The sequence below is a fragment of the Rousettus aegyptiacus genome, unplaced genomic scaffold (assembly GCF_014176215.1).
Source record: "Rousettus aegyptiacus isolate mRouAeg1 unplaced genomic scaffold, mRouAeg1.p scaffold_m13_p_16, whole genome shotgun sequence".
NCBI classification, from domain to species: Eukaryota; Metazoa; Chordata; class Mammalia; order Chiroptera; family Pteropodidae; genus Rousettus; species Rousettus aegyptiacus.
Window position 1 is genome coordinate 19266608 of NW_023416291.1, and position 429893 is coordinate 19696500.

Genomic DNA, 429893 nt, shown 5'->3' on the forward strand with positions numbered 1-429893 from the left:
GTTCACCCACTGCCAGACGGAACAAACCCCTGCTCGTTTCCGCTGCTACTCTCACACTGTCCAGCACGCTTTCCAGCGAACACTTGCTGGCTCTTTGGGGATCCTCCTGTTCAGCCATCTGTCAAATGCCCCGCTGCCTCCCTCTGCTTCCCTTTGCACAGACACTGATTACCATGCAGGCCTGGGGCCGTTGGTGGTTTGCTCTGATTCGCTTGTAGTTTGGGGTTTGTGGGGATGGCTTAACTTCCAGTTGCACTGTAAAGGTTTTCCATGGGTTCTTGGTTTTGCTACTCAGTTGCTCCTTCTGTTTCTATGAAGGAATTTGGCGTGATCTAAAATCTATGCGGTCACCAGTTCCATCTTCCCAGAATCCCTCTCAGACCATGTCACTGACAATGAAATTTAATTTCCTTTCATTTTTGCCCTTCTTCTTGAACTGGGATCGTTTGTACAGTGCAGACTCAGGTTGTGAGGTTGATAATCATATTGGGCCTCGTTAGTTACTTCAAATTGTGTGTGTTCTTCATCACCGTGGTTAATTAGAGCTGAAGGCTATGGGTGCTCTGGGTTCTTTCAAACCATATTTAGCAGTCAGCAGTCCTTAAGGCCAGTGATTCAGCAAGTTCACCTAAGGCCTCTGACTAAGAGCTGAGCCCCACCAGGTCAAGTGGGGTTCATCTTTCCCAGCCCCTTTGTGTGTCTACTGTGCATCTTTCTGATAGATTACATCTTACTGAGAATTTACTACAGTCATGCTTTTTGAAAATTTCAGGACCTCTTCTCTAATCCCAAGTGCTAAGTGTCTAGGATCCCGTGGACTCTGGACTCTGCCCAGCCCCCCAAACAAGAATAACCTCAGTCTAGATTCGTCTGCTCCTATGCTTTGGACTTACCGTCACTTGCTCGAAAGACATTTACCAAGTGCCGACTAGCTACCAGACACACAGAGCGGATGCTAAGAATGTAAAAGATAAATATAATCTGTTCTCTCCCCTCCAGGAGTAGGGGAGAGGGATACACAAATATTCATTGTGGTGCAGGGAAATAACCGCTGGAATAGAAATACAGATTCTGTGATATGCTATGGGAAAGATGCGGAGAAAGAAGCAACTAACTGTTGATAGGAATTCCTAGGTCAGCCAATAAAATTGCATGTGTTCTATGATCTAACGTATAAAGAGTGTGTATCTGGCAACGGTAGGAACGAAATATGCAATTACAGAATTGTTTTTGCATTAGTGGAAGAATAACAGGCCTTTTTCTCCTTGTTAAAATTTCTTCTGTTATTTTCCAACAACGATATTGTTTTATACACACAAACACACATATACACACACACACGCGCGCACACACAGATGTGACCGTAGCTGTTTTCTTGATGCACTTTTACACGTGTTGAGAAGCAAAGCTCTTGGCCCTGATGGTAGATACCTACGAGGGTTTTCATCCTCTATCCCTCCCCACATGTACGAGTTGGAAAATACCGTGGGATGTTAAATGTGTCACCATCACTATGATTTTCAAAAGAAAAATGAAGTAGAAAAAACTGACTAGGAAAAGGATTGCGGCATACGTTCCAGACACAGTCGTTTTGCAGCAGATAGTAAAGAAGGGACATGCCAAGCAGATGTTTCCAGAATCATAATGAGACTTTCGGCAAGCGTGGCAGGCAGCATTTTTGCTGATTGAGAGGTTCAAGGGACACCAGGGAATGGCCCATGTGTGGAACAGAAGCAATGGGGAACTCACAGGCCCTTCACAGTGAGGGGGTGGGGTGCCAGATGTAATGACCCTGGAAGTCCACCGAGGCCCCCTGGCTGCCCCAGGCTGGGGAGAGGATGGGGCCCTTAACACCGGTGGGAGTGAAGCTGTGTTTTAGAGAAAACGACCCGCTTGCACTCGTCATCCAGACAGAATAAGAGAGTCTGAGCTATGTGAGAAAGGGAGAGACATTCAATTAATCTTGGACTCAATCTTAGAAGATTGTCAGTCAGGGCACCAGAGGATATGTCACTTCTGATCATTGTGGCACCACCAAGAGTCCCCTTGAGCCTGGCTCGCACTTCCAGGCCTGCTCTCATTTCCAGCTGTGTTGGGACGTTTCAGGTGACATGTGAGCAGTGTCAGGAACTGCAGAGTAATGAAGCAGGTCACTGCCCTCTCTACCCAGTTGGACTATATTTCGAAACCATAAATGAAAGTCTGGAAGCCTCCTGAGTTTGACAGTCTCCAAATACTGCTTCTCCTGGCTGTCCCCAGCCCCTCTGTGAAAGCCAAGGTCTCAGAGTTGCGGACGGCTCACAGGATTTTCTGGAGACTGCTGGCCAGAGTGTGATGTCAACTTGCCGTCAAAATTGCCAAATTACAGATTAAGAATTGCAGTCTTTCAGACGTGGTTCCATAGGGTAGCAGTTAGCACATCTGCTTTACATGCAGAAGATCCCGGGTTCACACCCCAGTGAAGCCACAGTCTGTGGCCTATGGCCATGCTACCCTGAATAAGACAGATGTCTGATGTTAGAAGCTAAGCAAGGTCAGCCTAGTTAGTACTTGGGTGGGAGACCACCTAGGACCACCAGGTGCTATAGGCATAAATAACAATAAAGAAAAAAAAAAAGAATTGTAGTCTTTCTAAATAACGCAACTTTTCTAAATCAGATTCTATTTAATGCATTTTAGGGAAGCTCTATGTGTTTTAAAAAACAATTTCAACAGAAGAAAAATGGAAAGGAAGGTTTCAAGAGGGTGGTTTCCTCCCATTACTTTAACTTTTTAAGAGGGCTTTTTTGTTTTTTGTTTTTGTTTTTGTTTTGTTTTGTTTTTATGGACTCAGTGGCAACGTGTAGACAGATGCATGGCAGGTGTTTGACTTTGGTCTGAGCTATTGGGAATGAGCATTTCAGGAGTGAGGATGGAAGGATGCTGTGTGGCAGGGTAAGGCCGAGAGCGAGCCCTGAGCTGATGGTGTTCCCATAGCAGCCGGGAGCCTCCCTAGGGAGGAAGCTGCCGCCAGGTGCTTGGGGGCCAGCCCCGGATTCCACGGCCCCGCGGCACCTGCTCTGGAACAAACCGCAACCCGGTTCTAGCCGAGAATCACCGACTGCAAATATCATGGCACCAAGCGTCCCCGGAAAACAACAAAGGCTGCTGTTGGTTGAAAGGAATGAAGGGCCGAACGATCTCATTAGCATCAGCATCTTTATCATCATCAACCAAAGTCCTTCTCGGGTTATTTTATTTCCTGCTTTGGTCATGTGCAGCCCTTATCTGAACAAGGACGCCCTCCCTGACTCCCCCAACTCCCATCACCCTTCACCGCACCCCCCCCAATTGTCCCCTCCCGTGGACTCTGGTTGGTGGCTGGCGGCTTATCTAAAATGACAGAAGCTTCTATGATTTAAAGAGCTAAGTGCCTTTTTTCTTCTTTTAAACAAAAGCCTTTGGTTGCAGAAATGCTCATTTCTCTCTTATTTTCTGAAGAGCATGATATATATGCACCTTTTCCAAGTTCTAAGGATTACCATATTGTGATTGTTGCTTTGACAATAAAATGTTATAAGTGCCACAAAATGTCTTGGGTGAACAATGTGAAGTATCTTACACTTAAAACTGGATAAAAGTCTGAATATATAGAATGGAAAGAATTATGGTACAAATATCTTCAGAACCGAACCTTTCTCTTCTCCCTGAAAGGCTTTTTCAAAACCCTTTTCCAGCAGGTTCCATTGTACTTTTACGATAAGAAGGAGCGCGTAGGGGCTCTTAGATCAGGCCGCCTGAGCTCAAGTCTGGCTTTGCCATTTACATTCCCTGGGATCCAGGGTACGCTAATGGCTCTGTGCCAAACTTTCTCATTGCTGCAGTGAGCTGCTGAGATGACTCCATGAGATAAAGCATGGGGGAAAAAAATTAGTCCAGTGCTCGGCACAGAGAAACACTCAGTAAATGCTAGCTGTTATTTATTTAACAATTGATTTTCTCCCAGCTCGTGGGGAATATGTCTATCACGCAGAATAATACCTATGGCACATTAGTACTCTGCCTATTCTGATTTAATTTCTGCATTTTACAAACCAGCAAATACGAATAGAGGCAATTTGAACAGGGATCTTACAGTGAACGGGATGGTTCGCTTACGGACAAGACTTTGTGACCTCAGTCGCGTCAGGGAAAGGTGACAATGAACGGCTGTTACTTAGATGAAACACTGGAACGATTCCAGCTGTGGTGGAAAGGCTCCACTTCAGACGACTACGGAGAACTGCTGAAAAACACGGACTTTGGCTGCAGACCCAGACCGGGTCCCAGCTCTGCCTGTTTTATTCCCCTTAACCTTTCTGAGGGCTTTTGCTTTAAGAATTTGCACACATATCCTGTTCCAAATGGCAGGAGAAAAGCCTTATGAAGTGCGGGTCAGTTGGGATTCCCCAGCATCCAGACGTCGGGCAGCAGCCGACTTGGTGTCCGGATGTGAGAAGTCTGAAGGCTTGAAAAACTGGTTGTGAAACTTTTACAAAAAGTCTATGAAAAAGCAGGCGAAAAAGAACTTTGAGGTGATGTCTGAATGACACTCCGGTTTTAATCTGAGGATCTTTAAATGTCACATTTATTTATTTTTATTACAAATGACAGAAAACTGAAACCAGGCTGTCTTATACGATAAAGGGAGTCTGTTGATTCACTGATAACTGAAAATCTAGAGGCACTTATTTGGGGTGAGTTTTGAACCAGCAGCTCAAAAGATGCCACGGAGGGCCAGGCTTCTCTCCTCCTGGCCCCGCCCCCTTCGGTGCTAGCTTTATCTTCTCGCTCCACAAGGTGGCCCCCAAGGCAGGTCTGATACCTCCTCAACAGCAGAAAACGGTTGCAGAAGCTCCAAAGTTCCCATCCTCACTTCACACCGTCCAGAGTAAAAGGAATGGTCTCTTCTCCCGGAACTACCGCAAGAGAAAGATGGCTTATTTTCCCCAAAAGCCTCAGAAAATATCTTCTGGCTTGCTGGCTCTGACTGGGTTGTTGCTCATCTCCAAGCCAATCCAGGTGACTTGGAGACACAGGTAGCTGTACCAGTTGGTTTAAGCCTACCAGGGCCCACTCTTGGAAGCTGGGGTGGATTTAATTCCATCCAAGCTAAATTCCCTCCGGAAACTTGAGGTCCTGTTGTCAGGAGGGGGAATGGGTGCTGGGTAGCCAATAACCAATGTGCTGTATCGCATTTTTAAGAGGGCCCACCAAATTCACACAATTTGTGCTTACATGTATACTTAAAACGTTGCAGTTTTGTACCTTAGTTCTGACTTGGAAGAGGGAGGGTGGGCGGCTGTGACATTTATATATAAGTAACTGAAGGCAAAGGTCGAATGAATGGAGGGCCTAAGTAGTTCCCTAAGCAGAGATGTGGCCTGTGCCTTTCCGGCCCCCCTCCCTTCTGAGGGTGCCGCCAGCTCCACCCTGCATTCTTTGGCTTCTGTTACGGTCTCACCTGCCCCTAAATGGCATTGCCCTCTGACTAATACAAATACATTTTTTTAGAGTTTGAATGAATCATGTGTACCTGAAAAGGAAAACCTCGAATTTAAGCCTCGATGTGAAATAGGGTGCTTAGTCTGTGGTGACAAAAGACTGGAAATGGCAGGAAACTGGAGGGTCAGTCAGAGCAGCCCAAAGGCTCTGCCCTCGGCTTCTGCACCCCTCTCCTCTCGGTCCTGTGGGAACACTCTGGATGTACCTGGGCTCCCAGCCCAGATAACAGCAGTCAGGATAAGTGGTTGCTATCACATAATGAGGCTAAATGAAAGGTTTCTAACTCCAACTTGCAATTATAGCCTAGAAAAGGATTTACTAATGGAATTGAACGTAACTAGAGATCAGCTGGAGGAAAGATATGTAATCAGATTTTCCAGTGTTTGCATTGCACTGAGGGAGGGGGCTAATTCATTTATTCAACAGATATTTATCAAAGGCCCACTCTGAGACAGGTGCTGGGGTCCAGAGGTGAACACAGACACGTTCCTGTCCACATGGAGCTTATAGCTGAGCGCAGAGGACATATTCAATAACCAAATGACTATGAATTTAAAAAAAAAAAAAACAGGCACATTTAGACACCATTAAGAAAGTCAGATAGATTTTGTAAGTTAAATGTGTAGAGAAACTCTCAATAAAATGCCTTAAAATGCTGGATAAAATATAAAAATTATAATCTTTTAAGGTATAATTTATATACAGTGAAATTCACTGATTTTAATTGTACTATTCAATGAATGTTGACAAACATCTAGAGTCATGTAATCACTACCGCAATCATGATACGGCACGTTTCTACCATCCCACAAAGTCCCCTTGCACCCCTCTGCAAGCGGGCCCTTCCCCCACCCCCCTATCCCCCAACCACTGATGCACTTTCTGTTAATATAGTTTTGCCTTTTCTAGAATTTCATTTAAAGTAAATCATACAGTAGGTAGTCTTCGTGTGTGTGGCAAGAGGCAATCGAGAGGAAGTGACCGCCAGTTGACCGAGAGCTGGACCCAGGAAAACAGAGGCTCCACACCCCTCCCCTGTCCTTGGAATACATGTTCCCACCGGAAGCTGCCCCAAGGAAACAACTTTGAGATAGTAATGTGTTAATGTGTGGTTGAGCCCACCTGCCGGTGTACATGACTGAATCCAGTTAAGGCCTTCGTATACACGTTTAAGGTTGCTGCGGGTGGGTGCAGAGATCTCGTCTTTCCGCACAAACCTCATAAGTTCTGCTGCTTGTTAAACCTGCCACCTACCAATATGAAGTGGCCTTCCTTTTTCTTCGATCTCTCGCTGTCCTCCTTGTAGGGGGTTCGGTTTCAGATCTCACCTGGAATGCTCCCGAGGTTTTCAAACCAACAGCGGTTAAATTCTTTCGCTCGGCATCATGCTGTTGAGGTTTCTCCATGTTCGTGTGTCTGTCAGGAGTCTGTTCCTGCCACTGAATGGACATTCCACTAGTTGTTTTATTAATTCATCAGTTAATAGACATTTGAGTTCTTACTGCTTTTTTGCTATTGTGAATAAAGTGAATATAGATCTTCTCCCATAAGTCTTTGTAGTCATGTATTTTCATTTCTCTTGAGTGAATACTGTGGAGTAGAATGGCAGGGTCATATGGAATGGTAAGCAGAAGTCTAAGAACGACCCCCAATGACCCTTGCTCTTGTATAATCTCCTCTCTGAGTGTGAGTTTGATGAGATATTATTCCCATGACTGTTACCTCAAGTGGCAAAGGTAGATTATCTGGTTGGGCCAAATGTAATCATGTGAGCCCTTTAAAAGCCAGTAGAAAAAAAAGGAAGTCAGAGAAATGTAAAGCCCAGGGGGGCTCAATGTGTCCTTACTGCTTGAAGATGGAGGGGGTCCCTAAGAAGTGTGGACAGCCTTAAGGAGCTGAGAGAAACCCCCAGCTGACAGCCAGCATGAAAAGTCTCAACCCAGAGATGAATTATCATCGTATTGTAATGTATGCAGTAAACTCTTAATTCAAATAGGCCACTGATACAGTGAGGGGAAACCAGTACGGAGTGTGTGCGTGTGCGTGTGTGTGTGTGTGTGTGTGTGTGTGTGTGTGTGTGCAGTCCTGCTATGTCTCACACAAAGCTCGTTAACTAATTTCATTTTACTTTTTCATTTCTATTTGTGGTTTGATGGATATAAAAAGTATATACTGAAAAGTAACAATATGACATACGAACATTAAAAATGTTAAAATATATATATCTTAACATTTTTAATGTTCATACATATATATTTAATGTTCATATATTTATATTTAATGTTCATATATATATGTATGTATATATATATATATCTAGAGAGAGAGAGAGAGAGAGAGTCTTATCCACCCTTCTGTGTTCCCTACCCAAACCTTCACCTGAAATAATGTGCTTAATTTTGTGTGCATCATAAGCAGGTGGTTCAAGGTGGTATTTGGAACGATTCTTGAGTTCCTGTGCATGTGATCATCCACAGTCAAATATTTTTCCCCGGGTCTCCCCTCTGCTCCACACATATTTATGGGCCGCTCCTCACTTCTACGGAGCTAGCTCAGTCCGAGTAAAATAACTTTTAAATAGTATCTTAAGCAGAATAGAGAAAAATAAATATGCTGAAGAGGATGATGAAATTCATTGTAAAGCCACATTAAATTCGCTTGGTAAGGGGGGAGGCGAGGGGAGCCATGTGGTACCCAGGGGTCTGTGATAACGCTCTTAAGCCCACCCGCAGGCAGGCTTGCGCGGCTCCGCCTCCATCCCCAAATATCACTGCCTTCCTATTCCTGCCCTACCACCCTCGTGAATCTCTTTGAATCTGTGATTTAAAACAGGCATCCATTGACATCCTTCCCTGGACCGCCCAGCACTAGGTCACAGTTGTCAGGGTAACAGCGTATCGGAAGGGAAAACCAGCTCTCCGGAGTTTCCACGGAAACCACTCCCTGCAGAGGCAGGTGCGGCGGGCTGGGCGGGGCCGGGAAGAGCCCTGGGGTGCGCCAGGGCCGCGAGGAGGCCGCGGTGCGCCCTGCATCGGTTATATATACCGTATTTTTTTTATAGAGCACTTTCACTTGCAAACCAGAACCACTAATTCCTTCCGGCTTGATAAAATCCGATCGCTCCCGAGTTGCTTGTCCGCGCTTTGAAGATGGTCCAGGTCAAAGAGGATCTGCCAAGGAGCACCCCCAGACTGTAAGGTTCTGTTGGCCTGAGTCCTCTGGAGAGGCGGGAGCATTCGTGGGCGCCACTAAAACGTGAAGGAAAACAGTTTCGAGAGCTTCCTGCGCTTTGCGTAATGCCAAGATATCCCACCAATGCCCAGCAATCCAGCTGACCGCGGATCGAGTTACTGGGTTCCTCTAAGTGAATCACCTTTACATTTGAGATGCAGGTTAGTTAGGTTAACTGGAAACGCATCCGCCTCTTGTTTGCTTCACAAATACCGTTGGGAAGAGTGTCAGATTTATGCTCGGAGCGAATAGGAAAACAACTGAGGTTTCTGGAGACTTCCTAGGTCGGAGCTGGCGTTTGAACCTTTCCCTGCGGGGTCCCCGCGCGGTCGTCGCGGCTGCGGCATCGCCGGTTGAGGTAGGGTGACCGCGGTTGGACGTGCGGACCTCAGTGCCCAGCCTGTCATCTTTGTGTCTCTTTATGGGGAGGAGGGGCTGTCTGGCATAGTTATTAAACCTAGCAGCTGCGTTGGCGGTCCCGAGGAGCATTTTGAGTGAGGTTGCAGAAAATGAGGGGCTTCCAGCTGGCCGCCGGCCTGTCACTTGTCGCTGCCTGAAAGGCAGCTCTCAAAGCACTTTCTCTTCTTTCCAATTACCCGCGACGGGGGGAGTGCGCGCACATCACCGAGACAGTTGGAAACGTGAGTATCTGTGGCTTGGCCAGGCGTCCAGCCGGGTGGCCGCGACGCAAAGGCCGCGCAGGCAGAGCCCAGCGCGCTGGGGATCTGGGTGCTCGCGGGCTCGCCACGCGCTGCGCCGCGCCTCGCCTGGAGGCGATGCGCGCTGGCGCGGCGAGGAGGCGACAGCCCAGGAGATGCAGGAGGGGGCTTGCGCGCCCGGTTTCTAGCGCACAGCTGGGGGACCCGTCCTGGGCTACCCGGACGGATGCACAAAAAACCTCGGGCCTAGCTGGACAGCCCGTGTAGCCCTGTCTGGCCCCAAATCCTCAGATCCTTTTTGAGAAAGGGAAGAAGCTGCATTTTACTGTTGGGCCGAAACAATGAGATCAGACACGTGTTTTCCAGCCCGGGGGAGGGGAGGGCGGTGAGGGGGGACCTTTGTGCGCGGCCGCCAGCCCTGCAGGGACCCGGGCGTGGCCGCGGGAGGCAGGCGCATCCGCGTTCCTTCGGGATCTCAGCGCCTTTGGGATTTCAGAGTCCCGAGCTCTCTTCGTGCCCCATCCTCACATACTGCGCTCTGACAGGGCAGACATTTTTACGGAGACCAAACGTAAAGCGAAAGGACCTCAATTTCCTCCTCTCTTCAAAGCATGAGTGTGACGGGGTTCGGTTTTTTCCTATGGATTGTTAGAGGAAATCTTGAAGTTCATCTTCGTTTTTATGTTTTTTTTTTTTTCTGAACAAGATTTCCAACTTCACAGAGCTGGCATCATGCAAGGGTCTCTCTGTGGTTTACACATTTGCAAAAGAACATTGGCTTTTTCCTAGGGGTTCCAAGGAGCGTTTAACAGCGTCAATTGGCTCCAGAACGTCATGATCAATGTTCCGCGTGCATATCCATTCCATTCCATCTGGTTCAGGCCCCAGTGACACTAGAGACGCAGTCTCTGCTCTTGCCAGACCAAAAGCCTGACTCCAGCCATCTCTGAGGTTCGGTTTCTTGATATGATGTCTTGTGTCCAGCGTCAGGGACTGATGGCCACGGAAAACTCCATCTTCCCAACCCGGCTGGCCAGAGGCAGGACTCAGGCGATATTGGGTGCGTGGACAGTCAACTGTGGGCCAACTGCTAAGCTTTCCCAGCCTCCGATTCCTAATCTGTAAAATGGGTATAAAGAAACGACATCTCCTAGAGATTGGCTAAGATGTGTGCTGGCCTTCCGGTTGCATCTTTCACTAATCGGCGGCATGTCGGTTCTAACCTGACAGTAGAGTGTCGGCTTAATGAGAACAAGTAGGAAAGAAAGAAAGAGACCCACAAAACAAAAATTTTAAATAACAACCCTCAGAAAAAGTGATCGAATTAGTTTATAAATTGCCTAAAAACAGACTCGCCTATTGATTGCAAATTACTCAATTTATAGGTAAAGAACAAAAACTATTATATATATGCGCATGGCCTCCTTCATTTTACACATTGGTTATGTCCCTGGGGAAAAGCTGCTGTGTCCCCTCTACCTAGAAAATAAGGCTCAATATTCGAGGCTTTAGTTTTGCCCCAAATCTTAGTTTTCCATCCTGGATTGTGATTTCTCAGGTGTTTACAAATGAGTTTCTTATTAAATAGAACCAGATGATGATTAAGTTTAAAAAAAAAAAAGCATTGTGAAAAGAAATTGTGAATCTGAGATATTGAGTATGACGTGAAAGAACCAGAAATAAATACCTCTGCTGAATTCTCTAGTAAACTAATAGTTAGAGTATTGTTTCTAATTTCATCCATTGTACTTTAAAAAGAGCATGGAGAAACTGGAGGAGGGATTCAGAGTAGAGGGATAAAAATAACTTAATAAAAAAGAAAGCAGCTAAAAAAAAAACCCCACAACTGTGAGGCTGTGTGAGATGCTGAGAAGAATGGAATAAGAGAAAATCAGATGTTGAGAGGATATTACAAAGAACTTCAAAAATGGAGAAAGAATGAAATGAGCCATTGAGGAGTTTTAAGAGAATAGTTTGTCATCTGCCATTTGTGGTCTAGCCTGAGCAACTGTTCTTAAACCTAACCTTAGACTCACCTGAGAGCTTAAAACTCTTCTAAGCCTGGGTTTCTCCCTGGGCCCACGTGCTGACTTATGTGGCGTGACTGCGGGTATTGGTATTTTGTCAGCTCTCCCTTGGTAAAACACTAGGTAGAGAAACAATAGTCATGCCTAAGGTAGCAAAGCCCATGGCTGCAGGGGCCAGCAGGGAGCATCCCAGCAGGGAGCATCCCAGCCGGAGAAGGGCCAGGTGCTGATGGGGGTTAATGGGGGAGGACAGCTGTGCCCACACCTGGATGTTAGCCAGCTTTGCCAGATCTTCTGCTTCATCAAGAGAACCTGGAAATCTTTTTTTATTTATTGCTATGAAGTCTCCAGATCTTTAAAGGTTGGCAACTAATTCAAAATAAAACATTTTTAAGTATATTTCGCTTGCCAAACAAAGAATACCTGCTGAAGCTGGCCCACAGGCCAACCTTAGCCCTAGACTTCGCCTTTTCTGCAGGGGCTGTACTAGCTGCTTCCCCAGGCCTCTTCTATCTTGAGTTCTGTTTTTGTTTTGTTTTGTTTTTGTTTTGTTTTTTTTATGCTTTCTGTTTAACTTAAAGAAACGTTTATCTGCCTCATTCCTTCTGAAGACTCATGTCTTTCTTGTTGAGTGTCTACTCCTCAGTATCCCTCCCTGGATTACTTGGCTGAGGAAAATTCTCTAGTTGCCTAACCTTCCCCCAAGTGCAGGTGAAGGAAGCTGGCCCAGGAGATTGGGGTAGTGACGGTCGGCCCCTAGATAGGCCTAGTAACCACACCTGCCCTCTTCCCAACAAGGACCTCTCAGAGCTCTCTGGCTCCCTCTGCTGGTGGTGGAGATTGGGTGAATAGGGACTAGGAGGCTTGGTTTAATCTATGTGAGGCCTGGGAACTGTCCTGCAGCTGTCCTAAGGTGTTTCTCTTGGGTTGTGGGATGATGTGGACTGTGGATTGTCCATGCGTGTAAGCAGCACTGATATTGAAGCATGATTTCAAAAGTTCCCAGTTCACACATCTCTTAAATCTCCCTCTAGCTTTCCCTAAGCTACACAAGCCATGGAGAATAGTTATGTCTCCTTGAGCAAAGAGGAGGCATTCAACACCATTTTCTACAGTTAAGAACTTCTTTGGCAGAGGTTGAAAAAATCCAGGGCACCTAAAAATGTGATGGCTGGATTCTCCCTGCCTCTCCCTTCTGGGTTAGTGCTGCCGTGATTTTGTTTGGATGTTGAGGACAGGTCGAGTAACAGGAAGGCTGAACCCCCTCACTGTAGTGCTCAGACCAGCCTGGTACCTCCCTCCTTCCCAGCGATGAGGCACAGAGAGCCTTCCAGGCTGACATCGAGACCTGTACCTGCGAGGCGGCAGGGACTCACACAGAGGAGATGAGAACTTGCCTCAGCGTGATGAACAGAAGCCAGCTTTGTTCAAAACAGCTTTGTTAAGTAAGGTGGCACTATACATAAATGAAAGCGGTATTCTTTAGCAACTGCCCTTTTTCACTTCCCATGGGCTCTGGGTAAGCAGGCCAATGAGAGCGATTGAACAGATGCTGGGCTCCCCTTTCTGTTGACGAGAAACCTCCCAAAGCCAAGTCCATGCTGCCTTCAGTCCTTTTCCACCCCTTGATTCTCCAAAGTTGTAAAAGTAGCACCTGTGATCCGAAGTTTTGCACTATCAATAAGAAAGGAAGGAGAGTTTCAAAGTTAGAATGTGGAAATAACCCAGAGAAAACGGAAGGAAATAGGATTTAGGTGTTTGGATCCTGGTTGCCCAAACCTAGAAATGCTTTTCTTGGAAGGGCAGAAGCCACATAGCCCTAATGTTGAGCTGCCAAGGCCTTAGGCTGGGGCTGGGTTGTTCCACCCTGGTATAATCTGCCTCCTAATGACTGCATGAAGACAATGGTTGCTTCCTTTACTGGAATCCTGGATGAACACATCCTACCCTGCCAGTCTCTGCTACCAGCTTCGGAGGCCTAGGATGTAAGGTGGGGTGCTTCTAGGCCCATTAGAGGGTCTGACTCACTTCAAACCACCATGCGGCCTCAGGACTGTGGCCCAGGACTGCAGCTGATTCCTCCCCTCCATCCTCCTTTTAATCATGGCACCAACCCACAATCCTTACCTGATTTCGGTCTGTCTTCTGCAGTAGCCCAAGCTATGGTTAAGTATATCAGTGCCTTGCCCTGCTGCCTAGAACATCTAATTCTGCCTATTTCTGGCTTGAAAACTACAGGTCGCCTATGGGGAATCTGGCTGATGGGCTGTCTACCAGGGTTTACACAAGCAACTTGTATTGTTCCTTAAGGTAGCTTATCTAGTTGCCTCTCCATTCTGTAGCCTTCCTGTTGGTTCTTTTTGGCACATTCACTCTTAATAGAAGATCTACTTAAGTATGCCCAGCGACAGAGAGAGAAGATAAAACTCCAATCTATTCTTTTGAATTTCTTTATGATGATGGCACAAAAAAATAAAAATAAAAATAAAAAAATAATGGGAAACCTGTCCTGCATGATCAAAGATTCTTGGTATATGAGCTTAATAAGAATATTAGCAAAACTCAATTATGCAATAGTCTGAGCCATAATTGTTTTTTTTAAAAAAAAAAAAACAACAGCAATTCTGTTGGAATTTTTATTTTATTTTAAAGTAGATTATTCTCATTATTATATAGTGGCAAGCTCAAAGTTAAATTATTCTTCTAATGTATAGTTATCTACAGTGGGAAACAAAAACGCAGAAATTTTAAAATTAAATTTATTAAATAATCACCCTATTTCTTCCAATAAGTATAAATAAAAGAAGGAAGCATATGACAATTTAAAAAATTAGCTCTTTGCCATCACATTTAGAAGAAAATTTTACACACACGAAAACACAGACTGTAACAAAGAAAGTGTTAGGTGGAGTGCTAGACCGACTAATCAAATGCTGGAATAAGAGAGACAGTTCTCAAGTCTGTGACTGCAAAATATCGCTTCCTTAATCATCTCTCGACTCTCTGAGAAGACTCGTCCTATATCCCCCAAGGCTGGAAGGGGGGACACTGGGGTTTGTGGGTATAATCAGGGTACTCTGTGGTGGCTCCAAGGCTTCGAGGAATGGTCTGAAACTGGGAAGATACGCAGAGAAAGTGGAGATATTTTTCACCTAAAGACAAACAGCTTACGTAGGACTCAAAAGGCATGGATTTGGCAACTAGGTTTTCATAGTTTTTGGGGAGAAAGAAGTTAGGCCTCCATTCTGGAATCAGATGATTGGAATTTGTATCCCAAAGGTGTGTGAACAATTTGCTTAACACGCAGAGTCTCAGTTTCTGAATCCATAAATGGGGACGAACATTGCATTATTTTAAAGAAGATAGAGAATTGATGTAGATGGTCCAGCAAGGTTCACGCCACGTGAATGATTAACCTGTAATGAGTATTGTTGGGAAGACAGAGACATAAGATGAGACTCCATTCAGCTTCAATATCAGAATGAGGACATTGAATTTGTTCCCAAGACAATATGGAGCCTCTGAAGAATCTTTAGTCAATAAAAGTTTTCTTATACCATGTATATAAAAAGCTTACTAACTTTTTACAAATTCCTGTATTTGAATTTATGCTTAGATATCTTTTTCTTCTTTTTGGGGTCTATAATTCAAACTTTAATACTTGAACAAGCTAATCAGAGTTTAAATACACTCCTCTAAATCTGTGAAAAAAGTCTCCCAAGATAGTTTGTCAGTAAACTGTGTGGTCTGTGGTTAGCGCCACAACGGCCTCCAGACTTCCTGGAGAACTAATAGTAGCTTTGAGTTTAATGATGTAATAAGCTGCGACTGCCAGTGACTTCTGTGACAGATGAACTTTGTAAAAATTCAAACTAAAAATTTTTTATTAAATGTAGTACAGGATCACCTAATTTCTACTAGTATATTATTCTTTTTGGACATTTCCCCACAGCCCTTTGTTTTTAGTGAAAGTTACAATTTGACTATGCCTTTGGCTTGGCAGTAGCAATATGTTTCCATTGTTATATCTTTATTTTACAACTTTCCAGAACTGTTTAGTGCAATTTTTAGAATATGAGTCAGCTGCAACCTTCACTCTGTGGTTTTGAAATGTCTTTTTATGACCCTTCTGAGTGAAATTTTTCCCCTCCCTCGTTTCCTTACTTTCTTTTTGGACAGAGTCACTGAGCTGAGTGAGCTGTGTTATCTGACACTCCCCCTTCACCGCGGTTCTAGGAGTAAGCATTTCTGAGATAATCACCAGCAAAAATCACCGATCTCATTAAGTTCCACAAAAGAAAACAGATCAGTCTTGTGAGTCAGTATGAAGATTTTTAGAAGATGATTGTTTTCCAGGCTTCATTTTTTAAGGCGGGGTGGGAAGGTTTGGGGACTAGATCTCTCTGCCTCTGACACAATAAGGCCTTCCATTTTCTGCTCTCTCATTCACATTCGTGTTCCCCCGGGAGGGAGTGGGAGACCAGGCATGATCGGCTTGCCAATGTGAATTAACTCTTTCCTGGCCAGATTCTTTGTCCATCCATTTATCACCCACTCTCTAGTATTCTGAGTAACAACAGATTTCGTTGTACTTTGAACTAAAATAGGTCCTTTGTTTTAAAGCTCAACATCAAATGTTGAAATGAGGCTTGTAATCCTTCCTTTACACAGGAACACTTTGCAAGCAAATGTTTATATCCAATCCCTACCGCTTTTACAAGTACAGGGATGGATCAAAGATACACGAACACTCCACGTTAAAAAGTGACCTTCATTGATTGAGCATGTGCACTATATGTCAGGCACTGTCCTCTTCACTGTGCACACACGATGCCATTCAGTCCTAATAGATAATCCTGTGACAAGGTATTGTTGTCCTCATTGTAGAGGTAGGAAAACCGAAGCTCAGAGAAGTCGAATGAATAAATTCTCCAAGGTCGCCAGCGGCTGAGAAGCAGGCACAGGAGTTTGACTCAGACCTGCCCGACTTTAAAGCCATCGCTCTTCCCAGTCTGTTCTACATGTGATATGATGCACAGCAGAGTCCCTGGGAATATTCTCTTCCTCGGTCTGGGTTTCATTAGAACTCCCTAATTAGTGAATTGTTCATGTTCAAAAAACTCTAAAAAACACGGCCAGCACACTTGTAAGTTTTCTTTGTTTCATCTAGTTCTCACAAGCCAACCACTGCAAGGCAGATCCAACAAACTTCCTAGATGACTGAATATTGGGCAGTATTCCAAGGCAGTAACTATGTTTAAGACCCACACAAAAGGGTAAGTACAGCTGGTTACTACATGGACCACCAGCCAATAAATGCACTATGTCCTCTGCAGTTGACTTCTTTCTAGGGAGTGGAAATTTGTAGTATTTCACTGGAAACTTCCATCCACTGGAGGGGGGAAAAAAAAACAGATAAAGCAAGACTGTAGAAACCAAGCGCTTAAGCAAACTCGGTCAGGCTTTAATTGTGAATAAGCTCAGTGAAGCCTCAAGCTCCTAAATGAAATAAATGCACATGCATATTCTCTCTGTGGGGGGCCAATGCACCACCTTACTCTTAGGAGAAACCATTTGTTGCTTATGTTATTGTGAATTAAAAGGGCTCTTCCTCCCAGCAAGGCAGCTCCAACAGACCACAGAGTTTGAAACCAGGACACTCCTCTACGTGGATCTTCCTTTAGCCACTTTTGCCCAAGTGATCAGTTACCACTAAACCAAGTGAATTAAAGAAAGGAGCTGAGACATGCACCATGCTCTGCAGAGCTGAGGGGTGAAAAGGTCTCTTTCTAGGAGTAACGTTTTTTATGAAGGCGGAATCCGAAAACATGCAAGAGCCAACTTTTTCCAAAGAACTTATGGAGAAAATAGCCTTTATGCTACTTAGGTGCATGTAGCCATATTTAAGACTCCTTTGTTTAGTTGATTTAATGCAATTAGGTTGTTTTTGCAAATTTCAAAAACTTGTACATTATTGATTCTCCAAAATCATAACTCATGTCTCATATTCCAGAATCGTTTTTGTAGATTTACATCTTAAAAACATGTGCTGCAAAGTAAAGAAGCCTAGGAAACATGTCCCTGCTTTGTGATCTAAGTCATACTTATTTTTGTCACTCACATACGAATCCACTTTACACTGTACCTTTTTAGACAAAGGTGTTTTAAATAAAGTGTTCTTAAGGATATTAGCATTTTGCTCACTCAGGGTCACATCTGCACAGATTCTCACTGTGGTGAGAATTTTTCTTTCACCCAGTTTACCAGTACAGGCAAGTTAGCATCTCCTTGAAAAGTGTTCTCATAGTCTAATGTTATTTTAACTTTCTCTTTGTCTAAATAAATACATGCGTTTAATTTTAAAAACAAAATGGTATTTTTAAAAGCTTCTTCGTCCGACAGCCTCTCATGGCTTTACCCCATCCCCCGCCCCCACCCCTCCTCCCTGAAGACAAACCCTGTCAGCCTTCCTAGTCCTTCTGTTGTTTCCATGCTCGTAAAAGTGGTCCTCTTTCCGCTATTTTTTTCATTCTAATAGGTAATATATTTACATAGTTCAAAATCCAAAAAGAAAAAAGAAGAGGAAGAAAAAGAAGATGAAAACAATAAAAAGTCTCCCGGTCCTCAGCTTTCCTAATTCTCACTCTGGAGGCAACAATGTCACCAGCCTCATATCTCCCCCTGAGATTTCCTTACATACACACACGCTGCTATTTATTGATCAATTTAGGCGTCACCCATTGACTCTCGGTCACAGTAGGTGACCGAGCTTCCTCTTTAGCTTCCTCTGCTACACTCTATTTTCTCTCTTTCCTTCCCCTTGGCTTAGTTATAGTACAAGTCTTGATTAAATCATTATTTGCGCTATTATGACTATGTAAATATTGTCACTGTGGAGCCAAGTACTTTACCATATCATGTATATGTTGTATGTTGTTTTACCCAGAGCTAAAAATCGGTTCACTTTTTTTGTTTTTATTAGAGTTTCTTACAGGCCTATTGTTAATTTTTTTTTTTCAAATCCTCCAGCAGATATGTGACGTGACAGTTGATCAATTTTTTCATTCAACAACTTTCAAACATTTTATCAGTTCCATGTCTCCCCTCCCCACTGAAGTTTTCTCTTAGGCCCTGGTTCCTCTCCAGTGTGGACGCTGTTTCCTCCACTCCCACTATGCTGTTGTTTTGGGACATGCGTGGCTTTTATCATGCTTATCTCCTTTTTTGGATTCTCTTTTCTCTGACCCCAATGTCTTTTTCTTTCTTGATTTGATTCTATTTCCCCCCTCACCCCACCCCTGAGAAGGCATCGTTTAGTAATTTCTTAAGAAAGAGTACCTACAAGGTAATTTTTGAGTCTTTGCATATCTGAAATGTCTTTATTCTACCCAACCACTTTATAGTTCGGCTGGGTATAGAATCCCCAGGGGAAAATTCTTTTTTCTCAAAATTTTGAAGACTTCTTTACTGCCTTTTAGTCTCTTCTATTGCTCCTGGAAAGTCCTTTGTAATTCCCTTTCTCCATTTCCTTCTATGTGAGCTATTCTTTTTTTTCTACTTATTCTGATTTTTCATGGCAATTTACCATGATTTGAGTGTATTTTCATTAGTTATTTTGATCATTTGACCCTTTTTAACATGGAAACTCATGCCTTTGGTTTCTGGGAAGATGCACTCTATTTTTATTTTGTTAATTACTTCCCTTTTATTTTCCTCTATTTTCTCTTTTGGAACTCAAGTTTGCTAAACTGATCTTCTAATTTTCTTTTATGCTGTTAGATCTTTTGTTTTCAAACTTTTAATTTCTAAGGTGTCATTCCTATTCTTCTATTTTTAAAAATTTCCTGTCACTTTATGGATGCGATTTCTTCTCCTTTGTCTTCTTTTTTGGGGGGATGGGGGCTTTGAAGATAGAAAGTGTAATAGATTTTTAAAAACTTTTCTTTTACTCCCTGTATTGTTTCTGTGGCCTCTGAGTCCTTGTTTGTTCGTTCGTTTCAGACTTTCTCTCTTTGCAAATGTCTGATGATCTTTGACAGTCCGCACATACTTAAGAATGAGGCTCTAAAATGTTTGATTTGTGTGATTGGTGGGTTTGGCCATTAGTGGATCTTCTTTGAAGTATGATCTGGTGGTGAGCCAGGGATTTCTTTGGGAAACCCCAAAAAGCAGTGTCGGAAGGATTTTTCTTTAGTGGGGACATTTAGTTTCTTCTAAGACTAAGAAGTCTTCCAAGAATTCTGCTTTGGGTGGATAAAATTAATTTCCACCATCCTGGGAACATGAAAGGGAGCAGAATCCAGAATGCCTGCATTCAATATGCAATATAAAGTATACGGACTTCGCTTTAATCTCCGGCTTTCGGTCTGGTGTGTTTTCACTTCCCAGGAATCTGTCTGGTGACCTCAGATTAAATTTCTTCTCTTGAGTAGAGGCTACTAATTTTTTAAAAACTTTTTACCTAACCACAGAGCTAGGTATGTATGGTGGACTCGGTCATATAATAATATCAAGAATTGGACTCTTCAACCAGAATGTTTGATTTCGAATCTTGGCTCTACTAGTTATGAGCTGTCTGACCTCAGTCCAGTTCCCTAAGCTATGCGGTGGGTGACTCCAGGCTAAAGACGAACCATACATACCCAGTGAGGAAAAGAGCGCATTTGAATTTTATTTCTCTTTAACCTGGGCTATCTATTTTGTATTTTATAAAATGCTTTCTTTTATAACACCCAACCAAACCAATGAAAGCACAAAGGAATACAACTGCCCACATGATCTTTCTGCAAAGATGATATGGAGTTTCCCACTGAAATAATTCATTGTTCACAGAATTTGGCAATCAGAACAGGAAAAAGCCTCCAAACAAATGGCCCATTGAAAATACACACCATGACATAAGGATGATGCAATGGCAAATTGCAATACGGAAAGAAGACATGAATGAAAATTTTGTGTTGCAAAGGGATCAAGAGCTGTCCAACAAAATGGGAAAGAAACAATGTTTATTTTGAAGTCTTACTCAGTGTTCATGTTTGACTGTACCCTTGATATCGTTAAGAAGGTATTCGTTTTCAGTTCACTGCCATCCTTAGAATTAGGATGGATATTTCTCAGCTTAAATTCCCTTTGCCTCTGGGTAAAGTATAAGACCACGGGGTAGGCTACACCTCCCAAGTGAAAATGGAAGAGGAGCAACTGCCCAGAGAAAAGTGCAGGAGAGGAGAGATGCAGACACACTGTGATCAGAGCTTCATACACGACACAATTTAAAGGCAAGGAGAGAGGCCTGGGCGTCTGTGCCCAAACGGCCGTAGGTTTGCAGGGGTTATTGAAAGTGGTCCTAAATCTCTCCACCTAGAATTTCTCGCCTGTAGGTTTTCCGGCTCAGAAGCATACAAAATGACAAAATATGTTTGAAAAATACAAAATAGGAAAACATGTACTTTCCAAGTCTCATTTGCTAATTTTTTAAAATTCTTGATTTATCTACGGTAATTAAAAAAATAAAATAAAAACAGGAAAAATATAGCCAGCTTTGCAAAGGTGTATATACAAGGATATTATTTTTTTTGCATTTGTTTATAATATTAACTTACCCACACCAGGAAATGGGTTAAATAAATTATGCTATATCCATAAAATAGTGTACTATACAACTGTACACTGAAGAATGGGCTTATAGCACTAAATACTTTTATAAGGAAAGTTATCCATGATATGTTGTTGGTAGAAAGGTAAAAGAAGTTATAAATTACTGTGCTTTGCTTTGGTTTCATAAGCACTATTATAATATGTTTGTCTAGAAAACCATCCGGGATGATGCTAAATTGTTAAGTAATCATTCTTGTGTGGTAGGATAATAGATGATAATTGATTTGCTGCAAGAGCATTCATTGCTTTTGAAACTAGAAAAAAATTGTGTATAGCTACAAAGTGACTGAAGGCAAGCAGTGGAAGGCACAGAGTTAGAAGAAAATGACCTTAATAATACACAAATTGGATAATCATGATCGATTGAGCTGTAAACTATAGAGACTCTCTTTGAAATAACTCAAAATGTTAACTCTCCATTTTCTCAAATGAAACCAGTTGAATAGGCTTAAAGATATAAAATGTTTCTTAAATTGTAAAGTACAGTAATAAATAGTGGTTGATTTAATTGCATTGTTAACTAGTCTTTAAAAGACATTCTCAATGTGTTGATTTATTTCAGTTCTAATCTAGTACCTATTCAAAATTCAGACGAAAGTTTTGTTTAATGTAATTCTGTAGTAGTGGCGGCAATTTGTTCTCTTCAAGAAGTCAATCTATATTGAAGATCAGAGAGTCACTATTCACGACACAGCGGGCCCAATATTTCAGGCAGATTCTTGAAAGAAATGTATATCACTATGACTGGCATGCCTTAGAAAACATGGACTCACACACCATGCTTTAATGTATAGATTTAACGTATCACACTTGCTTTGTTCAATTATCCTTACACTTGTTATCTGAGAGGTAAGAGTCTTAGTTATTGGATTATTCAAAGAAAAACTGTGTAATATACCCTGCTTATTACACTCTACCTTGGTATATAAGTTTTGGGTTAATTTTACTTGACTATTTGAAGTAGCAGTTTTTACTTGTCATTTTTTTGTGTGTATGTGTGATTCAAGGTTTAGAAATATATACTAATTTATGTGTGTGCAGGGTATCTATGTAGTTACAGAATGTGCCTATATGAGTGTACATGTAGTTATACGATGTTTTACTCAAAAAGATAATCCTAAACCATAACATATGTAAAGATTTTTAGTATTGATGAAGGCTCCCTGTGATCCTTTGCTGTAACATCGACAAAAGCACCAACTTTGTGAATTATCTCTCCAGGCTTCCAGATGGTCTGTAATTGGAGTGGATTTGAATTTTTGATTTCTGAATGTCTATGCATGGCATGTTTCCATGCCTAAATATGGCACACATGTGAACCACGTACATTTCCTTCTACAGCACAGTACTTTGCATCAGTGAGGCATGTGGTCTCTCCTCAATGGCACCACACAATCAGGCACATTCCAGCTTCATCTGCATCTATGAGACAGATGTGCACTTGTGCGACTGACTGGCCATGGAAGCATTCATGGCACCTGCAGCTGGGATGTGCTTGGTACATTTCAGTCCTCTGCATAGTGAAATGAATGCATGCTGAAGTGAATAGCCTGATTGATTGTTGGGGCTAACAGTGTTAGCTTTTTAATTAAAGAGAGAGGAGGAGAGTGGGGGGGCAGGAGGACTGGAGAAGTCAGAGAAGGGAGGAAAGGAGGAAGAGAAGGCAAAGTGTAATCAGGTTTGGTGATAGAGTAACTTTCACTTCAAGTGAAACATGAATACATTAGTCACCATCCCTTTTACCACCATTTAGGAGAAACGCAAATACGGTCTCCAAGTTACAGTGGTTTGATTTAGAATTTTTTGACTTTGCAATGGTGCGAAAGCCATACCATTCAGTAGAAACCATACTTTGAATTTTGATCTGTGTCTGGGCTGATGCTATGTGGTACGCTGCTCTCCTGCGATCCTGGGCAGCGGCAGGGCGCGTGGCTCCCGGTCAGTCGGCGCTCTGCAGCGCGCCGTGTTGTCAGCGATTTTTGGATTTTGTGTTCTGAGTGCGTGTAAGGCAGGTCAGGCTAAGCCATGGTGTTCAGTAGTTGTGTTAAACGCATTTTTGATTTGTGATCTTTTCAACTTACCATGTACCTGGTGGGACGTTAAGTAGAGGAATAGCAATACAATTTTAAAATCAATCAATAGGATCACCTGGTATCGCTTGAGCACCAGGAATGGCATGTTTAACCCGACCCCAGCCTGGTGGAGGAGCAGAGTGAGCATGAGGTGGGTTGTGTTGGGGGGAGTTGGTTGCAAAGCATCCACTGCCTAGTTGCTTTTTTTAAAAACCCCTGCTACTCTGCCACAGCAATCCTCACACAGGTTGGTTAACACCACACATCTGCTTTTCGAGGCCTGAACACATTCACTCACATGCTAAATCATGCAAGCTCTGGAGAGCTTTTGGGAAATTTGATAGGGATCAGGATGGGCCTGGGAAACCTGTTTGGAGGCCCTACGTATAGTGTACAGCTGAGGCCCTACACAAGGGAGCCCGGTGTAGGGTGAATCCAGCTGTCCCTCCACTCATCAAGCCCTTCACCCTTGTTCAGAGCTAAGCCAGCCCAGAGGAAGGACCACCTCTTTCTAATCACATAAAGGGCCACTGGTGGGCTGCTCATAACCAGAAAATAATGTCAGCTATTATTATTGACTCCTTCTCAATATCCTGTGAAGGTACTGGGCTGAGCCCGTTATCATCTTACATAATACACATAACCAGTCCATGAAGGGAGCACTACCATTAGCTGCTTTTTATGAATGAGAACTTGGAGACTTAGAAAGGGTTAGCAGCTTGCCCAGGATCGTCTGGTTAATAAAGTATGTAGCCAGCTTTAGAATCGAGGCCATCGGGCTACAGAGTAGCATATCCAGTATCTGGGAAGGGTCAGGGTTTTCCATGCCTAAGTGACCCAATATAAACCACCATGGACATTTATCCTGGACATATTGCTATGTAATCATGTCTTATGAGCTCTGGATCCCTCACAGCTCCTACCACTGATGTCAGCGTAGTGGAGTGTCAACAAATGGGCACTGAATTCACTAATGGAAAAAAGATGGTACGTTCTAGTTCAAGGGTTGGAGATTGTGGTTTCAGTCACTTTTAAAATATTTTTCTTTGGGAAGATTTCAAAGTTACACGAAAGTAGAAAGAATAGCATATAACGAACCTCCACAAACCCAAACCCAGTGTTAACAATTATCAACATTTTGCCAACTTTTTTGCTGTTTTATTTTTTCCTGTCCTATTTGAAAGCAAATCCCAGCTATGTCATTTTACCTCTAAATACTTCGTATGGGTAACAGATAAGGACTTAAAAAAAAACATAACCACCATGCAATTATCATACCTAACAGCATTAACAATAATGTTTTAATATCATCTAAGACCTAGTCCATATTCAAATAGATTGTCTCGAAAGCATATGTATACATATATATATATACACATATATGTGTATATATATATATATGTATGTATATGTATACTTAGTCTGTGGAATCAGAATGGAAATTATGTGCACATTGCATCTGGCAAGTCTCTTGTATTTTTTTTTCTCATATAGTTTTACCCCACCTTTTTATTTAATGACACTGACATTTTTATTTATTTATTTATTTTGAGAAACCAAGGCATTTGTCCATGACAGTGATTTTTAAGTGACTCTGTAAACACTTCTTGGAGGAAGTTGATGATGCCCAGTTTTCAGGAGGTTCTCACTCTGATATCCTCTGGAATGGTGTCTATTGATGAGATTCTGGGGGAGATCATAATTGTTTCTTCAGCACACAAACGTGAATTGAATGCCAGCAGTGTGCCCACCGTGTGTCCAGAGCGAGAGATACAGCTACTTGGTTTTTGCCATAAAGACAGATAAGATGAGAATAAACTCTCAAGGAAGAACAAATCGTATCTCTTAAGTCGCCTTTATCAGAAGCATTCAACCATATCTGAACAAACCTCCAACAACTCTTTAATGGCTTGTTGTATTCAAGAGGCTTAACTGATCCATGTTCCCTCCTCTTTGTCAAGTACTGTGCAATTTTTTTCCCAGTGTATTGATTCCATCAGGCAATTATCGGAAATTATATGCCCAGTAGAGACTGACCCACTCTTGACAGCTGCGTAGGTGAGAATTTCTCACCGCAGTGATGATGGCCTCTCTGTGACTGGGGTGGGCAAACTCTGGGAAGCAGGACTGGGAATAATAATGGGAGAAGAGGACTGTATGGGCGAGCTAGGAAAAGGCATCGGGGGAAGCCACTATGTTCAGGGGCTAGGACGGAGCCTGACTGCAGGACAGTGTCAGATTTGTGAACTCGGGAGAGTAAAAAGTAGAAGGCAATAAACTAGTTGTACAAATAATACTTCTATTTAATTTGGATTTTTTTTTTTATTTTTCTTTCCTTTTCTTTCTTTCATTTTTTTTTATAAAAGAAATACTCCCCTTAACATGGTTATCTGAGACATGATAACTGGGTGTTTTTTAAGGGATGTTTAGAAAATCAACACCTTCTTTGTAGCAGGATCACAGCAAGCCTGGACGCCAGTGGCTGTCAGGTGTGAGGCTCAGGACATCCGCAGCCCTGCAGCGCTCATGCCAGGGGCCGGGATGCAGATGGCCGGCTGCTCTGTATGTACTTTGCCCATTTACAAGGACGACCTTTAACCGTAAGACTTATTGTTGCCAGGTCTATAATGGGTAACTGGATAAACATCAGAGCCCTGGAGTTCTCTTCTGAACCACATCAAATTCTCCAAATACCAAACTGAGTTTTATTTAAGCTGGTGAGGAGATGAGGACAGATCTTTTCACGTCCCATTTGAAACCTGCAGTGGATAAAATGGCCTTGCTTTCTCTTCAGAGGGCTAACTGATAGCACTGTAACCTCGCCTCTGTGAAGCAAACTAAACAAGAGGAATATTTTGTCTTCCGAAAATTAACGGCCCCATTAGCTCTATGCTTTTTGGTACATTTTAAATTATTTTGCTTGATGTAATGTAAGGTTTTCTTTAGTAAAGTTCATGGCATATTTCACATACCATCTCATTAATTTTTATCATACCCCTAGGACATGAGTATTATTGTTCTTATGAGAAAAAACGAGGCTCTAGACAGCCTCGGGTCATGCAGCTAATTGGGATATGGCCAGAAGCAGAGGCAAGAGCTCCTGGGTCTTAGCTGTCAGAGCACACGGCCTTTGAAAGGCAAGTTTTGGTATTACATTCTTGCCCAAAAATATTTTCAATTTTTTTTTTAAAGTCCCTTGGGAAAAATCCTAACCGTTCCTGCCAGCTCCTTTAAGCATCCCACAGAGCAGTTCATTCATTCATTTGTGTATTCAGCAAATATATAGCAAGTGCCCACTGTGCAGACATTGTCCTGAGTGCTGGGGATGCCCTACCCTCAAAGAGATGTGCCTATACACTTGTCTCAAGTGTCACATAGAGCCCTCTGGGGGTGTAAAAAGCGACAAAGGCTAAGGAAGAGGACCTCAGGAGAATGAGCATTTATAGTTACCATAATAATGGTAGTAAGAGCTAACTCTTACATAATGAAACTTGCACTGTTGTTCTAAGTTCTAGTTGATGTATTTTCGTAGCAAGTCTGTGAGGCGCATACCAGTATTAAATCAGTTTTGCAGATGAGGAAATTGAGGCCCGTGGAGATTCGGTGAATTGCCCAGGTCTCACAGAATTGGTGGGATCCCACCCAGGCAGTTAGGATTAACCACTAAGCAGTACTGCCTCTCTAGAAAGCCTACGAAAGGCAGTTGAGGGAAAAGAGTTTTAAAGACCCTCTGGGCTCTGATCGCGGCCGTTAGGCTAGGGGAGCAGTTGCGGCACACAAAGCAGGGAGCACCTGATGGCCAGATTCTGAGCAGAATGAGGGCTTGTGTGCTGCCCTTGGCCCCAGCAGACTCGCCAGACTTACTCCAGACAAAGACATTCCAGAATGTGAGGATGGTGGCCCTGCAGTTGCCACCTCCCAGACCAAACACAGGCCTGGCTTCCAACCTTCCCCTCTCCCCTGCGGAGATGTATGGAGTGCGGGGCCAGGAGGCAGAAGTGGGGAGTGGCTTCCCCACCTCCGGGCTGTCCCTTCCTGCTCCCTTGGTGTGGTCAGATGCCTGTTGGCTCCCTCCCTCTTTCTTGGCCCACCTCGTGACTCCCTGACTCTCCTCAGATGGCACTGGGCCCCCTGTGCTGGAGAGGGTGCTGCACAGGGGTCAGAGGCGGGGGTTTCCATTCTCTGATGACTGTCTGGCATCTACTTCCTATTCGGAGGGCCTGGCGATGGAGCACTTTCCTTTTAGAAATGGGCGTGCTCTAGAAGATGGTGCGACTGAAGCCCAAGTAGCAGACTGAATCCTAATGAACAGTTTTGCTTTTGCTCATCTATGACATTTTCTGGGTCCGTGAAAAGAAAGCAAGAGAAGGGCTCAACGAGGCTTCCTGCCCACCTCAGTCCATTGAGGGCTCTCGCGGCCCATTTTACAAGGTGAGGAAACTGAGGCCCTCAGAGAGGCAATGAGTGACAGGAGGCAGTGAGGAAGAAGTCCTTTGGTCTGGAATCAGAAGTGAAGCCAGAGGGGCAGGGGTGCTGAGGAGGTGGCCCCCCCTGAGATGCAACCAGACACCACCGATCTGCAGACACCGGGTGTTTTTAGAGATCGTAGAACTTGGAAGCAGAGAAGAGACTGGAGCCCGAGACAGGCTCCTCGGTGTAACCACCCCCAGTCTGGGCCTCGGAGGGAAGACGTGCCAGGTGGCGTGCGGTGGCGGAGCGCAGCCCTGGAGCCTGAGTGGGCCGCCTTAACACCTCTCTGCCGAGCCTTGGCTGCGCGGCCTTGACCAGCGTGCGTCTGTGGCTCCGTTTTCTCATCTATAAATACGACGTACCCCAGAGGACTGTTATTAGGGTTCAGTGAGCTGATACGTGAAAAGAAAAGCAACGAGGCGCCCACTCAGCGTCAGCATGCTGGAACAACAGCTCATTTTCAGTATTTGGGGTGTAGGCAATATAGAATGGTTGGTTATATGACTTTGCGGATTTCTCCCGAAATCCATTAGGTGTTTCAGAATAATTTAATTCTTTAGTTAAATTATAAGAATCGTTACTGTCCTCCAGCTCCACTGGCCTCCTTTTGTTCCTCATTCTCAAAAAGCGCTTCCTGCCTCAGGGCTGTCCCTTCTTCTGCCGGGTGTGCCGTCTCCCCACCTGGTCACGGTGCCCTTCCTGTCCCCTCCATCACATCACCCTGGTCATTCCTTCAGGGCTGTTGTCTCAGCCTCTCATCTTATTAGTTTATTGTTCAATTTCTCCCGAGAACTTGTTCACTGCTGTATTTGCAACACCCAGGATAGCGCCTGAAACATAATAAAGATTTGATGAATGAGTGAATGAATGGATGAATGAATGAATGGGGTGGGTGACAAGGGCAGCTTTGGGTGTCTGGCCCCCAAGCCTGAGACGCACCGCATGACGCTGCCACAGACCCCACGTGCTCCGGGGCCGTTCCTGCCCATGCAGGGGCAGAGGTGCCTCTCTCTCCTCTGTCACTTGGCCTTCTGTGGGCTGAGGACATCGCTAGACCAGCTGTTCTCAACCAGAGCTGACTTTGCCCCTATGGGCAAAATCACGGGACATTTGGCGAGGTCTGGAGACATTTTTGGCTGTCACAGTGGAGGAGCGAGAAGAGGCGCTTCTGGCATCTAGTAGAAGCCAGGGATACTGATAAACATTCTCCAGTGCACTGCCCCGCAAAAAAATTATCTAGCCCAAAATATCAATAGTGCCGAGGCTGAGGAACCCCGCAATAGCCTGAAGGAGAGTCTGCTGAGCGGTGGGAACTAGGTCACTCCAGCTCCTTGGATCACGGTTTACTTATCTATGACGTAGTCACGGCTTAGGTTACATTGGCTCTAGCGTGCTGCCATTCAGTGAGGCTGACCAAACTGGAGATTAAAGATGGGCTGTCAATGTCTTCAGTATCTCATGCTTTGAAAAAAAGCAAGAGAAATAGGGAAGGTTTAAAAGAGACGTTCGAAGAAACAGTGCTTAAACCTCAGCTGAACTTTAAAAATTTGAACCATTTCATCCTCAGAAAACCTGTAAAAGGAGCTGGAAGGGCCCCGTTTTCATGCTTTGTTGTTAAGAAATTCTTGTTGGGACTCAAGGGACAGCCCTGAGCAGAATCTTCTCCTAGGATTACACAGAACCTAAGATGCCAGCCGGCTGCGACTGAGGGCCGCTTTTCAAGTATCGTCCCAGCTGCCAAGTCCCTAAAAGCAGTAGCCGAGCTCTCCCACGTCTGGGCCCTTCTTCCAAGGCCCCCGACTGAATCAGAGCCGTGCCCCGTCTGCTCACGTCTCTCTCCATATCACAAAGAGTCTGCTCTTTCCAGCCTTAAAGCGTAACCAGGAGGGAAAGAATGAGAAGAAACAAGCTTTGCCTACATGGGGAAACTGGCCTAAACAAAGTGCAATTGTGAGAGTTGCCCAAATAAAATGAATATTATATTTATTGGAACTTTCCAAAAAAAAAAAACCCAATAGATTCTCATAAAATCCCCTCACTACAAAACGGTAAAGGCTGTTTTTATGTCCTGTAAAAAAATATATATCCAGTATTAAAAATTCAAAGCGCGCTTGTAAAATGTGCTGTTTATAAAGAGAAAATTCTGTATCATGATACCTCTGATTAAGGATCTATTACCATGTCATAAATATGATACATTTGAATTTCATAATGTTTAAGAAATCGTTTTATGGAAGTATCAGAATTTATTTCTAGATATCTACAGTCGCAAATTACGCCTATGTAATGAGAGTGCTAAAAGAGAATGCTTTCGACATCGGTGTAAACAGAGGCTCCAAAAGTCAAAAAAAAAATTAGTAGATGCTGTCAACACGCAGGACCCAAAGCACGATGGGTCCAGCATGAAGGACTTACTTAGGGGGTGGTCAGGAACTGTTCTGTGACGTTAATGCCATCACACACCTTCAGGCTTCCTTTGGACTTTAGAGAGATTTCAGAGTACACACTTACCTCTCCAACCCCAAACCAGGGCAGAGGAGGGGGTGCTTCCTCCTCACCTTAAACCAAGTGACAAAGGGGAAACTTCCAGGAGGAGCCAACCCTGCCAACACCTTGATTCGGGACCTCTGGGCTTCAGAACTGTGAGAGAATAAATTTCTGTTGTTTTACGTTTGTATGTTACGGCGTAACTGATGCAGGGCCCCTGGGTATTTTTATTTCTTACTATCCAGAGTTAGTTCTACCTTCATATCTTATTTCTGCTGTTTGTTTTTCTTTCTCTGAACTGATCTTATTGGAATTTTATTCTCTTGGTAGTTGACTACGATTACCTAGAGTGGTCATAAAATTCTCTAAGCTTCAGTTTCCTCATCTATAAAATGAGTGTGAGTTCCTACAGCCTCAGGTCAGTTGGGAGGACTCAGTGAGTTAATCCATTCAAACGCTCTTAGAACAGTGCCTGGCGTGTAGCAGATACAGTATATATATTATTACTATTTTTATTAAGTTCTGCTCCCACTTTCGAAGGGTAAGCTCAGGTCGTGGCTTACCCAAAATTAATGGTACATTTTCTTCCATCATTTGGGTTATTGGTGAAAACATTTCATTACTCTTGGATCTAGAATGATCTTTTATTATGGGTTTTGGGATTAATTCTGAATTAGGTTTTCAGCAAATTTTCTCATGGTCTTCACCAGCTAATTGAAAATCTTTGTGGTGCTGAAGCTTATCGTGGTTTAGCCAATGGGCTGGGCGATGGGCAACTGGGCCCATGGCCATGGCTTGGCCCACCATATAAGTTAATTTTCTGCTCTTTTCCATGGCTAAAGCTTCACTTTAGGCATCATTTTACAAATGTGGGCCATTGGTCATATGGGGACAGAGCAAAAGACTAGAGAAGGCTGTTAAAAATCCACCAGCATGGTTGGGAAAATGAAAGTACATCCATGTTGATGTGTGGTTAGCAGAGTTTTCTTCACGGGTCAACTTCACATGTAACCTGACTCTAAGCCCTACTATCGTCTTTCTTAGAGAATTTCAAAGAAATCATGTAGAATAACAAATATGGAACAGTCACATAATTTGTTATAAATTGTCTCATCTATAAAGAATAAGTGCATTTGAGGATGATGAACATTTAATGGAATGTGTTTAGAACTTTTCATCTCTGTCACAAGTTGTGGGCTGACATTTTTTCATCTGTCACAAGTTGTGAGTGATTTTTATCCATAATTTACGATGCCCTGAGGAACAACTAAGCAGAACAAAGTCAAAAGCCTTCTCAAAGTCAAGGAAGAATGTAGCTTCCATTCTGTCTATCTGCAAAGTCCTTCAATGCCACTGATGGTTAAATCTTCGGCTTCCCCTATTTATTCAGTCATGTTGCCCATGTATGCCTTTTATTTCCTTAAAAAAGAAAGTAATGGATTTTAAAAATACATAATTTAGGTTTAGAAGTTTGTAAGTTCTAGAGTTAACTAGGAAAACTTAAGAGGTCTGACCATTCACTTATTTGTTTACTATCCAAATGGCCACTGTTGTGACTTCACAAGATTTCATTAACCATATTATTACACAGTCTCTAACAGGAGAATCTCAAACTATGTGTATATCACTTTCTAAAAAAGTATCAGTAGACAGTTTAATATTTTTCCTTCAGCAGAGTGTTTTGTATGTTAGCAAATCAGGGGTTCGATAGCAAATACACTGTGGAATGGTGAACCAAGTCAGTTAATGGCGACTTTAGCTCTTTAGAAGGGCTGGGTGAAGCTCTGCTCATGGGTAATTGAAGCCTCAGGTTGCCAAGAGGTAGATGACTAAGAGGTGGTTGTTTCAGATCAAGAGTAAAATTTTTAATTGGATGATGAGCATTCTCAAAGGGCATGTAGCAATTTTCTGAATTGCATAATCTAATGGTTTGAAATTTAGAAAGTGGTGATGTCATCTTTCCATCTTTTAAAAGACCATACATTTCCCTCTGTAATGATTTTGTGTATTATTTTTAATAACAGCAATAGGCCAGTGCCAAGGAATAGGATGGTCGGAAAGAGAGAGGCCTCAGGGATGTGTGGAACGGCTTTGTCATTGAGTTCCAGTCTTACACAGTTGTGCTTTCTTGATGAAATTCCTGGCAAAGTCTTCTATGTTTTCAAAGCCTCTTTCTCCTCCCTGTTCTCAGTTCATTTACTGTCTCACCTTTCAAAGAGGTTTACCTGTGTTAAAATGAACTTAGTTCAGATTACAACTTGTGAATCTCTTCTGTGTTGTTTTTTAACAAAATATATGATGAAAGAAATAGTATTTTTACTGAGAATGTCCAACACTCGGTAGGTCATTACTCTCAGAAGTTTTAGAGAGTACGAATTATGTCTACTCACACTACGGACTTTGAGGTCCATCCGTGTTATAATATATATCAGTACTTCATTTTTACAGGTGAATACTATTTCATTGTATGTCTATCCACAATTTGTTTATCCATTAAACTGTCGATAGACATTGAGATTGTTTTTACCTTTTAGCTATTGTGAATAATGCTGCTGTGAACACGAGTATGCATGTATTTGTTTGAGCGCCTGTTTTCAATTCTTAGGGTATGTACCCAGGAGTGGAATTGCTGGGTCACATGGTAATTCTATGTTTGACTTTTTGAAGAACTGCAGAACTGTTTTTCAAAGTAGCTGAACCATTTTACATTCTCACTAGCAACATACAAGGGTTCTTCTAGTTTCTCCTCATATACATGTGAAAACATGCATGTATATTTTCTAGTGGTTGTGAAATGCTAACTCATTTGTTTTGAGTTGTAATTCTCTAATGACTAATAACATTGAGCACATTTTTATGTACATGTTGGCCATTTGTGTATCATTTTTGAAGAAATGTCTATTTAAGACCTTTGCCCATTTTTAAATTGGGTTGTTTATCTTTTCATTGTTGAGTTGTAGGAGTTCTTTATATATTCTGGACATTAGACCCTTATCAGATGTATGATTAACAAATATTTTCTTGTATTCTGAAGGTCATCTTTTCACTTTCTTGATAACTAACGTTCTTGGATGCATCAAAGTTTTTAATTTTGATGAAATCCAATTTATCTATTTTTTTTTCTATTATGCATGCATTTGGTGACCTGAAGCTTTTTTCAATGACAGAATCTTAGTGCTTTAGAGGCAGCAACTTGTACTTTAAGAGCCATGCACATGTGGAAGTAATAGCTCCTTTGCAATCATTACGAAAGCAGGGTCAGAAGCAGCCTCATTGGGAAGAGCTACCAGAGGAATCTTATTTTAATACAAACTAAGCATCAGGAGCAGAATCATAAATATTTTTAAACTAACAGATTAGAAAAGAAAGTGTCTTTGGATTATTATTTTTATCAAAATCAGAAGGACTTGATACAGAGTTTGTGGGAAACGAGTATATTCCAACATTTTTCTCTTTCTCTGCTGGTTAATTTTGATAGCTACTGTGCTTCCTTGTATAAATAATGAGACTATCCCCAATGGTAATTACTGTAATTTTCTCAAAGTTTGTATGCCTGTCATTTACGTAATGCCCCAAATCAACCAAATAGCTCTTAGCTTTATGTTTATCTCAGTGGATTATTTAGGAATCACAGAAAGAAAAAAAGCCAAAATTCATTTTTTTTGGTTTTTGGTTATTATTATGATTATGGGGTATTGAAAGGTTAAGCTGACATAGTAGCTTTAAAAGCAGAATTTACTTAAGTTCAAGAGAGAGAAAAAAGCCTCTGGCTGTTGGGCCTTCTTCTTCCAAATATACATAACTAACTTCTGCTTCTTTTGCATATGTGTGATCAGATTAAGCAATCCTTTAAAAAATGAACATGAGCCACTTATATTTGGGAAATAAAATAAGCCCATTTCTCTGGGTTCTGAGGGCCTGCCAATCAAATCAAGAGTTTAATCTGTGGATGTAGTGAGTGCCTCTCATCAGACATTATAGTCAACAAAAGAAGCACGTCATAAAAGCGTCTTCCTTGGACTTTATTCTTTGATGGAAAAACTCCTTTGTACCTCAGCGAATACTACATTTATTAACCCTAGAAGAGCAAAGATGCCTAATGCAGCACAAACGTCTATGGCTTTTAAGATATACATTATTATGTGTGAGGCGTACAAACTCCTCCTTGAAACAGTGATTAAAGTTTTCCACTTGGACCCCTTTCATGCTGCTGGGCTGTACGGGGGAGGATTCTGGCCCTTCCTATTCGGTGTTCCCCGCGTTCAGTCTCCCCTACTTCAGGATGAAACACAATACCTTAAGTTAACAGAGCCCAAAGAGGCTGATCATTGGTTCCCTTTGTCCCTTGATACTGCAGCCCCGCCCCGTTGGCTTGCACTGACAAGCTGTTTATATTTTTGTAAGGGCCACCCTTTAACTCGGCAGCCTGATGGCTATAATGGACCCAATTGTCTTCGGGCTGCAGAGAGCTGAGTCCCCACACCCGAGGAGCCTGGGGCCCGACTCTGATGCACAGGAATGGCTGTTAGGAAACACGGGTAAGGATGCCCCTGAGTGTGTGACGATGCTGCTTCTGAGCTAGCTGGCTAATCCTGGGCACTGGTGGGGAGCTGCGACGGAGTTGCTGGAGTTTTCCTGGTTTTAATTTTTTGCCTTCCAAAGACTGAAGGAGAAGCTTGGTTCTCTAGGATTTGCTGACAAAGCTCATAGCGATCCCCATCAACCCAGGCCAAAAAAAAAAGAAGCAGGGAAGCAAAAACTTGGGAGAGAGACGCATTTTGGCGCTGGGCTTGACACCAAAGCAACGTGGAAGGGGCAGAGCTCGCGGCCGCTGCAGTGATGTTGTGGGAATCGAAGGCCGTTTTCTTTTCCGACTTAGCTGTGCACAGCCAGTTTAGCTCCGGCTCTGTGTGGCTTCTGTGAGCCAGCTGCTCGCCGATGTAACTCAGGCGACCTCTTTTGAAAGGGTCTGATATCTGCTGGTATGTTCAAAGGGCAAACCGAAGTGGTCTTGTATGTCATAAATCGTCCTATTCAGAAATGTGGGAAACGGTTTAGAGCTGGCCGGCTGTAAAGTTTTATTGCCCCGTAAAAGTGCTCTGAGGGCACTGTGGCCCTCTGGGGCAGTGCAGGAATGAAGGAACAGCCCCAGGCGATTAGAGCATTTGTCCTTGACTATTCAAGAGAGAAGGCGGAGGAGGGGAGATGGGGGGGGGGGCACGAAATGGGCCTAAACAGCCCACCTGCGGGTTCTTTCTGCTTTCCAGCCTGTGAATGAGTGAGGCTGGAACACTCTACCCACTGGTCTTCAGGGCCTGATTTCATTGTCTCGATGCCCCATTTGACGCCGAGTAAGACACCTCTCATGGTGCAGAGGGACACATGAAACAAGGGAGGGGGGTGTGCTGTGTTTATACCCCAAGTGGAGGACAAGGGGATGGACGGAAGCCCTGGGAATCGCTTTGGGAAGTCCTGCCTCCTGCTGAACGGAGAATCACCTACGGCAGCTTCTATGGAGAATTTTGTTCTTTCCTTTCTGATGAGCCTCATGGTATTAAGTTAGTGAACTCACGGTCTGCGCTTGACATGGACAAGAGCCTGAGAAATTGACGAAGTGTGGTTTAATTTTTAGATAAAGCAACAGGTGAATCGTGGGACGTCAATACCTCTAGTGCCTTATAAATCTTCCTACCTCTTCTAATGCCCCGAATTTGTATTTATTATCTAAATACAGCATATTTCAAGTCAACATTGTTTGATGACTCCTGGAGGAACTAAATCGGATGCAAAGGGTTATTTTTTAAATGAATTTGACCCACAGCAACAGGACTGTGTCAGCACAGTGTATGAAAACATCAGGTGGTTTCTAAGTGAGGCCAAGGGCTCCCTCAGTGGCCCCAGAGAGAGCCTGGGAAAGGTGGGTGGGTAGCCCATGGGGTGGTTTCATGAAGGAACAGGTCAGGGGAGGCTCCACGAGGAAAGCAGGATGTGCATCATCCCTGCCTCTTGCCTCCAGCCTCACAAACCCTGGCTTCCTGCAGGTGGGTGCGTTCTCACATTCCTACCCAAAGCGCATCTCCCCATCTCCCCATCTCCCGGTGATGGCAGGATGAGGAAGAGCAAAGAGGAGGCCTGGGGAGAGAGAGGAGGGGGTGACTTCCAGGAGACCTCACAAGGCACAAAGACAGCTCTTCCCTGACTTCCTCAATCAGGTTGGTAGGCATGCCAGGCTCCTGGAATTTCAGAAACTTACTGCATATTTTCAGATGGAGAATTTACATAAACTAATGCTAAACTAGGAGATTTATAATACAAAGTAATATTTTCCTAGAGCTTTTAAATACTGACAGCTTTTGAAACCCACGTAACCAGCATCGGTGGATGAAATACCATGACAATGACAAATACTAACAGTAACAATAGCCATCATTTACTGAATACCTATTGGGTCCCAGGCCTTTACATGTATTATCTCACTCAGTCCTCACTGACCCCTTTGATGTAAGAATATTATTGTCCTCATTTTACAGAGAAGGGAACTGGAGCACAGACAGGTTAAGTAACTTGTACAAAGTCACACAGCTAGAAAGTGACAAGAAATTTGAATTATTAGAAAGGTAGACAGTACATAACCTTGTCTTATGACTTGAGGATTTTCTATGAAATGTAGCTGACATTCACATTCATAGCTTTTCAAGAATCCATCGAGACGCTGCCACCAAAATGTGACTTCCTACAGGAAGCTAAATGGCATCTGGGAAGGAAAGCCAAGAACTGCTTCCTTTAAATGAGTGACAGTGCCAAAGCGTCACAGCCTTGTCACAGTCAGCCCAATGCCAGGAAGGGCCAGCTAAGGGGAAGCATTTGGGGCCTGGCCCTGCCACACTGGTGGGCCTGTGCTATATGGTGACCCATCAAAAAAGCTGGAAGGTGAATCAGAAACACAGCCTGGGACTGTGTCCCTTAGGGATCCCCTGGGAGCCGTTTAGATATGCATCATCTCACCTTAAGCCGCACCTGCTGGGAACACTATCCCTTATCAGACCTGCAGTGCTGTTCAGCTTTTCAAGGAGCCCATTTCCTGGTATGTAGGTCTTTAACCAGCAGGTGTATTTGCTCACTCTCAGCCTGTGCCTTCTAGTACCATACCTGACAAGCCGACATTGAGAGAATGGCACACTTCACATTTTGCAGCTGTTGTGCAAATAGAACTTCAGTGAAATTCCTCAATTGACTCTAGAAACCGCAAGGAGCCAAAGGGCCAACCTCTAACTTTACAGACAAACATCGGGTATGCTTCTGACACCAGTCTCTGAAACTAACTTGAACAATGCTCTCTGTTATTAAGGGGTATGTAGGAGGAAGATATTTAAATCTGTAGGACCCTCAAAACCTGACTATAAACCGAGTTAGAACAGGCAGTTTCCAGTGTGTGTCCTTTGATGCGTTAGGGAGCCGAATGTACCCTGAGATCCCACCACGGAGTTCTCAGTGCATTTCCTCCTGCCACCTTCCCAAAGGGTAGGACGCAGGATTTAAACTGAACTTCAAAGCTGTAACTTGACCTCAGAACTATGTACCGCAAAGAGCACTCCCGTGCTTTCCAAGGTAGTTTCAAATCCATGGAGTTCCCCAAGATATTCCTGATTGCAGGATTGGGTGATTTAATTTTAAATCCAGGAGCTTTAAGCGAAATGTTGCTGAGGCTTTAGGCCTCTGTCTGCTGCGGAAGTTGCGGGATTTCTGCAAGGCAGGCGGCTCTCAGTGCTTCCTGGGCAATGACCAGACTTCCAGGAACGGCCCGGAGAGCTGCACACCTTTGATAGGTCGCTGGGGACCAAGCGACAAGAGCCAGGGCTGTCAGGATGTGGGATTCTTGACCTGTGCCTGTCCCTGGATGATTCTATTTTCTTAAGAACACTTTTAACGAGAAAACAGCAGAAATCAGTGATTTAAATATACCCTCCGCAAGGACAGGTATTGTGTCTTCTGGATACTCCCTGTGTTCTGGGCACACTGGGAGGACAGCATGAATGCTGATTAATGCCGGTCCATTATGAAAAGGAAATAGAAGGACCCCTAGAAGGTAGCAACAACCCTCCAGCCCCAGAAGCCTTGTTGGAACTGTGACAAGGAAAGATAGGGACAAAGCCTTAAAAAAGCAGCTCTCTTCCCACACTCAGCAGATGCAATGAACCAAGGGGCGCCATTGTCTGAGCTGTCACTGCAAGGCTGGGAGGGGCAACGCGGGTCCCAGCCCTCCCCATGGCTGGCAGGGGTCTTCAGGGAATGCCGGCCTCCAGTGTGGGCTGCGCTTTCCTCACAGGCCGTGCCGACCAGGGCTCCACAGCTGCCATCTGCACACAGGCCTCGTGGTGTCTCAAGCTTCTGGGTGTGGCTTTGAAGAACAGGGTCCTTGGAGAGGGGACCTGCTGATAATGAAGGGTCCAGAGGTCGCGGCGGAATAGGGCCGGGTGGAAGATGAGCTTTGTGACCACTGATTCTTGTCCTTTCCAGGAAATTGGGGTTACTGGGTCAGAAAAACATCCCATTACCAGCTGCGTTTCCAAGGCTGATTGCAACCCTGCTCCTTGAGAATGAACCACATCCAGCTCGTGTCCACACCCACCCCCCTCCCCGCCTCTCCAGAGCCTCAGTAAGGGGGCGGGGTCCCACGGGAGCAGTTCCCAGTTATTGCACATCCGCACGTCTCCTCCCCCAAATGGACGTAAATCTGTCTTCTCTGTTCCCTGTCCCTTAGTCTCTGAAAAGCCCAAAGCGGGGTGGGGGTGGGGGCAGCAGGCAGGGAAAAGAAAAGAGGTGAACTGGGGACCAGGGATTAGAAAAAACATCCCAGCTCCTTCCTCTGGCCAAGACTTGTTTGTTGCTGTGGTGGGAGTTTTTGTTTGGGGGCCTTTCAATTTTCCCTTTTAATCAAAGCAGTCTGCTCTGGCGCTGCTAGTAGAACAACCCCCCGCCCCCTGCCCCCGCCACCCAGTCCTCTCCCATGGTGACTGCGTGCATAGCATCCAGGCCTGGGCTTGTATCCGTGATCCCTTCTATTAATTCTAAAGGGAATTTAACCTTTTGTTCTGTTCGCCTTCTCCTCCCAGGGCACGTCCTTTCTCTTCTTTCTGGTCATCTAACTTCTTTCGAATATTTGTCTATTATAAATAACACAGTGATGAACGTTTTTGTAATAATAGCTAATAATTCTTAACATCGGTTGAATCGCTACCTGTGTGATAGGCACTGTTTCGGGTTCTTTATACACCGCAACTAAATCAATCTTCATACAACCGTTTAACAGAGGGGGAAACTGAGGCCCGAGGCAGTTGGCTAAATGTTTTGTCCCAGATTGTACAATTGAGAAGTGGCAGAGCTCTCTCGGAGCTGCTGCTCCTAGATGATGTCAGGATATATGTCTCCGACCACATCTCTGATACTGCTTTGGGAAAGATTTTAAAATTAGAATTACTAAGGCGTAAGTTATAAACTTTCTTAAGGACCTGGGTACATATCACAAAGTGACTTCCCAGTAATACTGGATGGTTATGCGCATTCGTATCCCCATGAGCACTGTGCAACTGATCCAGGACCCGAAAGCTAGGCGAGCCCCTGGTGAATGGAGATGTCCCGCTAGCCCCCTCGGCCATGTGTCCACTGGCCCTTTCAGCGTCTGCAGGCTGATCTGGGCACTCACCACCATTCATAATATTGTCTTCATGAAAAAATACATCTAGTTCTTAATTACATTTGGGAAATAGGAGAAAGGACATTTGGGATGCCGGTAATGTCCTATTCTTTATCTGGATGGTGTGTACGCTGTTATGGTTCATGCGTGACAATTCACTGAACTGTTGCCTTTTGACTTGTGCACTTTTCTGCTTGTAATTTATACTTATTAAAAGTTTATATATATTTTTTAAAAACTATATCAAGTATATATATATGAAGTTAGATACAGAATACACTGAACTCTACTGTAAAAAAATAAGAAAATGACTCAACTGTCACCATATTTTCTCCACCTGTTGGATAAAAGGAGATTTTGAAAGAAACACTTTCATGGTCCCTTTTTTTTCATTTCTAATTCAAGAATTGAAAAGATTAAATCACAATAGTTCTAAGAAATATAGATCTTTTAAAAAGTTCCTCGCCCGATTTTATTGTTTGTTTGTTTGTTTTGTCAGTTTTTTTCATTTGAAACTTCAAAAAATGACACATTTAAAAAATATGTAGAGTTATGATGACTGAATTTTTGGCAAGAACTTGAGAATTTAGACCCCAGAGAGAGTTGTTCTCTTTCTCTCCTGGCTTTCTAATGTGTTCTTCCCTAATATTTGGTTTTGAAGTTGTGTATGGTTCTGTGATATGGCCTGATGCCTCTGTTGAGTCCCTAGAGACTCAGGAACATCTGTCCATGGCTAATGGATCAGCCTAAGATGATCATAGATGATTGTTTCAAGAAAACATAAGAAAGTCTGCTCTAACTCCAATGGAAACCAGTAGTAGTTTCCTTGTCAACTTTCCAATTGTTTTGAAATATTATTTAGTGCTTATTTGCCTGTGCTGACTTTATATTCAATTTAACATTGTTTGGCCCCATTCAATTTTTTTTAGTCCCTGGACTCCAGTTGTAATTTTTATCAGTTTTTATTCTTCTGCCACGGAGGACTTAAGTGGCTACAGAATTAGAGGGGATCTTCTGCCTTTTATGAAAAGACAACAAGAAGCATGTTTCCCAATTCGTCCTCTAGTTTCTACCCCCAAAACTTCTCAACATGAGGTTCTGTGAGCTCTTTGATTGAGTTATTAATATCCCTGTGTTTAGACTGACTTTCTTCCATTTCTACCTAACATCTTACCATTACCACTTATTAGTCAGCTCAGGCTGCCATGCAAAATGCCACAGACGGGGGTGACTTAAACAACAGAAATTTATTTTCTCGTGGTTCTGACAACTGGAAGTTCAAGATCAAGGTGCCCACCTCGTTAGATTCTGATGAGAGCTCTCTTTCTGGTTTGCAGACAGTGTCTTCTCCTATGACGCATGACCTTTTCACTGTGCATGCACGTGGAGAGAGAGGAAGCTCTGGTGTCCCTTCCTCTGCTTATAAGAATACGATTCCTGTTGGAATAGCTCTCCATCCTCATAACTTCTTTTAACCTGAATTACTTGTCCGAAGGCCCTATTTCCAAATATCCTTAACATGGGAATTAGGGTTTCAACATATGAATTTGAGGGGAAGACACGATTTAGTCTATAACATTACCACAATCAATGCAGCAGACCCCTGTATCCAGTGTGGGATACGTTCCAACACCCCCAGTGCATGCCTGAAACCATGGATAGGTCTGAACTCTAGATACACTGTTTTTTCTTATACGTACATATCTATGATAAAGTTTAATTTATAAATTAGGCACAGTAAGAAATTAATAATAATAAAATAGAAAAATTATAATAATATATGTAATACAACTTGTGCGAATGTGTGCACTCTCTCAAAATATTTTTGTACTATACTCACACTTTTTCCTGTGATTATGTGAGATGATACGATGCCTACGTGATGGGATGAAGTGAGGTGAAATTTTCTATTTACCGTTTCAGACTGCTGTTGACTGCAGGTAACCAAAGCTGCAGAAAGCAAAACTGAATAAGGGGAAACTACTACTGTACAATCAAAGTCAAGCCCCTTTTTCCCCTTTCGAAGAAGCTTTTTTCCCTCTAGTGTTTCTGTTAAATGACATTTTATTTTTTAATTTGCAAAACGTTTTTGCGTTTCCGCTAATTGTATCATGGGAATCCAGACACAAAGAAGACATAGACCCTATTCGTATAGACTCTTCGAAGAGTTTATAAAGTATTAAAGGAGGCGAGCTGCACGCACAAGTGACCAGAACACCCGGGAGAGCGGAAGTGCTGTGAGCGGATACAGCGTGCCGCGGCCGTTCGGAGGAGGCTTGTCCTCATCCGAGGGCCGCTGTCTGGGCTTGGTAGTCAGAGACAGGCAGGATTTTGGACTGGGGAAGATACAGAAAAGATAACACCAGGAGGCTTAGCGGGGAAAGACACCACCAAAGCAGGAAAGTACAGTTCAGGTGAGACTTAGGGAGTCACTGGGGGGCAGGGTGGGCGGACACCGTGGTGCCCACTGTTCCGGCGTAGGAAGAAGTTAGGTTCTAAAATCAGCACTTACAAAGGGTCACGGTGACTAAATGTCCCTCAACAATCTGGAAATGTTCTTTCAGCGATTCTAACCAGTTCTCCCTCCAGTGTGATCACGGATCTTTGAGCACCAAATAAAGTAGTTGACTGTGTTTAGGGGCCGTATTGTGGCGAAGGGATGGAGGAAAGGAGGGAGGGAGGAAAATGAATGAATCATAGCATAACTTAAAAATAAATAAGATCGCACTTACTATGGCAGGATGCTCACACAATGATAGCCATGGGGGAACCAAGCTGGCCAGGGAATTGCATGTTCTCTCCAAGTTCCCCAGAAATAATAAATGGACAAAGAGTGTGAACTGGCAGCTGAAAGGAGATCTTAATGAAAATAAACATAATTAAAATGTTCCACACCACTAATGATCAAATAAATGCACAATTTAAGAACAATGAATTACTATTTTCTCTTTGTCAGATTAACAAATATTTTAAAATAACACTCTTGGTGAGGGTGTGTGTATCTCAATTTCCTGTTGCTGATGGGAACATACATTGGTGCAACATTTCTAGAAAGTAATCGTGCAATGTTTTTCTCTCTTGAGGGCCCTAAAAATGTTAACACACATTGATTTGATCATTTTATTTACAGGGATCTATGCTGAGACTATAGAAGTGTAAACAAATACTTGTGTTTAGCAATTTCACTGAAGTTTTATTTATAATAATTGGAAATTTAGAAACAATATAAGCACTATGGAAATTGGTTGCGTAAATGATATATCAATTAATGAAATATACTTAAGCTGTTTAAAAATGTGTTTTCAAAAATTTTACAGATATAAAATGCATATTATATGATATGTTTTTAAAAATCAGGTTTCAAAATTGAGTATGGTAAAAATATGCATGAGGAAAAAATAGAGACAATAAATGGTAATGTCACTTATGCATTTAGTCAAACTGCAAATATTTATTAAGTATATTGTATGTCTGGCAGTATTTATCTATTGGTAGTGGGTCTGTAGGTGATTTCTATTTTATTCTTTATACTTTACTAAATTTTCCAAATTTTCTAATGTAAGTAATGAGTTTTTTAATCTAAAATATTTATGTTAATAAATTCTTTTAATAAATCTTTTAGGGCCCAAGCCCACCCTTCCATAAAGTCTTTCCTAGTTACTCTAACAGGAAGTGAGAAGTGATCTCTCACTTTTCTGTGACTCTTTCAAATTGATCTTATCATATATAATCTTTAATTACGGCCACTTGTACATGTGACTTTCTTCCCAACTAGTTTGGGAGCTACAGGAGAATACAGATTACGGCTTAGAGGTCTTAAGTTCCTAAGAAAGAGCTTAGCTGTCTTTCCTTACCTTTTCCATAAGCCTTTCCTACTACTTCCTTTTGATTCCTCAAAATAGTTTTTTATGCCTCTTTTATTGGGAGTTCATCCTGCTTTGGATTACAGTTAATTGTATTTGTCTTGATTTCCCACCCCCACCCCTACACACACACTGTTTGTCGTCCAATTCCTTAATTACAGGAAACAAATCTTGTTCCTCTTTGTGCCCAGAGTGGTACCTTGCATAAAGTGTGTACTCAGTAAACATTGGGTGGGTTTATGACCGATAAATCCAAGCTATTTCCTGCTGTTTCCAATGGGTGCTTTTATTTAGCTCCTAATCTGCAGAGTTTAAGATTACTTCACAGGTACAGGAGCGAGGAAGTGGGATAAGAAAGCCTACAAAGACTAAACAGACCCAGAGCGCTGAGCAGTGGCAGTCCTAAAGCTTAACGCACCAGAAAAATCTCCAGGAAATGCATTTACCTTAGACTTGTGATTTCCCCAATAATACTCTTTAGCTCCTCTCTGGATCGTGAGACCTTTATCTGTGAAACTTTACCTTCTTTGACCATTTCACAGACTCTGAGCATTAATCCCCCAAAGAATTCTATTTTTCCAGTCAAATTGAACACCATAGATTTGTCCTGCAACCCAGTTTCAGACCCTAATTTTCCAAACGTGGCCATTAAGAGAAAAGTTTGAAATTGAGGACTACATAAATATTATTTTAGAATAAAAAATAAAATTAAAGAAATAGGGCACAAGATTCAATTCGATTTAACATGCATTTATTGTGTTCCCAATTTTTGCAAAGCCCTGCCCTGGGTATTAAAGATGATCCAAAAATTAAATAGGATACTGATATCATACATAAGATCCCACTCCCACTCAGCTTTGGGAATATGACAGGGGAAAGGAAGGAGCAGAGTGGGAGGAGTCTGGAGAGAGGGAGGGCATTGTACATGCCTGCCAGGGTGCTGGATCAGGGCTGGGTAAAGGTGGGACACAAGTGGGCGAGCTGCTGGTCGCTGTGCTTATAATTGTGTCGGTGGTGGCCATTGATGCTTTGGGTCTGTGCCCAGGAAACATAAGATGGGATGGGATCCAGACAGAAGAAGAAAAGCTTTAGGAACAAGAATCCTCAGGCACTATTGAATAGAAGATGTGATATGAGACAGATTATTTATAGAAAAAAAAAATTGAGAGGGTGGTATTTAACAGAACCCAGTGCATCTGTCAGTGTTCTTAGCTAGTGACAACAGCAACTACTCTGGTTAGTTTGAGGTTAAAAGGAGTTCGTTAAAGACTATCACGACACCATCAAGAAAGTGAAAGGACAACCTACAGAATGAGAGAAAATATTTGCAAATCATATATCTGGTAAGGGACTTGTATCTAGAATATAAAATTTCACAAATAAAAGACAAATTTTAAAAGACAATTAAAAATGGGTGAAGAATGGCGGTTGCACAACAAAGTGAACGTGCTTAATGCCACTGAGCTATACACTTAAAAATGGTTAAAACAGGAAGTTTTGCGTTATGTATATTTAACCACAATTTTTAAAAATTATGTATTTTTTAAATGAGCAAAGGATTTCAAGAGACATTTCTTCAAAGAAGGTACACAAATGGCCAGTAAGCATATGAAAATATGCTCAATACTATTAGTCATTAAGGAAATGCAAGTCAAAGCCACAGTGAAATACCACTTCACACCCACTAGGAAACTAGAACTCTCAGACATTCTTAGTGGGAATGTAAAGTGATGTAACCACTTTGAAAAATGGTCTGGCAGTTCCTCAAAATATTAATATAAAATTACCATATGACCCAGCAATTCTACTCCTACTCTTAGGTATATATCCAAGAGAAATGAACACATATGTCCACACAAAAAATTATACACAAATGTTCATAGCAATATTATTCATACTGGCCAAAAAGTGGAAATAATCCACATGTCCATCAATTGATGAATGGATAAACAAAATGTTGTAAGTCCATACAATGGAATATTATTTGGCAATAAAAACGAAGTACTGATATATGCTACAAGGATAAATCTTTTAAAAAATTTTTGCTGTGTAAAAGAAGCCAGACACAAAAGGCCCATATTGTATAATTCCATTTATGTGAAGTGTCCAGAATAAGCAAATCCATAGAGACAGAAAGTAGATTGGTGGTTGTCAGGGGAAAGAGGAATGACCACTAGTGTGCATGAGGTTTCTTTTTGCGATGATGCAAATGCTCTGGAGAGAGATAGTGGTGATGGTTGCACAACATTGTGAAATATGCTAAAACCCACTGAATTTATACTTTATTTAAATGGATTATTTTTATAGTATATGAATTATATCTTTAAAAAGCTATTGTATATTTTTTTTATTTATTTTTTATGGTGGCATTGATTAAAGAAATCCAATAAGTTTCAACTGTACACTTTAACAGTAAGGCATATATATGTTTACACTGTGTGTTCACCTCCCATAGTTAGATTTCTTTCTGTCACCACATATTTGACCCCCTTTACCTCGTCCACCTCCCCCATCCCCTCTGGTAACCACTAGTCTATTGTCCATGACCATGAATCTCTGTCCTGTTCATTTGTTGCTTTTAGGTTTATATCTCATATTTAAATGATATCATGTCATTTTCAACTTTTCCTGGCTGGCTTACTTTGCTTAGCATGGTTATCTCAAGGTCCATCCATGTCGTCGCAAATGGCAGTATTTCATCTCTCCTTATGGTTGAGTAATATTCCATTGTATATATGTACCACAGCTTCTTTATCCAATCATCTATCATAGGACACTTCAGTTGTTTCCATGTCTTGGCCACTGTGAATAATGCTGCTATGAACATCGGTGTGCAAGTATCTTTTGGATAAGGGTTTTCAAGTCTTTGGGGTAAATACCCAGAAGGATTGCTAGATCGTAGAGTAGATCAATTCTCAGTTTTTTGAGGATCCTCCATACTGTTTTCCATAGTGGCTGTACCAATTTGCAGTCCCATCACTAGTGTATGAGGGTTCCTTTTTCTCCGCATCCTCTCCAGCATTTGTTATTACTTGTCCTGTTGATTATAGCTATTCTAACAGGTGTGAGATGGTATCTCATCATGGTTTTGATTTGCAGTTCCCTAATAACTAGTGATGTTGAGCATGTTTTCAGATGTCTTTTAGCCATTCGTATGTCCTCTAGGGAGAATGTTATATATTTTAAAAAGACTATTAAGTGGCTTGGAGGATCTCTAAGAAATGCAGAGGATAGGGCCCGGAGGCTGCTCAGCTGAGAACAATGCCTAAATGATGCCAGCAGATGATTCCAGAATGAGCCCAGGCATCGCACAGGCATCGCAAACACTCCTTTGGATGACTCCCAGGCCCTCTGCTGGCCCTGGGGTCCATATCACTCCACTAGGCTCTACCACCTCACAGAAAATGGCTTCTTTAGAGTCTGCTCCTCATCTTGCTTTCATGCAAATTGAAGTCTAGTGTCCCTCTCCCCGATTGCCAGAGCCTTGGTCACAGTTTCGTGCCCTAACTGCAAGAGAGGCTGAGAAAACAGGTTGGGAGGCAAGACTCAAACAAATGTCCACTAAACGAATGTCCACTCAATGGGTTTGCCTGGACAGTGGTTTTAAAGTCACAAAATGTTGGAGCTCAGTGGGCCTTCAGATGAATGAGTAGTTCAGCTACTAGTCTACCATTCAGTCTAATGATTGTCACATTACCAAAGGCCGTAGGCAATTTCTTGCTTTACCTTGTCTGGCTTTTTAAGCATTTGGCGCTGTCAGTCACTCCTTCTCAAACATTTCTCTTCCCTGTTTGTGGGCCGCCCCTCATGTACCTTTCTAATATTTTTTGTCTCTTGTTTCCAACCAGAGCTTCTCTCTTTGCCCACTTAAAGCTGGTATTTCTCCTCATCTCTGTGAAAGATTAATCCTGCTCTCAACAACTCAGTTCACACTGTGTGAATGTTACGGGATGAATTGCGTTCCCCGCCCCCCCACCACTAACTTAGAATGATACCTTATATGGAAATAAGGTAATTTTCAAATAGGACATGGAAATAAGGGCAGATGTAACTAGTTAAAATGAGATCATATCAGAGTAGGGTGGGCCCCTAATCTAATACGACTGGTATCCTTACAGAGAGGGGAAATCTGGACACAGACTGGGGTTATGTTGCCACAAGCCAAGGAACTACCACAGCAAGCAGAGTCCTGGAACAGACCCCTCTCTAGCAACATCAGAGGCTGAATGGTCCTGCTAGCATATTGCTTGGATATCCAGCCTCCAGACCTGTGACATAATAAATTTCAGTTATTTAAGCCACTTCATTTGTGGCACTTTGTTAGGACAGCCCTAGCGAACTAAGTGAATTTTTCTCTAGTCTTGTATTTGCCTTCTATTCATAAGTGGACAACTGCCTCATTTGTATAGCTAGCCCACAATGCCCCAAATGCCTTATAGATCCACTTGGCTGTCTTGCCTGCTGGGACAGTTGCATTCAGATATCCTACAAAAAGCACATGCTCGGCTTATCTAAACTCAACTCATCATTTCTCTGGTCTCACTTGCTCCTCCTCCTTTATTTTTCTGTTAATGACTGGTACCCTCCATCCACCCTGTTGCCCATGTCAGCACCTGAGCGATAGCCTGCAACTCTGCCCTCCTTGTCACCAGGCACCAGGCATCCTAAAAGCTCCACCGCTATCATATTTTTGGGGTCTTTCCAGTCCACCCCGGCCCCACCTCCACTCCTTTCCTAGGCTGTCTGCCTTCCATATGCCTTCCACAATAATCTTTCTGAAACACAAATCTAATCAAGAGACTCTACTTAAAATCCTTCAGAGCAAAGATCATATCCCAGAGTGTAGCAGATAAGACCTCTGTGGTCTGACTCCTTGCCATCCTCAGTAACTCCTCTCACTTTTGCTCCTCTCGCCTTTCTGCATCCATTCAGAGGTTCAGATCTTGCCCCTGCCTCTTTGTTCTACTTGATGCCTTCTCAGTCTTCAAAACTTAAATGCAACTTCCTCTGGGAAAACTTCCTTGATTTCCGGCATGATTTAAAACCTGCTTCTATGGCCCTGTAACCCTCTGCACATATATTCTACCATGGCAATTTCACCATGCACTGAAATTGTTGGCCTCCACCCCATCCCCCTTCTCACCACCCTCCCCACTAGTAAGGTACTTGACAGTACTTAAGGCTTTTATAACTTTCTATTCTCAGCCTCCTGCCTGGCAAATAGAAGGCACTCATAAATGTTTCTAGGAGGAAGGAAGGAGGGAAAGGGGGAAGAGGGAGACTCCCTACCCCAACCCATTTTACAGAGTAAAAGTAAGACCCTAAAAAACAGTAATTTCTCATCATTTTCTGTGCTGATGGTGTTATAATTGATTCGTTTGTCAGAATTAAAGTAAATGCAGAGATTTTTTTTCCTCTTACACTCAGTTGTTGTGATTGCTTTTAATTATGAACTGTCCTCTAATGGAGGTTGGCCCTTTTCAGCTCTCTCAGCCCCATCAAACTCAAGTCACATCTCCTGAAGGGACAGACTTTGCATCTCTCTGTGTTTACCCGGCTGGCGAGGCGTTTTTCAGTAGACCTGGAAACTGAGCCAAGCCCTTTTTTTCTGTCCCCTGGGCTGCGATTGGCCCTTCCCGGAGGCTGCCGCAGGAGCCTTTAGTCATCGGCTGGCAAATCTCTCTGGAATTGGGCACCAACTTGCGTGTTGTTTTCGTGCTTTGTGTGGGGATTAGCGGCCCGGCCTGGTCGGGAATACTACGAGAGGGGGCGAGCTGGGCAACATGTAATCCAGGATTTGCCTGTGCCTCGGGGCGTATGGAAAACAGATGTCCCTGCTCCGCGCCTGAGCACAGGATGGAAATGACCAACCAGAGCGCCTTTCGGAACCGAGGACTCCGAGATAAGGCCCTTTCGAATCCAGCCAGGAGGCAGCTTTTCCTCGGCTGGTCTGTTGTCGCTCCTTCAGTTTAGTGCTCCGTAACGGCGGGCGATAAAGTAGTGTCACCTTCGGGTACAGCCGGGCGGCAGGACCGCAGCGGCGGGAGGAGCGGGCGGCGCGGGGCCCCGGCGCCCACGCCTGGTTCGCCCGCTCCGGTTCCGAGCGCGCACGCCCGGCCGCCGGGGGGACGCAGCCCGGACGGAGGCGGAGCCGCCGGCCACCCCCTGGCCCAGGGCCCCTTTTCTCTGCCGTGCAAGTCGCCGTCACACAGTAAGTCAGGGCTCGGGCTGCGGCGCGGGGGCCGAGCGTGCGGGCTGGCGCCAGCGGGCCCGGCCCTCCGCACCTGGAGCCTGCCCCCTGGGCAAGGTCCGGGCGCGCCGAGGTGCGCGCGAAGCCGGCAAAGGGCCACTTCCGGAGCCCGGCTCGGCGGGCGGGAGCCCGGCGGGAGCCCCCGGGCGCTGTCCGCGCGGGCCGCGGAAGTGCGAAACCTTGACATTGCCCGCCTCTCAGGCCCGGCCGGCGGAGGTCTACCCGGGGACAGGGACCCTCCGCCATTCCTGAAATACATGCGCAGAGCTTTGGAAGGAAAGCGTTTAACTTCATTTTACACCGAGAAAGAAAAAAAAAAAAAGATATTCTGCATTCTTAAAGCAGTAATTTTAATAATTTTTGAAAACTGTGTCTTCTCCTCCTCCTCCCTCCACCCCTTCTCTTAAATTTTGGCTGTTTCCCTAAAAGTAACGAGTCAGCTAGATTTCCTTCCTATTAGCCTCCATTCTTATCCTCTGCCCAAGTTCATACTACAGTCTGGCTTATCAGAGGCGGGAGATGTTGGTTTTTGAGGCTTCTCGGGGCTCTTTTCGCTTGATGTATTCTGGAAAATGCTTGTCCATTATCGAAAACTTCATGCTGCTGGTAAATTAGGTAAAAGGCTGGGATGGTGGGAGAGAGGTTTGTGGTTTGAAATGCCAGTCAGATTCAAAGCATTCTATGAACCCACATTCATTCTCACCTGCAGTCCAGCCCCCACGAGCAACTGGTTCCTTCTTCACCCTTTCCCTCCCTTGAGAAATCACCAGCCTTAATTTATGAGATAGAGATAGCTTTAGATTCCAATAGTTAATTTTAAAGCACTTAGAATTCCAGGCATGAGAACATTAGATTAGCCCTTAGGGTGGGAGAGGCTGTTGCTCTTCAGCAGTGTGCCTCAGAGCCTTTTTTCACTGAACACTTTTTCACCCATTTTCTTTTAAAAATGGAGATTAACTTTTACATCAGTATTTTGAAAATATTGTTGTGGGCTTCTTGCATGACAACTCGCATTTCCTGGTTCCTTTACCAGGGGGTGGGAGGAGGTATTGTGCTCAGTTCACTGCCTCCCAGCTCTACTTGACCTCTAGTCTCAGATTTCTACTTCATCCTTGGCAAACCTACTACTTGCCCTTCAGCTGAAAGAAACAAAAGAACAGGAATGACTCAGGACACTTTGACCACCACAGCCTTAACCAAAGACAAAAGGCATTTGATTGAATTCTTTACATTTCCTTCTCCAAATCTAGATGCATCCAGCAATTAAGGATCGACTTAAAACAAAACAAAACCAAAGGTCCACCTCCCTCCTCTCTTAGGGTAAGTACGGCAAAGCCCGCCTACACGAATGAGATGTCTTCGTGGTAAGATAGTTCTGTCCTGTTCTGGACTGGGTACAGATGGGTGAACAGCAGGTCTCCTTCACCCTCAGATCCTCACATTCTTTCCCTAGTAGCCTCCCTTTTCTCCCTACCCTTTTCTATGCTATCCCACGTGGGTGCATACCACGACTCTTTGGGATCGTGGACTCTGGGACACTACCTTGGCAGCGTCCCCTTATCAGTATTCTCAGAACATTTTTCCAAATCCTGCCTTTATTTGCCTGGAAAATTCCATGTCAATTAAATCTTCCATTGGAAATTCCACTGTGTCTTTCAAAATGAAGTGTGACGGCTACATCTTGAAATGTTTTTCTTGCACTATCCTTTTAATGTGGATTTGCATGGTTTCCTGATTGTCTGGTCAGCTTGTTATTTCTGCCTCATATGGAAACACAAGTGGAAGGAGCTTCTGATGAGATGCTGCATATAAATGGGTTGGCGCATCCCCTTGAGAATTAACAGCGGACGCTCTGACCTTTTCTTTGGTCTGCCTTTGGGTTGAATTCTGTCCTTCGGAGTTCTGTTCACAGACTGCCCTGGAAAGGAGCTGGATATTTACCTTGGGGCTCAAGAGTGATGTGTTCATTTGGCTTTTTCTGAGCAGCAGAATCTTGGAACTCACCAAGTGCTGCTTAGCGTGAATTTGCCTCTTCAGTGGCAATATCCCAGTCTGCAAACACAGCAGTGCACAAGGAACCTTTGAAAATGCCACCCTGAAACCCTGAAACTTGGGGAGATGACATTATAGAACCTTTTCCTTCTCTCACCACTCCACTAAAAATGACATTGTTTGAGTTACACCAAATTCATCTTGGATGACAAATTCCCGAAAGATAATTTTAGCTTGATTTGTACAGGCTCTACAGGTTTGTGCTGGCAGATGCTGGCAAGATGCTTTTGATGCTGCTGCTAATGATGCAGATTGGAACGGTGATGATTTTCCTTTTGGGTTTCATGAGAAAATACATTCTAGGATGTCTGTTTGAGAAGCCTCTCTGAGACTTATCTTCAAAGCCTCGAGTCAAGGCTGAGTTACTATCATGCTCCATCAGCAGCGTTATTTCTTATGCTCTTATGTATTAGACCTTTAGTCTGACCTGCTAATTGGCAAGTCTGAAAGAGTCCCCGCAAGTCGTTGGTTAGTGAGTTCAGTTTATTATTTGCTTTGAAAGAGAATGGTCTTTGATATGGATAGTATTTGGTCTTAGAAGAATTGGCAGTGCAACTCAACCTTTGAGATAAGTAGGTAGAGGGAAAAGGAAGGGGAGTAACTTTAGGGGCACAGAGCCACTGTTTACCAGCCACTCATTTTTTATGTGTGTGTGTGTGTGTGTGTGTGTGTGTGTGTGTGTGTGTGTGTGTGTTTGAGATTTTAGTGGAAATTTAAACTGAGAAACTGAGCTTCTGTTGGCAAATATCTTTTTTTTTGGCAAATATTTTATTTTATTAATAAATGTTCCTCTTCTGTAAAACTATTAATCTCATCTTAATCCATGAACAGAAATATCCTCACTCTAGAATTTTCAATATATTCTCCTTTTGCATAACATACTGGATGCCTAGATGAAATTTATTTAGGCAGAAGGGCTGGCCAGGAAGCTGAGGATTTGTCCTTGAGTAGGACAAAAACACTGTATCTGTCAACATCTTTATTGACTTATGACAGTTTAAAAGTGCTGGAATAGAAGCTCTGGGTACAGGTTCGCTTCTGCCTTAACTGCAGTGAAATGAATCAACATAAGAAGTGCAGGCTTTTGGAACAGGAGCAATTTGTAGAAATATACTGGAGGCAATTGGAGTTCTGGGAGGTGATTAGCCTTTTAAATCCCATCTCCTTATTGTAAAATGTTTCTCAGGTTTCAAAATTCAGAGTGCCTGCTGTCGAAGGATATCTTTTTTAGTTGAAATGTAGTCATTGATTTAAACCAAAATATCAAGAGAGGCATAAAGTCTTGCTGACCTGCTTATCCTCCCTTTAAGATCAAGACTAGCATTACAGAACTCTCATTGCTGACTTTCAGGGATGATGATTTTGAGGACCAGGAGGCAAACAAAATGGAGAGTCTCTCGGTTTAAGACTCCTTAAAAGAGATAGCTGACATATGACCCAAAATATGAAAGATTAAATAGACTCACTGTGTTTAATTTGTTCTGTCCAATCAGGTAGAAGAAAAGAAAGATGTTTTTTGAAGCCCAGCCTGTCAACCAATAGGACTTATTTAACAAATATTATATTTCAACCTCCCTGCTTCGTGATCTGAAAAGTGCAATAGTATAAAAGGCAGAGCATAAACCTTGAAGGGATTTTCAAGCCTTGGTGAAACCTTCAGACGTTAGCAAACTGTTGATTGATTTCATCACCCGGGAAACCAGCTGAAAGGGCTGTGGCAGAACCTTCTACCTTAGTCCTGCTACAACCACTTCTGGATGGAACCGAGGTGGTTCCTTGACCTGAGATTTGCTTCCTTGGGCAGCGAAAGGTGTGTTCTTGGCTCTTTCAACATGACACAAGTGGAGTGACACTTGCCACCCAACACTAAGACTCCTATTCGGTGATTGGCTTTATTCCTATAATGTTCCTTTCCCAGCCACCGAGCCATCAGCAGCGACTGGGCTAGCACCAAAATGACCCATAATGGGGGCATTGCTGGAGGGGTAAAATGATAGATAGCCTTGAGCTTCACCTTAATTAAGAGGATGAGATCAAGTCTCCTTAATCATGAATATAGCCTCTCAGACTAAACAAAGAACTGTCCCTTTTGCTGACCACATGCAATTTATTTAAATTAGTGTTGCACATTTGACAATGGTGTCAAAGCTATATTATAAAACCTCCCAAAAAATGAGTTTTGGGTCATTTGCTTAAGGATTAAAAGGTATTAGCTACATTGAACAAGATTTGCGTCTCCTTATTTCCTGACTACTGGACACTATGGGAGGGTCCCTGGCAGCCTTTTCAGCTGGGCAGCCTGCCTTAGTTATGATTCTGCTGTGAATTTAAATAGTGAACCAGAAGTATAGGAGCAGGAAGAGAAAGGGCGTGAACTTGCAGGATACTCCAAAGAAGGGAAGCCTGGGGTAAATTCTGACAATTCAAATTCTTGTAATTCAAGATTAACGGTTCGCTTTGCCTTAGCAGCAGCACCAGCGGTCTCACTGTTAGCAATCTCCTTGGTTTTGGGGAGTGATTGTCTCCTTGATGATCTGGGGCAGCTGACTCCTCGCACACGTCCAGGGGTTCCTGCACTAGTCCCGTGCATTGGATTCTGCTTATGAAAAGCAAAATAATTGCCATTTTCGTCAAAGGAGGTCATAAAAGTGAACCTCTTATGAAATGTAAGCACATTGTGAATTCCCCCTTATTTAGCATGGCCAATCAGAAGTCACCCAAGGAAAATGGATACAGAGGTACTCAGATTGGCTGGGTGTTTGCTTCTTGATTGCTGCAGAATACAAATGGCAAAGACTAGATGTCTTTCTCTTTGAAATCTCAGCCAATAATGAAGCCACCCTAAAACTCGGGCTTAACAAATTCTTATAGAATGTGGCCTCCAGATTTCTCCAGATTAAAAAGAATTCTTTCTGACAAAGCTGTTTGCATTTTAGAGAAGCGCTGCTTTGCCAATCGGTTGTGTCACACCCTCTACAACAAGTGAGCCTCGAATGGCAAATGCTGTCTTTTGCGCCAGGTGACATGGAAGTCGCGCGGTCCTGTCGTACAGTGGAGCGATGTGACGGGTGCCGTTGTGCAGAGGAAGGACGAGCACAGACTTACTGCCACCTTTTTTGTTTTTCCATATTTTGTTTTTCCATATTTTCAGCCATCAAAGAACAATTACCCTTCGAGGGTCCTTCATCCCCTTCCTCCCCCAACATCTGCATCGAGAAACCTAACCTACAGAGTAATTGATACCTGAAGGCTAAAGCCCACTCAAAGCTACCAAACCACCATGAAAAGATCTAAGAGGCTGAACAGGGAAGAGGTAGGAGTGAAGGGCGTGGGGCCCCCTGCACAAAGTGCTCCTTTCTGCTGTGACGTTTACTCAAATTTCTCTGCTTTGGCTATGGGCTCCACAGAAGAAGGTGTGTTTTATTCATTTTTAACACAATTTCATTAAAAGAAAACAGATTAGATTTCTGAGGGATTTCCTCTACAAGGATTTTACTTGTAGTCCATATAAATTGCTTTGCTTAAATGAAGTTTCCGAATCTTTAATAAGCATCTATTATAGATCAAATCCATACTACTTTCTAAAAAGCCTTTACATATCAAGAATGGGAAATAATTAAGAATTTGCTTTGAATAGTTAAAGCCGTTTCTGTAATGGGAGGAAGACAGATTTGTTGGGTTATGATATTCTGAATTCCATCTGCATGGGAGCTGGTTTTCATTTGTTATGCGGTACAAAATATTCTTGGCATGTTTGGGGCTTCTTCCACACAGGATGCTCCATGCTAAAACTAAATCTACATAGAACTGAATAGATTTCTTTCTCTAGATTTTTTTCCCCCCTAAACGATTTCCTCTTTATCAAGTCCCTTGGACAAACGCATTCACTGAAGTGCTGCCTGGTCTCTATACAAGTAGTTTCATCTTCAATACTTGTTATTCAGCCCTTCAGCTAGTATCTGTTGATCGGCGGTCAAAGCGAGGCCGAAGTTCACCAGCAGACAAAAGGGACGGAGTCATTCCCAGTGGAGACACTCAGACCTCCTTGTGTCCTAGATTTATTTTCTAGTCCCTAGAGACCCAGGGCCCAGCTTTCTGAATTTTACGTATAATGGCTGCCACCATGCTTATATGCTTTTTAAAAAATTTTTTTCTTTTAGGCGAGGCAACCCTTGGTTGACCTCACAGATTGCAAGGACCTTGTCAGCTTATGATCCCTTATTTTTTTATTTTTTACACCTACAGCACCTGGTCTTCCTAGGTGGTCTCCCATCCAAGTACTAACCAGGCCCAACCCTGCTTAGCTTCTGAGATCAGACAGGATTGGGCTTGTTCAGGGAGGCGTGGTTGTAGACCATACCTATACTCTTAATATGCATTCATTGTTTGGCTTCCACAACTTGAAAATGATCACTTGATTCACTCAAAATCATCGGTCAGGGTATAAAGTTCGTGGAACAAGTACCAAAGTTGAAGTATAAGAAAAAAAATTAATTTAACCCTTTAAAATAGAAACATTTAAATTAAAAAAAAATAAGTCTAAATTCACGTGGCTGGTTTTGTAGGGAAAGTTTGGTGGTTTGGAGATGCGAATTTTGACTCTGTCTACTCCTAGAACTCGTCTTCATTGGGAATATGAGTGAGGGTCTGGCTCTTCCTTAATATAATATGCTCAATGGACGAAGCATATCGAGATTCTAAATTGACAGAGGTTGACTTGCTTTTTGTATTACGGGCATGTGTATCAATTCCTGGTTAATTTTCAGTCTTAAAACCAGTAGAATTAAATTAAGAAACAAAACATCGAACCCTCGATTTAGGCATAATGCGTTACCTTATGGATTACTTGCACGAGATTATGCCAGAGACTGTCAGTCGTTTCTCCCGAGAGCCTGGGATGCTGCGTGCTTGAAGATAGATTGAGATGACTGTATGCTCTCTATTTTTTATTTATGAAGATAACCCTGATGACCCACCAGGATGTGCTGTGCGGTTTTCCTCATCCTTTCTCTTACTCGTTATTAGTCATGAAATTTATCCATCCCTGTGGCATGAATCTTGAAGAACCAGGTCACTTGATTCAAGCCCTTAATTTCACCAGCATGGCAGCTAACTAAGTTAACTTGGCACTGATATGATAATAATGATTTAATCTCATATTTGAGCAAATCTTTACCTAAAAAATATCACTTTCTCATTCCGTTTTATCTTTACAACTACTCTGAGAGGTAATATTTTAGAGGTGAGGAAACCAAGCCTCCAAGAAGACCAGTGACTTTCCCAGTAAAGGAGGAGTTAGGACTCACACCTGGGACATTATTCGCACTAAACCGGATGCTCAGTGACACTTGATTGGATGACATGTCAAAATATTGGAATTGTGAGAAACTCTAGATGAGAGGATGTTTTATTGAGAAAACAAATCCAAGAAGGTATTTGGAAAAATGGTTTCCAATAGAGATGTGTCACTTAAAATTTAACCGTAGACCCAAGAATATCACATAAAAAAACATTAGGGAACTATGTTAACAAGATATAATCAAGTGGCAACTTGTATGATACAGATGATAAGTACAGTTATGGTTCAGAGAAGAGAGAAAACCATGGGCCAAAAAGATCAGGGATAGTTTAATTGAGGAAGAGAGACTAAAGTTAGAGCTTAAGGAATGTAAAAGATTTAGATGGAAGAGAGAAGTGGGTAGGGCATAAGAGCCTGTCGGGAACATCTCAGGTGTAGAAGGGGAGCCATCTTCCAGATGGAGATTAGCAGGAAAACCCATTTGAAAGGAGGAGGGCTGACCAGAAGGTCTAGGTAGGGAAGTTGTTGGAGTTAGGATTCAGTAGGGAGAATGGCCACATCAAAGAGAATCTTTAGTGCCAGATATAGAAACATGGACTGATGTTGAGGTGCAGTAAAGTGTGGGCAGCGCTGGTTCCTTCTGAGGGCTGAGGGAGGATCTGTTCTATGCCCCTCTTTTAGCTTCTGGTGGCCTCAGGTATTCTTTGGCTTATAGATGGTATTTTCTCTGCCTCTTCACATCGTTTTTCTTCTATGCGTGTTTCTGTGTCCAAATTTCCCCTTTTTTTTAAATAAGGACACCGGTCGTACCGCATTAGGGTCCGCCCTAATGGCCTCATTTTGTTCGATTACCTCTGTGAAGACCTATTTCCAAATATTCTGAGGTCCTGGGGCCTCTCCCAGAAGAGTGAATTCAGGAGCAGCAGCAGAGGGGTCTGTGCGCTTGGGGACCTGAAGAGGCGGTGGGAGGGTGAGGACCGAGAGAGACGGTCGTGGTGAAGTGAGTTAAAGTTTGGGTATGCTGAGTTGAAGATGATGGAACAACCCCGTGGAGATGTCAAGCAGGCTGTTAGGTTCACAGTTCAGGGCTCAGAAGAAAGGTCTGGGCAGGAAACAAAAATTGGGGCAGGGTAAGAAAATATAATAATAAGCGTTGACAGTTAAGCAGACACAGTCCGTAATGCTCTCCATGCATTTTCTCTTTAATCTTTTCAACAACCATATATAATAGATACTGTTATTTTCCCCATTTTACAGACTATGGATCTAACTAAGTCACAAGGACATTCAGTAGTGACCCGCCTACGATCACACTCTCAGTAAAAGAACCATAAACTTCTGCACTCAAATTTCCCAAACGTGACTGACTGTGATCCACAGTAAACGCATATTTTACGTTGCGATCCATTATGGACATATATGTTACAAGGCAATGAAAGTTGCATGAGATCACGCTTAGTGCTTTGCTGTTTTCTGTTCTGTTTCGTTGTTTAAATAGGCTGGCTGCAACCCACAACTTGATACCCAGCCCACTCTCGAAACTCAGTTTTAGAATTGCGGTTCGACACCCTCCCGCCTCACACACCCAAATCGGCTGACAGCCGTGGGACTGCAAAGATGAGGAGAGATGGAAGTGACAACATAGGCATCAGGAGGGAACTTCACTTTAGGGTGATTTTAAGTCAAAAATATAACATGATGAGAAGTGAATCTCTTCTGCCAAATCATGCCCTGAGGGCATGTCTGTGGAAGCCAGCTCTTCAGCAGTGAGTCATTTATGGCTGTCGCGTGCATTTATGAGGATCGAAGCCATTTTTGCTGCCAAGTTTTTCCACTGGATGGTACAGAAAAAGATGCAGATGCACTTTACTTTGTAGAATTTTGAAGTTGTTGTTCTAAAATCGCTACAGGATTACATGGCAGCAGAATTTTGGCGCGCGGCCGAAAGAAAACCAGCCCTTTGCCTGTATTTCACTTTGATATAATTCCTACAGACAGTAATTGCAATAGGAAACAATACACCAAGGTGGAAGTTATGGAATATGACATTGAACATCTTGCTCAGCAGGAAATGGGTCCGCTGGCAGGACTTTAGGAATCTGCTCCCAAAATATAGACTCTGAATGTATCCATCCTGCCTTCCGCGTCCTAGGACGGGACAAATGTTCCTTTTCACTAACTAGTCTTAGCCCCTTCTGAGTGGCTGTCTGTGTCTCCGCCCCCTCCAGGTCCCATTCTCTCATTAACCCTTCTTTTCCTCTTTAGCGCCATCATTTTCTCCATTCGTATGGCTTCCCTTCCTTCTGACTTCAAATACACCTGGGTTTTCTTGCAAAAAGCCCCTCAGCAGAAGGAATGTTGTGAGGTTACTGTTCTCTATCTTGACAGTGATGATGGTTACGAGACTGTATGTGTTTTAAAAAATTCATAGAACTGAACAGTAGAGCGAATCTTATTATATGTAAACTGTATCTTAAAAACCATGACTTTAAAATAAAATCCCCACCCCAGACCCTTTTCTTAATCCTGTTATCCTGTGTTATCATCCTCAATTCTTCCCCTGACACTTTCTCTTCCCACTGTCTTCATATTGAAAACCAAAGTCTCGTTTTTCCCCGCAGCCAATTCTCTTCCCGTTCTCCTCCCTCCTTCCCATGATTTCTGGCACTAAAACTTGTACTCAAAACTCTCTTTTTCTTCCACGTGGAGGTAGAGAATTTGGCTGTTTCTCCTCTGTCTCTTCAAATGCTGCTTCGACTCGCTAGCAATTGTTTAATTTCTGGAATTTGCTAAAATATCAAGCCTACTGCTCATTTCCTACTACATTCGCTCCCTCGGAGCTCTCACCTGCTCTTGTGGATTAAAGGACTACTTCAATGTGTTCAACTCCCAAATCTCTGTCTAGAGGGAGGACAGCTGGCTCAGGTTTTCCGTAACTCAGTAGACATCTCCACTTGACCGTCACCACCTCGGATTCAGCACGTGCAGCTGCTTTTGCCAGCTGCTCTCACTGGTATAGGTGACCTCCCTCCCCACTGGTCCTTCTCTCAGGCCAGACACCCTGAAGATGCCAGCCACTCAGCCTTCTACGTCATCCCTGTAGTCAGCAATCAGGCGCAAAGGAGGTAGAGATGCTCTTCAAACTGTCGTGTTCTAGACTTCTGTCTTTTCAACCCTTCCTTTGAAAAGTCTGTAGATTTTACCCATGCTTCCCATGTCCTTCACTGCCAGCTGACCCTCCCTCCCTCCTCTCCAGCGTGTTCTGTATTCTGTTGTCAGTCCATCTGTCCTAAAACACCTTTCCCCCCCTTACTGAACTCCAGACTCTTTCAAAGCTCCTGTTATGGAATGAATTGTGTCCTCCCACAAAAGGATATGCTTTCTGTTTTCTTAAGCTCTTTTTATTCCTTTCCGATCATGAGAAAAAGTTAGCTGTCCTCTGTTTGTAATCGTCAAAGAATGCAATCGCCAAGTGAACGTTGCAAAGAAGTGGACTGCATCTCACACTCTCTCTTTTTGTCTCTTCGACAGACAGCACAACTTCTATCAAGTAATATCTCTCTCGTTCATCTTTGTCTCCATAAGAAGCAGAATTTTAGAGTGGCATAAAGTGTCCGCAGCATCTGAACTTTCTGCAGTGGTAGATAAGATCACTAAATACAAGCTGAATACTATATCCTTAATTCCTCGTTTAGCATACAAACAAAAGATGTTTACTGTGAAACCGTGCATAAGGATTGCTAGGCTATTTTTGAAAATGTTTTCCTTTAATAAGCCTGCAAATGCTTAAGGCCAAGCAATATAAAATAATGAGATGCAACATCTTATTTGGTAGTGTTTTCTTTCCAATCTGTTTTTGGCTCTCTTGTGGAAGGACGATGTTTTATTTTGTAGTTTGGACTGCTCTTTCAAAACCACATGTTTGTATAAGTAGTAAGTATTCTCCTCTTAAAAGAAGAAAACAGAATATCAAATAATCTTCACCCACTGCGAGAAGACTGAGTCCAGGAGTAGATTTCTTCTCTTCTCTTGCCCATGTTGCTTCTCTCATCAGCACCGGGTTCCTTCCTCTGCTTCTAGGACTCCACATATCGTAAGAACTTATTCAGAATACGTGAAAAAGCAAATGAGTCCCAGAATATCTAACAGGCTGTTTTTTACGGTTGCTCCCAGTATTTACACGTATCGGTAACCCTGTAAATGTGTTCTGAAGCATACTCTAATGACTGGATGAAAACATTCCCAGTTAGTAATGCGAAAAGCTTTTCCTGCAGAGTACATGTAACTCGCAAGCAGGTTACCCTGTCCTTATAATCGTGCTTGTACCGTTTCCTAACAGACCCCTTCTACAAACATAGTTCAAAAGTATCTCCAGCAGAGGTTCACTTGTAGCAAGTATTTTTGAAGGCGTTTTACATGAGAACCTGGCCAAGGGGACGCGGTTCTACAGAGGAGCTTGTCCGACAGCCCCCGGCCATGCCCAGACAGGCTTGACACTCGGTCGTTCTACATTACACGCTATTGGAAGCCATGTGTCAAGATTGCACGTGTCATCATTGGAGTGTGACCCTGTCCCCATGAAGTTTAAAGTTTGGCGAGGGAGGCAGTTCTGACTAAGCAAGCACGTAGGTATGTCATTACAAACTGTGACAATTGTCATGAAGGATTCAAAGAGGCTTGAGTGCTATATCACAAAGAGGGGAAACCCACTTATAATGGGAGGGCAAGGGAAGGCCTCAGGAGGCGGCAGCATTCGGCAGAGACCTAAGGGGGCAGAAGTGGCCTTGTAGCGGGGGGCTGGGAGCAGCGGGACCCATGGACAGGAAGGAGCTCACCTCTCCTTCATGAAGACCCAGCGATGTCTGTCGCCCGTTACTAAGGAGAGGGCGCCTCTTTCTCTGGACTTAGGTCTCAGAATTTGGACTTTGGGTAATACATTGACTGATTCTTGAAAAGCTAGCAACAGCAAAGACGGAATAAATGACAGAGGGAAGAGCAGAAGCCAGAGGCCACAGGGAGGCTGGGGGAAGGTCCCAGAACGCTGCTAGGAGAGCCCTGGCCGGTGGCGCAAGTAGAAAAACAGAAACAAAACCTGTTTTTATAATGAATAAGCTTTTCGGGCAAGTCTAAACTAAGACTGGTTCTTCCACTTTAGGGGGCAGACATGTGTTGATAGCTTTTTAAAAAGAGAACATCAGTTCCACTGAGGCCCATCAGGGAGCATGAAAGAGAGAGGCCCGGACAACCCAGCTGTCCACGCCAGCAACACGGGTCTTTGGAGTAAATCCGTGTGCTTTTATCACTTCACCCTGCTGTCAAATTTCACTAATTTAAAGGTCTGTGCAACTGCTGATCTAACTTCCACTCTTCTGTGTTTATTTTTGTGTCAGATTTTTATTGTCAAGGTCAATTCTGAAGATATGCAGCTTCTTTACTATGCAAAGTTGGTACAGTATTTAGCTTCATCCAGTAAGTCCTATGTTTTTTTCCCCTATTCCCAGGAGTCCGCCTTCTCTGTGAATCCCCCTCTAACAGGATGTCATGGTTTATTTTTTCCCTGCCCTTGGCCATGTGGATGGCTAAAGTTTTAACCTTTTCATGTCCCCATCCTTTGAGGCGGGCTTCCTGTATCTGGGTTATCTCGGGAACTCCTGCTCTTTGACTGAAGTGTTTGTTCATAAACTCTGTGCTGTTGACTCTTTAAGCAGACCAGCTGTGCTATGAGAGCAGTTTGTTATTTCTCGATACAGTGTTTTATTCTCACTTAGCAAGACCCGTGCTTGCTGTATTTCCAGTCGTTTCTGTTGTGGACCAGGCTCCACAGAAGTACCATCATCATCACGGAACCGGGCATCCTGCACAGACTTCCAGCTCGTGAGGAGAGGGCAGTGGGGCACATGGAGAGAGGCGTGAAAGCTCCGGCCTGAGTCCTGCCTCGGCCTTCGCTACTGGCTAGTTGTATGGAGTGGAAGGAATCACATCATGGCCCAGATCCGTTTCTATGTCTATATGATTGTGATCAGACTGGATATGGCCACAGGGCTCTAGGTGTTCTTAGAGAAGCCTCAGGGACCCATCGACAATGAGTGATAAGCATGTCGGCAGGGCCACCAAAACCAGAACCAGTTCTTTAGAGAGTATTCAGGGCAAGGAGGGGAGTGGGTCAGGAGTCCCCTAGGGTTGGGGGAGTGCATTGAGCCCCCTGTGGGACTGGGAAGTGATGGAGTTTATGCCCTTCACCCAGTCTGAGACTGGAGATCCGCTTATGGAGGGGCGGCTCTTATCCTGGAACCGAGTCCCAAGGCCTCACCACATGGCGGGGGAAGGATGAAGGAAAATGCCAGGTTCTTTGGGCTCTGACTTGCTTCCTGATGGGTAGGAAGGAACACTGGGTGCAGTTGGGGACATCCTGGCGGGCGCGCCTCACCTGATGCCAGTTCCTCACTTTTTCCTCGCTAAAGAAGTCTTGCTTGCTTTCTTCATCAGAGAGCAGTTAAAACAAAGAGGCAATTCCTAAGGGAGCCAGCAGGTTATCTACGGCTCAAACTATGTATACACATCTGTGCCTGGACCAAGTTCTTCCCAGAGGAGAGTCCCCACCAAGTTAGAGGGCGTTACTGTGACATTCGACCTTGAGGAGTGCTCAGCATTTCAGTCCGGCTGGATGAGCAGGTTCTTTATCTAGTAATGACAGCAAGACATGGATAACACATTGCTTTCAACAGATGTCTGAGAGCAGATTTGATTTCTGGAATGGCTTTATAAGAGAGCTCTCACATTCCCTTTGAGTCAAGGGAAACAAGTTTAATTATTAATTGCACTGTGCCAGGAATATGGTCTTTTTATTTCATTAGAGGAAGAACGGTCTGCGAGGAATTTGATATGAACTAGTCTAGAAAGTAAAACTTCCTGGATTACAGTGGAAAGTAAAGCACAAAGTCCTACCTTCATCCACCGATGCTTGAGGAGGTAGGGAAGGAGACAAGGAAAGAAGGAAATTCGGAAGCACACGCCATTTCCTGGGAAATCTTACTGGTATATAATGAAGTCATTTGCGATCTAGTTTCCACAGTGGCGGGACGTGGCCTGTTTGCTGGCAGGTTTCTCCTGCCCTTTCTCATTGTCCTGGGCCTTTCTCCCTTACCATACATTCTGTCTTTTCTCAGCCTCTGTGTGTAAAATTTGGGGATGCTGGGGCCCTCTGTGATGTTTCTTACAGCTGTATTTCTCTGTGCACAGTACTGAGAAGTGAAGTACACGTAGTCAATCCTTGTACCGATGGCAACAGCTCCCTTTTGTCTACAAAACACAGGGAGGTGGCGCATCCACGGAACTGATTGTCTTTTCCATCTCTGTTTATTGTAGGCATTGCTTGCTTCCTCAGATAAATTGTAGGTATCATGAGATATTTGCTGTCCTTGGCTTGGTTTTTGTAACCTTGCTAAAGTTAATAAGGCGGGTACCTTAATATTTAGACACCGAATTAGGGTATCATGGACCCACCAAGTAGATTTTCCCCCGAAGCAAAATCCACGAAAGGAAGTGCCGGCCATTTTGTTCATCTTGCTGGGGGGGGGGGGGGGTGGAGGCAAACCGCTGACTGGGGGCCCAATCCAGCCCCGCGGCCTGTTTCTGTCCAGCCTGTGAGCTAAGCATTGTTTTACATTCTTAAATGCTTGGAGGAAAAAATCATAATACTCTGTGACCTGTGAAATTTTATATCACATTTCACATTTCGGTGTTTACGAATGCAGTTTTGTTGGACCACAGCTGTACTCCTTCATTGCGTAGCGTCTAAGGCTTTCACAGGCCGACAAAGGAGCTGAGTGGTTGTGACAGATACTGCGTGGCCCGCAAAGTCTAAAATATTTACTGTCGGGCCCTTTACGGAAAAAGTTGCTGACCCCTAGTCTTGAGTAATTAAAACGACCGCATCTCCGAGTGTCAGCGTGTGCCAGGCCCTGCGTGAGCATCTCTCAGGCAGTACCTTATTTAACTCTCGTAACAGTCCTGGGAGGTGTAACTCTCTTATCGTCATTTTACAGTGAGGAAAAGGAGGGTTGGAGAGGTCGACACCTCGTCAGTGTCAGAGCTGGGGTTTGCACACACATGTGTGTGATTCCAGGGTCTGAATGTCCTTCACCACAGGATGCCATCCCAGGGGGCGGGAGCGACTCCCACGAGTGTCCTTGCCGGGGCTGAGTTGGAGGCCACAGATAGAAATTGTTTATTTGAGTCGGAATTTACTTTTATTTTTTTTTTTAGTTTAATATGTTATTTAACTGAGGTTTTGTGTTTGTCTCTCTCATGAGAGTGCATGAGTTCCTTAAGGATGTGACCGAATGTGGACCCCAGCGCGGCACCCAGCACATGATGGAAGCTAAAGTAAAAGCTTGTTGATTCAAGGAAGGGAGGTGGAGAGTAGGGAGAGAGCAGGAGAACATGGGAGGAAGGGAGACAGGAAGAGGAAACACATTATCAAGGAAGAGCCAGAGGTTCCCCACGTTGGCCCCAGGCCATAGATGGCTCCACCTGTGACCAAGGTGGCTTTCCCTGTACCAGGTCTCACGGGCATGGGCAGGGCACCTTGGGCCTGGCAGGCCCAGCCCGACTGGTGTGCATACCTGCTCTGCCGTGACCCAGCTACACCTATTCTCCTGCCCCTGCTGCACTCACCTCTGGTGGCACAGTGGCTTCCTGGCACGCAGCCTGGACACATTGCCAGCCCTTGAGGGGGAGAGCTAAGCCAGTCAGTATTTGCTCTGGAGCACGTCCATTCAGAGGAGAGTGTGAAAACGAGGCCTTCCATTCTCATGTCCAGAGTCGATAACTTTCATCGAAGGGTGAAACTTTGACTCTGAAAAGCTGCCAAAAGGAATCATTTGTCTTCTTATCTTTTTAAGAAGGCCACTGACTCTAAAGGCAAGACACTGACCAGCACAGAGCACCAGGCCTTGGCTGGCTTGAGCAGAGACCCTCTTCCCTCCTTAGGCTGGTTTGGGACCAAGAGCAACAAAGTAGCTCTCCAGCCTCTTACTCAGCTGTCAGAGTCAGCTGGGAGACACCAGCCAGAGGGTGAGAAGGCCAAGGGAGGCTGTGTCCAGGCGAGTCTGATGGAAGTATGTGGATGGATTATCCCTTCTGATTTTGCATGATTCTGTCCACTCTCATTTATTTATTTTATTTGGCATTAATAAAAGAATGGGGAGTGGTGTACTATTGGTCTATTCATTCATCCAAAAAATAAATGTTTATTGAATCCTTACATGATTCAGGCTCTAGGAATACAAAAGTGACTCATTAGTCATTCCTAAAGGAACTCATAAATCTGATAGTGGCAATACTACTAGTACTACTACTATACTGATACATGTATTGTCTGCTTACTATATATCAGGCACTGTGATAGGTTCTCTTCATAGACTAAAGCATTTTATTTTCACATTAACCTTATAAAGTAGGCTATTATCCTCATTATATAGATGAGGAGATCGAGGCACAGAGAGGTTAAATTACTCAGTTATAAGTGGCAGAACCGAGATCGACCTGGCGCGAAGGCCCATAGTTTCTATCGCTGCACCGCACGGCTCCTGATCACAGGAACTGGAGTCTTGCTGTGATGCTAAGGCACCTGCACACTGTACCATGTAGTCGTCGTGACCGTTTATGAGGTACTATTGTACAAATGCACTTACTGAAGCAATGAGCAGCCTGAATATAGAGCAGATACAGTCGTGTCTCCAGAGCCTGTGCCTAAATTACAGCTTCGTGCTGACATTCGCTGTGCGATGGTAACATTGGGATGTGAGTGACCAGTGTGGCACGGTGCCACGTGTGCTGCTTAGGGAAGTACTGTCTCCAGATTACAAGTCTGGGAGAGGCAGCCTCCTGCAGGCGATGCCAACTTCCACTATCCTCAGATACCAAGGATATTGTGGAGGAGGAAAAATAATTTTCCTTTTTCCCTTCTACATTCTTCTGGAGGGTGTAATCATCAAATTGACACGAGACAGATTAACAGGAGAAAATAACCAATTTTGTTATGTATATACATACAGGGGTTCCATAAAAATATGGGATCTGTGAACAAATCAGGCCCTTAAAGCTCATACAGCATCTTGAGCTAAGGAGAAGGGTGTGTGTGGGGGGTGGGGGGAGGTAGGGGCGTGGTTTGGGACTTCAAACGGGAGGAAGGCAATTCACCTGGAGATGGAAAAGCAAATGCTTGGTAAATAAATGTTTGCCGGGCCATCTTTAACAATAGGACTCAGAGACTTTGAACAAAAGATCCTTGCTAGGTCCCTCCCGCTCTTTTACAGGCTAACGATTAAACTGTAGTTCTCTATGAGGACAGCTCTTTTTCTGAAGCAGGTCCTCGATCTAAGTTCTTTCAAGTAGTTAGGAGTAGGGTCAAAGGTTTTTCCTGAGTCTTTTGTTTCCTAAAAATAACCAGCTTAAAATAATCCATATCCCCAAAAGGCATATTTTGGGGTGGCAAACTCTGCCTCTCCTCACCAAGGTGCCAAGACGCCTACTTTAGTATCGCCCTCAGGTTAAAGCACCGAACTTTAGAAATCCTCATAAACTCAGGCACCTTAGGGAGAGGCAAGTCCCACCTTAACCCGCTAGCACTGCGGTCACTTCAGCTCAGACGCGGAGCCCTCGCAGGGCTGGAGGGCAGGAGCGCCCCGCTTCCAGGAGCCGGGGAAGGGCCGCCGCTGGGGCCCCCACGTTGCTGGAGGGGTCGGGCGGATCCCCGTGGCTGTGTTCACAGCTGTCACCGCAGGCCTGACTCTCCCTTCCCTCCCTTGGCACGCTCATCGCCGCCCCTTGAATCGGTTATTTTACAGTGACGCTGTTTCCCGGTGAGAAATAAAGTTAGAAAAGGAAACCCACGGAGAGGGGGTGAGGGGGAAGTTTCCTGTAACTGTGTAAACCGAGCCTTGGACATCTCCACGGAGGAGGCGCCTGCTTTGCTTTAGCGGGAGAGCTCGGCTCCCTCCCTCGGGGAGGAGCCTGTTGCCTTAGAAACCGCTGCCCAGCGTGGGGAGCGGTGAATGCCCTCGGGGCTCCGCCTGGCCTGCGCCGGGGCTGTCTCAGATTGACCCGTGTGTGTGATTATTACCTTTGAGTAGAGTCCTGAAACTGGGATTATTTGGTCAACAGATATGGACATTTGTGAAGTTCTCTCTGAACTATATATTGGTTTAAAAATAATCCATGTTATGGGACGGAAAGGAAGGAATGTGGGGGAGAGGAAGTCGGCGTCTAGTAAGGCATTATTAGCATCGCACCCACGTGAGCCTCCTCCAGGCTCACGCCTGTCAGTCAGGCCTCGGCTCCGCCCAGCTCAGATCCGCCTCGGCCTCAGCCTGGACAGTCACTAAGGGAAATTTGCTTTATAGAATCCCTGACTCTAACTCCCAAGCTGGTAGTTAGAGCCCCTGCGTTGATGGATTAAACAAGGTAAAACCGCCGAGGCAAGCGGGAACTTGGCACCGCCTGGAAGTTAACTGTCAAAATGAGAAGCGTGATCATGAAAGTGAAGAGGAAAACGACTTGATACTGATGTGCTCCTCAGTGTGGACGTCAGTGTAATTAGGAGTCCAGAGTTAGGACTGGAGGTTATCTTCCAGGCGTCCTTAGGACAGAGAGAGACAACTTTGCTTTTCTTTCTTTTTCTTTTTCTTCTTCTTATTTTTTTTTAATTTCTAGAAATCCCCCTCCCCCTTGCCATTTTATTTATTTATTGACAGACAGACAGATATAGAGTCAACTTGGGATTAGCCAGGCCAAACAGTGGCAAAAACAAAAGAGTGTTTTGTTGGATTGCTTTTGCTTTTTATTTCTGTTACTGTCAGACCCAGGTAAAGAGTAAGGAAGGGGTAGCAAGCTGCTGAGGAGTTTGATGTATCAGCAGATGGCCAAGCCTGGTGTTCTGCTTCAGTCTTCTCTATAAAGGATCTCTTCAGGCCGAGAAGGGGTTTCTGAAGGCTAATGAGAAGGAACTCACCAGGGTGGGCCAGCAGCACAGCTGAGGTTGTGGGCTCAAGCTGCCAATCAGACTCACAAGACACAAGCAAGCTTTAATCTAATAAGATAGTAAGTATTGGCAAAGGGTACAAAGCAGGAGATGTACTACCTTCATCTCATCAGGAGGCTCGCAAAGCTTCCTTTGCCTCCTCACCTGCTTGGGGTATGTACCAGCGATGAGAGCCGAGGGGTGTTGGGTCACCTTGATACACGGAAGTCATAGCCCCTTTTACCTGCCGATCTTTTGTGCTGTCCTAGTTATGTAGCTACCTCACAGCTCCGTTAGTGCACACCGCAAGTGAGGCAGACACAACATTCCCTGTTTATCTTACCTCAACTCAAGGGAACAGGGCTGTGGGAAAACCAGGTCATTCTCAGATGGGCCTGCATCAGCCCAGACCTCATGTGAACCTTTTACCAACGGTAGGTGTTATGGGTTAAATTGTGCCCCTCAACAAGGTATGTGGAAGTCCCAAACCTTAATACTTATGAATGTGACTTTATTTGGCCATAGGGTCTTTGTAGATGTAATCTAGTTAAGGTGAGGTCATGCTCTGTGAGGGTGGACCCAAGTCCAGTATGACAGGTGTCCTTATAAAGAAGAAAAAACAGACACAGAGAGGGGAGCGGCATGTAGAGATGCACAGAGAAGATGGACTTGTAACCACAGAGGTAGATGCACCTACCAGCCACAGAATGCCTGGGGCTACTGGAAACTGGAAGAGACAGGAAGCATCTTTCCCTAGGTTCTTTAGAGGGCACCTGACACCTTGATTTTTGTGCTTCTAGCCTCCAGAAGTGTGAGAGAATAAATTTGTTATTATAAGACATCCCGCTCTGTGGTACTTTGTTCCAGCGGCCCTAGGAAACACATATAGGAGGTAAAAATAGAAAACTCAGTTGCTCTAAATAAATTTTAAGTCTTCTGGCTTCAACAAATGACATTCCAGGTTTTTGAAAAGGTACATAGCTATGATTGCCAAATCATAGACCCTGATTTTTATGAAATCTAAGGGAAGAGGTGAGTTTCTTAAAGACTGGAGATAGGAAAAAAAAAAAAACACTTTTCCTGTACAAAGATCCAACCCACAAATTGTAGGCTAAGGAACATAATTTTATAGAGGATAATTAGAGGGATGGTTTACAAGCACCTAGAAAAGAAAGCATCCTGGGGTCTATAAGAATAAATGATACCAGGCCATCCAGAATTTCTTTTTTGATAGGGTTATTAGACATGAATCTTAGTTTTCTGTTCAGTAGGATTCAACATGACAAGAAAGGTAAAATGAACTCAGAGGTCGTTAGGAAAAGTATAGGGCCTACGTCAAAGAAACAATGGTCTCGCTCTATTCTGTGCTAAGCAGACCCTACCTGTATTAGGTCATCAATCCTGGTTGGCACCTGTAGGAAACACAAAGTCTAGAGGGGGTACGAGGATACTGGGCAGGGAGTTGGGGGTGCTCGAGCTGAGTCACTTTTACTGCAAATACTCCACCTGTCTGAGAAGGGCTACCCTGACACCTGAGACCCAACCAACACAACTGTGACTTGGAAGCAGGTAACTGTTTCCAGGAGTGATCTTAAGACGTCTTTTTGTGTCTTATTTATTTTTGTATTACCAGTGCCTCATGCACCACCTGGCACGTAATTATTTGTAAAATGGGTAGCATTAAATGATAATCCCAAGGGCAGGCCAGTTCTGGCGTGAGTTCCTGGGTTGCGACTGGGTCAGCTGGTTTCCAGTTTGATCCATTTCTATCCACATCACCCTTTCAGGTTAAGGCCACCTTCTCTCTTCTTAAGGACACGTAAAGGGCAGATTCTTTCTGCTTCATCACCGTTATTTTTGAACAGTCCTCTTTGGTCTAGGAGCTCCCCACAGCCACTAAAGAATGATTCCTAACCCCTAGTGTGCAGGGGCCTCTCAGGGCCACTGCCAATATAGAAGAAAGAGCCTCTTGGGGTTCAAGCCAAACCAGCCACCCAGACTGACTGTAAAGAGTCTGGACTGGCTGTAAGGAGCATGGTTTTGAGGGGCTGCACCTGGAGTGCCGTGAAATCCGGCATAACAACATCTCTTATCCAGTTGCTCAGGCCTGAACTAAAGGCTGGAAATAATTGTTCCTTATCATCTTGTTTCAGAAGACCATTGGGCATTAATTTTCATAAGGGTTTTCGAAAGCAAAGATAAGAAAAACTAAATAATGATTGCAACTGGCAGAGTTTCTGCGCTCTGATTTCCGGTTGTCTCCTTTTCGTTGATTGTATTTCTCTCTCACTGGAACACATCACCTCTCTAATCAGCTGGCTTTGTTCCACTGCGGAATTGCCTGATAACTGTTTCTGCCTTGGACCATCTTTTTGGGGCACACTGGCACACTGAAAGAGGAACTACGCTGGTCATAAGACCTGAACTTTAATTTACCTCTACTACATGATGGTGACTCCACTGTGGGCTGGTCATGTAACCTTTCTGAACCTCAGTTTCCACTAAGATGATAATCGTGATGGCTCTGTTCCTGAGTTTGCTTTGGTTTTATTATAAAGGTGCTTTCTAAATTATAAACCACCAATCAGATATGGAGAATTATGTCTCCCTGGTGGTCTCTGATTCAACTGCTTTCCAATTCTGAGATAGTCACTTACCTTGACATCATGTTATGTCTACTCATTTGTAGAAGGGTTTTTGTCATTCTGCCTCTATGTATTGGGCACCTACCATGTGACAGGCACTGCAGTAGGGGCTGGGGACTTAGAGATAAAAGATGGAGCAGTCAATTAATTTCCAGCAAGGAATGCTATGGAGCACACAGGAGTGACACCCAGTGCAGACCGGGCAGGAAGGTCTGGGTTGCTGGAGTTGTTGGAGACTCCTTCTCAAAGTGAGTGGTGTCCTTGCTGAGTGCTGAAGGATTTGAAGACATTGACCAGGGGAAGGAGGTGATGAGAACGTTCTTGGCTGAACAATTGGCATGTGAGCCTAGAGACTGGTGTTTCTCAAAGCGAGTGCTATCGGCAGTTTTAAGGGGACAAATGTTCTTGTATGAGACTCTACCATGCGCTGGACGGTGTTGGACATCCCTGCCCCTAGGCACTAAGTGTCAGCAGTATCTTCTCACCCCCACCCCTCAAGTACTCACTCAATACAACAGCCAAAAATGTCCTTTCACATTTCCGAATGCAGAACCGTGTCCCCCCCCAACCCCGACCCACACTCTATCAAGGGGGTTGGTGCCATTGCTTAGATGAGAACCACTGCTGACAAATATACATGGTGGCCTGTCTCAGGAACTAGAGTATGACTGGGGAGTACAGAGAGTGGAAAAAAAATGAGGAAGGCATAGAGCAGATCATAAGTGGTCTTATGTGCCATCTTCAGGAGTTTACTTTCTAGGAGCAATTTCCTTGATTGGGGAGTGATAGACTGAATATAAAGGGTTTTGGCACATAAAAGATGGTCAATAAATTTCATATCTCTGTCTCCCAGGATCCTGCCAAACCTGGTTTAGTTAGCACATGTCCTATTCCTATGTATATGCACCGTCTGTATACTTCCCAGGTGTATATCATAGTCAAACTGGCGAATGACAGACAGTTAAGTCTCTAACGTCTGTTCAACTGGAGGGAAACAGTGCAAGACAGCTCCAAGGCTTTAGTAAGGTGGATGGCTAACTCACTGCCAAGGATCTTGGACACTTCTCTGCTACTGCAGCATCGCTGTCTGGCTGCTTAAAGTCTCAACACAAGCACACCCCAACTGAGAAGGAAACTGCGCTGTTACATACTGGCAGCCGCTACCACCACTGGGGCCAGGGGGTGCCAAGGGGAGATGCTGTGACCTGCTAACACGTCAGGCCCAGCCTATAAACAATTGGTTTATTTACCAAGATAAATGCCAAGAATAAGGCTGCATTGTTCTGTGATAAACAATGCTATATGTGTTAAATTCCTGGCTGAGCCCTAAACCCACTAACTCAGACAGTAGTTAAGCCATCATGATTGTATGGTATTGGTTTATATCTCAATAAAGCTGTTTAAAAAAACCCCAAAACTTCCAAAGCAGGGCTTTCGAGAACTGTGAACCACCTGGAACAGCACGCTGAAATTGTCATGTCTTTGCGTTTCCCTGGGTCTGTCCATCTCGCTGGGTTCTCTGTGACACCCCTTCCGCCTCGCACTGAAGGCAATCGCTGCCCTGCAGAGCTGAGCGCCGCCTCACAGGCCGGGCTCAGTGCACACTCCCTGACTGCACGGAGAGAATGTGGTGAATACTAATGTAATTGAATATGCAAATGGACTGTTTTATTATTTAAATGATTAATGTCTACTTTTAAGCTAGTAAACTAACCAAGGAATAGAATGCAATGTGATTCCATAACTACCTTCATTGCTGTAGAAAAGGGAATGATTGTGAATTCTATTATGACATGTATGAATTTTTTATTCTATAGTATTATCTGTACTGTGAGGAGCTAATCATTTTTATGGATACTTGCTGATCATTTTTAAGTTTTTAAAACCTTTTAAAATAAGTTTAATGACTTGAATAGAAAATCAAGTTACGGATACATGTAAAGTTTGTCAAGTTTGTCAACTTTAACTGAAAACTTTTGCGTCATCAGAAAAGCATCAGGTTCTGTCCATCCCCTGAAGCAAATAAATGTATTTTATAATTTTTTTTCTGAATGATTAGAACCGTCCCCCCCCCCCGCCCCCCGCCCCACACACACAACAGAGAAATGTCATTTGCATTATTTGACTTTGTGAAACTGTACTTTATTTCCTGGGCAAATACTAAGAAAGGAAAAGGCAGTAGAGGCTTGTTCAACTAAGCTGTTTTGCATTTTTAAAAATTTGCATTTGTGTCTCAAGCTACTTGAAAAGTCTAAAGAAAGAGACCATCTTTTTCTCTAAAGGAAGTAAGTGCATGCTCTCACGTTCGCCCAGCACTCCTTTAAAATTGAGGTATCATATGTCCATTTTCTTCTATCCTTTTTGCTTGTCAGCACACCCCCTCTGGGATTTGTAACACTCACGGTGCCTGTCTTGACTGCGGTGCGATGCGCCGGGAGACATGCGTCTCCCTGGGTTGATCGTGCAGTCACTTTCTGGGGATGGACCTCAGCGGCCCAGCACCAGAGCATGGAAACAGCTGACTGCTGACTCAGAGGGGAGAGCAAGCCACCCACGAATCTCATTGCAGCTCGCTGCTGCATCTCTATCCCATAATCCCTTGCTTGGTTTGCTGCAGTCCTTTCAACAGACGCTGAGTGAGAAAAAGATGTCCTGTAAGATAAAGATTGATTGGTTTAAATGCCGAAAGGGGTCTCCCACTTGTTAAGGACCCAGAAACATTCCTGCGGACTTGCCTGAGCCTCCTCTCATTTCCTCCATTTTTCTCTTCCTCTGTTCTGTTCATGAACTGGCACATCACTCCATAGAACAGAAGATATGCTGGGCTTCTGATGATGGCTGCACTGCATGGTAGGGAATTTTAACCCGTCTCTTTGCATGATGCTTCCTAACTCGAGAGGTTAGCAGAAACGCGCATTGTTCTTTCGGATTCTCACGGAGCTACAGCGACAGGTTTGGGAGGGTTTAATGCTTTGCCTCGTTGACTAGTTTGTCTGCAGAAATGGATAGGTCCCAGATGTTCAGATTGCTTAATATTATACCAGGTGGGCAAACTGATTTCTTCTGCTCTCTCTCTGTTCCGGCTCTCCTACCCTACCCCACCTTCCCTCTCACGGTGATGCTGCATGGTCTGTAACTACAAGATAGAGGGAGACCCGCTCTTTGCTGAAACAAAGGCACCATGAATTAACAAGAATAAGGGAGAAAGTCATGCAAGATTTTCTTATCAAGTTCCTAATGTGATCTAACTAGCCTTTTATTTCTACTAGCTTTTATTTTAATGTGCATCCTGGTTTATTTTAAATAGGGTTTCCCCTGCCTCTGCCGGGCACCAAGATAGGGATGGAATACTTAATTTGCAGGATTCCTTCCTCCATACCCCAGGGTGGAGGAGAATGTGCGATTCGACCCTTCCCCCACCCTGTCCTCTATTAGAGAACCCTGGGGTGAGTGGCATGGTTCCCAGTTACCATTGGAAACCCATTCATTCATAATGCATGACTAGACCTTCTGAATTCCGAATGCCATTGATGATCAGCAAATATACAGGAGATGCTTTGGTTTCCCCCCCCCCCCGACATTTTTTCCTGCCTTAGAAGTAGACTAAAATCTGGGTGGAGTTCAATGGTACTGTTACAGAGAAACGAAAACCCTTGGGTTGGAGCTCAGGCTTGTTTCTTGAAAGAGTGGGCATTATCTTTGCATCCGAGAGCTTTTTCTGCAAGTGTGCCCCACCCTGTCATTATTCCTTATTTTGGGGGGATAGGAGAGCAAGTAGGAAGGCTAATTATTTAAAACTGAAATTGAATGTTAAGTAGATTTCTGAACCAAAAGATGAAATGATGTTTCTGTCTTAAGATTGTTTCACTGTCATAGATTTAAGAAACAGATCTAGATTAAGAATGAGGCATTTAAAAAATTTGTAATTCTTGGGCTTAGATCATATTATGGCACTTTTATTCCTCGTGAACTGTCAGAGGTCTTCCTTTTCTTAAATTAAAAAAAAATTAGAATATGTAAGGAGAGCCATGTTCTTAAATTGATTTCTTAAGTGTTAGGATTCCGTGCTACCCAGGGTGAACCTACGTCTTGGTGCCTTTCATTATTATTTTCCGGCAGATGCTTTAGCAGCACAGTTCCTAACCCTCTGTAATGTTAAATAATGCACGCCCCTCCCCAGCAAGCACACAATGCGAAGTTTCGTGTGTGCCCTGATATGGGAAAGCAGCTTTCTGCTGCAGAGAGGCTAGTAGTGGCCTTTCCCCACCCTGTAAGTATTCCTTTCCAATTTTCTCCTAGAAATACACACGTGATTTGCATTGGAAAGATTAAAACACGGTCGAATGTAAAAAGGTTCTCTGAAGGAATGTGCTGTCTGATAGAATGTACTGCTTTAGGGAATATGAATGCAGCCTATGTAACCCACACATTTTTTTAGCGTTTTATTTTATTTCAAGTATATAGTACATTGCTTAGATATTTATATAGTTTATGAAATGATCTCCCTGATTATTATAACCCACACATTTTTAAAATGGAGAATAAAATCTATATACATTTTCCACCATATTTAATATTATAGTCCTGAGATGACTTACTTTTCTTTATGTATATGATAAAAGCTTAGTGGATTTTGTTGGCGTGTGAAATGAAGTAAAAGTACTCATTCTTTGTCTCACTAAGAAATGAAAATGTCCTTCGTTTGGATATCTTTAGACATTAATTTCTCCATACATATAACTTCCTTTTATCTGTCTTTATTAAGTAGAAAAAGAACTACTTATGTAGCAATTTAAAAAAAATTAACTAAGCTTAATTTTTAAGACTTCTTTATACCTCCTTTCATTATCTCTCTGATAAAACTAAGACTTTAACCAAACATTTGTACATATTATTGAAATGTAGAGAAAAGAAATACTTTCTAACTTTTAAAAATTTGCTGCCAAATTATTTACTATCAGGTTTTTTTCTTTAAAATGTCATTGAATTACTTTTAATTGTGGCAAAATTATAGTTTGCACACATCTGTAATTGCTTTTTTTAAAAAAAAAAAGAAAGAAAAAAACCTCGATGCCATCTGTGCCCCTTTATTACTTATATAAGGGTTTTAGTGTCAGAGTAGAATTTGGTCTATAATGGGCTTGGCTATTATTGTGCAGGTTGTCTGAATTTAACGGATCAGGTTTCCTCCTAGAATTTAGAGGTTTACATTAGACCAAATACTGAGGGATAAATGAGCCCGGTATCATTATTTAAATAGCATCGTGGAAGGCAGTATTTATTACTGCTTTTTGCAGTCCAGTCTTTTTCCCGTCTTTTACTTCACCCTCTCTGTGTTCATAGTCTCACTGGCTTCCATTTCTCCATTAAGTGCTTTTTATTCTTCTTCTTGAAAATGTATCGTTTATGTGGACATGCATTCTAATCAACAGCAGGATTAAATAATATGCTCTTTATAAACCAGGAGAAAAAAGGGGATTGCTATTGCAGGCCTGTGTCTTTTGAAGTTCTGATGTGATGTAGAACAAATTTCTTCCTCCTACTTGCTAATGTCTCCCAGCCCCTGGAGCATAAGGCCTTGGCGTCCTCTGCTTTTTTTTTGTGGTCCCAAAATATTCAGCTTCTTTGTGCGGTTCCCTAGGAAAGCAAGGAAGGAGACTTGGCAAGGCGATGGATGTGGGGAGAGAAGACCCCACTCTTCTTGACTGCCCTAGGCTGCTGTAAGATGAATGTCAATTAGCCTGACCACTTAATACTCTATTAGGCAGACCTAGCCTTCTGAAAGTTAAAAACCCTGAAGCAGATCTTAAGAACTGACTGCAAAAGGTGAGGACTTTCATGAAGAGAGGATGGCAAACATCGCTCTAAGGAAAGAGATAGAGGAAATAGGCATAAATATAAAAACAGGGACTTAGCTTGTAAATCAACTTCCATATAGCAAAACCCAGCAGTCTGGTGAAGCTGTCTTACCTCTGACCTTGGAAATAAAAACTCTTGGAAACCTTGGGCACATCCTTACCTGTAGACAGAAGTTAAAGTGAATGGAATGCCCCCATCCCCCCAACCTCCACCCCCTACACACATATACTGTCAGGAAAGATATTGCATCTGGCCTTCTAATTTACAAAATGGCCCATTTGGGATATAAGCTTAATAAAGCTGGATATAGGTCACCCTTTAATTTCACTGAGGATTGTCCTCTTTTCTTTCCTCTAGTTGAGTCTTCAGTCACAATGCAAGTTCGGTTGCAGGTCAATGATAATATGCTCACAAACTTTAAAAAATAAAAAAATATCTTGCTTTTTAAATCATGTTTTGACCCATGCCTTGAGGTGCTACCTGTCTCGGCAGGTGAAAGGCAGCACATTGTGAGCTATAGATAATCCTAATGGTTCAAGATTTCCTTTCCTTCTCAAGATTTTTAGCTTTTTAGCTTCTTGAAAAGCTGATTTTAGCATGTCCACACCGCTGTCATTGGTCCAAGAACAATACAAAAATGTAACCATATAAATAAATAAATTCAGCTAAGTGGCAACAAAAAGGAAGAGTAATCCAGGAATGCCATGAAAGTTAACGATGAAAAAGGAATCTTGTGCCTTTACAATAATGTAGAATCAAATGTGCTTGCTGCCTCTTACCCACAAATCACATGTTAAATTTTTATTCCCCCCCAAAATGATAAATAATAAAATGAAAATTTATTTTCCAAAGGAATCTTGACCTGTTTCTCAGCCTGGTTTCCTAGACCAGCCGGACTAGTTTTCACCTGCTCTTTCCCCTTCTGCTGGTCAGTTTGGCTTTTCTCTCCTTCCTTCCTGCTCTTCCTCGCTCTGGTGTCAGCGAGTGTCAACAATAAAGGGTTTGGAGAGTTTTCTGAACTACATGGTATAATTTGGGGTGGGAAATGTGGTCGCAACGTTAGAATTGTGGACGCAGGCATTTTTTTTTTTTTTCTTTCATCTCCTATCAAGTTCTCCTTTTCCGATGGGTCATAATTTCCACCGAGTTGTAGAGATTTCAGAATGTGAGCCAGGAAAAATACCAGGGATGAAGAGAGGAAAGAAATGCTGGGATGGGGTTTTTCTGTGCCCAACAATTTTGTTATGTGATTGTCGCATTGTTTTTACACACAGCAAGCTGTGTTTAGCTGGTAAGCTCCCGCTAATAAGGAATTTATGTGTCAACTTTCTTAGACTTTTAATTTCCATGCAGTTTCTTTTCCTGCATTTGTAAGTATGTTAAAATATGTCCCTGTGTATCTTATGGATGATGGCTTATGTTGCCAAGCATTAGACTATCACATGAAGGGTTAAATACCATCAGATGCAAGTGAAACGTTTGCATGACTGGTAATGCCCATGCTCTTTATCATGTAATTCAGCAGGTGCTCATCTTTTCCGATGCTGGAACTGAGTCCATTCCCATGTTAGGCTTCATTCATTCAGTTCGATAAATAATAATAATAATAATAATAATAATAATAATAACTGTCTACGAGCTGAGACTACTGCACTGAACAATCAGACAAAAATCCCTACACGTTAGTGGGGTGGGGGAGGAGACAATATGCAAAATAAATACATTACATGCTATGTTAGAAAGTGACCAGTGCTATGGAGAAAAATATTGCCAAGAAACGGGTAGCACATCTTGAGGGATTGGGGGCAAGTTTCAATTTTAAACAGAATGGTCAGATTAAGGTGATATCGAGCAAAGCTGGAGGTAGGGAGTGAACCCTTCGGTAAGCAGTGGTTTTCCACTGTCTCCACGTAAAAGCTCTCATAGCTGGTTAAGGTCAATATCACTCTCCTGTTGGTTATTCATGCAGTTTTGAGACGGCTGTACCTGCTTTCAGTTCTCTACCTTTTCCTTCCTATCGGCCTATTATTAGTGTGTCTGGGGCTAGTTCCTGCATCCAAAAACACTTGGGCTTTTTCAGAGACAAATTCTACCCCATGCGTGTTTTGACATCCATCTCGCCAGAAATTGTGTTCATCTCTGATAGAATAATTCTATATTCTGATATCCTTCATTTTCCTGCACTTGTTTCTGCTGGTTGCATGCGTTAAGAAGGATCTTTGACAAGTTAGAAACCAAGAGAGGGGAAGAAGACCAGCCAAGAATCTAGATAAGTATTTATTGCTTTTCTAATCGAGAAGACCAGAAATTGTGGTCATGCCCAAACGCTTTGATTAAAGACTGTCTTATATTTTGTGTCTATTCCTCGAGGCATAGTCAGACTTATTAGCATGTTCTGGGCCTGCATTTTTCTAAGCACATTATCCCTTTAGGAGCAGTCAAATTGTCTTCCTGTTGAGGGCATCCAGTTATATTCAGGCCATGATCGTGTCCTGGCAAAGCCTCCACTTGGGGATCTTTGGGAGCTGACCACCTTTTGTGCTGATTCTGGGAGTTCTGCAAATCCAGATGTCTTCAACAGGTTACTCGTGACAGATCTGTAATATTGTCATGATTTTAAATTAATGTTAATGAGTAAACTTGATTTACCATACAAATTACCAATGGTAGCAAAGATTCTCATCCACTCTAATGACGATCATAAAATCAGAATGTAATGTTTTTATTTCAGTTTTGGAGAATAAAAATGTCAGCTCAGGAAATTTCATTTATTCAACATATATAATTTAATTAAAGCAAATATCTTTTTCCTTGCTCTAAATCTAAAATTCTAAAGTTAAAAAAAAGTCAAATCCAATATGATGTTTTCTCTCTGCATTTTTAAATATTCAGCATGACTGATTATTTCAAAGAGTAATATGAAAAATTTCAAAAGCTATTTAAAATATAATTATTTTTAACTGCTTTTTGCTGAAAAGTTTCTTGTAATTTTTAAAATATGGAACATGTCATGAATTTGCATGTCATCCTTGCTCCAGGGCATTGCTAATCTTCTGTATCATTCCGATTTTAGTGTGCAGAAGTGAGCACCCAGTAATTTTTATAAGTCTCTCTCTCTCTCTCTCTCTCCTCCTCCCTCCCTCCCCCCCACTCCCCCCACACACACCAGTAAAGCCTTAAACTTATTTAAGATTAGGTATCATTGACTTATCAGATAAGGCAGAAAACTTGCAATTTGAGCTTTCTGATGCCCTGATTTTACTGGATGACCTTGAGCAAGTTGAGCAAGTCATTTAAACCCTCAGCTTTGGTTTCCTTATCTTAAAGACAGGCAAATCAATTCCTTTCTTAGTCTGATGTCATAGGGATGTGGTTAAAGGAAAGCAGACAGAAGTGCCAGCATTTTGAGCTCTTGAGAGATGAGCTCCATTTAATTCAGTGAATATCATTCTCTACTCTAGTTCTTTAGAGAGACATTGTATGAAAGTCTAGCAGATAATACTGGCTAATTAGCTATCACACCTACACTGTTTAACTAATGCAGTGAATTCTGTTTGAAGGAGACACTCTTGTATGTCAAGTGCTTTCACAAAGTTCTGTTTATTAATCATGCTCTTTAATGAACTTATCTTAAAGGTATAGTGTTGGAAAATGAGTGTGTCATACATGTAAGTATACTCAAATATGTGTAAATAGAATTTTCTTAATGAAAGTTGACATCTTAAAAGTTCGTGATTTGGTGGGGAAAAAGAAGAACTATCATTTATATTTGGGAAAGCTTGTTACCTTTAGAAAGTATAGAATTGTTGATTCTATAAATATAGTATACTTCCCAGCTTAAAACACAAGGTCAAGGCAGTGTGATGATTTAAGGAGTAAAACGGCCATGGGTTTTAGAGACATACACACATGACTTTGCATTCTGGTGTATTTCTTAACCAAGCTTTTTTAAAAAAAATCTTATAGAATAAGGTCATGAAGATTAACTACTTTTTTTTTTTCTGCAAAAAGAATTTCTATTGGAAATTGGAGGACTGTGGACACCTTACCAAATATTTAAAAAATTAGGAAGTGAATTTTAGCTCAGCTTTGGTTTGGGATAGAAGCCAGAAGATCTTCAAGGTGGTAAAGGAGCTATGTTTTATGTCAGAACTTTTTCTTCCCTTATTCTCTCATGGACCCTCTGCTTTCTTTTTCTTTTCCTTCTTCTGATTCTCCATTTCTGGCATTATCCCGTAGTAATTGAAACCTCTAAATGAATTCCCTTCACCAGGTACCTCAATGGCTACATGTGAACACCAACAGACATTTCTTAAAATAATAGGGATTAATAATAGGGCCTTTGTCCCTGATCTATGGCAAATGCATTTTAGTATGAAAAGGTTTATAAACCTTTAGTTCTGAAGAAAACACTCTGAACCACATACAAAGTTTTTAATTAAAAATTCTAATTATTTCTATCCTGCATATTAACAGCATGCAGAGGAGAAAAAAAAACTTTTCTCTATACTCTTATGTTCTGTGTCTGAGGCCTGTGGATTAAACTGATGAAAGGCATATTATCAGGAGAAAAAGATATACAAATTTTATTGATATTTTATTTTTCAAAAAGATATACTATATTTCATTGAATTTCATTGGCTTAATGTTTTTAATTTCACATGCATAAGACTTCACAGAAAAGAAATGAAAACCCAAAGGCATGGTTTGACCTGGAAACTTTTATATAGTGTTTTAACGAAGGGCGACAAATTGTAGAGAAGTGATTAGACAAAGAATAGGGGAGTTTGGACTCTTAGGGGCAGTAAATTGTAGGAAAGTGACCAGTACCTGCATGGTAGGTAAGGGCTGTTTAGTAGGGTTTGTTACGCAGACTCTTCTCGGTGCCACCTCCAGTGATCAACAGTCTTCTCCTCTTCCTGGTATGGGAGAGTGGGGCACCTTTGCAGATAGGATTTTATACCCTGCTTTTAGGCAGGTAGGAGAGAGCAGAGAGCTCCTCCTGTGTCTCCTGGTTCTCAGTAGCTTTTGGCTCAAAATAATCCTTATGTCAAAGTACCATATTTTGGATTGGTATATTTTGATCCCCATGAAACACAATAGTTGGGAAAACAATCCATTTTAATAAGACTATTCTATTTAATATAGATTGTAAAAGGATGAAATTTTAATAAGACTGTAGATATATGTTCAGATATGGTCATGGCTGAAGACATGGACAGGCATAGTTAGTTATATAAGTATTTAACCCCTCGACTGCCACTGCTCTGAACCCCAGCAAGCATACCTCTTTGTACAACGCACCTTCTAATTTGTTTACATGGTGAACCTGTGATTATTCTGTTGATTTTCAAACAAACAGGAAGCTCACTGTACTCCCTCTATAGCAATGAGGGCTGGTTATGGTCATTTCGAGGTCACTAACAGGACATTCTACCTGTAGTCCTAAAACGACACCTATAGTGAATGAGCCAGTGATTGATGTGCACTTATAGATTATTAAATATTTTCCCATTTTGGCTTTTCTGTCTGACAGCAGCAGCGTGCAGGGTCAAAGACAGCCGGCCCCCCATGTCAGTGGTCTAGGATGGCCAGTGAAGCCACCAACATCCCAAGTCCTGTGGTGCGCCAGATTGACAAGCAGTTTCTGATCTGCAGTATATGCCTGGAACGGTACAAGAACCCCAAGGTTCTCCCCTGTCTTCACACTTTCTGCGAGAGGTAAGCCCTCTTTGTGCGCCGAGACTGACCTTCTACAGAGGGTTCTTTCCAGAATCTTCAGTTAAGCTATAGGAGACAATGAGTCTTTTGTGCTTCTGATAGATATCGAGAAACAGAACCATGAGTTGCCAATAATTTTCTTTATTTCAAGTAATTACAAATGGGAAAAGCAATTCAGTAGCTCCTCATTCATTTCCATTGGAGATGGAGCATTAAATATTTTAAGGTTTAAATTTTTAAAAAATTTTTTCTTTGTTCTTTATGAAACAATTTTTGCCAACCACAGTTTCCTCACAGGGAATCTTTGGTGAAGACTAATTAAAAATCTGTCATTTCCTCCCATATAACAAATCAGGTAAAATGCCTACATAGATGAGGGTTAGGTAAAAGGAAAGATCTTCCTTTCCAAGATACTTCAGAAGATACATACTAAAGGCATATTTGAACATTTTGATGTTAAAGATGAAGAAAAAACCATATATGTATGAAATAATTATAAATTGCCAGAATATGCAGTTTGCTGTATGTGAAAATACACTTTCTTATTTATCTTTCTTGAATAGTTTTTTTCTATTGAGTTAATCATTTATCGAAACACACCTTCACCTCCTTGTTCAGCTTCTCACATAAGCAATTAGGTATAGAAAGATTGTTAGTAATTAGTTTATCTGTGGCCTAATTAAAGTATTTCCCTAGTAAGGTCATACATTTTTCTTAAAAACAAACATGGTAATTATGTTTTATAGCATTATGTTATATACATTTTCTATCGTTATTTAATACACAGAATTAAAATGCGTTGCTTCTTATTATGGAACAGGAAATTAGTATTTCGAATGGCTTCAAATCAATACTAATTACATTTACCATCCAATTTAACACATTTGTTGTCTGATGGAGCGTGCTTTGAGTTGATTTGCTTTGGAGGGTCTCAGCTGCAACAGAAAAACCACATCCTTAGCGGTAATGAATGGAGGGAGGAGGTATGTTTGTTACTGGTAGTTGTGGTCTTTTGTTTGTTTTGCTTTGTTGTACAGTGTGTGTGTGTGTGTGTGTGTGTGTGTGTGTGTGTGTGTGTGTAGATACAGGGTTTTTGTTTGTCTTAGTGGTGGTATATAAGGCACCAATACTTTTTACTTTATCCATTTTATACTTTGGCTTAAGTACTTTGTAATTCACATTCCAAAATGGATAAATGGAGAGTGATGTTTTCCCTGCCTCTCATTCAATAGGTGTAGCTAAAACATGAGTCCCAGCTAATTGTCCATGTGTCCCTGAGCTTGCATGGTAAGATCATTACTCGATTTGCAGCAGTTGACATAGCCTGGTGCTCTTTCTATACAGCGCTGAGAGCCACTCAGTCTGAGCGTGACAGAGCTGCTCCATTCCCCAGTGTTCAGTGCCCAGGTGAGAAGCGACACTCCGGGGCTGCCCCGGGGCTGCCCCCTGCCCTCTCTGTTAGGTCTAGTCCAACCTGCCTACAGGAGATGGAAGGGCTATTCACTGAGATACGAACGGGATGCAGTTTAGGGGGCAATTGTGAATTTAGTTTGAGAAATGTTGGGTTTTAGAACCTGTGAGACATCTAAGAGGAAATATTAAGAAGACAGCTGATATACAGATGTGTGGCTCAGAGAAGATATTTGTGGGAAGAAATAGAAACGTGGAAGTGTTACGTGTTAGCCAGGCACATGGGCGTATATCCCAGGGAGAGGAGAGTGCTTACAGTGGAGCCTGGATTAACTCCAAACTGTACTGACTCAGGAAGGATAGAGCAGACAGAAGGAGAACTAGGTAGGTGTGGTTTCATAAGCTAAGGGATGATAAAGTTTCAAAAAAGAAGTTGGGGGGAGGGTGGGGCGTAGTGGTCAAGTTTGATGAGTGCTGCTGAGATGTCTGGTAAGACAGGATTGAAAAATGTTTATTGCATTAAGATGTCATTGATGACGTTTGCAAAAGCTATTTCTTTTCTGGTTTTGATCCACCCCTAGTTACCTTTGTGACATGTGGAAGGTCAGTTAAACTTCTCGATGTCAGTTTCCTCATCCACAAAATAAGGGATATGCGGTGAAATCATTGGTTTTCAAGTTCTGTTTGCCCAAGAAACTGGAAAACACTGTACAGTGTCGTTACCAAATTGCCTTGGTTTGAATTCCTGCTCAGCCCTTGACTACCTAAGTCCCTTGAGCAAGTAACATAGCCTCTCTCTGACTGCATTTCATCATATTTCTAAAAGTAATGACAATCATTCCTGCTTCAGAGAGTTGTTGGGAGAACTTTGAATTTGGTGGGCAGTATATATGTTGGTCGTTAGTGATACATTTCATTAATTGAATGATTTAAGTTGATGCCTGTTGAGGAGAGACAAGAAGAGATCATGTCCGTGTGACTCTGGGTGTCCCATTCCTGCTTCAAACAAAACAGTTCCACTTTGATGTGTTTTGAACAGCCACAATTTGCTTACTACGATTTGGTATGTAAAAAGTGTTTCAACAGTAATGAAGTAACATGCTTCTCCCAGCTATAAAAGCCCACAAATTCATGAACATTAGACTAGATATTCTAGAGCAACGCTTCTCAGCCTTAAGGTGTATACATGTTAGGCCTGGAGCGAGACTGAAGAGTCTGCATTTCTTCCAGCTCCCCGGCGAGGCCAGTGCTGCTTTTCCATGGCCCACACTTTTGTGTGTGTGACAAGGCTCTAGAAAACACTACCGAAGTCAATGACAGTATTCTCTTTCTTGAAAGAGCCAGTGTGAGCGCAGGTTATCTCTTGGCTTCTGAAATGTTCTTTTCCTAGAGTTTCTGCAGAGTAACCGGTGTAAGCACTGACATCGTGGGTGGTACCTGCGAGAAGAAGCCATCTGTTCCGTGAGCCTCACCAAGCTGACAGCCCTCCTGCTTCTGCTTCTGCCACAGGTGCCTGCAGAACTACATTCCGGCTCACAGCTTAACCCTCTCCTGCCCAGTGTGCCGCCAGACCTCCATCCTGCCCGAGAAGGGGGTGGCCGCACTGCAGAACAACTTCTTCATCACGAACCTGATGGACGTGCTGCAGCGGACGCCGGGCAGCAACGTTGAGGAGTCCTCCATCCTGGAGACCGTCACCGCGGTGGCTGCGGGGAAGCCTCTCTCTTGCCCAAACCACGATGGGAATGTAAGTCACTGCCTGGCAGCATGACTGCTTTGATTTGGGTGGGCTTCGGCTTCTCAGAGGTTCTCCACGACCACAGAACTCCACCCGGAAAAGGAGTAATTAAAAAGGATGGTTCCCGGCCAGCCTCAGACTCTTTTGCCTGCTTCCTTTCTCTGACCAAATTTATGTGTATAATAAAATCAACCTTCATTAGCACATATTGTTGGTTTCCCCAGGAGAGCAAGCCCATAAGTGTTCACGAGCTGGGCGTACACTGACCCACATAAACATCTGTGTAATAAATTATGGATAAAGATTTAATAATAGATAAGTTCTGCAAATCAAGGATGTTTGTTAAAAATGTTCATTACAGTTATTTATTTTTCTCGTAAGGGAAATTTTTCTCATGTCCCATTAGACCCTATTCCTTAATAATAAATAGAATTTGAAGATATATGAGTCCTTCAATAATAGAGTATAGGTTATGAATTCCAAACATATTTCCTGCTACTAAAAAGCACAATTAGTTCTACACTCAGGGGGACCTGCATGTACTATCAAATACCTGATTCACAATGGCTCCGTAGCTGGCAGAGGCAGCATCGTGTGGTCGCTAAGAGGGCTGGCTTTAGAAGTCGGCTGCCTGATTCACTTCCTGTTCTTCAACTTATTCTCTACATCAGCTTTGCAAGTTTATTAAACTCTCCGCATTTCACTTCCTCATCTATAAAAAGGAAGTGATCATAGTATTTATAATACAGGATAATTGGGTGAATTAAGTGTTTAAATCATATAAAGCATATAGTAAACTCTTGATAAATGTTAGCTATTAAAATGATTTGTGATTAATAACTTTATTCCTTTTTTCTTTGTATGATGACCACTTCAAAGGTATTTGAAACTTACAATATGAGGCTCAGGTACAGTAAAATCACTAAAGCAACCAGAGATTGTTAAAGCAAAGCAATTATTATTAGCCATAACTACTGTTTATTTGCCTCATCTCATACCACTCTTTCTGCCTACTGTGCAGCCTCACTGGCCTAGGCCTCACCACGTGGTTCCCCACCTCAGGGCCTGGCTGTCCTCTGTTCCTTATGCCTGGAACGCTCTTTGCTCTCTCTTTATGTGACAAGCTCATTCTCATCCTTCATGTGTCAACTCAGACTTCTCCGACACGGAGCAGCCTTCTCTGACTGCACTGGGGCAGGCCACCTCTGACACCCAGTTATCTGCCACTACATCGCTTCCTTGATTTCCTTCATGGCATTCCTCACACTCCGCATGCCTTGATTTCTATGTTTGTTGACGTATTGATCTTCTGGCTTTCCTTTTAGAAAGTGAGCTCCAAGAGGGCAGGGACCATGTTCACCATTATACCTCTAGCACTAAGCACAGTGTCTCATACATGAAGGTGTAGAAATCATCCCAGATAAGAACAAGCGAAGGCTATGTATTCTGTAGGTTTTCCACGTACTATATTCCAAAGGAAAGTAACCGTGTAAGTTTTGTAAAAGGAACTTTAAGTAGTGCCTTCAGAAACAGTTTGATTATTCTTATGACCATTTCTCACAGTGTCTCTTAGTGAATACTGAGGCTGTCTCCTTCTGGAGCTCACATTCTAAATACTAGTCTGGGAGGGCATTTTGATCAGCTACAAGACCCTTTAAAGTGTCGGCCAGGCATGGAGCTCTCTGGAGATATGACTTGATATGAGAGTAAAGTTTTAGAAACACTTGGAGACCTACCCTAGACACTGGCCTAGATTTTGGATGGAAAAGGCAATCGTGTATATTGAGAAATAATGACAACTAAAAAGATTACATCAATAAGTAAAGATAAGAGTGTCCTGGAATTCAGAAAACGGTTGGTAGCTCCTTGCCACTAGAGCATGGAGGCGGGTGCTGCGGTGGGCACACAGGTGAACTGGGGAATGCAGGAAGGAGCCCGGAAAGAGAGATGGGGAGAAATGGTGAATGAGCTATGAATGCCATTGAGAAAATGTTTGACCTAAATTCCATACACAGTGGGGGAGCATTATGACCTTTAAACAGGAGGTGGGTATTTTTCTGGCATTAGGGAGGAGTGGAATAGCAAAGACTGGAGGCTGAGGCACCAGTTCTGAGTTTATTGGGTTGTCCATACTAGAGATGATATGGGTAGGTTAGGAACAGCATCAATGGAATTGGAGAAGAAAGGATGACTTTCAGAGAAAAGATTAAGTACTTTTACTTGAGAATCTGCCTGCCACAAACCAAGAGGCATATGCTGAAAACTGCTCAACTAAATTATTAAGATTGTGAGAATCTGAGCAATTAAAATTGGTCATATACTATGTCACAAAAAATTACTGTATTTTTCTAAGTATAAATGAAGTTCTTATACCCCAATGAACTCAAATTAGATAGTAACGTGCATTATGAAGAAACCTCAATCTTTTTTTAAAGTGCATAATTATTTAATCAAAGAAAAAAATGGCAAATTACACTATTTACAAAATGTTGAAAGTAGAAAACTTACCTATTAAAGGTATGGGGTAAAGTTAAATCTGTACTTGAGAAATTTTATAGGTTTAAGTATTTTCCTTTATGAAGAGTTCAATTCAAAAAGTTAAGAAAAACAACAAAATAAATATATGGACCACAAAAGAAAGAAAATAAACTTAGAGTTTGAAAATAATAAAACAATTGAGTGAATAAATCTGAGCTTCATGGGTTTTTTTTTTTTAAATGAATGGAATAATCTGATAAAGCAACAAATGGGAAATATAAATAAGTCAAAATAAGACTAGGAGATACTAATAAAAACAAAAAGATGATTTTAAAATGAGTTAATCAATTCTAATGCTAAAGGCTAACATATTAGAGTCTGAATGAAGTGGATGGTTATCCAAGAAATTACAAAAGGTCAAGAAAAGCTGAGTGGACCGATAATCTCGAAAGAAATTGTTAAAGGTTAGTTTAAAACTGAATTCCTTTGAACCTGTATAAAATGGGTATAATTCATAATATGTATACTTCTGAATCATAAGAAAAGACAGAAAGCTGCCCAGTTCACTTAAGATCTACTCATAACCCTGACACCAAAATCTGGGAAAGGCAAAACAAGAGGAAAAGTATTAATCATTCGCTTTATGAAAGTACCTGTAAAATTCCTACAATGTAGAACATTTATAAATTAAGAAAAATATGACCACCACAAAAGAAAATGGGCGAAGAATTCAGAAGATTCATTGGGGATATATAAACAGGTAATAATCACATAAGAAAAAAATACTGAGCTTCACAAATAGTCAAATATTCTCAAATTAGCTACAATTTTTTAAAAAGGTAATCAATGCTGACGAGGGATGGTGAGGTATTTTTATGTGCTGCGGGTGTGACGGTAAATTGCTCTTCAGAAAGTGTATGTCGATTTGACGTAAATGCAGTAAATGTTTTATACAACTTATTATCCTTTAATCCAATAATTCCACTAACAGAAATATTTCTAAGAAATGGCTAGAGATGAGAATAAAGATTTGATATAAGAATGTTAATTGAAAATTTTATATTATAGTAAAAAATTAGAAATAATCTAAATGTGCAATATTAGAGGAATGGTTAAATTATGTTAAGTTCATATTACTGATTAGTGGGTAGTCATTAAAGATGATGTTTTGGTAATAAGTGACATTTACGCCAATATATGAGGATGCTTGTGTGTTTGGTTTGTTTTTTAATTGGTAGGACCACAGTATGTACGTGGTATAGAAAGGAGAAAGGTATTCTGTGCAGAAGGGGCAAAGTGGCAGAGAGAATGGCAAAGCAGACTTGTTCTCTACATGATCGCAGAGTTCCAGGAGCCAGGAAGTGGTGGGTGATGGAACAGAGTTAGCAAGAGGACCAGGTCTTGGAGGGCACTGAATACCATGTTAAGGAACATGAATCTGGCCTTAGTGTGGGGCGCTGTTAAAGGATGCTAAGCATTAGAATGCTCAGGTAAGATTTGCATTTAGCCCATTTCAGAGTAGCTAGAGCTGTGACAGGGAGGGAGGGTAGATTCGAAGGAGATGAGCCTGAGGCAGGAAACCACTTGGGAGCCTGCTGGAAAATCCACAGAGGGAGCCTGATCCAGGGCAGCTGGAGCCAGACCGGAGAAGAAGGCCATGCCTGAGTTGGTGGGTGGCCTGGTGGGGACAGGATGACTCCTAGGTGTCTAGCTTGGGTGCCTGAGGACGCTGTGGTGCAACCAACTGAAATTGAGGGCAACTTTTAAAAATGACTACACATTTTTATAAGGGCACTCAAACTTAGAGAAATTTTGGAAAGAGAAATATGTCATTTGTTAATGCCCGAGGGGCAAATAGAAAAGAATTCCTAAAGATGCAATTTCCTGAGCGTGCCTCGCAATAGAGACCCCTGGATGTCACAGGCTGCTAAGCAGAAAATCTCTCAGAGATGCTAATTCCAGCAAAATCAAAGAATCCTTTAGGTTAACACTTTTCTTTGTCTTTCTACCAAAACGTATCATATCAAACCATACTAAAAATGAAATCTATCTAAAGACTTTGATCCTCCTTGAGGTGAATCAATCTATTTCAGATATGTCCTGAGCACTTCCTCTATGCTAGGTCATTATGATTCTTTGAAATCATAAAAGTTATAAACCAGCAAGAGGCCTTGGAAAATTAGGAGCACGTGTCTTGAATCATTCTATTGTTTCATCATAGATTGCAGGAGTTCACTGCTACTGCTTTGAAACAGGAGTCCTCATTGCATATTCAAGCCAAACACATGCAATATTCCAGACAAATTGCTGCAGTTAATTGCCATGGGTAAATCTTTAAAAACAGTTCAAGCGTCTGAAGGTTAATAAAATCCGGTAATTAACAATAAAGCAGGATGTTGCTGTCATAAACTGCCTGGTGCTGATTAGCACATGTGGATGAAAGCCTGTCATTTACTTTAAGTGCTGTGACACAATCTGTCTTCTAATTAAACTGCCGTGGCTACATTGTCCAAACACAAAGAAAAATGGGAATAGCGGTCAGTGATTTAAGAGGTTCTTTGCACTTAAAGCAGACACTTGAGCTCAAGCCTCGCAGTCCCAGAACGGGAATGATTATTAAACCCTGTTGTTGCTTGCTTAGGCCTTACTAACGAGGATGTTAAGAGATGCAAAGGAGAGATCCTCATTAAGAATGCCCTGCTAGTATCAAGTCCCCGCTTTCAGAAGTCTCAGCATTGCCTATAAGGACCTGACCATCCTTTTCAGCAGTTAGCAATGCATATGGTCCCGGCCATCTTCTCTTCTAATGAACACAAATGATGACTTCCTGTCAACAACAATAAGCTCATCCTGGCCTCTGGCCCACCCACTCCTGGAAGCACCAGCATCATCTCATTCAGGGTGGATGAGCTCAGCTGAGTTATACACCTCACACAACTAAGTCTCAGCCTGAGTCAAAGCTGTCAGAAGCCAAGCACAAGCATTTGAGAACCACTAGTTGTTGACACGTCAAGATGCTTTCAGAGCCTTTGCTTCCCAAGAAACACTTAGGATACTGAACCAGGGACAATGACCCAAGTCTGCTGCTGTCTCTTCAAGGGAGCAACTAATTTTTTAAGATCAAAGTAAAATTCATATAACATAGAATTCAACATTTTAACCATTTTTAAGCATACAATTCAGTGGTTTTTAGTATATTCGAAAAATTGTACAAATATCACCACTGTCTAATTCCAGAACTTTTTCATTATCCCCAAAAGAAATTCCATAGCTATTAAGCGGCCGCTCATCCCTCACTTCCAACACCTGGTGACTACCTGTCTGCAGCCTATCTCTCTGGATTTGTCCATGTGGACACTTGATATAAATGCAGTCTTACAAAATGTGGCCTTTTGAATCTGGCTTCTAGCTCTTATACTATTGTCAAGGTTCTTCTATATCATAGCCTATATCAGAACCTCATTCCTTTTTTTTTTTTTTACAGCTAAATAATATTCCATTGTCTGGATATACCACGATTCGTTTATTCATTCTTCAGTTGATGGACATTGGGAGTTTTCCACATTTCGACTATTATAAAAAATGTTGCTATGAACATTCGTGAACAGGTTTTTGTGTGGGCATGCTTTTAGTTCTCTTGGGTGTATACCTAGGAGTGGAATTGGTCAGTTGTAAGGTAATTCTACGTTTAACTTTTGAGAAACCACTAACTGTTTTCACAGCAGCTGCACCATTTTACATTCCCGCCAGCAAAGTATGGGATTTTTAATTTTTCCACCTTCCCACCAACACTTATTATTATCTGACTTTTTGAGTTGGTGTGAAGCAAGTTTCGTATCCTACAACTTTGCTGAATTCACTTGTTAGTTCTAATAGTGTGTGTGTGTGTGTTCATTAGGATTTCTATATACAAAATCTTGTCATCTCTGAATAGAGAAATTCTTACTCCTTCCTTACCAATTTGGGTGCATTTTGTTTCTTTTTCTTCCCTAAATGCCCTGGCTAGAACTTCCAGTACATTGTTGAATAGGAGTGGTGAGCCATCCTTTTATTGTTTCTGATCTTAGGGGGTCACCATGAAATATGATGTAACCTGTGGGTTTTTATAGATGCACTTTATCAAGTTGAGGAAGTTTCTTTTTTATTTTCAGTTTGCTGAGTGTTTTCATCAAGAAAAGGTGTTGGATATCATCGAATCCTTTTCTGCATCAACTGAGACGATCCTGTGTGTTTTCTCCTTTATTCCATTTGTGTGATGTATTACATATATTGATTTTTGTATGCGAACCACCCTTGCATTTCGGGGAAAAATCCCATCTGGTCATGATGTAAAATCCTTTTAATATGCAGCTGGATTCAGTTTACTAGTATTTTGTTAAGAATTTTTGCATCTATATTCATAAGGGATATTAGTCAGTAATATTCTTTTCTTATGATGTCTTTGGGTTTGGTGTCAACTAGATTAATAGAATGAACTAGGAAATGTTCTCTCCTCTTCACACTTTTTTGAAGAGTTTGGAAGGATTTGTATTAATTTTTTAAGTGTTTGGTAGAATTACCAATGAAGCTATCTGGTCTTGGATTTTTCTTTGCTGGAAGTTTTTTGAATATTGATTCATCTCTGTACTTATGATAGGTCTATTCAGATTTTTTATTTCTTCTTTGAGTCTCTCGGTAGTTTGTGCGTTTCTAGCAATTTGTCTGTTTTATCTAGGTTATTCAATTTCTTCGTATACAACTGTGCATTTCAGTTTTGTTGTGGGGTTTGTCGGTTTTGTTGCTCTTTATTTACAGAGAAACAACTTTCGGTTTCATTGGTTATCTCTATTATTTTCCTAGTCTCAGTTTTATTTATCTCCACTCTAATCTTTATTTCCTTTCTTCTGCTCGCTTTGGATTTAAATTGATCTTTTTTTTTTTTTTTCCTAGTCCCTTAAGATGGAAGCTGGGGTTATCGATTTGAAATCTTTCCTCTTTTTAATGTGAGCATTTATAGCTATAAATTTTGCCCTGAGCACTGCCTCTCATATGTTTTGGTGTGTTGTATTTCATTTTCATTCATCTCAAAGTATTTTCTAATTTCCCAAGTGAATTTTTCTTTGACTCATTGTTTAAGAATGTCATTTAATTTTCACACAGTTGTCAGTTATCCAGATTTCTTTCTGTTATCAATTTCTGATTTCATTCCATTGTGGCCAGGGAAGATACTTTGTATCACTTCAGCCTTTTTACATGTATTTAGACTTTTTTGCCTGATTTTTGGTCTCTTCTGGAGCATGTTCCATGTGAAGTTGATAAAAAGATATATTCTGTTATTGATAGAGTTGTCTATATATGTCAGGTAGGTCTGGTTGGTTTATATTATTGTTCAAGTTCTCTATTTCTTTAGTGATCTTCCATCTAGTTGTTTTATCATTGTCGAAAGTGCAATATTGAAATATCCAGCTATTATTGTCGTTTGTTTTTTCCCTTTAATTCTGTCAGATTTTGCTTCATATATTTTGGGGATTTGTTGGGAGAATATTTGTTTATAATTGTTATGTTTCTTGATAGATTCACCATTTTATCATTCCATAATGTCTTTTGTCTGTTTTAACAACTTTTATCTTAGAGTCTCTTCTGTCCGATATTGGAACAGGCACTCCAGCTCTCTTTTGGTTACTATTTGCATAGAATATCTTCCATTCTTTTACTTGCAACCTACTTGTGTCTTAGGACCTAACGCAAGTCTATTATAGAGACTCATTCACCATTGTTATTAAATACCTACTATGTGCACAGAATTATCCAGGCTTTGTACGAGAGAGTTCCTGCACTTGGTAACTTAAAATCTTATAAATATTTAATAAATGGGATATGAATAAAAGTGCTTTGGTGGGCACATTTATGAAAATCCATTAGTCTGTATTAGGATACGTGCCATTTTCTGTGGTGCGTTGTTCTTCAAGAAATAGATACCCCCCCCCCCCAAAAGTGCTTTGGGAATTCAAAATCCACTGAAGTTATTTTCAGCTGAGAATAAGGAGAACACCTTCACAAGGAGACTAACTTTCAGGCTTTATGTTAATTTGTTACTGAGAGTTCATAATAATCAGGACGAGGTGGTTTTATTTTCAGGTTTGAGGATAATATCATCATCATCACCACCACTACTCATCAAGAACTTACTGTGTGCCAGTGCCAGGCAATACCTGACTTCTTTATGCTTGTCAGTCTACTGAATACACATAGCAGCCCTACCAAAGTAGGTTACTCTTGTCTCCATCTGACAGAGGAAAAATTCAGAAAGTGAAGTTATGTTAGTGGTGAAGCCAGTATGCAAACTGGTCAGTCTAGCTCCTCTCATCCAATGGCAGTTCTCAAAGTGTGGTCCAGGAACCCTCATGGGTCCCAAGACCCTTTCAATGGGGTCCACATGGTCAAAATTATATTTATGATAATACTAAAACATTATTTGTCTTTTTTTACTCTCATTTTCTCAATAGTGTACAGTGGAATTTTTCAGGGATTATATATGATGTGTGCTATTGAATCAGATTTACAACAATGGAAAACAATGCCATTCTTCTCATAAAATTTTTTGCTTTGCAAAATACAGTTCTTTTTCATAGATTATAATAGTCATGTTAATATTCAATGGATGTATCATTGCTTTTAATAGATTAATAAATATTTAATTGTTTGCTTCAATTTTTAAAATGATAAATATCTATAGATGTTACTCACATAAACTAAAGCACTTTGCAGTCCTCGATAATTTAAAGCATGTAAAGTGGTCCTGAGACCACAAAGTTTGAGCCCTACAGCCCTACCTGTTCTACCTTAGTGATGTGGCCACAGAAAAGCTGGTTTTGTTGCCATAGCAGCAACTTTGGAGTCTGATCCACCTCTGTTTGAGATCTGGCACATAAAAGTTTATCCTCCTTTTTCTCCTGTGGACCTGGACATACTATTGCTCACATCAGGTGAGGCTGTGAGAATTAAATGAGGGAATGCTAGGAATGGTCCGGAGCACAGAAAGCACTCGATCAGTGGCACCGATCCTGGAATTGCTCTTTTTTTACCCACAGGTGATGGACTTCTACTGCCAGTCTTGCGAGACCGCCATGTGTCGGGAGTGCACCGAGGGGGAGCACGCAGAACACCCTACGGTGCCCCTCAAGGATGTGGTGGAGCAGCACAAGGCTTCACTCCAGGTCCAGCTGGATGCTGTCAACAAAAGGTGCACACCCCCCACCCCCCCAGGTTCCCAACTGACCGCCTGTGCTTGAGGCTTGGCCTCAGGGTCTCTTATCTCAATGGGATAGTAGGTTTATGTCATCTGAATAAATTCTCCTTTGATCATGGATCTGTAGTCATAAACTAGTGAGTGATAAAGGTCATTTCCTGCCCCTTGATGCAATTTCCCTTTGTTATGAGTGGTGGCATTTTTGTTTTAGGACCTTAGTATGATTAAATGAATAAAATATACTTGAGGAAAATACACTCAGGAAGTCTCTGAAATTTGTGCCTGAAACTAGGCTCTCTGAGAAGCTTTTACAAGAAGTGATGGCTTGATTTTCCTTGTTTCCCTGCTTATAGGTTTTTTTTTTGTTTTTTTGTTTGTTTGTTTGTTTTTGCATGGAAATGAATGAACAGAGTAGTTGTGTGATGCATGAGAAAGACCAAAGGAAGTGAATAGCCAGCTGAAAATAAAACTCCACCAATAGTTGTAATGAGAAAAGTGTGGTTGTTCTATACTAATTAAAAGAACTTGGAAACTTGCAAGAACTTCCCAAAAATCTTTGAGTTTGAATAAGTTTTTCATGTGATTGAGAAAGCAAGATAGCTGTATATTTAGAACAGTGGTTCTCAGCCATGGGTGATTATACTCCCTCCACCCACCAGGGGACTTTTGGCAATGCCCGGAGACAATTCATGTCACAACTGCATATGTGAGCGGGTGTGCTCTTGGCATCTGGTAGAGGACAGGATGCTGTCAAACATCCTGTAATAGACAGCACAATCCCCTGCAACAAAGAATTATCTGGCCCAAAATATTAATAGTGTCAAATTCGAGAAAGCCTCCTTTAGAGTGTGAGGAAAAGCCATGGGGTTCACAGAGCTTCAAAGCTTTGTACCATTTATTATTAAGATTAGATGACTTAGGTAGATTAAAATAGACATGAATCCCCAAAGTCTCTTCTCTCACAGGCTGTAATTATGTCTTATTCATTTTGTGGTTCGGTTATTACTTTTCAAAGATGGTGAAAGACCCAGAAAGTTTTTTGACAAAATACAATGTTTAGATAGATGCCCTACTATTTCTAGGTTGACGTTTAATAGTAATGATCTTTAACAACTGTCCTTCAGGCTCCCAGAAATAGATTCTGCTCTTCAGTTCATCTCAGAAATCATTCATCAGTTAACCAACCAAAAGGCCAGCATTGTGGATGACATCCATTCCACCTTTGACGAGCTCCAGAAGACTTTAAATGTGCGCAAGAGCGTGCTGCTTATGGAACTGGAGGTCAACTATGGCCTCAAACACAAAGTAAGACTCCAGCCCTTCTGACAGATATCATGGAAGAGGCATGATATCGGGGCGTGTCATGGCACTAGCTCACTCTGTTCTAATAGCAGCAGAGGGGACCCAAATGGGTCCATAAGTGTCACTGGTTCACAGTAAACAGTAGTTTTCATTTCATGGCATATCTGGCTGTTTGTTTGTTTTTCTTCCTTCCTGTTTTCAGCAAAACTTGATGATTCTGTGACCTTAAGTCCCATTTTATAATTTGACACAAGGCAAGGTTGAATATAAAGTAATGCTTTTAGGATTTGGGGTTAAACCGGATTGTTTTCCTTCCTTAATTATAATGTCTAATAGTCTCTCAATTGCCCTCTGGCCCACACCAACCTGTTAGTCTACTTCAAAGTGAACCCTGACTGCAGCCTTTGTTCAACTCTGCATGTCTGGTCACAAAACCAGGGATGAAAAGCTTCTGAGATTCAGGTGTGGAGCATTTTCATTTGTCCGGTTTCCATTCCTCCGGGTGGTGACAGGGGAGCTTTGGACAGTGAGGAAAGATACTGAATAATGAATATTTCAGATGTCAGGCATAACGATCTGTTTGCCAAGCTCTTGGGGGTGACGCTTGTGCTCGGTCCTGTCAGAAACATATAACACAGTAAATATGTGTGTGGGAGAAACAGGGCACGGCGGAAGGGAAGGAGGAGGAACTAGGAATGCAGTGTAGGATGATGCGTTAGAACTGGGTTCCCTGGTGAAATTAAACACCCTGTGCTGAGGGCCAGGGCTGTGGGCGGATGCAGAGCCGCGTGCTAGTGGCGGAGCTCCGCGCTGCAGGAGGCGCTTATTCAGCTCGGTTTTGCCCGCAGGTCCTCCAGTCGCAGCTGGATACTCTGCTCGAGGGGCAGGAGAGTATTAAGAGCTGTAGCAACTTTACTGCGCAGGCCCTCAACCATGGCACCGAAACGGAGGTGCTGCTGGTGAAGAAGCAGATGAGCGAGAAGCTGAACGAACTGGCCGACCAGGACTTCCCACTGCACCCGCGGGAGAATGACCAGCTGGATTTCATTGTGGAGACCGAAGGGCTCAAGAAGTCCATCCACAACCTGGGCACGATCTTAACCACCAACGCTGTCGCCTCCGAGACGGTGGCCACGGGCGAGGGGCTGCGGCAGACCATAATCGGGCAGCCCATGTCCGTTACCATAACGACCAAGGACAAAGACGGGGAGCTCTGTAAAACTGGCAATGCCTACATCACCGCCGAGCTGAGCACGCCCGACGGCAGCGTGGCCGACGGAGAAATCCTCGACAACAAAAACGGCACTTACGAGTTTCTGTACACCGTCCAGAAGGAAGGAGACTTTACCCTCTCTCTGAGGCTCTACGACCAGCACATCCGGGGCAGCCCTTTTAAGCTAAAAGTCATCCGGTCAGCCGACGTGTCGCCCACCACCGAGGGCGTGAAGAGGCGCGTGAAATCCCCGGGAAGTGGCCACGTAAAGCAAAAAGCTGTGAAAAGACCCGCGAGCATGTACAGCACTGGAAAACGAAAAGAGAATCCCATCGAAGACGATCTGATCTTTCGAGTGGGTAAGGAGGGGCGGCGCGGCGCCCGCAGGCTGAGCGCTGCTGCGCTTAGGGGGACGCGGGAGGAGAGTTCGGCAAAGAGAAGCATTGCAGGTCAGGCGGAATTTCTACCTGCAGGCTTTGGGAGACGCCGGTATATTTTATTGGGTGAGCTTACGTAGGCTCCTTTCTCCGGAGAGCTTATGATTTCTTTTCCCCACCTCCTCCTTTTTCCTCCTTACCCCTTCTCTCCCCCTCCCCCGCCCTTCCCCTCCCCACTCCTCTTTTCCCCTCCCTTCTCCTTCCTCCTTTCTAACACATGATACTGCATATTCATTGTAGAAAATTTGATACCGTGAATAAGGAGAGAGAGAGAGAGAGAGAGAGAGAGAGAGAGGGAGAGAGGGAGAGAGAGAAAATTAGGAAAATCACAGCACTCATAATCTGGAAATTTTAAATGAAATGTTGGCAATCTTTTACCCCCTTATAGGAATGTGTTTACAATACTCCTGCCAACCCGAAGGCAGGGAGATCGTTACATATATCAGATAACGTCACTGTTTCTCTGAATTCTCCCAGGTCTAGGTGATTGCTGTGGGGAGGGGACCTGATGCTCCCCCCTCTCCCTGCTTCTCCCCTGTGAGGGCTGGGGTGGGGGACACAGTGCATTGCAAGTTGTGGTCACCTCCAGTGCGTGTAGCTGGACAACAGCCCCAAAGAGGGGAGGGTGGGTAGAAACCTGGGGAATGGAATGGGGTTGGGCAGAAGATGAGCCAAGAGATTTGGGCATGCATGGAGCCCTTCCCTTGGCTGATTTACTGCCTCTGATATATATTTTTTTCAATATCAAAACAAAAGTTGTTTGAGACTAATGTTATTTTTATCCATTTATTTTCTCAATAGAAAGCAAAATAATGTAAACAACAAACAGTTTGATAATTCTAAAGAAAAAAGCCTGCGTTTTAGTTACTGTAATCAAAAGTAGCTCTTGCCTGCTTCTCTTTCTGCCTTTTCAGTCCTGCATCAAAGTATGTCTAATTGACACATGTAGAAAAAACAGTTCTGTGGTTCAAATAGATTGGGGAAATCTTAGCTTAAGTGAAAGAAACAGGTGTTGTGTTGTTGTTGTTGTTGTTGTTTTTAAGCTGTAGAACCTATAGAATCTGCTGATGCGCCCCTTACATCCCCAAGGCTGGGGAAGGATAAGAGGCAGTACTTCCAAACTTTTCTGACCATAGAACTTTTTCCATGAAACAAACACATTTAGAAAATAAGACTCTTTGGAACATTCTTGGGCAATTAAATGCTGCTCTGTGCTAATACTTTAGGCTGAGTCTTGGTAAAGACCATGATGATATGTTAGTTTTCTGCTTAGAGCATGGAGGCCTCGTACTGTTTGTGCAGCGTGGATGCAGAAGCTGTTGATCCACAGCCAAAGCAGATTGGACGAGTGGGTGTGGGCAGAGGATTGGGAGCCTCCCAGGTCTGCCACTCCGGTTCTGCCACTCACTCGAACCTTGGGCAGGTCTCTCAGCTTCCCTGGTCTTCAGTTTCCATGTTCATTAAATGAACATACAAAAATACCTGCTAATCAGAACTGTTCTAAATTCCAAGGTTAATGCCTGGCAGGTAGAAAGAGCTAAATAAATACAAAGTATTGTTTTTGCATATGCAATTTCAGCTGTTAGATTTTCCCTACTACCTTTTCTTCTCAAAAAATTTAACTCACTGCTGCCCATTGATCTCCTGCATTGAGAACAAACTTGGTCTTGAATTTAAAACCCCTTCCTCCCCCAACCAAGGGACCCCAGTCTTCTTCCCCAGTGTACAGAGAGGAGAAAGGCACAGATCTGGCTGGTTCTGAATCCTGCTTCCCTTGGCCAGCTGAGCCACTGACTTAGCCGTTCTTAACCTCATTTTCTCCTCTGTAAAATAAAGGGACTATTACCTGACATGTTACCTAACTTTTCAGGTTTTGGTAGAGGAAGAATGCGAGAGAATTCTTGTAATGCGGCTGGTACTTGCCTATGGACAGTAAGTGCTCAATTACTGGTAGCTGTTATTTTACTATTGTCATTATTATCGACCATGATCTTCACCTATGATTCTCACCTGAAGCTGGTTTTCTCCTACTATGTTGATTTTAACTTCCCAGCTCCCATCCTAGGGGGAAGAGGACCTGCTCTTTTCGCCTCCCACTCATCAAACAATGCAGCCATAGTGATTCACTGGCACTGGCGGAAAGGTGTTTAAATGTTTAAACATTTATAAAGCGGTTAGAACAGTGCCTGACATGCAGACTGTGTCCGAGTTTGTTAATGAAGTGAAGATGCTGTCTTAGTTTGCAAGGGCCGCCATAAAATTCCACAGACTGGGTGGCTTAAATAAACGACATAAATTTATTTTCTCGCATTTCTTGAGGCTGAACGTCCAAGATCAAGGTTGGCAGCAGGGTTGACTTCCCGTGAGGCCTCTCTCCTTAGCGGCCACCTCCTTAGCTTGCAGGTGGCCGCCTTCTTGCTGCTTTGTCCTCACATGGTTGTCCTTCTGTGCACAGGCATCTCTGGTGTCTCTTCTTCTTGTAAGGATACCAATCATTGGATTAGGGCCTCACCCTAATGGCCTCATTTTAAGTTAATCCCCTCTTTGAAGATCTTACCTCCAAATCTACTTATGAGGTACTGGAGATTAGGATTTCAACATATGAATTTTGAATCAGCCCACAACAGATGCTGCTATATACCTCAGGTATAGAGGGGCAGATAGGAAGGAAGGTTTTATTGGTCTATTCTGCTTTGTGTTCGAATCCAGAGTCTAACTGAAAGACACCACTCAACTGTGCGATAATATAACTCACGAAACATTTCTAGAGCACCTAGTGCCTGCCAGGCACTATGCTACTGATGGGAATATGGAGATTAAAGAAATGGGATCTCCTTTCTCAAGGAGCTTACAGTTTGGGGAGACAGATGTGACCAACTAACTCTAAAGCTAGAGAAATGAGAAGGAATTTAAACAGGACATGAATGACGAGTACATTCCATCCAAGCTGACAAGTAGAAATGGCATTCCAGGCAGAGGGACCAGTGTGAAGGGCAAAAGGAATGTGTAGAGGAGTGAACATGGCTGATGTTTCAGGGGGACACATCCCGTGAGAAGATGCAGGACGAGCAAAGTTCAGAGGAATGATAAGGGGGTGGCTGGAGATGAGGCTGGACAAATCAGCGTTGGAGCCCGCTGCTCCTTGAATGCCCTCTCTGCTTCCATACCCGGGCACCCTCATCCATGAATTCTTTCCCCACCTTTATCCTTCCCTCAAGTACCATCTTCTTTCAGAAGTCACTGCAGTTAATATTATTTACGCATAGGCCTTATATCACAATAAGATTATAAATTATTTCAGGTCAAAGATGATGTCTTTAATCATTTATAATCCCCTACGATACCCAGAAGGATACTTTGCATAAGTACTTTGTCCATTTGAATGAAATAAGATCAAGCTGTAACCTACTGCATGATTTAACTCCTTACTTACCACCGTCAGGTCCCAGTTTTGAGGCCCAGGGACACACAGAACAGGCAACAATGCTCTAAGCTCAAAAGCAAGCATTCACATGTATTCCCCTGCATGGAACGAGGCCAGGCAATATCAGCCTTTTAAAAATTTGTCTTTTCAATGTGCATACAGTTAGCCAAAAATAAATAAAGCTTATATTAATAATTGGAAGAATTCTACTTTCTTTTATAGCTATACCTTTGTTTTAGAACTGTAAGTTTCTCTGTACATTCAGACCATCGGGTGAATGGTGATAGAACATTTATGATAGAACATTTATGATTCAAACGGTCCCTTTGTGCATGAGTTAAAGTCTGCCACGTATAATCCAGAATTCACTGACACTCAGCCACCCATCTGAGGTGGCAACATTGATTCTGTTGTTCCCTCAACTGGTCTCACACATACTGACTGAGCTTGTTGTGGCACTGATTTTGTCCTTAAAGATACATAGTTTTCATAATGCATGTGTTAGGGTTCATACAACAGCCCTAAAACCATGTTAATTTTGCCTATTCATGAAAGTGAATATGAATCATCACCTTGTGACTGCTACAAAAGATTTTTCAGGGGTGAATTTGAACTCAGATTTTCACCCTTCCTCACTGATTATCCAGTCTCATAGTTCAATGTGATTTTGCTATTTGAGTACCTACTATGTGCCAGACACTTGGCTAGGTCGTGGTATAAAGAGAGGAACGGGATTCTGACCTGGAGGAGGCCACGGTTGAGAAGGAGACAGACGTGGAAAAACTGTACCTTCTGTAGGAATCAAGGCACAGAAGTTGAGGTGGGGTGGGGGAGGAGGCTGGCAGGCAGTAGGGAGTTAAGGAAGTTTCCTTGAGATGACATCGAAATCTAAGCTGGCCTTAGAAGAGTCCATCCGGTTGGAGGAGGAAAAGGGCATTTTAGATGAAGGGGAAGCAGGTGCAAAGGCCTGAGGGCGAGAAGCTGAGCAGTCCGAGGGACGGCAGATGATCCCATCATCCTGGAGCATCGAATGAGCTGAGAGAGAAGCAGAGAAAAGGTTACGTTTCCTCGATGAGGAGCTGGGACTGTGTTCTGTCTGCCTGTGTTTCTTAACATGTGGTCCTTCAACCACTTGAATTTCTTGGGGGGCTTGGTAAAAATGAGAATTCCTGGATTCCTAATTGTATTTACAGAATCAGAATCTCTGGAGAAGGGCCAGGAATCTGCATTCTCTAAGCTCCAGTGAAGTCCATACACACTGAGGTTTGAGAACCATTGCTTTGTGGGTAATAGGGAAGCAGCAAATGGTGCAATGTAGTGTAGTGACTTACTAAGATATTTATCTCCAGAGAGCATGTTGGCGATATAAGGGAGCTCTTGGAAATGTGCCCTGGGGAGCGGGAAACTGCTTTCTATTGCAGTGGTCCACATGAGCCAGAACTGAGACTGATGTGATGGAGTGGAGAGGAAATAGCAGATTTATAAGCTGCTTAGTAGGAAGAAGGCAGGACGGGGTGACCAAATTCAGCTTCTTAGCTGTTTGACCTGCGTGCAGTAGGGATGGAATGCAGTCGAGTGAGTGAGAGCTAAGGCTGTGACCGCTGAGGCTAGACGGCCCTGGGTGGCAGCCCCAACACTGCCACTTTCTTCTCTGGGTAATCTTGGGCGAGTTACTCAACCTCTCAGTGCCTCAGTTTCCCTTCATAAATGGGAATTAAAAAAAAAAACTTCCCTTATAGGGGGTTCCGGGGATTAAATAAATGAATATACACAAGAGCTCAGGATCGTGCCTGGCACTGAATAATGTTTAATACATTTTAGAGAGGCAAACCAGGTAACATATTCATAGCTGTGGTGTAGAAGTCATTAATAGTGAACATGAGTAGTTAAGAACATAGAAAGTAAAGAGCTCAAAAGCCCGATTGCCTCGGTTTGAACCCCAGCCTGCTATTTATTAGCCATGTGATTTAGGGAAAAGTTTTTAACCTCTTCGTGCTCAGTTTCTTCAACTGTAACGTTGGGGGGGATGATCTAATACATACATCACTTGGTGAGAACTAAAATAACACAAGTAAAGGCTTAGAACAGTGCAGGCACATAATAAGGACTCTGTAAACGTGACTGTTGTTGTTATCATTATCAACCCAGATACGGAAAGCAGGAGGAAGCGAGGCATGTTTCAGTTTTGACCATCCAGGTTGCAGTGTACCATCAGCGGCACTTTGGAGTACAGGTTTAGTTAGAGCTCAGCAAAGAAGGCATGGCTGGAGATCAATCTGGAAGTGAGAAGAATGGAGAAAGTACTTTAAATCATGAGTTTCCATGAGATGTTGGAGAGAGGAGTTGTAGTTACAGCTCAGGGAAGAATGGATGGGGAATGGAATCGGGAGCAAGGAGCGGGCCTTTCTCTGAGCCTTCCGCTTTTACATGGCATCTTATTTAAAATCCTTAGGGCGTATAATACACTTTCAGTTCCCAGTGTCTCCACCGTGTAATATGCCCACTACAGCGTGATATCTGGTGCTGCAGCCGGCTCATACCGACTCTCAGACCACCTCCCAACTCCGCGTTTAGGGACTGCATGTTGGTAGTTTTGAAACCGGCCAGGATGAGAACATAGAAATGGGCAGATGCTACGAATCAGAGCTCCTCCCCGGGGCCCTCAGGCACCCCCCCCCCACACACACACACACTCCTCGAGAGCCAAATTACCAGAACAACAAATAATTATCCTTACCTCTAAAAGAATGAGAGCTCAGAGAGCTGGGGTAGGAACCCAAGCTGTCTGAGACTCTGACGCCCATGGCTTTTCAATTGCACAATGATTCCTCTTCATCAAAAGTGTTTTTTAGCTATTGTGGTTTTCCAAAGTTGGGATATTCAATATCTTCCACGCCTGTAAACTTAATTATATGCTCCCTGTGAATACGTTCTGTTATTCTAATATTGTATTGCAAAACAGTCCTGAATGACTTTAGGGAAGTAGCTTAGTGCATCTGTTGATGATTCCCTGAAACACAGAAATTATTTTTTCAGCACTGTCAGAGTTTGCTGACTAGAAGCCATGAGGTGGTTTTGTCAGCTATGAAAGAAAGTTACCAAACAAAGGGGAAGCTGGAAGATGCGGGGCGGTGGGGAGTGAAAGCATTACAGTTGAATTGTTTCAAATTATGTAATTCATATGCCATACATTAGTGGGCGTGTGGAATAAAACACTTATTTGTACTTCAGAGCAGCGTGCTTTCTTGTAATATAAAATGGATGAGTAAAATCACTTAGCGTGAGTTCAGAGGCTTTATAGGAAGATATATTTTATGCTTCTGTCCCTTGCCTCACCTTTGCAAACCACCACCTAAAATCTTCCCTCCCTAAAATCTCTGAGAAAGATCATGCTAATTTGGCGTCTGAGGTCATTATGGGAACCCTGCCCTCATTCCTTGAGCATCTCATCCTTGGAAACTCTCGCAATTCAAATGGGACAAGATGCCACTAACATCTGCTGAGTGTTAGGCACCGCATTGTGTCATACCTAGGGTGCAACTTCGAACAGGACAGATGTTGCCTCACCCTTGGGGAGCTCACAGGTTAAGGAGGGAGACAGTTACACAGTTAAAATGCTGCGTGATAGGGATGGAGTTTGCTAAAGGAGTTTGTGGAGGAAGCATGATCTATGTGAGCCCAAAGGGTGGTTATCCTCACCTCAGACACCTGGTATTCTAAGCCCAATTAGAAAGAAGCGTCATGTGTATCAGAAAAAAGGGTTATGTTACGTAATGTCCTAACCTCCCGCTCAGGAGAACCCAGGTTGCAGTCTCTACTCCGTCTCTACTACCTCTGTGATGCGTCTAGCCTCAATTTTACATCTATAAAATAAACTGATAATATTTATCCTGCTAACTCATGGGGTTGTTATAGGAAATGCATGAGAGAAAGTATATGAAAGTATATTGCTGAACATTTTATTTTTCCAGGAATAATAATAATATAATTTCATTAATAATAAATTAAGAAAACATTTGTTAAGTACCTACTTGGTTGAGGATCCTGTGTTAGACCTAATATTTGGCTCAATTTCATCCTCTCGCATTATCCCATTTTAAGTATCTAGATTTATTTCTCATTAATTTTCTCATTAAGTTGGGGGAGGGGGCGGTCAAATTTGCAGTTGGTAATCCGTTGTTTCAGTCCAGGGCCTTATTACCTTCTGTAATCTTCCTGGAGGCATGGGTGGAGGGGCTGGGAGGAGCACAGATTAGAAGCTGTTGGCTTAAAAATTCATTTTGTGCTTTACAGGTTAGTTTAACATCTGGGAAAAACAAGTTTAATTACCTTATAGAATTGTTGCCAAATTGTTTATAATTACTTTTAAAATTCCTGCTACTTGCTTTACTAGCCTTATGTAACCATCAGATAAAATCTTCTACATCAAAATAGGAAAAGATTTTACAAGTACTCTATATGCTTTGTGTAACCTTCGTATTCATTACAAAAGAACTAGTTTTCATTATATATTTAGAATACTTTGGGGCGACTTTTCTATAGTCTAAATTGAAATTACTAAAAATCTTGAAGAGTAAAGCATGATCCTAAATTATTTGTAGCTTCTGGAATCTCTACTTTGGTTGCAAAACACTTTATAAACTCTTGACTATCAGCATTTCAGTATAATGATAATACGCTGTAGTTTTGCATCATTACTCAACATTAGGATTTTTCTAGTTTAACTACTAGTAAAAAATTGTCAGCGTAAGTTGTTTGTCAGGAGTATGCAGGTAGTTTCCTTTAATCCTTAGGAGTAACACTGTAATTGTGGTGTGCTTAAAAAAACACAAATAAGAGTTTTTTTAAAAAATGATGATCAATAACTCTGATGCTCGCTAGAATCGGGATGTTAGCAGTAATGCCGACCGAGCCATGTGGCTTAAGGAAAAAGACTTTTAAAAACAAATATTATAAAATCAAAATGGCAGTGCCTGCCTGTTCCATCTAGCTGTTTTAAAAATGTATAAGCAATTTTGGACTAACAGATGTGCCTCCAACCCTGGGATTTTATTTACATGTTAGGCAACAGACTCAAGCTCTGGTTAACTTGAGACCAAGAATGACAGCTGGGCAAACCCACGGCCCTGGAGCTCAGCAGAGCTTGGAGAACCTCTTTCCGGCAGTGTGGCCCTTTGCAGCATGGTTCATAGCTCTCATGACCCAGTATGTGCAGGTCCTGATAATTGCGCATGCATTTCAGTGGGCATAGGATCTTCTTTTTGCTTGTTCTGAGTGATATTGATATGGAGTCCAACTAAATGTCTTTTCAAATTCTAAAATTATACCCCCAAATAGAATTATTTCTCATTTCTACTGACACTCAAAAATTTATGTTTATTTCTTCAAAGGAAAAAAAGTGTTAGTATTTTTTGCTCAGATATTTTTCCTCCTTCAACATCACCTCTACATTTTCAGAAGGCAAATTGAATCCCTTTTACTTAGTATCCCTTTTTTGAAGGCACCTCTCAACCTCTGCTAAAGCACTGTTCTCCCCATTTTTTCCTTCCTTTCAAACATCAGCTGCTGCTGCTTGCAGAGCCTTCTCAGCAGACTTTGTCCATAGTGAATGGACAAAAGGTTAAGTAAAAGGGGGCAGCAGGCAGGTGTTTTCCCTACCTGGGTCAGAGGGAAAAGCAAACCAGTGTTCATCTATTCCGTTCATGTGCCGCTTACGCCCTCCCGGTTTTCAGCGTTTCTTTCCCTGCTCATAAGCCCTCTAAGCCACAGTGCAATTCAAATCTTACATAAGCAAGGACCTAGAACTGCCCGGGATGCTTTCACTTCTAGTTTTGTTTCTGTTCCAATTTAGTAGTAGGACTCTTTCTTTTTTATTATGTTTCTTTACTTGGTCCTTAGTTCCTCATCTTGCTAACTACCAAGCGTTTGGTCGTCAAAATTTTTGATAAATTTTTATTCTTAAGAGCTCCTGGCCTTACCTCCGCTATGTTCTAAGAAGTATTTTTAAACTAAGCATTTTGGAATTGTTTCCTCTCTGGGTCCTTCAGTTTTGCCGTACCCATTAACCCGCTGTTATTCAGCCATCAAGAGGGAATAACCAAAAACTAACACCGCGTTGGCACTTAACTTTTTCGAGGGCAAAGCATTCCTCCTCCAACCCTTGCCCCCCCCCCCTGCCGGCCCCAGCAGGAATACCATTTTTAAAGAGTATTAGCTGATACTGGAAATGTGCATATTATGGAGATTCTATGTGGATCAGGTATAAAAGATCATCTCTTCTGATACGTTTGAAATAAAATAAAAGTTTCCTCCCACAGTGTAGAAGATGCTCTTTTGAGGATTCAGACCTCAGATTTTTCTTTGACATTAGTGAGAGTAGATGAGATACCGAGATGATGAGAAGGCGTGACAGAATCCAGGATTTCAATAAAACAAGTATCCTGTGGGTCTGGTGAGAACCAGGTCATCTGCCCGGAAATTCTGTTGCTGATTTTATTCTGAGTTTAATCGCAACACTAGTTTCACTTCCTAACCTATAAATCTGGTTTCAAAAGAGTCTTAACTATTCCCCAGCAGGGCTTAAGCGTGTGTTTAGTTGAAGTTAAGCCACTGTCAGTATCTTTGTCCGTTCTTTCCTGAGGCGATGTATGGGTGCCTAAAAACAAAATGTCAAATTGCTCTTTTGAATGTAAATGAAATTATAAAACCGAAGCATAACTTTCTCTCTTTATGAAAATTTAAACCTCCTTCTTAGTTATTTCTGAGCAAAATGTATTCTGTTTTCATCCATTGTTATTCCCATTGAAATAAGTTATAGACATGTCTTTGGAAACAAAACAGACATCTGTTAACCCGCGGATGCCTTCGCTAATTTTTTTTCCCCAGCCTCATCTCTTAAATAAAAAAAAAAAAAAAAGTCAGTAAAGATGAGAATATAACTTGGATTAATTTGCTTTCTTTTGCCTTTCTTTTTTGTTTCATCCAGAAAGTGCTCTATCAGGATATCTTTTACATTTTCAGAAAGAATCTACAGCCTATGAGATACTGAGTCTGAAAATAACACAAAAGTAAATCCAGAATCTGAAAGTCAGCCAGCTAGTATAGCTTCAGTGGTCTTATGGTTTGTTAAATGCATTGAAAGTCAAGTGTCCAGGTTTCTTCTAAGAGCTACTGAGTGAGAGAGTGGGATTGTATATCTTCAATCATAATGTTAGTTTTTATTATTGTGTCTTTGTGGAATCTAATATATTTTAATCATGTAAATGTGCAACTATAACTTAATAAGAGAAGATTGACATTTACCAAAAGTGATTTTTCAAGGACTTGATTGGTCCGAAAAAGTTTAGTAGCATATGAATTAGGTCACGGTGAGGGGGTTTCTTTTTCAAAATATATAATTTAAAAACAGTGCATTCTCAGGTTACCTATGGAAGCCTGAACAATTCTCTTGCTGAGACTGAGAAATCTAATTCTCTACTGCTTAATTTCTGTGGTTTTCTAATTTATTTTTAGGTACCAAAGGAAGAAATAAAGGAGAATTTACAAATCTTCAAGGAGTAGCTGCATCTACGAGTGGAAAGATATTAATTGCAGACAGTAACAACCAATGTGTGCAGGTATGGCCCCTAATTGTATACCTTTAACCACTAATGTTGATAAAATAGGTAAGAGTTGTATATTTTCCTACTTAAGACTTAAGGTACATGGGACAAGGGAAAAAGGGAAGCTTATAATACACGTATACACTTTTCTTCAAATAGAATTTACAAGTTCTGACCTGTAGTACATATGACAAAGGCACTGGCCTGTTTCTACCTCACTAATTTCTGTGCAAGTCCTCATTCCGATGAATGTAATTTGTTTTACAGATATTTTCTAATGATGGCCAGTTCAAGAGTCGTTTTGGCATACGAGGACGCTCGCCCGGGCAGCTGCAGCGGCCCACAGGGGTAGCTGTGCATCCCAGTGGGGACATAATTATTGCAGATTATGATAATAAATGGGTTAGCATTTTCTCTTCAGATGGGAAGTTTAAGGTAAGATTATCTACCAACCGGCTACTAAACAGTAGAGAGAAGGAACGGGAAATGCAAAATAGAATTGTCTTTTTCTTTTTACAATCCAATAGAATATCCAACAGTTCTTCAGACACAAAGACGTCTCGACTGTGTTATATCTAAGTTTTATGAAGTGAGAATAACAATGATATTGTCATAAATCTACTCATATGTATCCTAAATGTGGCTTCATTTTATAAAGAATTGGGTTACTCAGGTTTTTAAAAAATATATATATATGTGTGTGTGTGTGTGTGTATATATATATATATCATTAGATTTAACTCAATTCAGTGAAAAACTAACAATCTTAAAAAAAGGGTTATTAAGAGGCAATTTATATTTCCCAAAATAACCTATAGGTTATTTTTTTTTTTATTTGTCAGTTATGAAGTGACTTCTACTTTTTCAGACCTGTGACAGATGCTATGGGAGAAACAGAATTGTACGATATGGTCCCTACCTTTTAAAAATCTACAAGTCCTTTGAGGATTAAAGACTAATATACGAGACATGACAGAAAACAATTCATGTCAGCCTTTAATCAGTCATAAATTGTTTGGCACAATCTAAAACCATAGTGTTGAAGTAGATATCATAGGAATTAGGAGGAAAAGAAAATGAGGGTTGGCTTCATGGAGAGAGTGTGAGTTGAGCTACGATTCGAGGGATCCCGTCATTTGACACATTTGCGGTCACTCCCAGCATCATCCATTTTTCAGCAAGTCACCGAAGAGTAGAGAGCTCTCTGGTGATAACAGAAATCTCTCTTCTAAGGTGTCATCAAAAAACGTTAGCATCCAGCCCATTTACTACACTTGTTCACAAGAAGATTGTGAGACACTTTTTCAAAGGTGTTTTTGAAGGCCATGTGCACTATGCCTTCTGTATTCCCCTGTCCAGCCTGTTGGAGGCTTCTTTTTCAGTTGACACCATAAACTTAAACTCAGATAGATCAACCCATTGGAATCTCGGTTCTGCAGTTCTTTAGCTTTTTGGCCTTTGGAAAATGATGTAAGTAACTCCCTTGAGCCTTAGTAGACTTGTAGTTCAAATTTGGATTTAAAAAAAGCTATCTCATAAGATTTGGGTAAGGAGTAAATAAGATTTTTATTTCTGGATTTTCTATGTGCCTCGTATGAAATAGGCATCTAAGAAATGTTCTTTTCCAATGCCTCTAGTAATCCTGTCCAAAAACCAAAGTCGGTTTGACCAGCTATGATTTGAGCTTCCAGACCTCATGACGGCTCCTGGTGGTCATCTCTTCCTTGTGTAAATGTTCGGAGGTGACGCCATTCATAACCCATTCTGGAGTCCTGAAGATCGCACAAAATTAACACGTTAGTCTCTTATTGGAGGAATTTATATTTTCCTCTTTAAAGGTGTTAGTTCTCTATGGTTACATAATTTTTATTAAACAAGTTACATAATTATTAATCCTCATATTAGAGCATCTGTTTTGTGTGGGGCAGTATCTTTTCTAGCTAGAGAAATAAAAAGCTATTATTTTTAATTCCACCATGTTACACACAATTCTTCAATTACCCTTGCTTTTCTGTCCCACTCATAATGTACTGGCTCTGTTTGATGACCATGTAAACAGAAAGGTCTCTTGCCTTTCTGTATTTCTAACTTTCTCCTGTTCTTTTGTGTTTTCATAATTGTATTTGTAGTAAGCCATATCCAAATATGACATCAATAGAATGAAATAACATCAATAGAATGAAAGCAACTCAGAGACCTTTTGAAAATACCCATCTAGTTTGGAGACAACTCATTGTTCTTGTGTCGTACTCCAGCAAAACCCTGACCTGTCTTTTTAAATTCAGAAACAAATACTAAACAGGATTTTAAACAGGAGTTTTATGTCTATTATGTTGAAATATTTTATAGCGAATATATTAAAACATATTAAAACAAGTTATATATCTAAGAGAGAAGGGCGTCTTGAATTAAGCATTTTTCTTTCAGTGGTTCACTATTCTATATGTAGTAGACACTCTTCCTGGAAGAACTGGATTCTCATGGTTGGAATGTTATTGGTAATAATTGGAATGAACACTAAAGAAAACCCACACCTTCTAGAGGACCGGGGGAATGGACATGTATAGTTTCAACATGCCCACCAATACTCCCCTTTTTATTCATGATAGATGGCAATCCAAACCCAAAGGGTAGAAGGATAGCAAGAGAAAACACTTTAGTACGATAATGAGAGTTCATCCGGGTGTGATGTACATGACTGTACGCTGACAGATACTTTCTTCTTCGAAATACCTTTGAGAAGATATTTTCTTCTTTGATGGGATTCAGTAAAATTAAGCAGGTGCTCAGAAAGACAAACCTTTAACATAAAGGTGGGTTTTTTGTATTTATTTCTAACAGTTCTAGGGAAAGAACATCGTATGTCCTTTTCTTTCTTTTACTAACTTCTCTAACATTCATGCCTCTAATATATATATTTTTTCATCTTCCTTCCCGACATATCTTTCAATTCATCTAGGAACCTTTTGTGACTCTAGCACAGATACAGAGGCCCCTGGCCACCACATTCTAACATATCTCCTCTCTTCTGTCTTCAATTTAAGGACCTATTTTTCGAGCTAAATATTTTCATTTGACAGTCCCAGAGCCACGGTATAAAATTTCCTTGCTTACTATTCTGTTTAAGATGGGGACACACTGGCAGGCCCAATGCCATAATTCTTATTCTACTTGACAAAATCTATTGCCACCAAACTACAAGTAATGAAGGGAAGTGGAAGGAAAAGAGGTTTGGGGTCAACATTTAAGTATTTTCTTTTAGAACTGTACTAGTTCTCACTACATGACAGAATGGCAGTAATCCTTTATTTTCTGTTTTTATGCTACATAATTACCATCTACTTAGTGTTATATGGGTGAGTCATTCTAGTAACAACTAGTGTTCGTAATGTTAGGTAGCATAATATCTTATTTTAATAATCAGACTCTTCTCTCTTCCTTTTAATCTCTACTGACATATCTTCCATTCAGACATGAAAGAAAGTACACAGTTTTTTTTTTTTTGCAAGCTATTATGTTATAGTCTCTTTGAGCTTTGGGCCAGATTGAAGAATCAGAATCAAATTTGCACAACAGATTCCCTTGACAGAATGCCACTGTTTTTCTCCTAAGTAAATCCGTCTCTTTGTTCTAAAGCAATCAACTCTGAATTTGTCATTTATAAACTTCGAAGAGTAAAAGATCATACAAAAGCTGAACCTCCCCCCCCTCCTTATGTGAACGTCCCCACCCCACTCTCCCTATCTTTCTTGCACATATTTTCATGTCTCTGTTGGGAAAGGGGACAGTCTCCCTACTCCTAGTCCACTGATCTTTTGCTGTACCACACTGCTTCTTTAGAAGGGATTTGTGATCCCAGTTACAGGGATTCGAGAACATTTCTGGTGGTGATCCCTTTCAAAAGTAAAGATTTCATATAAGTATCAGTAGCATATAATGGATGTGACAGAAATAGTTTTCTAAGATGGTAGATCGTGTGACATATGAGTCTGTGCTCCCCTGTTGGCACATTCGAGTAAATGTTTACTAAAATAAATGTCTTCTTCGTGTTCTACAGTGTTTTAAACTTCACTTCTGTACTTATTTCTAACAGACAAAAATTGGATCAGGAAAGTTGATGGGGCCCAAAGGAGTTTCTGTGGACCGCAACGGGCATATCATCGTGGTGGATAACAAGGCGTGCTGTGTGTTTATCTTCCAGCCAAACGGGAAAATAGTCACCAGGTTTGGTAGCCGTGGAAACGGGGACAGGCAGTTTGCAGGTACACTGGATGGTAATATGTAAACCCCCTTTTTAATGGCTCTTCTGCTCGCATTTGCATGATGTTGGAGCTTGTTGAAGATTCTTCACCCCCAATGTGTTTGCTGGCTTTTGAAAAGAGGCAAGGGATGAAATCTAAGCAGAAGCATGGTTATTAGATGCTTATCAATTACCCACCACAGTAAATTGAACTGCAGTCCATGTGTGGTTTTTATTGGTGGCACTTTACAACTCAGAAGTATAATCTAATGTTAATAGGAAACAAAATATAAATTTTAAAATAAAATAATTTTAAAAATAAGAATGTTCGAGGAACAATGGAATAACTCCTGTTTCCCCCTAGCCGTAGCGTTATTTAAAGAAGCCTCTAAATGAGAATTTTTTTCGCCTTTCTAGGCGATTAGATGAGAGTATGGGTTCAGAGTATTTGCTGAGTGTGAGAAGAAGGGCAGTCTCTTATTTCTCTCATTGGCGTACGGCTTTGTAGTCATAAGCTTACTTAGTTTTTCACATCTCAGAGAAGTGGCAAAAAACAACTTATTAAATTTCCTTTTTGAAAGGATGCTTTGGGCATTTAATCTTAATTTGCATAATCTTTCTTTGTGCCTTGTCTCCAGTTCTGCCCGGTTCTGAATGTCCAAAATTATAAAGTAAGAGTTTTCTGCTCTACTTTTTTAAAAAAAACTTTATACATTGAAGTCTTTTTTTTCCCTCAGTGCTAAGGGTTACCATGTCTTTTCTCAGTGGGAACTGAGGATCCTAAAGTGACTAATATATACTCAGAGAAGCTGGCAGATTTGACGTTCAGATGGTGATGTGGAGAATGAATTCTGATGCTCCTCCCACTTCACTGGGGCTGATGCAATGCCAGGCTTGAGCTGGAGGACGTCAGAGTAGCCAGTCCCAAGTGTAGAATGACTGAGGACCTCTGTTACCTGGACCCAGAGGTCTGGCTCAAGGACCGAGGCCAAACTTCTTTGTCCTTTCTTAAATAACTAAGTAATATATTAAATTTTGTAATTCCTATGTTGTTGTAACCATTTTCATTGTTGTGATCATCACATATTTTTTTTCCCATCTTTATTGCAGGTCCCCATTTTGCAGCTGTAAATAGCAATAACGAGATTATTATTACAGATTTCCATAACCATTCTGTCAAGGTACTGTAAACACACCAATTATTACCTTTTAACTGCTTTTATTGAGAAATCGGTCTGGGAAAAAATAATGTATAGCTCACATAAATACACAGGATCTAAAGGAGGTAACTTAAAAGAGCAGATTGTGCTTCTCCTTAAAGATGCAGGTTTTATTTTGGACATACATACTTTGGGGAGTCAGAAAATTGAACAAAATATGGTGGCTATAGGTTCTTAATTTGAAACCAGTATAAAAGGAGACAACTTGAAAATTAAATTTGAAAAAGCAATTGCTCCAACCTGGAGAGGCAGAACTTTCTGAAACGTCATACATTGTGGCTATTCAATAATGAAAACAAGATCCCTTTTTCAATTTGCTACATCACAAGGCCTTTCAAACAAAATGAGATATTAGAACTCCGGTATGACAACAGATTTTAAGAGGAAAATAGCTCTAGAATCTATTCCTATAGTAGTATATTTCATACCTTTTAGAGCACTTTCACACACTTGGGGTTTCTTAGAAAACAATGCCTACCACGTCCCCCAAGTAGTATAGTACATCTTTCTTAACTAGGTTTAGGGAGAAGACAGATTTGACCTTCGTCATGAGCACATCAGGAAATAATAAAGTGGTTCAAAACAAATGTCTCATTTACCGGAATGAGAAAGCGTTTAGTCACCTTCTAGACCAAGCTTCTCAAGGTGCGATGCATGTTCCACTGAAGGTATGCCAAGTGGTCATGGGCAGAGCACTGGCAGACGTTTTTATTTTAAGAGTGGTATATTTATTTTAGGGTTACCGCCGTTTACATCAGGTGATTTTTTTTTTACTTAAAGAAGTAAATTCATTGAAAAATTTTTCAAGCGAGGCATTTTAAAGGAGGGATAATAAAGAAGCGGCGCAGGTGGCATGCCAAAGGCTGAAGTTTGCACTGAGAGACGACATTGCGCAACCAAAGCTGAAACCGATTTTTCGGTGTTGAGAACTGGAATCGCTAGACAGGGATAGGATTTTAACACCCAAAGGTGCTCTCTCTTCTGTGTCCTTCACTATGTCATTTCCCAAGCTCATGCAGGGAGATCTCTTTAACCTGAGTAAATGGAAAAGCGTGAGCCTTTTTGATGGGAGTCGAGTCCCTGTGCAAAGAATAGAGCATGCGGGCTGCGGTGACGGGGCAGGCTGAGGGAAAAGGATGCCCACCGTCGCTTACCTCCAAGGCCGCCTCCTGCCATGTTGTCTTTCCAGAGTTTTTACCACAGTGGTAGAGCTCCATCCCCACTCCCCCACCTCCCTCAGTGCCAATAAGCTGCATATTCTCACCTCTACGGGAGTGTCTTGATAAAGGGAAGAAGGCAGTGGGAAAAGTCATTGGTAGAGGAGGAGGGGAACTGAGAGTCATTGGCAGCAGGGACTGGGCCTGCGACCCTCCTCGCAGAGCGCTATAACAGTCTTGTGTAATGAGCATAACTAAAAAAGATGACGCAGGCTGTCATCATACCTCCTACCTTCACTCACTTTATATAGGAATCATTCATGTAACTACAGGGCATTCAACCAGAAGAGTACGCATATAGATTCCAACAGTGCAAAGGCCAGCAAATGCCTGCCATAGATGCTCTCCCCGCCCACCAGAAGATAGTAATATTAATCAAGTTGCTCTTTTCTACTAAACTCAACTATGACCCCAGAGCCTTTTCCTCCCAGTGGCCCAAGCAGGCTCTCTGAATCAACCGCCATTGCTATGTGGGATGACTCCTATTTACCAGCCCTGGCTGTCACTGTAGAAGGAAATAAGCCATATGTAAGAAACCAAAATGCAAGGCAGATAGCAATAAGTGATTTCTTATAAGTAGGTACATGTAAAGTTCTACGAGTGCCCAGAAGAAAAGAGATTTTTAAGATTATCAGAGAAGACTTCCAAGTGGAAGCAGAATTTTGAAATCAGCAAAGGATTATCATCAAAGTTAGAAAATCTTATTGTAAAAACTTATTATAAAAAGCAAGCTATAAAAACAATACCAGCTTATACTTCTGTCTCTTAATATGTTTTCATCTGAATAATTTATAAACGAGTGATATTTTAGATGTGGAAAATAGAAAATAAGAAAACTTTATAATTATTCTAAAAACTCTTCAAGTTTTCAATACAGTAGAGGCAGATTATTTTAGTTATTTAAATACAGTTTTTCTCTTAACAAAACCAGTCTTTTTTCTCTTTGTTAGCTGTCCTATATCTTTTTTGAAATAGTGGGTTTGTTTCCCATGTAACACAGGGCAGTTAGCAATAGTTCTGGATTCAAGTCATTTCTCTGTTGGTAAATGTAAAAACTACCTATAGTTCAGAACTAACAAGTGGTCTAGTTAATTCTTTAGCTACCTTCATTCAGTATATATTTTCTTTCTGTGGCAGTAGGTAATTAATTCAGGAAGTGGTCATGACTCCTTTTTCTTTATCTTAACATAAGTTAAGCCTTTAGAGATGGAAGTGTCTCATTTTCCCAATGTACGTGACTAAAAGAAAGAGCCATTTTAATCTTTCACGAAAACAGAATGGCAATAGCAGAATTCCCAAAATGTCCTGAGATCATCCTCAAATTAGATCTGTGCTCAGTTATGATAAACTGCCTCAGTTTCACATTTTACAAACCCTTACTCTCAGGGTCCCTGGCACGTAATACTTTTGAATATCTTAATCAGTAGTTTTACACATGTAGGAGGCAAAAAAAAAAAAAAAAAAAAGGAAGCTTAAAATAATATCCTGGAGCTAGTTCAAAACCATTAAGTATCATCTGAATCATCAAGATAAAATTATGCTCACTATAGTCTTATAATTAAGCACATACAAATGCTCTCAAAATCAGTGATCTATTTGATATGCATAGAGTAACACTCTATTAATGAGAATATTTAATTAACTACAACCCATTGCTTGTCCATATGAAATTAGAGAATTTACTTAATAGAATTCAGTCCCTTCTCTCAGTAGCCTCCATTCAATAAAGCCTTAGGGCCATATATATTCTTTGTTTTAACTAAATATGTTCTGAAAAAAATATATAAAACCCCTTTTTTTATCCCTTGCTTGCTGTCTTTTCACACACACACACACACACACACACACACACACACACACACATAAGTGTGAAGTCTGGCTTACTCTTTCTCATTGGGTTAGTAAAATGGTAATAAATTCTGAGCATCCAGGCTAACAAAAAGCTTCTATTTTCTCATCCAACTTTGAATCATCATCTTGTTAGAAATACAATTCCTGTTCTTGAAATTTAGCTATTTTTTTAAAGGCAGAAAGAATAACATTGTTGAAAATTACAGTTCTATTTTCTCATATCTTATATTTATATATATTTTATAATTCATAATGGAAGTATTTTTCACCTAAGTATTCAATAACCAGATATAAACTAGAAAAAAGAACTTATTTAACAAATGATAAATCAGATTTGTACAGGAAATTGGGAAACCAAACTTGATATGGTGGTCTAATAAGTCTTGTTACAGATAACCTGTTCAGATAAATATTTTTAAAATCCATAATGTCAGCTCAATGATTTTCATTTAAAATGAAATTATTTACAAATATTTCATACAGGTGTTTAATCAAGAAGGAGAATTCATGCTGAAGTTCGGCTCAAATGGAGAAGGAAATGGGCAGTTTAATGCTCCGACTGGCGTGGCAGTGGATTCGAATGGAAACATCATTGTGGCAGACTGGGGAAACAGCCGGATCCAGGTAGATGAAAACACTCATTTATTTGTGTGGAGTAATTTGTGGAGTGGAGAATTGGCTTTCCCCAAACTGGATTGTTTGTCATTCTTTAGCGGTTAGATGCTAAGACTGTAGATAATCTTACAAGAATTGAGGAAGGTTGAGTAGAAAAAATGAAAACCTATTACCTGAGTGAAACCCTCTAAATTGGGCATTTTTAACACGTATCCCATAAACCCTCAAGGGTTTGTGGGTAGAATTCAAGAGATCTATTGAACAAAATGATATTTTTGTTTTTACTAACTTCTAATTAAAAATCATCATTTCCTTTAAATATTAAGATAGGCAACAATTATAGTAGTTTTAGTACTATCTATAACTTTCTCACCAAAAGAAATCCATAAAATTTCATGTTACAGTTGTCATCTTGAATTATAATTTATTCTCATCACATCCTTGAAATTAGTCATTATTAGACCCATCACTACTTCTTATTATTTAATGTGTTGGTTTAAAAAGCATACATATTACTATTTCACAATTTTGTAATATTTTGATTTTATTTTATTATGATAATTTTCCTTTATAATTCTATATAGTTCGATTTATGCATTTAAAAACATTATTCTGCTAAATAACTTTATTCGAAGAGGAAATCTCAAGGAAAATTTAAAAATGTATTGGACTGAATAAAAAATGCAAATATAGCATATTGAAGTTTATGGCATGCAGCTAAAATAGTGCTGAGAGGGAAATTTTTTCCTCCAGCTTTACTGAGATTAACATATAGCATTGTGTAAGTTTAAGGTGTATATATTGCTTACATTAGAAAAGAGGAAAAATCTCAAATCAATGATCTAATCTCCCACCTCAAGAAGCTAGAAAGAGAGGAACAAAGCAAACTGAAAGCAAGCAGAAAGAAGGACATCGTGAGGATAGAATCAAGAATTGTAAAATTTGTCTACAGCCATGCCACCCTGAACGAGCGTGATCTTGTCTGATCTCAGAAGCTAAGCAGGATCAGGCCTGGTTAGTACTTGGATGGGAGACCACCTAGGAAGACCAGGTGCTGTAGGCATAAAAAATAAAAAATAAGGGATTGCAAGCTGACAAGGTCCTTGCAATCTGTGTGAGGTCAATCAAGGGTTGCCTTGCTTAAAAAAAATAAAATAATAAAATTCAAGACAGAAAAACAATAGAGAAAACCAATGGAGCAGAAAGCTGGTTCTTTGAAAAGAGCAATAAAATTAATAAACTTCTAGCAAGACTAACAGCAACAAAAAAATAACATCAAGTACTGATGTCATTATAGACCCTGCAGACATCAAAAGGATAATAAGGAAATTCTATGAACAACTCGACGTGTATCAGTTTGACAACTTAGATAAAATGGGCCAATTCCTCAAAAAGTGCAAACTCCACGACTCGTATATAAAATAAATGATTTGAATAGTCCTACAACTATGTAGTTCATAACTTTAAAACTCCCCTAAAAGAAATCTCCACACTCAGATGGTTTTGCTTGAGAATTCTAACAAATGTTTAAAGAAGACTTAGCACCGGCTCTACACAATTTCTTCCAGAGCGTAGAAGACAAGGGGAAACTTTACAATTCACTTTCCAACTCAGCTTTTGATGCCTTGATCTTAAAACCAGACTAAGACAATACAACAAAGAAAACTACAGATTGTATTCCTCATGGACATAGATGCCAAAATACTTAACAAAACATCAGCAAATAAAATTCAACCATATGTAAAAATCTCTCCATGACCAAATGGAATTTATTCCAAGAACGCAAGGCTATTTCAGTATTTGAAAATCAATCAACGTAGTCTACTGCATTAAAAGGCTAAAGAATAAAAAGTATATGATCATATTGATTGATGAAGAAAAAGCATTTGATGAAATTTAATACCCATTCATGATTAAAAAAAAAATCTCAGTAAATAAGGAATATATAGGAAGTTTCTCAGTTTGATAAAGAACATCTATAGCTAACACCATTTTTAATGGTGAAAGACTGAAGGCTTTTCCTCCAAGATCAGGAACAAGGCAAGGATGTCTGCTCTTACCGTTCTTGTTCAACATAATACTGCAAGTTCTAGCCAGCACATAAGGAAAGAAAAGGAAATAAGAAGCTTACAAATTAGAAAGGAAAAATAAAAACTGTTTCTATTTGCAGATAACATGATCGTTTATGCAGAAAATTTCCAGAAATCTATGGAAACATTTCCCAGAACTAATAAGAAAATTCAACAAGGTCACAGGAGACAAAATCAATATAAAAAAAATTTATTGTATTTCTATGTAGTAGCAATGAACATGGAAACCAAAATTCAAATGTAATACCCTTTACAATCGCTGAAAAAATGAAGTATTCAGTTACGGTAACAAAGCATGCCCAGTATTTACATGCTGAAAACTATAAAATGCTAATGAAAGAAGTGACAGGAGATCTAAATAAATGGAGAGAGATACCAAGTTCAAGGATTGCATGTTCTCCCCAAACTGACATATAGATTTAACACAAAATCTAGGAATTTTCGTGGATATGAGATTATTTTAAAATTTATGTGGAACGGCAAAGGGACCAGAATAGCAAAAACAATCTTGAAAAAGAAGAATAAAGTTAAAGGAACCACTCTACTCGATTTCACAACTCTTTTACTGCTATTATATAGATGCAGTAATCAAGACTTTGTGGCAGTTGTGGAGGGATGGGCACATAGATCAATGGAACAGAATAGAGAATCCAGAAATAGACCAACACATGTACAAGCGGCTGATTTTTGACAAAGGTTCAGTGGCAATTCAGTGGAGGAATAACAGCTTTCAACACATGGTGCTAGAGCAATTAAGATTTCCATAGAGGAAAGAAAATGAACCTCACCTTATACAAAAATATGAACTCTACATAAATCGAGATTTAAATTAAAAATGTAAAATCATAAAACTTTTAGAAGATAAAGTTTAGGAAGGTTTAAGAGACAAACTTTGGGACCTAGGGCTTGGTGAAGAGTTTTTAGACATACTACCAAAAGTATGATCCATAAGAGAAGAAAATTAATAAATTAGACTTTATCGAAATTAAAAACTTTTGCTCTAGGAAAGACTCTGTTAAGAGGATAAAAGGATAAGCAACGTACTAGGAAAAAATACTTGTAAACCACATATCTGACAAAAGATCTACACTATAATATATGTATAATGATTCTCAGAATTCAAACAGTAGAAGAACCAAATAATCCAATTACAAAATAGGCAAGGGACATGAAAAGAAATTTCACTGAAGAAGAATACCCATGAAAGAATACCACATCACTAGACATTAGGGAAGTACAAATTAAGACCCTGATGAGATATTACTACACATTTATTAGAATAGCTAAAATTAAAAATATTGATAATGCAAAATGCTGGCAAACATGCAGAGAAACTAGATTTCTTATGCATTGCTAGTGGGAATATAAAATGACAGTCAGCCTTGAAAATAACTTGGCAGTTTCTTAATAAATTAAACATGTACTTACCATACAACCCCATAGCTGTACTCCTGGGCATTTATCCCAGAAAAATGAGAATGTTTGTTGTTCATAGAAACCTTATTTGTAATGGCCCCAAACTGAAAATGACCAACATGTTTTTTGATAGATTTAATGTTGTGGTATATCTATGCAATGAAATACTACTCAAGCAGTAAAAAGGAATAGACTAATGACACACTCAACAACTTAGCTGCATCCCAAAGGCATCAGGCGGAGTGAAAAAAAGCATTTTCCAAAGATCACACACTGTGATTTATCTAACATTTATCTAACATTCTTGAAGTGACAAAATTTTAGAGAAAGAAAACAGATTAGTGTTTGGCAAGAGTTAGAGATCGTGGTGGGAGGAGGGAGGTGGGTCAGACGGTACAGAGACAGCATGAGGGAGAGCTTCGCGATGGAATAGTTCTGGATGTTGGTTGGGGTGGCGGTTACATGGATTTCCACTTGTGATAACATGATATACGATTATATACATACATTCCAATGTCAGTGTGCTGGGTTTTATATTGTACTATAATTTAGAAGATGTAACCATTGTGGGAAACTAGGTGAAAAGAAAGGCGCATAAGCTGTCTGTACTATCTTTGCAACTTCTTATGAATCTTTAATTATTTCAAAATTAAAAGTTAATGAAACCAGATTTAAAAGAATAATAATAGTGAATTTAAATATGTTTTCATGGTTTAAGAATAAGGAATGGCATTTGGCATTTTGAGTATAAAAAATAATAAAACTGGTTACTTTCTGGGGAAAAGAGCATTAAAACACTATTTTGAGACTGTAATAGTCTTTGCTAGACTGCCAAAGGAGTCTGTGATACCAAAAAAAAAAAGAAAAAAAAATGATTTTTCTCTAAATTAAGAATAAAGCTTTTAAATCTTCGAATTGAAGAATGATTATTCTTTCTTTGTGCAGACACCTGCATGGATCTGAACATGCCTTTATAGATGGGGCTGTCCATCCTTACCAATGTGTCCTTGTGTGATGCACATGAGCACTCATGTATCTCACTGGCTAAATTTAGTAGCATTCAGATGCCTCTTTGAGGACAGCAATGGTCAGCAGTTTGAATCTGATATAAGTACCTACTTCTCAGAAAAAAGATTGAGACTATACATATAACACTAAATGCTTTTATTTCTGAAATAGATTTGTCTTGCTTAACTAACCCAGTGGACATCCACATTTAAAAGAGGTATTTTGTGTTTGATGGAAGCCAGAAGCCTTCCAGGGAACCCAGTGGACAAAGCAGTTTCGTGTGGGACCACAGATGCCGAGCTGTGTTGTGGCCCTTGTAGCACCTGCCTAGTTATACTGCCTGTTAGAACACCTGACAGGCCAAACAGAATGGTCAAAAGAAACCAGCCTGGGCCTTGTGAATGGAGAAGTGTTCCTGTTTCTTTTATTTCATAATAGCAGAAGCTTACAAACCAAAAGAAGACCACTTCATATCCAAATGTACATGTCGAACCACTGACTTCTTATAACGTACTGTTTTCTGAGAAGGAAAAAAGAAATCTCTATTTTCCAGTGCATATTATGACTTGGGACCATTCTTCTGTGATTTAGTTGTAGATTTTTCTCTCACGATAGGGGATAAAAGAGGGATATGAGGCTGGAGGGTGGAAAAGTGAAGGCTTCGAGTGAAAAATCAGTGTCATTCGTTTTTCAAGCACCGTCTAGTGCCATTCCCCTCGAAAATGACCACTGTAAGAATATAATATCTGGTGACCAATGGCATGTTCTTCGTCAGTGACTCTGGGACATAGAGAGTGAGAAGAGAAAAAACAAGGTAAATGGAGGGACGGATTGTATATATGACAGTGACCTAAACAAACCTAGAGGGTTAGGCAGAGGCTTTTATATTAAAAACATCAGCATCAAGAGTTTTCTAACTCCCATTTCATTGTATTACTATACCTTTTCCCATAACACTCTGACTCTATATTTTTGACAGGTTTTTGATGGAAGTGGATCGTTTCTGTCCTACATTAACACATCTGCTGACCCACTCTACGGTCCCCAAGGCCTGGCCCTGACTTCGGATGGCCATGTTGTGGTTGCAGACTCTGGGAACCACTGTTTCAAGGTCTACAGGTACTTACAGTAACAACGGGAGGCCGGGAAGCCCCTTACAGAGGTCTTGCACTATAAACTGGAATAGATTTCTCGGCGCGGGACCAGATTACACCAAACTTTTCATGCTAGAAGGAATCATTGGCGAACTTTTCAAGGTTATTTCTGAATGTAACAATTTCCTTAAAAACTGCATATCTGATTTCTGTAACTGACCTTTAGGGTTCGAAAAAAGAGATCTCTTCTACCGAATCTATAGAAACTACAAAGTTTTACACCTGTGAACTATGGCTTCTAGGACAGGGATTTATGTAGTTAAACTAATTTTGCAAATCAAACAAGCATTAAAAGAACTAAAATATTTAAAGGTATTTGTTAATCCTGTGAATGGTAGCTTTTGCGCAGAGCTTCCAAAAACAAAATAAAACAACAAAAATAAAATCTGTTGTAGTTATATACTTTAACCTCAGTCATGAGACCTGGGGAAATCTAACCTCACTTTTACAGTAGGTATTGTGACTTTTTTTGGTTATCAATAACGACATATAAATTATTTTATGAAAAAAATAAGACTGGCTTGCGAAACCCTCTCATCTGTTATTAGCAGGCCTCTTGAGTTTGGCACTTAAATATAAATGCAAACTTCTCAACCTTTCTGGGTTAGATTGAAGGCCCTTTTTGTGTGTTCTTTTCACTTTTCCCTCTCTTGCTCACTTTAAATCAAAAAACAAAGTACATTTTCAGGAAACCTGAAGTTCCTAATGCTTTGAAAAGCATATTACAATAGTAATGCTACCTTTCGGTAAACAAACATCCCAACTCCAGATCAATGCGCTGGAATGCACTCAAAAAAGTTCGTCATGTTTTATGTGCCATGTTCTCACGTGTGTCTCTCCTCTTCCACTTCGTGAAAGCGAAAGCTTTACCTCCTGAAAAATGTCAGCACATGTAGTAGGACACCAGTATCCTAGGACAGAGAGCCATAAGTAGCCCTTTGGAGGACTGATGGTGTCAACCAAAGGCATGTGATTGAGTAACGGTTTTCCCCTTAGAAGCAAGTGTTACCAAAGTTGTGAAAGCATTACAGGTAAGGGCATGTTATGGTTATTTATCATTGTCTAATGAATAGTAGAGGCATTAAAGGACTATGTATACATGATTAGGGTAAGGTAGAATGTATCGTATATATCTATATATATAGCCGAATCTTTGGTGTATTGAAATAGGCAGCACTCTGAAAGACAGAAGCATCGTCCGGCCTTTCTTCAGCACATTCCTTTCCTGCGGAATTTTAAAGCCGTCCCAGTAGAAGAAGAAGCCCTGAAAGATTTGACTTTTGCAATTTTCCGGGAATGATGGTATTGGCTGACGTCTCGTCAGAAAATGGCCTTCTGTGCTTTCAAAAAAACAAAAACAGGTCAAAAAAGAGAAGTCGAACTCGTTACATTTAATTTAAATAAATGAATTTTGAGAAATGTTAAGAATAATTTAGTCAATTGTTAATCTGTCATTGGTACTGTAAAACGAGATGTGGTTTATTTCCACTGTTTAATTTTCTACTCAGTTCTACCAAATAGGATGTTGTGTTTGGCAGTTTTCGATAATGACTTTGGGATCTTTTTCACTGAAAGCACCTTTGAACTGTACTATAAGAAAACATTTCCTGTATGTATAATTATATGAATGTGATGTTTATGGCTTATAAACTTATAATTCAGTTACTCACCTATATAGGAATTTTTGAAATTTAGAAGGGAAATCTGTCTACTTCCGGTCGTCTATCAAATTCATGCCCAAATCAAGCTCTGAAAAAAATTTTTTCAGAAAGATTTCCAATTATGTTTAGTATTTTTTAGTTAGGTAAAGTTTTCAAAATATTTGAGACCGTCCGTGATAGTTTTAAAATTCAGTAACATTTTTAGAATGTTAAGATACTATTTCTTAGTATCAGTGAAATAAGTCTTTGAATTTAAACCTTCATATATAATGAGTGCCTGCTAGGAGCCAGATGCTATTCAAGGCACTGGGGATATAGTGATGGAGAAAAGACAAAATTCCTGCTTCCTTGGAGCTTACACTCTAGGGAGGGAATTTCATTTTGCCGTTTACTCACATTCTGCATAAAACACAAGCTAGACTTTTCATAGCTCCTAGACTGTTTAAAAGAAAACTTTTTAAATTGATTAAATTAATTTTAGTTTATTTTCTCAAATAAAAATGGCTTCCTATACAGATTCTGTCACAGGCTATTGATCTTAAGACTAGTTTACTTAAAGGGTGTTTTCTTTCTTTTCTTTTTTTCTTTTTTTTTTTGGCACAACATTTAAATTATATATGCCAAGTTAGAAATTAACTAGCCATCATACCACAGCAGGTCAGATATCTCAATTAGTAGATTGAAAACAAAGCTTATTTTTTTCATGTCAATATTGGCACAAACTGGAATGCAAGAGTAGATATTTTGAATCAGACCTCTTCTGTTACTAAAACATGCTATGGACACTCCAGGAAACACTATATTTTCCCCCCAAAATATGTAATCATATATTTTAAAATATGAATACCATTTCGCATTTGGATACATATGTGCATTTACTGTATTTCTTGGTGAGCATATTTTAGAGGGGGAAAAGTGCTGCTAAGATATGAATAGACAAGATTTAAGTGAAATTTTGTCACATTCTTTGGAAAATAGTTTCTGGTAAACTGAGAAGGATATTAAAATAAGTGACTTTTTTTCTGGGCTACCATTATTGTTTAACGATTTCTCTTTGTCACGTGTACAGAACCTGTCATACATTCATGATAAGTAGCACTGAAAAATTACCCATTCAAATTTCCCCTGGGCACTTACGGTAAAATATTGCCATTTAGAATGTGAAGGTCAGTGACAATGCACTCCCTTCCCCTCCCCCACTTACAGACCCCTGCTGGACATGGGGCAGTAAAGAGTCGCTTGACCTTTCAGAAACACATGAATCAAAAGCCTTTATGACTATTTGCCATTTTTTAAATAGTACTTAGTATTTCAATCAAATTTTAGTCTCCAGTAAAAACAAGTCCCCAAATCTCCTTATTTTAATTTATTCTTTGACTAGATTTGAGGCAAATAAATACTACAGGTCCGTGAAATTAGAACACACTTGCTTCTACTACGAAATATACAGGGTATGTCCTAACATGGAGTTAACTGGAATAGCAGTACACCAGCAAGTGTCTGGACCCTTAATATTAAAGGGTTCTCATAAATGCTTTGATAATACCTACTGAGTTAATTGGAGGAAATAGCAAATAAACATCAGGTAATCTGCAGATTACTTCAAATGAGCAAATCTTTTTGTATTTTTGGACTCTATAGTGTCCTCTCTATTGACCAGCTTCGGAAGAGAGGAGTATTTTTAGTTTAATAATTTTAAAGAAGACATTTCCAGCTAGGATAAAATTAAAGCTGTTTGCTGCAAACATTATTCTAATTTTGCTTAAAACTGAAAGTTGTAATACTGTTGCATTCTGTAAACGTTGCAGGGTTTTAAATTTTACAGTTATTTTAATATTTTTGATAACTAGGAATCTAGTATTGCCATAAAGGAACTAAGTGCCCATTAAAGATTTGTTTGGTATAAATAAATAATTTTTTGTTTTGTTTTAAATGACAGTAAGCTACAAATCATGATGTTAACCTTAAACTTTCTGAAGATGAATTGTGTGGCGGTGATCGTGTGGTTGGTTTGTGGAGAATGTATGAAAGCTATTAATATTCTAAAATCGATTAATAAATTGGCTATGTTGTTCCAATGAATGTACAGCACTTCCATTAACCTTTGAAAGCAACACAGCCTTAAACTCAATGCTTTTGCTTTATGACATGGAATGTTCTGTCATCAACAAGAGTGTATTCTTGTAATAGAATTCTTTATATCATTCTCAATTCTATAGCCTTTCAATCCTATGTATGAGTATGATGGTTCCTTGCTTTTTTCTTTTAAAATTTTGTACATTCCATCTTTATAGGTCTGTTTCATACGTTTCTGTATAGAACACTAAATCTTGTGCTCTCTGACGTTGATAATGATATAGTCTCATCATCTGTTCTTTTATGAATCAAAATGCTGACTGCCTATTTAAAGAAAAGAATAAATGCTGTGCATCAAAGTGTTTGTACGTTCGTAGCTACATACGTACCACAGTATTTTGGATGCTTTAGTCTACAATAAAACTTTAAATTCTGTCTTGAAACGTAGGAGAAACAAGAGTCACGTGTATCCTTACCATGCACAAAATCTCAAATCATTATAATAAAGCTTGTTTTCTCCGTTTCCAGGGTGAATGTTTATTTACTTAACATAATCATTTTTAAGTGAAGGGAAATAAAGGAATGTTTTAGAATTTGTGGAAGACAACAACGCTTCAACCAGTTTATTTTATTGAGGAGGCCCCACCCCACCCTGTCCCGCCTCTCGGCGGAGCCGCCAGGGGTCGCTGCGCGCCGCGGGGACGAGGGTCGGTCTGTCTCCCGCCTCTTTCACCTTCCCTGCTCCGCCCCCGGGGCGGGGTCGGCGCCAAAATCAAACTCTCCTTGGCGCGCCCCGCCCCTCGCAGGCCCCGCCACCGGAAGACGCGCCGCCTGCGCCATGGTAAGAAATGAGACCACACTCCCGGGTGGGTCCCTTTCCTCCCCAGTATCCGAGCCGCAGGGCCCCCGCCGTTGGTGGGCTCCGGGGACCGGTGCCCGACCCTTGGCCTCACACGGACGGGCAGCCAGATGGACGCCCTGGCCACCCCGCACCTTCCGAACGCGGCGGGGCGGGCTCGAGCGCGCGCCTGTCACCTGCGGCCGCGGCCGCGTTGCGACCCCCGCCCCCCGCGCCTTTGGGCGGTGGGTGGGGGCGGCGGGGGCTCCCTTCCTCCCTGCCGTTCTGCACCCCGCAGCTGTCGCCGGGCGGGGTTAGGTTAAACACGCGAAGTGTTCGAGAGCGTGACCCGACTAGCTCACAAACTCCGCCATCTGCCCGGGAGACTACGAGTCACTTCCGAACCTGTGCCTCTCGGCTCCCCGGATTCGGCCGCCAAAAAGCGCAGTTCCTCATTCAGAACAGGGAAAGAAAGCGTCAGCGAGACGACGGACAGGCGCGCAGGGGCGCCCTAGATCCCAAATGGCTTCCTTGATGTTTGACAATTGAGCATTAGAGCTCATTTCTGAACTGCTCACAGTTTAGATGATTATGAGCAATCACCGTCAGTTAGATGATGCCTGTAAATTTGTTATTATTGTTGTTATTTTTACCGAAAGGCAGGTATTGCACTTTTGTACTGCAGACTGCCGATTACTAGGGAGTTAGTCGTTTTATTAGGGAAGCATCGCACTGTGTTAGTCTTCCTTCCATGCAGTGATGGGTTACTTCCTGGTTAAGGTTCCAAATCGTCTCTGAAGTTAATGTCTTTCTACTCATCACATCGTTTCATAAAGCTTCAAAGTTTCATGCATTCTTTTCTGCTGCTGTTGGCAGAGAATCAACATCTAATTAAATGCATCTAAGATTTTAATATCTTAATTTAGTTAAGTGGCCGTTATTTTGCCAAGCTAATGATAGACAGGGATTTAGGTTGTATGGTGTTTATTTGAAGATACTTGTCCAGATGTAATTATAACTGATAACGGCTTCTTTGTGGTTAAACTACCATCTCAGGCACCTGGGCATGAAATGATATAAGAAGACAAACAGGACCATACTAAAATCTGTTACCAATGCTCTGCGATATCATATTTCGCTTTATAAAGTTTTTGGCCTAACATAACTGACTACTGAGACTAAGCAGCACAAATGTATTAACTTTATCCCTTTACCTTATATCTAGTCGTGAATTACCTTCTAATGCTTAATAGTTTAATGGGCTCTTAATTCTTTTTAGATGCTTGCCTCTGATCATGGAGAAACATGAAACAAATTAGAATAAAAGTTTTTGTAAGATACATTCTATTTTTTTTTTTTTTTTTTTTTTTTTTTTTTTTTAGTGACTGAGAAATAAGTTTAGTGTTTTGTTGATCAAAGATAACTTGTTCTCTTTCCTGATTGTGAATTAATAGCTATTTTGATTTGGTTGGGCTTGCTGGGTAAACAATTATAAATTCAGGCATGTTTTTGGAATTGAAGAAATGCAATGTAGTCTGCCACTTCTGAGGGCAGCAGATATCTACTTTTAATTTTGTAAGATTTTATTGTAATTGAGCAACAGGGCTGACTTTAGGAATTCCATAACTCCTGATTGGAGAGCGTACCTTTGTTGTCCTCAAGTCACGTTTTGAGTCCTCTTACTAATTTGAATGCATCTCTAACTTATACTATCAGGTTTTCTTTAATTTTAACTATTAAATGAGCCACTATTGATTTTTTTTTTAGAGGAATTTCTAAATCTGGATTAATAAGTCATCCTTTCATATTAGTTATTTTAGTTCTGGCCATGATACTCTCCTTCTGTGGTTAATAATAAAAACTAATTATAGTCATAAAAGAGACTGATGGATAAATTAGCCTGAAAGCAATGTAAATGGGTAATACAGTTCACCCATATTTCTTGAGTAACTTTCATAGCTTCTGAACTGAGTGGTAAGAACTTTCCTAAAACCGTGCCCGTAGGATAGTAGATCCTCCTCATCGCCTGCCTCTGGGGAGCAGCGCCTGGAGCTGCTTATAATACCCAGACATTAGGAGCCTTTCCTAAAACTCAGTCTGTTTTCCTCTGGTGCGGCCACAAACCAAAGACCTCAAGGGATTCTCGCTGCCCCACAGGGACCCCTGACATCGCTTCTAGATTCTGGGGTGAGAAAAGAAAAGTAGTGTTCTTAATCCTGGGGTGCAATTAAAGCCCCTGAAGATGCTTTTCAATATACACATGCCCAGGCTGAGGCCACTTCTCAGAGATTCTGATTGAGTCGATGTGGTTTGTGCCTGTGCACCAGTAAAAGCTGAGATGATTCTAATGGCGGTTAAGACCCAGCGAAGTGAGGAATGAACTGAAGGAGTCTTCTCACTGGGTGTGAATTTCATGCTTGGTTTATTCAGATACTGCAGAGGCCAACATGAATGGAGGTCGATAAAGCAGGATTGAACTCTAGCTCTCCATCCTAGGTTCAGTGTCAGGTATATACGGTCAGGTGCTGCCCTACCAGAGATTTCTCTGATTTATCTCCAAGCCAGGCAATAAATGGTTATCACAGAATTCCTTATTATTATTTCACCCTGTATCATATTTATGGGAGTCCAGTGGGTGTTGCGGGGTTCAAGAGCTTGAACAGCCTCTAATTTTGGGGTTAGGGGTTTTAGATACGTGGTCCTGAAATTAAGGGCTGACCTTTATGTCTTCTCTGTCGAACCTGGCACTAAGCTCTGGGAAGGCAAAGCAGTTCCTGTCTGAAGATTTTCAGAGAGACAAGTAAACACATCTTTTGAATCATAGTAATTGGTTTGTTAAAGGTATGTTCTGGGAACACACGGAATGACATTCAGCCTAGCTTGTGAGCTCAGGGAAATTCTCTTAGACAATGCCTAAACAAAGCCTTGGGAGACTTTGGAGTTTTGAATAGGTAAGTGGAGAAGGTGTTTTAGGTAGAAAGAAAAACATGTTTTGAAAGGCACAGAAATGGGAAAGACCAGTCTGCAAGTGGATAATTACAAGTAGTTTTTGTGTTACAGCTCAAATTGCTTAGCTCTCCATGTCGTTGTAGAATTTGAGGTGGGGAGTGGTACCTGTGAGAGTAGGTTGCAGTCAGGTGATAGAGGGCCTTTGTGTATCATTCTGGGATATCGGATACTTCTGGATGGTTGGAAGCCACTGAAGGGTTTAATCAAGGGAGAGGCATGGTTAGATTTGCTTTTTGGCAGTACGGAATGTGTGCTTAAAGGGTGAAACAAAGCGTCTTTGTGGGACTGCAGGTATTTGCAGGAGGCAGGTAATGAAGGCCTGAGTTGAGGTAGGGGTAATAGGAATGAAGCAGACCGTATAGATTTGTGAAATATTTAACCACTGAAATTAGCAGAAGGTGGTGGTTGGTTGGATGTGGAGTAAGATGAGGGAACCTAGGATGACTGCCAGACCTCTGGCTGGGGAAACAAGGTGGTATCTAACTGAACTCAAGCTCTAGAACAGCAGGTTTGGGGAGTAGATGTAGGAGAGAGGAGTTCAGTTTAGACCTGAGTCTGGAGTCTATCCAGCAGGCAGGTAGATACAGGAGATCAAAGCTCAGAAACATACTCAGGGACTCATGTAAAGATTCGAGGACTCAGTGTAAGTGCTAGTTAAAATCATGAAAGCAGATGAGATCAAAGAAAAAGTATGAGATCAGTAGAGAACCCTGGGGAACTGCAGTGTTTGAGAATGGACAGAAGGAAAAGAGAAAATATAAACTGGCTGTTTATTTGTCCCCATCAAGGATCACTGGATGATTTTATTGCTGTGAAACTAGTTAGTGGGTTTCTAGGTTCTGCAAGTAGAATGAAGACTCCCGTACTCTGGTGCATAGTCAGAACGGCAATTCCAGATCCCTTTCCCCATCTCACAGGCTCACGTTTTCTGATAGAATTTTTGATCGGATAGGGTCAATCTTTAATTGTTGTTTTATTTATGTCTGCTTTTTAAGTGGTGTAGTGTTTTAAAGTTCTTACTAAACAGTGTATTTGCAATTTTTGAGGAAGAGGCAGATCACTTAAGAGACATTCAAGTGGAATCCTCCACTAGAGCGCTAGAAACGACAGTTCTCATTCTCTTTTGTTATTTTCTGTGAATCTTTGCGTTGAGGAGATTTGGCTTTTATTTTTTCTTTGCTTTCGAACTTTACCTTTATGTTTACAATATATAGTAAAATTTATTATTAACATACATTTCAGTTACATGCTAATTATCTTAATTTTAAATGGGCTAAAATGTAGTTATGGAATAATAGTAGCCCAAAGTAGGCTTCGTTTTCTATTTGGGTAGGTTTTCCTTCCTCCAGCCTACTCTCTGCAACGCTGCTACAACGATCTTACAAAATGTAGCTCTGATCTTGTCACTCCCAGCTTTAGAGATTGTGCAGCAGCTCCTCATTGCCCGGAGTAAAGTCCACTCTCTTTGGCCAGTCAGCCTTCTATCATCTGGTCCCAGACAACCTTTCATGCCTCATTTGCCACTCGCACTCCCTCTACAGGCACCTACAGTAATCATCCAGTGTCTTTCTGGAGCATTCCATGTACTTTCGTAACACTGTGCCTATATGTGGTCTGCCCAGGACACCCTGCCCACCGTTGCTCAGTTTACCAGAATCCTTTTCATCTCTGACTTTCCTAGCTAATCCTCCTACCTCCCCAGGGTAGAGTTAATTTGTCTGTCCTGGACAGTAAATCATTCTGTTCTGGGTAGCATGTACCTGTTCATCAACTATAGGTAGTTATGTCTGTTTTCTTTGAGAGATTATAAGTCTTTTAAAAGTAAATACAGTGACTTATCACTGGATCATTTGATAAATATTGAATTTCTACAGAATGCCAGGCTTTGTCTCAATCGCAATTTTTATTATTATGCTGGCAGCACCTACTACAAGACCTGGCACATGGCAGTAGTTAAGATCAGTCTTCAGGCCTGGCTCTGAGAGTTAGCCAAGCTGCTTTCATCAGACAAGACCCTGCATAAAATTTCTGATAATGTTTCATATCAAGTCGTTTTAAAAAGCAGCACTTTAAAAAATTCAGTGTTTACTTTCTAATTTTTGTGCTTTAGTCGAAGAAAAAAGGATTGAGCGCAGAGGAAAAGAGAGCCCGCATGATGCAAATATTTTTTGAGACGGTAAGTCGTTTTCCTAAGAGTTTTAGTATTTTGTATAGTTTTTTCCTTACGTATATGTCATCCACTGTTAACTGTACCTTTTTTATTAGAGATCAATACTCACTAATTTCCTGAGGCAGGAATAAAATCCTGCAAATATTTGTGGTTCCTGGGAGCTGCGGAGTATGAAAGAACCTTATCCCAGTGTTTGCAGAGCCTCTTCCATCCAGACTGTCCTATACTCTGGACCCAGAGTTATCTTTCTGAAGCATGTATTTGATTGTATTCCCTTTCTGTCTGAAAATAATAATAGCTCACATGGACTGAATACTTCCTAGGTGCCAGCCACTTGGTGTGGATGATCTGATTTCATCATTTTTAACCTATGAGATCGGTACTATTGTTATCATCCTTGCCCTACAGGTCCGGACATCTGAATGCAGCCTAAGTTACCAGCCCCGGATCTCAAAAAATAGAAGTGATAGTTCTAGAATTCAAACCTGGGCATGATCATCTGATTTTAGAGGTAGTGCTAAATACTGCCTCTGTGCATTTATATGTCAGTCTGTAGTTTAACACATGTATGATGGCACCGAGGCCTCCTCAATCTATTCCAGATATTTGTGCCTGCCACTAATACGAAATATGTTTGAAGTTTCCACTCCAAAGTGGCAGAGCCAGGAATCAAACCCAGACACCTGTCTCTAGAAACTGTTTTCTTTACCATGTTGCTTTTCTTCACTTCCAGGCTAGAGTCCAAATCATACCACTGACCTATAAAAATATCAACTTTTTGTGTCTTTGCCTAATACTTGACAGGATCTTTAAAGTTTAGTCTAGCTCCAATGTACTGGCTTCATTATATACAGATGTGAAGAATATGGGGAAAATGGCAAAATTGAATATGAAATTAGTAAGTAATGATAATACTTGGCACTTTGATTTTGATAATTCAGACTCTCAGTAAAACAAGTAAAAAATTCTGGAGACCTTTTCTTTTTAAACTATTTGCCCTCTAAGTGTAATCATGCTAATCTCACTTATAAAGACTTACTAAAAGTCTTTGGCAATGCAGAACAGAGTATCATATTAATAATGATGCTATGATTAGGAGGATAAGTTGATAAACTTTGTCCATGGGGATTATGATTATTTGTCCTGCTGAGTTGAGATAATTTTCCTATGATCTCAAAGCAAGAAAAAAAGATTTAATTCCTACCAGGCAGTGGAAAGCTGGGGAGAGTGGTAGGGAAATTATTTTGTCCTTTTTAATATGTTAGAATTTTCTCAAATATCAAAATTGGTTGGTTCTGATTGAAAAATTTTCAATTCTGCTCTCAATTACAGTCATGTACCCCTTAACAATGGGATACATTCTAAGAAATGCTTCATTAGGCAATTTTGCCATTGTACGAACAGAGTGCACTTACACAGACCTAGACGCTGTAGCCTGCTACCTACCGAAGCTGTATGGTGTAGCCTATTGCTCTTAGGCTACAAGCCTGTACAGCACATTACTGGACAAAACAGCATGAGATTAAATCAAGCACAAGAGAAAATGATGTCACCAAGAGAGGTGGTAAACGCAAGATGGATGAGCTGCTGCTGGGATAGCAGCATATTGTTTTACAGCAAAGTAGTTTTCATGAGTAGACTCGAAAATAATAGTAAAATGTGTAGCATAGTAAATCCATAAACTGGTAACAGTCGTTTACTATCATCAAGTAGTATGTACTGGTCGTAATTGTATGTACTACACTTTTGTACTTTCATGGCCACACAGTAGTTTGGTTACAGCAACATCACCACAGACAGGTGAGTAATGTGTGGCTCTACGAGGATGGCTAGCTATAACGACACTAGGCGACAGGAATTTTTCAGCTCTATTATAATCTTATGGAACATTGACTGAAATGTCATTATGTAGCACATGACTGTAAATGATCGATCAATTTCATTTTATATATTCCTATACATATTCATTCGTATGAATACATACATGTATGTATGTGTGTGTGTGTATTTGAAGTTGCTAACGTAATAGAAAAAGAATTCTTTGCCTGTTATACTTAAGAAGAACATGGGAGCAGTATGTAGCTCAAGGATAGAGAACTTGCACCTGCAGTCTATTTTACCTGATAGCTTTGTGACTGTAAGGAAGTTATTTGGCCTAAGGTTCTTATCTATTAAAGAGAGCTATAATAATTGTACCCAGCTTACAGTGTTGATATAAGGATTAAATGAGATAATCTTTGTAAAACATTACAATGCCCAGATCACAAGTGCTCAATTAAAAGTTATCATAACTATGTGTCTTCTATGGTATGGTACACATAGTTTTTTAAGAGATAGAATATTGTATTCTTCTCTTCTTTATTTCTGTTCAATGCTGGGAAGAACTAATATTTACTTAAGACCATTTTCTCTGTCCACTTAAATGACCACATTTTAGTTTTGAGGCTTGTTCTTTGCAAGCTCATTTATTTACACGGCAACCCCATAGAGGCAGCCAGTATGTCTGGGGATCCTCCTTGATGACCTCATATAGGCAGATGTCTCAATGAGTTCATGTTCTTTTTCCAGGGAATCCAACGTATTTGCAAATAGGTTTGATTAATTGATTTGTTTAATGCATTAGAGGCCTGAAGTCAGTAATTCATTGCATGTTCTCTGAGACCATAAAGTATTACCTAAAACAGTTTATTCCCAGATGTGCAAAAATTGATTTCATACTCTATGTCTAATGACTTAATATTTTCCTTAATTTACTAAATCTTAAGTGTAGTGAGATGAAGTTATTTTTAACAACATTTTATTATGAAAGATGAATGAATTTTACAGTGATATCTATCGTTCTACCATGAACATTTTATTCTACTTGCTTTATCACATATATATTCATCTACCTACTCCTTTATCCATCAGTTTGTCTTGGGGGGAAGAATGTATGCCCGGTCTTTTGTTAGGTATATGTTTTGTGAATATTGTCTTCTAGTCAGTATTTGTCTTTTAAATTTCTTAATAGTACCCTTGGATGAGCAGAAGTTTTAAATTTTTATTGAGTCTAAGTTCCATCTTATTGAAGTTGTCTTTTCAAGTGTATTTTGGAAGAGATAGATCCCAGATTTCCATAACAACAATCACGATAATTCTCTTGTAATTACTGAGTACTTCTGTCTTCTCAAATATTTCACTTTTGTTATCCAAATTTTTTGCACTACTTCAACCAAGGCTTATTCCGAGAAGAAAGGAGTATTCTATGTAGATTTCTTTTCTAACCATAATATAAATATTCCATACATATAGCTTCCCGGAACATTTTGCTTTGGTGGACATACAGCATGCATAGGTGAATGATTGACAGGCAGCCATGAAATATATAATTTTCCAATTGTTTAAGTGTATTCTTCCATGAAACTGTAAATGTAAACAATTCTTGACAGTTGTCTATGTTTTGCTTTTTGTTAGAACTGCTAAATCTGTAACGTATGATGTATGCTAAGCAAAGTACTGTTTGTGTTTTCTTAAAATCAAAGTGTCAGAAAAGCTGATTATCTCATGTTAACAAGTGATTCATCATAACTAATTTTCATACTTCAGTGCGAGTATGTTCTTTCCAATTACTTTAAAGAATTGTTTGTTCATGTAAAATCTGTCTTTTGTAACTTCTCTTGAATGTATTAACATGATAATTGTACTTTCTTTCAGCTCCAAAATGCTTGATTTTATTGTTCATTTCCAGGAATAGTTTTTTAATACAATGTCTTATGAACATAATTATGGTAAATATAAATATATAGCAGAGAATAAACATGTTTTTCATCTCTCCCTCTTTTTTCAAAAAAACTCTTTTAAACAGAAAGATGTATTTCAATTAAAAGACATGGAGAAGATTGCTCCCAAAGAGAAAGGCATTAGTAAGTATCAAAGGCATGCAAGGGTATTTAGGGAAATATTGGTCATCTTTTCTGCTACATCTTTTCTACTTTCCCTTTATGGAAACAGATTTCTAGAGATGAATGTAAAAGTCCTTACATGATGTCTTTGGGCCTTGGCCATGAGTCCTGTGGCGTAACAGTTTTAGGAAAATTAAAATGGAATATGCATGCATGCCGTGTACACACACAACATGTACACACAAATATACACATTTATTTATGGATATAATTTACTTCAAAAGAAGGAAAAATTATTCATGTATGTTCTAGTATTTGTTAAATGTGACTTTTTTTTTTTTTGTCTTTACATGGTGTGTTAGTTTTCTGCAGCTATATTAGTTTTTTTATAGCAGAAAATTATCACCAACTTGGTGCCTAAACCCAGCAGAAATTTATTCTCTCATAATTCTGGAGGTCAAAAGTCTAAAATCAAGGTGTCGGCAGGGTCAGCTCCTTCTGGAGGCTGTGGGGGGAGTCCTGGCTGCGGGTGGCTGGCCGCGGCGCTTCGCTCGTAAGCGCATCATTCTGCTTGCTGCCTCTCTTCACGTGGCTTCCCCTTCGTTTTCCCCTCTTCTGTTTCTTATAAGGACACATGTCATTAGATTCGGGACCCATCCTACATTCAGGATGATTGCATCTTGAGATCCTTAATTATATCTATGTAGATACTTTTTCAAAATAAAGTCACGTTCATAGATTCTGGGGTTCATCTTTTGAGAGGTCACTCGTGGCATATATGATACACATTTTGTTAAACTTTACTTTCTGATTACGTAAACTGTGTAATATGCATGCTTATTTTAACAGATTTGGAAATTATATAGAATACAATGAAAGTAAAAGTCGTTTATAATCTCTATTCTGAGAACACCACTGTTAACGTTTTGCTGTATTTTGATATCTTATTCTTAGATTCTGTTTGTCTTTGAATGTATGTATCTGTCCATTTCTCTGAGAAGGAACTATGCTGCACGTGCAGTTTTGTGTTCATGTATTTTTTCATAGAACATTATATCATTTGCATTTATCTGTCATTTGCTTTAAAAATGATTTACAGTATCTGCCTCTTCTAATGTTTAACTCTGTGACCACCTACTGTACCATTACTTGCTTAACTCTGTTAACTATTATTGAATATCTAGGTTGTTCCCTAAAATTAATATGTAATTAATATGCTAAAATTAATATGTAATTAACATGCTATCCATAAACTTTTTCTAAAAGACTAATTTTTTTTAGAGCAGTTTTAGGTTCACAGAAAAATTGAGGTGAAGGTACAGAGGTTTCTCATACACTTGCCGCGCATAGCTGCTGATATGAACATCACTCACCAGTGGTGCATATACTACAGTTGGTGAATCTGCGTTGATGCATTGTGATCATCCCAAGTCCTCAGTTTACATTAGGGTTCACCCTTGGTTTTGTACATTCTGTGGATTCAAGCAAATGTGTAATGGCATGGATTCATCATTATGGTACCATACAGAGTATTTTTACTGCCTTAAAAATCCCCTGTGCATTCATTGCCTCTCCCGGCATAATTTTTTTTTTTTTTTAACATCTCATTACCTCAGTAGGAAATGTCCCTAGAAATAGAATAGAAAATGTCTTTTCGTATGTATTCTCAAATTGCCTCAGGAAAGGCTATACCAAATTCTACTCATTCATTTCTCAGAACTGTGTTTCCATTTTTAGTGTTCTTTGATATTTCTTTTCAGTTTGTACTTTGCAAGTGAGGTTGAATGTTTTGCATATTCAGCATTGATTTTATTAAATTTTTAATTTTTTAATAGATTTTATATTTGGGGACTTGCTCTAGGAAAAATCAAAATGGACATTAAGATATCAATGATTTCTTGACACAGTTTAATAGAAAGTGAGAATCGTTTATGAATTTCAAACATTTGTGAAATAGGACTTTGTATTTTTTACATGCTATTTTTAACAATTTTTTCTGATTTTTCATATTACCCCAACCATAATATCCAGTTTATTATTTAATTTTTCATAATAGTTTTAGTTTAGTATTCTTAGCAAAAAAGGCAATGCATGTTTATTGTTGGAAAAAAATTAAAAATGAGCAAAAAGAAGGAAAATTAATTGCCTCTTAATCTACCATTCAAAGATAACCATTGTCATGTTAGTGTATACTGTCTTTTAACTTGATTTTTTTTTTATATAGTACATTCTATATAATACATTTTGGATGTGCATATAACATGCCATTAAATAAATTTTTATAACATAAATGATTACCTAGTATTCCATTGCAATAAAATACTTTTAAAAGTCTAGTTATTGGACTGGTTTCCAATTTTTTTTTACTGTTGACTGCTCTGACAAGCATCCTTATGCATATCCATCATTATTTTCTTTGGCTGAATTTATAAAAGTGGAATTTCTACATAAAATCTAAGGTGTTAGGTACATACTGCCATGTTTTCTACCCATGTTGAGAGTACCCATTTCCCTAAATCCTTTATTGTATTTTTTAGCTTTTTAAATTTGGTAGTCAAGAAATCATAACTCATTGCTTTATTTTAGATTTCTTCAGTTATTAATGAGGTCGAACATTTTTCTTGTTTACCGACCATGCATATTCTGTAGATGCCCATTGATGTACTTTTGTTTTTCTATTGGAGTATTTGTCTTTTAAAATTATTTTTAAAAGCTCCTTATTTATTAACTTATTAACTCTTGATCTATAATATTTGTTGCAAGTATTTCCCTAGTTATTTGCCTTATAATATTATATGTGTCTTAATGTAAAGTCTTTAAAAATTATCTCTTATAGCTGCTATGTCAGTAAAAGAAGTTCTTCAAAGCTTAGTTGATGATGGTATGGTTGACTGTGAGAGGATTGGAACATCTAATTATTATTGGGCTTTTCCAAGTAAAGCACTTCATGCAAGGAAACGTAAGTTGGAGGTTCTAGAATCTCAGGTAAGCCACCACAGGTAAAAATAATAGATATGCTTATAAGAAGGAAATTTGTTTCACTTAATCTTTTAGTCGTTTCTGTTTAATTTTTAACATACATTATTTGACTCAGACTCTAAAGATAATCAACATTTTTCTCCCCCTAACAATACAAGGACTTTAGAATGTTTTAACTTTGATCTTCTCACATGCCATGATATTGTTTTCTAGTATTTTAGTTTCTGTTAGATTTATAGAAAAACTGATGGGAAGGCACAGTTCCCAAATACCACCCCCTTATCCCTACCAAACACACAGTTTCCCCTGTTATTCACATCTTATATTAGTTTTTGTGTGGACATATGTTTTCATTTTTCTTGGGAATTGCTGAGTCATACAATAACATTATGCTTAACTGTTTGAGGAACTTCCAGACTGTTTTCTAAAGCGGCTGCACCATTCTGTATTCCTCCCAGAAGTGTAGGAAGGTTTTAATTTTGCCACTTCCTCACCAAAACTTATTACCTGACTTTGATCTTTGATTCTAACCATCCTAGTGGTTATAAAGTGGTATCTCATTATGGTTTTGATTTGCTGATGACTAACGATGTTGAGCATCTTTTCATGTGTTTACTGACCATTTGAATATCTTTCTTAGAGACATGTCTGTTCACATGTTTTGCTCATATTTTATCTCTTAAAAACGATACTGCATTTTTTTCCTGCTAGTAAATTACATGCATATTCATCACTAAGCAATTTTTTTTTTAATTTATGTAATTAAAAACTTCATAAAAGAGTAATTTACTTTTAGGTCTTACTGCATTTTCATGTCTTCATGGTTTTTTATTCTCGTTTTTATTTTCTTTGCAATTCCCTTGTCCTTCCTTTCTACTTAGCCAGTTCTAAACATCTCTCAGAAACCTTCTCAAATGCTTATAACTTGAGAATATGTACCATAGATTTTCTGTTTTTTTTAATTTTTGACATGTATGAGTCTTGAGTTTTATTTATTCTATTAGATTTTAATAGCTTTATTGAGGAATAATTGACATATAAAAACTACTCATACTTAAAGTTTATAAATCGATAAGTTTTGACATGTATACATTCATGAAACCATCACCATAATCAGGATAATGAGAATACCTGTCATCTCCTAAAGTGTCTTCATTTCTCCTTTTAGTCTTTTTCTCCTGCCCTTCCCGCATGGCCCCCATCCCCAGGCAACTATTGATTTGCTTTCTGTCACTATACATAAGTTTATATTTCTTTGAATTTTCTATAAATGGAATCATATAGCATATACTCTTTTTCTTGGCTTCTTTTAACTCAGTGTAATTATTTTAAGATGTATCCATAATGCTGTATGTACTAACCATTCATTTTTATTACTGAGTGATATTTCATTACATGGATGTACAACAGTTTGTTTATCTGTTAGTGGACATTTGAGGTTTTTATTTGTTTTAGTTTTGGGTTATTAGAAGCATCGAATAGTCATATAAAGTCTTCGTACGGATGTTTGTTTTCATTTATGATGGTAAACGCCTAGGAATGGGGTAGCTGGGTCACATGGTAGACATATGTTTAACTTTTTAAGACGTTGCCAAACCGTTTTCCAAAGTGCTGTGCCATTTCATATTCCCGCTAGCAATGTATGTGAGTGCCGGTCTCTCCACAATACCAAGTATCAATCAGGATTGGAGGGACTGGCACTCACACACATTGCCAGTGGGAATATAAAATGGTAAACCAGAGAAACTCTTTGCCTATGAGAAAAAAGGCCAATTAGATATGTTTTGTTTCTTTGCCTCTGGATTTAGCATAATCTCTAATTTAGCAAGTGGAGTAGCTTGACAAACCTTAATAGAAATGAGAGATTCTTGCTAGTGTGCTAGTGCAGTGAATCTTTTCTTAAAAAGTGAGCATGATAGCATTGTTTATTCTGAATGAGTGAAGAGTAGGGTGTTCTAATTAGTTACTCACAGTATACTCCTCTCCCTACTGGTCTGAGAGTTGGCATCCAATATATTTTGTAACACACCTCTCTCTCCCCACCCCTGTTTACAAGCTGGAGGTTGAAGCTTAATCTTGCACCGAAATCGTAGGTCAAGTCAGAGATAGGCAGTAGATTTAACACCTTCAGTTGTAAGCACTCCAGCAGTAAACGGAGAGCAGGATTTTGATATGTCATTTGTAAAAGATTGATAGCCCTTGGCATTTGCTGTAAATTAAGAACAAAACAAAACAACAAACTCAGTGCCATTTCACTGACCTAAACCTACTTTTTTCTGTCACTAACATTTGAGAAGCCATGTCAATGTCATACTGTACCCCTCAACCATAGTTCTGAAGATCACATCACTTTAGAGAAGCAATATGGCATAATGGAAAGATAAATAGAAATAAGACATGGATTGAAGTCACAGCCTCACTTCTTACTAACTGTGGTATCTTGGAAAGTTTTCATAGGCTCTTTGAGGCCGCAGTTTCTTAATTTGTAAGAGAGATTACTCCTATTTCAAAGGGTCACGATGCAGATTAGGTGTTATGTGTCAAGTGCGTGGTGTACATACACATTCAGTGTACAGTGGCCACAGATTCAGCTGCATTAATACTCATTCAGGAATATACTGTTAGTTTACATGTTCTGTCAGAACCAATATTTAAGGGTCTACTATGTGCAAGATATTTTACCAGATAACAAAAGTAATTCTAAAAAGTAGAAATCAAGATCCATGTTTTATGAGAAAGAATTTATAGGCTAACAAATATACACATGAAAGAGTGAAATGAAGAGTGAAAAGTGTTAATGGCTAATTGCCTGAATGAATGGTAGGAATTAAAAATGCTACAAGAGATGGTGGGATTTATATAAAAATAGAAGGTGTTTAGTTAATGTTGAATTGAACCAGATTCCAAATTCGGGGTTTCACTAAAGGATCAGTTTATTCAACACATTGCCAAAGTAGAATATGAACTTCCTTTGAGTTTCTTCTTAATTACTTCCAGATTGGTGTGGGGGGGGGCAGGGACTCTTTAATTTTTTCCTCCCATCATTCTGTTCTGCTTTGGTTCTGTCAGTGATTCCAAATATGTGCAGGAATGTTTTCATCTCTTGAGAATAGAGGTTTTTTTTTTGTAGTAGTAGATCTGAAAATTAAATCAGGAAACACATTCTTTTCTCCCTTGTCTTTAGGTTGTATGCGTTGATTATTAGTAAAGACAGTCTGAAAGCCTCACGATTACAATTTATGTTTCCCTTCAACTGCGTATGGATTGCATAACTATTTCTACAGATATTTACTGTGCGCCTGTTAGGGGCATGCCTTGTGCCAAGTTTTTTAGGGCACTATAAAAAGAATAGTATGTGTGTTTCATGTTGAGGTAATTTACACTTTACTTGGTAAGGGAAGATAAATACCTTGCGCAGTTAATTAACTTTTTATGAAAAATTAATTAGCTACCTAAGATTTAAGATCAATGCCAAATACTGTCATTGCTATGGGTCCTAATTGTTATACGAGTTTAGAGGATAGCAGGATTTTTATAAATCCATATAGTTAAGGGAGACTTCTTAGAAATGATTATTTTGAGCTGGAAATTGAGTAGATTTAGATGGATGGAGGCGATTCCCAAGGGGGACAGAAGGAGTCACTAACACTAATGTTAACAATGGCAACCAACATTTATTGAGCACTTAGCCAGTATAGTTTTCAGAGCTTGTTTTGTCTTAGTTGTTTGGGCTGCTACAACAAAACACCACAGACAGAGTAGCTTATAAACAACCAAAATTTATTTCTCACAGTTTGGAGGCTGGTCAGGTAAGAGCCCTCTCCTGGGTTACAGACTTGGTGTATCCTCACCTGGTGGAAGGTGCTCGGCATCTCTCTGGAGCCTCTTTTATCAGAGCACCAAACCCACTCTTGAGGGCTCTACCCTTGACTTTGGCCTTTGGCACCTCCCAAAGGCCCCCTCCCCCCACCCCCACCCCCCCGGAAATACCATTACCGTTAGGGGTTAGGATTTCAACATGTGAATTTAGGGGTGGGGCACAAACATTCTGATCATAGCAGAGCTTTTACATGTTTTAGACCATTTGATTCTTACAACTGCATGAGTTAGGCATTAACTCCATTTTACATATGAGAATACAGAAGCACCAACAGGTTAAATAGGTTGCCCAAGGTGACACTGTTAGTAGATGGCAAAGCAAGATTAAATCCAGGCATTTGTACTCCATAGTCCTTGCTCATAACACATAAACAAAACTTTAAAGCAAATTACATTCAGTGAATAGTTAGTGACTATCTTGGAAAGAATGTGCAATTTTTTTGTTTTATAGTAATGGAAAAATAAGGTTAGAAATTAAATTGAAGCCATATTATGGGATGTTTTAGTGGTTGGTTGGATTTTATTATATACATCAAGCTTCAAGGGGAAGTAGAAAATTTTCTTGCTAGAGTATTTTTATGGGGTTTTATTTGCTGATCTAATTGCTTTTAAAAATTAGATTTTAAGTTTAGAAAATAGTGATATTAAATTATGATATTAAGCAAAACCTTTTTCCCCCTCTATATGTGAATAATGTATAATTATTAATGCTACTGAGAATACAAGAGGTAGTAATTTATTTCTGCAAAGCTGAAATAAATATTTAGATTGGGTAGGAAAAAAGTTGTTAAACTAGCTTCTCTAAATAGCTGTCACACAGATGTACTCTTGAAGCCTTCCCACATCAATTAGTGACTTCAATAGGCAAGAAAAGCTTTATGTGGAGATGATAAAAATGGTTCACATCTGTATGTAAATAGTCACTATATTTAGATGATAGTAGAAGTAACCATTTTGGCTGAACAGAAAGTAGAAATGACGAGATCTTTTTCTCATGTTTTTGTTGTGAATTTTTGTGTAGCTTAAAAATTAATTATCTTATGGGAACTCTCAAGTGAAATGGCATTTCTGTTATCCTGAAGAATGCATAGAACTTATTAAAGATAAGGATAACTGTTTTAAGAGTTTTGGCTGAAACTTGCTATGTGATAATGATTCCAGTGTGATAATGATTTCTGTGTGTGTGTGTGTGTGTGTGTGTGTGCGCGCGCGCGCGCACGCACACACACACTTTCTGAATAATTTTTGTAAGGAAAACCAAGACAGAATGTGTTAGGATAAACAGTTCTTCTATCATCTTCTGGTTCGTTTTTTCTCTCTCTCTCTTCTCTCTTCCCCCTTTGAAATAGCTTGGCCTTAAAAATGAAGGAGCAATCTTAACTTCAAGGGGATGACCTCCTCTACATTGGCAGATGTAGGATGATGTCCTGTCTTATGTACATGACCAGGTAAAAGCAGTGTTCTAACTATCGTGCTGGATGTGCTAGTCACACTGTTACCTGGCATTATGGGAAAAAACAGACCACTGCTGATCAGAAATGCACATTTTTAAGCCTTTTTTCAAAAAGAATAACATTTTCAATATGGCTTTGTTTTTGTGCTCTTGTCCCTGTCCATTCTCCACCCTGAGTATAACTCCAGCTCTGCCATGCTGTGTAGAGTCGTTAGTTTACTTGACCCCATCTCCTAGTCAGTTTGTTTCCTCAGTACCTAGCACAGTTCTTGGTATGTGGCAGATATTTGACCAAGTGAATGGGAATTAAAGGAAACAAAGAATATGAAGTTAGTCTTCATGGTATCCATTGCCTGATTCAGAGAATTTCATTAGTAGTTGCACCAAGTCTGTATAGCAGTTTTTAAGTGATTTTTTATTTAAAGGGTCAGAATTATGGAAATCAAATTCTTTATTTTATTTTTCTTTTCTACTAAGATCTTCCAGAATTCTTCATCCAAATTCTGGTTTGCCACCCATTTATTACCAGGGGAAGGTAGTTTTGTGGGCAGATTTTTCTAGAAGTTTGCTTGCATTTTAATGTTGATACTGAGCTGAATTTCAGATACAGAGTCTTGGTTTTGGGAGATACTAATAGAGTCTCAGGATAATTTAAAGATTGATTGATTGATTTTACCAGTTTTTAGAAATGAGTATGTAGAATTCCTTATTACCAAACTGAGTAAGTAAAGAGTAAGTCCACTGTTGGACAGTGTGGACAACTTGAAATGTTATTGGATAAAAATAGGCATGACCTATGAACTGGAATTCTTTCAGTTCAGTACTTGTTCAGCAAATGCTTGCCATAGCAGGCATTGTGACCGATGAGAGGGACATAAAGATAAATTAGTAGTTCCTGCCCTCTAGGACCTCACTGTCTTGTGAGACACACATCTCAACAAATCATTATGATATGGTATTATACATTCAATACCGACGATGATGGTTGTACAAAAGAGGGTGATAGTTAACTCTGCTGAGAAAAGGCTTCACAGTTAAGAAAGGAGATATTTAAGTTGGTTCTGGAAACATATGGGAGTTCATACGGGAGTTAGGGTAAAAGGCATTATGAGTACAGAGACCAGTATGTTAGGCAGTACAGTATTAATGGTTTAAGAGATTGGGCTCTAGACCCAGACTCTAGATTCGAATCCAACTTCTTTCATTTACTAAGAAACCTCCTCTGCTTCTATTTTCTCATCTGTAAAATGGTTCTCATATTTCTTACTTCACAGGTTAGTTGCAACAATTAAATGTGTTCTATGTAACTGCTTACGGCAGTGACCAATACATAGTAAGAGTATGTAAGAGAACCTTGAGTTGTTTTGTACGACTCAATTGTGTGTGAGGGTAGAGCTAGACTTGTCGGCAGGTGCTGATAGTGAAGGGCTCTGTGTGTTTAAGTTGAAAGATTTTGAGTAGGGAAGTGAGTTAATAAGAGCCTTATTTTAGAAAGATGGTTCTGTTGGCAGAGTGGAGGAGTGCGCACTGAGAAATTGTCAGCTAGGAGATGATGAAGGCCTAAAACAAAACTCTGGCCCTAGAACTGGGGATAATAGACTGGGAGAAATTTAGGAAGTGGAATCTTCAGTCAGTAGTGTACACTCTGGATCTAGAAAGTTCATATTTTAAAATAAACGAGTAATTTTTGTCCAAACGTAGATTTCCCCTTTGTTGCCTGCCGACAGACATGCTGTCTGTCGATATTCCCCGAAAGTCAAGTTCAGGTAGCATAGATCATGACATTGATTACAATTCATGCTTAGTTATTCCTATATAACATATGATATTTCTAAGGCTGAATTAAAAAAAAAAAACAAAAAAAAACAAGAAAGCAAAACAAGGTTTCTATAATCTAAGCTTCTAGACCAAGTTCACAATAGTTGGGAGGAAGCTAAGCAGTGCTATAGTGATTTATGCATCTGTTCAGCATTTATTATATCTCTATGTGTCTCAGTAACTATTTCATGCTGGGGTTAAACACAGTTAAGATATCCCTGCCCTCAAAGAATGTCTCCCATGGAAATAAGACACTGTAAAAGAAGTAAAGCCAGAAGTATACACTCTGCTGAGGAAGAGGGGATTCAAACTTCCAGAAGAAAAGATTTCTGAGACGGGTCTTAATGGATATATGTCTCTGGTTAGTGGACAGGTTGGTGTTTGTTAGAGGAGTATAAAGAGCCAGCCAGGCACAGCATGTAAAAACACTAAGATGTGAGATGGGCGGCAGTCAGGAAGCTGTGAAGAGTTTGGAAGAAGTGGTGCGTAGGGTTGCAGAGCGGGTAACAGCAGGTTATTAGGCTGGCCAGTGCTAGGTGCTAGGTCGTAGAGCCCTGCAGCCGGGCTGAGGAATCTGGACTTTATTACTCAGGATTGGGAAACCGTCCAATGGGCTTTAAAGATAACTTCCATAACAAAAGGGTGAAAGTGAGAACTGGAGACAAGGACACTAATTAAAAATTCTGGGCCGGAGATGTCTAAACCAAGATGGTGGCAGTGGGGATGGAGAGGAAAGGAGATATTTGAAAGATACCAATATGTAGAATCAATAGAGGTTTGAAACCAAGTGGATGCGGAGAAAAAAGAGAAAAAAAAAAGAAAAGAAAAGATAGCTACTAAGATTCTGGCTTGGGTGACTATGTGGAGAGTCTAGAAGATACAGAGGAGCTGGATTGAGTAATAAACTGAGTTTTGAACGTACTGAGTATGAGTTGCCTGTCAGCCATTCAGGTCGAGATGCCCAGTAGGTAGCTGAATATCCGGGTGTGGAGCTCAGTGCAGAGGTGTAGACAGGAGATAAAAACTGCGGCGCCAAAAGTAGGAGTAGGTGAGACTTGCCAGGAAGAGTGTGCAGAGCGCTCTTGTTGCTGCATCTACTGTGAGGATGGAGACCATTCTCGGCAATCAGACTGTCCCCATTCCACAAAATGTGGACTCACTCCGAAGGGGCACTCAGTTATTGTGACGGGCCCCAGAGGCACCCTGTGGAGGGGCTCCAATCGCATTAGTGTTGAGCTCAGTATCCTCGGAAAGAAGAGGCTCCAGTTTGACAAATGGTGGAGAAATGGAAAGGAACTGGCTACTGTTCGCACTGTCGTCATGTACAGGTCACGATCAAGGGTGTTACAGTGGCTTCAGTGACAAGATGAGGTCTGCGCACGCGCACTTCCCCACCAACGTTATTATTCAGGAGAATGGTTCTCTCGTTGAAATATGAAATTTCTTGGGTGAAAAATAAATCTGCAGGGTTCAGATAAGGTCAGGTTTTGCTTGTTTAGTATCTCCAACCCAGAAAGATGGGTTAATTCTTGAAGAGAATGACATTGAACTTATATCAAATTCAGCTGCTCTGATTCAGTAAGCCACAAAACTTAAAAACAAGGATAGCAGAAATTTTTTGATGGTATCTGTTTCTGAAAAAGGAAAAGTTCAGCAGGCTGATGAATCAGATCTAAGTTGTCCAGCTACAGAAACACCAAGACGTTGGATGATTTCTCAGACTCATTTGTGATATTTTAAAGATGCAATAAAAGTTGTGTATTGAAAAAAAAGGATGTGCAGAGCAAGAAGGGAAAGGGGCTGAGGACAGGACGCAGGGGCCAAGCCTGGGGATCCCTAGTATGTCAAGGGCGGTTGCCTGTATTTGAGTCATTTTTCCTTATTTCAAAAGTTTTTAACAAAAAATCATTAAAATGGAGTAGCATAAGCTAGCTAAAATCTGGTAAATGGCAGTTCTTCTAAATGGTGGTTTGCAGTGTCTGTCATTATGTACAGATCACAGTTTGAAAAGTTCTTATTAGTGTTATTCATATATCCTATACATTATGAATCTGAGTTGACCCATTTTCATGAGGTGAGATTAATCTTCCAAGGAACACACTTTGGGAAGTGCCACCTAACTTTATGGGTTTACTTCAGCAGATAAAACTACTTTACTGCCTTCGACTACTTTTCTATCCCAGAGCTGTGCATTCTGTGTTGCTACTGGAAATAGTCTTACCAGTTGGCAAACCACATCCCAATGTGTTCAGAGCTCTACTGATTAAATATACCTGTGTGGAGTCTCTCAGACAGCCCCAACCCATAATTCCTTACCTTAACAACTGCCTCATTGCGAGGCATTGACGTGTGGGGTCAGCTTTCTCCTAGTGCTATGTGGAGTGTCTGCTTGATGGATTATCCATCTGTTCTCTCTACCCATTTGGCATTCTTTAGATTCGTATCTCTTACATGACATTAGCAAGTGAGAACTTTTCAAGCCACAAAACCTACATATTGTAGTATTTATAATATTGACATTTGCATTTTTCTATAATGTAAAAGGTATTCACTGAAGAAAAAATAAAGAAAAAAGTAAAATACTTGCACTGCCATCATTTAAAACTAATTACTGTTGGTATTTTGATATATATTCTATATGCATGAATCAGGACATTTTCAGCCACAAATAACAGAAAAGTAGATCCAAGTTGGCTTAAATAATAGGGTTTCTTTATCTTACATAAGAATTTTGAGGTGTGGGCTCTTTGAGGATTGGTTAATCTTACCATAAATTGGGATCAGAGGTCTGGATTGGCTTCTCTGACATTTTTTGGCTTTCCCTTTTTGGGTGTAAGTAGCTACCACAGCTACCGTTCTACCCTTGACAATGTCCAAAGCAAGATTTTCCTCCCTATCCAGGAGGAAAATCTCAGAATGCCCCTTTTCTCAAGTTAGCTTCCTTTTATGTCTTATTGGCCAGGTCTGAAGTATGTACGCATGCTGGAAAGGTAAGCCATCACAGTTCACCTTCTCCGAGGGTGAAGACCTATTCTCTGAGCACATTGCCAACCCCACTGAAAAAAAGTTGGTTGTGATACAAAGAAAGGCTTTAGAGAGGCAAGTAACAGGATCTGCAATATTTTATCTATTTGTGCTTAAAGTCATGTCTTTTAAATTGAATGTTTTTATTCTCTCCATTATCTTTGATAATCAACAGTTAAATATATGTTTGTTGCAACTGAGTGACTTAAAAATTGGGGGTGAGTGGTGAATAGAGGAAGTATATAACTTTTTATTGGTAAATACTTTAAAATAATACAAAGTTATAATAGTTAATATTACAACTGTGAGACGTGCATGAAATTTTATGATAGGACTTAAGAGATTTATTTTTTATAGTTGTTTATTTTCCTTTTGTAGTAGGTAGCTTTGGGCTAGGCTTCTAAACCTTCCCCCAGAAATCGTTATCCTTTGCTATTTCGAAAAACTCGCTGGATGAGTTTCAGAAGCCTGACTCTAGAGCTGTAGAATTCTCTATGCCATAACCAAAACACTCTTCTGTGTTTCACATGAGTGACAGGTCTGAGAGAGCCATTCTTCATTCGTAACTATTTTCTCCCCATATCTGCCAACCTGGGAAAGATTTACTCCGCAAGCAACTGCACCTACAATTTTGCTGTGCTGCCACCAGGTGGTGGCAGCGTCAGGTCACATGCGTCCTTAATCTCCTGGCATAGCCCTAATTGCAATTTGGCCTGTTCTTCCCTCAAAAAGTATATCAATATTTTGAACATTTTAATATGTCAGTGACTGCCTTATGTATTTTGAAGTTTCACAAAAACAGCACTGTTGTGTGCTTTTTTTTTTTTTTTTTTGATTTAAAGTATGGTTCTTACCTGACCAAAGACATGGCTCATACTTTTAGGCCTGCATTTCATGATTCAAATATAGTTTTTTTTCCCAAGTTCCCTAATATTCATATTTGTTTATAACCATAAATTTCCTACACTAGAACTCTTTTTGAAAAAACAGCTTTCAATTAGAAGTAAAATAATCTCAATTTGAAATTTTGTTAATTATTATATTTTTCGAAACCCATCTGCAGTTCACCTTTTCGATTAATTTTAACAAACTTGCCACGGGTCTTGGTTCGGCTACTCTCAACTCTTGAGTTAGTTTACCATCCGAATGTGTTAGGTTTCTCTCTTCACTCTGCTAAGGCTATTTAGGCTATGGAAGAGAAGGGACTAGTTTGTCTTTCTAATACTTTGCAATCCAAGTTTTCTTGAATCCTTTTTGCCATAAGAGGCAGAGGCAGCAATAGAAAAAGAAGAAAGAGCATTATTCTCTTAAAAAGATAAAAAAGCCTTTATGGGCAAGTGCTCTAATTACTTTCTCAGCACTGTTACCTCTTTATGACTTTTTCTTTATAAATTTAATGTAGAGTTTTTATAACCTGGCCTAAATAGAAATTTAAAGCTTAAAATTTAAATTAATTCCATTTAAGTTAAATAGAAATTTGAGCTTAAGCACTTTAACTGATGCTTTTTAGCAAGTAATTTATTGTGTTTTAGATTGATGGCTTCTAATGAAACTAAATTACTTAAACTGAATAACTTACTGGATCAAACATTTTAAATAGTATTTAAGCAACATTTTTATTAGAAATTTTAATGGTGGGGAATCTTAATTCTCCTAAGAAATTTTTGAAAACATTAGGAATAAAATGTGAGCGTATTATTTCCCAATGCTCTTGAAAGACAGTAGGAAAATAAGCAACTCCTTATGTAAAAATAATTTCAGCATCTATGTAGCTTTACTGGTAGATTCTGTTAGTTATTATAATATATAAAAGTAAAGAACCGGTCAGTAATCCTAGAGTTTGTGGGGTATATGAGTGTCCCCATGGACCACATATGAGCCACACACAAAAACCAGAGAACAAGAGCCCACCTGGAGCTCTGTTAAATTCTGTCCCTGAGGACATTGAAACCTAACACTGAGAGTCTGTGGAATGAACCTCTGAAAATCCAGGCTGGAAAGGAGTCGGGGCAAGCCGGGGAAGAGGAATGGGAGGGACGGAATGCCATGTAGTCCCCAGAGGAGTAGAATGTGTCTTCTGCATCTTGGGGGTTATAGTTAGAGGTACCCCGCAGGAAAGCCTCCTAAGAACCCAGGAGCTCAGCTGTGCAAAGATTCAGCCGAAACATCTGTCTGGTCCCGAGACCACTGAGGCATCTTAACAGCAGTACCTAAGTATAATATTTCCTATTTCCTTTCCTGTTCTCTCTCCCCATCTCCCGACCTTGGTAAGGGTGGGGGACAGGAAGCAGAAACTGCAGTCAGTGGGCTGGAGGGAGAATAGAAGAAACTCTAGGCCAGGAAAGAGAAAAGGACAATATGCCTTCTCTAGAAAAAAAGACCCATTGGCTGCCAGCTGTTGGTGAAAAGGAGGAAAGTCTTACTTTTAAATCAAGATTTGAGTATTACTTTTTATATTAGACATTCTAGTTTCTAAATCAAAGCTTTGCTTGACAACTTAAAATAATTGTAGATCTTGATTAAGAGTAGTCAAAAAAGTCACAGGACTTCTAGCTGTCCAGTGGCAGGAGAAGTACTACCCTCACTGGTCTGTTTTTAAAATGGCATTTGAGGGGAGGAATTAAGTTGTTTCTACGGTTTTACTCTGTAAGGACAGTGCAAAATATGTATGAGTTATTTCTTAACACAAAAATATCAATAGAAATCTGCTCATTTTTATATACTTAATTCTAAATCTCCCCTTGATTAAAATTTTTTTTTCTTATTAAAGAAACCATTGTCATTCCAAATAATTTTAAGTTTGTCCTTCCAAGTGGATTTTGGGTTTCCTTCTCAGGTAGATGTGTTTCTTAACAGAGATGTCCTACCTAGGACATATTCTTAGCCCACAGTGCTGACAAACATGGTAATTCTTATTGATTTTCACTAGCGTCTGGGGTCCTGGTACTAAGAAACAATAGACAATTAATAGTCTCTACTGCTTAGCCTTGTCTCTGAGTTTGTCATGTTAGAACTAAGTTCCTGTGTCTGGAGAGTCTATAATCCTCCATAACTTTGTATCTAAGTTCCTTCACTGCATCAATTGGATTTCGTATGTCTTTGGCTTTCAAAATATCTGCTTAATTTCTATTTGGATTCTGCATAAGACTTTGTGCTATGCAGCACAAACACTTCTAAGTTCATTCTCTTGACATTTTAAACCTTCTTTTTGGACTTTCTTTATCTATATCTTCCATATCTCTAAACTACTTTTAATATTTTTATGACTTCCCAGAAATTAAAAATAGTTCATTTTCAAATAATTGTTTTAAATAGTTGTTTCAAATCTTCTTGCTGTTTCTTTCTTGTAATTTCTTTAGTTTTCTGTGTCTCCTTTTATTTAATCTTATTGAACCTATTTCTGATATTTTTAGTTAAAGGAATGCTAATCTCATTTGTCGTGCACTGCTCTGACTTTTAACAGTTCGTTTTTTCGTGTTGTAAGTTTTGATGATGGGGCTCTTGTCATTAGCAGGTATTATGTATGATTTTCTTGAGTTCTCTGAATGGCTTCACTTTCCCTTTATGTTGCTGTCTTAATGAGATTCTCACACTTTTCCTGCGCCCATTATTTAGGATCCTGATGTATTGTTCTCATTTCCAGGTTCTTAAATGTGTTCCACAGGGTTAGATTGCTGGAAATTCCATCTCCTGGCTAACTGGAGTGTTAATCTGCTATACTTTCCCTACCTTCACAGAGAGTTATCTTTTAATGAGCACTGTCTTATAGCATAAGGAAAAATAATTTAATTCAGAAATAGTCTACAAACATTCAGTGTTCACTATATGCTTTGAATTATTTCTTACTGTATTAATTTAGTGAAAAGATCTGAGCCAATAGTGTAACTGTGTATATAGTGGACACTTCATAAATCCTTATTGAATGAAGAGCCTTCATAGCATGTATTTATTCCACTCGTATTCTTGGAGACTTATTTCTATAACCCAATATAGAGAAATAAGAATGTTTTAAATTTTATGTCTTCCAAAATGTTTCACAGCTTTCCTTACTGGCCAGCACTGTATGAAATAGACTATTGTTAAAGCTTTGTATATTGTAACAGTGAAAATGTTTTCTGTGGTAATGGCAGAAAACCCAAGTTTACTTGGTATAAATAATAAAGATGAAATTGATTTAATGACTCATTCAAATGAACAGTTTTCAAAAGTAGAGCATTCATTGGGTATCATTTAATCAAGATTCTGACTCTGGTTTTCTGCATTTGTCTTGATTTTGCCTTTTTTGTGATGTTCATGTCCTCAAGTTGGCTTTCTCCGTGGTTTTAAGATGGCTGCCAGCAGTAATTTGGGCTATTTGCTGCTTGTAGCTATGTAGTTTAAATCTCCAGAGGGCAGGAGAGAGTTGTTTTCTACAACCATTGAACAAAATATTTTGACTCTATTCTGATTCACTTGAAAGCAGCCACTGTGGCAAAGAGCATTCCACACATCGATAGGCCTGGGCCTGGAGTCATTGCCTGTCCCTCAGTAGCACCCAAAACGGTGTTGAACTCTGACGAGAAATGGGCAAGGCATACATGAAGAAGACCACCGAACTCTACTGAAGGACATGAAAGAACTCTTAAATAAATGGAGCAACATATTAATGAATGAGAGATCTCAACTATAAAAATGGCAGTTTATGTCTGTATAGCTAATATGGTAACCAAAATCCTAGAGTTTTATGAATGATTCCCAAGTTCATATGGTAGAGAAACTGCAAAAAGGACCAAGAAAGTATTAAAAAGGAAGAACAATGGGGTAAGATTTTTACTATCAGATGTCAAAACAAATATAATGTTATAGTAATTGAAACTTGTTATTCATGTGAGAATATACAAACAAATAAGAGGAATAGTATGCTCATCCATTTATTTACTTTATGATGAAGATACCATACATCTTCATCAATTCAGTGGAGAAATGACAGACTGTTCAATGAATTATAGGGATAATTGGATATCCATTGAAATGAATGAAATTAGAGCCTCACCTCATACCATTTCCAAAATTGTTTAAAAAGTAAAAGATCAAAAGAATACAAATAATGAAGGAAACTGTACAATATTAGTTTGAGAGGCTTTCCTAAGCAAGATGCAGAATCCGGAAGCCAAAAGATTGATTCATTTGCATAAACACTAAAACTTGTGCATTGAAAGACAACATTAAAAGTTAAACATCTATAACCAAATAATTACTGTATACTACATATAAATAGTTTCTAAAAGAGAAAAGGATAGACAATGTGATAACAGTCGAAAGATGTTAAAGTCATTGAAAAATACACATAATCAGTAGATGTATGAAAAGATTAAATCTCAATAAAAAATATACAAATTAAAATAATGGAATGTCATTTTTCAGCTATCAGAGATTATCAGTCTTTTAAACTATTACCAATATCCGCTTTTGGGAAACACAGGGAATAACTCTGTTATATACTGTTGGTAAAGGGCAAAATGAGTAAAAGTTAAACATTTACACCCATTAGATTAGGATGGCTGTTATAAAAAAGAAAGAAAAATTATAAATAACAGTGTTGGAGAAATCGAACCCTTGCATATTGCTGGTGGGAATGTAGAATGGTGAAGCTGCTATGGAAAAACAGTATGGCAGTTCCTAAAAAAAGTTATACATAGAATTAAACCATATGATCCAGCAATTCTACTGTGAGGTATATACCCAAAAGAATTGAAATGAGAGAAGGGATTCAGACATTTGTATACCAGTGTTCATATCAGCATTATTAACAGCAGCTGAAAAGCAGAAACAACCCAAATGTCCATCAACACATGAATGGATTAAAAAAGAAAAAAGCGTATATACTGGCAGTGGAATATTTATTATTCAGCCATAAAAAGGAATGAAATTATGATAAATGCTATACCACATGGGCAGACCTTGAAAACGTTATGCTAAGTGAAATAAGCCAGACACAAAAGGACAAATATTTTATGATTCGACTTACACGAAGTATGTAAAACAGGCAAACTCATAGAGGCAAGTAGAATTGAGGTCTCCAGGGGCTGCGTGGGCAGCTGTAGTGGGCACAGCGTTTCTGTTTGGCTGATGAAACGGTTTTGGAAATTGGTAATGGTGACGGGTGGGCAACATTGAGACTGTACTTAGGACCACTGAAGTATACACTTAAAAAATGGCTAAAATGATCAGTTTTGATATGTGTATTGTTTATAATAAAAAGCATTAAAGAAAAAGTTAAATATTTATATCCTGTGATAGTAATTGTGCTCATAATCTACCTTACAGAAAGACTTTCACATGTACACAGAGACTTTTGTCAAATGCTGGGAGTGCTGGAGCTTTGCAGTAATTAAAAACTGGACATTAATAAAATAGCTATTGATAAATGAGTGGAATAATAAAGTAATAGTATGACATTAAAAAAAAAGCATGAGCACAACACCAAATCCTGGCAAGGATGCAAAGCAACAAGAATTCTCATTTATTGCTGGTGGGAATGTGAAATGGTACAGTCACTTACTTTGGAAGACAGTTGGCAGCTTCTTATAAAACTAAACATACTATTCTGTGATCCAGCGATCGTGCTTTTTGAGATTTACCCAAATGAGTGGAAAACTTAGGTGCACACGAATGTTCACAGCGGCTTAATTCGTAATTGCCAAAACTTGAAAGGTGTTCTGCAGTAGGTAAAAGTGTAAATGAACTGTAGTGCATTTAGACAATGGAATATTATTCATTGATAAAAAGAATGAGGCTATCAAGCTTTGAAAAGACATGGAGGAAGCGTAAATACATATTACTAAGTGGAGGAAGCTAGTCGGAAAGGTTACAAAATGTACAATTCCAACTATATACCATTCTAGAAGGTAAAATATGCCAGTGGTTGGGGGAGGCAGGGATGAACAGGCAGAGCCCAGAGGATTTTTAGGACAGTGAAAGGACTCCGGGGTACCATAATGATGAGTACATGTCATACATTTGTCACAGCCTGTAGAATGTACGACACCAAGAGTGAACCCTAATGCCAACTGGACGTGTCAATGTAACCAGTGTACCACTCTGGAGGGGTTTTGGTAGTCGGGGACCCCGTGTGTGTACAGGAATATAACTCCACATGGGAGCTCTCTATACCTTCAACCCAGTTTTGCTATGAACCTAAAGCCGCCATAAAAAATAAAATGTATTTTAAAAAATAGTCTTACATAGGTAGTTGGCATGGAACTTTCTCTGGAGAGAATAAGTTGTAGAACATTATGTAAAGGATAATCTCATGCGTTTTAAAATGTTCTCTCTGTTGATCTATATCTGAATTTAAAGCAGAGGAACAAGGCAAGCAGGATGCCCACTAGACTTTATAGGGGTCACCTCTGGGGAGGGGATTTTGGGGATGGGGCAGGTGGAGAGAAAAAGGGGACTTTGTTTAAATCCATGTTGTTTGAGTCTTTTAAAACAAGAATGTACTCATTTTAATCTTAAGAATACATTTATATATTACTTATAATTGGAAAATAATTTTTAAAGTAATGGTTATATATGCTTATTATATAGAACATTTTAAAGTATGTTCCACAATACAGAGGTAACCATGTTTTAAATTTTGTGTATTTTCTTGCAGTTTTTTCTTTTTGGTCTTAGTCTCTCAAATGTATCAGCAGTTTTGTTTTCTGCTTTTTAAAAACTATTCTCTGAGTGTTTTACAGTATAATTAAACATTCTTCTAAAACATTTCCTTTGGCTATATAATTATGACACATCCATACCATGAAATATTGTTAAGACAATGACATGGCTCCCATCTTTATATATAAATATATTTTTATAGTGTTTATTTCCTTATATAATTGATTGCTAAAGGGAATATTGTCTTAAAACATAAATTTTAAAGTTTTGGATACTCTTACGACTTTTTAAACATACAAAATTTTAAAGTAAATGGTACTACTTTTTTTTTTTAAAGGAAAAACAAAAGACATGGTACCTATTTTTCTATAACGTATTGTACGTGGATTTTGATAACGCAGTAGACCAGTCTGGAGTCTCTTGCTGTTGCCTCTTTTCCCCATTCTCTGTTCTTTGACGTTCTTTCCCACCTATGAAAACTTCTATATTTCTTCTCGAATGCTTTGAAAAAAATTTTTTTCTTTAATTTCTGAAAGGAGCAAATCAGAATTCCAAAGCAGCCAGCTTGAATCAGTCTTTCTGTTCTTCTTATGAATAGGCAGTTCCTCCAGGCAGTGAATTAGCCCTTTAGAAAACATGGGCTTTATGTCTCTCAACCCCGAGTGTCTGTATAGGTGGCCTGGAATGCATTAAAGAGAAGTATTGTGTCAGATCCTCCAATCTAAAAATGAAATCCTGTTCTTACTAATTTTAAGTAGTTTTTGTGGCCGCTGCTGTTGTTTTATTCTGAGTTACTAGATTTTTAAAAAATATTATTTGCTTTAGTGAAAGTTGGAGATGGGTTTGTTACCATATATAGTTGGTTCTTGCTTTATGTTATAGAAATGTGTCTGGAGAGTTTGCTGTTTAAAGGAATCCCATGGTGAATACCTTTCTTGAATCTAGAGTTATCATCCCTTTTTCTATTTTTGTAAATGTGGACTTTTCTATTTCTTCTAGTGACAGAAATACTAAGTTATTTTGTTTCAAGATCAGGCTATAATATTTAGCAGTAATTCATCTTTGCTGATGAACTAGATAATATTCTCCCATAGTAATATCTCGTATGTTTTAGTTGGGTTTGTTGTCACAAGAAAACAGGTTTTGTTTAGATCAGTACTTCTCAAAAATGTGATGCCAGAAAAAGCAGAATCATCATCAACTGGAAGCATGTTAGAAATGCAGGTTATTAGACTCCACCCCAGACTTACTATTCAGAAACTGAGAGGTGAAGCCCTTTGGTGATTCTGATATATGTTAAAATTTGAAAACTACTGGATTAGATAATAGCTATACAGTGGCTAAAAATATCAGCTCTTATCGCCAGTGGCCTAGGTTTGGTTTAATTCCAAGGTTAGGAACTATACCGATATCTCTTCTAGGAGGCCGTGTAGATGCAACGCTGATAGCAAGGGCCCCGCCTTACAGGAGTTGCGTTCATTGTTTCCAGTAGTCGAGATTTTAAGAACTGAACAGAGAGCCAAGAAGCCTTCACTATTGAGATGAACCAAATTGTTTCAGTACTTAGGATAATTAGCAGAAACTTCTCATTTGATAACATCATTTAGATTGGCCTCCCTCCATTGCCAAGATACTAAAAATGACATCATGAAATCACATTTAAAATACCTAAGATTATTTTCAGAGTTAAGGAATTGCTGAATTAGCTCTTTCAAATGCTTTTAAGCTGCTAGTAATTACAATCAGACATTCAATACCTAGACAACGCTTCATTAATATCATTAAGATATATATCTGTTAGTTATTGACTTATTTTTATATAAATATTAACTTTTTGGATAATATCTACCTATCTGGTTATTTAAAAAATATTTTTAATGGAAAAATGTTACACTAATATGTATGTGTATTTTTTCATTAGAAAATTTTCTATTCCTGAATATAAATGTCACATGCATTTTTTTTTTATTATTTCAAGTGGGTCCTTCAGGGTTGAATATTAACTTTGTAAACATGGTGTTATTTTATGCATGGGAACCCTTGTTTTAAAGAAGTAGATCTCCTTGCTGAATTTAGGGCTTCAGAGCTTATTTTGGCTCTTAAATCTAGAGAAGATTTTTGGTTTTTAACTTAGGAAGATCATTAATCTCAAGAAGAAGTATAACTGGTTCGGTGGTGGTGTCTTGGCACTGCGAGGATCTCGTTTGTGCTATGGATTAGAATCAGTGATGAGGGAAGCATCAGGAGAAAGCCGACAACGTTCCCTTTCTGCATACCGAGGAGTGGAAGATTTTCTAAAGCTAGGGTCAAGCTGCCAACTTTTGAAGATACTATTTGTGATTTTTAAGCAAAAAAAGAGGGGCATCTACATATTATTCACCCTCTACATATTAATAGGTCATATTGTGAGAGGGAAGTTTCATGATAGAAAGAAATTATTCTTCCAATCATTAATTATTTTCTAAATGTTTGTAACTCAAGAATGAGGGAGGAGTAGAATATATTTTAAGAAAGCCCTTACCCAATCAAATGAATCTGAAATTTCCGGCTAGTTTATAGACAAAGATGTGGTAGAGAATTTCTTGTGGTTACTTATTTAGTTGGGCCCAGGCAAGATTAAAAAAAATTAAGACGGGAGGGCAACGTTCTGAGATTAACCAGTCCTTTTTGGTGTGGGCCTAGGCACATGCTAATGAACAGTCTATATCTGTGGCCTCTTTAGGCTGGTATTATTTAATCCATTTCCACATATAATTTGCTAGTTTCTAAGCTTCGTAAAATGCTTAAAATGATCACTTTTAAAGTGCATAAAACATACATAAAATTGGCCACAAGCTAATAAAAAATTTTTCTTCTCTGAGAACTTAGTATATAAAGTATCAATTCCTCGTAAAATACCTTATTTAAGAATAATAAGTAGTGTACTTATTTTTGACTTAGTGAAACAGGTCACAATACTACAAGTATATAAGAAACAGTCTAGGATGTTTCGAAAAGATTAGTCAGAAGCAAAATGAAATTTGAAGAGAATTTACATTGAACACATTTTGAATATTTAGTTCAATTTTTAAATAATATATACCTCAAGTTATTTGGGCCAAAGACAGATCTCATTTTGTCTTTTGACTCATACACTTCGTGGTTAGCAAGTTCATCTTAGCAAGCCATTTTATTTGTTTTCTCTAGTTATCTGAGGGAAACCAAAAGCACGCAAACCTACAGAAAAGCATCGAGAAAGCTAAAATTGGCCGACATGAAACGGTAAGTTTGTGTCTGTGGGTTCTTTAATAATGCCAATTCTAAATCTGAGAATAAAGAGGAGTATGTCATTTCTACCAGAAGAGAAGCGAGTCACAGCGAGTCACAGCAAAGGACGTGAATGTTCGACCTGGTGGGATTCACTAACTGGGAATCTAGATATATTATTGTTGTATTGTACATGGCAGCATAGCGTGGAAACATAAACTCTGGTGCCAGACTGCCTGGGTTTCAGAGTCTCCTAAACTCTCTGTTCTCAGTTTTCTCAGTTGTAAAATGGGGAATAATAAAATCTACCTCATTGGATTGTTGTGTAGATTAAAGTATTATTGGCAAAGCACTTAGAAGAGAACCTGGCACAAGATAGGCCTTATAAGTCCTGGCACAGAACACATCGAAGGCTATCATTGTGGGATCCTTGTGGCCTTGTTATACTTCTAAATTATTTAAATGAATATTGACCTATTTTATTTTCAAAAGCGCAGTGTTCTCTAAAGTATTATGTTAGGAGTTTTTAAAAATCACTTTACGTTCTAGTTCCATCATCTCAGCTATGGATTTATAACTTGAGAAAATATCGAAGATCAACATGAACTGCTAAGCATTCCATCTAGGCCTCTCTATTTGTACCACTTGATTGTGAAAGAGACTCAAAAACTTGTCACGTTGTAGAAAAGGTTTACAGTGGCTTTCTGATTTTCAGTTATTTCGCATACCTTCTTTCATGCAAATAGCATAGTCACAGATAGGAATTGAAGAATGGTGATTTCTGAAGAATATGCAAGGGAAAGTAAGTTCTGGACATAATCTCGAAGCTGTTTTCTTCTTCAGTTGGTCCTTTTCTTCTTTAACATTGGCAATAACTTATAGAAGCACCTTCAGCTAATGGTGACATACCTGTGCCCTCAAGTTGTCACCCAATCTGCTGAGTGCTACCTAGCCCACTGGGACCATTGCAACTAGGAAAAAAACAGTCGCAAACCGAGTTGGTTCCTGCGGCTATCAAGAGTGTGGTAGTCCAGAAAGACTCCTGAGCAAGACGAACTCTTTGTGTTCATCCTGAGCTCACCATCAGGATTTTCAGAACTCCATAACCCCTGTCTCCTTAGTATTATTTATGGTGGTGATGTTGACAATGATGATGGAGAAATAGCTAACATGACTCTACTGCTTACTATGAGTCGGGCAGGTACTGTTCTAAACATGTATTATGTATTTATTGAATTCTGCCAACAGTCCAAGGAGGTAGCTACTTTTTGAGTTGCCGAAGGCACAAAAAGGTTAAGTAATTTGACAAAGATCTCAGTGCTGAAAGCATTCTGAGGTGGCTCCCATTTGAGGGTGTCTGGAGAACTGCCATTGTACCACATGGGTATTCCCCGCTTGTTTCTCCCTGTCTTCATTGGCTTTTTCTCGTCTCATTTTTCATTGTGGAGCACGTATAATTTGGGTATGGATGGCAAATAATGACCATCGTATATTGTATTGTAGTTATTTTAAGATCTCTCCTGAGCTGTGCTAATATGGTATACACTCATATATGGCTATTTATGTTGAAACTAAAACAATGTAATTCAGTTTCTCAGTACCAATAGCCACATTTCACATACTCAGTAGACAAATGCGGCTCATGCTTTCTGCATTTGAGAGCGTGGATCTAGAATATTTCTATCATTGCAGAGTCCCGTTGGACTCTGCTGCTCTAAACATGCGTTCTTTTGTACAAATTGTAACTGACATAGAGCTTTCTTCACCTTGGAACCAAAGAGAACAGCTAAAGGAAAAAAAAAAACAAAAATTCAAGTACAAAAACACAAGCTAGCAAGTATTATTAGGCAGTGTGAACTACTTGGTTGTGCCTCAGACATCCTATGATTCTGTACCATAACCTTTGCCAGTGTTTGATTTTCATTTGGATTTAATTTTCAGGTTTCGCACATATGAATTGAATACCTGTAGCACTATAGCTTCTACCTGTTAGTCAGAATTGTGGCTGGACATTTCACATGCCATTGATTGGGTCATAGTGTGTTTGAAAGTTGTATTCTGATTTAGCTTTAAAGGAAAGTGACAGGTGATAGGAGACCACAAGCTACTATTCTTTCTAATATCTTTAAATATTTCTAAAGGTTATCCTTAAAAGTTGAAAAATCATCTAGAACACTTTTAGAGAAAATTATATGATGATCGATGTTATCGTAAATATGACTTATATATAAAGAGACAATCTTGTGAAACTACCGAAGAGGCGGTATAATTTTTTTGCTAATGTACGATGCCATAGTCTTTGAGTTCATACATAATTGGTAACTTCTTATCTATTTATGAGCATTCTATTCTACATATTAAGTCCCTTTCAGTTAGTATATTTAAAAGATGTTTGAGATGTCAGAGAAAAATGAGAATTGAGTTTGTTTTTATACTATAAATATATGTATGTGTACATATAATATGATCACAGTTATGAGAAATAAAATGAAAATGTCTATAAAATGTATAGCTTTTATACATTTTGTGTGTCTTAACTGTACATAAACTATTGTGAATGCAGGAAGAGCGAACCATGTTAGCAAAAGAACTTTCTTCACTTCGAGAACAAAGGGAACAGCTAAAGACAGAAGTGGAAAAGTACAAAGAATGTGACCCGCAGGTCGTGGAAGAAATACGTAAGTGTATCACATCTTGAGGATTTTTAGCTTCGAAAGAGACTTTATACTTCTATTTGCCTGGTAACCATCTCCATGTATATGAGAAAATAAAGCCATTAACAGTATTAGTGCTTCATTTATGTTTAAAGCATCGAACAGTGACAACTTTGAAATTAAGCATTTCAAGAGTAAGGAAGGCGATGGGGTAAGGAAAATAGACATGAAGTATAAACTTAGGGAACTGAGGAGTCTGAGGAAGAGCTAAGCTGGCCCCAAGTACATTAACTCTAGGAAGAAATCCACCATTATCGTCTAGGAAAAATGATAGGAAACATATAAGAGTTTGCAAGTTGCAGAAAATCAGTCTGTGCATTGACTTCCCTTTTGAATATACTAATGATATTTTGCCCTACTTTTAAATCAGAGTCCCCAAAGCTTCATTTTGAATGATTTTTACATACTTATGTAAAGATAGACGTGAATATTTGAGGAAATGAAAAAGTATATTATAAAAGACACACATTTAATTGCTTAGGAAAATATACATAACTTCGCATTTTTCTTTCTTAACCTGTCTTTTCATTTAGTGAACTTCACCAAGTGAAACTTTCAGAAAAACTGATATTATATTCTTGAAGGCTTTGAGAGAAACTGAAAATATTTGTCACTTTAAAATTAACCGAGGAATAGTTTGATTATAATTAAACTCTCTTTGGTGGTATTCTTTACCATTAAAAAATTTTAAGCTCCTCAGTTAGTGTAATTTAAAGTCAAACTTAATTTTAGAGACAGGTCTCCACTTTGCACAGCTCCAGGAGGCACCTTCACATACAAATAGCACACAGCCTGGACACAGCCTGCCTCAGAGAGGCACAGGCAGAAGAATTCCCCTGAGCCAGTCATTTTTTGTAAATTAAGTATTAGGGGAGACATGTTAGTGCTTCATCCCGCCCACAGATTCATTTCATTTATCATCATCCTGCAGAAGAAAGTGCTAACCACATCTTCCTCTACAAAATTAACCACTGTAATCTGTTTTAAAGTTTTATCACATATCAAATGACCCTCTGTGAACACACACACATCAGAGCAGCAGGAGACAGGTAGGAGGTTACCACCAGGAAGCAAGGCCTGCTCATGCTTCACCTGTCTTTCATTTATTACTCTTTCCTGGTCCCGCCTTTCTTCCTGATGTCAGTTTTGAGTAATTCTTGGACTTTTTCTGTGAAGTACCAACTCTTTGCTTACCTGTTTATTCTCTTTTCTGTACAGGACCCCAAACTCTTAGCCATACCCAGTCAGGCCTTCTGCTTTTCTACTTCGTGGTCCTCATTGTATTGCCACAGCTGTTTCCCTGGTTAGCTGACCCTGACTTCTACTTACGACCGATTTTTATAGTACTTTTCATAAGTTTGATTACTTCTCTCCTATCAGGAATGGCGAAAACTCTTATTTAGGCTTATAAAATTACTCTGACTGTACCGATAGCGATGCTAAGGCACTGGGTCGTCTTGAGGTACAGAAAATCAACAGGGATAGAGAATCGTGCCAGACCGATTCACGAAGTGGGAAAACTTTTATTTCAGGTATATAATTTCAAATGTTACCATTTCTTATACCTATAAATCAAGCAGCAATTTTAGCAAATGCATTACCTCTTGAAAAATTGAACTTGAGGAAATTTCAAGATATAGGAAGGGTGATGGATTTTCTGCAGAGTAGAATGGCATAGCTGATGAAGTTGTAACTAATTTTATACTGGTTTCCTGAATTCTGCTGTCCATCTTTACTCTTGAATTTAAAAGCTTGGTAATTTGTCTCGCAACCCAAGGAAAACATACCAACGTGAATGCGTATTATAGATATGAGGTCTAATTGAATGCAAAGAAAACGTTTTCTGGTTTAGAATTAAGAGACTTTTACCATTCTTCCTCTACATCAGACCTAGATTATCTTTTAATATTTATTTATGCAGCCACATAAGATAGATCTATATTTGGATCCTTTAGAATTTGTAATGGTGGCTCTATTATGGATGTATTAATTTTTGACATTTTCACATTGTACATTTCCGATCTTAGTAGGGGAAGGAGAGGATAAGTTCTTCATTCCCAGCTTTGTGCTATTTTATTCTTCATTAAAAAATATTATGTAATTTTATAGAACACATTAATTATAGAAAATTACAACATATTTAATACATACTAGATATGTAGGATAATTACATTATTCTGTAAATATATTTTTGATTTGAAGGTAGAATATCTTTTTGATGGGAAACAGCCAAACTACAATCTGAAGGAAAATAAATTGTCAGTTTGTATACCTGTAAAAAGAATTTTTCATCTACTTCAGTCCATACTTTTATAGTGAAATGTGCAGTTCCTCTGCTTTTAAAATTCAGAATGGCTAACAAAACTTTATTCAAATGTGGCACTTATACTTCCAGCCAAGATAGAGTAGTAAAGGACTGGATTTATCCTCCCACCTGAAAAAAAATGTATACACACACATACACACACACACATACACACACGAAATAATGGTTTTTCAAGATACTTGGTATCAGACAACAAAGAAGAGTGATTCTTGAGAAAGGAAACAAACACAGTAAGCCTTCCAGGTGTTCCGGCTTATTTTGTTGAGTTTCCTGGCTGAGGCACAAGGAAGGAGAACTTAGGCAGAGCTCTGCAGACGCCTTTCGTTGAAGAGATGACACTGAGAATCAGGAAGACCGATGTGGCTACAGTTTACAGGCCAGCCAGCATACTGGGGCGAAGAGAGTTACATAGAAAGAGAACCCTGGGTATCTGTGGAGGGTTCCCCTCAAGTATTTAGTGCACGTGTGAGGAAACTACCCACATCTGGAAAGAACAGTCTCAGGATTAGAAGGAACAGTTCTAAGCACTCACATAGGGCCAGGAATAATGCCTATTCTTATCAGCCAGATTGAAAAAAATTTATGTCATAAGGCATTGAGTAGAGCACTCAAGAAGGTCTTGCCTGCTCTTAACCCACCTAACAAACCATAAGAGCAAATCTTAAAAGCATATCTATTTCAAAGTAACTTTTGGCATCCTAAAACAAAGTTGAAGAATATTTATAGGAGTACAAAATGTCTAGCACCCAACAAAATGAAATTCATAAGGTCTGGCATACAGTGAAAGATTATCATATGAGGAAATAGAAAACATGATCCTTAACGAGGATAATCCTTCAATGAAAACTGACCCAGAATGCCACAAATAGTCGAATTAGAAGGCCATAACATTAAAAGTTGTTAGAACTGTATTTTATATGTTTAAAAAGTTCAGTAGACCCATGGAAGATATAAAAAAATACTCAAGTCAAACTTTAGGAGATAAATACTCTTCAGTGTCCGAAATGAAAAATACCCTGGATTGGATTAACAAGATTAAATTTTGCAAAAGAAAGGTTAGTACTTTTGAAGACTTAGCAAGAGAAACGATCCAAAATGAAACTCAGAAAAATTAAGTTTTAAAATTAATACAGCATTTGTGAGATGTAGGACAACTTCAGGTGACCTAATATATGTGTAAGCAGAGTCTCAAAAGGAGTGTATGTTGTGGGGGAGGAAGGTTTCCAGGTCAGAAAAAATATCTAAAGAAATATCAAGTTAAATTAACATCAGAAATAAAGGCTAACTATAACCCACAGATTTAAGAAATTTAAACATATAAGTAGTAAATAGCAGTGGTCTTGTTATCACTAAATCTAGAGAACTTTTTTAGACTTTAACCTCTACTCACCTCAAATCCTCTTTCCGCCATGGGATTATTGTTTATAAAATGTGCTTTTTGATAATGAAGGGTTTTATAGGATTTCAGCTATCATGTATTGCAGACAGATTAAACTCGATTAAAGGATTATAAGTTTCACAAATTGATTTTAATAGGATTTGGTTCTTAGCGTGGCCATAGTACCCCTATTACAACAATCAGGCTTATCTTTAATTCTGTCGTGGTTTATTTTGAAACATTTTTTCTGCTGATAATAGCTATAACTTTTATGTTCTTATAGACTTGGCTGTGTATTATCTCTTCCTTATTCTTCCATAATTTCTGCAAGGAATACTTATTTTTCATCAAGTCAGTTGAATGATTGATATCATTAAGCAAGTATTAGCAAGATCACTTGCAGATATCCAAGAAGTAAGAAGTAAAAGCAATAAGTTATAAAAAATGAATTTTAATTTTAGCTGCGTGACCCTTTCTTGAGAACAGATAAAATAAGCTGTAATAAAAAATGAATTTCCACAAAAATACTTGAAAATAAATCTTAGAAGTACTTAAGAAATTTTCTTAGAAACAAGCGGTAGAATAAAGATCTCTGAAAATTTACCCTTCCATGAAAGCTGGCAAAAATTGTCACAACTTTGCCAGGATTCTAAAAACAAACCAAAGATTTGCCTATTTAAGAAAAATGGCTGAATTTTAGGAAAAATAGGTGTTTTAACTTGCTCTGTGTTTAACCCCTAAACTGCAACCTTGAGAAATAACAGCCCTGCATTCCTGTATAAGAGGGAGCAGAACGAAAGTTGGGTCTTAAAGATTTGTCATTTTTTGATATCGCTGATGGTTCACCTGAAAGCCACTAATAGAAAGGACTGTCTTTATTTGACCTGGCTTAGAGCCTGCCTAGTGCTAACAGCCTCTCCCTGGGGAGCATTTGTCTAAAACAATTACAGGCAAGAGTTTTATCTTTGCAACTGTCTTAGATAATGAAAAACAATTAAGGCAAACAATAGACTACCTACAAGCTTAAAAGGAGAGGCTAAAAGATGTTCATAGGTGCCTTAAAAAGCAACATATTCCTGGAAATCTAGAAGGCCATATGCATGCATAGACCTGTGCACACTCTCAGGAAGGACCCAAGAAGGTCCTAATTTCCCGCCTCTAGCTGACCTTGACACTGTGCAAGCTGGAAGTGAGAGCTAAGGCAGAGTCGTAAATTGCCTAGCTGAGTGTTGGCACATGCCTCAACACACCCTGGGATGTCAAAAGGCATTGCTCAGTGGGAAATTTATTAACATTTTAATGTCTGTGTTAAAAAACAGAAAAAACTTGAATCAGTAACCTAGTCTTCCACTTTAAGAAACCGGAAAAAAGAGGACAAATTAAACCTAAAGCAAGCAGAAAGAAGGAAATACAATGAATAAAGAAGAAATAAGATTAATAGAGAATTGAAAAACAAGAGAACATCAATGAAACCAAAAGTTGGTTGTTTAAACAGATCAACAAAATTGACAAACCTGTAGCTAGAATGACCAAGAAAAAAGGAAGATTCAAATTACTAAAATCAGGAATGAAAGAGGGGACATTATTATTGACCTTATAGAAATAAAAAAGATTATAAGGAAATGCAGTTATATGTCAACAGATTTGATAAACTAGATGAAATATACAAACTCCTAGAAAGATACACACTACCAAAACTGCCTCAAGCAGAAATAGACTAAATAGATGTATAACGTGTAAAGAGATTGAACTAGAAATCAGAAAACTTCATCAATGTCCATGCCACCCTGAACAAGCCCGATCCCATTTAATCTCTGAAGCTAAGCAGGGTCAGGCCTGGTTAGTACTTGGATGGGAGACTGCCTAGGAAGACCAGGTGCTGTAGGCGTAAAAAATAAATAAAAAGAAATCAGAAAACTTCTTGCAATGAAAACCCTAGTCTACACTAGAGAATTCTTCCAGTTTAAGGAAGAATTAACTTTTCAAAGAAAAAATTAGAAGAGAAACACTTCCTAACTTATTGAGGTCAGTATTACCTGATACTAAAACCAGACAAAGACATCATAAGAAAACTATAGATAAATATTGCTTATGAAATGTCGATATAAGAAATCTCAACAAAATACTAGCAAATCAGATCGAACAGTATATAAAAAGGATTATAAACCCTGATTAACTGACATTTATCCCAGCCGTGCAAGGTTGGTTCAGCAAACAAAAATCAACCAAATACAATGTACTTATAGAATAAAGGTGGAGGAACCCCATCTACATCATTGTCTTAATAGACAAAGAAAAAATATTTAACAAAATCCAACATTCTTTCATGATAAAACACTCAACAAAATATGAATAGGAATGAGCTTCCCGAATCTAATAAAAGATCCAGATAAAATCCACAGCTAATGATATTGAATGGTGAAACACTGTATGCTTTATCCAGGAATGTCCACTCTCACCACTTCTATTCAGCATTATACTGGAAGTTCAAGCCAGGGTAATTAGACAAGAAAAGAAACATCGTATCTACATTGAAATGGAAATAGTAAAGTTATCTCTATTTACAGTTAACATGGTCTTAGGTAGATAGCCCTAAACAATCCACCAAAACAGAACAACCTTAACAACAGTAAAAACCTATTACTGCTAATAAGTGAGGTCAGCAGGTTGCAAGATACAAAATCAAAATACAAAAATCACTTGCATTTTATATACTAGAATGCTCTAAAAATTAAATTAATAAAAAATTCCTTTATACTAGCAAAATGAATACATAGGAGTAAAACTAATCAAAGAAGTCCAAGATGTACTGAATGAAATTGAAGACCTATTAAATACAAAGATATTGTGTGTTCATGGAACGGAAGCTTAATATTGTTAAGATGAAAAAACTCCCTAAATTTATCTACAGAGTCAGTGTAAAACCTATCAAAATTCCAACTGCTTTTTTCAGAAGTTGACGAGTTGATCTTAAAATTCCTATGAAAATTCAAGGGACCCAGAAAAGCCAAAAGAATCTTGAAAAAGAACAACAAAGTTGAAAGACTCAAATTTCCCAGTTTCAAAAACTTACTACAGAACTACAGCAATCAATATTGTGTGATACTGGTGTAAGGATAGCCACGTAGGTTAATGGAATAGAGTTGAAAGTCCAGAAATAAACCCTGTTGATTTTCAACAAGGGTGCCAAGACCTTCCAATGAGGAACTAATAGTGTTTTCAACTAGTGATGCTGGGCACAGCTGCTTATCCACATGCAAATGAATCAACCTGGATTCCCACCTCAAACCATATTTAAAAATTAACTCACCTAAATCAGACCTATGTGTAGGAGCCAAAACTATTAAATGTTTAGAAGAAAGCATAGGTGTATCCTTGGATTAGGAAACAGTTTCTTGGATATGACACCAGAAGCTCAGGCAATCAAAGGAAATGTAGATTAATGTAACTTCATCAAAATTTACCACTTTTTTTGTGTGTCAAAGTAAGTCTCAAGAAAGTAAAAAGAAAACCCACAGAATGGGAGAAAATATTTGCAAATCTTATATCTGAGAAGTCTCCAATATCCAAAAATATATATATATTTAAGTCTTACAACTCAATTTTAAAAAGAATTTAAACATGGGCAAAGGCCAATAAGCATATGAACAGAAGCTCAACATTTTTAGTCATCAGGGAAATGCAAATCAAAACCACAATAAGATACTACTTCACACTAGTTAGGATGACTATAATAAAAAGAATGAAAAATAATTGTTGAAGATATGGAAATATTGGAACTCTTATTGAGGGGATTATTAAAATGATACAGCCACTTTAAAAAATAATTTATCTCTTTCCAAAAATACAATATAAAGTTATCATTTGAGCCAGCAATACCATTCTTAGGTGCGTACCCAAATTGAAAACATATTCACATAAAAATTATTAAATTATTCACATTACAATAATGACCCAAATGTCTTATCAACTGATGACTAGTTAAACAAAATGTGGTATATCCATTCAATGGAATATTATTTGTCAATAAAAAGGAATGGAGTAGTGATATATGTTACAACATGGATGAAACTTGAAAACATTTTGCTAAGTCAAAGAAGCCAGACACATATTGCATGATTTCATTTATATGAAATGTCCAGGACAGGAAAATCTACAGAGATGAAAAGCAGGTAAGTAGTGTCCAGTGGCTATGGGAAGAAGAATGTGGAGTGACTCCTGATGGATATGGAATTTCCTTTTGGGTGATAAAAATGTTCCAGAATTAAGGGTGATGGTTATACAACCATGTGACTATACTAAACACCACTGAATTATATACTTTCATATAGTGAATTCTGTGGCATATAAATTATCTTTAAATAAATGCCATCATTATAAATAATATTAATACCTAGTTGATCAAAGCATTGTTATATGCTGTGTAGAATAACTTGAAAGATATAGGTACAGATAGATTTAATAGCAAGATGTATAATTAAATGTAAAGTAAATATTTTCCCCTATAGGGCTAATATGTGACCATTGAAAATTTTTTAAGGTCAGGTTTATTGTGATCTGTCATATATATACAATACATTAAAATCCTTACTGTTAAACCTAAATTAGTTTATCTTCTTTTGATGTGAATTGTTTGAGAAACATCTCAGTTCAACTTATATGTTGTCTTTAAAGGAGCAAGCACAATAACAATGGACATTTAGGAAAGGGAAATGGTTCACTTTGACTTTCTATTAATGACTAATGTAAATGCAACTATCCAGAATTTCCATGGGAAAGTAAGCAGGTTTGTGAGATACAATGTCACTATTTGAGCTTTTTTTCCCCCACAGCCATTTTCTTTGTATAACCTTTTGTTCATACAAGAAAAAGAATCTATAGATAGATGAAAATGATTATATGTGTGTGTATTTACCACCCTCCAGGTCAAGCAAATGAAGTAGCCAAAGAAGCTGCTAACAGATGGACTGGTATGTATAATAATGGCACTGCTGAACTGTAGTTAAACTCCTTCCACACTTGCCATGATGTGAAATACAGAAGTTCTTGTGCCTGGTTTTGTTCAAGAGAAGACATTTCTGGAAATGTATGTATTAAACAGGCTTTTTATATCTAAAATCATTTTAGTTCTTTAAGGTTGCTTTTAAAAATCTTATTATTAGTCATTTTGTAAAGTATAAGGTATTTTCGAAAGACCAGTGATTGCTTCCAGTTTAGCTTTTGTGTAACTTTTCTGGATGTCACTTGAGCTAATCACTTAACTTTAAGACTTCCATAGAATCCTAAAGATTTGTCTTCTTGCTAATAATAACAACAGCTAACATTGATTGACAGCTGACTATAAGCCAGGCATTGTAAAAGGTGTCTATATCTCTACAACGATCTTGTGAGTTAGATAGGATTATTATCCCTAATTTTAGCGATGAAACTGAGACCATCAAGAGCCCATGGTCACACAGATGCTAGGCCATGGAACAAGAATTGACTTAAAGTGGTCAGTTTAAGAATCCAGCTTTACTGATTCCGGAATCCAAGCTCTTACCCACTATGCAATAGTCTTCTCTGTATACCTGCCTTCTGTAAATGTCTCAATCCATTCGCCAATGGATATATCCTCTGGTCTACAGCAGAGAAATTCTAAGAAATATGAAATAATAAGGGATTATCTATGTATCTTAAAGTTTAGAAGAATGTTAATAATGATAGTTATGAATTATATACAAGTATAATTAATATTGTTAAAACCTGTCTGAAAATTATACTAATGTTTTTCCAGTATTTAATTAAAATAATGGTAATTGAACTGGTTCATCCTGGTAGGAGTTGATAAAGCCTTCACATGTGTTACTCATCCTCATTCTGGTTTTGTGGGAGAGATTAGATAAGATTGCATTAACACAGGGATCAGAAAGCTTAAAGTGACTGCTTTAAGTCAAAGGTGATGAGTCACTAGAAGAACAGAGATTGAGCCAGGTTTTCCCAACTCCATGTCCAGGCCTCTGTATTTCACAAAAAACTTTGGAATCATTTTTCCTGTCTATTTTAGAATTAAGTAGATCGATAAAATCAATGTAATTGGCCGTTGGTTCCTATAAAATTACAGTCTTATTTATTTCAAAGTTATTTCCTAAATAATGTAATATTTTAGCGATAAGAACAGAGTGGGGTGAAAGCAACAAACATTAAAGAAAAGAGAATAATGAAATTCGTGTCCGATAAAATATAAATAAATAATAAATATAGTCCTATTGTATGGATTGGAGAAATACAGAATTTTGAGTGAGAAAAAGAGCAAGAAAGTTTTTAGGTTAAAGATAAGATGAGTCACAAAATACTTTCTCTCAGTAGTTCTCAGCACAGCAGCTCAACAAATGGTAGGAACAGGCAGCCTGTGTATATGACTAAAAGAACTTGACTTTGAAAGGAATCCAGGTTGTGCTCCTTATTTGCACTGACTTATTGAACTTCTCTGAACTTAATTCCTCCTCTATTCAATGTGGATAATATCTACCTCACATTTCAGGAGGATTAAATAAGACAGTAAGCCTTTTAGCACATTAGACGCATAGGTAAACAAATAATTCTTTCTTCCTTCTCAAAAATATCTTTTCATGTATTCCAGTTGATCATAAACTCCCAAAATTATAATTTAAAAAAATGTTTGAACAACTTTTCCCCTCTATGTTATTAGCTGAGAAAGAACCTGGAACTTTTAAAATCATGTAGGAAGGAAGATATTTTTAGAACAGCAGAAACAGCTGTTAAGAACCATATTTCCAATTGAGGTTACAACTTGCTCCTTCCATCATAAAAGTGTTATGAAAAGATCATGGAGGTAAAACAAATTACATCTCAGAAAACTTCTCAGTCTTCAAGACAAACAAGAAGAAAACGTCAGTAATACTTAGAACTAAAGATTGTTATGTAATTATTAGTTAAGGTTGGTCTTTTTACTTAAAAAGTTCCTAAAGTCTATCTAGAATTGAGATATTTACTGTTCAGTAATTTAGTATTTCAGTTTTATAGAATGAGATATTACCTCAGAGCATAACTAAAAAAAATCCCATCTAAATGATTTGTGACAGTAAATGCACTTTAAATGTCATTTAACAGATTATGTAACACCTTGCTTAATAACTAAGCTGGGAGACTTTTTATGATTTTGTGTGAGAGGCGTCTTAATGAGTGAGCGGAAACAGAAGTTATAAAGTCCTAACAGAGACTCATGCACATATTACCCGTCACATTCCTATGCATAGCTTGGGTATGCCACCATATTAATTAACAGGAATTTTACCAGTCTTGAGGCTATTTCTTAAAAACGAAACAAAACAAAAACATAGAACACTGTTTTTTTAATCCATTTACAAAAATTTCCACATAATAGTAAAGTTATTTGATGGGAGATGAACTGTCAGGATTGTGGGTGACATTGTCTTGAAGCAGACATCCAGTGGCCCAAGGACTTGTTCAATAGAGTCTTTTTGAATTGGTCCATTAAGCATCGTTGTGGAGAGGCTTTTATTTGTTTCTTTTGTTTTTAACCATATAAGGATTGTAATGGTTTCTTGGCCTCATGTGAATCAAGAACTCCTTCCTGCAAAAGCTCATCGGCTTACTGTAGTGCCTCATTCTGTTCTCTTCAGATCTAGGTTTGAAGTTCATTTCTCCAGACTTTCTACTTCCAAACTGTCATCCATTCTCTCATTTCCTGGAAATCTTTCTGTGCTCTTGGAGCCTGTTCTGAAAGCTGTACACAGAGGACTTGATCTTTTCTCTCTAACATCCATATTTGAAATCTTTAGTAATAAATTGATTTTTCTCTCTCTATTCTTTCAAATTGAGGCATGGGCTCTCTACATTCTGGAATACCTGTAATACCCTTAATGCCTGTCTCATGTAGCAGTGGGCCCTCCAAGTATTTGTCTGACGTTGACAAGAATGTTTAAGTTGTGTAGAGACTAGTAAAACTAAACAGATCATTCTGGAGTACTTCATGCTATTAGCATTTAGTTTTCTCTCTTAGATCCTTAAGAAAAGTACAGATTTGTTTTAGATTGTGTGTAAAAAGTAAAGATTTAATATCTATTGATATTCTATAATTAATTGAAAGAAATCAGGATATTTTTTAACATTATTCTGTTTGGTGTATTAGTATTAGCCTTAGAAATGAGCTTCATTCCAAACATTTAGTTATTGTTATTTCATACCTGAAATTAAACTTCTTAAAACAATATTTTTAAAAATGATCAAACTCCATATATTAATTTGCTAAGGATACCATAACCAAGTACTTTAGACTGGGCGGCGTAAACAGAAGATACTTACTTTCTCACAGTTTTGGAACCTGGAAGTTCAAAATCATGGTTTCTTCTGAGAACTCTCTCTTCTTGGCTTGTAGATGGCTACCTTCTCACGTGTCCACACGTGGTCTTTTCTGTTCATGACCCTACTATCTTACTGTGTCTGTGTTTTCGTTTCTTAAAAGGACAACAGCCGGATTGAATAGGGCTCACACGACAGGCTTGTTTTCCCTTAAACACCTCTCTAAAGACCCAATTTCCAAATACAGACACATTCAGAGGTACTGGGGATTAGGACTAAAACACACGCATTTGGGGGAGACGACACACTTCTACCCTTAATACGCCAAAGAACCTACCTATTTTAACCTTTTACTTCATTATCACCACTAATACAGTGCGTAACATTTATAGACTGCTCTGAACCAGAAAACTTTATACCGTTACTTTTCTGTATTTATAATACATTTTCAGTATAAAAGTGGTATGTGCATGTTAAAGAAAATGTGTAAAATTTAAAAAAAAAAAAACTCGCCACCGTTCCCATTCCCCACGGGCAGCCACTGTGAGCACGTCGCTGCTGCCGTGGCCCTCGCTGCCTGTGCGGTACTTGCCCTCCCAGGTGAGATTAGACGGATGGATTGCTTTCGTTTTTTAATTTTATTAGGCAGGGGTGAAGATTCGACCATATATCTTCGTACACAGTTTATTTCCTCGGCATAAATTCTTTTAAGAAGTTATAACACTCTTTCAGTGGTAAAATGCATTTTAAGATTCCCCCTCGAGGACACTGAAGATACATCTGTTCCTACCGTGGTCTTTAGAGATGGGAACCCCCTTCCCTCCTCACCCCTTCTCCCACACGCTGATCTGATTGTCTGGAAGCCATTACTGTGTGTCAGGGAGGGAAGAGGGTCTGGAGAGAAGAAGTGTTCCCTCTAGGCACAGGAGCAGCTCTGATTTCCCCGGTGACAGCCCTGGCCTTGCCTTGGCGAAGTGGAAGAGGCCTCCTTAGCTTCTTCCTGTCTTTGGATCATTCCTAAGTCAGGTATTCTTTTGTAGCAACTGATTTACTGAATTTTTAAATATGACTTGTTTATTCAAAATATTAAATATTTTCTTCTGAAATTAATTACTCTTGAAAATACAGAAAACTACTTATTTTGATACTTACAAAAGTAATAAAAGTAAAAACAATGGATATAATTATATTTGAAATGTTTTATGATTGTGTCTTGAATTCTGAAAAATATTTTTTATTTCCTTTATAGATAACATATTTGCAATAAAATCCTGGGCCAAAAGAAAGTTTGGGTTTGAAGAAAATAAAATTGATAAAAATTTTGGAATTCCAGAAGACTTTGACTACATTGACTAAAATGTGTGATGTTGGTAAAGGATTTATATGCTTGTGAATATGTAAATTTTTTGTTATACAACCAAATGTATGGAATTGTCATTTGCCTGTAACTGTGATTATCATTTTATTAATTTTAAATAAAGTATAAGGTATAGATGTTTTTCACTCTTTGATCAAAAGCAGGATAGCCATATTCCTACACAGCTCATCAAAGGATAGTGCAAATAAAGCCGTCCATATAAGGTTTACAGATAATTTTTTTAGAGTTCAAAGCCATCATGACTTGATAACATTTTTTAGTTTCATTCAAATATTAAATATTAAGAACTGAGAGTACCTTCGAAGGCTCTGTTGTCCACATACACTCACACGTGCTTGGAAATAACCTTTAAAAACCCTAATGGCTGCTTTATATTTCTCAGTAGTTAGTGGAAAATGTGTGTGATTACTTCTCAGTATACTGCATCATATTTGCAAATTTCCCACAAAAAAAAAAATACAGAACATTGCCGTTCCTCAAATTTAGAGTTAGGTAGTAATTCCTTAGACATGAAAATTCTTTTGAATTTTTGATGACTTTCTACTACAAAGAACAAGCTTGTGGCCCTTTGTCCTGATTTATGTGCTTTCTTTGAGATGATATATCGGTGTTAGTATAGCATGTGTCACCGACTAGAGTTCAGGCAGTTTTTCAGCTGCCTAAAAAGTAGGTTAACAATAATGTATGTCCTGTGTATCTTTTTGCAGTTAAGCTTAGGCATTTAGAGTATTTGCAGGCACTCTAAGGCGAACTTACAAAAAAAAATCTAAACTCGTGTGTAATGACCTTTATACACATGCCTTACCTTTTTTTTTTCTGCCTCAGTGTTCGATTTTGATATTCTTTTAAGTAACTTGAATGAGGTACTCCGTATTTCTGAACTGACCCAAATGGCATCCAAGCCATTCGTTAGTGAATCTGGCCTTTGTATTGCATGGAGTTGCTCTGAGCCAACTTAATCACTTCCTGGAGGTGGGTGGGAGCAAATTGGTCCATCTTTGTTTATTCTTGAGGCCATTTCCATTGCCTTAGGACAACAGCTCTTCTCCCAGGAGAAAGTATTTGATGTGAATGACAAAGTACAAAAAATAAAAAGAACTGGTCATAAGCCTTTGCCTAAAACATTAATTGTGAGAATTCCAAAATTTCTCAGACCCAGCTTGCAATTTATTAGAAAAGATGCTTCCTTGTTTAGAGAGAAGATATGTGTGTTCAAAAAGGAAGCCATTTCTAATTATCCCTAAATGATTATATTTTATAAATCTTTAGGCAACTTTTTTTTAACTGAGTTTATTTCATGGGGCCAGCATGAGAATGACTGAAATGGGGTCTGTACATGAGCTAACCAGAGGTTGTGGTATCCTCCTAAGCTAATAGTTTTCTAATACATGTTTAAACTGACTTTAAAAAGGGGACAGGGCCTGATTTATAGTAGTATTTGGTTATTTGTGTGGTATAAATACCCCCAGTATAGTCAATTTCAGATTATCAATATGATAACAATACAGAGTGGGGAAGAGATGCTTAGTAGCACACTATTATGTATTTTTTCTACTGTACAGATAAAATAGATGTTAATAATCTCCAGAACATAGGTAATGGTAAAATGTCAAATAATTAGTGATGAGATTTTAGTTTTAGTACCATTGTTTTTAATACAGTTCATTGTAGTTTATGTAATTTAATCTTTGTGCTTAACAGCTGGCTCACTTTGGTACTTAACAGTTGGCTTGCTTAGTCCAGCATATCACTTTTCTTAATCTTTAAGGGTTGCTTTTGAGTTTGCTCTTTGAAATTAGAGATGCCGATCGAGAAGTCCTGGGGCATCGGTCTAGCCAAGTTCTAGGATCCTTAATCCTGGGGTGGTTTTGTTATTGATCTGAAGACTGAGTACAACTTGGGGCAACCTAAAGTCAACTTACTAGTGATCTAGGACAAAATTTGATTCAGTATATAATGTTAGAATTGATAATCCTAGTAACTTTTCAATTGTGCGGTTTAAAAGGTATTTGAGAGCCGATGTCCGTCTTATCAACATTCTCATGTGGTTATTTTTAAAATCTCACAATCCTATTTTTAAGTGATTCTAGGAAAGAGATTTTGTAGTTTCCTAGTACGTTTCACAATCATTCAGGGCCAGATAAATCACCGAAATGTCCCTTCTGAGGTTGTGCCAGGACCGAAGCAATTCATAAGGATGAATCGGAATGACTTTTCCTCTGATGTTTGCCACATCATTAGTCTGATGGGATTATAAAGTGCTTGGACTGTCACCGAAATAGATGCTATTATTTTTAACTTTATCAAACAGGATTCTCTTTAAAGGATTAGAAAAGGAAATGAGTATATCTGGCAGCCAAGAAGCAAGAACCACCCTAATAATTCTTGAGCATTGAAGTCTAAATTGTAAACCCAATAATACTGTCTTTCGAAAATGATTGGAGTAAAATGGAAAACATTTTTCAGCTAATATGGCATCATTTGGTAAGAGCAATTAAAACGTGACAGATGGTGGGAAGGTATCTTAAAATTTTGCATAAAACTCCCTTTCAGGATATGCTTCCTGAATATAAAACATGAGGAAAATATACTTCGAATATAAAACAGGAGGAAAATATACTTCATTATGAAATGGTCAATTGGTAGTGCATTTATATAATACTACCCTAGCTGGTTTTTAGAAAAAACTATGTGAGAGAGAGAGGTCAAGCAATGTGGCTATCTTTGGAAGTGCTCGTTGATTGTGAAGGTTAATTTCTATTTACCAAGATTGACAAGCTGCCATCTTGAGAGCCAAATCCAAGGCCTATATTTTACAGCCCTTGAGCTAAGAATGTCGTTTTACTTTTTTTAATGATGTAAAAATAGACAGGAATATTGCAACAGAGGTTGTATGTGGCCCACGAAGCCTAAAATATTACTATCTGACCCTTTACAGAAAATATTTGTCAGCTTCTGAAAGGTCAAAATTTGACAGCTTGTGGCCTGGATATGACCTACAAAGTTATATTTTATTTTGCCCAAACGTTTATTTTTAATATAAATCAGTCGCAACATATTCACATGCAAACTGAGATTTTCAGCTTCTCTTGGAAACTGGGTGATTTAGTGACCTGCTGTGGTTTCCCAGGGCAGCAGATCGCCTGGAGGTAAGCAGAGCTGGCCCAGTGGCAGGGATTCGATCTTAGAGGGATGCTAGCGTAGAGCTTTCTTCTTTAAGTTCCAGCTTTGCTCCAAGTCGACAAACTGACTTGAGATCAAACTTTAATGTCAACTTTTCAAATTTCAGGAAAAAAAAAATTCTGGTGCTATTTTTAAAATTGAGATTGTATCAAATTCCTAAATTAACATAGGGAGAACACATAGCTTGATGATTATGAAACATCTTAAGAACAAGGATGTCTTCCCATGTGCTAAAGTTTACTTTTAAGTTTTTCCAGTAGTTTTATAGTTTTCTTCAAATAGACTTTTCACATTTCTTAAGTATTTTATCTTTTTTGTTGCTATCATAAATGGAGTTTTCTTTTATTATTTTGACTGGTTATGTATCTGAAGGCCATTGGTTTTGTGTATTTTATATCCTGCTATCTTGCTAAATTCTTTTTTATTTGAGTTTATTTCATAATTCATTCTCTGAGGTTTTTCAGGTGTCCTGTCATATCATCTTTAAGTAAACGTACTTTTGATTTTTCTTTTCTAATTCTTATGCTTCTAACTGTTTTTATCTAATTACATTGGCTAATACCACTTGTCAACCTGTATTGGAGACAGAGAATATCTATGTCTTGTTTCTGACCTTAGTAGGAATGTCTTTAGTATTTCTGCATTAAGTAAAATGCCTGCTTTTTATGATATGTAATTTATAAGGTTAAGGACATAGTCATCTAGTTCTATTTTCTCAAGCATTTGTATAAGGAATAGTTGAATTTGTCAGAGGCTTCTTCGATCTATGGAGATAAGCATATGATCTTTCTCCTTAAATCTATTAATAAGATGAATGATTAGTATATTTTTTAATATTCAGCCATCCATATATTTCTGGCACAAAACCTACTTGGTCATAGTGTATTATTTTCTAAATGTGATGTTAGAGTCTATTTTGTGACATTTTATTTACAATTTTTGCATCCATATTTATAAGTGATGCTGGCCTATAACTTTATGTGCTATCTTTACAGATTTGGATATCAATATTATTCTCGTTTCTTAAAAAAGATTTGGAAGTTTTCCTTTACTTCATTTGCTCTGAAGCTACTTATATAACATTGGGACTATCTGGTCTCTAAAGATACTCAACTATAACTTCAAATGAACAAGAACAAAAATTAGATCATTTTATACACATGGATCAGCATTATTTTGTTTTTCATTTAAAAGTTTAAAAATTTTGTTCAAAAGTTTATTTTACTTGTCACATAGTATTCCTTCAGAAAGATATACTAAAATTGATGGAAATTTGGTTTGTTTTTAGTTTCATGCTATTTCAGGCCATATTTTCAAAGAACATTTCTAAACATATCTGTTTGCACATTTGTGGAAGTTTCAAGGATGAATTCCTTGATTAAAAATAAAATTTCTCTTCATGAAGTCCTTAACCTCTAAAAACAATATGAGAAACATCAGACAGAGCTGATTTTTATAGAAAATAAGAGGAAGACTTTCAGGACTTTTTAAGTTGGTTTTTCTATGGGTTTTCAGAAATGAACTTGAGTAATTTTTTATTCAAAAAAATTTGTATAAAATGAGCTAGGACTCTATTATCAAAAGCAAACTTGTAAAAAATACTGCCTCTTAGGTGGAATTTATTAATGAAAAAGCAAATTTATAATTAATGTTCAATTTTCTCTAGGTTAGAGACTGGCTTTCAAAAGTTCGAGGCTAAGTGCTTTCAGAGACATCTCTCTCAAACACACCCTACCAATCTAGAGACTGGACCTGCTGCAGAAAGGGTGAGTTATTTTGCAAGCCTGGACTTGGAAGGCATCGTGTTTCTCATAACATTTTGAAAAGTAACTATGGGAACTTTTTACGCATTTCAGTTGAACAGATGTGTAATTTTTTCTGGCCAGTCGTGGCTATCGAATTTAAGTAAACGTACTTCTTGCTTACATGTGTTTTCTGTGTTATGTGTACTCTGGGGACCCACACCTGACTGAGTTTAACTTGCTTAGCAAGTTCCCATCCGAGCAGATTTGGTTTGATCCTTAGGTCAACTGGAACAAATATTTTGCCTTTAAGTGCCCTAATAAAATCAGTTTGTATCTACAGGGATTGAAATGGCCTATTTGTTTGTTTTGAACAGATAAAAATATACTTTTGATAATAACAACAATTCTCTTAATGGATCCAGAAAGATAACTTCTTTTTTGGAAAGATGTCAACATTTGATCTAGCACAGCTTCAAGGAATAAAGTACCTAGATATCAAAATTATTTTACATAACCCTAACTGAAAGTATTGCTTAATTTCTCTCATATATGCACAAAACATTTAGAATCAGTGACAGCTATTTTATATTGCAACGTTAACTATTTTATATAATAAGACCATTTTAAGAGTAAGGTGGTAGTATCGGAACTAGATATATTTTGAAAGGTAGGTTGACTTTTCTCTCCACTGGACGAAAACTCCTTGTGAGAGCATGTTGATTTTTCATCTCTGTAGGCCCAGAGCACCTCAGGTAGTATTTGACACAAAAGAATTACAGCTTCATAATCTCCTGTCTCAAATAGACTCTCGGCATTGCTTATCAAGGTTTTTACTTAAAGTCATAATTGGCCTTCTTCCAGGAAAGCTGTCAGGCAGCCGCTACTTTCAATCAGCTTTTTCTCTCAGTCCCCGTAACTATTTCAGACATTTGCCACTCAGGCTTCTCTACTCAACCCCATTTTCCTCAGTATGCTCTATTTAAAAATATTTGTTTGTTTGTTTTAAATTCGAGCCCTTCAAACATAATCTCAGCTTCCTAAGCCCCTATCCTACAAATTGTTTTCCCACCCATATTTCCTGTTTGAGCCAACCTCTCCACTCTAGTCCATGATCCAACACCCTTCTGGTCGCTCCATTTTTCTCCTCTTCCTCTTTCCCCCAGTGTCTTCACTTTTCCTCTTTACTGGCCAGTCTTTCTTAACACATCCCTACAGTGTTTCATCAAACTATATTTACCAGGTAGAATAGAGTACCATTCCTTCCCATTATATTCCAATACCCTAGGGTTTAGTGAAATTGTTCACGTCATTCCTTGAAAAATGTTATTCACATTCATTCAACATATTTTTTTCTCCATTCAATCATTTGAACATTCATTTAATAATCTTATATTTGCCAGGCATTATATTAGAAAGATAAATGAATTCTGTAATCCTTGCCTCAAAGAATTCCAACCAAGTACGTGACGCAGCCGCGCAAACAGGTCATTATAAAGCTAGGAAGAAAGCCGAGGAGAGGAGCGTTCGGGGGGGTGATGGTGACCCTGAAGGGGAGTATCCGCCTCACCAACCTAAACTCACACTTTTTAGGGTTCAGATCCATAGATATGCTGGGTGAGTTCACCTGTGGAAATTACCATCCCTATTTTGGATTCCGCATATTGATACTTGTTTAATAAATGCATGCTGGGAAACACCATTGTATTTTAATAAGTAAACGTAATTATTTTAGATAGTAAGAAAAAATATATAAATTATTGTTATTCAAAATTTCTGCAGGCTGTATATGCTATGTTTTAATAAAGGGGGCACAAAAAACTGAAAGACTGCACAGGAAACTTATTAACAGCGGTTACCTATGTGTGAGAGAGGGATTTTTTCCCCTGTTCCTTTTTTAAAATTTAATTTTTGAACTATGTATTACTTATTCAAAAAGTTAAATTATAACAAAGAAATCCTAGAGCTCTGACCCCAACTTTTCCAATCTTATTTTCCATTTCTCTAACATGAAACAAATCAAGCTAGTTTTGTCTGTTAAAGAATCATTAGTGTGCAGATTTTGCTCATCAGACATGTCCTCCATCTAAAACCATTTCTTCCAGGTCCAGCTCAAGTTCAGCAACCTGAATGAGGACTTCTGTGATTAATGCCAGCTCACAGCGACCTCCCGTAAGCCATAGCTCTACAGAACAAGGTATGTCAGTCAGTTCATGTGGCACTGTTCATCTGCTGCTCTCTAAAGTTACTTAAATGTTCATGTTTGGATATCTTGCTGTATCAATTGGATTTCATACCTCTTTCCATCATCTACATAGGAAGCACTTAATATTTTTTGAATTAATGCAGTCCATTCACTGAGGGGAATAAATACTGCCTTAATTAAAAGTCTTAAATGGAAAACTAAACAATAAGCTGTTGGAAGTGTTCCATAAGTCCCTGGAAAACAGTACGGAATTGTGGATTTGGAGTCAGACAAGCTCGGATTCAAGTGCTGGTTCCAACTGTATGAATTCAGCCAAGTTACTTAATGTCCCTAAGCCTTCACGCCCTCTTTCTTACATGCAGATAAAAAAAAAAAGTTGGCCTCACAGATATTGAGTTTGTTTGGATGATTAGGTGAAATAATGGAGACACAGCAGCTAACACTGCTCTTGCACAGAGCATGTGCTCAGTGGGAGGTAGTTATACCATTCTGCACATTTAGGAAGTGCTTGCTAGAGAAAATACAGTACTCCTCAATGCAAATACGATGACAGCTTTCACTGTCACAGGTTCCTGGGCCTGGGCTCCACCAGACCTGACTTTCAGCCAGGAGTCCTTGCTGCTGCGTGGAGGGTCCCTTTCCATGCATCTCCCCCGCCCCTCCACCGCCACCAGCTCCGAGCCAGCAGCCGCCGCACTCAGGGCATCCATCACCTTCCAGGGGCAGTGAAGATGAGTTACAGAAATTCCCACTTAAACGGCAGGACACTTTTTTTTTTTTTTTTTTTAATAGAAAAGCATTGTTATACATGATGGTTAGGGTCTTTAGTAAAATCATTATGGGTACGTGGGGTTCTTTGGCCATATCTGGAAATCTAAACCACTACATCTAAAATTGTTTCTATGGGAAACTATGTTCCAAGTGCCTGGCAACTGACTTAGAAACGAACTATTGGAATGCAGCTTGTTTGGGGACTGTCTGTAGGTCAACTTTCATAACTCAAATTGTCAATGAAAAAGGAAATGACATTTGTTCTGCTCTTACTGAAACATACTGCACATACAGTTCTATAACTATTTTGTGAGGACACCAAGTACCTAACGTTATTTAAAATAGCAGCCACATGAACACATCAGATTGGTCTGATATTCCGGATCTAATTATATTTGAGCTACTAACTCCAGCAACTCAGACTGTTAGGTGTCTTTTAGACGTTTTTAGAATCGAAGATTTTTGAGGAAGGCAGAAAGAGACTTCGCTTTTGCAGAGCTCCCCTGTGGTTATCTAGCTGCTGTGCGAGGCAGCACGCCCCCTCCCCCTCCCTCCTCGCCGGCTTCTCTGCCCATGTATGGTAACTGTTCCACAGCCTTCTTGGTACTGAAGTGAGCAAGTCGGACCCTTATTAGGATCCAGGCTTAAAAGTTAAACAGTTCAGGGGCTAAGAATAAGAATCTCCTGTTTGTGCAATCTGATAGATCAACTAAACTGGGTTTGGGACAAAGTTATTCAGGGAGGAAGAGGTAGGAATATACATATTCTGTATGTTGATGTCCTAACAGAAAACCAGTTACTTGCCCTATTTTAAATTCATCTTGTCATGAGTCCCAAGAAAGCCTTTTTCTAACTCTCTTACACTTCCATTCTGTGGGATTACCACAAAGAGCATCAGGTAGGTCTTTTCTTTCCTTTTTCTTTTTATGGCCTGTGTATGCGGACAGAAGCAATTTCCACTGTACTCTTTGCTATTTATTCCAGGTTTACACTCAGTCCCGAGGTACTCACCCTCTCTTTTCAAGTAATTTCTCTAAGAGGGGCTAGAAAAAAAGCAGAACTAGGCAGATTATTCATTCTCTTTCCAAGCCCTTGACAAAGCCAGTTCTCCAGATGGGTAGGGTATAAGCATTTCATATGTCATGATAAGGCTTACGAAGATACTTCACCCAGAGTTTTTGCCTTGTTCTAAGGGATAGTTGTAACATTTTGAGAATTCTGGAAATTAAGCAGACTGAAACTTTTTTTTTACAAAAAATGAATAGTTGAAATGTTAGAGATCTCCAGTCACTTATGAAACTCCTCCTTTACACCATTCACAAAGGTGAATGACAAGATCCAAGTCCTAAAGACAATCAGTCTTGATGCAGAAACAGAAATGGAAATAGATACTTACATATCAATAAGTGCTGTAATAAAGCTTTTCAGTGGCTCTGGAAAGTCCAGTTGAAAGAGTAACTAACTGTCCAGGGGCAACTCAGAGGGCCTCATGGAGAAACAGATGGTCAGTCGGGCTGAATCTTAAAGGCAAAGCGCTCAGAGCAGAGCAGATAGATGATCAAGAGGAAAGGCCAGAGATTCCAGCAGACGAAGATCTGAGGAGACTTCCAGGCTCCCAGATTCTTCGGAAGTAAGTGAGGATGTGAATGTTGGTACTTCAATTAACTCTTGCTTTCAGCAGATATTTATTGGGTACTTATTAGGTGCTGGGAGTTACAACAGTAAACAGGTTCTCCTGAAGATCATGGCCTGGTGGGACGACATTGAGCAAAATGCTGTACCTATATCATAGCACTGTGCGAAGTACCATGACCGAAAACCCAGGCGCGGAAAGTTTGACCGTGGGACCTTTTTGGGCTGGGGTGGGATGGCGTGTCAGCATGTAGGTGACAAGGAAGAAAACATGAAAAACAAGACTTAGAGCTTTGCGGAGGCAGAGAGGACAGCACGTGTGAAGATTCTCCTTGGGGAAAAAGCATGGCTTTGAAAGAGAAAGTGAGAGTCAGTGAGACAGAACCCCACTCCCAAGAAAGGGAGTAGGTTGTAGGGGGACCAGAGAAGTAGATGGATCCTTCAGGGTTTGTAGGAACTGTCACAAATTTGGGACTCTGTGGAAGATGGGAAGCCATTGAGTGGTTTAAGCAAAAGAATTAACATGATCAGATCTGTATTTTTAAAAATCACTGTGACTTGAAAAACAAACAAAACACTGTGACTACTGTATAGTTGTCAAAAAACTTTTTAAATCATTTACCTCTATCAATAAAACATTTAAACCTGCATGCTAATGTAGATACGTTTGTGATAACATGGTATTATGTATATTAGGTAAAATACAGAAAAATAGTCACTTTCAAGAATGAGATAAATAGAAGTCCTGAGATTTTCTTCCCATGCCCGTCAGCTGGTCCTGTGCCCTCTGCGGGTGCAGGCCCCACTTGGGAGGCTCGTGGTGTGGGGCGTGGAGGGAGAGCGGGCCTGGGAGAGGGGAGACGGGCAAGAAGTGGTGCGAGGCTCGGATTAGGGGAAGGGACGGGAGAGGTGCAGAGTTGAAATATACTCTCCAAGTTGAACTGGGAAGACCTGATGACTGGCTGGACGGGACAGGGACAGGGGTGGGGTGGGGACCGAGGAAGGAGGACAGTGTTAAGGGGAGAGCCGCCCGTTTCTGGTTTGAGTAACTCCTAAAACGATGTGTCAACCTGCCCTTTAAATGCAGTTGAGTAAAGTCTTAAATGTTGGAGTTAAAAAAAAAAAAAGGAAGAACTCTTACAGTCATTTTAGTAGTGTGTGTGGGTTTTAATTGTTCATCTTTGTGCGAGGGATTAGCCTTAACGCCCAGGTTTTTTGTTCTCAACTTTTATCTAAGGATAGGAAGTTCCCATAGAAAGCCGAGGTTTCTAAGGCCCCACCTCTCTCTCTTGCTGGCTCTCTTGCTCTCTCTCTCTCTGAGACTGAGTTCCTGCCGGGTTGTAAAAATTCGGGATTACCTGTATTATTTGCAGTTTCGATTGTGATATATAATTAAATGATATGTACATAAATTAGGACTCTTCTTTTTCCCACTCATCCATTTTATAGCATTTCGTACATTCTCAGAACTACTTGAGTCTGTTTCTCAGCATGGAGTACACTGAAAATAATGCTATTCACAGATTCCCACAAAAATAAAACGTTAGAGGAGTTACAGCTACTCTAACACGCAGATGGCGGGCCTCCTTTGCCCCACTTCAGAGAACTGGGCGGGAATCCCCTCACCAAGGACGCCCTTGGCTCAGCGCTCATCCGCAGGCAAATGTCAGCTGCAGCTACTATTAAAAAACCCTTTAAGAAACCATAACCACTTGTAGTGATTTTGAGGATCCAAAAAGATAATGGATATAGAGCATTCTGTAAACCGTGAGTCCATACATGCGTGTACATTAATATCTTTAAAACAAAATTATTTTTAAGCACTCCCGAAGTAGCAACTTCTATAGAAATAGGATAAATCAATGAATAAAATGTGAGAAGCTGTCATAGCCACAGACTGTGCCATAATTAAAAGTGTGCTTGAATGATTTTCAGTTTGGAATGACATTTAGGATGGAAACGGGATGATTCTCTTAGATGCCTACTTGAGTGAAAACAGGTTTTCTATTCCCTGTTAGAGATTCGTAATTACTTTGCTTCACCTTCTTAGTTATAAAAATTAGTAAACAAACCATAAATTTGGGCCTGTTCAGTGATCCAAAAGTATAGAAGGAATATTATTTATAAACTTAGAAATGCCTTGTTAGTTTTCTCCAGATAAGAGAATTTGACCTAATTTCAGAGAACAAGTTTTACTGTATATATATACAATTTTATATAGGTTCGTCGGCTACTTTGGAGAGCTATCATTTAGTTATTTAAAAGTCGTGTGTGACTATCACATTCATTGTTTATGTTCAGAAACTGCTGAAAACATGACCTGAAGTTATGGTTGGAGACTTCTTTACCTTCCTTTTAAGGTGTGGCCTTATGCTCACTGTTTTAGTGGCAGCCCTGGAAAGCAGAAATCCTGGCTTTTTCCCCCAGCAGTCCAAACCCTAGGAAGCGCGGTGGATTCCATGTCCATGTTACAGTTTAGCTGTTGGTTTACCAGCAGAAGGGTACGGGGAGGATTAGTGGGCACAGTCAAAATGTCTTGGCCGTGAAGGGAAGATTTTCTTGCTGTTAGAAAGAAATTCCTCTAGGCTGAGAGGAAGAGGAAAGAGAGGGAAAATTGGGGACCCCAGTGGTTGAAGGGACTTGTGCACTGCTTCTTAGCTGAACTGCCAAGGAGAAGGCAAGACCCTAGAGAGAAACGGCTATGACGTGTGTAGATGGGCAAGGCTGCCCATGTCCCAAACATGGCACCGAAGCAGCCAAGAGCTGCCGGACCTGAGTAGGCATCTTTGCAGCAGGCAACTTCTAAAACAGAGGACCAGATGCACCCATCCTTGATACTAGGTAAGACCCCAGAGCTGTGGCGCAATCTTGGGAAACCTAGAGGGGAGAGCCTCAAAAAGGGCTGAGGTTAAATCTCCCATCCTACAGGATGGGGACTAGAAGTGGAAAATAACTTGATGTAGAAAATAAAATTCTATTTCTTGAAAAAACAAGTTTGTGGACTGAGATAACAGCTACAAAGGGCAAACTTTTTTTTTTTTTTGTATCTGGTGCAGAAATACACATCAGTTTAGTGTGTCTGGGCGATCGGACACATTCTGGAACAGTGGGACATGAACGAATGAGGGTTAACCTTGCCAGCACTCAAAAATGAAAAGACATGGAAAGGGTTCTCAGTGCCAAGTCAGAGTCATTTGAACAGTTGACTGAGATGGGATTTAGAAGCTTGTACAGGACTGGAATTTTTGACAGGTAGCAAAGGGCCTGATGAGATTTTAGGCTTTAGAGGCAGCTTACCCAGTAATGCTCTATTTTATGTCTGTTTTTCCAGAAGACACCACGAGGTGAAATGGGGACATTCAGCTCCAAGAAACAGTGGGCGGTAAAGCCTTCCCTGTGAAATCCCTCTTTGACTAGCCTGAGTGTGCCAGAGATGTCCACACGTCCACACGCACAGGGAAGCCCCACCCCCTTCCCCCCAGATGTCTGAGGGTAGCTACCCAATGAGAGCAGCCAGAGGCAGACCTGACTCGCCTACCTATGTCTTCAGTGTGAAAAAAGTGTGAAAAATGAGAAGGGTACTCTTGAAAGTAGAGAGTTGAGTTTGGTGTGGAAACGGCCTGCCAGCACCTGGGGGGAAACCGAACTCAGGGTGTAGAGGCAGAGAAGGCAGTAGCAGGGAGAGGAGACAAGCCCCATTTCAAGGTAAGAGGTGTCAGGGGGCAACTAAAAGGGAAATAATGACAGGGAAGGGAGAGGAGAAAGCATTGACATCACATGGGGATTTCTAATGGGAGGGGAAGTGAAAACTACAGAAATAGAAAGAGGAACTTGGGGACCGAAGGGCTTTATTTCCTAGTCGCTCCCCCACTCTCCTCCCCCAAGAAGCAACCATATTAAGGGGAAGAGATCCCGGAAATGTCCCTTTGCACCTTTGCTTCTGATTTTGTGATCGGAGATGCCAGCTCTTTAGCAGGCTATTGTCTAGGCTGGAATGGAATGAGGGATGTTCCCAGAGTGGAATGTGGCCTGTTTGCATTTGGTGGAGGAATGGGGCTCCCATCCAACTTTGATGCTAATACTTAAAAAAAGAAGAAAAGAAATTACAGACTCACTTTTTACATGGTGCTCAATGTGGGGGGACAGAGAGTGGGAAAGCAAGAGGAGGGAAAGCTGTGTCTTCCAAGATGTTAGTTTATCAGGCATTCAATCAGCTCTTGCTCAAGGCTAATTGTAAAAATGCATCGTGCACTTCTACCTGCATCAGGCAGTTTGCAAGCTGCAGGTGCGATTGAGAAAGTCGCTGTCAAGTTCCCAGTTGAGATTCAAAAAGTATTTACACATGTAATGAAATTTATGAGTGTCGCACTGTTTGGGGAACCAGAACTAGATTACAGACCACGTTGAAGCCCTTGTAAGAGAGCCAGCATGGAGAACTGTCACCAGGTGAGGGCCTAGACTTTTAGAAAAACGTTTTTAATATTGGTACAATATACATAGCATCAAATTTACCATTTTAACCATTTTTAAAGTGTCCAGTTCTGTGACATTAAGTACATTCACATTGTTATTCAACCATCATGTCATCAATTTCCAGAACTTTCTTATCTTTCCAAATGAAGCCTCCGTACCTCTTAAATAATAACTCCCATCTTCCCCTCTCCCAGCCCCTGGCAACCAACCACACCATTTTCTTCTGTGTCTATGAATTAACTATTCTAGGTACGTAACGTAAGTGGAGTCATACAGTGTCCCAGGTGATGGCAGATGGGAGGGCATGATCAGTCTCACCTTGCATTTTGAAATGGCCAGCTGGCTCTGAAAATAATCTCCAAAACTCATTAGGCTCTAATTTATGTTGTTAAACACAGCACCTAGGCAGCACCAGGAATTATCAGTAAGCCACTGGCCCATCTAGTCATGCCCAGAGCAGAAGCCTAAGAAAACATGAGCATTTACTTACACAGATATGGTTCCCATGGAAATAACTCAAAGGAACTACAAAAAAGGAAATGAGAGACATTACAGTTTTTAGGCCTTTTTAATTTCTTAAAACTCGTTTGATATATTTTCTCTTGAGGGAAGCTTTTATGTTTCTTACAAATCATCAAGAGTTGTTTTATTCAAAAGATATTTTCCAGATGATTGAAACTAGTAAAGGCTTCTATTTTCAAGCAGGGTGGGAAAGTCAATGTTTCTTTTACCCCTTCAGGGTAGTTTCAAGAAAGGATGGAGCTCCCTGCAATTTAGGTTTACAAGTGAGTTGCCCACTGGTTGTTCCATGAAGGAAGCTGGAAGGAAGATCTGACTTTGAGAATAAAGGAAAGAGGATCTATCTGGGAGGGCAAATTAGAGAATGAAGAAGAAATGCATATTTCTAGACCCAGTTCTTAGGGACACATTTGCCTGATGAAGAAAAACATTGTCCCACCCAACCAACTGCACTGGCCTGCTGCTCCCAGCCCCGATCAAAATTCTGCATAGAGGCCAATCAAGCAGACATGATCATCCGTTATGTCCTATCTCTGCATCTGGGTTCAGGTCAGAAGTCTAACTTCTAACAGTTTTCGTTTCTTTTAAAAGCAGCCCCCCCCTTTTTTTTTTTTGCAGGAAAACTAAGAATATCACTAGAGTCTTATAAAAACAGGTGAATTAGTATATTTTAGATGCTGTGAAATGTGAATTTTCCTAAAAGGGATATTATTTTACAATTGGGAACATGTTAGCTCTAGCTTTCTTTTATGGATTGTGTGTGTGTGTGTGTGTGTGTGTGTGTAGTTAACATATAAATAACATAAAACTTTTTGACTGTTTTTAGGTTCAGTCATTTTTAAAACCTTTACCACTCTCAATACAGAGGCTCTATCCTACTTTTTGTATAAGTCACTGTGGATAGGGTTTGGAAACATTTAATTTCTCTTCATTTTAAATAATAAAACATTATGGGGAATTCTGTCACCCCTTTTAAAAAATAAGAGATTCTAAAATGGAGTGGCTTGAAGACTATGTCGTTTTTTCTACTGGTCCATTGGTCTGTGACCTCGTATGCAGTTAAGATCGCTATTGGGTTGATCTTAAACTTTCTCTCTCAAGCTAAGTGATTTCAGGGTTTTTTTTTTTTTTTTTTTTTTTTTGTCTATTAATAGATACCTTTGCCCACACTTTAGACATGGTGGTTCTCACAGTGGTTCTTCTCTGAACCCTGTCCAAAGTTATTTTTATCGCTTTAAATTTGCAATCTAGTAGTTGTGTCTGTAAACTCAACTTAAAATAAAACAAAAGTCACCCAGGGTTTACCAGAAGAAATTTCTGGATTAGAATTGCTCGTGTGAGCAGGGGTGACTGCTCTGGTCGAGCTGTTGCGTTTTGCCCTTTCTGTCCCCGTGATGTTCCCACTCTTGGCCACACTGTCCCTCTGCCACCTCAGCTCCAGCCTTATCTTAAAACTCCGATTCAGACTAAGAACATCAGTATGGGATTATCAAAATGCATTTTCCAGAGCAGACAGTTTCCAATATCCTGAGCCATTGTCATATCTCCTGTCAGGTGCTTGATTTGCTTTATTGTTTTGAGTGTTGGTCAGACCCTTAATGAGTGCTCACTGGAGGAAAAGGCGCCTGGACAAGATCAAGGTTGGTGTCGAGACCATTTTGGGGCTCACTGGTGCTTGTGCCTGTCCCAGCATGGTCCCGTAGATGTGAGTCTATTGGATAAACGAATGAGAGATTGGGTAGGTTTTAGAGAGGTGACATGTTAGCTCCTATTAAGCAGGCTAATCCAAAAGTGGAAGCAGGAGCAGGTGTGTGGTAAGTTAGAGCAAGAGTAACTTTTGACCGAGGCGAGGATGTGGACCAAGTAGAGGAGATGAAAGCCTGTATGGATTTGAATTTGAACCATATCTTCCAGGCTGTGACAACTCCAAATGATTTACAAATGGCTTGTAAAGAAAGCATATTATAAGAATTCTAAACAAAAATTAAGTAAAAGGGGAGGGCAGAGGGTAAGAAGGAGGGAGAGTGAGAAAAAAAGGAAAGAAAGGAAAAGAAAGGAGAATAGAAAGGAAGGAAGGAAAGGGAAGAGAGGAAGGGAGGGAGGGAAGGAGGGAGGGAGGAATTCTCTTTTGTCTGCTCTTACTGGAGCTTGTCACCCCATGTAGGCACAATCCTAATTGTTGAGTGTGCTCCTAATGCCCCCAGCACTGTGCATTGATCCAGGCACACCCAGGACGAGTCTGTCTTCCTTCAAACTAAACTTTGTCCTGTGGTAACCCTTTGAGCAATGCACTTTAAACTTCCAGTTCCTCAGAATTACTAAACCCTTAGATTACCTGTCATGTGCATATTTAAGCCATAGTCATCAAGTCCTTAGTAGTCAATAGTATTGCAAATGACTTGGTTAAAACACTGTATTCTAAGTCGGAATGACTGATAGGCTTCATTTTCCCAGGGAGCATTTATATTTCAGAAGAGAATCTCATTAATCTAAGTGAATCTAATGGACGCGATGAGTTGGGACCCTTCCGCGTCAATTTTGGTCCACGTTCTTCTCTTCTTACCGTCAGGCTGGAAGTAGAGGAATCATCAGCAAGTTGCTATCCCAGCTACATATTACTTATATCATCTACAGGAAGTCATTGTAGATTCCGTAGAGGGAGAAGGCATGATAAAAATGTTCTGGAAAGTTTACTAGAGAAGTGATGTTTATTCCAGAGCCATACGGGGGCTCCAGGAGCTGATTCCTGCCGCCGCCGGTCCTGGTGCTCACTGCCGTTTAGGTTGGGTCCCGTGGAGGAACACAGGTAGGCTCCGAGCTACGCGTTTCTGAGGAGTGTTACCTGGTTCTGGAACATGTGCCAAGTACATAACGATGTTCCAGGTGCTGGGGATACAAAGAGCAGTAAGAACGTAAAAGGGGTGATCAACTCGAGTTGAGAGAAGTAGGCAAGAGGGTGACCAATTCTGCCTGGGGGGATATAGACAAGAAGGTCCCCAACTCTACCTGAGAGCCCTGGAAGGGGCTGTGTCAGGTAAGAAGGACTGGGCCTCATAGCACTTGTCATCTGATGTAATAAAATCTAGTGGTTTTCAGCCTGTTTTTACCACTCTAATGCTCCTTGAGGGTAAGTGTTGCCTGTTAAAATTTTAAGGTAGCTTCGTGTACGACTTGGCATGGAGAGATCATTGCTGTAGTAACTTTTGAAAGAATAAATGGACATCTTTTTGTCTTGAAAGATAAGTAGAAATGCAAAGGAAAGGCAAGGGTGAGTGTGTACAGCACAGTGAAAAACACACATTGGGAAATTCAGTGGGATTTTTAGGGAATGCAGTTAGTTCATTCCTGGAGCTTCGGGTGACTTGGGGTGAGAGGTGGTGAGAAGGGAATTGCCGGAAATCAGTGTAGAGGGTCTCGTAGGCTCTGCAGACAATTTAAATGTAGGCACTAGGAACCCTTCAAAGTTTTAAAGTAGAGAAATGATTTGATCAAACCTGTGTTTTAGAGAGATCACTGGTAACAACCTAGAGAAGAACTGGAGTAAAGGGAGATTAGAAGTAACAATCATTGGTCCTTTTGTGAGTGGGAAGTGGAGGGACGTTTGGGAAAAAATTCAGAGTCGCACTGTTAGTATTCAGAGAATAGAAAGAGTTGAAGAGGACGTCGGGTTTCTTGTTGGGTTTGAATATTGTGCAAGAAACAAAATTAGGACATACAAGAAGAGAACCGGCAGAGGGAGAAATTATTAATTCAATTTTGAATATTTGGAGTTTGAGGAGCCTACACATTTCCAGGGGGAGCCCCATGTATGTGGTAAGTATGTGTGAAGCCTGGAAAGGAAATAGGGGCCAGAGGGAAAGTTTGGGGTGTGGGAGTCGGAGTCATTTGATTGGATGAGAAACCCAGTTCACGTGGAAAGAAGAGAAACAACAAGAAATGAGAAACAACAAATTGAGATTCCCTTCCCCATTTTTAAAAGTTTAATGACTTTTCCCCTATTAGAAAACTATCTGGAAACGAACACTGTAGGAAGAGGCGAGCCGGCACTTCCAGGTTCAGGAGTGCCTGGGAGTTGACTGCTGTGCAGCGCTGGGTCCTGCCACAGCTCATCCAGGAGTCTGCCAGCAGCCCTTGAAGTGTCTGCACATGAAACCCTGGGGGCCGGAGCCAGCCCAGTACAGAGGGGAATAGCTTGAGTCAGAGCATCCGAACAATGGAGCTTTCAGAATCCCTTTTATCGTTAACTGTCTTGAAATGTCTGAAGATTTTATAATGATGAGCAGTCTAAGCAGTTTCTGGCGGTGACCAAAGGAGGGGTGGATGACGTCAGGGCTTAAACGCATGAGAGAGGCCTAGAAAACGACAGCCGTGATTCAGGTTGGGGTGTCATTTTTGAGTGAATTTTCAGTGAAAAAGATGAGTAAAAGAATTAGAAGTTGAAGAATGTACAGAGAACAGACTGTGGTCGACAGGTGGAGCATGAGCAGTGGATGAAATGGGTGATGATGGTCAGAAACTACAAACTTCCAGTTGTACGGGGAATGCGTCCTGGGGGCGTAATGCACAGTATGGTGTAAAGTTAATAATACTGTGCTGTGTATTTGAAAGTTGCTAAGACAGTGGATCTTAAAAGTTCATATCACAGGAAAAACATTTGTAACTGTGTGTGGCGATGGATGTTAACTAGACTTAGCGCGGTGATCATTTCACAATATATACACATATCAAATCATGTTGTACACCTGAAATTGATATATGTCAGTTATATCTCGATAAAACTGGATAAAGAAAAAGTTGAAGAATCTAAGAACTTCAGGAAAAATAGTTATTCAGGGAACCAACTCAACAGTGGTCCCATGAATAATAGCCCTTGATTAAAATAAATCATTATAGATGGCACCGAAAGACAATCGCAGAAGTATTTTGCTGGGCATAGGCTTTTTGGAGGATATAAAAGTTGAACTAACCCTTTAGTTTTAGACAGAGAGAGAAGGGAAGAGGTGGATTATTATAGGCAGGGAGAATGATGTGAGCACAAAAGAACAAGCTTCTGTATAAATTGGAAGCATGATTGGAATAACATAGTGGCAATTTTAGCAAATCGATCATTGAAACAAGGGAAACCTCAGATTTGTGGATGAGTTGGCAGTTTCGTTTCGTTACTGGCTCAGTTAATGGCAGCTCCTGGTCGCTCAGGCCAAAAACCTCAGAACCATTCTTGGCTCCTTTTGGTTTGTTTCACATCTCACACCTGATCTATGTCAGGAAACCTCATTGACTCTACTTTTAAAACATATCTGGAATCTGACTACCTCTTAGTCTCTCCACTGCTGACGCCAAGTCTAAGTTGCTGTAATTCCTAGACTAGATTGCCACATTAGCCTCCAAACTGGTTTGTTCCATCCTTGCCCTCATGTAGTCTACTCTCAGCACAACAGCCAGAGGGCTCCCCCTGAAATGCACGTCTGGGCACTCTGCTTAAAACCCCTTGTGACTCCCCTCTCGACAGTGGCCCATGGAGGCGCTGTGCAATCTGCCTGACGCTCGGTCCGCTCTTCGCTGTCTGATCTCCCCTTCCACACCCTCCCCTTCACACGACTCCAGCCACATCAGGGCGCACTCTTGCCGCAGGACTCCTTGGCTGTGCTCTGCTTGGAATGCCCTTCCCCCAGAGAGCCGCGAGGTCGACCCCCGCCCAACTGTGGTCTTTTCACGATGCCTTCCTTCACCTGCCCATGTAAAGTTGCTTCTCCTCCTGTCTGCCCCTTCCACTACCAGCACCTGTTCCCGCCTCGAAGTTAGGCAGGAGAGACGTCTCCAGCCCTTCCACAAATGGCTCTTAAATACTCTCTATCTCATAACCAACTAGAGCAGACTTCCTTCCAGAGAGTTCCGACTTTCTAGCCTGGGGCTCAGGTCAGTGAATCCAAGTGCTTATAATAGCTAGTGGCTTTCACAGCAAAATGCTGACCATGTTATCTGCTTTAATAGAACAAGCGGAGATAAACAGGAGAACATTACTCAAGAGGGATTTTTAATGTACACACTATGTCTTTTAATATATAGACTTACGTTTAAGGAGGATCCGCCTTTATTGTTATAGAATTTAAATCTAGTTTTAATTTTAAAGCCATTGTTCATAATTTGGTTTTTCAGGAAAGGAAAACACCTATTTTACTTAGACTTAAGTTTTTGTTTCCTATTGTAATCTTACATACTGAATCTCCCAAATAGACCTAATTGCATCTTTATAAAATTATATAAAGGTTAGAGTTCCTTTATTTTGATAAAATACACTCCTCCTCTAAACATTATTGTTTTTATTCCTTAAAGGTTTTGAATTAGCAAGATCAAGCAAATCAACCTAGAAACGTAGAGCAAAATCTCTCACCTCAGAGAAGAAAGGGCCAATGAGGAAAAGAATAATAGGATGTGAAACCTAAGAAAGATCTCCAGGTTGTAGCGCCAGCCCAACTCCATTTGCTGCTGAAAGACCGGAGAGTAAGTCACTTAGCTGACTGACCATGAGCTGGTGCCGGAAGACAGGCCTCTCGAAGGCTAGTGGAATAATGTCCTCATTATCCCAGACCAGCTTGAAAATAGTTTTGGGTAATCATGCAGCTGGCTAGATTTTTATTTATTGGTTAGCACTGGGTAATACATTTGGGGAAAACCAGGCCATACCCTAACATTCTTCTATGTATAATGAGATTTAATTTGAAAATATGCAGAACCCTCTTCTATCAAATTTGAGTACTTGGCTTTGGCAGTTCACCTCTGGCATTCACCCATTTGTCACAAAATATTAACTCCCTTTTGCTATGTGTGTATATACATGGCCATTTATTAGGATGTAATGAGGAAATGCTAGATCAGAGACTAGTAGGAGGGGCTAATGCTCGGAGTGAGGAGACAATAGTGACCTTGTCAGGTGAAGTTACTGCAATGAAATAATGTCACCATAGTAACCAAGTTGGGGCTCTTTAGGCACTTTGGGCTGGGGACTTCTAAGGAGATTTAACCAATTTCCCTGCTTATCCACACAAAGGTCCCAATGCCAGGTTGCTAGTGACACTCTTCTTCCTGCTGTCGCTCTTCAGTCCTTAATAGTCACGCAAACACGAGCTCGCCAATCTACGCACTTCGAATAAAGAATAACTCGATAGCACCTCAGGTCGTCGACATGAGATAGCGCAGAACAGAGAATGGATGTTTATTCCTCACCTCGCCATCTGTGCTAGTTCATTTCTAAAGTAATTGCAGAGATTTCGCGACTGTTTATATAGCATTTGAAATCCTAGACTTCAACTCCCATGAGACTATCATAGTCAGACTGTTTATGTCTCCCATCAGTTGAATGAGAGTCACTTTATTATCTTAAATGTGAGTTCCCCTCCGTCTTACCCTATTTCCTGTTAACCAACCTTCACCAAGAGATTGGAAGTGACATTAACAATGAAGGGGACTGGGGATCTTCAAGATAAGTCTATTGTCACTAAGGTATAGAGATTTCGTAGTCTGTTCTATGTTTTCAGGACACAACGTATTCTAAAAGACAAAAATTTTGAGCAGATATATTCCTGCTTATACCAAATTAAAGGAGGAGGCGTGGCATATTTCTATTTTACAGCCACAGTCCCAGGCCTGAGATACTCGGAATGTAGCCTGTGCCCTGTTGGCAGAGAGTTGGAGTCAGTTTACAGCGTGTGATATGATAACACATGTTCTGGATCAGTGGCAGGGGAATGTTTGGAGCTGTAATTCTGTCTGTCTTTCCATTAGTAGGAAGCCTTGCTAAACTCACAGCTGAAGTGCCTAAAAAGAATCAGGCTGTGTGTGTGTGTGTGTGTGTGTGTGTGTGTGTGTGTGTGTGTAAAAGCAACACAAAACCCAGCCCCATGGATAAATGCTAAATGAGGGCCAAAAGTGAAATGGTATTTTCATCACATGAGTAAACTGGTATCTAGTCGAGACGATTACCTTTCTCAGAAGTGCTGCTATCTGCCTTCATCCATCTGGGCCTAATGATGCAGGTGATGTTTAACAATAGTAGAGAAAACCCTAGACCCAGTAGTTAGGAGAAGAAAATCCAGTGGAAAGAATTCATGTTAATAAGGCACGAGGGGAGGTCTACAAGATTCACACAAGAGGAGTCGAAACCTGATACCCCTGAGGCGTGCGGTAGAAGCTGACTCTTGGCCCTGGTGAGCCAAGCGTTAAGGAAACATGTAAGTACGTGTAAGTGCAAGCATGTAGTTCAGCAGCCTCGCGAAGCCAAATACTAAGCTTGGGCAGGAAAGATCAAATGTTCTTTGAAAAGATGTGAGTTATTTGCTCACTGAGCTCAGCAGAAAGAATGGTTTATAACGTAGCCCTGCTTTCATAGTTCTCTTAAAGTCTATGGTGTTCTCTGTCTTTGCCTTACCACTCTTGTTCTCCTTCAGAGAGATGGCACTTCTCTTGAGATTATCATGAAAGAATGAGTGAATGAATGAATGAATGAATGAACGAGTGGTCATGTGATTTAAACTATCAGACTACAAAAATCATTGAGCCAGTCCCGGTCAATTCAGTGTTTTTGGACTGTTTCATTAATTCACAACATGATCAGTTTAATTATGGCTGGCTTATAGATCATCAGCAATCTACTGAAAAGAGCCCATATGGTTAAATGGTCAAGATAAAATCATAGCTTCAAATAGAAAAAAAGCTTATGATTTTACCATTACTCCTTCAGAATTCGAAGTATAAGAATTTATAAAACCACTTTTTGATTTAGGTTATATATAGTTAAAGAACATACCGGCTAACTTTGCAGTCCTTTTTTTGAATGAAGGCCTAGTCTCCAGAGAAAGTATTTCTAAAGCATTTCTCAATTGGCAGAGTGCTTCTACACACATTATTTCATCTAATTCTCTTGACCTCCTACCTTTTTATTCTGAGTTGCCAGCTGGGCTTCTTCACAGGTGAACTGAAGTATTTGGTCTTAATAATTGAGCAACATTTTCTTAAGGTCCTGTCTTCATTACATCAACTTCCTGTGACAACCAGAAAGACAGTCTTGGCTATTTCCTGCTCCTTTTGAGCCACTGGCCTGCGTACTTAGCTTCCTGCTTCAGAGATATCTTTATCTCTCACAAAGAGCAATGAGAAGTCCAGTCATTGATGCTGTTTCCCATTTAGGGAACTAACTTTGCCCCTCGTTCCCCTTCTCTTTGATGACCCACTCTACAGTCGTCGAGGTAGTGTCCTGTTAAACCATGTACATGTTTTTTTCCTTGCAATTGAAAATTTAAGACCATTTGATAGAAAACTGTGTCATATCGTTTATGACTACAGCTTCCCAAGCTTTTTGGGGTCTTGGTTCAACACACCTCGTTCGTGTTGATCCCGCAGCTCATCCTCTTTCCAAGAGGAGCTACATCTACCTTCGTCCTTCATGACCTCACATTCCGCCCAAAGGAAACAGTGTCCTCCACACTTTCCCAGTTTTATTGCCTAGAAACCCCTTCTGCTCTAACCTCAGCGTGTGTACTTTTTTTCTCTTTACAGTATTTTAAAATCCATATATATCGTCATGTCATTGGACAGTGTAGTTTTCCAACGGAATCTATCGTAGTCGTCTTTGCCACTGCCGTGTAGTGGATTTATTTAGGGTGTTTCGAGTTTGGAACTATTACAAAGAACATTGCCATAAACATCTTATGAAATATCTTTTAATTAAGATGATTTTCTCAAAATAAATTTCTAAGAATATTAATTAATGTGCTACTGGTTCGGGTCATTTTTTTGCGGCTCTTATTCTGTCTTCAGATTGCCTGGAAGAGAAAGTGCTCACTCGACCTTGGCTCTGTGAGAGTGGGCTTCTTTGGATCTTTCCTACCACTGGTTTTTAAAATCATTTGGGTTTTTTTTGGTCATTAATTTAATTGCTATAAAATGGTACTGTAGTTATTTTGACATGCACTTCTGAGTGAGGCTGACCTATTAATATGAAATTTCAGGACTCAGGTAATCTTTAGCACACAGCAAAAATAATTTCCAAGGGAAATGGGATGGATGATTTCTTCAGATCCGTTGGGCTGACTCAGAAGGAATTGCCTACTCACGGGTGAGGGGTAACTCTTAATTGCTATTCAGCAAAATTACTGCCACTACTGTAGTCTAGATACTTCTTTCCTCACACACTGGTGATTGCCAAAGGCTCTAATTTACCAGCCTCCAACTCCCCAAGTCATTTACTATTTAATATGCTCTCAGAGGAAATAGGGCCCTGGGGAGGCAGACAGGGCGCACAGCCAGTTAGAGCTGGTACCCAGGTCTCCTGACTACTAGACAATGCTCTTTCTCCTACGTCTGGCGCCTCCCAGCACTCTCCGGGAATCCAGGTGTCTCGGAAGAGCTGCGCGGGATGTTGGAGGCTTCCCTCACAGCTCCCTGGCTGCAGGAGCAGCAGCTTCTGTGGAGGGTCACGCACCCGCTGTCTGTGATTCTGCCCCTTCGCCTCCTGCCGGCCAGAGCCTTCAGGCCTCAGAGCCGTGCCCCAGTTTGGGATGTTCCTGCTGTTACCTCCGTGCTGTTGTTGGCAGCTGCCTCGCCTCAGGTTGTGTTCCGTGCCTCCTGTTTCCCTCCCGGCTGGTTTCTCTTCCTGAGTAATAGGACCTGCTGTCCTGTATAGTTGCCATGGCCAGGGGACCAGGACGGTGGTGAGGTGCATGGAACTAATTTACTGTGCTGGTGGAGGTCTGCTCTGATCACGTGTCTGCAGCTTCCTTCCTGAGGGAGGTGTAGAGAAGGTCTAGGTTTAGCCTGATATAGAGTCAGATGTCACAGTTTGTACACACACACACACACACACTCTCTCTCTCTCTCTCTCTCTCTCTCTCTCTCTCTCTCTCTCTCTGTGAATAGTCTGTTGCAGCACAACGTGTCACCAGCCCACAAATGCGCACTTGAGTCAGACTGCCCAGGGTTGAATGCTGGTCCCACCACTTAGCTCTGTGACTTTGGGAAGTTACTTAGGCTCTATGTGTTTGCTCTTCTTATTATCATTCCTTGAAAAGGGAGGAGATTATAGGGGGAGACAGATCAGATCTCACCCGAGATGGTGGTCAGCTTTGTTTTGCAATTGGAGGAAAAGTAAGGAAGCCCTGTCTTAGCTCGGGAGCCTGAAATTCGAATGTGTGTCTGAAGAGAAGAACTGACGTGGAAGAGTTTTCACTAGACGAGGCATGAGTTTCACACTGGCCTGGCACGAAGTTGGTTCAGTAGAGGCATTTATGGGCCCTGCCCTGCGCTTCTCTCCTGCAGCGCAAACTCAGGGTTCGCCTTCTGGTTCTCACTTTGTGTTTCTTAACCTAGGAAACAACAATAACAACATAACATTATGTAGCATTTCCTATGTGCCAGGCGCTCTTCTACAGGCTTACATATACAAATTTTTCTGTCCCAACTTAAGAAGCAGACTCTTAACTATCTCTATTATGTCCATTTTGTAGGTGAGAAACTAAGGCACAGAGTGGTTAAGTAACTTGCCCAGGACCCCACAGACAGAACACTAGATTCTACCAACTGCACACTTCGCCAGGTGGCCCTAGGCTGTCAGTCCCGGTCTGCACCTGAAGAAAGAACGCATCTCCCCTTATCTGTTCTTCTCCATAACATCTTGCTCCCTGCTGCTCACCTGGCAGTTTTTAACTTGAACTTTAAGTGCCAGACTTACCCTGATTGTAATCTGAAAGCACACCGATTCCAGAAGCTGTGAGGTTGCTTTACTCAGTGGATTTCGAAGTAGTAAGAAATAATGAATAAAAAAGTTCAGGCTTCCTGCTCTCAAGCTATCATCAGGTCTGGACAGAAAATCATTCAATGTTAGACATAGAAAGGACCTTAGAGGTCATATCGTTTTATGACTTCGTTTTATAGACAAGAAAAAAAGGCCCAAAGAGGTGAAGTGCCTTGTTCAAGATTGTGAAACATTTTCCAAAATTGCAGGTAGACTGTTTAGATGGTTAAGTCAGATAAGTGTTGTTGAAATACTACTATTAGGATCTTATCTAGTAATGGACGTTGATATAAGATGTTAGTTTGGGGAGCTTCTACAACAACATGGGTTTATGTGACTTAATTCATGTGTCAAAGTTACCTGGACAGATCCATTTCCACTACAGGGAATGTAATTATTTCTGGAACCGTGTAGTACTGACATCCTCCTAAAAACAAGTTGTTAGTTTTATTGGTGCCACGATGGCCTTTATTCAATGTTTCCAATTTTGATGTGCTTTGCATACATTTCTGATGGCCACTGTTTTGCCAAGTTGCAAAAGAAACTGGGAAAGTGACTATTTTTTTTTCATTCATTTATCATTCATTTAATCATATTTAAACATTTAACAGGACTCAAGGCATCCTGTATAAATCACATTCTAGCCTCCCTTTAAAAAAATTCTTTAATTTAATTTTTAAATTTAATTTTATTGTTTGTCTTTAATTCTTTAAAAAGGTTATTTAATTAAAAATATTAACAGAACTTAATTTAAATTTTATTTATAATTACAATTTAATTTATATAAAGGGTAATATTTACCCTTTTTCACTATACAGTTTTATGAGTTTTGAAACATAAAGATGACTTTTTAACTGTGAACACCAATACTCCTCCAAATTGCATGATGTTCCCAAATGGAAAAGGACAATTGTTTAACACAACAGAATAGTTTAAGAAAGAAAAGAACTCTATTCAATGCACCAAGGCTTCCGAGATGAAATGAAATGGAATAAAGTTAGATAAGAAGGGTCCCCTGAGTTGGGGGCAGTTTGCATTGGAGTATCTGACCCTAATCATTAGGCTTCTACTCTACTCAGGACCCATCCCCTCCGGGCATTTCCTCCTAGGCAAGGGTGAGGCAATGATGGTGGTGGTGGTGGTGGTGGTGGTGGTGGTGTGATAAAACACTGGGTTTTGTTGTCACGATTGGGGTGAGGCCCAAAACGGATGGATAGATAAGCCAGCAAACAACTGTTACAGGTACATTTGCATAATCATACCCATTTCCAGAATAACTGAGTGATAAATGATGTGATAATGAATGATAATTGGTAATTCAAGTAATCGAAAATCAGTATCAAATTTATCATATTAATGAAAGGTCTGGCGTGGCCTTACATCGGCAATACATGATAATATCATTGCTGGCATTTGTCGAACATCTATACCAGATGCTTACCATACATTATTTCACTTAATCTTCACAACTACCTTATGTCCTGGTGTGTTGAATATTCTCTGGATTAGAGATAGGCGATTTGGCCATGACATTTCACTGCCAATTTTATGCAGGATGCGTTAAGACGTAACTCACATTTATAGACTTGCTTGGTGTTCATCTGTACTCATTAAGAAAAAAAGAACAAGGGTAAAGTAAGTCAAAAGCATGCTCAGCATCTTGTATATTTTAAGTGTAGATTCAATCAATTTTAGGTTTTTACAAAACATTTTAACTTACATGGATATCATTTCAAATTGATATACTCTAATAAATTATCTTCTTAGTGCCTCTTTCATACTTTACTCTTGTGTATATAATTTGCACATAAAGTTTATTCATGTTTACACTAAATTTTTTTCAGTTAACATTATTTCATATATACTTTTCCGTTACTCTGCCACTATAACTTGGGTATTTCTCATCTTTTCTAGGCTTCGGTTTCTTCTGTAAAAAGATGCAGTCCATTTAATAGCTAAAATTTTCCCAGCTTTAATATTCCGTGACAACAGAATATCTACTTTCTACAGAGGAACGATGGAAATACAGCACAAATGACACTGGAGTCTTCTTTGGAGCAGAACTTCACTTCAAAACATAGATGCTACTTAATGGGCCATAACTTTCCTGTTGTTCATGAGTCAGCATGAAAAATACCTCCAGAGAAGGCTAAGTAGGTCAGATTTATCTAAGAAGACAGCTGTGTAATCCTGTATCCCTCTCCAACCCCCTGGCACTACAGATACAGGTTTCTGGCTTTTTGAACAACAGTCTCATAGCATTACCCACTTTGTAAAGTCCTCAAGACCACACTTTGAAAAATCAAGCTGGCCTTTAAAAGGCTTCAGTATGAGGACAAAATAGAACCATAGTTATATATGGTCTACAGCTATTTTCTCTATCTCTTAAGTCATTTCCATTGATTCTGTGATACTGGTTAGTGTGGGGAAAAAGTAAAGTTATTTAAAAAGTAGTAAAAAAGTTTTGTACCATGACTTTTTATTAAATCTGTTTAATAAATCCTGTCAGGGCCATCAATTTCTGCTTGCTTTCATTTCTAAGTAGTATGGTCATAAGAGGACTTAAAAATGCATATTGTAAAATAAATAAGCCAATGAGAGAACTTTCATTAAAAATAAACAAACAAAACAAAACAAACAAACAAAAAACCTTTGACGGTGCAGTAACTGCCTAAGTGAGCCATGCAAGTATTCTTATCGTGAGACCACCTTAACACTGGGACAACCTTCAGAGCTCAAGGGGTAAATAGAAACCTGAAGAAATGACATGAAGAGAAAAGAGGGGCACTTTAGGGTGGGACTGGAGATCCTTGCTAAGGAAATCAACAGGCTGGCAGGGAACAGGAAAAAAGGCAAGGAACAAGAGAGAATACTGGAGGTTTGCAAGTTAAATAATGCAAAGTGAGGGTTTTTTTTTTTTCCTCCACATGGAAGACTATTTTTGCTAATCCTAAATATTAAGTTCTAGCCAAGCAATTAGGCTATTTAAGCTTCTTTAGAGTTTTGTCCAGACGCAGCGTGAGGCTGGGTTCACAGTACTGTATTATATCCTTAGGAGAGAGAGGATTTGTAATTGATTTAGTCCTTCTCCGGCATCTGTCCTGCTATTCGACCACCGCTTTTCCATTGTCTAGACTATAAGGCACCAGAAGCAATTAAGCAGAGGATCAATGTAAGCAGACAGGTGAGCCCCGGTCACTTCCCCTCTTTACTGCTCATATTCTCTGAATTTCATACAAGCTACTCTGGAAGCAGCAAATTAATGAAAAAAAAATGTGAATATTGTCAGTATTTCCAGGTGATGCACATCGATTCCTGAATAAGTGCTTGTTCCTGATATCGTTGGCAAAGGCATGATATTAAAAGACATCTCAGACCTTAGATGTACTTCTCGGTTCAAGACATCAAAAAAATGAGGCTAGAAAATATATAATATTTATATTATCCTGTTATGTTAGAAACAGGCAACTAAGCCACGTCCTCCCCCGGCGCCCCCACCATGTTTCAGAAGAAGCTGGCTAAATTTTGCAACTTGAATCGAAGGGGAGTATTTGCAGGGTCTTTGAAGCTATAAACCGCCTAGGAAGAGGCTTCCCCACCTGTCACAACCTGGACGGTCTCCACAGAGGGCGTCGGGCGCACCACCGCCACGCGGCGCTGAGGTCAGCCTCTCGGGGCTGGGGAGAGCTCTTTTTATTCTAAATTACAGACTATGCAGCCACCGGATATCCTCGCTGCAGCACTGGCAGTAGCCATGTGGCTGCACTCGCGTTTCCTGACAACCACTGTATTATTTCCACTAATATCCTGTCTCGGGCCTCTCGCTGGGCGACTCCTCACTCCCACCACTCATCGCCGCTCCCCTGCCCGTGGGTAATAACCCGACTGTGGCCCGTGTGCCCAAACAAAGTGGACCTCTCCCGAAAGTTGTTGAAATCGCACTTGGCGACAGTGGCCTGATAGTCTCTCCCGACAGTCTAAGTCACGGCCGCAGAAAGTGCCTGGGCCCCGCAGATCTGGGCAAAAAGCTGCGGGCGCTGCGGGGCGTGCCCGCTGCCATGCGCTCCACGCGGGGGTGGGGCGCCCGCGGCTGCGGCGTTCGCATTGTCCACGTTCCCCGCACCCCGCCGCGTTCCGTCCCCCCCTATCTGTGGCGCACACGCGCGCAGGACGAGCGGCGCGCCCGGGGCTGGAGCTGCAGCAGCTGCGGCGGCGGCGGCGGCGGGGGCGGGGGTGGCAGCGCGGGGCGGGGCGGGCGGCGCGGGGGCGGGTCCGGGGCGAGGCAGCCCGGGCGCCAGCGAGCTAGCGGCGAGCGCGGCGAGCACCGAGAGGAGCGCGAGCAGCAGCATGGCGGGGCTCCGACGCCCGCAGCCGGGCTGCTACTGCCGCACCGCCGCGGCCGTGAACCTCCTGCTGGGCATCTTCCAAGTCCTCCTGCCCTGCTGTCGCCCGGGAGGGGCTCAGGGACAAGGTCAGCCTTGCGCGGCTCTGCTGGCTTTCCCTCTCTACCCTGCCCCCCCCCCCCTTCTTTCTTTTAAGGAACTGCCGAAATCTATTAGAGGGCAAGGGGAGGGGAGGAAAGGGAAAGGGGCAGGAGGAGGAAGGAAAGCGGTTGCAATTCTGGCTGATAACATTTTCTAACCGCAGCGTCCCCATGCAAACAGAAAGCTGGGAAGTCGCGGGGCTTGGGGACCGTGGCGCGGACCGCTAGCCGCGCGCGTCCGGGAGCCTTTGTGCGCGGGCCCCCGGCGCCCCGGGCGCAGCCCCCGCTTTGTGTGGCGCGCGCTGGGGCCCCGCCGCGGCCGGGCTTCCTGCAGCTTTGTTCCCCGAGCCTGGCCGCCCAGGACTCATTCTGCAGATGCCAGCCCCAGATGCTGCGGGATGCGAGCGCAGAGTGGCCTGCGGGGTGGCTTCTCCCCACCCGCCCCCCCAGTACGACACCTTCAGACCCTGCACGCGTCGGCTCTCTGTCACTGGAGCCGCCGGTTTACACCCCTCCATTGTGTTCTTATCCTCGGGTGTCCTCTGCTTCTAGAAGGAAAGGGAGGCTTGTTTTGGTGAGGCGGGTGCATGGGAGACGATAGGGAAACAGGAAGCCTTTCTTTTCCGTGCATTAAAAATGCGGTGTGTTTTTTGGTGTTCGTGCAGCGGTTGAGCCCTTGCCGAACGTGGTGGAGCTGTGGCAGGCAGAAGAAGGGGAACTCCTGTTGCCTACTCAGGTGAGGACGACCAGGTGACAGGGCGGGGGTGGGTGTGCGAGGGGGGAGAGGCTGGAAGGCCGCCGGCCCCCAGGGGGCACAGGCGTGCAGGCCACTTTGCAAGGCAAATAAACGGTGGGGCCGAGCCTAAACACCTGGCAATGGTGGCCTTCGAGGCCTCCTCCCGGGCCATGTGACGGCGTGAGTCACGCCTGCCCCAAGTTCAGGAGGTGGGAGCTGAGGCCACCTCAACAGGGCCGCGGCCAGCCTCTGCCGAACATAGAGGAAAGGGCGGGCCCCTTGGCCAGCTGTGGTCCTGGGTGGGCGAGAGACATGTGCCCTGTTCTCCAAGTGAGCTGGTGCTATGTGCCTGAGGACAACAGGAATATTGATTTCAGGAATGTTAGTGAGTGGTACTTGCTGTGTTAGCGTTAAGTAGCTTTGGGATGAAGATGTGACTTTAAAAGGATTGTAATCTTGGATTTTTTTCAAGTTCCTTTAAGATCTCAAACTTCTAGTTTAGGGGACTCCCCCCATGATATAGTGATTACATGTGGAAAAATAATTTCTAATATTTCATCGGAATCTGTGGCATCATATAGGGTTTACTGCAGCAATAGACAGTACTGCAAAGCTTTTGTGTGTAAGGTTTAACTTTTAGGAGAAAGTCTCACTGACTTCAGATGTACACATTTAAATATAATGTTGACTGCTTTTCAGCAGCGACAGTACTGACCTCAAGTGTGTGTGTGTGTTTTTTTTTCTGAGGAGGGAGGAGCGGTTTGAATTATAAGGGAATATTCAGTTTGTGTGCCGTAATTTTCGAGATGTTCATTACTTCCCTCATTGGTGGCAGCACTTAATTCTATGCTGTCTCTTGTGGCTGTTTAGAAAAACAGGATGTCTAGCTGTAATTTCGCTGGAAAGGCTGTGCAGTTTTACATTTCAATTTTCTCCCTCCTATGTGAAGCATTTTAGAGTACTGGTTTTGAGATATTTGGAATATTCATTTTAACCAGGGCTAATGAATAACAGCTTCAAGGCGGAGAGGTGATTTTTAGAGGAAAATTTTCCTGGACCTTCGGTGAAGGCCAGCAGGCTGAATAAGACCAGTCCTTTGAGAAAAAAGCCCCAACAGGATGGGGAGCAAATGGTTTGCCCTTCTCTTAAAAATTTATTCCCAAGTGGAATTTTTTTTTTTTCTGATTATAAGTAACAGATGTGTATTGTTGAAGGTTTGGAATCTGCAAAAAGATAAAACAAACAAAATAGAAGTGCATAATCCTACTGAGAGAGCCACACTTAACATTTGCCATATTTACTATGAAAAATGTAGTTATATTTGTGTATATCAGAGTTATATTTGTGTATATCAGAGTTGTTAAATGGCCACATTAGTGACATTGTGGGCTGGAGAATTCTTTGTTGTAGGGGGCCGACCTGAGCACTGTAGGATGTCAAGGAGCCAGAGCATCTCCGCCTCTACCCGCTAGATCCCAGTGGCTTTCACTCCTCCCTCGCTTCTTCTCACTTGCGACAGCTAAAAATGTCTCCGGACATTGCCAAATGTCCCTGGGGAGCAAAATTGCCCCGTTTGAGAAGCACCGTAGTACATCTATATGTATTCACATTTGCATTTTTACTAATGTGTAGCCTCTGCCTCTTATTGGGTAGTGTTGAAAGCTAACCCAGGCTGAAAGGAAAGTAAATTATAGACTCTCATTTGGTACAGCATTAGTCGAAGATGTAGTCTCTGTGCTCAGAGGTGAAAATGTCAGGGCCTATGATATTTTACTTATAGGCTCTGACGTTATTTTACAAAATTATTAATTTACAGTGTTGTTTCATTTATATGGATAATGCAATTTTCTTTCGTAAAAGATGTTAGAATTTAGAAGCTGTCTTTTGGAATACTATAGAAGCATTGATAGCTAAGCTATTTTAATCAAAGCCATAATGAAAGTGAAACTGGTAATTTTTTCAACACTATTATCTATATGTATATCTTCTAGAGGCTATTTTACTTTACCTAAATGTACCTGGGTGGGGGCGAGGTTAAATATGGATCTATTTATATCTAAACTGCATGCTATATATACACACACACACACATATATGTTTAAATTGCCTATGTAGATACACACAGTATGTTATATGTATATACATATATGTGTATATATACACATGTACATATATATATATAAACTGCAGAGAGTTCTGGAAGTTATTTTTAGAGAATACTTTTCAAAGTATCTTGAATTTTTTAAAGAGAAAGTTCCCTCGTGTGTGTCATGGAGTCTGTTGAAAGGGAATATTTATAGTTGTTATTTAAATTTGAGGGTTTTCTGCTTAATTAACTTGTAAGTCAGGTTTCTCTCATTCAGAAAGACTTAAAGACTTAGCTCCAGAAGCTAAGATTTTTCAATTATAGGTGAAATAGCATCAGAAGATGTAGCAGTAAAAAATTGAATGCTAACATTTGCCAATGCTAATTATATACAGTTATTTTGGAAATGTTTTCTGTTGATTAGGTCTTTTTTCTTTTTAATGGATCTCTAAGTGATCAAGAATTTGAGTAATGCACCATTAGCAAAACCAGATATAACAACTGAGTTGTTCTACACTGCCAGACCCTCTGCCCAGGCTTCCAGGGTTTGACTCTAAGCTCTATCCCTTTTTACTTCTTTGTCCTCAGTTTCTTCATTTGCACAGTGGGGGTGGAAATGGTGCTGATCTCAAAGGGTTTTGTGAGGATTAAGTGCCTCGAATTTAGTAAGCACATGTTACCTGTTATTTCGGCCGTATCTCAGCTGTCCCCTGAATTTGGTCCTTGGAGAGTGTTGAACAGCTTGCCTTCCTTGAAGGGGCTGAACCAGTGCAGATAACTTTGGGACTATTATGTGCCCTCCAATGGCACAGATAAGTTATTCATGTCTTTTTGTTATATACTGTCTTATGTTGTATAACAGTTTGGCGTAGGAACATGAAAACCGTCCATGATGATAATGAGAAGGAAGAAAAAACCATGTGGTTTTATTCTTAGCTTTACGGAGTTTTTCCTCTGCTTCACGTGACACGTGCTTCACCACACTGAATCCAAAGTGGTGATGGTGTAGAAACCAGAAAGCATTTTCATTAGCTTACTGTCAGGAAGTAATTGCGTGTGTGCGAGACCCTGCTTTGTGTCCCTTCTGACTTCACCTTCAAGGTCAAAAAGCTTCTGTGGTTGACCTGTTTTGGCCCTGAGGTCTTTACACATCCTGACCTTGACTGCTGCTCTGGTCCGGTGTCTGGGACGGTCACTCTAGCCTGACCCTTGGCTGGGCAGGTGCAACGTGTCACCTGTTGAATGAAAGAGCAGATGCTATTGCCCTGCTTTTCGTACAGGGCTGGTCCTTCCCTACTCCTGACATGGCATGGTGCTCTCATCATTTCTCTCTCTTGAATTTCTTGAGTGTCTGGCTTTTCTTTGTCGTGTGCGCCTTGTTGCCCTAACTAGGTTCCCCTTAAGGGAGTTTGGGCTTCTGAGTTTGATGTTCCTTTTGTGTATGCAGTAGGCATCCATTAGTTAGCCTGTGAGTTCTTCCTAATGGAAGAGAGGCAGTTTGTCACTGTGTTGTCTTGTTCCCCTATTTATAGGTTATTCAGTTCTGAAGATGGCAGACTGAATGCCTGAAGCAGTGGTTTCTTATTGTTTAATAATCACATTTTTATATCAGTTTCGGCAGCAAGAAGGTCAGTCTAGAATGTGTCCTTTTAATCCAGTCAGACTTTGCTGAGATGTGAAGCCTTGCCTCTGATGCCCCGGATAGGTTTGGGACGTGGACGTGGCTGCTGAGTAGGAGCAGCTGCTACAGACTCTCGCTGGCCTGGACTAGGATGGCAGCAGGCGCTGTGTTCCACTGGCCCTGTTTGTTCATCTAGCAAACACCGAGCATGGCCCCGACCTCGGATACAGTCATGAATAAGAAGGTCTCTACCTTTAAAAATCTCGTGTCTTGTTAAATTTACCCCCTTAAGCCCGGGAGTAAATAACGGAAATTGATAAAAAGTGAAACAGGAAATGGTACACAGAGCATGAGAATTCTTAATTGTCTCAGGTACTCTGTTATGTAATGGCATCTTTCTCCAGTCGTTGATTCGTTAACTAGTATTTGGAAGTCTTTTTGTCATAGAGTTTTAATTTTGGTTTAATCTGCTTCCACTGTTGACATAAAAAATAATAACTATCATGGGTTCAATACTAACCAGCATTGTTTAAGCCCTTTACGAGTATTAGTACATGTTAATACATACACTAAAAACTGTAAAGTTTTAGGTTCTGATTTTACAGATGAGGAAATTGAGGCACGGAGTCATTAAATGACTTGTCCAAGGCCTTAAGAAAGTGATAGTGCTGGGATTTGAACCTGTGAGGTGTTTAGCTCCAAAGCCCATATTTTTGGCCATTGTGCTTATTATATGAGTTTTAGCACAATTGGGCCGGAAGGTGAGTATTGTGGTGATAAAGTTCCTGTTTCTGAGGGAAATAATTTTCATGTTCGGTTTTGATTTAGAAAAATTTGCTTTATGAAGTTTTCAGAAATAGTCATATCCATTAGTATTTTAAAATTATTTTATTGAAGTATAATTGACATTAGCTTCAGGTATACAACATAATTATCTGATATTTGTATATATTGTGAAATGATTGCCAAGGTAAGCCTAGGTAACATCTGTGATGGTACATAGAAAATTTTTTTTCTTGTAAGGAGATATTTAAGATTTATTTTTTTAGCAACTATATGCAATATGCAATACAGTATTATTAACCGTAGTCACCATGCCATACATTATATCCATATGATTTACTTATTTTATAATTGGAAGTTTGTGCTTTTTGACTACCTTCCCCCATTTTGCCCAACCCCACCCCACCCCCACCTCTGGTGGTGGGGGAGAATTATAGGATTTGGCTCCTGCCCTTTGAGAACTTGGTGTTGTTGGGGAGATAAGGCTGATAATACCCTGAGATAACATCCAAATGCTGAAATGTGGGAACCCAGAGGAGAGAGGAGGAGCAGTGTGTATTAGAGGCATCTGTTAAGGCCCCTGAGAGATCTGCATTAGCAGACAGGTGACTGGGGCCTAGCTTAGAGCCTCACTCACATGGGCGAAGGTTCAGTGCATTTATGCTGACGGTTTACATTGGAACCCAGAGCCCCTGCTGAAGCATGGTTATAGCGATTGAGATAGGTATCAAGGTCAATTGACAGTGGCTCAATTCCAGATTAAGGAGCTGGAGTAGAGCTGACTAGCAGTTAGCCATGGTAGGTTCTTGAGCAGAGAGAGTAGCACAGAGACATTGCGTGCTGGGTCCATACCATGTGCATGGTAAGTAATGACTGATGTCTAGGAAGATTGGTCTGGCAGTGACACCCAGGATGGGTGGAAGGCAAAAGTCAGAGAGAAGAAAGAAAGCCCCATCTGCGATGGCAATGGAGGCCTGGGGTACTGATGGTGTGGGCCAGTTGGCCGACAGAAGGGATGGAGAAGAGAGGACAGGTCTGAACTGTCTTCCAGATGAGTGGGTGGGTCTTCGATGGTTGGAGGTGAAGGGAGGAGAGCAGCATAGGATGACCCTAAAGGTTTGCGGGTCCAGGAGTGTGATGGTGGTGTCTGACAGAGGGAGCCTGGTTAGAACAGAAGCCACTTGTCGGGGATCCCTGATGTTGATAAATCTGACGCTGGTCGTAATTGTTTCTGGGGAGACAAAGTGCATGTACCCTGCAGGCATCTGGCAGTAGGGCTGGAGCTGTAAGTTAGTTCACGGGCACATGGGGTGGAGTGCTGAGCATGTGCCGTGCTGACCAAAACCACATAAGGCTTGGCTCTTGCGGAAAGATAGGCAATTATTGAGTGTCTGTGATGTGACTGAGTGGGAAGTTGGGGCTGGAGATAGGGATTTGGGCCTGTGGTTACAAGCGAGGGCTAACCTGTGGAATTAGTGTAGGGGAGTCAGCCCAGGGGGACTGGCAGGTGACATAGGAAGAGGGCAGTGAGGCAGTATTACCAAGAGAGCCAAGAATCAGAGAGAAGCTAGGGGAACAGGACAGGTTGGCGTTACTGAAGCCAACAGCGATGAACTTCTGGAAAGAATAGTCAAGATCACATCTATCAGGCAAATGTAGTATTTAATTGGATCTGGCCTTGTGTTCGTTTCCAGAGCCTTCCCTGATACGTGGCACATGATCTGATTTTGGGCATGGTAAATCCAGAAGATTTTGGAATCACTTTTGAGCATGATATTTATGCCATTTATAATATTTATCAGCCTTTTTATGTTGATGTCAGAATAGATTAGGTATTCGTTTAGGGGATTCTGATCAAAACTATACATTTTCTATATTTGGGAATGTTTATTATCATTAAACTTTACCTTGTGTGATAAACATTAAAAAATGCTCTTGGAGAGAAGTGACGTAAAACTAATTTGAGAGTATGTTTATTTTAGGTTGTGATTTTAAACAGGTAGAATTCTTACAATGAGTATCTAGGGGGTCACTTGACAATTTATGGCTTTTAGTAGTGTCATTAATAGAGTCATTCTTTCAATAAATATTGAATGCCTGCTGTGTGTCACACACTTCTATTTTAGACATTCTCTAAAAGAACTCTTTCTTTTAGAGAATTTGTGTTCCTTTGAAACAACTGTTAAAGCATGTTTTTTTTCAATAGGGTGATTCTGAAGAGGATATGGAGGAGCATTCTCAAGAACAGAGGTAAGAAAAAAATGGAAGCATTTACCTGCTAGATTTCCCTGTCCACTTTGGATGCTATCAGAAGTCTTGTGTATGTCTACGTTTATGTATTTAATGTTATCAGTAATACACCTTTCCTTTGGCATTTGGGGTATCTATACTCTAATATGATTTTGTTCGAAAATACAGTTGTACAGAAGGCTGTTAAAGACACACATACAATGATTCTCTCTCCCTCTCTCCCTTCCTCTTTCCCTCCCTCCCTCCACCAACTTCTCTTCTCCCATGGCATGCTTAGACCCTTCATGTTATTCACAAACAGCTACTGGGCATCAGGCACTGTGCTGAGTGCCGGATACAAAACATCGAACAAGGTGTTGTTGTGTTATAGTGGGGGAGTCAGGCAGTACTGCAAGCAAAACAAAATAGTTATGCTTTTATAAGAACTATCAAGAATTAGATGGCCATGGTAGAGAATAATGAGGTGATGGGGTGATCAGGTGAGGCCTCTCTTAGCAGGTAACATTTGAGTTGTGGTCCAGAGGATGCGCAGAAGTGGCCTCACAGCAGGCAGAGGGAGAGCGCTGTGGGCGGAGGGAACAGCAGGTGCAAAGGCCCTGAGGTGGGAAGCACTGGCAGCCGTCCAGAAACTTGGAGAAAGCCAATGTCAGTTTGTGGAATAGTGAGATGAGGTGGGACCTTAGAGGTCAACAGTAGGAATTTGAATTTTATTTTTTAATAAAATAAAAATAGAGTATGTGGTGTGATTTGTTAAAGGATTTTAAGCGGGGGCTAGCAAATGGAAAGATGTAAGTAAACTACATTTTTAAAAGAGAATACTCTGGTCATGGGGCAGTCTCAGTCAGTTGTCAGACTGGGATATCTGTTCCCTTAGAAGTAAGTACTTGAAGACTCGGTGGTACCTGAACACAGGAATAACTTTAGGAAATCAACTTCTAGATTCCCAACAGCCACGTATTTTCCTAAAAAATGATCTACCTGAGGTTGCAAGCTATGCTTCTCCATTTAAAAAAAAAAAAAAGACATAAATCTTACCCAGCCCTGATCCTACTGTGTGTTTCATTTTGGGCATTTGAAATTCTGGTATTAGTTAGGAGAAAGTAGTTAACTCTGTTTGGATGAAAAACTCATTTGTTACTCTGGTGATTTTCAAATCTTTACTTTCATTAAAATTGATGGAGGACCCATTCAAATTGGCAGTTGTTAGATCATCGGAAGTTGTTTTTAATGCTAGATCACTGGTTTTTGGGTAAAACATTGAGGCAGCTTAGCGAATATAGGTAGGGACAGTGCTGTAACAAGGCTCCGTCTACTCACGTCTGTTTCTGTGAACCAGCTTTTTTCATGCTTACGTCAAAAAAAAATTATAATAAAGGACAAGGAAAACAAGATTAAATTGATGCTAACGTCCTGTCTTATCCCAGCAGTAAGTAATCATCATGTGGACCAATTAGGGGAGTAAAAGACAGTTCCATTCATCTCATTAAAGGATACACTTTCAATTACATTTGATTTGTGTTTAATTACCTATTAAAATTTGTAAAATTTGTTGGTTTGATCAACTGCATACTAATAAAATTTTAATGATAACTCATTTCAGAAGAAAAAAATTAACACTAAGATCCAATCAATGGCTACAGGAACTTGTTCAAAACCTGAAATTTCAATTTATACCCATAGTTTAGTTGCGAAAGGCTTTGAACATAAAGGTATATTATGTTAAAATTCTTTGAGGGAATATCCAGCAATATAGAAAAGCCTATTTGTATATTTTAAAAAATGGATGATGATGGATATTATTGCACTGGTATTTAGATTCCATTGAATATATTTTTAAAAGTGATTGTGAGTTTTATTAAAAATCAATATTTACAATATTACCTTCTTGGCGACCATTTAAACTCAGCATAAAATTTTAAATCGGGGATAACTCAGAGTTCACAATTCGTCACAATCCTGTTTGGGTGTACGAGAGCAAGAAAAGGTTCAGGGTAGCTGGCGGTCGAGGGCCTGGGGGGACATGGAGAGTTCTGGGTTGGAGCAGATCCGCCACTGGTCGAATCGGTTGTGGAAAGGGAGGGAAAGAAGTCACGGAGGGCTTCTAGTGTTTGGCTTGGAGCACCTGGCGAGATCATGACTGCGATGGGGAAGGATTTAGTGGGAGGAAAATCAGGAAGCCCGATGGGTTGTTTCGTAGGAATCTCAGACTTGATTTGACATGTTCGAGCGCAGCTGGCAGGTCGGGAGGTGGTGCCGTGAGCGCGGAGCTAGGACGGCCTGGGCCGCATCTCTGGGGGTGGGCCGGGCCTGCAGAGAGAGTCTTGCTGCGTGTGCTTTTGAGTTTGTCTCTTTGGCAAATGCAGTTCTCTCCTTTCTCATTAATGAGAACTCGTTTCTTTTCACCAGTTCTGTTCCAGTTACAGGTTTTAGTAGACTTTAATCCTACTGGTTTTTTGACACTGTCAGGCAGAGGCGTGGGGCGAGGGAGAATTGTGTCAGTGATTTAGAACAGTGGCTTTCAAACTTCCCAACAGCAGTTCCGAGTAGGAGATACATTTTACCTCACGGTTACTTATTCACCCACAGCCATATATGTGGATGTATGACTGCATGCATGCTTATTTATTAATAAAATGGCACTTAACCTTACTACCTGTGATACACTCTATTTTTTTTTTTTGATTTATATATGAAACATTTTTCATTTTAACCGTTTTTAAGTATACAGTTCTGTGGCATTGAGTGTGTACACATTCTTGTGTAACTATCACCACCATCTGTTCACAGAACTTTCCTGTTTCATTTAAAAAAAAAAAAAAAAAAGCTAGTTGCCACTTCTGGATTGATTTGAAAATGCCTTAATTTGATCATCCCTCATTTATATAGTATTTTAATCTTCCAAATGGCAACTATTCCAGTATTTTGCCATTATTTTATCCCTAGTTGCATTCCTTTCAACTTGACTTCCAAGCATCTTTGTTTTCTTTTGGCTTTTTTTGTTGTTGAAATTTATTCTTTATGTGTAAAGGCAAGATCGTGACATGGGGTGGATGCGGCTCTTAGAATCTCTTTTCGTGTCCATTTTCTGAAAATGTAGATTGTGGAGTTTCTCTCCAGAAAATTGTTTCTGTAAGTATAATGTCCTGTGATGGGTAAATTTGTCACCTAAGTGCTTACCGTCCATTTAGTCGTTGTTGTTGTTTTTAACGAAAAATTTAATATCCCCAAACCTCACGTAATGTCTTGCTACTTTTAAAATAAGCCTTTTGCTTTAGAATAGATTTAGATTTACAGGAAGCTGTCAGGATGTTCCAGAGTCCCCATTTACCCCTCGGGCAGTTTACCCCAGTGCCGACATCTTATGTTACTGTGGTCCGTTCATCACAACTTAGAAACCAGTTGAAACGTTGCTATGCGCTAACCCCCACACTTCATTCGGAATTCATTCCTTTTCCCCTAATGTCCTTTCTCTGTCCAGGATCCTTACTTTTAATCGTCATGTCCTCCGAGGATCTTCTCGGTTGTCCCGGTTTGTCACTTTCCTTGTTTTCGAAACCTGGCCAGATTTGAGGAGGACTGGACAGATGTTTTGTAAAATGTACCTCAGTTTGGGATTGTCTCATGTGTTTTTTTCACGGTTAGATTGGGGTCGTGGGTTTAGGAAGGAAGACCACAGATAGACATTGCCATTCTCATCACATATCACCTCTCTACTATCAGCATGATGTATCACTTTGATGTTGGCCTGGATCACCCGGCCGAGGTACCATTTGTCAGGTTTTTCCGCAGTAAAGTTATTCTCTTTCACCTCATTCCACGATACACTATTTAGAGGCAAGTCATTAGCTAGGATTAAGCTCCATCTACATTATTTAGAGTTCTTTTGTATGGGAGACTCATGCATTTGTTTATTTGGTCATTTAGTTATATCGGTATGGATTGATGGATATTTATACTTTGGGTTATCATTCAATATTAGATTTGCCCTGTTTTAATGTCATTTATCCTTAATGGTAGCTATGAAGTTGTTAGTATCTCCTTACACATTTTCCAAACATTTTTGTGATTTTCATTTTAATTGCTACCTTACAATGCCAACTGCTAATAATATTAAGATGGCCTTCAAGGCAGTAGAGCGAACACTTATGAATTGCACAAAAAGGCATATATCATCTCTGAGAGGCCAGATAGCGGAGCAGCTATTACCTGGGGACTCGATAAATAGATTTCTCCATAGAACAGTCTCAGTATGTCCCAAGAAAAGTGCAAGTGGCACTATGTCTGTCTCGAGAGACTCTAGGTAGTGAAGAGGCTCTGTGTCACACCCTCCGGACTGCCCCAGGTGGGGCCGGAAGCAGACCACTGAGCATTCTGGGGTTGAGGGTTCTAGAGTAGCTACCCTGTGTTCACACACAGTTTGGGAAAGCTTTCAGGGTAATTGGCCTCATTGAAGATTTTGTTTATATTATCTTGACCCCATCTTTGGCGAATGCTGTGTAATCGTATTTGGTCGAAAGCCAGAAGAGCAATATTTGAAAAACTTTCTTCCTTCTTTCCTCTCCATCCCCGTTTTTCTCCTGGGTGTTCTCAGATATCAGCAGTAAGCTGTTGCTTTGCTGAGAAAGATTGCTGTTGGGGATTTGGTGATGAGAGCGAATGAGGGCTGACATCAGCTCTTACTAGAGTGAACACTTTGGGAAGCTTGGCTGGCTCTGCGCGTCTCTCTGATAAGCCTTTTTAGGGTATGTTCATCAGAATGTGAAAAGTTTAAGCAACGACAAAGTGTAAATAGTATATTGTTTCAGCTTTTTTAAATGGTTATATGAAAATCATACATACCGATTGGCTGGGTACAGTGTCTGTGGAAGGTTTGTTTCTTCGTTTAACTGTGCTTTTATCCGATTAGTAACAGCAGCAAAATGTGTTTTCCTGAAACCATTTACATCAGTTAAAGGCAGATTCTAAGAGTCAGAACATGAAGAAAATCTTGTTAACCTTTCAGCAACACACTGAGAGAGATACTTGCAGACAAAAATGACCTAATCTTAAAGGAAACTTCCTTTTGGCAGGGAAGGGGATCTCAGAGTCCCCACAGGGACTGGAACTTCTTTTCACTTTTCTTTGTTCTCATTCAGAAATCGAAGCTATGTTTTCAGCACAACCCCAGGTTCTTGACCCGTAGGATGGTAGATTTTTAACCTGAACGGTGTCTCCCCGGGGTTCCACGGTTCTCTCCCCATCTGTCATTTCCCTAGGTGATCTCACTTGTTCTCTTGGGTTTTTGTAGGAGGAACTTGAACTGGGGTTGTGCCTTCTGTGCAGGAGGTCTCATCTGTTCAGCTGCCCACAGAGAGCTCCCTTTAGCCTTCGGGTGCAGCCAAGCGGGTGTGTGGGTGCCGAGCCCAGCCGCTGGGCTCAGTGCTCTCTCAGCTCCCACAGCTGCCCCTCCTCTGCAGAGCCCCTCTGGCGAATGGCAGCACTGTGCGTTCATTTGCATAAGCCAGAAATCCGGATGCCCCCCTTGACTCCCCCATCTCCCCATCCCCAGGAAGTCATCAGGTGTGGCTGGATCTTCTTCACGCCCTCTCCTGCCTCATTTTATAGTTATCCGAGCTTGTTCTCCACACACCTACTCGAGCAACGTGTCTAAACCATACATCCTCTCCCGTCATTCCTCTCACAAACAGCCTTTTGTGGAGCTCCTTACCTGCACGATGAAGTGCAGATGCCTGAGTGTGGCACAGAAGGCCTTTTGTGATGTGCGCCCTGCTCACCTCTTCAGCTGCCCTCCCCTGCTTCTCACGGGGTATCCCCCTTTCTTTTTTTGCTGAAACACCTCTCTCCCCCCCTAGCTGAGCCCTCCCTCACCTGACCTACGCTGCGAGGCTGCTCCACACAGCCGCTGCACTTGTCTCAGCTCAGGGCACTTACTGCTCTGTTTGGAAATCACTTTCTCAGGATACTCAAGTTCCTTGAGTCTGTGTCCCGGATCAGCTGAGTCCCCCAGCACCTACCCTTTTACCTAACCCCTCCGAGCTGCTAAACGAAGGCATGCAAGCTTCTGTTTTTAAATTTAAGTCTTTTAAATCGACTGCTTGTCCTTCACATGTCCTTTGCATCCTAGCCCGCAAGCCATATTTGCCATTGAAACTACAGTCCTGATAGTAGTTTTAGGGGCTGCGGTTTTCAAGTGAGCTTTTGCAGTCGGTGTGTGTTTAAAGAGACTGGATAGTGGCTTGTTTGCGTGTGTCCCCAGTGCCTTCTGTGGGCCGCGTGGGCTCCGAGAGGGTTGCACGGAGGATGTCTTCATGGCCGTAGCAGTGCGAGGCGAATTTTCTTTGACTGTAACAGGCCTCATAATTTAGCTGTTCTCCTTAGAACACGAGCTTTTAAACAGGGGTCTTGCTATGTATTAACATTGTTTTCAAGCCATAAAAACATTGTTGGGTTTTTTTTAGGTTGTAAAATTTTTGACAAAACTTTTGAGATTTATATTATTATTCAACCCTCAATTGGAACTGATGATAAGATCAAAATTGTCATTCTGATTTTCATTGAAATGTTTCTCTTAGATATATATTTTTTTACAGACTCTGGAGTGATTAGGCTTGTGCTAATTTGTATCTTTATATTGAAAAATATATTTAAGCCAGTTTAATAATTCCAGGTGGATTTTCAAGGGTTAATCTAGGATACAAATAGGCAAAACACTTTGTTCATATTGACATTCCTGAACCGGAAGGAGTGGAATGGCAGTCTGGGGTGGGGTGTGGCAGATCCAGCACAGGAACCCCGTGTTCACTGGACTGGGGAGTTGCCTTTCAGAGGGGTTCAGCTGGACAGGAGACGTCTAGCTCTGAGCGGGCTTCTTTCCATCTATTGCTCGGTGGCTTGGAAGCAATTGATTATTTATTGCTACTCGTCACAATATTTAACAGTAAAGTAACTCCCTGGAATCCATTCAGTCAGCTGTGCATCCTGAAGAAAGGGCCCAGGAGGTCCAGCAGCCCAGGGAGATGTGCCAGTGGAAACGACAGCGTGGTTTTTAAAAAGTATAGGAAAGACCCGAGAGGAGCTCGTTTAAGATGAGGGAAAATGAGCAGGAGAAGGGGGCGTTCGGCCTTTAGGAACCCAGCCTCTGTCCTCAGGAAATCCCAGTCGGGAGGTGGGCTGACAGTTTGGTCGCTTTAGGCTTCTTTTACGCAGTGAGCATTGTGCTCATCACAGGATCCCGATATATTGGCAGCAGCACTGATTAAGTCTATAAAGGTATTACGAATCTATTGTGACACCAGCTTCTTATTGCTTAAGAAGTTGGCAGAGCTTGGGATTTCAAGGTGCAAAGGAAAAATATAATTTCCCAAGGTAGTAGTCTCTGTCTAGGAACACCAGTTATTTAGATAATGGGGTCTCCTGGGAGCTTGTTACTTCAGTTTTAAATGAATTGCCATCAAATTATTAGTTTGTTGTTACAATCTTTTACATGTGAAATATGACTCTAGAGTAATAGTGATTCGCCCCCCCCCGCCCCCACCCCTATAAATGTAGAAAAAGAATGTTACCACTTTACAAATAATTGCCGTGGTAGTCTAGACAGTATTTCATAGATGTTGTGCTCAATACAGATGTTCTTTTGGAACTGTTGTTTAGGATTGCCTCTGTAATTAATTTATAAATGATACAAGGAAGTCTTACTTATTGTAGTCTTGCCCAGTGCTTTCTCCAAAGTAGTGGAGATATAGTTTAAAAAAGTCTGCTGTGACCATGAAAACTCTTTGAAATTAACAAAATTCAAAATGTATTGAGGATTTTCCATCATTAAAATTACTCACTGGTTGTTTTTTTCTTTTATTTTTCCCCCAAAATCTTTTAGTAAAATTCATATTTCAGGAAGAAGGCCATATTTACCTATTATTTTCTCTACTACACAAGTGACATAGCATTTTGAGAAACATGGGTTTAGTGCCATACCTGCTTTTTCCCTCATGCCAATTCCTATTGTTTTTACCCAGCTTATTCAAGGAATTTGTTCAGGAAACATGGCTTTGAAGGACACATGGGTGTTGGGCTAAAACTAAACTTCCATAGGAAGGATGATTTGCCGCCTGTGAAATGGCCAAAGCGAGCCAACGATGCATTTGAAGGTAGTTTCCAGAGAACAGCTTCAGTCAAAGCGCGTTGCGTGTGACTGGCCAAGCTGACGGTTGTGAAGATGCGCCTGGTCAGTAATTCATGTTGGGGTCACGCCAACCGTGACCTTAGGGTTGTGCCACCTCGTGGATGTTGGTTTCCCTGGCTACTACTAGATTATTGGTACTAGGTGAAGTCCAGTTTGAATAAGAGTCCAGACAATGTTCCAATTAATAGCTACAGAAGATGCATTTAATATTAATTTTTAGTGAAGCAATTCTCCCAGGATCATGATTAATCTTTATCTCTTAAAATGCCCATCCAGTCAATCCATTGAAAATTGGATGGAAGTAATTGCCCTTGTATTATACTTTATGGTTTTACAAAGTACTTTCGTAGGCATCATCCTTAGGTAACGGGATTCGCGTTCCCATTTTATAGATGCGGAAACGAGTTCATCAAGGTAGAACAGTTTAAGATTACAAGAGCTGTAAAGTGGCAGAACAGGCACATGATCTGAGGCATCCTCTCTCTGGATACCCTCGTCTACCTTGTATCTAAAGTGAAATAGCTTGAAAAACCATTTTCCCAATCAGATATGCTGGTGGTCTGCCCTCCGTAGGAGACTCGGTCTGAGATCGATGTGTGGAGGCGATTGAATCAGTTAGTACGCCCCGTTGTCAGATGATTCCTAGCAAACCTTGGAGGGGAGTGAACTTGGCTCTTATAAGAAAGACCCAGAGCTGGTCTTCAGTAATTCCTCTTTGTGTGCTAGTCTCTTTAGTTTTACACTGTTTCCAGGTGTGGCTCCTCTACTGACATGCAGTTGCATAGCTTTTGAGAGGCTCTGGAAAATTTAAATCTGTTCTTTTAGGATTACCTGTGGACCACCTACCACCGTGACGTGTCCTGCGAGGCTGCCTTTAGTCCTTGGGCGGGTGGGCGATCCTGTTAGCTTGCTTTGCTTTGTAATTATGTATTGTCAGCTTCAAGAAACAGAAAACCCTGACTCAGCCGGCTCAAACAGTAAAGAATGCATTGTCACCTAAGGGGAAGCCATGAGACAGGCAGGGTGGGTCTGGGTTGGTTACTCAGCAGAGGAGCATCAGCACCAGGTGGCCAGGCATCTTCACCTGCCTGTTCTGCTGGCCCCAGGAGCTGCCCCTCAGCGGTACGGGAGAGCTGGAGGCCTCCAGCCTCGTGTCCTCCCACTTGAACATCCAAAGGCAAGTTAAAAGAACCTTTGCCACTGATCAAAAATGGGTCCATGCTCCCCCTTGAACCACTCCCTGACCCAGGGCCTGGTGGGACCCCTGGGATTTGCTCTGTGTCAGGGTTCACCTAGGCACCAAGAATGGTGCTCACCGATCACACCAGGACTGCACCCATGTGGGAGAAGCAGTGGACAGGGTGCAGGCCGGCAGCAGCGCCGGCTATGGAGCGTGTCCCTTGAGCTGAGCGAGGCCTGAGAGGTCTAGGGCAGTGTTTCTCCAGGATCAGCAGAATCAGCAGCACCTGGGAACCTGTTAGGCCAGTTCTCAGGCCCCACCCAGGGGCTACTGAATCAGAAGCTCTAGGGGTGGGGCCTGAGATCTGTTTTAACAAGCCTTCCAGGTGATTCTGACGCCTGTTCAGGTTTGAGAACCATCGGTCCCAGGGGAAGGCATGTAAGGAAGCACATTTCAGAGTACGCTTTTGGTCGAAGATTAAATAATTAGAGGCAGAAATGGTGTTGTAGATAAAACAGTGGGGTGGAGGCTGGGAGAAGGAGCTGGCTTTTCAGCACTGCTCACCAGCCCGGGATTTTAGCAAACCTAGAACACCTGGGTTTTCTTTCTGTGTGTTCTCAAGTTTCAGCCAGCTGATCCCATTTTTCTAAAACAATTCTGGCGTGGTTATGGGGATGGGGGTGGGGTTCCAGGTTGAGTTTTGGTGCCCACCCTTTGGAGTCCACTGTGCCCTGGCATCCCGGGAAACAGGTGGGTTAGGCTTTCACAGGTCAGGTCCTCTTCCAGGGGAAAACTGAGGAACGTTCTCAGGGGTAATCCATTCATTCTAAGGGAAGTGGGTCTGGCCGAAAACCTTGGCCGAGTCACAAAAAGTCTCAGTTACTGGATGGGAGTGGCCGGTTCCATACAGGGTGGTGTGTGTACTCAGATTTGTCTCCTGGCCCAGCTCCCTCTGGGCACGTGGCAATGTGTGTGTGTGTGTGTGTGTTTGTGAGAGAGAGAGAGAGAGAGAGAGAGAGAGAGAGAGAGAGAGAGAGAGAGAGACTGACTGACTAGGGGGGTGGTTGGGGCATAAGGAAGGATATTACTGAAGTAAAAACTGAAAGAAGTGTTCTAAAAATTCTGTGAGAAACTGGGGTGGGCGGAAGCAGTGCAGGCACAGCCCACACTGAAGGGAACTTCACCGCCTGCTCTACTCCCCCCACCCCTGCCTCCGGCCAGGGATGGTCAGGGATGCTGCGGGAGGGGCAGGGTGGGAGCTGGAGGGAAGGAAGAAAATGGGGACTGGGAGGAGGGCTGAGCCTGTGACGTAACCCTTTGGGGGAAGAGAGGCCACAAACCAAACCACAGATTGGGGATTCCCTGTGGCTCTTTCACACTGCGTGGGAGCATTTGCCTGGTGAGGGGGCAGGACGGAGGAAGGCAAGAGGAAGAAGCCCAAGTTCAAGAGTAGTGCGTTCCTTTCCTAGGGCTGCCATAACAAAGTGTCACAAACTGGGTGGCTTAACATGACAGGAGGGTACTCCTTTTCAGTTCCAGAGGCTAGAAGTCTGAAAGCAAGGTGTCGGGGGCGGGGGGGGGGGCACATTCCCTCTGAACCTTCGGGGACCCTTTCCTGCCTCCGCTTAGCTTCTGGTTATTACTCCAGTGTCTCTGTCTTTGCCGTCACACGTCATTCCCCCTGTGTGTCCCACGTCTTCACATGGCCGTCTCCTTAGGACACCAGTCCTGTTATATCAGGGGCCCATCTCATGCTGGTCTGGTCTGATTTTAACTGATTACATCTGCAATGACCGATTTCCAGGTAAGACCACATTCCGAGGTCCTGGGGTCTAGGACTTCAGTATATCATTTTAGGGGGACACAGTTCGACCCATAACAGAGACTCATCGGTAATCCTTTGTGGGGTCCCCTCACCTCCTTTCCCTGCCCCACTCCAGCTCTGAGGCTCCTAGGACATAACTTTGATATTGGCCTGGCACTCTGTTAAGTGGCTGTGAATTTTCATTTCTTATAGAGCTGCACTTAGGGGTCCATCCAAGCTTTGGATTGCCAGAGTTCAAGGGCAGCTGCAGGCCCCGTGGGTTTTCTTACCAACTCATTCAACCTGACCTTTTGGTTAAATGGCTTTTATATCTAAATTATGCAGCATGTCCAAGATCATTCTGCGTTTTATTTACACGAAATTGTGAGCGCTAAGGACCTTTTTTTTTTTTTTTTTTTGGTGGGAAATAAGTGGGAAGATTGAAGAATATTTCAATATGTACTGAAGCTTAGCAAATACACAAAGGTTGAAATCAAACCACATTCCTTTGATTAGAATTCAGAGAAAATACAGCTCCCGAAACAGCTGTCAGGCTGTGTGTGTGTGTGTTGCATCTGTGTATCTTAAGCTTGTTTCATTCCCACTGTAAACGTAGCGTATGAAGGCCTGTGGGGGTCGATTCACATGCTGAAACAGACCCTGCGAGCCATTTAGAGCCATTTATTGGTGTGGTGGGAGAATCCTTTCGTTGTTTCCTGGAAGTACTTGAATCAAGAAGATTAGTCTCTTTCTGCTTCCACGTATTTTAACTGCAATTATCCAGGTATATAATAGAGCTGACCATAAAGAGTAGATAGCTGCTGTTACTGTGAGTTTTACTACTTCACCTATAATTCCACTTTCAGGTGGATAAATGTCACATCCAAATTGCCTGTTAGTTTGACTTTCATGTAACTTAATTAGCAGATTCGTGTTTTGGGAAAATCTGATCTGTGATCTTGAAATTGGTTATGGTTGGCGTAATTCGTGGGTAACTACGGATTCACAGGAGCTCTTCCAGTCATTCATTAAAGGGCTAAGGTAATTTGAGGTTGAAATGTGAGAGTGTGATGGAGAAAGCACTCGCTTGGTGTTCCTTAATCTTTTAATCCATTTAACCTGGGTTGTAAATTCAGGCGTCCTTTTAATTTGAAAGGATGTTTAGGTAGCTGGGAAGGGGTTCCATTAATTCACCACATTTAGACCATAATTAAGGGAGGGAGATTCTCTCTAATTGCCTAAACTTCTTAGAGTTACGATGGATACAGTAAGGGTCCATTAATGTTAGATTGCTCCTCTTTGGAAACCAAAATTCTACATTTAAAAAAATCAGCCTAAAACCCAACAGAACAAGCATGTGACAAAAAAACAAAACCCAGTTCAGAGACGTGTCGTGGCCGTTGTCCTTGGGAGTTTAGAAATACGTCGGGGGCATATGGACTAGGCGCACAGGGATCAGGTAACCTGGTCCCTTGCTGAGTTAAAGGCCTGTCACTCAAACACACACTATTTACTTTTTATTTCTGCTTTTGAATTGGGGCTAGTAGGGGAAACTGGAGAAGGAGAGAGTTGCTTCAGGAGGCCTGCACACACCTGTAATGTTGACTAATAAAAAGAGAGAAGGGCGGTGCGGGGTTGGGGGGCGCAGAAAGTAAGAGGAGTAGGAAACAGTGGAGAAAGGGGAAAGAGATAAAAACATCTCCCAGTGAGTCTAGGTTGTGGGAATTCTAAAACCTGCACCCATCCCCCTGCGGGTATTTCGATCAGGTAGGTGGTGATTATAAGTATTAAGCATGTGAAATTAAATCACCGGTCTTCTGTGTTAGTGTTTTCTCAGTGATCTGTGTCAGTTTTCTGTTCCTCTGTAATTATTCAAGTGGCTAGTAAAAAATCATTTTTATTCCTGTAAGCTTGTTTAGGGACAGCTTTAAATATTTTGTCACATTAGTCATTTTATTCCAATTTGCGCATTTATTTTTTAACATTATAGTAAAAGCCCTCTGTACACATTCAGTATAGTTAATTTCTGGGTTATTTTTTAGTAGTACTTTTTTATAGAGTACTTTTCTTTTAAGGGTTCTTTTGATTCCCTAAATACTTTTAGTATCCCAAAGTTATTTAGGCTCTTCCGGTACGTTCTCTAAACTTATCTAGCTTTTGCTCTATTTTTCTCGTAATGTCAAGTTTTGGATGCATTTGGCAGCACTCAGCACATGTCGTTTCTACTACAAAATGGAAACTTGATTAAGAGGCGTTAGCATGCATCTTATTGTAGTAAGTCAATTAAATATTTAGATTTTAATTTTTCTGGAGAATGGGGCCCTAAAATTTTTCACAGAAATCGAAGCCCTGAAAAGTTCTGGCCTTCCGGGAGGGGGCTGGACTGACTTGGACATCGTGCTTTGTGGCTCTGCACAGGGCTGCCAGGCTGACCTGCTGCCCTTGGAGCTGTGTCCTCCCCGAGGGAGCGTCTCATTCACATTTGCACAAAGGCACCACAGGGACAAGTCTTGAACTTGACTCTGCTCTCTACAATTTTTGTTATACTGAGTGTGTGTTCCTTTTGTAGCCTTAAAAAGATTCATTTTGGAATTAAAATATTAATTTAAAAACTAAGAATGCTTTAGCAGACTGTGTTTTTTTCCTCACAGTTACTGACATATCACACTTTTTAGTGGGAATCCCAGGGTTGTGTATTCTCATTTGATTCATGAAACCTTGTAGAGTACATCTCATCTGGCAAACAGGGGTCATGAAACTAAGGTTCTGGGTGCAGAGAACTAACATTTTTTGAACATCAAATCTTTCTTTCTTTCTTTCTTTCTTTCTTTCTTTCTTTCTTTCTTTCTAAAATAAATATTAGTTTATTTAATTCATAGACCCTCTCAAGAGAAAATAGCCTTCGCTCCATTTTACTGTGTCTGTTGAGATTCATGCCTCTCAAGTTCCTGCCCACAACAGAGGAGTGCCAGAGTGGAGACTGCAGTCCTGACTTCAGTTCATGGGCACGATGTCTACTGAAAGGATTACAGAATTCTTCTCACTTGCCCTCATTTCTTTAGTTTCTTTCTCTTCTAGGATGGGTCTATGAAGAAGAAAAATGGAATAGTACCATTTATCTGCATATACTGAAATGTTCTTAGTTCATGTAAGCTAGGAAAATGCAATATTGAATTATGAGAACTTTGACCTAAAGCTTATTTAAAAGAACAGTTTAAAAAACAAAAAACAAAAAAACCCCCCATGATTTAGCTTAAGGGGTTTGATCAAAAAAATGGTAACTTAAAATTAACATATTGGTTTGATTGTAGACCATCCTTATAATTAAATGCTTAGTATTAAAATATTTCTCTCTTGAATGCACCCTTGATTAAAAATAGAGGGAGTTTGTTGAAATTTTGATTCTTCCCTCACCCTTTTCCAAGTCATTACATTTTCCAAATTAATGCTTCAGCTGGAGAGATTTTCAAAGACTATTTTGAATCTGTATTACATTAATATATGGCACAAAACTTGGCATAAACCATCGACTGAGTCTCAAGGTTATGCATATGTACAGATCTCAAATGTACCAAATTGGCCCTGGGGGAAACAAATACTGTATTGTGACCCATGATTACAAGACAGTATGCTGGTGATAGGAAATGGGCATTGCATGGTTCTAGAAAGCCCCGGAGCATATTGGTTAAACTAGTAGGTTATAAACACAGCTCTGCTCTCAAGGAATGCATGTAGTGTTAAGAGAAGGAACACATGACTTTGGTGACACACGAACTATTGTTTGTTTATGAGCTGAGTTTTTAATTTAGCTCTTTTTACTTAATGTTTTCTGGGTTCCTATAATGTCGGGTTAGGGTTGGGGTGGAGAGGAAAGAACAAAATAGAAAGTGTGTGGGTTGAGTAGTGGGTGGGAAGGAGGGTGGCAGGTGGAGTTGAGGCAGCTGGTAGAGGAGGAGAGGCCTGGACGTTAAGGAATGAGCCAGGCTCAGGAACCCGCAGAGGTCCTGGGCAGGGCTGTGGATAAGACAGTAGACACAAATGCATATGATAATGAATACCTGAGTCAGGGAATTTTTTTCTAACTTCTAGTCAGGGTAGTAGCTCAGTGGCTAAGAGATGCGTTTGGAACCAGAACACCTGAGTTTGAATCTGACTTCCTACTTATTAGCTGGTGACTTCTCCCTGTAGCAGGTGGGTATGATTGATAGCGCCTACCGCGGTTTGTTGTAAAAATTAAGTACGTACGTGGACAGCGTGTAGAACAGAGCCGTGTGTGTAAGTGCTGCAGCCCGATGTGAGGTTGACGAGGCTGTCATCGTTCTAGCTGCGGGTGCGAGAATCTTTTTTTTTCTTTTTTTCCAGGAACTGTGGTATTTGAAAAGCCAGAACTAGTGTGGGTAAGGCCTGGGCTCAGGGTTTGAATCCTGTGTCTGGCTGACTAGCTGTGAGACTCTGAGCCTCAGTGTTCTCATCTGTAAAACTGAAACAATAATAGTGCCTTCCTCCAAAGATCATGTGAGGATTCAAGGGCTGCGTGTTAAACACTCTTCAGAGAATCTGCACTCGGCAGCACATACGGAAGCGTGCGTGTGCTTTAAAGAAATTAGACTTGAAGAGTTTCTAAAGGAAAGAGTAGGATAAGTTTACAAAGATGTACTTAAAATGCCTTTTTGTAAATTAGAAACAACCTAGATGACCAACAGTACCTCCATGTAGATAATGTCGGAGTAAAATATTTGAGAGAGAAAGATGTTGCACGGCATTGAATTTTTTATAGAAAAAATTACAGATGTTAGAGTTATTGCGGTGCTCATTTCACAGTATATACAAATATGGAATCATCATGTTATATGCCCGAAACTAATGTTATATGTCAATTATACCACAATAAAAAAAAATCGTTTATTTTAAAGCCTAGTACTAATGTTGACCGAATTGGTCTGGGCCTGGTTCTGTGATTCGGTTCCCCACATATTGCTTTATTTTGTCCTTTTACCAGTCTCCAGTGTCAGCCTGCATGACACCGCACAAAGTGTGCCGTCTGGAAGACAGCGCTTGAAAGTGTTCATTGTTCTCATTTGGTAGTGAATTGTTCTTCTTATTTTTGCTTATTATGTTCTAAAGTACAGTAAAAAAAAAAAAAGACATCTCGACTTAGGGAAACAGATGTGCTGCAGTGCGGGTACTGGAAGCCGGGGAGAGCCCCTTGGGCTCAGGTGCTTTCCGTCCACCTGTAGGGCTTGCTTCAGGCCGCTCACCTGAAGAATGGGAAGTTGTCTTTTTGCAGAGGGGGAGTGATTATGAGGCTGGGAAAGGGAAAGGTGCGAAGGGCTGTTTAGTGAACTGGATTGTTGAGGCGGAGCTGCCAGCAGACAGTTCTCCTGGAGCCGACACCCCCGCTGACCAAGGTGATGCTCTGAACCTGGCCTGAGACGGGGGTGCGATGGGCCTGCTCTGCCAGGTGTTGACCCTTTAGTTGCTCAGTCCTGGGGAGGTGTGAGGGGACCCTGGGGGGAGCGGTAGTAGCGTTTAGCACACCAGCAGGAAACTGTTGTTGCGTGTTAACAAGGATGTGGCAGTACTTGTGCTTAAGGAGTGGGGGTGTCAGCCCTGGCCAGCAAAGAAGTGTGAAGGTGAATTCCTGCAGTGCCAGCAAGGCCTTTGCATGCAGAGCCAGCCTCACTCCAGGGTGGTGTAACCGGAAATCAGAAAGGGGGTTGGTCAGAAAGGGGGTTGGTCGGTTGGTTGAAGAGAATCCCATTCAGAGTCAGAGTATCAAAGGGGATTAGGCTGTGGATTTAATGGATAGGAATTCTTTAGAAAGGTATCAAATAGGACTTGCCTAGGCATTACTCCAGAAGCTTGGCCTGAACTATGGCTTCGAAAAACAAAACAAAACATTTCAAATCACTGATCACTGTATTGAAACAGAATTTTCTGTGGAAGCCTGGTATGCAAAAGATAAACACAGGCTGCTTTATTACACTGGGGATGGGAAGGCCCACTGAGGCAGAGGGATATTGTATATCTTTCAGGAACTCCCCCCACCCCCATCCCATCTTATTCAGCTGGGGCTGCCATGCCTGGCAGGGAAGACCAGCCCTATTCCCCCAACCCCAGAAATGTATCTCAGATAGTCTGAGTCTGTCCCCTCTGCACAGAAGTGTGTGCGGTGTGACCACAGCAATGTCACGGTTGTCCCCTTGATTTTGCGAATGATTTAGGGTTGGACGTTTATGAAGACAGTTTTGAACGGAATGTTGCTTGAGGACTTTGGGGGAAGTTTCTCAACCTCTAAAGAAGATCAGCGAGGCCGCGGTGTTGGGGGGATGGAGGGCAAGGCGGGAGGATTCTGTTGAGCTGCTGAATCTACCTGCCCTGGAACCATCTGCTCTAGGACTTCGAGGCATGGGAATCAAATGAGAGAAATACTCTTATTTAGCTTGTTCTGAGTCAGGCCTCATGCTGCTTGACGCTGAAAACATCCTGTTATACCTGTGTTTTAGGCACCTCTCCTCTGGCCCCTGTCAGAAACCTGTGACTCCCTGACCCAGTCTGACACTTTCTGCTCCGTAGAATCATCTACCTAGAGAGTTAATTTGCTTTAATTAGGCCTTATATTTTATGTTATTCATATCCTCAACGGCACATTTTTGAAGTCTGCACTTGCAGGCCAAGCATTCTCCACGTTACAGGTGTATCACACGTCTCTCGGTGCTGTTTTGCCCTGTTCTGAAAGAGAAAGTCACTTGCGTGCCGAACTCACAGACTCGAAATTACAAAGTGATGACAACTATCAGTGCCTGACTGTTTTTATCACAGACTGTATTCTTTTCCTCTCTTTACTATTTCATCTGTGTTCACAAAGATACATCACAAAATATAGAAACACTTATTTTTTTCTTTTTCTCAAGAAAATCTTAAATAAAGACAACTTGAAAGAATTCGGCCGTGGGCTCTCAGATGTACATCTCTGAGATTCAGCTTCTGTTGACATTCTTAAAGCTTTCGATAGCCGAAGCCAGTATTTAAGCACTTTGAAGCTTTTGACTAAATAAAGAAAAACGTTATGGTGCCTCCTCGGTCTTTGTATTTTGTCAGACTTAAGGCACAGCTCCTTTTCTGTCTGCCTGCCATTCTCTGAGTTTATGTAAGTTGGAGGATGCGGGTGGGAGAAGATGTAGGAGGATGGAAAATGAACATCTTGCTTTACTCACAAACAGTGCTCAGTGGGTCCCAGACAGAGCCAGGGGTTTTGAGGTGTCCTCTGCAGGGAGCCTTTCCCCTTTCAGGCCTTTTCTTTACATGCTTTTGTCCCCTAAGAGGACGAAGAGAGTGTCAGGGGCCCTTCGGTGCTGGGAACTTTTCCTAAAAGTCCACTCTGGGCCGAGAAGCCCGGATCATAGCAGCAGAGCCAAGAAGGGCCGAGGCCAGCTTTCTCAGCTCTCCCACTCATTTCCGGCTTGCTGTCTAATTTGAAATCCTGGAACATGTGTTTTAGTGCATTGGTTCATAAAATGTTTTTTGCAGGATTCCGGAATAGAGGCTGTGCATTGTTTGGTACAACCTACATGGATAACTGCAGTATGTGAGTGTGAGAGTGTGTGTATGTAGTGTGTATTTTGGGAGGTGAGTTGGGAGGTAGAGAGGGTGAATACAGTTCTTTTAAATCCTCTCTCAACAAGATGCAGAATGTATTCTCCCCTCGTATTTATGCAGAATACAAACGATGAAGAGTCGAGTTCCTGTCACCCCTGGGTCCCCAGGAGCTGTTTGTTCGGTCCTTCTGGGCAAGCCTGGCCCTCCCAAGTTGCCCTCATCTTTTTCCATTTCAGTCACTTTGGAAACTGCTAGTCGGATGCTGGCGATCGAGAAGTTGCCATTTAGAAGTTTATAGAACATATGCCGGAGAGAGTCAGTTCCAAACTTTGCAGTTATATCAGCTTGAGCTTTTGCCAACCTTTCTTGGAAAAAAAAAACCCTGCTAGAATGAAGAGAAACCTCACGATACTGCAAGCATAGCCGGTTCTGCGTTTGTGGTGTGTCAGCCTGGATCGGTTTTGTTGTCCTTTTCTCTGAATGTAGTCTTACACAGAGAACTTGGGCTGCCTCTCATTTTCTGAAACCTTCGTCTTGCTTTATTTCTAGGTAGGCACGGCTCATTTTTTTTCTCTTCTGTTAGCATTTATGGGTGGGTCAGACCTGAATTCACTGCCCTATGGCTCCAAGAATGTGCCCTCTATCTGAGGAGCCCTGGTCCTGGGCTGTCCCTTTCCCACAGTTAGTGATGCTCAGGCGCTGGAGCTCAGAGTCATCCTTGGGAGGCTTAGAAGTTGCCCGTCTCTCTCTCTCTCTCTCATCTGCCAGACTACTGACTGACCTGCAGCCTCGCGCGGCATGGCTGTGGCCAGGATGTGGTACACTCTCCACTCATGTATCAGTCTCAACAAGAATCACCTAGCACTGTGCCAGTGAAGGAATAAATCCCTGTGTGGCATCCTTTACACCTGATGGGTTCTTCAGCTCCAGCCTGAACACTTCAGGTGACGCGTGTTCACCTCTCTGCACTAGACTGCCTGTGTTGAGCCTCTCGTACTGTTAAGATGTTCTCTGATGGAGATTTCACATTTGCTGTCGCAGGCCGTCCCCCGCTGACCCCCCAGTCTGCCTGCCTCCCGAAGCCGTGCAGAACGGGTCCGTACTCTCTGCCTTTGGATGGACAGTTCTTCACAGATTCAGAGACGGTTATCCAATCTCATCTTTGGCTCGATTATACCTAATTATTTTTTTTCACTTCTACAGGTTAAGCTGTTGCTCATTTTTTATTTTCGGTTCTGATGTTAACTGGGTCAGAACTTTTTTTTTTTAAGCTTAAGTTTAGCTAAAACTGGATAAAGTGATTCAGTTGAAATCTGAATGGTGCCATATGTGGTGAATTTGTTTCTTTTTCTTTTTTTTCCTTTTTTGGTTGGACTTTACTTATTTTAATGAAGCCTAAGATTTCACTAGCACTTCTGTTAGTCAATTCCTGCTTGGACCATGTTCATTTTATGGCCAAACAAAAATAAGAACAGAAACAACAACAAAAAACTCCTTAAACCTCTTTTTTTTTTTTTTCTTTTCCTTTTCTTTTTTACTAGGAACTGTTCTTTTTCTCAGTATATACTTAAGTAGTTAATTGCCTTCTTTAAAAAACAAAAATTTAAGTATAAGTATTTACCTTTGGTCTGGTTGAGGTTTCTGTCTTGTCGATTTGAACCTACCTTAGCCCGCTGAAACCAAAGAAAAATACACACACACGCACACACACGCACACGCTTTTTCCCTCTAATTGTGAAAGTCGGTTCCAGAATGACCATATGATGACTTAGTCTCCTCCCTCTCCCAGACCTCATTTAATATGACAGGACAGAAATTTAAAAGGTAGAAAAAGCCCGTCATGATGAAATGTTTAGGGGAGGGAGCTATCAATGGATAAGAAATTTTTTTTTTTTAATTTTGGAAGATTGAAAATGGATGAGATGGTGGGTGATGGAGACAAGGAGACGCTTACAGCCTGAAAGATTAAGAGGGTCCACCAAGCATACTGTGAAATTTCAGCACAAGGGTAAAGAGAATATTCTCAAACTTTTTTTTTTTTTTGGTGGGGCAGAGTGGGCAGGGTTTGGCAGGGAATAGGTCACTAATGAAGCCACCACATTTCTAGGACTTCTGATTGACCAAGGCAGATGCCTAACTGAGGATGGGACTTAGAATGCTCACCTCACAAGGTTGTTGCAAGTATGAAATGATGTACGTAAAGTACCTAATGTATTTTCTGGCACATGGCAAGAACTCTTAGGGTGCGAATGCAGGCGTTACTGCTATTCTCACTGTCCCTACTACGACTGTGATGGTGAAGAAGTGTATCAGGATTAGATCAGCTTCATGAGACAGAAAACCCCGTGGCATAAACAGGATATAAGTGAAATAAACGAGGTGTAGTATTTTACCTCTGGACGGCTTATCTGAGAGAGCAATGGGCAAGCCAGAGCTGCTGCCATAGTTCTGTGATCTTCAGGGTGGTGGCTCCTTCTGTCTACTCGTGTGAAATGACTGCTGACCTGCAGGATCGTGGTCATGCTCCCTCAGGGGAGGAGAAAGGGGCTACAGGAGACTTTGTTCCCCTCTTTCCTTTAAGGTCACTTCCTGGAAGTAGCCCCAAAATGTCAACATAGAATCTCATTCCTGGAACTTAGCAACATGGTTGTATCTTGGTTGCAAGATATTCTGGTAAAAAATCTGTCCTACAGCCATGAGCCTAGTTCAGAATTTCTTTTAAGGAGGAAGGGGAAAATAGCCATTGGGGTCGACAGGTAACATTCTCCTTGTCACAATGAGGCTTTATAATGCATCAGATCCTAAACTCCTGGAGCATAAAGTTAGTTTCAACTCTTTGGGAGTTAACACAAAGGTTCATTGACATATTAACTTATACTTTGGTTGATCTATGAATTATTATGTGTTCAACTAGGCATTAAAACCACAGAAGCTTTTAATATGGCTGAAATGTATTTCAGAGGACTCTGCTGAAAGAGTTCAGCCTAACATTAGTTTGAAAAGATCTGCAGATAAGGAGAAAGCTGGAAATTTCCGAGACTTTTGTGAGGCTGGTATTAGTCATACATTATTCTTTCTTTTGGTATGGAGACAATTTGTGCAGATTGCTTTGACTGCTAGAGGACGCTTAGAGAGTTTGGTGAGCCTAACTTCTTGTTATTTGATCTCTCTGCCCTGGGAGTGCTGTAACTCTCTATGGTCATTACTGGGAAAGCTCCATTTTTGATTTTTCACATTATCCCCTTCTATTAGGATAACTGTGGGGTCCATGACCCTGTTCCTAGACATAGAATTTCTAGAAAGCTGGTTACTATAAGAGCTTATCTGGCTAGATGACCCTTTTTTTTTTTTTCCTAGTCTTCTTGACCATGTTTATTTCTCTTGACCCAAATACTTGAGGTTTATTTTTAGTTGGAAAAACTCAGAGATGCCTAAAAGTTAATCATAAACTCTATAAACTGTGCATTGAAACAAACAAAGATGTAATTTCAGTTTCTCACACTTGGAGAGTGCTTTCTCGCTTAGGAAATTTCTCAAGAACCTTAACACTTAGCAAATGTTCATGTGATGTTTTCCATTGCTATGACTTTCTTGCCTAATTCACTTTTTCCCTTATTCATTTTCAGAATGCAAGTGAATTTTCACATTCCAGGGATTTGGTTATTTCTTCCTGCCCTTTGGAGTTTAATTTAGCTTTTAAACATAAATTAGGACAGTGTTAGATAGGCTGGAATAGAATAAAGTGGCACAATTGGACAGCTGTTTAAAATATAGCAAAATGACTTGATTCTCTGAGTTACTGTCATTTTTAAATTCAGACATTTTTTATGCTCAATTCTATTTAAAGCAACTACTAGGATATAGCTTTGAAAAATCTGTTAGATCTATGGCCATGCCACCCTGAACAAGCCCGATCCCATCAGATCTCGGAAGCTAACCAGGATCGAGCTTCATTAGTACTTGGATGGGAGACCACCTAAGAAGACCAGGTGCTATAGCATAAAAAATAAGGGACTGTAAGCTGACAAGGTCCTTGCAATCCATGAGGTCAACTAAGGGTTGCCTTGCCTAAAAAAAAAAAAAAAAAAATCTGTTAGGATATACTATTGGATAAACTGAAATATTAATAGTTAGAAAAATATTGGGTATATATTAAAGCCTTAACTCAGTTTCATGACCATAGCCAAGATAAGGAGTCAGAGAACCCGGGTCCTACAACTTACTAGTGATGTGATCTGGGGAAGTCATTTGACTTCTAAGTCTATTTCACCGCAAGCAAAATAAGGCTGATGTGTGCCTTGCCAGCCTCATTGCAAGAATGTAATAAGATACTGGTTATGAAAGTGCTTTGGCAATGATCAAGGGTCATGAAATGTAAGGCTATTTTATGGTAGAATCACAGTTGAGAGTAGAAGCAAATCTTTAATAAGGAAAGAAAAACTGGAAAACATTGCTTTTCAATATATATTGTTTTCAATACATATATATTGAAGCCTTTGGTTTTAAATGGATAATGAAAGCTAAATGCATTGGTTCTTTGTGTTTTATCCTAAGCAAGAGAAATGTTGGCTTTTAGAATGATAATTATTTTGTTGCTTGCTTAGTCTGAGTTGTAATATAAATGTTCTTATCTACAGCCATGCTACCCTGAACGTGCCTGATCTCCTCTGATATCAGAAGCTAAGCAGGGTCAGGCCTAGTTAGTACTTGGATGGGAGATCAGCTAGGAATACTGGGTGCTGTAGGCATTATAAAAATTTTTTTTTCCTTATAAACAATGATTTTTTTTATGTATCCCATGGAAGTAGGAAAATGTTGTGCTTCTTTTAACTAGGCTGTCAGATTTGCTTCCAAGAAAAAGGCTTGTTCCACAAATGAATGGAGTTTAGGGTCTGTGAAAAACAGAATTCTTGACCTTCTGCTCCTTCATCATATTTACTGCTGACCACACGTCGATGTCCAGGATGGATGTGTTCCCTTGCGCCTCGGCTGGCTTTTCCAGAGCGACCAGCCTTGCTGAGTAGTAACAGGTCAGGGTTCCAGGGTGGCAGGTGGGAGGAAAGCGTAGGGTTGGCTGGGTGCAAGCTGCAGGGTTGGAGAACAGGTGTCAGGGCTTCTTGCGGGGGAGATAAAGACAACTTCTGTTTTGTGTCCATAAATACTTGCAGTGTAATGCGAGTCTGTAATGCACTCCAAAGTTTTAAATCCATTCATTAATTATAGCGTGAGGGTACCCATGTTTGTGTATCGTTTGAATTAGAATTCGAAAGCATATTAGGCACTGAAGAGGAAAAAAATGTTAACTCGCACGTCTCAGTATTCAGGTTCTCGGTTTGGGAAATGAGTTATAAGCTCGTGACATATTCATGGTATAAGATGGTGCTGTAAATTGCCCAGTTAAAATGTCTTATGCCAGTAAAATGAGTTGGACTATAAAATTATAAGAATTCAGGAAGAGGGAGCTAATTTCAGGTCAGAATGTCACGAGAGAGACTTGTGTAATAAGCAGGACAGGACTTGAGAGGAACGAGAGACATCAGATTGGAAATGGGTTGGAAGAAGGGCCTGCCCCGGGCTCTGTGAGGGGCTCGCCTGGCTGGAGCGGAGAGCTCGTTTGGGGAGTCAAACATTAGCGTGACAGGTATGTTGTACCAGATTTTGATAGCTTAAGTTCTTGCCCAAGGAATTAAAACTTCTATGACGCAAAAAAGATCAGAGAGAAAGTGGTTTGAAGTAGATGGTAGCAAAGAAACTGCAACTTGTGTGTTATTGGACTGCGAAGAAGGAAATCAGATGGTGCAGTGGTCTAATATTTAAACGCCAAGGAAACTTTCTGGAATTGAAAGAAGACCTGAATCGATGAATTGGAAGAGCCCACCCCGTACCTGAGGAAATTAACCCAAAATGATCGTCATGGAGTCATATTCTTAGAAAAGTCTTAGACTTCAAAGAAAAAAAAAAAGAAACGAATTTTTAAGGACTCCTTGCAAAAAGATTGAATTATGTCAAAGGCCAAAAAGAAGTTAACCATAGTCACATTTCTTAAATGACATGCAAAGCAAGGCCACAGTGGAGCAGGATTTTACAGAGAGTGACAACCATGGATTTATACCCAGCCAAGCTCTTCTTCAGATACCAAGCTCTTCTTCAGATAGCGAAGTCAGAAGAGCAATTTTAAACATACACAAACTCAGGAGACTTTGTACTTTGAGCCCTTGTTGAGGAATCTTTTAAGGGAATGGACTTCATTTAACCAAGAAATGACCTAGGAAACTTCTGCAAAGTGAACGAGCCTGAGCATTTCATATTGCGTTCGCAGATTTTAAGACAAATGGAGTAAGAGACTAGAAGGGGAGGATCAAAATCTTCCCCTTAATCGTAATTGGAAGCTCTTTGAGGTTATTTTCTGTCATAGTGTGGGTGCTTGGAAGCGGATGCTGAGACAGCATTTGGTGGACGGGATATTTATGAAGGATTAAGGCCTGTGGAAGGGAGGGGCCGAAGTCAAGCCGCACTGCAGGCCCACGGAGACTTGACCAGAACCGCGGGAGGCTTTGGTGTGTGTATGGCCCATCAGAGCTGGCCAGTCTTGGGCTGAAATGGTTGAGCTTTTGTACCCGTCATCATCAGTCACTGGATGTATAGACCGCCTTTCAAAGCGCGTGTTTTTGGGTGGGCGACTCTTTCTAGCTGAGGCGGACCCTGAAGGAGCTGACCGCCGGAGGCCGTCCACCCACCGCAGTCTGCATGGCACATCCCCACGCCTGCCATACTCGCTTTTTCTTTAGTAGAAGACGGTGGCCAGAGCGATCGTTTAGAAAGATGAATTTCTTCTCCTTGTGGTAGACTTCTGCTATTTAGTGATTTCCGAGAACCTTTCGAACAGCCTCTCCGGAGACATTTGGATAGGTCGCTATACTGTGAATCCTGACTCTCCAACAGAGAGTAAATGCACAGCAAAGGTCCAGAACATGAGAACCCATCAACCTCTGTTACCCAGCCTCTCTTGCTTGTTACAGTGCAGACGTAGGACTTAAAAGTTCTGCCAGTTTGAGTGACATCCCCTAACAATACTCATGAAATGTGGAAAAACAGGCAAGGCTTGTGGTACCCATTTTGGTGGTGGTGTGGCCTCGGAGGCTGCTTCTCGATCATAGTGCAGCTGGGCTGGTTCCGGTGATGGTACTGCTCCCTTACCGGACCAGTTCTGCAGTATGATTCAGGTTAGACGGAGTATAACCTAATACCCTGCTGCAATAAAAGCCTTTAAAACATGTAGAGTGGATTCTTTGGCAACTAAGGACATGGCATGTGCTCTGAGTGGATTGTGGGGGAAATAGCTTGGAGCAAGGGAGATCAGTTAAAAGACTACACTGCACATCGTCCAGGTGGGAAACTGGTGAATCCTGAACTAGGATGGACTCGATAGAACATAAGGAAAATACGAAAGAAGGAATAAATCACATTTAATGATGGTTAGAATGAGGAACTGAAGGGGGAGAATCAGACAACATTCCCAGCGTTACCTCTGGGTTACGGTGTGGGTGTGATACCGGGATGTTTGGGTGTATGTGAAATACTAGTGAGATCTAGACACACTTTTTAATTTGTAGCCTACCATGTGTCTGTGTACTACATGCTCATAGTATTTTCATGGTTTTAAAAAAGGTAGCTCTAAGGTTTGAGCCAGGATCATTAGAAAAGCTGTAACGTCCAAATATCAAATTCGGGTATGTGTATTTATACCTGTGTTTGAACATGTTATTTTTTCCTAATCTGAGAAGTCGCGGTGAGTCAAATGCAGATGTCCCATCTGAATCCTGAGTTCGGAACTTGTAAAACACAATGGAGCTCCTGCCGTGTACCCAGCAATGTGCTCTATTGTCTAAATGTTTTCCCAGAGTGCTTTTTTCTCACATCTGTATTGTAGATAATGTCATCCACTGAACAGATTCCCGGTACAAATTGGTTAATGGTGTATATCTCAAAGGTTTCCTTGAATTGAGAGATGCGATTTAGGGTTTGCTTTAAACGGCTTCTTTTAAAGAAGCTAAAAAGATGGTACATTTTTATCTGCATAGAATTCTACCACCTGTGACGTTTTCTAAATTAATAATACATCTTAAAAATTAAACTAGGTAAACCTTGGGTTAATCTTCACATCAGAAATATACACCACCCCTCCACAATTAAAAATGAATTTCGATATTTAAGTATGCATTAGTTTGGTCAGTCTCAACCCTGCCCACACTTTAGACTCACCTGGAGAGTTTTAAGAAAGAAAACGTTGATGCTACTAGCCCCACCCTACAGTAATTGAATGAGAATATGGGAAGCCAACGTCGAAGCTGCTGCGTGGAGATTGCTTTTGTAATTGGCCAGCAGCTGCTTTTATGGTGCCCTTGTTTTGATCTTGCAAACTGGAATCTGATCTGTAAGGAAAGGGAGGGATGGCAGTGTTGATTTCATAGAAGGCTAAATTTTCATTTTAAAATGAAAGCCCGTTTGATGATGTGACAGGGTTTGAAAACACTCATCTTTATATTAAGATTTTAGTAACCCGACTCTGATTTTTTTTTCTTTTAAAGAATATGTGTATGAAACAGCCCACATTAGAATCAGACTAAGGGTGCCTTTTTCTTAATCTTTGTCCTGTGCTTCCCTTTCATCCCCATCTGCCTTTGAACTTGAGGTCTATCCTTGCCTGAGTCTTAGAGCAGTGACTTTCAGATCCGAGAGAATACACACCTGGGGGTAGTTTGAAGCCTTTTCAAGGGATGTGCAGGCACCTGTAATTTAAAGAGAATCAATTTCAGATTCTTAGATCTTCAGCGTAATTAGCCCTAAAATTGACCTGCCTGAGAAAATGCCTGTGGCCCAGGTAGCCTGCTGGTTCTCCTTTCACGCCTCCCCTTTCTGAATTACCATTCTTTAAAGGGAGGACACACCTCTCACCTCCCCCTAATCATCAGGGTGCCAAACAGAGGGATAATTAAAATATTGGCGAGGCTGCTGAGAAAGGGAATGACTCCAATCACTGCGTGAAGGATCCTTTTGCAAATAAATTTCCTGTTCTTTACTTTCAATAAAATTTAAAGAAAGAAAACTCAAATGAGTGATCAGCTGATAGATTAAGTATTGGCATGGATGCATATTATTATTCTTTGCTGGAAAAATCTTTCCATTTCTATCTACTTATTTATGTGAACACATTTTCTTAGTGTTTCCATCTATAAGAACTAAACAAAATAGATTTCATGTGGAATCTTATCTTATTTCAGTAATAAGTAATCATCTACAAAGAATGAGCTCATGGGAGGGAAAGGCCCATCCATGTCATTAAGCTGCATATAATCAAAAAAAATTTTCTTGAATAATTTGTGATATTTCTTTTGGTCATTGTTGTCCTTATAATAATGATTATATTTCACTCAATTTGGAAGAAACTTTTAACACTGGTTTTTCTGGTCAAATACATAAATCTCATTATTTACAGGCTTATTGCAAAGAGTTATGGGAGACTTTTAAGCATGAAAGTATATTAGGATGGAATACTTTAGGGAAAGTGGAATGGAAAGATGAGATCAAGGAGAGAGGGAAATGATGTACAATTTCCAGCTCTTAAACAGTTTATTCATTTATTTTTTAAGGGGATGTTGGTATGTGGGAAATAAATGGTGATGGAATTTAGACTAGAATGGATACGTTTAAAAGTGATGTCATAGTTTTATTTAAAACTTAATGTTACAGTATGCCAGAAATTGTTATTTTTTTGCATCCACTTAAAATTACAATGTGAAATTTTGAATATTAACTAAAAATAAAAACGTGTGGAATACATATCTTTTTCAAATGCTTTTCAGGATTATGCAAACAGCGACAGGAAGAACCCCCGAGTGAGGCCTATCACAAGGGCAGGGGAGATGGGAAGATAGAGTTATTAATTTTGTTCATTAGTTAAAATACCTGGAAAGATGATGTGATTGGATATTTTAACGGAAAAAAAAAAAAGATAGTTTGCCAAACTTTAATATGATGTCCAAAAATACACACTCTCCTTTCTAAGGTCCCTTAACTTTTCTGGGCCCGTTCTTCTCTGAGCGTTTTTCGATAGTGGTCCTGACATCTTCATGTCTTCTGCCTGCCTCCTGCTCAAGAGTCTCTCATTTTTTATGGTGTTATTTTAATTACGTAGGACTCGTATTGCCAGTAGATGTCAATGGGGTTTTAGCTCAGCTTTTCACATTCAGGTATGCCGTTGTCTTCTGAGACTTTTCACTTTTCATCTGCTGGTTTTAGTTGTCAAGGAGCTTAGAGAGATTGGGAATCCATAAAGAAGTAGATGAAGCCCTGAGAAAGAGTCCAGATATTCTGTGCTCTCATTGAGGCTCTGCTGCCAACAAGCCGTTTGAATTTACGGATACTTCGCAGACTGTCTTGTTGGCCTAAGAAGAGAGAGAGTGTGTGTGTGGCGGTGCGGGGGGGGGGGGGGGTTGTTGGTACCTTTCCTGCTGCCCTTCCCAGAGCACATCTATGTACTTAATAAAGAAAAGCGTGAGACTTGACTACAAAAAAACTTATTTCTGTTGGTTCCGGGTCTCTCCTGGGTAAGATAGGAGCACTACTCTATCATTTCTGAGTGGGCAGTTTTGAAAAGGTACCACCAAAAGATACTTATCAAATGAATAAACTGAAGGTTGAGATAAGTCAGAAGGCATTCAGTTTGCTTTTTATATTTCGTTAGCCGATTTTGTATTTAATTAGTGTAGGTATTCTTGTTTTCTTTTTTAATCTCTGAGTTCCTGTACTGAGGTTTCATAGGCGTGAATAAGCAGTTACAACACAAAACTATGGGATAATAAATGTGACACTGGTAGACTTGGTTTCCATTCGAACATCACTTCCTGCTAGTCCTAGCTGCTCGTCCGGCCATTTCTCATCTGGTCCATAGCCAGTGTTTTTGTGTTGGCAATTAAAGGAGAGAAAATCGACGAAGGTGATATATTTGACGCTTCAAAAGATGGTGGTTTAAATGTCAACATAGTAATAGATGCCCTTGTAAAAATTAATAAATTAGCAAATTACCTGTCACTTTCCCTATGTCAACTCATGCTAGTATTTGTCAAGAATTATGCAAAAAATTTTCAATTTTTGACTCATTCTTTGCTCCTGCCGAGACTTAGAGCATGGGCGCGATTATAACAAGCTTTATTAAATATAAAACTTATTTTCATTACTTAGTTTTATTTTTTAAGATGTAAAGCCCCAGATAAATCACCCATTGTTTTTTACTCTCTCACGGATGTGGGTTCTGAGTGGATTCCTTTGAGCAGCTTCCATCGGGCCCCAGCTTTCCCAGGCGAATGGCACAGCGCAGGCTTTGGAAGCTCAAACCTGGGTTTGTGTCGTGGCTCAGCCCCTTGCCCTGGGCAGCCTTGGCCAAATAACTCTGTGCCTGCTTTGATTTCCTCCTCTGTGAAACGAGACTAATAGCACCTCTTACTGTTGTTGAGAAGGTTTGATGGCAGAATGCACATAAAGCAGGAGTGGGGAGCCTATGCAACGGCAAGCGCTCCATCACAGGACCAGGGGCTGTCATTAATTATTTGCCATGTTACTCTTGTATCGCAGTTGCTTTGCACTTGGCATTTGTCTCAGCTGAGACGAAAATGGCTTCTTAAACAATGAGAAACAAGTCAAGAATGTGTAGTGATGTAAGTAGAAGGTCATGTTTCCGTTTTGGAAATTGTTTTAAAGATTTAATCATAATAGCTAGTTTTTGAGTGTTGCTTTATGCTAGATACTTTTTAAAGTCCTCTATAACCGGAATCTCATTTAATCCTTCAAATAAAACTATGGGCTAGATACTGTTATGGGTACCATTACTGGCCCCATTTTGTAATAGAAAACCAGAGTTAGTACTCACACAAGCATGCCAGCTGGTAAGCGTAATGCCTGTTGTTAAATTTTTTTTTTTTTTTTTAGAAAATACTATGAAGTGTAAAGAAGAAAATTAAAACCACCATAAGGTAGAGAGATAAGTGCTGTACTTTTTTGAAATAGCGTATTATGAATAATGCTACTGCGAACATTGGTTTATAGGCTTTTGTGTGGACATATGTTTTCAGCTCTGTTGGATATGTGTCTGAGAGTGAAATGGCTGGTTCGTATGGGACCTCTGTTACATTTTGTACAGTTATATAACTTGATTTTTTCTTTTCTAGTTTGAGATATAATTGACATTCATCACTATAAGTTTAAGATGTACAGCATAATGAATGGTTTGACTTATGTATATTGTGAAATGATTACTGCAGTGAGTTTAGTTAGCATCCATCTCATATAGATAAAATAAAAATAAAAAGCAGAAAAAGAAAAAAAATGTGTTCCTTGTGATGAGAACTCTTAAGATTTACTCCCGTAATAACTTTGCTATGTATCATACAGCAGTTAACTGTAGCCATCATATTGCACATCACGTCCCTAGGACTTATTTATCTTGCAACTGCAAGTTTGTACCTTTTGGCCACCTTCCTCTAATTCCCCCTCTCTCCTCATCCCCTGACACTAGTAACCACAAGGGTGATCTCTTTTTCTAGGAGTTCGGTTTGTTTGTTTGTATTAGATTCTACGTATAAGTGAGATCGTACAGTATTTGTTTTTCTGAGTTATTTCACTTAGCACAATGCCCACAAGGTCCATCCATGTGGTGGCAAATGGCAGGACTTCCACATTTTTTATAAGTAATGTTCCATCGTGTGTATGTGTACACACACACACACACACACACACACAACACCACAACTTCTTTATCCATTCATCCATTGATGGACACTTAGGTTGTTTCCTCGTCTTGGCTACTGTTAATAATGCTGCTGTGAACATTGAGAATGCATACATATATCTTTTCGAGTTGGTATAACTTGAGTTTTAAACTTAATCTATTATGAGCATCTTTTAATGGCTGTATCTAATTACATCACTTTTAATGACTGCTTTATACTTTATTGTACAAATGTTCCATAATTTATAGTCTAATACTTTATATATGGGGTTTATTTAAAAGGAGGAAAACCCCACGCACTGTACCTGCATCTTCAAACACTTGTGCGGTCATTTCTTTAGAACACTTCACTAGAACTGGAATTGCTGGCTCAAAAAGTGGGCATGTTTTAAAGCCTTTGACAAATATTCTTAAATGGCTCTCCAGAAAGCTTGCTTTGATCTATATTCTGATGCCAGTGTCTTTAGGATTGTCAGTTTCTCCACAAACTTCCCAGCACTGAGTACCGGTGTTTCTGTTAATCTTCTGAGTTTTTAATCTGAGAGGCCCTGATTGGTATTGAATACTCTTTTAAAATGTGCATTCATTTATTAGTAAAGTTGGTTGAAGTCTTTTCTTTGTTTCTTATCATCGATCTAGTTTCCTGAACTTAGAGATTCCCTCCTGGCCTCCTCTAGATAAATCCCTGCCTGGATCTCCCTTGATCTGGGAAGCTTCCCCTACCTTGCCCGCCTCGGCACAGACTCAAACACGTTCTCTGTCATTCTTACTTGCACAGGTCCTTTCTAAGGCCCTGCAGGGCTCCTAGGAATGTGTTCACATGGTTGTGTCTTCTTTTAAATTTTCAAAAGTAAGATATAGTATGTGTTTTTTCCCCTTAAACATCCCCCATCCCCACCCCACAGTAAGTTTCAAGCCCCTCAAAAACTGGATTTGCTTCTGCCTGGGACATGTTCAGCGCTCAGTTTAATGGGATAGAACCCATGAAGTTTATTGGGTTCATTAACTGTTTTAGTATTGGGGCGAGGACCCTCTTGTTCCTCTGAGGCTTGGTTCTTAGTAGACTCATGAAAAAATGTGGTCGCAGTGAAAGAAATACTCTTCGAAGGTATTTTTTAACAGTTAGGATTAATTTTGTGTGTGCAGTATGTGTGTTTATGCAATCATGTGTTTCCAAACCTGGTTAACCAGAAGTCACAAGTCTATTTTGGTACATTTCTGATTTCCTGTGATAACCTAGTCAAGTCACTCTGTGCCCAGAAAGCCTCTGTCTGACTTAACTCACTTTGTGACTCACATCTTTTGAAGCCAACTTTTTTGGCACCAGGTGCTCCACCTGATGATCCGATGAGCTGGGGAGCGGCCGCTAATACACGAGGCTGCTCGTGCTCACCAGTACTGGTCCATGGCCCGTGGGGGTGGGGACTCCTGTTTTAAAGCCTTTACACTGGGTAGGAGTCTTTTGGAACCTTATTTTTTATGTCTTGAAAATTTGCCCAAGTTGAGTGATTGGATTTCAAGGTGCTTTGTTTACTAGCATTCCGTATATCCTGAACTTAACTATGAGCGTGTGTTTAGTAACAGGGTAGAAAAAAAGCCCAGTACACTGTTCATGGAACAGAACGTTTCTGACTTGCTTTCAGTGCGAGCGGAGGCCTAGAGAATCAGGGCGAACATGCGGGGCTTTAATTCGGCTCCAGCCAGGTGCGTGGTTAGAGCTGAGATCAGTCAGCAGGAGCTGAGGTCTCACAGGTGCCCTGGCACGTGCTGTGCCCTGAGGTTGTAGGAGTGAACACTGTGACATAAAAACGTCCCCTTATTTCCCGAGCACCTTTGGATAGCACTGTTGGATGCTGCCGAGTCTTTCAAAAGACAGTATTTTCCGTGTTAATAGAAAGCTGTGGCCGCCAGGGATGAGGCGGGACATCCAGGAGCCAAAGCAAAGGGTAAATAGAAGCAATCGGAAGAGGCCGAGACCTGTCGAGTGAGGTCTATGAAAGTGAGAAGCCGGCATCGTCAGCTGAGAAACTGGTAATGGAACAGAAAAGCTCGAAAACATTGCTGAAGAGATTAGTTTTTGCCTCAGCCTGAGAGAGTCCTGGAGAGAAAAGTGTATGTGACCTGTGTGACATGTGTGGTGCCGCAGGCTGGGGGCGTAGACTAGTGACACTCTGGCCTGCCCTGTGGAAAAGGAACATTGGGTAAGTCGTTGAGAAATTTCTCATCGATTAAAGTCACGTGTAACAGTTTCAAAAAATAGTGACCGGCTTTGGAGTCTGTTGGTGTATGTTTACGATAAAAACCAAGAGCCTCACTTGGGGCTCGGGCGCTGTTTTCAGTAGCCCTAGGATGTATCAGAGCCAGTTTTTAGCTTTTTGCCGGAATCTGTGACTGCAGGGGATACACGGCAATTTACTGACGGAGCCCCCCTCTTTCTGGGTTGCTGCAGGTCAGGGCAGCCACCTGCAAATCCTCGTTGTGGCCACACAGCCACTGAGAGGCTAAGCCGTGGCTTCCTTGCCATGCTTTAAACTTCTGAACACCTTTCTGACATTTCCCGTGATCAGTTGATAGACTTTATATGGAATATGCTTCTCTCTGCCCTCCTGGGCGGAGGGCAGCCTGTGTGTCACGGACTTGTTAAATTGGTGGTGTGATCTAACCATCTAAAGAAAACTGAGAAGGCGCCGTGGGCACGCCGGCGGTGTGCTGCCGAGCTGCGGAGCGGCGGCGTGGGTACCTTTTGTTCTTGGCTTAGAGATTGGGTAGGGAAAGTCCTCTGGGATTTCGACAGCAGTTGTTCTGATGTCATGTGTAAATATTGTCTTTTTGAGCTGCTGGCTCGGGGCCAAGCTTCCAGCGAAAGTTGCTGAAGTGACAAAAGCTCTGGTAGAAAATTATTTAGCGGCCAAGCGTACCTCGTTTTCAAGTCGAAGACTTCGCACAGCAGGTCTTGAAATAATGTCAGCCCATTCGATGTCGTTGCCTTATAATGTTGATGAGATGCCATGGGAACTTAACTCTTGTTTACATCAGTTAGCCTAGGGTAAAATTGGTTTCATTATACATTATTTCGTTATTGTGCTTAAAGTCACAGAACCTATTGAGTACATTAGTGACAACTTACTCTACCCGACTCCAAATGGGCAGGTCTCCCTGTTTTTTTTTTTTTTCTTGTTACAGAGATCGTGAAGTATTGCTCAAACTTAAGGTGACATTAACACCAAAAAGTGGAATAAAAGTATGGAGAGACTTTAAATTGCTTTCGAAGGAGTTCGAACATATGCACCTACCCGTCCGGCTTTATTAGCAGACACATTTAGAATATGGAGAAGGAACAGTTTTAAACGTTAATATTTGCGTTTACCTAGGAAGGAAGCAACAGGCAAATGTAATTACAAAGCAAATGCATCACGCTTAGTGCAGATACACTTAGTACATATATAATTTAGCCAGGGACAACAGAAAAACGGCTCTCAGAGGCCGTAGCATAAAGTGCCACTGTCCCCATCCGAATGAGGGGCTTCTCAGGCTTTGAGACAGGAATTCACGAGGCTTTTCTAGGAAGATGGCCTTTGGCTCCTTTCATATTCATATACGAGGACTTTTTGAAGATCCTGCTATGCCAAGTGTCTGTTATGCCTAAGAAATAGGAATAGGTGTCGTGGGTGAATGGGGAAGTGTGAGAGGCTTCGAGCACAGGGAGTTTACACGTTTATGCACTTGAAAACAAAACCACTAGGGTAAAGCCCAGTGCATAATGCCAAGCGAGTGATACAAGCAGTAGTCACTCGCTCTGGGAAAGAGCTTGCCAGGAATTCGTCAGGGGGCCGGCCACCAGGACCTCCGTGCGCTGGGACGGTCAGGCCCGCTTCCTCCTCTGAGCTAACTTTGGGGGTTGGGCATCTCTGAGTGTCGATGTACATGGTCTGTCTTTCTTGCTGCCAATTTTACAGAAGCTTTGAAATGAAGATTTTTATATTAAACCCAAAAGTCTGAGTAAAGAGTTCGATTTCCATCCATCTTAAGAACAGAGGACTGGCCTTTAAATATTTTTTACGCTTTGGGCAGGACACTGGGAAGGCCCTGGTTTCCTGGTGCAGTTCACCCTCTTGTCAGGGGAGTTTGGGGGGAAGTTCGAGAAGCACTGGTGAGGGATTTGGAAAGGCCAGCCTCAGGAGGTCCCCTGCCCTTTCCCCAACGGCCGAGCAGGTTCGGCCATGCAGGCAGACGGAGGTGCCAGGGATTCACGAGTGAGAGAAACTGACCATCAAATGTAAAGACTTGGATGGAGCCTTTTCTCTTTAGAGTCAGTTTCTGGCAAGCAGTGTAGCTTCTCGTTTTTCATTGGAAGTCTTTGGAGCCAGCACCAAACACAGTTCTAGAGCAGGTGTCCAGTGTGTTTGCTGGAGGAACGAGGGGTGAAGTGACTCGCAGTCCACCCCGGACAGCGGTTCTTTGCGGGTGTGACTTTACGGAAGAAGGAGTCCCCATGGGGGGAGCAGCACGGCCCTCGGGTTGGCAGCGCACAGCCTTGCGCCATTTTCGACAGTGTAATCTCAGGTCTCGTCGCATGTGCAGAATGGGGGTGGCACGCGGTCCCCAGGGTGGTGGTGAGGTAGTGATAACAAGTCTCGGGTGCGTGGTAGGGGTCCGCTCACGCTGGTGGCTGCACTGTGCTCGTGTCATTGGGAGAGAAGGGAGCGGCTTTTTCTCCAGGGAAGGTTCCGGGCCCTGGCCTTCCAGGCAGGCCTCTTCTCTCTGCACGTGTCCGCCTTGATGTTCCGGTTAGGAACTGGATAGTCTCCATGATAACTGCCAGAACCCCTGTGCATGATGCGAGAAAGACGTTTGTTATTCAAAACAGGCAAATCCTAGTTTAGATACAGTATATTTCTGAAGACCGTTCCTTTTAAAAATTTATTTATTTCAATTGTGATAAAATGTGTATAATGTAAAATTTACCATTTTAATTATTTTTGCCACCATCACCTCTGTCCCTCCACGGAATTTTCTTCATCCTGCGAAACTGCAGCTCTGGGCTTGTCCCACAGTAACTACCCAGTTCCCGCTTCCCCCGCCCCTGACAGCCACCTTTCTTCCTACCCGCCGTCGCTACGAATGTGACTAAGTGGGATCATACAGCGTTTGTCCTTTGGGGTGTGGCTTATTTCACTTAGCATTTATGTCTTCAAGGTTCGTCTATGTTGTAGCACGTGTTCTGTTTATCACAGAAGAAATACAAGTTCATTTTTCAGTCTTTCAACAGTATAGAGAAGAATAAAAACCGTGCCTAGTTCTCTGGCCCAGCGTGACTCTCGCTGCTCCGGTGGACGCGCCTCCATCGGGGCTGTGTCTTCAAGCTGGACGGCTCGGAGTAAAACCCTGCCTTTGGCCTCCTCTTTGAACGTGAGGGGAACCGTTGAATATAAGTTTCAAAGATGGTGAGAAATCAAGAGAGAGTCTGTACAGGCCTGTGGTGGGGGAGGGGGGCGGTGTACGTGGAACAGTGAAGTGGGAACCCTCAGCCACCTTTTATGACATGGGACATTCTCACCTTTGAAGCTCGAGCTTGTGGGTTTTGAGTTCCTGTTTGGTGCCCTGTAATTTCAACTTTCTAAGTTCGTAAGTTTGTAGTAAATAGGTGTCCTGGCTTTCATTATGTGCAAATATTAGACCTCAGAAGGGTAGTCCCTTTTTTCCAAGGTGGGTGATTTGAGAGGGAAGCTGTATGCCAAGCACCAGGGGAAGGAAGGGACCCAGGATGAAAGTGAAGGTAAATGCAGTGCCGAGGGGGCCACCCCCTCCCCACCCCCAGACTCAGCCTGGTGGGGTGCAGCTTCCCGGAAGCCTGACGCCTCCCCCAGCCGCCATGCTCTCTGCCAGAACATTCTGTGCTCTGCCTGCCTAATTCTTTAGTCTCTTGTTCCTCTCCACCCAGTAAGATGGAGTACTTCTGAGAGCAGGATCCTTCTGTTCTTTTAAAATTTTTGTATCCTCAGCATTTAATCGGGTGCCTTAGCCCTAGACCGTCTTTAATAAGTGTTTCTTCGAATGAATGGGCAGCCCGCCCGGAGGTCTTCGTTCGCGGGGCGCGTCCTGTGCCCTGCCCGTTTTGATTCTAACCCCAATTCTCCCGGCCCCCAAGGCCTTCTCACCCTCCCAGTTCCCACAGGCCACTTTCCACACGGGGTTTGCCTGAGACCCTCCTCGAGGTACCTTTTGGGGGTGTCAGATAAGGCCTAGGAAAGCCCCCCATCTCTTCGGGCCCGCAGGGAGCCTGGGCTTTCTCGAGGCCCACTCCGATTCTTGGTGGTTAGACTTTACAGGACTTCAGGACTGAGTAGGTTTTTGCAGCTTCATCTGTCACTTAACCGTCATGTAATATTTCTATGGTATTATGTTTTCTTTGGTCTGGGAAAAAAAAAAATACCTAAAGACCACGTGACTGTAGGATTACCTGTATTTTTGCCTTTACCATTCATCATGCCTTTAGCATTTTATGCCAAAATAAGACCCGAAATATAGTTTCCTGTGAATATAATTAATTCCCACATGTTGTGTCAGGCATTGACAAACCATGTTCATTAAAACTGCCAGAACTATGTTGCTTTTTCAGTAGAAGCATTTGTGAAACTTAGGAATTTCCTATGTTTGTCTCCATGGCTGTCTGTTGAATGAAATTCTTTCTATAAGACGTGAGGTTAGGCAGTTTGCCTGAAGCAAGAACAGGGGACAGTTAGTTGTTTCAGAAAGAAAGTGGAGAGAGGAGAGAAACGTCATAAAAACTTTAAAAAAATTGAAGGGAAACAGCCCTGCACGTGTAGCAGGAAATCAAGTCTGATGCAAGTCTGGAGGTGAGACTTGAGAGAAAAAGAAGGAGAAGTCTTCAAAGAAGAGGAACGAAGGTTTTAGAAACGCAGAGGCCAAAATTTGCAGAGGTGGTTGGCTCAGGGTTTTTTGAAGGATGTGCTGAGGAGAACAGAGGGATAGGAGGTTGGGTGCTTCTAAGTAGCCTCAGGTTTTGTAGTTGAATTTCCATGTGACCAACAATCAACACATTAGTATTGATAGACTTGTGGGAAAAGGTCTGTAGTTAGCTAGTGTTAAAACAAAATTAAAATGTATGTCCAAATCGGGGCCACATCCACAAAAGCTACCACCCTCATCCGTGCAGACAACTTCACGGATTATACAAAAGTTTTATTGTTTGTTTGTTTTCTCCAAGTTCAGGGTGATACCTAAGGTTCAAATCAGTCAGAAGAGGCCATAGACAGTCAATAAAGGAAGCCCTTTCCAGGGGAATATCAGCCCTGCCCTTACTTCGTGACATAGTTTTCTTATTATATTTCTCATTACAAAAATTCATGTTTGTTGTAAAATTAGGTCATCCAGAAGAGAACATGGAGGATAGAAATCATCAGTATAGAGAACAACAAAAATATTTCAGTTTTACCACCTCATCTCAGGCTCTCTCTTTCCCACCTCTCACTTCTGGTTGACTTTTTGGGTCTCTTCTGCAGAAAGTCTGGCGGGGAATTTGGCCACCAGCTGGGCCAGATTGCCCTTTACAAAGTGTTGCACCCAGAGAATTTCCCTTCTGCCGCACCGTGGACCTGCCTTGGGTCACACACGGATAGATCCCGGTGGCCAGCGAGGCTGAGTCTCTACCCATGGCTACTTCTGATTGGCAGTCCAAGCTTTCCCCCGCAATGCTTTGTAAATTTTAAAAAGGCCAAAGAGTAAAACGGTTGCTGATAACAGGCACACAGATACAGATTTTTTAGTGGCTGACATTGTTTGCAGATAACATATGTTACCTGGGAGTTATATTTTTGTTTGCTTTATGTGTGTCTGATTTGGGAAGTGGCTTATATAATAACAGTGCACACTGTAGGTCTGTTTTAAGGGGCTTTTTATATAAAGAAGTTTAGCTTGTCTAGTAGCGCTGGATTGATTGGGTTTGTTTCTCAGTGGACTTCTAACTAAATCCCTGACCGTGGGCAGGCGGTCCTCTGGGTTTCCATTTCGGGCCTGGAGGAGGAGAGACTCAGGCCCTGTGGTCTGTAACGTCACTTCTGATATCAAATTCCAATGTTACAGCTCGGTGTTATCACTTCGTATTACATACAGGGTTTGGAGCTGTGTCATAGGTTTTGTGCGACATTGTCGTTGCTGTGATTTATTTGATGCCATTGGCCAGGATGTAACACTTTGATTTGAAAGTAGTTCCCACGGGGAGGTGTAATTGGCTTTACATCATGGTTTCTAGGAATGTGCCATGGAGGTAAATGCAGGGACTGTGTGTAAGAAGTGTCATCGGATGGCTCTTTTTTTTTTTTTTTTTTAAAGACCACACTGTTTGCACAGTGACGCATGCTTAATGATGCTAAGTGTGCTCAACGGCACACTGTCCAAGTGTTTGCCAGGCGTCCCTTTAACTGTCTGTTGTCAGTTTTTCCTGCCTTATTCAACCACTTTGCATTTGTTTTTCTTCAGTTTCGTCTTTTTGGTACTATTGTTTTAGAGGCTTCTTTGATTTTTGGTCCTGTGTGTTTGAGTGTTAGTCATTACCACTAAGACAAGCAACTGCTTTGTCCCTTGGTCTGTCCTTCCTGAATTTCCTCGGCACATTGCGAGACGTCGCCTGCTAGGCCCCGGATGTGCATTTTTACTCTCTGAGTCCCTCTGTCTCTGAAATAGAGAGCAGTATGGATGTGTATGGAGTTTTAGAACTGGGAGTGAAATATCACAGCCTCAGCTTACTTCCAGATTTTGGCATTAGATAACATAAAACAGGTTACAGCTTGCCTCTTCAAAGAGTGGGTTTTTTAGTTGGAGGAATGGGAATTTATTCATCGGGAGAACCTAGTATATGAAAAGAGAACAGAGAGGAAAGCCGTATTTGAGAGCTCCTAGCAGTTGGCGTTGATAGATTTGTGTGGGTTGAAAAACATAAGTTTTATATTTACTGTATTCTTTTCCAGGGACTGGAGAAAACTATGTGGCATGTTTTAAAATATTGGGGAAAAAAAAAAAGAGAGAGAGAGAGAGGACTGGTTTTAAAATAGAGTGCATAATCTGGTTGCAGTTAGACAGATAAACTCATTCACCTGTGGAAATTTAGGGGGGAAATCTATAGGTTTAAAAACAACAAAACAATTAAAAACAAGGTGAGAACAAGTGTTGGTTTAAAAATAGGAGGAGGAAAGGACTACTTTTAGAATATACGGAAGAAGATGACTTTCCCTCTTCTGTTTCTCCTGTGTCCTGTGCTTTAAAATCCTCATCTTGTCTCTCGTAGGTTCCCTTGCCAGGCCTGTCTCCTAATGTGTTTGTACCAAAGTTGCTATATCAAGCAAAGCAGTTGCAGGATATACCTGAGTTGTAGCATTGGGAGCGAGGGATTTGGTTGGGATTGAGGGACCTGGCCCCGCCCTCAGAGCATAGAGAAGTGGGGTGGACTGGACTTTGAAACCCAAGAGAAACATTCAGCATTGGGTTCTTATTTGACAGTTTATGTTGTAGATCCCACCAGGCTTTGGATTTTTTGCCCCCTTTCTGTGGGAACACCGTGTATTTATTTAGTCTGTTTGGGAGGATTATATCCTCAAGATGGAGGAGGTAAAGTCCTGAGCAGTGAGGAAGAACCTTGCCACTGTCCAGGAAGCTCCAGAGACCACTCAGTGTGGTCTTCTGTTCCATCACCGCCCATGGGTGATTTCCAGAATATTATGTGGTTACTTTTATCTTGGTGCTTATGAGAAATGACACTTAACCGAGTGTCCATAAACTTTTCACTTTCATCTAAAGAAGATGGAAACGTTCTGTTCCATATAGACTTGGTTGTAATTGCAGTAGGAAAAGAAATGGTTGATTATTTTGACTTTTCTGTTTAAGGTAATTTGCATACAGCATTGCTTCTAAAGTGTGGTAGGTGGGATGGAATCCTTTCACAAAAGAAATGACAGTAAAATTTCCACCTAAAACAAATTAGCAGGCTTTAGTCAGTGCGCCTCGTCCACCTTCAGCATGACTTGAAGAGGAGTTCGGTGTGTATGTTTCCACTTACTGAAAGTGAGTATGTAGAGTAAGAAGTCTTTGTGGACTCCTTATTTAGAGACAGATGCTGCTGCTTTGAAAGAGAGTAGGTTGAAAAAGGTAAAAAAAAAAAAAAAAATGAGCAGAGAAAACAGAATCCTCAGGGGGAAAAAAATCTTAACGCAAGCACAAATATGATACCAAGTTGAATCTAGGAGCAAAAATAGTTGACTCACAGGAGAAAATTAATTCAGAAACTGAGGGTGCATACGCATTTTATATGCCACCTGTGGCCTGCTCTCTGACCGGAACCCCTGTGTCAGGAATGTTTTCATTCGCTTTAATGATCTCCCTTCGCTCCCCCACCCCATCCAGGTAACTGTGATAAAGTTTCCACGTTTGACACAGGCCCATGTTTTGAAGTCACCGTGAATTGTATCAAGTACGATCTGGTTGCAGACAGGGACTCTGTGGGCTGTTACACAAGATGTTACCGTCTGTTCATTTCACGAGACCTCACACACGCTTTAAGAAAAGGGACAACCATCGTTATTTCAAATACGAGCAGTTTATAGTTCGTGTTGGTGTCAGATATTCTATTTGCAGCATCTGAAATTCTTGCTGTCTCTACTTTTCGTTTTGCCGAGGTCTCCGCTGCAGCTCTGAGAATTCCATCTCCTGTGGTCAGGGGCTTTCATCCATTCATAGCCACCTAATGCCGCGTTGACATATGGTCCAGAAAATACCCTGTCAAAAAGGCTGGTTGGATCTGGGCAGATCCTGATAATGTGATTATTAGAATTTTCCAGTGAAGGGAGTGTTAATATATTTTGTATTAATCCTGTCTGTTTAGTTCAAGTGTTATTAATTTGATGAATGACAGGATTTGGGGGCAAAGAGCCAGCTTGTTGGATGATAAAAAATCAGGATCCTAAAAAAATCTAGACAGGGTTCAATTATGAGCCGAACGAAAGAAGAAGAAATTCACAAGATGTCATTAGGTACAGAACTAGGATCTGAATTAGCAGTTGCCCCCACAGGGAGGGGAAATGGAGTAATGAAAGGCCAGAGGAAGTGATGTATAGTAAGGGAGACTCAGGTGTTAGAGACTGCTTCAGAGCGAAGGGAGGCCCTCTGTTCAGGGTAGGCGGGCACGCTGGACTCAGTTCTGGTGACCACTTTTCAGTGCAGAGTCATCAGAGGCACATTTAACTCACGTTAAGTTTAACTGCTGGAGTGTAGCAAAGAGTGATTCTTTCTGTGACTCCGCGTAGTGCCTGCCTGGCGTAGGGCCAGTGATGGTGGCGGCCGCAGCAGTCAGGTCCTGGCATCGCAGCTGGCCGGATATTCCTGACCCCGTAGTTCAGGGCAGCTTCCTGAGGAGGTTCACCTTCCTGATGTGACAGGGACACCGGCAGCCTTGGGGGCCAGGCCCAGGTGGTTCTGGGCGTTCCTCCCAAGGCCCACCACAGAGCCCGCTCCCTCAGACCTTTTGATGATCAATCACATCAGTAGCAAATTCCCTGTATTTACACCCCTTTCTGCTTAAAACAGCCAGCTTGTTTCCTGCACCAAAGAATTTTATAATGGAAATGAGCTGCATAATGCACAGAAGCATCAGTGGAAGAATCTGGGGGCGAGCAGCAGATAGGTGGATAAATGGGCCTGTGGTTCCCAAATGCACACATCCATTCTGCTTTCTGAATGGGAGCAAGGACAGTGGAAGTCCTTTGGGGAACTAGTCCCAAAATGCAGGTTTCCAGGCTCTATCTGCAGAGAGTACAATTCAGGAAGAACTAGTAGAGTCCCGGGATCCATAATTTTAATAGCTGCCCCCGGTTATCTCGGAGAGACAACCACATTGAATGCCAGTGGACTAAATAATTTCTTGACTCTCTGAGCTGGTGCTCGTGATGATCCTTTTTAAAAGGGAGGAAATGTTTAAGAGCTACATATTTTTTAAAGATTCCACTGCGGAAGATTTACCTTTTCTTGAATTTAAAGGGATTAATTCTGTAATTACTGCCGGAATGTGACAGTATGTCTAGCGTGGGTGTGCAGGGTTTTCCTCTTTTGTTATTACTAGAGGAAAGAAATACATTTCGAAAGTGTTACTGAATACAAAATAAACATTGAGTTGTTGGTAACGAGGGTTAAAAATTTAGCCGAACACTTTATATACTATATTTTATTGTATAAATACAGCTTTTCACAGTACAGTACCCTATTTCGTCGTGTAAAGTACCGTTAGTATATTTTCTTATCTCTGTTTATAGTTAAAGGAAGACCACAATGGGAGCTATTTAAAACACGGAAATGCCTCCTCAGAAGAGAGGTCAAGGGATTATTTGGAGAACTGGCGAATTCAGAATAATTTAGTAGTAGTGGAGTTTATTGAGCCCTGGAGGCCAGGTGGCTCCAGGGATCGGGGCTCACATGTCCGTGAAGATTAATACAGGGATGGAGAGAGCAGGAGGAGAGAGCACGTCTTGGCATAAGTGCTCGTTCTGCTCTTATTTGACTTCTTCATCCCCCCCTCCCGTTTCTTCTCCCCCAAACACACACACCGAAATATAAAAGGCCTCGAACACTAGTCCTGATTTCTGCCCTCCTCTTCATCTTCTCTTCACCGGCTTTTTGAAGACGCACGCTAACAGGCGAAAAAGAAAAGTCTCCATGTTTCTTTGGTCGCATGGCGCCTACTTGATTGAAATTGATTAGGCCTCTGCGACTGGAGTTCTTAGTAGCCGCGGGGGTTATATGTCAGATGGGCTCCTCTGAAGGGCAAGGCTGTTCTTCCCCTGCAGCTGCCAGGCTGCTGGAAATTAGGCAGAATGATTTTGCACTGGGATAATAGGCAGGAATTAACTGCGTCTTACAAAGTGCTGCATAATGATGGGAAATGCGGATGGCGCTAATCAAAGGCATCTGCATATGGCGTTTTCACTGTGTGTAAGTGGCAGGCGTCTGTGTGCGCAGAAAGGAAATGAGCTGGTGAGGACTGTATGGGGCGCGTTTGAGAAGCTGCATCTGCAGAAGGGGCCTCTCTGCTTCCCCTTTCTGCACTGAATCCTGACAGAATGCTTGCATTCGGGGGCTGGCATGTGTACTTGCTTTTGGTTCTTTTTTTTAAAAATAGCTGTATGGAGATATATTTTATACACCATATAGTTCACCCATTTTAAGTGTGTTGTTCTTTTAAAAAAAATTTTTTTTTTTTAGTCTATCTGCAGGGTTGTGTAGCCATCACCACAATCTGATTTTAGAACATTTCTGTCTCCCTTAAAAGAAGCTATTCTACATAAAGACGATGTAGTTTGTGCTTTTAAGAGCCACTCCCCCCCCTTTTTTTTTTGTGGGCATTGCAGATTAACATAGGCCTTTTACAGAATCATATACTATTCCTCAGAAAGCATTTGTTTTCACAAATAGTCATAAAATGTATCTTAATGTTCCAAAGGTTACCTGCTTTCCCGGATACAACCTCACAAATTATGTTTAATTACTGGGTTCATCTACTGGTTGGGACTTTTTCAGCTTCTAGTGACAGGTTCCATTCATTTAGCTTAAGCATTAAAAGGAATGTATTAGCTCTTAAAACTGGAAGGAGGAGGGTTATTGGCTTTAGGAATAAGTGGATTTAGAGATTCTCTCTCCATCTCTCAAATCTTTGGTCCCCGTGTTGGCCACATTAGCCCCCTTTACTGCTGGGGGACTAGACGTGGAGTTGGGGTACACACCTGCCCCCCCTTGGTACTCGAACCAGGGATGCAACTGCAGTAGCACCAGCGAGGCCGAGGGTCAGGTCCCGGGCCTCACCTCAGCTGGCCTCTATTTTTGTGTGACTGGTGTTTGTAAATACTATTAGTTTTGATTTATTTCTTCATTCTGGGATTACGAATCTACTCATTGAAACAATGTGGCCAAAACAGCCATCTCAGGTGTGTTGCCATAACGTGTGTTGCTGATCCAGATGGTTAGTCAGAGCATCCCAGCCCTGGCTGCAGCCGTCCAAGAGATTCTCTGCAGCCAAGGGTTGGCAAGGTGGGTCTCTCCTCATGGTCCTGGCTTCATCTCTTCCACACTTCAGTGTCTGATTCGATGCCATATTTTTTTTCCCCAATAGGTTCATTATCCTCTCTCTCTTTTTAAATTTCTTAATTGTCTCAGTGTTTTATTAGCAATTATAGCATTTGTAATTTAGTAAGTCGCTCTAATTTGTACCCCTGATATGACTAGACCCGACTTTTTTTTAAAAGATGAATAAAAAAATACAACTTACTGGACATTGTTTTTTAAAACAATTTTGTCCTTCCTTCCTTCCTTCCTTCCTTCCTTCCTTCCTTCCTTCCTTCCTTCCTTCCTTTAAAAATTAGATTTGGTAAAGGTTTAAACTGAAGTTTGGGAAACAGTTTTCAGGACCCTATGGTTTTGACATTATAGGGAAAGCTAACTTTATACTGGATAATTAAGAAGATATTCTGAGGCCTGAATTGTGATTTTATAAATCCATGACCCCAGTTGAAAACTTAAAAAACAAACAAACTTAAGTCTTATTGAGCGACTGTTCTCTAAATGCTCGGGACACACTGACACACAAAACAACCCAAAATTTCCGCCCTGGTGGAACTTGCAATCTAGCAGTCCAGGAAAGAGACAGCAAACCTAAATAATATAGCAAACAACTAAGTTACATGGATGTTCGAAGGTGAGGTGGAGAAAGTTGGAACAATAGGGCCCAGGAAAAAGAGGATGAGGATTATGGGGACGGGGCTGTCACAAACAATGCCGAGGCTCACTCCGAGGGTGAGATTTTACAGAGATTTGGAGGAGGTGAGGGAGATCGCCACAAAGCTATCTGACAGAAGAATGTTCCAGACAGAATGGCCAGCGCCAAAGCCTTTACAGTGGGAACTTATGCTGGGCGTGCTCACAGAGCAGCCAGAAGAGCTCGCGGGTAGAGCAGAGCGTGTACCCAGCGGGGGAGGAGGCGTCGTCGCGGGGTTCGGAGCAGACCAGTGACATGATCTGAAAAGGCCGACCTGGCCGGTGTTGAGCCGAGACTGTGGGGAGAGACCAGTGCCGTCAGTAATCAAGAAGTCAGGTGGTGGTGCAGTGATGGTACTTGGACCAGCGGGGAGATGGTGAAGGCGGTGAAGGTCTGAGTATGTTTTGAAAGCAGAGCTCACAAGACCTCCAGCAGATGGATGCGAAGTGTAAGGCAGACGACGGTCAAGGGTGATTCCAAGGTTATTGGGTTGAACAACTGCGCCAAAATAGCTATTGATGGGGAGTGGGTTGGGTAAGGTGTAGACTTTCTGTTCATGTCTTTTAGCCTTCCCAGCCAGCCCGTGGGTGGGCAGCTGGGCTGCAGGGGTTGGGGACAGGACTGGCCAGGAGATGTAAATTCCAGGGGATGTTTGGAGGCCAGAGACTGGGTCAGATCAGCAAGTGAGTGTAGAGGGGACCGAGAAGGCGTGTGGGACAGGTGGGAGGAGCGGGGAGGAGAGCCCAGAGAGGGAGCAGTAACCGGGGAGTTAGGGAAGTGGAGCAAGAGTAACAAGCAAGTGTTTTGGAATGGGAACATTTTTTTTTTCTTTTGAATAACTTATAAATGTGGGACTGTGTTCTTTGCGTCCATACAAAGAAATAATAACAAGTCCTATTTAAGAAGTGTGTACCTTCCTGTTGCTTTTGACTTTTCTAAAGGCAGCAGAACTCCAGATTTTTTAGATTTTCACAAAGATGGCAAAACACTTAACAATTTTGGAAAATCGGGGAAAGGGAAATGTTACCGGTAGCCTCCCCATCCCAACATCGCCATTAATTGCCTTCTCCTTTTCCTCTGTATATTTTTTAATTGTAATGTTGCAAGCGACAGTTTCGTTGCCTTTTATTGACTTGGCAGCATTTTTTTTTTTTTTTCAGATTGCTAGTATTAGCTTCAAAACAATTTTCGTGAGCGAGCTCTATTTTTGTAATCGGTGTTCATTCCTGTAAGGACTGAATGGATAAAACAGAGTTGCAACCAACTGATCTTTGCTTTCCCCTGCCTTCTCCGCTGGGCCCAGGGGTCTGTGCCGGATTCATGCTGTGCTTTGTCTAGGGACGGACAGTGCTGGAAAGAGAGGAAGGTGTTAGAGGAGGATGGGGCTGAGAAGGAGACCGGGAACTAGACCGGGGCTGGCCAGGCCGTGGGGGCGTAGCACCTACAGGGCCGGACAAAGGGAGGGCGGGCCTGTGAAAGGGGGCCTCTCTCCTGGGCCTGAGTGACCGCAGCGGGGCCATTCTTTCTTCCGTGACATCTTCAGCAATAACACTTCAGTGCCTCCAGAGTTTGAAAGGAAAATTACAATTTAAAAGGAAACCCTTCATGCACTATTTGCATATGAGTGGCGTCTCTGTAATTAAGAACAATTAAATTCTTGGGCTGAATCGAAAGGGTGGCGCCTGCTGCGTTCCTGCTGTGCTGGTGGAATGCAGCCTGGAGCTGTCAGCTCCCTTGAATTCAGTTGGGGGCGGCGTCCCCCCCACCCCCATAAACTTCTGAAAGAGACACCTTTTAGCCTTGTTTTAGCGTGATTTGCTGCTTTACAAGCCCATGGAGCTCGGAGTATGAACCTTTACAATTTTGCGTTTCTGCTGACCTTAAAACCGATCCCTCTCCCCTCCCTGGGCAAACACTTTGCTGGGCACTTTGCAAAGCTCCTAAAATACAAATTTCTTTGACTCCTGGGATGTTCCTTTATACTAGTGGAAACTGAAATTCTGATTGCTAGAACATTTGATGATCTCTTGTACTAATTTTTCTTGTTGATTCGCCTTTGTTAGTTTCTTCTCTGATTGGGACCCAGTGACCCTATAGGCCTTGGGACTTGAGCAGAGCAAACTTTTTCTCTGTTATAATCTTATCCCTTTCTCCCAAGACTGACTAGGAAATGGGACACTGCCTTCCCCTGTTTTTCCTCTTCTGGTTCTGCAAGAACTCTATAGTTCGACACAGTGTCAAATGGACTTTAAGTAGAGCAGTAGGGAGCTGTTTGCCATTCTAGGTTCATGCCCATCACCCCAGGAGAAGGAGGCAATGTGTCTCAATAACCGAGGCAGTTTCAATAACTCTTAAAGAAGTAGAATAATTTTTATTACTTGCCTTTGGTGTAGTGTAAAGGGCGTTGGGCTCTTACCGGCCAGGCTCCTTCTAGGACTTTACTCCTAGGAGGCCAGGTGGGGACATCATCACCTGTTTGTTCCTTCTGGCAGCCCTTTTACTTCTGCTGTGGCCACCTCAGTCTGGGTTCCCTGAACAGTCTCACTGAGGTCCTTGCACATCCCTTTATGGGACTCGTCCCTGCACGTGATGAACGAAAGGTTCTGAACTAGAAGGTAGTTTCTGCGTCCCTCGTCCTACAGGCAGCCCAAATACAGGCATTTCTCAGCTGGCACTGCATGTGACCAGAGCAGCCACCAAAGTGACCCCCACAGTCAGTGACTCTTCCCAGTGAGAGGGAGCACGAGCCATCCTTTCTTAGAATTTTCTTTGTTTTACCATCACATTTGGGTTATGTTTGGGTTACTTTTATTGTCTTGGCCACTTAGCCTTCTGATGTATTGATTGGGTTCTGGTCCTGAACCACGTGAAAGGCTGGCACTGCTGGAGTCCCCCCACCCCCACCCAGGGTGGTGGGGGGCAGGCCAAGGCTGGAGCCCTGGGCCAGTGGCTGGTGTTAGCCCTGCTGAGCAGAGGCCGCTGGCAGCTGCTGGTGTTTGAAAAGGAGGAGCCTTTTCAATTCGAATGAAGTTGCAGGTGACAGAGGTACAAAATGCCAGGGGCTTAAAACAAGATTGTGTTTTCCCTCCCCAGTGAGAGTCTAGCGCTGTGTATCCTCCAGCTCCAGGAAGCCTTTAGGACCTGGCTGTCTCCAGGTCACTCACTGCGTTCCTGACCCTGGGATGCCGGCTCTGGGCTTCTGGTGCAAGGTGGAGACATTTGTGTTCATGGCAGCAGATGGGAGGAAAGGGCCAGAGGGTTTCTGGAAGCTTCCATGCAGTACTTCCGCTTACATCCCATTTGTTGGAACTTGTGGCCGTACGCAGCTGCAAGGGAGCCTGGGAAATGTGACCAGCTAAAATTTACGTGGAAGAAGGAGAGAAAGGAAATTAAGGGCCAAAGAACAGCCTCTGTCACAAAACTCCAGAAGGGAAAGCGTGAAACCTTTACCATTATTTCTCAAGGGAAAATTGCTTTTAACATAACACAGTTTTTTAAGTTACCACTCCCTGCCTTCCCCCCAATCCCTAGGAAATAAACCCCAGCCCCCTCTGCCTTGTGTTTAGGACTGCTTGTTTTTCTGGGCATACTCTAGATTACTTTCTCCAGTGTCGGTATTGTTTGGGTTTCACGTGAGAAAAATCAGCTTTTAAGCCATTCTGACAGTGGGGTTCTATCACATAAGTGCGCTTAGCAGTAGTAAGTTATGCCCTGTGGGCAAGTGTGTGGTGTACACTGGTGTGTCTAGTGGACAGCTTACCAGTCCAATGAAAAGAACAACTTCCGCATGCCCTTTTAAAAATTACATTCAGAGGGTAGGTTTTTTTAAATTGCTTTAAAGGGAGAAGACTTGAATTTGCAAATAGTGTCATCCAGGTATTGGGAGAAATAGGAATGCTGCAGGTGTACAAGTGCACCTTGTGCAGGACTGACTACAATTGCTGTGCTCTTCCCAGTAAACTGAGGCTCTGGGCTCCAGGCTCCTTCACTCCCCGCAGCCCAGAGGGCCATGAGGCTGGCCCTTCAAGGGACAATTAAAAAGCTGAGGAATTTTTCATTAGATTTTTTTCGAACAGTATTGTTAATATTCTTTGTAATTGCCTGAGGATTGTTTTTGCTGTGTTTGCCCACATTGGGGTTTAAAAATAATCAATCTGTTCATTGTGTTTGAATTAAAATTGTTCTGGGACGTGAAGTTATATAGGATTATTTTTATATCTTCCAAGAAACTCCAAGAAGTTGCCGTACGTATCAGCCTTTCTGCAGCCTACATGCCTTCGCTGATTCCTCCCCTGATCTCCTCCCTCCATTCTTCACCAGGAGACAGCATTTCCACGCTGCTAGGCCCTGCTCACGGCCGCTTCTTCCAGAATGCTTTTCCTTAACCGCCAGCCTATCTTTTCCTCCATGGACTGTGCTCTACCTTGTATGTGAGACTGTAAGCCCAGCCTCCTCTTCAGTTTTGGATTTTTGGGTCACACCGCCCTCGCTGTGGCACTGTCTCCGTGCAGGTGGAGTGAAGAAATGAATCTCGCAGGCCTTGGCATTGCTGCTTTTACAATATGAGTAAGTTTAGCTACCGAGTTGCTTTAAGGGTCATAGATGAACTTGTAAAAAAAAAAAAAAAAAAAAGCTGATTCACGTTCAGAGTCTACTGTCTGAAGTTATATGGACACTTTGAGAACTCAAAGTTAGTTTTCTAAAATAAGAGCTGTAGTATTGCACAAACTCGCGTTGTCTTCCTGTGACTGAGAGGGAAAAGTCCATCCCCAGCCAGTCTCCCCACTTTATCATCCGTGTGAACCTCTGCTTGGGCTTCGTCTTCCTGACGTGTAGCATCTGCCCAACTCTGTGACTGCTGGAGACGTTTAATACTGAATTACTTTCTCATGCTAACTTGTCCTTGAGCTGAAAGGTAGTGCAAAACGTGTTTTGCAGATTTAAAAATCATACTTAATTATTTTAACACATAGTAGAGTTGAGGGAAAAAAAAAAAACATGAAATCTTTAAACCATAGATGAGAAGCTATATGTTGCAGGAAGGAGAAAGTTGGAATGGAAGTTTGGAAACACGAGCTTAATTACTGGCCTTTTCTTTTATAGGTTTTTGCAAAGTTATTTAATAACCACGTAGCTGAAGGAGTTCTTTAGAGCATGTGGACTGTGGTATGATTAAATGTGTAAGTGTAATAATGCACTGTAAAATTCTTTAGATAAAGTGCAAATGCAGCACCTTTTGCTGTTGAGAAGGAGAGGAGAGACCTGAGTGGCGTAAATGTCGGCTCCCAGGATAGCCATCTGCAGCAGTCGCACGGGGAGCTCAGACAGGCACAGGAGTCCGGGCCTCATCTGGGCTCCCGGCTGGGCAGGTAGGCCAGGTAGGCCGTCACTCCCCCAGAGGGCCACACAGTCACTCCCCCCAGAGGGCCACACAGTGCCGTGAGCGGCTGGGGAGAGTAGGCGGGCTGTTGAACCCGGTCTCGGATCCCATTTGGAGGTGCCTGTGGGCCGTTGACGGTTCGGCGTCTGGGTCGGATGGAAACACGAGTCAGGAGCTCAGCAGAGTCCAGGCCACAGATACGCAGGCTTGGGAAATGAATCAGTCAGACCACAGAAACCACCTCTGGCTGATTTAAGCAGAAAAGGAATTTATTGAAAAGCTGTTGGGCAGCTTACAGAATCTCTAGGAAGGCTTAAGAACCCGGCTCAGAAAACAAACAAGCCCGAAGGGGACTTAGCAGCTCGAACCGCAGCCAAACTGTGTCACGAAAGTGCACTGCCGAGGATACTGCGCCTCTCCGCGCGCCCCCTCTGCACAGCTGCTGTGGCCGCCCCCAGAGTGATTTCCCTTTCTCCCCTCCCTTCCTCCTTCCCTCTCCTTCTTCCTTCCTTCCTTCCATCAGCTCCCGATGCCCGGCCTCAGGCAGGTGTCTCTGGCCAAGTCTAGGTCACGTGCCAGCACCTAACTGCAAGCAGGGCTAGTAAAATTAGTAAGTGGTTCTTTCACAATTCAGATGGGGTGACAGTGGGAAACCTGTGAATATAGTAAGGAAGCTCAGGGGCTAGACAGCCAAAGAAAGGAGAAATGTCTGTATAGGAAAGGTCACCTTATCAGTGACAGGTGAACCTCGGAGGTGGGTGTGATTGGCCTGGAGGAGTAACAATTGAGGAAGAGCTAAGGGAACAGGACCATGGGAGAGATAAGCAGAGGGAGGAGAGCTTGCCGGGGAGATGAGAAGGAGCAGCCGAAGGGGTAGGAGGAAGACTGGGTGAGATTTCCTAGAAACCAAGGGAGGGCACTTCTAGAGAGGGTAGCCAGTGGAGAGATTAAGGGAGCTCAGTGCTTGACTTCACAGCTTATCATCATTGATGACCTCAGCAAGAGCAGCCGTGGTCAGGTGAGGATGCAGGGTGCCAGGGAAAAGGGGTACGGCAGGCAGGGTAGTGTAGGGGCTCTGAGTGTGGACTCAGACTCCCATTCAGCCCCCACCGCAGAGCCGGCTTCGGCAAGTCGTGTCAACACTCAACGCGTGTGTGGAAAGGGGATAATGCTACTACCCACGCAGGGTTCCGAGGATTCCATGGGATAGTACCGCGCTGGCCACAGCATCTGGTACACTGTACGTGCTCGATAAATGAACTTGCTGCTGCTGTCACTTTTGCCAACAGTTTGACTACGAGGGGAAGAAGAGGACATGAGCAGGCGGGGAACCATCAGGGCTTCTTCTCGAGTGAGCGGGGCAGGAGTCTGTCTTGGAGTGAAGAAAGAGTGGGGAGGGAGATGGTACGGATCCTGGAGAGGGCAGGATGGAGGCTCTGAGGCCCCGGAGTGAGCCCAGGCCCTACCCTGAAACGGTGGGAGAGGTTAGTCTTTGACAGAAGGAACACCTCATCCATGGGCGGCATGACCACTGAAGAGGTCATCAGCAACTCAGGGGACAGACTAGCATGGACTTTTGTCTTGGCCTTAGGAAAGCTGGGCCATCAGCGTGCCTGGTGGCTTAAATCCCAAGATATCTTGTAGGTGAGAGTGCCTCCAACTGACCACTCTTGGTATTGTTCCAAGGACTTTCCTTTTATTGCTTTGACCTTGACGCCTGAGGCTTTCATAGAAACAGAAAAACCGTGTTCTACCAAATGACTTTTTTACACCCAAAATACTAGCTTCTGTCTTTATCGTTAAGTGGTTCTTAAGTAATTTACCAGGAAGAATAGCAGCTCTCACATAAGAGGACATACCTGTGTATGTCATGTTTTTTCCTATCAAACTTCCGGGAACTTTTTTTTTTTTTTTTTAATTAAAAGTGAAAGCAGAAAGCAACTTGTAGTCCTAAGATTATGATGTAGAATTTTATGGAGCACGTAGCTCTAGAACTCATTTCATAAGTCATGCAGTTCGGGCCATTCCTTTTTCCTGAAGGCCCTGGGGCTGGGCGCCTACCTCAGATCACAGAAGCGATTCAGGCAGTGTTGGCACCAACTGCGGGGAGCCTGGGGCGACCTCGCCGTGGGATGGGCCAGCTTCAGGAAGGGCTGCCCCCAGGCTGGGGCTGCCTGTATCTATCTGTGCAGCCATCAATTCCGGGTTTATTGCAAAACGGAAAACAACTCAGTTCCTCCAAGGTCCCTGGGAATGGCAGCAGAGTCCTAGAAATAGCTGTTTCCCACTTGGAGTCTGAGGGAATTAATTAACAATGCAGGAGTCCCTGCCTTAGGGGCATCTGGGGTCTCCCCAGCCCTGGGACCTAATAGGCACCCATGTTCTTGTGACTCTAAGAATAGCCCAGTAAGTAGCTCATTTGCATAATAAGTATGCCCTTGAAACCCATGGAATCTAGACAGTAGCATTATTTCGGTGTGGTTTACTTTGTCACCTCTGAGGGCTTGTGAAATGGATGGGAAGCCTTTTCTCTTGTCCACATAACCCTTTTACCCTCCTCCAGTGGCTAAAGCCCTTGTCATAGGCTCCAAAAAAATTTTTTTTTAAAATGTGTAACGCTCTCCAGGTATAGAAAGAGTTTACATTTGAAAGGCACCAGCTGTAGATGTCGGGGCTTCTAGAGGCAGTTGGAAGGAAGCCAGTCCGTCTAGGGCTGTGGAGAGCCAGATAGTTCCTCCCCGTAGTGGTCACTGCTGTCTCTCACTTGCTCTGCAAGGACTCTGGCCTCTGCAGGTCCTCTTCCGAAACATGGCGGTGTGCTCTAGACTTCAGTTAAACCTTCGGGTTTACCTTGAGCCACAGTACCCAAGACCTGTGTCGTGAGCGTCATGGCGGGCACTGACCAGCAGAGTCCCCCGTCCTCACAGTCCAGCGAAGCTGTCTTTGTCCCAGGGCTGCCCTCTCTGCGTCCTCCTTCCCTCCTGCTCACACTCGTCTCCTCCGTGATGTAGGCTCCACACTCTACTCAGAGCCAGCAGCCAACTTTCTAGCGTGTTTTCCTTGCTCTGATGGTGGTCCCCGTACGCGGCCTGTGCGTTCCTGAGCCGTGCTGAAGGTGGCCTCCCTTCACTTTCCACTCACGTTAGCTCTTCGCCGAGGCCCATTCCCCCTCCACCCCTTTGAAGCCTGTCCTGACCTTTTTTTTTTTTCTTTTTTTTTTTTTAGGTAGGTTTTCCCTTTTCTTTCTTTATTCGACTCTCTCGACCTTTTGAGTTTTGCTCATCCTGCTTGGCCGAGCCTTGTCCAGCTTCCTGGATTACAACCTGGAGGGGAGACACTTCCTTGAGGCGCCACCTGCTCTGGGGCAGCCAGGCCTTGCCAGAGAGCTAGGAGCTATGAAGCCGGGTCTGGAGTCCCCGGGCCCTGTCGCTCATTCTGGAGAGGTGGCTCATGGTGTTTGAAAAGATGTCTTTTGGTCAAATAACATTTGCGAAAGGTCAGAAGAGTTGGTGATAGTTATTCCATCTACATATAAGTTCCTGGACTGAGTTATTCTAAAGGATATAAATGATACCAGTAGATAGATTAATTTTCCTAGGAATAAGGAATCTAAGCATCCCAACCCTTTTCTAAGGATCTCAGAGTCACCTAGTCCAGCTCCCTCAATTTGCCGAAAACTAAAGCCTGTGTCACACGGGAACTCATGTCATAGCTGGGGCCTGAACCCAGGTCCTCTCATCTCCAGTGGAATTGCTTTTATGCTAGCCACTTTTTTGAACTGTATTTGTTTTCTATATACAGAGTTTTTAAATTTCTTTACAAAGAGAAGACGAAAGGAAAAATGTTAGGTAATCTAAGGCAAAGTTATTCTTTCTAGACAGCACGTGGAATTCCTTGTCCACGTGTCCTGTGGCTGAGGGAAGGCTCAGCTCTTTGAAGAAGGCGGGTGTCTCTCAGACGAGTGCCGCGGGAATGTATGGCACAGGGTCTCCGTAGACAAGAGCCCACTCAGCTCATATCACTGTCCCTCCCTGTGCCTAACTCCTGTTGTAGAAGAAGCAAAACGGCCTCTTTTTTATTCTTCTCTTTTAATAAATAACTTTTTTTTTTTACAATTCTCTTGCAGATGGGGAAATAGTGAACATTAGAATTATATGGCATAAATTCGTAGTTTATTTTTTACAGGAGTCATGTGTTTCTGCCAGGTGCGGGGACCCCTAAGGTGAGAGAGAGGCCAGGTGGATTTGGCATAAATGAATCATCCGTATTATTAAGGGTACAAATGTGAAATGGCTAATGCTGACTTTTGAGAGAAAGGGGAAAAAAGGAGGGAATTTTATCTTTTATTGCGATCACTCTTGAAGCATCATCTTTTTGAAGCTGTCAATTTAGAAATGAAAACTTTGGCATCTTTAAACAGTGTAATTTCTTAGCTAGCACTGATATTTGAGGATAATTGTCGATGTGTCCATAGTTAGCTAAATTTGGTGATTTGCAGCTTTTCCCCCCTTGAGTCTTTAATAAATACTTGAGACTGTGTGCATAAGTGTGAGTTTTCTTCAGGTCAATGCCTTTGTCAAAAATGGTTTGACCTGTGAGGTCTAACATTTAAATTTATGTAGTAATGTTAAATCTCCTTGTAACTTGATCCGGTTTCCAAATTTTAAAGTCGAGTGAGCAGAAACCAACCAGTAAGAAAGACTAATCTGTTCTGACTTTTAAAGGAAAAATACTGATATGGTTTTATTTCTCCACCGTGAGGTCAAAATAGAGACTTCTTTGAAGTGAGAGAAATTCTGACATTTCTACCAATTTCGGGTTGGACCTTTTGGTTTTCATTGGGTATGTAAAACTTCCTGATTATGGAACTTCAAAATCTGTTATGCTGTGAGATGACCCAGGTTTATATTTCATTTGTTCTGTTCAGAAATAATTGCTGCTACCTCATTTGGGTCTTTTAAATCCAGAGTCAGCTCTGACTCCAAGCTCAATTGGCTTCTCCTGTTCTCATTGTTCTTGTTAGATGAGAATCCTCCTCTTAGTAACATGATACAATGTTTATTGCACTTAACTCGGTGCCAGTCATGAAGCGAAGCCATTATCCTCTCATGATGACTGCAAGGTAGATACTATTGTCATCTCCACTTTTTACAGATAGCAAGGCTGGGACCTGAGAAGAGTTAAGTACCTCTCAGGGCTAGAACATGATGGCCTTGGACCTGGAAGCCAAGTTTGTCTGGACTCCGAAGCCCAAGCCCTCACCCAGTGGGCAAGACTGCCTCGGTTCCTTGGGGAAGTCACGCGAACTTGAATAGGCCTGAACGCCATGCTAGGTTCATGTTTCTAACCTGGACAGATGGGCATCGGAATTTGAGCTCCGTCTCTTAGTAGCTGTGTGATCTTGGGTGAATTACTTCAGTCCTCTAAACCATCTTCATTCAGAAGTTGTATGTGAAATCGGATGATAAATCCACTTTGGGTACACGAGAGAGGAAGGAGACCATCAGTAGTTATTTTGCTTATTACTGATATAGTAGCTTGACTTTTGTACGATCGTTTTTGGCATGCGAAGTTACCTGTTTTCTTCTTCTGGAATTCTGAGCCCTGGTCAGCTCAGTCTGGAGTGGCATGGCCGTGATGCAGCCGTTTGTTGGCACCTCTGTGTGTTCATCACTTTCTGGGGCCCCTCAAAACATATCTGGAGGCTACTGGGTGTGTTAGTGGCCTTTTTTTGCAAGTAAGTCATGGAGTTAGTCCTGGCCTTTTGAAGTTTGAAGGGACCCAGCAAATAACATGCCTCTTTTCTGCTTAAGCTCAACACAAGAGGAGGGATTGGAAGGATAGGCAGCTGGAGACTGAGGCATCACTTTTGTCATTAATAGGGCTGATGTTGGAGACAAAATAAAGGAAATGCAGATAGAGAGAGAAAGGAGTCTTGGAAGAGAGGATGGCGAACAGGAAGCTTATATAGAGGCAAAAAAATGAAGGAAGAAAAGATTGCAGCCGTGATTCTCACTATGAGAAGAGGATTTTGGAAGGGGGTCTCTGGTCTCTGGTTTCTATCTTGTTTGTACCATCTAGGAAAATAGGAAAGGGAGCTGCTGGAGGTCACAAAGCTTCTGTTGGTCTGAAACTCAGATGTCTGCTCCTGTAGCAGCCCCAGAGCCATGCTTGGTGGAGGGCTATGTGGTGGGAGAAGAAAATGGAAAGATTGTATTTTGGAAAGCTGGCTCAAGTCTTTGAAAACAGTCATATATGTTACGTTTAGAAGCTTCTTCAGTTAAATATTTTTACATGGCTTTTAAAGTGTCATATGACAGTTAATATTTCCTTGGTGTATATATGTTTATGTGTATGTATATGTATACATGTATATATGTGTTTAGGCACATGCATGTATATATCTGTATATATGTACGTTTATATATAACATTTTTATATTTTATGTCTTTAAGTATGTTTACATATTATTAGAGCTTATGTTTTTTAAAAATGTTTTATTGTTTATTTTTTAATTGAAGAAATGATTTTAATTTTCCTCCGTTCTACTACCCCCTTTCCCCCTCCCCTAGACCTTATGTTTTTTTTGTGTCTTCTTTACATGCTTTTTGGTATGTTAATTGTGGTAGCTTTTGATTCTGGAGGAAAACAAAATCGTAATAATGATTAACCATTGCTGAAATAATATGTGATGGTTATCCTACCATGTCCCTCCATGTGAAATTTTATGTGATGGTTATCCTTAAAAATACAGATCTGGGCATGGTTTCAGCCTTCAGGAACAACCCTGGCCCTGCACCCATCTTTTCCCTGTTATAAGCCTTAAGATGTTTAGCGGCCGAAGCTTTCTCCGTCGCCAGCTCCCCAATCCCACCCTCATTCCCATCCAACGTACTTGTATGTCTTTTCTTTATTTGAGGTTTGTGAAGATAGTCATGGTATCTGAATTCATCCGGAAATGAAGTCTATTAAAAATTAGATTCACTCACATTTTTGTCTGAATGCTTACAGAATCTGTACATTTGATATAAAGGTATATTAACCACAATCTAAGAGTATCTTAAATTTTTGCAACTGTAGAATTATATTAGACTTCCCATAATTCAATTTTAGTGTTTAAAATCTAGTTCAGACTCATCTATGAGGGAATACAATTGTATCTCATAACTTAGCATTCAAAATTTAAAGCTACAACAAAAGTTAATCTCTCTCTTCTTTTCTTTTTTTAGCTTCTCAGACAAACTATTTAGTGGAAAGGGCTTACATTTTCAGCCATCAGTTCTAGATTTTGGAATTCAGTAAGTATCTTTAATTTATAACTTTTAATAACTTATTTGTGTTATTGGTTTAGGATATCTTTTATATATGTATGATGTTAAGTACTTTTAAAGTATATTAATCATAGCAAGTGATATTGATCCCAGGACTTGTTAAAAGGAATATTTATGTGGAACGGAGGGTGTAAGAATTGTTTTAGCCCTTTCTTTATATTTTAATAACTATACCTTATAATCATTTATAGTGACTAGAATTTAATGAGAAGTCAATATTAAGTCCTTGTTTTTCTGAAATAAATCAGATTATTTTAGAAAGAAAACCTAAATATCGATGTTTTTCAATTTTTTAAATTAGATTCATTTACTCACTCGTTTTTACTGCTTTCTATGCTTGAGGATTCAAAATTGCCCTGTGCAGACATTAGTTATTATAATTAAGACTTTGGAAACAAGTTAAGTGGGGAAGACAGCACGTAAGCTGTAATTACTTACAGTTCTTACATCGTGTTAAGAAGTACAAGGTAAAGGGAATGTGATCTGAGTGTCAGTTGAGGGACTAAACTGGGAACTCAGAGAAATTAAGGAAGAGGAGGGCGAAGCTGTGCCGAAGAGGAAACTTAAGGACTCTTGTTGGCTGTGATGAAGTCTGACATGTAAAGTATCTAACTCCCTTGGTGCAAAGGATTGCCACATTGAACAGATGTAATCTCGAATCAGCAGTTGCAAGGGTAAAAGTTAAAGGAGTGTTTCGGGTGTAAAAACTTGGTTTGCTCTAGCAGCCTGGACCGTCACTTCAGTTGTACAAAGAGCTTCTTTGAGTTCCAAGAAGAGTTATATGAATAAAGTAACCACGGTGTTGGGAGGGCTCGCGGGCCGGGTTGGTGGCGGTCCCCATGGTGTGCCCTCCCGTGTTCATCTGGATAGCCTTCTTCCCATTTTCTTCTGATCATCGAAAGTTAGCACGGAAGTGAGGGAGAGCGAATTTTCAATTTACAAGTACGTTGTTGAGCTTTTCAAGAAGATTCTGTGAAAGGAAAAAGAGACAAAACTGTGAAGGGAGACTGCTGACTTTATAGGAGCCTGCGTGCCTGCTTTTTAATTTATGAATTGTTATATTTTTACTCTTAGGTAAAGTAACTTTTTTAGATGCTAAATTTATAGTAAAACCTCACGGATTTCAGATTCTGAGAGAGCACTTTGCTTTTGTGAAAAGTCCTTATTGTGAAAAGAACTTTTAATTCAGGATGTATTACTGATCATTGGATGTAATAAGGTGGATCGTATTAAGTACAGTTAGATTAGGATAACAATTCCAGGTCATACAGCGCTGGCTGTGTGTGATATATTTACTCTTCAGCAACATAAAAATCCTGTGATCAGTGCCCATGGATTTATGCATATATTAGCTTTGTATGTTAATTTGCTTATATAGATATCAGTTGCTGGTCCTGATGGCTTGGAAGCATGTTGAAAAAAATGTTTTAAGTCTTTGGGTTGGAAAGGTCGCTAACTTTTAGACTTGGGCCACCTTTGCACGGTTCAGTTATGTTTATGTAGTACTTCTGTAGTTCTCAAAGTACAGTCATGTGTCTCATCGTTCGAGTGTTAAATCCTGGAAGGATAGGAGTTGTCCGAGTGTGTGAGTGTGTGTATGTTTGCGTGCGTGCGTGTGTGTTCAGGCATGTACTACAACGTGCTTATACATTTGTTGCAGAGGAGTAATGCAGTTTGCTCAAGGTCATTTTACTAGAAGTGACGGAATAAATCTTCTAATTTCTAAAACAGCACATACCATGCTATTTTTTTTTCTTGTGAGTAAAATCTATCTAGTATATAATTCTTGGAATAAATTGTTTTTCCTGAAAATTTTAAAATCTCAGTAAGAAGAAACGGTAGTTTAAATTAGAATACTTTAAAAATTAGTTTTTTTACCTTCCTTCTGATAATCGACATAATTTATAGGCATTAGATTAAAACTTTAGACAGTTTTTCTGATTCTTCATTGCCGTGTTTCAGCTTTTGCTGTTGTTTATTTCGAGGTTGACTTTTTGGCAAACTCCATCCCTTTCATAACTATGATTTCTTTCTAGGGTGCAGAATCAGGGTCATACTGTCAAGTTGCTCTCTGCGTACTTATTAGGGTTTATATTAGGGTTAATAGTCTGCTGATCCTGAGATTAAAAGTGCTCATCATTCATAAGAGATTTTAATCATTCTTTTGTAGCATTAAATTAATAGAGCATCTTCCAGTTGTCACTAGTGAAGGAAATTCTTATCCTCATAACATCTTTAAAAATAGAATTTAAAAAAAAAAATGGAATAAAAATAGCACAGTGGTAACTAGGTTTCAGCCAGCATTCTCTGTCAGGTCTGGCGAGGTTTCTGGTGGATGCAGTCCTTGGGCTTTGTTGCATTGTGGCTTGGTAGCCTTATTTTCTAATGTGTTTCTCTGAGAGATCTTTGTAGCCTTTGAAATGAAAAATCTTTGATTCCAGTTGTGTGAATTGGAATATAAAGCTTTGAAGATAACTATTAATAACTTTGTTGATCGATTCATGGAAGTGTCTTTTTATTTAATTTGAGAGAAAAGACAAATGTAGACCTGATACTCTTAGATAGGGCTTTCTGAGATGCCCCTTTATGCTTATGGTAGTGTTAGAAAATTTTAGTTGTGTAATCTAAGGGAAAAAATCAAGATTTTAGTCACACTGATACACTGATTTGTATTTTACTTGTAACTGGCTGTAAAAGACTTATTTTTTAAAATACACATTGGACACATTAAACCTATTAAGACCTGTGATTAAAACTAGAAAGAAAAGCTAGAAGAAAAATCCCAAGGATTTGCTGGTAATAAATACAGTATTTTTAAAATCCTGTTGTATATAAAAGAAACAACATTTCATTTTTCTAGAAGCACACATCTCTAATATCAGAGAAATTGGAAGAAAATCAGAAAAATACAAGCATAATGTAAATGAATTTTTTGCCAGATTCAGAATATAGTGTGTTTTTTTTCTGAGGCTTACTAATGAGAACTGTATATTTGGGTCTCTGCCACTGAGGGTATTAAAACTGGAGAAATGACTTCAGTGAAATGTTTGCAGGCTTTCTATTTATTGCAGCATAATTTAACTAGAGAGAATTTGGTATTGGGCAGCAGGACCCAGAGGTGAAGGTTTAGAGGGAACATTGCAGGTCACTCCAGGTAGGTGGGCTAGAGACCAGCTCTTTTTCTCTTATAGTTCCTTTGTCAGGGCAGCCTTGTAGGCGGGAAAGTCAGCATTAAGGTCTTTAGGGTACCTGCTGTCCAGCAGAGATTCTTAATCTGAGGTTCATGGAGTTTTGAAAGTAAGTATAAATAAATTTGTGTGTGTGCATGTTTGTGGAGGGAGGAGCCAAACCTTCATCAGTGTTCTGACAGACTCATGATTTCAATGGGTAAGAACCACCGCTAGAAAGTGATGCAGGGTTTTCATTTTTCCTAGAAGATTGGTTTTTAGCAACAATTAAGTTTTCATTTTATAAGATTTAATGAAGTCTCTTTGCAAGTTGAAATTCATTCCCTGCAAAAGCCTCTTTAAATTTATTACTCAGGAAGCAAACCCTAAGAAACGTTTTTTTTCTACGAGTAGTTTCCTGTCTAAACATATTTTCATTTGATTTAGAGTCCCAAGTCGGACAAGTACCTCGTTCCCACTGTGTGCTTTTTGCAAGCATTTAATGGCCTAGATGGGTTGAATTCTTCTAACACAGAAACCAGTGGGGTGCTAATGTGGGTTGGCTGTGAGTTTTACAAAAGAAAGGAATTTTTTTTTCACACTTGTGGATTAAATGTTTTATTAATAACAGAATTTGATAATTGTTGCCTTTTACTTTATAATGAACATCAACAACTTTCTTGGTTTAAAGAATATATATGGATGGATGGAAGGATGGATGGATGGATGGATAGTTATATTGATAACCACAAAATATACATTGCTTTTTCTCCTTGTTCCTCTCCTAGGTTCCTGGGACACCCTGCAGCCAAGATTCTCTATGTTTATAACCCTAGTAGGGAGAGCGAGGTGGTGGTGAATTCAGTGTTTACAGCCGCGAGGCATTTCCACGTGCCTCCCGTTCACTGCAGGGTAAGCGCTGATGTTCTTACTCTTGGACACTGTGCCGTGGCGTGCCGCCGGGGTGTCTTGCTTCCTCTGGCCTGACGTTTTTCCTTTCTGCTCCATCTCCTACCCAAACTCTGTCCTTCTGTGTGTTTGCTTTAGCATTTATTTTTTCCTGCTGTTCATACTTACAGTTTTGGAGGTTTTGATACCCCCATGGAAAAAAAAAAAAGTTTAAAGAGTCTAAACTGGGTAGTAATGGATACATACCTAATGTGACTTTTTCATCATTAAAGGGCCACAGGGGGGATTTCCAGTGACGTGGCCTCCTCCCTTCCTGAGCTCAGGAACGTTTCTTATCAGGGAACATGGTTTTCATGCTTGAGGGCCTGTCTTCAGAGAGCTCACTCTTCATATCAAGGCACTGGAAGGGGGAGAGTGAGGTATCTTTTTGATGGTGTTCACACAAATAATTAGGAATCTTTATCTCAAGTTGCACCAGCGACATCTTTAAGAGAACATGGCACGAAGTACTTTAAGTGCCAAGATATGTCTGGCCGTTTTTGTGGTTAATCCTTACTGTCTATTAAGCACAGGGTCCCATATCAGAAAATTTGTTTTGAAATGGCTACAAAGGCTGAAGCATTTAGTAACTAATACAAGTTTAATTGGATGTGCCATGATCTCTTCACCTGGCAAATGCACTAAGATAGTTAGAACTCCTTTCTAAGTGTAGGACTAAGAGGTAATGAATGGCTCCTTATAAAGCTAATTTGTACTGGAACAGACATCAAAACCCCAGTCTTCTAATAGTTTTAATTTCAGTGGTCTTTAACCTAATGAAGTTCCCAGTTACTAGTGGGTGTTATTTACATATTTTGCTTCATTATGTCTATCCGATGCACTTAAAAAAAAAAATACAGGGACCACGGAAATGGTGTAAGGGGAGCCCAATATTTTGTTTATAATAGTCTTTCTGTATAAACGCTGTCCCTGACTTCTGTTATCAACGTACTTATACATCGGTGGCTTCCTTTATTTAAGTAGAGCTAGGACTGTCAGTTAAAGGCATTGAATGTGGGGGTGTGGAAGGAAGAAAAAGGAGGTGCAGGGCACGTGGCTCTGACCCGAAGGGAAGGCTCAGCAATATCTCGCTTAATCCGTACTATATTATTTGAAATTTTCTTAGATTGTTGGATGTTGATCCATTTGGGGTATTCTCAGGAATTTGTGACACTTATACATCGGGGGGCAGAATATGCAAACATCTGTTCACAGAAATTATCAAAAAGAAAGTCCGAGGAAAAAATATTCTCAGGGGGGCCATTCCAAATGGCTAATTAGGTGCCTTTCTTTCAGGTAATCCCAGCAATGGGGAAAACTTCCTTCAGAATTATTTTCTTACCTACTGAAGAAGGGAGCATTGAAAGTTCCTTATTTATTAATACCTCCTCACATGGAGTCCTTTCCTATCATGTAAGTAACTTTTTCTTCTTGTCATGCAGTTTGATCGTTGACTTAGCAGAGGGGTTTGGATAGTTTAAAAAAGGATTTTTGGAAGTGTCACCACCTGGTTTACGCCGCTAAGATGATATGATATTAGTGATGCTAAACTCACCGGCCTTCCCCCTCCCCTGCCCCACGTGTCACGCCCAGGGAAGCTGTAGCTCTCACCGTGGATCTTTGGAGGGCATTGGAACAAAACAAAGGAATCTACCACACCGTTTTCTAGTAGAAAATATAGCAGGCTTTCAAAACTCACAGCCCTTGCCCCAACATCGGTCCAGAGGGAGGGAACTGTAGGGGGAATTTCCAGGGACACGGGCTCAGGAACATTTCTCATCAGGGGACAAGGCTTTCGTGCTTGGGGACCAGACCTCAGGGTGCTCACTCGTCACATCAGGGCACTAGAAGGAGAGGGTGAGGTATCTTTTTGTTGTTCACAAACGTAGTTGGGAATATTCATCTCAAGTTGTACCCGTGACATCTTTAAGAGGACATGGCATGAAGTCATTTAAGTGCCAAGATCTGTCTGGCCATTTTTGTGGTGACTTCTTACTGGATTCCACTAAACACATGGTCCCATATGAGAAAAGATGACTATTTGTGAAAAGATTTGCTGCAGTGAGGACCATTCCGCTTAAATACAGCAATTTTCATTACTTTTTTTTTTGTAGACAAAGATAAATATAATAATTGGATAGAGTCTTGAATGCCGAGGTGATGAATCCAGATTTCCTTTGGAAAGGTATTTTAGCGTTTTGGCAAATGTGTTTCAGAACTAACAGAGGAGCGATTCTCTGTTTTCCCGCAGGTATCTGGAATTGGTACTCGTGGAATCTCTACAGAAGGGTCTGCAAAGCAGCTCCCAAATGCTTATTTTCTGCTTCCGCAGGTCCAGAGCATTCAGCTCTCACAAACACAGGTAACTTTAATAATGGACTTATTTGGAATGCTAGTCAACACTGCACTTGGTTGCCCTCTAAATTTATGTGTCATCTGCAGACTATATATATATATCTCCTTTGCATAGTTGGGATTTTAGTTTTTTCTGCTTTTTTAAAAAATCCTGATATATAGAAATAGAAACATATGTATGTAAAGTATCAATGGAATCCATATATTTCTCGTTAATGGCTGTACTGTCCATGGTGTTGACATTTCGTAGTTTTCCTGTATTGTCAGTCCTTTGAAATGTTTCCAGTTTTTCATTGTTATAACCATTAGTCCCTGTACATATTTTATAAGTTTATTTCCCTTTAGGTTGCCTGTTCCGTTGGGCTATATTTCATTGAGAGATTCTGTAGTTAGAGACTGTGAACCGTTTTATAGAGCTTGTTAAAGCTCGCCAGGCTGCTTTTTAGGGAGACAGAAGAACCTCCACAGTCACCAGTAGTAACGCTATTCCTGCAGGAAGGTCTCACTGTCTTCTCTTCTCCCCGTGTGCGGCTTAGTGGAAATACATGTTTTTGATATTTTAGAAGATACATAATGAGACCTTTGCATCTTTTAATCTGCAAAGATACATTTTATTAATAGCATATAGGTTTGGTCATTTTTTTCCTTTGATTGTCCATATTTCCTGGTAACTCTTGAACCAAGATGTTATGAACCTTACCGTCTTAAGAGCCTGCCATTTCTTTCTGATCAGTAAATAAAGAACATTGCTTAGAATTGCTCATCTGTCACAGCCTTACCTGGAGCTCTTTTTCATCTAGCGATCTCATGGAGCTTGCATTCCAGTGGATGAGACAAACAGAACGAATTTACCTGTAGTGTAATGTCGGGAAGCTCTGTCACCACATAAATAATTCTCAAGAGTTTTTTAACGTTACTTTCATTTTTACAAAATTGAATGGCCCCTCCCCCCAGGATTGTAAGGAAGATTTCTTTTCATTTGCACATTTGGATTTGGTTTAAATCCTATAACGAGTTGGGGATGTATTGAAAGGTTTTAAGCAGGAGACTGATGTGATCCGACTTGCATTTTTGTAAGGGCTGGAAGGGGCTAGAGGAGGTTTAACTTGCATGTGCTGACAGTGTGGGTTTTCCCATGTGAACATTTTTAGCTTTATCTCAGGGCTGTCCTTCAGCAAAGAGGGGCAGCTGAGAATGGCCAGGTATCTCTGGTGATTGAGACTGGGAGCTTTGAGTTCCAGATGCCATTTTAGTGGTGATATAAGTATTGAAACAGACGTTGGTGTTCAGATTACTGTAGTTAATGGGGTTAATTTAAGGATACATGGAACTAAGGGTCTCATAGGGAGGCCTGCATGAGACCTTGATATGACGAGAGAGTGTTCTGTCTACTGACCACGATGCCCACAGCCCTTTTCCGCATCCAGGTCATCATCTCTCTCCTGGACAGTATACCGCAGGAGCCCCCTAACTAGTCTGCCACCATATACTTTGGCCCTTTCTAGTCCTTTTCCCAAAAATGCAAGTTGGACCGCCTTAGTCACCTGCTTAATACACCTCTCGGTGCGTTCCCGTGGGTCCTGGGGTTTACGCCCCGTCCCAGGGGGGCTGTGGTGAGGCCTCACACAGTGTGGCTGCCGCATGCCCTCAGTCTCCCAGTCACACCAGCTTTCCTCTGCCTGCTCGCACGTGCCACAAGTCCTTGGGGTCCGCAGTTTCCCCAGACTCCCCCACATGAACCCCTATTTCATTCCTCCTTCATCAGCTCCAGTTCTTCAGGGAACCTGGCGCTCTTTCCCCATTCCCGTTCCGGGCCCGCGTGAGGCTGTGGTAGAACTGTGTTCCTTCCCCCTCAGACCCTCATTAAATAGTCGCACGCCCCGCAGTGTGGTTCCTTAGTCGCTCTTTCCTTCACCCTGTGGAATCGAAGCCCCATGCAAGCAGGGACTGACTGACATGGCCCTCCACTGTCCTCCCTGAGCCTGGCCCAGGACCTGCAGTCGGGGGCGCCCGGTAAACGGTGGCTGAGTGATGCCGTGGCCTCCGGGCAGGCCTGTCGCTCTCCCCTCAGGAGCAGTTTTGGTTGCTCCCTGCCCTGCAGCCCAGCGTGGTGGCAACTCGACTTATTTGGTCTTTGTTTCTGCGCCAGCTGATACCTAACTCTCAGTTTGGTTTCTTTTCTTTTTCCTTTTCTTTTCCTTTCCTTTTCTTTCTTTTTTTAAAATTTTTATATTTTCAAACAGCTTGATTGAGATATAATTCACATGCCGCAAAATTCACCCATTTAAAGTGTACAGTTTGTTAGATTTTAGTATATCATAAAGTTGTGTAATCATCACCACAATCCGATGTTAGAATATTTTCATCACCCCAGGTCCTGGCCACCACTACTCTATTTTCGCTCCTTATAAGTTTGTCTCTTCTGGACATTTCATGTAGATGAAATGTGTGGTCTTTTGTGATTGGCTTCTTTCAGTCAGCATAATGTTTTCAAGTTTCTTCCGTATCATTCCATATATCAGTCTTTCATGCCTTTTTTAATTGCCAGATAATATACCATTATGTGGACATACCACATTCATTTAACTGTTTTATCACTTGGTGGACATTTGAGTCATTTCGGTATTTTGCACTCAAAGCTTATACCCAGGTGTCTAAAGAGAATTGGATTTTATCTGGCTTGAATGTGGATAAAAGGATAAAAAAAGACATGCGCTCAAGGGCCCCTGAGTGTAACTATTTGAAGGTGAAGGCCCCCAAATGTGCAGGGTTGCTGCACACTCCTCCATGCTGTGGCATACTGGTCAGAGAAGGAAAGCAGCAGGAATGTTTCGTGACACTACGAGCATGGGTCCGAACATAGAAGAGCAGATGCGCTTTATGTGCTGCATTAAGGACACAGTTCACATGGCGTGTTTAAGATGGCCTAAGCTGTCTGCCAAAACTCGAAAGAAATTGGAGTTGTCAGAATGGTCACAGAAGACATCAGGTATTTTCCTGCTGCAAACCGACCAAACTTCCGTCATGAGAAATTAAATCGAAAACCGTCAGGAAACAGATGCGTACCTCTGTGTGGTATCCTGCTGGATGTGGCTCGACACTCTCGATGCGTTTTCCTCCACTCTAACTCAGATGTTAAGAAGCTGAAGTAGGTTCTGGCGATGTCCCGGGGTGGTTAGAGGCCGGAGCCCCAGGACAGCGCCCAGAAGCTCTGTCTGTGTTCAGAGTGAATGCCGTCGAGGCCTGTCCCTCACTAGAGCATCAGCTCAGCTCGGCAGCCTTTGTTTTTCAATGACTAGCACTCTGCAGCTGTTCAGTTAATGTGCGTTGGCACATGAGTGAAAGTTCTTATTTTTATACATCCAGGGATAAACAGGGCAGTTCTTACCAAATAAGCTTATTAAGCACAAAAATACACATAGTTTCAAGGAGGCTTTAGAGAGATCGCTGGAAAAGGTATGTAAATAGGTCAGTACCGGGGAGCTACAGCTGCACAGGGGACATTCTCAAACCTTTAAGTTCAATCGCACGAGTGTGAAGTTTTCCCTCCCCCCTGTGCTATACATTACAACCCCGGGACTTGCTCAGTTTAGAACTGGAAGTTTGTACCTTTTGAACCCCTTCACGCATTTCACCGCCCCCCCCCCCCCGCCCCCCACCTCGGGAACCACCAGTCCCAACCTGTTCTATGAGTTCCTTTTTTTTTTTCTTGATTGAGATTGCACATATAGGTGAGAGCATAAGAATATTTGTTTTGTCTGACTTATTTCACTTAGCATAACGCCCTCAAGGTCTGCCCATGTTGTTGCACATGGCAGGCTTTCCTTTTATTTTATTTTTTTTTAATATAGCTGAATAATATTCCATATGTAGTTTTTTTATATGCCACGTTTTCTTTATCCATCAATGGACACATAAGGTTGTTTCCGTTCCTCGGCTTTTATAAATAATGCTGCCATGAACACGGGGGTGAAGAAATCTTGTTGAGTTAGTGTTTTCGTTTTCTTTGGATAAATACCCAGACGTGGAATTGCTGGATCATATAGTAGTTCTATTTTTAAGTTTTTGAGGAACCGCCATAGTTTTCCATAGTGGCTGCACCAGTTTACGATCCCACCAACAGTGCACAAGGGTTCCCTTTTCTCCACGTCCTCACAAACGTTTTATATCCATATGAAGTAAATGCTGATGGAGGACAGAGGAGCTCTTTTCACTGGGGGGTTAGCCAGCCATGTTGAGTTTTTCAGACGTGGGGGATCGTCACTGGCCTTTCCTCCCACTTCTTTAAAGTTGCTTCCTCAGATTGCAACTAGAAATTTTATGCCATCGGAACCCCTTGGCTCACTTATCACAGATTACCTCCAACAGATAACACTGTGGCAGCGGTTGGGCTTGTTCCTGAGCTGTTAAAAATTGATTTGGCTATAACACAAATCAAGTTTAAATAAGCTAAAAAAAAAAAAAAAATGATGATTTATGTTAGGGATACAAGCTGGAAGAAACCATACTTACCTGTATGAGGTAAAGAAGCCGATTTCATACCTCGGTCTGTTTCTAAGCTTCTGGTCTTTCCACCAAGCAACACCACCTCTTGGAAGCGTTAAGTGAGCACCTGTGAACCAGCCAGACAGAGCCGAACCCAGGGTCACAGAGTTTTGCTTTATCAAAGCACTCTGAAAAGGACATTATTTGATATTTGATCTTTTATAAAAGAATTTTGGGAGAAACGGTCAAACAATACACTCATTTTATTTGATCTTATTTCTATATTAGGGTGAAACAGTATTGATATCCGTAAAATCATATACACTGCCGTTGGTTCTGCTCTCTTAAATGAATCCTAAGGTTGAGATCCCAGTTCGTTTTTCAGAATAACAAAAACATTTATCCGTCTTATGAAATAAACTAGGACGCCAGCAAATAATTAAGGTATCTCGTTTTTTTGTATTAAGGCCTCACTTTGGTCCTTTTTGTTTACGCGTGTTGCCCATCCGTATCTGACTGTTGCATTTTTCCTGCTCCATTGAACTGGATTAAATGGCTTTCTCTCCTCTGCTGAAAACAAACGCGTTTGTGTGGTTCATCTTCTGTCTGAATTCTCGCTGGCCCAGGGTTTGCTAGCAGTCCCTGGGGCCAGTGGAGAGCGGCAATCCCTCTGCTGCCCATAGGTACCTGCTCTCGGGAAGAACGTAGAAAAACACGAGAAATTGAGGTCGCATTTTTCTTTTTAAACCTCTTTGTTTGGTCCTTTCTTTTTTCGTTCGTCTTGACCTTCATGAAGTGAGAGCTCCTAGCGGATGAGAAACCGCAGCGGGTCTAATCGAGACTCTGCGGTTCCTCTGCTTTTGTCGCAGTTTGGTCATCGTCCGGCACCTGGACCATCCTCCCAGTCAGTCCTTCTCTGCTCTAGGTCTCCTGGCACACTGCTGCTGACAATGTCATCTTGTACAGAACTATCCATTATTTCCCCGGTCACTGTGCTAGCTGGGTTCCCTGTCGTTTACAGGACAAGGTGCAAGTGCCTTAGCTTGGCGGACAAGCTCCTTCGTCACCTGGCTCCAGCTTCTCCAGCCCCCGAGGTCCCACCCCTCTCCCCTCGCCTCTGGCCTCAGGAACCTCTCATCATTGCCTGGAACGGGGCCTCCCTTTTATTTTACAAACCATCTCACCGTCATGAGCTTTTACCGCATTCGAACCCTGACTATCCTTCTAATTCCGTCCTTTGAGACCCAGTTCAGATGCCAGCGCCTCTCCGGGCTCCCAGGCGCGCCTGCGCTCTGGTCCCCATGGCATTTGGTTCAAACCCCTGCTTGAACATTTAGTGTTTCGTGTTGTCCTTTCCCCTGCTCTTCCCTGAGCCTCTGTAGGGCAGGGCCTGTTTCTTCTTCATTTGTATAATGTCACCATCAACTTAGCATTTAGTACTTTGAGGGCCCCCAGAGTTTTTAATAGATGGATGAGTCAGTGGGCCTCTGAGTTGAGATCCCCAAATAGCACATCTGCCCCGTGTAACATCTAAGACTTGCATAACTTCACCTTTTCATCACACCAACCAGTTTGACCTTCAGCAGATGTACTGCCAGGGCAGGTGGTATTATTCTTATTTTAGAAATTATAGAATGGACTTGGAGCTTAAGTTACTCAGCGGAGGCTGCGGGTAGAGCCAGGATTGGCGGCCCCGCCTTTGTGCGCTTTAAATGTTTCGCCGTATATATAGTGAGTGTTGTAATGATTTCCACATCTGTCGACTTAGTGATTCATGTTGCAGGAAAGATAAATGCACATGAAGTGGCATTTTATGTAAGGGCAGAAAGGCTCAAAAGTGGGAAAAGGATTTGATAAATCTGAGTATATCAACATGGCGGGATATTAAGTAGTTCTTCCAAGATATAATTAGGATATTTATGTAGAGATGTCTGACAAGCGAATAGTAGGGTACAAGCTAGAGTATGTACTCTGTTCGTAACCCTAAAATACACGGTAGGATATGTTATGTAAGTATCGTTGTGTTTAGGCTCATGAAAAAGCAAGGAATTTTATTTTTATCGCTTTCTTTAGTGCTGTTTTAGATCTGAGCCATTGAGATTTGGAGAGTGTTTCAGTGCTTTATTTGGGCAAAACAGAATATTCGAAGTTGTCTCAGAGTCTGGCGTGGAGAGTCACTATAGCAAAAAGCTCATCTCAGAGAGTTAAAAGGACTTATATTATTGTTTTGGGGATCATCGTAACAATCATGTTTATTGTTTAAAATGAAATTATAAGGCAGTATAGGAAAGCTCATAAAGGTGGTTGTGTGTGTGTTGCAACATGGTATATTGAATTGTATGAAAGAGAGTCCGATTGTAAGAAATTATAATGTAATTATAAAAACACAGGGGAAATCAGAGAAATGGCAAAGTCGAAATAAGCCCCCAGCTCACAGCCACACTCAGCAGGGGTGACCAGGGCGAATGTTTTGCCATCTCCTTCGGTATTTTTTTCTGAGTGTGTGTGATGAACGGGGTCCTCACCCCGCCAGCGTCACGCTATTGGATTATGTAAAGGAGAGAGTATTTCTGGGTGTTCGGTGTGATATCCGATACATGTCAGGCCGGGAGTTCCTAACCTTTTCATATTGGCATAGCCTTCGCTTCGGGAGTGCCGGTGTCAGGCCCTTGCGCCTGCCTGCCCGGGACAGGTGTTGGGCAAGGGCTGCAGTCCGGGGCCTGCCGGGCTGGGTAGAGGGCACCCCAACTTGCTTTTCTGCTCCTTGTCTCCAGAGGTGCTGATTCTGTCAATTAACTGTGGCAGTCTAGAGGCGAAGCTGTCAAATCAGTACGGGGGGGGCGGGGGGGACGAGGAAAGTTTTTTTCCATCTCAGGGGAGAAACGGAAAGAGTCGGATTCGTCATGAACAAATACGTTGCAAAAAGTCTGATCTAGGATTCAGAGATGGAAGATGGAGAACAGGGAAAGGTTCAAGGCCTCTGTCGCTGTTCTGCTTCCCTGATTATCTTACATGATTAGTTAGGTGAAATAAAACAGAATTTCTGGGTGTAATAGCTGAGAATTACTTCACATCTGTGTTAATCATAATGTATTTAATAACATTTCTTTGCATGATAAAAGTTCTTTGATCTTATATAAAAACGATGGGCTGTCAGACTCTGGAAAGTTATTACTGTATGTTAGATAAATACATGCCATTCCTTAATTTCCCCCTACCGTTTACCTCCGAATATCATTTCTAAAAGCAAGAAAATGGCCTAAATTTAAAAAAATGTGTTCTGTTCATTAGAGTCACAAATGAGAATGATTCAGTGGAATGGGAACTTGGAGAGAGGGGAGAGAGGGTTGGTGAGCGGAAAAAAGAAAGAGAACGTGGTAAAGCTTTGAAATACCAAGAGGTGTGGGGTGGGCGTTTCTCTTACCCCTTCTGTATTTTACAGGCGGTGGAATCTTCCCCCTCCATCTTTCTCTGTTTGCCTTTCTACAATCTCTGCTTTCTTGGCTACTGGGAGAATACAGTTTCCTGGTCCTTCTTTAAACTCAGTGTTTGCCTCTCTTGCCTCCCAGGAGAATTGACTCACTCACTTGATAATAGAATAAATGATCTTTAAAAGGAAGAAATTATAATCCGAGCTGTTTACAAAGTTACAAGACGTGAATCTTTTTGACATCTGTCAAACCTTCATTATGTTAGACTATTCTAAAAATCTTGGTTAGAACAGTTAAATAGCACACCTCTTTTCCTGGCCAAGTTCTGAACTAGTAGATCTTTAAGAATCAGCAGTCAGAGAACTGAAATGCCCCCTTTATATTACATTCTTCTGTATCAGCTGAGGGGAGAGAGGCAGAGGAGCTAACTCCATCTCTCCTGGGGTTTAGCATGGGGTGGTCTGCCAGAAGGAAGTTTGAACCAAGGACAGACATCCTTACCTAGGATATCAAGTGAAAGAAACCAGAGCTCTTCTGAAAGCCCTACCCCTGCCACCCCATCCTTTAGCACAGGATTGTTGTCTATTGCCCCCTAATAGACAGCTCCCTCTGCTTTGAGGGGAGAGGAAGGCTTGGGGCAAGAGGACAGAAGTATTTAGGGAAAGAGAATCCTTTCCCTATAACATTTCTCAGTTTCGTAGTCCAGACCCATTGGGCTGACCTGTTTTTAAGTCTCTTGCTCTCCCTTCTCTGACAAGGAGATCCTCAGACTTCCGGCAGCTGAGCCCCCACCTTCCTGAGCCTCTTCCTCCTCTCAGGAGAACCAAACCCCCTGTTTCTTTGTTGGTCCCCCTCAGTCGGCTGGGGCACACTGATGACCTTGCCCCTAGAAAGCTCCGAGATGGATTATAATAATTCATTAATAATCTTCTCCAGAGCCACACTCTACCGAAGGTTGAAAGTTCACATTCTCATCTGTTTCCCAGTCCAGATTCTTTTCAAGTATGATATACAGCACAGCTTATCAGAGCTTTTGCCATGGGATCAAATAACAGTGTCAAGATACTCCAATAAAAAATGCCACCTATGTGAGGATGCCCCATCCTAGACATGCACAGTGTAGCAAATAAGAAGATGAATTCTAAAACCAGACCACCTGGGTAAAAATCTTGGTTCCGAGTGACCTTGGCCAAATTACCTAACTTTCTTGTTTCTTCGTTTATCTGTAAAATAGGTAATAATAGCACTACCTCATAGGATTGATGTAACTATTGAATTAATAGATGTTAAGTGTTTTGAACTATTACCTGGCACATAACTAAAATGCATTCCTCACTTTAAGAAAGTTTTAAATGTAAACCTTTTCCTATTATAAAGCTCTTAGAGAATTTTAAAATTCAGAGGTTAGGTCCTTTGGCAAGACATGAAAGTTCAAAGTGATAGTCCCATGTCAAATTATTTTGGCCTGTGAGTTAACATTCAAAGAATTTGAAGTCCTCCCCAACTCCTTATTTATTCATTGTTTTTGTCTTTGCCAGAGAGGTTCTCCATGCTTGTGTGCAGCTGGGGAAACTTCAGCAGCTGTAGCCTGGGCTCGCTCTCACTAGAATGTGCATGACTTCCCCAGGGTTTCAGAAGTTACCGTAGTTTAATACGAAGTCTCTCTTGAGCCTCACTTGGATCTAGAATCTTAATAAGACATACAAAAACATCAAATTATCAACCTTGCATCCACTGAATTTGGAAAACATGCCAGGCTTCAAAGCACTATTTCTAAGCAAAATTGTTCCCAGCATTTCCTGTGGGATGGAGGACAGAGAGAGAGAGCATTGCCTTCGTTTCAGCTTCAGTTCATGCCAGTCGTTCAAAGATCTTGGCATTTGAACTCACTGGGGAGAGACCGCCTGTTAGGACTCTAATTTGGGACATTTGCAGTGGGGGAGAAGACACCTGTCTGTCCATGGCACCCTCCTCTCTCAGGAAGTAGCACCTGAGAAGCTGTGGTCTTCCTCGAGTTAGAGCTTCGCAGTGGCGGCAGCCCGGTCTCTGGGTGTGCCTTTCTTTGCCTTTTGCCGGGACCCCTGTCTCCGGCACCCCATGCTGAGTGGTGTCGACTTTTGTTCAGGGATGGATCGTGTGCAGCGGCTGTGAGCAGAGACGTGGAGATCTGTGCACGCCGTTTTCCATTGCCTCTTACTGCGGACTTACTGAGGCTTCTGGAACTTACTACTGAAGAAGGCTCTTCCGTTTTTGCCCCACTTATTTCAAGTGGAACATTGTTCTCAGCAAATTCCTGGAGGGGAGCTGCTGTTGACACTCTGGAAGCTCAGGGCCTAGTGGGGATAGAGCTTGGCCGGGAGCTGCTCCCTGTCTCCTCCAGGTGAGAGTGTGCCCCTTCTTTCTGCAGTCTCGGGTCGTGCCTCCAGGACACGCTTGTCATCCCTGTCCCCCTCTTCCTGTCAGGAAGGCTCAGTTGAGTTTCTTGCTGTTTAACCAGCTTCTTTTGTTGGTCTCTTTCTTTCTCTGACACTTGTAAGCTGCTGTTGATTGCTGGAATTGGTACATTCTTTTTCTTTTTTCCGGTCTCCCTGGCCCTCCCCTCAGAGCCTGCCCAGATCTGATCTAACCTTTGGTCCCGCTGTCTCAGCCTTTGAAGGAGCAGGGCAGGTCCTCATCGCTCTTACTATGGGTTCTGTTCACAGCTTTAGAAGTGTTTTTTTTCCATAGTTCCTAGAACTGAGTCCTGGTTTTTCTTGGGGGAACCAACTACAGTCTGCTGAGACCTTCCCTGACTTCTTACTAGGTTTTTTTTTTTTTTAAGCTCCAAAAAAACACAAAGATTTACCTTCCTCATTTCAGTTCGATCCCAGGCTGCCTCCGTCTCCTTTTATGTCTGTTGCACGGGGCCTTCCAGGTCACCTGTCCTGTTCAGCGCTGTCTAGTTGTTTCCTAAGGTGTCAGTTTCTTTCCAAAGGGCAGCCCTTTCTTCCTCCCGCATCTTCGATCTGCTTTCCTTTTTTGGTTTTTGTTCTCTTGACCTGGTAGGAAGACTAAAGCGTGTTTCTCCAACCTTCCAGCACCTCTCTGATTTCTAGAGTGAGCCTTTTGGTTCCAAGGACAGACTTTAGTGGTCGTCTTCTTTTTCGCACACAGTAACTATGTCAGATTGCTTCTGCGACTCCACCCAACATGACAGCACTCCTCCTTAAGAAGAATATCCTTATCACTTTTTTATTTATAAAATCCGTCACCCTTCTGTGGCTCTGTCACTTGGGATCTTGAAAATCTAAAGCGGTGATTAGCATTTAGGTGGTTAACCTGGACTCAGTGAGTTGGGGGGCAGCTCGTGAGACTGCGGACCAACGTCACGTGTTTAAGCTGCACCCTTTCACAGTTCTGGCGCTTGGCCATAAAGATAACGTATAACAAGGAACAGACTTTGGAGCAGCCTGTCTATACTGCTGGCCAGGAGTTGGACGCAGTAGTTTCTTCAACACCTGACTGTGAAAGCAGCAGGTAGTATTCTGGAAGCTCTGTTTTGAGGCAAGCCCTGACTGGAACATCTTTTTTCTTTTTCTTTTTTTCCTTTTTCCTTTTCTTGTGGTGAAATGTATATAAGACAAAATTTACCATTTTAACCATTTTTAAGTGTGCAATTTAGTGACGTTACGTTTATTCACACTGTTGTGCAACCATCAACAGCATCCGTCTCTAGGACTCTGTGCCCATTAAACAGTTACTCCCCATTTCTACCTCCTCTCATGCCCTGGTAACGTTTTCTTTTTTCTGTCTGAATTTGACTACTCTAGGCCTCTCATGTAAGTGGAATCACATAATACTTGTTCTTTTATGACTGGCTTATTTTACTTAGCATAATATCTTTAAGGTTCATCCATGTCAGAATTTTCTCCCCTTTTAAAACTAACAGTTCATTGTATGTGTGTGGCATGTTTTTGTTTATTCATTCATCCATCGATGGATTTTGGATTGTTTTCACCTTTTGACTATTGCGTATAACGCAGCTTTGAAGGTGGGGATATAAGTAATTATGTTTAATTTTTTGAAGAACCACTGTACTGCTTTATATGGCATCACCCTTTCTTTCATAGCTTGACCTTGCCTGGCCATGCCTACTTAGGTAAGAACTGTGCCTTCGTTGTTCAAGGTCAGGCTACAGCTGCCTGCATCTTAATGCCTGAACTTTTGCCGAGTCCGGGCCCAGGTTCAGGTTCTGAGCCAGGCTCTTAGGACCCACTTGCCATTTGCCGAAGGCCCAGCAGCGTCCAATTGTATAAAAATAGCCACTCGCCTTTGTACGCTGTATGACCTGCCAAGGTGAAAATCCCACGTGGCTCCCCTGAAACTGCCAGCCCAGGTTTTCGTAATTAAAAGCCAGCCACCCAAGTGTAAACGCCAGGGTGCTGCACAACACAGGCCACTGCCACGCGGTCCAAGCAAAAGTCTCAATATCTAAGTGTTACCTTTGTTCTCTAAATTGCTTTTTGTTTACCTTTCAGGGTTTCTGGCACATTTCAGGGGGCGAGGGTGGGAGGCGGTGTGCAGCAAATAACACTTCTCTCTTTTCTCGGGTTCTGAACCAATGGTGAAATAAGACAAAAAGAATTTGAAGTGTTTACGGAAAGAAAAGTCCCTTCTCTTAGAAACCAAAGGAGCGCGGAAGAGAAATTTCCTCTCCAACAGCTTTGACGTGGAAAAAATCCTTCCCAGAAGCATTTGAATTATTTGCTGTGGAATTTTACTAATTTAATGCACTAATTGTGAAAATAACACAGCTCCCTTTTGAGGGCCTACTGTGTGCTCCTGTGATTGGCATACGCATCTCATTTAATGCTCAAACATGGCCGTGAGCTCATTAACTGTTTTGTAGAAGAGGAAGCTGAATCATGGGAAGGACAGAGAATGTCCCCAAGGTTTGGTGGCCGGGGTTTCATCTTGGATTTATGTTGGCTGCAGTCGTCTGGCCACACTGCCTTTTCTCAAGAGACATGCATGGATAAGGAAAAATGAATGCATATGCTTTAACCCTTTTTGTCTTAAAACAAAACAGGAAAGTTGTTGTTTCAGCCAGTGCCTAGGTTTTTACAAGTATATGAGTGAGTGGGTCTGGCAACCTAGGTAAATTCTGCTTCAGCTGTTTAACTGTCCGAGGACTAGGAGGGTAGTAGGGGCAGCGAGTGGTGTGGGTTGACACACAACTGCTGCTTAACGTAAGGGGAACCCAGCCCAGCTGTGCTTCCTAATGACTCAGCTGACTCTGTCTGTTGTGCAGGAAACACTATATTTAGGAGTCTGGTTATAGAGCGTGAGCGCTGTGTGGAAGGGACCCAAGAAAGTGCTCATTTTACACAAAATCATTTGCTGTATAGAATGTATTATACCTAGCACTGTGTGTGGGCCACTGGCTGGAATGGTCACATGGCTTATGTGAAATCTGTGTTCCCATTGATATATATGCTGGCAAAAGATACTTACCTTTATAAGGACCTCTAAACTTAGCATTCAAAAATGTCTGAGAAATATACACTCTGTAAGATCAGGATTTATCTAAATAATCCTTATGTATTTTTTCAGTTACAATCCTTAAATGACAGGGTTTCATGCATGGTTATCACTGGTAATGTCATAAGTTGTTCATTCTGTCTAGATTAATAAAGGTTCTCATATACTGTTTTTAGGAGATGGTTTAACTCTTGTTAATAAAAGTCACGTAAAATGTTTATCATTTTCTTTACTGTTTAATTTCATACAGTCCCACCCCCAAATCACACACTGCTCAGTATACAAAGACCAATTTCGTAGCAAGTAAGGAAAGTGATTTTTTTTCTCTCTTAGATCCAGTTACCTAGATTCATATCCCTTCACCACAAAACCATGGCAATACAAGCCAAACAAAAGGAGTTTTTATATTACTAGTTTCTTGACCTTTGCGTAAATTCTTGGTATGATTTTTTAACATGTGTTTCCATGTTGAAGATTTTTAGGCTTTTAAGTACTTAGGAAAAATAGACATGGTCTATTCCAATTTACTTGGAAAAAATACTGACTTGTGTTTAAAAACCTGCTATTGTTTTCCATTTTTCTGCTAATTAACCTTAGGACCCTTTGTGAAGTTATTTAGCCCTTTGTAACCACATTTCCCACATCTTATAAAAGGGGATATACTTAATGTGAAAACTACTAAGGAATTATTTTTTCTTTTCACTATGAAATTTCTGAACTAATTCATTCAAGTAATGTGGGGGATTTCACAAGTAAGGAAATCGGTTGCTGTTTATTTTTCTTTTATAATCTGCCTAGGCACACTCCTGGACTAGAGGACCTCCTCCTGTCATAACAAACGAGCTCAGTTGGGGTCCTTTCAGGGGAAATTTGTACTCCCAGCGTGTGTGTGTGTGTGTGTGTGTGTGTGTGTGTGTGTGTGTGTCTCTCTCTCTCTCTCTCTCTCTCAAGTGGCTCATGTTCTGATTATAGTTTTCTTTATAAAGTCTATTGTAATAGTTTTATTCTTTTGAAAAAGAAAGACGTGAACATTTAAATTTCCCTTTGAGAAAAATTAGTATGCTTCAATGACAGTTTGGAGGTGCTGGGACGCCCCCTTGTGGGATTCTGAGATATGTTCTATGGCCAATGAAACAATGTTGTGGTTTATTTTTGTCTTGTTTCCAGCAAATAGAAGAATCTTACTTCAAATGGTAGGTTATAAATTCATCCATCCAGAAATTTACCAAACAGAGCATTGAGCTTTTAATCACATCAAATTACTGTGCAAATCGGATTTTTAAGCATGTTCAAAATTATAATTTTGAATTTTTAACATTATTTCAACATTTGAAGAAATGTTTTAGGGAAGAGAACTGCCTTGCTGGGTTAAGACCTGTAGTTAAATTGTTGTAAATTATTAAACAAAAACAATTTTTAATTACAAATGTGTAATGTTGAAAGTGTTGATATGAGTTTTTCTTTAAACTCTTTTTGAAAGTCTCAGAACAGAATCACATGCCAAATATCAGATTTCGATATATTCTTTTATTTTATAGCCATTGCTCATTATTTTTAGTTTCTTGCCCATTTCCAGCAAGTATGTGGCGGCATGTCTACTTTTCTTCCTTCACCAGCTGTATGTTGAGTTCTGGTTACGTGGTAGGCATTGTGGTAAATGCATCAGACAAGGTGCTCACAGTTGCTGGGGAAGACAGACCTTAAAAAATGTCATTACATTTTAATGAGGAGTGTTGAGGAAGGTCAGGTGAAAGGTGCCTTGGTGTCAGGGAACACCCGTTTAAGCTGGGCCACGATGGATCAATCAGGTTTAACCAGGTGGGGGAGAGGGTGAGTCTGGGATGTAAGTTCAAAGGAAACAACAGCAAATTTCAGAGGCTGAAGGCAAAACAGAGCAGAAAGTAGACGAGTGAGGCTGGAGTATAAACAAGGAGGTACGGACTAGGCAGGTGCCTGAGTTTTGTAGCTGCAGTAAAGGATTTGGGACTTTGGCCAAGCAGGAAGTCTTTGGAGACTTTTAGGAGATAGTAGCGTGACCTGATTTGCGTATTTGTAAACTCGTTCTTCATGCAGTGTAGAGTGAAGTGCAGAGGGCAGAGGTGGACACGGGCCCTAGCAGGAAGTTGGTGCAACAGCTTGCCTGCCTCTGCCCCTTCCACCCTCCCACTAGGGCAGGGGTCCATAAACTTTTTCTATAAAGACCAGAGAGTAGCAGTTTTTGGCTCTGCAGGCTATAGACCCTCTGTTGCAAGTACTCAGCTGGGCCGTTGTTAGCACAAAAGCAGCCATGGACAATACACAAGGAATGAGTATGACTGTGTTCCAATAAAACTTTATTTATAAATACAGTTACTCGGCTGGATTTGGCCCATAGGCATAGTTTGTTGAGCCCTGATCTATAGAGTATTAGGAATGAAGAGAAGTGAATGGATCCAGGGGCTATACTGAGCAGGTACAAGCAGTGTAGGTTTTAATTATGATGTGTCTCGGTATGGGCCTCTTTGGGTTTATCTCACTGGGGACTCTATAGTTCCAGGGCTTGTATGCCTATTTCCTTCACCAGGTTAGAGAAGTTTTCTGTCATTATTTCTTCACATAGGTTTTCAATCCCTTGCTCGCTCTCTTCTCCTTCTGGTCCCTTTGATGCGAATGTTGGTACGCTTGATGTCCCAGATGCCTCTTAAACTGTCCTCCTTTTTTTGGATTCTTTTTCTTGTTGCTCTTCTGATTGGTTGTTTTTTTACCTTGTCTTCTGAATTGCTGATATTCTGCTTCATCTAATGTGCTGATTCTAATCTAATCTGTTGTATTTTTCATTTCTGACTGGTTCTTTTATTATGTTTTCTGTCTCTTCATTGAAGTTCTCACTGAGATGATTGAGCATCCTTATAAGCAGTGTTTCAAACTCTGCATCTGGTAGATTGGCTGTCTCCATTTTGTTTAGTTCTTTTTCTGGAGCTTTGTCTCTTCTTTCCTTTGGGATGTGTTTCTTTGTCTCTCCATTTTGGCTGCCACACTGTGTTTGTTTCTCTGTATTAGGTAGGGCTGCTGCGTCTCCCAGTCTCAGTGGAGTGGCCTTATGTAGTAGGTGTCCCGTGGGGCCCGGTGACACAGCCTCCCTGGTCACCTGTGCCAAGTGCTCCAGGTGTGTCCCTTGTATGGGTCGTGTGTGCCCTCCTGTTGTAGTTGAGCCTTGGCTGCTGTTTGCACGTCAGTGAAAAGGACTGACCCTCGGACTGATTGGTGTGAGGACTGGCAGGTAGAGGGGCAGGGGCTGACCCTGCGCACTCTGGCACCTCTGCCTTTTGGGTGTGTTGTCCTTGGATGTGGCCTGGGTGGTGCTCTGGCTTGTTCTGACGCTGGCCACCTGGGGGTACTGGCCCCAGAGTCTCCTGGGAGGGGCCCTGTCACAGGCCACATTCAGCTGTAGCTTGTGCCCTGCCTTGGGCCACCAGGCACGAGCCACCATTCAATCTGCCGACGGCTGCCACCCACGCTGGGCTTGGAGGTGCCTCAAGAGGCCAAGCCGTGAACTGAGGCCGGCTTTTACTAAATTTTAAAATGTGATCTACTTTATTCTTTTTTCCCCTGTACTTTAATTGCCTAAATGGCAATCAAAGTAGTCAAAAATCGGATTGTGTATAACGTATGTAGATAATTCTTATAAATCTAACCACTTAAACACAATTGGGGTGATTCTGTTTAGTAGTAAATCTTCTCGGAGTAAACGGATGCTGACCCACAGTTGTCAGCCAGGGATTTGGGGCCTGGCTTCTTACCTTACAGAGCGCTCCTCGTGTTCCAACTGTGGATGCCAGGCCGAGTGCCTCTTCGTGACAGCTGTGCCAGGCACGTTACACTCAGCGAGAGGAGCTCTCGCAGCCAGGCCCTTCACGTTCACGGGCTGCACTCCCTGACTTTTCTGCGCGGCCGCCACCCTCCCACCCAAATGGCCGTATCCCCGCGTGGGATTGGCATTTCCTTGTCTGTCCATACCACCCCACGTGGCTGCGAAGATCTTTAAACTTGACAGAATTCTTAACTCCTTTTATAAACTTTCGTCTCTTCCACCCCATAGCTCTTTCACCTAGTAAAAATGGTAGCCAGTTGAATTTTGGACCTCTCTTATGGTTTCGTCACAGCTACTGAGGTCGTTCTGGGGATGGAAGGCAGACATAAGAACAGTGAACTGGCTGTTATTGGGCGAACCTACTTTAAAATGAGAGTAGACTCCTGGGTTCAGAAAGCGTAAGAGATGCCAAACTACAGTGCTCCTGAATATATTTAGAACATATTCATCCGCCTGTCGTCATAGTCGGAATTTTCATGATGCACAAGGAAGGGCTGTGCTTTTCATGAGAATGTAAGCTTGGTTTCAGGACAGAGTTTCCTGCTGTAATTATTGTCGTACTTCCAGTCAATAGAATACTACCCAGAATTTAGCAGATACTCAAATATTTGTTGAATGCATAAATGTAGTTTCTGAATACATGATAAATTGTCTGCTGTTACGACTAGATGAAGCCATTTGCTTTCTTTTAAATTCTTTTCCTTTTTTTTTTCTTCTTTTAGGCAGAAACCACTAATACTAGCCTCTTACAGGTACAACTGGAATGCAGTTTACATAATAAAGTGTGTCAGCAATTAAAGGTAAAATAGGACATTCAGTATTTTCTTCTTGCCTTCTTTCCTGCCTTTGTGCTCAGAAATCGAAAATGAAACAGCACATTTTATTCTCAGAAATATGCATGCCCTTACATTAAGTGCTTTGCCCCCTAAAATTCGAAGTCACGAAATTCAGGTGATTTTTTTTGAGTTTTTCCTTTTTATTCCTTTCCTCCAATCTCAGAGTTGTTATCTGGAATCCGATGATGTTTTACGGCTGCAAATGAGCATAATTGTAACAATGGGAAACTCCTCAAAAGAATTTGAAGAAAACACACAAAATTTGTTAGATCACCTTTCTATTATCTATGTAGCTACAGATAAATCTGAGACCTCAGGTAAGGTGGAATCTTTCGAAATCTCATATTTTGATTAAGCCGCATCATCATTCTGTCACATGTCCTTACGGACTGGATCATTGCAATCTGAGGCAACAAAGACCCTTCGCTTTCATTATTAAGAGCTTATAATAATAACTGGTTCTCGGTCTGCAGCTGCTAGTAAGTTTTTGGAGTAAATTAAATGGCAGTTGCAGACTATTCTGAGTTTCCTTGGGAATGATTTTTCGTGGTATTCTTGGGAGAGTAGATTAAATGGGCACAGCAATCTAATATAAATATTCACAAAGTATTTGGAGTCTTGTGTCTCCTCTTCCAGTTTCACTGATTTGCAGAAGCTCAGTTCACCAAGTCATTCTGTTTTGTACTTTTTTAATAGCTGATTTGATACTAGTTGTTACTGGATGTCTGACAAGTTAGAATAAACTTTAGTGTGTGTTTATGTTTGAAAATGTGTGTCCTACTAAAGCGGAAATAACCTAGTTTATCAGTTTAAGTTTCATCAGTCTAAGTTCATGAGAACTTTTGTAGGAGACACACATTATGTGATCCATGATATTTACAATGTAGGATATACTATTATCTATTGGCCATCAAGACTGTTCTGGTACATGAGTGTGTGTTACACACACATACACACACACACACACACACACACACACACTCAGAGAAAGAAACAGCATCAAAATACAGTTTTATATTGGCAGTTTTAATTGTTGGTCAAACATCATTTACTTTCTAATCCTCAGAATTGATTATAATAATAATGGTTCAACAGAGAGCTTTCCTGCCCTTAAGTTCATAGTTTTTGGTGATTCTTAGAATGGTCAGGTGGGTGTCAGGATAGAGTGGACTACTGGCCCGTGGTAAGGGTTAAAAGGAAGGCTATGTTTTGAGACCCCAGAGTTTTATTTTTCCCAAGTATGGGCATCTAAATAAGGAAATGGGCTGTCTAATCAATAGGAGAACATAGCTTTATTTGAAGCTGTACAGTTGGTTGGTTTCGTCCAGAGGAGCAGGAAGCAGTCTGAGCCTAAACTCAGAATTTCCCCTGTGGTAATTCATACTTATATAGAAAGCCCGTGTTTTGGTAGGTTAATATTTTTGTAAGAATTCTTTTTCTTGTGACTTAAGAGAATACCAACAGAAAATAGTTCCCAGTTTCAATTGCAGTGTTGAAAAATGAGATACGTTTCTTAGAGTAATATGTACTGTGTGAGAATGAGATGGCATTTTGTTTTAATCTCATTGCTCTGATTCTTTTGGACAGATGATTCAGCAGTAAATATGTATATATTACATTCAGGAAACAGCCTTATATGGATACAGGTAATTAATTGTAAATGCTTATGTAAACTAAATGTTGAACTTACAGGTGTGTAGTTAATTGCAGAACATGAGGATTTTTCCAGAACAGATATAGAAACACTTGTCTCTGTTCCCTTTTGCTTTAATTTAAACCCGATTTCCCTTGCTTGAACCCGTATTAAGGTGATGGTTGTCAGCACCCACTTCATACCATTAGAGACACATCTGCTGAGCAGTTTCTGTATGATGCCAGTTTGAGTTGCTTAGTTATTTTAACAGTCGATTCAAACTAGATAAATATTTCCTAGCCGAGCGTGGTAATGTGGATTTTTTGTTGTCGTTGTTATAGGACGTACATCATTTCTCGCAGAGAGATGCCCTGTCTCTACAGTTTGAACCAGTACTCCTGCCCACTTCTACGACAAACTTTACAAAAGTTGCCTCTTTTACTTGCAAAGGTACAAATTTTTAAAATTTTGGAGGTCCTCTTTGTATTTTTGTTATCAGCGGCAATTCTTTCTGCGAAGTGGCTTACAACTACAAATTAGGCAAGTTCCTAAGAAAGCGAATGGGTTTGCTTTCAATCCCACAGTCCTGATAGTTCTAAGAAATGGCACGATGGAAAAAAATAATTGTCGATGCCACCTTTAGTCTACCACACATGTAGGATTTCGAGTTTAAAGTGTAACTCAACTGGCAGTTTGAAAGACCGGAATGTAAATGTGTTTGATGGTTTTCACGGATAGAGAGTTTGTACCATCTCAGTTTTATTCCTTGTGTAGAATGAGATGCAGAAGGTCTAATGAGTATAAACGCAGTCTTATCTGTAGGTTCTTACTTATAGTTAAGGGGATTTCTCCTAAAGAAATGGAAGTGGATGTAAATCTATGAAAACATGCCTCATGTCACATATATTGAAAGAAATGTTAATTTAAAGCAAAAAGTGAGACATCATTTATTACTTAGATCGATGAAAATAAAAAATATTGTTAATATTCTGTGTTGGTAATAATTAGGGAAAAAACCCACTCATTTTTGACAAGAGTATTAGTTGATACAGGCTTTTTTGAAGGGAAAACGGGCAATCTCTATGAAAATTTAAAATGCACATATATGCTCTCCAGTCCTTAATTCTACTTCTAAGAATTTTTCAACAGATATCCTCACATATGTGTCCAAAACTTTACCTACAAAAATGTGCATCGATTGTGACAACAGATCAGCGTAGACATCCATCAGTAGGTAGCTGATTAAATCGTAGTTCACCCATGGGGGGGAGGGTATACTCTGCAGCTAATAAAAACTATACGTGGACATGCAATGCAAGCAGTATGTGTCCATTTGGGTTTCTTAAAAGGTAGCTGTGTACTTGTATATGTGTAGAACAGCTGGAAGTATGCCCAAGAATCTGTTAACAGTTGTTTCTTTTAAGGTAATTGGGAAGTCAGGGGTGAAAGGTCGACTTTATTTTCACATTTTTTGTTAGTGTTTGAATTTTTTTTTTTGAATCAATCATTCATATATATATATATATAGCTTTAGAAAAAGAGCTGGGTATTAGAGCTAAGAATGCAATACCAGCGATTTAATAACTTAGCTCCAGGGAAGCTTGACGTTTTGATTTGAAATGCTTTCCCACCTTTACCGTGAAGCTCCCTCTTGTCGCCGAGGAACGTTCCTTTCCCGCTCCTGCCCCCACATGCTCCTCTTCACCCCACCCAGCTGAGCTTCATCTTTTACTTTTGTTATCTCTGGCAGACCCAAGGACTTCTTATTCATGGTGAATACGGATCTCTGTAAAAAAAAAAAAAAGAAAAGAAAAAAAAAAGCCACATAGTGTTGATACTTTTTTTTCCCCAAAAAAGAAATGAGACGTCGGTTTATAAGAGGGGTGGGTCAGGTGGCAGACATCGTGTGTTAGATAACTGGCAGCAAGCCAGTAAAGAAGAGCGATACTGTTTGAGAAAGGATTTTGCCGTTTATATCTGATGCATGATTTTAATGGAGACAGAAAAGGTGACATGATTAAAAACTTATAAATAACACATGTATCTTGCGTTTGTTTACGAGCAATGAAAGGAAAGATACCTACACTTCACATTTATTTCTTTTACCTCAAAACAGCTACATCGTGTGACAGTGGAGCGAAAGAAGAGATGAAGAAAACAAAAAACACTCCGGCGCTAAGCGCCTGCCTCTCCTCTCCTGTGGTTCCGGGGTAGGTAAACTCTACTTTCTCTGAAATCACACGGGATTTTCTTTTTCCATTTAGAAATGATTTAAAATATAACTAGGACTCGTGTGATTCTGGACTTGCCTTCCATGCAGTGACGCTGCTAACAAGCAGAGGGAGGGTCGTTGGCACAGTGGGAAAGAGGAAGCTGAATGATTCCAATCACTAAACAGGTTCTGGGCCTGGCACCAAGGTGTAGGACAAGAAGTTATAGTCTCCTGTGTTTCTCATTCCCAATGGGGCCTGGTTTTGCCCTGGCGGCCTCTGTGAGCTGTCCTGGTCCTGGCTCTGTCGCTTTCCCGTTGGCCTTCAGGTGCTCCACTTGTGGGCAGGGAGGTTGGAGAAGGTGGTCTGTAGTAAGGTCCTTCCTCGCATGCAGTTCTGACACGTATAATGCTGCCCTTTCTGTGGGTCGAGGCTTCTTCAAGTGCTGATGGTTGTCTTACACTGGGGGCTGATAGCGTGCATGTGCTGTGTTCGCAGGTATTTTAGAATGGAGTCTTCCGCAACCCAGTTTCACATAGAGACCCACGAGAACATGTCGGGAGTTTGGTCAATGTGGTACCTCAACCATTTTGACCGTACTATTGTGCTAAATGATGTGTTTGTTTCCAAGGAGACCAAGCACCTTTTGAAGGTACGTATAGGATTTTTATCTAAGTTTTAGCCTATTTTAAGCTTTCTTTAAGTTCAGGTACTATGAAACTAATATTTACAAAAGTTAATATTTACTTACTAATTTTAAAGCAAGTATTTTTCTTTTAACATTTTCAAAATTACTTTTAGGATCTCTCTCTCTTTTTTAACTATTGTTCAGGATGCTCAAAGGGTCCAGGATATATTTTTTACAGATATTCGCTCTTATCATTATTCAGAGATTTTATAATATATAACATACTAAAAAGATTGTATATTTAGTAAAAATAAGCCTCATTCATGATAAAATAGTAGCTCTTTGCAAAACACCCACCTACAAAAATTTCAAGATTACTTTTGTTGAAATTTACAAATGATTGCATGTTAAACATTATTTGAAACCTATCATTTATATGAAAATACTTCAGTTTTTGACCGGGAAATGATTAAGCAAAATTATATTTCTTAAAGTATAGAACAACTTTAATGTCATACTTTATAATGATTTTAATTATAACTAGTGTTAGGAAAGTAATTTCTCTTGCTTCTTTTCTTTTTAGATTCTGAATTTCACTGGCCCTTTATTTCTACCTCCAGGCTGTTGGAATATATTTTCTTTGAAACTTGCTGTTAAAGACATTGCCATAAATCTATTCACCAATGTGTTTTTGACTACAAACATAGGTGCCATTTTTGCAATACCTCTACAGATTTACTCTGCTCCGACCAAGGTATCATTTACAACACTATATAAATATTATAATTTTTGTTATAATTACTATGTCTTTTTATTAACTTACAGTGCTGGGGTTTTATGGACTAAGTTAAGTTCATGTTAAGACTCTCTAAGAAACTGAAGGATATTAGCAGGCCAGTCTTTGATGGTGAATTGTTTAAATGTAGAAATCTTTATTTGAAAAGAGTTACTATTTTTCATAAAGTGATTTGAGATTCTTGAATGAAATAAGGCATCACAAGTAGATCGATCTCATTTTCATTTATTTCTAAAATTCGTTGAGCAAGAAATGTATGTTTGCTGTGGAAAACATATTTGAGCTTTTATTACATACTTGCAATTACTACAACTAAATGAGATGGTTAAATGCTTTATTTAGACTTCTGGTAAGTGACGCTCAGTTGCTTGTAATCTTTGCATTTCTTTAGTGAGCCAAATCTAAAGCTTGAAAGGGTTCACAGTTAAGAAAACGCCTTCTAAAATCTGGATAAATTGTATTTAATTTAGATCTTAAACATGTCTCATTTTTTCTTAATGTTTATTTCTTTTTGTTTAGTTACTGTTATTGCTTCTTTTCGATCCAGGCTATTCGGTATAATGCTGGATTCTGATTTTTCACGATGAGACATTCATGCAACCATCTTTATGATTTTTCTCACTTATTAGCATTGGTGTTTCATAGATAGAAATGCCTCATGTTTAGGGAATAAGCTTAAAGATAGGACTTCTGAAAACTAAGCAAAATGTAAGGTTAATTTCATTCATCCATATTTTGAGCAGGGGAGATTTCTTAGAAATTTTCTTTTTTTGATCCAGAGATGCTTAGAAGGGGAGTGACTGGGAGGGAGCAGGCAGGTTTCAGGTATGTGCGGAAGTAGCAAGTCTGTGTTTTCCCCACCTGTAGGACATGGGACATTCATCTGAATGTCCTGATTAGCTCTTAGGAGATACTATAGATTGGCATACAGTTTCTCAGGGGATTTGAGTACAGGGTTTTTTAAAAACCTACTAAAAATGTCCTGACACTAATTTTTCACCTTTAATTCAGAAGGCAGTTTGGTGGCTTTTAGACCCAAGGGTTGTCATTTTGAGAGACAGTTCAGAGCTCTCATTCAAGGATAAAAGAAGCCAAGAAATCAGTTTCTAGTTATTTGGCTTTTGGTTAAAGGGAAGTTCACTGAGGTGGAGGCCAATGTCTGCTTTGCATTTGAGTGCATTAGGATTTTTATGTTTAGTGCTGTGTTGTAAGTTATTCATATATTACTTTTCAATCTAGGAAGGGAGTCTGGGTTTTGAAGTGATAGCACATTGTGGCATGCATTATTTCATGGGAAAATCAAAAGCAGGTAAGTATTTCGACCTCAGGCTTTTCGTAGAACTCTAGTTGGGGGTTGGATGGGATGTAGTGAGGAAAATTAGCATTTGTGGATGGGATAATTAGTCCTGTAAATGGAATTGCATCATATTCTATTCTTAAAGAGCATGATCCTTAACAGAATGGCATGCAATTGTTAAGAAGCCTCTAAAACACCCAAGGTCCTTGTGTTAATAATACCCTCCTAAGTAGCTCATATTTGTTTTAAGAGTTTTTTCCAAACACATTATTTGGTCATCATAGCAACTTTGTCACCAGGAAAAATTGGAAGATTGTAGTTTTTTTTTTGTTTTTTGTTTTTTTTTTTTTTTAAAGAAAAAGGATTGACTAGGAGTTTTTAGAAATAATTTGGAATTGCATTTGAAGACGAGTTATAGGAGTATAAACCTCTTATGGGGGCGCTTGTCGTTGAGTGAGATTGAATGAAGGCCAGAGTGTTGACGTAGAAGTTGTTTCTAGTTTTGTTCCTGCTGCTTGATTTATTAAAATATTTCATCTAAGGAGAGTACGACAATACAGAGGTTTCTTTGGAGAAGATTCCCACTTTTTCACCGATATGCTCCTTAGCACAGACAAGACAGAACAGATAAGTAGAGAGTGCGAGGTTAACAAGAGACCAGTTTATAAACATAAATACACACTTTCTCTAGACCGAGCCACTGGTCTCCGCCCTCTTTGGAGGATTTATCCATCAGCATTCTGTGTAGTAACCAGAAAGACTCCCTTTACGTGCACACAGTTTAGTCTTTTAGATTTAAAGCTGTTAAAAATGTTCCAACTATAATTTAACTTGTTTCAGGCTGTATTCATGAACCATGTGTCTTTTCTGTTATTACCTTCACATAATTCGATTTAGTTTTGTTTTGTACATGTTCGTTTGATTTGATATATCATTTGCCATGAATTAGAGAGACTTTTATTTAGTAGAGCGATCAGAGGAGAGAGGGGGCATTGATTCACACTACAATCCTGTCACTGAGAAGTTTAACAGTCAGCTTTGGCAGTATTTACTAATCGCATTGTGCTTTCTGTAAATATAAATATTAAATCTTGTCTGACTTTTAGAAAATCCTCATTGGGAAAGGAGCCTCTCTCTGGATCGGTTTACTTGGGATGTGGATTTCGAACTTGCCAATAAATTGTATGAAAGATGGAAGAAATTTAAAAATGGCGATGTCTGCAAGTAGGTCTTCACCTTTCTCCGTTTCTTTTATTCAGCATTGAGGAAACACCATTACATAGTGCTTTGGTGAAATGGCAGTACTGAATTTTCTCTCCAGTCTTTTATTTTGGCAAATTCCAAGCGTCAGAAAAGTTGAAAGTATCATAAGGCGAATGACGAAATATCCTCATCTGGATTCTCCGGTTGTTTGTTCACATCTCATCACATTTGCTTCATTTCTCTCTCTGCATCTGCGTTCGTGTGCACACACTCACATTTTCCTTTTGCTGAGTCATTTGAGTGTAAGCTGTAGGTATCATGATACTTCAACCCTCAGTACTTTATTAGGAAATATTTTGTTTCCTAAGGAGAATATTCTCCTACATATAACTACACTACCATTATGTACCAAACAGACTTAGCATTGATCCAATTTTATTATCTGATATACCATTCGTATTCAGATGCCCCTAGTCGACCCAAAAATATCCATGATAGCTGTCTTTTTCCTTTTTTAAAAATCCTAGGATCCATTCAACGATTACGCATTGCATTCGGTTGTCGCGTTTTCTTAGTTTTTTTAAGACTAGTGTCTCCATCTTCATCTTTCATAATGTTGACGTTCTGGAGTCCTAGCCAGTTGTATTATAAAATGGTCGTCACTCTGGATGTTTTTTCTTTTAATTGCCTCCTCGCATTTACATTCGTGTGAAACATTTTGGGGAAGAGTGCTGCTAATTACTTGGTTTTGTTTCCTTCTCATTGCATCACCTCAGGACGGGCATAAATGTCAATTTGTCCCAACATCGGCATTGCTAAGTTGAATCATTTGACTCTTTTCATTGTACGTGTGCCAGATCTCTCTCCATTGTAGATACATTTTTTTTCTTTTCTAATTTGTAAGCAATATGTGCTATGATGACTTGAGCTCACATAAATTTCCTATTCCCTGGGAAAGTTTCGCCCCATGATTTTAACATCTATTGGTTTATCTTTGCCTGGATCAGTTGTTTGAGATCGATGGCTGCAAAATGGTGATGTTTCTAATTATTCTACTTTTTATATTCTTTTTCAGCATCACTATAGACCCTTTGTCTTTACCACCATTACCATCATTATTATTTTTGATGTTAAATTGTCCCAGATTTGGCTGATGGGAGCCCCTTCAGCTAGCTTGGGTGGGTCCCTTGGATCTGTTCTCATCATTCTTTGAACACTTCTTTACTTGCGAGTACAATAGGATGGTCCAGGATCACCTCTACTTTCTCTTCCCCAGACCCAGAATAAACCATTCCCCCTAACCAGGCCCTTTTGTTCCTTCTAGTGAGCGTGATATAATTGGTAATTTCCTCTTTTATGTGTGTCACCATTGTTTTTTTATAATCATTTCTTACTTTCCGAATTACCCAGGAAGAGTGTTCTCGGAATGACTCGGTTTGCCCACCTGAAGAAATCCAGGGAGGCGGAGCCCTTCGTTTCCTTCCTGCCTCGTTTGACTGCAGAGCCTGGCCTGGTGTTGAACTTCAGCGCCACCGCCCTCAGGAACGTCGTGGTGAGGCCCTTGCGTCTTTTAACCTCTTTTGTCATTGACACTCTGGCTCTTGGGTTTTTTAAGATACGGGAGTCCTTCCACCTTGAGAATATTGTTTCAGAACCAAAACAAATTTAAATTCATTTTAAGTGACACACACATGCTTGCTGTTCGGTGCTTAGTAGGGAGGTATCAGAAGAACAACAGAATAAGGAATAACTCTAAACAGACTCAAAGTGCAAAAATCGAATACGTTTCATGCATTTCTTGTACAATGCAAATTCTTATCAGCTAAGAAGGTAATCAGCTGCAAACAGAACATCTTGACTAACACCGGCTCAAGTAGGAGTTTGTTTCACAAGAAGAAGCTCAAAAGGAGAGACGTTCAGGGCTGGCGAAGTGGCCGTGTGAGGCCATCAGGAATCCAGGCGCTTTCCGTGTGTTCTCTCTCCACCCTGCGTGTGCTCGCGTCCTTCCTCGTGTGAGCTGCTCTCGCTGCGCTGGAGGGGCAGGAAGAAGGGCGAGGGGAAGGAAGCGACGTCAGACCTGCTTTCAAGTCTCATAGGTCTCATTGCCAAAGAACTCTGTTCCATGTGATCAGAGTAACGGTTGTACTTTGTCAGGCCCTCGTGGAGCTTCTTAGGGATGACATTCAAAGTCTGTTTCTTTTCTATGATTTTTTATTTTGAAACAATTTCAACTTAGAGAATAGTTTCAAGAATAGCACCAAGAACTCCCCATTGCCTTTCCAAAGGTTCATCCATTTTTAACAATTGCTTCACTTGCTTGATCACTCCCTCTCTCTTTCTGTACACCATATTTTTATGAGTTATTTGAAGGTGTCAGACATGCCCTCTTACTTCTGACGACTTCAGTATAAACTTCCTAAGAAAAGGAACATCTTATATCCCAGAGTACACATATTCAAAATTATAAAATGCGACATTAGTCATAATAATGTTATCTACACTGTAGTCTGTTCAGACTTTTTCCAGTTATCCCACTGACATGCTTGACAGCAATTCTTTTTCCTGGTTCAGGATCCAGGTCAGGACCTCGCATTGCACAGTCAGGTCTTTCCCATCTCTGCTAATCTTCCTCAGCCTCTCTTTGTCTTTCAAAGACTAGGCCTTTCTGAGATGTGCAGGCCATTCATTTTCTAGAGTGTCCCTCGATTTGATTTGTGTGTTGGTGCCGCGTGATTAGTTTCAAGTTATGCATTTTGTTTGTTTGTTTGTTTGTTTGTTTTGCAGGAGTCTCGCGGAAGCGATGCTGTCTTTCACAGGGTTTTGATTTTCCTTTCCCCTTGTCTAGGTGAAGTACTTTGTGGTGAAGAACCCCTCCTCTTTGCCAGTCTCCTTGCAGCTCCTGCCTCTCTCCTTGTATCCCAAACCCGAAGCTGCGGTGCGCCTGCTCAACAAATGGTAAAGCACCCATCAGTGAAGTCTCTCTGATGGGTGGTTTGGGACATGCTGTTAAGGCTCACAGATACTCTAAGTCCTTCCTGTTCTGCATCCGGAACCCGCAGGTGGAGGCACACAGGGATAACCCATGCACCTGGGCCCCCCGCTTTTGACGCGTGTAACGCTGGGAACTCCCAGTCCCATTTGTTCTGTGGAATTTTCATGTCACTATGTCAAGTTGCCAGCAGAGCGTTTTTCTCCTTGATCAGGGAACCTTTACCATCATGCCTTTTCACAAATACTCCTAAAATTTAGAATCTAAATCATGATGATCTCTAGACACAAGAAAGGAGTTCAGTGTTTTGGTATAGTTTAACCTAGTGGTAAAGAGGATAAGATGATGATACTGTTAGTTCATGTCTGTTATATCTCGTTTTTGGACAACACAGTTTGGCTTAGAATGTTCCCATAGTTTCGCTTAGTAGGATCTACCCTTATCGTAGGGCTTTTCAACTTCAGCGATATTGGCATTTTGGTCCAGATGACTCTGTTCTGTGTTTCAAAGGCTGTTTAGCAGCATCAGTGTCTCCTACCTAATAGACGACAGTTAGACCTCGCCAGCTGTGATGGCCCAAAATGTTGCCAGACATCGCCACATGTCCACTGGACATTTAACTGGGAGATGAAATTACCCTTGATTGAGAGTCAGTTCCTATCAGGTTTCATAGCTATGAACCATTTGGAGAAAAAAAAAAAATTGCTTCATATTTGGAGCTCTTTTCACCATATGTTTCTTTGTATTCTCTGCTGCCAGAGTCACTCATTCAACAATATTTGCCGAGCACTTAGGGTATGCCGCCTCCGATGCGGGGGCTGGACAGTGACAGGAGGGGAGGAACTGTTTGTGTGTCAAATACATGTGCTCACACATAGGAACATATGTGTGTGCATGCACGCATTATTTATTGACTACCTGAATGCAATTTTAAACTTTTTTTTTTTTCTGTACAGGTTTGGCATTGATATGCAGATGATTAACTTCACAACTGGTGAATTCCAGCTCACCCGAGCTTGCCCTTACCAGGTAGGATATTGTCTTTAAACAGAAAAAAAGAATGCTTCCAAACCAGACACAGCACACGGGCCTCACAGATTTATGTTTCAAGTGTCTTTATGTGATATATGTGACTCTCTTATTTTTATGTTCCAGGCGTTAAGTATACATAGCAGATTTTTCCAATTAACTAATGCAGCAGGCATCCATGATTTATGTTAGCCTGTAAATCATTTTAATTTGATGATTTAGATTCATGTGAGTAAAAGAAATAACAATTGAATCAGGGCTATGTAGAAAACCATAAAATTTGGAACCCTAGAATTTAGAATTCTCTTAAGATTCCATGGCCCCATCAAATTTGTTTTAGGGTAAAAGTAAATACATTTTTAAAAGAAAACTTCTTACTAAGTCACCCAATTTCTATGATAGTCACCTCATCTGTAAAAAAAGGATTTCTCTGAAATTCTCAGGCCTCTGGGCACTCATGAGGTTTGGCATAAATACTTAGGAGTAGGAGTAAACATGTCATGTGGTGGGGATGTCTGACTGGGGACTTGGCAGCCTTGTTTCTCAGTTTTCACTCAGTAGTTCTGTAGCTCTTTGTGTGTAGCTGAGTGTTTTCCTTATAGGAATTCTGTGTGTAGATTCTTTCAAAAAGCGGCGCATCTGTTTCAAAACGTACACACGTCGACATGTAAACATCCATATGTATATAACTGTATTTCTAATACAGACACATATTTAAATGGCTTGCCTATTTTCTTCTTTCTCCTCACTTAGCCCCCCAAAAAAGACATACTGTCAGCTCTAGATTACCTTGAATAACAGAGAGACCACAGATAACTTCCAACTAGGAGTTAAAACGAAAGTAATCAAAGCGAGTTTTTAAGTGGATTTTTTGACATAGACACTGTTTTTACAGTAGGAAGCGCATTAACAGCAGACATTTCTGTCTCTTCGTAAGTGGTCTGGGCGGCATTCGCTCGTTTTGGTTAGTGAGACCATACTTCCTGCTTTGTCCCGCTCAGTCTCCTCTCTACCCAACACCCGAGGCTGTTCGAGATAAATTAGTCCAAAACACTGAGACAGTTTGCCCCAGTACTATTGCATCATACGTAATTTGAAATTCCAACAATAATGCCAATTCCTTTTACATAGAACTATTCTATTCAGGTTTGAACAAATGTTTAATGTCTGATGTAACTCATTGAGAAAAAGTTTTTTTTTTTTTTAAATCTAAGATTGAAGATTTTCCCCAAGAATTTAAACATCTTCTCTGATAAAGGGAAGTTATTACCGTTGTGAATTTACCACATTGACAAAAAGAATAGTCAGCATCCATGCCTTTGAGACGTGAAAAAATGTAACTTAAGCTTCTTATTAGAACTCTTTGTCATGTAAAGAAAGGGGCCTATAATTTAATGTCGTTGGTTTGCTTTTGGAATTGTAGCTTCTTTAGCGAAGGGCATGTGGAATTGGACATGCAAGGTTCTGCATCCAAGCTCTTCCATGTTCCAGCCCTCCGACCCTGGACAAATTATTTAACCTAAGCCTCCTCTTTCTCATTCACGATAATGTTCAAAGATTTAGTAAGGTGTATAGAATGCTCAGCATTTTATATACCTTACATCGCAATGCCTGGCATATAAGAACCATTTATTAAGTGATGCTGCTGCTGTTATAATTATTGTTTTAATACTAAAGATGAGCAGCTTTTTATTCAATATTCATATGTCTAAAGCAAGGTTTCCCTCTTTATGGAGTTTACAATTCTAATGAAAATGAATCAACTGCCAGCACTATTGCTTCTTTCAGATAGCATGAGCAATGACAGCAATAACCGAAGGGTAAAACAAATTTAAAAATTAAGAACAGAAAAGAAATATTATTGAACAGATAATGTGATTATAGCTCTAAGGAGTTCATAAGTTGTTTTTAGTGAGAAGGAGCTAGAAAAAACAATGAAAAGAAGGAAAATGATAACGAAATCTTGAGTATTAAGTTTAGACCGCAAGATTTATTCAGAAGTTAGAAATCTTGGAAAGAATAAAGGAGGATGTGAATAAATAAAACTCTTTCTCCTGAGTGGAGAGGCTAAATATAATAAGATGATTTCTGTATAAACATACTAGACATTAAAGAGAATTTAGTGTTGCCGAGCAGCAGGGGGTGGTTTCATGAGATTCATGTAGTATTCGAAACAGAGGCTATTTGGTCTGTTTTCTAAGTGATGTTTTACATGCAAAGCATCTTTGCGTAAACAGCTTCTAGCCCCAACTCATCCAAGCCCAGAAACAAATCATCTTTCCAGCATCCATGTGTGTTGTCCTGTAGCCTCTGCCCGTTCTCAGCTGTGGCTTGGGAATTGTTTATTGATTTGAACTCTCGAGATAAATAAGTTCAATAGGTTGATTGGGGTGGTCGAATCTGGACATAAAAAGAAAAGCCATCATGTTTATACTCTAAAATGCACGTAACGAAGACAGAAGCTTGCTTTACAGGAGTCGTCGAATTGTGCTTGTTAAAATTGCAGGGCACGCATTCCGAGGAATCCAGGTTTGGCAGTCTCCACTTACATTTGCAGCCGTTGGAAATGAAAAGGGTCGGTGTCGTTTTCACGCCAGCTGACTACGGAAAAGTGACCTCACTCATCCTCATCCGGTCAGTGTGGCCTTGTCCCAGAGTCTGGTTTCTTTCTTTCTTTCTTTTTTTTTTTTTCTCGCTTACTTGTCTGTCTAAATTTTATCTCTCAAGAATACATGACCTCTAAAGAGTTGACATGTATGTCTCAAGTCAGGCTTTCAGGGATGAGGCTGTGCCACCTTGGTAGGAAGAGGCAGTGGCTGAGGAGAGAGGCTACCTGAGGTCCCAACACTTACCCGCCCCCTGCCTCAGTTTCCTCCCTTGCACGATAAAGAGTGTGAGCCTGTCTCTCCACGAGCAGCAGTATGTTTCACTGACATCACATCTGCTGCTGTCACAGAGGGCAGAACACACACTCGAATACATACGTACATACGAATACATACACACAAATGCACTCCCACAAGCACGCAGGCACACGTGGACTTCTCTGTCGTAGCCCAGAAAAATAATTGAAGCACTGCTGTATACACTTACATGCTGAAATGTTTGGATGTACACGATTCTCACATTTGTCTGTCTTGTTCTGGAATTCTGTCATGGCCCCAGAGGACAATGGAAAAAGTGCTTAGTTGAGCCCATTGCCTTTTTGTATTCATTTTCCTTTTAAACGAGAATTATTGCCAATGGACTTAATTAAGCAGGCTAATAGTTTTCATTCTTAATTTATTTCATCATTAGGTATTATTTATTGAGAGCTTCTTATAAAAATTTACAGTAAACACATCTATGTTGAAGCTCTGCATTGGTGAGAATCTAACACAAATTTAATTTTTAATAAATGATCCTTTAGTTTTTTAAGCTTTTCTATAGTTGGCAGTGACTTATTCTGGACTTTCTGTAATATATCATGAATTTGTTGTTCTGCAAGTGAACGCTACTAAAAGGAAAATGTATTAAAAGTTCTAAAAAGAGTTTGTTCTAGTAAGCATTTTAACTAAGATTCCTAATGCTCTGTTGATGATGTGTTTTTATTTTAAATCTATTCTCTCTTGAAGAACTAAGGTTGTAGGAAATGTAGATAAAAACTTTACTTCATACCAGGTTAAATTGTCCCAGACTCAAGAAGGAAGTCTAAAGTTTTAGAGAATTTAATTTATTTTTGGTGGTTTCTGTATTGATAGACAATATTTTTCTGCAAACAGTCTGAATCGTCTAACATCACTTAAAGGCTTTTAAATGGTTAAGTGAACGGTTTTTAATCATTCAGATAAAGATGTGAAGATATCTTGTGTATTTTGCATAATTAGAAATGAATTCTGTTTCTGTGGTATTTACATTAATAATGATTTGCTTTCCGTCCAGTCTGCGTCATTTAAACATCATTTCCACTTAACTTTTTTGTCCCAGAAATCACGATTTCAGTTAATGAAAAGGCAAAAGCTAATCTAAATTACTGTTTGACTAGTAAGGACCTGAGTAGAAATGTGTTATTTATGGGATATTTTAAATCTTTGTTTCAGAAGAAACAAGAGGATTTTACTGCTAGAATTATTCCTAAGGCAGAATTTCTTACAGTCACAATTACTGTGAAAACACCTTAGTTTACTGTGTAAATAATTTTTTATCAGTTTGTCTATCTTTGTTAGTTTCTCTGTGGCCCCCCATTTATTTATTCGGTGCTTTTTCTCAGAGGTCGGGTCACCGCCCAGGGGTCCGGTTATTAGAAAAACATGGGTTTACATTCTGGGGCTGAGACTGAAGAGCGATCATGACCGTTCACTCCTACTGGCCGTGGGCAGCTTGCCTTGACTCTTCTGAGCTTGGTAGCTTCCACTTTCCGTGGACCCATTTTTATTCCGAGAAGTGGCAGGAGATGCCACACTACTTACATAGATTTTTTTTCTCCCCTAAAACTTTAAAACTGTTTTTGCTAACTAGTAATATTTAGGTTCAAGCGCACTTTATCTCATGACTGTATGGCGATGCCTTTTTATTTGCCTCTCCGCTCACTACAGGAATAACTTGACCGTCGTCGACATGATCGGTGTGGAAGGGTTCGGGGCGAGAGAGTTGCTGAAAGTGGGCGGAAGGCTTCCTGGAGCGGGAGGTTCGCTGCGATTTAAGGTGCCCGAGTCCACGCTGATGGACTGCCGCCGACGTGAGTTTGTGTTCGTGGTGCTCTGACAGGGCAGGCTTGGCGCTAAAGCCAAGAGCAGAAGGGTTCTGTAAGAAGATTCTTTTGAACTGTGTTGCTAGTCGCTGTGATGGACTTTCACAAAAGCACCCATACACCCTCTTACTCTGTTCACTGGGAGTGAGGATCTCGGAGATGAAGCATGTTTGGTGGCTAATGGTAAATCCAAACAGTTTGGCCTCTGAGAAGAATAAACTTTTAACCTTAACCTTGAATAAAAGAACAAAGAAGAGTTTTTGATTACTTTTGGTACTTTGACATGTCGATTAACTTAAGAAAAATCTCGACTAATTATTGTTATTGCATTCTTATAGTATAAGAGAATCTGTAACTATTCTAGAAATTAGGTAGAAATCATTCTTGGAGCTTATATTGAATTATTATTATTATCATTATTTTACATTTTAGTAATGTGTATCACGATTTGTTGATTCAATACATGTTGTTTCAATATTTATTTTAAATCAGTTTTGCAGTTTGTATATACTACATATCACCTTTCATCCTCACTAGAACTGAAAGACAGCAAGCAAATTTTATCTATTACGAAGAACTTCAAAGTTGAGAATATCGGACCACTTCCTGTAACTGTGACGTCTCTGAAAATTAATGGGTATAATTGCCAAGGTTATGGATTCGAAGTGCTAGATTGTCGTCAGTTTTCCCTGGACCCAAACACGTCACGGGATATCAGCATTGTGTAAGCCCAGAGCTTCAACCTCATTCAAGTGTTGAGATGCATTTAATGTCAGGTGGGGCGGGGGAGGGAATCCTTTGTTCATTGGTAAGACATCTTAAGTTGTTTTTTGTATGTAAGTATTTATCTTGTACAAGTAGGAAGTCGTGCTGCCGCTATGATTATTATGTTTCGTGCCTAAAATTAAGACATGAAAGTTCATGAAGGTGAATCTTTCGTTGTCAGGTTTACTCCAGACTTTACCTCGTCCTGGGTCATTCGTGAGCTAACTCTCGTCACCGCAGCAGACCTAGAGTTTCGCTTCACTCTCAATGTGACCCTCCCTCATCACCTGTTGCCTTTGTGTGCGGATGTGGTTCCCGGACCCAGCTGGGAGGAGTCCTTTTGGAGGCTTACGGTCTTCTTTGTCAGGTAAACTACCACCTTCTCCACTGCTCTTCTCTCTCCCTGAGTAGAGAAGCCGTCTGGGCGAGTTGCATGAATATGTATGTTGCCTGGATATAATCAAAGCGTGTGAAACGAGTGGAATTTATATCGCTTTGAGAACCCTGATATGCATGAAGTAAAGAAAGTGGTAACTGGTAAACTTTAAGAGAATAGTAAACAAATCGTAAGGGATTCATAGGACCTAGAAGTATAATAGACAACTGCGCACCATGCATGTTCATTGGCAGTCAAGGCGAAGGGTATAACTGTTACTCCTATTAGCTCAGTGGTTGTGGCAATTTGAGATTTAGAAGAGTAGAATGACCCATTTAGAGTGATTTTTATCCGGATGGCATCTTCAAAAATAGAAATGTCAGACTTACAAATATATACATTTTTAGAAACTTGGGTTTTTTAACCTTCAAGAAACATCAGAAATTATGATGTGTCATATATCTTAGGGAATTTTAATACCATATCTTTAGTTGTTACCCATCGGCCTTCACCGCTCCTCTGATAAAGCTAGTGTTTTTGCTGCCCGTCACAACCATGCAGTAATGAACCTCGTTGCTTTCCTTCTTAGTCTGTCCCTGTTGGGTGTGATTTTAATAGCCTTCCAACAAGCGCAGTACATACTTATGGAGTTCATGAAAACAAGACAGAGGCAAAGCGCTAGCTCCTCTTCGCAGCCAAACAGCAGTCCGATGGACGTCATCAGCTCCCATTCTCATAAGTAAGAGTCCTCGTGGTGTGGATGTGGGTTCTCACCTTTGCTAGTACGCGTTTCTGGTTTCCTTTTAAGGTAATATAAATTTTGATTTCAAATTCGTCTTTGTAAAATTTTCTTCGAGTCGCTATGTGACAGCCGAAACGTCTTTTATTATAAGATAGACTTCCTGTAAGGACTTAGTTTATTAAACTCACGGAGTTGTAGAGGAAGGAAAGGTGGAACTCCTTAATAGACACAGTACCAATTGCCGCCTCTTTCTCATGGGTTTAGAAACAGAGAGGTAGAGTTCTGTGCGGTGTGGCTTGATGTTAAATGTTTTCCTTCTTGAATTCAGAAGCAACTGCAAGAACTTTCTCGATACCTATGGCCCCTCTGATAAAGGCAGAGGGAAAAGCTGCCTTCCAGTGAACGCTCCGCAAAGCAGGATGCAGAATGCCGCGAAGAGGAGCCCAGCTACCTACGGTCATTCCCAGAAGAAGCACAAGTGCTCAGTCTATTACAGCAAACACAAACCCAGCACATCTGTCGCCAGCAGTGCCAACACTAATACTGAGGAAAAACAGACTTCCTCCCCGGGCAGCCCCCCGTCTGCCCCTAAAGAGAGCCTGTGTGCTGATGTTATGGGTGAGAACTGGATAAACCTCAAATATGCAAGTGGCATGAGTGTCCACCTGCAAAAGAATTTAACCCTTCCCAAAAACTTACTGAATAAAGAGGAAAACACACTGAAAAACACAGTTGTTGTCAATAATACTTCTTCAGAATGTCATGTGAAGGAGGGAATACAGACATGTATGTTTCCTAAGGAAACGGACATTAACATTTCAGAAAACATAGCTGAGCTCAAGGAGCGTGAGCTCAGTGCTCTGAAGACCTCTAAGAAACTACCTGAAAATCATTTGCCAAGAAATTCACCTCAGTACCAGTCAGACTTGGCAGCAATTTCCAAGAAAAATAATGGTAATCTTTTTTATTCTTTTTGATGATTCCTCTCTCTTGTTTGTCTCAGGTCTGTTCTAAATGGAATTTGTTCTCACCTGTGACTTTAGTTTTAACCGTGGATTTTTTAGTTCATGTGCAGAGTTTTAGCAAAGGTGTAAATGTTGAAATAATGGTTTGTAAGACCTAAAGTTTAGAATAAGGCACCAAGTCTTTAGACTATCTTAGTTGAAAAATTTACTTTTTAGTACATATGTTTAGAGGGATGTGAATATCATATTTTGTTTTAAGGAGGATAGGATCTTATTTTCCTAATTATTTTTTATCTTGACTTTCCAGACTATTTGCAAAAGTTTATCAGCCCACAAAGTGTTTCCGAGTGAAAAAAACTTCACAACTTTCTGTATTTAACAGCTGCCAGCATCTCACGTTCCTTGGTCCTGATTCTTTTCTAATTGTGTCCCTTGGTTGAAAGAAGACAAATGTTCCCTTGTAATGAATACAGTTAATGAAAACGTAAGCAAACTAGACTAGGAAGACTCCCTCTGTGTACAATTTTCATTAAGCTTTAATGGATCCCTTTGGCCAATGGCATAAGAGCTTGTGCTTAGTTTTCTTGTCATTTTAATATGCACATTTCTGTTAAAAGTCATATTTTTGTCAGATTTTTTTAAATCTGGAAATAGCAGTTACCATCGATCTTATGTGAAACATCTAACTGTAAAGAACTTAATATTTTTCACTCCTTGATATTGTAGAGAAAGTACAGAAATATCATGGATTGACTAATTCTGACGATGAGCTTTATGCGTTCCGTCAAAAACCCAAACTGAATTTTAAGTGCTCCACAGAAGGATGTCTCTAATTTGAAAGGAAGCTGGAGTACTGCGGCTGGAGCACGTTCGGGGCGCCTGTGTTCTGGGTGCACCTTGCTGCAACCTTGTGGTGCCGTTTCCCGGACAGCAGTGCTCACGCTTGATTGAAGTGGATCCCTGATGGCGGCGGGGTCAGCGCTGCCCCCTGTGTCCTCGCCACCTGGCCTGTCAGCTCACCCTCTGGACAGTGCAGTCAGCCAGGTCTTTGAGTAAAGTCGTACCACAGCTCGTCTGAGGGTGTTTCGTGGTGGGGCGGGCGGGTGCCTAGTGAGTGCTCCATTTCTGTCCCAGACACTCACTGGGGCCCAGACTACAGAATTCTTGTGAAAGATGAAATTATGGGCCGAGTTTGGCTGGGCTTTTCTCTTCTTTTGTCTGTCATTTAGGCCTGAGCCCAGTATTTGACATGGGCTGACTTTACCCAAAGTTGAGATCCTAGTCGTTTGTGGGTGTTGTCCCTGCGGACGTGCCGCTTCTGTGGTCTGTTCTGTCTGTCACACGTCTAGATAAATGTGCCTGCGAATTGCAGTGGCTGTGGCACTGAGCACAGGTAGATGGAAGGGACCTTCTGCTGCGGACCAGCATTGCGGTGCCAGAGCAGGTTGGAGGAAGGATCTGGATTTGTTCTTCAAGATCCTCCTGTCCAACACGGGATAGTTAACGCCTGTAGTCAAGCCTAGATGACCGTGTAGCATAGTAACATTCCAGCAGGTGAGAGTAAGTTTAACGTGGGAGTCCGTACACGTAGGGTCTGCTCACAGCATTGCAGAAGGCAAACCTGCCCAGAATCTGTCTTGCCTGTGCAGGGGACTGGTATGTATGTTCATAATGTTTTGAATGGAAACAAATCTACAAGGAGTTTTTTTTTTTAAACTTTCTTTTTTCTGGCCGAATCAGCAGCACGTTCGGGGTACCGGGGTGACTGCTAATCAGATCAAATAAGAGTTGACGAAAGAGCTTTGGCTCTCCACCCTGCTCATCTTGGCGAATTCGAAGGCGCTGCCTCTCTGTCCTGTATTTCTCGCCACAGCTAGTGTGTGAGCGGGAGGTCGCTCACAGGGGAATCCATTCACGACGTGCACTCTGTTCTGTGTTCTGTTCATGTCATTATTTTAGGAAAATATCAAAGTACACAAATGGCCTGCTGTTGATTTACAATTTAAACATTTTAAGAAATCAAAAATTTTAAAGATAAGAAAGGCCTGGGAAATCTTAAGGGAAATAAATGGTAGTTCGAAGGTAGAATTTGGTGTTTTTTAGTAATATTAAAGGTTTTGGGTTCTGTCAAATTTTAAAGGAAAACAGCATAATAAACCGGCATATGGCGAGCAGGCATATAATTAGCAGAGAATCAAATCAATCCATGATGTATAAAGAATGGTCAAGGATGAGAAAACCTTATATTTAAGAAATTTCTATGTTTTCACTTCTAACATTGAGCATCAGTCCTTTTTTATTATCGTTTTTTAATTGAAAAGTATTTTCCTTTGAGAAAAGCTCGTTGTCTCCATCTTGAGATTTTTTTCTAGAATCTGAAGAAAAACAACTTCAGTCTTGCCAGCTGAGCCCACCTGATGGTCGGGGCCTCTGCTGGGAATGTAATGCTCCCTCAGTGGAAACCAGTCGGTGTGTTTGCCCCGTTCTAGGCCTGTCTCCCGAAGTGCACGAATGTTCCAGAAGCAAGTCTAGTGCTAAGAGTGCCTTGGTGGCCTGTCCCCTCCGAGTACCTGAAGTCACTTTCTTAACTTCCCAGAACTCCCTGAGGCACCCGAAGGACTTGTGCCTTCTCCTTTTTGGAGGCTTCCCTGCCCTCCACCCCCCGAGTGTGACATTGAGTGCAAAGTGTTCCAAATGTGTATTAACATCTCTAGCTACACGCTCCTTGTCGTTGAGAAATGGTATTTTCTGAACAACAAAGAACGTGTGTCATCCTTTCCAACTCCTTTTTGCCTGCCTCCTTCTGAGGGGCCTGTGGTACATCATAAGTTAAAATTCTTGACTGAAGTGAAGTCTGTTGACAGATTCTTCAGGGCTCTGTTTTCACACACTTGTTTTTTGCATCAACCTGTCAAACAACTGTGAAGCAGCTACATTTTTCAAACATGTGTTACATGTTCCAGAGTCTGTTGATCATTCAACCGGAGTGAGGCTTTGTGTGTGTGATGTAAATGATTTTTTGAAATAGGTCTCTTTTCAAATGTTTATAACTAATATTTTTTAATTGTATGATCCGAATAACACAGATTTAGATAGAATTGAGGCTAACGGCAAACTGCTGCTGGTGGCCTCATCACCATGGAAGAGGAAGAGTTAGCAAATTATTTTATTGCTTTCCGCTTATAAGATAATAAATGTTTAAATGTTAATACCCTAATCCTTGAAATTAACAGTGTATGAAAGTTTCTACTGTATTGGATAGATGCCTACATAATTTCTGAAATAGCAATATTTGCAGAAATTTAAAGAAAATAGTCTCACTTACTTACAGATACTAATAACTTGACGTTCTAGTGATTTTCTCAAAATAGACAATATGATTAGATTTGATACAGTCAAACTTTAAGTGGTTGTTCTGGCGAGTTCACTTGTTCTTTGTTCTTCTATTTGTTTTTTATCTTTGTGGCCTCTGAAATAAATGTAAGCAAGTTTATTTCATACTGTGAGCAAGCATGCTAGACGGGATGACATGGTCGACTCTACATTTTAAAATGAAATGTACACTCATGGTATTTCTAAGTTCTTGAATATTGTCATATGAGAATTTCTCAAAGATTTAATGAAGAACTTGTTTTTAGGATTCATTCAATTGTTTGATGTTGGCCCCACAGAAGACATTACTCATTTTCTGAGAGTCTCTGCTTTGCCCCTCTTGTGGGATAGGTTAGTGTTGGGTATTAAATTTTGATCCTTTGTAAGAAACTTTGATGGCTAATACTTTTTAGTGCTGTTCTTGGCCTGCAGGAAACTTAAGGAAATCTATTTTTTTCATTAAGACTCTAGGAAAGTAATGGTACATTTTTTGAGGGGAATATCTGTATTCTGTTTCATGTTCAAGGCGCCTAGAATCCAAAGCAGTGTCTTTGTTTATGATTTCTTTTTCTGTCCCAGACCTGTCTCCCTTACTTTTGGCTTTTTCCTTAGTCCTTCATAGTGCCAGATACACTATCTTCTTCTGTGGATGTTTTAACACCTAGTTTGTGTTATAGAAGAATTAACTCTCCCTCAACATTTTTATAGTTATGTAATATTTATATACTTTTCTGTTAACAAAAGTATGCTTACTTTATATGTGTTACTTTAAAAATGTATGTCTCTTGCTTTGAGTGAGTTTAATTTGTAGCCTCAGAATTTCAGAATCAGAGGGCGTTGACGGCGGGACCAGGCCGGAGCCTCTGCGGAGGGCGGGTCAGGCGTTCATCTCGCCAGCCTGCAGCTTGCCTTGCTGTGCAGTATTTGCATAGTGGTCATCTGAATCTTTCTCAGATTACCAGGGTATCAGGGAATCTCAGATAAAGGAAAAAAAGAGAGAGTTTTGTAGTAGAACACCGAGGCCAGTTCTTGTAGTTGATTTGACTTTATTCGAAGTAAGCAACAGAAGAAGACGTACACTCGTGAATAAAATCATGTGAAAGAAAAATGGAAAAGTCACATTTTCGGATGAGGTTCCTGCCAACACCACGCTTTGCTATGTGATTCACTCATTGCTCATTTTTCAGCATGCAGACCCTACCCACTGGGCAGGGGGGCGTCCACCGTTGGCCGAGTCATGACCAAAACCCAACTCCTCACCCCTCTCTTCCCTCCCCAACTTTTTAGAAAATTGTGGTAAAATATACATAACATGAAATGTACCATTTAAGGACATTCGTACTGTCGTGCAACCGTCACCATCTGGGCCTCCCCGGCTCCCTGGTAACCACCTTTCTGCTTTTCATCTCTCCGAATTTCTAGGTCCCTCAAACGAGTAGAATCACGCAACATTTGTCTTTCTGTGTCTGGCTTATCTCAGCATATTGTCTTTAAGGTCCATCTGTGACGATGCATGTATCAGAAGTTCATTCTTTTTTCCCCTACTAATCATTTTTGAATGTACAATTTAGTAGTGTTACATATATTCACAGCATTGTGCAAGAATAATTTATTTTTAAGGCTGAATAGTAACCTGTGTGTATACTGCGTTTCGTTTATCAGTTCACGCGTCTGTTGGCCTTTGGGTTGTTTCTGCCTTTTGGCTTTTACGAATATTGTCACTATGAATACCAGTGTGCTCGCCTTTTTTTTTTTGACCTCTTTTAAAGACCGTTTTTAGAACTCTTAATATAAGTGCATTTTCACCTGTAAACAAAATAAATTTCTAGAGCATTGTGGTTGTCAAAACCAATCCTTAAGTCTAAATCTCATTAAATTAAATGAGATTGGTATAGAAAAGAGACTTAACTCTGGGGAATGTGAATGGAAATAATCAGCTAGAAATTGAACAATTTTTATTTATTCAAGGGAATAACCAGCAAGTGCCTGTCAAGAATGAAGTAGACAATTGTGAAAATTTGAAAAAGGTTGACACAAAGTCTTGTTCAGAAAAGAAGATTCACAGAGCATCTAAAGAAGACATATGTTCTGAGAAGCAGGACATACCTTCTGTCGAGGTCTGTACTCCCTTTTTTCTTGCCTGTTGGAAAGAACAAAACCCATTTGGGGGGCTTAGCATGCCAAATATCCGTAATAACTGTATATTTCATACTTTTGAAAGAGGGCAGTTTTGCATTCGGATCCACATTGACTATTGGTGAGTTTGATGTGTTAGGAACGTTTTATTTATCTTCTCATTGTATAGGAGATACTAAAATAATTTTTAGTGATGTCAGGTAGCTTTTACTCTTAAGAGAAGCTGTTCTTAGGTAAATGGAGATAACTCCTGGGTAAGATGGTGGAAGAGGACCTCTTCTCTCTGACAGTTACCTAGCAATTGTTTTTATAGCATAATCTTGCAGAGCCTCTAACTCTGCAAGATTATGCTATAAAAACAGATGCTAGGTAACTGTCAGAGAGAAGAGGTCCTAGGAGAGGGCGGCCTTTCTGCCTCGAGTGCATCAGCCCTGGTACAACAGAATCCCCAAAGAGAAAACAAAGCTTGCATGCGGCCCCAGCTAGCTCTTTCCCTTCTCACCAGGATAGGCTACTGAAAAGAGTTTAGAAAGCAGAACTAGGAAAATGGACAGGTGGGGAAGGTATTTGGGAGAATTTTCCTACTTGACAGTGAAAAAAAATAAGCATTTCAACGATGCAAACATGGTGCAGTAAAAATGAAGGAAAGGAGTAGAACATAGAAGACAGATAAAGATCCCAATCTAGAAGGCATATCCAGAGACCTGAAGGAAACTCAGCGAGTACTTCACATTATATAATATATTCAATAAAATAAGCTTTTAAAAGCAAATTAATGTACTGAGAGGTATTATAAAGCTAAGTAAATAAAGACACTACACTACGTAGTCAGTGGCTGAAAATTGAATTGTCGACCTGAAGGAAAGGATTCGAGATAATCAGTGAATGTGATGGAAACACTTTAAAGAGATTGAAACATTTAGAGAAAAAAAATGATGATATGGGGACAAAGATATACCAAAAAAACAATCTAACATAAGAATAATGATTGTCTAGGTAAATGATCCAACAAATGGATCAGAAAAGTATTCAGAGATACCATAGAAGAAAATTTTCCTGATATGAAGGAAGAACTGGACTTAAAGATTAAAAGGGCGCACTGTGCACTCCAAGGAAAAATGATACATAATAATGGACATAGGTGCATTCTGGTTAAATTATTGAACTTAGAGCATAAAGAATTGTGCAGACCAAGGCAGGAAAAATCAAGAAACAGAAACTTGGCCTGCCTCAGAATTCCTAGGAGCATCAAATGCCAGAAAATAGTAGAACAAAATCACAGAGAATGAAAATGTGAATAAGAATATTATGTCCAGTCAAGTTGACACTGAAGTACATGAGCTACAGACATACATCCTTCAACGCAAATGCACTCTTGAGCCTTTCTAGAAAAATTATGTTCATAAAATTTAGCCACCCTTCTGCATCTTCGGAGGCGGTGATGCTTCTGAGCGCGAGGCCCCACTCCCCTGTCGCTGTGGTCCTCAGATTCGAGCCCGCTTGTTTGCACGTGACGACAGCTCTCGCCAGGTTGAGTTGAGAAAGGTGTCCGAGTGACTGCTGACCAGCTCGCTGCTCTTCTTTGACTCCACTTAGAGACTGGTCCTTTATTTGTGTGTGACCCTGAAGGAACAGAAGGCTCAAGGACGTGCTGAGTCGAAAAGCCTCCCTTGGTCCTCAGGTGAACAGGCCGGAACAGGGGAGCAGAGAATGCGCCTCCAGAGTTAGGAGCACACAGGGAACAATACATGAATAAACATGTATGTGTCTAATGGATAACTTTGGACCATGTCTGATCATTTTGTCCGTAATGTGCTGGTTAACATGAAACTTAAGCAATTAGTATCAGATCCTATAGAATAGAGTTTTGCATGTTTTTAAAAATACCTTTCAAACTAAATAAATAAATAAAAATACCTTCAGAATCAGGAAAAAGTTAATACATACTTATTGGGGCCGGGAAATAAAGGAGTATAAAGAAGAAAGCAAAAATCCCATAACTGTTCACTGTAGTAAGTGCATATTGCTTTACTAGATTCTTGAGGCTTCGGACACCCCAGGCATGTAACACACAAGCATCTGAAACCTTTTCTTCTTCTTCCAAGTCATGCGTGCATTACTCACGTGTGTGTTTGAACCTCACGGATTCCTATTCTGATTTCTGGACCAGACTTCTGAACCGAAGGACAAATGAGCCACTCTTTGCCCTTTATGAAATGTGAATCCTAGGGCTCGATAGGAAGAGGGCTCTCTGAGCTCAGGCATTTACTGTGAGGTCCCCAGAGCAGCCATTTTCCTCCCGAGAAGACCTGACACCCTAAGCTCAAGGATCTCGAAGTGTGAGCTCCCAGCCCCATCTCCACCCGCCCCGCCCCCCATCCCCACGCCCTGGCCCTGTCAGATGGTGCCTCTGCTTTAAAGGGGCAGCCTGGTAGAAGAGAAAGTCAGTGTTAGAAGGCTTTAAAGACGTGAGCTCCTTTAACATTTTAAAGGACAGAGAAAGCCTCTTCCTCTTGGGCCTGTTAACAGATCATGTCTGACATTTAAAAGAGGAAAAAGCCTAAATAAAAACATTGATTTTATATATCTATATATATAAAATTATATATCAAAATATTTATATATATAATGTTTATATACACAAACATGTATATTAATATAATTTATAGATATATAATAGATAAAATTGATATACATACAAACATCATTTGTAGATCTATATGAGTATCTCATGCTAAATTAAGTTTTTCAGAACTACATTTAAAAAACACATCAAGCATGTTCTTGCCTTATTTACTTAAAAAGCCTAAACTAGTTTGGAGCATTCTATGGAGATTTGGCTGTTTTCCTAAAGTTCATCTATAAACAAACGAAAACATAAATATACAGATTACTCCTGAGCTGAGTTTTTACATGATTTTTCTTTGGTAGTAATTCATGTGAATTGCACATACCAAATTAACAGGTGAGGGCTGGAGGATTTATTGCTGCTGAAGGTAACAGCAAACTGACCATAAATTGCTAGCAGATGTTTTTCCTTTTTTGCCCCTGAGGAATTTTTATAGGCAACAATTTTTTTTTTTCTTTTTACGGAGGTTGAGAGAGGTAGAGAAAGACGAGAAACAAAAACAGACTCTCAAGAAATGTGTGTCTCAGTTTCCACCAGCGTTGGAACGTTCTGAGTTCGTATGGAGTTGGTCTTCAAACGTTTAGAAAATAATCATGGCAGCCCCACCCCTATCCCGCCTTTTCCAGATTAACTCGGGCAGATTTTCTTACACAAAACCCCTAAGACAATCATGGGGGAGGTTTTTTAAAATGTGTATTTAGTCTGAACTTAACTAAAGATTTTATTTTTTTTTTTCTCTTCAGCAAGAAGATCCTTATAGAAAGAAGAAGTTTCAGGAGAAGAAGGAAGGGAATTTACAAAATCTAAATTGGAATAAAAATCGAACGTGTAGAAAAAACAAGAAAAGGGGTTCTGCTCAGGTCTTGAGGTTTGTTATTTTTACAGTCCCTTTAAAATTTTGATCTAGTTTTACTCCATGATTTTATATTTAGCTATTTAAATCTTATTTTTGTCATGTTAGATACAGAAAATAGAGCATGTAGGAGTGTCTGTCTTTTGAGATAAAAGTATGGTCTTAAAATTAATGTCTTCTGGTTCTGTTCTCATTCATTCATTTATTATTAACAGATTTTTCAGATTTTTACTTCATAAAATGCTAAAAGCTATGGGAGGTTTTAGAGAAAACGCATAAGACATCTCCTATGCCCGGACCTTCATTCTGCCTGTGAAGGGCAGGAGCATTAGTGGAGCGGGCAGCACAGAACACCCCTGGGCACAGGCAGGCACCTGTTCCCAGGTTGACCCTGACGCATCTGGGCTTCTAAAGAAAGAGACTAGTCACCACTCAGGGAGGCCCCCACAGTCAGCGCTGCAGAAGGTGGGTTCTTGCAGCCGCGGGGAGTGAGGTGCTCAGACATGTCCTGGTTGGCTCGCAGCCCCAGCGTGGGTTAGGGGCAGAGGTGGACCTGGAACCAGGCCGCTGTCACTATTCTGTGGCAGCCTGGCTTCCTGGAGACACCGAGTCTCCCTGAGCTCTTATCGTCTTATCAGTAAAATGAAGGAGCTGGAATCCCATATTTCCAGGTTTCCAGAATTCTCTCAGTCTAGTTTTATGTAAATTGCTCAGCGTGATTTTTTTCCTCCAGGTCGGTAGGGTGTATGTTCTGACTCCATCCAGGTCCATCTGTTGGGAGAGTCTCTGAATTCTTAGGTTAGACCTACGGCAGCCAAATATGCTCCTGAGCCGAGAGCCCTCAGCGGACAGTCTCCCCTGCCTCTTCCTGGGGCGTGGATGGAGGTGCCTTTTGCACTGACACTGTCCCCTTCCAGGGCCCCAGTTTAGGAGACTTAGTCCCGGCTCCTTGACTCCTGTACGCTGCCGTCCGGGTGTTTAGAGCCTGTTTCCTCCCGCCAAGTAATCCCTCCATCCTCACCAGTCTGCCTTTTTCTTCCTCTGAGTCGTGACATCTGGAGGGTTCTCTTCCTGGTGCGCTCAGCTGGGTATTTAGCTGTGTTCCATCCAGGTGTTCTCTGGTGGCTCCCGGTTTGTGTGGGGACAGTTCCACCTTGCTGCATGTACACTCGTTGGAAGGAAACCCCGAGCAGCCCGCATTGTGGCAAAGCCTGCCGATGGGAAGCCTGTGGGTGCCGTTCACAGCGTCTGTCCCTAGGTCCCCAGGCGGTGGCAATCTGGAGTTCACACCCCGGGACTCAGCACTATAATGCGCCCCCCAGCAGTTGGCTCAGGCATTCCGAGCAGGTCAGGCAGCTCCAAAGGGGGGGGGATTCATGTCCAGTTCAGCCCCCAGCTCGTGGGCTGCAATCAGGAAAATGCAGAGATGAAAAAAAAGAACTATGCTTACGGTTATCTTGTTAATACTGAGTATTGGTTGTTGATTGGTAATTATCCTTATTTTGGCCAAAATTACTCAGGCTAAATTATTTGAATGTGGCGACGCGGTATCCTATAGAAAGGAAGGTTAACCCTTGTATTTTACGTGTATTTTCATAAAAACTTGATTGACTCATGTGGTCACTCTAAAGTTTCATATTTTCCTGATATGAACCTGAGTGGAATTCCAACAATTCAATGTTACAGTATAATTTTAAAAGCAGATTTCTGACATGCTGAAGAAAAGAGTTCTTAAAATGCGGTTTTCAGGTAGCTGGTAGCATATCAGGATGTTTTAGGAACATGACGCTTAAGAAGTAGGAGGCTGTGGGATTGTGTTTCCTTGGCCCTCGCTCCAGCTCTTCGCCTGAGCCGTCGGAGACCGGCAATATCGTGTGCTGCATCTCCCTTGGTTGATCTCACAGGTTGCAAAGACCTTGTCAGCTTACAGTCCCTTTATTTTTTATTTTTTTATGCCTACAACGCCTGGTCTTCCTAGGTGGTCTCCCATCCAGGTACTAACCAGGTCCAACCCTGCTTTTCGCTTCCGAGATCAGACGGGATCGGGCGTGTTCAGGGTGGCGTGGCCGTAGACGACATGCTTGCTCTTCTTAACTGCAGTCTTACAAACCGAACGCGAGGACTGAAATCGGGCTGTGTGCAATAATCATCTAGGTATCCCATAGCTTTCTGCCCGCCTTTCTGTGCCACATTTACAAAATCGTGGGACAGTTCTTCCCTCAAGGAGGTCACGGTCTAGTAAGAGAGAGATCGTTACTGGACGGTGGGCTCTTTGGGGGAAGAGCTTTATTCTTTGTAGACGCAGCACCTTTGCTGACGAGTGAATGAGAAGAGGCTTAAGCAAACACGGGGCACCTTCCCCCAGGTTCACCTGTCGAGGATCATATTTTACACTAAACCAAAGGAGAAAGGCCAGGCGTCTTGTGTTCTGGTCCTGGACCTGCCACTTGCCAATTGACCCTGAGCGACTCACTTAACCCTGTGGAGTTTTACTCCTCTCACCATAAAACACGAAAATAGAATAAGTGAACTGCAGATTAATCCTAGTTCTAAAAGAGCACGGTCTTTTTTTTTTAGGTATCACTCCTTTCCTCACCATCTTCTCCCATCAGACCCAAAGAGAAGTAGTCTCAAGTTGTTCCAGATTTATATTTTTACCTCTAATAAGTCTCTTGGAAAGCGATATGTATGTAGATGCCTGATAACATGCGGATGTGATTTTTTTTGTGTGGCTCTTGCAGGCCTTCTGAACAGAGTGAATTAAAACTCGCGTGCGGTGAATTCGAAAGGTCCGAACTGAGCAGGGACATCGATGTGAGAAACTGGTGTATAGAGGAAACCCCTGGGGAAATGTGCAAAGCAGACGCCGGCGTCGGAAGGAGCTTACCTGCTGCACAGAGGGAGGCAGGTGTGTAAGATGCCGAGCTCCGGGCGGTGGTGCCTCTGCTGGAACTCGTTTCCTCGAAGACGTTTCCAGTGCCAGAGAAGGGGTGTCTTGATGGCATTATCCCTTTCTGGGTCACTTAGCTTACTAAAGCCCAACCGGGAAGGTGTCGGGATGAGGCGGGAACGCTGACTCTTTGGAGTCTGGACAAGCCCCTAGTGTCGCCCCCTCCTCCCTCCCACCGCCACTCCATCTGGCCCTCGTCGGCTGCCCTCGTGCAGATCGCCGAAGGGACAAGTGTTGCTCGTCCTAAAGAAGATACAAGTGAGAGTGAGAACAGCGGCTGTTCTCACACACCTGAGCCAGGTGGTTCCTGCAGAGCCAGGCCACTGTCCCACCCAAGGACTGCTGGGCACGTCCCTGGGAGTGGGAGGGAGAGGTCCAGGTCCAGGGCAGGGCAGAGCATGGCAGGAGGCTACATAAAGGGCCACTGAAGTTGGCGGCACATGTTGGGTCCAAGGCGGGGGAGGTGCGATCTCCAGCCCAGCGCCCACTGTCCCAGACACATGTCCACGGCACACAGGCCAGTAGAGTGAACGGGTTTCTGTCTTCTCCTCCCATTCATTCCCTTGACACTTGTATTGGGTTTTGGTCTTCGTAGAGGTTCTTCCCACTCACACATATATATACTTTGAAGTTCTTAGTAGATATCTTAATAAAAGAGAGGGGGAAGTTACCTACAAGTCTCCTGTTAATAGCGTAGCCTCAGTTTTCTTGATAGAAGTGTTTGTTATTCCCAGACCATTTTTAGATCAAGGTTATCATCGCTATTCACAAGCTTCGTTGCCCATCCCATAGCAGAAGAGACGTAGCTTGTCCTACTGTTTTCTTAGACGCCCGTCATTACTCTCAGTTAGCATCTTTTTTCTCATCAGATGAGCAGGGGTGGCCGACTGCATCTGAGCCTTGCCTTCAGGATCATGCCTCTCCCTTGACTAGAAATGGCACCAGGTTGAAACTGGGTGAAACATGGCCCCCGTGCGTGGGTTCAGCTCTGCTCTCTTCTTCCCACAGAAGGTTACTTCCAGCAGCCCGGGAAGAAGTGTGTGGAGAAGTCTTGCTCGGAGTCCAGCTCGGACTGCGGCAGCTCCTCGGGAAGCGTGCGTGCCAGCCGGGGCAGCTGGGGCAGCTGGAGCAGCACCAGCAGCTCAGATGGGGACAAGCAGCCCGTGGTGGGCCCTCGGCACCCCCTGCCAGCCGGTGGGTCCTGGGGACGAACCCGGGCACCGCGCCCTGGCCCCTCCGACCAGGAGTGACACCTGTAAAAGGTCTCGTCCGAGAGACCAGAGCACTCGTGGCTGTAAGAACCTAGACGAAGTGCCCGCGTGTGACTTCAGTCCACCTGTCTCGGCCTTTTCGCGTCATCGGCCCCTCCCCCCAGGAGCCTGAGAAGCCACTGTTTCCTGTGTCTCACTGTGTACTGTGCATAAAAATAAGATTTCCTCAACTCCCAAGAAACAAACCAGTCCTGTCCCCTCGAGGGGACAGTGTCTCCCACGTTGAGAGCGTAGGGCCATAAGTGAAGGGGGGTACTCGGCATTCTGTCGGTAATGGGGCTGGCTTTCTTGGCCAGAGGAAGCTTGGTTTTCATAGCCTGCACCGAGCACAGCTCCAGCCACTGCTGAAGACAAGGCTTGTCTAAGGATGCTAATGCAGTTGACTTAAAAATTTGGTAGTTAGCATTAACAAAAAATGCAAGTACCATTTTGTTTGGAAGGGAAAGGCTGACAGAAGGATGATAAAAATTTGAAGGTTATGTATCAGGAAAATGTCCCTAATATAATTAATGGCATATAAGATCAAAAAGGCAAAATAAACAAAGTATGACCCCAATTTTATACATATATGTATACATAAAAGAGATGGTAAGGAAATATACCTAAATGTTGATAATGATAATATAATTGCAGGTAACTTATATTTTTCTTCTTTAAACTTTTTATAGATTTCTTACAGTGCACAAATATTTTTATAAACTTGAGGGGTCTATATATATATATATATATATATATATATATATATATAGCAAAATTTCTTTCATCAGAAAAATCCCTATTAAAAACTTAAATGGTTAACAGTTTCAGCTTTTTCTCCATAATTAAAACATTATTAAGCCAAGATTAATAAATTTAAGTTTGGGGTTTTATTAAGTCTTCAATGAAAAGATAAATTACTTAAAAACTTGTAAAAATTAAATCACCGAATGTGTGAATATCAGTTTAAACAGATAAATCTCTCAGTAGGGGTTAGTGAGATTAGCCATCTGCATTCTAATACTGTAGTTGAATTATGCCTGTAAAAGTCTGTGATAATTTTTTGTTTTTATGTAGGAGACGCCGTGTCACAAAACAACTTCCCTTCAGAAACCCCCATCTCCTTGAACCTTTGTCATAACATCTGCAATCCCACGTAAGATTTTAACTGTCCAGTTCTTCCAGTATGTGTTATGTGCTGCATTCTCTATTGGCATGTTTCTTCTTTCTACTTGGTTCTGCAGATTCCAGCATGAAAACTTTTATTATTTTTATTTTTAGGCGAGACAACCCTTGGTCGACCTCACAGATTGCAAGGACCTTGTCATCTTAAAATCCCTTATTTTTTTATTTTTTACACCTATAGCACCTGGTCTTCCTAGGTGATCTCCCATCACCTAGGCCCGACCCTGCTTAGCTTCCGAGATCAGACGGGGTCAGCCGTGTTCAGGATGGCATGGCCGTAGACCCTGAAAACTTTTTAAGGATGCGAGAAAGTAAACTCTGATTTTACTAATAATTCAGCAGGCAAGATCCTTCCAAATGAACACGGTCCATGTGAGGGTGTCTCCGGGGTCACCAGTCCTTTTCGGAATGTCACCAAGTTAGAAAGCCCCACATCCTGAATGCAGGGAGAAGAAAGCGTAGTTATTATAAGGAAGGACATCATTCACCCTTTGCTGGGACCTGAGATAAAGTTAGGCATTGATGATTTAGGAACTTTTGCAAGAACCTAATAGATGCCACATGTTTACAGTCGCACGGCATGACGACAGCTTCAGCGTCGGACAGAGAAAACAAGCGCCTTTAACTGAGTGAGAGAACAGGAGGGTGTGGGTTTCAGACTGAGGAACGTAATGAGGTTTCTTAGGCGCTGGCCGTGTTCTGAGGGGACAGGAGGATGTCATTAAAATTGAACTGGGGAGTTTGGGAAGAAGAAAAAACTCAGCCAGAGACAAAGAAAGCTCTGTGTAAACGGGTTTTGTTCAGGGTAGAAGGTAAACCAGGGATTAAGAATTGCCACCAGCTGGTAGATATGAAACTGCAGGTGACCTAAGTTAAAATTGTTTTGCTGTTTATTAAAAAAAAGACTTTGCTGGATCTTGGGGATTTAATATTTCCCAACCCCTTTCCTGGCTGGGTGCTGTTACGTCTCTAGTATCTACTTTTCTTGGGGGAAGAATTCATGTAAAAACTCAGTCAGACCTGGGTATACACACTCAGTATTTCCTTGTACAGAAAAAATCAGCAGATCTTCATTTTCTCGTTTTCCGCAGAGAGGTGCATAATCTCCCACAGTATGCAGAAGCTCCCTGTCCCAGCCTTCCTGCTGGGCCTGCAGGCCTCGAGGAAGACAAAGGTGAGTGAGGTGCCTTATTCTTGCTCCGAACGCCAGCCAGGCATCTGCGTTGCACTGTGCACCAGCAAGTTTGAGATGACAAGCAGGTCGTGTGCAGCAGGGCCATTGCCCCAGCACCCTCGTCGCCACGTCACTGGGCTTTTGTGCAGCGGGAAGGCACCTGCCTCTGGACCGGCTTCGTTAGGGGCCTCTGACCTCAGCTGCCCCCTCTGCTCTGACGCTGCGCTCCCTCCTGCGGCCCCTCTACCCGGGGCGGGGGTACCGCTGCGTTTAACTCACCTTTCTGGGTCTGAGAAGGCAGTGGTGGCAAGGCCAGATAGAGAGCGTCCCACGGGTACAGGCCCCACGTCTTAGCCTGCTCGGTTTTCCTGTCCTTCCCCCCCTCGCCTCCCTGCCCTGGCTCAGAAGCCCGTTAACCCGCTGCGCCATCTTGGCAAGCAGCCTCACGCCTGCACCAGGCTGGGGACCAGAAGCCCCGCTCCTGTGGGCCTCTTCCAGCCAGGGGAGGACAGCAGCCCAGGAGCCTAGAAATGGGGGGCCCCACTCCCGCCTAGGACTCTGTGGGAGGTCCACTCCAGTTCCCCCTCATGTTTCTTCTCTTCGTTTCTTTGCCTTGGTCTGTGTCTGCCATGTCCTTCTAGTGCCTCCTTCCTCCCCAGCTAAGGTCGGGTGAGCCTGGTCTCGCTCTCCATGGTGCCGTTTAGCTCTCACACGTGTACGTGCCTTTGCGTTTGTAAATTATGCCGATGCAGAAGCTGCCGTGCACAGTGGAGCAGGGCAGCTCCGCAAGCACAAGGCTCCCGTGTTGTTCCCTGGGTGCGTTTTGGAATCGCTGTCAAATTAGCAACGGAAATGAATTATTTGAGAGTTGGATCTAGTAACTAGTCTAGGAAAAGTAAGCGTTTTTGATTTTAAAAAACCCGAAGGTCGGTACTTGGCTGAGGCAGGATTTGGCTGAGGCTTAGATGGCACTCCCTTTTCCTTGGAGCTGATAGAGAGAAAATTCAGTTAACGGGAAAAATCAAAACCTGTGTCAGAATAGATTCTTCTTAACATGTCATTCTGTCTCTGTATTTGTTGTCACTCGGAATGAATTACAGGTCATCTAGTGTCTTCGTCTGCGTTTCTATGCCTGTGCGTTTCCAGTGCCTTTCTCCTCGTCCTTGTCAAAATCTGCAGTTACCTTTGGATCACCTGTTAGAATCCTCGGTTAGGCCCTAAAGTCACTAGAGACGTGACTTTGTTCTCAGTCACTCCAAAGCACTGGTCCCGCCCTTTTCTTTTGGTCTGTCACCCCCCCCCCCACACCTGCGAGCTTTAACTGTCGCCGGGCCTCGGCTCCCCCCTCCCTCGTTACACTTGCTTCCTTGCCTCCTGTCCCTTTACTGCAATCACCTCCCGAAACCTCAGGCTCATCTCGGGTGGATCAGCTGTCCGCTCGGTGAGGCCTCCGACGGCCCCGTGTCTGTCGCCACAGCGCGTAAACTGGCGGCCGTGCTCCGCGTCTCACTTCCGTTGTCTGCTCACGTTTGCCACTGTGTCCTGGGTGGCTTACAGCAGGCAGGCCCTTGCAGAAAGTAGGTCCTCAGACACTTGTCGAGTCATTAAAACCATCTTGTGGTAAAGCTTAAAGCAATATGTTCTGTTTCCGCTTTATGTTCTGAAAATCCCTCCTGGAAGGGGCCTGGAAGGGGCCTGGAAGGCAGCCGTGCTCGGCGCGTGTGGGTGACATGGGGCTGTTGTCTGGAGGGAAGGGATGTGGCCGGGTCCTGCAGGGAGGGCTGAGGCGGGAGAAGGGGGACCAGAGGCCTTGTTCTCTTCCTTAGGTCTTTACCCCCCTGGAGACCTGTGGCCCGCGCAGCCCATGTGTGTGACAGGTGGCTTCAACTGCGCTCTGGAGAACACTGTGCCCAGCCTGATGCAGGGACCTGCCCCGGTTCATAACAGGTACAAGGTCTCTTCTCAGACTGCAGCCTGGCTTAGCCCGTGGGCATGCGGTGGGACTCTGAGTCCCATCTGTTAGCTACAGAACCGTGAGCCAGGCTCCCATCCCCTGCTACCTTAGCTGGCTGCTGCCACCTGCCTGGAGTTACATCGTGGTGTCTTTGAAAACAGCAAACCAGATATGAGAGAAAACACCAAAGGAGATAAAAGTAATATGGCCAGTGACCACGTCATTACTTTTCCTTTTTAAAATTGAAAACAATGATCGTTCATAATTCCTACTCCCTCACAGAGCAAAGATTCCCACTTTTCCATGGTATTAATCTCGAACACATTTACGTTTTTAAAAGATCAAATGATTTGAGTATTAAAAAATAGTTACACAATGGCAGTGCCTTAAATTTGCTATTGGATATTAATATGTTATTGAATTATGAAGACTTGAGAAAACGTTGATATCTGTGTTTAACCACAGAATCCATTTGAAGGTTTGTTCGTTCGTTTGTTTTTTGGTGGGGGGAGCAGTTCAGCTTATTACAGCTGCATTTCCTTTCTTATTTCCATAAGAAGAATCCAATTTGTAATTGTGATCAAAGTATCATGAATCATAGTCTTTATAGTTGTGATTTTACCTACGGTGTGTGCTGGCCTCGCTCTGACTAGAAGGTGGACATTTTCATGGCAGAACGTGTTTCAGCCCTTCAGGTGTGAGCTAAGATCCTCCAAGGTAGACCAGTTGTTCCTCCATAGGGCTGAGAAAACCACAGCCTTGGATTCTGCCTCTGGTTTAATTTAACCAACCTGGTTATGAAGGAATTGTGCCCCTGGTCCGAGCCGTCTGTCCTTCCATGGTATGTTACTGGTGACGAGCATTCAGTTAGTAAGGCTCTGATTCTGTGACTTGAGAAGGTACATCTTTTATTTTTCAGAATTGAGGACTCAGGAGCAATTAGGATGCTGGGCAATAAAATCATTTCCTTCCTTCTTCACTTGATCCGTTGACATCCAGTTTCTGAAAGGAGACCTCTTGTTTTTTCGTAGCAGTTTCATTGATTGGAGTGCAACTTGCGAAGGCCAGTTCCCCGGTGTGTACTGTCCATTGGAGCCGAACGATTACAATACCTTTCCAGAAGGTAAAAGCTGCCCGAACGATGCCAGTGCCACACTTTCATTCTCAGAAAGTCAAGGCAGGAAGGATGTAGACTTAAGGCACTAACTGCAGAAGAACGTGCCCTTTAAAAGGAAAATTAGATATAATCGATATACAGAACATTAGTTTCAGGTGTACAACATAATGATTGCATATTTGTAGGTAGTGCAAAATGATCACTAAGTGTGGTGAACATCCATCACCGTACATGGTTCCTGACTTTTTTTCGTGCGATGAAAATGTTTAAGATCTGCTCTCTGAGTGACTTTCAGATATGCAGTGCAGTATTGTTAACAGTCGTCACCATGCCGTAGATGGCATCCCCAAGAGTTACTTGTTTCATAACTGGAAGTTTGTGCTTTTAACACCTTCACTCATCCACCCGCCGCAACCACCAGTCTGTCCTCTGTATCCACGAACCCATTTTTGTTGTCGCTCGTTTATTTATTTTTGTTGTTAAGAACACGCCTTTTAACAGCGAATGGCCTTCGAAGTGACCTTCCAGGAGGCTGCCGGGTGCCTTTGTGTGGGTCTACTCATGCATTCTGCCATATGTAATTTTATGGCCTGGAAAAGCCCTGGCAACCTGGGTGTCTGGGGGCTTCTCCAAAAAAAATAACCCTGATCAGCTGACTTCTTCAAGGAGAATTGGGTCGTTTGGGTTTACGCGGACCTGCCACTGTGGATTAATCCTCTGGGAGGCTGGGCCTTTAATGGTTGGCTCTTCTTTTTAGGCAGGAAAGTCCATGTGAAATAGGAACATTTATCTTTTCCTCAACGTGTCCTGACTCCTCTGCCCTTGAGTAGGGCTGCAGAAGGAAGGAAAGGAGCTTTGGGGGGAAATGGTAGAAAATGGTAGATGCCTGGGCTCAGTCAGCTGCGATAATAAACAATAAGAGATATGAGATTTCCCTGATAACCTGGAAAGTTTTCTTATTGTACATTACAATATGATTTCTCATACTGGAGCCACCTTTTCCGGGAAGGAATAAGTGGTATGATAGACGTTATGCTAATGTGGATTTCGATACATGCATTGTTCCATGCTAACCACAAGAGGGTGCTGTGGCGACTTACTTTCTATGCTTATGAGGCTGGTGTTTATTATCCTAGCTATGAAGTGCCTAGTTTCGTTTTGCTTTTATCAATGCATGTGTGGTATATGTGCAGGTGGCTGAGGGTAGCATGACAGGGAATAAAAGAAAATTTTAAGGACTGGTAAGACTCTTGACACTATTCAAATCCTTAGTAGTAGTTGAGTGGATTTTGTATATTAGAGAGATTCCATCACATTATTAAATACAGAACATGAAGCCCAGAGGAAGACTTCCTCACTGAGGGCTTCCCGGCTGATGTGTCTGATTGATAGACAGTTTTAACCTTGACTGACAGTGAAACAATCCCCTTGGTCCACACAGAGTAAGTATTTTATGCCTGTCTTTAGCTTGTTAGTATAGTAAGGCCTTGAAAGCTTTTTTTGCTGAGAGAATTCAGTTCTCGCCTTAATGTTTACCTATGTTGATGTCTCTTGTTCTTTGTAGAAAACATGAATTACCCCAATGGCTTCCCCTGTCCTGCTGAAATTCAGACAGAGTTTATTGATCACAACTCGCAGTCTACCTGGAACACCCCACCCAACATGCCGACTGCCTGGGGACATGCTGGTCTCATCAGCTCTCAGGTCAGTGCTGTCCTGTGCTGTGCCCTTGGGCGACTCCATGTTCTTTCTGTGGTTCTTTAATCCTGGTCTCACTTAGCTGTCGAGTTGGGTTCGGATCAGCCAAAACCTGGCTTGTGTCCTTTAGATCAGGGGTCCCCTCAGTCCGTGGCCTGTTCCTAAACCAGGCCACACAGCAGGAGTGAGCAGCCGGCAAGCAAGCGAAGCTTCATCTGTATTCGCAGCCGCTCCCCAGCACCAGCATCACCGCCTCAGCTCCACCTCAGATCGTCAGGCATGAGGTTCTCATAGGACCACTGGTCCCTGGTACCAGAAAGGTTGGGGACTGTTAGTTTAGATCATAGAAGCTCAGGCTAGCACCCTCTGAAGGAACCAACATGTAATCAGCTTGCCGACATTGACATTCTAGCCACTTCCAAACTCCACCAAGGAGTGATGGTTTGTAGGTAAAATCGAATTTGGGCCCAGAAGCCTTTTGTGACACAACGGTGTTTGTGTGGGTGGCCCTGCTGACCTTTTCATCCTTCATAAGAGATGGTCTGAAAGTCGCAGGGAGGTCAGCCAGTGGCCGGTGACTAGGGCCGGAGGGATTCCTGCCTGCGAATACTTCCATGCGATTAAAAGCCCGGCGCCCCCTGGCCCGTTCACATCCACTCAGCACTTCTTTTTTGACGGAGGGCAGTTGACCTGTGGGTCCTTCCTCGGGTTGAAAATAAGTTTATCCAGTTAGATGAGGATGTCATAACCCTCCTCCATTTGACAAAAATGGAGTTGAAAGCAACCCAGGTGGTTGGGAATAACCTAATAACTTTCAGGTGGCTTAGATGGCTATCATTGTGGAATCCACTGATATATATTCAACCTTGACACTGCTTTTCTAAGGCTGCTTTTTTATTTTTATTTTTTAAAAATATTTATATTTTTTCCCTTCTCATTTATACTTCAGCCCTACCTCACAAGCACCCGAAGCTTATCTCCCATGTCTGGACTTTTTGGTTCCATCTGGGCCCCTCAAAGCGATGTGTATGAAAATTGCTGTCCCATCAACCCCACCACGGAACATTCGACCCACATGGAAAGCCAGGCGGTCATGTGCAAGGAATACTACCCGGGCTTTAACCCGTTTCGTGCCTACATGAACCTGGACATATGGACTACGACGGCCAACAGGAATGCAAACTTCCCACTGTCTAGAGACTCGAGCTACTGTGGGAATGTATGAGAAGAGTTCGATTTTTAAACAATGTGAATAAAGAGGCTTGTGTTTTGATGACTAGCGTAAACTGGTTCTTGAGATAGATGATGACGTTGGTGGATATTTTGGCACTTTTATATGGAAATAAACTTTTTTAATGAAATCTGGGTGCTCTATTTTTTTGTTTTCAACCCATCACAAATCAGTGGTGGAAACTAAGCATCCGTATGTCATGCTCAAGAAGTATGTCGTCACACATGCCCACTGTTCAGAACAAGGGAGGCTTCTAAGAAGGTGAGACTTGAGAAACAAGTGGCTGCCATGGTTGTCCAAGCCGCCTTCGGCCTCGGAACCCCCAGGGAGCTCGCAGCCAATGGAGCTGACCGGGTCCCATGCCCAGAGAGTCCGATGTCGTCGACCCAAGGCTCGGGCTATCAGGATCTTTCCCCCCACCCCCACCCCAGTTTCTCCACTGAGTGTAACGTGCAGCCAGGAAGGAGAACCACGGTCTGCGAGAGCGCCGCTAAGCGACTGGTCGCCTGCCTGAATGAGCCCTGCTCAGGGCGGGGCGCAGCCGCGGCTCCTTCTGGCCCTGGTGTCCTGGCTGTGGGCCGAGGCAGGGAGCCTGGCACTGCTCCTCCTGCTGGTCCCGCCGTCAGGCTCGTTGGCCGGAGGCAGTGCCAGCAGCAAGGACATCCATCGGTGAGTGCTGGGTTTCCCTCTCGGGGAGCAGCTTTGCTCCAAATACAAGCACTCGGTGGGGCGAGGCGGCCAATGCACGTTTGCTGCACTGGTTTGTACCTGCGTGGCAGTGATTTTAGCAATCCCTGCGATGGTGCAAGTACCTTTTGGCGTGTGTAAACTTTGAAAACAGTTTTTAACTTTTAATAAAAAATGGCCTGTTTTTACATTTCGTTTCATCTTCATTGGAAATTCAGCAGGTGAGATTTTTTTTTTTGAGCGGTGTGCTAGGCGTGCTTGCTTTGAGTTCATTTCTCTTGCCGCGGGTGGGTGGGGGCAGGGACAGGCCTGGCAGGGGTACGGTAAACCCGCGACTGCCCTGCAAGCATGCAGCTGCTAGAACGTCTCAGGTTACAGAGATAGAACCCTGATTCAGGTGAAGCAGAATTCCCCCCCCCCCATACTGAATAATGTTAAAAAATAATTTAGGTTTTAGACAGAACCAAAAGAACTGAAAGCAGGGACTCGAACAGATATTTGCACACCCATATTCCTAGCAGCATCATTCACAAAAGCCAAAAGGTGGAAGCAACCCAAATGCCCATCGACGGATGTATGGGTAAAGAAAAAACGTGGTAATACATGCAATGGGATGTAATTCAGCTTCAGAAAAGGAGGGAAATTCTAATATACCACAACATGGACTAAGTAAAATAAGCCACTCGAAGGACGAACACCAAATGGTTCCACTTATGTGAGATCCCTCCTGTAGTCAAATTCGTAGCAGAATGGTGGTTGAGGGAAGGGGAAATGGGAAGTTAGTATTTAATGTGTATAGTTATAGTTTGAGAAGATTTGAAAAAGTTCTGGAGACGGATAGTGGTGATGGTTGCATAATGTGAATGTACTCTATGTCGCTAAGTTTGACACATAAAAACAGTTAAAATGGTAAGCTTTGTGTTCTATATGTTTTACCACAAAACGTAATTTAGGTTCATTTGAAAAGCCGCAAAGCATTTTTAGTATCAAATTCAAGACTTTCCCGCTGCAGAGCGTATGAGACAGATACGTGTTCTACTCAGTGTAATTACTGATCTCACTTACTTCCCTACTTTCATTGATCCTTCAATTCCCCATCGGGAAAACAGGAGAAACCCAAGTTTTTCCACTCTACACAAAAGAAAGGAAAAATCGTCACATTAACTGGGATATTAATCTTTAGCCCTCAGTGTAAAATCAGTGATAGGGAAACCGGAAGTTTTTATTCATTTCGAATATTTACCAAATGCCTTCTGGGAGCTACGCCCTGTCCCCGGAGCTGTGGGTATAGCAGAGAACAGGACAGACAAGGTCCTGCTGCCCTGGCACCTGCCAGAAGGAGGGACAAGGAAGAAATAAGCAACAGAGTCGAGAATGCTGTGGCGGCTGCTGCATGCTTTGAGGGCAACTAAACAGCAATGCGATAACCCTGGGGTGTGGCAGCAGGTGCTTCAGGGCAATCAAAGAAAGTCTGTGGAGGCTGTAAATCCTTTAACAACAAGAGAGAGCCAGCTGTGCCAAGGTCAGCGGGCAAAGCTTTCTAGCGGAGCAAAGGGGACGGGCCACAGGGAAAGGGGCCGCCTCCCTAAGGCCTTGTAGGCAACTGAAAAGAGGATGGGAAGACATTGGAGCGTTTTAAGAGAAGGGACGTTATCTGATTTGAGTTTCAAAGAAATCACTGGCAGCTGAATGGAACAAGGGAGAACAGGAGTAAGGAACGCCAAACGCCAACTCGGAGGTCATGGCTTCAGTGGAGGTAGGTGATGGGTGTGCGGCCCGCGACCATGCCGGGCGATGGGGTGGGGTTGAGGGGGCGTAGGAAGGCGAACACCCTGCTTGGGCTTTTCAAGCCGGGTCAGAGGTGCGACTAACCCAGAGGAAGAGCGTCTGGGGAGGGTCTGGTTGGAGCAGGAGAGTCGCGAAGTCCGAGTTGGACAGTGTGAAAAACCTTATATGCCCAAGTGGGTAAGTCCCATGGGTAGCCACACCTACAAGTCTGAAGCTCAGCAAAGTTTAGAGCTGGAGACACCCACGGGGTCGCCCTCAGCCTATTCAAGCAGTGGGCGTGAATGAGGCCTCGGGGGGAGGAGAATTGTAAGCACCGAGCGTGGGGCCCCCGTGTTTAGAAGTAGAGCCAAGGAGGAGACAGTGGCCGAGAGATGGAGCAGAAGCGCTGATGAGTGGGAGGAAACCAGGAAGCGGAGGGGTCGGTCGTGTCGGACGCTGAGGACCCGGTCAGACGGGAGAGCGCGAGCGCCGGACTGGGTGAATGACTCACTGGTGTCCCTACGGCATTGCCGAGGGGGGCATTGCCGAGGGGGCGAGCTGACGAAAGGCCGAAAGGCCAGGAGGCGAGTGGCAGTGCTTATTAGTCTGCCTAGTGCGAACGACAGACGAGCATATTCATTACAACATTTAGGATGGCGATGAGCTGGAAATACAAGTTCTACGATATATCCAAATTATAGTACATACGGATGTACTAGGAACACTGATAAGAAGCCTCTAAAAATCATTGGAAGAGAATGACATGGGCAAAGAGTAGGATAAAAAGAGGATGAAATCGATCCCACGTCGCCACCCACCGCCCCACGATCCGTAGGTGGTGTGGGATTGAATTCATTTTCTTTTTTTTTAATCTTTTTTGTATTGTCTATTATCACTCCACCTCCCCCCAAAAAACTTTGAATTAAATCTTAAGGGAAAGTATATTTTACTTAACAAAGGGGAGAAGTATGTTAAAAAACAAATGCTAAGGTCCTAATGAAATTTTCCTCGTGCTATGAAAGGACATTATTTAAAGGCAAAAGCAAAGTGAAACTTTCACTTAAGCATTCCCTAATAAAAATCCTAAAAAACGAGGTATATAGTAATTACCTGGGCTAGGATTAAACACACATAAGAATCTTTAAATACCCACATAGCCAACATATAAAATGCAAGGCCGTATATTTACAATCAAAATGCTGGACAAGCAGTGTTAAAGCCAACTTAGTTAAAATGCATATAATATTTATGCGAACTCAAATGAACATTTCAAAATAGTTATTTCGGTGTGACCCAGACGGTGCTCATACTGGAATCCAGAGAAGATGTCAGTGAAATAGAGTGTATTTATCTTTTATGTACATAGAATGTATGTCGTATTTATAAAGGAAAACTCTAGAAACAAAAAATCTTTACCCAATATCATTTCTTCTGGTTAATCGTATGTTTATTCATTCGCTGTAGACGTAGAACTTATTTAAAACCTTTTAAAAATTGGAGGAACAGACTAAGCATTAGATAGGCTACCACCCTGGAGTGAAAAATGACCACTGAGGCTGGAATTCAATATTAAAAACAATTCCTGCCAGGAAAGCAGGGAGCAGTACCGGGTTAGGCCAGGTGCCCATCCATCGTGCAGTGTAGATCCACAGAGCTACTGCAGAGAGACCAACCACTTGTCTGCTTTCCGTATGATGTATTACTGAATTGTACACTTGAAACTCATCTAATTTCATTAACCAACGTTGCCCCAATCAACTTAATTAAAAAGAAATCATTAAGTCAGAGTAATGCGTCCAAATCCGGAATTGCTTCTGTATTGGTCGAGGTAGGCTAGGTTATGCTACGGTAACAAACTGATCCCCAAACAGGCCGGGACAACTGTCCTCTGATGTGACTCAGCAATCCAGGCCACCGTGTCCTCGCGACTGCCACCTCCACACGGGGTCTCCGCGTTTCTCACTACAGAAGGAGGTACCTGGAGGACTCGGCCCACTCTTCCGTGCTCCACCCCGTCACTTCCACTCACAGTCCACTGGCAAGGACTCGCCAGGTGGGCAGGGAGGCTTCCACGTGTCAGAAAAGAGTAGAGCCCGCTATGGCCGAGCACTACTAGTGTTTTACCACACTCACACCGGTGAGGGTTTCTCTGTTCCTCCTCTACTCGAAGAGGTGTTCGTGCAAACCCCAGGGCACCGTGCAGGGCCTGGGCATCCCCCTGGGGGAAAAGACCCAGAGAGCCAGTCTCACTTGAAACCCTGCTGTCTGGGCGGTGCCTCTGGAGTTCCTCAAATTCCCTGCGGTGCCTGGCACACACCCTCTTTGGGGGGAACGAGGTGCACGCCACAGCGACTGGGGTTCATGTCCCTGCTCGGAGCCCAGCCTGGCTCGGCAAACCCAGTGTTCGCTCCTTGCGTTGCCTTTCAGACAAATAAAATTTAAGATCACAGGCACAAATACATGTCAACTGCCGAACAGCTATTTAAAAACAGTTGGCCAGAAACTAGCGTGCCTGAAGCCTAGGTAGCCGTGAAAGGGGTCATTGCTGCAGGAATTCCAAAGCAGAACTTTGAAATATAGGTAGCGGTTATACTGGAAGTAAAGTGGTGGCTCCCTGACGGGAAGTGAAAGTCGAATCAAGTTCTTTTGGGGGAGGAGGTAAAGGCCGAAGCAGTCTTGAAGCTCATGGTTTCGCACACTGGCTGAGATGAGGAGGACGTTCAACACAACTGTGGGATATCGCGCTAGCCGTTGACTGTGAGGCAGGCTCCGGGGCCTGGGGAAGCTGGATGCTTCAGGAGGCGGTAGACGGGCAGGAGTGAGAAAAATCAAGACTAGGCCAGTGTGGTGGCAGGAAGTGGGTTTGAAAGGCAGGTTGAGAAATGTTTCCAAGAACGAGGGCTGTCAGGACCAGGCGGGGGGAGCTTGGCAGTGTGGGACGTGGCCACGCCCCTGGAAGGCAACACCAGATGCCTTTTCTGCCACCCGACCAGAAATTTTGCTTAAAAACGGCGCTGGAGTTATGCCCACAGCAACCGCCGTCCTCTCTCTACTTCTCCCTCTCACTGGTTACCTCCTTCGGCCCTGCACCTTCGAAGGCCTTACACAAGACCGATTTTTATATCTATTGCGGGCTCTTTCTCTGCTTTTTACGTGGGAATACCTTTATTGTGTGTTCCGTCCATTGAGGAAAATATGGATAGCCGAAAGGAAAAAATGAAAATCACTGGAATCCTACCACCCACTGAGAAGCACTTAACATTTTGGTATGTTTCCTTCCAGACATGTGTGTATGTGTGTATTTTCACGGAAATGGGGTATACACAGGATTCTGGCATTGCTTTCCTCAGTTAATAGTCTGTGAAAAGCCAGACTTGTTTCTGAATGCCCATGAGACATTTTACTGGCATTTCACAGTGCGTCAACACCAAGCTTATCACTGTTAATCTGTCCTAACCAAAACCTATGCCTGAGTTTGTTCATTCAACATCTTCGAGCCCACAGTAGGGTTCTATGCACTTGACGGTTAATAAGTCAGCCCGGACACTCTGTTTTCCAAACCCTCTTCACTTTTAATTGGTCACTAAATAGTGCAATTTCAACAAATATATATTTCATGTGTCTTTACATACCTTGTGTGTAGCCTGGGCCCTCATGTTTGCTCATTCAATGAAACTGAGCCTCTGTTATGTGCCAGACCTTGATTTTTGCTCTGGGCTACAAAAGTGAGCAAGGTGGGGGTGGTCCCTTCTGCCATGGGGCTAACGTTCTAGGGGAGGAAATGACCAATCGATATACCCCGAAATCTAATGGCTTAACACCACAGCATTTATTGTCTTGCAGTTTCTATGGGGCAGGAATCAGGACAGACCTGAGGGAGAGGGAGGGAGAGGAAGAGGGGGAGGGGAAGGCAGAGGGGGAGAGGGAGGGGAGAGAAAATGAGAATCAGTCTTGAGAAAGGGAGACGGAAGTCAGTCTTTTAGGACATAATTCAGAAGTGACATCGCATCACTTTGCCGTAGTCTGTTTGTTAGAAGCAAGTCCACAGGGCCTAGCCACACTCACAGGGAGAGAGTCACACAAGGGCATGAGCGGCAGGAAGTGGGACCCTTTGGGAGCCATTTTGGAAGGCTGCAGACCCCTGTCCTAAACAAGACAGTTGCAGATCATATTTAGCGTTAGGGAGGAGAGAAAATGAAAGGTGGGCAGAGCGTCTGGGAGTGTTGGGGGAGGTGCTCCTGAATGAGTGGACAGGGAGGACCCTGTGAGGAGGTAACAGGCAAGCAGAGACCTAAATGACAAGACAGGGCCCATCTGGGAATAGCCAGGCCTTCCACAAAGTGGGAACAGGAAGTGAAAAGTGGGAGAGTGAGCTCTGCATGTCTGAGGCAGAGAATGGAGGCTAATAACATGGAACATGGTGACCAAGAGAGGGGTGGGTGCCTGCTGAGGTGAGAACCTACAAATCATATGAGGTAAATGTTTTCTGTATTTTGAAATAATGAGTGACCTCCCTAAGATGACACAGCTTAGAAGTGATGTAGCACTTACAAGCATTTGAACTTGGGTGTATCTGATGCCAAAGTCCATGTTTTTGCCACACCAGTACTTTGTGGTTCATTGTAGAATCCACCAGAAGGAAGGGATATTGAGTCATCAGCCACCCCAATGGCCCAGGACTGAGGAAATGACGAGGATGTAAGACTTCCAGGGCTAAAACCAGAATTATCTTAAAGAAACCGTGATAGTTCATCACCCGGATGTGGAAACAGGACCACCGTGCTCTCTGATGTGACATTAAACCCAGGCTGAGCCAGCAGCCAGGAATCAGCTAAGTGAAGATTGGCTATTGAGATACTACATCTTACAATGCTGAAAAGTAGTAATAATTATAAGCATAAAAATAATGAGTGATTTTAGTTTACAGACTACTTTTCACTTCTGCCACCTAATTTACTCTCTTAACAACCAACCTCTTAAAAAGTTAACACTCCCAGGAGACCCGGGCCCAGAAACACTGAATGGCACATCTGAGACCGCCCCACCCAGTAAGGATGGGGCCGCAATTTCCTGTGGCTTTTCATTCTACTACCCTTGCTAAAAATACCTATTTGTACAGTCCTTCACCCATTGAAGGTGTGGACACTCTTAGAAAAGAGTAAATTGTTATTCAAGCTCTCACCTTGGAGACATGCAAATGCCACACAATAGATGTAAAAGTCAGCCAATAGAATGTGGCCTGTGGGTTTAGATGACTGAAGTTCAAATACTCACTGTGCTTCTTACAAGCTTCTCTAACCTCTCTGAGCCTCTGGTTGCCCATTTGCAAAATGGGGCTCATAATATTTTCATAGAGATGCTAAGAGACTTCTGCTTCCGGCGGCAGGCTGTTCACATTGCCCCTCTTGGGATTACTTGCTCAACTTATTTCTTCCCCAGAAGACTGAGTTTCTCGAGGGCAGAGACCATGACTGTTGTGCTGTCCATCCTAGCAACTCACACCACGCCTGATAAAAGGACACGCTGGGTAAACATTTGTCGACTAAAAATATATGTCTAACACCCAGTAGGTGTTCATAGTTATTGCTCCTTGCCCATCCTCCTTTCTCGACCATACCTTTCTAATTGGCTTTCTGAAGAGATGGGTGTGTGCCAAGCAGGGGGCATCCTCAATACCATAGAAAGTTCAGGTCCTCCACAGCAGTCATTTTCACTTCCTAAAACTGTGATTTCTGTGAAACGTTATTATGCAAGAGCAGAATTTAATGTAGTCACTCGCCAGACGGCCTGGGCAAGACAGAGTTGCCCTGTACCAGTTCTTGGCATAGCTGAGTTGACAAATTTTATGAGGTTTAAAACAGAACAACTTCTGTGTTTCTTTGAGTGCCAGGAAAAACTTTCTCAACAAAATTGTCCCTCACTCTTGGAAAAGGGGGCAATGTCTCTTTCTTTCCCAAAGCCAAGCTCCACGTCTCTCTCTCCTCTGCGAAGAACGAATGACAAGTAACTGTTAGGCCTGAAATTTCCAGTAAGAGGGTGTCTTACACCTCTTTTCTCTGCCCCGTCCTCTTGCCTGGACTCTAGTCTCTGTTTCTGAGGGGATCCCCATTTCCAAATACTTTTTCTTCACTGTCCCCAATGAACGTGCATAAGTCAATACCCTCTGCTACAAAATTGCACTTCCGCCTACCAACCCACTCTCATTTTCTGAGAGGAACTGAGCGCGTCTAGTTGGTAAGAAGGAAATAACATTCATATTCAAACTGGAAAGGCCAATAGTATTTTCCTTAGTGTACAGCATGTGCTCGAACAATGCTATTTTGTTTAATGTCGTTTCATTATAATGTTGATGAGAAAAAAAAGGAAAGAGATTCTTGGCTGAGGTCACTGTGTGGAATGTCCACACTGGTGGGGTGGGGCGTGGCGGGGGGGGTGGTGGGGTGGGGGGAGTCATGGGGAGGAGGGTTCTTGCCTTGAGCCCTGAGCGCCAGGATGGGCTCCCACTGCCCAAGACCTTGAACCGGGAAAAGCAGGTTGGAAAATATTTCTCTTATTTCTTTTTATTAATCTCTCTGAAATGTATGTATAGCTCGCATTTATTCCAAGGTTAATATTAGAAGTGTTTTTGGTTCTTAGAAGTTTGGGGATCTTTTCGTGACTAGAAATGTATTGTAGGAACTTAACTCTTGTTTATAGCAATTAACCTGTAGAAAAACCAGTTTTGTTGTGTGTCATATCACTTAAAGTTGCAGTTTCCAAGAACCTATTGATGTTAAGCGAGGACATAGTGTACTTGCCTTTAATCCAAGTAAACACTTTCTATGGCACGATTTCTACAGAGAATTTTTGGCCAGTTACTTTTTTCTAGGTACCTCAAGGAATAATTCTTTCTTCATAATGTCTGTCTCTTCAAGAGCAAGATGATGGGAAGGGTCCAGATTTATATTTGGTCTACATCTCTTCACCCATTGGGTGTCAATGCCCTCAGTGGGCCTGAGACGAGACAAATTTGGGATCTGATTATTTGAGTGGTAATCATAATCTGGTAATTCTCCTGGCAAATGCTTTACAATTGGAAACAAATACTTTTTAGGAAAGAATGGGGGGAAAAATCACCCAGATGTCCATATCCATTCACATTGTTTAATTTTCTCTCCAAATTTTTATTCTTTGCCAACATAGCTCTAAAGCTCTGCAATTTCATGTATCAGAAAGTTCCTGTCACTGACCTAAAATTCCCCTTTCTCTTCTCATATTATCCCATCGTTATGTACTTTTGTCAACTTACTATTATTATTCGCATGCCTATATTTTGCATATTTTGCATATATATTGACAGGCAGCTTGTTTCTCCATTATTTCTCTAAAATGAATACATTTATTTATTTGACTCCACTTACACACCAACACATATCTAGCACATGTAAACGTCAGGGACTGTTTGTGCTTCGCACATGGCTCCTTACTTAATTTTTATAACTACCAGGATTATCCAGTTAGCAAGAGCGTCCAAAAACTCTATCCATAACCACCGTACCACACTGCCTCTCTATTTTAACTTCATGTTAAAATAATCATGAATCTCTTTTTTGAAATATTACTCTCACAACAAACAAGTTGCAGCACCCTAACTTTCTAAAAGCCAGTCTGGATCATTTGACAAATAAGGCAAGACTAGACCTCGTTATGCCCCTAGCATGCGCCTAGGTGGCTAGGTGACGTCCCTGCTGCTCCCTAGTTGCCTGGGGATGCCGTAGCTAATCTTAACAGATTCTGGGGAGTTGGGGGTCACGGCCACTTGAATGAGGAAATAAAAGCAGGACTGTGAACAGAGCAAATCACTGTGCAATATTCCCTTTCCTCAGGAAAATGTTCTCGTTGTTTTCATCCTGACCCATCAACAATTTGATTAGCCCAGCCAGTCCCATAGCAAACTAGAGATGGAACTAGGTTCCCATAGATTAAATCCTAGGGCCTTTCTTTCAAATAATGGCTAACACTGAGCAGTCACCAGGTTCTGGGCACTGTACTTTGGATAAGAATGATCATCCCCATGTAACAGATGTGAAAACTGAGTCTTGTGATCTGCTCAGACATAAATGTAGCATTTGGAAGAGACGAGTTTTGAACAAAGTCTCTCTGACTACAGAACACTTGCCCTTATGAACATGCTCCATTATTCCCATAGTGACACAGAGGATGGGTGTGACTGGGCTGTGCTGAGCTCTGGAAATCAGTCAGCTCAGATTCGAATCTGGTGCATGGGCCACCGCTGGTGTCCGACCTGTGTCAATCCAGAAGCTGATTTATGGCAGGATTCATAGTGATTCCCTTAGAGCCAGCAAAGCATATGTTTAAGAACCTGTTATTTTTGTGTGTATGTAAGACATAAGTTAAAAGCTGCAATGAGCCAGGAGTGAAAATGATAATGATAGTAATAGCTAACGATTATTAAACTCTTTCTGTATGCCAAGCATTCTGTTAGACATAGGTTATGCATAGCCTCAAGTAAACAGGAAGGAAAATCAGCTGGTATTTGAGATTGTCCCATTCTTGAACCATTACTCAATCATCATTTAACTTCCTTCTTGGAATTAAAATAGTAACATTTCAGGCAAGGTTGTTTTCACTTAAGAGTCTCATATGAGGCAATCATACTTGAATCATGCATTGCATTTTTGGGAACATTTGTGTTAAAAAGCCTCACAACAAAATTGTTGCAAATACACATATAAACACACATACTGTGAACAATTCAGCTTTTCTATTATTTAAGTGTTTGGCCACATTCTCATTGAGTAACAAGTCTAGTGAGATTATGGAGCTTGGGAAGTTGTCTCGAGATCTAGCAAAGTGCAGGGCACAGAGGTTTTGAAATCAGATGGACTGCAGAACACTTGCAAGTGTTCTGCAATCAGATCTCAGTCCCAACTTACTTGGCAAGGTCCCGAACCCTTCTCTGGCTCCTTGAATTTAAAACGCAGACAAAACCTGCCTCCTAGACTTCTTATAGTATTAAACAAACACACGTAAAACAATGAGCAGAGACAGTAGCACAAGATGGTGTCTCAAGGGAAATAATTACCTCCCACTGCAGAATCTACCTGCCAGACTTAACAGTGTTCATTAACTTTTCTTCAAGCTCTAGTCTGTCCCCCATTTTACAGTTATTTCCAGGTTTCTTGATTTATTTGTTTATTCAAAAGTTTTTAACTGAATACCTTCTACATACAAATTATTGGGTATGCACTGAGGATACAATGATGAACTAAACCAAACAATTCCTTTTTCTGGCCTAGTGAGAGAGACATGCATTAATCACAGAAGTGGGGTGATATAGTTACACGCTAAGCTAAATTCTATAAAGGAAAAGAATGAATATCTAGGCTGAAGAGTAAGGGAAGTGAAGGTGAGCAGAGAGCTGAAGGAGAAGTGAGCGTGTCTACAGCAGGGGGCGAGGATGCCGGCGGAGGGGGCGAGGATGCCGGCGGAGGGGGCGAGGATGCCGGCGGAGGGGCGAGGATGCCGGCGGAGGGGCGAGGATGCCGGCGGAGGGGCGAGGATGCCGGCGGAGGGGCGAGGATGCCGGCGGAGGGGGCGAGGATGCCGGCGGAGGGGGCGAGGATGCCGGCGGAGGAGCAGCGGTAACGGAGCAGCGATGGACGTGATGGTGGTGGTTGGTGAAGTGGGGGTGGAGGTGATAACAGAGATGTTGTTGGTAGCGGAGGTGCTGGTGATGATGGAGGGAATGGTGGGAGAGGATGGCATTGACGACAGCGGGAACAGCACATGCAGAAGACCTGTGGTGGGCTGAAACTCTGAAAACTTGAAGGTACAATGTGGCTGGCACACAGACGGTGAGGGGGCGAAGGGGAGAAACTAAGAGTTTAAGAAGAAGCACACCGCAGACCCTGCGGGACCTTGTAGGCTATGTTTTAAGTATTTGCATCCTAAATCTAAGAACAACTGGGAAGCAACAAAAGAATTTTAAACTTGGGGTGGGGTGAAATGATCTGATTTGCATTGTAGAAAGATCATTCTAGATATCCACTGTCCAACAGGTAGCCGCTAGCTACACATGGCTACTGGACACTTGAAATGTTGCTGGTCTTAGTTGGGATGTGCTGTAAATATAAAATATACACTGGATTTCAAATAGTATGAAAAAAGAATGCACAAATCTTATTTTTTATATCGATTACATATAAAAATATTTTGAGTTAAATAAAATATAATTAAAATCAATTTTACCTGTTTATTGCTAACCTTTTTAAATGTAGCTACTAGGAAATTTAAAATTATGCAACTAGCTTGCATATGTGGCTCCCACCATATTTTTATTAGACAGAGATGCTCTGGATGCAGTGTGATGAAGGAGCTACAGAGAAGGCAAAGTAGATGAGACCACTTAGGAGGCTACTTTTGTAGTCCAGGTAAGAGGTAAAGGTACCTTGGACAAGGATGATGTCAGTGGGAATAAAAAGAATTGGATGGATTTGAGGTAAAATCAGCAGGACTAAGTGCTGTAGCATATGCACCCGATGAATGATGGTGCCACGTGTTGAAGTAAAGAAAAAGACCAGCCTTGGCAACAATATGATGAGCTAAGATTTGTACATATTGAGCGGACGTGCCTCTGAGACACCCAAGTGAAAATTTAGGTCTGCCAATCTAGGTCTGGGGCTTGGATGAGATGGCTGGGCAGGAGACTTAAATCTGTAGGTGCTGACCTATACATGGGCATACACAAGATTCTTCAAGAAGACCAGAGCCAGTGAGCAGTGGCCTAGGATCTAGACTTGGGAAACAAGGTAGGGAAGGATGAGTTTGAAAAGGAGAGTTGGAAAGGAAAACTAAGAATATGGAGAAAGGACTAGCAGGTCAGCAGATAGTGACCATCGGGAGGGTATGAGGGGAAGTGGCATGACGTGAGCCCAGAGCCTCAGAGGAACTGGTTTCCCACAAAAGATTTGCGAAGTAACAGTCGGTGATTCTCGCACTTGATCGGGGAGTGGGGTTTCTGCATCCGATGCTGCCCTTTCATGGAACACCATGAAACGCCATGGGACAAGAGAGTTAATCCCATTATATAAACTGGGACACATCACGAATCTTCTCTTAGTGATCTAAGTGGGCTGGAACTGTTGCAGAATGTGTGCACAGTCAGGTCTGTACCAGTGATCGAAAGGAGGCAAAGCTGGAGGAAGGGCGGCGGGCACTGGTGGGACGCACAGGAGCAGGCTGGAAGACGTGCCAGGGCTACCTCAGCCTAGAGGAACCGGCGGTGCAGGCAGCAGAAGAGGAAGAAGAGCGGTGGACATGGGCAAGGAGGAACAACTTGGAAACCTCTCTCTTTAGTAACTCGAATTTTGTCAACTTTGGCATTTTTTTTTTGATGTTCTCAAAAATTTGTGTCTGCAGAATTTTATTTTGGCTTTATGATTTAATACCGAAATCATCAAATTTGTAAAGTTAGAAACCTGCCCTTCCCTAAGATTTTAGGTTCGGCTAGTTATTTATACATCTACCAAATTTAAACATGCCTTTAAAAGGGACTTTACCTTTATGCTTGATCCTATTTACAAATATAGTTAATGAAACTTTGAAATAGTTTAAGCTGCATTTATAAATGTAATATATTTCATACCCTTTTTAAGTGTCTTAGTTGTTTGGCTTAACAAAACTTTCTCGAGTTTTTAAATAACTTATATAACTAATACACTTATAAGTACAGTGCACTTTAAGCTCTCTTAAATGTTTTTATATATGACAAATGTTTCAATACCTATGTCTACATAGAAATATTTCAATTTAAAATTATAAGTATAAACAAAGTATACATTTTAAATTGGAATCACAAGCCTGGGCTTCGCTCTGGCAGGCCAAATTCTTTATAATATAACAAGCCTTTAAAAAACAAGTATTCACAGATTCCTTAACACTAATTGTAAGTCTTCCAGAGATCTGGGGGACTAACTATGACTGTCCATACAATTGCCAAGAGGACAGCAACCTCCAGGCTTTGAGAGATGCTTACACACACATAGGAAACCATGACATCATTATACATATTGAGAGGGATGCCTTCTTTGACACTTGACCAGTGATAGCCAGGAAGCTGGCAGTATTTTGGTCTGTGACCTCAGCCTGGTACACACTGAACCCTGGTTATACTTCGTAACTGAAATCGTTACAGTATGATGACAGGGACTGACGCTAAAGATGGCAGTGGCCACATAGCTCATGTCCCTAGGTTTGAGTCATTACTTGTTACCTCATTTTCTCCATCCACATAGAAGTTGGCAGCTTCACATAGAAGTTGCCACACCACAGGGCTGGATATAGCAGTCATTTAATTCTTAAGATATTTCAATGTACTTTCCAAGGAGCTCCAAAAACATGTGAAACTCGATAAAATTCTACCTTCTTTTCATATTCTTCCTACCCGGTGAGGCCATACAACTTTCACAGATATTAAAATGATACCAGTTGCTCACTCACGGTTTTGTTGTGACTACATCGTTGGAAATCATGTGCTATATTTCTTCATTTCCATCTTTAAATGAGGTCAGCTATTGTATGTCAAGGGCAGGAAGTCAGGGCAAGGAGCCACTGAGCAGACCTCTCTCCTTCGCAGTTCCACTGTGTCTGCAATGGCCACTTCAGATGTCGATACTCTCTTCCTCCAGACCTAGCCGATGTTCTGAAAAGGTCTGTCAGTTCACTCCTCGACGAGCATTTTGGTCGATAAGTGCCTACGACGTCCTTGCGGCTGGGGAAACATCACTGCTAAAGGGAGAACAAAGTCCATGTCCTCCTGAAAGGCATGTCTAGCCACATTCAGTTGATGTGTGTAAATTTGGAAGCTCCCTTTCTATTGTCTAGTAGAATTCTTGCAACAGATGGAAATTATTTGCCTTGTCCTTGAGAGTCTTGGGTATTAGATCTATCCTATGGAAACTTACCTCATACATCATCCTCATGATTTGGCCCTTTTCTCCTGGGATAGTCCATCAAAGAATTTGAGGAAAGATCTCTTTCTTTTTCCATTTTCCCAAATTTTAGATTCCCAAAGCATTTACAAAGTTTCTAAATTTTTAAAAAAGGAGTTCTATGGATTTCTGTTCTGAAGTAACTTAAGGTTGATGCTTTCAATTCCAAGAGATATGTATAACAATCAATTTTACACTAAGAGGTTTGGTTGATATCTCTCTCTCTCTCTCTCTCTCTCTCTCTCTCTCTCTCTCTCTCTCTCTCCCCCTTTCTCTCTCTCTCATTTTTCCTTCCTCCCTCCCCCCTCTCTAAGAATAAACATCAAGACCATTCTGCTAGAACATCTTAATTTCTGAAATCATTATAGTATGATAAGCTTAGTCCTTGAATGGACTCTATGGAAGTGGGTGGTGAATAAGTATGGAGTGATATTAGGAAGATGGCAAGCTGAAAATGAGCATTCCAGATGGGATAAAACCATCTGAACACAGTATTAGAAGATTTTATGATATGTTTCAAACTCAGGGAGTGTGGTCTTCCTGAGTTACTTAAGAAACTAATTATTATTATTATTATTATTATTATTATTATTATTATTATTTTTGCCATCAAGAAATATCTTAGAATTCTTTTGGTTGCAAGAGAAATCAATGTAAACTTAATGAGGTAAGTGAGATGGCTCCCTGGAACCCCAGCTTTCTGTCATAGTTTTGCTTTGTGTAGAATTTCATATAAATGGATTCTATAGTATGTATATGTTTGTGTCTGACTTCTTTTACTTAGCATAATGCTTTTGAGATCCATCTATATTCTTGCATATATCAGTAGTTCTATAATTGAATAGTATTCAATTGTGTAGATATAAAACAATTTGTTTATCGAGTCACTAGTTGATAGATACATGGGTTGTTTCTGGCACCAAATAAAGTATCTGCCTTTGTGTGGACTTATGTTTTCATCCCTTGAGGGTAAATACCTAGAAGTGGGATTGTTGGGTCATAGAGTAAGTACATGTTTAATTTTTTTAGAAATTGTCAGACTTCCCCAACATGGGTGTTCCATTTTTGCATTCCCACCAGCTATGTATGAGAGTTTCAGTTGTTCTATATCCTTATCAATACTTGATACTGTCAGTCTTTAATTTTAGCCATTCTAAAGAACAGGTAGGGCCACCTCATATGGGTCCCCCCCAATTTTATTAAGATATAACTGACATATACACATTGTATTAATTTAAGGTCTAGAACATAATTATAGATGTATGTTATGAAATACCACAACATCTATCAACTCACATAGTTACAAATTTTTGTGCATGTGTTGAGAACCTTTAAGATCTACTCTCTTAGCAACTTTCAAATATACTCTATAGTATCGTTAACTATAGTCACTATGCTCTATTTTATATTCTCAGGACTTATTTATCTTATAATTGATAGTTTATACCTTTTGACCAGCAGTCAAATTTCCTCTGACAAGTTTCGGTTAATCTTTCAAGTTTCCAAAATGTTTATAAGTGAGAAACACTGCTCTTCATATGAATGAAACTTGAACTAAGGTGTTATAATATCACAACTATTTATTTATGTGTTAAAAAATATATGTGAAAGTGCTTTGAAAACCTTAAGAATTGAACAAGTATAAGGACTGTCTCTTAGTAGAATGTGCTAATACTTTCACTGACTGTAAAATAACCTTCACTGTATATAGATGACACTGGTAATAACTTGTGGCTAGATACATTTCTACCTGACTTTGCCAGAATAGTCTAATTGCCTTTGGGATTACAATGCAATAACACTAGAGTCAATCTAGACAGTTAAACTAGCGAAGACATAGAGAAAAAGAACAGAGGTTTTTAGTTTCAGGGGGAAAGTTAGAACAAAGTTTCCTAAGCACGCATTTGAGAAATCATGAAGAAGAGAGGTGGATATTTTGTATTAATAAGAAGGAAAGTCTTTTCAGTCAGCTAGGGAGCCTGGTTGGTCAGGGATAGAGAGAAATATCCACATATTCAGAAACTGTATGGAAAAATCTGACTCCACTGTATCAAATTCACGTTCATGACTATTGATTAAGTTTGCCTAAGGTTTGAACCTTTAATGGGAATTAGAGATGCAGAATAGGGTAAGAGAAAGCATCTGAATTTAGAGTAAAATTCTCCTTTTGAGTCTCAGTTCTGTTTACGATTTGAGTGTAAAGAGAAGCAAGAATGCTTCCTCAGCTTCTGATGTCAGTTTGTGAAGAACAAATGTAATTATGGGGATAAAATGTAGTTTATTACTATTAAGGCAGTTTAAAGGTACTCCTTTGTTTCCCTTATAAACACTCCTCACTGCCTGAGATAAACTAGTTTCTGTAGCAATGAAGGAAGCCAATATAAGACTGTTTTTAGAATCACTTACATTGAAAAACGGGGATGGAATAGAGCAAGAGAAGGACTCAGGTTCAAAATCTCAGATTATCCGTGGGAGCCCCACATCTCTTTATGGTAAGACTAGGGATGGGATGTAGGTGCCCCAGGTAGTGCATCGTCAGGGATTGCCACAGGACTTAAAACGAAAAACAAAGACAAAAACCCTGGGGCTGTCCTTATCTGCTTCTGAGGCAAAACCTTGCTGTATCGATCTGGATAGTGATTGGCGATCTCTTTTAACCTAGTAGAGCATAAATTTGCGAGTGGGAGTGGACCCTGGAGATATAGGGACTGGCGAATACGGGTTGGAAACGGGGAAAGAATGAGAGGCGTGATTCACGAGCCTGAATTCTGGCTTCCTAGAATGGAAAGAATGGAGAAGTGGAGGTTAAAGACGCTGTGTTTCAGGGTAATGTGAGGACTGGATGCCTGAAGTTTCAAGAAAATACTCGTTGAGTAATCGGCCCTCTCTTTGGTTGAGAAACGGCCTCTGTGCTTCGGGAAATTCCGCGCAAGGGCTTCCGGCATCTCAGTTTTCTCTCTTCCCTGCCCCGCGACTCCCCGCCAGCCCCCAGCGCGGTCCTCTGACCCCGGCTGTCCCCGGCCGGTCGCGACCTCCACCTGGGTCACCTGACGGAGCGCGCGGGCGCAGGTGGGCGCGCCGACCCCCGCGGCGGCGCGCGGCTCCCGCGCCCCGGGAGCAGGGGGCGCTGTGCGGCGCGCGCTCTCCACTCTCTTCCTCAGCTCGGCGGGTCCCCCCAAGAGAGCAGCAAGCAGGCGCGGTCTGGCGGAGGCTCCGCGACTCCTAGGTACGGGGCACCGTCCTCACGGGCACGGGGGTCGAAAGCACGCTCCGCTGGCGTCCTCGCTCAGCAGCCCTTCCCTGGTCCGCCCAGACCGGGGCGGAGGGGAGCCCTCCTTCCCCGTCGTGGGCGCCCGGGACCGCGGGTCGGGGTCGGGACGGGAACGGGCGGGGAGAGCACCTGGCCCCCCGGGAATGTAGGCGCTCCGCAGCCCGCGTCTGCGCACCTCTGCGCGGGCAAGTGGACACGCGAAGGCCGGGTGGAGGTCGGCGCTCGGGAGAATCGGGGGCCATCCAGAAGGGGACCCGGGCGCAGCAGGGATGCCCGCCGAGCGGCCTTCCAGCCTTGCAGGCCCCTGAGGGTCGCCGCGGGAAGTTCCTTCTGGGTTGCGGGCTGCGGTCCGTTGCTTCCCGCGCTTCCCCCGGGGAGGTGAAAGTGGGCGGTGACCCCGGCAATGTGCTCGGGCCTCCTATTTCCCCAAGGGCCGTCGTCCTCGGGGGCGACATAGACCAGGTAAAGGCTTTGAAGGTGGACCTGTCCGTCCTGCTGGAGTTGTGTCTGTGCTCACTGCTTACTGCTAGGACCAAACTTGGAAAAGTGAGATTTCGGTCACTGAAGCTGACAAGTCGGAAAGTTTCGGGACTTTCATTTCCTAGCCCCGAGCCTGGCCCCTGCTTCGGGGCGGGCTCCAGGTCCCCTCCACATTCCTTCGTCCTTAGAATATCTGTTATGCCGAATATGATTATTTGTATTCAGTTATGATTAAAACATAACTTAGAACATTAAGCAGAGACGAACTTTTAAAGTAAGAATGCTTTGAAGTTCCTCCTATAACTTCTTAAACTTCTATAGATGAGAACTGGTGTTTAGAACTTAAGTGCACACCAGGATAGTGTTTTTCCCTGGGGGCGGGGGAGAGGGATGGCTGGGTCAAAAGGTAGTTTCATTTTTAGGTTTTTGAGGAATCTCCATACTGTTTTCCATAGCGGCTGCACCAATTTGCAGCCCCACCAACGGTGCACAAATGTTCCCTTTCCTCTGCAGCCTTACCAACGTTTGTTTGTTGATTCATTGACGATGGCCATTCTGACAGGTGTGAGGTAGTACCTCATTGTGGTGTTAATTTGCATTTCTGTGGTGATTAGTGATATTGAGCATCTTTTCATATGTCTGTTCACCCTCCGTATGTCCTCTTTCTCCTGTGCCGTTTCCTGCCTTAAATATTTTGTTTTGATTTTAGCAATCGAGCATGATTTATTGTGCATGGCATCTTGGGTGTGACCTCTTCATTAAGATCTTTCAACAAATATAAGTTGTTTTTACTCCTTCCAAATAGGAGTCTTGCTTGTCAGAAGTGTTTTCTCCCCACAGTATCACTTAAAATTCACATTACTTTTTTTTCTCATACTGAAAAGCCATGTGTGACTTTCTGAGTGCTGTTTTTTTTTTTTTTTTAATCTATTATTAAATATTTTAAAAATTCAGTTTTTCTTCTTGCAGCCTACTCTTACCACATTCTTTTGCTATACTGCTGCAGAACATGTTTCTGGGTACTTCTTTCAATGAGTATCTCTGGATAAAAATTCTCTTTTAGTTTTCAAATATCTGAAAATGTTTGTCTCGTCTTTGCTCTTGAAGGATTGATTTAGATTGACAGGTACGTTTTCTCAGCCCTTTGAGGGTATCGTTACATCGTTTTCCAGCTTGGTGAGCAGGTCCTATTCTTTTTTTGTTTGAGTTTCAATATGCATTTATGACATGGGAATGTATGTTTTTCTTCAATTCTGAAAATTTCTTAGTTATTATATCTTTTAGCGTTTGGATCTACGCCAGCATATGTGGCAGGCCAGGGGTTCTGATTTCTCATAGGAAATTTCTAGTAGGCTTTTTTCCTTGCACATGGCCTTGCGAAGAGTCCACTTACTGTTCTCTACCGGGCATCGGGCCATGAGTCTCTTCTCCACTCCTGCTTCACCCAGGTATTACAGCCCTGGCCCTAAAGCGGATATATCTGGTTGTGGATTCACTATGGGCCACCAGATTTCAACTTCCTATTCTATCTAGATCAGCAGATGTCCACAGCGTAAGTCGCCTCTAATGCCGGCTGATTTCTGAGCCTTCCATCTTCTTCTTGGTCTTGGACCAATAATTCCTCACTATCCTGTCAGCTTTTTGAATTCTTCAAGCAGATGATTTTATAATTTGTCCAGACCCTCAACCCTCGTTAGATATGACCGCGATGCAGTCTAACTTGAGTGTTGCCCTTCCCCTTCTCACTGTCTTGCGCTGAGGACTTGTCTTGCCTGTGCTGTAATGTATTGGGGAACGGAAGGGAGAGAGAGTTCTGATCTTAAATGTCAAATGGTTAACTGTAGTTTTAGCATCATCAATAATTCTTATTGTTAAAAACTCACCATGCTATAGGTACCATATAATATTTGTATGAAATAGCCTAAGATCTCCACTCTTATAAGTTTTACATTTTAAAGAGAAAAGACTAAGAAAACTTTTAAAAAGATATAGTTGACCTTAAATCTTAGCCAAAAACTAGTATAGATTTAAGATTTCTGCTATGCATTACAAAATGGAGAAAATCAAATAATGTTGATTGCCCAGTGGAGTTATACTAAGAGGATTTTTATTTTATTTTTTTAGGCTAGGCAATCTTTGGTTGACCTCACAGATTGCAAGGGCCATGTCAGCTTACAATCCCTTATTTTTTATTTATTTTTCACACCTACAGCACTTGGGAACCAGGCCCGACCCTGCTTAGCTTCGGAGATCAGATGGGATCGGGCGTGTTCAGGGTGACATGGCCATAGACCTAAGAGAATTTTTTTTCAAAAATCGATTAAGCAGAAAGACAATGAGATAAATATAGTACCAAGTAATAATAAACATTTCATCTTTACCCTGTCAATTTTAGAGGTGGGTATAATACTAGATCCATAGCTTTAATGGGTTAGTTCCTATTATCTGCTGTTTCTGCTCATTTCATACTTATCTGGTTTCCTTTAGAACCTAGTTGTTTTTTATTGTGTACTGGACATTATATTTGAAAAATTGTAGAAAAAAATGTGAGGCCTAGGATGATGTTATCTTCTTCTAGGGAAGATTTTCCTTTGCTTCTGCAAGTACCCGTGAGCACTAGCATTCCAGAAACCTTAAGCCATTTTCAGAGATTCAGACTGTCGGAACCATCCAGGTAAATCAAAGCTGTGCTTCAATCTATGTGAGGATTTGTTCTCCTCCAGTTCAGGCTTACCTTTCCCGTCTATGACTGCTCGAGACCTTACTCTTTAATTCCATGTCCTTCAGGGCTTTCAAAAGTGCTGCGCAGCTTATCAGTGCATGCTTTCTGTGTTTAAGGTGATGAAAGACAAGACAGAAAGTTTCGGCAGAGAATTGGAAACTGTAAAAAAAATGACATAGCAAATGAGAAAAAGAACCAAATAGAAATCATAAAGATGAAAACGGCAATAACCAAAAAATTTAAAAGCAATGAGTAGTTTTAACAGTAGATTAAACACAACTGAAGAACAAATAATAAACTAGAAAATAGATCAGAAGAAAATATCTGGACTGGAACTTAAAAAAACTATAAAGTTTAGAAAAAACAGAAAAGAGAGACATGGAAGATACGGCTAAGCTAATGCTTAAATGAAAATTTATGACCTTAAATGGATATATTAGAAATGAAGAACAGCTGAAAATTAATGGGGAAACATGTACCTCAAGAAACTAAAATTAGAACAGTAAAATCTAGAGAAAAGAGGAAGGAAATAGTAATATAAAAATATAAATTAAGGAATTAGAAAATAGAGGATCTATAAAGGAAGAAGTTGGTTTTTGAAAATGCCGATGAAGTGATAAACCACTGGGAAGATAATCAAGAAAAAAAGCCCCCGTCAGGACCAATAGTGAGTTCCCAATTTTATTTCTTAAATGAGACATTAAATAATTCTAATTAAAATTTTATTCTAATAATAAGAGGATATTATAAGTAACTATGTCAATAAATTTGAAAGTTAAAAAATAAATTCCTTGAAAAACACCATTTACCAAAACTGACAGAAGAACAAACCTGATTAATTCCATAGCTGTTAAATAAATTTAATGTATTTCAAAAAAACAAGATAAATGAACAAACAATAACAACAAAAACTGCAGGCTCAGAAGGTGACATTAGTGAATTCTACCAAAAGAAAGGAAATTACTAGGGCAATTCAACTTCTGAATGTAGGTGGAGAAATTCTAAATAAAATATTAGTAGATAAAATCCAGGAGTATATGAAAGGGATAATACATCCAAACTAATTTGGGTTTATTCTGAAAATGCAAAATAGATTAATCACCAGTATTTATTAATAAGGTAAAGGAAGAAATTTGTTATTATCTCAGTAGATATAGGAGGAAAAAAAGAATTTGATACATTCAACATTTAGTAATTGAGAAAATTACAAGGATTGGAAAAAGAAAACCATTATTATCTGGGTGATATGATTGTATACAGACAAAATTTTTAAAAATCTACAAACTGGAATTACTAAGTTTAGCAATGTTTTTCAAGGCACGGTAAATATTTACAATTTAATTAAGTTTATACATGTGGATGGGTATGCCACATTTAAGTATATAATATTATTTTCAAAGCATCAAAAGTAGCCAATGCCTAGGAATACACTTCACAAAATATGCTCAAGACCCCTGTGCAAAAAACAATGAGATGTTATTGTGGTAAATTAGAGAGGACGTGAATAAGTGGAAAGGTACATTGTGCTCAAGGATTGGCCGATTCAATACTGTAACGATGTCATTCCTCGATTGATCTGCAGGTTCATGGCATTGCCAATTAAGCAGGGTTTTTTTTGAAACTAGTGAGCTCATTCTGCAACTTATAAGATTATTCAAAAGGCCCAGACTAACCAAGACTCAATTGAAGAAGAATAAAAAGGAAGGACTTGTTCTCCTGGATATTAAGATTTGATATACTTAATACAGTGTGTTACTGGTACACAGAGAGGCAAGTGACATTGGATCAGAATAGAGAGCCCTGAAACAGACCCATCCCTGTGAGGACATGTGGCCGTTGGAAAGATAATATTTTTGATTGTTTTCCCAAAATGATGTTTTTTAAAATGGTACCGAGTCAACTGCATATCCATACTGGGAAAAAAGAATGATCTTGTCTGCTACCTCCCATATTTATCCCAGGTAGATTGGAGGCCTAAAAGTGAAAGGCAAAGCAATAAAGATTTTGGAAAATAATAAACAGAATATTTTCATGATAATGTAGGAAATATATTTTTTAAAAGGCCATAATAATCAGTATTAAAAAACAAAATAGAAAATTTAAGAACATGCGTTCATCAAAAGATTCTACTAAGAACGTGGAAAGGCAAACCAGAGGATGGAAGAAGACATTCATAACACATATACCTTCCAATTCCAGAGAAGATAAGGAGCCCCTGTAATTGAATAACTGTAATAATAATTAGTCATGTGCCACATTTTAGTCACAGTGGACCACGTATACGATAGTGGTCCCGTAAGATTATAATGGAGCTGAAAACTTCCTTTCAGCTAGTGGTGCCGTAGCTGTGGTAACGTCAGAGGGTAACACATCACTCACGTGTCCGTGGCGACAGGGATGCCGACAGACCTGCTGCGCTGCCAGTTGTGTAAAAGCACAGCACATACAGTTACGTACCGCACGTAACACTTGATGGTCATAATAAAAAACTATGTTCCTGCTTTGTGTATTTACTGTACTGTGCTTCTTGTTGTGGTTTTAGAGCGTACTCTTTCTACTTGTAGAAAAGTTTTGCCGTAAAATAGTGTTCTGTGCTACGCTGGCAGCCCTCGTACCTCTCACGTTTACCGCCCCACTCGGTTGCGTCATTTTCTCTTGTGTTTGATTTAATCTCGTGTTGTTTTCCACAGTAACGTGCTGTACAGGCTCGTGGCCCAGGAGCCATAGGCTACACCTTGTGGCCTAGGTGCGTAGTAGGCTGCAGCATGTAGCGTGCCTCTGTGTAAGTGCACGCTACGATATTTGTGACACGTTGAAATTGCCTAATGATGTTTATGAAATTATGGTTTATCCATTCTATAAAAAGCAGTGGTCCATTGGCAAAAATCAGAAATGTCTTTATATTCTGATGTAGGAAGACATCAAGCTATATTTTTAGATGAGAAATGAACATCCAGGAAGAATATGCATGGTATGACTTCATTTCTCTTAGAAAGGCTGGAGGGGATGCAAAGCAGCGGCATTGATGTGGCCATAAAAAAATCTGGCCGTAATGGCACTTATGTTCCCAAACCAAGTATGTAATAACATTATTTATATTTTAATTCTCTATGCCTGTAAACTGTATAGTTTAGGCCTTTATAATCCCTCAGATTCTGTGGGAAACTGGGAATGTGGGAAATTAGTTTTACCCATAAAAAGTTTTGTTCTTGGGGTTAAATTTAAGAATTTTTTTTGTAGAGTTAATGCAGTGAGCAAACAGAGATGAAAAAATACAGAAGCAAGGCATGAGAAAGCTGAATAGAGCCCAAGAAGGATATAGGACCCAGAAGGTGGGCAGAGAGAGAGAAAGTCAGGTTCATGGTTGAAAGGATTAGCAGTTGTGGAGAGTGTGCAGACTTATTTCCCCACATTCACCTGAACAGCCCATCCCGACATAGGCGCTGCTTTGTGCCTTACTTCTCCGCAGGAAGAAAAGGTTCTCTTGGTCTGATTGTCCCTCAGCCCAGCAAACCACCTTGCTCTGTCTGGCTGGGGTTCCCAACATCCCTCCTGCCTGTTAGGAGCAGGTGCCGGACAGAGTTAACAAACATGGGACCTTTATCTTTTGGTCAAAGACCATGTACTCTTGGAGCTTCATTAAGTTGTCCAATGAGAGCTGTGGTTTGGCTCTGAGGTCCCTACTCGAAGGGGCTAGCAGGCAGGGTAGAGGCATGCTTAAATATAGGAAGGTTGGAAGTGCAGGAACAGGTGATTATAAATTCGTATGGTTGAGCCTGACCCTTTTCTTAAGCTGCTTGCTTGTTCATTCCTCCATTCATTCATTCACTCATTCTTTTCAACCCATGTTGCTTGAGTCCTGTGCTGCACCCCAAGATGGTATTGTGCTTTTAAGTCATTGCACAATGGCAGCATGTCTGTGTTAGTGTTGAAGGATGTCTTATGGACTTCATTTTTATCCTCATTCATGCATTCGCTTGGTTATTTCATGGTAGCACTCTCATTCTCTCTCACACTTTTGCATGTGCTCTCTCTCTCTCCCCCCTCTGTTCTCTTCCCTTTCTCCCTTTCTCCCTTCCTCTACCCGCCCCCCAACAGCCCCCATGTGTATGTGTGTATATGTATATATGTGTATGTGTGTGTGTTTTATGACTTACAAAACATTTTTCAAGAACTAGACTTAAAATATATGTCAAACAAAATCACTCATTTGAGCCTCTTTTGTTTGTAGGTTGAATCACAGGACAATGCCACGTGTTTTATGGACAGTGTGGGTCTTGGGGGCTGCAGTCAGCCTGTTCGAGGAAGCGGCCCTTGGCCAGGTTTCTTCTGTGAATTGCGACTCCACTGGTATCTGTGATGGCCACTCCAAATCTTTAAACTTCATCCCCTCAGGGCTCCCAGCAACTGTGAAAAGCCTTGACCTATCCAACAACAAGATCACCTATGTCAGCAGCAGTGACCTGCGGGGCTATGTGGACCTCCAGGCTCTGAAGCTGGGGTCCAACAGAATTAATGCAATACAGGAAGATTCCTTTTTCTCCCTGGGGAGTCTCGAACACTTGGATTTATCCGATAATCGCTTACATAATTTATCATCCTCCTGGTTCAGGCCTCTTTCTTCCTTGAAATTCTTAAACTTACTGGGAAATCCTTACAGCACACTTGGGAAAAGATCCCTTTTTTCTCATCTCACCAATTTGCGAATCTTGAAAGTAGGAAATAATTGCTTCACCAAGATTCAGGAAAAGGATTTTGCTGGGCTAACTTTTCTTCAGGAACTTGAGATTGATGCTTCAAATCTTGAGAGGTATGAGCCAAAGAGTTTGAAGTCAATTCAGAATGTCAGTTGTCTAATCCTCCATATTAGGAAGCCTGTTTTCCTCCAGGAAATTTTTGTAGATATTTTAAGTTCCTTGGAATGTTTGGAACTGACAGATACTCATTTGAACAAGTTCCATTTTTCAGAAGTATCCATCAATAAAACCAATACATTGATTAAAAAGTTTACATTTAGAAATGTGGAAATCACTGATAACAGTTTTAATGAACTTGTGAAACTGTTGTCTTATGCTTCTGAAGAGTTAGACATAGAATTTGAAGACTGTACACTTGATGGAATTGGCGATTTTGGCATATCCGTTAGGGATGCACTTAAAGATTTACGTAAAGTAGAGACATTAACAATACGGAGGTTATATATTCCGTATTTTTACTCATTTTATGATCTGAGTGATTTATATTCATTTGTAGGAAGTGTTAAAAGAATTGTAATAGAAAGCAGTAAGGTTTTTCTAGTTCCTTGTTCCCTTTCACAACATTTAAAATCATTAGAATATTTGGATCTCAGTGACAATTTAATGTTTGAAAACTTATTGACAAACTCAGCCTGTGAGCATGCCTGGCCCTTGCTACAAACCTTAATTTTAAAGCAAAATCACTTGACATCATTAAAAAAAATTGGAGAAGCTTTGCTTACTCTGAAAAACCTGACTAACCTTGATATCAGTAAGAATAATTTTCATCCTATCCCTAAAACTTGTCAGTGGCCAGGAAAGATGAAATATTTGAACTTATCCAATACAAGAATACACAGTTTAACCCGTTGCATTCCCCAGACACTGGAGATTTTAGATATTAGCAATAACAATCTTGATTCATTTTCTCTGATTATGCCACATCTCAAAGAACTTAATATTTCCAAAAATAAGTTGAAGACTCTACCAGATGCCTCCTTCTTACCCATGTTACTAGCCATAAGAATCAGCGGAAATATAATAAATACTTTCTCTCAGGAGCAGCTCGATTCTTTTAAAAAACTGAAGACTTTGGAAGCCGGGGGCAACAATTTCATTTGCTCCTGTGAATTCCTGCATTTCATGCAAGAGCAGCAAGCACTGGCCCAGATCCTGATTGACTGGCCGGGAAACTACCTCTGTGACTCTCCGTCACATGTGCGGGGCCACCGGGTTCAGGACACTCACCTCTCCATTTCCGAGTGCCACAGAGCAGCTCTAGTGTCTGCCTTGTGCTGTGCCCTTTTCCTGTTCATCCTGCTCACCGGAGTTCTGTGCCATCGTTTCCATGGATTGTGGTATATGAAAATGATGTGGGCCTGGCTCCAGGCCAAGAGGAAGCCCAAGAAAGCTCCCCACAGGGACATCTGTTATGACGCCTTTGTGTCTTACAGTGAACGGGATTCCCACTGGGTGGAGAACCTGATGGTCCAGGAGCTGGAGCACTTCAACCCTCCCTTCAAGCTGTGTCTTCATAAGCGAGACTTCGTTCCTGGCAAATGGATTATTGACAATATCATTGACTCCATCGAAAAGAGCCACAAAACTGTCTTTGTGCTTTCTGAAAACTTTGTGAAGAGCGAGTGGTGCAAGTACGAACTGGACTTCTCCCATTTTCGTCTCTTTGATGAGAACAATGATGCCGCCATTCTCATTCTTCTGGAGCCTATTGAGAAAAAGGCGATTCCCCAGCGTTTCTGTAAGCTTCGGAAGATAATGAACACCAAGACCTACCTGGAGTGGCCCACTGACGAAGCCCAGCAGGAAGGGTTTTGGTTAAATTTGAGAACTGCAATAAAGTCCTAGGTCCCTTCATTCTTTAATGGTCTTAGTCTGCTGGCGGTCTTTGTATCAGTAGCTGTATTTCAGTCCATTGTGCCACAATTGTACATAAACCACATGAATGTACTGTCGTTTGAGGACTTGTTTACTGAAACAACTAACATGTTCATATTTTATCTAGAGTGCTGTCTTATAAAAACTGCTACCAGAAAGGGGAAAAAAATGATTTTGGGTTTTTCTTTATCCTAGGAGATAATCAGGATCTCAGTCCATCGTTAATATCTGAATTATCTGCAGCAGTTAGCTTAGTTCATTAGGAAATAGCACAGATGGACAGAAGATTTCAGATAAATGTGTCAGTCATTCATTGCAGACGCATCTACGTACAGAGGGCAGTCTCTGTGCCACCTAGCTGCCTGCCTGTGTGACTGCTCTCATGGTCAATAAGGCAAAATGTCTGGGTCGCTCAGCCAGACTTGTTGCCATTCCTAGAAAAAAGCGTGTCCCCATGAAACTTCACAAAGTACAAAATGCCTGGAGGGTGCGTTTTGCGAACTGGTCTGTCGGTCTGTGTATTTGATAGCGTTCTCTGGCCACAATCACTTGAGAGAAGGTGCATAACACAAGATACAGTAAATTATGACTTTCCATGAAAGTCAAACTAGTGCAGTAAATATTCGGGTTAGAAGAATCTGAAAGCAGCCTTTCGTGTCCCTGGCTCTGGTCTCCCTCCAGCCATTAACTGCATGTGAAATTCTAATTAGTATCTAGTAACTCTGGCTTTCAGTCTCTGGCTTCTCGTCTGTCTCCCCTACACCATGGGGCTTTTTTTCTTTGAAAAGTCTCATTTCTGATCCTAAAAAGGACTTTGTTTCTTCCGAAAATGTATATTAATACACGTGAGCTAGATTTTTAAACAAGTATAAAGCTAGAGGTTCCTCATAGTGATCGAAATATTTGGTACATAGCAATTTAAAAAATAGATACTACTTCATTTTTATAATCTAGATTTAATAATACATTACACTGAATGCAATTAATGCCTTACCTTTAAAACCTAAGAGCTGTTTACTGGTTCGGTTCAACTTTCTCCTTAAGCCGGGAACCACATGTGAAAGCATGTGAACTCCCTCTGACCCTGCTTGAGTGTCAGCCGGAACTGGGTTTGTGTGGTTAACTGGTCTCTGGAGTCAGAAAGACCTGGGTAAGTAGATGTGTGTCGTTAGGCAAGTTCCTTAACCTGGCTCAGAGTATTTTCCTGTCCTTAATATAGGGACAATCAATCATATCAAGACCATAGGGTATGATGTAGATAATAATGCACAGTAACGTAGCTAAATTCCTGAGCGTCTGTCCCTTGGTTACCATTCCCTCTGGAGCGGGGAGGAGAGCCTGAGGACCAAGCCTGTGAGAACGACAGGGTGCTCGCATGGGGCGGCAGGGAGGCCTGTACTGGAGGTTAGCCGCTGTTGTTATTTTACAAGAAGTGATTTGTCTCCTTTCGTGTATAATTTGCAAACGGACATTTTTATGTTATGGGTACTAGCAGGGATATAAGGGACCCTGTTGTTCACGGAAAAATATCCCAAAGAAATAAGTTCATTGAGTGTGTAACAGGCCTTAGTCCTTGGGACACTCACATAGTGTTTCTTCTCTCTCACACAAACTCCTGGGAGTGTTGTAGAGGAAACAGTTGTCAGAGCCTAAGAAACAAATGGAAAAGCTCAGGAGAAGGAAACTTGAGGAGATGCCACAGACGCCAACCACAGTAATGGGCCTTTTGCTTACTTCTCTAGGTCCTACATTAAGCACAATGTTAATTATCACGAGAACCAGACACGTTTAATATGAACTTGATCTGTAGATTGAGTTTCAGTCATTTAAACAATAGAAATAGCTTCCTAGCTAATTGATAGATATTAAACATGTTCACTGTTGAAATTTTGGAAAAGAGATATATAAAAGAAAATAATCAGCTCTTATCTCTTTACCTTCAGATAACTACTGGTAACTAGTATCTAGCTCTCCAATATTATATATATATTATATTTTACATATATATATAATTGAGATTTGATTTTAAATACTTAAACCACATAAAGAAAATAGCATCTTTACTTTTTTTCTGAGATTGTTTAGTTATTATTATCTAACATTTCTGAACTCTGAGGGTCATTCAGAATTCCATGCAGATACATACTGGTTACTTGCCCAAGTTCTAAAGGGTTCTAAAAGTTATCTCCATGCAGCCGTCCACAAAAGATAGGTGCCAAATACATTAAAGGTCAATTTAAGGGCTCCTTTTATAGAAGAAAAACTTTTTTTAGTGTGTTATCCGACTGCGAGGTCTTTCATTTGTCAGTAGACCATGAGCTCCAGAATCTTGATTTCCTTAATCCTTGCACATGCCTCGTATATAATAAGTATTGCATTGTTGAAATGTTTGCTGAGTAGAAAAATAAATGATCTAATATTCTGAATGGTTGAACCAATAGTTATATTGCATTGGTCAGTTTCAAGAAAGAAAATTACCAACAGGTAGAAATTTTGACGTGAGTTTCTGTTACAACTATAATGGACCTTTGAATAGCATTAAGTACATTGCCAATATTTCAGACAATAGGTATATGTTTTTTTCTACTTCACGAAAGTGCATCGTCTTCAAGTATTGCAGAGTAGATATCTGGTGTTTCGTGGACAGTGTTGGCTGTTTAACAAATGATCAGTAATTTTAAATGAATTAATTTTGGTAGTCCAACATATCCTTGGGTTCTTTCTTTCTGCTTGGTCTTCCCTACTCCATTAATTTTGTTCACTTCTGCTGGATTAATTCATTCTTTCAACAAAGATTTATCGAGTGCCTACTGAATGCCAAGCATTGCTCCAAGTGCTGGAGAAATAGTAGGGAACAAAACATCAAATTCTCTACTTTCATGGAGGGGAAGACAAAGAGTAAACAAATATATGGTTCCAGGTATTGATAAGCGCTTTGAAGGAAATAAAAGAGTGTGCCAGTGGAGTGATTGTGTGTGGTGTGTGTGTGTGTGTGTGTGTATGAACAGAGTGATACACAAAAGAAGAGAATAATCCTATTTCAGTGCAGCCCTTGGATGAGTTGCGTACCTTTCACAAGCCCAGGAAACCTGGCAGAGCTCCGGCCCATTCACTGAGTGGCCCGTGGCACCTAGTGCTACCGGTTTCGGGAGTAACCCCCTCTCCACAGAAGGGCTTTGAGGTGCCAAAGCTGCCCTGCAGTCACACTAACAAAGAGCAGAAAAGACCACACTGGGGACCACAGATTACTTAATAACTCCACCTACTTCTTTGAAGATGTTGAACTGAGCAGAAGGTATTAGTTATGCCCAAATATTCTAAGTGAGAAGTATTTTGCAAACCTCTGAAACATTTTACAGATGGGATCATTATCAGCCAAGTTAGAGGTGGGATGGCCTCAGGGAATTGTAACAAATACATCACATGCGTGGGCTAGAAAACAATCATAGTGGGAAAGATGCAAAGCAGGCTTCATTTGTTCATTCAGCTTTCCAGATTATATCTATATAGACAAATTGCCTTATGTAGACCACCAAATCTTAGTCAGTTCTCTTAAACTTTTGGGATCATCTCTAAAATGGAAAAAAAAATCAATAGTAAATGTAGGATCGAGGATTTAAAAATATTTCAACAGGCATTACATGGTTTCTGGGGTAAGTCTGCTGTACTATTCCAGCCCTAGTGAAGAGTTAATGCCTTGAACTATTCTCATCACCATGGGTTGCTAGGCTACTGGATAATGAAGCCAGTCTAGGATTTGTCGATACAAAATGTGTGTGCACTCCCAGCTAACTATCAGGTAAGAAGGTTGCTCTCTACACGAACTAGTAGCAGAAATATTCATGAATAGCATTTGCAAATATAATAAGCAATCTCAAAAGTGGATGTTTTCTTTCTAGTTAATTCTATGTACTCATTGAAAAGCCCCTTATATGATTTTTAGAGTGTTGGGTTATCATTATTAACACTGCACCCAATTTTCAAAAATAGATTGAAATAGTTTACACTAAAATCCCAAACTACAAAACAAGAAGAAAAGGCAAGGATCATATGCTAAAAGAGGAAGAGGGGAATGACGACATTGGAAAGCCAAGGATAATGGAAACTACTGTGACGGCAAAAACAGCTCTGGACTTTCCTATAGCCAGCTAATTAGAGGGGACTCATTTTTTATTAAGAAAACCATGTCTTCACAGAGAAGATATATCTTCTCCTAGCATCTCTGATAACTTCTGCTAAGGGCACTTAATCCATAGTATCTCTGACAGCAATGTTACATCTATGGAGGCAAAGTTTTCACATGTAGCTTTACTGAGTCTCAATAAAAAGAGTACATAGAATATTAAAAAGTTTATTCTCTTGAGACTATATAAAGGAACCAATTGTCCTCTTATTTAAATGATTATTTAAGGTGACATTTATGATCACATTACCACCAATTTTATAACAAAGATATACGCATTATAGTTTTATAAGTTATAACCAAAAGTGGTTCTGGACTCAGTCTCCTCGTATTAGAAGGGAAATTCAGGGACAGCGGATGAAAAGGAAGGAGGAAGGAGCATCACATGCCTTTAGCCTTGGTTGTGCTTAAATTACACTGACTCACTGAGAAAGACCAGGCCTGTAGATCGGCAGTCCCTAATCTTTCGGCACCAGGGAGGGACCGGTGCCCCTATGAGAATCTGATGCCTGAAGATCTGAGGTGGAGCTGAGGCAGTGATGCTAGCGCTGGGGAGCGGCTGCAAATACAGGTGAAGCTTTACTCACCTCCTGCTGTGCGGCCCCGGCCCCTAACAGGCCACAGACTGGTACTGGTCCATGCTCCAGAGGGTGCTCTCTATTGCTAGGGCGTGGCTCTGAGACCCACAGACCCATAGATGCTGCCCCCTCTTCTGCCCTACTTGAAATGCGTGTGTGTTCTCAGCTAAAATTTGCAGTCCTCAGAGATGGGACTGTTGCTGCCAATAGCCACTGTCAAAACTGTACATTTAAGGTTGGCAAAGAGAAGGGGGGAGCAGGGAGCAAGGGAGATGTCGAGTGTAACACCACACAGGTTAGGTGATTGGAACTCAGAAAGCACAGCAAAGCTGTCTCTTATGAGAAGGGAGAGTACTTGGCAGGGGGATGCCGACCTCTCGATGTTTTTTTGCTTAACGGGACTATGTTTCAATCCCATTTATCCCCCTGGAAGAGATATATGATGGTCTTGGGCCAGGGGGATTAAAGACTTTCTTTCTAGTCAGCTCTGGATGGGGTCGTTACCTTTCTTAATGGGGTTCGGGGCTATTCGGCGGAGGTCCCTGCTGTCTGTTGAAGTCTCAGTTGCTGCCCTAAGCTGACCAAGTCTGTAGGTCTTCATTTCCTTCCAATGTTATGGTCACTAGGGTTTAATCTAAGAAAAGATGAAGCATGGTAAGGAATCTAAAAAGCTAAAATTCAAGGGGAAAATCTTACTCATTTCTGGAAATAATAACATTTGTACACCTTCAAAATACTTTTTTGTACTTTAGTTCACATTCAGGACTTTTAAAATGTCAAGTCCAATCTATTTATCTACCCACCCACATATCTCATTCACCCATTACCTATCATTCATCTATCATCTATCTAACCCTTCTTTACCTATCTTTTGCAATGTCATCACATTTCCAATAAAGCCCTTATATTGGAACATATGGAATACAAAGAGTAGAATGTGTCTTTTTTTGGCATTTAGGTTCCTAACCAGAATAGTAGAATAGGCACAGGGGAGAAGAGAGACCAGTGGGTCATTTTGTAATAGGCAGTTGGGGAAAACAGAAAATTTTCTGCTGCAACTATAATGAAGGTAATGAAAGTTTAGACTGAAGAATGCATCACCTAAGATGATATCCTTTTTCAAAAAGGATACAGGTTACTGATCATCCTCTTCAAATCGACCTTCTCTTTGCAGTAAGGGCAAGTCCGCTTTTTACTAACAATAATACACCAACCTAGGATACAGAATTCATGAAAGCTGAGACATTTTGTTAGGGTAGCTCATAGACAGTACAAGGCAAGGTCTGCCTCATGAGGACGTGGTGGGAACGTAGTGCCAAGCGGGGGGCGTGAGAATGGCCGTCAGTCTTGACTGGATCATGTGCATTAATTACTTTTTTAGGGAGATTCTATAGGACAGTGGAACCCCAAAGACTGTGAGCCTGGAGTCAGAGCTCCAATAACTTTGTGACCCCGAGGCGTTTACTTAGCTTTTTGCCTCACTTGATTCTTGTAAGAATTAGATAAAGAATGTGAATGAAAGTGCTTTTTTTACAGTAGTATCTTAGTTAATGTATCCTTCTATTTTCCCACCTCACTTACTGTTCATTTCTCATACATTTATCATAGCGTTTCATACTTTTGTGTATTACTCATTACCTACTATGTAATCAGACTTGGGCACTTAGACAAGTTTAAATTATTTGTGGTCATAAGCTCGCGAATATTTATATTAGCTTCTTAAGTTTTTTCGCCACTTTTTTTGTATTACCGATAAGGAGTCAGTTTATTTTAATAGCACATAAACCTAGGCGTTTACAAATTTATTTGTATACATCCTCTTGTCCAGAAAGTTTGACCTTTTGCCCCCAAAGTTGAGAGTGAACCCTATGCCTCTAAGTCCCTAAGTGCCAGGGACCTGTCTTGTTAGAGTCTGTATCACACTGTATCATGGGTTTGTCTGGCCTCACACGTCTCCCCTGGACCCTGTGCTACCTGTGGGGCCGTCTCATTCATCTCTGTCCTCAGTGCCTTAAGTGCCCGTGTCCTGAACAAATATTTGAAAGAATCACTCAAAACTACAATGAGACCCATCCTATTTTTTTACTTATTTCTTCAGTCATTGATTCCACTGTGACCTTCTGGGTCAAGACCACATGATTTTCTGGCTGGCTTGCTACACACCCATGGGAACAACAACGATGTAGACGTTCCCTCTCTAACAAATGGAGAATGGTGAGGTGTGTACAAGTCAAGGCCACGTGAACAGTTCCTCAATATTAGATCTGTGTGCAACCATGAGTTCCACTATTTTACGTTCTTGGAATTGGGGTCATTTTTGCAATATGCTTGGGTTAACATAAAGTGGTATATTATCACAAAAGATTTTGAACCAAAACCCATATGGTCCTTTATTTAAAAGGCCTAGAGTATGGCCCCACCATCCAGACAGGTATAGAGTTCAGAGGTCATGGAGCCAGCATTCAATTGTCCACTTCCTCTTTAATATTCTCTTTCATTTTCAAAATCTCCATGATGAAAAGCCTCTACACTAGCAGAACAGCCACAGAGCAATACTCAGATCTCTGCCCCTGCCTTGTTAATGGGACTCATGATGGTCTGCTCCTTGCTAATATGACTCATGCTAAAATGGGCCATTAATAATACTCCCTGCAAAGCAAATTAAAGATAACTACATTTTGGATTACATATGCATATACGTACAACAATCCCTAAGGGCTTTTAAAGGTGGAGAGACAAAATATTTCCACTTGCAAATGGCAGATGGGGCTCTGTTCCAATATTTGAAAAGTAAATCATATTTAAAACTAGAGCCAGACATGGAATATTTCTACTAAGAATGATAACTTTTTGAGAAAACTATCATAGTTTTATGGTAGTACTGAAAATATTACCCTAGGATTCCATACAGGCTGTCTCTGTGCTTCTTACCTTAAACAGTTCAGGCTTAAATGTTGGACTCCTAGTACATTTCAGATGCATTTGGTCCAGTTTTTACTCATGCTGAATAAATGGAATCTGTCTCGATTAAACAGAATTGAATCACAGGCATTGCCTGTTCAGAGCATTACTGAGTTAGGTGGGCAAGAGACAGGTTCTTTAACCACCTCAAAATGTCATGGCTTTGAATTGACTGACTGGATAGCAAGGCTATAAAATTGGCATTATACTATAAAATAAAGGTAAATGACGCCTTTTTAAATATATATTTAGAAAAGAATTAAAATACTGGTCGTTAGCCAGCCCAAACACAGTTTTAGTGTCTGGAGCTGCGTGCTGAGGCAGCACGGTCTGCCTTGCTCAGGGCTCTTGACCTCAGCATCTTTATCACTTTGAGGTTTCCCTCAGTGGTTTCTGGAGTTCCCAGAGAATTCTGGTTTCCAGGCCGAGGCTTGCCTGGTCTCTAACACCTAAAGATCCTTCAGCTAGTGCATGACTATTTGAGCAGAGCCCATAGGCAGAAGAGCCAAATGGTCCACAAACTGAGTGCTCACGTTTAGTCCTCTCTCTCTCTCTCTTTGGATTCTAGGGTGTCCTGCAACCTGTAGCATAAACCTCTTTTCAAGACCAAAGTCAGTACTTGGTTGTCCCCATCGCCACTGTTGACACGAGCAGATTCCTAGGATTATTGCCAGGCAAAGCACACTTTGTCGTTCATGGTCCTGTGAGATTCAGACATGGGGGCTCCACCTGGGTGGTTCTGAGCTCCTCTCTACACCCGAAACTTCACTTTTTAGCACCTCCAACTCCCTCCTTCCCTAATCCTTCTTGGCTTCCTGTTCACTTAAGGCTTTGTCAGCGTTACCAGCCAGCAACCTGCAGAGGTGCTGCAGGCTTCCTGTCTGTGTGGTATTAAGATTCCTTTTTAAAAACGGAAATTCCTGGAGGAGGAGATTACTTAGCAAGCAGTTCACCATTCAGCGGGGATGATCAGAAAGTCTCAAAAGGAAACATGGGCAGGAGGATAAAGGCCTGGGAACTGAGCACAGCACAGGAATAGGGGATCGGAGGAAGAGAGGAACGGGGGGCAGGCGGTGAGGCGGTCTTCCCTAACCTGCCAGCTCCCATGCCTTCAAAACAGATTATTTGATATTTGCCTCCCAACATGGGCTTCATGAAGACCAGATGGTTTCCCTTGAAAAGGATACACGTGGCTGCGTGAAAGCTGGTGTGTGTTTTCAGTGAGCCTTTATTCATCGAGCTCCACAATGATCTTCTGCCCACAGACGGCACAGAAGCTGGATTCCAGGCTCTGGGAAAACGGTGAGACAAAGCCTATGGAGATGGGAAAAAGCTGATGGGGTAGAGATAAAGTCAAGGTCATGTCCACTCAGACCTGCCCCATAAACGAAGACAGAGAAAAACAGTCCAGAAGTTCACTCTTGCCACTCATACTAGTTTTTCCATTTCATATCTGGCTCTGTACCAGCAGACTGGTGGAGGACAGAGATGCTGAATTCCAGAAACTACTAGGTCATCCCTGGAACCCTTGGCTTGAAAGTGTCTAAGAGATGTGTGTGTGTCGGACACAGACGAATGTTCCTAATATCTGAATCTGGAATCCGTCTAACAAGAAAGTATGTCCATCCTGAATTTTTTTTTTAAAAAAAAAAAGAGTTAAAAAAATTGTTAGTTTTTTTCTCTGATTCCAGGGAATAATATATAGTCAGAATACATTTAGCACACTTTTTATATCTTCTACTTCAAATGCTATACAACAATAACTAATTTTTATAATGAGTATTACCCTGAGGCACTGGTTGATTTTAAAGTGTTTCATGTGCATCAGATATGACTTTTGTTTCCATTAGGTAGAGATAAACATTTTATTATTGTTTAATTTTTACTAATCCTTTAAATGTTGACAATTGGAGTATGCTAGATGTGGTTACTTCCAAATAATTAACGGATTAAAGGACGCCTATTTCCCAACCACTTTATATAAATAACAAATGTGTTTTCTAATTAATTAGCAAAGACAATTTTTGATGCAAGGAAGATGTTCTCCGCCCTGTATCTAACAGAACCTAGGGGTATTCTTTTTTTCCCCCACTGGTCTGTGTAGTTTTACTTTTTGTTAATAAAATAATTTTAAATTCTCTAAATTTCTGTGAATTTTTACCACTCAGTGCTAAGTGGAAAGTAATTCTTGAGAGAGTCTTCAAATGCTTCTTAGGGCCGCAGCCCTTAGACAAGCAAACTCTACCTGATGGTTCTCAGGCTGGGCTGAGCATGGAAAGACCTGGGCAGTTTGTAAAAATCTCCATCTTCTGGCTGTACCCAAGATCAATTACATTAGGCACTCTGGGGATGGGGCCCATGCAGTAAGCAATATTTTGGGACTCTCTCTAGACCCCAACGTATCCCAACGGGCAGGTGACATCTTAAACTTTTTCAACTGAGCAATAGTTCTTAGCCCTAAATATAGATTGGAATCACTCAGGGAGGTTTAAAACTGTACTAACACATGAGTACACCTTCAAGGGCTATAATTTAGGTGGTCTGGGATGAGGTCTGCACAACAGTGTCTTTTAGGAGCTCCTTAGGTGACCAGCACAGGTAGAGTTAAGAATCCTGCTATAGAGTTCAGATTTTACAGAAAGCTTTCACATACTTTATCTTACCTGAAAATAATTGAGATAGATACAAGAATCAATCTCAAATTTTGAGGCCTTTTGCTATTGCGCTATAATTGTCATGTATTAATAATTTTTTTCTAAGTTGGATCATATTTCAAATATAAAGATTTTCTATGATAATCTCTCTTTTTTATGAGAAAGATCTTTTTAAAAAGCGAATAATTAGCACCTAATTTAATCTCTGAATCTTAATCATTGCACATTTGGTTTGCTGTATCAGTCAGCAGTCTAGGTAATTAGCAATGGGTCCAACTGAGTCAGGGAGGGAGTGGGGAGGAGAGAGGGGTTGGGTAGTCTGTCTCTGGAACCTTCTTCGGGGTATTTTTGTGCTCTGTTAATTTGAAAAGGAAATATAAGAGCAGGGAACTTTGTCGACTTAGAGGGTACAGATCTTGTGGTGTGAATTGGGAATTCCAACACAGGTGGTGGCTTTCATCCTTTCAAGATCTGCCTGGGTATATTTGAGAACCAGGACAGTGGGGAGAAGTGAAGATCATCTTCCCTCCATGTCCAGGGGAGCATGTATTTATAATCTTATTGATAAAGAGTATAGTAACAAACTCATGGTTCCACAGAGAAGAATCTCAATACAGCGATGATCGTCAACACTTAATAGTGAAAAAATAACTCCTTCCCAATCTGAAGGGTTGAGTCCTTGCTGTGCCTCGTTGTAGGAGAAGTCATGGTGAAGGGTCCTAAAATCTCATAATAGTCTGGGGACGATAGTAGTTTTAACTGATTTAATAAAGGTCCTTATAAATATTCTTATGTTCACTAGAAGAAATACAGACAGTATGCTTAAAAAAAGAAATCAGTGTCTGTCTATGTCTTAAACTAGCCATAATAGAGCTGTACAGTTACTTTTCTATTCCTTTCCTGTCAGATAACAGTAGGAGCTCCTGCTCTGAGTCTCGTGAAATGCTTATAAAATGAGATTGTGCTGTGGCCTCAGGAAGAGTCCTCCCCGCCAGGACCAGCTCCCTCCCATTGCCTTCCTTATTTTACAAGTTAAAAGTCGCCGATCTCTGCCTTTCAATTTCTGTTTTGGTCCCAGAGATTTAGAGTAACTTCAGTGGGAGAGAGATTCTGGGGAATTTTTATTTATTCGAGCTACTTTCCATTTTACGTGGTGTGTCTTAAATTCCCTTTCACAGAACACAGGTCGGTTGCTCGCCTCAGCTCTGCCGGTGAGGACCTCGCCCACCCCACGTCTCAGCGACCATCCTCCTAATGAGAGCTTAGTTCTGAGTCGTGGCTATCATTATCCCGATTTCCTTGATTTCTCCCAAGATTTTCTTGCTCTGTTATCTTTTTACCTCTCTTTCAATTCCTGAGCCCTCAGTTTCCTCCTTCTCCAACTATCCTCAGTCAAAGGGATTTCATGGGTACCAGAAACAAAACTCAAGAACAGTGCTGTTCAGCAGATATAGATTGTACATTCATAGAAAATTAAAACTTTTCTAGTAGCCATATTAAAAAGGTAAAACGAAACTGGTGAAATAATTTCGCCAATACATCGAAAATACTGTCATCATTTTAACATGTAGCCAATATAAGAATTATTTTTCCATACCGTCCTCGAAATCCAGTGTGTATTTTACACTTAGAGTACATCTTCCTTCATATTTTAAGTGCTCAACGGCCACATGAGCTAGCAGGTACTGTGTTGGATAGCATTGCTCTAGAGGTTTTAAGGAAGAAGATATATAGAAGGAAGTGATACTTTAAAATTTTGTGGAAGAGAAAATTGTAGTTCAGTAAGAATTACTTTACCACAAATGTAGGGCTACTTTTAATGGTGATCTTTTAAATTTGTAGGTCAAGTGTAGTTTCTCTTTAAAGCTTACATATATTTTTTGAGGGCACACAAGCAGATTTTGTCACACTTGGCATTCTACTTAGAATAATACATTTCAGTGACAGCAAAGTCTTGAATGATGTAGAAAGCCAATATTCATAATAATGCTATATTTAATTTTGATGAAGTTTAATATGTTTCCTGTTTTAAAATTTTGCCATAGCTATGAAATTTATTTAGTGCTTTGCTGTTCTCTCTGAATATCACATCTAGTTTTTTTCTTAGCTATTTTTGAAATGCTTTAGCTTTAATGCTTAAAGTTGTTGTAAATCATAGTATTTCTTTGTACCCTAAACAAACATATTTTTTTAAAAAATAGTAAACCTATAAATCCAAGGTAAAAAACTAAATAACAAAATGTATATCATATTTTCATTGGGAAAAAGGAATATATCCATAAAGAAAGTATGTTAGTTTTAATGTACTTATGATAAAAGATGCATAAAATATGCTAGCTTTCATACACCTATAAGAGAATCAGAAAATGAAAAATATTCATTTTGTCATAAAAGTTGTTACATGCATTGATATCGTCTTAGTAGTCTAATAGTACTGATTAATGTGGATTATTAAACTGCATAATTTTCTTTGGAATATTCTTTTTCTAGGTGGAGTAAAGAGGGATGTTTTTAAAAAGCAAATAAAAGAGAAGCATCTTAGTAACATTAAATGTAGGAAACACATTAACTATCCTGAAATTATTTTTTTGCTCGAGGATCATCTTTTACTAACATATCTTAATCACTTTTTTGAACAAAAAGAAAGGAAATTGACTGAATTTATTCAGGTCTTTGATATTTAAGTAGAAAGAAGGAAAAAGTTGCTATGGGCCCTTTGAAATTAATTTATATTTTCAAAGATATTATAATTTCAAAGTTATCATATTTAATAACCAGATTTTCCAACTTAGCTTGTCAAAAAAATGATAAACAAATCACAAAGTAATTGATGACAATGGGCCTTTACTTTGGAATTCACATAGTTAAATTTAAAATGCTGTACTACATGTATTTTTCATTTATGGTAGATATAATCTGGAATGCAGAATTTCCCTAATTTCCATGGAAATCTAAAGACATATTGGGAAATCTGTTTTTCAAAAATGTTGCCAAAGAGTCCTTTATTGCATTAAAGCAGATAAGTTTTTGAAAAATTTTTACTCTGTAGGGCTCTCTCTTTGCTTGTGGTTTTCCCCAATGCCATCCGCTGTGAACAGTGTGTGCATGGGACATGGTGGGCCAGGTGCGGCTGCGGACACAGAGAACTTGACCAGGTTACCCTTATAAGCAAATGCTTAGAGATAGTAATATCTTCACTGGAGACACTTACCGGAAAAATAAATGTAGTCCACACATTGTAAATATGATAACCAAGTGACCCCACACACCAAGTGTGGGGATTATGTGAATTAATGCTTAATAGACTTGGCACATTAAATGCTCATTATGTTATATTCTTGTTTTGGATGTGTTAGATTTTCGAAATCTCGCCCCCTAAACCTTCCTGCTTATGGGGGGTGGTACACGTTTCTAGAGCGCTGGAGCCCAGACTCCCCTTGCTAATCTGATTACATGGGAAGGCAGATAAGCCGGGAGAGAAATTGTGTTCATGCCTCAGAGTGGTGTCCACAAAGGACGGCTTGGCCTTGGGCTGGAGCTGATGTGATCAGACCCAGCTCCCTGTGGCTACGTGTGGCCTGTTTCTGAGCCTAAACATTGCTTGGCAGACAACCTGACTGTAGTCGAGAGGAACCCCACTTCTTTTCTCTGACTGTCCCGCGGCTGGGGCGTGCTGTACTTGGGGGAGGAACAGTCGGTTTTCAAACTGCACTGGTGCTGAGGACCGCCTCTCTTGGGTCTGCCTTCTGGGCCGTGCGGATTTCTTTGACTGCCTTTCTCAACTTGTAATGAAATCCTCCACTTCCAAATGGAAAGTGGCTAGGAAGTGATTAATCAAAGATCCGTAAGAATCCTCAGGGCCTACTACCTCTCATCAATAGGAGTTTCTTTATCTTGACTGCTTTTCTAGAAGAAAAGGGGCCCTAATTAGCTTCTTTCATTGTTTCTCTTCAAATGGCAGCTGGATCTGTTTAAAATGTTAGCGGAGCATCTTGGCCCTCAGCCTATGCCAGCCAGAGCTCAGAGCCGTGCAGGCAAGAAGAAGCTGTAATGGGTGCACTGTGGGCAGGAGAAGCAGAGGGCATGGGACTCTGGCCATCTGAGATGTATGAACCAGGAGTTGGTCGAGGTAGCATTTGGGTATTTCCTGTAGTGAAGTTCCTCTTCATTCAATGAGCTGATATGTACAAAAACAGTGCGTTTAGCTGGGGTAATACCATTATACAGTGGACAAGTGAACTGACACCACTGAAATACAATATAATTATATCCAGGGGAAGAAAACAAGTACCTTTCAATTCATTCCAAACTTAGATTGCTTCACAAGTCTTAAATAACTTACAATACTTTGTGAGAATGAGGAAGGGTGCCAGGTGTCCATTTACAGATGGGTAAACCAGGCCCTACAAAGGTTGTCTAAGACCCCGAACTGGCCAGTTAGAAGGTCTCCTAACAACACCCCAGAACTCTTCCCAAAGTGGGATTAGATTAAAATACTCATAACCTGAATTCATTCCTTTGAATTTCAGTCTTTATCATTACTTTAAATATCTGATTTCTCTCACTTCATATTTTTCCTTCTTCATACTAGAATAAAAGTTGATTTTTATCTCTCCCATTTTTTTTTTAGAGAATTAAAAACAACTATCTAAATGGCTTCATAATCATAAACGTATTTCACAGGAGTTATAATTTATTCTCTGATGAAGATCAAAGTTTAACATTGTCTAATTACTATTAAACACTTTATACATTTAAACAAAATATTTTTAGGCGAGGCAACCCTTGGTTGACCTCACATATTGCAAGGACCTTGTCAGCTTTATAATTCTTTATTTTTTTATTTTTTACGCCTACAGCACCCAGTCTTTCTAGGTGGTCTCCCATCCAAGTACTAACCAGTCCTGACCCTGCTTAGCTTCTGCGATCAGACGGGATCCGGCTTGTTCAGGGTAGTATGGCCATAGAGTAATACATTTTCTTTTTATCCCATTTCAGTTTTACCTAAATTTGGATTCATATCCTATCTAAAGAACAAGGAGAGCAAGTGCAAACTTGGTGGGCACGTTATAAGCACTTTGGAAAGATTTGTGAATGATATGGAATTACGTAAATGTCAGGAGGTTGACAATGGTAATTAAAATGATCACTGGAATAGTAAACCCTTGTTTGTTTCGAAAGTAATAGGTTGCCCATTATAATTTATCAGATATAAACCTTACACATAGTCGTTAGAAATACGAACTTCTCTTTCTCAATTTTAGAATGTGCGTGACATTTCATGCTGCATTAAAAATAAACATGCAAATAGTGCTCTGGAAAACTTAAAAGTTTCACTTCTCTTTCTCCTGGCCTTCACTGGCTAACATTCAAAATAATAAATTTTACAGGCATGTCTGAATCACCACCAAATAATGAATCTGAACTAACAGCAGTATAGCTAATCTCCAGCTAGTGTTGCTGCCGAAGGCAAAAGAAATGTAGCATGCTCCTCCCATACATGGAAAAAGCGGAATTAAATACGCTTTTAGTGTTGACAGTAAAGGAGATGGTGGGGAAGGAACCATGCGTTCTTTCTGAGAGGGGCCTTCGGGTAGCTCTGAAGAGGATATAACTGGTGATAACTGAGAACATTCCCTACATAGACAGAAACCACCACCAGTGAAGTTTTATTGTGAAATACACAGGGATAATCCAGATCTGCAACAGAGTCACCAGCTGTTAGAGAAAAGTACAGAAAGTCTCTTTCAATGACTCAGGGCCCAGAACGGCATGTCCATTATTAAACAATTCAGAAGCTACTCTGGGGAAACCGCTTACACCACCGTGTCTGTAACGTACAACTGGTTTCACCGTCCAACTGCGAGCTGTTTTGTACATGCACAGTTAAGAAATGAATTGGCACAGTTATCCGAAAAGTCAAACAGGAAATAATACAAAATATCCAGCTTCTGTGCCATCTTTTCTCTGGATATTTCAGATGAAAACAACTTTAGGCTTCAACAGCTATGCGACTATGGACAAGTTGCAAAATTGGGGATAACAATGCCCACCTTGCTTGCTTGTGCTGCCTGAGGCGGGGGCCGGGCGGGGCGGGGGCGGGGCGGGTTAAAGGAAATCACAGATGGGAATGAGCTAGGCAAACAGTACCGTACTATATGGAGCCTGGGGCTGTCGTTACTATCACTGGCACATGTACAAATGCACAGTGATCACAAAGGAGGAAGTGGTGTCAGAGCAGCTCCTGGGACCTGTCCTACCTGCTGTCCATTGCTCTCTGTGGGGTTAACCCTTAAATCCCAATTGTGGGGTTACCTTGCCCTTGACTATTAGATTTGCAACCCACCATTTGTTTCTTATCTTTATTCTTTAGTTTCTGGTGCCTTTTCCAGGCAGCCCTAAGATGTGGATCAGACTCTTTCCTGTTCCTCTATATGTAACCCCTTTGTGGCTTATACCACTGACTTGAGTCCAAGTAGCTTTAAGACGATTCTTTGAGTTGTCTGGCTTCAATCCCACATGGCAGGAAGCGGGGCTGCATTGGTGGGCTGTGTGTCAGTGACTTAATACAGTTCTCATAGTGACACTTCTCTTTAGGTCAGACATAATACCAGCTAGTCTCTCTTGTGAAAAGCAGATAGGTTTAAATCATAGAAATAATCTGTGGTCTTTTATGTTTTACCACATTTAGACTAATCACTTATAATTTGCTCAGCACGAATGTAAGAGGCAGATGACAAAAAGATTTTGTCTCTGTACTTGGACTTGACTGGGTAGTGGCACCTGGCAATGCTCTGTTGAGGAGGATTCTAAACCTGGGTCCTTGGTTTCATGGTAAAGAGTATCATGATCATTTAATTATATCTGCTAGTGACATGGAAAGAGTTGTTAGAACATGCATGTCACATATTTGTCATCTGAGTCTTAAAAAAAAAAGATAGCATTTTTTTTCTTTATTTTCTTTTTATTGCTCCATTCCCAAAATGACCTGGACCCAAAATCTTCTCGGAGCTGCTCTAAGTCTTCTTTCAGAGAGCGCTGCTGTTATTATACACACTCATTTAAACAAAAATACACATGGAGCGAATCCGAGAACTATCTAGAGGGTTCAGTCAAAAATACCCTAAAACCTATGTTTTTGCTTTTGAATTCCATGCAGTACTTTCAAGGAAGAGTAGATATTCTTTGGCCTGAATTAGTCAGAAAATTGCTTTACCTTTCTATCCTACTTTGTGAGAATGGTCAAAGCTAATGTTTGGGTTTTCACCTTTATTTTTGAAACTGAGATAAATATATAAATATCCAAATAGGAAAAACTAGCTTTCCTTAAGGAAGTAGGAGAGTTTTCACGAAGGCCAGAAACCGCATGCTGGGTAACCAGACTCAGGAGATGCTCCCTTTAGCACTCAGCTTTAGTGACTTTGACCCTCTACTTTTGATCATGAAAGAGTGCAGCTCCTTAAAAAATCTCATCTGTATTTTGGCCATTCATTTCCATCTGCTGAATATGGAAATAGTTATCTATAATATATTATAGATTTTGACATTTTTTAGTTCATTGCTTCTGATATTATAGAAGGAAATGGACATGAACTCCATTTGCAGAATCAGATCACCCGTCATTTGCATTTTTCATCTTACTGTTTTAAATATTTGATTCATCTTTTTTATTTCCCCCATAAGAATGCTGATGTTTTTTAAAATGAAAAGTTAAGAGCCAGTTCATTTTAATTTAGTGAAACTACCGTGCTCTTATATTTAATGCTTTAGGTTATAAGCCAAAATTTATAATGCTAATCCATTTCCTCAAATTGGTGAAGTTATAATGTATGATAGTTTGAATCAACTATTGGACTATATTTTTTATAAACTAGTTCTCTCCCTGTGCATATATAAATACAGCCCATTTCTAGAAGATTTAAAATTTTTCTTACTTGATGACTGGATTTAATTAACAGTGAATAACGATGTTCAAATATATAGACATGCTACTTCTTAGAAATAGGCCTTGGAGATCAGAAATAAAAGGAAAGCAAAAAAATCATTATAATGTATTATACACATAAATATTTAATTTCTTAACTACTTCAAAGTGTAAACCCAGAACCATATTTCTCAACACTCAAGGAGAAAGGTCAGAAATTTTCATAATTAATTCAATAATTGTATGAAAAGTCATTTTGAAATGAGGGCTACATTTCATTGTAATTTAAAAGATTATCAATTTCCAGAGCAGTTAAAACTTTTCATTTCTAATAGTAACTGCCACATATGAAATGTAGGTATGCTGTGCCTCATAAATACACACAGGAAATATGTGAAACTGAGGGGCAGCTGGGACACATTAATCATGCCAGAGGGGTCACCACCTGAACATGTGAGTGTATGAAACACACCCACATGACTGGCGAAGGGCACCTGGGTCACATCATCCATGTCCTATATCATGCAGGAGGAATATCCTGATGAATTAGATGCTGCCGAACAGTACCATGATTTTTTTCTTGTAGCCATGCAAAAATGAATCTGAAAAGAACTGCAAATCCATTTTAAAAAGATATTTTGTCCTTTTATTTATTTATTTATTTTTAAGCCTACAAGAACCTGGTATTCCTAGGTGGTCTCCCATCCAAGTACTAACCAGGCCTGACCCTGCTTAGCTTCCAAAAATTTGGCATGTTCAGGGTGACATGGCCATAGACAAATTCATCAAGAGGAGATATCTTTTAATTTGTCTCTTTGTATAGGATGATGAATGGGTCATGCAATAAGAAAGGAAGGGAAGGAGGGAGGGAGGGAAGGAGGAAGGAAGGAAGGAAGGAAGGAAGGAAGGAAGGAAGGAAGGAAGGAAGGAAGGAAGGAAGGAAGTTATGTATGCGATGCTCATTTCCTTTGCATTGCAAATCCCAAACTACTGTACATGTGTCTGTGTGTATTTGTACAGGAGGAGGTGGAGAGGAGAGATGCTAGAGGTAAGCAGGAAATGATCATAAATGACTCCATTAAATATTGCTGTTATCACTACAAAGGCAATGAAGGAAAGCATGGACAGAAATTACAGAATCTCGGCATATGAAGGATTCTTAGAAATTCACGTGGTCCATATTTCTATCTTCCAATCAATTTAGACTATTGATTTTTTCACCATTAAGTATAATATTAGCCATAGGATTTTTGTAGATATTCTTTATCAAGTTGAGGAAGTTCCCCTCTATTTCTAGTTTGCTGAGAGTTTTTGTATGAATAGATGTTGGACCTTGTCAAATGCTTTTTTGACATCTATTAATATGATCACATGATTTTTCTTCTTGAGCCTATTGGTGTGCTTGAGTACATCAATTGAATTTCGGTTGTTGAACTAATCTTACAGACCTGGAATAAATCCCACTTGGTCACGGTTTATAATACTTTTTATACATTTTTTAACTTGAGTTACTAACATTTTGTTGAGAATTTTTACATTTATGTTCATGAGTGACATTGGTCTGTAGTTTCTCTTTTTTGTAATGTCTTCATCTGGTTTTGGTATTAGCATAATGCTGGTCTCAAAGAATGCATTCCGACGTGTTCCCTCTGCTTCTACTTTATAGAAGAGATTGTAGAGAAGTAGTATAATTCCTTCCTTAAATGTAGACTTCATAGTGAAACTATTTGGGCTTGTCGCTTTTTTTTTTTTGGAAGGTTATAAATTATTGATTCAGTTTTTAAAAATAGATGTAGGCATATTGATATATGTTTCTCCTTGTGTGAGATTTGATATAGTTTGTGTCTTTCAAGGAATTACCCTTATTTTATCTAAGTTATCCAAATCTGTGGGCATTGAATCATTCATAATTTCTTTTATTTTCTTTTTATGTCCATGTGATCAAGAATGATAACTCCTTTTTCTTTTCTAATATTAGTAATTTGTGTTCTCAATCTTATTTTTCTAAGCTAAAGGGTTATTAAATGTATTTATCTTTTCAAAGAACCAGCTTTTGGTTTCACTGAGTTTCTTATTGATTTTATTTTTAATTTCATTGATTTCTGCCATTATTATTATTATTATTATTAATTTTACCATTATCGTATAGCTTATTCTTCTTCATTTAGTTTCCTAGAGTAGATGCTTAGATTACTGATTTTAGATCGTTCTTCTTTTCTAATGGATACATTCAATGCTATAAATTTTCCTGCTTTTGCTGCATCCCACATATTTTGATATATTGTATTTTCATTTTCATTTAGTTCAAATTATTTTTAAATTTCTCTTGAGTCCTCTTCTTTGACTCATGTTATTTAGTGTTTTCGAGATTTTTACAGCTTCCCGTTATCGATTTCTAGTTTAATTTTTACAATGTGAGAGTATACAGTTGACCTTTGAACAATGTGTTGGTTAGAAGTATCGGCTCCCTCCCATGCAGTTGAAAATCTGTGGATAACTTAAGTCGGCCCCCTGAAATAAGCAAGTTCTCAACCGAGGAGCGAAGATGCTGTTTTTCTATCTACAATTGACCGAATCCACAGATGTGAAACCCAGGGATGCAGAGGGCTGATGTATATTTATTTTTAAAAATCTGTGTATAATCTGTGGACCCATGTAGTTCAAACCTGTTTGTCCAAGGGTCAACTGTATGTCATATGATTTCTAATCTTTTAAATTTGTTTTGGTGTGTTTTATAGCCCAGAATGTAGTCTATATTGGTTCATATTCCATGTAAGCTTGAGAAGAATGAGTATGCTGCTGCTGTTGGGTGAATTATACTATGAAATTCAATTAAAGTTGGCCAACCACATTCTCATGATTTTCCACTTGCTCAACCAACCTGCTAATGAAAAAAGCCATTGCAATCTCCAAATACAATGGCATATTTGTCAATTTCTCCTTGCAGTTCTATCTGTTTTTACCTCGTATATTTTGATTCATTGTTGTTAGGCACATATAGATTAAAAATTGTTATGTCTTCTGGAATAACTGACCCTTTTATCATTATGTAATACTCTTCTTTATCCCTGATAATTTTCCTTGTTTTAAAGTCTGCTTCGTCTGAAATATAGCTTTCTTTTGATTAATGTTAGCATGACACATCTTCCTCCAAACTTTTACTTTGAACATGTCTATATTTTTATAAGTGAATTTCTCTAGAAAGTCTATGCTATTTTGCAGATAAGGAAAGTGTTTAGTGTGTTTATTTTAATTGACAACAAAATGTGATATAGCAGCAAATTGATGCATTTGCTTAAAAACAAAAAACAAGATTCTTCTTTTTAAGTAAAATGTTCAAAATTAGTTAAACTTAAGTATTATACAGAACTCAAAAGAATTCCCTTAGACCCTACATAGAAAACAATTTTCATGATGGGTAAAAAGAAAATGAAATACTGGTCTAAGCTAGCACTTCATATGTCATGGGCAAGTCTTCTTACACAATGACCAGTCTGAGACCCAGAACCCTGTAGAGTGTTAATTGGGGACCTTTTCCCTTTGCAATGAGTCTAAACCGCTGGTTATCAATATGTGGTCCCAGGACCAGTAGCATCAGCACCACCTGGAGACTTGTTAGACATGCAAATTATCAGGCCCTTATTGAATCAGAAACTCTGGGAGTGGGACCTGAGAATCTGATTTAACAAGCCCTCCAGGTGAGTCCAATGCACCCTAAGATTTGAGAACCCCTGATCTAAATATTGTAAATGCAAGGTCTCAGGTCCAACAAGGCCCAGGGGATAACTGGATAACTGTGAGGTTGTGAGACGGCAGAGTTCTAGTGGACATGCTCTGGTGGGGGTGGGCTGTGAAACTGGGTGGTACTCTGTGTGGCTGAGTCAGTGCAGTGTTTGCATTACCACGCCTCCATGGATATGCAAACCATCAGTACCGAGACAGTTCATTGCTAACGAAACAGAGTTAGACAGCCTCAGCCTTTTGTTTCTGCTATGTCTAAACTTCCCTGGGCCACTGGCAGAAGTTATTCACGCACAAAAGGAAAATTGGCTTACTTAAACCAGGGCTTCTCAACCATGGCACAGATGATGTTTTTGTCGCTAGGGGGTGTCCTGTGTATGTTGAGCAAGCACCATGCCTGGCCTCTGCCCAGTCTTGATCTGCCACTTCATTACCATATAGGCTTTCTAAAGTCACTTACTGTCTATGAGCCTCAGTTTCCTCATTTGCAAATTTAAAATAACGATCCCTTTGTACCTCACAGGATTGCTTTAAAACTTCAAAGCAAGTATGTTATTTTATTTGTCCCTACATAAGGAAAAATAATCATAATTGTTAGGTTGAATCATATAAAATCTCCATTTTTGAAAGTCAAAAATAGTAAAATATTGGTCATTTTAATTAATTTCTGATATTCTCAAGTAAAAGGATATCCTACAGATGGTGCCTATGGAGAGAATATTATCCATGGGGCTACAGAAAACTGAGTGAATTGTATCATTCTGAGAAGACAGATGAGGGCTAAGTATTATCTTAGATAGGCACACATTCAGATGATGGCTGACCATTTAAGTTTTTAGTTGGACTCTTAGTTTTGCATGATGGTAGAGAAAACCACTAAGGTAGGATGTCATCAGTTTTAACTTCCTGTAGCAGAAGTGGCCTTGAAGAAAACCTAGAGCAGTGGTTCTTGACCTTGGATGTAAGTTAAAATCACTGGGAAACTTTTACAAATCGCAGTACCTGAGACCAATTAAATTAATTAAATGATCAATTCAATGCCATATCAATTTAAAACACCACTGCCGGGTACCATGGGCTGAATTGTGTCCTCTCAACCCCAAATTCATATGTCAAAGTTCTAACCCTCAATGCCTCAGAATGTGACTGCATTTGGAGATAGAGGCTTTGAAAAGGTAATTAAGGTAAAATGAGGTCATTTGGGTGGGCCCTAATGCAGTCTGACTGGTGTCTGTATAAGAGGAGACGATTAGAACACACACTCAGCCAGAGGAAGATGATGTGAAGACACAGTGAGAAGGTGGACATCTGCAAGTCAAAAAGAGAGGGAGGCCTCAGGGAAAAAACACACAAAAATCGCCGATACCCTGATTTTGAACTTCAAGCTTCCAGAACGATGAGAAAAAAAATTCTGTCTTTTAAGCCTTTCAGGCTGTGGCATTTTGCTATGGCAACCCTGGCAAACTGATAGATTTCTAGGAGGGGATCTAGGCATCAGTAATTTTTAAAGTTCCTCACCCACGTGATTTTAAGATGCAACCAAGATTTAAGAAAACCGCTGGCCTAGAGTAAAAGTGGTCCAGGGTCGCGATTAAGGAAGAGGGGGAAATTATGAATACAGACAATTGATTAGTTAATAAATTTTGGTTAGCATTATCTTTCATCCTCGGTGGAGCACTGTCAGTCACAAAATCTTTTAAAATTTCCACTTATGACTGTATTGAATTTAGAGTACCAGTCAGAAAACACTGCAGGGTAATACTCTGTGCCAGAAGACTGTGATCTTTCAAGAGTGTATGGATTGTGTCTCACCTCTTTACTAGCATTTCTACAGAGCTTATGAAAAGCAGCAAGGTGCCTCAGAAAAGGTCCCCATCCAAATCCCAGGGGTGCCCCCTGCTGGAGAATGTGCAGAAATGAGCCCACAGAGTAAATTTTCCTGCTTGAGTTCAGCTTCTTTGAGATGGAAGGTATCAAAGATGTACTGAAACTCTTTATTTATCAAACGAAGACACTGAAGTTCAAATCAGGTAATTAACCTGCATAAAATTACATGGCTATTAGTCTCTGAGTTAGAAGCCGATCTTAGGAGACAAGAATGATTTCTAGAAGCTCGTTAAAGAAAGGTCACACAAATCCAGCTTTGTGGGATCGCAAAGAACTGTGGTTTTGTTCTATACTATGTATGTGCATGATGGATATGCTAACTCACTTTTTCTATCCTGGGAAATTTATAAATAAAATGATGACTTCATTTAATTTCTAAAACTGTTGAGATAGAAATCTAATTTTTAGTATAAAAATTAGTATAAAATTTAGTATAAAAATTTAGTATAAAATATTTAGTATAAAAATTTAGTGATAAAAAAAATGCTAATCACTTACTTCCACTCATTATCCATAGCAAGCCTTGTGTGAGAGATTTGAACAACATGAAAAGAGCCCTCCTCAAAATTTCCTTGCTTTCTTAGCTTGTATTTCATAGCGTGATGTGGGAAACCCAAACCATGAAAAATAGCGATGTTTCCTAGTACTGCAATAATTTAGGATGAAAACCCTAATAAAATGTTTGCTTATGGAATTAAACACATAGACACACGCACAAACACACACACCAAACAAAACAGTAATCAGGTCACTATTAATAAATATTTGAGAACCAGATGAGGCTCCATTCAGTCGAGGTTGTAAGGAGAGGCCTACCAATAGGCAGTGTCACACTAGCTTCTGCAGTACGATGTGTGAATCCAAGAAACCCTAAAAACCATGTTTTGCCGATATCTTAAATGATACCAATGAGTAAATATCATCTCTAAGTTCAAAGTTTTAGAGACAGCTGACCAGAGGCTGTACTCATTTGGAACATTTTTGTGTCCAGTTAATTTAATTTAAAGCCTGATCCCAGGGAAGGGGGTAATCTGGCCACGACCTTGCAACTGAGCTGGAGAACACAGAGACCATCCCCAGGAAGTGCTTTTTGGATGACCTACAGAAAACCCACCTGCTGCCTTCTCTTGATCACTGCTAATCCACTGTATTTGGCCATTTGAAAGCTAAAAGCCAATCATTTTGCCATCGCTCAGGAGTCTGCATGAAATGCAGATTTTAATTCAGTAGGACTGGGGTGGAGACTGAGACCCTGCATTTCTAATTGGCTCCCTGGTGAAACCTTGGCTGCTGGTCTCTGGAGCACAAAACTTTGCTATAGGGGATTAAGGGGAAAGCCGTGAGTCTTCCTAGGATGGAGTTAACAGAGGGGCCATGCTTTCTGAGGGCAGAGGGCATGGCAGTGATGTCAGCCTCAAGGAAGAGCAAACAGAGGAGCAACAGCGACTCTGCCCGTCTTCTGCCCCTCCTGGTGTGCAGGTCTTCACACCTCCTTGGGGGCCCTGGGTTGGGAATGTGCAGGGAAGCCAAGGAGTTTCCTTATGGCTTCCTCATTTTAGAGTATAAACCTCAAATGCATAGTGTGGCCCATAAGGCCCACTCTCCCTTATCATTCACTACAAACCTTCATGGACCCCGGATTTCTCAGAGTCATAGTGGATATCCGTGCCTGCCTTTCCCCATGATCGCTCCCCAACATTTCTTTTCACCTCCAAGCAATTTGGTTTGCTGTCCTCGCCATCTAGAGTTTATCACCAGGTGGCCATATCTCATCCATCCTCCAAGGCCCAGGTCATATTCCTGTGCCCCGACTGGCCTTGCCCACACCTGCCCCTACCAGGGACAGTCCCTTGCCTCTCCGTAGGCTTTCTTCCTACAAAGCTTCACTTGGACCTGTTTTGGAGACGACAGTGATCTCTTCCTACCCTCTGAGTTATTTTCATCTTTGTTTTCCTTTCAGGATGTGAGTTCCCAGAGGAAGGGTCCACCTCTAACTGAACCTCACACACACACCAGGTGTAGCACAGCTCCCGGTACCTGGTCATGGCCTAAGAATTGTTCCATGAGTGAAAGATAAAGTTAAGGATTGGATTTGAAATCACCAGCAGCAAAAGGAAGAAATTGCTAGCTCAGTAGTTCCCAAAGCTCAAGCATCAACACCTCCTGGGAACAGTTAGACTTGCAAAAGATCAGGCCTTATGTAGTAGATGAGGAGATAGAAATCCGGGCCTGGGAGGGGGCGGGCAGGATCCAGCGACTCACGGTCTAACCAGCCCTCCCAGTGATTCTGATGCACACTTCAGTTTGGGAACCACAGAGTCAAGCCCGATGTGTACCCACCAACCGTCGGCTCTTCTTCCAGTGCCCTTGGCCTTCGCTAGGGCGCGGGGGCTTCTTGCCTGAGAGCGAGGAGGAGAGAGGGGCAGCCTGTAGGGGTGGCGGGGAATGGATACGGGTAAGCTGGTTAAGGAGTGGGTGGTGAGAGAGGGAGGGAAGAAAGGAGGAAGAAGGAAGGAGGAGGACAGGTGGGGAGGAGGAGGAGGAGGAAGAGGAGAAGGAGAGGAGAGAGATGGAGAGGAGGTCGGCTTCCTTCGGGTGGGGCGGGGTAAGGCGAAGCCGCCAGCATCTTCTAGAGGGTCGCCGCCTTCCATCCCGGGTCGGTTGACACCGCGTGGGGTGGGGGACTTAAAGATTTGCCTCTGCAGCTGCTCAGCTCCTTCGCGAGCCTTAGGAACCCGGCCCAATGTCCCCTCGGCCTGTGCCGCGTGCCCGGTACCCGCTCGTGCTGCGGGGGCGCCTCCAGCACCGCCACGGCCATGCCTCCGCGGCGCGGCGCGGGCTGGGGGGGCTCGGGGAGTCCGCACAAGGGGCGCCCCTCCGACGTGCGAGCGACAGGTGACAGCCGAGTCTGCGGGGGCCGAGCGGGCGCCGCGAGCCTCCCAGCGGCCGCCCCTTTGCCCTCCGCTAGCGTGCTGGCTTCCTCCAGATCGCCACCAGCACGGCCGGCGAGCCCCTTGGGGTCTCGGGTCCCTCTACGGCAAAGCGGGGGTCAGCCATCATCGCTAATAAAACGTCCTGTGCGCTGGGCAGGAACCAGAGGTTTTGCTTCCAGGTGACCGGGCTGGAGGACGGCTCAGAGGTGGGTAGGCAGAGATGTGGGGAGTACGGCGAGCGAGAAATGGAGATGAGGGAGGGAGCGAGGAAGGGCGATCGTTTTTGTCTCAGCTGGCGCTCAGAAGCTGAGTTCGGGTGGCTGTCCAAAGGCGGGGAGCCTGAACCTCTGTTACATCCTCGGTCGCGTTCCTTTCTCCGGGCCCACTGCCCTCTCTCCCCTCAGTTACCCGCAGTTTTGCTCACGTGGGACAGCTCCCTGATAAAGGCAAACTGGTCCCTCCAAAGGCAACGAAGGAGAGAAACTGCTGTGCGGAGAGAACACTGACCCTCCTTGCCCCTGTGCCGCTTCTGAACATGAACCTTACCCTGGGAAATGACTCACAACTTGACTTTGTCCCCTCCACTTTAGGGGACACGCTCCTTCCAGTGAGCCTCAAGCCTGGATTCATGGCCGGGAACAAGCTGGAACACGTGGGTGTTAATTTAGGCCAGTAGCCAAAGAGGGAACGTACAGTTAGTCTGACTTACAAATATGGCTTCTCCATTCCAGTTTGTGATGACTCATATTTCTCAACACCTACAAGGAGCTACCAGTGGAGACCAACCAACAACAGATGGACACCTCCCTGACACTGTGGAGCTTACAGTCCAGTGGGGCCCAGAGACAAACATCCAGCACGTATTGCGGTAAGGGCTTCCTGTTCCTCGAACTTTACCTGTGTGAATGCGTTCAGTCCTCATAAGAACCCCGTGAGGTAGCTGGTGTTACCATCTCCATTTTACTAACGAGAACACCGAAGCACAGACCAATACAGAACTTTGTCCAACTTCCAAAGCTAGTAGGTGATGCAGTGGGAATTCAAGCCCAGAGAAGACTGACTGCATGGTCGGGACTCTTTACTTACCAAGGAAGTGGCCGCAAACGCCATTGGGGGTCAGATCAGGAAGGTCTGTGTAAATCATATTGAACAGTTTGGAGTGTAGCCCAAAGAAAATGAGAAGTTATTCCAGAGCATTTAGCAAGGAAATGATATTACTAGATTTACCTTAAGGGAGGCTCAACCGTGACCCAAGACAGGGCGACCAGTTAGGGAGCTTTGCTGTAGTTCTAGCTAAAGATGGCAGGGGCCTTGGTGGTGCACGTGATTATATGCAGGGATGGGGTGGAGGGGAGATGGAGAGATGTCGGTGGAGCCTAGTGATTGAGGTGATAGAATCTATGAGACTTAACTGATCTTCAAGTGGAGCAGCTTGGCGTGTGGGCAGAGGGTGCTGCCATTCCTGAGACTGGGGATATCGAAAGAGCAACAGATTTGGGGGAACAAAGATAATGAGTTAATTAGGATGTGTCGCCAGCTTCTGGCCTGTCTCCGTGTGGCAAAGACCATTCTTTCTCTCTAGCTCAAGATGTCCTCAGATTTTTTCTAGATTCTTTTGTCAGCCCCCCTCCCCTCTCCAAAAAAGACCCAGAATTTCCTTTTCCTATAAAATTCTGGTCCATGATTATTTTATAAGTTCTGGCTCCCTGATATAAGACTCCTCCCTGGTTGACTGACTCCAGAAATGTCCACATATTTCACTGGAAACACATGTAAACACGAAAGAGTCGTCTTCCTTCTGGCTTCAGCTCAGCAATTACAAGAGAATAAAACAGAAAAAGTCCAATTCCCCCCAACCAGTAGTGATGGATTTATTCTACTCTAGTTTTCTCTCATACCTGGTTCTTTTTGTGACCACATTTCAGATGGCCAGAACCAGTATCTCATTTCCCAGTAGGTCGACCACTGCTTTCTGGAGTAGTTCACCCAACCGCAGTTAATTAATTAGCAAGTTTGTTTCCCGAATCAGATGGTTGGCAGGTGTCTTTGTCATAAATCCTGGAAGAGATGAACTGTATTCCTGTTAGCAGTAGTCTCTGCCTCCTCCTGTCATCTGGTCTAGATCCCTGAGGTGATTGTAATGACCAAATGGAAGAAATGAACTAATGTCCTAGAGGTGTCTGGAAAACAAAGTGGAGTCAAGAATAGCGAGACAATTAAGTATGGGATTTGGTGCAGGAATAGAGAAACAGACGCATGGAACAGAAAGGAAAGATGCCAAATGGTCACATGCACTCGCGAGAAAATCATTTTAAGAGAGAAAAGGATGGACTAGGGAGTAGTTGGCTTATCCATCTGAAAAAAAAAAAATTATGCCATACCAAGACAAATGGGTAATTTTAAAAGCAAAACTTTAATAAGACAATTTAAAAGAATACCTTTATCATCTCAAGATAGTAAAAAATATATTAAACAAGACTCAAAAGGAACAAATCATGAAGTAAAAGATAAATTGGTTAATGTGAAAATTTTAAATTTCTGTACGACAAAAATTTACCATTAAAAAGAAGCAAGCCATGGACAAAAAGAACATATTTGCAAATATCTAGTTGTCAAGGATCAATTCTCAGGAAAAAAACAGAACTGTTAGGAATTAATTTTAAAAGAGTATAAACCAATAGAAGACGGGCAAGGGATGTAAACCAATTTGAATAAACTTCTGAGACTTTGGTAATTTTAAGATGATTAATTATTGCATTTACACATATGTGAGTTAATCTAGAGTGCATACTCCACAGGCTTGTCTCGGATATGTTAAATTACTTATTGCAAAGTAGCTTCCTACCCACAACCTGATTGTCCCTCATGAATTTTCCCCTTTTCAGTACTGTCTTTTTGAAGATGGCCAAACTTCCTTGGGCTGATGGTGCCCACCCAATGGTTAGGTCTTGCAGAAGTCCCCTCTATTGCTTTACAAGTGATCTTTTTAAAGTAACTTTCTTTTTCATTTTCCTTCCTCTTTTCTCACATTCTGTTAATAGTTATGAATAAAATATGTATTTAATCCTTAGCATTACAGCTAAAGTGGCTGATTACGAATGTCTTCAACCAGGTGCAGTGCTGGTCACGTGGGGTAGGATGGCAGGGGAGAGCCTAGACCACTGGTGGGCCTTTCTTCTGGGAAAGGGCTGGTAGTAGCTGATTCAGTCTAAATGGGGGGTGAGGATGCCTAATTCAAACCATCTCGGCAATGTGAGTATCCAAGAGCTTGTGTAATCTCAGAATCAGTGTGAAAGAGGCACCAAAAGTTGTGCACTTCAGTGATTCTTGAGGTCAGGGGCAGACTGATTAATGTGGGGAATGATTTCTACACCGGGAGAACGCAGAAGCCAGGTCCTACCTTGGCCGGTGAAATGGCCGCACAGAGATAATTAGGCTAACTCCCTTTGAGTCTACCCCCTTCCCCTCCCCCAGCCTCCCCTGGGTGCTTGGTTGGCCTTCAGGCACAGACACCAGCCTCTCCGCCCTGACAGAAGTCATGCAAAGCTGGTCTGATTCTCAACTGCCAGGTTCCTGCCTCTACTTTCCCCTGGCCCCTCAGCCTCACTGGATAGACCTTTTCATCCTCATTTAATTAAATCTGGTTTGGCTTAAGAACTAGTACTCAAGACATATGAAAGATACTCAACTTTGTTTATCCCATTTGTAACATTATTGACCTCTGCTTTTTTTTTTTTGGCTAAAAGTACAGTGTTTAGCTCTATTATGGTTACATGGAGCTTTGTGAGCTGGATTGTGTCCCTAATCACCATTTATAACATCGTCTCTTTGGGAAAGTGAATTCTGCCTTTCAAACCACAGCTTTCCAAATGCACGTTTGGAACACAATCGTTTGTGAGCTGGGGACTCTGTATTAATGTCTCTTGGCCCAGAGCAGCCCCACAACCCAATGACGTGTGGTTTAAGGTTCCTGCAACAGCCAGTTCATTTAAATAATGTTAGCTGGAGCTCAGCTTTCAGGTTCTCTGGGTTTCTGGAATAGAGGAGGCAGCAGCCATCAGACCCCAGCATGGATGGGGCTTCCTGCTCTCAATAGAGAGATGGCACATTCCAGCTTTTCATGGGTTATCCCTGCAGGTTTGTTTCAGGACTGAGCCTCTTCTGAGGGCAGACTTTACAGTTCTATTGAACAATTGATCCTGAAAAAGAAGAAAAGCTTTTAAAAACTTTCAAGCCTGGAAGTTCAGCTAGGGCCATTCTAATTTATTGAGTGCAGGGGCCCTGCCAGCCCGCAGGAAAACCACATTTGAATTCTCCATGGGGCTCCTTCTCCCCCTCCCCCCTTTATTTCCTTTCCCCAGGCCTCCTCTAAGAAGTCTCATCTTTACTAAGTTAGAAGCTAGACAGCCTGTCCCAGTCTTTACTGTCCTAACCATAAAAAGAGTTAATACTCATCAAATACGTACAATGCCAGGCACCAGGCTAAGTACTTTCTGTGTCTGATGTCATGTAATTTTCAAAATGACCCGCAGCGACAGATATCACTGGCTACATTTTACAGATGAAGATATATATTTCAGTTAGAAGAGGTCAATTGTTTTATCTAAAATTGCGTAGCAACTACTGCTGCTCCACCAGCTGCCTCAGCCCTGGGTCGTGTGGGGTGCCCACTGCTTTGCTCCAAAACCGCGCCTCCTGTGAAGTTGTATTTGTCATTTCTAGTTAAGGCTAAGGATTTGCCACCGTAATTGCTAGACCTCAGGTTAATTTTGAAGATCATATCACACCTCTGTTCTACAAAAGTCACATTCTCATGAAAGAAAAACACTAACATTTCTATTTCCTCTTGGCTTTAGATATTTGTCCTATTTGAGGGCTTAAAACAAGATCGGTTATGGAAGCGACAAGACGGCACAGTTATTTTTTCCTGGAGTGCAAAGCCTTCTAGTTTGTACTTCTGGCCTTACCCATGGCAATAGCTATAACTTTTTATAGTGCTTACTAATGCCAGGTACTTTACATATATTCAATCCTCAAAACCACCCGATGAATTAGCTGTACTATTATCCTCCTTTACAATTAAGGACCAATAAGGACGCTGGGCCTTCCCCTGTGCTGAGAAGACCCTCTTCTCTCCTAATTTAACTTCCCATCCAAGGGCCTGACCAACCCTGTTCCCTCACCAGGCTTTCCCAGATCCCCAGTGGGAATACGTCCCTCTCAACCTCATGCTCTCACGGCCTTTTGCATTTGCCTCTATTCCAGACTGCTCTGTGTTCACGGTGCTGCCACATATGTTTCTGTCAGCCACCAACTGCACACACTTGAAAAGCAGAGAGACCCAATTCCAGTCATCTTTATTCCGCCACTGCATCTAGCACAATGCCTGGCCTGGACCCAAATTGAATCAGTGGTGCGGTCACATCTCTAGGTCATCGTGCTTCTGCCTTGGGCTTCTCACTGCCTTGTGAAAGGAGAGTGAGGACAGGCCGTTTTCCTTGGCCCGTCGCCTGCAGAACTTCTCCAGGAAGGAGCCGGGGCTCTTGTCCCTGTGGCCACCAAGAACAGGACTGTAAAGAACTCTGCACATCCTTGTGGACTTAAAATAAGAGGCCTAAACTGTGCCGTTAACATTCTTCCATGCAGCCCAGAATGTGCATATGCTACTTCTTGTTTTATAATTCGGTACTGTTATCGGGCCAGGGACATACTTTTGCCATCACTTAGAGCTGTTGAGACGTGGCTGGGGGAAAGAAAGTGGTGTCAAGGGTGAGGCCCGAGTCTGTTTCATTCTACCTGTTATCTCTTTTATCCTTGTATCAAAGGAACATACGTTTTGGTATTTAGCCACATAATTCTAAAAATATGTGGCTTGCGTGAGTGCTGGAGAAATGGTTGCTTTTCTAATTTATTCTATAAGTGCAGTAATCCTAGCACATCATATAATAGTTGGATGAGTGCACACATGGAAATAAAACACATTTACATTATTTCAGATGATCACACAAATGAAATACCAGCGTTTTGCGTTGTTTCTTGTTAATTGCGCCTTTACTTTGGGAAGGATTTTCATTAGTCTAAGTGACTAAATGGTTATAAATAAAATTTTGTGCTGGGCGTGTCAAATTACGACTATTTTTAAATAACTAATATCTTGGCATAAAATTACTTATGCATGTTTAGGTTTTATAGTAAACACATTTTACTGGGTTTTCGATGAAGGAATGTTTTAGAAGCTGTCCTGGATGTGATAGTTAGTGGATAATTTAGGGACGCTGCTAGTTAGACACCACTAGTTTAAGATTTTCCACATCCTGTGTATATATGTCAAAGTGGTCTTAGTCTTGGGGATGACTTTAAGTGAACAACGCATAGGAAGGTTTATCCTGTTGTGAATGTGGAGAAGAGCATGTGCGTTGTCAGTTCGCGGCAAGACTTGAGTCAGGGCCTCCCTCCGTTGCTGGCTCACTAGCGTCTTTTGGAGAGGTTCTCTATTTTCCCCCCTTCATTGCTCTTGTGTCCATATTCTAAGTATATATTTAAGGTCTTGATAATAGTGGAATGACAATGAAAAATCTCGTCACCTGGGTGAAGAATCACCGAAGAAAATGGTCAGAGATGGTAACCCGAGCATTAAAACCTTGATTATTTGCTGGACTTGGGGTGTTAATTATCTTTGCTTTCTAAATGGCCTGAGAAATTGAAAGGACACCAGCCAATGAGGAACAACTACCAATAACAGCTATTCATAAAAGGAAGATAAGGTCGTAAAAGGTGAAGTTGAAACTGGTTTTAATGCATGTTGATTTTGAGGCATTTCTAGGTCATGTCACAGAGACTAACCAAAGCTCAGGAGAAAAGTTAGGGACAGCGATAGAGACTTGGTGTTTGACACTGGTGAACTCAGTAGGAGTAAAGAACATTGTCCTGAAAGTCTGTAATGTGAGGGAAGAAGGAGGTAGAAGTATTTGGTTGATAGTTAAGACAATAGGATTTAGAATCAAACACGTTTGTTTACAAGTCTCTGTTATAACAGACTCACTGCGTAACCTTAAGCCTTGAGACATCTGACTGTTTTATTTCAATGACAGACTTGAGATATAATTCACATACCATGCAATTCACCCTTTTAGAAGTGTATAATTCAGTGGTTTTTAGTACATTCACAAAACAATGCAACCGTCACCACTATTTAATTCCAGAACATTTTCATCACCCCAAAAAGAAAACTCATATTTATTAGTACTCACTACCTCTTTCCTCCTTTCTCCATCCCCTAGCAACCACTAATCTACTTTCTGTCTATATAGATTTTCTGGATGTTTCATATCAATGAAATCATGCAATATGTGGCCTTCGTGTCTGGTTTCTTTCACTTAGCATAATGTTTTCAAGGTTCATCCACGTTGTAGCATTTATCAGTACATCATTTCTTTTTATGACCAAATAAAATTTTGTTATATAGTTATACCACATTTTTTCTATCTACTCATCAATTGATGGATTTTTGGGTTGTTTCCACTTTTTGGCTATTATGAGTAATGCTGCTATGCAAATTCATATACGAGTGTTTTTTGGTGGATATATGTTCTCAAGTCTCTTGAGTATATATCTAGTAGTACACCTTCTTGGTCATATGGTAACACTATGTTTAAGATTTTGGGGAACTGCCAAACTGTTTTCAAATTAGCCATACCATTTTACATCCTACCAGCAACGTACAAGGGTTCTGATTTCTTCGCATTCTCACCAACAGTTGTTATTATATGATATTTTGATTTGCATTTTCCTAATGACTAATAATGCCAACCACCTTTTCATGTAATTATTGGCCATTTTGTATATCTTCATTGGAGAAATGTCTAGAGTCTTTGCTCATTTCCAAAGTGGGTCATTAGTCTTTTCACTGTTGAGTTTTAAGACTTCTTTATATATGCTGGATACAAGTTCTTTATTAGATATATGATTTGCAATTATTATCTCTCATTCTATAGGTCTTCTTTTAATTTTTTTGATGATGTGCCTTGAAGTACAAGAGTTTAAATTCATTTTTTCTTTTGTACAGATGCTTTTGGTGTCATAACTAAGAAATCATTGCCTAATACCAGATTGTGGAGATTTATTCCTATGCTTTCTTCTAACAGTTTCATAGTTTTAGTTCTTATATTTAGAGCTTTGATCCACTTTGAGTTAATTTTTATATATTGTGTGAAATAGAGGTCCAACTTCATTCTTCTGCATGTGGATATCCAGTTGTCCTGGCACCATTTGTCGAAAAAAGTTTTTTCCCATTGAATTATTGTCTTGGCACCCTTGTCAAAAATTAATTGATCATAAACTTAATGGTTTATTTCTGGACTCAATTCTATTCTTTTGCTCTGCATGCCGATCCTTATGCCAGCACCACATTGTCTTGATTACTGCAGCTCTGTGTTAAGTTTTGAAATTGAGAAGTGTGATCTTCCAACTTCGTTCTTCTTTTCCAAGATGGTTTTAGCTATTCCTGGTCCCTTGCATTATCGTGAGATTTTTATCATCAGCTTGTTAATTTCTGCAAAAAGGCAGCTAGAATAGTGATACAGGATTGTTTTGACTCTGTAGACCAATTGAGGGAATATTTTCATATTAATAATATTAAGTCTTCTGATTCATGAACATGAGATGTCTTTTCATGTACTTAGTTTTTTAATTTCTTTCGATAATGTTTTTAAATTATCAATGTATAAACTTGTACTTCATTTGTTAAATTTATTCCATACCTAAGTTTTTAATTTTTTTTAACGCTATGGTAAGTGAAGTTGTTTTTTTAACTTCATTTTTAGATTGTTCAATGCTAGAGTATAGAAATACAATCAATTTGTGTATGTTGATCTTATATCCTGTAGCCTTGCAGAAGTCATTTATTAGTTCTAATAGATTTTTAATGTATTCCTTAGTATTTTTTATATACAAGATCATCTCATCTGTGAATAGAGCTAGTAGTTTTACTTCCTCTTTACTGATTTGGATTCTTTCTTCCTTCTGTCCGCTCATTCGTCTTTCCTTCCTTCCTTCCTCCCCCTCTCTCTGTCTCTCTCTCCCTGCTCCCTTCTTCTCTCCTTTCCTCCTTCCCTCTTCCCCTCGCCCATCCTTTTTTCTTCTTTTCTTCCCTCCCTCCCTCCTTCCCTTCCTTCTTTCTTTCCTTTTCAGTAATATGTTGGATAAGAACTTTCAATAATGTGTTGGATAAGAGCGGAGAGATTGAATATTACTTATTTTTTACTGATCTTAAAGGGAAAGCATTCAGTTTTTCACTATTAAGATGTTAACTATGGAGTTTATGTAGATGGCTTTATCAGGTTGAGGAAGTTCCCTTTTATTTCTAGTTTACTGAGTGCTTTTATCTTGAAAGTGTGTTGGACTTTGTCAAGTGTTTTTCTGCATCTATTGATATGATCATGTGGTTTTTATTCTTTATACTATTAATGTAGTATATTACTTTGTTCTTTATTCTATTAATATCATATATTACAGTGATTCATTTTCATATGTTAAACCAAGCTAGCTTTTCTGGGATGAGCCCCACTTGGTCATGGTACATAATCCTTTTAATATGCTGCTGGATTATTGAGGCTTTGTGCATATACATTCATAAGGAATTTGGGCCCTTTGTCTTCTCTTGGGATTTCTTTTTCTGGTTGTGGTATTAAAATAATGTTGGCCTCATAGTATGAGTTGAGAAGTGTTTCTCCTCTTCTATTTTTTGGACAGGTTTGTGAATGGCTCTTCCTTAAATGTGTGTTAGAATTCACCATCTTGGCCTGAGCCTTTCTTTTTGGGAAACTTTTTAAAAAATTGTTATTAATAATTTAATCTCTTTACTTATTATAGGTCTATTTAGATTTTCTATTTGCTCTTGGATCAATTTTGGTATTTTTGTGCCTTTCTTAGAATTTGTCAGTTTCGTGTAGATAATCTAATTTGTTGGCGTAAAATCTTTCATGGTATTCCCTTGTAAGCCTTTTTACTTCTTTGAGGTTGGTGGTAATATTCCTTCTTCATTCCTGATTTTAGTAATTTTGGTCTTCTCACTTTTTATTTTGATCATTCTAGCTACATTTTTGCCAATTTTCTTTAAACGATCAACTTTTATTTTCATTTATTTTCTCTTTTATTTTTTCTATTCTCAATTTTATTTACTGTTCCTGTACTCCATATAATTTTCTTGCTTCTGCCTGCTTTGGGCTTAGTTTGCTCTTCTTTATTTGTATGTTTAAGGTAGAAGTTTAGGTTGTTATTTTGAGATCTTTCTTCTTTTTTAATGGAAGTATTTATAGTTATTTTCTCTGAGAATTTCTTTAGTTGCATTCCATACTTTTGTGTATATTGAGTTTTTGTTTTCATTTTCATTCAACTATATTTTAAACATAGTTAGGAATGTGTTGTTTCATTTTCATATGTTTGCGAATTCCCCAAATTTTCTTCTGTTATTTATTTGTAATTTCATTCCATTGTGGTCGGAGAACATACTTTGCAGGACTTTGGTCCTTTTACGTATATTGAAGCTTGTTATATGGCCTAACATATATTATAGTCTGTTCTGAAGAATGTTCCATGTGCACCAGTGTGATGAGTTCAAAGATTTGGGGGCTGATGAAGGGAATACAGGAGCATGTGATGGTAGTTTTGCACAACAGGCTTATTTGGTGGCATGTGGACAGGAGTGGATGAGAGGGCATGTCCATCACAGTGGGGCCTTCCAAGGACAGAGGGCAGTATCCAAAAGAAGAAGAGGGCCAGGGAACTCTCAGGGAAGAGGGAGATGAGGAGGGGCTTATGTGCCTAGGTAATGGCACTCTGCAGCAAGGTGTGGGCCCTGAGTCAAAGCTCCGAAGAGCAGCAGCAGTTTGGGTCTTTGATGACTACAGGGTCTATCTTAGCTCTGGCCAGCAGATATTGGGTGCAGTTTTGCAGGGTATGCAGAGCAGTCAGGCTCTAAATGGCGAAAAATATGCTTATTTAGGATATATTTAAAGCAATTGGATATGTAAGAATTTGAGTTTGGCTTTGAACTAGTGCTGCTTACCTGCTGTGAAAAAGTAAGCAACATGTACAGGAGCATCTATGGCCCATTTCTACAGCAATTTGAGAACTATGTGTATTCTGCTGTTTGGTGGAATGCTCCATAGATAGATGTCTGTTAGATCTAGTTGGCTTATGGTATTGTTCAAATTTTCTATTTCCTTGTTGATTTTCTGCCCATTTGTTCTATCCATTATCAAAAGTGGGGTATTGAAGTCTCTAAAGATTATTGTTGTGTTGTCAGTTTCTCCACTTTGTCCCTCTGCACGTCCTTCCCACATTTTCTTGGCCTTCTCATGTCATCAAAAATAGTTCATGCTGGTGGCCTGGCTTTGCTGGGCAAGGAGCAACTTTACTGGTTTAGGTGGTTTTTAGTTTCATTTTTCTTTATTCTAGCCTAAATTAAAGATTATTATTATTCCGAACTGGGCATCTAGTGGCAGTTAAATTATTCGATTTGTTCTTCTAACACTATCTGTATTACTTGCTATCTTTACTAATTGAACTTTTTTTTTTTTTTAATAGTATCTACCTATCCGCATTACTCTCTGGGCAATTGTGAAATGCTTTTATGAATATTTTGCTATATTATGTTCAACCGCTATTTGTTTCTGAGCTAAATGGGAATTCTTTTTTATAATTTGAGAATTTTGGAATTTTATTGATTATAAAAACAGTGGGCCTTATGATAGGTTTATTTGTGATTATAGAATAATACCTTCAGTGTAGTAATTGCACAATACCTTTGTCAATTGGCCAATAGGTAAAACTGATGATAAATACTTAATTTCTAAGGCTTTGTCCTACTTGAAGATATTCCAGTACAACTCACTGAAAGTTCTCTCCTCGTAAGCACCTCTACCCTGATCCTAAGCTCAACCTTAACTGAACATTGCATTTTCTACCCAAGTTCCTTTAGGGCAGGATCCACCTCTGTATCTCCAGCACTTACCACAATTCCTGATGCTGCAGTGTAAGCTGAAGGAGGGCGCGATCACCGTGCCTCTGCCACTTAGAACAGTGTCTGGCATATGTGGAAGCACTCAATACAGATTCTTGAATAAACAACTCAATGGTCAGTACATTTTTACTAAATTACTATGTTTCATAGGCAAAAATCACACTGTAACCCAGATACAATAACTGCACAAGGGATACCTACTTATGGCTGGATTTTCTTTTCAAGGCGATCCCCTACCTTCGTCAAGAACATTGAAAACCTGGTAGCAGACAAGAGTCTAAAGGTAAACTATCCAAGCAAATTATCATTTGATAAGAGAATAGACAATGAGGAATGGAGGTCACCATTATAGAAAACGGATCCTTTTGAACCCTATAAATTTCAGTATGCCGATTTGTGCACACGAAGTCTTTGTCCTTTGTGCACTTAGGAAATACTACCAAAAAAACCCCTTATAGATTTGTTCTTGTACAACAACTCATTTCTCAAGTTATTTAGGAAAGATGTAGATATATAGTTTTCATATCTTTTAACTTTTCTGTTTGGGTCGATCCCCTATTTGGGGAATTTTAGCAGTTTATTAACAGGTCATGAATCACCTTAGGAAACTCAGAAATCCAATGTCCTCTGATTAATTACTTTGTTTTTCCAAAAAAAATGGATGATATTCAGGTTTTCATCTGCCTAAAAAAGAAATCTGATAGTTGCAAACACAATTAAGAATAAATTCATGACTATTTCAAGAATAAATGAGCCATATATATTTGAACCATCATGCAAAACAAAACAGTAAAATGAAATGAAAAATTAAAACAAAAACCTAGTTGCTTTGCCCAAGCACGTCTCATTGGCTCATTGGCTCATAATCTCGTCAAAGATTGAATTGGAAAGTCCATGGGGAGGCACATATGGCAGGAGGCAGACATTGGAGTGATGCCTGAGCTGCTGACTCCTTAAAACATGATCGAAGGAGGCTGTATCTGGCATAACTTGCTCTCTAGAGCTGAAGGTTTCGCATCCTGCTATACAGGCAAGTGGCTTTGGGCTTGATTGGAAAGGGAACATTCACCTAGGTCAGTTTCTTCCAAATTGTTTCTTTCCATTAGTTTTTGATGCATTGTACTTATTTCTTTCTTCAAATTCCTAAATCCTCGGTTTACCGTTTCCTTTCTTTTATCTTTTATTTTCTCTTTTTTGCCTTTTCTAGCATCCCTAGTTTCCTGTTTCAAATGTTGAGAATGAGAGCTGACCTTGATCCATGAGTAGCCCTTGTAGTCTATTCTCTGGGTACCTCATAGGAAGAGGGTTGTGTCTTGAGCCTGTGGATTCAGATGAGACGCAGAGTCAAGTGGCAACCCAGAAGAATATGAAAGGGACTGCCGAGATCATGCAGCCCAGGCAGTCGGATGTACTGACTTTCAGTGCCAGAGGGACTTGAAGTCATGGATGTATGTTCAGGTGACTTTGAAAGTAAATCGATAAAATGCCATCAGATAAAGCCTTCACATGGAAGCCACTAAACATTTCAAATTTGCTGGAGACCCTTGCTCTCACATCACCTGCACTTCTACTTCATAGAACTTACCAGTTATAAATACATAATTGTATTCATTTTCTTTTCTCAAGTTAGCTCCATAAGAACAAGGACTAATGCATTTATCCCCAGCACTTAGAACAGGGCCAGCCACAAACAGATGCTCAATAAATATTTAATAGATGAGTGTCACCACATTTCTATAATCCACTCCTAGGCTGGATAGTAGAATTTGTTGTTCGAAAGGCCTAGTTTCAGCTTGGGCTCTGCCTCTTATGAGCAATGCTGCCCAAGCCCTCTAGCCTGTTTTCTCATGTGTTTAATAGACTTTCTCTGGAGGTCTCCAAATCATGAAGCATTTGGATGGACATTTTATGGATGCAGGTCCCCTTTTCCTCCTAATGTTGGTTTTTCACCATCCCCTCTCTGCCTTCCAATGGGTACTCTTCAAATCATGGCTCTTTATCCGAGGGTTAGTTTAAGTGGGGAAAGAACACTTTTGCAATGGTTATTCTTTGTCATTATAAAAATTTCTTGAAAAAGACAGCTATAGAGCTCACGAATCTTGGGTTTAGAATTGGTACATAGCCGCAACCAAACCGCAGAGAAGGAGTAAAAGCAGGGAAGTCCTTTGCAGTCTGCAAGTCCGCAGAGTAAAAGCCTGGGAGACGGGAGGTACAGGGAGCCAGCTGATACAGAGGGGACACTTTCTGAGTCATTTAAGGAACAGACACTTCAAACGGTGGAAAGGCTGGGCCTAGGAAGAGCTGTACACCTCCCTTCCCAATTCCTTCTATTAAAAACACAAGACAGAAGACGAGGAGTAGGTAAAACAGGATGTAAAGTTTATATACAAGAATATAATGTTTATCTGAAATATTTACAGTGTGGGTTAAAGCAATATTTTTACAACTTTTTAAGGTCAACTACTATGTATCTTACAGGTAAGCTACAATGGTTTAATTTGCAAAATTAAGTAAAAAAATGTTTTAAACAAAGCGTAAAGTATTCAGGTCATTTATAAAATTTGTTGTGCCCTTTATTCGAAGGAATCATGCTATGATGGTTAATGTGCTTTTTATAAATGGAAGTACTCTACCTGGAAATGCAATACATGCTACAGTCATAAGTTCCCAACAAGGGTGTAAAATGACAAGTGAACTGTTATAAGACGTAGGTCCCGAGTCTCAGGCTGGAGCTGAGATGCTGAGCTTTATCTCAGCTGGGTTTGTGACCCGCAACAGTTTGGGCCACTTACAAAAACAAAGCTATTTGTATGTTCTGGCAACATCAGCATAAAATGAAAATCAGGAAAAAATCAGACCCAAGTCACAGTTGTACCTATTCAAAACTAGCTTTAAAGTGAGCTATTTTAAAACTTCTCAAAAATATGAATGATTTTATTAGTTTGATTATTTCTATAAGACTTGGGTTTTTTTTTTTTTTCCTTTATGTGAAAACAGCTATCCATTCCTGAGGCCTCCTAAGGCCTTATAACTCAGGAAATGCTGGGGGTGCAAATGTGCAAAAGGCAGGGGACACTGCTCCAGGATGGGGCTGGAGCTGCTGGGACTGTGCTTGGGACACGAGAGTGGAGGCCGCGGAGCGGAAGTGGTGAGCCGAGCCCGGGAGCCGGCCTGCCGGGGCGACCTGGCCCGCCAGAACTAGCACTGCAGCTTGCGGATGCTGCGCGAGATGCGCTTGAACTCTCTCTGCCCCTTCTGCCACCGCTTCACCGAGGTGATCACCAGCTCCCCGCCCAGTTTCTGTCCCATGACCAGATAGGGCGCGTTGATGTCATTCATCTCCTCGCAGGTGCACTGCAAGCTGTCTTTGAGCCATAGCACCGACTTCTTCAGGTCCCTTTCGGACACGCCGTTCAGCTTGTAAATAGTCTTGCTCTTGGTCTCCAGGATGATCTTGGTATCTCTGTTGATGTAGGTTATCTCCTTCACTTTTATTTTCAGGGCTACCAAGACAAGAGAGGAGATGGAATCACACCAGTTATAATGGAGTACAGTATAGATCGGGACCCTCCCTCCCCCCCATACTAGTGTGACCTGGCTTGGGGGGACAGAAGAAGGGTTTCTTAGAGCCAGTGAGACTGTCAAGAGCTGGGGGCAGCAGGTGGCTCCATTTCTAAAGCCTCAAAGGGTTTGCCAGGCACTTCGTTTCAAATCAGCCATCCCTCCAAAACCCCCTTTGCAGCACTCAACCCTCCTTCCCTGCCCCGAGTGTGTGTGTTGCTTGCATGTGGTCTGTACTCTCAACGCACGATTTCCCCTATTGGAAATGTCAGCATGAAAAGAAATGCCTGACTCTTAGGTGAAACATGATCCTTCTGTGGCCGTGAACTTTAAACTCAATTTATTACGTCGGAGAGGTTTTTGGACAAACCTGTAAGGAAATTATATCACACGATCATTGTTTTCTAAAGAACAGACTACAGGGAAGAATTGATCTTACAGCTGCATTTGATTTGGTAAAGTAACTAGGAAAAAAATATCCAAGACTCTTTTTAAGAGCACATGTTTAGCTGTAAAAGTGTTTTTCTGAAGACCTCATCCTCATATGCTATCATTTGCCTGTCCAAGGCCAGGGCGTTTACAGATCGTATATGTATTGTTTCCAAAATGGATATTAGACTCATTAGAATGCTAAGAACAAAAGTAAGTGGTTTACATAAAAGACACATTTTATAGTCATAAACAGTATGCTTCGGGAAAGAAAACCCTACAAACATATACGTTGGAATTACGTTTCAAGAATCCATGAAGGCAGGGAAAAGATAGAACTTTAAAGTTGGAAGCAACCATCCAGTTAAAATATCTTGTTACATGGAGAATCTGAGATCCAGTAACACGTAGTGACTTACATGAGGTCACGCAGTCAGGCTATGCCCTGAACGAGTCTGGTTCTGAGAACATTGATTCCGAAACCTCCTCCTCTAACACCATTGTGGTCCCATAAGGCAACTTCCAATTTCTTGTCCTGGTTTGAGCATTAACTCACCCAACTGTAATGTGTCCCAAGACCCTTGGTGCCACTGACAGTCGTTTTGTATGGATCATGTGCTAGTGGTCACTTCCTGTCTTTGATGGAGTAGAGGAAGAGTTTGTTTGTGTGTGTGTGTGTGTGTGTGTGTGTGTGTGTGTGTGTGCGCGCGCGCGTGCGCGTGTAACTGCTTTGGGGGTTTCCTTCTTTCTTAGAAAGGGAGCTTGACTAAGCATAGCTTTTCCAGTCACCTGGGAAATGACTGAAGCTTAAGCAGGTAAATCAAGGATGCTGTGACTCAGCCAATCATTATTTTGTCTGATATTCATCTGAACTAAATATATAGTACTGAGTTCTCAGGGTTTCTGAGGCTTAAATCATGGAATAAGCCACCTGGAAATGTCACATGTTCCTGAAGCCTCTGCGTAAGGGGTGGGGGTAGGGATAATACATGCGACAAGTGATCATGTTGCCCGTGAGCCTCGCCTACAGCACAGATAAGGCACGTGTGAGATTTCGCCTGGTCAGTTCAAACAGATTTGAACTCCAAACATCAGAAAAATCATCTCTTTTAACCAGAAGGAAGACTTATTAGTCATGTTTTTCTAGCTTTAAAATAACCAACTTTGCAAAAGTAGACCATGGGAAAAAAATCAGGCATTTCCTCCCTGGATTTTCAGCTGGGACCAAACATAAGAAACCAAAGCCCCAAAGTGACTTTTCTGCCCTGGAGGATGTGGATGCAGGATGTGGTAGGAGGCAGAGGGGATGATGCTCTCTGATCCAGCATAGGTTGCGTATAGTTCGGGCCTTTCTGTCTTCACCACTGAAATGTGTGCCTTGTGCTTAGGAGTGCAGTGGGGAGAGAGTGCGATGTTAAATAAATCAGATTTCTACCCTTGTTCCTTCCACCCTTCTATCACTCCACCAAAGTACAGAGGCAGTATGGATTACTGCTTATAAACAAGGAGTCTATAATGTACTTCCCACAATTCAGGTTCATACCCCTTTGGGGACAAAACCAATGGGGGGAAATAGAAAATAGAATCTGTATGTGTGGTACTTAAATGTAATGACTTCTATGTAGTTTTGAAAGGCTTTCTCCTCTAAAGAGGGACTAGCGCTCTCTCTCTCTCTCTCTCTCTCTCTCTCTCTCTCTCTCTCTCTCTCTCTCTCTCTCACACACACACACACACACACACACACACACACACACACACTTTTTGGCCCAGGTCTTCACAGAGCATCCTTAGGACAGTCTTCTGTAAGATAAGCCACAAAGTCAGCAGTTAGTACATGTGTGTGTGGGTCCCCTAACTCAACTGTTTTGGAGCCCCATGATATAACCAACTTTTTCATGGAAATCAGGAGAGAGATCTGTATTTAATCAAGTGCAAAGGACATAAGCCGTCGGAAGAGAATGATATTTTATATACATTTTAATATAAGATTTATTAAAATTATATTTTCCTATCTTGCCCTTGATCAAATCTTATAGCACGGAAGCTAAGAATGGTGTTTTGGTAAGGTCCTAGAGGTTTGGGATTGCTGCTGGCAGCATGCCTGGCCCTCAACTACTTGGAGAGCTGTATACATTTGAATCTAGACATATGAAACCCTATCATCCCATTGGTGGCTTTGGCTGAGGGGAGGGATTGCCCAGGCCTCGGAGTTGCCTTTTTTCTTTTTCCCCTTCCTCGGCAGTGGGAAGCTTTTCCTAAAGCTGAGGCTCTGGCTGTTCTGGGACCAGCGAAGGTTAAACCCAGGACACTTCCTGGCAGAGACCTAGGGTTGTAAGGAGTGTCCGGGACCTGACCAGGCCTGAGATTTCTGGGAGGGCATTCCTCAGTAGTGGGAGTGGGAGTGATTTCTCAGACTCAGGGACTTTGTTGAGGATGTAGACATATTAATACAGATCTATTACAGCCCACTATTGCTTGATAGAGCGGGGACCATTTCTGTTTACAAGTTCAACCTTCTGCCTGAATAAATGCTTCTAAGGAGTACCAACCACTTAAACACATCAAAAGGTGCCCGCTTTTGGAATGTGATGAAATCCAGAATGCCTCAGGAGTCTGGGCAAAGTTCTTGGCCATTGCCAACTCTGAATTTAGCATTCATCCCTGTGTCTAGCTGGGCTCCTCCCCTCACCTCAGGGGTCTGAGGATAATAGATAAGGCGCTGATGGTGATGGCGGTCTGTGTGCAGTCCCAACCCTCTTTTACGATCCCCTCTTAAGGGTAGTGACTACACTCTGTGGAACTTGGGTAACATATCACACACATTCACTGTCCCCTAGCACCATGTCATCACAGCATCTTTCATTTATCTTGCTAAAATAAATCCCTAAGCTTTATTACTTCTTTTTAAATTTAAGGACCACCCACCCCCCAATTGTTAACCAGTGCTTTGGATGCATTCACTAATGTTGGAACTCAGAAGTAAAGCATTATGGGTTATGACTAAAGTAAGAATGTTTCTGTTTGGCTCTTTTTTATTTGTGGCCAACTTCATGCCTTGAGCGTGTTTTGCTGGGGGCTGATATTTACATGTTCCCATCCTGGTGCATATGTTAAACATCAGAGAACATGGCCCAGGATTAGGCTTGTTGGCAAGAAAAAGCCAAAGCGAAATGAAAAATATGCCATTGAAAAATTCATAATTTCAATAATTCCTATTATTTGATTATTGCTCAACAGAACTATGAATTCACCTAAAAAAATACAACTCAATACAAGATAGTTATATAGGGAGGAAACTAGGATAGAGCAAGCTAGATGATTTTGAGGAGGAGGAAAGACGATAGTATTTTATCCAGCCTTTATCTAGTAACATCTTAATGACTTGCACCTTTAAATTTGAGTGCTAAATACAACTTCCGAATGTGAAATCTTTTGTTGTTGGTGGTGTATTACTTACCAAAATCATTTTTACAAAGAGTTTCCATTATGTCGTTGTCATCCTCATTTTTATTTTTGCAGGCTTCACACACTTTTGGAGCTAAAAAGGTAAAAAATTGGTAAGTTTGCTTAGAAGGGAACAGCGGGTGGCATTTGTAAACAGCTCCAAGGGGCCTTACCCAGGCAAGACTAGCAATTGTCCTACAAGACCCCAGCTTCTGCCTGCTTTATAAAAGGATCACTCATTCCTATGGACATCTCATGCCTGCCATTTTTTGATGGGCAAAAAATGTGCATATGGTGTGTTTAATAAAGGGCGTCGCCCAAATTAAAAGGGCATGGGGTGGGGGGGAGGTGTGCAGGTGGTAGCCACAGCTAACTGGATGAGTCACAGCTCTTTAGCTCTTCCTCCTCGACCCCTAGGACAAACTCAATCTCTGAAAAAGTTGTTTGTTCCCAAAGCCTCTATGAAGAGAAAGGACCAAAAGACTCTTGAGAGGTTTTGAAAAATGGCCACAAACTATGGCCAAAAGGTTCTTCCTCAGCTGCAGGACACCAGTGCAGCCCGGTCTCTTTAGCGGAGTTCTCATTTCAAGGTATTTTTGAGTTTGGACAGGGAGAGGTGGCCAGTGGTGTAAGGGCCACAGAGGGGCTCTTCCCACCCTGGAAATACACCCCAGTAAGTACAACCGCCTGCTCTAATTGGTTCTCTGCCACCTTGTGCTGCCTGCCAAGTTCATGCTTGAGTTAAGCAGCATTTATTTATTTCACTGTTATTTTTGTCCTCAGCAGAGGTTCTTCTTGCCCCTCTCTGTCCATTTCAAACCAGCCACAAACAAACAAACAAACACACCTGAAGCTTTTCCTGAAGTTAATCAAAGTTGAAGCAAACAGTCTCTGGGGTCTGACCAGACCTAGGAACATACGCACCTGCACAATGATCAGGGTGTACTAAAGGCTCTTCTAAAAGAATCTGATTTCTTGGGAAAAGGGAAAAGAAAGCATACTCCCTTTCTCCCATTTATAATGTGCGAATGCTGTCTTTAAAATTCAGGTGAAATTTGATTTTCATTAATATGAAATTGAATTTTCACAGGAAAAAAACTTTACGTAACTCAATAGAAGAGTTATCAAATCAGGAAAATGGCAGAGCATATTTCGAAGACCATAAACTTTTATTTTGAAGGCAGAAAATGGTTTTGGGAGAAAGGTAGTACATAATGGTGCCGATGGTGGAAAGAAAGGAAAACAAAAGCAACACACATAAAACTGTCCTTAACTTCCCTCACTCAAACAAAACAAAACATTTCCAATTAGGAGCTCTAGGAATGTATATAAAATGTTACTAACCTGTATTGGTTGGTCTGTGGTGTATGTTGGACAAATGTTTGAAATATGCCAAACATTTGCAATAAATTAGAAATCTAACCAATAAGATGATTACACACTCATGGTGCCTGCCAGAAAAGATTGCTAAGCAACATTGGGTTTTCTTTAACTAAGGATGGATGTAGGAAAACAGAGCCTGAAAGGGAGCTGCTCCAGCCCTGAAAGGGGTTAGAATCTCGCCCCCTTTCTATCTATTCCAGGAGGACCTAAGTCAGCTCAGACACTGTATGCGTTTTCCTTTCAGAAGGAATATCAAGGGCCCATGAGGTTTTCATTGCTTTGATGGTTCTTGCACAGGAACTCCCCCCACCCCTCGTGTTCCAAAAACCTGGGGAACTCTCTTTTGCATGATTTTTTTTTCCAGTTAATTAAAACCACTCCCAAGATAAAAGCTGAACTGTGATAGAAGATGATTGCTGGAGATTCCCTTTATGGCCCCTTGCTTAGACACCTGGGCAGTTACAACCAGGGCTCAATTTTCAACACGTTCGGAGCCAGTCCTGCTTTTATTTCTCAAACCCAAATAGGCAAAGAACAAAAAGCACCTTAAAAGACAATCTGTTTTGTGGATTTTGGCTATCCTGTCTGTATGGGATTGTTGCTGTGCCTAGAATCCTGCCCAGCGCTCAGAGCGTGCTGCCTGAGGCTGAGCGAGAAGCCTCCGACCAGGCGCTCACCACAATCTCCTCCACCCCGGACCACTTCTGACGCCCAGAATTTCGACCCCCCTGCTAGCATCTTCAAAAATAATTGCGTATCTATAAGGAAACAATGCCTTTCTGTTCATTTTCTTTCTTTGTAAAAAACTGTCCCTAAGAAAGAGCAACTGGTATAACTCGGGAAGGGAATTAAGAAGCTTGGGTGTGAGTGGGGGGCGGGGGGCGGGGAGGGTCTCAAATTTGTCTCGATGACACAGGAGGGCGAGGAGAGCGTCTGCCCCCTCCCGGGACTGGCACCTCAAGAAGAGACCCATCGAGACGTGGGGCAGGGGCCTTCAAATCCGTTAAGGCAGAAAGCCTTAACGGAGGTGGGAGGGGGAAAAATAAGGGGAAAGTTTTACCTTCCTCCGTGGCCGGCAGGAGGTGGTCGCTGCTAGCGAGGGGGATGCAGAGGTCGTTATCTTGGGGGAAGCGGTCGCACTCGAGCATGTCGGGCCAGGGGAAGCCGAAGGCGGACATGACCGGAGCGCAGCGGTCCTTCACCTGCACGCAGAGCGAGTGGCATGGCTGGATGGTTTCGTCCAGGTCATCGAGGCAGACCGGGGCGAAGAGTGAGCACAGGAACTTCTTGGTGTCCGGGTGGCACTGCTTCATGACCAGCGGGATCCAGGCGCCCGCCTGCTCCAGCACCTCCTTCATGGTCTCGTGGCCCAGCAGGTTGGGCAGCCGCATGTTCTGGTACTCTATGCCGTGGCACAGCTGCAGGTTGGCCGGGATGGGCTTGCAATTGCTGCGCTTGTAAGAGAAGTCGGGCTGGCCGAAGAAGAGCCCGCGCGCCGAGCCCAAGCAGCAGTGCGAGGCGAGGACCAGCAGCAGCAGCGATCCGGGACCCTGCGGCATCGTGGGCGCGCGACCCCTGGGGGTGGGGGGCAGAGGGAGCGGAGCCGGGGAAGCGCGAGGCGGCTGGGGCCCGAGCTCGTCCCAGGCCCGCTCGCTCGCTTGGCGCGGCTCGGGGGCCCTGGAAAGCGGGGGGCGGGGCGGCAGAAGAGCCGAGAGGCCGGACGCGGGCCGGACTGCGCGCTCTCAGCTCGGCTTCGTGCTGCAAGCCCGCGCACAGCTCCAGGGGGATCCTACCCGGGGGAGCAGAGTGAACGGCTGCTGGGGCCTAGCCAGAGTTTTCTTGGCCTTTTTTATGCAAATCTGGAGGAGGGGGGAGCAAGGGAGGAGCCAGTGGAGAGTAATCTGAGGAGGGTTGGTCACCGCTCTCTCGGTCTGGTTTTCCGTTGAGAATGCCCCTCACACGCTCCCTGGGAGGAAATTCTGGCTCCCCCACCCCACCCCAATCCTCTTCAGATGCTGCTGAGCGCGCGCTCTAGGATTGCTTTAAACAACAAACAAATAGACAAGCCTGGCAGCTGCGCCCCAACAGTGAGCGTGTGGGGCGCGAGCTATGGGAGGTCGGGGGACGCCAGGTCCCAGTGGGAACGCTCTCCGCCCCCCTCCAGGCACGGGCCAGAGTTTGTTTGACCCCATACTGAAGTTTCTACTCTGGCCTGGGGCTGCGCGGCGGAATTTCATCCTAGGGCATGAGACCGCGGTTACTCGAATCTTTGTGCGGTCGGCTCGCGCCCAGGACCAGCCAGCCCCAGGCCGCCTCCGCGAGGTTGGTTTCCTCTCGAATCTACAACCAGTTACCCACTTGGCTTATCCCGTACGGTGCGCTCCCCCTGCCCTTTTAAAAACAGAAGAATCTACAAAGTCATAGGAGCAAAACTTTGACATGGAAAATAAAATAAAACGGGGTTGTTAAATTTTATTGGGGTCAGAGACTCCTATACAGAGTCCGTCTGAATCACACACGGCTGCCACCGTTTCTTGGTTGGAGAGGAGACCTGCCCTCCTTTCCTTAAATGAATGGGATGACTCAAAGCTCGAAGGCATCACAGGCCCTAACACACGCAGGACTTGCAGCGGGGCGCTCAGGAGAGCCCGAGGATGGACCTCGGCACGGTTTGGAAGGGCGAGTGCCGGGTACTAGGGACTGGCGGGAATGCGCCAGGTGCACGGACCGTGAAGGGGCCGGGGGCAGAGAAGGGAGCCCTGCCTAGAGATCCGCAAGCGCCAGTCGTGGCCTTGGCAGAACTGCTTCATTCCTCCTACATATGCCAACGGGCACCGTGCTGGGCGTCGCCTGTTCAAGAGTAAACAAAAAGGCTGGCCGCCGCCCTCGTGGAGTAGGGGCGCTAGTGCCCTTGAGGACTGCAAACGGTAAGTTCGCAGCTGTAAACCTGGACTGGGCTGCCAGCAGAGGGAAGGTATGTGGCGGAGGGGCTTTCTTCCCCTAATCGTCCCAAGTGTCTCCTAGAGGTTGGTCGTCTCCGCCCCCTCAGCCTGCCTAGCTAGGTGGCGGTGCAGATCCAAAGAGATAATCCCGGATGAGCGAGCCCGCCAAAATTCTTTCATATGTAAGGTGGGCGCATTGTTATTACTTCCTAGTCACTCAGAGCCATCAACAGGCCCTATCCGCAGCCTCTCTAGTTCCTCCCCCGCCCCCCTCGGAAAGATGCTTTGGCCTTGGAGGCCCCCCAGGTCTAAGTTGCCGGCTCGCTTTGTGGTCCCACTGCTTAGAGGAGGGGGTTAATGTGTGGTGGCGAAAGCCCACTCTGTTATCTCCTGCGCCTTCCTAGCACTGAACACATCGGGAAAATCGCCATCTGGAAGGAGAGCATATTCTGGACTCCAAGAGTCTGAGACTCTAAAAGTCCAGCTTCCATCTTTTCTCCTTTGACACACATGCTTTGCCGGGGAAAGGCCGGGAGCTACAGCGAAAGACCGCTCCGCCGCCGAATTGGTCCTGGGCCTTTTCGTTTCTAACTAAACTGCCAAGAAACCAAAAAGCTCCACTACCCAACACACACTATTTTGAAAATAAACCCCAAATGAAACTGAAGCATTTCGAATCAACTAGCTAATCAGAGCCTGGGCTGGGGAAGATGCTGGGACTTGGGCCACGGGTGGGATGAGGCCCTACAACTTCCACCGCCCTGCCCCGACGCCTTCCTCTGGAGTCGCCTGGGCCCCTCACACCTCCTAGCGCGGGGATATAGGAGGCCAGAGCGGAGCAGTCTTGTTTGAGACTGGGCACCGCCGCACACCCGGGAGCCGCACAGGTCCAGGAGCCCCCCGGGCCTGCGCGGCTGGAGGCATTGTTTCGGGAGCCCGCGTGGCGCCCCCCTGGCCGCCAGGGGGCGCCAGAAGCCGCACTGGAGTCTCCACGCGCCGCGCCTGCTGTCCGGTTCTGGCCTGCCGCGTTGCGGGGTCTGCGGCCTTCCTCCCACCCACGCCCCACAGCCTCAACTTCACTCAGCATAGTTTGCATCTGATTTTCCGCCTCGGTCGCGCCCCACTCCCTTTCCTTCCCTGCTTGTTCACTCCATGGCGAGTGCATGTCCGCGTGACAGGCGCGCGCGCGGGCCGAGCTGATTCCGGAGGCAGGAGAATAACCTCCCACCTCAGCTCCGACGCGAGCGCGGGCCTTGTGAAATGCGCACGAAAGCGGATGCTTGGTAACTGTCTCAGCTTTCCTCCCCAGCCGGGGTCGCTATGCCACCGCAGAGTGACGCGTGTACGTGTTGCAGCCACAGCGGGGAGCCTTCATGGACCCTGACCACTCTGCCCTCTGGGTTGACCTTTGGGCCTACTGGTCTCTGCAGTTCCTTGTCACTTATCGAAAACCGCAAAAGGCTTTTGCTTTTGCAAACCAAGAGTCAGTGCTTACCACTGCACCCCCAGTCCATTTAGTACTTGCACGTTTTCAGAACGGAAACTATTCACCCAAACCCAGGGTAAGAGTTGGTGGGTGCCCACTTCTCCAGGCAGTCTGTTTAAAGGAGGCTGCCTATCCATGGGTCCCTGTGATGGAGTTGGTCCTCTTTCCCCCACCTCGGCTCTACCGCATAGCCAGTGAACAGCATCCCACCCAAATGCTGAAGGCTTGAAGATGAGCTTTGACAGTCAGTGTTCCGGATTTGGCCCCATCACTCTGCTTGACTGCTTCCGGTGGCCGAGGCACAGAAGAATCTGGAGGAACAAATAAAGTTCCGGTACATATCGCCAGAATAATTCAGCAGTGGTAGGTACTAGAGTTTCTGGGCCGGCAGGACCTTTGCCATCACTTTTTGCGGGTGGAGGTCTCTGACCCCTGCACCTGCTCTTCTTTATGGAGAGCTGGGCAAACGAAACCTCGCGCTCCCACTCGCGAATAGTAAAGCGAAGGTATATGGACTCATTTCTGAGAGAGAGAGAGAGAGAGGGTGCAAGTGCAAAGGGGGAGAACAAGTGTAATGTGCCGGTGTCTTAATTCTTAAAGTCCAGCACCGGCTACAGACTGGCAGCCTCGAACTGGAAACAAGCTTCTTAGCCTCCTAATGGCCACCTCTGACCTACCCTTCCTTTCATTTGGAAAGCTTGGGTTTCCCTGTGTGAGATAGCACAAGGGTCGCAAGGTCTGGGCAGTTCTCACTAAATGCTGTCCTTGCTAAAGGTTAAAATGTAGCACAGTATTTTGCAGACACAGCAGATGAGCTGACCTGGAGCATTATTGGATAAGTTTAGCCAACTGCAAAGAAGAAATCAACAAGTAACTAAACCAAATAGTATATATAAGTAATGGCCAAACCTCCCTTAGAGGAGACAGAGCTTTGGGTATGAATCCACTGTCTCCTTTGCTTGTTGCAAGTAAATAAAACTACCTGTACACAAACACTTCTTGAATACAACACCCTAAACAGCGAACCACTTGAGTTCAGGAACACCTGCTGCTTATTAAAAGGATGGCCTCCTTGGAAGCTTTAAGCCTTTTAGGGCAACTCCTGAGTCAGGAAGGATGCTGTTAGCCAGGGCAGGCCCTGCGGGCAGCCGTGGTGCGGGGGGGGGGGGTGTGTGGGGGGGGTGAGGGGGGTGGCGATCCGTGCCCATGCCAAGAGGCTGCAGGAACAGACTGACCGCGGCCCCTTGTCTCCTGGAATCCTCACTGCCACCTAGCGGGTGAGTGTGAGCTATTTTCATTTTGCAAATTCGTAAGTAGTCACCAGGAAACTGAGGCACGGAGGGGTTATGCAACTGGAATGAGGTCACATCGCGAGTGGTCCAGCTGCTGGCTTTGGGGACCCATCTAGACCTGTTGGGTGTTTTCCACCAGTGTCGTCGCTTGGCTTTCATCCACGGGCAGGCCAGCCAGGTGGGTGACTTCATGTTATCCTCCTGGAATCGCAGCCTGGGGGCCATCCTTGCTCTGGTGGAGCGGCGTGGCATGCGAGCCAGAGCGTCTCTTGGTGGGATTCGCGCAGCCATCTGGGCGCACCACTTCCCAAACAGATGGTCCCAGTGGGGTTGCAAGTTGGCTTCCCTTATGCAATGGAGGGTGAGATCTTTTACATTTTACGTGTTGGGGCGTGAGGCTGGCTTTTGGGGGGAAGGGGTTGGGTTACTCCATCCTTTGGCCTTTGCCCCTCACTGCACTGGCGCTCCAAGGCAAGGACACCGAGTGAGCTGGATGGGAAGCTTCCTAGGCAAACGCACGCGGGGCAGGTGCCCACAGCGCCCTGGCCGCGCGCTCTGTGCTGCCTCGGGCCCTTGGACCCCCAGTGGTAAGACCCGGATTTTCGATACCGAAGTCCCGGCCTGTGACTGGAGAGCCTTTGCCTTACATTTTAAGAAGAGTCAAATCTAAGTGTTAACAGTTCCAATGGCTAACCCGAGCCGGAGCGCATATCTCCTTTAAGAATTCTAGGGGTCTGCGGGCCCCAGATTCAAGCTGGAAAAGCAAACTAAGGATCCAGGGAGGCTCTTACTTGGCAGGTGCGGGGGCCACCAGGCAGGCCTGGCCCTGGTCGTGCCCGCTGTGCTCGTCCTCACCGAGGTCTATGGGCTCGATGCCTCCTTTTCACCAGGTGGGAGAGGCTGACTCAGGAAGGGAGAGGGAGGGGCGCGGAGACCAAGACTTCAGTCTGACCGGCTTCTGCAGGAGCCAGGTCGCGGGGCCCGGGGTGACAGCTCCCTGGGGCGAAGCAGGAGCCTCCCCAGGGCTCTACCTGTGGGCCATATGGCCAAGGAGACCACCCTGGGGACAGCTGTAATTGCACGAGCTGTGTGAGCTCTCTGGTTGGCGGGTCCAAAGCCAACATGAATTCCCCCAAGTTCCTGAGGCCTCTTTGTACCAAGTACAGTGAACTTGCTTTTTGAGAAAGGCCTGAAGACAATGGATGGATACTTAAGGAGTTCAGTGGGATGAGCAAAAACAGTCACTCCAAAATTATACGCACACACACACAGTGATAATCTACTGCAACAGCATTTTCTAGTTCTTCTCTACCTACATGAGAGTTTTGGTCAACAGATGACTTGGGATAGACTGAGAAAACCTTTTATAGTACTGTGATTCTCTCAGGGACAACTAGAGGGACATCGTGGAGGCCGTCTGTGGTCGGTACCTTGGGAGAGAAAAGGGCCACAGACATTTTGGGGAAAAGGATGGGGCTCGGGCATGGCATGTCCTACTGTGTCCCTGGGCTGCTTCTGTCTCAAAAACAACAAAAAAAAGCCACCCAACCAATGGAAATGAAATTCCATTTTCTGTTTACTGCACATAACCTCTCCGGCCACCTTTTATTTACATCATAGGTCTTAAATTTGCTGAACCAGTAGTAATTCCTTGGTCATTCTTGTTCAAAATTGTCAAATTCCTGTGAACTGTGTATACCTAGTTCATTTTGCACTCTTCATCGAAGAAATATTTACTAGGCACCTCCGACATGCAGGGAACTCTGCCAGTTACTTTTTCTTTCCTCTTTCCTGACCCTTTCTTCCCAATTTCTTTCTCGGGTCCCAATAGTTTATTGCTCACTGATGTGTTGCAACTGCTGATGAGACTCTTCAAATGAAGCATCTCCTAATCGCTCACATTAGGAAATCCTGAATGGAAATCGAAATCCCAAGGCCATTCATAGAGGGTGGTTCAGAAGCCATAGAGTGTCTCTGGAAAGAAAGACCTGCTCCATTGTCTGATCTGAACAGCAGGGGTCACTGGCTAAGCTGGTGTTTCACTCGGGTGGGAATTTATTGCCATCAGATAAGAGCACAAAGTCAATACAATAAGGCCTGTTGACTCTAAAGCAACAGATGGAATCTGGGTTCCTGCAACATGTATGATCCTTTCAGAGACAAATCTCAGAATAAAAAGCCCTTTGTCATTCTTACTAAACCAACTTTTAGGGACACCTTTCCATACTCTGTGTTTGGGTCTTTCTCTATAATGGTAGAGTCTTATGCTGCCCAAACTCAGAAATTTGTCAGATTCATTAAAATGATTCATCCTTCTGTGACACACTCAGCTTCAGTAAGTCACAGGTATTCATAGCAACAAACATATCTGTAAATTGGAAAAAGCACTTCTTTTCGGTTGATTTAGGGCTAATAGTGTAACCTGTAATTCAAACCGTAGTGTCCAGAATACAGAGACTCAGCACTCTAACTGAAATCACTGGCGTTAAATGTTAATGAAGTTTCTTTAGTAAATCTAATATTTCTTAATAGTTTGTAAATCTCCAGCGGTACAATGGGGAGTGAAATATTACATAGAAATAACATTTCCAAATGTCAAATTGGGTTTTTGGTAATGTCCAGTCTGTGAGATGCCCAGTGATCATTTTGGCTGTGTTGTCCAGAGCATTCCTATTTTCCCTTAGTTTCCTTGAAATGTTAGTTAACTAAAAAAATTCATAACAAGTTCTGCCCTGGAAGAAAAAAGGCAGAAAAGAGTACTTTTATGAGTACAGTTAATTTATTATTGTTTGTACTAGTTCAGAAACTCTCTTTTTATGTCCAAGTTTGTCTGGATTAGCGCTTCGAAATGAGTAAGATTATCCGAGGTTTTCTATTATCATTCTTCCTTGGGATAAATACTGAAAATGAGTCTTTAACATCCTTCTGTTTGGTATTGTCGAATCGAAACCTTTTACTTTTTATGCTAATTACAGTTCCATCCAGAGGAGTTAGATGTTATGGCATGGGAGCATGAAAGAGGAAGGGCCTCAATCTTGCTTGTACCCAGCTTCAAAACCAGATTTTTTCCCTATTTTGGAGTGTGAGTGTGTGTATGTGTGTGTGAGAGAGAGAGAGAGAGAGAGACAGAGAGACAGAGAGACAGAGAGACAGAGAGAGAGTGTACTATTCCCTAGAATATTCTCATGGTATCTGAAAGACTTGGACAGGTACTCACTGGGATGATTTCCATGAAATGCTACCATATCACCACAGGCAGGACAAATATTCTGTATTGCATGTCTCTTTAACCATAGATGATGCAATTAGCAGGCTAATGCCATAAAGAACAAATTCCTAAAGTTCCTTGGGGTTTAATTCCATCCATCCAATCAAAAGATTATTGGGCCTCTATCATGAACTGTGGAGGTAATTGAAATGTCCCTAGTTTTAAGGGTTTCATGGTTTAGTATTTGTGGTAAAAGTAGAATTTCCATTTCTCTGCATTTAGCTTAAAGGTGGAGATGACACATATTTCTGAGGATAAAGACATTTTCCCATATTACACTTGGAGAAGAGCTATGAAGGCTGTGAAGATCCTCATAGAGTGAAATATGTGTTGCCGGGGAAAGAAATAACAAGGCCCAGGCTAATGGTCCATTTGCAGGTCACATCTGAGAACCTTAGTTGCTTTTCGAATTGTGATAGAATGTAGTGTTTTACATTCATAAGCCTTATTAGAAAGCAGTCAGAAGAACATTCTGTAAAAGATCTTGAGGTCTGTTCCTTGTAAATCAACTTTAACCAACAAAGGGAGATTATGGTCTGTCCAGTTTATAAATTTACTTTCAGAGAAGAATATTCAGTGTCTTCATAACCCTAAACTGTAATAGATACATGGGAAATTCTCATTACCCACCAGATAAATGATGTATCCTGCGTAGTTGCATTTCCCAAACCAATGGCTAGAGGAATAAAGGAAATGGATTGAAAATTAAATCAAGTTAATCTGAAACATTCATTTTCATTCATGAATTGCCTCCCTCCCCCAGAAAGCTTCTTTGTTGTTTAAAAAAGTAATACATGTAAAAACATTCAGGCAACACAGAAATTATAAAAAGGAAGGTGGAAATCTCTTTAATTTTACTGCCCAGATCTACAAAAATGTGAAAAATAGTTATATTCTTCTAACTTAAGGGAAAACGAATATACACAAAGCTTTATAAAGATGCAATAAAATGATACATACTATTCATAATAACTTTCCATATGTCAACCAATGGAGATCTATGTCATAATAAATTACTTTTGAATATGGTATTTGAACCATATTCGATTTTCAAGTGGATTCCTCCATATTGGTTGATGTCCACTCTCCAGTTTCTTATCAGTTCATAAGTGGCACTGCTTTTGTAGCAACTGGATTATATATATCAGGATTAAGATGGGTCTGGGTAAGCTCCACATTGTCCAGATGTAGTAGTTTGATCATTACATCTTCTGTCACTCAGATAGATTGGCCACAACTCAAACTGTTTTTCTCGTATTTCTCAATATGATATTTCCCATATCAACTTTGTTGAAAAGAGGAATTTTAGATTTGGAATGAAAAAAAAAAAAAGCCGATCGAGCTTTTCTGCTAACCTCAAAAATGGCGTGGTTAGAATTTGAGATGGGTTAGCTCTTATTTTTCTGAGCCATTTTTCCCATTCATGTATTTCAAATATCCCTTTGTGCAGAGAAAAATAGACTTTGGGAACCAGAACTTTCTGGTTCATGGAGAACATACTTGGAAGGTTGAATTCTGCCTACCACGGGAGCGGTGGTCAGGGAAGGTGGGGGAAAGGAGCATCGTAGTTGAGGGCTGTCACTCCATGGGTTTATGTCATCTGGGAGAGGAGTGCGTTCATTCTCAGGTGGGTGTAGTTTTGAGAGGAGACAGTGTCGGAGTGCATATGACACATTCCCCTGAGTGTGTGTAGTGTGTGTGCCCATGAGACCTCTCAAAAGCGTTTTCTCACTGACATGAAGTAGCTGGAAACTGTTTACTATGTCGTACCTATCTAGATTCCACTTCTAGAATTCATTTAGCTAAAATAGGCTTTTGGGTTACAGGATACAATGGGCTAGCTTTTATGTGCAACCATGGTCCTATTGAATATCGATCGTTAGGATGTGTGCCATCACTTGCTTTTATAGACGTAAAGACAGTGTATCCCGATTTATGCAAATTATCTTCCCCAGTTCTCCTCGTACACATTAGTTCTCACTTTTAAGACGATAGGGTTACCATGATGTTTGGCGTTTGACAAAGCAACTATTTACTCAGGAATCACACATAGGGAAATCATGGATCACATACAATACTATATCAGTCAGGATGGGTTAGGTTATACTGCTGTAATGATCATCACCAAACAACAGAAGTTTGTCTCTCACTAATACTAAGGTTCCTGTGGTTTATGAGGTCTTCCAGGCAGCTTTTTTTCCCCCCAGCTCAGCATTCCCAGCTACTTTTATATCAAGATGTGCTCCCATACTCACTTAACAGGCAAAGAGGAGGCTGGCGAACCCATTACTGGAAGTGGTACGTGTCACTTTCACTATTCCGTTGGCAAAAATCAGTAAGAAAGCCACCCCTCACTCTAGAAGGGTGGATTGTGCAGGCCCGTCCTGTGGCTGGAAGTGGAGAAAACGAACCAGTAGTAATGCCTGCCACATATATGTACACATTTCATATCTAAATCCATGCTTTGTATAGTGTTTAGGCTACTATTATTGATTAGTAATTGTCAAGTGATGAGTAAATACTAGTAAGGTTTAACTGATATAAAGGATTAGTGAAAAAAATTGACAAATGGAAGATATTACATGAACCTTTTTCTATGGATACTTGGCTTTGTATCAAGGCAGAATCTATATAACAGCAAACTAAGTTATGATCAGATTCCACTGCATTCATAACTGACATTGTCAACTAACATGAAGAAATAAAAACAGGCCACTGTTAGGAAGGCTAGAGAAATTCAAAGCTGCTCCCTTTCCCTTGAACCGAGAGTCCTGAGTTGATGGATCCTAAAAGTTCTTCTACATCTCTAACTGACAGTCTTCATGAACTCCTAGAGGTGTTTCCCATAGGAA

At 41.4% G+C, this 429893-nt stretch overlaps 6 protein-coding genes, 2 long non-coding RNA genes and 8 pseudogenes across 31 annotated transcripts; 9 read left to right on the plus strand and 7 right to left on the minus strand.

Annotated features, from left to right (window-relative positions):
- The first annotated feature begins 34553 nt into the window (after window positions 1–34553).
- Window positions 34554–129430, plus strand: TRIM2 (tripartite motif containing 2). 15 transcript variants are annotated; one of them, XM_036233566.1, is made up of 15 exons: window positions 49694–49891; window positions 51181–51250; window positions 55134–55211; window positions 55248–55295; window positions 83344–83528; window positions 86448–86685; window positions 96225–96376; window positions 97507–97687; window positions 98533–99256; window positions 110271–110374; window positions 110627–110794; window positions 114453–114621; window positions 115710–115780; window positions 119371–119511; window positions 124996–129430. In XM_036233566.1, exons 4-15 carry the CDS (start codon window positions 55263–55265, stop codon window positions 125146–125148), a joined length of 2319 nt encoding a protein of 772 aa, XP_036089459.1. In that variant the 5' UTR covers window positions 49694–49891; window positions 51181–51250; window positions 55134–55211; window positions 55248–55262; the 3' UTR covers window positions 125149–129430. The 15 variants fall into 15 exon arrangements, with proteins under 15 accessions (XP_016000101.1, XP_016000102.1, XP_016000106.1 ...); XM_036233564.1 differs by lacking the exon at window positions 49694–49891 and adding an exon at window positions 53476–53792 and having other exon boundaries at window positions 50264–51250; XM_036233562.1 differs by lacking the exon at window positions 49694–49891 and adding an exon at window positions 53476–53792 and having other exon boundaries at window positions 50264–51250; window positions 54919–55295.
- On the plus strand, window positions 55302–61108 carry LOC118612428. The gene is made up of 2 exons (XR_004954875.1): window positions 55302–55395; window positions 58539–61108. It is a non-coding gene; the product is annotated as an uncharacterized LOC118612428 (long non-coding RNA).
- Window positions 56219–56337, minus strand: LOC118612621 (annotated as a pseudogene).
- LOC118612820 lies at window positions 80800–80899 on the minus strand (annotated as a pseudogene).
- LOC118612429 lies at window positions 104917–108495 on the minus strand. Its single transcript, XR_004954876.1, has 3 exons — window positions 108417–108495; window positions 105496–105661; window positions 104917–105034 (listed from the first exon to the last, which is right to left on the minus strand). It is a non-coding gene; the product is annotated as an uncharacterized LOC118612429 (long non-coding RNA).
- Window positions 120447–120565, plus strand: LOC118612552 (annotated as a pseudogene).
- Window positions 129431–129680: 250 nt separating the features above from the next.
- Window positions 129681–207795, plus strand: MND1 (meiotic nuclear divisions 1). Of its 4 annotated transcripts, XM_036233570.1 has the most exons (11): window positions 129682–129748; window positions 134865–134930; window positions 138769–138826; window positions 141642–141790; window positions 162786–162860; window positions 165409–165523; window positions 174189–174233; window positions 178838–181450; window positions 183816–183915; window positions 185997–186088; window positions 207192–207795. In XM_036233570.1, the coding sequence occupies exons 1-8, from the start codon at window positions 129746–129748 to the stop codon at window positions 178942–178944; spliced, it is 618 nt and encodes a 205-aa protein (XP_036089463.1). In that variant the 5' UTR covers window positions 129682–129745; the 3' UTR covers window positions 178945–181450; window positions 183816–183915; window positions 185997–186088; window positions 207192–207795. The 4 variants fall into 4 exon arrangements, with proteins under 4 accessions (XP_036089461.1, XP_036089463.1, XP_036089462.1 ...); XM_036233569.1 differs by having other exon boundaries at window positions 178838–183915; XM_036233568.1 differs by lacking the exons at window positions 178838–181450; window positions 183816–183915; window positions 185997–186088; window positions 207192–207795 and adding an exon at window positions 178123–178716 and having other exon boundaries at window positions 129681–129748.
- LOC118612732 lies at window positions 171033–171151 on the plus strand (annotated as a pseudogene).
- A 1779-nt stretch (window positions 207796–209574) lies between the features above and the next one.
- On the plus strand, window positions 209575–341932 carry TMEM131L (transmembrane 131 like). 2 transcript variants are annotated; one of them, XM_016144603.2, is made up of 35 exons: window positions 209575–209748; window positions 210426–210496; window positions 217193–217236; window positions 276201–276269; window positions 280258–280381; window positions 281714–281830; window positions 282669–282779; window positions 300781–300858; window positions 301058–301211; window positions 302482–302540; window positions 302869–302977; window positions 304644–304737; window positions 305236–305389; window positions 305949–306119; window positions 307401–307470; window positions 308565–308682; window positions 310072–310213; window positions 311507–311616; window positions 312607–312679; window positions 315186–315313; window positions 317254–317396; window positions 317946–318132; window positions 318355–318540; window positions 319139–319288; window positions 319620–320245; window positions 325597–325745; window positions 329137–329261; window positions 331988–332154; window positions 333205–333390; window positions 334521–334599; window positions 335720–335802; window positions 337629–337749; window positions 338788–338879; window positions 340438–340577; window positions 341521–341932. In XM_016144603.2, the coding sequence occupies exons 1-35, from the start codon at window positions 209625–209627 to the stop codon at window positions 341794–341796; spliced, it is 4830 nt and encodes a 1609-aa protein (XP_016000089.2). In that variant the 5' UTR covers window positions 209575–209624; the 3' UTR covers window positions 341797–341932. The 2 variants fall into 2 exon arrangements, with proteins under 2 accessions (XP_016000089.2, XP_016000090.2); XM_016144604.2 differs by lacking the exon at window positions 319139–319288.
- LOC118612688 lies at window positions 239881–239999 on the plus strand (annotated as a pseudogene).
- LOC118612560 lies at window positions 240628–240746 on the plus strand (annotated as a pseudogene).
- On the minus strand, window positions 331200–331320 carry LOC118612653 (annotated as a pseudogene).
- Window positions 341933–350725: 8793 nt separating the features above from the next.
- On the plus strand, window positions 350726–370475 carry TLR2 (toll like receptor 2). 6 transcript variants are annotated; one of them, XM_016144608.2, is made up of 3 exons: window positions 360382–360474; window positions 363578–363673; window positions 367953–370475. In XM_016144608.2, the coding sequence occupies exon 3, from the start codon at window positions 367969–367971 to the stop codon at window positions 370321–370323; it is 2355 nt and encodes a 784-aa protein (XP_016000094.2). In that variant the 5' UTR covers window positions 360382–360474; window positions 363578–363673; window positions 367953–367968; the 3' UTR covers window positions 370324–370475. The 6 variants fall into 6 exon arrangements, with proteins under 6 accessions (XP_016000096.2, XP_016000093.2, XP_016000094.2 ...); XM_016144610.2 differs by lacking the exons at window positions 360382–360474; window positions 363578–363673 and adding an exon at window positions 350726–350789; XM_016144607.2 differs by lacking the exon at window positions 363578–363673 and having other exon boundaries at window positions 360347–360474.
- A 3545-nt stretch (window positions 370476–374020) lies between these two features.
- RNF175 (ring finger protein 175) lies at window positions 374021–397099 on the minus strand. Its single transcript, XM_036233333.1, is given in 8 exon segments — window positions 374021–374141; window positions 376247–376351; window positions 379263–379366; window positions 379541–379547; window positions 383941–384025; window positions 386294–386447; window positions 396622–396741; window positions 397058–397099. Coding segments are annotated over 8 exon segments (738 nt in total).
- LOC118612721 lies at window positions 385580–385698 on the minus strand (annotated as a pseudogene).
- Window positions 397100–411594: 14495 nt separating the features above from the next.
- On the minus strand, window positions 411595–419879 carry SFRP2 (secreted frizzled related protein 2). Its single transcript, XM_016144622.2, has 3 exons — window positions 419114–419879; window positions 416684–416764; window positions 411595–412739 (listed from the first exon to the last, which is right to left on the minus strand). The coding sequence occupies exons 1-3, from the start codon at window positions 419610–419612 to the stop codon at window positions 412435–412437; spliced, it is 885 nt and encodes a 294-aa protein (XP_016000108.1). The 5' UTR covers window positions 419613–419879; the 3' UTR covers window positions 411595–412434.
- Between the last annotated feature and the right edge of the window lie 10014 nt (window positions 419880–429893).

What these genes read in the sequence shown, in the direction of transcription:
- TRIM2 (XM_036233566.1), top strand. Translation starts at nt 55,263, where the DNA reads ATGAAAAGATCTAAGAGGCTGAACAGGGAAGAG. An exon ending in AGAGGCTGAACAGGGAAGAG is followed by an intron (nt 55,296 to 83,343) that starts GTAGGAGTGAAG and finishes TCTGTCTGACAG; the next exon opens with CAGCAGCGTGCAGGGTCAAA. An exon ending in CTGGATGCTGTCAACAAAAG is followed by an intron (nt 96,377 to 97,506) that starts GTGCACACCCCC and finishes ACTGTCCTTCAG; the next exon opens with GCTCCCAGAAATAGATTCTG.
- MND1 (XM_036233568.1), top strand. An exon ending in TCCCAAAGAGAAAGGCATTA is followed by an intron (nt 138,827 to 141,641) that starts GTAAGTATCAAA and finishes TATCTCTTATAG; the next exon opens with CTGCTATGTCAGTAAAAGAA. An exon ending in TGGAGGTTCTAGAATCTCAG is followed by an intron (nt 141,791 to 162,785) that starts GTAAGCCACCAC and finishes TGTTTTCTCTAG; the next exon opens with TTATCTGAGGGAAACCAAAA.
- TMEM131L (XM_016144603.2), top strand. Translation starts at nt 209,625, where the DNA reads ATGGCGGGGCTCCGACGCCCGCAGCCGGGCTGCTACTGCCGCACCGCC. An exon ending in TCCTCTCCTGTGGTTCCGGG is followed by an intron (nt 304,738 to 305,235) that starts GTAGGTAAACTC and finishes CTGTGTTCGCAG; the next exon opens with GTATTTTAGAATGGAGTCTT. An exon ending in ACCTCACTCATCCTCATCCG is followed by an intron (nt 315,314 to 317,253) that starts GTCAGTGTGGCC and finishes CGCTCACTACAG; the next exon opens with GAATAACTTGACCGTCGTCG.
- TLR2 (XM_016144605.2), top strand. Translation starts at nt 363,558, where the DNA reads ATGATGTTATCTTCTTCTAGGGAAGATTTTCCTTTGCTTCTGCAAGTA. An exon ending in AGACTGTCGGAACCATCCAG is followed by an intron (nt 363,674 to 367,952) that starts GTAAATCAAAGC and finishes TTTTGTTTGTAG; the next exon opens with GTTGAATCACAGGACAATGC.
- SFRP2 (XM_016144622.2), bottom strand. Translation starts at nt 419,612, where the DNA reads ATGCCGCAGGGTCCCGGATCGCTGCTGCTGCTGGTCCTCGCCTCGCAC. An exon ending in CCTGCCGGCCACGGAGGAAG is followed by an intron (nt 416,765 to 419,113) that starts GTAAAACTTTCC and finishes TTACCTTTTTAG; the next exon opens with CTCCAAAAGTGTGTGAAGCC. An exon ending in TCTTTGTAAAAATGATTTTG is followed by an intron (nt 412,740 to 416,683) that starts GTAAGTAATACA and finishes TTGTCTTGGTAG; the next exon opens with CCCTGAAAATAAAAGTGAAG.